At 45.0% G+C, this 576716-nt stretch overlaps 3 protein-coding genes across 6 annotated transcripts in view; 2 read left to right on the top strand and 1 right to left on the bottom strand.

Annotated features, from left to right (window-relative positions):
• The window catches only part of IQCB1 (IQ motif containing B1), a 105671-nt gene extending 5275 nt beyond the window's left edge, over window positions 1-100396 (bottom strand). The window contains exons 1-13 of one of the 4 annotated variants that reach the window (XM_030209760.1): window positions 100357-100396; window positions 96183-96297; window positions 95905-96067; window positions 85453-85582; window positions 77172-77265; window positions 64790-64889; window positions 59742-59914; window positions 49762-49871; window positions 46478-46587; window positions 27693-27835; window positions 15724-15872; window positions 7064-7195; window positions 6665-6821 (exon numbers count right to left, since the gene is read on the bottom strand). In XM_030209760.1, the coding sequence (XP_030065620.1) occupies window positions 6665-6821; window positions 7064-7195; window positions 15724-15872; window positions 27693-27835; window positions 46478-46587; window positions 49762-49871; window positions 59742-59914; window positions 64790-64889; window positions 77172-77265; window positions 85453-85582; window positions 95905-96067; window positions 96183-96291 (1570 nt within the window). In that variant the 5' untranslated portion in view covers window positions 96292-96297; window positions 100357-100396. The other 3 variants (XM_030209761.1, XM_030209758.1, XM_030209759.1) reach the window with 3 other exon arrangements.
• Window positions 100397-100515: 119 nt separating this feature from the next.
• On the top strand, window positions 100516-192069 carry EAF2 (ELL associated factor 2). The gene is made up of 6 exons (XM_030210318.1): window positions 100516-100754; window positions 144669-144763; window positions 165308-165444; window positions 176612-176757; window positions 182535-182780; window positions 190951-192069. Exons 1-6 carry the CDS (start codon window positions 100652-100654, stop codon window positions 190995-190997), a joined length of 774 nt encoding a protein of 257 aa, XP_030066178.1. The 5' UTR covers window positions 100516-100651; the 3' UTR covers window positions 190998-192069.
• A 152442-nt stretch (window positions 192070-344511) lies between these two features.
• On the top strand, window positions 344512-563725 carry SLC15A2 (solute carrier family 15 member 2). The gene is made up of 22 exons (XM_030210263.1): window positions 344512-344660; window positions 382582-382669; window positions 389962-390103; window positions 402108-402200; window positions 409303-409402; window positions 411615-411705; window positions 420758-420835; window positions 426591-426673; window positions 454992-455078; window positions 463961-464050; window positions 465369-465413; window positions 473944-473976; window positions 477329-477417; window positions 488562-488643; window positions 499978-500103; window positions 504264-504425; window positions 514345-514391; window positions 524046-524156; window positions 545589-545685; window positions 553654-553800; window positions 561442-561546; window positions 563309-563725. Exons 1-22 carry the CDS (start codon window positions 344550-344552, stop codon window positions 563492-563494), a joined length of 2193 nt encoding a protein of 730 aa, XP_030066123.1. The 5' UTR covers window positions 344512-344549; the 3' UTR covers window positions 563495-563725.
• Window positions 563726-576716: the final 12991 nt, after the last annotated feature.

Here is a 576716-nt window from a genome sequence, read left to right as displayed (position 1 = left end):
GTGTGAAGTCCATCGACATAAGCTCCCCACCCCAGGAGAGACGCATCCGTAGTCAGCACTTTTTGTGGCTGAGGAATTTGGAAAGGGCGTCCCAGAGTTAAATTGGACCAAATCGTGCACCAATACAGGGATTTGAGAAAACTCGTGGACAGGTGGATCACGTCTTCTAGATCCCCAGCAGCTTGAAACCACTGGGAAGCTAGGGTCCATTGAGCAGATCGCATGTGAAGACGAGCCATGGGAGTCACATGAATTGTGGAGGCCTTGTGGCCAAGCAATCTCAACATCTGCCGAGCTGTGATCTGCTGGGACGCTTGTACCCGGGAGCCGAGGGACAGCAGGTTGTTGGCCCTTGTCTCTGGAAGATAGGCACGAGCCGTCCGAGAATCCAGCAGAGCTCCTATGAATTCGAGTCTCTGTACTGGGAGAAGATGGGACTTTGGATAATTTATCACAAACCCCAGTAGCTCCAGGAGTCGAATAGTCATCTGCATGGACTGTAGAGCTCCTGCCTCGGATGTGTTCTTCACCAGCCAATCGTCGAGATAAGGGAACACATGCACTCCCAGCCTGCGAAGCGCTGCTGCTACTACAGCCAGGCACTTCATGAACACTCTGGGCGCAGAGGCAAGCCCAAAGGGTAGCACACAGTACTGGAAGTGACGTGTGCCCAGCTGAAATCGCAGATACTACCTGTGAGCTGGCAATATCGGGATGTGCGTGTAGGCGTCCTTCAAGTCCAGAGAGCATAGCCAATCGTTTTCCTGAATCATGGGAAGAAGGGTGCCCAGGGAAAGCATCCTGAACTTTTCCTTGACCAGATATTTGTTCAGGGCCCTTAGGTCTAGGATGGGACGTATCCCCCCTGTTTTCTTTTCCATAAGGAAGTACCTGGAATAGAATCCCAGCCCTTCTTGCCCGGATGGCACGGGCTCGACCGCATTGGCGCTGAGAAGGGCGGAGAGTTCCTCTGCAAGTACCTGCTTGTGCTGGAAGCTGTAGGACTGAGCTCCCGTTGGGCAATTTGGAGGCTTCGAGGCCAACTATTTGAAGGGAGCTTGTCCACCAAGCCCGCCAACTGCCGCACATTGTTCCGCATATGGATGCTCGTGTAGAGCTGGTAGGACTGAATCTTGGCCACGAGCATAGAGGAATGATAGGCCTTCCTCCCAAAGGAGTCTAAGGTTCTGGAGTCTTTGCCCGGGGGCGCCGAAGCATGCTCTCTAGAACTCTTAGCCTTCTTCAGGGCCAGATCCACCACACCAGAGTCGTGAGGCAACTGAGTGCGCATCAGCTCTGGGTCCCCATGGATCCGATACTGGGATTCGATCTTCTTGGGAATGTGGGGATTAGTTAGTGGCTTGGTCCAGTTCGCCAGCAATGTCTTTTTTAGGACATGATGCATGGGTACTGTGGACGCTTCCTTAGGTGGAGAAGGATAGTCCAAGAGCTCAAACATTTCAGCCCTGGGCTCATCCTCCACAACCACCGGGAAGGGGATGGCCGTAGACATCTCCCGGACAAAGGCCGCGAAAGACAGACTCTCGGGAGGAGAAAGCTGCCTTTCAGGGGAGGGAGTGGGGTCAGAAGGAAGGCCATCAGACTCCTCGTCAGAGAATTATCTGATGTCCTCCTCCCACGAGGCCTCACCATCGGTATCAGACACAAGTTCACGAACCTGCGTCTGAAGCTGTGCCCGACTCGACTCCGTGGAAACATGGCCACGGTAGGAGCGTCGAGTGGTGGACTCCCTCGCCAGCATCGGCGAAGCTCCCTCCGCCGTCGTCATCGAGGAGTCTGCCTGGGAGGCGGCCATAGCCAGTACCGCAAGCGGTACCAGTACCGGAGACCTCACCTTGGGCAAGGGGCCAGCCGGCGCCTCACTCGACGGTACCGGAGGCGCAAGCACCCCCGGTACCGGAGGGGAAGGGCACAACAGCTCTCCCAGAATCTCTGGAAGAACGACCCGGAGACTCTTGTGCAGAGCGGCTGTGGAGAAAGACTGAGAAGCCGATGCAGGTGTCGCCGGTACCACCGACGTCGCCGCAGCCTTTCGATACCTCGGTACCGACGATGCCGAAGGTAGGGGCCTCGATGCAGTCGATGCCGAGGTCGAAGACGTCGATGCTGTCGATGTCGATGCACTCGATACCCGTGCTGTTGTGGTCGAAGAGCCCGAGAACAACGCGTTCAACTGGGCCAATCTCGCTACCTGAGTCCTCTTTTTTTAAAAGAGCACAAAGACTGCAGGCCTGCAGGCGGTGCCCAGCCCCCAGACACTGAAGACACGAAGCGTGCCTATCAGTGAGCGAGATTACCCGGGCGCACTGGGTGCACTTCTTGAAGCCGCTGGAAGACTTCGATGACATGGGCAGAAAAATCACGCCGGCGAAATCAAAATTCGCGATGATGACGAAGGGCACCAAAAAGAAGGGAGAAAAACCCGAATCGAGGCCAAATAGGCCGGTCCCGAAAGTGAAAGGAAACTTACGCGGGGAAAAAGCTGGAAACACGGGAAAAGGGTAAAGACCGATCGGTCTCTTTTTTTTTTTTAGCGAAAATCGCGAAGACAACTTGAGGGGCACGAAACGGCGGTAAAACATGACCGTCCCGAGCGCGGACAAAAGAAGACTGACGAACACGAGCCGGTTCGGGCGGGAAGACGGCCGCGCTTGCGCGGTGCGCATCGGCGCGCAAGGACTAGCAAAGGCCTTTGCTAGTGAAGTTTCCGGTTGGAGGGGGCTGCCATGGACGTCACTCATCAGTGAGAACAAGCAGCCTGCTTGTCCTCGGAGAAAATTTCTTTGCTATCATTTAGGAAACAGCTAAAGGCATGTACCGGGGTACAAAGTATATTGTAATGATAGGGTGGACCGGACTGGTGGAGGGGTAGCATTGTATATTAACGAGAGCCTTGACTCAGATAGATTACAAATTCAGCAGGACACAAATCACACCTTTGAATCACTGTGGGTTGAAATTCCATGTATAAAAGGGAAAAAAATGGTGATAGGAGTTTACTACCGTCCGCCTCGCCAGGATGAGCAGGTAGACACAGAAATGATAAAAGAAATCAGAGACGCGAACAAAATGGGCAATGTGATAATAATGGGTGACTTCAATTATCCAAATATAGACTGGGTAAATGTAACATCGGGACACGCTACAGAGATACAATTCCTTGATGAAATCAAGGACAGCTTTATGGAGCAACTGGTGCAGGAGCCGACGAGAGAGGGAAAAATTCTAGACTTGGTCCTTAGTGGAGCGCATGATCTGGTGAGGGACGTTATGGTACTGGGGCCGCTTGATAACAGTGACCATAATATGATCAGTTTTGACATCGACCTTGAAGTAACTGTACACAGAAAGTCAAGTACGTTAGTGTTTAACTTTAAAAAAGGAGACTATGATAAAATGAGAAGAACGGTAAAAAAAAAACTTAGGGGGGCAACTGAGAGAGTAAAAACTGTACAACAGGCGTGGACGCTGTTAAAAAATACCATCCTGGAGGCCCAGGCCATACATATTCCGCGAATTAGAAAAGAAAGACGGAAGTCCAAAAGATACCCGGCCTGGTTGAAAAGTGAGGTGAAGGAAGCTATTAGGGCTAAAAGAAACGCCTTCAGAAAATGGAAGAAGGAACCGTCTGAAAATAACAAGAAACAGCATAAGGAGTGTCAAAGCAAATGCAAGGCGCAGATTAAGAAGGCCAAGAGGGAGTATGAAAAAAAGATAGCATTAGAGGCAAAAAAACATAGTAAAAAATTTTTTCGGTATATTAAAAGCAGGAAGCCGGCAAAAGAATCAGTTGGGCCGCTGGATGACCGAGGGGTAAAAGGGGCGATCAAGGAAGACAAAGATGTAGCGGAGAGACTGAATGAATTCTTTGCTTCGGTCTTCACCGAGGAAGATTTGGGTGGGATACCGGTGTCGGAAATGGTATTTCAAGCGGACGAGTCGGAGAAACTTACTGACTTCACGGTAAACCTGGAGGACGTAATGGGGCAGTTCGGCAAACTGAAGAGTAGCAAATCTCCTGGACCGGATGGTATTCATCCTAGAGTACTGATAGAACTGAAAAACGAGCTTGCGGAGCTACTGCTAGTGATATGCAACTTATCCTTAAAATCGAGCGTGGTACCGGAAGATTGGAGGGTGGCCAATGTAACGCCCATTTTTAAAAAAGGCTCCAGGGGAGATCCGGGAAATTATAGACCGGTGAGTCTGACGTCGGTGCCTGGGAAAATGGTAGAGGCTATTATTAAAAACAAAATTATAGAGCACATCTGAGGACATGGATTACTGAGACCAAGTCAGCATGGCTTTTGTGTGGGGAAATCTTGCCTGACCAATTTACTTCAATTCTTTGAAGGAGTGAACAAACATGTGGAGAAAGGGGAGTCGGTTGATATTGTGTATCTGGATTTTCAAAAGGCGTTTGACAAGGTACCTCATGAAAGGCTACAGAGGAAATTGGAGGGTCATGGGATAGGAGGAAATGTCCTATTGTGGATTAAAAGCTGGTTGAAGGATAGGAAACAGAGAGTAGGGTTAAATGGGCAGTATTCACAATGGAGAAGGGTAGTTAGTGGGGTTCCTCAAGGGTCCGTGCTAGGACCGCTGCTTTTTAATATATTTATAAATGATTTAGAGATGGGAGTAACTAGCGAGGTAATTAAATTTGCTGATGACACAAAGTTATTCAAAGTCGTTAAATCACGACAGGATTGTGAAAAATTACAAGAGGACCTTACAAGACTGGGAGACTGGGCGGCTAAATGGCAGATGATGTTTAATGTGAGCAAGTGCAAGGTGATGCATGTGGGAAAAAAGAACCCGAATTATAGCTACGTCATGCAAGGTTCCACGTTAGGAGTTACGGACCAAGAAAGGGATCTGGGTGTCGTCGTCGATAACACACTGAAACCTTCTGCTCAGTGTGCTGCTGCGGCTAAGAAAGCGAATAGAATGTTGGGTATTATTAGGAAAGGTATGGAAAAGAGGTGTGAGGATGTTATAATGCCGTTGTATCGCTCCATGGTGCGACCGCACCTTGAGTATTGTGTTCAATTCTGGTCGCCGCATCTCAAGAAGGATATAGTAGAATTGGAAAAGGTGCAGCGAAGGGCGACTAAAATGATAGCGGGGATGGGACGACTTCCCTATGAAGAAAGACTAAGGAGGCTAGGGCTATTCAGCTTGGAGAAGAGACGGCTGAGGGGAGACATGATAGAGGTATATAAAATAATGAGTGGAGTGGAACAGGTGGATGTGAAGCATCTGTTCACGCTTTCCAAAAATACTAGGACTAGGGGGCATGCGATGAAACTACAGTGTAGTAAATTTAAAACAAATCGGAGAAAATTTTTCTTCACCCAACGTGTAATTAAACTCTGGAATTCGTTGCCGGAGAAAGTGGTGAAGGCGGTTAGCTTAGCAGAGTTTAAAAAGGGGTTGGACGGTTTCCTAAAGGACAAGTCCATAAACCGCTACTAAACGGACTTGGAAAAATCCAAAATTCCAGGAATAACATGTATAGAATGTTTGTACGTTTGGGAAGCTTGCCAGGTGCCCTTGGCCTGGATTGGCCGCTGTCGTGGACAGGATGCTGGGCTCGATGGACCCTTGGTCTTTTCCCAGTATGGCATTACTTATGTACTTATGTACTTATAACTATTTTTTATCTTAACAGTGTTATTACTTGGGTATGTTTTAGAGATGGAGAACAGTAATGTTTACATTTGTTTATTGTTATTATATGTATTATGCTTTTATGCATGCACTGTTAGAATTTTTTTTAGATAACATGGCCTAGAAATCTGATAAATAAAAATACTCCTTTGGCGATGCCAGCCCCAGTATAGCATCCCTCTTTTTCTCTCTATGCAGCATCTCTTCTCCCCACCCCACAACCCTTTCAGTACCACTCCTCTTCCACCCTGCCTACTTGATGTGGAAGGACATAGAAAAGGGCATCAGAGTCATCCATAGCAGCTTGAATAGCCATGGATGGTTAGTGCAGTCAGCTAAGAACCTGGGGGATCCGGGTTCAATTCCCACTGTAGCTCCTTGTGATCCTGGGTAGTCACTTAACCCTTCACTGCCTCAGGTACAAAAACTTAGATTGTCAGCCAACTAGGGACAGAGAAAGTACCTACATATAATAAGTAAACTACTTTGGTTGTACTACAGAAAGGTGGTACAGAACTTAATAAACATAGACTCAGAGGCTACATACCCCAAAGGGCTCCTTAACACTGTACGATCCGCAAGTAGTAGCAACCAACCATGTATGACAACCTTTGTAGCTGAGACACTGACTGTACATGGCATAGGAGGACACATGGGTTGTGTTAGGTACTGTGTCCTTCTGTCGTATGGCTATCTGTTTCAGAAATATTGAGTTTCAATTTTTCCCATCTCTCTCAATTGAACACTCACTTGAAACACTGCATCCTCACAATTTTTATAATTTGATTAAATGGCAGTAGTACAGTCAGTGAGGTGACCTGCTACACAGTATGTTTTGATACACAATTTACCTTCTTATCCTTTCACAGAGGCCCACCATACTACTAACACAGGATTTTCTTTTAACACAAGTTTAATCCATTGACTGAAAAAACAAACAAACAAAAAACCTATTTAGAATGATTCCTACTCATCAGCATTGTGATGTCGGTGTTGATCTGGGCCAGTAAAGCCTCTCTACGTAGCTCTGCTTTCTGCTGAAGTCTCCTCTTCAAAAGGTATTGTCCTAGTGTTTCCTGGGCATGTACATGCAGTTCTTTCCCCTGTTCTTCTGACAACTGGGAAACCTAAGTGAGGCAACATATGATTTATCAAAATTATGAAACATGTTATATGCAATATATTTACAAAAATATGACAGATGCTAATTTTTTTAGTACATTAAATTCTGTTTCTTATTCATTACATTAATGGTAATAATCAGCACTATAAATTTCTAGCCTCAGGCACAGAGCTTAGAAACAGTACAGTACACCTGCATCTTTTTGTACTTTCAGCTTGTAGTGAATAGAGTAAAAAGAAAGCATACTGGATGAAGTCTGAAGTATTCATCTATCTTTTCTTGGAGCTCAAGTCTTCGTGCATCTGTAAGTTCAGCAGGTCCTTTCCATGGAGAAAGTGCCTCCCTGATACGTCTACGTTTTTTCAAAAACCTAATTGCCTGCATTAAGGAAAGCACAAAAATGTTGTAATCTAAAATGCCATAATTGTAATCCATAAAGATGATAGCTAAAATGCAATACTGATATTACCATACTCTGAGGACAAGCAAAACATAGTATACTCACGTGTGAGGGTGACGTCACCAACGGATCCCCAGTGCGGAAGCTGCCCAGCATTCTGTAACTTCTTAAAGCCTTTGGCAGGCCCCCCTCTGTGCATACATGAGTGCCTTCCCACCTGCCCAAGTTGCGTAAGACCTGCAGTTTCACTTTCTCAACAGAGCTAAGAAATCAAACCTTCTATTGCTGGAGTGAGTTATTTTTCTCTCAAGAGATTTTGGCTTCCTGCCTCTTAGTTTTAGTAGTGAATAGTATGGGACTGTTTTTTTTTTTTCTACAAATTCTTCCCTCTCCCATGTTTCTTTTGTTTTCTTGGCATTCAAGTGGTGCACAGACTGTGTTACGATCATATCTGTGACTGACCCACATGGCATGTGCCTAAAATGACAGCAGATAAAGACCAGTTGGCTCATCTAGTTTGTCTAGCTTTTATGACCTGCCAACCACAGAAGATTGCTCACATGTAGGATATTGCTCCTTACCCAATTAAATGTTCCTTTTTTTCCCTTTTTGGGTCTATACCATCCTGCGTAGACAATCATACAAATTCTGATGCTTAATCCAATAACCAGGCTCCCTTCTTCTAATAATCTAAACTACCACCAAAACAAGTAAGGCTGTTGTCATAACATTTGGCCACCTAAGTCCCTACAGTTACCACTAACCTGTTGGCATCAACCCAGATAGTTTTTGGTGAGTTGCCACTTGTTGGTTCCAACCTGGCTACCCTTTTACCTGTAGTATCAGTAGACTGTGCTGCCTTTCAAGTTGATGTAAGAAGGTGTACTAAGCTGAGCACACCTTTTTACTCACATTTTTAATAAATTGGCAGGATCTCAATACTGGCTTCACCACCCTCCTCCCAACCTGCAGGCCCGGAGGATCTGATCCCTCAAATTACAGCTGCTGTCGTGGAGGCTCTGGATACCAGGTTTAATCAATTGTCTGAACAGAACGCAGACATCTCATAGGTGACCTCAGAGCTGGCTAGATGAACAAGGGAACTGGAATGTCAGGTATCGGAGGTGGAGGACATCGCCCAAGCCCAAGTAACTGATCTGGCGCAATTGAAGGACCTGGTCCAGACCCAACAAGAAAAACTTGATGACCTTGAAAACAGATTTAGGAGGGATAACTTATCATAAGTTTCTCAGAGCTGGAGTCTGAGACCTCCTTGTGCACCATATTGGAAATATGGTTTTGATGGAGGCCAGCGGGGGAACTCCCATCAAGCTGGAATGTGTGCACCGGGTAGGGCAGCAGCATGGAGATGAGCGGAGGCCTCAAGTGGTTTTGGTCAAGTTCCACAGATATCCACACAAAGCTGCAGTGCTTCAACTCTATAAATCCCGACAGGAAAAAATACATTACAATGGCTGAGTGATTTGGCTGTTTCCTGACTACTCAGCTTCTCTCTCGGCCAGACACCGAGAAATCTCTTCGGTTTGCACCTCCCTGGTGGAACCTAATAAGATTTCAGCTACAATATCCAGCTACCCTACAAATCGTTGCCACAGAGGCATGGACATCTTATAACACCCCGCAAGCCGCTCAGGACTGGCTGAACTCTGCAGGTAGAATATGACTGGATGTTTTATATAGACCACAAGTTAATAAGCATTTGGTTTATTCAAGAGCATTTACCATCAGTTGTGGCCGTGATGGACTCCACAGTTGTGAAAGACAGCTGTCCCCTTAACTGTTGAAGGAGACGGAAGGCATGGAACCCCAGTGGCCTGGGTCTGGCGCTGCACTGTGGGAGGCGCTGGAATGGGACACCTTACAAGGCCTTCGGATTCTTTTGCTTACTGATTTACTGAGGAGCTCTGTGAAGCTGTGAACTTTGCATTGGATTTACAAAGAAACAATGTTGATGGGCCTCTCCTGTCACTGGGGTCACCAGCCTGGTATTGTTTGATGAGATTTGTAATGCTGAAGTTTTCATTTGTTATTGAACTAAGAGGGCGGAGATCTCTTAATAGCATTTTTGTGACCTTTTTATTCTCTCTTTGAGGAAGAGAGATAATTGGAATGCAGCGTGCCAAATGGGAGTGGGGAGACAAAGATAGGACAGGGGAGAGAGCAATATAGGAAGGGGACAAGGGGGTAGTGAGGGTTTTTGGACCAACTGCACCAAGGCACTAATGTATACAATAGGGGTAATCGCAAACAATTTCCTGGTTGGTTGGGATTCCAGACTTTCTTGGTGGTGGTGCAGTCCTGGAGCGAGGCTGGGTGCTCCAGGGCATGTTCCTTCTTGTACGTGATCTTGCAGTCCATTGTATTCCGAGAGGTAATGATACTGTCTACCTATACAGTAGCTACTTGGAACGTGGGGAGCATTCCTTCTCCAATTAAGAGATCAAAAATCTTGGTTATCTTGAATCGCCTCTATGTGGATGCTGCCTGTATACAGGAGACAAAGCTAACCGATAGTGAACACCAGAAATTAAAACGCCAATGGGTGGGAGAAGTATTCCATGTTTTCACAGGGGGGAGTGGCCATCTTACTCAGAAAATCACTAAATTATAGAGCGAAGCTGTTTTTTTAAAAGATGACTTAGATCATTATCTGGTAATCAGGTTGTGGGTGCAGGGACACCTGGTGCACTTGTTAGCACTATATGGCCCCCCTCCCTACAATGCCCAATCTTATCCTTCCTTATTGTGACGGTTACTTCCTTATTCACATGAGAACTTAATAGTAGTGGGAGTTACTAACTTAGTCCTGGATGGGTCTCAGGACTAGACGCCTGGCCCCTGAGGCTGACAGCCCGACAATTGGGGGAGGGGGTGCTGTGCACTTTTTTAGCGGACTTGAAGTTGGTGGACCCTTGGTGTCTTCTCCACCCAGGGGAATGCGATTATACTCATGTATCGAGGGCTCATGGCATACTATCTAGATTGGATTATGTCCTTTCATCATGTGATATGGGCGGTGGTGGGTCCCGGGGACATGTCGGACCATTCCACTGTTTGGGTGGACCTGGTGCCTCCGGCTACTTACCAACCCGCTCATCACTGGCGGTTCCCTGCCTACTTGTCTCAGGATCAGGAATTTCTTAAGTATCTTGACAACAAGTGGAAACAATTCTTAGTACCTAATGGCCAACACGCAGACCAGCCATGTTTGTTTTGGGATACAGTGAAAAATGTAATGTGGGATGAGGTGATTGCATTTGTTAATGCTCGCAATGCTTGCTTGGCTGCCAGTGTCATTACAATTTGAATGTCAATTAGCGAGGGCCAAGAGGGCATTAATACAGTCACCCACCCTCGATAACAAAGAAATTTATCACACTACCCAGATTACTCTTAATACAGTAATTCATGAACATACAAATCGTTTTCTTCTATATAGGAAATATCACTTCTACAAGTGCCCAAATGGTCAATGGGGAGTGGAGGAGTAGCCTATTAGTGCAGTGAACTTTGATCCTAGGGAACTGAGTTCGATTCCCACTGCAGCTCCTTGTGACTCTGGGCAAGTCACTTAACCCTCCATTGCCCCTGGTACAAAATAAGTACCTGAATATATGTAAACCGCTTTGAATGTAGTTGCAAAAACCTCAGAAAGGCGGTATATCAAGTCCCATTTCCCCCTTTCCAATTTGCCAGGGTACAAGACAGGGATGCCCATTGTCGCCACTATTATTTATACTCTCCTTGGAGCTTCTTCTATAGGTGCTCAACAGCAACCCACAAATCGCAGGGGTGCAGATACTAGATACTCAAATCAAGGGCCTGGCGGTTTGCAGACGACCTGTTGGTAGTATTAACAAGATCTCAGAGTTCCTTACCAGCACTGCTTAATTTGCTCGCTTAATATAAAAGGTTGTCTGGGTTATCCCTTAATCTTCAAAAGTCCAGGGCTTTGCCATTTGGGGAAGGGGTGCCAACCAATAGGAACCTTCCCGCTACAATGGGAGGTTGAGGCCCTCTGATATCTGGATGTGCTCATCCCCGCCGACCTCATTACCCTATATGAAAGGAATATTCGGCCCTTGGTGGAAGTGACCAGACTGAGATTGGGTTTTTGGGGGATCTTTCCGCTTTCACTTTGAGGGTGGATATAACTTTTCAATATGATATTGACCCCCAAATGGCTTTACACCTTTTAATTACTACTTCTCTTCATACGGGGATGCAAGGTAAAAAACCTAGACTGTCTATGGTGACTTTGCAGACTCCTCTAAGTCATGGGGTCATGGGCTTGGCTCAACTTGAAATACTTGTCCGTGGCGAGCAACAATGCGCCACATTAATGATTGGTACAGAGGTACTGCCTACTTTTCCAATACCGACTAGAAACAGGACTGGTCCCAGGTGTTTATTTCACTAGTGTATTCCATGGATGACTACCTTGCCCAAAGGAGTATACAAAAAGGAACCACCACCACCGCCAACTCCAGGCTCCGCCCTTTCTGCCTCGCCTCACCCCATGCTTGGAATAAACTCCCTGAGCCCATACGCCAGGCCCCCTCCCTGCCCATCTTCAAATCCTTGCTTAAAGCCCACCTCTTCAATGTTGCCTTTGGCACCTAACCACTATACCTCTATTCCTCTATTCATGAAATCTAGACTGCCCCAACTTGACATTTCGTCCTTTAGATTGTAAGCTCCTTTGAGCAGGGACTGTCCTTTTGTGTTAAACTGTACAGCGCTGTGTAACCATAGTAGCGCTCTAGAAATGTTAAGTAGTAGTAGTAGTAGTATGCCTGACTTTCTCACCCAGAACGACACCTTTCCTCGCCCTCAAGTGATAATCTGGATTTTCCGCTGGAGCAGAGAGGAGGTCCATTTGTTAGATGGAAACAGAAAGGGATAATTTACTTACTTCAGATGGTGGACCTTGAACGCAGACCAAAATCTTTTGAGTCTTTACAACAGGAATATCATATTCCTGCCTCAGAAGCCTTTCAATATACTCAGGCACAACACTATGTATGTTCCTTATCCTGGGCTGATTTGAAAGAAGATGTACAAGATTCCCTTGCAGAAAATTTCACTCTGGGAGTCCAACTATTGGTTCCGTTGTGCTTTCACCATAGACAACTAACTGTTGGACTCGATGCCTGATACTGAATATGATAGGTTGGTAAGGCAATGGAATACAGAACTGCACCTATCACTCACTGGAGACCAGATGCAAGACTATATTCTCAGCAGCCAAGCCTACTCTGAACGTGTAATCTAGAAATAAACCCTGTACAAGTTTGCACTAAGGCTATATAAAGCACTTAACCATGCCTTCAAGGTTGGTATAACCTCTACAGGGCGATGCCCCAAGTATCGAAGCCCCAGGGCCCACCTGGGGCACGTTTTGGACTTGTCCAGCTGTGCAGGCATTCTGGCGTACTCTTCATCAATACTCTGTTCAACTTTAGGGCACCTCCATAGAATGCACTCCTCTAATCCTATTTGGGGCCTATTCCTTGGAATCTAGTGGAGGATGCAACCACTTTCTCAAACGGTTTGTACTTTTTGCCATCAAGACGATCTTACAGAACTGGCATGCTCCCGACAGACCTCAGATGCAACATTGGAGAGCTATGATGATAAAGGATCTCCGCATGGAAGGAATTCTGGACATTTTCAAGGGCAGGGGTCCACATTTTCAGGCCATACGGTCCACGTTCAGGGACACCATGATCCCGAAGGTCAGAAATCTTTTACTAAACATCTGAACTACCATATCCAACCAGGAGTTTGCAACAGTGCCTTGGTGTAAAACCATAGAGAATGGTGGGGGGTAGGGTGTGGAGGAAGGGAGTAACTAAAGCTTGCAGGGTTCATTTCGGTGGGGAGGGAAGGGAGGGGGATTTTGTAATAGCTAATAATAACTCAGAGAAGTCATTTGGCCCCTGTGCAATGCTTTGGGCAATTTGAGTATTTAGCAAAACTATTATGACTGAGTGTAATTATGATGGTTGTTGTTCTTGTTTTCTGAGTTTAATAAAACAGATTCAAACATAATTATATAGTGGTTTGTCAGTGTGGTCCCATCCTTGGAGTGACTGGCTGTTAGGATCCTTGACTTGGGTCTCTTGGGTTTAAGGGTCTACCACCATACCAAGGAACCCCAGAATGGAGAACCATGGCACAGCATTACAGATTAACTTTAGCCTCAGAAATGGAAATTAACTAAACTCCAGCTTTGTCTCAGGAGTTAAATTTCCATGCTTAAAAAAATTGGGCTAAATTACTGGAATACCAGTCAGAGACCCCTCAAGTCAATTGACTCTGTCCCTGGGAATCCCCATTCACTCATTAACAACTGCACCCAACTGGATTAGTGGGTAGGTAGGTAGCATTCTCCCGGGACAGAGTACCTATCACTTAGGGGCCCCAGGATGGACTAGGAAGACCCCAATTTCTTTTTTAAGATTATTTCTTTATAAATGTTTACAATATAAACATACAGATTGCCAATTCCATATTAGGAGATCTTCCCAATTTGAAGAAATACTCAAAACAACAAAGGCAATCAAAATGTAGCTACATGGAAAATTCAAGACCACTATAAAGGAGGGAAAGAGGAAAGGAAAAAGACAGGAAAAATAGTACAAAAATCAATATATCCAGGAAAAGCTGTTGGCAGACTAACAATACATATTAACAGATTCAACCATCCTCCTTGACATTAATAATGAAGTGTTACACTGATGCACTAGTGTTCCCTTCCATAAATCTCAACCTGTAAAAGATCATGAATCCTTCAAACTTTATAATGCATTTAGAGCACGCAATTTTAAAAAGAAATCAGCTCCAAAAGGCCAAAAAATCCTTTCCACTCGTCCTGAGATTTTTTTTTTTTTTACAGAAATTAGGATAAATCCTTACCCTTGAGCCTAAAAAGGAAACATCTTTATTACAAAAGAAAGAAATGTCCAATTTTATCAGGCTGCACAACAAATCTAACAAGCAATGTAGGCTTCACTGCTTGGAAGACCAGAGAAGTCTCAATCAAATTAGTCACATATAAAGCATCTGTATTCAAATTACACTGTCTTCCAGAATCTCCCTCTCGTGCTTGAGAGGACGCAAATAATAATCTTGAACAAACAAAGGAAAAAACTTGCAGTTGTTGCTCCTGTTTTTTAATCACTTTATCGTGCTCTTGCAAATTCAGCGAAGTCCTAGAAGAAAAATTACACAACTAGGAGACACAGGACAAAAGTGAACTCTCCATTCGCAAGACAATTGCCCAAATGTCTTCCAAGGAGACAAGAGGTGGAGCAGTGGGCTTTGGCAAGGGTATCACAGCAGTAGATAAGCTAGTATTGGCAGCAAGTTCTCCTGACTCTGTATCCCCCTGAAGGAGATCCTACCTCAGTGTTCAGATTGCTCCACCCCACTTCCCACACACACGGCAGACTCAGAGGAAGTTCTTCCCTCCAAGCTCAAAAACGGCCCGGAACTCAACAAGTTCTCTTTTTATGATTCCAAAATGCTGGACTAATGGGACCTCCTAGCTGGCACCCACACAGAACGACGGCATTGACTGAATCCAATTTAGGCATTGAAACCACATGGTGTACCTTGATTTTCCCTTTTTTTGCTTCCCCTTGGCCACTGGCACAAACTCCTAAAAATAATCCACTGCAGAGTTCAGAGAGAATCAGTATTCTGTCAGCAGCCATCTTAATTACACCCCTCTGTTTTTATTTTATTGTAAGTTTATTTACAAAATTTCTAGACTGCAAAACCGACAAAGGTGATCAAGCTGTTGTACAAAATAAAACATACATAATTAAAACTACATAAATAGGCAGACATTTGAGACATACCTCCCCCACCCCCACACAAATCCTTGGATAATCTCAGAGTTAGGCTGTAGTAATATTAGGGACTTCAATACCATTTTTAGCTCACCTTCAATACAGAAGGGTGTGTACTAAGTTTAGCACACAATTTTACTCACATTTCTGCACCAGTCTTTCTTCATGAGCTTATCCCTCCCCTGCCCTAAATACACCCTTAGAACACCTCCTCTCAATGGAACAAACTAAGGGAGAATAATTTTTAGTCAGTTGATTAACCTGAGTAAAACATATTTTACTAGTATGAATGGCTTAAAAAAATGTGTCCTCTCCACCTACTGCTCTTTAAAAAAAAAAAAAAAAATGACAATAATCCAAACCACCCATATCACCACCTTTATCCATTACACCATGCAGCCCAAAAAAGATCCAAAGACTGTTTTCTTCACATTAGCCTTTCCTGATTCCTAACCTGGATTGCTGAGTTTACCACTGGATCTTTTTTTTCTGCAACAACGGGTAACAGTTTCCTCTGTTCTTTCCCTTGCTACATCTCAAATGTGTAGGTCATTTTTAGCTTGTAAACTGGAGGAGCGGAATAGAAAATATGAAAATAAATAGGACAGTTGAATTTAAAGACTTACAGCTCTCTGAATGGTGACAGCTGCTTTGTACTGCTTAAGAGCTTGTCTCTGCTGATGAAAAATTCTCCTTTCCTTGTGGCCTCGCCAGTGCCTCTGGATCATTAAGGCTGATTTCTCCTGCATTTCTTGCATGTGTCTATCCACCTGGCCTAGAGAAAGTGACAAAGCTACCCTTAATAAACAAATTCTCAATGCCCCCCCCCCCCCAACCTTAACCAAGTTACTAGAAACAATATTGAAGAAATAATGAATAAAATAATAACAGGGTGACTTTTAAACATTTTTTATATGCTGCATTTCCAGGAAGATACTCAACAAGTAGACATTTTTCAAAAAAGTAGCTGATTTAGTTCAGTAATTCCCAAAGTGGGTGGTACCAACCCCCGGGGGCCCTTGGACTTGTCTAAGGGGACCTTGTGAGACAAGGTGGCAGCTTGGGGGCGCTGCACTGTCTCAGGGGGGCCCTGAGGGAAAAGCACAATATAGAGATGTTATTTGCAAAGCAACTAATAACACAAAAGGGGAGTCATTATTTCGTATTGTTGAGCAATTCTTCAAGGAAAAGGAAATTACACATACTAATATACTCACAGTAAAACTGATGGAGCACCATCAATGATAGGCCATTACCTTGGATGTATTGCTTATTTGAAAAATGCAATACCAAATGTTTTTTTTTTACTATTCATTGTGTGATTCATCGACATTTGGTTGCAAAAAATCTGAGTGATCAGTTGCATAAATCATTGCACTATGTTATTATTGCAGCTAATAAAATCAAAGCTCATTCTCTCAATGATTGATTCTGGGGAAGGGGGAGCCTATTCCGGAATGATGGGCTCCACCTTAACTAGGGTGGGACCAGGCTGCTACCATCGGCATTTAAAAAGGAGACAGAGCAGCTTTAGAATCTGGGGGAAGGCTGACAGTTGTTCAAAAGTGCATAGTTTGGAACAAGGTATCTTTCAAAGATATCACCAAAACAGGGAAGATGGTGTATCCCAATAGTGAGGTTGCAATAGAGACCATAGTAGACCAGGAGGCATATTTTCAAAGCACTTTGGGAGGCTAAGTTCCATAGGTTTCTATGGAACTTTGGGAGGCTAAGTGCTTTGAAAATGAGCCTCCAGGTGTCTTTAAATAAAAAATAGACAAAAGGTTGCAAATTAACACTGTCAACTACTAAGAAGGATGTAAGCAGAATAACAAACATAATTTGAAATGTCTATATGCGAATGCCAGAAGCCTAAGAAATAAGATGGGAGAGTTAGAATATATTGTACTAAATGAAAAATTAGATATAATAGGCATCGCTGAGACCTGGTGGAAAGAGGATAAAGCAAAGATACTTACCTGTAGCAGGTATTCTCCGAGGACAGCAGGCTGATTATTCTCACACATGGGTCGACGATCCGCGTCGGACTGGGAATCATCATAAAACACAGCAAAAATAAAAGTTTGCTAGAGCCTTCTGACGCGCATGTAGCGCCATACCGCGCATGTGCGTACTGACTTCCTGCCTGTTGCGCGACTGCGCTCCTCAGTTAAGTCCCAAAGCATAAAGAAATAACTCCAAGGGGAGGTGGGTGGGATTATGAGAATAATAAACCTCCTGTCCTCGGAGAATACCTGCTACAGGTAAGTATCTTCGCTTTCTCCGAGGACAAGTAGGCTGAACTATTCTCTCACATGGGGTGTACCTAGCATCCAGGCTCACCCAAAACAATAAACATTGGTCGATTGGGCCTCGCAACGGCGAGGACAAACCATAGATTAACCTGAAACTATATACAACTAGCTGAGAGTGCAGCCTGGAACAGAATAAAACGGGCCTAGATGGGTGGAGTTGGATTCTAAACCCCAAACAGATTCTGCAGTACCGACTGCCCAAACCAAACGTCACATCTGGTATCCTGCACAAGGCAGTAGTGTGATGTGAATGTGTGGACTGAAGACCACATTGCAGCTTTGCAAATCTCTTCAATGGAGGCTGACTAAGTGAGCCACCGTCGCAGCCATGGCTCTAACATTATGAGCTATGACATGGCCCTCCAGAGTCAGCCCAGCTTGGGTATAAGTGAAGGAAATGCAATCTGCTAGTTAATTGGCAATTGTGTGTTTTCCGATGGCGACTCCCGTCCTGTTGGGATCAAAAGCAACAAACAACTGGGCGGACTGTCTGTAGGGCTTCGTCCGCTCCACGTAAAAGGCCAATGCTCTCTTGCCATCCAAGGTGTGCAAGTTGCTTTCGCCAGGGTGAGCATGAGAATGGGGAAAAAATGTTGGCAAGACAATTGACTGGCTCAGATGGAACTCAGACACCACCTTTGGCAGGAACTTAGGGTGCATGCGGAGGACTACTCTGTTGTGATGGAACTTAGTATAAGGCGAATCCTTATGAGCTGAAGTAACAACCACCAGGAAAATGACCTTCCAGGTCAAGTACTTCAGATGGCAGGAATTCAATGGCTCAAAATGAGCTTTCATCAGCTGAGATTGAGAACGACGTTGAGATCCCATCAATGCATTTTTTTTCTAGCAAGAAAGGTGCCGGTACTCAAATGCCAGGCCACCATTCAGGGGTGGGGTGATCACGGAGGTACCCACCCCACAATAGCCAGGCTCCCTACAACTAGTCACAGAGTCTATAACAAGGCAGAATTGGTGTGTAGAGCCCGAGCTCTTTCACTAAAACTTGGGAACCATGGGTCAATTGTAGCAGACAATGGAAAAGGTTCTGGTATTCAGTACCCCCTCAAAAAAAGCCCTGGATCCCATGACACTGGCAGAGGTTTCACTGGGGGCTTTGACAAAGCAAACCTCTCATGAAGCGAGCTAAAGGCTGTCCAGAGATGGGCTTACCTTCTACACGATGATGATAAGCACTAATTGCACTAAGGTGAACCCTTACTGAGTTGGTCTTGAGACCAGATTCTGACAAGTGTAGAAGGTGTTCAAGCAAATTCTGTGTAGGACAAGAGAGAGGATCTACAGCCTTGCTGTCACACCAGACAGCAAACCTCCTCCATTTGAAAGAGTAACACCTCTTAGTGGAATCTTTCCTGGAAGCCAGCAAAACAAGGGATACACCCTCCGAAAGACCTAAGGAAGAGAATTCTAGGCTCTCAACATCCAGGCTGTGAGAGCCAGAGACTAGAGGTTGGAATGTAGAAACAATCCCTCGTTCTAGGTGATGAGGGTCGGAAAACACTCCAATCTCCACGGTTCTTCGGAGGACAATTCCAGAAGAAGAGGGAACCAAATCTGATGCGGCCAGTAGAGTGCAATCAAGATCATGGTTCTGCGGTCTTGCCTGAGTTTCAGCAAAGTCTTTCCTACTAGTGGTATGGGAGGATACGCATACAGAAGACCTATTCCTCAAAGTAGGAGAAAGGCATCCAACGCTAGTCTGTCGTGGGCCTGAAGCCTAGAACAGAACCGAAGGACTTCGTGATTGATTTGGGTGGCAAAAAGATCCACCAAGGGGGTGCCCCATGCTCGGAAGATCTTGCGGGCAACGTCCATATTCAGCGACCACTCGTGAGGTTGCATTACCCCGCTCAGTCTGTTGGCCAGACTGTTGTTTACGCCTGCCAGATAAATGGCTCGAAGAAACATGCCGTGACGGCGCATCCAATGCCACATCTGGACAGCTTCCTGACACAGAGGGTGAGATCCGATGCCCCCCTGCTTGTTGGTGTAGTACATTGCAACCTGATTGTCTGTTTGAATTAAGATAATTTGGTTGGACAGCCGATCTCTGAAAACCTTCAGAGCGTTCCAGATCACTCAGAGCTCCAGGAGGTTGATCTGAAGACCTGTTTCCTGGGGAAACCAGGCTCCTTGAGTGTGAAGTCCATCTACATGAGCTCCCACCCCAGGAGGGATGCATCCGTCATCAGCACTTTCTGCAGCTGAGGAATTTGGAATGGTCATCCCATGGTCAAATTGGTTTGGATTGTCCACCACTGAAGATTGTTCCGAAAATCGGTGGACAGTTGGATTACATCCTCTGGATTCCCTGCAGCTTGATACCACTGAGAAGCTAGGGTCCACTGAGCAGATCTCATATGCAGAAATGCCATGGGTGAGACATGAACTGTGGAGGCCATGTGCCCTAAAAGTCTCAACATCTGCCGAGCTGTGACTTGCTGAGATGCTCGAACCGTGGACACTAGCAACAGAATGTTGTCTGCCTCGGGGAGATAAGCTCGAACTGTCCTGGTGTCCAGCAGTGCTCCAATGAACTCCAATTTCTGAACAGGAGTGAGATGGGACGTGACATAATTTATTACAAACCTCAGTAGTTCCAGCACCTGAATAGTCATCCGCATGCACTCCTGAGCACCGTCCTCCGAGGTGCTCTTTACCAGCCAATCGTCGAGATATGGGAACACATGCACTCCCGGTCTGCGTAGCGATGCTGCGACTACTGCTAGTCATTTTATGAAAACTCTGGGAGCTGACGCTAGGCCAAATGGCAGCTGGAAGTATTGGGATATGTGTGTAAGCATCCATCTAGTCCAGAAAGGATAGCCAATCATTTTCCTGAATCATGGGAAGAAGGGTGCCCAGGGAATCCATCCTGAACTTTTCTTGGACTACGAATTTGTTCAGGGCCCTTAGGTCTAGGATGGGACCCCCCCCCCCCCCCCCCGTTTTCTTTTGCACAAGGAAGTACCTGGAATAGAATCCCAGCCCTTCTTTCCCTGGTGGAATGGGTTCGATCACATGGGCCTTTAGAAGGGCAGAGTTCCTCTGCAAGTACTTGCCTGTGTTGGGAGTTGTACGAATGAGCTCTCGGTGGGCAGTTTGGAGGTTTGGATTCCAGACTGAGTGTGTATCCTAACCAAACTATTTGAAGAACCCACCAGTCGGAGGTTATGAGAGGTCACCTTTGGTGAAAAAATGCAATGCTTGAAAAAAGGGCAAGGCACCAGAAAAATTCACGGGAAAGACCCAACTGGAGAGTAGGCCTAAACGTGGCCTAAGGCGAGGAAAATAAAGGAAACTTAAAAATGTACAGGAAGAAAAGGGGAGAAAAGCTGAAAAGGCACAGAATAAAACACTCAAAAAGAAGCCGAAAAGGCATCAAAAATCTCTTCTGAACTGGATGTGAAGAGAAACCACAGACACAGTCCTTTCTTCACTGCGGTAGAAAAACAACTATGGTAACCACGCCCTCGTGGTGGGTGGGAATGCACCCGCGCATGCGCGATGGAGCGTGTTTTATGCTCCACAAAGCACTTAAAGCTGCTTATAAATCCAGGACCAGGCAACATGGTGCCACGTTACCCACTTTTGAGAATAAATGGCCTGCTTGTCCTAGGCGAATGATTTTATCATTTGCTTAGGTAACCTCTGAAGCAGACCACTGCTGTAATCACAGTGTAGAATGATCAAATTTTAAACAAGAGTCCTAACATTAACAGGTGATAGATAATCCCTCAGATGCCTAACTATCCTTAACTTATAAAATATCACTTGAATAATCTTCTGCAAGTATGGTCTCAGTCAGAACACCTGGAACACCCAGATAGCAACTTCCTGGACAACAGGAATACTCACATTATCCAACATAAAGTACGTAAGAAAATCAGAAACTGGAAAACATGACAAAGCAAGAACTTGAGTTTTAGCTATATTTAACTTCAAGTGATTGGTCATCATTCAGGAACTAATTGATCTCAAACAAAATAAGGGGGTCTTTTACTAAGCCGTGGTAGCATTTTTAGCTTGTGGTAGAAATCAGCTGGCAGTAGGTATCTCGGCATTTATCGCCAGCTTATTTCCACTGTAAGCTAAAAACGCTACCACGTCTTAGCAAAACAACAACAAAAAAAGCCCTATGTAATCAACTGCATGTTCAGAATATTTTTTTTTCTGGAGTGGGTCTATCCTGCTGACTTAATACTAGATCTTCAACTTGGTCAATGAAATCAGCAGTGAACGGGCCTTGGAGTCGACAACTACTGGAGCAGTGTTTGACGTCACTGGTAATAGCGAATAAAGTTTCTTCAGTCCACCAAGAGGCATATTTTCAAAGCACTTAGCCTTCCAAAGTTCCATAAAAACCTATGGAACTTTAGAAGGCTAAGTGCTTTGAAAATATGCCTCCAAGTGACCACTGTTTTTCAGGAAACTACTTTGAACTACTTTTTGTGGGAGTTGGCAGGATAAAAGAACCATATTACATTTACAAGAAGCTTTCATGCCATAATGCTTTACCTTGTAAATTTAAAATAGTAGATGATGATGGCGGTGGCAGAAAAAGACCTGCACGGTCCATCTAGTCTGCCCAACAAGATAAACTCATATGTGCTACTTTTTGTGTATACCTTACCTTGATTTGTATCTGCCATTTTCAGGGCACAGAGCGTAGAAGTCTTGCCCAGCACTAGCCCCGCCTGCCAAACACCAGCCCCTCCTCCCAATCTCGGCTAAGCTTCTGAGGATAGATTCCTTCTGCACAGGATTCCTTTATGTTTATCCCACGCATGCTTGAATTCCGCTACCGTTTTCATCTCCACCACCTCCCGTGGGAGGGCATTCCAAGTATCTACCACTCTCTCCGTGAAAAAATACTTTACATTTTTCTTGAGTCTGCCCCTCTTCAATCTCATATCATGTCCTCTAGTTCTACCGCCTTCCCATCTACGGAAAAGGTTCTTTTGCGGATTAATACCTTTCAAATATTTGAACGTCTGTATCATATCACCCCTGTTTCTCCTTTCCTCCAGGGTATACATGTTCAGGTCAACAAGTCTCTTCTCATACGTCTTGTAACGCAAATCCCATACCATTCTTGTAGCTTTTCTTTGCACCGCTTCCATTTTTTTAACATCCTTCGCAAGATACGGCCTCCAAAACTGAACACAATACTCCAGGTGGGGCCTCATCAACGTCTAATACAGGGGTATTAAAACCTCTTTTCTTCTGCTGGTCACACCTCTCTCTATACAGCCTAGCAATCTTCTAGCTGCGGCCACCACTTTGTCACACTGTTTCGTCGCCTTCAGGTCCTCAGATACTATCACCCCAAGATCCCTCTCCCCGTCCGTACCTATCAGACTCTCCCCGCCTAACACATACGTCTCCCTTGGATTTCTACTCCCTAAATGCATCACTTTGCATTTCTTCGCATTGAATTTGAATGCACAAGGAACAGAGTCTGTGTATAAAGAAAAGACAAATCAAATTTATAAACATTAAAGCTCCACTACTCTGTATAAGTCTATGAAAAAGGAAAGAGAGAGTGTGTGTGTGTGTGTGTGTGTGGGGGGGGGGGGTAGGGGGAGGGATGTCCCATTAGAAAATCAAGGCTGATGTTCTTATTGTTACCAAATTAAACAGTAAACGAAGAAGTCGTGCAAAAAACAAGGTGACCTAGACAGATACTTGTATCACACAATAATTCCATAAAGATGATAAATCAACTCCCTGGTCGATGATTATCAAGGAAAGCTCCAAGCTGTTTAGGGTCATAAAATAAATAACAGATACCATCCAACTGGATTAAACATTTACAAGAAAATGGTAAGAACAAGTTAAGGCCAAGAGCCAAAGCTTCTGAAATGCATTAACAATTCTTTTTCCTCCTTTCCTATGCCTCAGCACAGACGTCCAGAAAAATCCACACTTTTCCATCCCAAAACAGCTTTTCTCAATTCCTAAAATACAATTTCAGGACTCAATCCTTACCTGGAACTAAAACAAATGTCACCATTAGGGTGCATCTCACAGTTTCTTCCTCTAAAGGTATTTCCGAAATTTATGTGACATTCAGACTGTCTGCAGACAAATCATCTTGCCTAATGTTCTGGTAATTTTTTTACATGTGAGGTTGGAGGTAAAGCTTCCTTGGTAATTCTAAGAACTTCAAAGAAATATTTCTTCAAATGTTCTAATGGAGAAATACTCAAAGACTGAGGAAAATTTACAAAACAAAGATTTAATCTTCTGGCATAATTCTCAAAATTTTTCCATTTTACTAATTAAACCACAAAGTTCACATCCATGCAATTCACCCCAGCTTTTGTAAGTCTGCAACATTATGTTGAATACTATCAAAGTTTTCTTCCATCTCACAATTTTTCACCTCTTAGTTTAGTCTTACAATCTTGTAAGGCAGCATCTATCTCAGTTTTAACAAGGAAAATTTTTTTCAGATGAGCTACTGCATCCCATATAGAAAGTAGAATTTCACTAGAGGGGTAAGTGGTAGAACAGTTGCTTGTACTGCAAGATTCCTAGACGCTAAGGCTTCATTTGATGACACAGAAGCCACAATGCTCTCAACAGCAAATAGATGCCGATATCGCTGGTATGTACTTGGCAGTAAGCAGGGAACATCCTGTAGTTGCTCCAGGTCCTTCATCACCACCCTCCACAAGCAATCCCCTCTTTTAGCCACACAGACTTAATAGGTATCGATGGGGTGGTCAATTGCTCAACAATCTCCTGTGTTCCTGGGCCAGGTGAAGGAAGCTGATCCTCAGGGCTTAGAATAGCATCAAGAACCGACAAGGCCACCTCAAAGCCAGTGCTGGTACAAATGGATCCTCCCCATCGTTCTAACCATGAACCTCTCTATGGGTGAAGCTGCTGCCGGTGAGGACTCAGAAGGGTAAGACCTTTGCTTTTTACTTCACCATTTTAAGGGCTAAATTCTACCGCAAGAAATAGAATTATAAAGGAAAACACAAAAGAAGCTCGGAGCACAGAGCAGCACGTCTGCCTAGGTCACCATCTTGAGCGTTCCCATCATAGATTTTATTATGTGCTCAACTTCTAGCAAAAAAACTCATACTGACCAACTGTAAATAATGATGCCTAATTACATAATGATTTGCAAATAATATTTGTCATGCTACATATTTGTTGCGTGATCATTTTATATAGCTTTATTATAGATCTATTTGTGAGGCAAGTTTTATTACTGTACACCCAGCCATTTATTTGAAATAGAGAAACATAAAAGCGGTCTCTTTTTTTTTTTTTTTTGAAGCAAGGTGTGTTTGTACATACACAAACACATGCAGACCCCACAGATGCACACATAGTAAATATTAATATTTCCTATTCCTCTAATTCATTTTCCTTGTTATTAATTCTGTGACAACTATTTCATGAATCAGACATGTTTCTTACTGATTGCTATGTGTATTGCTAAGCAACATCTATTACTACCAGGACCATATTAAGCCACTGGCAAACTTTACACATAACTTTGTGTGCACATGTTTAGAGGGACCCTGTGAGATGTGCTAAGACTTGGGAGATTAAGATTGCCAACTGTCTGGCTTTTTTCAGAAGTCAACAGAATTCTATATTAAACGACCAGGAGGTAGAATGATGGGTAATACATGCGGACATTTTTCTGAATTTAAACCCTCTATCTCAGTTCTTCAATCCTGCCCTCTACTACTACTATTTAGCATTTATATAGTGCTACAAAGCGTACGCAGCGCTGCACAAACATAGAAGAAAGACAGTCCCTGCTCAAAGAGCTTACAATCTATTAGACAAAAATAATAAAGTAAGCAAATCAATTAATGTGTAGAGGAAAGAGGAGAGGAGGGTAGGTAGAAGCGAGAGGTACAAGTGGTTACAAGTCAAAAGCAATGTTGAAGAGGTGGGCTTTCAATCTAGATTTAAAGATGGTCAAGGATGGGGCAAGACGTAGGGGCTCAGGAAGTTTATTCCAGGCGTAGGGTGCAGCGAGACAGAAGGAGCGAAGTCTGGAGTTGGCAGTAGTGGAGAAGGGAACAGAAGGATTTATCCATGGATCGGAGCGCACGAGAAGGGGAGTAGGGAAGGACAAGTGTGGAGAGATACTGGGGAGCAGCAGAGTGAATACATTTATAGGTTAGTAGAAGAAGTTTAAACAGGATGCGAAAACGGATAGGGAGCCAGTGAAGCGACCTGAGGAGAGGGGTAGTATGAGTAAAGCGACCTCCCCCCCCTCCAGGCTGTGTGAGTGAAACTGCCTTGCCTACTTTCATTGTAACTAGCAGCATTGTGGATGGGATTCAATCAATGGAAAGGCAGTGGGGGTTGAGAACTGGAAGCAGCTCTAGTCACAGGAAGTGAGGAGATAACCTGGAGGAAGTTTCTGTGCTGTAGAAGTGAAGTGCCTGCTTATGGTGGTGGGGAGGAGGAGGGGAGAAGTGAACTCCCTCCAAAATTTAAAGTTCCAATTTATTTTGATATACTGCTTCATGAATAAATACTGTCTGAGCGGTTTGCAATAAAATAATAACAAAATATCTACAATCACACATAAAGAAAATGAACTACAACAAATAATAGGGCTGAGAAATCAGAAGGGAGTAGTAGGAAGGGGATATGTGCTGCGTATTTTCATGCTACAGCGTTCATACAATAGGTTACCAAGAAAGGCCTGGAACTTGGCAGGCTCTAGTCCAAATGCATCTCTAAATAAAGGTTTTAACCCAACTTTGAATTGTTTAAGGTTAAGTTCTAAGCAAAAGTGCCAAAGGTAGTGTATTCCAAAGTGAGGCTCAATTTACACTGAAGATATTTGATCTAATATTGTTGAAGCTAATGTGCCTAAGAAAGGCACATTAGCTTCCTGGAGGGTATATAAGGGGTTAATAAATGGAAGACATAGGGAGGATAGCCTGAGTAAAGTACCTTATAGGTTATGAGTAAAATGTTATAGGTAACATAATGAGAAACAGGAAGCCAGTGTTCATTGCAAAGGAGTGGTGTGACATTGACAATTTCTATGAGTTTGTTAGCAAATGTATAGCTGAATTTTGGATGAGGTGTAAGCATTGGATGTCATGTGTCACGATACTTTGGAGAAGTGCACTACTACAGTAACCAAACAAGATAAAATTAAAAACACATATAATGATTCATAGGGCAGATGTTGAAAAGAATTGGCACGTGGGATAAATCAACAAAAAGGAGAAAACAATACAATTCCTACTCGGCACAAAAGGTTGCAGAAGAACAGTGGGAACGACCAAACATAATGATGATCCAAGATTTTTCAAAATAAAAATGTAATAATTAAACACCTTATGATGTGCAATGGCTTTTCTGTTGAATGGAAATCACCACTGTAAATTATATCTGACAGAGATATGGTAGCTGTTTAATTCCAAACTATAGTTTCTGAATTTAGAACCAGTGAACTTCAAAGATTCCTGCTTTTGTTATCAATTTGTAATATAACAGATGAAGCAGCAACCCTATATAACCATAGTTCAATAAAGTAAAAGAAAACAAATAGAAAAGTCCACATTTCTCTGAAGTACAACTTGTTAGAGCTTTATATGTCAGGTTAGCTGGAATTTTGGAGCATCCCAAGAAAGAACTATCACTGCCTTATGTGGTACAAGGTATGCAATTACAAAATAGCCTCATACTCCCCTGGTGGCTGGCCAAAGGCACACATTTCCTGATGCTTCTGTCCTCTTGGCCAAAGAGCTAATGAAATTTCATGTTACATACCATTAGAAGGATGTGTAATGAAGAAAAAAAATCCAGCAGGTATAGAGGCACTTGGCAAATCTCTAAACCTTCACTATTCAGTCCTACAGATATCCAGGGGGCCTTTTACTAAAGCGCATTAACCTGTTAACATGGGAATTAGAACATGCTAACCATTAACACAGTAGCTCTTGCATTAACTGTATAATAAGGAATGGGGTGGGGAATTGGTGTGGACTGCACCTTGCAGTTAACACATGGTAACTCAACAGGTGACGTTAAGTCCCTTTGCATTATCTGCAGAGCTGTTAAAGCACGCTAATTGTATTTCCTCTGTGTATTTCCAGTGTATGGGTGGGGGTTGGCAACTGTTAATGCAAAGACTTGGCACAAACTGTATATTGACTGCGTAACTTTACTGCACTTTAGTGAAATGCCCCCACAATTGCTTGTTAAGGGCCACTGTGATGTGGGGAGTCCATAAGGACATAAACAGTATCACATACCAGCATGAACTATTTCTAGTAATGTCAGCTGTTTTTCACGAAATATTCTCATAGCTCTTCGCCTCTGAAGCTGAAGTTGTTGTTTTAGATCCTCCTCTTCTTTCAGCCTTTTAAAATGAAGCAATTCTTGCTCACGTTTAGCTCTAAAATAGAAGAGAAGATCAATTAACTGTAACCCTCATATGTTTCAGACAAAGAACTAGGGGGACCTCTTTTAGAGACATAGATCAAGTTAGATCATTCTCTTGGTAAAAAGGAAGGGAAAAAAAGAAAATTCTGAACGAGAAAGAGGTTAGCTCTCCTCTCTGCCATGCAGAAGCAGCATCTTCTCTCTTTTCTTCCCTTGCTCCCCCAGCCATCAAGGACCTCTCTCTCTTCCCTCCACCTAGCATCATCCCTTTGGCTCTCTCCCCTTCTCCCCATCATCATCCAGCAAGGCTACATCTCCCCCTCCCCCACACCCCAACCATCCAGAGTGGCCCCATCTCCCCCCTCCCCATCATTATGTATTGGTCCATCTGTCTCCTTTACCTCTCCTTCTTTTTCACTCATATGGTCACCAGGTTGCTGCTTTGCCTGGTCTGCATGGTGGCAACTGCAGCAACAACTAACAAGACAGGTGAATAGACACTACCTTGTGCATGCCACCACTGGTTCTGCTGGTCCCAGAAACAGGATTATATATATATATAATCAGTGTTTCCTAACCTGACACTGGAAGTACCACGACCAGTCGTGTTAACTATAATAAATATGCATTGATTGATATTCAAACATTTGGAGGCCCTGTGATTGGATTAAATCTCTCTCATACATATTTCTTGTGATAATCCTGAAAACCTAGCTAGCTAGGTGTGCTCCTGGAGAGGGAAGGAAAACAGTAAAATAAAATGAGTGTTTCCCTTCCCTCTTATGGAGGTGACCTAGCCAGCTGGGTTTTCAGGATTATCATAGGAAATATATATAAGAGATTTCATGCACACAATGGGTCTCCAAATGTATGCAAACCATATAATTTATAAATACATATTACACACTAATGCCCAGGGAAAAATTAATTATGTAGTAAATGCTTCAATCACTGAACACATAATTACAGAAGGTACACAAACTATTTATATTTTATTTATTTGTGTCAAACCCTGGAGTGTAAGCTTCTCTTCTGTGAGATGCACAGAAACAAATGACTACAAGCTTCAAGCTATTTAGCTTTCCAGACTTCAATGTGCCATCATAAAACATGAGATGAACCCAGTGCTGACTTATGAGCAAGGACAGCATTCTGTGACCTTTAAAAATGGAGCATAACTGGTATAAAAATGGCTGCTCAATCTCAGCATCAGTGACCATGCATAAGAGGCAGTGTCATGAAAGAAATATCATTAGGAACTGCCATTATTTTCTTCATTCTAGGCAGAATTCTGATTACAGCACTAACATCAGATCTGGTTAAAGAACGCTTGCTTGTTGGAGCCCATGAAATATTAAACTCATGAACAGTCACATCAGTGCAATATGCAGAAAATACTGTGGACAATGTATGAATAGTCCTCTTTTTGCTATAAACTTAACTTCATTGGAATGCAAAGAAAGATCTTAATTAAATGGGAGTGTGGGAACAGCAGTCTTCTCTCAGCCGCTGTGAGAAGATGCACTGTTTCGCAGCTCCCTCACTGGTGCGGTTCTTTATTTTGAGCTTTTTGTGCCTTTCCAGTGAGATTTTTACCCACGTGCTTCATTTTTCTTCCTTTTTCCCTGTATAGGTTTAGTTCATTTTCCCCCACATTTATGTTGAAATAATTTTTATTGAAAAGGATAAAACAGTACAAATCCACTCACAATGAAAACATAATATCATGAAGAACAAGAAAAGTTAACTCCCCTTCCCCTCCCCCTCATTCACTCTCACATCATCATTCACATTCGCATCAGGGAAAACATAGCAGACTCCCCAAGAACTGTACCCCACTTTTAAGTTTACTTTATTTTTTTACTGTGCTCATTAGGTCCTCTTAGGCCTCAGCTCCAGTCATGCTCTTGTCCTTGCTTTTTCTTGGTGATTTGCCTCTTTTTAGGATCACCATCAAGTCGTTTGATTTGGCCTTGGCTGTTTTCCCTTCCATGTCATCGAAGGTTCCCAATGACTGGAATAAACTTCCTGAGCCCCTACGTCTTGCCCCATCCTTGGCCACCTTTAAATCTAGACTGAAAGCCCACCTATTTAACATTGCTTTTGACTCGTAACCACTTGTAACCACTCACCTTCACCTACCCTCCCCTCCTTCCTGTACACATTAATTGATTTGATTACTTTATTTTTTGTCTATTAGATTGTAAGCTCTTTGAGCAGGGACTGTCTTTCTTCTATGTTTGTGCAGCGCTGCGTACGCCTTGTAGCGCTATAGACATGCTAAATAGTAGTAGTAGACTTTAAGCACTGTGCCTGATGTAATAGGACCATCTTTGGTAAAGACACCCATTCTTGGTGTCTCCAGTGTTTTGGGCCTGAACAAATCACTTCCAGCAGTGTTCTTTGTCTTCGAATGAAGAAAAGGACTTAGCTGGCCAGAGAGGTTCAAAGAAATATTATTTTTGGAGCCCGGTCTGAAACTTCGATGTGGGCATCGGTTTCGATGTCAAGCCTTGCACCAGCATTTGGTGCATCAATCCCTATCAGACACTGGGAGTGGTCGTGCATCAAGACCTGCCTTGACATCAACCACTGTGTAGAGCCCTTGAGACCGGTCAGCATTGAACTTACACCTAGGAGGCGTGGGGTTTCGATGTAGTCCTCATCGGCACGAAGGAGCATCAATGACTGGCATTGGGTGAAGGCAAAGAAGTATCGGCATCGAACCCCCTTGATGCATGGTGCTGGAAGCGCCAGGGCACCAAGGGATCCGGTCCCTGAGAAGCGTCTGCACTGGGAGGATTGCTCTCTCTCCACTGAGGAGATCCCAACGCATGGGTCTTCATGCAGCCAGGACCAAGCACCCCCACTGACTCAAACAGTTCAGCAGGCTGCTTTTCAACCAATGGCTCAGCTTTTCCTGACTGCGGCCCTCAAGGAGAGCATCCGGGCCATGCTCCATGAGCATTTGGCGGGGATCCTTCACAGACTGCATTAAATGCATCGGCATCTGGGGTGCTTGCAACCATACCTCTACCTGCTGCCCCTCGTGCAGTACCGGTGTCAACAGCCACCCATGCAGGCATCCCTTTGACATCAGTGAAAGAAGCTTCCCCCGGAGTCAAGTGTAGAGCCTGCGCCTCAATGCCTCTCCAGACAAGGACATGGTTCCCCAATCTCGAGGCAGGATCGGTCTCAGTACCCCATGAGGAGTATTTTGCTGACACCAATGAGGAGTGCTCATGGACGTCTTGATGAGGACCCTGGGTACTTCTCAGAGGGGGAATCCTATCTGACCCCTCCCCTCCTGAGGAAAGGAGGAAATCTCCACCTGAGTGCCTTTCCTTCTCAAGTTTTGTATGGGAAATGGCAGCTGCCATTCCAGTTCATTTGGAGACTGAGGAAAAGTCCAGGGCTGAGATGTTTGAGGTCCTGGACTATGACTCTCTACCTAGAGAGGCTGTGACAGTCCCTCTTCACAGGATCCTGAATGTCCAGGTGAAGAACTGGGAGTACCCTCTGTTGGTCCTGTCCTACTCAAAAAGAGCAACACCATATATCGGATCCAGTTGCCTCATCATTCCCTGATCTGCGCTCAAAAGAGCCAAGAGTTCCAGGGACTATGCTTCGGCGCCCCTGGGCAGAGAAGCTCGAGCCCTGGATTCTTTTTGGGTGGAAGATGTATCAGGCCTCTATGCTCATCTCCTGCATACAATCTTGCCAGCTTTACATAAGCCTTTATTTGTGGAACTTGGTGCGTAGTATGTCCAATTTGGCAGACTCTCCCATAGGAGCAGGCCGAATCTCTTCGCCAGCTGGTCAAGCAGCAGAAGGTGTGAAGTAAGTTCTTGGCCAGGGGCGCTTATGATACCTTTGATGTGGTGTCCCGCATCTCTGCCCAAAGTACAGCGATGCGCAGACTCTCATAGCTGCGTGTCTCTGATTTGTGGTCCAGCAGAGATTGGCGAACGCCATGTGCCAGGGGGATAACCTTTTCAGAGAGAAGGTGGAGGTTGTTGCTGGCCTCATTATGAAAAACACCATTGATACTCCCTCCCATTGGGTGCATTCTGCACCTTCCTTCTCATCCAGGAGGCTTTTGGGCAAGCTGAAGAGGGGTCCCTATTATTCACAGAGGCGTAGGTATGCTCCTTCATCTCACCAGCCTCAGCAGGCTCAGACCCTAGCGCTCCCAAGGCCCAGCCAACTTCCCAGTCAAAACAGGGGATGGGCTATCCAGCACAGGATGGTTCTCAGGGCTACGTATCTGGTGGGCAAACCAACACCCTGGCCAACAGACTGAGCAGGGTCATGCAACTGAACAAGTGGTCACTCAGTATGAGTGTTACCCGCAAGAACTTCAAAGTGTAGGGCACCCCCTCGATGGATCTCTTTGCCACTCCGCTCAACCACAAAGTCCCTCAGTACTGTTCCAGGGACAGGACACACAACAGACTAGCATTGGATGCCTTCCTCCTTCACTGGGGGCAAGGACTTCTGTATGTGTATCCTCCCAAACCTCTCATGGGGAAGACTTTGTTGAAACTCAGGCAAAACCATGGAACCATGATTCTGATCGCTCCCTATAGGCCCAGGCAGATCTGGTTCCCTCTTCTTCTGGAGTTATCCTCCAAAGAACCTCGGAGACTGGAGTGTTTTCCGACTCTCATCATGCAGAACAGGGGATCTCTTCTGCATCCCAACCTCCAGTCCCTGGCCCTCACAGCCTGGGTGTTGAGAGCTTAGAATTTGCTTCCTTGCATCGTCTAGAGGGTGTCTCCAAGGTCTTGCTGGCTTCCAGGAAAGATTCCACTAAGAGGTGCTACTCATTCAAATGGAGGAGGTCTGCTGTTTGGTGTGAGGGCAGGGCCCTAGACCCTATTTCTTACCCTACACAGACCTTGCTTGAATAACTTCTACACATCTCTGAATCTGGTCTTAAGACCAACCCTGTAAGAGTTCACCTTACTGCAATTAGTGCTTACCAATCACCGTGTAGAGGGAAAGCCCATCTCTGGACAGCCTCTAGTTCGCTTTATGAGAGGTTTGCTATTGTCAAAGCCCCCCATCAAATTTCTGCCTGTGTTATGGGACCTTAATGTCATTCTCACCCAGCTGATGAAAGCTCCTTTCGAACCGCTGGATTCCTGTCATCTGAAGTACTTGACCTGGAAGGTCATATTCTTGGTGGCTGTTACTTCAGCTTGCAGTCAGTGAGCCTCAGGCCCTAGTAGTAGATCCAACTTACACTAATAAAGTAGTCCTCCACACACACCCTAAGTTCCTACCTAAGGTGGTGTCGGAGTTCCATCTGAATCAATCAATTGTTCTTCCAACATTTTTTCCCAAACCTCATGCCCATCCTTGTGAGAGCACACTGCACACCTTGGACTGCAAGTGAGCATTTGCCTTTTACTTGGAGTGGACTAGGCCCTACGGACAGTCCATCCAGCTTTTTGCATCCTTTGATCCCAACAGAATGGGGGTCACCATCAGGAAATGCACAATCTCCAATTGGCTGGCAGATTGCATTTCTTTCACTTATGCCCAAGTTGGGCTGACTCTTGAGAGTTAAGTCAAGGCTCATAATGTCAGAGCCATGGCTGCATCGGTAGCCCAATTGAGGTCAGCCTCTATAGAAGACATTTGCAAGGCTGCAACATGGTGATCAGTCCACACATTCACATCTCACTATTACTTATAGCATGATACCTGATGCGATGGTCGGTTTGGACAGACAGTTCTGCAGAATTTGTTTGTGGTCTAGAATCCAACTCCATTTCCCTAGGCCCATTTTGATTTGTTCCAGGCTGCACTCTCACACAGTATGTTTGTAGTTTCAGGTTAATTTGTTTCTTCACCTCGACATTGCGAGGTTCTATTGTCCTACTACTGTTGTGTTCGGAGAGCCTGGTAGCTAGAGATTCACACATAGTAACATAGTAGATGACGGCAGAAAAAGACCTGCACGGTCCACCCAGTCTGCCCAACAAGATAAACTCACATGTGCCATTTTTTGTGTATACCTTACCTTGATTTGTACCTGTCTTTTTCAGGGCACAGACCATATAAGTCTGCCCAGCACTATCCCCACCTCCCAACCACCAGCCCTGCAGGCCATATTCTCACACATGTGAGAATATGGCCTGCATGTCCTCGGTGAAAGCAGGGATACTTACCTGTAACAGTTATTCTATGAGGACAGCAGGCCATTCATTCTCACATATCCTCCCACCTCCCCTTGGAGTTGTCTCCTATCCTAGTAGCTATACTATTTTACTGCTGGTCCGTGTTCTTGCGGGAGGCGGGAAGGCACTCAAACTGAAGAAGAATGCTCATGGGAATCAGGGGAGGATCCCAGTTACTTCTCCCCCGATGAGTCCTATGGGATCCCTTCTGAGCCTTCCCCTCCACCTGAGAGGAAACTGTCTCCACCAGAGAGTCGCCTTCACCTCTTTTGTATGGGAAATGGCTGAGGCCATTCCATTCCCCGTAGAAGTAGAGGATGAGCCCAGGGCCAAGATGCTCGAGGTTTTGGACTACACATCTCCCCACCTAAGGAGGCAGTGATGGCTCCTCCATGAGGTACTCAAGGCAGTCGTTGTCATGAACTGGGCGTCCCCTCTGTCTTTTCCTGTGGTCCCTAAGAAGACTGATACCCAATATCGGATCCATGGGGAACCTGGGTTGGTGAGGTCTCAGTTACCTCACAACTCCATGGTGGTGGATGCCACTCTCAAAAAGGCCAGGAGTACTAGGGACTATGCCTCGGCTCCCCCAGATAGAGAAGCTAGAACCCTGGACTCTTTTGTGACAAAGATCTATCAGGTCCCTATGCTCATCGCCCATATTCAGTCTTACTGGCTCTTTACGAGTGTTTACTTGCAGAACTTGGTGAGGCAGCTGTCAGACTTCGTCAATGCGCTCCCTCCGGAGCAGGCCGAGCCATTTCACCAGTTGGTCAAGCGGCAGAAGGCAGGTCGCAAGTTCTTGGCCAGGAGCACATACGACACTTTTGATGTGGCATCCAGAATCTCTGCCCAAAGGTAAAGCAATGTGAAGACTCTCATGGCTGTGTATTTCTGACCTGGACCATTTGGTGCAGAAGATGGCGGATGCTCCTTGCCAGAGGGATAATCTTTTCGGAGAGAAGGTCAAAGAGGTCACTGACCAGATCAAGAAGCACACTGATGCTATGTCTTCTCTCTCCCTCCGGACGTCTTCTGCAGCTGCCTCCTTATCCAGGAAGTATTTTGGTAGGTCGCAGAGTGGTCCCTATTCCTATTCTACACGTAGGTACATTCCGGCGGCTCATCAGCCTGCTCAGGCTCAGCCCCAGCGCGCTCGCTGTCATCAACAGAATGCGCCCAACGCCCCTGTTGCTCCTCAGCAAAAGCAAGAGACAAGCTTTTGACTTGCTCCAGAGCATAGCTGCGATCAAAGTGTTCGTACCGGATGACTTGCCGGTCGGGGTGTAATAAAAACAGGACTGGCCTAGCCTGAGGAGGTCGCCAGAGGGCGCTGTCCCAGGGAAAAGTCTAAAAAATGCCCTGCTCTGGTCACTAGTGGGAGCCAAAAGGGGTACGTCTATGTAATGACCTGAAGGGGCAGCTAGGGGGTGCTCATGGTATAGGACCTGCCCTTCCCTGAAGAGGCCACCAGGGGGAGCTCTCAGAGTAGGTGAGGGAAAGGTGGAGAGAGTTCTGGGCCTGGACCTTTCTGGAACCAGGGGGAGGGGCCTAAAGAGGTGGGGAGGATTATTAGCCACCTTATAAAGAGCACCCTCCAAGAAAAGAAAGAGGAGAGGAGATGGGGACCTGAAAGTCTGCTGGAGGAGATCCCCTGGAAGTTGAGAGAGAAGGATCCCTCTAAAAACCAAGACGGTACTTACCTGGCTATGGACATGGTTTTAATGGAACTGTGTATTATTGGAAGTTGAATGATATGCTGGAAAGAAGTTGTTCCCCACAAGACTGAAGCAGGGTGCTAATAAAGTGGATTTGCATCTGGTGTATCCAATTTGCATATTTGTGAAAGCTGAGAAACCAGGGTTCTATTCCCAAGGAAGGTGTCAAGGGGCATATCAGGTGTACCAGGAAGGTGATCTGTTCCCTGAGGATACATTCAAGAAGGATTCTAAGAAGGGATGATATATGAGAAACAGTCACCCTGAGTGCAAGAGGAGCCCCAAACATTGAGACTAGGATTACAGGCTGCCATAGAGAAAGGCAAAGCGCGAGTCAGCCCTGGCTGTGGGCTTGTGATGCTGGGCAGGAGCCAGCCACAAGAGGGCCCTCAGCACATGAGAGTACCCTTGAGGGATCACAAGGGGGGAGGTTAAAGTTTTTTCACCAAAGGTGGCCTCTCATAACCTCCGACCGGTGGGTTCTTTAGTCCGTCTCAGATACACCCTCAATTTGCTCTCCAAACCTCCAAATTGCCCACCAAGAGCTCATTCTTTGGCTCTCAGCACAGGTAGGTACTTGCAGAGGAACTCTCCGCCCTTCTAAAGGCCCACGTGTCCGAACCCGTTCCACCAGTGGAAGAAGGGTAGGGATTCTATTCCAGGTACTCCCTTGTGCAGAAAAAGACAGGGGGCAATGTGTCCCATCCTAGACCTAAGTGCCTTGAACAAATTCCTAATCCGAGAAAAGTTCAAGATGGTTTCCCTGGGCAACCTTCTTCCCATGATTCAGTAAAATGATTGGCTATGATATCTGGACTTGAAGGATACTTATACTCAAATCCCGATACTTCCAGCCCACAGGAAGTATCTTTGATTTCAGCTGGGAACACATCACTTTTAGTACCGCATGTTGCCTTTTGGCCTCGCGTTTGCCCCCAGGGTTTTTACAAAATGTCTAGCGGTAGTCGCAGCGTCGCTATGCAGACTGGGAGTTTGTGTGTTTCCTTATCTTGACGATTGGCTGGTGAACAGCACCTCGGAGGAGAGCACTCAGGAATCCACGCGCATGACTATTCTGGTGCTGGTGCTACTAGAGTTCGTTGTAAACTACCCCAAGTCCCATCTCCATCTGACTCAACAATTGGAATTCACAGGAGCCCTGCTCGATACCAGGACTCTCCGGGCATACCTTGCAGAAACACGTGTGGCCAACCTTCTCTCCCTTGTGTCCAAGGTTTGGATGTCGCAGCAGGTCACAGCTCGGCAGATGTTGAGATTATTGGGCCACATGGCTTCCACAGTCTGTTACTCCCATGACATGTCTCCACCTGAGGTTTGCTCATTGGATCCTGGTTTCCCAGTGGTTTCAAGCCACGGGCAGCTTAGAGGATGTCATTCAAGTGTCCCCGGAGCTGGTGTGCTGTCTTCAATAGTGGACAATTCGACCTTGGGACTCCTATTCCAAATTCCTCAGCCAAAGAAGGTGCTGATGACAGATGTGTCTCACCTAGGTTGGGGAGCTCATGTAGATGGGCTTCACACCCAAGGAGCTTGGTCTGTCCAGGAAACGAGTCTTCAGATCAACCTCCTGGAGCTCTGAGCAATCTGGAACGCTCTAATGGCTTTCAGAGACCGGCTGTCCCACCAAATTATTCTAATTCACACAATCAGGTTGTGATGTGCTATATCAACAAGCGGGAGGGGGGGACACCAGATATCTCCCTCTGTGTCAGGAAGCCGTCCAGATGTGGCTTTGGGCGCGCCATCACTGCAAATTTCTCCAAGCCACCTATCTGGCGGGTGTAAACAATGACCTGGCCGACAGGCTGAGCAGGATAATGCAACCACATGAGTGGTCTTTCAATATGAGCATAGCCTGGAAGAACTTCTGAGCGTGGGGCACCCCCTCAGTGGATCTTTTTGCCATTCAACTCGATCACTAGGTCCCTCAGTTCTGTTCCAGGCTTCAGGCCCATGATAGATTAGCGTCAGATGCCTTTCTCCTTCATTGGGGGACAGGCCTTCTGTATGCGTATCCTCCAATACCTCTGATGGGAAAGACTTTGTTGAAACTCAAGCAAGACCACGGAACCATGATTCTGATTGCGACCTATTGGCCACGACAGATTTGGTTCCCTCTTCTTCTGGAATTGTCCTCTGAAGAACCGTGGAGATTGGAGTGTTTCCGGACCCTCATCACACAGAACAAGGGATCGCTTCTACATCCCAATCTCCAGTCTCTGGCTGTCACGGCCTGGATGTTGAGAGCCTAGAATTCGCTTCCTTAGGTCTTTTGGAGGGTATCTCTTGTGTCTTGCTGGCTTCCAGGAAAGATTCCTCTAAGAGGTGCTATTCTTTTAAATGGAGAAAGTTTGCCGTCTGGTGTGACAGCGAGGTCATAGATCCCCTTTCTTGTCCTACACAGACCTGGAATACCTTCTACATTTGTCAAAGTCTGGTCTCAAGACTAACTCCGTAACAGTTCACCTTATTGCAATTAGTGCTTATCATCAGTGTGTAGATGATAAGCCTATCTCTGGACAGCCTTTAGTTGTTCGCTTCATGAGAGGTTTGCTTTTGTCAAAGCCTCCTGTCAAACCTCCACCTGTGTCATGGGATCTCAACATTGTTCTCACCCAGTTGATGAAAGCTCCTTTTGAGCCACTGAATTTTTTTTTTGTTACATTTGTACCCAGCGCTTTCCCACTCATGGCAGGTTCAATGCGGCTTACATGGGGCAATGGAGGGTTAAGTGACTTGCCCAGAGTCACAAGGAGCTGCCTGTGCCTGAAGTGGGAATCAAACTCAGTTCCTCAGTTCCCCAGGACCAAAGTTCACCACCCTAACCACTAGGCCACTCCTCCACTTCCTGCCATCTGAGGTACTTGACCTGGAAGGTCGTTTTCTTGGTGGCTGCTATTTCAGCTCGTAGGATCATTGAGCTTCAGGCCTTAGTAGCGGATGCACCTTATACTAAGTTTCATCACAACAAATAGTCCTCCGCAAGCACCCCAAGTTCCTGCCCAAGGTGGTGTCTGAGTTCCACCTGAGCCAGTCAATTGTCTTGCCAACATTCTTTCCCCGTCCTCACGCCCATCCTGGTGAAAGCTTCTTGCACACATCAGTCTGTAAGAGAACGTTGGCCTTTTACATGGAGCGGAAGAAGCCCTTCAGACAGTCTGCCCAGTTCGTTTCTTTTGATTTCAACCGGAGGGGAGTCGCCATTGGGAAATGCACCATTTCCAATTGGCTAGCAGATTGCATTTCCTTCTCTTATGCTCAAGTTGGGCTGACTTTGGAGAGTCATGTCACGGCTCATAATGTTAGAGCCATGGCTGCGTTGGTAGCCCACTTGAAGTCAGTCTTCATTCAAGAGATTTGCAAGGCTGTAACATGGTCTTCAGTCCACACGTTCACATCTCATTACTGCCTTGAGCAGGATACCCGATACGGAAGTCGGTTTGGGCAGTCAGTGTTTCAGACTCTGTTTGGGGTCTAGAATCCAATTCCACCATCCTAGGTCCATTGTGTTCTGTTTCAGGCTGCACCTTCATCTAGTTATATATAGTTTCAGGTTAAGCTGTGTTATGTCCTCGCCGTTGTGTGGCCCAAATGATCAATGTTTGTTGTTTTGGGTGAGCCTGGATGTTAGGGATTCCCCACTTGTGAGAATGTAAACCTGCTTGTCCTTGGAGAAAGCGAAGATACTTACCCGTAGCAGGTATTCTCTGAGGACAACAGGCTTCACAATCCCGCCCACCTTTTTTCACTTTTCTTTTTACATTTTTTGCTTTTGTATTAAACTGAGAGGAGTGGTCACGCTATGGGTGGGAATGCATTCGTGCTCCAGAAAGCTCTAGTCCTTTTTCTTTGGTATACTACTAACCTGGGTGACGCGGGATCGTCTACCCACTTGTGAGAATGTGAAGCCTGCTGATCCTCAGAGAAATAATTTATTTGCTGGATATCTGAAGATTTCTTAAAATCAAAATACTCATGTCAATATTCAAAATGCTGCACTCAGCATATTTTAAAATGATGACTGCAACAGTTAAATATAATGGGGTCGATATTCAAAGTGATTTAACCAGCTAGAAATGCTCCTGGCCAGTTAAATTATTTGTTTGGGTCTAACCGGTCATATTCAGTGGCACTTAACCGGTTACGATTGCTGAAAATGTCCGGTTAGTGCCCAAGTCAAAACTGGCTATTTTGGGGTCATAGTCAGCACTTGGCTGTTTAAGTGCAGGTGTTCAGCATTAACTGCATAAACAGGACCCCATAAAAATCAGTCCTATCTTATGCAGTTCACCATAGCCGGTTAAGTGAAGAATACTGCACTTAACCGGCTATGGTTTGGCCAGCTCCATAAACCCAGGAATTCAATGCTGGAGCCTGGACATGGCCGGCACTGAATTTCTGGGTATAACGTTGGTGGCAGTCAGCAAAACACTGATCATTGCCAGTTGAATACTGGGTCCAATATGTACGTTCATCACTACTAACAAAATAGTAAGTGGCATTAAATAAACAAGGAGAACAGTTACTGCTGCTGGCTCTACAGAGAGACATTATTCAATCTTTTTGTTTTCTTCAACTAATCCTCATAGATATACGGACAGCAGTTATGTATCACCGATATTAGAAGAGTCAGGTGCATTTCCATTGTACTCTCTCTATCCCAATGCGGCGCCAGGATATTCCATTAGAATTTTTAGTGGCATTATACAGATAATGTCACTGCAAATATATGGAAAGCATTTCATCCATATAGCTCCTACCACTATAAGGGTAAATGTTTCTGAATATTGGGCTCACCAATTTCACCAACTACTGTGAATTAGTTGTGCTTACTTACAACAAAATTGCTAATTTCACAAGACAGAAAAATATTCAAGAACAACCTTTCATCATGGCCACATTACTTTAAGCTCTTACCCATTAATATGCTAAGAAATAATACATCAGTAATGGTAGCTGGGCCCTGTATTTAAAAAAAATAGCTACAATAGAATGTGTTTCAAGAAATCTTTTAAGTAAGTTCTTTCTCCTTGTAGTGTCACAAACCGTTATTATACACAGCTATAAGGTGCAAAATATAATGTAGTTTTGGATTTAAGGTGTTATCTGCATGCCATTAAACATTCTCTATTGCACTGCGTCAGCATCACAAATTAGAAATACTAAAATCTCTAGGTTTTCAGCCCTTACACTATAGTCATCCTCTCATAATCTTATTTAATGTTAGAGATAGGGGGGGTCACGTGATGCTGAAGGAGCAGTAGCCATGCTTTCGCACTGCTCCGGGATCCCTGCCTGATTCCCGCCCGATACTGCCTGCAAATAGCCCCGAAATCGACTGACCTGGTCAACTATAGCTGGCTGAGAGTGCATGGACCAATATCTGGTGTCCATGTCGCCGGGAACATCGCGTAAAAGTGCAAAGCCAGAGAAAGAAAAAACGGCTGGCGCTAGTGGCGAATCCAAGATGGCACCCGGAACGCCGAGAAGCGAAGCGGAGTTCTCGGCCCGCCAACTGTCACAGCTGGTAACGGCGGTGGAAACGGCGCTGGAACCCAGGTTCACGTCGCTGAATGACCGCCTGGGAAAGGTGGATGGGCTGATGGCAACGCTCGTGAGCCGCGCAACGGAGGTAGAAACGAGGGTATCTGCACTGGAAGACGCATGGCAGCAGTGTGACCCGGAGATGAAGAGCCTCAAAGAAAAACTGAACCAGCAGGCAGAGAAGCTGGACGAGCTTGAAAACCGGGCTAGACGGAGTAATCTCCGGTTAGTGGGGCTGCCAGAAACTATCCTGGAGAAAAATTTGAGCACGGTTTTGGAGGAGTGGCTCGTGAAAGAATTTGCTTTGTCAGACAGCCGTGGGCCGCTCTGTTTAGAGAGAGCACACAGGATCAGGAGACAACACCAGAACAGCCAGCGCCCCAGAGTCGTTATCATTAAAGTACTGAACTATATACATAAAGAAGAGATCCTTAGGGGATATCGCTTAAAAAGGGAGTCACTGACATATGCTGGAGTACAAATACGAATCTTTCAAGATTATTCAACCAGCTTGCAAGAGAGGAGACGGAAGTTTCATCCAGTCTGCGCTTCGCTGGTGGAAAGAAATCAGTGCTTTATGTTGCTGTATCCAGCTACTCTAAAGATCCAACATGAGGGGAAATGGATCCCTTTTGTATCAGATCAAGCAGCCATGCAGTTTATCAATAGGGAACTGAAAACAACTGAGACCCCTACTTGAAAAAAAGCATTGGACTGATGGGTCAGTCGGGCATGAAAGAAATTATATAATTGCAGAAAGCAGGGGCAAGTATGCACTGTTTTGTAAGTTTGTGTTCAGGAAAATCCTGTATGGTTAAAAAGTGCGGTTGATGGGTGGGGGGTGGGGTGGGGATCGCAGCATGTTGTGATTCAGTTAACATGGGGGTTTCTCAGTTGTGGGTTAATGGAGGAGGAGAGGAAAGAGGGGGGGAGGGGGTGGGTGGGCTGGGAAGGAGGGATTTGTTTGGGGAGCATGGGGGATGAGAGTGTCGCACAGAAACTTGTATTTGGTGGAAGAGGAAACTATGCACTGTGTGGAGTGGTCAGGAGGGGATGGCTCTGGGGTGGGGGCTGGGCACCCGGGGGCCTTAACATCACCATTGAATTTGAAGGAAGCTGAGATGGCGTTCTGGGACCCGGATTAGATGCATCCGCCTAGATTAATCTTGTGGAATGTGGCTGGGATTGGATCGCCAATAAAAAGAGCAAAACGTTTAACAGCCTTGCAACGTCACAAAGCCTCCATAGCATGTTTACAGGAGACAAAATTGTCTGAGGAGGAAAGTCAAACGCTCAAGCAAAGGTGGGTGGGGGAATGTTTCTTCTCTCCAGCACAGGGGCGGAGGGGGGGAGTGGCAATCCTGATTCATAAAACTCTACAATGTAAGGCCCGGTTAGTAGCCCAGGATGCACAGGGGAGGTATATACTTTTACACTTGAACATAATGGGACAGGAAGTATTCTTGCTTAATATTTATGGGCCAAATGTATACGATCATACATTTTTTCAGCACATAATTCGTCTGGGTCTCCAACATACAACTGCCCCCTGGCTCTTAGTGGGAGACTTCAACCAGGTGATGGATGGGCAATTAGATCGGTCGGCGCCTTCAGCGGGGATGGCACTGGGTAGGGGTAAGGGCATACAACACCTGTGCAGGGCGTTGAACTTAGTTGACCTGTGGTGTTTGGTCAATCCTACTGCGCGCGATTATACCCACCTCTCCCGAGTGCACGGCACGTGGTCTAGGTTAGACTATATTTTAGCTGAGGGTACATTTTTCCACAGATCGTGAAAGCAGAGGTGGGGCCAATGGAGATTTCAGATTACGCTATGATATGGGTGGATATGGATCTAGGAGCGGGTAGATTTAAAGAAAACCAGTGGAAATTCCCATCACATTTAGCGGGGGATGTACATTTTCAAGAACCTCTTAGACAGAAATGGCAGTTGTTTGCGGAAACCAACGTGCAGCATGAGGATGAGGCCCTTCTCTATTGGGAAACGTCAAAAGCAGTTATGAGGGGAGAGGTCATCTCCTACATGTGTGCCCGGGCAAAGAGGTTAGCACAGGGTATTGTCCAGCTGGAGCATAAATTTAAGACAGCAAAACGTAAACATTTAGCAGCCCCCTCACTTAGGAGTAGGGAAGAGATGGTGTCGACGCTCGCGGCACTGAATTCTCTCATCCACGAGCGCACTAAAAAACAGCTGTTTCACCGATCATTCACCTTCCATAGATCTGGCAATAAATCAGAGAAATTGCTGGCAAGAGTAATAAGGAATTGGGGGGGTAATAGGTTCGTCCCATCTTTGATAAAGCCAGATGGCTCGCGTGAAGCCCGGCCTGAGGGGATAGTACAGATTCTACATGATTTTTATGCATCCCTTTATAGCAACCCAGGCGAGCGGAGTGGACCCGCTTTGGTAGACTATTTAGAAGACTCGGGTATCCCACGATTAACAGCGGAGGTAATAGATCAGTTGAACTCCCCTTTGAGAGCTAAGGAAATTCAGAAAGTGGTCAAAGCGCTGAAAAGGGGTATGGCCCCGGGCCCAGACGGGTACACGACAGAATACTATCAGTGTATGTTGCCACAACTATGTGGCGCCCTGGTTTCCCTTTTTGACGCCTCGGTGGAGGGAAGTGGGTTTCCGCGGAACTCCAATGAGGCGTGGATTACACTGATACCGAAACCGGGGAAAGACCCAGAACGTCCGGAGTCATACAGACCGATCTCTCTCTCTTTAACGTGGATCTCAAAATCTTAGCTAGGGTGTTAGCGGAGAGGCTAAGTCCACATATGACCACATTGGTGGGAGAGGGACAGGTGGGATTCGTGAGGGGCAGGCATTCCTCTATTAATGTTCGTAAAGTTTGCATGGCTGTGGCCTATAGTCAACTATCACAAGAACCCTTGCTTTTGGTGAGCCTCGACGCCGGAAAGGCATTTGACAAAGTAGCCTGGGATTACTTGTTTGGAGTTCTCGACTACGTGGGCTTAAAGGGCTGGTTTGCGCACGCGATTGCGGCCCTGTATTTCCGCCCCCAGGCCGCTATATTAGTAAATGGAACTCGCTCCGCCACGTTCCCGATAGCGAGGGGGACGAGGCAGGGGTGTCCACTCTCACCGTTGTTGTTTTTGCTCTATCTGGAACCTCTATTGCGCACGATTCAAAGAGACCCTGAGATTGCGGGAGTTGAGATGCCCTCCCTTCCGGTGAAAACTTTGGCATTTGCAGACGATATTTTGCTGACCTTGACTCGCCCCTGCCGGTCAGTGACGCACCTCCTGGATACTATAGGAGAATTTAGCTTCTTTTCGGGGTTTACCCTTAATCTACAGAAGTCAGTGGCGTTTCCAGTGCAGAGCTCGATTAGGGAGACGTGGGAGGGAGAGTTTCCCCTACGTGGTCTAGGGGGCCCTTAAAATATCTGGGAGTACTAATCCCTGCTGATTTATCTGATCTGTATGACGTGAATATTTAACCGCTTCGGCAAAGTTCACGGCACGCACTGCGGGGTTGGCACTTGCTTCCGTTGTCCCTCTCAGGAAGAATTGCACTTTATAACATGATATTGGTGCCTAAGTGGACTTATGTGCTACAAATGGTGCCGCTGTGCGTGTCGCAGAAAGACGACCAATGGGTGACACGGTTGATAGCGAGGTTCATATGGCAGGGTAAGAAATTGCGAATGCGAGCGTCTCAACTCTTTTTACCGAGATCGGGGGGGGGGGGGGGGGTTGGGGCTGTTGAGTATCAGACTCCTTTCAATTGCCAGCAACATGCGTCACCTCACGGATTGGTTCCGGGGATCGTCCTACTTCTCATGCACGGGGGCTGAGACGAGACTGTTTGCCCCAGAGCACTTTAGTGCCTGGTTGCACGTGGCGCCGAGGAAGCTGCGGACACCTCCGGCTTATGCACCAATACTTATGCCTATGAGGAAAGCATGGCGGTGGGTCTGTAGTTTTTATGGCCTATCCGCAGAATCCTCTCCGTTGCTGCCAATCCAGGGTAACAGAGATTTCATGCCTGGTTCCACCTTGGCAGATTTTGCCACGTGGGGCACAAAAAATTTACAGTATTTATAACAGCTATATAATGAGGATGGCACACTAAAATCTCAGGTGGAACTGCAGTTGGAGTATGGGACTAAGGGACTAAATTTCTTTTCTATGTTCCAACTGCGCCATTATCTAAGATCCCTGCCGGCCCCCACTATGACAGCGCAGGTGTGGGAACAATTAGTCACTATATTGGGGTTAGACGCACAATTAAGGGTCCCACTCAAATACTATCATGCTTCCCTGCGGGAGCATCTGGGCGAGGTGGAATATGGTAAATTAACCAATTGCTGGAATAAAGAGCTAGCGACAAACCTCCAGATGGAAACGGTAAAGGTCTGTCTCTTGAGAACCCAAAGACTGACGGAGAATGTGACGTTGCAAGAAACACATTATAAATTTTTGATGCGGATGTATATTTCACCTCATAGAGCATATAGGGCATCCATGGGGACGGAAGATAGGTGTACGAAGTGTGCCCAATCCCCAGCTGACCTAGGTCACATGTTTTGGAGGTGCCCGCGGATCCTTGGTTTTTGGCGCCAGATTTGTCGGCATGTGTCTGGGCTCTGGGGGGTTGTCTGGAGATCAACTCCATCTCAGCTATTTGAGGTGTTCAGGGTGTCCCCATCTGCTCCTCGGGGCCTTAGATGCTTCTTGAAAAAAACAATCTTGGTTGGAAAGAAATCGATTCTTCAACAGTGGATAACCGGAGATCCGCCCACACTGCAACACTGGCGATCCAACATGATTCACCTCGGCGCTTTGGAGCGCAGGGGAGTGGAAGACCTATCCTCGCCACAAGGAGACCGGCTTTGCCAAGTCTGGTCCCCCTTCTGGGACTCATTGACCGCAGTAGCGCGTAGTAGAATTTTGAATTCTTAAGTGCGACATAGGGGGGAGGGGATCTGGGGGGGTGGGGGGAGTTGAGTCGTTCAAGGGGATGGAGAGGAGGGGGGGGGGGGGAAGTAAAAACGTATTTGTACTGAGTTGTATTCTACCAACATGACTTTAGTGGTGTATGGAGCGTTGTTACAAGGACAACATTGTGTTTGTTTATTTTTGCACCAATAAAAATATTTAAACATAATGTTAGAGATAGGATCACGTTACCTAAAACCTCTCTGCAAAGATGTCACAACTTTTGGGAGTTTCTTCAGTCTGTTCCTAGTCTGAAATCCTTTCCAGACTGCTTGAATTAAACATGCTGCTTGATGTAGTCTCTGAAACCAACCAGTAAGAAATGCGTTGCAACATATAGTACATGTCAATATCTGCAACCTCTTTAAAAATACTCAACGTACCATTTAATAATGCAAAAGGTACTTCAAGCAAGTGGTAATGATCATTTTGTATCAGTTAATTCTGTTATCAATTCATCTTTAAAATTCTTTGCACCAATTTGTTGTAATTTCTATGAACAACCAAGTTAAGAACAGGGTTTATAAATTAAATTGCACAGAATTGGATCTATTTTAAACAGGTCATACAATGTGTGATGTTATCTGGCATATCACATTTAGGGTCCCTTTTACCAAGCTGCAGCAAAAGGGGGCCTGTGCTGGCATTGGCGTGCATTTTTGATGTGTACCGAGGCCCCCTTTTATCACAGCGGGTAAAAGGTAGGTCTTTCTTTTTAGCGAGCGTAAGCCCGCGTTGGGCTTACCGCTGCTTTGTAAAAGGGCCCCTTAGTAAGGACCAATCAAATGTAATGAGCCCACCTGTAGCTCTCCTCCTTCATAGTTGCTGCTTTGCTGATCCACAACTCCCTTTTACAGCCAGTGATTTTATTTCTCTTAATTGGATTCCCATTTACACCTCCAGATCAGTGGCAGGGGACCATCAAGTAACCAAAGACCAGGGTTGCCAGGTGGAAAATATTTTTCCAGCCTAAAGGAGCCCAAAATCCAGCCCAAAACCCGCCCAAACTCAAACCCCGCCCCTGACACCCCCGCCCCCGCGTCATCACCCCGCCCCCGCCGTCATCAACCCCGCCCCTGCCGTCATCGGCCCCGCCTTCCCCGTCACTAACCCCGCCTCCCACGTCTCTAACCCGCCTCCCACGTCACTAACCCCGCCTCCCACGTCACTAACCCCGCCTCCCACGTCACTAACCCCGCCCACCGCGGCCGAAAAAGGCACCTAAAAAAACCGCCCGAAAAACAAAAACCAGCCCAAAAAACCGCAACCCGCCGCGGGCAAAAATTTCCCGCGGCGGGTCGCGGAAAACCGCCCAATTGGCCGGTAAAACCGCCCACCTGGCAACACTGCCAAAGACCCCACTAAAGGGCAAACTATCACCTTTATTTCCTTCCAATCTCCTTGCCCCCTCCCCCCCACAGTCACTCTTCAGCACCAGGGAACTCTCTCTCTGTATTTTATTTCAAAACTACTCCCCTCGGCTGGGCTTCCTCCCACCCAGGGCCCTCCTAGTCACTCCCCCAAGTGACTCTACAGGGACTTAATCTCCTAGTAATCCCTAATCTAACAGGGAACAACACAGTCCTTGTATCAGGGAGCCCCAACTCCCCTTTATCTCTAGCCATCATTAGCTTAGCATGCCCTATCCTAGCATTCCTACACTTCTATATGAATGCCCTAACAATCCCTCTTCACATCACTTCCTCTCTCTTCCTTACCCAAAGAGGCATCATACATAGTGGATAGAGCTGCTTCAGTAGCATCAGCATTTTCATTAAGGCCACCATTTCCATTAACAAGAGTGGGAGAATTTTTCCATTTGACACAGAGATTCTTAACCTTTTCCAAACTGGCTGATGTTTTCCTTCCTGTGACTAAGTTAACCTGGTCCTCATGAATCAGAGTATTACCCAGCTCAATCTATGAGACAGAAAGTTTTAATTTTGTTGTAATCTGCTTTTGATCTTGTAGATTATGCTCAGCTTTATTAGGCCACAGAATTTAGGAGTAACAGGTACAGTAGATTCGCACTGTGGCGCCTTGTTATTCTGGGCAAGTCACTTTACTCTCCATTGCCCCAGTTACAAAAACACATTGTGAGCCTATTAGGGACAGGGAAAGTACCAGCACATAATAAATGTAAACCACTTTGATTGTACCACAGAAAGGTAGTATATCAAATCCATGACCCCTTATATTTCAGCTCTTGTCAGTGAGGGAAATTAATTATGAGGCTTGGAACTTGAGCCTACTGTGATTTGATAATATAAGAATACAGTATATGTATTAATTGTGCAGTAGGTCCTGGGAAACCGGCAGCAGTGCACATAGAGCTGCTGCTATGACCCCGCGCCTGGCTTTCTTTATTTTGTTACTTTTACTTTGCAGCCAAGTCAGGCAGGCAGTCGCGGCGCCAATCAATAAGCGAGGGGCAGGTCAGGGAAGGGGAGGAAACCGGCAGTGGTGCAACAGAGCTATCACCCTGCGTACGGCTTTCTTTTGTTACTTTTAGTTACTTCGCAGCCAAGTCAGGATCGGGAAGGCAGACAGGCAGTAAGTGGCGTGAACCAATAAGTGAAGGGCAGGTCAGGGAAAGGAAGCAAGCTCACGGTTCCTCTTCAGGGACTGGAAAGGCGCTTAACCTATAGGATGGCACATAGGCGCCATTTTCTTTGAAAATCTGTTTGGGGGAGTGACCGCTCCCCCTGTGCCCCCCCTAGCTATGCCACTGTGAAACAGGTTAGAGTTTCTTTCTCTCTGTGATGCATATCTCTTCGCAATTTGCTTGTTCTAACTGCCTGTGGTTTTCATCTCTTGCTTTTGCAATCTCTCTCTCTCTCTCTCTCAGGGAGGGGAGGGGGGTGCACTCCTAGTCTCAGAGAAAGGGGATTTTCCTAACAATCTTTCTCTCAGGGAGGGGTATTCTCCTAGCAATATCTCTTGCTCTCTCTCAGGAGGCAGCGATGGGGTGCAGCAGTCAGTCTGGCTTTTCACCTTACTTTCTATTCTGTAAAGGACAAAAGGCTGATTTGAAGATGGCACCAAGACAGACTGGCTAGCACAAAGGCTTCACAAATGCACCTTTTACTGAGACTTGCTCTGAAGCATACCTGCCACCTTATCATATTCCATTTTCTGGAGGTGAAGCTAGTCTAATGGAAGACAGCATATACTGCTAATAACAGTGCCAAAACCAAACTGGTATTTTTAAGTCAGTGATCTGGTTCTGAGCAGCAGGATATGCCAAGGTAAAATGTTTCAACTGATACAGTTTGGCACTAGTGAGAAAAAGAAAGGGTTTAGAACATCCAGTTCTACAGGTTGTGACTGAAAGAGAGACCCTGCACATGCATGCAAACAAAGTAAACTATGGAAGAAATAACTTTTAATAAATGTATTTTTGTAATACAGGTTCAATAGCGCTAAACACCCACTCAAAAGTATTTCATACAGTCTATTAGTTGGCTTAGCTGTACCTGCATTTCTACTTGTTGGTAGGATCCCGAGTATAGAAAGTCCAGAAGTCGACCTAGTTCTCTGCCAAAGCCTTTTCCAGTCCATTGCTTACTTAACAGAGCTCTTAGTCCTGAAGAGAAAGAAAAATATATCAATCACAAAAAAAACAACAACCAACAACTCTATTTGTTATGCTTACAACTGTTTAGGGCCTTTTATCAAGCCGCGCTAGCGGTTCCCGCACAGCAATGATGACAAAGGCTACTGAATGGGCTTTGTCAGCTTTACTGCCTGGGAACTGTAGCGCACGTTGATAAAAGAGGCCATTACTGAATTAATTCCAGGCCAAGAACAAGGATGCAAAAATAACAGTCATTATGTTCCAGTTCTGCTTTTTAGCAAAACTATAGCCAAAATAATTAAAGGATCCTTTTACAAAGGTGCAGGAAAACGTGGCCTTAGCAGTAAAATTGCTGATTTCCCATTTTTTTTATAAATGAATGGCCATGCACTAATGTTGCCATTAGCGTGCGGCCATTAAAACAAATTAATGTGTGAGCATTTACGGACACCTATTTTGTAGGCAGTTAGGGCTCACACAATAATCATGCACTAATCAGTTAGCGTGCTAACTGATCAGTGCTAGCGTGCCCACTCTCTGTCCACCAGCACTTCCCATCTGCCATGAAAATATCTTTTAGCATGCGGTTTGCGTGCACTAATCTCAGACTAAGTCCTTTTAGCTAATTCTATAGCAGCACATCAAAAGTAAACAGAAATCCTTACCAAACCTTCAAGCAAAAAAGTATCTCCTCTTATTGTTTACATTTCTTTGAGCAGTGTACTAGTTGTGTGCTTTAATATAAAAGTGTTACAACTAGACTGCAAGTATTTAAATAACTGATTTGTCCATAAAATGTGATGCTATGGAGGCAAACTTGGCAATAAATTTGCTTTAAAACAAGAAAAAAATATGGCAAGTCTACAATCACAGGATGAAAGCCTGGAGATATACTCCTTTTCCAAATACAGAAAATGATTGCCAGTGAGAACACACTGAAGTTTGCAAGGAGCAGTCTGATCCCCAATCAATGCAACTCTAGTAAACAAGTTTATATTTTCATCTTTGTAGAAAAAAAATATTATTTATATTTATGTATGTATCTATATTTCTATCTTTATATATATACTAGCTACAGCTGTACTAATTGACAACGATTTACCACATGGAGAAAACCCAAGGTACACTGTTTGCTCATAACTGTGTATTAAAAATATACAAACAGAAGGAGAATCAGTGTTGTATAGTAAGTAAGGAAATATAACTAGTTATTGTACTTAAGTAAAAGTTTTGTTACTTTTACTTGTAAAGAAGTACAGGATAACATTTGCTACCTTTACTAAAGTAATAATTTTGCCAATCTTTACTACTCAGTTACATCTGATGCTTGCAGTTAAAAGTAAAATGTAAAAGCGGAAGGGAGATGTAAATGACAATTCCTCAGTAAACCAAATGTAACAGCAAAACTGGGAACAGGATTTTGCTATTGCAAACCTTGTCACACAAACAGTGAATCATATCATCTTAAATTTTGCTGTTCAGTGAATATACTTTAAGAACAGTGGAGCTGCCTGTGTTTTTTTGAACTGGTTAGTGGCCTCCAGCCAAACAGAACAGTGATGGGTTGGGTCACTTTAAAGTGGAGATGAAGCTGGTTGCAATTCTTAGTGATCACACATATGTCTTACCACATTTGATGTTCTTGCATTAATTCTCAAAATGTCCCTACCACATTTGAGGTTCTTGCATCAATTCTCAAAAATATTCAAACAGAGTTTGCAATCAGATTTAAAAAATTGTTAGAACCTAGTCAGAAGACATCAGTAACATTTCAGTCTGGCCCGATTTGAAGGAACTTTTTAATCAGATTAACAATCCACTTTCTGAAGTGTAGTTGTTGAACCTTTTTAGCTGCGCTTGAATAAATGATTCACAAGCACATTTGCATGCAAATGACAGTCATTTTCAAAAATTTAGTTTTACTAAAAGCAAAGTGGATAGAATTATAGAGCAATAAAGTTGTTGGGTATAAACGTTAATAATAGTTGCATTCATTGCAGTTGTGGGTACTTTTACTTTTTACTCAAAGTATTATATTAGGCAATAACTTTTTTGCTTTTACTTAAATTTTTTAATATGTTCTTCACTGTACCTTTTACTTAAGTTTTAAAATATACATTCATTTTTACTTTTACTTAAGTACTTTGGCCTAGTACTTTGAACAACAGTGAGGAGAATGATTCCAGGTGGTGATCCGAGTGTGAAGCGGTGCTTAGTAGCACTATTCTTGATTGAACAGTGAGCCTGTAGGAGAAAAGGCATTTCCCTCCTGGTAGCAGGGTCAGGACTATAATTGGGTTTATGAGGAAAGGTGTATATGCACATTTCTTTCATGAATATTCACTGTGGATAGCCTAAAAACAGCTACCTGTTTAGGAAGCCCTGGCATAAAAGAAGCCCCGTGTCTGTGGATCACTCCTGGGATTTTCAATCATTAGGCAGTTTTATTGTTCTGGGCTCCTTAGAACAGGGGAAAAGGCTCAGTTCTGTGTATCATCAGCATTGTGAATCAAGTGAAAAAGTGCATTTTAACACATGAATTATGTTTGACAGGTTGTTCTCGCAAACTTAACCTGCCTGGTGAATCAGTTTAGTAAAAAAAAGCAACAAAATGCCAGTACCAAAATCCCACTATGAAATGTAGGAAAAAATATTGCAGTGTTCAGATTGGGAGAAGGAATATATGAATCGCATGCACAGGAAGGACTTACACTGGTGCAGTAAGTGATATAAGAAGATGAAAACATGGAAATATGGTATCTGGTCAAAATAGCCCCGACAAAAAGGCTCAAACACAGAATAGCCCTTACAAATCCAGACAAAAACGCCCCTGACAAAATAACCCCCAACAAATCAGCCCCTGATAAAAAAGCCTGCCCATAATTTGGCCTCCGACAAATGAGCCCCTTGACAAAAGGGCCTGCCTCCAATTTACCTGTTTTGCTCCTGCAAATGTATGTCTTTCAAAGTCCCACTACTACTTTGAGCCAAGGTATATCTCCCCTTTGCCACAACAGTTTTAATGCCTATTGTCCAGAATGTCTCCCTCTTCCTCCTGCCTGCCCTGCGCAGACCGGTATATCTCTTGCACTTCCCCTTAGCGATCCTCCAACGTTCCTGTGGACTACCAGCAGCATCAGCAAGGACAACAAGCTGCTTGTGTCAGACCCCGGAACCATTCCCTCAGTTGTATCCCACCTCATCTGACACAACTTTTCAGCTTGTTGACGCTGCCGGTGGCCCCATGGGAAGGGGAGGAAGGGAGAGAGATGCCAGAATGAAGGGACCGGGATAGTGGGACAGAGATGACAGAACACAGGGGTGGGAAGAGAAAGATACTGCACTGGAGAAGGAGTTGAAGGAAGAGCTCAGATAAGGGAGTGGGGAACAGAGGGGGTGGGGGGGGTGGAGAAGAGATGCTGGACCCCCCAAAGGGAGGGAGACAGAATTTTACGATATTTTTGTGAAGGGCTATTTTCTTACAGCGGCTATTTTGTCAGGGGCTATTTTGTTCAAGCTATTATGTCACGGTGCCCGGAAATATATGCCCATTGCTGCTTGCTGTGAAAAAAAAATAATAGTCTTCTATTTCTCCATATTTATTCCAGATTTTCTGTTGATTATCCAAGGCAAATCACATCAGTTAAAAGCCATCATAAAACATCTCTTGACAACAATTTATTTTCCTTTTCTTAATCTGATTTCCTTTCCTCATCTCAACGACCCACTTCCCAACCCAAGAAATCTTCCCCAAACATGCCCCCCCCAGAATAAAGGCAGTAACCCCCCCCCCAAACTTCCAACCAACCACCACCCCAAGCCTCAAAAATGGACTACAGGACAGATAGGCAGATACTAACTCAAATGAGCTTGTTCAAATAGCCAAATCCTGTAGGAAAGGGAAGGGGACTTGATATACCACCTTTCTGTGGTTTTTGCAACTACATTCAAAGTGGTTTACATAGTAAATACAGGTACTTATTTGTACCTGGGGCAACGGAGGGTTAAGTGACTTGCCCAGAGTCACAAGGAGCTGCAGTGGGAATTGAACCCAATTCCCCAGGATCAAAGTCTGCTGCACTAACCACTAGGCTACTCCTCCACTCCAATCCAATTCCACAAAATAAAGAATCACATAGGAAAAGTGTTTGATGTCTCTGCCAGACTTAGTTCATAAGTACATAAGTAATGCCACACTGGGAAAAGACCAAGGGTCCATCGAGCCCAGCATCCTGTCCACTGAAGACAACTGTAGGAAATTCCTCCATCAGTATGTCAGTATGACATTGTGAGATAGTGCTACCAAAGTCTATATCTTATCATAAGATGTTGAATACGTCATGGTTTTCTAGTTCTTAATAGCCATCTACTTTGGTACTTTATCCTGCTGAACGCACAGAAATTGAGGTTTAAGAAAACCATTACTGGATCATAACCATCTTTATGATATGAAGTTTGTCTGGCAACACTGCAAATTCAAGGACCATGACTTCAAATGGCCAACTACCAGAAATGGCCTAAGGGAACAGAGGAAGTCACTTGGAAAGAAACCAAACATTTATTTATTTTATTTATTTGGAACTTTCTATACCGCACAAATCTGACTGGCAGGGCTAGATGATTTATAGGTTAAAATAACACAGAAGAAAGGAACTCCATATTATAGACAGAAAAGGCACTCATCCAAGACCATCCAGGCACAAAATGTCATACAAAACGAACAGAGGTGCAGAGGCCAATATGACCCACACCCAAGATCTAGAAAGTAGGGTAGGTATGCTCAAAGAGCCATGTCCTGATTTGTGATTTAAAACATAGAACAGACAACTCACCACAGATTGTTAGGGGTAAATTATTCCACAGGGAAGAAGTGAAAAAGAACACAGAGTGACATGTAGATTCATATTGAGCATGTTTGGGACCAGGTAACACCAGAAGATGGTTATTTAATGATCTCAACAAGTGGGCTGGGATATAGGGAATAGTTAAGGAATTCAAACACTTGGGGGTACATAATCTGAAAGCCTTAAAGGTGAGAAGTAAAAGTTTAAACTTAACACAAAACTCAATCAGAAGCTAGTGATACTGCTTGAGGAGTTGGGTGACAAGGGCAGAGGCCCATGCATGGCAAAATAAACAAATGGAGGTATTCTGTAAGGTCTGAAATCTTTTCAAGGTAGTTTTTGTTACACCAATATTGCAATAGTCACTCAGGACATAAGGAGTGAGAGAAGAAGCGAATGAAAGAAACCCTGATCAAAAAATCAAATTGCATGAAGTTGTCAGAGGATGTAAAAACCAGATTTACAAACAGAGGCTACCTGTGGCCTAAAGGAGAGTTGAGAGTCCAAAATAAGGAAATCATTAAAAAACAACCTCTTCAAAAAGACTTACCCCACCGATCCAATGTAAAATCCCTACATCCAGCAACACAGCAAAACCAATGATTGTACTGGACGATTTACAACCTTCCCTCCCTTCAACCTTCATGGTGCCTGAAACGCACCTACCTTATTTGATTACAACATACCCTTGTATTTGTTCTCAACCGGACTTGGCGTATGCCTTTATGGTACTGTGTAAGCCACGTTGAGCCTGCAAATAGGTGGGAAAATGTGGGGTACAAATGTAACAAATAAATAAAATAACTCCCAGATACTGAAAAAGGTTGACCAGGGATATCGTAGTGCCAAGAATAGAAAGATGGAAAGTAGGACAAGGAAAACCACCAGTAAGCCAACAAGCTATAGTTTTCTCATGATTGAGGACAAGGAGACGTTCATCTAGCCAGCATGCAACAGTTGTAATGCATGATTGCAAAAGTGAAATATCTAGATTAAAAGGGTTAGTGAGGTGAAGTAGCAGTATGTCATCCGGATTAAAAGGGTTAGTGAGGTGAAGTAGCAGTATGTCACCTGCATAGAAGAAGAAAGACAAGGTAGACTCCTGAATAATTGTTGCTAAAGGACTCATGAAGAAATTACAGAGAACTGGAGATAAAATGAATCCCTGGGGAACCCCAAACTGAAGGAGTTTGAACCCCGATTTGAATAACAGTGTAATTACCTGACAGGTTCTGCCTTCCAAAAAAGATTTGAACCACTGTAAAACTGTACCAGAAAAACCTAGTGAAGAGTACAAAAGTACATAAGTAATGCCACACTGGGAAAAGACCAAGGGTCCATCGAGCCCAGCATCCTGTCCACGACAGCGGCCAATCCAGGCCAAGGGCACCTGGCAAGCTTCCCAAACGTACAAACATTCTATACATGTTATTCCTGGAATTGTGGATTTTTCCCAAGTCCATTTAGTAGTGGTTTATGGACTTGTCCTTTAGGAAACCGTCTAACCCCTTTTTAAACTCTGCCAAGCTAACCGCCTTCACCATGTTGTCTGGCAACAAATTCCAGAGTTTAATTATGCGTTGAGTGAAGAAACATTTTCTCCGATTTGTTTTAAATTTTCTACACTGTAGTTTCATCGCATGCCCGCTAGTCCTAGTATTTTTGGAAAGCGTGAACAGACGCTTCACATCCACCTGTTCCACTCCACTCATTATTCTATATACTTCTATCATGTCTCCCTTCAGCCATCTCTTCTCCAAGCTGAAAAGCCATAGCCTCCTTAGTCTTTCTTCATAGGGAAGTCGTCCCATCCCCGCTATCATTTTAGTCGCCCTTCGCTGCACCTTTTACAATTCTACTATATCTTTCTTGAGATGCAGCGACCAGAATTGAACACAATACTCAAGGTGTGGTCGCACCATGGAGTGATAGAATGGCATTATAACATCCTCACACCTGTATTCCATACCTTTCCTAATAATACCCAACATTCTATTCGCTTTCCTAGCTGCAGCAGCACACTGAGCAAAAGGTTTCAGGAAATAAGTAAAGAATGATCGAGGAGATCAAAGGTGGCTGAGAGATCTAGGGAGATGGCCAGAGAAACATAGCCTTGGTCCAACTTAGAATGAACCTCACTGAAAACAGCAGCTAAAATTGGACATGCTAGAAATGAATAAAAAGGAGGGTAGAAAAAGTTGTACAGTGTGTGCTCAGAAGCACTGCACATAGGCATTTTTTGTCAAGCATGAAGACAGGGTATGTACATATGAAAGTTATCTTTTAAGACCTTATTGTAACAAACCCCCTACTGGTGGAATGTGGAAATACACTTGTAAATAATTCAGCAGAAAAAGTCAAGGGCTACGGGGTTTCCACAGAAAACTCCACACACAAAGGGAATATGACAAGAAAAATGAGGAAATATTTTATTAAATAACTAGTAAAGCAGGCCCGTTTCTGACACAAATGAAACGGGCGCTAGCAAGGTTTTCCTCAGAGTGTGTATGTGAGGGAGACTGTATGTGTGTGAGAGAAAGTGTGTGTGTGTGAGAGAGTATTAGTGAGACAGAGAGTGACAGTGTGTGTGTGTGTTTGTGTGACAGAGAGAGAGAGAGTGTGTGAGACACAGAGTGTATATGTTTGTGTGAGAGTGTGTGTGAGACAGAGAGAGACTGTGTGTGTGTGTGACAGAGTGTGTGTGTGTGAGAAAGTGTGTGTGTGAGAGTATCAGTGAGACAGAGAGAGACAGTGCGTGTGTGTGACTGTCAGAGAGAGTGTATGTGAGAGACAGAGTGAGTGTGTGCCCCTCCCCCCTCTCTCAGGACCCCCTTCCCCCCCTTTATGGTCTCAGGACCCCCTTCCTCCCCCACCTGTCTGGTCTCAGGACCCCCTCCACCCCCATCTGTCTGGTCTCAGAACCCCCCTCCCCACCTCTCTGGTCTCAAGACCCCCACCTGTCTGGTCTCAGGACCCCCTCCCTATCTCTCTGGTCTCAGGACCCCTTCCCCCCTCGTCCCTGGACCCCCTACCCCCCCTCTCTCGTCCCATGCACCCACTGTTGGTCTCTGTGTCCTCGGACTGCAAGCAGGACGTGTGGTGCAGGCCCTCCCCTTCGTTATTGCTGCCTGTTGTTAAATGTTTGTACCTGCTGCTGCTGTGCTGCCAAGAGTGAAGGGGAGCACGGATGGACGCCGCTTGGGAGTGCCTTGGTTTGGCTTCAGTTTCAGCTGTTCCTGTGGTCCCGCCCTTCCGGAAACAGGAAATGAGGGCGGGACCAGAGGATCAGCTGAAATTGAAGCCAAAGCAAAGACAGCCTGAAGCAGTTCAGCTGTCAGTCGCGATTGTGGGCTGAAACTCGAGTGCTGTAGCGGCTAACGCGTTTCGTGCTCCCACGTCTCAGGCCTGTCATGTTTTGTTTGGTCGCGCGCTTCCTGCCTCCTGTCTTGGAATTGTACCATCTCCTGACATCAGGCATGTAGGGTTCTACTGTGGGAGAGTGACGTCAGAAGATGGTTACAAATGCAGCCAGAGACATTGGAACGTTGCAAGAGCAAATTATTATCTCTCTATATAAAAGGCAACCCCAACGTTCTGAAGCCTCTACGGAAGTTGAGGCGCCCAAGATATCCGGTGTGCCCTGGAGTGTCTGCACCGCCCTCGCGTCAAAACGTCATGACGTCGAGGGCGGAGTTATGACACTCGAGGCCCGAAACCGAAACGCCACAGCGAACTAACAAGGCAAGTAGCTCGGAGGGACGGAGGGAGGGGGCTAGCGCCCGTTTCATTGCCCTCAGAAACGGGCATTTTTTCCTAGTATTAGATAATACTAATAAAAAAATTAAAGCATTCGAATATGTCACATTTTTGGTGTACCATTTGCTGAGGTTTGATGGTAGGGTGACAGAATGGTACAAGGTGTTAAATACTTTGCTGCTTCTTTACAAATTGCAAGAAGTTCTATTTTGTGACAATTAACCTTACCACGCTTTAACACATAAGTAGGCTGCATGGGTGTGTTTTTAGAGGGTGGTGTTAGTGTGGTGCATGGGTGAGGGTGAATGTGTGTATATGATGAGTGGGTGGGTGGTGCACACTTTCAACTTGAACTGTCCACTTGGGATGTTATCTGGCATCTTTTTTGCACCCAATTTTCCTCAACACTTTTTCTTCCTTCATCTCTTGCTCCTCTCCACATTGTACTCACTTTTTTTTTTTTGTTACATTTGTACCCCGCACTTTTCCCGCTAATGGCAGGCTCAATGCGGCAGGCAATGGAGGGTTAAGTGACGTGCCCAGAGTCACAAGGAGCTGCCTGTGCCAGGAATCGAACTCAGTTCCTCAGTTCCCCAGGACCAAAGTCCACCACCCTAACCACTAGGCCACTCCTCCACTTCCTTTCCCTACTACCTTACACAAACTTCCTATCACATTCACTGGGCTTGGATGGCTCCACCACTGCTGCAGGAGCCTCCTGTTCTTCTGCCAGTGGGGTCTGGATCTCTGTCAGCATCCTGTTAACTTTAGCGCTGCAGAATTCTCTTCCTCTTCTGCCAGCAGGGACAAAATCCCCACCATGGGTTTTCTTCTGTATTTGCACCACAGAGATTGGCATGTTCGTGTTACTCACTTCATACCACAGCTGAGCCTATTTACCTTCAGTTTGTTCCCTCCCACTCTGCTTCTTCCTGTTCTTGCTTCAGCTTTATCTATATATATATGGGTTTGTTTGTGCATGCAGCCTGACCTCTGAATAGACATTACAGCCTGAGTGAAATGCACCTGAAAATGGAAAAATTTCAAAGAAAGTTGATAGTTTTTATTTTATCCAGAATAAATAGTTAATATGAAGTTGTGAAATAATGGCTGTTATGAAAGAAGAAACTTTAATTTTTTTGTAGACCACTGTAGCAAGAAAAACAGATTTTTACCAATCAATAACCATTGGCGCTGGCCTTTTCCTACTCCTTTGAAGGCTGTTCTAGCATTCTTATAAGCTGTCTAACGTTTGTGGGAACAAACCATCAAGGTATACCTCTGTACCGCATGATCAGCAGTTGCGCTAGTGGCTGATGGGACTCCACCATTAGAAGCAATGATTTTGTAGCAGCATTTCCTATCACAGGATTTGTTGCAGATGAAAGTTTATAAACAAGTTCATCCAGGATGCAGTGAAGGATGTTCTCATCCATTTGAGGTAACACTGTGCTAGCAAAAGTAAAGAAAATAAAAAAAGTTTGTAATTCAATTTACAGTACCAAATTTAGACACAAAGAACTGAATTCTGTATATGGTGTCAAAAATTGGCACTGATAAAAATCAGCGCTAAGTGCTATTCTATAAATGGCACTCAGAGTTGGGTACCATTTACAGAATAGCGCTTGGGGCTGGGATCCATGCCCAATTTTGGATGCAAGGATTACACCAACTAAAACCTGGTGCAAATTCTCACACCTAACTTAGGCACAGATCGCCCTTATTCTGTAAACACTGCGTGCAAATTCCAGGAATGCCCCTGATACGGCCATGCCCCTCCCATGCCTGCACCCCCCCCCTTTTCGGATCCGCGCATGCAATTTTGAGCACTATATATAGAATTAACATGTATGGGGGCAACACTATAAAGTGAGTGCTAAAATTTACGTGCCAAATACACATGAACATTATTTTTCCTTGTGCTTTGGGAACTTAAAGAATTGTAGGTTAGTGATAGGCAGAATAAAAATATAAAAAAGCAAACTTTATCAACTAATCTCCATTCTCCTTTCCCCCTAGTTTTAAAACTTGAACTTTGTACCACATCATTAACAGATAGCCTCTAGCAGGCACTGCAGGACCCAGTTTAGACCTCACCCCGACCTCCCTCCCAAACACCTGCCCACCCCTGGCACAACTCTTCATTTATAGTCAGTTATTGTGATTAGGACAACAAGGGAGGAGTGTTCTTACAGAGTTTTAATTACATTTCATTACCATCTAAGAAGGAAACACTAAATAAATTATACAATATAATATATAAACTAAAAGACATTTTTATATTAGGCTAACACCCTTAATACTGTAGCAAGTTTTAAATTATTGAAAAACTCAAAAAAACTAAGATGGAGTCAGCAGCGAGAAGGGTGCTATCCAGCCTTTTGCACTGAGTGTCACCATGTATGATTATCTCCCAGTTGGTGAGTGGTCATGTGTGTGCCTGATGCAAAGAGCTCCTAGCTCTCAGAGAACGGGTCTGTTCTCGTAAGGCTATAGTAGCAGACTTTGTGCAGCTGAGGGAGACAGAGAGGCACATAGAGGAGACTTACAGGGATGTTGTAGAGAAGTCCCACCTCCAGTCTGGCAGCCCCTGTGCTGCCTTGGAGAAGGGAGGTCTCCTAGGAGAGAATCACCCTGGTGAAGTAGGGAGTACTCCTGTAGCCAGGACATGCCCACGAGGGGATGTACTATCCTCTCGCACCGAGGATATGTCTCCAAGAACTTCTGCCCAGGAGGGAAGGGTTAGGACAGCTGTTGTAGTTGGCGATTCAATCATTAGGCATATAGATAGATGGGTGGCTGGTGGACGTGAGGATCGCCTGGTGACCTTCTGCCTGGTGCAATGGTGGCGGATCTCACGCTTCACCTACACAAATCTTAGATAGTGCTGGGGAGGAGCCGGCTGTCTTGGTACGTAGTTACCAATGACATAGGAAAATGTGGGAGGCAAGTTCTGGAAGCCAAATTTAGGCTCTTAGGTAGAAAGCTGAAGTCCAGATCCTCCAGGGTCACATTTTCAGAGATGCTCCCCGTTCCACGCGCAGGACCCAAAAGGCAGGCAGCGCTCCGAAGTCTCAATGCGTGATTGAGACGATGGTACAGGGATGAGGGATTTAGATTTTTTAGGAACTGGGCGACATTCTGGGAAAGGGGGAGACTGTTCCGAAAGGATGGGCTGCACCTTAACCGGGATGGAACCAGGCTGCTGGCACTTTAAAAAGGAGATAGAACAGCTTTTAAACTAGAATGGGGGGGGGGGGGGGGGGGGAGCCGACAGTCGCCCAGGAGCGCATGGTTCGGTGTGGAGTATCCTTGAAGGATACTATTGAAACATGGCATTTAGGGAATCCCAGTAGAGACGTTTCAACAATGCTGAAAGTAAGCCAGGTGTGCTCAATGAGAGAGCAGGATAAAGGATGCACATTATCCCCTTCAACTTCTAAGCAGCTTGTAGATCAAAAGAAAAAAAAAACACAATTTGAAGTGCCTGTAGACAAATGCTGTAAGCCTAAAAAATATGATGGGAGAGTTAGAATATATAGATATAATAGGCATCTCAGAGACTTGGTGGAAAGAGGACAATCATTGGGGCAATGTGTTAACAGGGTACAAATTGTATCGCAATGACAGAGAGGATCAAATTGGAGGGGGGTGCGCTATATATTAAACAGGGAATTGAGTCAAATAAAATAAACATTTCACATGACACAGATAGCATCGTGGAATCACTATAGATAGAAATTCCATGTGTGAAGGGAAGGAGTATTCTTGTAGGGCTGTATTACTATCCGCTGGGACAGAACGAACAGACGGATGAAGAAATATTTACAGAGATTAGGAAAGCTGGTAAATTGGGCAACGCTATAATAATGGGTGATTTCAATTACTCCAATATTGACTGGATAAATGTTACATCAGGGAGTGCCAGAGATAGTGCGAGAGATGGCAGTGTTGGGTCCCCTGGGAAATGGTGATCATAACATTATCAAGTTTGAGCTACTATCTTGGATGAACCCGCAAAGGAAATCTACTGTAGCTGTATTTAATTTTTGAAAGGGTGACTATAATAAAATGAGGACCAGGATTGGCTGCAAAGGCTAGGACACTAAATCAGGCATGGACGTTACTCAAAAATACCATCTTGGAAGCCCAGTCCAGATGCATTCCACATATTTGCAAAGGTGGAAAGAACAGAAAACTTCAGCCAGCATGGTTAAAAGGTGAAATAAAAGAGGCCATTACAGCCAAAAGATTGTCCTTCAAAGAATGGAAAAAGGACCAAAATGAAGAAAATAAGAAGCAACATAAGCACTGGCAAGTCAGATACAAAGTATTAATAAAGAAGGCTAAAAGAGAATATGAAGAGAAACTTGCTGCAGAGGCTAAAACTCACAGTAACAACTTCTTCAGGTACAAAGCAGAAAGCCTGTGAGGGAATCTGTGGGACTGGACCGTTAGATCACGAAGGAGCAAAAGGGGCACTCAGGGAGGTCAAGGCCACACTGGAAAAGCTGAATGAATTTTTTTGTTTCTATCTTTACAGAAGAAGATGTAACATCTCTGCCTGTACCGGAATTGGTTTTTAAGGGTAATAATGCAGAGGAACTGAATGAAATTTCGGTGAACCTGGAAGATGTACTGAGCCAAATTGACAAATTAAAGAGTAGTAAATTACCTGGACCAGATGGCATACATCCAAAGGTAAAAGAACTCAAGCATGAAATTGCTGATCTGCTGTTAGTAATATGTAACCTGTTAAAATCGTCCTTAGTACCTGAAGATTGGAGGGTGGCATGCGTGACGTGAGGGGAAAAGCAGGGCAGGACATGTGGCGGAGTACAGCACTGGAGGAAGGCTTCTGCTGGCGGGGCATGAGGACCCCCGCAAGCCAAGGTATGTGGAGTTGAGGCGGGGGGGGGGGGGGGGGAGAGATGTGGGGCAAAATGTGCTCCCCCCCCCAATTTGGGCTCCATCCCTCCCACTTTTTGTAGTCTGGCTGCATGATTGTCCTGGGGGGGGGGGGGGGCCTGGCAACAGCGGTCCTGGGGGGGGGGGGCAGTGGCGACCCTGCCCAGGCCTGGCTCAGTCTCTTGGCGGCCCTGCATTTCAACATTCAAAAAAATGTTCTCCCTTAATAGGACAGATGTATTTCTGATGTTATTGACTGAATCTGAGAACAGCTCGCTGACAGTAAAGTGTTTTGTAACATACATGCAGATTGTAGTAGTGGAAATAGCCATTTTAGAAAGAAACATCTTAACTACAAAAGTAGTATCACCTGGGATTCAGAATGTGTAAGTATGGATTTTAGAACTTATGAGAAGTGCCGTTTTTACAAAACTGGGCATCAAGGAAGAGCCAATTAAGGAGTGGAGTGATTTTTTCTTGTTTTTGATTTTTTTTAGGTGAGTTTAAACACCAGAGATGCTAGCACAATTGTCCTTTCAATCACTGGTGCAAACTGCAGGTCTGGATAAGCAGTTAGCTAACATTTACGCCTACCTCAGAGCAGATGGTTATAAAAATCAGAAAATCTGTGCAAACCACACCACAACACAACAGGTCCCCTTTAAAACTGTGCATGCTGTGTATCTAAATGTGTAAACAGCAGCTGTCTAAAAACACTAGTTATATGGGGAGAGAATTTACATACACATGCTATGTAACCCTTCCAAAAATGACCTAAACTTTGTCAGAAGTGAAGTGGCCTAGAGTTTAGAGCTGCAGGCTGAGAACCATGGAAACCATGGTTCAAACCATGCTTCTCCCACTTATGCACCTTGTGACAGTGGGAAGACATGTCACTCTTCACTGCCTCAAGTACAAACTTAGACTGTAAGTCCTCTGGAGGTAGGACAGGAAAAGGCAGCAAATTATAGCTACTATACTTGTAGGTAACTTATTTTAAAATCCAACACTGCCTCTGCTGCATCTCCAGCCAGCCCAGGGAACTGAAAACCTGACCTTGAAAACAAGCTCATATATCATGCATGGTAGTATGCAGTATTACTACTCTTCTGCAGCAACACTAGATTGGGCCTCCCTCTGAACCTCGTATATGTGCTCCTAGAGTCTGGTCACTAAATGTCGGTATATATATCTATATCTCAGTCCATCTTCACAGTTCTCACTGTGCCACTACATACGACCTCTAGCCATCTTCCCTTGCTCTTACCACCACCCTCTGTATCTGTTCCTGGATTGTCAGTTTTGGACACCAAGAGCTCTGCTGGTCCAGTGATCTACTCTCCCTAGTATTTCCTCACATGCTCTCTTTCCATGACCGCTCCACTCAGATCATCAACTTGAGTTAATCAATCAACCAACCTGTTAACTCTTAAAATGTTCTGTAACACAGACATAACTGTAGTTCCGGTTTCAACATCATCAGTCATAAGCAACTGGAGAAAGTGGTCACAGTGAAGCACTGAAACAAGAGGAACACGTACATCAAGAACAGATCACTGCATTATATCATGCATATAACGTATGCAAATTATTATTTTACTGATTATACTGTGGCTATTTAACACTATAACATTGAAAGCTAGCAAAATGGCTATGGTTGTAAATGCAGGCATACATAAGATCTGTGTACCTAGAAAGTAAGTGTACATCAAAGAAGCAGACATCTATAACTGAAAGAACTCTGCAAAGACAAATTATGGCACATGGGATAATCAAAAACTAAATAAATCATAAATCCCACAGCAACAAAAGTTCTTAAAGTAAATAAAAAGGTTATAACTGTCATATTTTCATCAATGTATGGCTTATATTAAAGAATATCCAATCTTACAGCTACAAGGCTGTAAATGCACTACTATTTATAAATGCTTGAGAGTCAGACTCTCAAGCGGTACCCAGTCACCAACTAGTGGAGAAAAAAGGCCTCAGTAATACCACCCAGCCAAGCCAATACTTTCAGCTATAAGGCGTGGGCTCAGTATACCATCATCTTGCCTGAAAAAAACTCCACAGTTTTTCTATGCTTGAGTGTTCACTGAAAAGTCCAAGTGACAAACTTGTGCAAATATGCAGGACACAGAATGCAGAAAATCAATTTATTGTAATTTCGTGCAATGTCAAATCCTGTCTCCTAACTGCCACTATGTCTCAGACCTACAACTTAGGTGCAACAGCCCCCCAGCACTTTTCTGAAGATCAAACCTATGTCTCCTATTCTTAATGAGGGTGATAAACAGTTTCTAGACAGACCGCTAGAAACAGATGAGAGTTTGGAGGCTTTGACACTACTACAGCATGGAAAAACTCCGGTGTATGGATGGGTTTACCGTAGAATTATATAAAACATTTCAGGAGGTATTGTTACAGGCTCATTTTCGAAAGAGAAGGACGCCCATCTTTCGACACAAATCAGAAGATGGGCATCCTTGTCACAGGGCTGCCCAAATCGGCATAATCAAAAGCCGATTTTGGGCGCCCCCAACTGCTTTCTGTAGCGGGGATGACCACAGTTCACAGGGGCGTGTCAGAGGCGTAGCGAATGCGGGACTTGGGCATGCCTAACACATGGGCGTCCTTGACCCATAATGAAAAAAAAAGGGCGTCCCTGACAAGCACTTGGACGACTTTACCTGGTCCTGTTTTTTCTTACGACCAAGCCACCAAAAGGTGCCTGAACTGACCAGATGACCACTGGAGAGAATCGGGGATGACCTCCCCTTACTCCCCCAGTGGTCACTAACCCCCTCCCACCCTCAAAAACTATCTTTTAAAATATTTTTTGCCAGCCTCAAATGTCATACACAGGTCCATCACAGCAGTGTGCAGGTCCCTGGAGCAGTTTTAGTGGGTGCACTGCACTTCAGGCAGGCGGACCCAGGCCCATCCCCACCACCTGTTACACTTGTGGTGGTAAATGTGAGCCCTTCAAAACCCACTGTACCCACATCTAGGTGCCCCCTCTTCAGCCATAAGGGTTATGGTAGTGGTGTACAGTTGTGGGTAACATAGAGGGGCACAATCGAACGGCGCAGGCGAAATACATGACCGGCGATGTATTTTGGCGGCGCCGCAAACAGCTGGCTAGACCCATATTTTCAAAAAAGATGGGCAGCCATCTTTTGTTTCGACAATACGGTTCCAGCCAGCCAAATGCCTTGGATTTGGCTGGGGTTTGAGATGGCTTGCTTCGTTTTTTTAGAGATAATGGAAAGTTATGTCGGCCATCTCAAATCCCGGCCAAATTCAAGGCATTTGGCCGTGGGAGGAGCCAGCATTTTTAGTGCACTGGCCCCCCTGACATGCCAGGACACCAACCAGCCACCCTAGGGGTCAAAGCGGTGGACTTCAGAAAAGCTGCCTCGTGCATAGCTCCCTTTGGGAGCTGAGCCCCCCAACCCCCCCCCCCCCAAACCCACTACCCACAAATGTACTGCACCCATTAAAATTGCTCCAGGGACCTGCATACAGCTTCTAGGACTTATTGCTGCTGTATAACTTTGGCACACCAGTTCACACCTGAAGACTAATCTCTCTGAAAAAGTCCTTTCTTGAAATAAGCACGTTTACTCACAGTTAACTGCAGATCAGAGGTTGTGCCCCACTGGCAAAGAGTCCCCTGGTACTAAGATTAGCAGTAGGTCAGAGCTGGCACAATGGTGTACAATGCCCTCTTTCAGCACCATGCAAGGTAATAACTACGTTCTCTAACGTGGGTAACACAGGAAAGGGAACTAAAACTGGCTTACAAAAATGGCCACTACCGCATGGACTACAACAGGAAACAAAACAGGGCACATTCTGACCTGGTTGGCAGGGGGGAAAAGCACCATGGGAGTAGAGCCCAGTACCCTACACCCAACACAATGCATTGGTAATGTGACTCTGCAGGGCACCTAACAGAAAAGGTGTCACACTCACCCGCAACCAGGGAAAGGCTGTCGGAGGATACAACACATTCTGCTGTCATGGAGGTGGGTACGGCACTTGAGGCTGGCATACAGGCTGGCAAAAAAGGTTTTTAGTTTTATTTTTTTAGTTTGGAAGGGGGTTGGTGACCACTGGGGGAGTATGGGGAGGTCATCCCCGATTCCCTCCAGTGGTCATTTGGTCAGTTGGGACACCTTTTTGAGGCTTGGTCGTGAAAATAAAAGGACCAAGCAAAGCCGGTGAAATACTGCTTAACGCCACTTTTTTTTTCCATTATTGGCGAAAGCCGGCCATCTGGTAGCCACGCCCATTCCCGCCCATGTCTCGCCTTCATTAATCTACCGAACGCCCCCTTGAACTTTCGTGCGGCGAAGCAACGGGAAAGCGGCGATGCTGTCAAAAATGCCGCTTTCCATTATACCAATTTCGCCGCGTTTCCGAAATCGCTGGCCATCTCCCAATTTATGTTGGGAAATGGCCGGCGATCACTTTCGAAAATAAGCTGTTGCTCCCGAGCTCAAGTGTCAGGAGGGAGGGCACCTGCGAATGCACATGGGGGCACTGCCTCAAAAATGTAAAGTTACAGTGCACTTGGTAGTCCACACTGAGCTTCGTGGATGATGTCACCCATGTGAGATTATATATCCTTGTCCTCTGAGAGATGTGCTTTATAAGACGGAAGGCAGTTCCTCTCTCTTTTTTTCCCTTTGTATTTTCTTCTTTATTATATAAATTACATATATCCCCTGGGTGGACCCTATGTAACTTAAGAAATTTCTTGATGACCAAAAGAGTCATTGAATTGTGATGTTACAGAAGTATGGGGAAAAAGAAATGTGTTGTATAAGATGGAAAGCAGTGCCCTCTCTCTTTTTCCCGTTTGTATTTTCTTTTTTGTTATATAAATTCCAGATATCTCCTCCGGACATGGGCTTGTTGAACTTTCAGTGAGTAGCCTAATGGTTAGAGCAGTGGGTTGAGAACCCGGGGAAGTGGGTTTGATTCCCACAGCAGCTCCTTGTGACCCTGGGCAAGTCACTTAACCCTCCATTGCCCCAACTACAAACTTAACCCCCTTTTTTACAAAGCCACACTAGTGGCAGCTAGTGTGGTAATGCCAATACAGCCCATTCACTTTGAATGGGCTGTATTAGCATTGTTGTGCGGCTTTGTAAACAGGGGGGTTAGGATTGTGAGCCCACTAGAGACAGTAAAAGTACCTGCATATAGTAAATGTAAACCGCTTTGGTTGTACTCACAGAAAGGCGGTATATCAAATCCATTAACCCCTTTGTTTGCCTTCTAAATAGTATGTTTTTAAGGATCTGAATTGTTCCATTTTCTTTATTTTGTTTGAAATGTATCTTGAAAATTCTAAACAAACAAAACAAAAAATTCTCTCCAACTCTCTCACTTCTCTCGTATTTATTGTAAGTTGCTTAGCAGCACCAAATTGATGTGATTGGTGGTATATCAAGACTCTTGAAATAAATAAACAAACTGACAATCAGTCTATATAAAATCACCTTGAACACAGATTTGGTTGGATAAAAAAGGGTTTGGGTCATGTGATATCGGCAGCATTTTAAATGTAGCTATTTAGTGTATTATTCACTGAAGAAAGCGCCATACGCAAATGATTTTTATGCTTTTAGATTAAAGTTCAACTAGAGCTGCATCTGAATATCCAGATATCTTGGCATAATGAACCAGTTAACTTTACAGCTTAGCTTACGCTTTGAAAACCTACCCCTCTGTAGCCTGAGAGGTGTAAAGCTGAACTGTGATTACTGAACAGAAAGCTATTTATTATAATAGCAGCTGTCAGTCCAGGCTTTGAAACAGTCAACGGCTTTAGAGACCTGTTACAGCTAAGCATATGAAGGGCATTTCCATAACAGGGCGCCCGCATTTATGTGCCACTTGTGCACATAAATGTACAGAGTAGCAGCCCTTTCGCAGATACAATTGAGTAACGGAGCCAATCAGTGATGACAACTGGCCGATAACAACCCAATCGACATCACTAAGAGGCAATAACTGGAATTTATGCATGCTTTTTTAAGGCATATTTTATATTTCAACGGTTTTTATTGATGACAAGTCAAGAAAAACAAAGCCACTTCAATACAGTAGCCTCAATACAATATTGCAACATGCATGGTGATTACATAACCAGTAAACCTCTCTACTCACTGTCATCAAACATTTTACATTTTTACCTCCTCCTCCCACCAGTGCCTTGTTGTTGTTTATTTACCCCCCCCTCCCACCAGTTTTATCATAACAATATTCTTAGTATAACTGCACCACAGGTCATCTATAATTCTCTAAAGCATGTGATTTCCTGCAATAAAATTCCTCAGGTATATTCCATCCTTAAACAGTTAACAAGTTATTTCCCCCCCCCCCTCCCTCCCCCCCCTCCCTAACCCTTTAATTTATCCTATCTTACTTATCGTGGAAGACAGCTGTATAATGTTATGTGAGTATGGTTGTGGTTATTTCATGTGCCAGTATTTAACTAGTTCACATCGAATTAAGAATGTGGCTTCTACCTTTCTGAGTGAGAGTCCCCAAAAGGGGGCCCCAAGTGTTAAGGAAGCGCTTTTTACGTTTGCAGGATCCTCTTGCTTCCCGCGCTTCCCAAGCCATTAATTGATGCACTTGATTACGCCAGTGCCAATATTCTGGAGGGCTTTCTGACACCCAGACCTGTAGTATGCATTTCCTAGCAACTAAACTCAATTTACGGCACAATAATGTCTTAGCCGCGGTCAAATCCCCAAATGATCCTAAACAGTCTAGTATTAACTGACATGGGTTACCTGAGATTTGCGTTGAAATGATATCAGATAAAAATTTCACTACTCTCCTCCAAAATCTCTGTGTTTTAACACATTCCCAAAATGCATGATAAAATGTGTTCTCCTGTTGGCCACATTTCAAACACACTGGAGAGTAAATCCCTCCTGATCGGAACAGTTGTGTTTGTGTAAAATATGCCCTATGAAGTGTCCTAAAAGCGCATTCCCTATACCGGGCTCCTGTAACTAATTTGGGTATCCTCTTAATGTGTTTGTCAATATCCCAATTGGTTAAGTTCAGATTTAAATCTGCCTCCCATCGCTGTCGGAGATGTTCCAGCCCTGTTCTCGGAATCAAGACCCACAGTTTTCTATGTATTCCCGAAATAGATGGAGTCTCAGGCGAGATTTCATCGTAAAAGGACTGTACTTTTTCTCCCAGTTGAGCTGCAAGATTCTCCTTACCCAAGGAATGAACATAATGTCGGATCTGGTTATATGCAAAAGTGTCCCCCCATCTTTGTTCATCCCTTGAAAATAATTGGCCTAAGGGTTTGATTTCTCCAGAGGCATCCAGAATATTTTTTAAGTTACAATATCCTCTGTTTGCCCATTGCTGAAAAACCGAATTATCAAGTCCTGGTAAGAGTTCTGGATTCCCCTTGATCGTGATCAACTCCGATATCTTTGGGTCTCCCCCTAAGCTTCTCCCCAAAAACTGCCATGCATCCCAAAGGGGCGCTAATAAAATGCTATGTCTAAAAGTTTTTGGTATCATCTGTTTTCTGGTATGCAATAATGCAATTAAATCAAAGGGCTGAAAGAAGGCCCTTTCCAATTCATTCGGTACATGTATACTAGTCCCAAACAGCCAATCTCTCAATGTTCTTAGCAGGCAGGCCATATTATAATACCTTAGATGGGGTAGGCCAAATCCTCCCTGACTCCAATTACCCATCAAAAACTGTAATTTAAGTTTTGCCTTCTTTTTTGCCCAGCAAAATCTCATCACTACTTTATAAAATTGCTTAATGTCCTTTTTAAGGAGTCGCAGTGGCAATATTTGCAGCACATATAGCCACCTAGGCAGTATCACCATCCGGATGAGACTAATGCGTCCCCCCAAAGGCATCATCACTACGTTCCAAGCTTCTAATTGTCTCTCTGTCTGTTCTAAGAGTCTATTAATATTTAATTTGTATATCTCTGCAGTATCAGCAGCCAGGAGAATCCCCAGATATCGGAATGCTTTTTCCGCCCACCTCAAAGGGAATCCCTCAGCCCACAGACTACGAGCATCTGATGTTACTGCTATAGCTTCTGATTTATCCAGATTCAGTTTAAAGCCTGAATAATCCCCAAATTCATGGATAAGCTCTAGTAGATTTTCCAAGGATGACTTCGGCTTTGTTATTATAACCAACAGGTCATCAGCAAATGCCGCAATTTTGAATTCCTGCCGACCTATCTGCACTCCTTTTATAGCCTGACAGTCTTGGATATCTCTGATCATGGGGTCTAAATAAAGGGCGAACAACAACGGAGATAAAGGGCAACCTTGCCTTGTCCCCCTGTTAATCTCAAAGTCCTCAGATCTCCCTCCATTCACCATTATTCTGGCTCTAGGTGAGGAGTATAGCGCCTTAATCGCTTGTATAAACCAGCCCTGGAATCCATAACTATCCAAGACATCGAACATAAATGCCCACTCCACCCGGTCAAAAGCCTTTTCGGCATCAAAACTAATCAAAATGGCTGGCGCCGGGTCATGTTTAAGCTTCTCCAAGGCCGTTAGTATGCTCCGTAAGTTCTTGGAGACAGACCGGTCCTGGACAAAGCCTACTTGTGCTTCATTGACTAACCTTGGCAATACTTTATTTAAACGGTTAGCTAATATCTTTGCGAATAGCTTCACTTCATTGTTTAACAACGAAATAGGCCTATAGGAAGATGCTAACAATGGGTCTCGATTAGGTTTGGGTAGTATTATAATTTGAGCCAGATTTAAACAGTTAGGTAATCGCCCTTCCTCCACCCATTCATTGAAAGCCCCAGTTAGAGCGGAGGTTATATGCTCACCCAGTATTTTGTAAAATTCGGCCTTAAAGCCGTCAGGCCCGGGGGTTTTCCCCAGCTTACTTTGGCCTATGGCCCAATGCACTTCATCACTACTAATAGGAGAGTTCAACTTTATCCGTTCTCTCTGTGTTAATTTGGGAGTCACCATATTTTGCAGATATATCTCTCCCTGTAAGCCCTGCGGATCTCCTGCTTTATAAAGATTTTGAAAAAAATCGCGGAAGACCTCTTGAATTTTTTTATCAGTGCGCACCACTCTACCTTCTCTATCTTTGATTCCTAGGATATGCTTTGATGAATATTGCGATGCCACTAATCTTGCCAATAGTTTGCCCCCCTTATCACCATGTTTGTATAACTGATATTTATAGTATGTTTGGGATTTTACTGCTCGTTCATGGAGTAATGAGTTCAATGCTATCTGTTCAGCTTCCAAATTTTTTCTTACTCCAATACTTGGGTCCCTCCCAAATTGATGTCTTAATTTAGCCAAGCTTTTCTCTAATCGTAGTATCTCTCTATCTCGAGCCTTTTTATAATGGCTCGCAAAACTAATTATGTGCCCTCTCAGTACCACTTTAGCCGCTTCCCAATAGATCGAGGCACTTTGTACTGTTCCTTCATTAAATAACTTGTATTCCTCCCATTTTTTACCTAAGAATTCACTGAATTTTTCATTGCCATAAAGATAACTGGGAAACGACCATCCCTTTATATCATTATCTGAGTTTTCTACCTGCCAAGTCATCCAAACTGCTGCATGGTCAGAGATTACACAAGGACCTATGACAGCTTCTCTAATATGGGTAAAAAATGTTCTCGAGACTAACAGGTAGTCAATCCTAGAATGTGTATGGTGTGCCCTTGATTGATGAGTGTATTCCTTATCTCCAGGGTGTAACGTGCGCCATACATCTATAAGGTCTAAAGTGTTGCACATGTCTGGTAACCCCCTTGTTCTGTTACGTCCTCCTGCCGCCGAGGGGTGTGATCTATCCATCTGCGGATCCCAGGCCACATTAAAGTCGCCACCTATCATCATAGGCAGTGAGCTATTCATACTAAGGATCTTAGTCAGTTTCTTATAAAATTTCATATCCAATATGTTTGGCGCATAGATGTTTCCTAACCTAAGCTTTCTTCTTGCAATGGTTACGTTACAGAAAACAAACCGCCCTTCCGGGTCTTTCTGCAGCTGGTGAATCTGTGAGGCTATCCCTTTTCTGAATAAGATGGCTACCCCCCCTTTCCGCCCCGCTGCTGCGGAAGCTATGCAATCTCCTACCCACCATTTGGCCAATTTTGCATGTTCTAGGTCTGTTAGGTGTGTTTCTTGTAAAAGAGCCACGTCTGCCTTTATTCTTTGAAGGTATTGTAAGATTTTTGACCTTTTAATAGGCGAATGAATGCCCCCTACATTCCAAGTCACTACTTTAATCCCCCCCATCTCCTAGTTCGTTGTTTAATGTCTGATGATCAGTTGTAGTGATCAAGTGGAGCCATCCCAGCCTATAGCTCCACTCTGTCTTATAATGCTTTTGTTGTTCTGGCTCTATTTTTTTACACCATTCATCCAACCACATCCTATCCCAAATATGATCTGTCTTTCCAACCCTTCTTGTATTTCCTCCAGAAAAGTGTTTGTTATCTTTCTGTTCTGTCATCTCTTTAAAGTATCCCCCTATGTCCCCTGCCCCCCCTTCCCTCCCATTCCCAAATTTCCCCTCCTTCTGTGCTTCCCTAAAGGAAGCCGTCACGCTTAACGTTTACCCCACTACTCTGTGACATTCCTAGTCCCGAACACCCTATTCCCCTTAAACCCTTTTGAACCTTTTGTTAAACGATATTTCTACTCCCCTTCTTCATACCAGTATCCAGCTCGCATTTATAACAACCATTGAACCCCCACCCCCAACAATACCCTAATAGGGTCCCTTTATTCTTTACCGATTCTACTTGCAGTAATACAGTGATTAACCAATTTGAACCTGTTGTAACCTTCAATTTAACATTTTTGGTTATCTTTATCTAAGGACCATAAAAACATTGTTTCAACGAAAGCTTCTTTCCTCCTATATCCCAGAGTTATTGCTTTTTAACTTAAAGACAGGGCCTTATAGCGAGTCTATGTCCTGACTCCAGTATTAGCTTCAATACTTGCCGCCGGTCTCCCTCTTTCCACGTGATGATTCAGGATTTGAAGCACACATACCGGATGCATTGTCCCGTTGTAGGGGACCAAACTGTTCACAAAGGTTAAGCCCCCCAATAGTGGACCCTCTCAATCAAAAGGTTTCACACCCTGTCCTTATATCCATCAAGGTTTCCTCCGTAGGTTCCTTCTGCGGCTGTTGAAGAACGTAAACCGTTAACATTTAACATTTAAGTTTTAACTTTATTGTAGATGTTAAACAACTGCTGTACTGCTATTCACACAAATCTCCAGCTTTAAATTCAGCACCAATTCTTTGTTGCTTATGCCATTTTACTGTATAATCCTTTAGAAGTGCTCTTTTGTACTTTCTTAGGTTTGTCCGCCGTCTGCCAGTGCTCGTCCCTCAGTTTTCGTCAGTTGTTCCACATATTTCCTCGCTTCTTTATCAGATACAAAAGATCTAGTCGTGCCTTTATATATGATTTTCAGAGTAGCAGGATATTGAAGTGAAAATCGTATCTTCATGTTAAACAGCTGGGAGCACACTGCCGAAAAAGCGCGCCTCTTTGTCGCTATGGCGGCCGAGTAGTCCTGGAAGCACAGGATCTTTGAGTCTTCAAAAAACAGAGCTTTATCAGATCGCGCTGCCTGTAAAATCAATTGCTTGTGTGCAAAGTTTAAAATTCTGCATATCACCACTCTTGGCTTGTTTTTCTCCTCTTGTCTCACTCCCAGTCTATGGGCTCTCTCTATACGTAAAGGGCCCAATTCAACGGGAAAATCAATTGTTTTTATAAGCCATTGCTCAAGTACTCTTTCCAACGAGCGGCCCCCAAGAGCTTCCGGTAATCCCACCAGACGAATATTGTTCCGCCTGGAACGATTTTCCAAGTCTTCTAATTTAGCTTCCATTACCTTACCTTGGTTTGTTAACTCCGTTTGGCGGTTTTCTATTACAGTTATTTTTTCCTCCACTTCGCTGGTTCTAGATTGGTATGCTCCGCATTCTTTGGTCAGCTCTTCCAGTTTCAGACTTAGTTGTTCAAGTTTGTTGTCTAATTTTTTATCAAGCGGGGCAAGGCGTCTTTCCAATAACTCCTCCATTACCACCGTCATCTCCGTTGTAATTTCGCTTATCCACGCGGATGACACCGACGATCCTGCCTCTGGAGGTGAGGCCGCCATTTTGTATTCAGTTACCTTTCCTCGGAGCTTCTCTTTTTGTGCAGATTTCGCTGCCATCCTGTTATTTTAAAGTTACAAACTTGTAATAACTCAATCACTGCTGAGTATTAACGCGGGGAACATTCCGTTCCGGGCTCCGAAACTATTATTGAGTCTGATAAGAGCAGTCAGGCCACGGAGAAAAGCTCACACACGTCTTCTCTCCACCATAACGTCACGTGACCTTAAGGCATATTTTAAAAAGAGACACTCATAAATTCTAACACACGTAGCTGAAAAGGGGGCACGGCTATGGGAGGAGTGTGGGTGTGTCTTATCTGTCCCTTTCTCCTCTACTGCTAATTCAAGACTCCGTTCCTTTTATCTCACTGCGCCTCACGCTTGGAACAGACTTCCCGAGCCTGTACGTCTAGCACTGTCTTTAGCCGTTTTCAAGTTCAACTCAAAGCCCACCTCTTTACCACTGCTTTTGACTCCTAACTCACTTGCCCTGTCCTTTATCCTCACCTCTTTATTCCCTTACCCTTAATTGTTCTGTCTGTTTACCTGTCTTATCTAGATTGTAAGCTCTTTGAGCAGGGACTGTCTTTTGTGTATGATGTACAGCGCTGCGTATGCCTTGTAGCGCTATAGAAATGATAAGTAGTAGTAGTGTCGGGCATTACTCAAATTTACACACTTTATAGAATTCGGGTGACTTCGCCTACATTTAGCTGTGGATATTTACTACAGGTTTTCAGAGGCATACATGGCCGCACCTACATGTAGGTGCATTCCCCGGTCTCGTACACTATTCTATACATCGTGCCTAACTTTAGGCACATTATATAGAATAGTGCTAGGGGGTTAATCAGACACATCTAGATTTTAGACACCATTTACAGAATATGGCTCTTAATGTGTGTAAGTGACAAGACACGTGCCTAAGCACTATTCTGAAATAGCCCTTGTAAGTGCCATAGCATGTAAATGCAAGGGGGCATTCACATGGGCAGAGTATGGGTGGGCTATAGTTGCGTAATTTACAGACTACAGTTACACAGGTACCTGTCACATTAGGATCCCGCAGTTACATCAGGTCTATAGCTGGTGTAACTGTGGGTGCCTAAATGTAAGGCATGCCAGTGTTGGGTTACACTAGTATTCTATAATGGAATCTGGGAGTCTAAGTGGGGCACCCACTTATAGATTTGCCTCCTAGATGATGTCACTTTAACAAAAGGTACAGCAGTATTTTTGGTGCTCTTGTATAGCTGAGGACACATTACGACAGACAACTGCTGTAAAAAACAAAAAAGAAAAAAACCCCAAAAACAACAACAAAAAAGAAAAAAAGAAAAACCATGCTATCAGGGAAGCAGAAATAATCTGCAATCAGAGTTTATGCATAATGGTTCAAAGTCAATACAAATAAAAAGAGCTGTTAATTGTTTAGTAAAGAAATATGCATACTCTAGCTTGGAATGTGTTCTCATTTAAAGTGGGGAAAATAATACTGTTCAGCTTGGTGTTCTCTACCACACAACTCAAGATATCATTTGACTTAAAAGACATCGCACACCAAAAAGTGTAGCTCCCTTTTTCTTACCACATACAGCGAGCTGAATATGTCCCCCAAAAAGCCAGCAGAGAGAATTGGTCACTGTCTGGATAAAGTGTAAGAATTCATTTTTTTCTTCATCCTTAATGAAAATATAAATTTGTTTCAGTCTCAAAACTAAGTCAGGTTTAACATAACACATTTGTAAATACAAAACCTAAAACAACAGAACTAGCTTTGACAAGCTATATCTTTAATTCCATAGTTAGTCAAATTTTCAGAGACAGAGGACAATGCTGGATGGGGAAAGAGAGAGAGAGAGAGAGAGGCAGGGCAATGCTGGATGGAGAGTGGGGAAAGAGAGAGAGAGACAGGACAATGCTGGATGGGGAGTGGGGAAAGAGAGAGAGACAGGGCAATGCTGGATGGGGAGTGGGGAAAGAGAGAGAGACAGGGCAATGCTGGATGGAGAGTGGGGAAAGAGAGAGAGAGAGACAGGGCAATGCTGGATGGGGCGTGGGGAAAGAGAGAGAGAGAGAGACAGGGCAATGCTGGATGGGGAGTGGGGAAAGAGAGAGAGAGAGACAGGGCAATGCTGGATGGGGAGTGGAGAAGAAGAAAGAGTGAGAGAGAGAGAGAGGCAGGGCAATGCTGGATGGAGAGTGGGGAAAGAGAGAGAGAGAGACAGGGCAATGCTGGATGGGGAGTGGGGAAAGAGAGAGAGAGAGAGACAGGGCAATGCTGGATGGGGAGTGGGGAAAGAGAGAGACAGGGCAATGCTGGATGGAGAGTGGGGAAAGAGAGAGAGAGAGACAGGGCAATGCTGGATGGGGAGTGGGGAAAGAGAAAGAGGGCAATAGTGGGTAGGGAGAGAGAGAGAGGGCAATGGTGGGTGGGGAGAGAGAGACAGGACAATGCTGGATTGGGAGCTGGGAAAGAGAGAGACAGGGCAATGGTGGATAGGGAAACAGAGAGAGAGAGAGAGAGAGAGAGAGAGAGAGAGAGAGAGAGAGAGGATATGCTGCATAACAGGGTTGAGAGACAGATCAGAGATGCTGCTTGTTAGAGAGGAAAGAGGAAAATGTTAAAGAAAACTAGAGGAATAAGAGAATAGAGGAAGGGTAAGGGAAAGATATGGAAAACTGTAGGTAGACAGTGGAAAAAAAGAGGAGATTGAAGACTGGATAGTGAAAATCTGAATGGACAGAGAGGCAGAAAAATAGAAGAAAGTTGAAAGGAAAAGATCAGTGACAGAGATGGATGTAGGGTTAGGGTTAGTGGAGTGGTACAGGTAGATGTGAATCGCTTGTTTACTCTTTCCAAAAATACTAGGACTAGGGGGCATGCAATGAAGCTACTAAGTAGTAAATTTAAAACAAATCGGAGAATATATTTCTTCACTCAACACGTAAGTAAACTCTGGAATTCATTGCCAGAGAATGTGGTAAAAGCAGTTAGCTTAGTGGGGTTTAAAAGAGGTTTGGATAATTTTCTAAATGAAAAGTTCATAAGCCATTATTAAGATGTACTTGGGAAAATCCAATTCTTATTTCTAGGATAAACAGCAGAAAATGTATTGTACTGTTTTGGGATTGGCCACTGTTGGAAACAAGATGTTGGGCTTGATGGGCCTTTGGTCTGTCCCAGTTTGGCCCTGTGATAAATAATGTGCATTAGTATGTGATGTTAGTGTGGTGAACCCTTTTTGGGAATACAGCGGTATATAAACAATCAATTGATATTGATATTTGGTCCCCTTAATGATTAGAGCGATAAGATTCATTCTTTGAAATCTGACAATAATATCTATAGCTAGATATATTATCACACTTTCATTTTGTTATTCTTTCCAAATCAATGAAATATTTGAACACTGGTCCGTACAAACCATCTCTCACCTCTAGGTTAGAGACAGACACATCATCAATACACATCCACACACAGAAGCAACATAATACAAAGATACTTGTACACACATACACATGAAACACATGTAGAGGAGTTGGGAAGAATTGCATGAGCCATGTTAAACAAGTGGAGAAAGCATGCAGATCTCTGAGACAATGATTCGGATTGTATTCCAAACACAATTATTAAATCTCATAAAGCATGTGTCATTAGTCAAAGGCCCCATTATGACTTAATTGGTTTCAGGACTTTTTGAGTAATTGTAGTTACTGTGTTTGGAAAAATAATCTGGTTTTCCGAATCCTGGTTTCCAGATTGTGGAGCTCTCCAGGGTTCTGCTCTGTCTCCTATGCTCTTTAATGTTTTTATGGCCACCTTAAGTAAGATTAGGTTGAATCCTGGGGTGCTGCTGCTTTCTTATGATATTTTAATGCTAATACCTGTTTCCGATTATATGTTTGACATTCCACAAAGAGTTTTTCACAGTATGGATAGGATTCAACGCTGGGCATTAGATACAATGCTGGAGTTCAATTCTGATAAAACTAAAATTCTTTGGTTTAAAAATCCTGGCGTTATGCCCAATTCTATAAACCTGACTACAGATACTATTTTTGCCAGTGAAGAGTATTGGGCATTGTTCGGAATTCCTTTTTGCCCTTCGAACCACAAATAAACTGTGGAGAAAAATGTTTTTTTAAACTGAGGCAATTACGATTAGCTTTCTTCTGTATTGTGCTCCGAAACTTTTGAAGTGTGAGCAGAATACAAGCCATCGTGGGTAAAATAAAGTAAAAAAAAAAAAGTCATATCCTATTTCGATCAAGGTGCTTTTGCTTTGCTGGTCCAGTTGGTAATATTACCTCATCTCGATTATTGTAACGTCCTTTACTTCGGTGTGCACTCTAAACTTCTGAAAAAACTTCAACTAATTCAGAATACCTCGGTCAAATTAATTTTTAAACTCAGTAAGTTTAGTAGTATAGCAGTCTATATAGCTAAACTACATTGAGGCATATTTTCAAAGCACTTAGCCTCCCAAAGTTCCATAGAAACCTATGGAACTTAGCCTCCCAAAGTGCTTTGAAAATAAGCCTGATTGGCTACCAGTACATAAGAGGATCCTGTTCAAATCAGACTGCTTGATGTTTCAGATCCTTTATGGGTTACTTCGGAACTACTAATAAATTTAATTGCTACTCCTTTGTTCAGATTTTCCTCTCATTTATACAGTCAACTCATACTCCGGCCTCCTTTTTTTTTAAGGTATAGGCTTTGTTAAAATGGCCAATACTATGTTCCTGTTTTCAGCAGTGTCCTTTTGGAATTCTCTTCCTCTTGTTATCAGGAACAAAAAAATTACAACATTTTTGTCAGATAAGATTATGATTTTATGGTATGTCTTAGGATAACTGAAGTTTGATTTTGACAGATTTATATGTTATGTTACTTATTGTTTTGTAAACCAAATTGGATCCTCCTTCTAGGGATAGAGCGATTAACAAGAATCCCATGGACATGACTTGAGAAAAACAAAGTAAAAAAAAAAAAGAAAGAAAGAAAAAAAGTACTTCAGTTTAGATCAATTAGCACTAACATACTAATGAAGTGCATTCTATCACTGGCATATACACATTTAGAAAACAGGTGCCTAGTTGCTACTTTAGTAATGTTTTGCAATGAAATCCAGTAACAAAAAAGTCATTTTTAATTGTCATCTACTTATAATTAATATGCCAATCAGAAACATTATTTAAGCAACAGATGCAGATTCAAATAGCGAAATGATTGCCTTATGCTGCAGAAGAGTTGCCATCTATCCAGAATCAATTTAATTAGCTACTCTGATTGCTCACACATCCTAAAACATGCTTCATTCACCTATTCATTATCTTCATTTCTAAACAGTTTCAGCAACCTAGAAAAGCTCCAGTATATGGTTGAGAGTGAGGATTCACCATCCACAATAGTAGCATCCAGTAAGAAGTCTTGGGGTGTTCAGGCAATGCTTCTCTAAGCTGCACCACTGTGCATCTGTTTTTTAGACTGCTGTGCAGCACACTTATACAGTCCTCTCCCCGCCCGCAATTTGGTATCTCTCCTTTCAGTCCCTGGTCTATGTAACTTACATGGGCATGGCAAGGGGGTTCATTTGGCCCCCCCCCCCTTGGATTTCTTAACTGATTTTGCCTGCCATCTGTTGACCTCCAAATTCAGAACCTCCCTCCTGCCCTCAGCTCCTCTTGCTCTTTACTTTTATCATGCAAGCCAAGACGACAAAACTGTGCAATAGCAGTAACAGTCTAAAATGGGAATGTATATGGCCAGGCCCACCACAGAATCTCTTCCAGCCCGGAGAGTGGTAGAACCCCGCAACACGTCTCACCACCATAGGAAGTGTACATTAGAAGGGTGGGACACGTCATAGCATTCTACTATGCTCAAGGCTAAGAATGGTTCCCATGGTAGGCCCAGCTGCATATTCCTGTTTTAGACCAACTGCTACTGCAAGCGGTTTCGTCTTCTCAGCCTAAAAAATAAAGGTAAAGGAAGGGCCTGTGCTAGGTTTTCTGGTGCCCCCCAGCAAACTAACAGTTTGCGCCTCCCCCCCCCCCCCCCCCCCCCGGTCCAACATCTCCTTTCTCTTTTCTCCCTCCCCCCTTCTCCCACTCCGCACCCTTTTTCAGCCCGGTGCCCTAAAAGGTGAAGAACAAAAGTTTGTTTGTTTTTTTAATTGACAGCTTTTTAATTTCTTTGAAAGCTTCCCTTATATAGATATAAATATCATGAAATAAAATTGAAAATCACTAAAACTGCTTAAAAAATTATTGTAGCCGGTGGAAACAGCAGTAATAAAGGCTATACTTTGTGCTCCTTTTTCTACATTGTTCTATACAATAAAGTATGGCCAAATTTCAGTGAGGATATTCTGTTTATTGATGGGTTCATCTTAACTGTTGCTGTAATCTGCCTTGGGAAGCCTACTGTTATAAAGATTGGAAGTAAAATTAAACTCTCCTTTCATTGGTGCACATGAAATCACAACTTCACCTCATCTCTTTTGTACACATGAATTATTTGAGCATGTTTCAGGGACCAGTGGTTTTCTTAAGTCAAAATAATTAAAATATTTTATTTCATGCAGATCTCTCATTTACTTAAACATAACTAAATGGGCCATAAGCCCCTAATGCAGTCCACTGGTTATACTGTGGCAAAACCTGTTCCCCCCTCCCCTGCTGCAGTTGCAGTAGTCTCCACAATCCCCCTCCCGCATACCACAACCCCCACACACTACACAGTCCTACTTTGAAGGGCCCACCCGCCCTGGTGGTGTAGTGGCCTCTGCAGATGAGGGAAGAGGAAAGAATCCCACTCTTTCCTGCCCGCTGATGCTACTCCCTCTCTTGTTTGCTCTTCTGCGCCACGGGTGACGCCGAATTGTTGAAAAAATGGCTGCCAAGTGCTGCCAGAAGCCTCACAGCCATTTTTAAAACACGGCGGTGCCGCCCGCAGCGCAGAAGAGCAAACAAGAGAGGGAGTAGCAGAGGTGGGCAGGAAAGAGTGGGACTCTTTCCTGCCTTCTCAGCTGCAGAGGCCACTACACCTCCAGGGCGGCCTGAGGGCTGTAGTGTGCGGTAGCAGTGGCAAGTGGAACACAGCACAACGGCTATGCATGGCAGTTTCTGGCGCCCCTCGAATGTTGGCACCCCGCTGCCTTCAGAGGAGTGCAGTCAGCTAGAAACTCATATCCCTACAAAAATCATGCTCAAGTTGAGTGGTTCCTGATGAAGCCCTAGAGTGGGTGAAATGATCTGGGCCCCGTTGAAAATGAAAATGTGGGGTATCAAGCCAGCTATGAGAAAGCTAAGTCTATTCATTTAAACTGTGCTGTTGCTTGGAAAGTTTTTTGTACTCAGTAATATTTAGAGACAGAGTTTGTCATAGAGTGATTAGCTTTATTTAGAAAACTGTGAGAAAGTATACCATATGAAAGAGACAAGATCACAGGCACAAAATCTTGCATAGACATTAGTGCTCTGTTGATCAGACCTTGGTTAAGACCTTGGTTTCTGAGGGTATTTCTCAGTTGTTAATAATCACTGACATTTATCCTTTGCACGACCCTTTGAGATTGTGTTTGGCTGTTTTCCAGTCTTTATAGTATCTGGCAGTAGAACCCCTGAGGCAGCTTCTGGCAAAACGGGGATTCCCTGTCGGGTGAACTGGACTCAACTCGCTGGTGAATTGGGCAGTAGAGCACTGGAGACATTGACAAGGATGAGTGGAATGACAGATAAGTGCTGAGGGGCTGCGACACCTGAGCTGTATGCAGTGCATCTTTTCTAGCAAAAAAGGTGCCGGTACTCAAATGCCAGGCCACCCTTCAAGGGTGGGGGTGATCACTGAGGAACCCACCCACAATAGCCAGGCCTCCTTCAACCAGTTACAGAATCTAGGACAAGGCAGAATTCTTGTGTAGAGCCTGAGCTCTTTCATTAAAGCTTGGAGTCCATGGGTCAATTTTAGCAGACAATGGAAAAGGTGCCGGTACTTAGTACCCCCTCAAAAAAAGCCCTGGCTGTGTGATTGAATTTTGGCAATCTGTGTCTGCTTTATATGCACAGTTTGTCACTGGGACTCTTTAATATACACTCAAATACCTCTAATTTGTGGAGTGTATTTAGGCAAAATGATGGTACACCTAACTCATGCTTTATAGCTGTGTATGCAGGCTGGCTGGAAGGTATTACTGAAGTCTTTTTTCTCCACCTTGAGGTGTGAGTGGGAGCGTTTGTGGGTCTAAGTGGCATCGGGTGCATTGGCAAAATAGTAGTATAATTGCAGCCATGGAGGCTGCGTGTTTGGATATTCATAGTTAAAATCTAATGCCAAGAAGTGTAGAGTGATGCACTTGGGGTGCAGAAACCCAAAAGAGAGATACTGGATAGGTGGGGAGAGATTAGTAAGCTCGACTCAGAAGAGAGACCTTGGGGTGCTGGTGTCTGAGGATCTAAAGGTGAAGAAACAATGCGACAAGGCGACGGCCGTGGCCAGGAGGACGCTAGGTTGCGTAGAGAGGGGCATAACCAGCAGAAGAAAGGAGGTGCTCATGCCCCTCTACAATTCGTTGGTGAGGCCCCACTTGGAGTATTGTGTTGTTTTGGAGGCCATATCTTGCTAAAGATGTAAAAAGACTGGAAGCAGTGCAAAGAAAAGCTACAAAAATGGTATGGGATTTGCGTTGCAAATCGTACGAGGAGAGACTTGCTGACCTGAACATGTATACCTTGGAGGAAAGGAGAAACAGGGGTGACATGATACAGACGTTCAAATATTTGAAAGGTACTAATCCGCAAATGAACCTTATTCAGAGACAGCAAGGCGGTAGAACTAGAGGACAGCAATTGAAGTTGAAGGGGGGGCAGACTCAGGACTGATGTCAGGAAGTATTTTTTCACAGAGAGGGTGGTGGATATGTGGAATGCCCTCCCACGGGAGGTGGTGGAGATGAAAACGGTAATGGAATTCAAACATGCGTGGGATAAACACAAAGGAATCCAGTTTAGAAGGAATGGTTCCATGGAATCTTAGCGGAGATTGGGTGGCGACGCCGGTAATTGGGGAAACAAAATGGGAGCTGGGTAAACTTCTACAGTCTATGCCCTGATTGTGACTGAATAGATAGGGATGGGCTGGAGTGTAAATTTTAAGGGGCTTTGACTTTAGCTTCAGAACTTAGTACAAGAACAGTACTGGGCAGACTTCTACGGTCTGTGCCCTGAGAAAGGCAAGAACATATCAGACTCGGGTATACATATAAAGTAACACATACCATGTAAAATGAGTTTGTTGGGCAGACTGGATGGACCATACAGGTCTTTATTTGCCGTCATTTACTATGTTTTTTTTAAATGTACAATTATTTATTTCTTTATTTATAGTACATTTCTACCCCACATTTTCCCACACATGCAGGCACAATGTGGCTTACATAGGATTAATAAAAATAACAATACAATAAAAGTTATATTTTCAGTTCAATAAAAATATTTTAACATCTCAATTTTTTTATGTTTTGAAAATTGCTCACTGACACGCCACGCTCCCCTGGCTCCCCCAGCCAAGGGATGCCCAAGCCAACCCAATTATTGTTCAGAAGACATCATTTACTCGCACATCTGCTTCCCTGGCTTAGAGGGAATATTGTGTACAAGTGCTAAATTCTGGGGACAACTTGTGATGACTAAGTTAATAAAGTTGGAGGCAGAGATTTATAAAATGGGGACAAGCCTTATGCAGTTTGAATTAAGGTTCATGATACTGCAGCTCTTTTGGATTCCAGTTCCAACTGAAATAGAATTCAAAAGGAACAGAAGGAAACAAGCACACAAACATAAGTTGCATAGGAAAATAGTACCTTGATGGCACGGATGAAACGTACTTGTAGACGTCTTCCCAAAAACAAAAGGTTATCAACGGCTGAAGGAAGTACTTTATTGTAAAATTCTTCAATATCCTCCGTTGGATCCAGTCCCACACAGCAATTACTAGAGACCAAGTAAACACAATGCATACTTGTATTACAGATTATGCAAAACAACTCAGTGACTTAGAAGATCACCTGTATATGACAGGCATAATATCTGTGACCTCCAATGTCATTATTCATGAAAGATTAGAAATAGCCTCAGGTGTATTACATTTCCTAAGAAGCCCAAATCATAATATTAGTTTACTCAGAAAATCCCAACAGCACCTTCTTTGTTTATGGAGACTAGGTAGATTGTTCTGTGATTTTTATTTTGCAGCAGACCAAGTCAAAAACAAAACTTCAAAGAAGGAACTGGGGAATCCAGCATAGAGTGACCATGGTTAAAATTCAAACTTCACTGAGCAAGGGAAAGCAACATGCTTTGTAAAATGGTTTCAAATTTGCTATTTTTATCAGAAACGCTGTAATTTGCTTTTTTCCTAATCCTAAACCTTACCGTTCGAAAAGAGCTTTTTATTCTACTTTCCAATATCAAGTTGTACATATCTGGAATTCTCTAAGGATTACTATAAAGGAAAATAAGCTCTTTTCCGGTCCGGTCCTTCGACATCGGTACCAAGGTCGACGGCATCGACATCGAAATGTTTTAAGATCTTTTTAGGAAATACTTAGCCCCCTGTTTACTAAGCCATGCTAGCGGCTGCTGTGGGCCAATGCCATTCACTTTGAATGGGCTGTGTCGTCATTGCTGTAGGGCAGCCCCTAGCATGACATAGAAAACGGGGGAGGGGGGGGGGGGGAGGGGAGGGGAGGGGTTAAATGTTGACTTATATTTTCAAAAAAAGAAAGCCACACGAAGTGTGGAGGTGCACTTAATCCCCACAAAACAATATACAGAAAAGGAGAAGAGTGGGGGAAAATAGGCTCTTTCCAATCAATAGGGGAGACATATATTTGAAAAAAGTATAATATTTATTGTAACAGGTTGACTCAACACAGCCGTGTTCGGCGCTGTAGCGCCTTCTTCAGGAGTCTTCCAACGGTATATTGAGTGCTTGAATGATTAATATTCCAAGATAAACCAATTTCAAAGAAAATGCAGTTCCTTCTCTTCCAGAGCAGTGGCATATTTTACCTATGGGTCCTAAACTGTGGAAGCTTCCTAATATATTTAGAAATATAAAGTTTATGGCAAAAAAAAAAAAGGAAGCTGATGATGTTACTAAATTGAGTGCTTTAGTAGTTGTTTTGTTCCCTTACAAATGATTAATTTAAATAATGTTAATTCTCTCTCTTTTTTTTTTTAATAAGCCATTGTATTTATGTTTGTTCATTGATACTAAGAAAATGCAAAGTTCATCTGCTTTTGGAGTTGTAGGTGAAGCATGGTATCAAGAATGGAAAATGTGTATGGTGGATTCTGCTTATATGTTTAATTTGCTTTGTTACAAGTATGTTTTGTAATTCCCGATGATTGTTTGCCTGCTTTTTTCTTTCTTTTCTTAGAAATTGATATACCGTCTTGTGGTATATGTGGACTACAAGATTATTTCATATTTGTATTTTTGTAAAAAGACTTTTTCTGGCACAACTCGATTTTCTACCTAGAAGTAGCCATCTTTACTGTAAATCAGGTTTTCATATCTGTTTTAGCAACTCCAGGTGGATGCCTTGAGAAGAGATTAGAACAACAGTTAGTCATATCATTAGATCTTACATCTGGGCCTCACAGAGACTGTGGGGCTTTGGAGGCTGCATGATTCATTAGTTTGTGTCATTTCTCTTTTGAAAAGGGAGACATTATGACTGATGAATTGGATTATAAATGTTCCATAATAAGGGTGGGGGGGTAGATTTTGTCTCCAGCATCATTCAAATATCTGGTCTCATCAATCTATTGTTCATTTGCCTGGGCTACGTCGGCGCTAGTGGCTTAGTAAGCCCCAACGTTAGTGAGGAAAATAATACATTTCCTTCACCTTGGATAGTGAGAGCAGATGGAGACCATCATGGCCCATCAAATCTGTCCAGGAAGGTTGTTGGGATTTTATCTGCTGCACATGCAGGTTAGTTTTTCCTTGCTTGTGTTGTTGGAGTTCTACCTGCCCTGCATGTTACTTTTTCCATGATTTCTCAGACGTGCAGAAGTCACTACACAGCTGAAGTGCTCTATGCTTGGTTATAAAGAACAAAATCACTGAGCACATACATAGGCACGGATCATTAAGACAACGCCAACATGGATTTAGCAGAGGTAAATCTTGTCTCGCCAATCTCCTACTTTTCCTTGAAGCGGTGAATCAGCATGGGGATAAAGGTGAGCCGACTGATATTGTGCATCTGGATTTTCAAAAGGCATTTGACAAAGTACCTCATGAACGACTCCTGAGGAAATCAGAGAGTCATGGGATAGAAAACAGTGTCTAATTGTGGATTAAGAACTGGTTAAAAGATAGAAAACAGAGTAGGGTTAAACGTTCAATATTCTTAATGGAGAAGGGTAAATAGTGGGGTTCCACAGGGGTCTGCACTGAGACCACTGCTTTTTAACATATTTATAAATAATCTGGAACAGGAATAATGAGGTGATTAAATTTGCTGATGACACAAAGAGGGGCATAATCAAAAGGGACGCCCAAGTTTTGCTGAGGACATCTTCACAAAACGTCCCGGTGGAGGGGCGGGGAAACCAGTATTATAGAAACAAGATGGACGTCCATCTTTCGTTTTGATAATACGGTCAGGGACGCCCAAATCTTGACATTTAGGTCGTCCTTAGAGATGGTCGTCCCTAGACTTGGTCGTTTCTGATTTTCTGCGATAATGGAATCTAAGGACGCCCATCTCAGAATCGGCCAAATGCAAGCCCTTTGGTCGTGGGAGGAGCCAGAATTCATAGTGCACTGGTCCCCCTGACATGCCAGGACACCAACTGGGCACCCTAGGGGGCACTGCAGTGGACTTCAGAAATTGCTTCCAGGAACGTAGCTCCCTTACCTTGTGTGCTAAGCCCTCCAAACCCCACTACCCACCACTGTACACCACTACCATAGCCCTTATGGGTGAAGGGGAGCACCTAGATTTGGGTACAGTGGGTTTTGGAGGGCTCACATTTACCACCACAAGTGTAACAGGTGGGGGGGATGGGCCTGGGTCCACCTGCCTGAAGTGCACTGTACCCACTAAAACTGCTCCAGGGACTTGCATACTGCTGTGATGGACCTGAGTATGACATTTGAGGCTGGCACAAAATATTTTTAAAGATTCTTTTTGAGGGTGGGAGGGGGTTAGTGACCACTGGGGGAGTAAGGGGAGGTCATCCCCGATTGTCAACGGTGGTCACCTGGTCAGTTCGGGCACCTTTTTGTGGCTTGGTCGTAAGAAAAACAGGACCAGGTAAAGTTGTCCAAGTGCTCGTCAGGGATGCCCTTTTTTTTTCCATTATGGGTCGAGGATGCCCATGTGTTAGGCACGCCCAAGTCCCGCCTTTGCTACGCCTCCAACACGCCACCGGGAACTTTGGTCGTCCCCGTGATGGAAAGCAGTTGGGGACACCCAAAGTCGGGTTTTGATTATGCTGATTTGGGCGACCCTGTGAGAAGGACACCCATCTTCCGATTTGTGTCGAAAGATGGGCATCCTTCTCTTTCGAAAATAAGTCTGAAAGTTATTCAAAGTTGTTAAATCACAAAAGGATTGTGAAAAATTGCAAGAGAACCTTATAAGGCTGGGCATCCAAATGGCAATTGAAATTTAATGTGAGCAAGTGCAAAGTGATATACGTAGGGAAGAGGAACCCAAATTATAGCTATATGATGCAAGATTCTACATTAGAAGTCAACGCCCAGGAAAAAGCTTTAGGTGTCATCACTGAAGACACGTTGAAACCCTCTAGTCAGTGTGCAGGGGTGGCTAAGAAAGCAAATAGAATGTTAGGAATTATTAGGAAAGGAAAGGAATGAAAAACAAAACTGAGAATATTATCATGTCTCTGTATCACTCCATGGTGTGACTGCACCTTGAATATTGTGTGCGAATTTGGTCACTGTATCTCAAAAAAGATATGGTGATAATAGAGAAGGGTGACAAAAATGATAAAGGGGATGGGATGCTTTCCCTGTGAGGAAAGACTAAAGAGGCTAGGGCTCTTTAGCTTGAAGAAGAGAAGGCTAAGAGGAGATATGCCAGAGGTCTATTAAACACTGAGTGGAGTGGAGCGGGTAGACATAAATCACTTGTTTACTCTTTTCAAAAATATAAGGATTAGGGGGCATGTGATGAAGCTACTAAGTATTAAATTTAAAACAAACTGGTTAGCATAACAGGGTTTAAAAAGGTTTGGACAGATTTCTAAAAAAACAAAGCTCATAAGCCATTATTAAGATGGATGTGGGAAAATCAATTGCTTAATCCTAGGATAAGCAGCATAAAATCTGTCTTACTCTTCTGGGATCTTGCCAGGTACTTGTGATCTGGATTGGCTACTATTGGGTTTGATGGATCTTAAACATTGCCATACTGGGACTAACTCATGTTCTTACATCCTCTTGGTTTTTTTTTTTTTAGGGATCTTCTGTGTATAGCCCACTCCTTTCGGAATTCAAGCACTGTTTCTGCTTCCACAACCTCTTTTTGGGAAGTCATTCCAGGCATATTTCCTGATGTTGCTTTTGACCCTAACTCCCTAAAACTACAAATCATGTCCTCTTATTCTAGAGCTTCTCATAGTAACACAGTAGATGACGGCAGAAAAAGACCTGCACGATCCATCCAGTCTGCCCAACAGAGTTTGTTTGTTCAGTAATTCCTTTCAAATATTTAAAGATCTGTTTCATGTTCTCTCTGTCTCTCCTCTAGGGTATACATATTTAGGTTCTCTAGTACCTTCTCATACATCTTCTTATGGAAACTTCTTACTATTTTGGTTACTTTCCATGGTACAGACTCTGTGCTTAGCAAGATACGGCCTCCAAAACTGAACACGTGCTCCAAGTGAGGCCTCACCAATGACCTGTACAAGGGCATTATGATCTCCTCCTTTCCGCTCATTATGCCCCTTGACTATGCAGCCTAGCATCCTTCTGGCTTTAGCCACCACATTGTCACACTGTTTAACTGCCTTGAGATCATCAGACACTCTCATACCAAGGTCTCTCGTTTGGTCTGTGCTCATCAGCCTCTCCCCTCTTATTACATACATTTTCTTTTTGAATCCACAATACATCACTCTGCACTTCTTCACATTAAATGTTAACTGCCAAGCATCTGACCAGACCTAGTTTTTACTCACCTCATTTTGCTAACGCTCCCTTCTAATCCCTCAGAGATATTGTTCACAAAAGATTTGAACAGAATTGGCCTGACTTGAGCAAGTTCACTATTCACCCTCTCTCTTCCAAATGAATGTATTTTACCACTACCCTCCGTTGTCTGTCAGACAACTAATTTTTTTTTAATCCAGTTCATCACCTTGAGACCTACCCAGGCAGGGCCTCCTAAGAGGGACTGTATCAAAGGCATTGCCTGAAATCCAAGTATACCACATCCTCATCCTGCATATGCCATTTATCTAGTTCTACATTTTCAGGATATTCAGTGCTGATCATTTGTTCTTTGGTCAATCAGATTCATTTGGCACGATCTGAGCTTCAAGCTCAAACAGTGTCACTCTTAACTTCAATACCAGGGGAGCAGAAAGAAGTTGGTGATCGGAGCTACCGGGAGAGTGCTGATTGGCCTGCTGAATTCCACCCGAGAGCAGCGTCAGATTTCATCTTCGAGTGCCACTTTCTTTGCTACAAAGTGCTAGAGCCACCACTTGCACCTTCAAGGAACCAACTGCCAAACCTAAGGACCCTCCTGAAGGGAAGCCAAGATATATACTATTGATACAGCAAATGGAGAAAATGCCCTGTCTGAGGTGTGAACACACGCCACACCCTTGCATATGATAATGAGGTGGACTGATTCCTAGCTTGAAGAAGCATGAAAATTAGCGCTTCTCAGTAGACACACCATCTTAAACATGACCTCTCGAGCCAGGCTGGACTGGATGCCAAGAGAGATATGTTTCAGCTCAGTTTTCAGTTCTCTATCGCCATCTGCTGGTTGATGGACACAAATATCCCACAGGTTCTGGAATAGTGGGAGGCTACGTAATGGAAACGCAGCATGGCCATGTTTCGAAGGTCTTCATCAGGGATACAACTAAAATTTAAAAATGCAAACACGTAATCACATCCCCCCACGTTAATCAGGAAGTAATATTATGGTGCCTTTTTCATGGCTTGGCATTCTTTACATTTAGAGATGCTATCAGTTCATGTTGTATTTATGGCATTTGTTGGTAAGTAGGTTTTAATCTTATGCTTTACGACCCGATGTTCAGTGTGTGGTGCTTTTAATTTGTTAATATTACAATTTATGTGGGTTATTAACATAAGAATCACAAAGGATAAGATATAACCTGAAAAAAAAGACTCCTTTGTGTGCAATTTTAAATTCAGTGCTGTGATACATTTATTACGTTCATTGGCGCCTCATTGAAAGATCTGGCTCTAGAGCTGGGTACTGGATCATTTGGATGTTTATAAACTTATTTTATACAGATTTATCTCCTTTTGCTTATACTAATAATCTTAGGAATTATAAATACAAATTAAGGTCTCTCTAAAAATAAAAAAAAAAAGAAATCTTTTAAGCATATATAACTAAGGTATATTTAATTTTGAAAAAATATCCTGGGGAGGAAACGTCCTTCCTCCCCCTACTGGCGCAGCGGTCCCAATTACAATATACATTAATCCTCCTGTTTAAAAAGCCATGCTAGCAGCTGCAGTGCGTTAATGCTGACACAGCCTATTTACTTTGAATGGGCTATGTCAGCATTGTCGCGCGGCTTAGTAAACATGGAGGTAAGTTATGTAATTGTTAACAAAACATTATAAAAATAAAAGCATATAAAACCAATGTTATTTTTGGTTGCGACTTATTTTAGTTGTACCCTTGATGAAGACTTTCACCCATAACCATATTGGGAAAGGGAAATTGGACTTCATATACCACCTTTCTGAGGTTTTTGCAACTACATTCAAAGCGGTTTACATATATTCAGGTACTTATTTTGTACCAGAGTCACAAGGAGCTGCAGTGGGAATTGAACTCAGTTCCGCAGGATCAAAGTCTGCTGCACTAACCACTAGGCTACTCCTCCACTCCTTGGGTGGGTCTATGTGAGTTTAGTTATTCTTGAACTTTCCTTGCTGGTTGGCACTTCTTGGATCCTCTTGTTTATTTCTGGGATCTGTGTGGATCTATACAGTGGTGGAAATAAGTATTTGATCCCTTGCTGATTTTGTAAGTTTGCCCACTGACAAAGACATGAGCAGCCCATAATTGAAGGGTAGGTTATTGGTAACAGTGAGAGATAGCACATCACAAATTAAATCCGGAAAATCACATTGTGGAAAGTATATGAATTTATTTGCATTCTGCAGAGGGAAATAAGTATTTAATCCCTCTGGCAAACAAGACCTAATACTTGGTGGCAAAACCCTTGTTGGCAAGCACAGCGGTCAGACGTCTTCTGTAGTTGATGATGAGGTTTGCACACATGTCAGGAGGAATTTTGGTCCACTCCTCTTTGCAGATCATCTCTAAATCATTAAGAGTTCTGGGCTGTCGCTTGGCAACTCGCAGCTTCAGCTCCCTCCATAAGTTTTCAATGGGATTAAGGTCTGGTGACTGGCTAGGCCACTCCATGACCCTAATGTGCTTCTTCCTGAGCCACTCCTTTGTTGCCTTGGCTGTATGTTTTGGGTCATTGTCGTGCTGGAAGACCCAGCCACGACCCATTTTTAAGGCCCTGGCGGAGGGAAGGAGGTTGTCACTCAGAATTGTACGGTACATGGCCCCATCCATTCTCCCATTGATGCGGTGAAGTAGTCCTGTGCCCTTAGCAGAGAAACACCCCCAAAACATAACATTTCCACCTCCATGCTTGACAGTGGGGACGGTGTTCTTTGGGTCATAGGCAGCATTTCTCTTCCTCCAAACACGGCGAGTTGAGTTCATGCCAAAGAGCTCAATTTTTGTCTCATCTGACCACAGCACCTTCTCCCAATCACTCTCGGCATCATCCAGGTGTTCACTGGCAAACTTCAGACGGGCCGTCACATGTGCCTTCCGGAGCAGGGGGACCTTGCGGGCACTGCAGGATTGCAATCCGTTATGTCGTAATGTGTTACCAATGGTTTTCGTGGTGACAGTGGTCCCAGCTGCCTTGAGATCATTGACAAGTTCCCCCCTTGTAGTTGTAGGCTGATTTCTAACCTTCCTCATGATCAAGGATACCCCACGAGGTGAGATTTTGCGTGGAGCCCCAGATCTTTGTCGATTGACAGTCATTTTGTACTTCTTCCATTTTCTTACTATGGCACCAACAGTTGTCTCCTTCTCGCCCAGCGTCTTACTGATGGTTTTGTAGCCCATTCCAGCCTTGTGCAGGTGTATGATCTTGTCCCTGACATCCTTAGACAGCTCCTTGCTCTTGGCCATTTTGTAGAGGTTAGAGTCTGACTGATTCACTGAGTCTGTGGACAGGTGTCTTTCATACAGGTGACCATTGCCGACAGCTGTCTGTCATGCAGGTAACGAGTTGATTTGGAGCATCTACCTGGTCTGTAGGGGCCAGATCTCTTACTGGTTGGTGGGGGATCAAATACTTATTTCCCTCTGCAGAATGCAAATAAATTCATATACTTTCCACAATGTGATTTTCCGGATTTAATTTGTGATGTGCTATCTCTCACTGTTACCAATAACCTACCCTTCAATTATGGGCTGCTCATGTCTTTGTCAGTGGGCAAACTTACAAAATCAGCAAGGGATCAAATACTTATTTCCACCACTGTACCTCTGTTTATTTTGGGTCTAGCTCAAAGAAAGCATCATTAATATTATAACTTCAAACAATAGTCTATGAACATGCTTTTCATTTCATAAAGCTCTTAAAACGTATTTGTTTCTGATTCATTGATCATGAGATATGCTTAATTTGCTGTTATATTGCTTATTGTGATTATGATGTAGATTCCTCCTGATGTGAAGTTAATTTTTCTATAATCCGCCTTACATAGTACACATAGTAAATGACAGCAGAAAAAGACCTGTACGGTCCATCCAGTCTGCCCAACAAGATACAAATCAAGATCAGGTAAGTAGGACAAATGAGTTTATCTTGTTGGGCAGACTGGATGGACCGTACAGGTCTTTTTCTGCCGTCATTTACTATGTGTACTATGTAAGGCGGATTATAGAAAATGGCAGATCAGGTACAAATCAAGATCAGGTAAGTACGACAAATGAGTTTATCTACCATTTTCAGGGCACAGACCATAGAAGTCTGCCCAGCACTAGCCCCCACCCAGTCTCTACTAAGCTTCTGTAGCATTTGTTAAAGGTGAAATATAACCCCCCTGTTTACTAAAGCTTAGCTTCAGTTATCTGCAGCATGGCCCATTTTATTCCTATGGGCCCTGCTGCAGATACCTCGAGCTAAGCTTTAGCAAACAATACCCTAAATGTTTTAATACAACACAACAGCAATATATAATGCTGAAGAATAAGACCCGATTGGTCCTTGCAGGTGCTACACATACATAAACACAGTCAAGCCCTTATCTCCCTATCTAAAATACAAAGACATAAAAGATCAAAAGGATTTGGGATGGATGAAGTAGATTTGTGAAAGCAGAAGAAATCTGGATACATATACAAGGACCAGGGTAGAAAAAGACAAAAAGAAATAAAAAGTGAAAAGCAGAGCATATTCTTACTATCCTAAGAAATAAGTTTCTGATTCTGAATCTCATCTTCCATTGATTTTTTGAGATCTACTATACACAGAAAAAAACATTCTAGCAGCAGACAGTAGAAGACAATCTATTTGTGAATGTTTTAATTAAGTTTTTTTTTGGCAATGAAATACACTCAGGGCACTGTTTACTAAGCCGCGCTAGCATTTTTAGCGCACACTAAACGCTATGTCGCCCATTCCTATGGGCGACTCTAGCATTTCATGTGCACTAAAAACCCTAGCACACCTTAGTAAACAGGGCCCTCAGTTTGTTGTATCCTAATTCTTACTATAGCTTAATTGAGAGATTACCAAGGCAATTCTCTATAAATTGTTTCTCAGTTAAGGAAACACCAGATGATTCAAAATATCTCATTCCTCTTTTTCAAGCTGATCAATGGCTTGAAACTAAGTATATCCTACCCTGGCTAGTGGCCTGGTTTACTAAATATTTTCCACCCGAGGTCAATAACATGCATTTACTGTACGCAGAACAGCAAAAAAACAAATTGGATTCTTACCTTAGTATTTCTGCTAGCTTTGCTGCTGTTGCCCAGCCACCATTAACTCGGGAATAGTCTTGCTTCAGAACCAAGATACAATACTGGATTAAATCATAATGGTACAAGTCTTCTTTCAGTTTTTTGGATTCCTTGCTTAATGAAGGTGCACTCTTTAAAATTTCTGGGGGAAGAAACAAGTGAATATTGCAAATGTTAAAAAAGAAAGCAAAAAAAATGCAAACAAAAAATGGACATATCTATAGTTGTGAATTAGTTTTGTTCTACTGGCTTCACACCTTTCAACTTCAGCAGCAAAACAGGAACATTCTGATTAGACACCTCTGTGACTTCAGAAGCCAGGGATAATATTCTTGTACCCACATTCACTGTCTTATTTTGGCTCATGTTAATCTAAATATTAAAATGAAAAAATACATATTAAACTACAATATCAAAAAACGTACACATATATATGCAATAAAATCTAATAATATCTCTAAAAGATCGAAAATGCCACAACAAACCACTCAGTTAAAAAAAACCCATGTGTAACATAGGGTGCAGGTTTGCATGATGCACTGCAGGATAGATCAGCAGCACTTATGAATTTGCAGTTAATATTAACATACAACTTGATATATATTAGCAACACAACAGTTGATCTTGGAAACTATTCTATGGTGAAATGACACTGAAGGCAGATTTTAAAGCCTACATGTCAGCTTTATTTTTCTTAATTTAATTTCTTATATACCGCCTGCAAGCCCAAAAGCTATTGAAGTAGTATGCATTCAGATATAGTAAAGGTTTTTTTTTTGTCCCTAGAGGACTCACAATCTGAGTTTATATTTGAGGCACTGGAGGGTTTCTTTACTAAAATGTGGTAAAAATCAGCTGGCGATAAACGCTGAGACGCCCACAGGAATATAATGGACATCTTGGGCATTTACCACCAGCTGATTTCTACTGCGAGGTAAAAATGCTACCTTGGCTTAGTAAAAGACCCCCCAAATGAATTGCCCAAGATCACAAGGAGCTGCAGTGGTATTTGAACTGGACTCTACAGGTTGGAACATCTCAAATTCTGTTAGCATTTTAGAAACAATCTGCAGATATACAGCCTTCTCTAAAATATATGCAGGAATGGACATGTATGTGTTAGCTATGTACTGCGAACACCCCTTTTAAAAACATCAATATCTACAGTATCAGCAACAACTAAAGGGTAAGGGGATTTGATATACTGCCTTGCTGTGGTGACCAGTTTACATTTATTATATACTAGCCGTTGAGCCCGTAAAAACGGGCTGGTATTGGGGTTTTCCTTCCTTCCCCCTCCCCCCCCGTGAGGTCGCCACCGCTACCGTTCCCCCCCCCCCCCGGAGTCGCCGCCGCCATCCCTCCACCCGGCCCGGGCCCTCTCTCTCTCCGCTACTAAACTTACACATCCATTCGCCGGAACGCAGCACGCACATCAGCTGAGCTGCCGTCGGCCCTTCCTTCTCTGCCTGTGTCCCGCCCTCCTGTGACGTAACGTCAGCGAGGGCGGGACACAGGCAGGGAAGGAAGGCCGACGGCAGCTCAGCTGATGTGCGTGCTGCGTTCCGGCGAATGGATGTGTAAGTTTAGTAGCGGAGAGAGGGCCCGGGCCGGGTGTGTGGGTGTGTGTGTGTGTGTGGGGGGGGGGGGGGGGTAACGGTAGCGGCGACCTCGGGTGGGTGGGCGCGGTATCAACCTCGGCGGCGCAGTTTCCCTCTCTGTCCCGCCCTCGTCATCACGTATTGACGCTGGGGCGGGACAGAGAGGGAAGTCTCTACTGCGCATTTGCGAGTGAGTCGGTCACTCGCCGTTTATATGTTTGATAAGTACTTTCTCTGTCCTTTGTGGACTCACAATCTATTTTTTTTTTGTACCTGGGGCAATGCAGGGATATGTGACTTGCCCAAAGTCACAAGGAGCTGCAGTGGGAATTGAACCTAGATCCCCAGGTTCACAGTCCACTGCACTAACCATTAGGCTACTCCTCCAACCCAGCAACATACACAACTATGTGCCACACACATTTAAATTGGGATTTCAGAACATACATGTGCATGTACTGGCACAAGAAGTGTATGTCTGTCACTTGTCTGATATCATTCATTCTCAAACAGGTCACCTCCACCTCTGCTTCCTTTAGTCCATTCTCTCAACCCTCCAACCCCTGCCTCCTTTTCTGATATCACTCAAGAGGAAACTACACATCTTCTTTCCTCCTCAAAACTACCTGTTCCTCTGATCCTATTCCCACCCATCTACTTAACACTATCTCTCCTACTGTCATCCCTTTTATCTGTCATATCCTCAATCTTTCACTTTCCACTGCGACTGTTCCTGATGCCTTCAAACATAGTAACATAGTAGATGACGGCAGAAAAAGACCTGCATGGTCCATCCAGTCTGCCCAACAAGATAAACTCATATGTGCTATGCCTTAGTCATACCACTCTTTAAAAAACCTTCATTGGACCCTACATGTCCTTCCAACTATCGCCCCATCTCCCTCCTCCCTTTCCTATCCAAGATACTTGAATGTGCTGTTCACCGCCGTTGCCTTGACTTTCTTTCATCTCAAGCTATTCTTGATCCACTTCAATCTGGCTTTTGCCCCCTTCATTCAAATGAAAAAGCGCTTGCTAAAGTCTCAAATGACCTGTTCCTGGCCAGATCCAAAGGTCTCTATTCTATCCTCATCCTTCTCGATCTATCTGCTGCTTTTGACACTGTTGGTCACAGCCTACTCGTTGATATGCTGTCCTCACTTGGATTTCAGGGCTCTGTTCTTTCCTGGTTTTCTTCTTATCTCTCCCATCGTATTTTTAGTGTATACTCTGGTGGATCCTCCTCCACTTCTATCCCACTGTCAGTTGGTGTACCTCAGGGATCTGTCCTGGGACCTCTTCTTTTCTCCATCTATACTTCTTCCCTTGGTACTCTGATCTCATCCCATGGTTTTCAGTATCATCTTTACGCTGATGACTCCCAGATCTACCTCTCCACACCAGAAATCTCAGCACGAATCCAGGCCAAAGTATCAACCTGCCTGTCTGACATTCAGGCATATTTTCAAAGCACTTAGCCTTCCAAAGTTCCATAGAAACCTATGGAACTTTGGAAGGCTAAGTGCTTTGAAAATATGCCTGATTGCCACCTGGATGTCTCACCGCCATCTGAAACTAAACATGACCAAAACTGAGCTTCTTATCTTTCCCCCTAAACCAACCTGTCCTCTTCCCCCATTCTCTATTTCTGTGGATAACATTCTCATCCTCCCTGTCTCATCAGCTGGTAACCTTGGGGTCATCTTCTCCTCTTTCTCCTTCTCTGCACATATTCAGCAGACTGCTAAAACCTGTCATTTCTTTCTCTATAATATCAGCAAAATTCGCCCTTTCCTTTCTGAGCACACTACCAGAACCCTTATCCATACTCATCACCTCTCGCTTAGACTATTGCAACTTGCGATCTGACGTAGAAGGGCAACCTTCGAAAGCTAATCAAGAAATGTATTAAGTTATGTCCAATAAAAAAGGTATCATCTTATTTTCTTTTCCATGTTTTATTTTGTTTGATTTCTATTGATAACCTTAAATCTAGATTGAAAGCCCACCTCTTTAACATTGCTTTTGACTCGTAACCACTTGTAACCTCTCGCTTCTACCTACCCTCCTCTACACATTAATTGATTTGCTTTTATTATTTTTTTGTCTATTAGATTGTAAGCTCTTTGAGCAGGGACTGTCTTTCTTCTATGTTTGTGCAGCGCTGCGTACGCCTTGTAGCGCTATAGAAATGCTAAATAGTAGTAGTAGTAGTCTCTTGTAACCAGAGCTAATATTGTGATGTCATAATGCCTCAGGCCACCAATAAGAGCCAACCTCATCAGTGATGTCACAATGGCTTGATTGTCCTATACTTGGCTTACTTTTATTACATAGCTCTTTGAGCAGGGACTGTCTTTCTTCTATGTTTGTGCAGCGCTGCGTACTTGTAGCGCTATATAAATGCTAAATAGTAGTAGTAGACTCATAAAAACTAATTTTTCAAAATAATTAGAGGTAGTAATTTTCCCTGCCTGGCTTCAGTGACAGAGTCTTGTTGGAAACCGGGGGTGCGCACTGCACCCACCACACAATAACTGGCCTTACGCTATTACGGCGCCGCCTGCCCTCGTGCAGTTCGCGCCGCTGGTTGTTATGACAGCGGCTCTCAAGCGGCACAGACGACGAGCTTCATCCGAATGAGAGGCCAACAGAGCGCGATTTACCGTGGCAAAGACCGAAAACTGGAACGATAACGCAAATAAAAAGTTGGCTAAAAGGAGCCTGAGATGAAAGTGAAGCGAAACACCCAACTATTCAATGCCTTGAACCCGACGACGGGGCGACGGGCGTGACGTCACCAACCCCCAACATCACAATGGCCGCTTACAGTTCGGCTTCAGGGTGCCCGGCGTGACGAAAGACAGGAGGAAGCTTATTTGCATACTGGAGCGACTTTGTACCAAGCCTCGCTCTTCCCCCAATCAGGCTGTTTGGAATTCTAGCTTCCGGAAGTTAAAGCACCAATCGTAAAGGTGGTTCCACGAAAGGGGGCGCGGTTTGTCAGTTGTGCAGTTGGTGTGGAGTGTGAGAGAGGGGTCTAGACTCTCCTCTCAGCCGTGGTGGAAAAGTTTTATTCTGCCGACAGATGGTGGCTGTCTGCTGGAGCTGGGTGGTAAGGTAGAATGAATGGAGCGGCTTTTTCCAACTTTGACTCCAAAGAGCGAGCTTTGAAACTGGGGGAGAGTTTCGAGAAAGAGCCACGGTGCGGGTTCCACACTATTCGATGTAAGGCTCTATCCTGGTTTCTTTTAAGCATGGGCTGCTTCTGTGGTGTTGCTTGGGAAGTGTGGGGCAATGGGAGAGTGGCTGGTGGAGAGCGCCCCTTGTGTCCGAAAAAGGCACCACGTCGCCTCGTGGAGGTGAACTGAGTCTGTTTGTAGGGACTTCCAGATGTTCATTTATATTGTGTTCTATTCCTAGCTTATAATGAAAGAACGAAGTTTCCCAAGACGGTGGTGTGAAACTAATTTTGGGAGTGACAGCTCCAGCCAGGTTGTGTGTGTTGTACACATTACCATATGGGTCCTTCCTTAGCCTGACCAAGTTCTACATTTGAGTATATTGGGGGAATCGGTCTACATGGCCCTGATGATCTGTTAACTAATAAGATGATACTATTACGTTTCAAAAATGTAATAACTTAAAAAATGTTTTAGTTGTAATAAGTAATATGTCTTAATGTGTGACACATCACAGCCAGTGTTGACTGGTTTTAACTCAATTTGGGCTCTATCCAAGCATCTGGGAATCCTACAGATAGTGCAAAGTGTATACTGTTCCAAGGATGTAACTTCTTGCAAAATTGATGGGGTTGTGGGTTTAAAAAAAACCAAACCATTTCTAATTATATTTTGATTGCTCCATGAGCTGCCACTAATTGATTTTGTTTTCTCCAAAGTCTTTAGACTTAACATCAAAATACCATAAATTAAAAAACTTATTTTTATTACTATTTAGACTTTTTAATAAAAGCGCACACTCCCCTCCTCGTAGTTTGGCAACTTAGAACTGGTTTTACTTGATGTATATAACCAGTAGGTTAGGGCATTCTGGGATATTTTTATTTTCTCAACTCTTAACCTTGGGCTCCTTTTACAAAGCTGCGCTTGATTAGCAGCGCACTGAGGGCCTTTTTACTAAACATTGCTAGCAATTCCTGTGCAGTAAATGCGACAAAGCCAATGGGCTGCATCGTATTTGCCACACCAGTCGCTAGTGAGGTTCAGTAAAAGGGGCCCTGAATGTGAGGAAGCCCATTCTGTTTTCATTGGCTTCTTTGCATTCAGCATGACCAAATTTAGTAGCGCAGCGTTGTAAAAAGAGCCCCTTGTTTTTCAATTCATTGAGCAACTAATTGTGTTTTAAGTGAAAGGTTAAAAGCACCAATGCGCTTCGCTTTTTAAAAATAACTTTCTTATATTCTTTTTTTCCCCCTAATTTTTTTTTTTTTTAAAGAAACATTTTTGTTAGTATTATTGCTTTTAAGTAGACTTTTGTAAAATTTAATATGCATTGCTTTTAGAAGTTAACCCTGTGCTATTTATAGAGGGTTTTTTTTTATTTTTGGTGTCAGTAGTGCAAATCAATAAGTATATGTAGTGTTTTTCTTTTACTTAAATATTCCCTGTACTTGTTCTTCAGGGTTTGGTAATTTTAAAAATGCTATTTATTTACTTTGTGGAAGATTAGTCTTCCTCCCCCCCCCCCCCCCCCCCCCCTCCTAGTTTTGATCCTGTGGTGACTCTTATCACTCATCTCTCCTACTGCTGTGGTGAATAGAGAAGTACTTGTGTTGCATTATTATTTATTGCATTTGTATCCCACGTTATCCCACCTCTTTGCAGGCTCAATGTGGCTTACAATTCGTCGTGGATATTGGAAATAGAAGAGAATATACATTTGGTTTATGGAGGGTTAGGGTTACATGGTGGTGGAGTACATGGTTGTATTGCTGCTACTGCTTAGCTGCCATTTAAGTACATAAGTACATAAGTAGTGCCATACTGGGAAAGACCAAAGGTCCATCTAGCCCAGCATCCTGTCACCGACAGTGGCCAATCCAGGTCAAGGGCACCTGGCACGCTCCCCAAACGTAAAAACATTCCAGACAAGTTATACCTAAAAATGCGGAATTTTTCCAAGTCCATTTAATAGCGGTCTATGGACTTGTCCTTTAGGAATCTATCTAACCCCTTTTTAAACTCCGTCAAGCTAACCGCCCGTACCACGTTCTCCGGCAACGAATTCCAGAGTCTAATTACACGTTGGGTGAAGAAAAATTTTCTCCGATTCGTTTTAAATTTACCACACTGTAGCTTCAACTCATGCCCTCTAGTCCTAGTATTTTTGGATAGCGTGAACAGTCGCTTCACATCCACCCGATCCATTCCACTCATTATTTTATACACTTCTATCATATCTCCCCTCAGCCGTCTCTTCTCCAAGCTGAAAAGCCCTAGTCTTCTCAGCCTCTCTTCATAGGAAAGTCGTCCCATCCCCACTATCATTTTCGTCGCCCTTCGCTGTACCTTTTCCAGTTCTACTATATCTTTTTTGAGATACGGAGACCAGTACTGAACACAATACTCCAGGTGCGGTCGCACCATGGAGCGATACAACGGCATTATAACATCCGCACACCTGGACTCCATACCCTTCCTAATAACACCCAACATTCTATTCGCTTTCCTAGCCGCAGCAGCACACTGAGCAGAAGGTTTCAGCGTATCATCGACGACGACACCCAGATCCCTTTCTTGATCCGTAACTCCTAACGCGGAACCTTGCAAGACGTAGCTATAATTCGGGTTCCTCTTACCCACATGCATCACTTTGCACTTGTCAACATTGAACTTCATCTGCCACTTGCACGCCCATTCTCCCAGTCTCGCAAGGTCCTCCTGTAATCGTTCACATTCCTCCTGCGACTTGACGACCCTGAATAATTTTGTGTCATCGGCGAATTTAATTACCTCACTAGTTATTCCCATCTCTAGGTCATTTATAAGTACATTAAAAAGCAACAGACCCAGCACAGACCCCTGCGGGACCCCACTAACTACCCTCCTCCACTGAGAATACTGGCCACGCAATCCTACTCTCTGCTTCCTATCTTTCAACCAGTTCTTAATCCATAATAATACCCTACCTCCGATTCCATGACTCTGCAATTTCTTCAGGAGTCTTTCGTGCGGCACTTTGTCAAACGCCTTCTGAAAATCCAGATATACAATATCAACCGGCTCCCCATTGTCCACATGTTTGCTTACCCCCTCAGCAGCAGCTGTTTTCCTTCTCTGGACCTGTGAATGCCTCCTGTATGGCACCAGCAGACTTGTCCACTTCCATTTGATTACTGGGTTTGATTTCAGGGATCCAGCCCGTTTTAAGTGTGTATATATAGTTACACTGTGTTGTAGTGCTATGAAAGCATAATATTTTTGTTTAGAGCCAGCTTTTCAAAATACTTGGGGGTGTTAAATGCAATATCAAACATATAAATGGCAAGTGACCGACTCGCCTGCAAATGCGCAGTAGAACTTCCCTCTCTGTCCCGCCCTCGCGTCAAGACGTGATGATGTCAGAGGGCGGAACAGAGAGGGAAACGGAGTCGGACGCTGCTGCTGGAGCCTGGAAACCAACATTGCGCGCACCAACCTCCGCCCTCCCCCTGCCGTCGCTCCTGCCCACCTCCATATCGGGCCCCCTGCACTGACCTGACAGCGCCTCTCACCTCCTTGTGGAAGCGCTGCAGGCAGCAGCAGAGCGATCTGCAGAGCGATCTGCAGGGGGCCCGGCATGGAGGGGGGACGGAGCGGCGGCGGGGAGGGTAGCTGGAAATCTCGCCCGTTTTAACAGGCTTAACGGCTAGTAAATTAATAAATGATCTCTTCCTGGGTGGAGGATGCTTAAAGCATCCACTGCACCCACAGAGCTTGATCTTATTCATCTTGGGGGGGGGGGGGAGGGGAGGCCTAGGTTGGGCCTGGGCTATATTTGCAGCTCAGTGTGGAGTCTGTCCAGAGGGTGGCTATTAAAATGGTCAGTGATGTCATAAAGCGTATGGGGACAGACTTGAAGATCTTAATATGTATACTTTGGAAGAAAGGCGTGAAAGGGTAGATATGACAGAGACATTTAAATTCCTATGTGGTAGTACTTTCCAATTCACGATTCGAATTGATGCACCTATTTCTTTGGGGTGAATCGATGCAAATTGATTCATTTGGGAAAAAATTGGGACTTCTGATTCTTTCCCCACCTCTCTCCCGCTGTCACTCAAGCTGCTGCTGCTGCTGCAGGGGCATAAAAGAATCTACTCACCACCAGGCGAGACTGGCTGCTCAGGAGAGTCCGACCCCATGATGAGTTTAGCTTTTTTTTTTTTTTGTTACATTTGTACCCCGAGCTTTCCCACTCATGGCAGGCTCAATGCGGCTTACATATTGTATACAGGTACTTATTTGTACCTGGGGCAATGGAGGGTTTAAGTGACTTGCACCTGTGTGATCAGCAATTTGAAAAACAATCTTGTTCCAAAAAGATTTTATCTGGTCACAAGACCACCAAATATGTAGGAATGTTCCAAACTCAGTGCCAACAGTTGCGGGAGACCGTGGTGAACATCACATGTAATTTCATAGGTGTATAATACCATCTTGTCAGAACCTTATAAGCATTCTCTTTCAAAAGCACACATACTGAAGCTTTCTTAACTTCCAAAAAATTAGCTTTCCACTCAAACATAGTAAATTCAGCATTGAGGTCTTTCTCCCACTGGGTCATGTAAGTATACCTCTGAAAATCTGTACCTCTACTAAATTTATAGAGAATAGAGATGGTACTTCTCATTTTCCCCACCGATCCCCAAATGTTTTCAAAATCATCTGGATCATTCTTCAGCCACCCCTGTTGGGCACAATATAGTGTTTAACCTGCAAGTAATAAGACATCTGAATCAGGTAACATGTATTTATCCTTAAGTTCCGTGATGGGTCACATCTCACCCACCTCTAAGAGGTCCCGGAAACTGACCAATCCCCGATCTACCCATCAGAGAAATACGGGGTGTTTAAATCCCGGTGAGAACCCTGGTTCTAAACTAATGTGAGCGTATGAGGAAAACCTCTGGGACCCTCTTAATTTAGATTTAAGAAAACTCCATAGTATTAATAGATGTTGGACAAATGGATTGTCAGAAAGTCTGCTATAAGCCCTGGAGGAGAGAGAGGCCCACAAGGTTGCCCCCACAATGTAGTTTCGCACATAAGTCTGCATCTTAGCTGCTGCAACCGGTACGCTTTCATAGCTCCAAACTGACATCAATTTTAGCTGAGCTGCCCAATAGTACCAAAGTAAATTAGGCACTCCTCTTCCCCCTAATTCAACCAAGCGCCACATAATTTTTTTATTTAACCGCGGTGCTCGTCACCCCCAGAGAAATCTCGAGAGGTCCCGCTGAAACTGCACTAACTCTACTCTAGGAACCAGAATTGGTAAGGTCTGGAACATAATAACCTGGGTAAAATGTTCATCCCTATAGATGCAATCCGACCCCACCATGATAACCGTTTACGGAACTATCATTTTTATTGTGTCCAAGCACCCCCACCAGGTTAAACGTAGAGGAGATCATTTCTGTGTCAGATCGTTAGTGTTCTTAAAAATATAAGCAGTGTTCAGTCGTATGGTGTCATCAATAGATGGACTAAAGCGCTTCATAGACTCTGGGGCCCAAATTAATTTATAGGAAGTTATCTCATGTTTGATAGTTGGGCAACTAATGGGCATCAGTTCAGTCTTAGTGGAATTCAATTTATAACCAGATAATGTAGGGTATTTGGAAATTATATCCAAAATCTCGGGTATACAGTAGATGAGGGGGTAGTGTAAAGTTACGCATCTGCATATGCTGACCAAAAGGAACACCCTGAACATTTGGGGATTGCCAAATGGCAAGTGAAAAAGGTTCCAGAATCAAATTTAAAAAGGCGATAATGGGCAGCCTTGGCAAGTGCCCCTAGTAGGGTGAAAGGCATCTGATCCAATGTTATTTAATTGGATTTTAGTAGTAGATTCAGCATATAGTGTTTTGACCACATTGATACATTTTGGAGAAAAAACAAGCCATTGTAAAACATAAAACATATATTCCCATTCAACACTATCAAAAGCGCATCAAGACCAATAGCTGCAATTGGTTCTGATGATAACTGACCTTGAAACTGTTAGTAATTAGACGAGTGCTATCTGAGGAAAGTCTAACAGACATGAATCCAGTTTAGTTAATACAGTAAGTAAATGTTGAGCTATTATTTTTGCAAATATTTTAGCATCGATTATTTATAAGAGATGAGGAACGATAATTCTGTACTAGGAGAGGGTCTTTATTAGGTTGTAATAGAACTATAATAATGGCTTCAGTGAAGGAACCACGAATGTCCCCAGACTGAATGAGGTGATTATAAAATGAACACAGTGTGGAGTATCAACAAGGATGAAACTTTGAGATATAATTCTACAGTGAGCCCATCTGGGCTTGGAGCTTTTTAAGGGCCATGTTTTTCAAAGTAGATCGGACTTCAGATTCAATAATAGGGCCTGAGAGTCCTATATTGTCATCTAAAGTAAGGGTGGGATCTTCTAGGGCTGTATATAATTTAGTGTAGAAGGCCTTGAATTTGTTAGCTATATCAATATAATTAGTAAGAACATTATCACTTTCATCTTTATTGTTAGCTATATCAGTATCATTAGAACATTATCACTTTCATCTTTAATAGAGTCTTATACTCATTTCTAGCTTTCAAGTAATAGCTAATAAGTGACTGGACATTACTTTCAGAGTAATATTTGAAGAGAATTGTATTGAATGTGAGTCTTCCTTAAGTTATCAAGTATTTGCATATCAAAAGGATTTGCCTGATTCAAATCTTCTAGACTTAATAGAAGTAGCTAGGTTACGTAAGTCATCGTCATTCTTATGTGTAGATGCAGCGAAGGATATTATGGTACCTCAGTTATAAGCCTTAAATGCATCCCATATCATTATCCAGGAGGAGTCTTGCAGTGTATTAAATTGAAAATATTCCTTAATGGCATTAGAGACTAACTTGAAAATCAGGTTGAGTAATTAGAGGCATTGAAACGCCATTGAGGTGGCCTTTACCATCTAAGTGCATGGTTATATGGGCATGATCTGATAAGGTTATTCACTCAATACTAGAATAAATGGCATTATTTAGTAAAGAGGGGGAGACCAAAAATAATTTATATGGGAATAAGTGTTGAGGTAGAGAAAAGAAAGTGTAATCTTTATCAGTCAAATCTGCAGTCCTCCATACATCCTGGAGATTCAAGTGAGAGAGATCTTGTAGTACAAGCTTTGGATTGTTTTGTAAGAGCAATACAAGCGTCTATCCATGACAGGATGCAGTGCTAAATTAAAATCGCTTCCAATAACACATGGTGCGGAGCCCTCATTAGTAACTAACCCCCTGGTTTACTAAGCCAAGCGGTAATGCCAACATTACTGCACGGCGGCTTAGTAAACAAGGGGGTAAGTTAGCCAGGGTTTGAAAAAACTCAGGATCATCCACATTTGGAGCATACATGTTAAACAATATAAGCAACTTACCTTGGGTTTAAAGTGTGACCTTCAGCCATCTCCCAAAGATGACATAACTTGTGATACAGTAATTGTTTGACCTTTTCCTAACTAGTACAACAGTGCCATTTTCTTCCCATGTGCAGGGGAGTAAACGGGTGGGTACGACCAATTTGTTCGCAGTTTAAGGAATTCAGTAACTGTAAGTTGAGCTTCTTGAAAAAGTAAAAGGTCAGGTTTTTGTTTGGATAATGGTGTTAACATTTTCTTTCATGAAAACCCTTAACATTAAGTGATATAAAAGTTAGGGTCATTTAGGGGATGAAAACAAGTTAATTGTAGTGTACTGTAGATGTGATGGTAAAGCAGTGCTTGTCAGCATATCAACATCATAAAGAAAAACAGGAAGATATCAAAAAGCACCCAGTTAACCATATGTATGAAAACGTTATGTAAACATATAGTACGTAATGAAACAACCATGAGATGAGGAGCCCAGCGAAACATCAGCAACCGAACTGACTCCTTAGTAGATATCAAACAGTTTTATGGTGATGTATTAGAAATGAGCAAAGTAACTTATATAAAGTCATGATATAACAGGAGGAAGAGTAAACGCAGGAAATTCTAAGTTGTTGTACACAGAAAAGTTCATTGACGATGTTCAAGTAGCATCTATTTTACTGGGAGATATCTGCTCCAAATAGCTTGCCAAAGCAATCGGGTCAGCAATATCTTGTATGATTATGGTATGTCACCTGCATACGAGCAGGATAGAACAGCCCGACTCGGGCGTTGATTCCTTAAGCTTGGGTCAGAAGGCAAGTAGCTGTTTATGAAGTTTAAATGTATTCTTATTAAAATCGGGAAGAAATTGAATTATGTTACCTTCATATTTGACTGGAGCCCCTGGCATGTTGCATGATTTCTACTACCTGGGAGTAGCATAATACTTTCAGAGTTACCGGTTGTGGATATTTAGCTTGTAGGCTGCGGTTAGAAGGCACTCGATGGGCCTTGTTTGTTTGTTTCAAAGTCTTTAGCAAATTGAATTTCCAACAAAGAAGGAATAAGGTTCTCCAGAAAGGTAACCATGTTGGAGCCTTAAGCATTCGCAGGTAAGCCAAGAAGTCTAATATTGTTTCTTCGCACTTGATTGTTGCCGTCTTCGAGATCATATTCAAGATGCACAATGCACTTCTTCTGAAGAGTTTTAATATGTCTTCCACCACAGATTGCTTGGTTTCCAAAGTTTCTATTCTGTTTTTAAAAAGTGCCAACTCTCCTTAATCTCCTCGATGTCGTCTTTAGTTTTAGACAATAGCTCTTTCAGAGCATGGATCTCACTAAGTATGGCTGCTGAGCTGAGTTCTTCTGTGGAGAGTTGGGCTTAGTCCTGTTTCTTTTTCCAGTGTCCCCATAGCTATCGCAATAGGAGACAAAATACAGCAGAAAGTTTGGGAGAAAACCGTGGATTGTATAAAAAAAGGACCAGTAGAATCTCCGTTTATGTTACTGTCTTACATGGTGTTCAACAGTGCCCCCTCAGGCTGAAGAATATATTGATGAGACCATAGTACATGCCGTAAACCTGAAGGAGCAGGACGACGAGGACTTTTCTGCATAGAAGTAGTTTTTTGTTTTTCCCCTTGTGTGTGATGTTAACAGGACCCTTAAAACCTGGTATTTTTAATAAGTAGTGTTTTCTGTTCCCCTGAACCAGCTGTGAGGCTCTGGTTTGTCTGGTCTCTGGGCCCTCCCTCACTCATGTTACCACAGGGCAAAACACTTGAAATGTGTGATCTTAAAAAAAAATTTTTTAATTCATTTGGTTAAAACATGCTAAAACAAATGCCTTGGTTTTTTTAAAGCTGGGTCACAGAGGCATGTGAAGATAAAGTGACTTGACCATGTCACACTGAGCTGTAGAATGTCATATCTGGGCTTGCTGCTATTGCAGAATAATAATCTTCCAGTTAATGTGTTATACAATAAAGCAAACATTTGCTTTAATACAGGTGGTAAAACTGCTGATAGAAAATGCTGACTTCACAGTCCTTTTGTTTAGGCACCTTCTTTGGTAAACTCCTGCTTTTCTCATTATCTGTTACCATTTTATGGCCTTTCCATATGATTTGACAGTTGAAAATGGGGTGGGGGAGGAAAACAGGAAGAGCGAGTAATTTGCTAGAGAATACTGAAAATAGCTCTTGTGTTAAAAAAAAAAAAGTATAATTTCAAATCCCCCCCCCCCCTTACCCATTCAGGCTTTAGAACTTTTCTGGTTAGTAAAGACTTCATCCAGAGTTCAACCACTACTCGTCTATTGATAACATTGTTATTAGCTTTCTGTTGGGGTCTCCATAGCAGACAGTTCCTATTTAGGGACATTACAACAATTATTTTAGACAGATAGAGAGAGATGCCAGGTCACAGGAAAATGATCCGAATTAAGAAAACAGGAAGCAACATAAGCTCTTGCAAGTTAGATGCAAACCATTGATAAGGAAGGCAAAAATAAAATTTTGAAAAGAAGCTTGCTGTAGAGTCAAAACTTCATAATAAAAACTTTCAGATATATTAGAGGCAGGGGACCTTGTAAGGGAGTCAGTTGGACCATTGGCTCACAATGGAGTAAAAAAAAAAAAAAAAAGGCACTTGGGTGAGGACAAGGCCATAATGAAGAGACTGAGTTCTTTGCTTCAGTTTTTCTGAGGAAGATGTAAAGGAGCTATCCATGCTAGAAATGGTCTGTTCGATATTCAGCCGGTGGCGGTCAGCGTTTTTCTTTTTTTTTAAACACTGACCGTTGCCAGCTACATTAACCCCAGATATTCAGTGGCAGGCTATGTCTAGGCCTTGGCACTAAATATCCAGGCCTGATTGTAAGGGTTTTGGCTGCTGGAGCATATGCAGATCCCATCCAGTATCCAGCCAGGGCTTGTATAAGAGTTGTGTGTCCTGGCTGAATATCTGCTGGGACCCACATAACCATTTTTTTTTGGCTTTCTAAGCCCCCCCCCCTCCCCAAAAGCCTACCTGATATCCCTTGTGGTCCAAAGGGGGGGGGGGGGAACAATGGATCAGGAGTGAAGCTCACTTGCTCCTGCCCCTTGTGGCTGACATAGGAAAATGGCAGCTGTGAGAGGTTGCTCACACTTTTACCAGGGGTATCGGGTAGGCCAGGGAGGGGGGGAGGCATTTTGGGGGATGGAGTGGGATTGTGTCTCATGCGGGTTGGGAAGGAGGAAGCTTTTGAGCTGTCTTAACTTGGCCAGGTTAGCTGTTTGGTCCCAGCACTGAATATAGCCGCCACGCACATAACCACTGGTTCCTCCCCAATGCCGCCCCTTGAACCGCCCCTGACCTACTCATTTAAAAAATAGGTGGACAGAAACGATACTCAGCAGAATTGCCCTGTTCAATGCTGCTGATTATTGGTGATTAGGCAGCTCACTGCAAGTTAAGCAGGCCTGAGCCTCTTGCCTGCCTAAATTGCTCTGAATATCAGGGCCGGTGTTTTGAAGATGATGATTCGGAGGAGCTGAAACAAATCTCAGTGAATCTGGAAGCTGTAACGGGCCAAATCGACAAGCTAAAGAGCAGCAAATCACATGGTTCAGATGGTAGATGTCCTCGAAGTACTGAAAGAACTCGAATCTGGAAGAGTTAATGGGACAAATCGACAATCTAAAGGGCAGCAAATCACATGGTTCAGATGGTAGATGTCCTCGAAGTACTGAAAGAACTCGAATCTGGAAGAGTTAATGGGACAAATCGACAATCTAAAGGGCAGCAAATCACATGGTTCAGATGGTATATGCCCCCAAAGTATTGAAAGAACTCGAACACAAAATCAGAGAATTACTATTAGTAATCTGTAACCTATCATTAAAATAGTCTGTGGTACCTGAAGATTGGAATGTGGCCAACGTAATGCTAATCTTTAGAAAGGAATTACTCCTGAGGGCATTCTTCACAATTTGCTCAGAACTCCCCTTCTGTACAGGAGTCTGTACACGGACCAATGAAGCAGCATTTGTTCCTTTTTTAGCAGGACACTTCCCGCCCCTACCCTGCACATTCCCTGAACTTAGCCTCTCTTTCCCTTTCCCTTGTGGTACATCCCCCCCCCCCCCCCCCCCTTCTGCAAGACCTCCACCACAGGACAGCTATTTCAAATATTTTCCCTTACCTAAGAACTTAATCTGTTAATAGCTGAGGAGGATGAAAACAACTGCCCATCAGGCCATGTCCTCCCACCTTCATGCAAGGATAACGGAAGTATTTGGGCCCTGGGTGCTCTCTACGGTTTCTCATGTAGTTCATATACTTTTAGTCATGCTCATGAGAATATGACCTGATATGCAGCTGTTTTCCTACTCCTCTGCTGTTTATAAGTATTGCCACATGGGACAGACCAAAGGTCCATCCAGCCCAGCATCCTGTTTCCAACAATGGGCAATCCAGGTCACAAATACCTGGCAAGATCCCCAAAAAAACTCAATACATTTTATGCTGCTTATCCCAGAAATAAACAGTGGATTTTCCCCAAGTCAAATTAATAATGGTCTATGGACATTATTAAACTGACAATATATTTCTAGGCATTTAAACTAGAAGGTGGGGGTGACATATGGAGGCAGTTCACTTCAAGTGGTCACCCCCAGCTAAAGACAAGATGAGTCAGTAGAAAAGAAAGCAATGGTAACAACAATCTTAGCAAATCACTTCTTACCAACACAGCAGGAAGTGAGACTAAACAAGAAACTAAATGTAAGAAGAAAATTCCATGGAAATGTAGATGGAAAGCGATGACCACAAATGCTCTGTCTAAGCAATAAAGTTCATGACCTACAAGCCCTGATGTTGGAGGCAGACTTAGACGTTGTTGCAATCATGGAGACATGGCTCCAATGGTTCCCATGAATGGGATGCAAACAAACCAGGCTATAATCAATTTAGGAAGGATAAAGATGGTTGTAAAGGTGGAGGAGTAGCTTTGTATGTGAGAAATGATATCGCAGGGACTGAAATGACAGGGACCTGGGGAAAGGAAGAAGCGATATGGATCACCTTAAAAAGAGATGATAGAACCTCTGTCCACGTGGGTGTTGTCTACAGACCTCCGACACAATTGGAGGAGCTAGATAAAGATCTGATCGCAGATATTCAAAAGTTGGGAAAGAAGAGAGAGGTGCTGTTGCTGGGAGATTTCAATCTGCCGGATGTAGATTGGAAGGTTCCATCTGCAGAATCGGAAAGAAGTAGAGAGATTGTGGATGCTTTCCAAAATGCTCTGCTCAGACAAATGGTGACGGAACTCACGAGGGAGGGAGCGATGCTAGATCTGGTGCTCACAAATGGGGATAGTGTGTCAAATGTCCGACTGGGTGCCCACCTGGGCAGCAGTGACCATCAAACAGTTTGGTTTGATATGACAGCTGAAGTGGAGGGCGGCTACTCAAAACTCAAAGTCCTGGATTTCAAGCATGCTGACTTTAGTAAAATGGGGGAATACCTGAGGAAGGAGTTAATGGGCTGGGAGGACGAACGAGAAGTGGAAGGACAGTGGTCCAGGCTGAAAGAAGCTATAAATATGGCCACAAACCTTTTCAGTAAGGAGAGTAAATAAAAGCAAGAGAAAAAGGAAACCGATATGGTTCTGCAAGCAAGTGGCTGAGAAAATAAAGGCTTAAAGAGTTTACGTTCCTGAAATACAGAAAAATTCAAAAAGAGGAACACGGAGAGGAATACCAGATGAAACTGAAAGAAGCCAAAAGAGAGATACGTCTGGCGAATGCGCAAGCGGAAGAACAAATGGCTAGAAATGTAAGGAGGGGCAACAAAAATTTCTTCAGATATATTAGTGAAAGGAAGAAGACTAAAAAGGGAATTGTGAGACTGAAAGATGCTGCGAACTGCTATGTAGATAATGATGAAGAAAAAGCAAATTTGCTAAATAGATACTTTTGTTCTGTTTTCACAGAAGAAAATCCTGGAGAAGGACCACAATTGACTGGCAAAAGTACATATGAGAATGGAGTGGATATAGCACCGTTAATGGAAGAGTGTGTATGAACAACTTGAAAATCTAAAGGTGGACAAAGCCGCGGGACCAGACAGGATCCACCCCAGGATATTGATGGAGCTCAGAGAGGTTCTGGCGGGTCCTCTTAAAGATTTGTTTAATAAATCCTTGGAGACGGGAGAGGTTCCGTGGGATTGGAGAACAGCGGATGTGGTCCGTCTTCACAAAAGTGGTGATAGGGAAGAAGCTGAAAACTACAGGCCGGTAAGCCTCACTTTTTGGTTATTGGAAAAGTAATGGAAGCAATGCTGAAGGAAAGGATAGTGAATTTCCTGGAAGCTAATAAGTTGCAAGATCCGAGACAGCATGGTTTTACCAAAGGTAAATTGTGCCAAACGAATCTCATTGAATTCTTTGACTGGGTGACCGGAGAATTGAATAAGGGATGTGCTATAGACGTAATCTACTTAGATTTCAGCATAGCTTTTGACACTGTTCCCCACAGGAAGCTCTTGAATAAACTTGACAGGCTGAAGATAGGACCCGATGTGGTGAACTGGATAAGGAACTGGTTGATGGACAGACGCCAGAGGGTGGTGGTTAATGGAATTCACTCGGATGAGGGAAAGGTGAGTAGTGGAGTGCCTCAGGGATTGGTGCTGGGGCCGATTCTGTTCAATATATTTGTGAGTGACATTGTCGAAGGGTTAGAAGGTAAAGTTTGCCTTTTTGTGGATGATACTAAGATTTGTAACAGTGTGGACACCCCGGAGGGAGTGGAAAACATGAAAAGGATCTGCAGAAGCTAGAATGGTCTAAGGTTTGGCAATTAAAATTCAATGCGAAGAAATGCAAAGTGATGCACTTGGGGAGTAGAAATCCACGGGAGACGTATGTGTTAGGAGGTGAGAGTCTGATATGTACAGACGGAGAGAGGGATCTTGGGGTGATAGTATCTGAGGATCTGAAGGTGACGAAACAGTGTGACAAGTCGGTGGCCATAGCTAGAAGGTTGCTAGGCTGTTTAGAGAGAGGTGTGACCAGCAGAAGAAAAGAGGTTTTAATGCCCCTGTATAAGTCGTTGGTGAGGCCCCACTTGGAGTATTGTGTTCAGTTTTGGAGGCTGTATCTTGCTAAGGATGTAAAAAGAATTGAAGCGATGCAAAGAAAAGCTACAAGAATGGTTTGGGATTTGCGTTACAAGACGTATGAGGAGAGACTTGCTTACCTGAACATGTATACCCTGGAGGAAAGGAGGAACAGGGGTGATATGATACAGACGTTCAAATATTTGAAAGGTATTAATCCGTAAATGAACCTTTTCCGTAGATGGGAAGGCGGTAGAACTAGAGGACATGAAATTAGATTGAAGGGGCAGACTCAAGAAAAATGTCAGGAAGTATTTTTTCACAGAGAGAGTGGTGGATACTTGGAATATCCTCCCGCGGGAGGTGGTGGAGATGAAAACTGTAATGGAATTCAAAAATGCGTGGGATAAACATAAAGGAATCCTGTTCAGAAGGAATGGATCCTCGGAAGCTTAGCGGAGATTGCATCACTTTGCACTTGCTCACATTAAACGTCATCTGCCATTTAGACGCCCAGTCTCCCAGTCTCGTAAGGTCCTCTTGTAATTTTTCACAATCCTCTCGCGATTTAACAACTTTGAATAATGTTGTGTCATCAGCAGATTAAGCTGTAGGATAAGGGAAATATTTGAAATAGCTTGTTATATATGATGGGGTCTAGCAAGTGGGAGGGAAATAGGGACTTAATTTGTGAAATATGCCAGGGGAGATGTTGGAGAAATATGTGCCTTAGAGCAGTGGGCGGTGGAGGAATGGAGATAGTTTGACAGCCCAGCCTACCCTCCTGAAGCACACATTAAGGAGGTCAAAATGAGGAATGGGTGTTTACCTAGTTATAGGAGGGGAATAGCAGAATAGGTGCATACCTCGGGGGCTGTGCCTGGAGGGGAGGATAAAGTAGGAGGGGTGTGTGCCTTGGGGTGGGGAATGTTATGCTTACAATATACACAAGAGGGGGGGGGGACTGGGGGATTGCTACATCAGGATTCAGAACAAACATGGGAGGGTTCAGAGAGAGCTATGGAGGAGTGACTGCCTAGTTTTTTTTTGGGGGGGGGGGGGTTGAAAGAAGACTATGGTGGAGCGTCTTAGGGGTTGTGAGACCTGTGGGAGTGTATGTTTGAGAGCACACTATGAATATGTGAGGGGAGGGGAAGTTTGTGAAAAAAACTGGGAGGTGGATTTCAAGGGGGGAGAGAGAGGAGAGAAACACTATGGGGGTCTGTGCTGGTGGGGTGTGAGCACTATGGCTGAGTGCATGGAAGAGGGGGTTGAGAGAGGTTTGGGGATGTGTGTGCTGAGGGAGAACTGGGAGGAGGGATAGTGTTGCTGGGGAATTGGGAGAGGAAGAGAGAGAAAACTGGGGGTTGAACCTGTGGGTGGAGAGAAATCAAACCTAAGGTAAATTTGTGGCTGTTGGGGAGTGAGACTGCTTGGGGGGGTGGGGGATCTACTTGAGCAGGAAGATTGGGGAGGGAATTCTGCTGAAAAAAATATTAAAAAGCAGAATTTTCAAAAAGGTGTGTGCATATAATTCCCCCAGAAGAAAGGTTTCTAGGGGTAATCAAGAAACTAGAGACCGATGAGCCTTACATCAAGGCTGGGTAAAATGGTAGAAACTATTCTAAAGACCAAATAGTGGCCAAGCCAGGTCACTACTTGGCAGAAACCCAAATACATGGTTTAATGGGACAGACTCAACAGTGATTTAGCCAAGGTTAGACCTGTCTCGCCAATCTGCTTCTTTTTTTGTTTGTTTAAGGCGTGGATAAACATTAAGCCAGTGGATTATAATGTAGCTAGATTTTCAGAAAGCTTTTGACAATTTTTCATGAAAGAATCTTGAAGAGGGGCAGGTGGGATGTGAGAGAGAGGGGCAGACTGGGATGTGCATAGAAAAGTGCTTTGGTTCATTGGGTCCTCCATCTCTGGCCATCTTCAAATCTAGGCTAAAAGCCCACCTTTTTGATTCTACTTTTAACTCCTAACCCCTACTCACTTGTTCAGTACCCGTGTTGTTTTATCATCCCTACTTTAGCAATTCCCTTATCCCTTGTTTGTCCTAATTAGATTGTAAGCTCTGTCGAGCAGGGACTGTCTCTTCATGTTCAAGTGTACAGCGCTGCATATGTCTAGTAGCACTATAGAAATGATAGTAGTAGTAGTCTTTGGGATTCTGCACAGAATCTTGCTACTTTTTGGGATTCTGCACGGACTTTTGCTACTCTTTGTCCTTATCCCTTATTTGTCCTGTTTGTCCTAATTAGAATGTAAGCTCTGTCGAGCAGGAACTGTCTCTTCATGTTCAAGTGTACAGCGCTGTGTACGTCTAGTAGTGCTATAGAAATAAGTAGTAATAGTCTTTAGGATTCCAGAATATTGCTACTCTTTGGGATTCTGCATGGACTCTTGCTACTCTTTGGGCTTTCGGAATATTGCTACTCTTTGGGATTCTGCATGGACTCTTGCTACTCTTTGGGCTTTTGGAATCTTGCTACTCTTTGTCTTTATCCCTTATTTATTCTGTTTGTCTTGATTAAATAGTCCCTACTTGACAGAACTTATAGTCTCTTCATGTTCAAGTGTACAGCGCTGCGTACGTCTAGTAGCGCTATAGAAATAAGTAGTAATAGTCTTTAGGATTCCAGAATATTGCTACTCTTTGGGATTCTGCATGGACTCTTGCTACTCTTTGTCCTTATCCCTTAGTTGTCCTGTCTGTCTTGATTAGATTGTCCTAATTAGAATGTAAGCTCTGTCGAGCAGGAACTGTCTCTTCATGTTCAAGTGTACAGCGCTGCGTACGTCTAGTAGCGCTATAGAAATAAGTAGTAATAGTCTTTAGGATTCCAGAATATTGCTACTCTTTGGGATTCTGCATGGACTCTTGCTACTCTTTGTGCTTTCGGAATCTTGCTACTCTAATCTTGCTATCCCTTATTTATCCTGTTTGTCTTGATTAGATAGTCCCTACTTGACAGAGCTTATAGTCTCTTCATGTTCAAGTGTACAGCACTGCATACATCTAGTAGCACTATAGAAATGATAAACGTTAGCAGTAGTAGTCTTTGGGATTCCGGAATCTTGCTGCTCTTTGGGATTCCGGGATCTTGCTGCTCTTTGTCCTTATCCCTTATTTGTCCTGTTTGTCTTGATTAAGAGAGTCCCTGCTTGACAGAGCTTATAGTCTCTTCATGTTCCAAGTGTACAGCGCTGTGTACATCTAGTAGCGCTATAGAAATGATGAGTAGTAGTAGTCCTACTTATTAAAAAAAAAAGTACTTCACAAAAATAGAGAATCTTCTTTTCTCCTGTTGTTTATAATTAGGTTCCTTCTGAGTCTGTGTTCATTTTTACTTCACTTTGAATAACACACCACCTGTCAAGGGGCCAAATGTGTCTTGGTCTGTATGCCAGTTGCAGTGACCTGTATCTGTTATATATGTTGCTTAGGAGCCCTATTATGAAAGCTCAGTAGGCTAACAGTAGGCCCATAGGGACCAGCTCTGTGGGTGCTTGAGCACCCCCAGTATTGAGCAAACTCTTTGACTGTGTGTAGGGAGGGGTAGGTCCCATTGGGTTTAGCACCCCCAGTCATTTTGAAAAGTTGGTTCCTATGGGTAGGCCTACCGCCGGCTTGCCGCTTGTCAATTCAGCTCTATTGCCGGGCTCATGGGGGAGCCCGGCGGTAGTTCGGGTTCCCACTTTGTGCCATTTCCAGCGCTAGAAAATATTTTTGTGTCTTTTAGTGCCAGGGGCATGCCGAGCAGTAATCGGGCAGCGCCACATGCTGCCAGGATATCGCTGGAGCCCTTCCTACCCCTTAAATAGAAGGTGGTAAGGGCTCCCCCAAGAAATGGCCACATGCCAATGCCATTGCTTAATGCACAGCCATTTCCTTCCCTTTACCGGAAAACGCCTTTTACCTGTGGTGGTAAAAGGTGGCTTTGGGGTCATAGGGCCCCTTTTACCACCGCTTGGTAAAAGCAGCCCATAGTTAACTCTTTAATAGGTTATGGCTTAAAACACTATGACTCTGTGAAGGAATATTATTTGAAACTACATTTGCTACCTACGTTTTCATTTCAAAGTTTGTACATTGGTTTTTAAGATCCTGTTGGGAGCAGCTCCTGTGTATACGTTGGATTTAGTGAATCTCCTTCACGGATCTCGGACATGATTTCCTTTTACAGTTTCCCAGCGCCACTGCTTTAAAGTCAATTTCACGTTTTCTGCTTCATTCCATTACCAGATCGCTTCATTATGGAACTCGCTTCCTTTATAGTCTTACAATGTTGCTCATTGTTTAGAAAGAATTTGAAAACATTTCTGTTTCAGTTGTCACATTTATTGGATGTTTGATCTAATGCTTGAATGTTTTATTGTACCTCCGAGAATGATTGTTTCTAGTTTTATTTGTGTAACCCACCTTGAACTGTTAAGGTATATAGAAACATAGAAACGTGACGGCAGATAAAGGCCAAATGACCCATCCAGTCTGCCCATCCCATGCCTTTTTACATTCTGGAACAGTCCTAGACACCTCCACCGGGAGGCCATTCCACACCTCCACCACCCTTTCTGTGAAATAATACTTTTATGGTGGGTAAGAAGTCGTATTATAACAATAAAATTTCCATTTTAAAATCTCTGCTGGTTGGAGTTCAGAGGTACTTGGTTGAAATTTGTGCCACTTAAGGGTTACTTAGCTTGAATAAGTTGTAACACTTTACTAGGGCAGTGTTTCCCAAGTCCAGTACAATCCTGGAGTACCCCTTCCAGCTTATAATCGAAAGACAAAAATGCCTATATTGCGACCTAAATCGGGAGATAGGCGTTTATCTCCCAAAAACGAATAACGCGGTATAATCGAAAGCCGAACTTGGACGTTTGCAACTGCACTCCATCGCGGAAGCGTACAAAGTTGACGGGGGCGTGTCGAAGGCGTGGTGAAGGCGGAACTGGGGCGTGGTTATCGGCCGATCAGAGATGGGCGCCTTTCGCCGATAATGGAAAAAAAATATGCGTTTTTAGCGAGAATTTAGGGCACTTTTCCTGGACCCTGTTTTTCCACGAATAAGGCCCCAAAAAGTGCCCTAAATGACCAGATAACCACTGGAGGGAATCGCGGATGACCTCCCCTGACTCCCCCAGTGGTCACAAACCCCCTCCCACCACAAAATATGCCGTTTCACAACTGTTTATTTTCACCCTCAAATGTCATACCCACCTTCCTGGCAGCAGTATGCAGGTCACTGGAGCAGTTATTAGGGGGTGCAGTGGACTTCAGGCAGGTGGACCCAGGCCCATCCCCCCCCCCCACCTGTTACACTTGTGCTGGTAAATGGGAGCCCTCCAAACCGCCCCCCAAACCCACTGTACCCATATGTAGGTGCCCCCCTTCACCCCTTAGGGCTATAGTAATGGTGTAGACTTGTGGGCAGTGGGTTTTGAGGGGGATTTGGGGGGCTCAACACACAAGGGAAGGGTGCTATGCACCTGGGAGCTGTTTTACCTTTTTTTTTTGTTTTTTGTAAAAGTGCCCCCTAGGGTGCCCGATTGATGTCCTGGCATGTGAGGGGGACCAGTGCACTACGAATCCTGGCCCCTCCCACGAACAAATGCCTTGGATTTATTCGTTTTTGAGCTGGGCGCTTTCATTTTCCATTATCGCTGAAAAACAAAACCGCCCAGCTCACAAATTGTCGAATAAAACATGGACGTCTATTTTTTTCGAAAATACGGTTCGGTCCGCCACTTCACGGACCCGTTCTCGGAGATAAACGCCCATGGAGATAGACGTTTTCGTTCAATTATGCCCCTCCTTCTCAGTCAGGTTTTCAGGATATCCACAATGAATATGCATGCAAGAGATCTGCATGCACAGTTTCCATTATATGCAAATCTTTCATGCATATTCATTGTGGATATCCTGAAAACCTGACTGGCAAGGGGTACTCCAGGACTGGACTTGAGAAACACTAAGGGCCCCTTTTACTAAACTGTGCTAGCGATTGCTGTTTGGGATTCACCACAATTTGCTGTTGCTGTTTTAGCCCAGTAGGTGGATTTGTTTGCACTGCACCATTGGTTGGTATATCAAGCCCCTGACCGCCCTTTAGGAGGGTGAAACGTGGCCGTGTCGAGCATATGACTGTTTGTTTGTTTTAAACTTTCATGGTTAATAAGTTCATATTTTATTTTTGGTGATTTGCTTCTTTTTTATGCAGAACAGTTCATAAAGCATTATTAAGAAAAAAACTGGGGAAAATCACTGTTATCCCTGAAGTTAAGTAGCATGGAATTTCGTAGCTTTTTGAAATCTCTTCTCAAGTACATATGATCTGGACTGACCACTGTTGGAAACAGTGACCCAGTATGGCAATTTTTATGTTTTTATGTCCAGTGAGACATTTAAAGCAGTAGCTACTGCTAGCACTTGGCTGAGTTAATGTAAGTTATCCCCAAAATTATGATGTAGAAATATATTCAAGAAGACAGGAGGAGCCTCCACGGAAAGTCAAAGCAAAACAGCAAAAGTAGAGGCTGACAAATGCGCAAACCAATTGTCAGCCTCTACTTTTGCTGTTTTGCGTAGAAATATATTCACAATGTATTTTCATGCACTGTTAAGGGTAATAAGAATATTTTTATATGCATTTTCCTTCAAAACTTTATACGCTTTTATAAGCTTAAATTTTGAGAGCATCTGCTTTCTGCAGCTGAAGAATTAGATGCAGAAGACTGATTTTGGTGTTTCTACGTAAGCTGTTAAAACCGTGTGTCAACATGTTTAAATGTCAGTTAAATACAAGTGGATATGAACATGACCTAGAATGCACTGCTTTCAGTTAGCAAACATGTTGCTAATGCAAAGTGTCTGTCCTGGTTTATTTGTAAAGTCTAGTTCCTGTTGTTCTTACTGCAGCAAGGGTTAGTTATGTTCATATTTTCTTTAAAGAGGTAACTCAAACTCCCAGTATATAGGAAATGTTTAGCTTTTAAATGTACCAGTGTGTATAGAATAGGCTTTACCAGAGCTCTATGTCAAGTGTTCAGCGCAGCGTGCGTCTGGTAGCGCTATATAAATGCTAGTAGTAGTAGTTACTTTTGAATTTAGGAGTCGTCATGAACAAGTAGGAGCCAGCTGCCGAGACACACTTCCTGCCTTGGAGGAGCCCCCATCCCACCCCCCCCCCCCCCCCCCCCCCCCCCCCCCCGTGCTAAGGTTTACCACAGTTTCTTTAGGGCCTGAGTTACTAAGCCTATTTTCAGACCCTTTATCTATAGCAGGGGGTCCTCGAATCCAGTTCTTAAGGTCCACAATCAAGCCTTGTTTTCAGAATTTCCACAATTAAATCTGTATGAGATTTATTTGCATGAGTGCGAATAGAACTTATACATATTAATTGTGGAAATCTTGAAAGCCAGGCTCTTATCCCGCTAGCTCCTGCTAAATTAGCAGTTCAAAGTAGGTAATAAAAGATAAACATAAACAAGAATAATAAAAATAACAAATTAATCCAAGACAAAGCATTTTTTAAAGAGAGACGTTTTCAGATTTTTACTGAAACTGTAATATGAAGAGGAAGCATGTACCATACAGTGGTAGAGAGAGCCAGGTATGGGACTGGCTGATAACAAAAGTAACCCTACAATAATTTCTTTAATCTCATGCCACAAATGGATGGCTAAAACAGGAGATAAGGATCTATGTTTTGAAATGTGGTTAATAGTAGGGAATGAAAGCAAACCAATAAGATACTTGGACGGTTCCTTTGACTATCAGACTAAGCAGGCCTAGTTTAAAAAGGATACGAGCTTGAACTGGGAGCCAGTGAAGAGTGATCAACGAGGGAGTTAAACTATCAAATTTTTTCAGATGAAAAATGAGTCTTGCAGTTGTGTTTTGCAGTAACTAAAGCTTAGTACAGAAAGAGAGGAAAAGACTATTCCATAGCGTCTCACAGATCAATCCAAAGACTTGTGGGTTGTGTCCCTGTACCAGCAGGTGAAGATAGAGAGAACCTCCGAGGTTTGCTATATGTGGACCTGTGCAGCCAAGTAAACCTCAGTATTCTCTCTATCTAGCAGGTGGAGGGACATCTCTGTGCAGCTCTCGTTTGATCTGGCTGCTGGTGTCCTTTGGGCCTAGTTTAGTACGGTCAGGGGTTGAGTGGTAGTTTGTAGCTTCTGGTGTACACCTGGTGGTAAACAAATGCAGAGTGGAAGAAAATCCAATCCAAGAAACCAGTCAGAACTCATGGAATGAGAACTCCAAATAGACTTTATTAGGACCCTACATGGTCCGTGTGATAGAACAAGGGCCTGGACCAGTAAAGCAAAACGACTTTTGTTGAAGTAATGCTTAACATTATATAATTGCTGAACCTTGAAAAATAGTCTGAATAATACGATTAACAGGTGGTCCTGAAGAAAGTGTGGAATCCAAGATAACCCCCAATACTTCAGATGTACAACAACTTTGAGGGAAAAGGATGGAGTAATTGAACTGGCAGTATAATCCAGTCAGAGTAGCTAGGTTTTCTTTTTTTTTTCTTTTTTTTTTATTCAATTTTAAAATCATGGGTCAATCTTGGTGATACAGGTAGTTGCAGTAGACATTGTAATGGCTAGGTTTTCATTCACAGGCACCAACAATAAAATGTCTCCTGCATACGAGTAGAATCTTACATCTAAAGCAGAAAATCTCAGTTCAAAGAAGACATGAAAACACTGAACAGAATGGGGAGATAACGGGTAACCCTGTTGGACACAACAAGGAGTTGTCCAGCATTCTGAGAGAATGTTATTCATCTTAACAACATAATGTCTATGATACAAGAATAGCACAGATAGAGAATCTTCACAACCAGTCCAGATTTTAATTACGATATTATATTCAAAACCCCATACTTCTCAGTTCTTTAATGCAGTGCAATAGCTCTCAATGTATCAATATACCTTTCCCATAAACCTCAGTGATGTGCGACCATCAGCAATTATTGACACTGACGATCCTCACACATATCCACCTCTTCATCGGTTTAATTAGTAAATTTTCCAATTTTATAGTTTCCTTTCAAATTATTTAAAGCCCATAATTTAAATTGAACTTGTCTTTTCTTTCTTTTATTTATCAGACCCGGGGGTTAGGCTGCCCGACATGCACGTTTCGCTCCGAAATGAGCTGTCTCAAGGACATCCCCCCATGATCTTATTAGCGCCAGCTCAGCAAAAGTAATTCAGAAGCCAAGATCTTGATATAGAAAGCTAACGCATGGGGGAAATGCACAGTTGAGACGGCACACAATTTTACACAGTGCAGAGGAAGTGTGTTCATGTGAATCTGCACTTAGGATACTAGCACATAGTTTAATAACATGAGTGGTAATGAGGCGTTTAACTATTTGACCCCAATTCACAGAAGTACACAGAAGACTTTAAGGTGAGCACAATGCTAGAACTTGAATGCCAAGTCTGGGAAGGCCTAGAAGGTTTATTCTTTTTGCAGTAGGTTCTGTGAGAATTTAATACCAGTTTCTTCTTTTTCTTTTCTGTGAGTATAACAAACAATCCCACAGCTTTTAAGACAGACCGGGAAGTAACAGTTCTGCGTACAGACCACAGCAGAAAACAAATTGTGTCTGCACATGTACTGGAATGTTCTGAGCATAAACATTAGCTGTATGTGCAAGATATTCTAGTGATGCTGCTATTTATCCACAGGATAGCGTTCTGGCACATGCGCAGATGTTTGCTGGAAGTTTTTTAAAATTTTGCTCGAAAATATACATAGTACTAGCTTCTCTCGGCGCAGAGCCTTGTGTGCATGCATCCAGTATGCTTACCCTGATTACTGCACAAGTTCTGTGCGCTTCAGGTTTGCATATTATTAGCTTACTTAAGCGGTGGGCAGAATTTCCTCATTACCTTGGCTTTAGAAGCCGTGTGCCAAGCCATAGGCACGCAGTTTAACCCACCTTGAGTGAATTCTTTCAAAAAGGCGGTAAATAAATACTAATAAGTTGTAAAGGGCGACGCAGCACTGGGAGCTACAATACAAATTTGCTCTTCGACTCTACATTTCTCCCAGAAGAGCCTTTCACATGGGACTCTCGCCTTGGGGAGAAGTGCCTCAAATGCAGGGATCCGGGGGCCACCCTCAGGCACATGTTTTGGTCCTGCAAGAACATAGTCCGATTTTGGAAGGAGCTAGTACAATATGTTTCTGAGATGTGGAAGGCGGGCTGGATGTATGACTCGGCGCTGCTCCTGGGCCATCCTGTTCTCATACACCCCTGTCCCATCAGGATTTACCGCTATTGTAGGGGCTAAACAAGCAATACTCTCAGAATGGCTTACATACAACTACCCTACAGTATCGCAGTGGTGTGCGCTGTAAAGTGGATCCTCTTTTCTCAGCGGTTGCAGCTCTCCACCACCTGAAGAACACCTTCCAGTACTGCTCCCTTCTTTCCTCAGAACAATGAAGCTTTTTATTGCCTAGAAGGGGTTTCCCTCCTTCCCTCAGTTGTGGCACCAAAACACAAAACAAAGCACAGTTATCGTTCACCTTTCTCAAGCCGGTTAGTTTCCCAGTCCCGGCTTCCACAGCTGCTGCCTCTCCCTCCCCCCTGGGGGAGAGTAGCAGCACATAATAAAAAAAAGAAAGAAAACAAATACCCTGTTCAGTGTAGCGGGTTTTTCCAAAACCCCAGTTCACTTTTAGTCAAGCTTTACAAAAACACAGCTCAGTCCAGCTAGGCTTTCAAAACACAGTTCAGTTCTAGCCAAGCTTTACAAAAACACAGCTCAGTCCAGCTAGGCTTTCAAAACACAGTTCAGTTCTAGCCAAGCTTTACAAAACCACAGCTCAGTCCAGCTAGGCTTTCAAAACACAGTTCAGTTCTAGCCAAGCTTTACAAAACCACAGCTCAGTCCAGCTAGGCTTTCAAAACACAGTTCAGTTCTAGCCAAGCTTTACAAAACCACAGCTCAGTCCAGCTAGGCTTTCAAAACACAGTTCAGTTCTAGCCAAGCTTTACAAAACCACAGCTCAGTCCAGCTAGGCTTTCAAAACACAGTTCAGTTCTAGCCAAGCTTGCAAAAACACAGCTCAGTTTAGTCAGGCTTTCAAAATACAGTTCAGTTCTAGCCAAGCTTTCCAAAATACAGCTCAGTTTAGCCAGGCTTTCAAAAACACAGTGCAGGTCTAGCCAAGCTTTCAAAACACAGCTCAATTTAGCCAGGCTTTCCAAAAACACAGTGCAGGTCTAGCCAAGCTTTCAAAACACAGCTCAATTTAGCCAGGCTTTCCAAAAACACAGTGCAGGTCTAGCCAAGCTTTCAAAACACAGCTCAATTTAGCCAGGCTTTCCAAAAAACACAGTAATGGCTTTGCGCGGGCTCAAAGCCTAGGGTCCCACCCTCTTGGTCAGTCATACTCCTACCTGACCTCCTCCCGCTTGACCCGGCTTGGCCCCGCTACGTCCTTGGCTTTCGCTGAGCCAGAGCTGAAAAGTCCATCGGCTCTTCCAGGGTGTTCTCCGATTCAGTCAACTCCATAGGGCAAGGCTCCCTCTCTGCCTCTCTCTCCTCAGGAGCCCAATCCATATTCTCCTCGCCCCGCCCTTCCCCCAGCTGCTCACCCTTTCTTTCATTAAAGCTCTTTGGTGGCTCTTCTTTCTCCACCCACCTGTTCCACCACCTCTTCCACCAGGTTGGAGAATCAGCCTTATTCCTTCCCCTGCGGCCCTCCTCTGGAGACCCCTGGGAATGCACATAGTTTCTCTTATTCCCGGTCTCCCTTTGGGGCATGCTGGGAGTTGTAGTTCTTTATTTCTAGTTTTTTCCTGGGGAATGCCTGCCTATAACGGGGGTATTCTGGCCTATCCCAGGGTTCCTTTGGGACCTGTCCTACATACTCTTTACAGCGCGTATCATAACGTTACTGCGGGTAGAGAGGGTGGGAATTACAGACTTTAAAACGAAGAGTGGAGTGCGTTTCCAACTCACTTGGACTCCCTTTTGGAATACGCTGACTCCAACTGCCAGGAGTAGACTGTTAAACTTCTAGCTATTGCCCTGTACCCTGCGTTATTATGTTCATTTGATGCCATAGCAAGGGAAAAAGGGGGGGAGGGGAGGGAAGGTTAAGTTCTATTTGTTGGGGTAGAAGTACTATGTGTTAGTTTAGCCACATGGGGGGAAAATATCAGACGTTCATACATGATGATAACTTTTCTTCTTAAGTTTTGAATAAAAATGATTGAAACATAAGTTGTAAAGGGCATTCTTGTCCAGAATACAGCAGCAAAGCTTCTGTATAATGCTAAAAAAATATGACCATGTCTTCCCACGATTGTATGTACAGCATTGGCTACCTGTCAGTTTTAGGATCTGTTTATAAGATATTGCTATTGATTCACAATGTTTATTACTACCTAGCCAGCCTTAATGTCAGGATCTTCGCAATGAATACGCAGGAGATACAGTGGGGGAAATAAGTATTTGATCCCTTGCTGATTTTGTAAGTTTGCCCACTGACAAAGACATGAGCAGCCCATAATTGAAGGGTAGGTTATTGGTAACAGTGAGAGATAGCACATCACAAATTAAATCCGGAAAATCACATTGTGGAAAGTATATGAATTTATTTGCATTCTGCAGAGGGAAATAAGTATTTGATCCCTCTGGCAAACAAGACATAAATACTTGGTGGCAAAACCCTTGTTGGCAAGCACAGCGGTCAGACGTCTTCTGTAGTTGATGATGAGGTTTGCACACATGTCAGGAGGAATTTTGGTCCACTCCTCTTTGCAGATCATCTCTAAATCATTAAGAGTTCTGGGCTGTCGCTTGGCAACTCGCAGCTTCAGCTCCCTCCATAAGTTTTCAATGGGATTAAGGTCTGGTGACTGGCTAGGCCACTCCATGACCCTAATGTGCTTCTTCCTGAGCCACTCCTTTGTTGCCTTGGCTGTATGTTTTGGGTCATTGTCGTGCTGGAAGACCCAGCCACGACCCATTTTTAAGGCCCTGGCGGAGGGAAGGAGGTTGTCACTCAGAATTGTACGGTACATGGCCCCATCCATTCTCCCATTGATGCGGTGAAGTAGTCCTGTGCCCTTAGCAGAGAAACACCCCCAAAACATAACATTTCCGCCTCCATGCTTGACAGTGGGGACGGTGTTCTTTGGGTCATAGGCAGCATTTCTCTTCCTCCAAACACGGCGAGTTGAGTTCATGCCAAAGAGCTCAATTTTTGTCTCATCTGACCACAGCACCTTCTCCCAATCACTCTCGGCATCATCCAGGTGTTCACTGGCAAACTTCAGACGGGCCGTCACATGTGCTTTCCGGAGCAGGGGGACCTTGCGGGCACTGCAGGATTGCAATCCGTTATGTCGTAATGTGTTACCAATGGTTTTCGTGGTGACAGTGGTCCCAGCTGCCTTGAGATCATTGACAAGTTCCCCCCTTGTAGTTGTAGGCTGATTTCTAACCTTCCTCATGATCAAGGATACCCCACGAGGTGAGATTTTGCGTGGAGCCCCAGATCTTTGTCGATTGACAGTCATTTTGTACTTCTTCCATTTTCTTACTATGGCACCAACAGTTGTCTCCTTCTCGCCCAGCGTCTTACTGATGGTTTTGTAGCCCATTCCAGCCTTGTGCAGGTGTATGGTCTTGTCCCTGACATCCTTAGACAGCTCCTTGCTCTTGGCCATTTTGTAGAGGTTAGAGTCTGACTGATTCACTGAGTCTGTGGACAGGTGTCTTTCATACAGGTGACCATTGCCGACAGCTGTCTGTCATGCAGGTAACGAGTTGATTTGGAGCATCTACCTGGTCTGTAGGGGCCAGATCTCTTACTGGTTGGTGGGGGATCAAATACTTATTTCCCTCTGCAGAATGCAAATAAATTCATATACTTTCCACAATGTGATTTTCCGGATTTAATTTGTGATGTGCTATCTCTCACTGTTACCAATAACCTACCCTTCAATTATGGGCTGCTCATGTCTTTGTCAGTGGGCAAACTTACAAAATCAGCAAGGGATCAAATACTTATTTCCCCCACTGTAGATTTACATACAGTGAGTTTTTTCAGTTTATGCAAATCTGTCCCAAGCACGAAGTGGCTAGATGTATGTCCATCTCTGTATTAGAGGTACAGAGCACTGCGCAGGTTCATACGGGAGGCAGTCCCCGTTATGTAGATTTTATAATCAAGACACATGGAGAAGACGCAGAGGTTTCAGAAATGAATCAACAGGATTATAATTGGGGAGAGCCAAGGTTTATAAGACTTGAAAAGCACATCAAAAAGGCAGCCAAGAAAAGGGTGTCATGCTTAAAAAAAAAAAAAATCAGTTCACTTAACGCTAGAGGATGATAATTTTGTGTCTGGCTGCCTGCCCCCTAACAGTAAGTAACCTCTGATTTGACATACATTAATCACCTTCTCCTCCTGCCCTCTGCAGTGAGCAAAATTGAATGTTTGTTACAATAAGTTTATTTTAATTCCTGAGAAAAGAGACACTCATGAATTTTTATATAGCAGGTTCCACTAGGATATTCTGAACACTTTAATCCTTGCGTAAAGCTAACCTGCTAAAATGTACTGCTACTTCAGTTCATTTGAATTTCGAATATGTAATTAGAATTTAATGTGTACAGGTCAGAATGATTAATGTCTGACCAACATGGGAGTGGCCCTTGAAAGCCTGTCATGATTGAGTCATTCTGTAATCTGAGGTGCTGTCAGGCTTTTCACAATTTTATTTAGTATCCCAGTAGATTCCTGTACCAGTGTAGTATTCTAATTACTTTGGCGATGGAGGGAATTGCGGTTTACAAAGAAAAATAGCATGCCATTGGGATGATGCTGCATCTCTGCATACCAAGTTATTCAGTTACATTGATTTCAAGGAGTGACCACTTGCTGATTCTTCTACTAGATAGCCCTGTCTGGAGTGTCTGGGCCATCTAGGGATGCCAGCCAGTTTGAAACTTTCATGATCCAGTTCTGGTTTTACCCCATTGGCGTGCATGAAATTACAGGCTTGTATTTCTTAGTTCTGATTTTCCTATTGCATTCCCTAAGTCCCTGCATGCAGGGGGTAATTTTTATAAAAGCATATACGTGCAAAGTGCCACTTACAATTTGTCCAAACCTTTTTTTTTTTAAACCCAGGTATGCTAACTGCTATTACCACATCCATATTTTCTCAGGAACTCTGCCTTATAGATCTGCAACATTCCTGAAATTCCAGTATTAAGCCTTCCATAATCTTGATGATAATCCTCCGTTAAATTAGGTTTCCTGTATATCCAGGATATAGCTTGGTAAGGATATTCATTTGTTTGAAATGAGATGGTATATGTCCCATGTCATTTTCAACCCAAAACAGAGAAAAATACGAAACCTTTTTTCTTGTGTTGTACGTGGTGCACTCTATGTACGACATTACCCTTGAAATGAAAAAGCTCGGAAAACAAAACAAAGTCCTACAGGTGTCATGGGATACGAAACAAAATTACATTTTTTGGGCTCCCTCCCCCCCACCCCCACTAAATTGAAGTCCCTTTTTGAGTCTAGTCAAGGTTCATGACACTACCTCAACAGAAACCACTGTTTCAAACACCATCACATCTGACAGACGGGTACCAGGAAGACAAACTTCAAGCCGGTAATGCGGAGGAGCGTTTTTGATATGAAGTCTAAATGTCATCTTTCAAAATCGGATCACGTAACGGCATATGTAAAGGATCATTATTGGCTTTCGGTTAAACTTTCATGTTCAGTTCAAAATTTTGTTGCTAGTGTTTCAAGCTTTTTGTCAAGGAACTCCATTGTATCTGTCCAGTTTGACTATTCCTTACTCTCCTGCGCGAGTTTTGAGGACATTAAATGATCATCGCCTGGTGTTTCCAGGCCCTCAGAAAGCTCATATGATTGCCCCATCACTGTGGAATTCTGTGCCCATCTCTGCACAGTGAGACCTCTTTGAGAAAGTTTAAATCTTTACTGAAGACGTGGCTGTTTGAGCAAGCATGCTCTATTACAAACTCCTGGGTGCTAGAACGACCGGTTTGGGACAAAATAAGTACCTGTATTTCTCCGAGGACAAGCAGGCTGCTTGTTCTCACTGATGGGTGACGTCCACGGCAGCCCCTCCAATCGGAAACTTCACTAGCAAAGACCTTTGCTAGCCCTCGTGCGCCCGCGCGCACCGCGCATGCGCGGCCGTCTTCCCGCCCGAAACCGGCTCGAGCCGGCCAGTCTTCTTTTGTCCGCACTCGGTACGGTCGTGTTTTCGCCGTGTCGAGCCCCGGAAAGTCGACCTCGCGCGTCCAATTTATTTGAGCGTGTTTTTTTCCTTCGGGAAAGTTTATCTCTTAGTCGGGAAGTGCTCCGGAAACCCCCCGCCGGGTTTCGTGTAAATCCTCCCCGTACTTCCAGCTTTTTGCCCCGGTAAGTTTTCTTTCGTCGTCGGGGTAGGCCTCTTTTTGGCCTCGGTCGAGATTTTTCTCCCTCTAAATTTTGGTGCTTCAATTTTCGCCATTTCGGCTTTTGATTTCGCCGGCGTGATTTTTCCGCCCATGACATCGAAGCCTTCCAGCGGCTTCAAGAAGTGCACCCAGTGCGCCCGGGTTATCTCGCTCACTGATCGACACTCGTCGTGTCTTCAGTGTCTGGGGGCCGAGCACCGCCCTCAGAACTGTAGTCTGTGTTCCCTGCTTCAAAGGCGGACTCAGGTAGCGAGACTAGCCCAGTGGAACGTGTTGTTCTCGGGCTCTTCGTCGGCATCGGCACCGGGATCTTCGAGTGCATCGACGTCGTCAGCGTCCAGACCATCTTCCTCGGCCGCCCCTGCATCGAGTGCATCGAGGCATCGGGCCTCTGCATCGGCGCCGAGACATCGGATAGCTGCATCGACGTCGGTGGTACCAGGACCTCGTCTGCTGATGTCGTCGGACGGTGGTGCATCGGGTGGAGTGCAGGTGAGGGCTGTCCATTCCCCTGCTGGTGGCGGTGAGCCCTCGGGTGGGTCTCCGCCTACCCTGAGGGCTCCTGCGGTACAGCCCCCCCGAGATCGACCTTCTTCAGTCTCGGCCCCGAGGAAGCGACGGATGGATTCGACGTCCTCCTCGTCGGTGCCGGGGAGCTCCGGTGACATGCTTCGGAAGAAATCGAAGAAGCATCGACACCGGTCTCCTCCCCGTGTCGGCACCGAGAGCTCTGGGTCGCCGAGGGATTCGGCACCCAGCAGGCATCGGCACCGAGAGGACCGCTCACCCTCTGTTCAAGAGGTGTCGATGCGCTCCGCTCTGGACAGCCCGGAACAGCCTCCACGCCCGGAACAGGTACTGACGTCGACGCCTGCATCGACCTCTCAGCCTTTCTCTGCAGCCACTCTAAACGAGAGCCTCCGGGCCGTTCTCCCAGAGATTCTGGGAGAGCTGTTGCGCCCTACCCCTCCGGTACCGGCGGTGCTTGCGCCTCCGGTACCGTCGAGCGTGGCGCCGGCTGGCCCATCGCCCAGGTTGAGGTCCCCGACGTCGGTACCGCGTGCGGTGCCGACCGCGGCCACCTCCCAGGAAGGCTCCCCGACCACGTCGGCGGAGGGAGCTTCGCCGATGCGGGCAAGGGAGTCTACCTCTCGACGCCCCCATCGTGGACGGGGTTCCACGGAGTCGAGCAGGGCGAGGTTGCAGACACAGGTCCGGGAACTTGTGTCTGACACCGAGGGTGAGGCCTCGTGGGAGGAAGAGGAAGATCCCAGATATTTCTCTGACGAGGAGTCTGAGGGTCTTCCGTCTGATCCCACTCCCTCTCCTGAGAGACAGCTTTCTCCTCCCGAGAGTCTGTCTTTCGCTTCCTTTGTCCGGGAGATGTCTACGGCCATCCCCTTCCCGGTGGTTGTGGAGGACGAGCCCAGGGCTGAAATGTTTGAGCTCCTGGACTATCCTTCTCCACCTAAGGAAGCGTCCACTGTTCCCTTGCACCATGTCCTGAAGAAGACATTGCTTGCGAACTGGACCAAGCCATTAACTAATCCCCACATTCCCAAGAAGATCGAGTCCCAGTACCGGATCCATGGGGACCCAGAGCTGATGCGCACTCAGTTGCCTCATGACTCTGGAGTTGTGGATTTGGCCCTAAAGAAGGCTAAGAGTTCTAGGGAACATGCTTCGGCGCCCCCGGGCAAGGACGCTAGAACCTTAGACTCCTTTGGGAGGAAGGCCTACCATTCCTCTATGCTCGTGTCCAAGATCCAGTCCTACCAGCTCTACACGAGCATACACATGCGGAACAATGTGCGGCAGTTGGCGGGCTTGGTTGATGCTCTTCCCCCTGAGCAAGCCAAGCCTTTTCAGGAGGTGGTCAGGCAGCTGAAGGCGTGCAGAAAATTCCTGGCCAGAGGAGTTTATGACACTTTTGATGTTGCGTCCAGGGCCGCTGCTCAAGGTGTGGTGATGCGCAGGCTCTCATGGCTGCGTGCCGCCGACCTGGAGAATCGAATCCAGCAGCGGATTGCGGACTCGCCTTGCCGTGCGGATAACATTTTTGGCGAAAAAGTCGAACAGGTGGTAGAGTCTCTCCACCAGCGGGACACCACATTCGACAAGTTCGCCCGCCGGCAGCCTTCAGCTTCTACCTCTACAGGTAGACGATTTTTCGGGGGAAGGAAGACTGTTCCCTATACTTCTGGCAAGCGTAGGTACAATCCTCCTTCCCGACAGCCTGCGGCCCAGGCTAAGCCCCAGCGCGCTCGCTCTCGTCAGCAGCGTGCGACTCAGCAAGGCCCCGCGGCTCCCCAGCAAAAGCAAGGGGCGAGCTTTTGACTGGCTCCAGCAGAGCATAGCCGACATCCAAGTGTCAGTGCCGGGCGACCTGCCTGTCGGAGGGAGGTTGAAAGCTTTTCACCAAAGGTGGCCTCTCATAACCTCCGATCAGTGGGTTCTCCAAATAGTCCGGCAAGGATACACCCTCAATTTGGCCTCAAAACCTCCAAATTGTCCTCCGGGAGCTCAGTCCTACAGCTTCCAGCACAAGCAGGTACTTGCAGAGGAACTCTCCGCCCTTCTCAGCGCCAATGCGGTCGAGCCCGTGCCATCCGGGCAAGAAGGGCTGGGATTCTATTCCAGGTTCTTCCTTGTGGAAAAGAAAACAGGGGGGATGCGTCCCATCCTAGACCTAAGGGCCCTGAACAAATATCTCGTAAAAGAAAAGTTCAGGATGCTTTCCCTGGGCACCCTTCTCCCCATGATTCAGCAAAACGATTGGCTATGCTCTCTGGACTTGAAGGATGCCTACACACACATCCCGATACTGCCAGCTCACAGACAGTATCTGCGATTTCAGCTGGGCACACGCCACTTCCAGTACTGTGTGCTACCCTTTGGGCTCGCCTCCGCGCCCAGGGTGTTCACAAAGTGCCTAGCTGTGGTAGCAGCGGCGCTTCGCAGGCTGGGGGTGCACGTGTTCCCATATCTCGACGATTGGCTGGTGAAGAACACATCCGAGGCAGGAGCCCTGCAGTCCATGCAGATGACTATTCGCCTCCTGGAGCTTCTGGGGTTTGTGATAAATTACCCAAAGTCCCATCTTCTCCCAGTGCAGAAACTCGAATTCATCGGAGCCCTGCTGGATTCTCGGACGGCTCGTGCCTATCTCCCAGAGACGAGAGCCAACAACTTATTGTCCCTCGTCTCGCGGGTGCGAGCGTCCCAGCAGATCACAGCTCGGCAGATGTTGAGATTGCTGGGCCACATGGCCTCCACAGTTCATGTGACTCCCATGGCCCGCCTTCACATGAGATCTGCTCAATGGACCCTAGCCTCCCAGTGGTATCAGGCCGCTGGGGGTCTAGAGGACGTGATCCACCTGTCCACGAGTTTTCTCGAATCCCTGTTTTGGTGGACGATTTGCTCCAATTTGACTCTGGGACGTCCCTTCCAAATTCCTCAGCCACAAAAAGTGCTGACCACGGATGCGTCTCTCCTGGGATGGGGAGCTCATGTCGATGGGCTTCACACCCAAGGAAGTTGGTCCCTCCAAGAACGCGATCTACAGATCAATCTTCTGGAGTTGCGAGCGATCTGGAACGCTCTGAAGGCTTTCAGAGATCGGCTGTCCCACCAAATTATCCAAATTCAGACAGACAATCAGGTTGCCATGTACTATGTCAACAAGCAGGGGGGCACCGGATCTCGCCCCCTGTGTCAGGAAGCCGTCAGCATGTGGCTCTGGGCTCGCCGTCAGGGCATGGTGCTCCAAGCCACATATCTGGCAGGCGTAAACAACAGTCTGGCCGACAGGTTGAGCAGGATTATGCAACCTCACGAGTGGTCGCTCAATTCCCGTGTGGTGCGACAGCTCTTCCAGGCGTGGGGCACCCCCCTGGTGGATCTCTTCGCATCTCAAGTGAACCACAAGGTCCCTCAGTTCTGTTCCAGGCTTCAGGCCCACGGCAGACTGGCGTCGGATGCCTTCCTCCTGGATTGGGGGGAAGGTCTGCTGTATGCTTATCCTCCCATACCTCTGGTGGGGAAGACTTTGTTGAAACTCAAGCAAGACCGAGGCACCATGATTCTGATTGCTCCCTTTTGGCCGCGTCAGATCTGGTTCCCTCTTCTTCTGGAGTTATCCTCCGAAGAACCGTGGAGATTGGAGTGTTTTCCGACCCTCATCTCGCAGGACGACGGGGCTCTTCTGCATCCCAACCTCCAGTCCCTGGCTCTCACGGCCTGGATGTTGAGGGCGTAGACTTTGCCTCTTTGGGTCTGCCAGAGGGTGTCTCCCGCATCTTGCTTGCTTCCAGGAAAGACTCCACTAAGAGAAGTTACTTCTTTCATTGGAGGAGGTTTGCCGTCTGGTGTGACAGCAAGGCCCTAGATCCTCGCTCTTGTCCTACACAGACCCTGCTTGAATACCTTCTGCACTTGTCTGAGTCTGGTCTGAAGACCAACTCCGTAAGGGTTCACCTTAGTGCAATCAGTGCATACCATTACCAAGTGGAAGGTAAGCCGATCTCAGGACAGCCTTTAGTTGTTCGCTTCATGAGAGGTTTGCTTTTGTCAAAGCCCCCTGTCAAGCCTCCTACAGTGTCATGGGATCTCAATGTCGTTCTCACCCAGCTGATGAAACCTCCTTTTGAGCCACTGAATTCCTGCCATCTGAAGTACTTGACCTGGAAGGTCATTTTCTTGGTGGCGGTTACTTCAGCTCGTAGAGTCAGTGAGCTTCAGGCCCTGGTAGCCCAGGCCCCTTACACCAAATTTCATCATAACAGAGTAGTCCTCCGCACTCACCCTAAGTTCCTGCCAAAGGTCGTGTCGGAGTTCCATCTGAACCAGTCAATTGTCTTGCCAACATTCTTTCCCCGTCCTCATTCCTGCCCTGCTGAACGTCAGCTGCACACTTTGGACTGCAAGAGAGCATTGGCCTTCTACCTGGAGCGGACACAGCCCCACAGACAGTCCGCCCAATTGTTTGTTTCTTTTGATCCCAATAGGAGGGGAGTGGCTGTAGGGAAACGCACCATATCCAATTGGCTAGCAGATTGCATTTCCTTCACTTACGCCCAGGCGGGGCTGGCTCTTGAGGGTCATGTCACGGCTCATAATGTTAGAGCCATGGCTGCGTCGGTAGCCCACTTGAAGTCAGCCTCCATTGAAGAAATTTGCAAAGCTGCGACGTGGGCTTCTGTCCACACATTCACATCCCATTACTGCCTGCAGCAGGATACCCGACGCGACAGTCGGTTCGGGCAGTCAGTTCTTCAGAACCTGTTTGGGCTTTAGGATCCAACTCCACCCCCCGAGGGCCCTGTTTGTTCTGTTCCAGGCTACACTCTCAGTTAGTTGGTAAATTTTTTAGGTCAATCTCAGTTATGTCCTCGCCGTTGCGAGGCCCAATTGACCAATGTTGTTGTTTTGAGTGAGCCTGGGGGCTAGGGATACCCCATCAGTGAGAACAAGCAGCCTGCTTGTCCTCGGAGAAAGCGAATGCTACATACCTGTAGAAGGTATTCTCCGAGGACAGCAGGCTGATTGTTCTCACAAACCCGCCCGCCTCCCCTTTGGAGTTGAGTCTTCCCTTGAAGTGTATTGTCTTGCTACATACTGGACTGGCCGGCTCGAGCCGGTTTCGGGCGGGAAGACGGCCGCGCATGCGCGGTGCGCGCGGGCGCGCGAGGGCTAGCAAAGGTCTTTGCTAGTGAAGTTTCCGATTGGAGGGGCTGCCGTGGACGTCACCCATCAGTGAGAACAATCAGCCTGCTGTCCTCGGAGAATACCTTCTACAGGTATGTAGCATTCGCTATATGTAAACCACTTTGAATGTAGTTGCAAAATATCACAGAAAGGCAGTATATCAAGGCCCCTTTCCCTATTTATCCTGGAAGTATGTGCCCTGTATTTCTATTGTTTTATTATGATTGGTATGTGTTCTTTTTCTTTTCTTATTTTACTAGCCGTTGAGCCCGTAAAAACGGGCTAGTAAAGGAAGGGAGGGTTTGAAAGTCCCCTCCGCCACCCCTCCACCCGGGCCAGGTACCTGGCTTCACTATTCAAACCGGCGGAACACAGCTCATCTGAGCTGCCGTCGGCCTTCCTTCTTCTCTGCTTGTGTTCCGCCCTCGTGTGACGTAACGTGGGCGGGGCACAGGCAGGTAAGGAAGGCCAATGGCAGCTCAGATGACCTGTGTGCTGCGTTCCGCCGGTTTGAATAGTGAAGCCAGGTACCCGGGCCGGGTGGAGGGTGGGTGGGGGGAGCGGTAGCGGCAACCTAGGGGGGGGAAGCGGTGGCGACGGCGGTTCCCTCACTCGCAGGTGCGCAGGTTCCCTCTCTGTCATGCCCCCGTCATCACGTATTGACGTGGGGGCGGGACAGAGAGGGTCTCTACTGCGCATTTGCGAGTGAGTATGCCTCTTGCCATTTATATGTTTGATTGTTTATGGGTTGTGTTTTGTTTTTTTTAAGAAGTGTAAATTGTCTTGCCCTGCTTGCCAGTTAAAGCGGTATAGTAAGTATGTAGTAAATAAAATCCGATTTTGTGAGTTTTGCTGAAAATGTCCAAAACATAAGACATTTTCTGGTTCAAAAAACGCTTTTTTTTTTTTTTTTTTTTTCCGAAATTGGCCATTTGCTAAATGTGTTCGTGCTCAGTTGCCTCTCTTTTGGACCATTTTTTAAGTATGTGGTGGGGGGGGGGGGGAAGTCCAAGGGAAAAATGCACAAAAGCCATTGGGATGTATTCTTAGTAGACTGGCCACATAGACATCCCAGCAGAGCAGTGGGGAATCCTAGGGAGTGCTACAGTGGACTTCACATAAAAGGTGCCAGGTACACATCTCACCTTTACCCTCTTATATTGTATGGTGAGCTTACCAAAAACCTGCTGTACCCAACTGTACACCAGCCTTTATGGCTTCAGGTGTCACCTATATATATATGGGTATAGTAAGTCAGGTTTTTTTTGGTGGGTTTTAGACAGTTCACACTGTCCACCACAAGTGTAGCAGAGTGGGATATGGGCCTGGGTTCCCTTGTCTATAGTGCACTGCACAACCACTAGGCTACTCCAGGGACCTGCTTTCTGCTCTAATAGGACTAGTCATAACAGTTGAAGCTGTTTGGTAAGAGATTGGTATGTACTGTTTGTTACAGATAAACATCCTCACTTTCTGGTGGGTATTCATGCGGCAGCAGGTTAGTCTCTTCCTCACACAGTGCTCGCACCAAGTCTTGCCAGTCTTTCTTTACCATATTGCAGATATTGTTCATTCCTATGGTGGTGGTCAGATACCCTGTCCTGACAAATACTGTAGTGGGATGTACTGCGCATACCCGTTTGTATGCATAAGGCCTGCATTGTTGAACTGAGACCTGTGAACCAAACTCTGACTAGGCCGGGAACCATCTTTTTAGGACCATACTGTCACGGGTGTTACAACACTTCCTACAGCAATGGACTGACGTTCCAAGGGATATCTGCATTTTTTTTTCTCTGCTGTGAAGCTGCAGGAATGTGATTTACACTGATAATGTGATCATCTTTGCTTATCATCTCTTGTAAGGTACCAGCTCGGATAAGGAGGACCATCACCAAGGCCAGGGGCCTCATTATATCTGCACAACTAACAACGATTACCATCTGGTTAGCTCAGTGATCCTAGTGGACCAAAGCTTTACCATCCACTGTCCACGTGCACACTTCATGTCAGCAGTAGTTGTCTGGCCAGCTCATCCAATCAGAGCTGTATGTGCACCATGAGGGACACTGACAGACAGGTGGTCTACTCAAGGAGTTAAACACAAGAGCTAAGGCAACCTGTTAGACGGAGAGACAGACACCTTTCTCTGAAGCCAACATGTAGCTTCTCTTGAGTATCACTGAGAGGCTGAAGAAGCCCTCTGTGCTCATAAAGGAACTGAACTATGAATATGTGCCGTACCGAGTAAGAACCAGTTCTGGGTAGCATCTTAGCTTCAATTAAGGTAGTTCCAGAGAAGAACTATGTGCATTCCAGCTTTCTTGCTGATAGCCTTCCACGGCCAACACAGGCAGAAAACACAGTATAGCGAGCATATCTACGTGGCCTTGTCCAGGAGCCAGCTTTGGAGTCTGAGGGGGAAAGGAGAGACCTGCCACACAGAAGAAGCCAAATGACTTTTCTAGGCTGCCTACAGGGTGACGTTAGTTATCCTCCTTATAGTTGGGACAAGGTGGGACATGGCGATGCTTTCTAAATGAGTCGGAACATTTTGGCATGTGGTCTTAAGTTAGCACTAGTAATAATGTCTCGGGAATAATTATTAGTTGTACTGATGTACCATGTGCTGATAAGTCTTGCTAAGTTTTCCATATTCTTTTGCTATATCTGCTCTTCTGTGTGATTTATATATAATTGTAATATATTTCCAAAGTGTGGCATTGTTCTCTCATATTGCCAGCAAAACCTTTGTAAGAACCCTTTTCTTTGTTTTGGGACCACTTTAGGACAAAATGATACTCCAAACAGACGAGACCAATCACAAGCTCTAACCAGAGTAATTATTAGCTTATTAGCTAATCACCTTTATTAGCAATACACAATACCTTTTCCTCTAGAGGCTCAGGGATAACACATAGCAACCATCTCCTGGGATTTCTCCATCCCTGATAACAAGGTTAGTTGTGCATAGCAATAAAATGCTTTTTTCAAAACAGTCTGGCATGGATGCACCTATGTTGAAGTGGATGCCATCCTTTCCATGAATAATGTTGGTGCTGACCTGACTGCAAACCATTTGCAAAGCACTTAAGTCAGCATGAGGAGCAGGATTCTATATTTAAAATGCATTTGGGATTCTACCTTTTCGGTATGTACTATGTGGTTTATGGTTTATTTAGCACTTAATATATCACTCAATACAATGTACAGCAGAGCAGTGTACAATACAAAATTATTAAAAGACAGGCAGAAATAAATGCCAAAACTTTAAAGGAAAGGAAAACTCCTACAAAAGTAGAGGGAGGAATAGAAACATTGCTAGAAATGTTATAAGTTATAGAAAACAATAGAAATTACAGCAGAAATGTAGAAAAATGAAGGCAGATGAAGACCATATGGCCTATCCATCTGTGCCATCTACTTTCTCTTTCACTCCCTTAGAGATCCTATGCACTTGTCCCAAGCTTCCTTAAATTGAAATACAGTTTCATTTCCTCCACCGGGAAGCTGTTCCACATATTCGCCACCATTTCCATTAAGTATTCCCTCAGGTTACTTCTGAGTCTGTCCCTTTTCACCTTCATCCAATGCCCCCCTCATTCTAGAGCTGCTTTTCAAATGAAAGAGACTCACCTATTGTGTATTTATGCCACATAGATATTTAAACATCTCTATCATATCTCCTCTCTCCCACCTTTCTTCCAAAGTATACATATTTATTTATTTATTAATTACATTTATATCCCACGTTTTCCCACTGATTGCAGGCTCAAAGTGTTTTACATAAATCTGTAGTAAGGCTACAGTGCAATAAAAAGCAATTATATAAATTGGGAATAAGGTAGGAAGTAACTATTAAACAACAATAGTCAAGAGATAATAACAGGTAATTAGTGTCCTTGGATCTTATTAATGGTAAATGTTAATTCAAATTAAGTTGAACCTGGGGAATAAGCCGCCTTAAACAATACTGATTTCAATGATTTTCTGAATTAACCAGCAAGATCTTTGTCTGTCCTCACTTTATGACAAAGACCACTGACCATTTTAGTAGTCGCCCTCTGTTTATATCTTTTTGAAGGTGTGATCTCCAGAATTGTACGCGGTATTCTAATTTGGGTCTTACCAGAGTCTTATACAGGGGCATCACCTCCTTTTTCCTACTGGCCATTCCTCGCCCTATGCACCCAAGCATCCTTTCAGCTTTCACAGTCACCTTTACTACCTGTTTGGCCACCTTAAGATCGTCACGTATGATCACACCCAAGTTCCGTTCCTCTTTCATGCACAATATTTCTTCACCCCTTAAACTGTACCATTCCCTTGGGGTTTTGCAGCCCAAATGCATGACCTTGCATTTTTTTAGCATTAAATCTTAGCTGCCAAATTCTTCTTTCCTCTGTTCTTCCTCATGTTATCCACACCATAAGGGGTGTCTACCCTATTGCAGATTTTGGTGTCATCCACAGAGGCAAACTTTACCAGACAGCCCTTCAGCAATATCACTTACAAAAATCTTAGAGATTGCCCAAGAATCAAACCTTCCAGCACACCACTGATAACATCGTTTTTCCTCAGATCAAGCTCCATTTACCACTACACTATGTCGCCTTCCACTCAACCAGTTCCTAACCCAATCAGTCACTTTAGGGCCCATATAGAGGGCACTCTATTCGTCAATGTAGAATCATGTCAAAGGCTTTACTAAAATCTAAATGCACCACAACTAGTGTTCTCCCTTGATCCAACTCTCTGGTCACCCAGCCAAAGAAATTAATTGGATTTGTCTGATGAGACAGTCTCAAACAGTATCCCACCAGCCAAAAATTTTTGCGAAGTGACTTGTATATATGAAAGAGAACCTCAGTGATGTAACTTGCCAGCTATACTTTTGCTGTTGCAAGACTTGACAACGCCAACTTCGTCATCTGTTCCCATTAACTTCAATTATTTTCAACCAAATTCTTTAAATGTTTTAAATCTTACTAAATATTCAGTAGTAGCCAAAAATTCAACATATTGCAATTTGGCTGGTTTAATATTACCTTGAACATATAATGCCACTTCCCCGCCTTTCTTCCTACTCTTTACTGAACACATTATAGCGTGGTATAACTATATCCTAGTCATGGTTCTCTGGGAGCCATGACTCCAGGACCGCCTCTAGATCCAAAACCTTATTTCCCATACTAAAGGCATTAGTATATACTACTTTCGAGACATTGCCCCCCTTTTCTCATTTGTGTAGAGGTATTTAATGCTTTTACTTACCTGAGGGCTTGTGCTTACCTAGGGGCTTTGATCACCTAGCCTCAACAATTCTAGTTTAAAGCCCTTTTCAGTAGGTTAACCAGTCTGCTGCTGAAGACACTTCTGTTCTTTGATAAGATGGACACCATCTCTGCTCAGCAGCCTGTAGAAAAGCATCCCATGGTCCAGAATGCCAAATGCTCTCTAGATGACACCATCTGTGCAGCCACGTATTTATCTCCTGAATGCAAGCTTCTGTGCCTTGAGGTTTGCCCTCAACAGGGGGGATTGATGAGAACACACCCCCTGTGAACCTGTCTGCTTCACCTTCTCTCTCAGAGCAATGGAGGCACTTTGATACGTTCAGTGGGGTACCTAGCAGCATCATTTGTGCCACAATGGATGAGCAGCATCAGATGATAATCACTAGGCTTGATGAGTCTTGGCAAGCTAACATCTTGAACTATGACACTTGGCAGACGGCACATCTTCCGGTACATCATATTTGGCTGCAGATGGATGACAATAACTGTAATAACTACAGGTAGTCCACGTCTAGGACAACATACACAGAAAGTTGATCATAAGGAAAAAGCCATGTAAACAAATAGGTCCTAAGCATAACCTTAAACTTAGTAAATACAGATTCCGCTCTTAACTCAAAAGGGGAAGGAGTTCCATAAATGTAGACCTAGAAAATAAAAAGCTGAATGACAGATGCTCTCCAAACAAGTACGGGTTGGGCCAGCAAGGGAAAGAAGTAATTCACTAGAAAATTGGAGATGATGTGAGGAGAGGTAAAGGGGAGTATCTGAAATAGAGTATCTTGTGATTTATAGGAAAAATTTTAAATTGGTAGCAGCATTGAGTAGGTAACCATTGGTGATGGATATGCAGAGGAGAGGTACGGTCACATTTTCAAACATGGCAAGGTATCTTAATTGCTGTGTTTTGTACAGTTTGTAGTGATATGATAGTAGCCTGGGGTAGCCTTAATTGCTCAGCAGCAACTTGTAAGCAAACTACCTTCAGTTCCTGACCTGGTTTTTGCTGCTTTGGCTAACTAAGGATACCACAGAATTATCATAGCCCAGTTCCTTGATTATAGGGAGGTCCAGGTTTAGGTGCTTACAGTAGTTTAGTCTCTTATCTCCTTCTTTTGCAAAGAGGCCGTCCCCTCATGGAAATAAAGATAAGAAGGGGAGGGGGAGAAGCAGCTGTTGAGCAACCCTATCATGAACCTTTTTTTTTTTTTTTTTTTTTTTTTACTGTGGACCCTAAATATTTGTACTCTGAGATGTGGGGTTTTTTTTTGTTTGTGTGTGTGTTGAGTTTTTTGGGGGGCAGTAGGTTGCATACACCACTTGCTAATGTCATGCCATGGGACAAATATGTGTAAAAAACAAAAGAGGTCCAAAAAATTCCACAAAAGTCCAACACAGAAAAGAAACAAGTGGAAAAACAACTTCAAGGGATCAATCCAAGACAAGAGATAAGATGCTCCAAAAAAAACTTTATTGTGGACCCAACACGGTCCGTGTTTCGGTTTTTGAAAAAATCTTCATCAGGGGTCAATCAGTAGTTGCACAGAAGATATACTGACAGACAATGGAGCTCATAAAATGTGGTCTCTTGAATATATAGAAGAGTGTAGCCTAGTACCAACGTATTCAGTATAAAATGCACGTATACTGAATACATTGGTACTAGGCTACACTCTTCTATATATTCAAGAGACCACATTTTATGAGCTCCATTGTCTGTCAGTATATCTTCTGTGCAACTACTGATTGACCCCTGATGAAGGTTTTTTCAAAAACCGAAACACGGACAAATATGTGTAAAACATTGGTTTCAATGAATATGCCAAAATTTCTTTGTTTAAATCTGGATTTGACACACTTTCAATGGCTTCATTCTTTTGTTGGTAGATGACTTCAAGCCTGCATCAATTGACACATCTTGTGAAGGAGACCTTGAAGTTGGCAAAGGTGAACAGGTGACAATAACACTACCAAATCTTGAGGTGAGGCTTGTGCACTTATGCATGCGATTATTATATGAACCATTAAGAAAGTCTTTTATGGCATAAACTAGGAAAAAAGGCCCGTTTCTGACAGAAATGAAACGGGCGCTAGCAAGGTTTTCCTCGGAGTGTTTGTGTTTTACAGAGTGTGTATGAGAGTGAGTGTGTGATACAGAAAGAGTGAATGTGTGAGTATGTGTGACAGCGAGAGAGTGTGTGTGTGAGAATGACCCTCCCTCCCAGTTTCAGGTTCTGCCCCCCCCCCCCCTGCAAGGTCCAGTGTCCGCTCTCCCTCCCTCCCTCCCTCCCACCCAGTTCCAGGGTCGTTTCCCCCCCCCCCAGTTTCAGGGTCCCCCCTCCCTCTCTCCATCCCAGTTTCTGGGTCCGCCTGGCCCCCCTCCAAGTTCCAGGGTCAGCCCCCCCTCCAAATTCCAGGGTCCGCTCTCCCTCCCACCCACCCACCCTGTTCCAGGGTCGTTTTCCCCCTCCCTCCATCCATCCCAGTTTCTGTGTCCTTCTGGCCCCCCTCCAAATTAGTTCCAGCGTCGTAGTTGCCCCCTCTCTTACCCTCCCCTCCGGCCACCCACCTGCAACGTGGTGAAGCTGACTCCGTGGCTGAAGTGAAGGGGGTTTTTTTTTCTTCATGTTCTTCGCTCCGTAACCATCTCTGTCGGCCCCGCCCTTCTGCCTCTAATAGGTCCGCCGCCCTCGACGTCAAAACGTGATGACGTCGAGAGCGGCGGACCTATCAGAGGCACGAGGGCGGGGCTGAGAGAGATGGTGACAGAGGGACGAACCTAACGATCCTAATGAGCCCTTCACTTGAAGCCACGGAGTCAGCTTCAAAATGTTGAAGGTGCTTTTTATTATAGTAGAGATGTGATAAATATGAATGTTATCTATATGTATCCCAGTAGCTAGGCTTTTAATTTCTGGGAGAACAGTGTGGAATGCAGGTTTGTTTGTTTTTTTTTAACCTTGGTGTGAACAGCTGGAGCAGGACCCGAAGGCTTTACAGGGATGTCCCTGAAGCAAGGTGGGAGCTTCTGCATCACAATGAGCACAGAAGCTGCTGCGAGTGTTGGTAACAGGCTGCTTTGCAGCAGAAAGCCCTTGCAGAGCAGTCTGTTACTAAGCATGCATTTGTGGTAGTCAGTCTTATATGGACAATTCACAGTTCATTAATATACCGCAAATAATAAAATATCTAAGTTGTTCTCAAATCAAACTCATGGCTGGATGTAGTGGGTAAAAACAAAAGGTAAAATTAAGTTACATGAGGGATTTAATAAAATCAAAGGGAGGAATAATTTAGAATTAAAATTAAACTAGGGAGGAACAAGAGGCAGAGAAGGGAACGTGAAAAGAAGACAAAGGCATATCATTCCACAGGGTGGGTGAAACAACTGAGAACGAGGTGGTTTTTGCAAGATGTGAACATACCTGAAGAAACGAGGGAGCTACTAAAAGATGCTATTGGGAAGAGCGTAAAATACACGTCGGGGAATAAGGTATGCGATGTTTGAATAAGAAGAGTGGGAGACCAGTACAAAGAATTTGGAAGCTTTCTGAGGCACACCTGTTTATAGAAGCACTGGTCTACTACATACTGGTTTTATATCAAATCATACTGTATTATGATCACTGCTGTCCAGGTGAGCACAAGATCCACGTCGCCCCCTTCCCTGGTGAATTTCATCACTATTTGCCTGTGCAGAGCTCCCTGAAGCCATCCATAATCTCCCTATTCCCTTCTGGTACTGCAGATGACATACTCCAGTCCACATCTTCTAGGTTGAAATCTAGCAACAACACCTCCTCATCACTCCCAACGTTTGGATGTCTGACAAGATCTCTGTGTAGTTCTTCTGAGATGGCCCCTGGCATTTGGGTTGTGCACTAGGATTTAGGCTAGCATGCAGGAAGATGCACGCGTAACATTTAATTACTTCCAATTAACTGCAATAGCTGATTGTTTACATCAGTGTGCATCTTTGATCTGTGTGCAAATTTCAGCGCCATATATAAGAATCCAGGGGTCAATGTGTAAATATATGTGCCAGGTTATAGAATGAGGAGGAGAGGGGGAATTTTATAACTTGGGCGCTTCAAGTTAGGCACCTCAGTGCTGCTTACTAAGTGTGAATCCCATCATCCACTAGTTCTATCCTGTTGGTCAATCAAGTCCAATTTTTCCATTTATAATTTGAATACCCAATTTAATTCTCAAAGCAATAACTTTTTTCCTATATAAATATCATAAATAAAACAAAAAAAAAATCTTCTCTTTCCAAGATGGTCCACAATGCTTCTTCATTTCTCCATGCCCACTGCAATGCTTTTCATCCAACCTTATCCTTCTGAAGCAAATGATAACTTTTTAATATGGCAGTATCTTACTCATGAGTTGTTTAAACCATGTCTGTGTCCTAATGACTACATCTAAGTTCTCTTCTATCATTAGGACTTGCACCTCATTTTCCAACTATTTTGATTTGTCCTACTTCACACCTTTTTGAAGAAAGTCACCCAGTGTGGTATATAGCAGGAAGATAAGCTTATTTGAAAAAAAATGTTTTTTTTAAAGTTGCTGTAATCACTTTGTCACTTTGTTTTCAAACTGAATACTTTTCACGAACTGATTCTTTCCCTTTTCACATCATGAATGCACCCCCCCCTCCTCCTCCCCCCCAGTATATTCTCCTACTTGCCTCTCATTTATCAGACTTCACTGGACAGGATTCTCTTGTCCCACTTTCTTCTAATCATTGCCTGGGAATGGCTTTGTGCCTGAAATCCTGTGCTCTTAAAAGTTGTCTCTTGGGACTTGGGCATTATACTGCTCACGGTGTCTGAGAATGGCATGGTGCAGAAAGATAAGAGCACTGTTTTGGGTAGCTTGTCCTTCCTTTGCTGGCTTGTAGAGTGGACTTTTTAATGGCAATGGTTCTTCATAAATTCTGCGGGGGGGGGGGGGGCGGGAATCAGGAAATTCTGCATTACACACTTGAGTTGACTTCTGCAAGGAGTGACATAGGAGGGGGAAGGACTTCCTTCTAGCTACTAATGTGACTTAAGGAGAACTGGTCAAATCCATGATAGCTTTGATCTTTTTTTTTTTTTTTAAGCAGGTCATGTAATAAATACCCTGTAGATTGCTTCATCATTAACTTGTTTGTGTCTTCCAGTTCATTAATAGTGATTTCTAAAGTAGCTTCTGATTTTCCAGGTCTCTTTCCAAATGTATTCACAAAAGCAAAATCCGACAGGGTTATGTTTCACTGTAATATTGTAGGGGTATAATGAAAGGCACAACATTGTTCCTATTACAGTTAGAAAAGCTCCATAAAAGGTACATTTTCTTGTTTTACAGAATATATAAAGGTACAGATTTATAATGTCTGTGTACACAAATTGGACACTACAGATGTGGCAATTGTTCGACAAGGGCAGTTTCCTACCCCCCCCCCCCCAACACTAATACTAGTCGGTCTTTCACATTTATGTCCCCTAGTATTTGCAATTGTTAAATTCTGTCCCTTGTATTAAATGCCAATGTCTCCTTAAGAATTTTTTATACTTCGAAGGCCAATGAAGAAAAACACAATGGACAAAATAATAATTTCTTGAATTTGTTTTACAGATCCTCATAGTAGTTGCTACCTATCTGACTCATGAACCTTTTATATCCCCACTGTATACACTGGTATGGATATTGCCTATCCAAAAATTTGTTTCATAATAACCTTTCTAAAAGAATTTTTCTATTTGTAGAACATAGCCTTCTTAATCTAAGAAGCTGTGCTATTGAAAGATTTTCTTTAAGAGGCGAGTGTGGCACTTTTCAAATGCAAAAACTTATTTTGATCTGTTGGCCTCTGGTATATACTAGTAGTAAACCCTATTTTAGTGCTGTCAGCAAGCAGGAAAAGGAAAAAAAATATTTTTACTACAGGCAGCTCAGATATGTCCTTTGAATGTGGGTTTAACGCTTTAATTTGTAATATGGCTCCCTTTGATATCTGGTCATTTAGCCAACAGTTTATTTCTTATGAAAGAATATTGAGAGTGAGTTATGATTTTAGACGTCTGTGGAGCAGATTTAGTTTTCTTTTTTTTTATTGGGAGTGTACTAGACTTGGAAAAATGATAGAGGTAATGAATGGAGCTTATTTTGATTTTTAAACTGTATACCTATTTTTTTTGTCTATATTGCATATATGACAATACTTTTGCTTGTGTTTGAGTTTTCTCAACAGTGATTAGAGGGTGTTGTTTTTTTTTAAATTTTGTAACTTCAGGGTATTATATTATTTTAAACATCTGAATGAGAGATATTGTTAATACTTATTTTTTTTTAATTATTTGCAATTTTGTATTTTTTTCTTTGTTTATATATGTAGATTCATAAACCTTGATGCAGCAAAACGTTTCCATGTCGGGTTTGCTTTTATGTGATCACATTTTTTGTGTGTGAGTTTTACTTAAAAAAAAAAAAATGTAATTCCTTGACATCGTGTTGGACCAGGGATTATCAACCCAATCCTTAGGACACACCTAGCCAGTTAGGGTTTCAGTATGCTCACAGTGAATATGCATGAAAGATTTGCATGCTCTATGCCCACTGTATGCAAATACAACTGGTAAGGTGTGTCCCAAGGACTGGGTTGAGAAATTCCTGTGCTAGACTAGTCCAGACTGATGGATTGTACTTTTCAACTAGTAGATGGAGACAGAAAACACCTATTTTTCAGTGATATCGGTACGAGTGGTGCAGCCATGAAACTACTTTTGCATCGCTGCCTCCCAGAACAGGGTTTCTCAACGCGGTCCTCAAGACACACTCAGCCAATTAGATTTTCAGGATATCCACAATGAAATGCATGAGAGAGATTTGTATACAATGGGGGTGGGGGGGGGTGGGGGGTAGTGCATTCACCTAGCTCATGCATATTCATTGTGGGTAGCCTGAAAACCTGGCTGAATAGATGTGCCCCAAGGACTGGGTTGAGAACCCTTGCTCCAGAAGATGGTTGCAACTTGGACTGGTACACTAGGAGTTTTGTGTAGCCTGGCTTCCTGGGGCACAGGTTGAGGTCTGTGGTCCAGTGCCCTCATTATGGCTCTTGGGAGTCGGTCTTTTAGACCTTTGCCTAACTGAGACCTGGTGAGATACATCTTGACTCAGGACTTAGACTTAAGGGTCCTAGTTCTGGTGGACCAGGTGTCCCTCTGGGCTGTGGCAGTCCCAGAGGGCCCCTGCCATGAGGGACAGTGAGTAGTGGTGCTTAAGGGGGTCCTAGGTCTATTTCTCCCATCCCATCCCGCTCTAAATTTGTTTTCCCTTTTTGCTACCGGTACCCCTCTCCCACCAACTTAAGTCTCTGCTCTGCAAGGGACGTAAGGCAAAAAAAAAAAAAAAAATTGTTCAGTGCATGACTGATTTTCCTGTACTTTGAAGGGAATGTCGAGTGGTTTCCCAATGGTTTAGCGGAAGCCTGAATGCTGATATTGCGGTGGAAAGGAAATGCAAGCATTTTGGAGAGGGGATGCAGGGCATGTGGGAGCCATTGTTTTGGCAGTATGGCAGGTGCCTACTGCCTGGCATACAGCGTGGACATCCAAACAAATATCATAAACCCCCCCCCAGTGAGTATCAATAATTTTTAATATGGAAGTTAAAAGCTTCAACAGACTCCAGGAAAAATAACACTGCTACAGCAGTAATGAAATGGAGTTCTTTCTGTCATCATTGGCAAAACACCTCCCAGTAGAAATATATTCTTAGAGCACAGCGTCAAAACAAAAAAAACTCACACTTAAAGGGCCAGAGGAGGATAAGTCCACTATGATGTCTGTCTTGCTGGGAGGAGCTGGACACTTTCATTTCTCAGGTTTCCTCTTCCCTTCATATAGTGGAGGCCAAAGCAAAGGACACATCAAAAGGAGATCCTATCCTGGAAGGGTTACAAAAGGTGAAAAGACTTAGTAAAAACATTTTTTGCGTTACAAGACGTATGAGCAGAGACTTGATGACCTGAACATGTATACTCTGGAAGAAAGGAGAAACAGGGGTGATATGATACAGACGTTCAAATATTTGAAAAGTATTAATCCGCAAATGAACCTTTTCCGGAGGCGCAAAGGCGGTAGAACGAGAGGACATGAAATGAGATTGAAGGGGGGCAGACTCAAGAAAAATGTCAGGAAGTATTTTTTCACGGAGAGAGTAGTGGATGCTTGGAATGCCCTCCCGCGGGAGGTGGTGGAAATGAAAACGGTAACAGAATTCAAACACGCGTGGGATAAACATAAAGGAATCCTGTTCAGAAGGAATGGATCCTAAGGAGCTTAGCTCAGATTGGGTGGCAGAGCCGGTGGTGGGAGGCGGGGGTAGTGCTGGGCAGACTGACACGGTCTGTGCCCTGAAAAGGACAGATACAAATCAAGGTAAGGTATACACAAAAAGTAGCACATATGAGTTTATCTTGTAGGGCAGACTGGATGGACCATGCAGGTCTTTTTCTGCCATCATTTACTATGTTTTTAGGTCTTGCAAGGCGACAGCTTGTAGTCGTGGCAGCTGTGAGACAGGTCAGCGGCAGTGGGCAGGAAAGAGTGGGGATCTTTCCTGCCCCAAAGTAAGCCACTAGACCACCAGGGTGATTTTGGGTATGTGTGGGGAGGGCATCCAGGGCTGGAGGGGAGGAGGGGAAAATGGGGCAAGGAGGTTAGATTGAGAACAGGAGACGGTACGAGGCTATCTAGCCCAATTCGTTGAAGCCAGTAGGCGGAGATTGCCACCATACCGTTCACCCAAAACAATAACAAATGCTATAGAAAGTAAAATAAAGCAAAATATTTTTAGAAATAAGGGACTGCCTATGTGTGGGCCATTTGTAAAAGTCAGAAGCTGTTCCAGTTGGTAGGCAGTGCCCTAAAAGCTGGAGGACAAAATATTTTACTTTTTTTTTTTTTTTTAAGTTATTTGACAGCTTTTTAATTTATTTGAAAGCTTCCCATATGTAGATATAAATATCAGATCAATTCTTGTATACCGCTAATATCCCATTTCCAGGGTTCAGTGCAGTTTGCATTCTAGGTAAGACAAAAGCAAATACTGTTAGTGTGAGGTATGAGAACAATTGGAGACCCTTGGTGTAATGCATGAGACCAAAAATGTTATAGGAAAGGATAATGGATGGTACTAGGAGGTGGAAGTCAATGGATTGTTATGAAGCAGTGTTTGGGTGAGAGAGAGTTTTTTAGCCTCTTCCTGAATCTAAGGTAGCTGTTTTCTATTCTGATGGCAATAGGTAGATTGTTCCATATTTTAATTTCCAAGCATAGGGAATAGAAAGCTGAAAATCTTTTGATTTTGAATTGTCTTTTGAAACTTTGACGCTAACATCAGTTCTTTTCAGTCTGTTAGACTGGACCAAGCGTAGCAAAGCGGTCTTGGTCAGCAGTTCAGATTTGTAAGAATTGAAAAATAAACAGCTTTGAACCCGAGTCTTTCTGCTGTGGGGAGCCAGTGCAGTTTAAGATGAGTTGAAACACTATTATATCTATTCAATCTTTATATTAATCTACCCTGTTTCCCCGAAAGTAAGACATCCCCCAAAAATAAGACCTAGTAGAGGTTTTCCTGAATTGGTAGATATAAGGCCTCCCCTGAAAGTAAGACCTAGCAAATTTTTGTTAGAAAACAGGTCCGCCCCCGTGCCGCCTCCCCACCCGAGGTCGCCGGGCCCCCCCCCCCCTCCACCCATCCTCCGTCACTCCCGGAACTAACCTTAAATGCCTTCTTTCACCTTCACCGCAAGCAGCAGCAGGGCAGACCTCTCCTTCCTTCCGTGCCCCGCCCTCGCGGACGTTACATCAGGCGAGGGCGGGACACGGAAGGAATGAGTGGCCTGCCCTGCTGCTGCTTGCTGCGAAGGTGAAAGGAGGCGTTTAAGGTTAGTTCCGGGAGCAAAAAATAAGACAAGCCCCTGAAAATAAGACCTAGCGCATTTTGGGGGGCAAAAATTAATATAAGACAGTGTCTTATTTTCGGGGAAACACGGTATATATTCTGTATGATTTACTGTTTTTTCTGATATTGACAGTTAATACCAAGAAATAGAATGTTAGGCTTTTTGGTCAAAGAATATCTTGAAATAAAAACTGAGTATCACTAAAACAACTTCAAAAATTATTGCTGGTAGAAACAGCACTAATAAAGGCTGTGTTTTGTGCTTATTTTTCTACACCGTTCTATACAGTACAGTAATATATGGCCAAATTTCAGTGAAGACATCCTATTTAATGATGGGTTCATCTTAACTGTTGTAATCTGCTTTGGGAAGCCTGGTGTTATAAAGATTGGAAGTAAAATAAAACTCTCCTTTGCATTGGAGCACATGGAATCACATCTTCACCTCTTTTGTACAAATGGATTATTCTGTTTTGAGCATGTTTCAGGGACGAATGGTTTTCATAAGTCAAAATAATAAAAATTAATATTTAATCCAGATATCTTTCTTGGTTGTGGGGGGAGGGGGAGCAAGGTGACTGCAGTTTGGCAGGGGCTGGGATGGAGGAGATTACTTGCGACGGGTTAGATACAGATGGGGACGGGTTGGATTTCTGTCCCCATGCAACTCTCTAACCTGTACAAGGCATATTTTGAAGAATTATTTGGTTATTCTGTTTTTTTTTGTTTTAATTTTTCAAAAATTCTAATTTGGAAAAGAATTATAGGCGACGTTTTCCTAGTCTGGGGGGGGGGGGGGGGGGGTGATGACCATTAGTCTTTGAAGGAGATTCTTGGTTTATATCAATTCCTGTAATGACATATCTTTTTCTTCTAATATTGATGGATAAGTTTAGAACCTCAGTATATTGTAAACTAATTAATTTGTAACACCTTTACTTTATAAAAGATACCACCCCTGATGTGATAGTACCCTACTGGTTAGTTTTTAAGACTTAACAGGTTTTTGTAGTATCACTGATGACTTTAAACATCGTTCAGTGGACATTGTAAATCTGTTTACTCAGAAGGGCTATCCACAAACTATAATTAAATCTGCTTGTAAAAGAGCCTCTATTGCTCAACTTCGTTGTTTTTTTGATCTCTCCAAATGATTGGAGCAGAGATGAGTCTTGTCTCTAGGCTCACCTGTGTTCTGCCTTATTTCAGACAGGTGTGAGAGATTGGTCGCCACTGGTCGGTGCTACAACTGCTTCCAGGTTTTATAGATAAGCCCTGTATAGCCTATACACAGTCCAATTTACAAGAATTTCTCACTAATTGGACGAGTGCCTCTTTAGTTAGAGGGGACCGGGAGCATCGTCAATGCCAACATTGTGTTGACTGTCAATATGCACTAGCGATGAAATCTGTAATTAACCCCAATACTGGAAAAGAGTTTTTCTTAGTCAGTCATGGACGCTGAATGTAGGCAGGTGACTTATGCCATTTAGATGTCATAGTAGATGATGGCAGAAAAAGACCTGCACGGTCCACCCAGTCTGCCCAACAAGTTAAACTCGCGTGTCGTCTTTTTTTGTGTGTATACCTTACCTTGATTTGTACCCGTCTTTTTCAGGGCACAGACTGTAAAAGTCTGCCCAGCACTAGCCCCGCCTCCCAACCACCAGCTCTGGCACAGACCGTAAAAGTTTGCCCAGCACTATCCCCGCCTCCCATCCACCAGCCCTGCCTTCCACCGCCGGCTAAGCTTCTGGGGATCCCTTCCTTCTGAGGAGGATTCCATACCTTCTCTGGTATATAGGACAAACTATACTGAAGATAAAATAGAGAATAGCGTGTCATTTGAGTAACATTAGAGTTCAAACATCTGAAGCACCCCTGGTGGATCAGTGGGTAGAGGCAGAGCATAGCCTTAAGGAGTAAGGTTTGGTGGTTCTTTTACAGATTCGACTCCCACGGGGGTGGGGGAGTGTAACATTTCTGATATTTTGGAGAAAAAGGAGAGATGTTTTATTTTTCAATGGAATACTTTGCAGCCTTTTGGATTAAATAGATATACGGACTGGTAAAGGTTGTTGTTTTGGTTTTTTTTTAAGCTTTATAGGTCTAGCTGGACATTGTGTATTTAAAGTGAGGCTAAGTAGAGCTGCGCATGTGTTAGTGTTTTTTTTTTTTTTTTTTGGTGACCTGCCCTCAGTGGCTGGTATAGATTTTCCATTCTAGCTCTGTTTTTCTAAATTGTAAAGTATTGGGATTTTGTTCATTGCTGCTTCAATGTTTTATTTTGTTATCGAGTGAATGGGTTTTAGTACGTACTGCATGTTTGTTTCACTCTAGCTCTGCCGATCCAGAAGGTATTTCTTTCACTCCTGAAGACGCAGTAGCGAAACATGGTCCGGTGAAGACGCAAGCGAAAGGAAATTCTCAGCGTTGTACTTGGGTGGATGTGTTGGCAGAAGTAAAACAGAGTGAAGTTTTTATGTCTTGGAAAAATTCCTTCTCACTGTTGGTGGTGAGACTTGGGACTTGTGGCTTCTTGAGACCACTGGAGCTTTTCCAGTGGAGAGTTCTGGATTCTTCCTGGTGTGGGAGATGTTTTATTTAGTTATCTATCTGTATCTATATATATCTTTCTTTGGAAGTTTGGTGAACTAACAGCAAAAGAAAAATTTTTGTACACTCAAGAGGAACTGTGATATTTCCTTGGATCTTCTTTAACCAGTGTTTGTGGATTTTTCCAGCATTGCTCCTGGACTTCTTTTACTGGATAGTATATTGGTTTTGTATATCTTGCTAGCTCTACTTAATGTAAAGGTTGGCATTTCTGTAATGCTTTAGATGTGGTCTTCTGTAGCCCTTTTTAGTATGAAGGTTTTGAATAAAGTATGGTTTTATCAAACTTATAACACTCTATAGCCCTTACTTTGGAATTTTGATGTCTGTAATATATTTGGGGGTTTGAATGTATATTGTTACCCTGTGTTCTGATTTATAATAACAGAATAAATGGCCACAGATAAAGACCTGTATGGTCCATCCAGTCTGCCCAACAAGGCCGCTAGAGTTGTACCTGCTGCTCAGTACAGGTTACACCTATTCTATGCCGTTTAAAGTGTGAACGTCATTAAATTTTGCTTTGAGTCCGTTCTCTTTCTATATAGGGATCCTTTGTGTTTATCCCACACTTTTTTTGAATTCCCTACACCCCTTCCCGTGCACTCCGCTCCATGGATAAATCCTTCTTATCTGTTCCCTTCTCCACTACTGCCAACTCCAGACTTCGCGCCTTCTGTCTCGCTGCACCCTACGCCTGGAATAAACTTCCTGAGCCCCTACGTCTTGTCCCATCCTTGGCCACCTTTAAATCTAGACTGAAAGCCCACCTCTTTAACATTGCTTTTGACTCGTAACCACCTGTAACCTCTCACTTCTACCTACCCTCCTCTCCTCTTTCCTCTACACATTAATTGATTTGATTTGCTTACTTTATTTTTTGTCTATTAGATTGTAAGCTCTTTGAGCAGGGACTGTCTTTCTTCTATGTTTGTGCAGCGCTGCGTATGCCTTGTAGCGCTATAGAAATGCTAAATAGTAGTAGTAGTTTTATACCCACCACTTCCACTGGGAGAGTATTCCAGACATCAACTACCCTTTCTGTGAAAAGTATGTCCTGATGTTATTCCTAACTCTACCACCCTGCAATCTCGATTCATGTCTTCTAGTTCTGATTTCTCATCTCAAGCAAAGATTTGTTTTCAGTGGTGTTCCTAGGGTGGCTGACACCCGGGGGGATCGACAATGCGCCCCCCCCCCCCGGGTGCAGCGCAACCCCTCCCCCACCCTGGCGAAAGGACACCTCCCCTCCGGCGAAAAGACACCCCCCCTGGCCCCCTGGGCACATTTTTACCTGCTGGGGGGGGGGGGGGTGCCGCGCGCCTGTCGGCTTCGCTCGTTCCCTGCTCCCTCTGCCCCGGAACAGGAAGTAACCTGTTCTGGGGCAGAGGGAGCAGAGAACGAGCGGAGCCGACAGGCGTGCGGCGCCCCCCCCCCCCCTTTGGTACGCCACTGTTTGTTTGTATATTAATATCTTTCAAGTATTTAAATGTCTGTATCGCCCCTTTCCCTGCTTTTATCTAGAGTATACATATTCAGGTCTTCAAGTCAGTCTTCTCATACAATGTTTGGTGCAAACCAATACCATTTTTGTTGCCTTCTTGCAAACTGGAGTGGATGTTTCCCTGTCTGGACAGTTGGCTTATCAGTGTATCTCTCAAACAGGAATGAATAAACTCCGTGTAATCCCTTTTAAATGTTCTTGATTCTGCTAGGATTTATCATTTCCCAATGTTCACAATAAAGGACAGCATTTATCTCTTTCTTGAAGGCCCAGTGTTGCTTTTTGTGTTTCTGGACTCTGGAACTGAGCCATCTTGTATGGGAGGTATGCTGACTCACTGGACCCACTCAGGTGTAAACAATATTTTTTCTTGGGAGAGCTCTCAAAATAGAAATGGTGATTGTGCCTGTTTGTCCCTTTTACTAGGTTCATTCATTCATTCATTCATTCATTTCAGTACTTATATACCACTTAGACCTAAGCAGTTTACAGTTTCATTTTACAGCTACTGGGTCTGGCCCTAGTGGGCTCACAGTCTGTATTACATTGTACTACTGTTGTACCTGGGGCAATGGAGAGTTAAGTGACTTGCCCAGGATCTCATGGAGCTGCAGAGGGAATTGAACCTGGTTCCCCAGATCTCAACCTACTGCTGACCAACAGGGGGAGTTGAACCCAGTTCCCCAGGTCCACAACTCGCTACTCTTACTATTAGGCCACTCTTCCACTCCAACTCTTTGTTCCCAGAAGGAAATCAGAAAACATAAGTGTTGGATGTTTTCTCTACATTGGAGAATGAAACTTGTATGCCTATTCTCCAATATCTTTATCTTTAGTAGTAAAAGTCTTTTAAAACTCAGGAGAGACCAGGGAACTATAATTCCCATAACTCCTTTTTTTGGCCAAGGAAGGTTTACTGTCAAATCATCTGAAAACCAAGATGAAAAAAAGTTTCCCTACTTTAATATCTCAGTCAGGAATAGGCATCATCCCAGCGTCCAATCCATTTTCCTCATGGCTTGGGAATGTTGAGAATGGGCTAATATGATCTTTTAGTATCTTTCATTTACTATCTCTGATGTTTCTGGCTTCTAAGAAGCAATCCACTAGAAGATCTTATGATTGTAAATGGAGATGTTCTGCAGTCCTTGGGGATGGCAAGGCCCTCCTGTGTTTGTCACACACAAAAAACTACTTTCATAACTCTTACATATGTTAGTGTGGGCTTTAAAACCAACACTGCAACTGATGTATATATTGTCACTATGTAAAAATATATATATATATTTCTGTACAACCACTGCCTAAGATTCATGCAAGACTTGTTTCATTTGAAGCCTTCTATCAGGCCACCTGCATTATGAACCTTGGTTAAAAATCCCCTTTTGGGTTGCTACCGTTGCTTTGTTGCCGGATAAGGGTTGGATCTTCCGTCTTTTCTTTCGTAACAGAGAAAAACCCTTTTTGGGCTGTAAGATATTATTATTTCCTGATGTCTCTAAGGAGACAAGGAAACGGAGGAAACAATTTTTGCTCCTTAAGTCTGGCATAATACAGTTGGGGGGTACCTTCTTTCTAAGATACCCCTGCAAGTGTATAGTAAGACTTGATGGAAAGAAATGTGTTTACAGAGCCTACGCATGCATCGGCTCTTATAGCCTCGAGAAAAAAGGACAACGCTTAATAAATAAGTAATACACCTCAATGGCACTTGCTTAATCCTGTTAATTAAAAAAAAAAAAAAAAAAAATTTAATTATTCTCCTTGTATTCCTGAATCTTGGATTCTTAGTTTATGGACTTGAGTATTAATGATTTCTTTACAGATTGTTAATCTTTATTGTTATATGATATTTTTTGTTTTATGTTCTTTTCCGATCAAGATGTTTTCTTGAATGTTTGATGAAATGAATAAATAATAAAATTAAAAAAAAAAAAAAAAAATCCCCTTTTGAACATCTGACCTATGTTCAAAATGGAAGGTGTTTTTTATAAAAATCAGTTTAATGTGTAGAGCTGAAGCATTCAGGCTCTTGTAACTTATCTATCTATCTTACTAAAGTCCCTTATAACAGTGAAACTGTGCACTCGTCCTAAATTTCTGCCTCAGTTGGCGATGGACTTCCACTTTTATCAGTCAGTCATCCTAATATTTTTCTCAAGTCTAACAAAGCGGAACAAGCCCTCCATACCTTGGATTATAAGATGGGCATCACCACCTATGTTGAGTGGACTAAAGCACTTAAAAAGTCCACATAGAGTTTTGCTTTTGCCCCCGTTAAGGCTAGGGTTGCTGTTTCTAAGAGAACTAATTGAATAGCAAACTGCATATCCTAGCTGGATGGGCTTTGGTTAGAGCATGCCAAGGTGGTCAGCCTTCCAAGCGGGAGATTTAGGGCCTGCCCATAGCTCCGGCCCAACACACCACGATTTGCAGCCAGGAGCACAAGGACGTTGGATTGGAGCACCAGAAGTAGCCTCCCTTTCCAACAACAGCAGGAGACACCTTCATAAAACATCTCCTGCTGCCATGAGACCAGCAGCAGCAGGAGATGATGTTTGATGAAGACATTTCTGCTGTCACTGGAAACGGAGGCTATTCAGCGGGCGATCCCAGCAGGAGTACGGGAGATGACCCGCAAAAGCGGCAGTCTCCCACTGAAAGCGGGAGTCTTGGCAGGTCTGTCTTTGGGGTCATGACTGCATCAGTGACCCAATCGGGTGGCCCACTATCGAGATAATCAGCATAGGCGTTGACTCCATGGGTGCTGTGGGTGCTCGAGCACCCCCAATGTTTTAACCTGCCCGACCTGCCTGCCCTCTTCTCCCTCAACAGTCATCCGTCCTCGCCTTCCTGCTGCCCAGAATTTAAAACTCATCTTACCTCGGTCCCGGCAGCAGTGAAAGGCAAGAAAGGAAGGCTGAATCCGAGCCTGCTCGCCTTTCACTGCTGCCGGGACTGAGGTAAGATGAGTTTTAAATTCTGGGTGGCAGAAAGGCAAGGACGGAGGACTATTGTGGGAGAAGAGGTCGGGCTGGGGTTGGTACTCGCACTTGGAGGAGAGAGGGGGGGCCTGGAACTCAAAGGAGAGGGGGGCTGAAAAGGGGCAGGTGGTATTTGGGGTGAGTTACTGGACATGGAGGAGAGGGGGGCTGAAAAGGGGCAGGTGGTGTTTGGGGTGAGTTACTGGACATGGAGGAGAGGGGGGCTGAAAAGGGGCAGGTGGTGTTTGGGGCGAGTTACTGGACATAGAGGGGAAAGAGGAGAAATCGCTGGACATGGAGGGGAGGGGAGAGAGGAGAAATCGCTGGACATGGAGGGGAGAGATGAGAATTCAGTGGACATGGATGAGAGGGGAGGGTAGAGGAGAATTGCTGGATATGGAGGAGAGGGCAGGGGGGGAGAGCAGAATTGCTGGATATGAATGGTGGGGGGGGGGGGGGGGGGGAATGCACCACCTGTAAAAAAAAAAAAAAAAAAAAAAAAATTTCAGAACCCCCAATCATTTTGAAATGTTGGCTTCTATTATCAGGGCTATGATGAGGACTTCAGTTCACATCTATCTATATATATAAAAGGCAAGACCAATGTTCTGAAGCCTCCAGCCGGAAGTGTGAAGCGCCAGAGATATCCGGTTTCCCCATGAGTGAAGGAAAACAGCACAGCACGAAATCCCTCTCTCTGTAACAGTGAAGGACTCAGAGGGGGAGGGGAGAGAGATGCCCTCACTCTCTCTGTAACACAGAACAGCAGGAAACTTCACTGAAGGACTGGACTCCAAGGGGGGAGGGAGAGAGGGCAGAGGGCAGGGACACACACTCCCACATGCACACTCTGAAGAAAACCTTGATAGCCCCCGTTTCATTTGCATCAGAAACGGGGCTTTTTTTACTAGTATTTACATAACACTAGTGTAAAAGTTTTGATGCAGACTCTCAATGTGATAGCAGGATAACAGCCTATCCTTCAGAATTTCATTAAAGGTTATAGACCAATTTCAGTTTTTTATCGAGCCTGTCTTTATTTTAAGATATTGTTCGTTAAAGTACGTCAAAAAACGCAGGGTTTTTTTTCTTGGCAGTTCTTTTTCCTTTATTAAAAGAACAAACCTCATCTAAAGGGTCCCAGTGTGTGATGGTGAACTGCTAGTCTTTAGAGAGAAAGTTGCCTACCTGCAGTAGATTTTCTTTGAAGACAATAGTTCAGCAATTAACACACACACTCCCTTCTGTTCTTCTAGTATTCAGAAATGAGGGATGCCACCTGGCTGCAAGAAGACAGAAATCCCCACGCATGTCCGGGAACATCTTCAAATATTGGAAAGTTCTAGAAGGAGTGGAGGACTGGCCTAGTGGTTAGGGTGGTGGACTTTGGTCCTGGGGAACTGAGGAACTGAGTTCGATTCCCACTTCAGGCACAGGCAGCTCCTTGTGACTCTGGGCAAGTCACTTAACCCTCCATTGCCCCACGTAAGCCGCATTGAGCCTGCCATGAGTGGGAAAGTGTGGGGTACAAATGTAACAAAAATAAAATAAGTGTATTCTGTTGTAGGAACCACAACAAATTTAAGTTCTATCACACAGGGCCGTGTATTACTTGAACCAAAGAAATGGAATCTTTGGACTTGCATTGAGGAAGGATACTGCATTGTATTTAGAAGCACGGACATGGCAGAATGCAGGTAGCTCTGGTTAATTGACTTAAGAGGGGTATTTTCGAAAGAAACATCTGTTTGGATTTGGACGTCTTTGTAAAATGTCCAAATCAGGGGGCGGGGAAAATCGTATTTTCGAGAAAAGATGGACGTCCATCTTTCATTTTGAAAATACCAAGGATGTCCTTGAATTTGGACATCCCTAGACATGGACGTCTTTGACTTTCGGCAATTTTCGAAACCAAAAACGGCCAAGTCAAAAACGTCCAAATGCAAGCCATTTGGATGTGGGAGGAGCCAGCATTTCTAGTGCACTGGTCCCCCTGACATGCCAGGACACCAACCGGGCACCCTAGGGGGCACTGCAGTGGACTTCATAAAATGCTTCCAGGTTACGTAGCTCCCTTACCTTGTGTACTGAGCCCCCCAACCCCCCCCCCCTCCAACCCACTACCCACAACTGTACCCCACTACCATAGCCTTTACGGGTGATGGGGGGCACCTATATGTGGGTACAGTGGGTTTTGGAGGGCTCGCTGTTTCCTCCACAAATGTAATGGGTAGAGGGAGTATGGGCCTGGGTCCGCTGTCTGAAGTGCGCTGTAGTACCCACTAAAACTGCTCCAGGGACCTGCATGCGCTGTGATGGACCTGTGTATGACATTAGAGGCTGGCACGAAATATTTTTAAAGATGTTTTTTGAGGGTGGGAGGGGGTTAGTGACTACTGGGGGAGTAACAGGAGATCATCCCCGATTCCCTCCGGTGGTCATCTGGTCATCTCGGGCACCTTTTTGTGCCTTATTCATAAAAAAAAAAAAAGAAGCACGTCCAGGTATAAACGTTCAAGTTTTACTTTACGACGTCCTTGCTTTTTTCGATTATGGCTCAGACGTCCAAGTCTTGGGCACGCTCAAGTCCCGCCTTCACCACGCCTGCGACACGCCCCCTTGAAATTTGGACGTCCTTTGCAACGGACTGCAGTTGGAGACGTCCAAAATTGGGTTTTGATTATACCGATTTGGACGTCCATCTCTTTCGAAAATGAGCCTGTTAGTGACATTGAAAATACCTCATACCAAGAGAGTGGCCCAGCTAATTCAGGAAGGAGTTCTCGCTGGCATCCATCTCATCTGGATTTGCAGTGTACCTGATTGGTCATGAAAAGACAGCTTCTAATTGGCTGTATCAGGGCTAATTATTTATACACTTGCATAAGGAACTAATAAGTCTAAAAAAACTTGGAAGAAGGACGGCGGCTTCCATGAAATTCCTTCCAATATGCTCTCTGTTGGAGTTATTTTCAGCTGCCCATTCATTGCCTGGACTGAGAAAGGACAGCTGGAGCCTGGGCACTGCAAAATATCCCAGCCTGGCATCTCGGAGCTGTGCTGCCATGTGTCTAAAAGATAACTGTAACCTGAGCGGTGACCTACCTCAAGAGCTTCTCCAGAGACTCGTCTTGGAGAAATTAGTGAGACTAAGATTTGTTACCTCTTTGCCAGGTAACTAGACTGTGCTGTTTGCTTTGTTACATTCAAGATCCCTTGAGAGAGTATTATGAATGTTCTTCATATCCCTCTAGTACAAAGTAATAAACTGAAACTGTTTGTTTTAATCATCGTTACAAAGCCTATATTTTACAATACCACCACATGTAAATGGAAAGATTTCTGCATGTATGCCACACATCTAAATAGTGACTTTAGAAAGCCACTATTTACGTGTGGAGATTTCAAGGGGGCATGGACCAGGTGGGGCTTGGGTGGGCCAGAAATCTACATGTGTTCTCTCCTAGTTCACAAAGTGAATATACATTTTCTGAGGAAAGATAATATTCTCGTCATGGTTTTCACCAGCTCAGAGCCACATGTATTTTTTTGTTTTGTTTTGTTTTAACTGTTTTAGCTAGGGCTTTACACCAGAGTCAGTGGAACACCTTTTTGTTTAGGGGAGGGGGCCAAGCTCTGCCCCATTCCTACCCCAGCTCCACCCCAATCACACTTCCAGCTCCATCCTCAACCCCTGCAGCTTCCCTTTCCTTGCGTACCATCCCATAGTATAACCCCTCCCCCCTACCCGTGGCATCCAGCATTTCTTTACTTCTATAATGTTCAATTCCTTCCCCCCCCCCCCCCCCCCCACATTCAGCATGTCTCTCCTTTCCTATCTCCTCCCTCTGCCCCCTCCCCTGTGGGCTCCAGCATCTCTCTCTTCTCCCCTCCTCCCTCCGTGGCATTCACTACCTCTTTCCTTCCCTAACTCACAATGCCCCCCCCCCCACCCTGTAGTATCTAGTATTTCTCTTCTTCCCTGCCTCCTTTCTCTTTGTGATATCCAGCATCTTTTTCCTCCCACCTCCCCCTCCCTTATGAGTTGTTTATGTATGGTTGATGCATCTGGGCCTGAATCGGGATTTGGATTGTGGTGTCTTTTGTTTTCCGTTTCCTGCATTTCAGCTACCCAAAGAAGTGAGAAGGTCCCTAGCAAGGTTCCATTGTGGTAACACAACCAAAGGCCCGTTACAAAGTATTGTAGAAAAAGCTCTGCATAGACGGATCCATTTCCAAAATAACACTGGAACTGAGCATGCCCCCGGCCAGGACATTTCGATTCCATTCTCTGTTCTGTGTAAAATGGGCCTTTAAAATCGTCATCTTCGACTCCTCCCTCTTTCTCTGCGCACATCCAACAGACAGCTAAGACCTGTCGCTTCTTCCTCTTTAACATCAGCAAAATTCGCCCTTTCCTCTCTGAGCACACCACCCGTACTCTCATCCATGCTCTCATTACCTCTCGCCTTGGCTACTGCAACCTACTCCTCACTGGCCTCCCACTTAACCATCTATCCCCCCTTCAATCAGTTCACGTCTTATATTCCGCCTGAATCGATATACTCATATACTCGTATCATACCTGGGTTTTTGCCAGGTTCTTGGGGCCTGGATTGGCCGCTGTCGGAGACAGAGTGCTGGGCTTGATGGACCTTTGGTCTTTTCCCAGCGTGGCAGTGCTTATATGTACTTATGCACCCCTCTCCTCAGGTCAGTTCACTGGCTTCCGATCAGATACCGCATACAAGCTTCTCCTTCTTACCTACAAATGCACTCAGTCTGCAGCCCCTCACTACCTCTCTACCCTCATCTCCCCTTACATTCCCGCCCGAAACCTCCGCTCACAGGACAAATCCCTCCTCTCAGTACCCTTCTCCACCACCGCCAACTCCAGGCTCCGCCCATTCTGCCTCGCCTCACCCTATGCCTGGAATAAACTTCCTGAGCCCTTACGCCAAGCCCCCTCCCTACCCATCTTCAAATCCTTGCTCAAAGCCCACCTCTTCAATGTTGCCTTCGGCACCTAACCTTTATATTTTTCAGGAAATCTAGACTGCCCCAATTTGACTGCCCCTTCTTGATTGACTGTACACTTGTCCTTTAGATTGTAAGCTCTTTGAGCAGGGACTGCCCTTCTATGTTAAACTGTACAGCACTGCGTAACCCTAGTAGCGCTTTAGAAATGTTAAATAGTAGTAGTAGTAGTTTATAATCCATCACAAGCTTCAGGTGGTCTTCTGTCAGATAACCTGGCTCAGGGATTATGCAGGATATTAATCTTTTATTCTTGCATTCTTCCTACACCATGCTATTAGCCTGATTATATCACTCGTGTGACAGGTGTTCTCTGACAACAGTAGTTCACCAGTTACATGTCATCAGCTTTTGTTTTATTGATCACTGGCCATATGGTCTGCATTCGTTTACTTATAGGTTGCTATTTCCTTCACTTACATCAGGGTTCAACTGCACCAGTTACCGTTTTCAAAGGTTCTAAGAGGCCGTACCTGAAGGAATGCATCTTGATTGTTAACCATGACACTGGAGAATGCCGACTGGAGAAACTGAATAGCAATATCACTGTGAAGAAAACAAGGTAGGGGGCTTTATAGCAGCTGCAAGTTCTCATAGTCGCAATGAAAAGTGGTTTACTGTCCTTATTGGTGAAGAAAATGGCTAGTCACAAACAATATAATTGCCTTAAGGAAAACTGGAGCTTTTGCCTTCTTTCTCTTAAGGATTGTTAAGTTTGGATAGATAAGATGATGCAGTTTGGAAAAGGGGAAAAATGGGAACGGTTAAATCTTGTTTATTAAGAGCAGTGGTTCCTAAGTTTGCATTCAAGTAACCTGCACTGCCTCGCTATATTTGTATACAGTCCCCCTCCCCCGATTATTCAAAAGCATTTAACTAGCGATCTACAGATTTTCAACGGGACATATGACCCGCTGAAAATTTGCGGTAAGTGCCTAGCAGATAGCCAGTTATATCATGCGATATAACAGGATGTCCGCCGATTTTTTTCAGTTCAGGTTTGGCGGCCATACTTGGCCGCATGAATACCAGGCCTATCTTTGGTCTGTTCGAACTTAACTGCTCAATTTGAATATCTTCTTGGCCGGTTAAGTTTGAACTGGCCAAAAATAAACCGGATATTCAATGCCAGTCACTGGAAGCGACCCGGCATCAAATATTCAGAATCGACTCTCTGCGGGAGTTAGCCTGGCTAATTCCCGCAGTCTGAATATCCTGAAACGTGGTCTGCTTTGAGTGTAGCTGAGGACAGGTTGGGAGCCACTGTTTTAGAATGAAGTCTGACTGGGGAGTGGCATGCTAGGAATCCAGGGTTCAGATCCCTCTCTCCTCTCCCCTCCTCCACTGATGCTCTTTGTGATCATGGGCAACTCGCATCATCCTCCATTGCCCCAGGTATAAAGGTAAGAACTTGTTTGTCAGGGCCGCCGAGAGGGGGGGACAGGGGGGGGGGACAAAATTCCCTGGGCCTGGACCTCCGGGGGGGGCCGGCGCCGCAGTCCGGCCCGCCCGTCCGCCATCGCTCCCAGAACTGACCTTAAGCGCCTCACTCACCTTCGCAGCAAATAACGTCTCGCCCCCCCTCCCTCCATCGCTCTCGGAACTGACCTTAAGCGCCTCCCTCACCTTCACAGCAAGTAGCGGCAGACCACTCCTTCCTTCCGTGTCCCGCCCTCGCCTGACGTAAACGTCCGCGAGGGCGGGGACACGGAAGGAAGGAGAGGTCTGCCGGTGCTTGCTGCGAAGGTGAGGGGGGCGCTTAAGGTTAGTAGAGAGGGCCCGGTGGCGGGTGGGGGGGGGGGGCCCGGGGGCGGCCTTGTCACGGGCCTGGCCCAGTCTCTCGGGCGGCCCTGTTGTTTGTTCACATTAAGGCATACACAAGTGTAGTTACTAGGCCTGGTTGAGAATAATAGTGTTTGTGTAAAATATGCATTAAATCACATTAACTTTTTAAACCGTATTGTAGAAAATCTTTAGTGTCATATCTGTTGAATGTTCTAATGCATGCTTATTAGGTGTATCATTAGTATTATGCTAACATTGTATTATATCTTATTTGAATTCCACTGCTCTTAGATGTGTATATTTTTTTATACTGATTCATGGTAGTTCTATTATTAGGTTTCCATTTACTGTTTTTCAAGTTTACCTTTTATTATATTTGTTGGTTATTTTACTATTGTTATGCTGTTAACAAAATTGTAACTTTAAACTGTACCTGCTGTATATCGCCTTGGGTGAAGCTCTTCATAAAGGCGGTTAATAAATCCCAATAAATTAAATAAGTGAATGAGGCCCTTAGACTGCAGGTCTTGTCTGGGTCCTGTCTACATACAGTACCTGGATTTTTAACTTGCCCTTATTTGGAAAAGCAAGTAATGAAAAAAACCCAAACCCAGTTCTCTGGCATTTTCAGCCATATTTAATCTTAAAAATAAACAGGAGTTTGGTTTTATGATCATGCTATTGAACCAGCTATAACTGGCCTTGGCTAGATCTGTTCAGGTTCAGAAACCTTTATTTCATGATTTTATTCTACTGGGGTCTAGAGGAATAGTTCGATTTTGTGCTTTCATATTCCACCACCTGAAACAATGTTGAGCACAGCTGTTTATTTCAGAAGTGCAATTTATAGAAACATCTGTTTTATTCAGGCAAACCCACCTCTTTTTCTTGTTTAAACATAGTAAAATATGTAATTTCAGAAATACGTTGGGCAAAGTAGGAGGTGTGAGAAATGGGAGTATTTAGTTTCAAAATGACTGCTTGAGAACAGGTTTGCAGGACTTAAGTATCTGGGTATTTAAAAAAAACAAAACAACATTTTACAGTGGTTCCATCATATACACAGTTTCTCAAACCAGTCATGGAGTTACTCCCTAGCCAGTCTGGCTTTCAAGAGATCCACAATGAATGGTATATGTGAGAGTTTACATTTATGCTTGTATCAGGGACGGGACTGACCGTTCGGGCAACCGGGCAGTGCCCGAGGGCCAGGAGGCTCTGCCCAGGTGCCTGCCGCACACTACAGCCCTCCCCGGTCCTACCTTTAAAGGCACACCACTGGTGATCTAGTAGGCTTTGGGGGGGGGGGGACACATGTTCTTTCCTGCCCGTTGTGCTGCCGCTATTCCCCTTGCCCAGCACCGCCACACTTTAAAAATGGCGGCCAAGACTCCCTGCGGAAGTCTCGCGAGTCATAGCCGTCATTTTGAAAACACGGCGGCACTGGCAGGCAGGGAAATAGTGACAGCGCAGCGGGCAGGTAAGAACATGCTCCCTCCCCCCGCAGAGACCACTAGCCCTCCAGGGTCCTTCAGGTAGGACCCAGAGCAGCGGGGGGCGTTGGTTGCGGCGGTAGGGGGTTGCGGGGGGCCCAGACCACCCTTAGTGCCCGGGGTCCAGACCATTCTCAGTCTACCCCTGGCATGCAATGCCTCCAGTGCCTAATCTCATGCATTTACTTATCATGGATATCCTGAAAACCAGCCTGAGAAACACGTCATTACTATATCCAGAGTTTCACCTAAAGAAGTTTAAGTGTGTTTTCAAGGAGTTAGGCAGCAGCTTAGCATACAGTGCAGAAAACATGGAAAGAGTCATTTTGTTTATCATTGATTTCACCTAATAGGCTTATGTCTTGATCCAGTGTATGCCAATAGAAATAGCAGGTATTTGTATTCATGCTTTTACTGTAGTACATGTATGTGACATTTAGAATCCCAGAAACATTTACACAAGAATGACAGTAAAATACTAATATTTCAGTTGTCTTAAATCAGGCCTTGGTACATTTTCTTGATCTAGGAGCCAGTATAAAAGTCTAGGAGCCAGACTTGGAATAACTGGAATTTATTTATTCATTCATTCATTCATGCACACTTATAAATTGTACATTATAATGTACTCCGTGTAATGTACAGCAAGTTACTTACTACTGCAGCAGAAAAGGAATGGGTAAAAGGCTACTGCTCCTCCCATCACCCACTTGCTACAGCATATCTGGCAATGTAGAGAGGCTAAGGGTGGGTGGGGCGGTCTTACCCACTTACCTACTCCCAGAAGGTGCAGCCTTAGCCTCTCACATTTCCCACCCTCTCCCTACAGTGGCAGCCTAGAACCTCTTAGATTGTAAGCTCTTTGAGCAGGGACTTTCTCTCTTTGTTAAATTGTACAGCGCTGCGTAACCCTAGTAGCGCTCTAGAAATGTTAAGTAGTAGTAGTAGTCTTAGATGGTGAGACAGCTTAAAGATCTGTAAGAACATTGTTCTGAAGAAATGTTATTCCAGTAGGATTGCACAAGGTGGTAATTAGGCTTGTGACCATTTTCAGGTAGTAAAGTTGTTGTTTTTTTTTTCTACTCCAGCTCGGAATCTAACAGCAGATCCTTCTGCAGACGAGTTAGCCATTTATTTCAGGTAGAAAGTTGTTGATTAGAATTCAGTTGCTGCTTTGCAGTTGATGAATTGGAGAAGTTACATCATCCGACATGTGTTGATGATCCTGTAGGTTTGTTGTGGGATGAGTTCACATTAATGAAAGAAGCACAGTTAGTAAATGGTTTGATAAATTTGACTAAGAGCTCTTCTGACCTAGACCCATGGCCTACCACTATCTCATCATTGCTTCCGCCTGTGTCATGTCCTGGTTGCTCTTTTTATTGAATTCCCTTTTATCTGATGGCTGCTTTCCGGAGGAAATAAGTACTATAATGTTGACACCGTTTTTGACGGAGAATGGAAGAGGCTCTACATATACCCCAAGTGGTGTGTGTGAATGGCTTCACCAGAATGGAGACCTAGAAAGGTAAAAATCAAAAGCTATTGAATAAAACAGGTGTGACACAAGCTAAAGCAAAATTATTTTAACAAGAAGCCATTAGAGTCGATATATAGAGGTATAAAGTTATTCATCAGCAGCAGCTCCTCTCACATAGTAACATAGTAGATGACGGCAGAAAAAGACCTGCACGGTCCATCCAGTCTGCCCAACAAGATAAACTCATATGTGCTACTTTTTGTGTATACCTTACCTTGATTTGTACCTGTCTTTTTCAGGGCACAGACCATATAAGTCTGTCCAGCAGTATTTCCCGCCTCCCCCATCCTAGCCTCTCAACCACCAACCCCTCTTCCCCCCGCCACCCAATTTCAGCTAAGCTTCTGTGGATCCATTCCACATAGTGCTGTAGCTCATAGCAGCTTGCTTGGACGACTACTCAGAGAAAAAATTATTAGTACAATATAAGAGAGAGCAATCTTAGGCATTTACTTGTATCAGCATTACCCTTGTATTCTGATGAGAAGAGATGCCTCTTCCGTTTGCACAATATACTTCACTCTGTTGCATATATTGATGGTTATAATTCATGTATATCTATTGACCACTTTTCCATGTTATCTCATAATTGGGTTAATTTTAATTTATTTGTAAGGGTTTATATATTCTTACTTAGTTTTTTTATGATTTGATTTATTTGACTGAGTTTGGATGCCAACATATTTTTATTGGTTTGTTTAGTTATTCATACAGTTTGGTTGCCCCTGATACAGCCCATATTGAGCAAATCATGGCCATGTTGTAAGTTACCTAATAAGTCTTTTGCATTTTTTTTTTTTCTTGTTTCCATCTTGGATTTTGTGAATCAATTGCCTTGTTTTAGTACCACAAGGGAGGTTAACTCCTTTACCAACCATTTCTCCTAATTTAGAAGGCAATTCCATCACCCTTCAGATAATGGTTTAGAGTCTTGGTGTTTGGATAGATTCTATTTCAGAAGGGAAGTCTCTGGTTAATCCTTTAGTACCTTCTGTATTTCAGAAACTGTGATTTTTACATAGAGCCTTTTTTTTAAGATGACTTACAGAAATTGGTTCATGCCATCTTTTTTTTTCATGTTTGGATTATTGTAATTCTTACTCCAAATAAGAGCAAACACTAAACTACAGATACTTGTGTTTAGAAATTTTCAGATCATTGTGACTCCTGAGGCAGGCAGTTGCACCGAGTTGAGTCCTTCCTCTGACCTCTTTGTCAGTGGAGGATTAAGGGGCAGTGGAGGGTTAAGTGACTTGCCCAGAGTCACAAGGAGCTGCAGTGGGAATCGAACACAGTTCCCCAGGATCAAAGTCCACTGCACTAACCACTAGGCTACTCCTCCACTCATTCCACCAATAAGAGCCAACCTCATCAGTGATGTCACAATGGCTTGATTGCCCGATACTTGGCTCACTTCTGGTATTGTGATGTCATAAGGGAAAGGGAAATAGGACTTGATATATTGCCTCTATGAGGGTTTTGCAACTACATTCAAAGCGGTTTACATATATTCAGGTACTTATTTTGTACCAAGGGCAATGGAGGGTTAAGTGACTTGCCCAGAGTCACAAGGAGCTGCAGTGGGAATTGAACTCAGTTCCCCAGGATCAAAGTCCACTGCACTAACCACTAGGCTACTCCTCCACTAGCAGCATTCCATGTAGAAGCCTGCACTTGCAGATCACCAATGCGGCCGCACAGGCTTCTGTTTCTGTGAGTCTGACGTCCTGCACGTACGTGCAGGACGTCAGACTCACAGAAACAAAAGCCTGCGCGGCCGCGTTGCTGATCTGCAAGGACAGGCTTCTACATGGAATGTTGCCAGTGGAATAGCAACATTAACATTCCATGTAGAATCTCAAATAGTAGCAACAGAATCTCAGTAGTAGCAACATTCCATCTAGAATCTCCAATAGTAGCAACATTCCATGTAGAATCTCAAATAGGGAAAGGGAAATGGGACTTGATATACCGCCTTTCTGAAGTTTTTGCAACTACTTTCAAAGCGGTTTAAATATATTTAGGTACTTATTTTTTTTGTACCAGGGGCAGTGGAGGATTAAGTGACTTGCCCAGAGTCACAAGGAGCTGCAGTGGGAATCGAACACAGTTCCCCAGGATCAAAGTCCACTGCACTAACCACTAGGCTACTCCTCCACTAGCAACATTCCATGTGGAATCTGAACTAGTAGGAACATTCCATGTAGAATTTCAAATAGGGAAAGGGAAGGACTTGATATACCACCTTTCTGAGGTTTTTGCAAATACATTCAAAGCGGTTTACATATATTTAGGTACTTATTTTGTACCAGGGGCAATGGAGGGTTAAGTGACTTGCCCAGAGTCACAAGGCGCTGCAGTGGGAATCGAACTCAGTTCTCCAGGATCAAAGTCCACTGCACTAACCACGAGGCTACACTCCAAGGCTAGAGGAAAACAAAAGAAAATTATTAGGGCAGAACCCCCACTCCCCTGACCTAGCACAAACAAGGTGAAAGAGCTGAAGAAAGGAAGCTCCTTTTATATTGCTTTTAGGGACTGTTTTACTAAGCTGCGGTTAAAAAAAAAAAAAAAAAAAAGGTCCTGCGCTAGCAGGAGCCGTTTTTTTTTTTTTTTTTTGCTGAATGCTGATGCCTTCTTTACTGCAGTGGATAAAAAGGCCAAAAAAAGACATGGCCATTTGGTAACCCCCTGCAGAAATATTTTTCAAATATTTACGCTAGCGCCGGAAATGCACACTGGGGGAGTGGAACTACCGCTGGTGCCCATATTGGGCCACAGTAGTTCCAGATTGGCAAGTGGTAAGCCTGCGTTGGGTGGAGGAGTAGCCTAGTGGTTAGTACAGCAGACTTTGATCCTGGGGAACTGGGTTTGATTCCCACTGCAGCTCCTTGGGACTCTGGGCAAGTCACTTAACCCTTCATTGCCCCTGGTACAAAATAAGTACCCGAATATATGTAAACCGCTTTGAATGTAGTTGCAAAAACCTCAGAAAGGCAGTATATCAAGTCCCATTTCCCTTTCCCTATGACATCACAATATCAGAAGTGAGCCAAGTATTGGGCAATCAAGCCATTGTGACATCACTGATGAGGTTGGCTCTTATTGGTGGAATGAGTGAAGGCGGAGTGGGGATCTGTTTTATGCAGATCTGTTGGTCTGTGTTTAATTTTATAGATCTATGTATCTATCAAGAGAGAGACGGAGATTATTTTATTTATTTATTTTTTTACAATAACGTTGGCATTTGTCATTCATTGACTCCAAAGTTTCCTTTTTTTTTTTCACTTTTTTTTTCACTTTTTTGTTGATCCTCTTCTACTTCTGTTTCCCTTACTATAATTCTTTACATTGAGGCGTTTCGAAAATCTTGCTACAAAATAAAACAGCTAATTCTGTTTTAAGTCTAAATTTGAAAGAATAACTAGTAGTTCATATTGATTTTAAAATTTACGTTTTGCTTTCAAATCGTTGTATAGGAATTGTCTGTCTTATTTGGTTCCCTCTCGACCCTTTTGTTAATAAGTTTGAGTTAGTTTATTTTCTATGTTTTGGCATCAACACAGAAAAGCAGGTATTAGATGTGAAACAGTATTTAAAATTTAGAAAACATTTGAAAATCCTGGCTATTTAACAAATATCCTTGGTAGACACCAGCAGGTTCTAGATATGAAGGAGATTTTTTGAACCCTTCCTGATGACGGCAGCGCTAAAGAATACGTCCCCTGAGGCAACCATAATCAGCAAAACAAGAGACCCTTGTTTGGGACTAGATGACTTATTTTTTTTCTTTAAAGATCTTGTTTGAAAATGATAACCACATCAGCGATGGTTGCCCTCTTGTTCAAGTGTACAGCGCTGCGTACATCTAGTAGCGCTATAGAAATGATAAGTAGTAGTAGTAGTACTTTTGAGGTTTGAAAGTTACTGGCTCCAATATTTTTGCTTTACAGGTCTGGAAACTCTTCAAGTGAAGCGCTTTCCCACTCATGGCAGGCTCAGTGCGGCTTACATATTGTATATAGGTACTTATTTGTACCTGGTGCAATGGAGGGTTAAGTGACTTGCCCAGAGTCACAAGGAGCTGCAGTGGCAATTGAACTCAGTTCCCCAGGATCAAAGTCCACCACCCTAACCACTAGGCCACTCCTCCACTGTTGCTACTATTTGAGATTCTACATGGAATGTTGCTATTCCACTAGGTCGGCCCTTGCAGATCACCAATGTGGCCGCGCAGGCTTCTGCTTCTGTGAGTCTGACGTCTGCGCAGCCTTCTACATGGAATGTTGCTATTGGAATAGCAACATTCCATGTAAAATCTCCAATAGTAGCAACATTCCATGTAGAATCTCCGATAGTATCTATTTTATTTTTGTTACATTTGTACCCTGCGCTTTCCCACTCATGGCAGGCTCAATGCGGCTTCTATGGGGCAATGGAGGGTTAAGTGACTTGCCCAGAGTCACAAGGAGCTGCCTGTGCCTGAGGTGGGAATCGAGCTCAGTTCCTCAGGACCAAAGTCCACCACCTTAACCACGAGGTCACTCCTCCACTGTTGCTACTATTTGAGATTCTACATGGAATGTTGCTATTCCACTAGCTGAAACCACTTTAATCTCCACACTAACAAATCTTTGGTAAATATAATCACGCCCTTCACAAATCCAAAGACAAGAACTATGTGTAAGCAAACAGTTCATCCAAAAAATAGCTTTCCTGTATTTTCACTTATTGATTTTCTATTTTTTGTATATTTATTTATATATATTTTAGGAGCCCTCGGAAGAAACCACTTCAAGGCAACTTCATTGTTTTTTGCCTAGTGGCATAGTCTCTCTTCATTGGGTCATTCCTTTGTTTGACTATTTATGAATGCTGTTGCAAACACTCACTACAAAGTGCTCAAAATATGTGCGTGCTCTAAGTGCAAAATAAATGAAATGAAAACTTAAACGTAAACTTATCTTAAATTGCGCTACATAAATCTTGCTGTTGGAGTCCACTTAGGCTTCCCCTAAATTACGCGTAAGCCTAAGTGGACTCCAGCAAGATTTATGTAGCGCAATTTAAGATAAGTTTACGTTTAAGTTTTCATTTCATTTATTTTGCACTTAGAGCACGCACATATTTTGAGCACTTTGTAGTGAGTGTTTGCAACAGCATTCATAAATAGTCAAACAAAGGAATGACCCAATGAAGAGAGACTATGCCACTAGGCAAAAAACAATGAAGTTGCCTTGAAGTGGTTTCTTCCGAGGGCTCCTAAAATATATATAAATAAATATACAAAAAATAGAAAATCAATAAGTGAAAATACAGGAAAGCTATTTTTTGGATGAACTGTTTGCTTACACATAGTTCTTGTCTTTGGATTTGTGAAGAGCTATTCCACTAGCAACATTCCATGTAGAAGCTGGCCCTTGCAGATCACCAATGTGGCCGCGCAGGCTTCTACATGGAATGTTGCTATTGGAATAGCAACATTCCATGTAGAATCTCCAATAGTATCTATTTTATTTTTGTTACATTTGTACCCTGCGCTTTCCCACTCATGGCAGGCTCAATGCGGCTTACATGGGGCAATGGAGGGTTAAGTGACTTGCCCAGAGTCACAAGGAGCTGCCTGTGCCTGAAGTAGGAATTGAACTCAGTTCCTCAGTTCCCCAGGACCAACGTCCACCACCCTAACCACTAAGAGATTGCTTTTTGAAATTTTTCCATTATTTATTTATTTATTGCATTTGTACCCCACTCTTTCCCACATACAGCAGGTCCAGTGCGGCTTACATAGTAAAAGAAAGCATCTTACATGGTAAAGAATACAGTAAAAACAAGGAAATGTAGGAACAGTATTATAAATTGTGATGATCATAACTACTTACATTATGAAAGGCATTACAAAGGACATGTGAAAAGAACATGGTGGATGCTTGGAATGCCCTCCCGCGGGAGGTGGTGGAGATGAAAACGGTAACAGAATTCAAACATGCGTGGGATAACTATAAAGGAATCCTGTGCAGATGGAAGGGATCCTTAGGAGCTTAGCCTAGAATGGGTGGCAGAGCTGGTGGTTGGGAGATGGGGCTAGTGCTGGGCAGACTTATACGGTCTGTGCCGGGGCTGGTGGTTGGGCGGCGGGGATAGTGCTGGGCAGACTTATACGGTCTGTGCCAGAGCTGGTGGTGGGAGGCGGGTATAGTGCTGGGTAGACTTATAGGGTCTTTACCAGAGCTGGTGGTGGGAGGAGGGACTGATAGTTGGGAGGCGGGGATAGTGCTGGGCAGACTTATAGGGTCTGTGCCAGAGCTGGTGGTGGGAGGCCGGACTGGTAGTTGGGAGGTGGGGATAGTGCTGGGCAGACTTATAGGGTCTGTGCCAGAGCTGGTGGTGGGAGGCGGGACTGGTAGTTGGGAGGCGGGGATACTACTGGGCAGACTTATAGGGTCTGTGCCAGAGCTGGTGGTGGGAGGCGGGGTTGGTGGTTGGGAGGCGGGGATAGTGCTGGGCAGACTTATAGGGTCTGTGCCAGAGCTGGTGGTGGGAGGCGGGGTTGGTGGTTGGGAGGCGGGGATAGTGCTGGGCAGACTTATACATTCTGTGCCAGAGCTGGTGGTGGGAGGCGGGGTTGGGGGTTGGGAGGCGGGGATAGGGCTGGCCAGACTTATACGGTCTGTGCACTGAAGAGGACAGTACAAATAAAAAAGTAGCACATATGAATTTATCTTCTTGGGTAGACTGGATGGACCGTGCAGGTCTTTTTCTGCCATCATCTACTATGTTACTATGTTAACTTGATCCTTTTGTTTTGTATGTGAATTAGTTGAAGCTGAAACTACTGAGTTAAGTCACTATTCTTTAGAAAATCAAACAAGAAGTTTTTTTTTTGTTAATCATTTAAATCTTGGATTCAGAGCTGAAGGAAGCAGCAAGATTCAGTCACGCATTGAACAGCAGCAGCAGCAGCTAATGCGAAATGCAAATAAGACGCCGAGCAATGTCAAAACTTCTCCAGCCAAAGAGAAGTCTCCTGTTTCTCCAATGGATGACATTGAGAGAGGTGAGTTACAGTGAATTATGTTGGAAGCTATATCCACTTGTGAGTGACGATAGGAAAATGTTTTAACCTGTTGATTTTATCAACTGCATTTTTTAAAATCAGTAATTGTACAAAGCAAGATCTTCACACAGACGGTGACCTCACAAAGTGGGTCGTGGGCACAGCTGTTTCAGATCAGTGGCACAGTTATGAGCTGTTAACTTTTTTTGTTTGTTTTTTTTAATGCATTAGCACCTCAGATGCAGTATAAATTGAGAAACCCACTTGATGTGTGAATGCTGTCTGATCAGTGTAGACCATAATTCAGCATTTTTCTATTTTAAAATTAAAACAAAAATTAGGGCTGTATTTTGGTTAAAAATTTTAAATTGAGATTAATCACAATATTATACCGCTATCAGAAGCAAGCAGAAATGACGTTCCAGTCATCTCTCCCTTCCCTGCGGCCCCCCACCCCATGCAACGTCTTTCCCCCCCCCCCCCCCCCCCCCCCTGTTTCTCTGCACTCCCCTACACCCTCCTCCCTCTGTAGCTTCCAAGTTACTGGTGGACTGATCAGAAGCAAGCGCAGGCGCTAGAGGCTGTTAGAGCTATACTAGCACCTGCGTTTGCTACTGCCCCATGATCAGCGCCCCCGAGCGTGTGAAACAGCGCGCTTGCGGGCTCTTGAGTTGCAACTAGCATGCAAATGCATACACAACAGGGCTCTTAGCATAAGCAGCATGCAAATGCATGTTAAACCTATTCATCCCCAATGATCGGCAACCAGCTCGCCAAAGATTGGCTCGTTGGCCGTGGCAAACCCTACGCCAGCCCAGAGCTGGCGTTAGGGTTTGCAGACCATTGGGGAGGAATGGTGAACCCTGTCCAACATGCATTTGCATGTTACCAGCCCCCCCCCCCCCCCATAGCAACAGGGTGCTGGAAGTCCGGCAGACCTCTGATTCCCCCGACCCCTCCCTCCCGGACACAGGTTCATGGTGGGCTGGAGATCCGCTGGGTCTCCAGCCCCCTAACCTCCCCCCTCCCCAGCATCTGTCTGATGTCCCTGGTGACCCAGTGGGCTGTGGGTCAATTCCCCCCCCCCCCCCCCTCCATCTGGTGGTGTAGTGGCCCTTCCCCACCCCCTACCTTCAGTTGGCGGAGGGAGGTGGCCTCCCTCCTCTTCCATCAGCGCCACCTAGAAAATGGCGGCGCCCAGCCCTGCCCAGTGCATCCTGATATGCGCTGGGCGGGGCTTCACACCGGGATGCACCGGGTAGGGTTGTGTGGCACTGATGGCAGAGGAGGGAGGCCCCTCCTCCAGCTGAAGGTAGGGGGGTGGGGAAGGGCTTCTAGACCATCAGGTGGGGGGGGGGGGGGTATTGACCCGCAGCCCACTGAGCCACCAGGGATATCGGAGGGATGCTGGGGGCCCCATTTACAAAGCCACGCTAGAGGTGTGTTAGTGCTTTTAGCGTGCTTTAACTGTGTAGGCGCCCACAATATTCCTATGGGCACCTACACAGCGCGTGCTAATTTTGTACACGCGCTAAAAATTCTAACGCATCTCACTAAACAGGGCCCTAAGTTAGTGTGTGTAGCAGTGGCGTAGCCAAGGGTGGGCCTGGGTGGACCCAGGCCAACCCACTTTGGGCTCAGGCCCACCCAGTAGCAGCACACCTATGGTGTGGATGGCAGGGATTCCCAAGCCACACCAGCCAAAAACTCCCAACAACTGTCCCTCCTGCATAAAGTACCTTGTAAATAGCAGATCTTCGCCTGCAGCGACTGATACATACTATTCGCACTGGCCCCCACAGCCTTCCCTCTGATGTATTTCCGCCTATGCGGAAACAGGAAGTTGCATCAGAGGGAAGGCTGTGGGACCAACATGAGCTGTGTGTATTAGTTGCCGCTCGCTGCCAGTGAAAATCTGCTATTTAAAAGGTATTCAGGGGAGGGGGATGTTTAAAAGATCATATGGCATGCAGGCGAGAGAGGGAGAGACCAAATCACTTGTGGGACAGGGTGGAGTTCCTCTGCCCACCCAAAATTGGGTGTCTGGCTACGCCCCTGGTGTGTAGCAAGCTAGTCCGGGTGCAGAATGAGTGTATAGTCAGTCACCCTACCCATTAAAGGCTTGGGAGAAGAGCCAGGCTTTCACCTGCTTCCTGAAGCAGAGGTAGTCTCGAGTTATACGTAGCCCCTCTGGAAGTAAATTCTAGAGCGTGGGGGGCTACTCCTGAGAAGGGTCAGTGGCGGGTATCAAATTGTACAATTTGTTTTGATGAAGGTACAGATAGTGATGCTGCTTGAGAGGTCCTTAGAGGTCTGAAAGATGTGTAAAGGGCTAACTTATTCTTTTAAGTACTCTGCATAATGAAGTGTGAGAAAATTCTGATCCAGAGTTCATAGATTCAGGCTTCATGTATGAAATGTTAGCTTATCATGTACTTTCACACAGACAAGAGATCTAGTTCCTGTAGTTTCCTATACAGTGATAGTTTACACTTATGACTCTGAAAACATTTTCTACTGTAAAAAAAAGTATAGTGAATCTTAATTATCTTCCCCATACTTCTTGGTACATATTTTTAAAGGTGGTACTGTCATGAGGGTGGAGTACATATCTGCTTGGCACATTCTCTGTGCAATGGATAGATTAGTTCTTAAAAACTGTGGGTGGTTATATTGCCGACTTATGCAGTCCCAAATGTTAAAATGCTGTCATGCCATCATTCTGGTGTAAACTTGCTTCATTTAAATCATTAAGATTTTATAAACTGTTATCTAAATTCATTTTAACTCTGGAGAGGTTTGGCTGCTTCTGTGTTAGTCGCAGTGCTTCATTGGATGAGTGTTTGATAATCTTTGTTTATCAGGGCTGGGTGTCCTGCTTGCTAGAGTGTGCGTTCTGAGCCAGGCTGCTGGTACAGTGGTATCTACCCCCCCCCCCCCCCCCATCTAATCTGAAATTGGGGTACACCTTGGAAGTGCCAGCAAGCGTTCTCTGAATTACCTTTTGCAACACTGAAACACTGCATCAATTACTTTTGTGATCAGCACTGTAAGAGGAATGTAGGATCTTTGAAGTTAAGATGATGGAAATATTTTGACACCAGTAAACGCGTTCTTAACAGAGATCTGGGTTTCCTATTGTATGCATTATTAATGTATACTCCTTAATTTACTGGGGGAAAAATTACTGGTCTACAAAAATTTTTTTTAAACATTTTTATTAAGAACCACTGACAAGCAAGAAACCAGTACAACAAGTATGAAATAACGTACATTTTCAAATCCCCCCCCACCCCCATTTGCCAAGAAACAGAAATGCAGACCCAAGACGCACAGTGTTCACGGTGGTCTTGGACACCATCAAGAAACCCCACCCACCCACCCCAGTGCTCTACAATCACAAATGTAACAGATAGCTTCATGATCTGTTCGGAAGTCTGACCCATATCCAGGACCATATTTGCTGAAAGATTCGCCAAGCTGAAGGAGATCCCTGTTTCACATCAAATCTTTCCCACGTACGTGCAGGACGTCAGACTCACAGTAACAGAAGCCTGCGCGGCCGCATTGCTGATCTGCAAAGGCAGGCTTCTACATGGAATGTTGCTAGTGGAATAGCAACATTCCATCTAGAATCTCCAACAGTAGCAACATTCCATGTAGAATTTCAAATAGGGAAAGGGAAATGGGACTTGATATACCACCTTTCTGAAGTTTTTGCAACTACTTTCAAAGCGGTTTAAATATATTCAGGTACTTATTTTTTTTGTACCAGGGGCAGTGGAGGATTAAGTGACTTGCCCAGAGTCACAAGGAGCTGCAGTGGGAATCGAACACAGTTCCCCAGGATCAAAGTCCACTGCACTAACCACTAGGCTACTCCTCCACTAGCAACATTCCATGTGGAATCTGAACTAGTAGGAACATTCCATGTAGAATTTCAAATAGGGAAAGGGAAGGACATGATATACCGCCTTTCTGAGGTTTTTGCAAATACATTCAAAGCGGTTTACATATATTTAGGTACTTATTTTGTACCAGGGGCAATGGAGGGTTAAGTGACTTGCCCAGAGTCACAAGGAGCTGCAGTGGGAATTGAACTCAGTTCCCCAGGATCAAAGTCCACTGCACTAACCACTAGGCTACTCCTCCACTAGCAGCATTCCATGTAGAAGCCTGCACTTGCAGATCACCAATGCGGCCGCGCAGGCTTCTGTTTCTGTGAGTCTGACGTCCTGCACGTACGTGCAGGACGTCAGACTCACAGAAACAAAAGCCTGCGCGGCCGCGTTGCTGATCTGCAAGGACAGGCTTCTACATGGAATGTTGCCAGTGGAATAGCAACATTAACATTCCATGTAGAATCTCAAATAGTAGCAACAGAATCTCAGTAGTAGCAACATTCCATCTAGAATCTCCAATAGTAGCAACATTCCATCTAGAATCTCCAATAGTAGCAACATTCCATCTAGAATCTCAAATAGGGAAAGGGAAATGGGACTTGATATACCGCCTTTCTGAGGTTTTTGCAACTACATTCAAAGCGGTTTACATATATTCAGGTACTTATTTTGTACCAGGGGCAATGGAGGGTTAAGTGACTTGCCCAGAGTCACAAGGCGCTGCAGTGGGAATCGAACTCAGTTCCCCAGGATCAAAGTCCACTGCACTAACCACGAGGCTACACTCCAAGGCTAGAGGAAAACAAAAGAAAATTGTTAGGGCAGAACCCCCACTCCCCTGACATAGCACAAACAAGGTGAAAGAGCTATTAGATTGTAAGCTCTTTGAGCAGGGACTGTCTTTCTTCTATGTTTGTACAGCGCTGCGTATGCCTTGTAGCGCTATAGAAATGCTAAATAGTAGTAGTAGTAAGAAAGGAAGCTCCTTTTATATTGCTTTTAGGGACTGTTTTCTAAGCTGCGGTTAAAAAAAAAAAAGGTCCTGCGCTAGCAGGAGCCGTTTTTTTTTTCCCTGAATGCTGAAGCCTTCTTTACTGCAGTGGATAAAAAGGCCAAAAAAAGACATGGCCATTTGGTAACCCCCTGCAGAAATATTTTTCAAATATTTACGCTAGCGCCGGAAATGCACACTGGGGGAGTGGAACTACCGCTGGTGCCCATATTGGGCCACAGTAGTTCCAGATTGGCAAGTGGTAAGCCTGCGTTGGGTGGAGGAGTAGCCTAGTGGTTAGTACAGCAGACTTTGATCCTGGGGAACTGGGTTTGATTCCCACTGCAGCTCCTTGGGACTCTGGGCAAGTCACTTAACCCTTCATTGCCCCTGGTACAAAATAAGTACCCAAATATATGTAAACCGCTTTGAATGTAGTTGCAAAAACCTCAGAAAGGCAGTATATCAAGTCCCATTTCCCTTTCCCTTATGACATCACAATATCAGAAGTGAGCCAAGTATCGGCCATTGTGACATCACTGATGAGGTTGGCTCTTATTGGTGGAATGAGTGGAGGAGTAGCCTAGTGGTTAGTGCAGTGGACTTTGATCCTGGGGAACTGAGTTCAATTCCCACTGCAGCTCCTTGTGACTCTGGGCAAGTCACTTAACCCTCCATTGCCCCTGGTACAAAATAAGTACTTGCAAAAACCACAGAAAGGGCGGTATATTGAGTCCTAATCCCTATCCCTTGCTAAAAGTGCCCCTTAGTAAAGCATAAACATTAGGACCCATATGCCCTTCAATTTACATGAACCATCCCCCTACCTAACAAATTTAAAGACATTTCATTTCATTTTTTTGTTTTTTCTTTTCTTTGTCCAGAACTAATGGCAGAAGCTAATCTAATAAACCAAATGAGTACTTCAGACAGTTCATCCGATTCAAAGAGCTCATCGTCCTCTTCAAGCAGCGAGGATAGTTCCAGCGATTCCGGAGACGAGGGTAACAAATCCTCCCACTCTGTCTCTATATCCACGCGTAATTTGCAACCACAACACTCTACCCCAGTCGCGGAGGCTGTGCTCCAAAGATTCCAGGACACTGATGGTCAAATGATGAATACACTCCGTAAGTACATACTCTGGTTAAAAAAAAAAAAAGAATGGGATTTCCGGAATGAGCTTGGTTAATAGCATGTCAACAACCAACAAATTATTTTTGCAGTGGATTTTGCTTCAACTGATAAGTCACCACGGGTCCACAGTAGTTTTGAAGTCTTGATGTTGTGGTGATACTATCTCTCTATATAAAAGGCAACACCAACGTTCTATGAAGCCTCCAGCCGGAAGTGTGAAGGGGGAGAGATATCCGGTTTCCCCATGAGTGTCTGCCCCGCCCTCTCTGTAACACAAACAGTCAGTGAAGGAAAACGCAGCAAAGCAGTGAAGGACTCGGAGGGGGGGAGGGGAGAGAGGGCAGAGGGCAGGGACACACACACTCCCACATGCACACACAAGAAAACCTTGCTAGCCCCCGTTTCATTTGCATCAGAAACGGGGCTTTTTTACTAGTAAGTTAAATAATGCTAATTCACACTTATAAAAATTTATATGCGGCTCCTTCTACAAAGCTGTGTTGGCGATTTGGGTGTGGCAAATGCAGCAAAGCCCATTCAGTTCTTTTGGGCTTTGTCGCATTTTCCACGCTGGAATCGCTAGCACAGCTTTGTAAAAGGAGCCCAGAGAATATAAGCATTTCACATTTATTTTGGACATATAAATGATCATTTGAAGCAAATCTATCCACAGTTTGTGTTTAAATATTTTCTGAGAGGTTTCTTGGTGTACAATGATATGTTTGTGAGGCTTAAGAGGGCAGTCGGCTCTAATGATCTTTACTCCTCTATATGAGCACACCGCTTTGTTTTTTTTTTTTTTTTTGGTGGGGGGAGGGAAGTTTTAGGGCCCTGTTTACTAAGCCACGCTATAGGCGCGTTAGTGTTTTTAGCACGCGCCAACGCTAGAGATGCCCATAGGAACATATGGGGGTCTCTAGCATTTAGCGCAGCTTAGTAAACAGGGCCCTAGTGTTGAGTTTTTAATTTGGTGTAAATTGGGTCTAATTCTTGAATCTAGAATTTTTTTTTCTCTTTTCTTGCTTGGATAATCCAAACATGGAGTAAATGCTCTCCTAATCACAAAAATTATCATTTGCCCCTAAAAAGATCCAATGGGTGTCAAAGAAAACAAAAAACAAAGTTTTACCTCCATAAGAAGTTTCGTCTTATCCATGGAGTCTGTTGAACCACATATTTCTTGCCAATAAGGTTACACATTTGTAATCATTACAGTACAAGCTCAGTATCGGAAAATACTAGGGGCCCTGTTTACTAAGGTGCGTTACTAGTGTTTTTAGCATGCGCTAAACGCTAGAGACGTCCATATATTCCTATTGGCATCTCTAGCATTAGCGTGCGCTAAAAACGCTAGCGCACCTATAGTGCAACTTAAGTAAACAGGGCCCCAGGTATCTTACAGAAGCCTAGATTCTTGAGCTCAAAGTGCTCATTCTATTTTTGTTACAAAGGTTCAGTCTATGATCAGAGTCTTGAAGTGTGTTAGATTAATTTTGCATCATTTTTTTCAGTCATTCTTATGAGAATATATTCAAATAATCACTTGGTTCAAAAATTCTCCAGCAGTGTTGTTAATCCTAGCAAGTTAAAATCTAGAAGGGAAAAATAAAATCTAGGGGGAAAAAAAAACATATCAACTTTAAGTTTTGTGCTTGGCAGAGGTGTTCGGTATATTTACGTTCCATGGTCACAATCGACCTTAACCAGCACAGTAACTCTTAACACATTGTAAACTATTCTATTCTGGTCCAATAAAACACAAACTCATCATTCCAAGTCCCCATATTGGTCAGTGGGGCATCAAGCGGTTTTTTTTTTTTTTTTAAATTTTGATAGATTTGAAATGTTTAGACTACTGCAATCTGCTTCTTGCTGGCCTCCCACTTAGTCACCTCTCCCCTCTCCAGTCGGTTCAAAACTCTGCTGCCTGTCTCATCTTCCGCCAGGGTCGCTTTACTCATACTACCCCTCTCCTCAAGACCCTTCACTGGCTCCCTATCCCTTTTCGCATCCTGTTCAAACTTCTTCTACTAACCTATAAATGTACTCACTCTGCTGCTCCCCAGTATCTCTCCACACTCGTCCATTCCTACACCCCTTCCCGTGTACTCCGCTCCATGGATAAATCCTTTTTATCTGTTCCCTTCTCCACTACTGCCAACTCCAGACTTCGCGCCTTTAGTCTCGCTGCACCCTACGCCTGGAATAAACTTCCTGAGCCCCTACATCTTGCCCCATCCTTGGCCACCTTTAAATCTAGACTGAAAGCCCACCTCTTTAACATTGCTTTTGACTCATAACCACTTGTAACCACTCGCCTCCACCTACCCTCCTCTCTTCCTTCCCGTTCACATTAATTGATTTGATTTGCTTACTTTTTTTTTTTTTGTCTATTAGATTGTAAGCTCTCTGAGCAGGGACTGTCTTTCTTCTATGTTTGTGCAGCGCTACGTATGCTTTGTAGCGCTATAGAAATGCTAAATAGTAGTAGTAGTAGTAGTAGTAATACAGGAAGTAAAACTTACAAAAAAATACCAGATACAAACAACAAAAGCCTTATAATATCAAAGCAAAAAAAAACCCAAACAAAGAGCATATCTGCAATTTGTTAGCAAGACGAAAAGTAGTGAGAGCCAAGAAAAGAGAAAAAAACAATGAAGCAGAATAATTTAAAACAACGAAGGGGGAAAACAGTATTCCCATTAAAAGTAAGAAAGAGGGAGCAAGAGATGACCTGAATAAGCTACATCAACAGATAAACCCACTTAAGACTTAATGCAATGATTGAATAAAATCCTATGCTGCTCATCCATGTTGGCACAAATGATACTGATAGGTATTCAACTGAACATATCAAACGTGACTTCATGGCTCTGGGTCAGACGGTAAAGCACCTAGGTGTGCAGGTGGTGTACTCGTCGATATTTCCTGTTGAAGGTAAAGGCCAAATGAGGGAAGCTTGCATCCTGGAGCTAAATGTGTGGCAGCGTGGATGGTGCCAATGCAAGCGCTTCAGTTTCTTAGACCGTGGGATGATTTTCCAAGAGCTACTGAGCGGTGATTGTGTCCATCCCTCAAGGAAGGGATGAAGTATCTTCAGTAACAGTCTGGCTAAAGTACTAAAGAGGGCTTTAATCTAAATCTGCTGGGGGTGAGAAAAGCCCCAAAGTAATTAATAACCCCCAGGGAGGTAAGATATCAAATACCATTATAGAAAAGGGGAGGGGAAAAGTAACATTTGGAAAGACTTATATACCAATGCCCATAGTATGGGAAACAAATTTCTAGATCTAGAGGCAGGGCCGTGCCAAGGGTCTCTGGTGCCCCCCTGCAGACTATCAGTTGGCGCCCCCCCCCCCCCCCCCCCGGTATAGCACAACAGCGCTTATTTTCCTTTCCTGTGCCCTTGTAGTCTCCCCTCCTTCCTCCCTGATTCTAGCTTGTTCTCTTCCCCCCCCCCCCCCCCGCCCCCCACACACAGAAATTTCCTTGCTTTGTCTTTCCTTTCTTCCCGAATCCCAGCTGGTTCACTCCCAGTTCCCCCAACCTGCAGGGCCTTCAAATGCACTCTTTATTCCCATAACAGGCCCAAGCCATTACAGTAATCAAAAACAAGGGGCAATCATGTGACTTTCATGTCTTATCAAATGATGTCAGCAAAAAACAAAATATATGCGGATCCTCCAAGCAGCACAGTGGCTCTCTCTCCTCTCCTCTCAGCACTCCGACGGCATCGGCAACACCCGGTCCTCGTCCTTCGAAGTTCGGTCGACGTTGACGTGAAATGACGGGACGGCGGTCGGAGACTCGGACTGCCTGCGAGGCTCCAAGGCACGTGTCGTGCGTGGAAGAGCTGGGGGCGGTGCCAAACAGCCGAGCGCTACGCACGGGAAGGCAACAGCGCATGCGCCTAGGCACCAACGCGGTACGGAAGAGGTTTATTTTTTAATTTTTCATAACACTCGACTGGCGCGGTGGCTCCCTTGAAGGCAGGCGCCCACCTGCCGTGCTTTCCCCGCTTACTGGGTTGGCACGGCCCTGTCTAGAGGCTACAGTGATAGAAGCCGACTTGGATTTAGTGATGGTCACAGAGACGTGGTTCATGGCAAGTCATGACTGGGATGTAGTTATACCTGGTTGTTATCTATTTAGGAAGGACAGGGTAGGAAAAAAAGGGTGGAGGAGTGACACTATATGTTAAGAATAGTATTAAGGTGACAGAACTGCAGGACTGATGGGGTAAGGAATAAGCACTGTAGGTTAAACTGGTAAAAGGGAAAGGAAAATGTGTTTACATTGGTGTAACATACAGGTCACCTTCACAGTCAGAAGAAATGGACAGAGACTTAATTGAAGGCGTCCACAAAATAGCTAGGAAAGGGGAAGGTACTACTGATAACTGATTTCAACATGCTGGACATTGATTGGGTTTTCCGTGCTGCTCGGTCATCTGGAAGCAAAGAGATCTTGGATTCTCTACAGGAAGAATTGTTTCAGCAGTGGGTAACGGAACTAAAACAGGATGGAGCTGTCCTAGACCTGGTTCTCACAGACGGGGAAAATGTTTCTGATGTTACAGTGGGAGATCATCTGGCATCTAGTGACCACCGAATGGTGTGGTTCAATATTAAGACAGAGGAGGAGAGATTGAAGGTCCTAGATTTCAGAAGAACTAACTTTGCCAAGATTGGGGAATTTCTCAGGAAAGAGGATGTGAACAGCTGAAGGAAATAGAGCAGCAGTGGGTGAAACTGAAAGGAGCTATTTTAAAGGCAACGCACCTTCATGTTAGAAAACTACATTTAAAGTAAGAGGAAAAGAAGGCCATTCTGGTTCTTGAACATAGTAGCTAAAAAGGTAAGAGAAAGAAGGTTAGCCTTCATACATTACAAGAATACTCAGAAGGAGGAGGACAGGAAAAAAATATCTGGAAAAGCCAAGAGAAGCTGGAAAAGCTGACGGAAATGCAAAGAGACAAATGGAAGAAAAGATAGCTGATACATTAAAATTGTGAGACTCAAAGCTGAGGGGGGAGGAATATGCAGAAACTGATGAGGATAAAGCTGAACTGCTTAACAATTATTTCTGTTCTGTGTTGATGGACGAAAGGCCACGGGTGACCATAGAAAACAAATGCTAATGGGGATGGATGTGTGGTAGACTGAGACCGATTTTCAGAAGACTGTTCAGGAGGAGCCAGCTAAACTAAAAGAAGACAAAGCAATGGGGCCTGATGGAATACATGAACTCTGAGATGTTCTGCTGTCTGACCTCGTCAATGCTTCCTTAGAGTCTGGAGTGGTCCCGGAGGACTGGAGAAGGGTGGTGTGGTCTCTCTGCACAAAAGCGGAAGTAAGGAGGAGGTTGGGAATTATAGACCTGTCAGTCTGATCCCGGTGGTGAGTAAACTAATGGAAACGCTTCTAAAGTGGAGGATCGTGAGGTTTCTCAAATCAAATGGACTGCAGGACGCGAGGCAGCATGGCCTCACTAGAGACAGGCCGTGTCAGACTAATCGGATTGATTTCTTTGACTGTGTGACCAAACAGTTGGATGTGAGAGAGGCGCTAGATGTGGTATACTTGGATTTTAGCAAAGCCTTTGACACAGTCCCACACAGGCGACTGATGAATAAACTGAGTGCCCTTGGTATGGGACCTAAAGTGACTGACTGGGTTAAGAACAGGTTAAGTGGGAGGAGACAGAGGGTAGTGGTAAATGGCGCTTGTTCTGAGAAAAGGGCTGTTATCAGTGGTGTACTGCAGGGTTTGGTCCTTGGGCCAGCTCTTTTTAACATTTTTGTGAGTAATATTGCAGAAGGGACTGTCTGGTAAGGCTTGTCTCTTTGCAGATGATACCAAACTGTAATAGGGTAGACACCCCAGAGGGTGTGGAGGGTATGAAGAAGGATCTAGCGAATCTTGAAGAATGGTCTGATAATTGGCAACTAAGATTTAGTAAGCGATATCTGTCATAAAACATATAGGGGACAGGCTTAGGAACCTCAACATGTGTACGCTGGAAGAGGGGCACGAGAGAGAGGGGTATGATACAGACATTTAAATACCTTATTGGCATCAATATACAGGAGGCGAGCCTTTTTTAAATGAAGGAAAACTCTGGAATATGGGGGCATACAATGAAGTTAAGAGGAAATAGACTTAGGAGGAATCTAAGAAAATACTCTTTTCACCGAAAGGGTGGTGAATGCGTGGAATGGCCTTCTGGTGGAGGTTGTGGAGACGAGGACTGTCAGAATTTAAGAAAGCGTGGGACAGGCATGTGGGATCCCTTAGGAAAGAAAGAGTTAGTGGCTACTAAGGATGGGTAGACTGGATGGGCCATTTGACCCTTATCTGCCGTCATGTTTTAATGTTTCTACTGTTGTTTCCATAAGCCAGGGGTGTCGAACTGCAACACACACCAGGCTTTCAGGATATATCGAATATACATGAGAGGGATTTGCATGCACTGTTTCCATGTGAATATATCTCATGCATATTCATTACTAATCCCTTAAATGAGGTCCCTCTTTTTTTTTTTTTTTTTTTTTTTCTAGTTACACATCTTGAATAATGATGACTATTAAGTAACTATTTGTTTATACTTTCAATGTCTTTATTATGTCACATTACATAAGAAAATCCACTTTTACCTCAATTCTTTATGGTTCTCATGTACTCCATTCATTCATTACTCTCACACCTGATCCTCAATCTTATTACATTCAGTCTCTCTTTTTTTCTATAATATCCAGTTTACCCTAGGGGATAGACCGATACAAACTTCAAATTTTCTTATCAATTGCACCGAGTTTCTTGTACTGTCCTTCAAAATCAGAACTCTCCAGATTGAGGTGCTACAATACCCTCAAACGTCATGTACTTCCTTCAGACTTGTTACACGAATTCTCTGAGCATAATGTTCCTGCAGATCATACATATTGCCGGATAAGGTCCTCCAGTCACTGTATCATACTTCTCCCTTGGTGTTCTTAGTGGATTTCAGTATAATTCTTACATACTCCCATTCCAATCACCAGCTTGGTTTTCACTTGATGTGAACAAATCAACAGCACCACCCGATGTTAAACCCTACGCCATCGATGCATTTCACACTGTTGCATCTTCAGGGGTTCAACTACAACTGAACACACAAGAACCATAGATATTCCCTATTCCTGTCAATTCTTACTTCTGTCTATTAAAGATAACTGTTACAAATAGTTAATAGTCGTCATTATGCATATTCATTAGGGACATCGTGAAAACCTGGTTTGCGTTCCTCTAGGATTATAGTTTAATATGGCTGCTTTAGGAGCCCTGGTCATAGCAAAATATCCAACTTCATTGTGGGACCTCATTCACTACATTTGAAAAACAAAATAGGAATGGGGATTCCACTGGGACTTTAATATATTTCTGTACTTTTGAATTCTACTTAATTATATGTTGAAATGTGATGTAACTGTTCTGTTACTGATCTGAGTCCTTGTGGAAATAGGGTGTTATATAAATGTGAAATGAAACTCCACTCAGAAGTGTAGATGACGTGGACTAGAAAAATTTTTTTTTTTAAAATTCCTCAGTCCTTGCCGTGGTGTTTTCTAACCTGATACAAATTCGACTTTTTATCTAAGAAGGGAATCATTTGCTGTCTGCCACCTGGTGACCTCTAGTGGTGATTTACAGATAAGAGCAACTTCACTTAGGGGTCCTTTTACTAAGCCATGGTAAAAAGTGGCTTGCGGTAGTGTAGGCGCGGGTTTTGGGAGTGCACACGTACCAAAAATGGATGTGTGGCAAAATCAAAATTGCCACGTATCCATTTTGGGTGTGTGAGCTTACTGCCAGCTATAAACCTAGTGGTAAAGAATCTGCACGGTAAGTGTCAGATGCCACTCTGCGCGCGTCCGAAAATAAAAATTATTTTTTCAGACGCGCATAGTGGACGCACGCCAAAAATGAAATTACCGCAAGGGGCACGCGGTAGTTGGGCGGTAACTCCGTTTTGGCACTTAGGCGCTCATAGAGCCTACCGCGGCTCAGTAAAAGGGGCCCTTAAGCTATGGTTTTGATTTATATCTTGATACAGTGCAAGACGACTCCTATTATACTTTTTGATATTAAACCAAAAAAATTATTATGTTTTTTTTACTTCTAGGAAGTGACTTGCATTTGAGTGAATCTGGAAGTGACAGTGACGAATGAATGCAGCACTTATTTCCATCCAGGAACCTTCCGTCCTCTTCCCTTAATAATGCAGCAGCACCTGTAATTTTTGCACTAAGAATGACAAATACTTAAGACCGAGGTGGATATTTTCAACTTAAAATAAAGGAAGAAATATGTCTTAATTTTCCACTAACTGCTCTGTATATCTCATCCTGAAATGTAGGCAATGCTCATGTGGCTAGCTTTTATGTGCGTTTCTAGAATTATTGGGTTGACAATGAATTAATGCAGACAGATCTGATTTTTCTTAACTTTACTGCCTGTTTTGTTTTGTTTTTTTTCTGAGAATTTGCTTGCAAATTACTTTAAATGAACTTTAGGGGAAAAGCTTTTCTGTTTTAAAGAAATGTTTCCTTTTCATCTATTCTAAATGCTAATTTCTGATCCTTTAGTTATGTATATTTAAAATATTCAGTAGAAGATGGACATGTTCGTACATTTCATACAGCAGTGAAGAAGTTTGAGTAAAATGATGCATGTACATATTTTGTACTTGTCTCTGTTAAACATTGATTTTTTTTTTCCCCCGCTAAATATCTGTTTGTAAATTGGCTGTCTCATTCCTCTTTGTCTTTGAGACTCATTGTAGTTCCCTCTTTATATTGTTTCATTCTAGAAACATACGTAAGAGGCTTTTCTGGCCACTGAGGCCATGCCTGAATTTTACTGAAAATAACTACATGTGAGTAAGGTTTGACCCTCTTGTATAAGAGCTAGAAGTTGTCAGGAATACGATTGATCGCGTACTGTTGTATAGTACCAAAGTAACCAAGAAGATCCAGTTTGCCTAGAATCCAAGGAGAGCATCTGCCATTCCTAAGCTTTTCTACATCTACAATTTTTTATTTTTAATTGGCTTGTGGCAACTCTCTTCTCCAGGGTTCCTCATGTTTTGTATCATTTTACTGTTTACTGTCTTTTTGCTGTGCCTTGTTCTACAAAAAAAAAAAAGATACAAGCCAAATTGTAATTATAAAACTGAAATAAGGTAACATACTTTTTTAGGTCTGGGAACATGAGTAATAAAATAGACTATTTATCATTTTAATTCAGAATTGACTGTGGTTCCTTTCTTTGCCCACCCCCCACCCCCACCCCATGATGAGAAGAGTGATGTTCAGGTAAAATGCATGCACCATGTAAAATATTAAAGAATTCACTTTTGTGTTTAAATGAGTCAGTATTCAGCCTCCAGTCGTTGATGTACAGTGGTGGAAATAAGTATTTGACCCCTTGCTGATTTTGTAAGTTTGCCCACTGACAAAGACATGAGCAGCCCATAATTGAAGGGTAGGTTATTGGTAACAGTGAGAGATAGCACATCACAAATTAAATCCGGAAAATCACATTGTGGAAAGTATATGAATTTATTTGCATTCTGCAGAGGGAAATAAGTATTTAATCCCTCTGGCAAACAAGACCTAATACTTGGTGGCAAAACCCTTGTTGGCAAGCACAGCGGTCAGACGTCTTCTGTAGTTGATGATGAGGTTTGCACACATGCCAGGAGGAATTTTGGTCCACTCCTCTTTGCAGATCATCTCTAAATCATTAAGAGTTCTGGGCTGTCGCTTGGCAACTCGCAGCTTCAGCTCCCTCCATAAGTTTTCAATGGGATTAAGGTCTGGTGACTGGCTAGGCCACTCCATGACCCTAATGTGCTTCTTCCTGAGCCACTCCTTTGTTGCCTTGGCTGTATGTTTTGGGTCATTGTCGTGCTGGAAGACCCAGCCACGACCCATTTTTAAGGCCCTGGCGGAGGGAAGGAGGTTGTCACTCAGAATTGTACGGTACATGGCCCCATCCATTCTCCCATTGATGCGGTGAAGTAGTCCTGTGCCCTTAGCAGAGAAACACCCCCAAAACATAACATTTCCACCTCCATGCTTGACAGTGGGGACGGTGTTCTTTGGGTCATAGGCAGCATTTCTCTTCCTCCAAACACGGCGAGTTGAGTTCATGCCAAAGAGCTCAATTTTTGTCTCATCTGACCACAGCACCTTCTCCCAATCACTCTCGGCATCATCCAGGTGTTCACTGGCAAACTTCAGACGGGCCGTCACATGTGCCTTCCGGAGCAGGGGGACCTTGCGGGCACTGCAGGATTGCAATCCGTTATGTCGTAATGTGTTACCAATGGTTTTCGTGGTGACAGTGGTCCCAGCTGCCTTGAGATCATTGACAAGTTCCCCCCTTGTAGTTGTAGGCTGATTTCTAACCTTCCTCATGATCAAGGATACCCCACGAGGTGAGATTTTGCGTGGAGCCCCAGATCTTTGTCGATTGACAGTCATTTTGTACTTCTTCCATTTTCTTACTATGGCACCAACAGTTGTCTCCTTCTCGCCCAGCGTCTTACTGATGGTTTTGTAGCCCATTCCAGCCTTGTGCAGGTGTATGATCTTGTCCCTGACATCCTTAGACAGCTCCTTGCTCTTGGCCATTTTGTAGAGGTTAGAGTCTGACTGATTCACTGAGTCTGTGGACAGGTGTCTTTCATACAGGTGACCATTGCCGACAGCTGTCTGTCATGCAGGTAACGAGTTGATTTGGAGCATCTACCTGGTCTGTAGGGGCCAGATCTCTTACTGGTTGGTGGGGGATCAAATACTTATTTCCCTCTGCAGAATGCAAATAAATTCATATACTTTCCACAATGTGATTTTCCGGATTTAATTTGTGATGTGCTATCTCTCACTGTTACCAATAACCTACCCTTCAATTATGGGCTGCTCATGTCTTTGTCAGTGGGCAAACTTACAAAATCAGCAAGGGATCAAATACTTATTTCCACCACTGTATTTCTAAATACTGACAGCTGTGGGCTGATTCAATGCCCCAATTATTCAAATACTGGTCTAGGACCAGGCACTGCCGTTGTTTATCCGGGTAAGCGCAAGCCACCGGCACTAATCCAGGTACTGGCTGAATATTGGCTGGAACCCAGGTAAGAGTGTCACTAATATGACAGGTTTCAAGGCCCCCCACCCTACTCCCTGGAAGTGGTCCCAGGTGGTCTAGCGGGTCAGGTCATGAGCAGACCTCTCTGCTCCCGCCCCATTTGAACCTGGTTCAAAAATGGCGGTGCTGACCCCTAGCAGTAATCTCACAATAATACCACTAGAGGGGTTAGCTTTCCATACGAGGACCTGGAAGTAGGGTTACCATTTTGTGTCCTCTGAAAAAGAGGACACATGTCACGCCCCCTTCAGGTCCGGGTTCCGCCCCTATTTCCCCCCCCCCCCCCCCCCCGTCACATACCCCCCCCCCCCTCACTTACTGGTGGTCTAGTAGAGTCTTCTCTTCGGGGCAGGAAAGAGCCCCCTCTTTCCTGCCCGGAGCGCTGCCTGCCCTTGCCTGCTGCATCCTCCTCGGTATGGCTGGGGATTCAAAATGGCCACCGAGAGTTGAAGCGGCCTCGCGAGAGTTCAACTCTCGGCGGCCATTTTGAATCCCCAGCCAGACCGAGAAAGATGATAGACAGGGGAGGCAGCGCTCCGGGTAGGAAAGAGGGGGCTCTTTCCTGCCCCGAAGACGTCACTAGACCACCAGGGAACATGGTAAGGAAGGGGAGGGGACGGGAGACCAGGTCACCAGACCCACGGCGCCGATCACACGCCCACCGCACGCACGCGCCTGCTCGCACCCGCGCCCACGTTTGTCCAGAAATCCGGACAAACGTGGGCGCGGGCAAAATCCGCCGGACGCCCCGGACATGCCCTCAAAAAGAGGACATGTCCGGGGAAATCCGGACGTATGGTAACCCTACCTGGAAGTAAAATACAGTAACAAAATGTTTGTTTCATGTATCCACACACTAAAACTGCCAAGTAAAATAAACATTCCAGAAATGCTTTAGAAAACGAAGTAGCAAAAACAAACTGCGTAGTTTAGTTGTGTAATTTACCGATTAGTTACCGCAAAACCTGTCCCTTATCACAAAAAAGACGCGATACATTTTGATTGATGTTTTGAATAACCTGTATGTATATAATAAATATTATAGTGAATAGGAAGGATTTCAGCAGGACTTAACCAAGTTCGAGAGCATGTAATACGAGAGTGCCTTTATTCAGTTTCCACCTCATGACCGCTCATGAGGTGTCCCATGATAGTTTTTTTTTTTTTTGTTTTTTGTTACATTTATACCCTGTGCTTTCCCACTCATGGCAGGCTCAATGCGGCTTACATGGGGCAATGGAGGGTTAAGTGACTTGCCCAGAGTCACAAGGAGCTGCCTGTGCCTGAAGTGGGAATCAAACTCAGTTCCCCAGGACCAAAGTCCACCATCCTAACCACTAGGCCCGTGCAAATCACCAATGTGGCCGCGCAGGCTTCTGCTTCTGTGAGTCTGACGTCCTGCACATATGTGCAGGACGTCAGACTCACAGAAACAGAAGCCTGCGCAGCCTTCTACATGGAATGTTGCTAGTGGAATAGCAACATTCCATGTAGAATCTCCAATAGTAGCAACATTCCATGTAGAATCTCCAATAGTATCAATTTTATTTTTGTTACATTTGTACCCTGCGCTTTCCCACTCATGGCAGGCTCAATGCGGCTTACATGGGGCAATGGAGGGTTAAGTGACTTGCCCAGAGTCACAAGGAGCTGCCTGTGCCTGAAGTGGGAATCAAACTCAGTTCCCCAGGACCAAAGTCCACCATCCTAACCACTAGGCCCGTGCAAATCACCAATGTGGCCGCGCAGGCTTCTGCTTCTGTGAGTCTGACGTCCTGCACATATGTGCAGGACGTCAGACTCACAGAAACAGAAGCCTGCGCAGCCTTCTACATGGAATGTTGCTAGTGGAATAGCAACATTCCATGTAGAATCTCCAATAGTAGCAACATTCCATGTAGAATCTCCAATAGTATCTATTTTATTTTTGTTACATTTGTACCCTGCGCTTTCCCACTCATGGCAGGCTCAATGCGGCTTACATGGGGCAATGGAGGGTTAAGTGACTTGGCCAAGATCACAAGGAGCAGCAGTGGGATTTGAACCGGCCACCTCTGGATGTCAAGACCACCGGTGCTCTAACCTTTAGGCCACTCCTCCACTTAGTAAAAGGACCTCTATATGCTTTTTACATACCATCAACAAAACATATATAGATAAATGTATCTGTTTTGAGCAGACTCCTGATGTGGGCCATCCAGTCGCAACATGGCTCGTGTCGAATCTGACAAGACAATTATTACAAGTTACTTTTTGCACCATTGTCATTCTTCTGTTCCTTTGGTCATCTCCACTGTCTGTCGTCAAAACATTGTTCTCCTGAGTGTGATGTACGAGTTTTTTTGATGAATAGAAACACTCATTTCAGTGCATGCAAGTCTGATGAACTGACACAACAACCTTGGGGAGGGGGGAGAAACATTCAAGGGGCAGTACACAGGCACTGTATTGTATGGGATCTGTGTCCTGCTGACTGAAGAAAGCAGCATGTTCTGACTCCATCATCAGTTCAAATTGTAAAAATTGGTAGTCTTTTTCTTTAGCCCTGAGGTGTTTGTACCTTCTTTAATCTTAGACATCGTCTCATTGGCCAAGGGTTGAGGTTACATAAGTATTGCCATACTGGGACAGACCAAAGGTCCATCAAGCCCAGCATCCTGTTTCCAACAGTGGCCAATCCAGGTCACAAATACCTGGCAAGATCCCAAAAAAGTACAAAACATTCTAAACTGCTTATCCCAGAAATAGTGGATTTTCCCCAAGTCCATTTAATAATGGTCTATGGACTTTTCCTTTAGGAAGCTATCCAAACCTTTTTTTAAACTCCGTTAAGCTAACCGCCTTTACCACATTCTCTGGCAACGAATTCCAGAGTTTAATTACACGCTGAGTGAAGAAACATTTTTTTCCGATTCATTTTAAATTTACTACATTGTAGCTTCATCGCATGCCCCCTAGTCCTAGAATTTTTGGAAAGCGTAAACAGACGCTTCACATCTACCCGTTTCACTCCACTCCACTTATTTTCAGGCAAGACTAGTAACAGTTGGTTGTTTTATAGGTAATTGTCAGTCTGTTACTAAAATACACTCTCATCCTTTTGGTTTCACTTGTTATGTGGTGCTGCCCCACTGTGGATGATATTTCCATATGCTCAGAGAAAATAGTGCTGGGTTCCCCCCCCCCCCCCCCCCCCCCCCCCCCAGCCTGAAAAGGAGTTTCACGTGGGCAGTCTCACTGCTAGGAGGATCTGATACCGAAACAGTTTCGGCTGCTGTAGTAGTTTGGGTTCCCCCCTCAGTGTGCAACAAACAGCTACACATCCACATGAAAGCTAACAGTAAGGCAATCGCCAGTGAAAACCTAGGGTCAACTAGTTGCCCTAATTTTTAGTTTTGCCTTGCAAGATTGAGAATTAAGTCATTTTCTAGAGCCCAGTAATCTACAAAATGTTTTACTGTTCTGCTTCTAAGCAGGCTACGTTCAGGTGTTGCTGTGGGGAAAGGTTTCACATATTGGTGTCTAGTCAGTTTCTTTCACCTGTATCAAACTAGCATCTCCTCTTTTACAGTCAACGCTGCAGCTCTGCTATTTCAGCTGGTTTAGGGTATAAGCAGTAGTGTCCGAGCAGACTTTCTTTCTTTTTTATTTAAATACTAGTAAACAAAGGCCCGTTTCTGACAGTAATGAAACGGGCGCTAGCAAGGATTTCATGGCTGCATGGGTCGTCGCGGTTTTACCTGGTTCGGGGCGTGCACTGCTGTTGTTTCCGTTGTAGCTCTGTGTGGGTGGCGGTTTTCGTGCCCCGCCCTCGACATCGCGTTTTGACGCGAGGGCGGAGCAGAGCTACAGTGTGGAAATCCGGAGTTTGTGGTCTGAGTAGAACGTTGGAGGTGAGAATCGACTCCGCCCTCAACGTCATAACGTTTGACGCGAGGGCGGGGCCCAGAGACTGATTTTCGAGGCTTCAGAGCTTCGAACATACGAACCTTGGCTTCAGTGACGTCAGCAGCCAATAGAACGTTGAGGGTGAGTTTTATATATATATATATTCCAAATTGCAATGCTTCATAACAAAGCAAGCAAACTGTTCCAGGACAAATAAGTAAATGGTACAAAAGGTAAATTACCAATCATACTTGGAACCACTAAGCGCACGTCACGGGAGAGAGCAAGAATGGACAAGGAAAATTGTTATTAACAACATAAAAACCGAACTGCTTCTGCCTTAAAGAATTCTAGTACCTCTACCCTCTGGTGAAACAGCCTCCCCTCCCCTGCCATGGCATTGGCATTTTTATTTTTCTAAGAAGGATTTTTGTGACTGCTTTCAGTTATAATGCCTTTGTATCAGTCCATGGTGGAATTAGAAAAGGTACAGAGAAGGACAATGAAAATGATAAAAGGGGATGGGATGACTTCCCTATGAGGAAAGACTGAAGTGGCTAGGGCTCTTCAGCTTGGAGAAAAGACGGCTGAGGAGAGATATGATAGAGGTCTATAAAATAATGAGTGGAGTGCAACGGGTAGACGTGAATCATTTGTTTACTCTTTCCAAAAATACTAGGACTGAGGGGCATGCGATGAAGCTACAAAGTAGTACATTTAAAACACATCGGGAAAAAATGTTTCCTCACTCAACGTTTAATTAAACACTGGAATTCGTTGCCAGAGAATGTGGTAAAGGCAGTTAGCTTAGCAGGGTTTAAAAAAGGTTTGTACGCAGACCATTACTAAAATGACTTTGGGAAAATCCACTGCTTATCTAAGCAGCATAAAATGTATTGAACTTTTTGGGGTTTTTTTTGGGGGGGGGGGGGGGTTCTTGCCAGGTATTTGTGACCTAGATTGGCCACTGTTGGAAGCAGGATGCTGGGCTTGATGGACCTTAGGTCTGTCCCAGTGTGGCAATACTTACGTACTAATTGCTGGCGTCCTGGATGCTCTGTTACACTGTCCCTCCTGCTGGCTATACAGTAGGTGAGCTGCACTCTGTGTTAGCGGTGCTGCCATTTAAACAGGAGTAAATATCAGGAAGTATTTTTTTTAACGGAGAATGGTGGTGGATACATGGAATGCCCTCCCATGGGAGGTGGTGGAGATGAAAATGGTAATGGAATTCAAACATGAATGGGATAAACACAAAGGAATCCTGTTTAGAAGGAATGAATTCATGGAATCTTAGCGGAGATTGGCTGGCTGAAGGGGGGGCAGGGGAGAGAGCATAATTGCTGGGTGGCTGAAGGGGGGGCAGAGGAGAGAGGAGAATCGCTGGGTGGCTGGAGGGGGAGCAAGGGACAGAGGAGACTCGCTGGGTGGCTGGAGGGGGGGTAGGGGAGAGAAGAGCATTGGTGGGTGGCTGGAGGGGGGCAAGGGAAAAAAATCGCTGGGTGGCTGGAGGAGAGCAGGGGAGAGAGGAGAATCGCTGGGTGGCTGGAGGGGGGACAGAGGAGACACACTCACACCCAGCAGTCTCACTTTCTCTCTGTCACACACACACACTCGCACATTCACTCTCTCACACACAGTCGATCTCACACATACTCTCAAATATACACACTCCGAGGAAAACCTTGCTAGCGCCCGTTTCATTTGTGTCAGAAACGGGCCTGTTTTACTAGTTAATCAATATAGGAAAATTCTGTATCATTTGTATACTGTGGCAGAAATAAAGATTTAAAAAAATGTATATAAAGTGATGCCTTTTTAATGGATTAACTTAATACTTCTTAACTGGTTTTTGTAAAGAAACACTCCAATTATCAAGCCAAAACAGGAGTATTACTATTATTACAGTCTGACACCTGTTTTTGTTACTCTGATCTTTGTTCTTTCTTGGTCACCAAGCTCATCACCTTCAGATTTAACAGTTTCAAAAGCCAGTTTAATCTATTTGCAGGTTGCAATGCCTTTTATTACATGAAGCCCCCTCCAAAAATGTTGTCATATGTGAACATTTGAGAGCCTGCAAGAGATACAGCTATGAGCCAACTGTACAACACTCACCTGCAAGATAAAACCCAGACTAGTAATAGAGCACCACCTGCTGGCTTTACTAAACCACTTTCTATAGATGTACTGTTAAATGTATCTGATCAAATTAGCATCATGCAGCCCATCTGCTGTGACACTCTTTATCAGGGCTTTTTTTGAGGGGGTACTCGGGGGTACTGAGTACCGGCACCTTTTCTATTGTCTGCTAAAATTGCCCCATGGTCCCCAAGTTTTAATGAACGAGCTCAGGCTCTACACACCAATTCTACCTTGTCATAGATTCTTTGACTGGTTGCAGGGGGCCCTGGCTATTGTGGGGTGGGTCCCCTCAGTGATCACCCCACCCCTGAAGGGTGGCCAGGCATTTGAGTACCGGCACCTTTTTCACTAGAGTACCTGCACCTTTTTCGTTAGAAAAAATGCACTGCTCTTTATCAGCCCCCTAGTCCATCTCCAGTGCACACTCTTTCCCCCCCCCCCCCACCACCATCGCACAACCTGTCTCCAACATTCTTTGTTCAAGTTTAGTTTAATTTAAAAAAACCTACACTAAAGTGGAGGGTATAATATTGCCTGAGCAGCAGACAGCCACTATAATAAGGGGGAAAAGGGGTTAATTTGTAAAGTGATGTTTTAGGAAATTTGGGGGTTTCCAGAACCCACCTAACCTGGCATTTGGCGTGCGCAGGTCATTACCACCTGGTTACCGTGTGAGACTTTAGTGCTAGGTAAATAGCTGGCGGTAAGGTCTCAGACCCAAAATGGATGCGCAGCAATTTTCATTTTGCCGCACGTCCATTATCGGCAAAAAAAGGCATTTTTTTTGCAGGTGCGCTGAAAAATGATTCTGCGCGCGCCCAAAACACGTGTCTACACTACTGCAGGCTGTTTTTCAGTGCACCTTAGTAAAAGGACCCCTCAGTTCTTACAGTAAAAATCCAATATTGCTCCCTTTGTAATAATCTCAATCTATCTGACAGGCCCTCCGGTATATGATCTATGGCACAAACCTGAAGTGGTGCAAAAGTGTGTCCATGTTCTAAGCAGTGTTCTTCAATCTTTTGAGGCAACTCTTATGTTAGTACTACTACTACTTATCATTTCTATAGTGCTACTAGACATATGCAGGGCTGTACACTTGAACATGAAGAGACAGTCCCTGCTCGACAGAGCTTACAATCTAATTAGGTCAGACAAACAGGACAAATAAGAGATAAAGGATGATAAAATAAGGGTTCTGAACAAGTGAATAAGGGTTAGGAGTTAAAAGCAGCATCAAAAAGGTGGGCTTTTAGCTTAGATTTGAAGACGACCAGAGATGAAGCTTGACGTACCGGCTCAGGAAGTCTATTCCTGGCATATGGTGCAGCAAGATAAAAGGAACAGAGTCTGGAGTTAGCGGTGGAGGAGAAGGGTGCAGATAAGAGAGATTTACCCAGTGAACGGAGTTCCTGTGGAGGAATGTAGGGAGATCTGAGAGTGGAGAGGTACTAAGAAGCTGCAGAGTGAATGCACTTATCAGACGTGTGCACAGAGCTCGCGTGGTCTCTCCCACATAGATTTTCAAACAGGGACAAATAATTAGATAGATAACATAATCTGAAAAACAAGTGGCGTTATATTTCGAAGGAAATTTTTTTTACGGTGACGGGATGTGTAAAATTGTCCGTCAATTCAAGAGTATTCAAACAAAGCTGGCACTGAGAGCATTTCAGATGTAGTCATTTTCTAGAGCCCAGTAATCTACAAAATGTTTTACTGTTCTGCTTCTAAGCAGGCTACGTTCAGGTGTTGCTGTGGGGAAAGGTTTCACATATTGGTGTCTAGTCAGTTTCTTTCACCTGTATCAAACTAGCATCTCCTCTTTTACAGTCAACGCTGCAGCTCTGCTATTTCAGCTGGTTTAGGGTATAAGCAGTAGTGTCCGAGCAGACTTTCTTTCTTTTTTATTTAAATACTAGTAAACAAAGGCCCGTTTCTGACAGTAATGAAACGGGCGCTAGCAAGGATTTCATGGCTGCATGGGTCGTCGCGGTTTTACCTGGTTCGGGGCGTGCACTGCTGTTGTTTCCGTTGTAGCTCTGTGAGGGTGGCGGTTTTCGTGCCCCGCCCTCGACATCGCGTTTTGACGCGAGGGCGGAGCAGAGCTACAGTGTGGAAATCCGGAGTTTGTGGTCTGAGTAGAACGTTGGAGGTGAGAATCGGCTCCGCCCTCAACGTCATAACGTTTGACGCGAGGGCGGGGCCCAGAGACTGTGATTTTCGAGGCTTCAGAGCTTCGAACATACGAACCTTGGCTTCAGTGACGTCAGCAGCCAATAGAACGTTGAGGGTGAGTTTTATATATATAGATTCCAAATTGCAATGCTTCATAACAAAGCAAGCAAACTGTTCCAGGACAAATAAGTAAATGGTACAAACAGGTAAATTACCAATCATATTTGGAACCACTAAGCGCACGTCACGGGAGAGAGCAAGAATGGACAAGGAAAATTGTTATTAACATAAAAGCCCAACTGCTTCTGCCTTAAAGAATTCTAGTACCTCCACCCTCTGGTGAAACAGCCTCCCCTCCCCTGCCATGGCATTGGCATTTTTATTTTTCTAAGAAGGATTTTTGTGACTGCTTTCAGTTATAATGCCTTTGTATCAGTCCATGGTGGAATTAGAAAAGGTACAGAGAAGGACAATGAAAATGATAAAAGGGGATGGGATGACTTCCCTATGAGGAAAGACTGAAGTGGCTAGGGCTCTTCAGCTTGGAGAAAAGATGGTGTGCATCAACTCTGCATTCTCCCATGGCCTCTCCTCCATCTACCCTTATCCAGGGCCCCCCTCCCTCCATCTCTCTCCCCTCTGAGTTCCAGGCCCCCCTCCCCCCTCCCCTTTGAATTCCAGGCCCCCCATTCTCGTTCGAGTTCCACATCCCCGCGCCTCCCTCCCCTTCGAGTTCCAGGATGACCCCCCTCCCCTTTGACTTGCAGGATGCCCCCTCCCTCCCTCTGAGGTCGATGCCCCTCCCTCCCTCCGAGGTCGACGCCCCCCTCCTCCGACTTCCACACCCCTGCGCCTCCCTCCCTCTCTGTCTCTGCCCTCCAAGCACGACCTGTCCTCCGGCAGCCCCTCGCCTTCCTAAGTGCTGGCTGTATTTTAAAAATTCTTACCTTGGGGTGCGGCGTCCACAGTGACTGCCCACATGTGTCTCAGCTCTGCCTCTGGTTCTGCCCTCATTTCCTGTTTCCGGAACTGCGAAGGCAGTTTGAAGCGTCGCTCGCCTTCACTGTGGACGCCGCACCCCAAGGTAAGAATTTTGAAAATACAGCCAGCACTTAGGAAGGCGAGGGGCTGCCGGAGGACAGGTCGTGCTTGGAGGGCAGAGAGAGAGAGAGGGAGGGAGGGAGGCACGGGGGCTCAGAGTTCCCTCGAGGGCGGGGCGATTACAAACACTACACGGCTTCACTGCCACACTGCCACGGAGTCAGCTTCAGAACGTTGGAGGTGCGAATTATTATATTAGATAATAAGTACTTTGCAGACTATACAAGAGAGGTTCTGCTTTTGTTTTTGTGATCTACATATTCTCTTATCTGTCTGTTTGTTTTTTCATTTTTATTTTTTATTAAACTTTAAACATAGTACAACAGAACATAAAGAACCCATAAACATCCCATTCCCAAACCTGGGCAAAAAACTAGCTACTAACATAGGGCCCCTTTTACTAAGCTGCGTAGGCACCTACGTGCGCCGAACCTGTGCCAAATTAGAGTTACCGCCTGGCCCTTGCGGTAATTTCAATTTTGGCGCGTGTCTGCTATGTGCATCTGAAAAATATTTTTTATTTTCTGGCGCGGTGGCGTCTGACATATGTAGGTCATTACCGCTCAGATTCTTTACCGCCAGGTCTATAGCTGGCTGTAAGGTCTCAGACCCAAAAAGGACGCGCAACAGTTTTGATTTTGCCGCACGTCCATTTTCGGCAAAAGAAAAGAGGCCTTTTTTTTACAGGCGTGCTAAAAAATGGATCGCCTACACTATCGCAAGCCATTTTTCAGCACAGCTTTGTAAAAGGACCCCGTACTGCCATTCTTCAGTACGTGGCTCAGCCCGTCAATTCCCTGTAAAGCCCTCTCGCCCCTCCCCTTCCCTCACCCCCCCTCGCACACAATATTACTGTTCCCAACTTCACAAATTAGTCTGTTGCGCAGAGTACAAACACCCTCTTATTTGTTGAATTATTGTCATTTTAAAAAGTAATAAACATGAGCAATTATCAGATCTTCAGCTTTTATCACAACCTTCAGGACTAATCTCCCCTTATTATTATCCTGTCGAGTAACCTAACACTGTGCTTGCAACTTGCGCATTTTATGAGTCCGGCATGCTATACATTCTTCTCTGTGAAGTGTACTGTTACGTTGCAGTATGTACACTAATTAGGCTAAATGGGATAGTGAGAACACATTGACATTCTTAAAATTAATGACCCGATTCATTATTACATAAAACACCTTTGTAGTTAATATAATTGTGCAGTACTGAGTGTGGACAGAATGGGAGAATGAACACTACATTGCCCCAGGTGTCCTAGCACAGCACCTCTGTCATTGAGAGAGATCTAACTGCCAGGGTACCGACAGTGCGTATTTATTTATTTATTTGGATTTGGCTCACACCTTTTTAAGTTGTAGCTCAAGGCAAGTTACATTCAGATACACTGGGGGTCAATATTTAGCTTTCCTTCCAGCCACGGCCTGATTTAACCCTGGATTTTCAATGTCAAGGCTTGCATGGTGCCTGGCACTGAATATCCAAGTATGACCACTGACTCAAAGGTTAACTGGGCACCGGTGGATATTCAGACTGGTGCCCGGATAACTTGCCGTATTAAGGCCCAGAGGCTCAAAACTCTGGCGCTGTACTGAACAGCGCTGGAAAAATACCCGCCACAATAGGGCGGGGAAGGAACTCCCTAATGCTCAATGATAATGACATGCAAAATGTAGGCGCGTTGTTAGCATTGCGCATAAGGTACTTCTGCGGGAGAATTGTGCCTGAAGCCAGAGGGGGAGGAGGGAAGGAAGAGCTGCCAGCTGCCTGTAAGTGTAGCAAGATCATTGTTGTGTTGTTATAGAATAATATTAGTGTAAGTTGGGATAGATGCACCTACATTTAGGCATGCCCACTTACACTAGGCCTACGGCTGTCTTAAGTTGGCATGCCTAAGTGTGCCATGCAATACACGCCACCTAGAGTATTCTATAAGGTGCACCCAATAAGCAACAGGGCAGTCGATCCACAAGATCCATTGTGTGCACACCACCATCTCCTGGAGAGCGTTCAGCCAACTGTGTAGCGATTGTGCTGTTTTTTTTTAAACTGCTATGGTGTCCTATTCAAAAGGGTTTTAATATTTTGGTGGCAAAACATGGCTTGTGTCGGGCATTGTACTGGTTTGAAGTTCCACAATAAAGATTTGTTTGTATCTACTATCAGTGCTGGCCCAAGGCAAGATGCTGCCTGAGGCAGAGCTAAGATGCCACCCCCCCCCCCCCCAGGCCAAGATTCTGCTCCCCACCCCATGCCGAGATGCCTTCCCCTCCCGGGCCATGATGCTGCCCCCCTTCCTACCTCCAGCCCATTTGCAGCATTTACCTGTTTCGTCATGTTGCAAACCCGGCAGCGATTCCCATACGCTGCCCTGCCGCCGGCAACCACCTTTTCCCTTTACTGCGGTTGCCTGAGCCTCTGATGAAACAGGAAGTTACGTCAGAGAGGCAGCCGCGGTAAAGGGAAGAGGCAGGTGCCGGCAGCAGGGCAGCGTATGGGAATCGCTGCTGCTTACGGGTTTGGAACGTGACGAAACAGGTAAACGCCGTGAACGGGGTGGAGGAAGGAAGGGGGGGATGCCGCTTCCTGAAGAGTGCTGCCTGAGGCCCTCGCCTCGGGTAGCCTAATGGTCGGGCCGCCCCTGCCTACTACTGATCTGCTTTGTTTGCTTCTATAACGTGCATGCGTAAGTAGGAGATTGCTGATTGAGGTACCATTTTATATCTGCAAAGACACTCGTAACTGCATCCGCCCAATTACAGAATTGCCTTTCACATGTGTTATTTATTTATTTTGTATTTATTTATTACATTTGTATCCCGCGCTTTCCCACACATGGCAGGCTCAATGCGGCTTACATAGTAAGAATTACAAAGTCGTAAGAAGAATATACAGTTTGTGGTAAACGCAAAACTATTGGGGTTAACGGATAAGTAAGTAAACATAGGAGGAATTGGGTTCGGAAGGAAATGAGCATTGGGAGATATGCGTAGAAAGATGGAAAGGAATGTATAAGGGATGGCAAAAGGATAATGGGAAACATGGTCAATGTATAACTATCTACAATAATAAAACTCACCCTCAACGTTCTGAAGACAACGTTCTGAAGTCACTCAGTCACTTCCTGAAGGGTTCATGGATTCATGGTGGTGAAGCCACAACACTGACCGTGTCTCTCTGCCCCGCCCTCGCACGACGGGCCAATCAGAAAAAACACCCTCAACATTCTGAAACACAAAGGACCATCACAACACCGTTCCCAGGCAACACTAGGCAACGTAAGACGGACCAATCAGAGGAAACTACGTGACAATAAGGGAGGAGCATTCCCCAGCAGAATGGCTCATTATCTGTGCAGCACGGAGAGCACAGAACCACCGCTGGAAAAAAACAAAACAAAAAAAGACATACATCAACAACCTGCACACACACCGCACCCTCACACACTCACACACACACAAAATAACTCTGTGACACATACACGCACACACACACACACACACACACAAAAAAAAGCCACATGCTAGCGCCCGTTTCATTGGTTTCGGAAACGGGCCTTTTTTTACTAGTTGTCAATAAGAATCATGTGGACAAGTTTTGGTGAAGTTGGGTCGTTAGGGTAGGCTATCTTGAAGAGATGGGTCTTCAGTGCTTTTCAGAAGGGCAAAAGACTGTTAATGGTACGGATGGGTTACTGTTGATTTGTTACTGGTTTCAGTTTCCGTTCAACTTATGTGATATACCACATATGTAATGAAAGTCTAAGAGGTTTGTTTACATAATCATAAATAAAATATATAAATGGGGGAGAAAACGTGAAGTATCTCACTACAACGGTAGATGTTAGACGACAGACCAGAAACGCACACAAGAAGATGAGAGGGGGAGGGAAAGATTATAATGGAAAAGTAAAGAGAGATGTGGCGGGAAGAATGAAGGAAGGGATCACAATATTCCTTGGAATATCAGCAGGGTGAGCTTGCAGAGTTAGGTCCAGCAGAGAGGGCAGATTTAACTGATTTTCTGGAGGATCCCACTGATCTTCTCACTGTAAGATTTACCCTTCTGATTACATTCTTATACGAAGGGGGATACAATTTCAGTTTAAAAAACTTATTTCAAGAAGAAATCTATATTGTTTTGTAGTAAAACTATTCAGGTATTTCCAGATGTCACGTACCACTCAACTTCACTGGCTAAGGGCTATCACCTTTCCCAGCCCTACTCCAACACACACCGTAACCAGCTGCACAGGACTGCTATTCCTTTCTCACTCTTCCTACCAGCCTTCTGCCTTTCCCCGGATTCCACCTGCCCTTCCCAGCACTCTGGGGGAAAAGTAAAACCCTTTTCCTCTGGGCAGGCTGTGGGTTGTGGCTCCCTCCCAGAAACACCCTTTCTTCCCTCTGGAAACTCGCCCTTCCCTTCACTGGGCTCCTCACTTTTCTCTGGCATCTAGGGAATCCAACCCTTCCTTCACCTGGACCTCTCTTCTTTGCATGATGATTGATTGCTACTTTTCACCAGAGCTGCTTTCCTCTGCCACGCCCTCTCTCTCTCTGGTTGCTGGGGAAACCACCCCCCCTCTCTCTCTCTGGTTGCTGGGGAAACCATCTCCCCTCTCTCTCTCTCTTGTTGCTAGGGAAACTACCCCACATCTCTCTCTCTCTCTCTGGTTGCTGGGGAAACCAAGGGCTCAGCTTGTGCAGCGGTTTCTCCTGCCTCCTTCTTATAAGGTAAGTGCTGCTGGAGATTCCTTTCTTTCCCCCCTTTCTCCAGCATGTACAAAATCTAACATGGTCTGTATTACAGTAGTATCGGGTTCCTGCCTCCAGGTTTTCCTTTGCTCCTAGTCTTATTATCTCCCTTTGCAACAGATTTAAACTGGAACTTTTTAGCACTTGCCTGCGTTTTCTGCCAGTACAGGGGAGCTGACAGCTTCTGCCTGTCACAAGGTGTAAAGAGTTCATGTAGATTGATTGTATTCTTGATTTTCCAAATTTTTGTATTTTTACTTTCAATTTGTTCTTTGTTCTCCCGTTGATGTGGGCTGAAATTATATCTGTTTCTTTGTGTATTGTTATAGCCTACCTCATTTAGAGGATAAAAAAAAAGAAGAAAGGGATCATATAACAATTCATATCTAGAGTATTGGGCCTAAAAAACGTGCTATAGTGTTTAATCTTTGGAGGTGTTCGGGAAAGCGAGAGAGAAAATGTAAGCCTTAAGTTCAGACTTAAATTTAACGAAGGAGGATTCAAGCCTCAAGAAGCGAGAAAGACTATTCAGACGGGGGCAGCTACTCTAAAGCAAGATGACCTAGTAGTGTCCGGGTACACCGCTTTTCCCAGATACTTGAGATCATTTGCAGACATTCAACAATTCAACGGCTGCTAAAAATGCATCTGTTTGTGAAAGCCTTTTTGGCTACATGAAGACTATGTTATTTGTTCTGTGTTTTTGTTTTTGTTAGGGACCATTTTATTTATCATGTTTTAGCGTCGTGTGCTTAACGATTGTTACACGTTCAAGACTATGTATGTGACTATTGTTACCCGCCTTGGATAAAGGCGGGATATAAATGTAGTAAATAAATAAATAGAAGATGATGTTGGAATGAGCAGAAGGCCCTAGCTGAGGAAAGTGATATAAGAAGGCTGGCCAAAAATAAGGGCATCCCGGAGGATTGAATCTCGTGGAGTAGTTCGTAGAGAATTCTGTAAGAGACCAGAAGCCAATGTTCAGTAACAAAAAGTGGGGTTACATGGTCATATTTCTTCTGATTGTATATGAGTTTAATAGCAGTGCTCTGGATTAGTTGGAGCCTAAGTATTTGGAAATTAGGGCGTCCAACAAGTAGAAAGTTGCATTAATCCAATTTGGAGATTACAAGTGCAAGAAGAAGAGTATACAAGGAACAGAGTTCTAAAAGAGATTGAATAGAACGTATCTTCCTAAGGGTAAGGAAACAAGAAAAAAAAAACACCTTAGAAATATGGGAATGAAAAGACTACTACTACTACTTAACATTTCTAGAGCGCTACTAGGGTTACGCAGTGCTGTACACTTTAACAAAGATGGACAGTCCCTGCTCGAAGGAGCTTACAATCTAAAGGACGAAATGTCAAGTTGGGGCAGTCAAGATTTCCTGAATAGAGGTGAAGTGGTTAGGTGCCGAAGGTGACATTGAAGAGGTGGGCTTTAAGCAAGGATTTGAAGATGGGCAGGGAGGGGGCCTGGCACTTGTGAGCATGTTACATAATGACTGGTAAAGATGAACAGTAGCAGAACAACATTTTATGTTATGTGAACACTGTGGTTAATAGGTCTAGGAACGAATAGCAGAAGATAGTGGCCAGCTGCAGTGTTACGTTTCTTACTGAATTTGATTATGTTATGTTATATTTTGTAGAGGTCAACCGAAACTGGGTTCCCCCCCCCCCTAGTTTCGGCTGAAACCAAAATTGCAGCTGAAACCCATCACCTGGTTTTGGACGAAGCCAACATTTCAACTTTGGTTGTATGAATGTGAACCAGTGAGGGCCACTGAAAATGGTCGGAGCTTGCAGTCTGCATCCCTCTGCTAAACCCACAGTGTCCAAGCCATCAAACATATAAACGGCGAGTGACCGACTCACTTGCAAATGCGCAGAAGAGACTTCCCTCTCTGTCCCGCACCCGCGTCAATACGTGATGACGGGGGCAGGACAGAGAGGGAAACTGCGCAAAGCCGCCGAGGTCGCTACCACTCCCCCCCCCCGCCCGAGGTCACCGCCACCGCTCCCCCCCACCTGATGTCGCCGCCGCCAGCCCTCCACCCGGCCCAGGCCCCCTCCCTGCCACCGAACCCACATCCACTCGCCAGAACGCAGCATGCACACCAGCTGAGTGAGCCGCCGTCCGCCCTCCCTCCCCGCCCGTGTCCCGCCCTCGCCGACGTTACGTCACACGAGGGCGGGACACAGGCAGAGAAGGAAGGCCGACGGCAGCTTAGCTGACCTGCCCTGCTGCGCTCCAGTGAATGGATGCAAGCCCAGCAGCGGAGAGAGGGCCTGGGCTGGGCGGAGGGCCGGCGGCGGCGACTCTGGGGGTGGGGGGGAACGGTAGCAGCGACCCCGTGGGGGGGCCAGCGTCGACCTCTGAAAACCCCAATACCAGCCCGTTTTAACAGGCTCAACAGCTAGTAATATAAAAGAGAGGGTGTTATGAAGAGTAACACCGAGTATTTGAATGGATGCACTATACAGAAGTAGATTACCCTTGATTGTAAAGGAGGGGAGAGAGTTTGGAGGAGAATTGGAGAAAAATAGCAAGGGGACAGACTTGGAAGTGTTTAATAGTCAGTGACTTAATCCAGCTTCTCAGAAACAGGAAGAGGGGTGAGATGGAATTTAGGGGAAGTACAAGCTGGATGTCATCTGCGTAACTAAAAAAACGCAAAGCCGAGTGACTGTAGCAGAATTGTCAATGGAGTGAGAAAGACATTAATGAGAATTGGACTTAGAATCAAGCCTCGAAGAACTTTGGACAGCAAAGGCCGGCGAGAAAATATTGTGCATGAGTGTGAAGCAACAAAAGAGCTGTTTGTCTGTCCTATTTAGATTGTGAGCTCTTTGAGCAGGGACTGTCTTTTCATGTATTGTGTATAGCGCTGCGTATGCCTTGTAGCGCTATAGAAGTGATAAGTAGTAGTAGTAGTAATAGTAGCTACCAGTTGAGTATGAAAAGAACAGTGTCAGAAATATTGAGGTCTGAGAGGTGTTGGAGCAAAATAGAATGGTCAACTAGATCAAAAGTGGTGGACATGTTGAGGAAGAATAAGATCTCACAATAAAGTCCTTCCTATTTTAGATAACGCCTTAGAGTATCAAAGTCTGAACTGAAATTGGAGGAAAAGCCTCACATGGCGTGAAATAACTTCTTGTTTCGCAGTATCCACTGTCATATATCTAAGAAGTATCATTGGCAAAAAAACCTCCAATGATAGCTTTGTATTCACTGTCTTCTGAGTATGCAGATCTCTCTCATGCATATTCATTGTGGATATCCTGAAAACCCAGCTGGCCAGGTGATCCCTGAGGACTGGGTTGAAAACCACTGTTCAATAGAATACTTTATACCAGGGGTTCTCAACCTAGTCCTTGAGAAACACCTAGCCAGTCAGATTTTCAGGACACCCACACTGAATATGCATGAGATAGATTTGCATAGAATGGAGGTAGAATGGTCTGTCTCTTGCTGTTTGCTGTTCCACCAGTCTGCAGATCACTGCTTCTTTGGTTGTTGTTAGAATAGAGGTAAGTACATGCAAATTTCTCTCATGTATATTCATGTGGATAACCTGAAAACCTGACTGGCCGGGTGAGTCCCAAGAACACCACATAGGTTCCTCAAAGCACCTAAATATAGGAATACTGTTGTAAAACACTGCCTTCTATGAGGGTAATATTTAAAAACATTTTTGCACATAAAACACTGATTTGCATGCATGCGTGGGCTCTTATAAAATTAAGCCCTGCCTAAGGGTATTGCATGCCAGCCTGTACTTGTACCAGGGGCGTAGTCAGACACAGATTTTGGGTGGGCCTAGGCAAGAAGTGGGTGGGCATCAAGTGTTCTTCCCCACACACCAAAATAATATCTCAGCTGGTGGGAAAATGCTTCCTTCCACCTTGGCAGTCTGCAGCAGGCATGCACTGAAAACTGAGCATGCACAAGTGCCAGTGTCATGGAGAGCAGCGTTTTCGTTACCATCAGGGGGAAGTTTTCAGCTGGCGGAGCTTGGGATCCCCACCAGCTACCACTAAACGTGTGCTACTGTTGGCTGGGCCTGAGCCCCAGCCCACCCAGACCCATCTGTGGCTACCCTACTGACTTGTACAATAGGCACGCTCAGGGATGGAGTGTGGGTGGAGGTGGGTGGAGTTGTGATTTACAGATGATACTAAGATTTGTAACAGAGTGGACATCCGGGAGGGAGTGGAAAACATGAAAAAGTATTTGCAGAAGCTAGAAGAATGGTGTAAGGTTTGGCAATTAAAATTCAATGCGAAGAAATGCAAAGTGATGCACTTAGGGTGTAGAAATCCATGGGAGACGTATGTGTTAGGCGATGAGAGTCTGATATATATGGACAGGGAGAGGGATCTTGGGGTGATAGTATCTGAGGATCTGAAGGCGACGAAACAGTGTGACAAGGCGGTGGCCGTAACTAGAAGGTTGCTAGGCTGTATAGAGAGAGGTGTGACCAGCAGAAGAAAAGAGGTTTTAATGCCCCTGTATAAGTCGTTGGTGAGGCCTCACCTGGAGTATTGTGTTTAGTTTTGGAGGCCGTATCTTGCTAAGGATGTAAAAAGAATTGAAGCGGTGCAAAGAAAAGCTACGAGAATGGTATGGGATTTGCGTTACAAGATGTGTGATGAAAGACTTGCTGACCTGAACATGTATACCCCTGGAGGAAAGGAGAAACAGGGGTGATATGATACAGACGCTCAAATATTTGAAAGGTATTAATCCGTAAATGAACCTTTTCCGTAGATGGGAAGGCAGTAGAACTAGAAGACATGAAATGAAATTGAAGGGGGGCAGACTCAAGAAAAATGTCAGGAAGTATTTTTTTCACGGAGAGAGTGGTGGATACTTGGAATGCCCTCCCGTAGGAGGTGGTCGAGATGAAAACGTTAACGGAATTCAAAAATGCGTGGGATAAACATAAAGGAATCCTGTTCAGAAGGAATGGATCCTCAGAAGCTTAGCGGAGATTGGGTGGCAGAGCCGGTGGTGGAAGGCTGGGCTAGTGGTTGGGAGGCGGGGCTAGTGCTGGGCAGACTTATACAGTCTGTGCCCTGAAAATGGAAGAAACAAATCAAGGTCAGGTATACACAAAAAGTAGCACTTATGAGATTATCTTGTTGGGCAGACTGGATGGACCGTGCAGGACTTTTTCTGCCGTCATCTACTATGTTACTATGTTACGTGTGTGTTTTATAAAATACTTGCATCTGTACATATATATGGGGCTGAAAAAACTGAGGCTGAAAAAAAGCACTATTCTATAAGCCACAGTTAAAAGTTTAGGCGCAGTTTATGGAATCGTTCCTAACTTTAGGCAAGGCCATTTGCTCCAACTGAAACGTGGTGCAAATGTATGCACCTAAATTTGGCTCCTATCCCCCCTCTTTCTATAACAACACACATAAATGCTAGGAAAGCCCCCCTTTCACCCATGATGCTCCAATTTCTGTGCCCCCTCGTGTGTAAAATTTAGGCACAGATCCCACGCTTAAATGTGCACATATAAATTCCAATTAAATCTAATTAGTGCCAATAATTGGTTGTTAAGCCAATTATCGGCGCTAATTAACTTGTTCAATTAAATTGCACATGCAGTTTTTAGCGACTTTTTAAAATAGAATTAGAAGGATTGTACACTTGACATTTAAATCTGCTCTAGAGCAGTATAATGTGCTCAAACCTCCAATGTAGGTCTGATCTCTGTAGGGTTTGCTCTCGTACTTTATAAAGACCCAGAGATGCCTCACATCCTATATAATAAAACTCACCCTCAATGTTCTGAGGACACTGACGTCACTGTCAGGTCCTCCGGGCACTTCCTTCCGGTTTGAAGCCTTCGTGGTGGTGAAGCCACCAAAAACACTGTGTTGGGGCCCCGCCCTCGCGTCAAACATGATGACGTCGAGGGCGGAGCAATGGCGTCAGTGGCTTGCCGAGGTCCGCAACAATGGCGGTCAGTGCTTTCAGAACGCCGAAGGGGTGAGTAGGGAGGGGGGAGGTTCGGAAGGAAACCGTATTAGCGCCCGTTTCATTGACGCAAGAAACGGGCATGTTTTACTAGTTTCTTTATAAAATTGAGCCACAATAGATGCCATCTTGCCATCTAAACCTAGGGTGTCTGTTATAAAATTAGTTCCAATAGGCTTAGGCTCCCTTTTACAGAGCCAAGGTAGCAGCAGTCAGTGCGGTAATGCCAACACAGACCATTCACTTTGAATGGGCTATGTTGGAATTGCTGCATGGATTTCTAAAAGGGGGGGGGCAGGGGGTTAAGCAGGTTGGAGAAAAACTACCTGGGACAATATTCAAAGTTGGCAATCGGCGTATCATGTACACACTGGCTCTGCCATTTGAAATGATATCCAAATATTCAGCATTGGATGCAACCCAGATATTGTCACTGAGCTGTGATTATCCGGATAATGGTAATGTTTAGCTCCGCACAGGCTCCACTGCTGGACCGTCCCAGCACTATCCGAATAGCACCGAAGCAATCCGTAGAGATTTTCAGTGCACGATCTGGATAATGCCTGGGAAACCCGGGTATGACCTCAGAATGTATCTGGGTAGCAGTACCTATTATTTGGTTAAGCGCTTTTGAATATCTACTGCTCTTTATGCTTATCCCAGTTTACCTGATCAGAAGTCTGAGGAAACTTTGGGGCCTTTTACTAAAGTGCAGTAAAATCTGAGTCTAGTGCGTTCTAACGAGGGATTTTCCCAGGTGCTTTCCTTTTTTTTTTTTTTTTTTTTTGCAGGTCGTGTGCTAATGTTGGACTTAAGTTAAAGGTGGAAAACACCTCTAAGATACTTGGGGGCTCATTTTTAAAAGAAAAAAAAAAACGTCCAAAAAGTGGCATAAATCTGAAATTAAAAAGAACTGTCCAAAACTCACTTAAAGAATTTACCTTTAACTGAGGGAAAATGTAATAAACAGCGAGCAGGTGAATGAACGTATGATAAGTTGCTGGTGTGTCTACCCAAATTAATTGAATAAGTTACATGCATAATCTTCCGTCTATTACATCAATCAGAAAACAGAGATCAGGCTCTGCAGAAAAGGAAAGTTGCAATCCACAATAGTTTTTTCCCTACCTCCCGTGGGTTCTTTCAAGGACTAGAAACAGAGCTTTTGAATTCTCCACCCATAAAGTAAACTTTCACTATAAGTAAATTGTTTGCAGATATTACAAACCTTTACCTGGCAAAATTCTCAGTACAAAAGACCCATCCTCCTATCAAGCATCACCATTTAACTCTGAATGTGCCACTGGTGATATCCAGTCTGAACTGTATGACTTCATTATTCCATCTTCTGCTACTTCATAAATAAAAACCCAGTTTAGGTAGGGGTTAAAGATAGGCAGAGGTTAAGGTTATATATATATATATATATATATATATATATATATATATATATATATATATATATATATATATATATATATATATATATACTAGTAAAACATGCCCATTTCTGGAGCAAATGAAATGGGCGCTAGCAAGGTTTTCCTCCCGAACCCCCCCCCCCTACCCACCCCTTCGGCATTGTGAAGCCACTGACCGCCATTGCTCCGCACCTCGTCAACACACGCCACCTTCATCTCCTGAGTCGTGAAGCCACTGACGCCATTGCTCCGCCCTCGCTCTGTGACGCCATTGCTCCGCCCTCGACATCATCACGTTTGACGTGAGGGCGGGGCCCAGAGACAGTAATTTCGGTGGCTTCACCACCACGAACTCTTCGAACCCGAAGGAAGTGACACTGACGTCAGTGTCCTCAGAACGTTGAGGGTGAGTTTTATTATATAGGATATATATATATATATATACACACCTAAAAACAGGGCACAATTTATTGAACTGTGGGGCTGGGGGAGGCGGCAAACTTGCCAGGAGTAGTAGCGACAGGAGAAGAGATGCTCAGTTAGGGTGTAGAGTGACTGTTCTGCTCCAGGATCACTCGCTCCTCTCCTCTTCTCTGGAGTGTGCTTAGAAAGGAGAGGCTGGAGTAGAATACCCCTGCTGCTCTGGAGTCTTAAAAGAAGTTGTTTCAGGCTATTTCCATGGAAATTAAACCCTGCCTAATGATTACACATGACACCAGGTCCAAATTTCACAGATGAACCTCCACCATTATGGGTAGTGTTTTGTATTAAGTTCAGGAACCACGATACTACTTAGAAACTGAGAGCAAACGAAACACTTACATTTCTTTCCAGTCAACTTAAATCACTTAAAGAGAAAATGTTTCCTGTTTTCAGCACTGAGTTGGTGGAACTAATCTATCAAGGATAGTAGAAGTCACTAATTAGGCTTTTAGAAACTTGTTGCAGATAAACCCTGTAGAGACACTACACAGGAATACAGAGACCTCTAGTGGATTTACTTGAGTATTGGACTTCGACTTTTACATACGCCCACAAATTCTGGAACAAGGGGGTTGGATCTCCTGCCCTGTGATAGACAGTGGTAGGAGGCCACACCTCTTAAAGGGAAACCATGTTGGTATAAATATCCAGCCCAAAATATCCTTTGTCTTTGGCTCCTGCTTCTCTGGCCATTGCACCATTACACTACGGGAAGAGGCTAGCCAAGCCTGTGTAGAATAACATACAACGGAGAGGGTCAACGTACAGCAGCACAAGCGACCAACAAACAGCACAAAGGGCTCTCAACACGTGTCCCATCCTTGAAAGCCCTTTGTGCTGTTTGTTGGTAGCCAAGCCTGTGTGCCTGAAGAGTAGAGAAATGTCCAGCAGTACCAGAGCTACTTAAGCTGCTGTACTTGCATCTGATGGATACTGGAAAGAGAAACCAGCTCACCACCATGTCCTTCCAAGGAAAACGAGGGTGGTGCTGAAAGATCAAGCTTGGAGGAACTGGAGGGGCCTGGAGGAAAGTCCTTCAAGATCCACAAGGATAAAGAAACCCAACCCCACATCAGAAGTCTCAAGTTTCCATGTTATCCAGTTAGCATGTTAAGATTAGAAGGTGGTGAGTGTTCCCATATTAATTTTTTGCGGGTACCACGTGCCAATGCGAACATTAGTGCAGAACCTACAAAAAAAAAAACTTGCTTTGAAAATGTGCAATGGTAAAAGCCCCCTCCCCCCTAAGTATTAAAATGTGAAATAGATTTTCACCTGGGGTAAAAAAAACAAACCCAAAAACACCTTAAAAACCTTGGTGGCATATAGAACATGTTTGGTTACTGATTGGCTGGTACGAACATGAGGCATTTATCTCATAGGTATGGCTTGCACCACTGACTTTCATTTTGCTCCATGGCCTAGGGAATCCCTAATTTGAAATTGTGAACAAATAAAGGGCCCTGTTTACTAAGGCACATTAGAGTTTTTAACACGCCTACAATTAGTGTGTGTGCTAACCGTGTAGGCGCCTATAGGGATATTGTAGGCGCGTTCACGGTTAACGTGCATAGATGGTTAACCCGCGTTAAAGACGCTAACGCACCTATAACGCAACTTAGTAAACAGGGCCCACAATGTCTTACAGAAGCAATAATCTTCTCTGGCTGGTAAATTTTCGAGCAGTTCATGTCTACTGTTGACCTATACAACTATATTATCAGATGCACTCGGTACGTCAAGCTCCATCTCTGGACGTCTTCAAATCTAAGCTAAAAGCCCACCTTTTTGATGCTGCTTTTAACTCCTAACCCTTACTCACTTGTTCAGAACCCTTATTTTATCATCCTCACCTTAATATTCCCTTCTCTCTTGTTTGTCCTGTTTGTCTGTCCTAATTAGATTGTAAGCTCTGTCGAGCAGGGACTGTCTCTTCATGTTCAAGTGTACAGCGCTGCTTACGTCTAGTAGCGTTATAGAAATGATAAGTAGTAGTTGTTGTAATAGTCTTCGGGATTCTGGAATCTTGCTACTCTTAGGGATTCTGGAATGTTGTTATTCTTTGGGATTCTGCACAGAATCTTGTTACTCTTTGGGATTCCGGAATCTTGTTACTCTTTGCATAGAATTTTGCTACTCTTTGTCCCGATTAGATTGTAAGCTCTGTCGAGCAGGGACTGTCTCTTCATGTTCAAGTGTACAGCGCTGCGTACGTCTAGTAGCGTTATAGAAATGATAAGTAGTAGTTGTTGTAGTAGTCTTCGGGATTCTGGAATCTTGCTACTCTTAGGGATTCCGGAATGTTGTTATTCTTTGGGATTCTGCACAGAATCTTGTTACTCTTTGGGATTCTGGAACCTTGTTACTCTTTGCATAGAATTTTGCTACTCTTTGTCTGTCCTGATTAGATTGTAAGCTCTGTCGAGCAGGGACTGTCACTTCACGTTCAAGTGTACAGCGCTGCGTACGTCTAGTAGCGCTATAGAAATGAAAAGTAGTAGTAGTAGTACTAAACAGACGCATATAAGAACCTGTTCCTTTTTCCTACAGCTTATATTGACGTCAGGTCATTAATCTCCCCAGGACAGGATATTAACTGTTAAAAAAATGGCCTGCTCAGAGTAAATTGGTACTATTTTTTTTTAAAGGGATGAAATAGCTTTTAGTGTAATCTAGTACTTTCATTTGCTACAGTTCAATCTACTGATATCACATGCAGCCAACCATTAGCCTGACTAGTTTATTCTCTTGGACTTGGGCCAGTGAAGTTCCGGTTATGCATTACAAGCCTCACCGACACGGTGCATCATTATTGCTTAGAAACATGTTCCCGTCCTTTGTTTTTCCCAATCAATATTTGGGTAATTAAATTCTCCTTTAAAAGTAACACCTGTAATTAATTGCAATAAAAATTGTTTATACCATCATAAACAATCTCCATTGTTCTTCTGATAGCTTTATTCCTGGTTATCGCAGGATAAGAATTTGGGTCCGGGCTTACATGCTGGATCTGCACTAACGTGAGATTTAGAAATTGATTTCTGCTGTCAGTCCATTTGGAAAAAGATGTTTTCATTTAGATAGATGTTTTCTTTATTGATTTCTGAGTTTGTGACATGCAATTAACTCTAACTCAGTTCCCCAAAGTTGCATGTATTGAATCTATCCCAACCGGCATTCTATCTTTCTTGGCACCATATAATACACAGGGCCCAATGCAGAAAGGTTCCTTAAGTGTGGTTTCCGTGCTCAGCTAGTGGAGTGAGGGAGTGGCCTAGTGGTTAGAGTGGTGGACTTTGGTCCTGGGGAACTGGGTTCAATTCCCACTGCAGGCACAGGCAGCTCCTTGTGACTCTGGGCAAGTCACTTAACCCTCCATTGCCCCAGGTACAAATAAGTACCTGTATATAATATGTAAGCTGCATTGAACCTGCTATGAGTGGGAAAGCATGGGGTACAAATGTAAGAAAAACCAAAAAGTGCAGTATTGGTGTCTGTTTCTTGCATACAAATATGAGCCTCAAAACAATGTATGAGAAGGAAATTTTTGTAAGGCTCATAGAAGAACAGGCACTGACGTGTTCTTTCACTTTCCATTTTGTTCAAAAATGCACACATCTGTTATTTCCTATGGCAGGCGCTTTTTTCTAGTTGCAAGAACCCCCCCCCCCCCCCCCCCCCAATACAGGCAGTTTAGTCTGAAACTGGCATGAAATCCTCTCCACTAACCCTTCTACACAGGTCTGACCTGGCAATAAATTTCTTGCGTTTGCATGCAATGAAACCCATTGTTTCCATCTTTGCATTACTGTGGAATACTTAAATACCTGATTATCATATGTTTTGATGCCATGTTAGGCCGTGTATTCCGCTTGTTAACCCCCATGCTCAGTCCCTCCTCTGCATTGCTCAGTGCGTACAACCCGTGGAAACCATGCAGTTAGGCCCGTGATAGATTTCTGCTTTGGCCAACCCAAAACCCTGGTACATGAACGTTGAGATGTTTTCCTTTCAGTGTAAGATGCTAAGGTATTATTTAGGATTTTGCATGCTTAAGAAAATGTAAAATAAATTTAGTATAGGCCTAACCTGATGATTCCATGACTACCAGTATTTATTGAGTCAGTTTTTGGAATTTGTATAATTATAATTAGGGTTACCATATGGCTCCAGAAAAAGGAGGACAGATTGAGCCAGTCTGGGTTTTACTTCCATTGCTTTCAATGGAAGCAAAACCCGGACTGGATCAATGTGTCCTCCTTTTTCTGGAGCCATATGGTAACCCTAATTATATTTGATTGATTATTTGTTTTAAATTATTTTAGATTTAGCTCACACTCTTTCAGTGGCACCTCAAGGAGAGACGTCTTCATGGTTTTGTGTGTGTGTGTGTGTGTGTGTGTTTGACTGAGCAGTTTTCTCCTTTTCCTTTGTATTTCCAGCTCAGTTGGAACCAGCGTTAGTATCTGGTACCACAGAACCTTCATTTTCATTTCTCCATTATTTTGTACTCCTGCTTCCCCAGCATACCTAATCTAGTCAATATAGGAACAATCCTGGGTCGGAGAGAGTGGAGGATGCTTGGAATGCCCTCCCGCGGGAGGTGGTGGAGAGGAAAACGGTAACGGAATTCAAACATGCGTGGGATAAACATAAAGGAATCCTGTTCAGAAGGAAAGGATCCTCAGGAGCTTAACTGAGATTGGATAGCAGAGCCGGTAGTGGGAGGCGGGGCTGGAGGTTGGGAGGTGGGGATAGTGCGGGGCAGACTTATACGGTCTGTGCCAGAGCCGGTGGTGGGAGGCGGGGATAGTGCTGGGCAGACTTATACGGTCTATGCCAGAGCCGGTGGTTGGGAGGCGGGGCTAGTGCTGGGCAGACTTATACGGTCTGTGCCCTGAAGAGCACAGGTACAAATCAAAGTAGGGTATACACAAAAGTAGCACACATGAGTTGTCTTGTTGGGCAGACTGGATGGACCGTGCAGGTCTTTTTCTGCCGTCATCTACTATGTGTACCATTTCTGCAACCCTGCAATTGGTGGCCTTGAATCCACCCAGTAAGTGTGAACCTGGGAGCAGTGAATGTCACTCAGGGATCAAATTGGGGACCTTTTTCATGGCTGCCACGGAATCACAGGGCTGGCCAAGAAATGCAGTCTTATTTTGTATATTGAAAAACAGAAGCAGGAACGGTGCCATAGTTTGTGGTAGAAGCGGGCGATTTTGGTACTGCATTACAGCAAGAAGCTGCTTTAGTTGCAAGAGATCTGTTTATTTACTTATGTACAGCAGGGCACCCCAGCCTTCCCCTAACTCTTACGAGGAGTTCTTGCTCCTGTTCTGACCCTGTTTCAGTATGATGGGATAGAGAGTGGTTCTACCTGTCTGCTTATTGGTGGGGTATAAAAGACAGACACTTTGATGTCTGGCCTGCACAGTCTGCATTTTTAAAATGCTGGCCACTGTGGGTTTTTTAGTAGATACCCACTAGTGCTGAATATTCAGGTATATCTTGGCTGGCGCTATTTATCTGGGTATCAATGATATTCGGACTGGTACCTGGATTAAGTAACCGGAAAAGGTTGGAACAGCTTTTTTGCTGTCCTAACCTTATTTAGGCAGATACCTGGTTAGCAGACTGAATATCACCGCTAACCAGATAAATGCCAGCTCTGCCCAGTGTTCACTGCCAGTCTACCTGGCAATACCCAGATAGTGTGGAGGTCTGTCTGGAGCTTCAGCAACATTATCCAGCTAAAGCTGCTGAAAATCTGGATACGGATCTAGTGAGCAGGACTTATCCAGGTCAGAGATGTTTCTACCCCGATAAGTCCCACTGAACATTGACCCCCTGTCTCTAACGACCAGGGGTCTTCTTGTTCTTCCATATGAAAGGAGACAGGCTCCTGGAGACCAGGGGAGCTTAGCAGTCTACAACTAGAGCTAGCTGGGTTATCCAGATGGGAGAGCAGCAGCTCCATCCTGAGCCAGCTAGAGTTAATGGAGGAGAACAAGAAAAGGAAAAAGGGACAACAGGCTAGACCACAGGGGATCTGGCCTGGAAGACCAGCAGAGAGCAGCCTTTGGATTTTTTTCTCTTAATGTCCAGGGCACTTGACATTGGCTGTGTTTATAAGCCCCAATTATCTGTAACACCTCATTGGGGCTTTGTGTTCTGTAGGGAGATCAGGGGAATGTTATTTAGGGGAGATAAGTTTTTTTTTATCTAGAGCTACCACCCTTGGGATACAAGATTCTTGGGTTGGCACCACCAAGGGTTGGTTGGCACCTGGGATCACGCACTCCACTTACTTTCCACTCCCAAAAATGTGCAGTCCAGTCCAGATTTTGTTCTGAACCAACAATGTTTACTGAAAGTCTTGGCATCTTTGCATTGCTCCTCCTCAGGGATCCCCTTAAAGCGGAGGTTGCAACCTCTTCCATCTGCTGTTCAAGGTCAGCCGGCATTCATTTTCACAGCTTTTGGTGAGTCCCTGAAGATCCTCCACTATAGCCTCAACTCGCTCTTCCGTTTCTGCCACTCTGGTCCCGATGTCTTTCACTTCTTCCCGAAGCTCTGCGACCGAGGCTTGTATGCCCTTCCTGGTGGCTATCATTTCAGCTTTGAGTTCTTTGAACCAGCGGGCTATGTCGCTTTTCACAATACCCTCTTCTCCTGTACTCATTACTTCAGGATCGTTCTCCGATTCCGAGTCCTCCGGCGCCATCTTGGCCCCCCTTGCTGGCGTGCTTGATTTCGTACTCTTCAGCGATCTCTCTGGATCTGCTGCGTATTTATATTTCGCCAGCTTTTTCCGAGCTGCCATCCTTGTGAGAGGTGAGTCGTTCAATTTTAGCGGGTCTTCTAATTATTCTCCTGGTTTTTCTCTTATCTTTTGGCTCGGCTCCCGCGGAGCTTCGCGATTAAGCCTCCATCAAGTCCCGGTGACGTCACTTCCTCTACTGAAAGTCTTTAAATAGTTGGAACAAGTAGAAAGTTAATAAAAGCTGGCAGAGTACAAAATATTAAAAGTCACAGTTCAGTTCACCTCTAGGCAGAGAAATTCCTCTTCCTTGGCCCCGTGCTCCTGTTGGCCCAGGGCCCTTTCCTGATACTTCTACCAATATAGGAAATCTCCATGTCTTCCCCAGATATCTATCAGATACCTTTAATTGCTGCAGACTGGTCTATTCTATTTCCTCCAGCCTTGACTCTCCTGCTCTCAGATTTGGTTTTCCTAGGGGTGTGCTGGTAAATTTTTAACAACAGGCTCTTTCTCCGGACGTAGCCAGCTCTGCAGTTGGAAGGGCCAGGGGTGGCCAGGGGGAGGGGGAGGAGCAACACTTGCCTCTATCTCCTCCCTCCCTTCGTGCGGGCACGCTAGGCATACCTTTGCTGGCAGCCAATAAATGGACTGCCACCACTCCCAACGTCTTGCTCTGAGCAGCATGCTGGAACTTCTCTCACATGCTCGAGAAGTCCCAGCCTGCTGCCCAGAGCTGGAAACAAGGAGTGGGGAGCAGTCTATTTACTTGACTGGCAGGGCTCAGCATCCCCACCAGCAAAGTAAAAGATAATTCAGCAGGGGGCCCAAGCCCACATTTTGGGAGCCAGTTGTTAAAGTAGCCATGGAGGGCCCTACTTTAACAACCGGCTCCCAAAATTCTTTAAAACTTAACAACCGGCTCTTGCGAGCCTGTGAGAGCCTGCTCCAGCACATCACTGCCTCTGATTCCTTCTACTTATTTTCCAGGACTGAAAAAAACCCTCCTTTGTCCAGAGGCCTCCTGGTACCCCTGGTTCCTTACTTTTCTTTTTGCTTTGGGTGGTTTATTGGCTAAGCCAGCCAAAACACACCAGCCCAATGGCATAGTTGCTTAGCTAGCCAAACCCAGAAAGCTTCTTTTGGGCTCTGGTACACATAGATTTCAGATTTCCATCCCTTTTTGGTGGGGACTCCTTCTATCATACCTCGCTAGTGGGAAAACGTTCTCAACTCTGGAAAGTTCTGAATGTTGGAGAATGCCACCTCCTATACTTGGTACAGCCACTAGAGGTCTCTGCATACTAAGTCCATGAACCATCAGATGAAGAAAGTTATTCTCTGAGCAGTGTTGTAAAGTAAATAAGTAAATGCAGGGCTTTTTTTGAGGGGGTACTGAGTACCGGCACCTTTTCCATTGTCTGCTAAAATTGACCCATGGACCCCAAGTTTTAAAGAAAGAGCTCAGGCTCTACACACCAATTCTGCTTTGTTATAGATTCTGTGACTGGTTGCAGGGGGCCTGGCTATTGTGGGGTGGGTCCCTCAGTGATCACCCCACCCCTGAAGGGTGGCCTAGAATTTGAGTACCGGCACCTCTTTTGCTAGAAAAAAATGAACTGAGTAAATGTAACTAGTTACTGTACTTAAGCACAAATTTTGTCACTTTTACTTGTAAAGAAGTGCAGGAAACATTTTTTTTTTACTTTTTTTATTTATTTTTTTATTTATAAATTTTCTTTTACATATCAAGCATTACATCTTGAAATACAGAAAAAGACAATTTAGTTTCCAAATTTTTTCATAGGAATATTAAAAAAAAAGATAGAAATTACTAAAATATAGTATAGGAAATCAATACTTGTCTATAGTCCACAATATCGGGGGGTTACACAATTTCAAGGAAAAACATGTAAATCCAATTTAGAAATCAATTTCCAAATTTAACTTGGCGGTTAGTATAGGCAAGCCAGGTAATATATATATTATTTATGGGGTTGAAGTTGTTAAAGTCCCTAATAATGGAGACTGTGGGTCTCTCAGCTTAGCTTCCAAAAAGGAATTCAGTTGTTTCACCTCAAAAAATACATATTTAATTGAATTCAATTTTATCACACACTTGCACGGGAAGTTCAGCCAAATTAATGCCCCAAGTTGCAAAACCTTTGGTCTCAGTTTGAGGAATTCTTGTCTTTTCTTTTGGGTGGATCTTGAGATGTCTGGATACATTCTAATTTTACAATTTAGGAAATCTGGTCTTTTATTCATGAAAAATTGTTTAAGTATCCAGTCTCTATCTGGTTGAAGTATGAAAATCACTTTAAATGTCGTAGTTGTCAGGCCCTCATTGTCTCCTTCAATAATTTGAGTCAAATCCAAAGTTTGAACATTCATTTCATCTCTTTGTGATAAATCTTTCTTACGAAATGGTTCTACATAGAAAATCTTTGAAATTGGTGGATGTAATTTTCCTGGAATTTTTAAAGCTTCAGTTAAATATTGTTTGAAGGTTATCAATGGTGAAATGGCAATCTGCTTAGGAAAGTTTATCAGTCTGAGGGCATTGGAACGTTGGTAATTTTCTAGTATTTCAATTCTGTTTTGGAGATAAAGATTTTTTTTAATTAAATTAATTTGAATTTTTTGAGAATTTCTTTATTGCAGAGGAATTTACTTCCGTTTCTTTGCCCAGAGATATCAGTCTCTTATCCATTTCAGATATCTTTTTTGAATCAGAACTGAATTTCTTATCAAACTGAGTGAACTTTTATGTAAATGAAGCTTCCAAACCAACAAGTGCTTCCCAAATATTGTCCAAGGTGATTTGTTGAGGTTTTTCAGGCAAAAAAGACTTACTTGGGAGTTCCAAGGTAGTAATTGAAGTTAAGTCCGATTGACCTCCCGCTGCTCCTCGTTCTTCCATAGGGATGCCATCTCCTCCACTCGCTCCTGCTGCTTCCGCAGCGGGGCTTGCCGGCGTCTCAGGCGTCGATTCAGCGCCCGTGCCGGGAAACCCTGTTGCATCCTGCGCCTCTGGGGTTCCCCGACATTTTTTTTACTTTTACTGAAGTAATAATTTCCCCAATTTTTACTGCTTTTACTCAGGGGCCCTTTTACTTAGCAGCAGTAAGCCCAACGCGGGCTTACTACTTGGCAATCCACTGGCTTGACAGAATCTTTTCTGAATACATTTTAATTTATTGTCCCAGTCTTGAAGGCCCTTGTGTGATTTTTTTGTTTTGATTTAAAGTCTTTAGAGAGGAAATCTCCGTGTCTGGACTTAAGGGTTCCCACACATTTGACATTCTTGCATCAGTTTTTGAAGATGTTCAAACATAGGGTTACCATATGTCCGGATTTACCCGGACATGTCCTCTTTGTCCGGGCAACCGGGTGGGTTTTGCCAATCTGCCCATTTCTCTGGATTTCTGGACAAACAGGCAGGCTGGTGGGCGGGCAAATGGGCAGATTGCTAGCCTCCCCTCCCCTTACTTACTACTGCCCTGGTGGTCTAGTGACCTCTTCCGCCTTCGGGGCAGGAACGAGCCCACTCTTTCCTGCCCGGAGCGCTGCCCTGCATGCTTCCTTCCTGTTGCTGATCTCGGAGCCCACTCAAAATGGCCACCGAGAGTTGAAATGACCTCGCGAGACTTAGGGTTACCATTTTGTGTCCTCTGAAAAAGAGGACACATGTCACGCCCCCCTACCCCGCCCCGCCCCGCCTCATGCCCCGCCCCCTTCAGGTCCGGGCCCCGCCCCTATTCCCCCCCCCGTCACATAGTCCCCTCCCCCCCATCACATACCCCCCCTCACTTACTGTCTTGCCCTGGTGGTCTAGTAGCGTCTTCTCTTCGGGGCAGGAAAGAGCCCCCTCTTTCCTGCCCGGAGCGCTGCCTGCCCTTGCCTGCTGCATCCTCCTCGGTATGGCTGGGGATTCAAAATGGCCACCGAGAGTTGAAGCGGCCTCGCGAGAGTTCAACTCTCGGCGGCCATTTTGAATCCCCAGCCAGACCGAGAAGGATGATAGACAGGGGAGGCAGCGCTCCGGGCAGGAAAGAGGGGGCTCTTTCCTGCCCCGAAGACGTCACTAGACCACCAGGGAACATGGTAAGGAAGGGGAGGGGAGGGGACGGGAGACCACGCGCCGATCGCCCGCCCACACGCCCACCGCACCCACGCGCCTGCCCGCACCCGCGCCCACGTTTGTCCAGAAATCCGGACAAACGTGGGCGGGGGCAAAATCCGCCGGACGCCCCGGACATGCCCTCAAAAAGAGGACATGTCCGGGGAAATCCGGACGTATGGTAACCCTAGCGAGACTTCAACTTTCGGCGGCCATTTTGAATCGGTGCCCAGATCAGCAACAGGAAGGGTGCATGCAGGGCAGCGCTCCGGGCAGGAAAGAGGGGGCTCTTTCCTGCCCCGAAGAGGTCACTAGACCACCAGGGCAGTAGTAAGGTAAGGGGAGGGGGGTGACGGGGAGGGGGAGTGACGGGGTGTGTGACAGGGGGGAGGGAAAATGTGACAGGGGGCAGAGTGAGGGCGTGAAAGGGGACAGGGTGGGGTGTGAAAGGGGGCGGGCAGGTGTGTGGTGGGGCGGGGCATGTGTCTTCCTTTTGGGGGGACAAAATATGGTAACCCTATTCAAACAGAGTTTGCCATCTGACAAAACTTTGTTAGAACAACAACTGACAACGATTCCAACTTTGTGAAAATGCCTTCTCTGTAATTGGACGTCATGACAGTGATAATGAAGATGAAGGTGGAAGTGATGAATTAGACAGCGCTACTTCTAATGCAGATAATGACAATGATGATGATAAAAACATTCTTTGCCGTAAGGAAATTGACTTGATTTCCTTATGGCAAAGAATGTTTTTTATCATCATCATTGTCCTTGTCATCTGCATTAGAAGTGGTTCCTTTTGACTGGGTCTTTCAGTCAAAAGGCATCAGCAATATTACAGCCTGGTCGGATTTGAAGCAACTTTTTATGAGGCAGAAGAATTCACTTCCTGCTGGTGCTGTAGTTGAACACCTTTTTAGCTGTGGCGGATTAAAGACTCACAAGGGCACTCACATGAGTGACAATTGTTTTCATAGTAACATAGTAGATGATGGCAGAAAAAGACCTACACGGTTCATCCAGTCTGCCCAACAAGATAAACTCATATGTGCTAATTTTTGTGTATACCCTACCTTGATTTGTACCTGTGCTCTTCAGGGTACAGACCGTATAAGTCTGCCCAGCACTATCCCCGCCTCCCAACCACCAGTCCCGCCTCCCACCACCGGCTCTGGCACAGACCGTATAAGTCTGCCCAGCACTATTCCCGCCTCCCAACCTCCAGTCCCGCCTCCCAACCACCGGCTCTGGCACAGACCGTATAAGTCTGCCCAGCACTATTCCCACCTCCCAACCACCAGTCCCACCTCCCACCATTTATTTAGTTTTGCTGAAAGCAAAATGGATTGAATTGTAGAGCAATAAAGTTGTTGGGATAAAAACGTTAACAACAGTTGCATTCATTGTAATTGTGGTACTTTTACTTTTTACTCAAAAAGTATTATATTAGGCAATAACGTTTTTACTTTCACTTAAGTAAAAATTTTAAATGTGTTCTTCACTGTACTTTTACTTAAGAATTAAAATGTACATTTATTTTTACTTTTAGTTAAGTACTTTGACCTAGTACTTTGAACAACACTGTCTCTGAGTATATCTTAGAGGCCAATGACAGGAGTCTGAAGTGCCTAGTTTGGGACCCCGAGTGGAAGTTTTGGGAGGAAATGCATAAGCAGAGGGAGAGCTCTAACCAGAGCCCCAGAAGAAAAGAGAAGAGAATACCTAAGAAAGGCCATGCGGAGTCAGACTTAAATCCATTCAGCCCAGCATCCTGTCTCTGACAATGGTGAGTCTGGGTTATAAGTACCAGGCATATCCTAAAAGGTAGGTCTAGTTCCCATTGTTAATTTCCAGGGATGAACAGTGGCTCTCCCAAGTCTATCTGGCTAATAATATTTTATGGACTTTTCCTCCAGGAACTTGACCAACCCTTTTTTTATTTTTTCTGTTGGCCACCCTGACCTTATCCTCCAGCAACAGATTCCACAGCTTAAGTATGTGCTGCGTGAAATAAAAAAACTTTCTAGAATGTGTTTCTAATCTGCTGGTCGTCTGACCACAATATAACTTTGTATCTGCTATCAACCGAATTGGCAAACGCCTCTACGGTACACGTAAGCCACATTGAGCCTGCAAATAGGTGGGAAAATGTGGGGTACAAATGTAACAAATAATAATAATACTCTTTATAGAATAGTGCTTAGAACGGATTCCTGTGCCCAACTCTGGGCACTGGACTTACGCCAACTGAAACCTGGTGTAAATCCTGGCACACAAGTTGAGTGCAGAATCCTATATCCTATAAGATGCCCACTTTTCGGAATGCCCCCTCTCCCCCTCTATGGAATTTGGGTGCTCAGCATTACAGACTAGCTCGCAGCCAGATGCGTGGGCAAATCCTAATTCAGCATTTTTCAACGTGTGCTGTGGCACATTGGTGTGCCGTGGGAATTGGACCAGAATGGAGTAAGTTTTCTTGTCTCTAGTGGTTGGTGGCAGGGAACAAGCGATTCATACAGCCTACTTGCTCCATCCCCGGTGCCTTCTCTCTGACGTAACTTCCTGCTTCCACATAGATCGGAAGCGCCAGAGAGAAGGTGCCAGCATTGGCGCGAGCAGGCTGTATGAATTGTTGCTGCTGACCACTACAGACAAGAAAACTTTTAAAGGTACACCGGGGGGGGGGGGGGGGGGAGGAGTCAAGAGAGACAAGGGGAGATGCCTGCTCAACGGCTGGAGAAGAGACAGGAAGGAGAGTTGCTGGCCTAGCATCATGCATTATATCAACACTAGTAAAAAAGCCCCGTTTCTGATGCAAATGAAACGGGGGCTAGCAATGTTTTCTTCTGTGTGCATGTGGGAGTGTGTGTGTCCCTGCCCTCTGGCCTCTCTCCCCTCCCCCCTCTGAGTCCTTCACTGTTACAGAGCCAGCGATTTGATTTCGTGCTCTGCTGTTTTCCTTCACTGACTGTGTTACAGAGAGGGCGGGGCAGACACTCATAGGGAAACCGGATATCTCGCCCCCTTCACACTTCCGGCTGGAGGCTTCATAGAACGTTGGTGTTGCCTTTTATATAGAGAGATTCGTCTGTTTATTTGAAGCAAGCAGTGACACTGTATGTGCTGATGCATGCGTTGCGGTCGCAGGACCAGCACAGCCTTGTAGTACTTGCATTAAAACACTTTTGTTTGGATGTAACTAGAACTGGTGCATTTTCTGTAATAGCACCAGTGGAGTGGAATAAGCTGCCTTGGTGTTTAAAGGTTGAATCCCGGCTTACTTATTTTAAGAGGACTTTGAGGGATTATTTATTTGTTTTGGTATTTTTTTTGTACCTTCCTGATTTTGTTCTATGAACTTATGGACTCATTTTCAGCTGAGACTTTGCTGCTGCATATGATTATTTCACTGTTTGAATTTGCCTCTGTTTATGATTTTATTATGTACGTCTTCTGTATTTTCCACCTTGGATAAAGGTGGTGCATAAATAAATATTCTATTCTATTCTATAGCTAGGGGTGGCCTAGCTAGGCACAGGTCCACCCATTCGTGGCTCAGGCCCACCCAGCAGCAGCGCCTCACTCCCCTCTCTGCCTCTTCTCCATTAGCCTGGTATCTGCCCCTCCCTGGCATACCTCAGTGGTGTCTTCAGCAACTCATTTTTGCTGTCTGTGCGGCAGTGGCGTAGCCACAGGTGGGCTTGGGTGGGCCAGGGCCCACCCATTTATGGCTCAGGCCCACCCAACAGTAGCACATGTTTAGTGGTAACCGGTGGGAATCCCAAGCTCCGCCAGCTGAAGATTTTCCCCTGATGGTAACGAAAACGCTACTCTCCATGACACCGGCACCTGCGCATGCTCAGTTTTCAGTGCATGCCTGCAGCCAAGGTGGAAAGAAATGTTTTCCCACCAGCTGAGATAATTTTTTTTTTGGGGGGGGGGGGGGCTGGAGAACACTGGTGCCCACCCAATTCTTGCCTAGGCCCACCCAAAATCTGTTGTCTGGCTAAGCCCCTGCTGTGCGGCCCCACAGGCTTTCCCTCTCCCACCAGTGAGGAACAGGAAGTGATGTCAGCAAGGCTGGGACATGGCGGAGGTTGCCAGATGGGCGGTTTTCCCGCCCAGTTGGGCGGTTTTCTGCGACCCGCTGCGGGAAATTTTTGTCTGCTGCGGGTCGCGGTTTTTTGGGCTATTTTTGGGGTTTTTGTGCTGTTTTTGTGCGGGTTTTCGGGCCGCGGGGGCGGGGCTAATGACGTTTTGGGCGGGGTTTGATAATGTTTTGGGCGGAATTGATGACGGAGGAGGCGGGGTTGATGACGGCGGGGGTGGAGCTGATGACGGCGGGGGTGGAGCTGATGACGTGGGGGTGGGGTTGATGACGGCGGGGGTGGGGTTGATGACGGCGGGGGTGGTAGTGTGAACTTTTTGGGCGGGTTTGGGGACTGGGTAATTGGCAACACTGCAGAGAGAAAGCCTGCAGGCGGCGCACGCAGTAAAAATGAGTTGTCATGGTCACTGGGGATGCTGCTGAGGTACACCAAGGAGGGCTGGGGGGGGGGGAAGTGTAGAGAGAGGGGCAGCTACTGGTTTCTGGGGGCAGGAGGGGGACAGTATTTTATATATTTACAGGGGGGAGGGGGAAGGTGGAAGGGCCCAACCAAGTTAACACTGGACAAGTGGTGTGCTGGAGCAGGCTCTCACAGGCTCTCGAGAGCCGTTTGTTAAGTTTTTAAGAATTTTGGGAGCCGGTTCTCCATGGCTACTTTAACAAATGGATCCCAAAATGTGGGCTTGGGCCCCTTCTGAATTCTCTTTTACTTTGCTGGCGAGAGAGAGCCCCCTGTTAACAATTTACCAGCACACCCCTGCACTGGACCCATCGAAAGAATCAGGTCTGGGGTGCCCAGATGTTGTTATAGAATATGTACTTCCTGTAGAGCATCAGGGCACCTAAAAGGAGGTGCCCAGTTCTAAAATTGCCACCTTAGTGTTGGTGGAAAAAAGGTTTACTACATAGGGCTTGAAGTTCCATTTGGAACTTTTACACCTATAGGGATGCCTATACCTGTCTTACGACTTTTACCCTTTTGTTTTTTCCTAGTTGTTTTCTCAGTTTTGGTCCTATATACACAGGGGTGTGCTGGTAAATTTTTAACAACAGGCTCTTTCTCCGGACGTAGCCAGCTCTGCAGTTGGAAGGGCCGGGGTTGGTCGGGGGGGGGGAGGGGGAGAGCAACACTTGCCTCTCTCTCCTCCCTCCCTTCTGTGGGCACGCTACGCATACCTTTGCTGGCAGCCAATAAATGGACTGCGACCACTCCCAAAGTCTTGCTCTGAGCAGCATGCTGGAACTTTTCTCACATGCTCGAGAAATCCCAGCCTGCTGCCCAGAGCTGGAAACAAGGAGCAGGGAGCAGCAGCAGTCTATTTACTTGGCTTGCAGGGCTCAGCATCCCCACCAGCAAAGTAAAAGATAATTCAGCAGGGGGCCCAAGCCCACATTTTGGGAGCCAGTCGTTAAAGAAGCCATGGAGGGCCCTACTTTAACAACCGGCTCCCAAAATTCTTAAAAACTTAACAACCGGCTCTTGCGAGCCTGTGAGAGCCTGCTCCAGCACACCACTGTATATACACTTATTTGAGGGATCACCAAATACATATGTGTTACTTAATGATAGCCCAGTGCTGTGAACTATTTTTTTCTCTAGGTCATGAGTGTTTTTATTTTCATGTCACTCCAGCTTCTAGGCCTTCAGGTGTTCCCCTCCCCTGTGTAAGCCAAACCCTTCATTTTAACTATCCTGGTCATATTTACTGCATGGTCCTCACCTGTCCCATATCTGTTTTTTCTGTTTCCTTTTATGTAGTGTCCCCAGGGGCTACCTTCATCCCCAACAACAGAGACCCCAAACAGATCCTCCACTTATTACAATTCTGGTGTATTAAAGGTGTGGTAAAAATTAGGCATGTAGTGCACCTTGATGTGTCATGGGAGTGACTAACCTGTGTTATATAGTACTGCAGGTTTGTCACTCTTGCAGTAAATGAATAACGCTGCTTGCAGTCAACCTTACAAGCAGCATTACTTTACCGTCTAGGGAGCCATTGAACCACTAAGATATGGCTTGATGCTCCCAGGAACTTTTTAGTTGATCTAGGGGTATGATTCTCGCTTCGAGTGCGAGAGGTTTTGGGTTCAACTCTCTGATAAGCCCATTACTTTGAGGTGGTAGAGGGGCATACCTGAGTTCTAGTCAAGCTTTTGTGGAAGGAGTAGCCTAATGGTTAGTACAGCGGGCTTTGATCCTGGCAGCCTGGGTTCGATTTCCACCGCATCTTCTTGTGACCTTGGACAAGTCACTTAACCCGCCATTGCCCCAGATACAAAAACTTAGATTGTGAGCCATCTAGGGACAGAGAAAGTACCTGCCTATAATGTGTACAGCACTGTGCACATCTAGTAGCGCTATAGAAATGATTAGTAGTAGTAGTTAAAGGAGCTGGCCAAAGTGACAGTAAGCTCCGCCCCCCCCCCCAATTCAAGCCACCTTACCTGGAAGTCCCTCATCCAGAAGGCCCTAGCAATCAACAAATGCCCTTCCACCCTCCTGAATGCCCCTCCCTGGGCCTACCTTGAAAAATCCCTTGGGTCTAGGTGAGTTGGGGCAGGGTTCAAAATGGTGCTGGTGACTCCTAATGGCAGTCTCATTTGCCTCTAGGGATCAAGCTGCCTATAGAGGTCTAAGGCAGCATGATCCCCTAGTGGTAGTACCACAAGACTACCACTAGGGGTCACTGGCACCATCTTGAACCCAGTGTCATCAAGGGGAGGAGTAACTGGGGCTATCCTACTAGACCCTCAGGGATTTTTTCAAGGTAGGTTTTTTTTTTCCCAGAATTGGTGGAACTATCACACTCTTCAAGGCAACAGGCTTTTACTCTTTTTGGGATCTTGCCAGGTACTTGTGACCTGGATTGACCACTGTTGAAAACAGGATACTGGGCTTGATGGACCTTCGATCTGTCCCAGTATGGCAACGCTTATGTTTTTATGTTCTTATTCTAGTTTAAAGACGCATTCATGATTTCCTGTCACTCTCTAGTCTCCCTCTAGCTGCATTGATTAATGATAAGAGATAAAGGTTCCCAAGACAGGTGAGGGATTTGATCTTAATGAAAACCTCCAACAATCGATCTTCCCAAAGCCACTGCACCTGGAGAGATTAAGAGGGAAGTGCATTTAATAATAAAACCCACACACCTGCTTGCAATTGTGCAAGTGAGAGATGAAACAGGGAATCAGCTTAACGCCCTGCCTGCACAGAAGTAAGGGGAGAAATATTAACAAGATCAAGCCTGAAGAAACCAGAGGAGAGATCCAGGACAAACCACCAAAACAGAGAACCCCGGTAGCAGACCAACTACAAGAACTTTGTACCTGAAGGTTCAGAGAGCAGAGCCCTGCTATCGGAAAGAGACCAACAGAGCTGCTCTCCTCTGGAGGAGGGATCTAGAGAGTGTGGAGTATAAAGGGAAAGGGAAATGGGACTTGATATACCGCCTTTCTGTGGTTTTTGCAACTACATTCCAAGCAGTTTACATAGTATATTCAGGTACTTATTTTGTACCAGGGGCAATGGAGGGTTAAGTGACTTGCCCAGAGTCACAAGGAACTGCAGTAGGAATCTGAACTCAGTTCCCCAGGATCAAAGTCCACTGCCCTAACCACTAGGCTACTCCTCCACTCATTCCACCAATAAGAGCCAACCTCATCAGTGATGTCACAATGGCTTGATTGCCCAATACTTCGTTCACTTCTGATATTGTGATGTCATAAGGGAAAGGGAGGAAGGGAAATGGGACTTGATATACCGCCTTTCTGTGGTTTTTGCAACTACATTCAAAGCGGTTTACATAGTATATTCAGGTACTTATTTTGTACCAGGGGCAATGGAGGGTTAGGTGACTTGCCTGGAGTCAAAAGGAGCTTGATAGAACTTCTACCAAGACAGAGTATTTGTAAGGAAAGCTACTAAAGACTAAGTGTTTGAAACAACTTTATTCTGAGAATAAAGAAAAATGTAGGCAGGTAGAGACCATATGGCCTTTGCAGTCTGCCCATTCATGCCATCTACTCTCTCTATCACTCCCTTAGATACTGTTTTCATCTCCACCACTCAGTGGTGTACCAAGGGGGGGGCGGTTCGCCCCGGGTGCACGCCGCTGGGGGGGTGCCGCGCGCGCTTGTCCTTCATTCGTTCCATGCTCCCTCTGCCCCGGAACAGGTTACTTCCTGTTCCGGGGCAGAGGGAGCATGGAACGAACGAAGGACAGGTGCGCGTGGCACCCCCCAGCGGCGTGCACCCGGGGGGGGGCTTTCGAGGGGGGGGCGCTGCACCCGGGGGGCGGGGCGCATCGGTGATCCGCCCCGGGTGTCAGCCCCCCTAGGAATGCCACTGCCACCATTTCCACTGGGAGGCTGTTCCACGAATTCACCACCCTTTCCATGAAGAAGTACCTCCTCAGGTTACTTCTGAGTCTGTCCCTTTTCACCTTCATATTATACCCCCTAGTTCCATAACTTTCAATTGAAAGAGACTCGCCTCCTGTGTATTTATGCCACATAATTATTTAAATGTCTCTATCATATCTCCCCTCTCCCATCTTTCTTCCAAAGTCTAGGTAATCCCCAATTATAATGGGCATTACTAAATGATATCAATACCTCCCTGGAGCCACTCACTAGAGGGGAGGGAAATTGCTTGGTAATGGAGATATGAGAAGCCCAGCCACAAGGGGGGGGGGGGGGGGGGTTTGGAGAAAAGTGCAGAGGAAAAGGTTCCTGGTTGTTGAATGGCATTTGGGGAGGAGTTTGGGAGGCTATAAATATTATTGTTGGGGAGTGCACAAGATCTTTGGTTGCCTTCACCTCTGCCAAGACCCGTGAGGAAAGAGGGGGTGTCCCAGAAAGGCCAATAACAGGGTTGGATAAAAATGGAAGCTATTGCCAACACCGCAATAACTACAATGTGAAGAGTGCTCCAGGTGGGAAAAGGGGAGCCCAGCCTGGGAGACAAGAGCAGGAAAAGCCTGTTCAAGGCCAGAGACTATAGCGCGGAGAAGTGCAGCTCTGGAGGGAAAGGCCAGATGGGGGAGGTCTGATCCTGAGTGGAGACAGCTTGTTGCAAACAGTGCTACAAGCACAGCCTTGGATTATTTCGTCCAAAGGGATGGGTGAAAAGACTGGAGAAGTTGTAAATATGTACAGACTGTAGGAGCTACCAGTTTGGATCGGAGGATTTACACCATTTACCTAAGTTGAGCTTCGGACTGTTTGTACAAAGATGTCAAATTAGATTACAGATTAACTGGTTTGGTTTCAAGAGTATTTGAAGTGCCTGTTGCAGAGTTCAGTAAAGTTATTTGGCATAAAATGTCATCCTCGGCATGAGGCGTGATCTTTGGAGTGAGAGTTGAGTGTGGCTCTCAGATTGGTGAAGGACACCTGGTAATACCTGGCTTAATACCCTACAGCCTACCGGAGTAAGTCCAGCCTTGGTCTGCTGTGCACAAGCTTGAGTAAGAAAGATAAAGTTGACTTCGTGATTGAATGACTTGTTGTTGTGTGACCCGGATCAGGAGGTTGCCTGACCTTGAGAGCTAGTCGTTGCCCCAGGAAGCTGATGTGAGGGCGAGACCCAGGTTCAGGGCCATGCCAACACGGTAAGCGAGGTAAGCATGGCAGGAGGGCGCCATCCTCTGGGGGGCGCCCCGCCGCACCATGCTTACCTCGCCCTCTTCTCCCCAGATCCTTTTCCTTTTTTTTTTTTTTTTGTTTAAATTTACCTCTGTCCGGCGGCAGCGTAGTGTTAGTGAGAAGGAGGCGGCGCTCCCCCGCCCCGACGTGTCAGTCTTCCCTTCGCTCAGTTCCGCCTTCTTCTGACATCAGAAATGACATCAGAAGAAGGCGGGACACTGAGCGAAGGGAAGACTGACACGTCAGGGTGGGGCAGCACCGCCTCCTTCTCACTAACGCTACGCTGCCGCCGGACAGAGGTAAATTTAAACAAAAAAAAAAAGAAAAGGATCTGGGGAGAAGAGGGTGGGTAGTGTAGCGATCGTTTTCGGGGCGGGGCCAACTGCAGGGGGGCGCCGGAGACCCTAGGCACGGCCCTGCCCGGGTTACATATACATATTGAGATCTTAAAGTCTGTCCCATACTCTTTATGATGAAGACCACTGACCATTTTAGGAGTCACCCTCTGGACTGATTCCATCCAGTTTATATCTTTTTGAAGGTGCAGTCTCTAGAATTGTACATGTAATCCCCTATCGGATAGGGATTACTAGAAGGATAGGATCCCTTGTTGAGTGACTGGGAGGTCCCTGGGTGGAAGGAAGTCCAGTCCAAGGGGAGAGTTTTTGAAATAGAATGCAGAGAGGAAGTGCAGTGAAAGGAAGAGTGACAGGTGAGGTGGAGTTCGCTGTTAATAAAAGAGTTAGTTGACCTTTTGGTTTTCATTTTGATTTTCTGTTTGAATCAGAGGGGTCTTTGGTTGCCTGCAAGCCCCTGCCAACAGTGCCAAGTGACCCAAGAAGGAGAAGAGGGATCCCATCAAACAGAGAAGTGAATCCACTGGCTAAATTCAAGAAGAGTTTGCTGTTAGGAGAAACAGTAACTGTAAAGGAGAGATCTGGGTGGGCAGTGGAGAGATCCAGCCCAGGAGAGTGGGGTCGGAGCCTGGAGAGCCCATCCCATGGCTAGGGTGAGCCAACGCAAAGGTCATTCTGGGAGGAGGTCAGGTCACGGGGGTCTGAATCTCATACAGAAAGGAGCACAGCCTTTGGAACACTGTCTTCGGGGGATAGGCACAGAGTGGAACTGTATAAAGTATAAATAGCCCCAGTGGCATAGCAAGGGGGGGGGGGGGGGGGGGGGGGGGGGCAGTCCACCCCGGGTGTCAGCTCAAGGGGGGGGGTGCTCCCTGCCAGCTCCCACCCTCGGCACATCTACACCCCCCCCCAACCAGCTCCCGCACCCTACCTTTAAAAAGGATATCGGGAGGCGAGGCGCGGCGCCTCACGCCTGCCCTGCACGTAAAAGAAATGTGGACCGTCGGGTCTTCCCTCGCTCTATATGTCCCGCCCTCCGCTGATGCAACTTCCTATTTCCACAAGGGCGGGACAGACAGAGCGAGAGAAGGCCCGACGGTCCACATTTCTTTTACGTGCAGGGCAGGCGCGAGGCGCCGCGCCTCGCCTCCCGATATTCTTTTTAAAGGTAGGGTGCGGGAGCTGGTCGGGGGGGGTGTCATTGTGCTGCACCCGGGGGGGGGGGGGGTGCAACGGCAAACCGCCCCGGGTGGCAGCCCCCCCTGCTACGCCACTGAATAGCCCTTCTCGAGAGTATCTTGTAAGATATCACTTAAAGAAGGGGGATACAGGAGTTCCACTGGAGGAGAACCAGAGGAAGGGTTATGTAAATACTGCATTATTTAATGAAGAGTTCATACGGCTGGATGTTCCAATGGTGTGAAGTTGAAAAAGGCCATAGAATGTTATTGAATGGATGTGGGAAAAATCCACTATTTCTGGGATGGGCGGGACAAATTGTTTGTTCTTTTGGCCGCTGTCGGAGACAAGGTGCTCGGCTCGATGGACCCTTGGTCTGTCCCGGCATGGCGATGCTTATGTACTTATGCACTCTCTAATAATTTGCTTTAATTCTCTAAGCAGCTCTGCCAAGCCAGGAATATTTTTTTTCTCACCTTATTTCCTGTTCTTTTCAATGGGTCAGTGGCAGGGGCGTAGCCAGAAAACAGATTTTGGGTGGGCCTGGGCAAGAAGTGGGTGGGCACCAAGTGTTCTCCCTCTCCCACCACTTCAGGCACAGGCAGCTCCTTGTGACTCTGGGCAAGTCACTTAACCCTCCATTGCCCCATGTAAGCCGCATTGAGCCTGCCATGAGTGGGAAAGCGCAGGGTACAAATGTAACAAAAATAAAATAGATACTATTGGAGATTCTACATGGAATGTTGCTACTACCCTGTTTCCCCGAAAGTAAGACATCCCCCCCAAAATAAGACCTAGTAGAGGTTTTCCTGAATTGGTAGATATAAGGCCTCCCCCGAAAGTAAGACCTAGCAAATTTTTGTTTGAAAGCAGGGCCGCCGAGAGCCGGACAAGGACGCCCCCGGGCCGCCCCCACCACCCAAGGTCGCTGGACCCTCCCTCCACCCACCCTCCGTCGCTCCCGGAACTAACCTTAAATGCCTCCTTTCACCTTCGCAGCAAGCAGCAGCAGGGCAGACCTCTCCTTCCTTCCATGCCACGCCCTCGTGGACATTACGTCAGGCGAGGGTGGGACATGGAAGGAAGGAGTGGCCTGCCCTGCTGCTGCTTGCTGCAAAGGTGAAAGGAGGCATTTAAGGTTAGTTCCGGGAGCGACGGCAGGTGGGCCAACCCCGATGTTTCCCCGAAAAATAAGACAGCCCCTGAAAATAAGACCTAGTGCATTTTTGGGGGCAAAAATTAATATAAGGCAGTGTCTTATTTTCGGGGAAACACGGTATTGGAGATTCTACATGGAATGTAGAAGGCTGCGCAGGCTTCTGTTTCTGTGCAGGACGTCAGACTCACAGAAGCAGAAGCCTGTGCGGCCACATTGGTGATCTGCAAGGGCCAACTTCTACATGGAATGTTGCTAGTGGGACTCTGGGCAAATCACTGGTGGGAAAACACTTCTTTCCACCTTGGCCGTCTGCAGCAGGCATACGCTGAAAACTGAGCATGTGCAGGTGCCAGTATCATGGAGAGTAGCGTTTTCAAATACCATCAGGGGCAAGTCTTCAGCTGGCGGAGCTTGGGATCCCAGCTACTACTAAACCAGCTACTACTTGGCCTGAGCCCTAAGTGGGTGGGCCCCGGCCCACCCAGGCCCACCTGTGGCTACGCCACTGGTCAGTGGTATTCACTTCCCCCTCAAATCCTTATATCACTCCCTTACCACCTTTTCCACTCTTGCTCCCTGATTCTCTTTTGCATCTGATTGAAATTCTTCTAGCAATCTGTCTGGAGTCAAATCACTTGCCAGTTGCACTATTACAGTTCTGTTTTCCCTTTTGCTCTCTTGCCAGGGAGCAGAGCATCAAGTAATGATCTGACTAAGGGACTGGATTAACACTTGGCTCTCAAAGCCCAGCCTTACTGTTACTTTATGTGTAGGAGTGGCAGAGTGGCCTAGTGGTTAAAGCACCAGTCTTGCAATCCAGAGGTGGCCAGTTCAAATCCCACCACTGCTCCTTGTGATCTTGGGCAAGTCACTTAACCCTCCATTGCCTCAGGTACCAACTTAGATTATGAGCCCTCCTGGGACGGAGAAATATCCAGAATACCTGAATGTAACTCACCTTGAGCTACTACTGAAAAAGGTGAGAGCAAAATCCAAATAAATTATTTGAGATTCTGTTGCTACTATTTGAGATTCTACATGGAATGTTGCTAGTGGCAGAGTGGCCTAGTGGTTAGAGCACCAGTCCTACAGTCCAGAGGTGGCTGATTTAAATCCCACTGCTGCTCCTTGTGATCTTGGGCAAGTCACTTAACCCTCCATTGCCTCAGGTACAAACTTAGATTGTGAGCCCTCCTGGGACAGAGAAATATCCAGAGTACCTGAATGTAACTCACCTTGAGCTAATACTGAAAAAGTGTGATCCAAATAAATACATAAATAAAATACTATCAGTGCAGCTTATTAAACATCACACAAAAGGTGTTTAAACATTTTTTTAAATTGATGTCACCCTGAAGAGTAAAGCTGTAGATTCCTCACACAGGTACTTAATAGAGAGATGTCTCCTTACACAGTACTAAACGTTACTCTATGTTTGAGCCATATTCTCATTTGTTGTCTAGTTTGCGAGTCTGTTTAGGACTCCAGTGGTCCCTCAAGCGCTGACACTGCAGAGAGACTTGGCATTACTCAGCACTTTTGCAGAAGCTGGGGCAACAGCTATTGACATAAAGCATTTTACAGGCAGGTTGGGAGCAATTCTTTCTGGTTAACATTTGTCCCTTCTCTGGCTTTTTTTAAAAATGATTCTCTTCATTCTTATTGCCTTTTAGTGTCAGGCCACAGAGGTGACATAGAATACAGGGGTTCCAATCTGAAGCAAACACTAGGGGGGGGGGGGTCTTTTACTAAAGATTAGCTTGAGTTAACTGCAGCACGGCCCATAGGAATAAAATAACTCGAGATAACCTTTAGTAAAAGACCCCATAGATTTACCTGGTGCAGGTCAGACTGTCATGATTAGCAGACTGGTAACTCACAGTTGCCATGTTTCATCTATGAGAAAGTCTCTCAGGCCAAGATGCACTAAAGTCGTCGTTAGAGCCATTCCCTACCGAATTCCATAGCGAATCGGTAGGGAACGGCCATGCATCAAGGAAAGGGAATGCAAATGAGCTACTCGTTGTAGCTCACTTGCATTCTCTATCCCTCGGAAGCTAGTCGGAGTTCCCACGTCTTCGACACCCATCCAGCTTCCGCCCCTAGGTCTCTCTCAGCCAATCACAGTGCGTTTAGCTCAGCTAAACGCGCTGTGATTGGCTGAGAGACCTCTAGGTCTCTCTCAGCTGAGCTAAACGCGCTGTAATTGGCTGAGAGAGACCTAGGGGAAGATGGACGGGTATCGTGGACGAAGGAAGAAAAGTGCAAGAAAAGTGGCTTGAACAATTAATTTTACCTGCTCCCACGAACCGTGCAGCATCTCCTGGCCCCCTCCCATGCTGCACGGCGTGCGCCACCTGCCGGCATGGTACTGCCAGCCTGGGGAGCAGCAGAAGTGGCCGGCGACTGCGGGGAGCGAGGTGCAGCGAGCCTAGGCAGGCGCTGAAGGTGGATGGGGGGCTGGCCATAGGGGCTTTCTTTGTCCTACAGTGCCGGGGTTACGGCTTTGCCTCCTTCCCAGTCAATCAGTAACCGGGAGCGTGTAGTCTCCAAAAAGATGTCCCCCCCTCCAAATAATAAAAACGTCCTTTTTGGACGTCCTTCAATCAGCTGAAGCTAAACGTGTTGTGATTGGCTCAGAGACTTCCGGGTCTCTCAGCTGAGTGAAGCATGGCCAAAAAGGAAGTTTTTATTATTGTGGAGGGGGGGGGGGGGGGAGGCCGCCCAAAATGGACGTCTTATTTGAAGCGGAGCTTAATAAAGCTTAAGGTTGGGTTTTGGTTTTTTTTTAGAGTGAAAAACGTCCATAAAGGATGCACTTGGGCGTTTTTCGGGTGAAGACCGCCCATAATGGACGTCCATGACGAGCACTTGGCCGTTTTTTCCCGCCCCCCCCTCGATTTATTTTGCTTACATTTTATGAAGTTTTCAATCCCGTGCAGCCCCAATGAGAGGTACAGACCTCTCATTAGATTTTCCAGCGTTTTCCAGCATTAAGGCAATCGGAAAAGGTTAGTGCATCTCATTACAATGGGGTTTCTACACAATTTGCTCATCTGCACTTCGTTTTCGTTAGCTGCTACCGTCGTCGGAAAAAAGTCTTTAGTGCATGCCAGGGTTTACTACTTGCTCGTTAATGGCTCTTTAAGGGCTCGCTAAGTTTAGTGCATCTGGCCCTCAGTGCCTCTTGAAAACTTGGAAATTATTTTTCACATGAAAAAAAAATAGGTCCACTCAAAAGTAAAGTACGTATTTAACAAGGAGAGATCCCAACGTCTTTGAAAAATGACTTGACCATGAGGTTTAGACTGAAAAGAAAAATCTAGCAAAAGTGCCACCTCTTTTTCTTTTGAAATGAGACTCTTTCAACACTATCAAAGACAGAGGAAGAAACAGCTTGGAGCTATGAAAATGTTGATCCTGCCAGAGCTGTAACAGGCTTTTTCACAACCAGGCGCTCCTCTCTCCTTCTGATGATCTCATCCTTTTTTCACTTTCTCCTCTCTTCCCCCCAAACCCAGGATGGTAGGAGGACAGTGGGACACATTTCCTGGCTTTTCACCCGCTGCCAACCCATACTTGAATTCCACTCACTTCACAGTCCCTTTTCCATCCCCAAAAGCTGATGTGCCCTGTGTGGCTGCTCTTTGTGCCCACCCTAATTACAGCCCTGTCCTGCTGTGTATCTGGAGAAGGTGAAGTTTGTAAGTGAGGTTTGGACCTCTACACTGGTCTCTCTGTGTGTATTTCCCATGGCACTCCCCTAGGTGGCAGCAGACGTCTAACAACAGATTCAAGGGACACTATTTGTTGAAGGCCATGAATCCCCAGCATATGGAGCAGTTTTAAGGTCTCCCTTCACATACAAAAAGATCCATCATTTACAGCCAAGCCACAAGATACCACCGTATCTGCTCTGACCCAGGGGACAGAGACAGACACCTTAAAACCCTGACTGAATCCTTCAAACAGAAGGGCTACAACCCCAAAATAATCTCCAAGAATATTGCCTCCTCCCTCAAAACACCCAGGGAGAATCTGCTACAGTACAAAAAGAAAAAATCCACAGACAGAATCCCGCTTGTAGTGACATACAATCCAGAGCTGGAAAAACTGAGGAAAATCATAAGAGATCTACAACCTATACTCCAGGAGGATGAATTACTGAAAGAGATATTCCCATCCCCACCAGTACTGGCCTTCCGACAGCCACCCAATTTAAAACACAAGCTAATCAGAAGTAAACTGCCTTCACAGACTGAAAAGGAACAGGGCACACTTCCCTGTAATTTATCCAGTTGCAAACTATGCCAAAATATTTCACAGGACCCCAAAGTCATCCACAAAGGAAAGACATTCAACATAAAGGGATCTTTCACTTGCTCATCTTCCAATGTGGTATATATCATTCAGTGTAAAAAATGTAATGAAGGATGCTATATTGGAGAAACAGGCCAGATGCTTAAGACAAGATTCAATTTACATAGACATCATATAAACAATGCTGGTGCCAGCAGGGTTCCCACGCCTTTTGGGCAACATTTTACAAGACCAGGACACTGCACCAGTGACTTCACAGTGAGAATCCTCAAAGGTAACTTTAAAACCATACAAGAACGTAAGACCTTTGAAGTCAGAATGATTGAATATTTTAACACCCAACAGAAAGGACTTAACAAGGACCTGGGGTTCCTAGCCCATTATAAACCATAAAGCTGTATGTCTCTGTTGATCACCCTCCCCTCACCTGTCCACACCCACCCTGTTAGAATACCAATGGTATACTTTGATGTCCCCATGCATACTTCCTACCCACCCCCATCCTCCCACCCTGTCAGACTGTCATAGCAATGCTTGAATGTTTTTCACTTATATACACTGTCAGCTAGCACATTTGCTTATTTCCGATCTGACGAAGAAGGGCAACCTTCGAAAGCTAATCAAGAAATGTATTAAGTTATGTCCAATAAAAAAGGTATCATCTTATTTTCTTTTCCATGTTTTATTTTGTTTGATTTCTATTGAAGGTCTCCCTTCAAATGCTAATTTTGAATCACTTGCCCAGTACACAGAGCTGCCAACCTAGCTCTTTATCATCATGAGATATTAGACTACTCCTCATTTTATAACTCCTGTCCCATTTAGGGATGGCAAATATAAAACCAACACTGGGCTTGTGTTCCATGAGATGGTATTAAGCTATTATTAATAATTTTAGAGCCTGTTTACTAAGGTGCGTGTGCTAAAATTTAGCGTGTGCTAATGCTAGAGACACATATATGGGTGTGTCTAGTGTTAGCTCTCGCTAAAAACGCTAGTGCAGTTTAATAAACAGGACCCTTAATGTACTGACATTCTTAATGGTCATAGAGGATATACAAAACACTGAAACAATAATCCATTAACATATAATAAAAATAAATATAATTGAAATAACAAAACTGTAAAAAAACAAAACAAAACCCCAAAACAACCTAAATTGCGTAAACACAATAAATAATAAATCTCACATGTCTATAACCATAACAGCTTCAACAATAAACACATAACATAGTAACATAGTAAATGACAACAGATAAAGACCTGAACGGTCCATCCAGTCTGCCCAACAAGATAAACTCATTTTACATGGTATGTGATACTTTATATGTATACCCGAGTTTGATTTGTCCCTGCCTTTCTCAGGGCATAGACCGTAGAAGTCCGGCCTGCACCGGTTTTATTCTCCAAATACCGACGTCGCCACCCAATGTCCGCTAAGATTCCATAGATCCATTCCTTCTAAACAGGATTCCTTTGTGTTTATCCCACGCATGTTTGAATTCCATTACAGTTTTCATCTCCACCACCTCCCGCGGGAGGGCGTTCCACGTATGATGAAACTTTCTTGAAATCAAGAGAAAAATAGGAGAGGTATTTATTAAAAAAGGGACTAAACTAATAACTCATGGTGTGGAGGCTAGTTGGCAGCTCTAAGTATAATATCCTGATTTTTTTGTCCCCGACTATTTCTGGGATTTCCTGCCATAGGCGTTACTGATTAGAGTAAGGTTGAAAGACTAGAGTGGAGGAGTGGCCTAGTGGTTAGGGTGGTGGACTTTGGTCCTGAGGAACTGAGTTCAATTCCCACTTCAGGCACAGGCAGCTCCTTGTGACTCTGGGCAAGTCACTTAACCCTCCATTGCCCCATGTAAGCCGCATTGAGCCTACCATGAGTGGGAAAGCGCAGGGTACAAATGTAACAAAAATAAAATAGATACTACTGGAGATTCTACATGGAATGTTGCTATTCCACTAGCAACATTCCATGTAGAAGGCTGCGCATGCTTCTGTTTCTGTGAGTCTGACGTCCTGCACGTACGTGCAGGACGTCAGACTCACAGAAGCAGAAGCCTGCGCGGCCACATTGGTTGGTGATCTGCAAGGGCCGACTTCTACATGGAATGTTGCTAGTGGGACTCTGGGCAAGTCACTTAACCCTCCATTGCCCCATATAAGCCGCATTGAGCCTGCCATGAGTGGGAAAGCGCGGGGTACAAATGTAACAAAACAAATGTTAAAGATGTTGCCCTGTTACTGTTGTGTACTTATTAGGATTTTATAATCGGTACTCTTGCCCAGTCAGTGGAGATTCTCAACCTGGCATCAGGGCAATACTATCATCAAACTGACCAAAACTTAGTCAATACTTTCTGATCAAATTTCCCATGTAGCCTTATACTACTACTTATCATTTCTATAGAGCTGCAAGGCATACACAGCGCTGTACACCATATACAAAAAAAGACAGTCCCTGCTCAAAGAGCTTACAGCCTAGATATCAGATTGAAAACAATTACTGGGACTGATGCTATATTAACAATAGTGTTATAGCTTACCTCAAAGTAGTATAATTTCTCCTAGTGAAAACCTATATCAATTTGTGCCATTTTTGCAAAAATCAGTTTGTTTAGCTTACGTGGAGGGGCATAATCGAACGAAAACGTCTGTCTCCATAGGCGTTTATCTCCGAGAACGGGTCCGTGAAGGGGCGGACCGAACCGTATTTTTGAAAAAAATAGACGTCCATGTTTTATTCGACAATTTGTGAGCTGGGTGTTTTTGCTTTTCAGCGATAATGGAAAATGAAAGCGCCCAGCTCAAAAACGAATAAATCCAAGGCATTTGTTCGTGGGAGGGGCCAGGATTCGTAGTGCACTGGTCCCCCTCACATGCCAGGACACCAACCAGGCACCCTAAGGGGCACTTTTACAAAAAAAAAAAAAAAAAAGGTAAAAGAGCTCCCAGGTGCATAGCACCCTTCCCTTGTGTGTTGAGCCCCCCAAATCCCCCTCAAAACCCACTGCCCACAAGTCTACACCATTACTATAGCCCTAAGGGGTGAAGGGGGGCACCTACATGTGGGTACAGTGGGTTTGGGGGGGTTGGACGACTAAGCATTAAGCAGCACAATTGTAACAGGTAGGGGGGGATGGGTCTGGGTCCACCTGCCTGAAGTCCACTGCACCCCCTAACAACTGCTCCAGGGACCTGCATACTGCTGCCAGGGAGGTGGGTATGACATTTGAGGGTGAAAATAAAAAGTTGTGAAACATCATTTTTTTGAGGTGGGAGGGGGTTAGTGACCACTGGGGGAGTCAGGGGAGGTCATTCCCGATTCCCTCTGGGGGTAATTTGGTCATTTAGGGCACTTTTTGGGGCCTTATTCGTGAAAAAACAGGGTCCAGGAAAAGTGCCCTAAATTCTAGCTACAAACGCATACTTTTTTTCCATTATCTGCGAAAGGCGCCCATCTCTGTTCGGGTGATAACCATGCCCCAGTCCCGCCTTCACCACGCCTCTGACACGCCCCCGTCAACTTTGTACGCTTCCGCGATGGAGTGCAGTTGAAAACGTCCAAGTTCAGCTTTCGATTAAACCGCGTTATTCGTTTTTGTGAGATAAATGTCCATCTCCCGATTTAGGTCGGAACTTGCGCGTTTTTCTCGTTCAATTATAAGCAGGTTAAAGACTTATATCTTTAACTTTTATTTGTGTTGCATTTTTAAAGTTTTCAATCATTTTTAACTTTGTACAATAATTTCACGTTACAAACTTACACCATAGATAATACAAAAGGAAAACAATGAAATAATGTACTTCTGTAATAAAAGATTAAAGAGAGAAATAAGAATAGGCCATAGCTGAGAGATTAAATGATTTTTTTTTGCTTCAGTCTTCACTGAGGAAGATGGTGGGGAAATAGCAGTGCCACAGATGGTATTCAATGCTGATGTGATGAGTTAGAGAAACGGAAGCAAACGTCTGTAAACCTGGAAGATATATTGAGGAAATTGAAGAATAGCAACTTGCAGGGACCAGAGTACTAATAGAATTGTTAATAATCCTGTAATTTATATTTAAAATCAAGCATGGTACCGGAGGGTGGCACATGTAACACCAATTTTTTTTGTCTGCGAGAAGTGCCTGCCGGCTTGTTCCTTCAGAGTTAGACTGTGTGTAGAGGGCATGGGAGCAAGCTTCGCTCACTATCTTCACTACAGACGTTGCCGGAACCAGCAGCTGAGATCACATAAGCCCCTAACTCCCATTGGGAGCTGGACGCTCCTGGATTGACTAGCTGGTTGAATGGGTAGACGTAAAGCATCTGTTTATGCTTTCCAAAAATACTAGGACTAGGGGGCATGTGATGACGCTACAAAGTAGTAAATTTAAATTGAATCGGAGAAAATCTTTCTTCACTCAACGTAGAGAGGTGTGGTAGCCATGTTAATCCACTTTTAAAGGTAATCAATAGAAATAAAACAAAATAAAACATGGAAAAGAATATAAGATGATACCTTTTTTATTGGACATAACTTAATACATTTCTTGATTAGCTTTCGAAGGTTGCCCTTCTTCCTCAGATCGGAAATAAGCAAATGTTGGTAGATGACAGTATATATAAGTGAAACATCAAAGCATTCCAGTGAGATACTGCTTTGAAAATCGTACTGCTTTGTCACCCTCCTGTCTCCATGCATATTTCACCTGTCCCTCTTCCTGTCTCTCACCTATCCACCCCCACCCTGTTAGACTGTCACTGGAATGCTTTGATGTTTCACTTATATATACTGTCGTCTACCAACATTTGCTTATTTACAATCTGACGAAGAAGGGCAACTTTCGAAAGCTAATCAAGAAATGTATTAAGTTATGTCCAATAAAAAAGATATCATCTTATTCTCTTTTCCATGCTTTATTTTGTTTTATTTCTATTGATTCACTCAACGTGTAATTAAACTCTGCAATTCGTTGCCAGAGAATGTGGTAAAGGCGGTTAGCTTAGTAGAGTTTAAAAAAGGTTTGGACGGATTCCTAAAGGAAAAGTCCATAGACCATTATTAAATTGGACTTGGGGAAAATCCACTATTTCTGGGATAAGCAGTATAAAATGTTTTGTACTTTTTTGGGGATCTTGCCAGGTATTTGTGACCTGGAATGGCCACTGTTAGAAACACAATACTGGGCTTGATGGACCTTTGGTCTGTCCCAGTATGGCCATACTTATGTATGTACCATACTTACGTATGTACCATATGCCATGCGCCCTCCCTGCCCATTTTCAAGTCCTTACTCAAAGCCCATCTCTTCTCCCTTGCTTTTGGCGCCTAACCACCTTCCCCATTCATGATACCTACACTGACTACATAGTTTTGTTACCTTTAGATTGTAAGCTCTCTTGAGCAGGGACTGTCCTTCCCCATGTTTAAACTTGTACAGCGCTGCGTAACCCTGGCAGCGCTATAGAAATGCTAAGTAGTAGTAGTAGTACTTATGACCTACTCTGCAAGCAGCAGCTGAGATCAAACAAGCCTCTGACTCCCATCGAGAGCTGTACGCTCCTGGATTGACTAGCTGGTCACTTGACCTGCACCACTCTCTTCCTTACTGCATTGTATATTTACTCTGCCCTGGCAGTATTCTTACTCTGTTCTAATTCTGGATGTATGCTGTGAGTCAGCTTTATCTTTCTTCGTAGCCTTTTTCGGGTCGTCAAGCTGCGGCTTTGCTATATTTCTTTGGGGCATCCTTTCCCAGCACCAAGGTTTTTTATTTACTCCACTTTTAGGACTAGTTGCGCTCCTGTGTCACTCTACACTTGCCCCTTGGCTACAGTTCCTTTTTAACACAAATAGAGAGGGTAATACAGCATTCACAGAAAGTATACAAACAAAAAAGTAACACTGGGCCTTCAAGACTGGGACAATTAAAATTCTTTATTAATAACCCGCCGTGTTTCGGCGCTAAAATTATATATTTACATTTTAATATTTATTTGTGAGACTCTATTCATGTTTCAATATGTACATGTATAATTTTTCTTGTCTTTAACACAATGAAGTTATCAATATTTTCGTTCACAATAATTAATTCACATCATTTATATGTATACTTTCGATGTTTTATTATTTGATTGCTACATGTTGTTTATTTCAGAAATGTAAATGTTTAAGATGATTTATCAATTTTTATGTATATTTATGTGGTTGTTTTTATTCTTGCATCTTGTAGTTAGACCCCTGAAGCAGGCGCTGTTTAGCGCCGAAACACGACCCGTGTCGGGTTATTAATAAAGAATTTTATTTGTCCCAGTCTTGAAGGCCCAGTGTTACTTTTTTGTCTGTATACAGTTCCTTTTTACTAATGTCTTTTACTATTCATCATCACACCTTACCTCCGGACTCCTGCATATCTCTTCCCCATACTATTTACAGCCCTTCATTTCAGCACCGTTTGTTTACACCTTTGTCTAAGTTGAGCCCTCATCCACTCCTGTTACTCACATTTAAGTTGCATTTTCTAGTATCCTGTGTTTACATATACCTTTTTTCCCTTTTGTTGTCTCTACAGTCTTTATTGTCATTTTAAGCTTATGCTTGGCGTATTCTTATCACTAACCTTTCTAAAGGTATGTATCATCCCTCCCATTTTCCCTTTACTTTCTGTTGTTTTCTTCTATCTACATGCATTTTTCATGTTCCGCATTGTCCACTATATTTCAGGCTTGATTTGGCTTCCTCGTTTACGTTGCTCCATTCATTGGCTTACACAACAAACAGGTTAGCATTAAAATCCTACTCATCCTTGATATACACATTTTTACTACCTCAAATCCTGTTTGGGATGGACAAAACTATGGTTTAATTTCTGAAATAATTGTACTTCTTGCTACTTTTACTTATGTGTTTTTATATTGCTGTTTAATTTACAGTTCTATTTATTTAACTAGCCTTATGTGATTAACAATCTTCTTTGATATCTAATATTTATCTTTTTAGTACATGCATTTTATGTCTTTGTAAAAAAACTCCTTATTTTATCAGTCATTATTTTTTATATGGTTGTATTAAGTTACATATTTTTATGTATTGCAATTGTATATTCCTTTTAATTTGTAGAATCCTAAAGCAGGCCTTTTTTGCCGAAACACAGCTCCGTGTCGAATCTTTTGAGTTTTCTTTACATTTTTAAATAAAATATTATTATCTATTACTCGCCTCCACGGTGTCTTGGAAGTGTCGTGTTGATCTTGCTACTTTTTTGTCGTTTTTTTTAGTATGGAAGGTTGCCACAATTGGGGTTTCTTGCAGGTACTTGTGACTTGGCTTGGCCACTGTTTGGAAAATGGGATACTGGGCTAGATGGGTTCGAAGGCAGTAGAACGAGAGGACATGAAATGAGATTGAAGGGGGCAGACTCAAGAAAAATGTCAGGAAGTATTTTTTTCATGGAGAGAGTAGTGGATGCTTGGAATGCCCTCCCACGGGAGGTGGTGGAAACAAAAACGGTAACGGAATTCAAACATGTGTGGGATAAACATAAAGGAATCCTGTTCAGAAGGAATGGATCCTAAGGAGCTTAGCCGAGATTGGGTGGCAGAGCCAGCCGGTGGTGGGAGGTGAGGATAGTGCTGGGCAGACTTATACGGTCTGTGCCAGAGCCAGTGGTGGGAGGCGGGGCTGGTGGTTGGGAGGCGGGGATAGTGCTGGACAGACTTATACGGTCTGTGCCCTGAAGAGGACAGGTACAAATCAAAGTAGGGTATACACAAAAAGTAGCACATATGAGTTTGTCTTGTTGGGCAGACTGGATGGACCATGCAGGTCTTTTTCTGCCGTCATTTACTATGAAGATGGACCATTGGTCTGACCCAGTACAGCTACTCTTATGTTCTTAAACTTTAACCATAACCATTGTGAGGACAATTTTGATTCTCCACATGGGTCTTGAAGCATACTTTGAAAGAAAAACTTTAAACTCCCAAAGAGTTTCCCTTTGAAAATGCAGAGTGCGTCCCTGGGTACATTAGTACCTGTGGATTTTGCAGCAGCTTTTGCTTCAAGAATAAAGTATATATATTTTTTTGTTACATTTGTACCCTGCGCTTTCCCACTCATGGCAGGCTCAATGCGGCTTACATGGGGCAATGGAGGGTTAAGTGACTTGCCCAGAGTCACAAGGAGCTGCCTGTGCCGGGAATCGAACTCAGTTCCTCAGTTCCCTAACCACTAGGCCACTCCTCCATGGCTGAAACCATGCACAGTGACTTCAGGTCCCTGTACAGTGTTGGCCAGCTTTTCCCTCCCCCCAAACTGCTGCTTTTCAGCACGTTTTCTGACCCCATTTTACCCAGGTAATTGCTTTGTTACCCAGAAAAAGTCAATTCAGAATCGTCCTCTGTCTGACCTACTCTAATTTGATCCAAAATGGGTCCGATGCTGTGTCGCTTTAAATACAGGCAAATTTGTTTAGGTAAAAAAAAAAAACCTGTTTAGAAGAAGAACAGACATTTTGTTCAACCTATTGACTGTTGATTCACGTGGTCACAAGCAATTAGGAATTTAATCAGAGGTTCTATAGATTTTTTTTTTGAAGGAATCTGTAATTAAAATCAGCATTGGCCCAGCATCATACTTAACATCCTCTCAGTGCTGCCGGGGTATCATTACTGCTCTCGCTCTCTCTGACAGAAACCCTTGGTTGCCAAACAGCTAAAGGAACTCCTTAGAGAGGGTGAGAGAGGTCATGTCTACAAGGCTGATCTTGCTGCCTTAAGACAGTCAAGATCTGCTGTCACTGATGAAAGATCTGCTGCAAATTAACAGGACCGAGTTTGCCCTATAACATCTTTCCTCTCTTCCTTCATCTGTAAGCACAAAACCGCACATTTATCAGAGATGACCAGATGGTGAAATCCTGGCAGGCACCCAGCGTTATTGCCGTGGTTTATAACAGAAAACCCTTTTGCCGGCCTTTTCAGTAGTACCTTGGCCTTCACTCCCAGTTCTTGAGATTCACCAATGGATCGGGTTTTAAGGATATTATAAGGAGATTTGCATGCCGACTACCTCCGTTGCATGTAAATCTCTCTCATGCATATTCGTTAAGGATATCCTGAAAACCTGACATGTTGGCAGCCCTCGAGGACTGGGAGTGAACGCCAAGACATTAGTAGCTCAAGATGAGAAACATTCGGGTACAGAAGGCATTTTCCTGTCAGCAGAGGGTTTATAATCTAAAGGGGTGATATTGAAAGCAATTTTAACTGGACAGGAGGGGCTTCTGCCCAGTTAAATAACTTGTGTGGGGCTGTCCACTAATGTTCAGTGGCACTTAATCGGTTAGTACCGCTGAATATCAGCACTAACTGCTAAAGCCGTAGCTGGCGATTTTGTGGGTGGTCCAGAGATGGAGTCGGCAGTTTAACAAATAACTGATTTTGATGCAAGCGCTGAAGCAGCAGCTTGATGTGTCGCCTATGCTGTTCCACGGATTGGGAAAAGATCAAGATGCTGCGATAAACCAGCGCACATTTGTACTGGAAGATGTCATTGATGAAATTCTGGAAGACAGCTGGAGCGTTTACAAGGCCAAAAGGCATAGCAAGGTACTCATAGTTCCCGTCTCGGGTGATGAAGGCTGTTTTCCAATCATCTCCTCTTCTAATACAAATGAAGTTATAGGCGCCCCGCAGATCCAGTTTGGTAAAGATACAGGGTCCCTGGAGTTGGTCGAATAGCTTGGAGATGAGGGGTAGGGGGTGTCTGTTCTTCACTGTGATCGCGTTCAAACACTGGTAATCGATGCACGACTGCAATCCCCTGTCCTTCTTACCCACAAAAAAGAATCCGGCTCCAGCCAGAGACTTAGAGGGGCATATGAACCCCTGTTGTAGATTGTCCTTGATGCAGGCAGACATGGCTTTGGTCTTGGGGTGCAAAAGCGGATAAACTGTACCCCAGAGGGTATTTTCCCAGACAACAGATCAACGGGGCAGCCATAGCTTCAGTGAGGTGTGAGAGTTCCCACCCATCGCTTAGAGAAGACATCAGCAAACTCCTGGTAGGCCTGGGGTAAGGTCTGTCTGACCTCTAACACACGGGTGGCCACTGATTTGAGAAGCGTAATGTTGTCCAAGCACCGCCCTCTACAGGAGTAGCCCCAAGCTAACTGTCCTTGTTCCCAATCAATCTGGGGGTTGTGCCATTGTAGCCAAGGAAGACCCAGGATAATGGGGTTTACAGTTGACTGCAGGACATACAGGGTTATGGCTTCTCTGTATAGTACCCTGATCCAGAGACTGAGTGGGAGTGACTTAGCCTTGAGAACTTCCTGAATGTACCCATAGGCAGAGGATACTGGGAACTCCCTGAATGTGCCCATAGGCAGAGGATACTGGGATGGGATACGGTAACTTCTGTGTGGGGATATGGTAATGATGAACTAAGGCCTTATCAATGAAGTTATCTTCTACTCTGGAATCTATAAATGCCTTTGTGAAGAATTCGGAGTCCACATCAATGACTGCTGGGACTAGTAACTGTGAGCAGTGAGTCCATGGGGAAGGTCCTAGTCCTGCTTTCCCTGCCAGGACTAGGCCTGCCAGTTTCCTGGCTTCTTTGAACAATGGAGGGCATAATGTCCCTTTTTGCCCAGGGTAAGGTCTATCTGACACAGATCCTGTCTATCTCTGCTTCTTCTCCTGGTCTAAAGTCCCAGGTGGTCCACTTGCATGGGCTCCTTGTTCTCCGAGGACCCTTCAGGGGAGTGGTGTAGGTTCCAAGGCTCGCTCATGAAAACGTATATCCACTTGTGTACATAGAAGGATCAGGTCATCAAGGTTTGTGGGGAGCTCGTGCCCGGCCTATTCATCCTTAATAGCTTAGGACACCCCTTGCCAGAACACCATGGCAAGGCTCCTGTTATTCCACTCCAGTTTGGCTGCTAAGGTCCGGAATTGAATAGCATAATCTCCGATGGTCTGGGATCCCTGTTGTAGGTTCAACAACTCTGTAGCTGCTGAAGTGGCCTTGCTAGGCTCCTCAAAAATCCAGCAAAAGTGGATCAGGAACTTTGCCAGGTTATTCAGTATAGGTTAATTCCTTTCCCAGATAGGGGAGACCCAGACAAGGGCAGGACCCGTGAGAAGAGAAATTATATAGGCCACCTTGGCTTTTTCAGACACAAACACAATCTGACATTGATTCAGAAATTCCCTGCAAGTCTTGGGGTTACCATCAAATCGAGGGGGGTGAAGTGACGCAGATTCCTGCGCCACCAGGGAGATCAGCTGGCCCAGGTTATATGACAGGGGGCGAGGCTGCCGCTGGGGCTGTGTCTGGCCCTTGAATATGTCCATCGGAAAGTTGCTGAAGCGCAAGCTGTTGTAGCAACTGTAAGGCTGGTGACTCTGCCGAGCTCATGGCCTTTGCAAGCCGTTATGTTCTGAGTAGTCAGCCTTGGCCACAGTCGTGGCTCTGTAACATGGTGTCAGAATTATTGAGCAGTATGTCAGTTGATTGTGCTGAATCAGATACAAATATATATAGCAATACAAAAATACAGCTTTAAAAATATATTTGAGACTGCAGCAGAAACTGGCTTTCACTCCAAGCTCATCTCCCCCTCCCTTTTTCCTGGGAAACCTTTGATAGCAGGGCTAGTCAATTACAAAAGGTACTGGGATATAGCTTCCTTCTCCTCCCACCTAACAAGGACTCATAACAAAAGCTGACTGGAAGTCTCATCAAGACTTCTGCAGAACTGCAGTCAGAGGGTCTGGGAAGGTGTAACTCCAGCTATTGACTCAGAATGAAAGAATAAACAGGAATCCATAAACCACTTGCGACAGAGGACTCAGTGCTCCCTCTTCCTCCCCCTTTAACAAAAGATTATCCTCAAGTAAGAGACTGCTTCAAAGTTTTAAATTTACTCTCTTCTTCTGATCAAAAAGCCTGGCTGGTCAACACAACAAAGATCAAAGAGGCAAGGAGACAGAAAGGTGGGAATCCACACACCTATTGACAAAAGGAAAGTATAATGTGTATCTGCTACTGAGACTGAGCAGGAAGCCTTTTCACATCAAAAGACCATTTGTCAGCAAAATCCAGACAGGAAGTCTTGTGATGTCATAAGACACGAGACCAAGATACCACAATGCTTTGCAAATGCCCAGGGGTCGTGTGCAAACCAGGAAGCCAATACACAGATTCACGTGGCATGTCTTCCTGCAGCTTGCAAGATATAAAAGATAGAAGCTGTTCCAGACAAGGAGATTCTTCCCTTCAACTGCAACTCAGATCCATCTCTGCAGAAGCCCAGCTCCCTGCCATGAGGACCCGTCCTGTGACCCTGCAGCTCATCTCCCTGCTATGAGGACCTCTCCTAACCATGTGCTTACCTCAAGCTGCTCATACTTTGTAACCAGGACTTGTAAGTAACATAACTTTTGATCTAGACCTGCTACCTGGCTTTAAGTGCGGATTCTCTGTAAGACCCTTACCTCTTGCTGCCACATTAATCGCTGCAATTGTATTATAATTGTAACTTTAAATAAACCTTTTGAATCTAAATATATAGTGTTCTTGTTCTTTAAACCTGGTAATTCAGGTTAATGTAATCCAATATATATTTAATTCGTGGCAATTGTGACTCTTGTTGCTTTAATCGGCAACTGGTGGAGAATTATTAAATATATATATATATATATATATATATATCTTAAAAATTATAAACAATAGTGAGTGCTCTAGCTATCCTCAAGTATTAATTAATTCCTTGTAACAGCTCCGATTGCGGCAGACATGTCACCTCTAAGCCCAAAGGAAAAGGGCAAAGTTGGGATCGGCATGGCTGGAACTCAGGAACAGGCATGCTGGAACTCAGGAACCAATACTGGAAGCAAGGCTGGAACCCAGGAACAGGTGAAGGCTGGTACTCAAGAACCAATGCTGGAAGCAAGGCTGAACCTCTGGATCAGGTGAAATTGGAACCCAAGAACAGGTGGATTTGGCAGGAACCAGGAATGAGGAAGGCTTGGCAGGAAGCAGGAACAAGACAGGCACTTTAGGAGCAAGTGAGTTGCAAAGGCACTGCAAAAGGGACTGGGCCCAGACCCTTGACATCATCCAGATGCGTCCACAGCAAGTTCCCGCCCCAGGCTCAATAAATTAAGATGGGAGAGCCAGGCAGGGCCGCCAGAGGGGGGGCAGAGGGGACAAAATTCCCTGGAGCCGGGCTTCCAAGGGGGGCCCAGCGCCGCAGTCTCACCCGCCCGCGGCTCCGTCAACAGCCTCCCTCCGTCCGCCACCGGGCCCCCTGCATTCAAATAACAGCACCTCACCTCCTTGTGAAAGTGCAGTGGCATATCGCCTCACTTCGGGCCTTCCCTCCCTGTGTCCCGCCCTTGTCTGATGTAACTTCCTGTTTCTGCGAGGGCGGGACACAGGGAGGGAAGGCCCGAAGGGAGGCGATCTGCCACTGCGCTTTCACAAGGAGGTGAGGTGCTGTGATTTGAATGCAGGGGGCCCGGTGGCGGACGGAGGGGGGCTGTCGATGGGGCTGGGGTGGGCAGGTGGAGACTGGGGACTGCGGCGGCCTTGGAGGGGGGGCCGCAGGGGCGGGCCCTGCCCAGTCTCTCAGCAGCCCTGGAGCCAGGCATCATCCCAAGCTAGAGTGGAGCGAGGGGGGGAGTCGGAGTGATGGAGGCACGGTAAGATGGTGACACTTATCTCCTAAATGAAAAGTGCTTTCCTTGATGTGGAGATTAAAGAAGGCTATGGATCATCTTGAAGCAGAATCTCCATGTAAAGCCACTTGATCACTTTCCACTTTCAATACGGATAATAGTTGATGGGGCAGAAACTAAGGCAATGACTTCATCAATCTACATTTTCCTATTTTTCTTGGGAGGATTTGATAAAGAAAATTTAGACTATTTTAGTACTACTAGATAAAAAGTAATAGTCTTTTTTTTTTTAAGCATGAACAATGATATCAAGAGGCAGGAGAACCTTTAGTCAATAGCCGCCCTGTGCTGGTAGCTACTGCCTTTGTCTAAGGTAATATTTAGTTTTTTCCCCTAGAGTTCAGTGGTACTCTCATTTTTTTTATTCTGTCCAATCCAATCGAATGTTGGAAAGAAATGATACAAGTGATGTCTGTCTGGGGGCAAAATATGCCCCTCCCCCCCCACAACCACACCTCTATCCCTGTTAGGCTGTTTTTTTAGTGATCCAAACGTACACTTCATTTTCTTTGTTGTAAATTCCTCTGTGAAACTTAATTACTGAATCTTGTACTTTGCAACTGGTTGCTACTGGGCTCATTTTCAAAACAGAAAAACGTCTAAAAAGTGGCACGATGCAGCATTTGGACATTTTTCTCACAAAAACGTCCAAATCGGTATTTTCGAAACCTATTTTTAGACGTTTTTCTATGAAGTCCGTCCAGATCTCAAGGGGGCGTGTTCAGGCTGGGGCTTTGTAATTTCTAAGACTTAAACATTTTGCAGCCACAATGGAACAAAACAAAACCGTCCAGGACTAAAACTATGACGTTTTGAGCTAGACCTGTTTTTATAACGAATAAGGCACAAAAAGGTGCCCTAAATAACTAGATGACCACTGGAGGGAATCAGGGATGACCTCCCCTTATTCCCTCAGTGGTCACTAACCCCCTCCCACCCCCCAAAAATGTGATTGAAAACATTACTTGCCAGCCTCAGATGTTATTCTCGGGACCATTAGAACAGCATGCAGGTCCCTGGAGTAGTCTAGTGGTGGGTGCAGTACACTGCAGACAGGTGGACCAAGGCTCCTACCTCCCCCTACCTGTTACACTTGTGGTGGAAGCTGTGAGTCCTCCCAAACTCACCCGAAACCCACTGTATCCACATATTGGTGCCCCCTTCACCTGTAAGGGCTATGATAGTGGTGTACAGTTGGGGGTAGTGGGTTTTGGGTGGGTTTTGGGGGGCCCACCTTTTTGATGCTGCTTTTAACTCTAACCCTTACTCACTTGTTCAGTACCCTTATTTTATCATCCCCACCTTAGTAATTCCCTTATCTCTTATTCGTCCTGTTTGTCCTAATTAGATTGTAAGCTCCGTAGAGCAGGTACTGTCTGTTCATGTTCAAGTGTACAGAGCTGCGTACATCTAGTAGCGCTATAGAAATGATAAGTAGTAGTAGTAGTAGTAGTAGTAGTAGTAGGCTCAGCAGACAAGGCAAGGGAGCAATGGTGAGATGTGTACCTGGGAGCATTTTATGAAGTCCACTGCAGTGCCCCCTAGGGTGCTCTATTGCTTTCCTGGGATGTCAGGGGAACCAGTCTACTAAAAATGCTGGCTCCTCCTACATCCTAATGGCTTGATTTTGTGCATTTTGCACTTGAACATTTTTTTTTTTTGAAAATGGACCAAAAAACAAAATGTCCAAATCACAAAACCTTGTTCAAAACAGTATTTTCGAAAAAAAAAAAAAAAAGATAGATGTTTTTCTTTTTTGAAAATGAACTTCTTTCCTATTCAAATTTTGGACATTTTTTTTGCAAAACATCCAAAGTCTACTACTACTACTTAACACTTCTAAAGCGCTACTAGGGTTACGCAGCGCTGTACAGTTTAACAAAGAAGGACAGTCCCTGCTCAAAGGAGCTTACAATCTAATGGACAAAATGTGCAGTCAATCAAATTGGGGCAGTCTAAATTTCCTGAATAGAGGTAAAATGGTTAGGTGCCGAAGGCGACATTGAAGAGGTGGGCTTTGAGTAAGTATTTGAAGATGGGCAGGGAGGGGGCTTGGCGTATGGGCTCAGGAAGTTTATTCCAAGCATAGGGAGAGGCGAGGCAGAAAGGGCGGAGCCTGGAGTTGGCGGTGGTGGAGAAGGGTACTGAGAGGAGGGATTTGTCCTGTGAACGGAGGTTTCAGGTAGGAGCATAAGGGGAGATAAGGGTAGAGAGGTAATGAGGGGCTGCAGATTGAGTGCATTTGTAGGTTAGTAGGAGACGCTTGAACTGTATGCGGTACCTGATTGGAAGCCAGTGAAGTGACTTGAGAAGAGGGATGATATGAGCATATCAGTCCAGGCGGAAGATAAGACATGCAGCAGAGCTCTGAACGGATTGAAGGGGGGATAGATGGCTAAGTGGGAGGCCATTGAGGAGTAGGTTGCAGTAGTCAAGGCGAGAGGTAATGAGAGAGTGGATGAGAGTACGGGTGGTGTGCTCAGAGAGGAAAGGGCAAATTTTGCTGTTGTTGTAGAGAAAGAAGCGACAGGTCTTGGCTATCTGCTGGATATGCGCAGAGAAGGAGAGGGAGGAGTCGAAGATGACTCCGAGGTTGCGGGCAGATGAGACGGGGAGGATGAGTGTGCGATCGACTGAGATAGAGAGTGGAGGAAGAGGAGAAGTGGGTTTTGGTGGAAAGATGATAAGCTCGGTCTTGGCTATGTTCAGTTTCAGGTGGCGGTTGGACATCCAGGCAGCAATGTCGGATAAGCAGGCCGATGCTTTGGCCTGGGTTTCCGCAGTGATGTCTGGTGTGGAGAGCTAAAGCTGGGTGTCGTTAGCATAAAGATGATATTGGAAACCATGAGATAAGATCAGCGAGCCCAGGGAAGAGGTGTAGATTGAAAAAAGAAGGGGTCCAAGGACAGATCCCTGAGGAACTTAGACGTCTTATTGACAATGCCCCTCCACCTGTACAGATATCGCAGTACCTGTACTACCTCTTAGTGATGGAGAAGCACTGCGATATCTGTTGACTTGGGACAGTGGCATCCTGTTGTTAAACGGTATAATTCATCCTTTGAAATCTGAGAGCGACATCTAGTGGGGGTTGCTTTTCCCAACAGTTACCTGGAGTATTGTGTTCAGTTTTGGAGGCCATATCTTGTTAAGGATGTAAAAAGAATTGAAGCGGTGCAAAGAAAAGCTACGAGAATGGTATGGGATTTGTGTTACAAGACGTATGAGGAGAGACTTGCAGACCTGAACATGTATACTCTGGAGGAAAGGAGAAACAGGGGTGATATGATACAGACGTTCAAATATTTGAAAGGTATTAATCTGCAAACGAACCTTTTCCGGAGATGCGAAGGCAGTAGAACGAGAGGACATGAAATGAGATTGAAGGGGGGCAGACTCAAGAAAAATGTCAAGAAGTATTTTTTCACGGAGAGAGTAGTGGTTGCTTGGAATGCCCTCCCGCGGGAGGTGGTGGAAACGAAAACGGTAATGGAATTCAAACATGAGTGGGATAAACATAAAGGAATCCTGTTCAGAAGGAATGGATCCTAAGGAACTTAGCTGAGATTGGGTGGCAGAACCGGTGGTGGGAGGTGGAGATGGTGCTGGGCAAACCTATACGGTCTGTGCCAGAACCGGTGGTGGGAGGCGGGACTGGTGGTTGGGAGGCGGGGATAGTGCTGGGCAGACTTATACGGTCTGTGCCAGAACCGGTGTTGGGAGGCGGGACTGGTGGTTGGGAGGCGGGGATAGTGCTGGGCAGACTTATACGGTCTGTGCCAGAACCGGTGTTGGGAGGCGGGGCTGGTGGTTGGGAGGCGGGGATAGTGCTGGGCAGACTTATACGGTCTGTGCCAGAACCGGTGGTGGGAGGCGGGACTGGTGGTTGGGAGGCGGGGATAGTGCTGGGCAGACTTATACGGTCTGTGCCCTGAAGATGACAGGTACAAATCAAGGTAAGGTATACTCAAAAAGTAGCACATGTGAGTTTATCTTGTTGGGCAGACTGGATGGACCGTGCTGGTCTTTTTCTGCCGTCATCTACTATGTTACTATGTTACTATGTTATATACAGAATTGCCTATCCACAGAAATGCATGCAGTCTAAAGGATAACAATACAATCTTCTCACATTTTGTACATTCTGGAAGAAAGTGACAGTTCAGACTCACTCAGACTCTCTGTTTCCTTTACCTACCAAGCTGCTGATTTTTTTTTAACGAATACATATTTTGGTGTGTATCTTACACTAGGGATTTCTGAGTGTGCCGCATAATTTACATTTTGCTCTCTTGATTAAAAAAAATTAAATCTATATTTAATTAAAACCTGATCTTCCTCATAAAACCAGAATGATGTGGTACTGCAATAACTTCCCTACTTCATTCTTATTAAAAAAAAAAAAAGGTAATGATTTAGCTAATTATTCTACAAGGATGAAGATTCAGAGTTATCAATCATGCCTCTCCCAGCCTGTAACTTCAAGACGTGAAAGCACTGCTTTTATTCTTGGAGATATTTCTCCATGTTTAATTTCTGATCTCTTTCCTACGGTGCTTTTAACCACTAAAACCTTCCAGTCTTCTGAAGGTCTCCTAAAATATTCCTGGCTGCTGACACCTTTAGATGTTACCTTGCAGGGAAGTATAACAGTTCTCAGATTAAAGGAGACAGTCCACCTTTTAAGCAGTGTAGTCATGATAGAATTATTTAGGAGCAATTTGTGGGCTAATGCTCTTGCCGTTAAATGTTTGGGACTGATATTTAGCAGATACTTATCTGGTAAACTTTAATAAAAATCAATGTAACATCTATAAAGGTCAGTATTCAGTAGCATGATTGGCATATAACTTGATATATAAGATATTAATGGTATAAGTATCACTAGTTTAAAACCATCAGGTTTAGCGACCTGATATATCTATTCTCTAGACTTTATTGCCCTGTGAATCTGTATTAGAAGACAAAGAAGTACACCATAACACAGACGCCAAAAAAAAAGGATTAAAAAAAAAACCAAAAACCTAACAACAAGAACAAACCTTTCTCTCCCTTTCTGCCTAGCTCTGATAGCAGAGAGGATAGGCTTTTCAAACATAGTAACATAGTAAATGACAGCAAATGAAGACCTGAACGGTCCAACCAGTCTGCCCAATAGTCATACTCATTATCAATTCAAGATTAAATCAACAAGTGTGATATTATATACTTGATTATGGTCTTTCATTGGTGTTTCTGGGACATAGACCATAGAAGTTTATCCGGCTCTATCCTTATGTTCCAACTGCTGGAGGTGCCGTCGAAGCCCACTCCAATCTATGCGTCTTCTCATTTGTGAGACACAGACCATAAAAGTCTGTCCAGCACTGTCCTCATGTTTCAGCCACTGAGGTTGCTGTTTAAGCCTTTTCCAGCTCATCCTAAACCAGATTGCCATATATAAGACACAGACCATATAAGTCTGCCCGATATCGGCCCTAGCTCATCACAGCCAGTCGCCATCTAAGCATCACTTGACACATCCACACACATGCAGCCATTTAAGGTTAGGTTTTTTTTTTAATAACTTCCATTTTCTAATTAGAGATCCTCTGTGTTCATCCCATGTCTTTTTGAATTCCGTCATCATTTGTGTCTCTACCACCTCCTTAATGGAAAACTTTCCACATTTGTGCTGTTAAAGCAAGGAGGAAGAGGAGGAGGAGGAGGAGGAGGAGACAGCATTCAAAGAACTTGGTACTTGGTAGATAAGAGGCTGGCGCAGGTGCAGTTTCCATCCCCATGGGAACCCTGCAGAACTGCTTCCATCACTGCGGGAATCCTGTGGGTTCCGTGGAATTCCCGCGAACCCCATTCCCGTGCAGGTCTGTTTGCTCACCCCCACTCTCCCTCTACAACAGCCATGACAGCAGCCCAAACAGCTGAAATGCCCCTTCTCAGCACACTGCTCTGTCCTCTGAAGTGCTTAAAAGCAACCTCTGCCTTGGTTGGTTGGTTGGTTTGTTTGTTTGTTTTCTTCCAATTCTGTGAGGCAAGAAAAGTGAGGGGGGAGGGACCTAGCACCATTCCTCAGGTCATTGATGAGGCCCCACCTGGAGTATTGTGTTCAGTTTTGGAGGCCGTATCTTGCTAAAGATGTAAGAAGACTCTCTGGTCACCCAGTCAAGGAAATTAATCATATTTGTCTGACAAGACTTGCCACTAGTGAAACCATGTTTCCTCGGGTCCTGTAATCAATTGGATTCCAAAAAGAAGGACAAAGGAGATTTGTCTTGTGTCATCTTAACCCTCAAACTCTATCCCTAAAATACAAACTAACGCACGCGTCAACCTTTTCCTACTTGAGCACACATTTCTGGAATGCACTACCGCACAACTTAAAATCAATCCATGAACTAACCAACTTCCGCAAACTATTGAAGACCCATCTCTTTAACAAGACATACCACAAAGACCAACAAATATGAACTCCTTACATACACCCAGAAGTGTCTTTACTATCTGCTTGTTATATTAATATCATGCTTTAACATTATCATGTTACCCAAGATCCTTCTACAATACTAAATGTTTATTTCTTACATATCTCCATTATTCATGATATATTGTAAGCCACATTGAGCCTGCAAAAAGGTGGGATAATGTGGGATACAAATGCAATAAATAAATAAATATCCCAGGATTACTACAAACTGTTTTGCCATTACTTTTAGCTTTGGTACTCAAGCTTACAGCGAGAGTTTCCAAACACACACACTGAGTTTAGTTTTGGTCAAAGTACTTCAGTAAAAATAAAAATAAATGTATATTATAATGCTAAAATGCAAGTACAATGAATAACACATTAAAAAATGTACTTAAGTGAAAGTAAAAAAAAGTTTGTCTAATATAATACTTTTGAGTAAAAAGAAAAAGTACCACATCTACAAAGAATGCAACTATTGTTAATGTTGTTATCCCGATAACTTTATTGCTCTACAATTCAATCTACTTTGCTTTTAGTAAAACTAAATGTTTTAAAATGACTGTCACTCATGCAAGTGCGCTTGTGAGTCATTAATCCAGCGGAGCTAAAAAGATTCAACAACTGTTCAGTCTGATAAAAAGTTCCTTCAAATCAGGCCAGGTTGCAATAATACTGACTTCTTCTGACTGGGTCTGTAGGTTTTGATCAAGGGAATCTCTGAAACACTTGCCTTCTGTATAACAAAGAGCACTTTATCATGATTATTGCCATTATCGACTGCATTAGAAGCAGTGCTGTCTAATTCATCACTTGCTTCTTCATCTTTATCTTCATTATCATCGTCGTGCTGTCCAATTACAAAGAAGGCTTTCACAAAGTTGGAATCGTTGTCTGTTGTTGTTCCAACAATTTTTTGTCTGATGGCAAACTCTGTTTGAATATCTTAGAGAACTGATGCAAGAACATCAAATGTGTGGGAACCCTTCAGTTTTAAGGTCAGACAAGCAGACAACTTCTCTAAAGACTCTATCAATCCAAAGGACAGTCAACCCAATGCAAAATTTTCCATGGGCTAACCAACGGTCTGTTGTAATAGAGACATATGTCTGTTCACCAAGAAATTGCTACTAGCTTCAGCTTCATCTCTGCTTTGAAGTGACCAACTCATCACTGTTCTGTTTGGCTAGAGACCAGTAACCAGTTCGACATACACAGGCAACTTTACTGTTCTTAACAGGCTATATTTAGTGAACAGCAAAATTTCAGATGAGATGATCCAGTGTTTGCGTGATGAGGTTTGCCATAGCAAAATCCTGTACCTGGTTTTGCTTTTCATTTGGTTTAATGAGGAATCGTCATTTAGGTGTCGCGTCTGCTTTTACTTATTACTGCAAGCATCAGATGTAACTGAGTAAAAGTAGTAAAAATTGGTGAAATTATTACTTCAGTAGCAAATGTTATCCTGTACTTTACAAGCACAAGTGATAAAACGTTTACTTAAGTACAGTAACTATTTACATTTACTTAGTTACTAGCAAGCACTAATGCCATTCAAGTTTATTTATTTATTTTGATTTTATTTGTTGCATTTGTATCCCACATTTTCCCACCCATTTGCAGGCTCAATGTGGCTTACAATGTTCTATCATGGCATTCGCCAATCCAGAGTAAAAGAAACAATTGGTGTTACATGAAGAACATGGTAGATCAACAGCACAGAGTAAAGGGTACAATTGGTATTATATCAAGAACTTGGACGACATAAAAGAATTAAACAATCAGGTATATGGAAAAAAAGAACATTCAGAATCTTAGGTAGGTGGTGATGCGTAGCAGTTCCTCTTATGGATCATTGTGGTGTGCCTTATTGAAGAGATAAGTCTTCAGTGACTTACGAAAGTTGATTAGGTTGTAAATTGTTTTCAGGTCAGATGGCAGTGCATTCCACATCTGCGTGCTCAAATAGGAAAAGCTAGATGCATGTGTTAGTCTGTATTTTAGTCCTTTACAACTAGGGAAGTGGAGATTAAGGAATGTGCGTGCTGAACTTTTAGCATTCCTAGGTGGTAAGTCAATAAGGTCGGGGCATCTCCGTGAATGATTTTATGAACCAGAGTGCAGACCTTGAACGTAATATGTTCTTTAAGTGGAAGCCAGTGTAGCTTTCCTAAAAGTTTTTCGTATTTAGTTTTTCCAAATATGAGTCTGGCTGCTGTGTTTTGGGCTGTCTGAGGTTTCTTGATGACTTGCTCTTTACAGCCAGCATAAAGTGCATTACAGTAGTCTAGGTAACTTAGTATTTAGTATTTACTACCCCCGATACATTGGGAAATCCATCTGAATAGCTTATAAAGTTCTATAATAGGTGAAAGTAGAACAACTAGGAGGAAGAGCAAGTATTGGAAGCAGAACTACAGTCGGTTGACAGGACAGAGGAAGGATAGAACGAAGGTACATGCTAGATGCTTTGCACTGCAGACCATTCCAGGTTCCAAACTTCCTAACTAGGAAAAATCCCTGGGTATCTGGTGGAGAAAAAAAAAAAGATTAACAAAATGCATCTGAGAATAAATGAGTTGTTAGTCTCTTTTTAAACAAATCCAGAGACTTCTCTTACCTAAGATCTAACGGAAGTGCATTCCAGAGGTTAGGACCTGAAACTGAGAAGATAGTCATGAGTGGAGACGTATCAAATTTGCTGAAACATTAGAATTATTAAGCCATTCTGATGAGTAGATCTTAGGTCCTGTATGGGACAGTAAGGAATCAAGAAGCAGGCTAAGAAGAGTGGGAAATTAGATTGATGGATCTTGAATACAAGCAGTAAAATTTTGTAAACGATCCTACAAGAAGCCAATGTGCAGTCTTAAGCAGGTAGGTCACATGGAGGGGCATAATCGAATGCAGATGCCCATCTCCATGGGCGACTATCTCTGAGGACGGGTCTGTGAAGGGGCGGTCCCAACCGTATTATAGAAAAAGATGGGCGGCCATCTTTTCTTTCGATAATACAGTTGGGACCGGCCAAATGCCTAGGATTTGGGCGGATTTGAGATGGGTGGCCTCGGTTTTCCGCGATAATGGAAACCGAAGGTGACCATCTCAAAAATGAACAAATCCAAGGCATTTGGTTGTGGGAGGGGCCAGGATTCGTAATGCACTGGTCCCCCTCACATGTCAGGACACCTCGGCCGATAAACACGCCCCAGTCGCGCCTTCACCATGCCTCCTACACGCCCCCATCAACTTTGTTCGTTCCCGCGACAGACTGCAGTTGGAGGCGCCCAAAATCGGCTTTCGATTATACCGATTTGGGTGCCCATGAGAGAAGGGCGCCCATCTCCCAATTTGGGTCGAAATATGGGCGTCCTTCTCTTTCGAAAATAAGCCAGATGATGACTACTTCCCACAGTTCTCATTTTATGCATACTAATGTGGTAGCACATGTTAGTAACTCTGCATTTGTTCTCACCTTTTAACTTTATTCAAGCCATGCCACACAGGTTAATATAGAAATCTTCTTGGTGATTCCGAGAAAAAAAAAGAGGACTGGTTTTGAGAAGGGGCATCCATTCAACAAGTCATTACAATCATCCTATATAATAAAACGCACCTCCAACATTCTGAAGCTGACTGCATGGCTGAGGCATTCCTGCTCTCTGTATCCATCTCCTGAATTGACATCACGTACCTCCGGGTTCGTCACAAGCAGAAATGACCAACCACACGAGGTTTCTCGGCTTCAGAATGTTGGAGGTGCATTCTATTAAATAGGATTGGTCAGTTCCTTGAAGCACAGCCAGAGCTCAGTGTCCTGCACAGTAAAGCTCAGACACCAGAGAGAGAGGGGGGGGGGGGGGCTGACACCAGAGAGAGAGAGAGAGAGAGAGGGGGGGGGCCTGACACCAGAGACGGGGGGAGGTATCTCTGTCACACACACACACACACACACTCTCTCTCTCACAGTCAATGTCTTTCTCTCTCTCTCACTCTCACACACTCTATGTCTCACACTGTATCACATTCACTCTCTATGTGTCACACAGTCACTCACACACTCTCTTGGTCTCATACACTCAGTCTCACAGAGAGTCTGTGTCTCACACACACTCTCTCTCTCGCACACACTGTATCTGTGTGAAACACACTCTCTCTCACACTGTGTCTCACATACGCACTTGCACACACTCTCATTCTCACACACACACTCTCTCTCTCACAGACACACTTGCACCCAGACTCACTCTCTCTCTCTCACACACACACACATTCACTCTCTCTCTCTCTCTCTCTCTCTCACACACACAGTCACTCTCACATACACACTCCGAGGAAAACCTTGCTAGCGCCCGTTTCATTTGTGTCAGAAATGGGCCTTTTTTACTAGTGTTCTATAAATCCTTAAAACTGCTGATAGCTCATGCAAGCAAAAAAAAGGAAAAATCAATAGAGTGAACTTTATGACCGCTATGAAATTAATTTATTTTGAAGATCATTCAATCCAGTCAAAATCATTTACATGGGACACGGGGAGAAAAGGCTACGGAGAGCATCTGGTGTTCCATTCTGTTCGGTACAGTTCAGATGGCATTTGCATAGACTGCTTTGTAATTGAAAGGTACAGCTGTAGAAGAACATTGGTTTGACTGACATGTGGCCCTGCCGGAGCAGCCCAAAAGGCGGGAATGTGCTGGGAATGAGAATTACGGAATGCAGCCCTTTGGCTCACCAACATTAAAAAAAACAAACTTTAAACTTCAGTAAGAATATTCTTTTAAGAGCATAAGTGGGCTCTTACAAAGAGCAGGCTTTTTTTTTTTCCAATAATGCACCCTGGGGTTGTGCCATTAAAGATTCATCTGAAGGATTAGTAGGGCTGTCCCTTTTGTAGTATCTTGAACTCAGTAACATAGTAACATAGTAACATAGTAGATGACGGCAGACAAAGACCTGCATGGTCCATCCAGTCTGCCCAAGACAAACTCATATGTGTATACCTTACCTTGAATTTGTACCTGTCCTTTTCAGGGCACAGACCATATAAGTCTGCCCAGCAGTATTTCCCACCTCCCAACCACCAGTCCCGCCTCCCATCACCAGCTCTGGTACAGACTGTATAAGTCTGCCCTCCCCTATCCTCGCCTCCCAACCACCAACCCCTCTTCCCCCCAACTGCTCCGCCACCCAATTTCAGCTAAGCTTCTGAGGATCCATTCCTTCTGCACAGGATTCCTCTATGCATATCCCACGCATGTTTGAACTCCGTTACCGTTTTCATCTCCACCACCTCCCGCGGGAGGGCATTCCAAGCGTCCACCACCCTCTCCATGAAAAAATACTTCCTGACATCTTTCCTGAGTCTGCCCCCCTTCAATCTCATTTCATGTCCTCTCGTTCTACCACCTTCCCATCTCCGGAAAAGATTCGTTTGCGGATTAATACCTTTCAAATATTTGAACGTCTGTATCATATCACCCCTGTTCCTCCTTTCCTCCAGGGTATACATGTTCAGGTCAGGAAGTCTCTCCTCATATGTCTTGTAACGCAAATTCCATACCATTCTCGTAGCTTTTCTTTGCACCGCTTCCATTTTTTTAACATCCTTCGCAAGGTACGGCCTCCAAAACTGAACACAATACTCCAGGTGGGGCCTCACCAACGTCTTATACAGTAGACTGCAAGAGCCAAGGCAGCACAGTTTTATGAGAGGGAAATAAAATCTGTGAAATCCGATGAACTTCTGTGATTGGGTGAAGAGACAATTAGATTAGTGGATGCTGTAAACCGATACATATATTTGTAATAAAATCTTAAATCCCTAATACTGCAAACAAATCAATTCTACTGACTGACACAGACCTGTAGTTCTTAACTAAGTCCATGAGGTCTAATCATAGCACTTCTCCATATCGAAACTTTTCATATAATTTTTTATATAAGAACATAAGAGTAGTCATACTGGGTCAGACCAATGGTCTTTGTAGCCCAGTATCCTGTTTCCAACAGTGGCCAAGCCAGGAAACTCAAATTGTGGCAACATTCCGTGCTACCAATCCCAGGGCAAGCATCGCGCTAGAGCGCCACAAAAACTAGATACTGAAGTAGATATAACTTAAACGTAACTTCAGTTTGAGATGTCCTTTGCGAAGAGACCCAACTTGAAAATCAGCTTTTCGAGTCCCTGAAAAAGTATGAGGCTTACCGCTTGCTCTTCTGGGACTACCGCCAGCCCAACACAGCGGCCAGTGGCAGTCCTGCCCCGAACGCGTACCATTTCCGGAGGAAAAAGAAAACCCCTGGAAATGGCTTGTGTGGCGATAACCCGGGCGTAATTGGGCATTGCTGCGTACTGCCGGGTTAGCGCCGGAGCCCTTATCGCCACCTGAATGGGTGGCGGTAAGGGCTCCCTGCCGCATGGCCATGCGGTAAGAGTTCTCTTACCGCATGGCCATGTGTGCTGGGGTTTTTTTTTCCACTCGCTGCGGTAAAAAGGGCACTGGCACGCAGGTAAAGCGGCCTCCACCGCTAGCACAGGGCCCTTTTTCCAAACATCTATGCAGATGGGAGCAATATTGGATTTATAATTGGGAGATGATTGATCCTAAAGGGCTCATTCGAGAAGTAGAGTGGCAGGCATTTCTGTAATTTTGGCTTTACTCATGCAACAAAGCAGATTGCGGGGAGGGATTGCTAATTTATTTTCCCAGTTTAGTGGTCACATACCCCAGGAAGTATAAATAAGGGGCTGCTTCCACTTCCAGGTTGCTCCGGTGTCTCTTTAATCATGACAGAATAAACTGAAGGTACAGCCCCGTTTTACATTTCTTTTTCAATTTTTAGAGGGTTTTAATGCTGTTTAATCTGCATATAGTCACTAAGGGTCCTGTTTACTAAGCAGCGTTATAGGCGCATTAACATTTTTAATGTGCATTAACCATGTACGCACGTTAACCATGTACGTGCCTACAATATCCCTATAGGCGCCTACATGGTTAGCGCACGCGCTACGTGTAGGCTCGATATAAAAACACTAACGCATCTTAGTAAACAGGGCCCTAAGTTATCTCCTACTTTTTCAGGGACTCAGACGCTGATTTTCAAGTTGGGACTCTTGACAAAGCGTTTTGCGAAACATGATCCACGTTGGGAGCCAGGTCATCTCAAACTGAAGTTAAGTTTAAGCTACATATACTTCAGTATCTAATTTTTGTTGCACTATAGCACAGTGATGGCGAACCTTTCAGAGACCGAGTGCCCAAACAGCAACCCAAAATCAAATTATTTATCGCAAAGTGCCATTCCCCCCTCCCTCGTCCCCTCTCCCCCTCCCTCGTCCCCTCTCCCCCTCCCTCGTCCCTTCTCCACCTCCCTCCAAGTTCCAGGCTCCCCCCTCCCTCCCACTTCCAGGGTCGGCCCTCCCCCTCCCTCCCCCCCAAGTTCCAGGGTCCCCCTCCCTCCCCCCAGTTCCACAGGGTCCCCTCTCCCCTCTCCCTCCCTCCCTCCGAGTTCCAGAGTCGTCGTCCCTCCCTCCCTCCCTTCCTTCGAGTTCCAGGCTCCCTCCCTCCAAATTTTAAAAGTCAACTCTTGACTTACCTCTTCGGGGATGGGTTACGGCAGCCGGCAGCAGCGCTAAAATGCGTGCAGGCTCGGCCCTTCTTTCTCTCTTAACTCTGGTCCCGCCCTCATTTCCTGTTTCCACAAGGGTGGGAAACAGAGAGAGAGAGAGAGAGAAGGGCCGAGCCTGCATGCATTTTAGCGCTGCTGCCGGCCACCGTAACCCGTCCCTGATGAGGTAAGTCAAGAGATGACTTTTAAAATTCGGAGGGAGGGGGCCTGGAACTCGAAGGAAGGGAGGGAGAGATGACGACTCTGGAACTCAGAGGGAGGGAGAGGGGAGGCGACTCTGGCTGAGGCGACTGCGTGCGTGCCAACAGAGAGGGCTCTGCGTGCCCTCTCTGGCACGCATGCCATAGGTTTGCCATCACTGCTATAGCACGATGGTTTGGTATATAAAAAATTATAAAACATTTTCAGTGTGGAGAAGTGTCATGATTAGACTTCATGGACAGTCTGTGTCAGTCCACTGAAAGTTTATGAGCACTGCTTTCTAGTAGAATTGATTTCTTTGAAATATTGGGGATTTGTGATTTTATTACAAATGCATGACTTGGATTTTCTTTTCCTCCATTATTGACGGTAAACCAATACATTTGACAATGGTTAGAGAGGGGATTTTTTTTTTTGTAGCTTAAAAATCAGTTTCAACTCAGCTTTCACACTTCTTGATTTTAAAATAGAGCAGCGCTGTACATTTTCTTTTTACTTATTGATTTCATTTATATCCCACATTTTCCGAATCAAATCGGATTCAATATGGCTAAAGATTATTATACCAACAAAACAAATCGGGTTCAATGTATCTAACATAATATTAAACTAACAATACAAAGTCAATGAATACATACGTATAAAAAGACTTGTAGGGTTGAATTAATTAATGATTAACTAGAATGTGATAATTAATTTGAAAGAATAACATTATGAGGTGAAAAAGAATGGAAATGGACACTTTGCATTAGGATTATTTGTTTCTCTACCGGACGTGGCGAACGCCTTTACGGTACTATGTAAGCCACATTGAGCCTGCAAATAGGTGGGAAAATGTGGGATACAAATGTAACAAATAAATAAATAAATTCTTCCTTATTGGGGGGGGGGGGGGGAGGGAGGGAGGGCATCAGTAAAAAAAAATCTTAAAAAGAGAGGTTTTTAAGGATTTCCGGAATTTCAAATAATTATGCTCCCATCTGACTAGTTTCGAGAGGGAATTCCACCATTTGGTACATAGGTAAGGGAACCCTGCTGTGAAAACTGACTTATATATCACTTTTTTTGCAACTAGGATAATGGAGACTTAAATAGTCTCTGGAATCAGGAAGAGCATTAGGTAAGGGCAGATTAATTAAAGATTGCATATAATCTGGAGTTAACCCATACAGAGTTTTGAAAATGAATACACAGAGCTTAAAGGCTGTTCTGGCTTTTATAGGGAGCCAGTGTTTTTCTAAGCAGAGGAGATGTAGCTTTTCTTGCCCATTGGGTTCTTTCATAATCAGTCTTCAATATTCCTGATCTCTCCTGCTCCCCGTCGAGTGCGTCATGTACATTGGAACAGGAACTTATTCAGCATTAATTAATGGCCAAAGCTCCCATGCTGAATCCGTAATATATCCTTACATTGTGCTTCTGCAGGATAAGCATTTAAGATTTCCCTTAATCCTTCTTTTATGAAAAATGTGCAAAATTCATAACATAATGTGTTGGATGGGCTGGGGCTCGGGGAGTATTATTGTGAGAGCTTTTGAAATTTTGAAGGCTCTACAAACAGCAGTTGGATTTGGATCTAGACTGTAGAAATTACAGAAATACTGCTATACACTGACTCATTTCAGAGATGTCAACTTTCCTAGTTCCAGGCAGTGGCGTAGCCAAGGGTGGGCCCGGGTGGGCCCAGGCCCACCCACTTTGGGTTCAGGCCCACCCACTTTGGGTTCAGGCCCATCCAGAAGCAGCACACCTATGATGCCCCACCAGCTGAAAACTCCCAACAACTGTCCCTCCTGCATACCTTGTAAATAGCAGATCTTTGCCAGCAGCGATTGATACATACTGCTCGCACCGGCCCCACAGCCTTCCCTCTGACGTATTCCTGCCTATGCGGAAACAGGAAGTTGCATCAGTGGGAAGGCTGTGGGGCCAACACGAGCAGTGTGTATTAGTTGCTGCTCGCTGCCAGTGAAAATCTGTTATGTAAAAGATATGCAGGAGAGGGGGGATGTTTGAGAGACTGTATGGCATGCAGGTGAGAGAAGGAGAGACCAAATCACTTGTGGAATAGGGTGGGATTCTTCTGCCTACCCATCTTGGGCCCAGGCCCACCAAAACTTGGGTGTCTGGCTACGCCCCTGGTTCCAAGTTGGATATTTTGGCATGGTCTTGGATTTCTGACCACCCCATCCTGATGCATTATCAGACTTGTAGCACTGATTTCAATGGACAGGATCAGGCACTACAAGTAGCACACTACTTTGGGATGTAAGTTGAAAAACGAAGACTGGCCAAAACGTCTCCAGCCTGGAATGGGTAACTTGGAATCTCTGCTCATTTACACAAACATGAAAATATAAACTTAAAAAAAAAATTTCTCCAAGGACAAGAAGGCCTATAATTCTCTCACGTGGATAAAGCAGGTTCGCGTTGCCGGTCCGGAACTTAAAACAGGTCTCTGAGCACGAAATGCACTCCACCGCACAAGCGTGGCTGCCTTCCCACCTGCCGTGAGAGCGCGGGACCAGCAGTTCTCTTTTTTTCCGCGATGAGGAGAGGACGTGTTTATTTCCACTCCTCACAGCTGGTTCGGCCTTTGGTCTTTTTTGCGCCTGTCTTTTAATTTTTTTTATATACCTTTCTTGAGAATTTCTTCATTTTTTTTCCTTCCCTCTGTCTTAGATTATTTGTTTGCTACTTTTAAAAGTTTTTTTTTTTTAAATTTTACAGCGCTCGCTAGGCCACATTGAGGCCTAAACTTCAATCAGGTTTTTCCCTCTTCCTTTTCCTGGTGCTTTGCCCTTTTTAACCCCATGGAGTATTTGGTCATGGCTGTTTTTCCTTTCGTGTCATTGAAGGTTCCCAGTGGCTTTAAGCGCTGCACTCGGTGCAACAGGTCCATCTCTGGCAAAGACACCCATTCTTGGTGTCTGCAGTGTTTGGGGCTTGATCATACCCCTGCAAACTGTATTCTCTGTCTTCGAATGAAGAAGAAAAACGCAGTTGGCCAGAGAGGCTCAGAGAGAAAAGATTTTTGGAGCCAGATCCGAAGCCTCAACACTGTTGTTGGCATCTGTGTCTTCAGCATCGACATCGGCATCGGATGTTGCATCGAGTGCAGTCGGTGCATGCTGCTGAGATCCTTGTATACTAAAAGTGACTTTGCATCAAGTGGGTCTCCACCTGCCTTGATGCCGGCCTCTATGCAGGCCCCCAGGACAGATCGATGTCAGACCCGACCCCGGGGTGATGTGAGGGACTTGACGACGTCCTCATTGGCACCAGGGAACATCTATGCTAGGTGTCAGAAGAAGCATTGGCATCGATCCCCCTTGATACATGGTGCCGGGAGCTCCGGGTACCACGGTTTTCACTGGTCCCCGAGAAGCTTCAGCACCAGGAGGACAGCTTCCCCCTCCATACAGGAGGTGCTGATGCATGAGTCTCCACACAGCCAGGACCAGGCATCCGCTTCAACCCCTCAAATTCAACAGCTTGCTTCTACACTGGCATCCCAGTCTTTCCCAATGTCAGCCCTTGATGAGTGCCTCTGGGCCTTGCTCCCTAAGCTTTTGGGGTGGGGTTCTTGCAGAGTGAATCGGCGTCTGAGGTGGTTGTGTCAGCCATGCTTCAGTCCACCAATCTGCAGTGAGGTCTCCAATACTGGTGCCGCTTGCGGACTCAGCGTCGATTGCCACCCGTGTTGGCACACCCTCATCATCAGTGGAGGAAGCTTCACCAGAGTCGGGGCTGAAGCCAACACCTTGATGCCCCTCTCGGGGTCATGGTACCTCTTTGTTGATGCAGGCTTGGTCTCAGCCCTTCCACAAGGAGTTCTTGGCTGACACCGACGAGGAGCGCTCATGGGACTCAGAAGAGGATCCATGGTACTTCTCAGAGAAGGAGTCCTTTGGCATCCCATCTGATCCCTCCCCTCCACAGGAAAGAAGGAAGTCTTCACCTGAGAGCCCTTCCTTCCCACCTTTTGTGAAGGACATGGTGACTGTCATTCCAATTCTTTTGGAAGTGGAGGACAAGCCTAGGGCTAAGAGGTTTGATGTCCTGGACTCTGACTGTCCTCCTAGAGAGGCTGTGACAGTCCTGCTTCACCAGGTCTTACAGGATGTTCAAGTGAAGAACTGGGAGTCCCCTCTGTCAGCCTCCTTCTCTTCCTCAAGAAGATTGACAACATGTACCAGATTCAGTTTTCCTCTGGATTTGATAGGCCCCAGTTGCCACATCATTCCCTAGTGGAGGAATCCGCGCTCAAAAGGGCCAGGAGTTCTAGGGACTATGCTTTGGCACCCCCTGGCAGGGAAGCTAGAACCCTGGATTCTTTTAGGCGGAAGATGCATCAGGCCTCCATTCTCATCTCCTGTAAACAATCGTACCAGCTCTACATGAGCCTGTATGTAAGGCCCTTGATGCACAGTATGTCTGATTTGGCAGACTTTCTCCCACTGGAGCAGGCTGAATCTGTTCACTAGCTGGTCAAGCAGCAGAAGGCTTGTAAGTTCATGGTCAGGGGTGCCTATGACACTTTTGATGTGGCCTCTAGGATCTCTGCCCAGAGTATAGCGATGCACAGACTCTCATGGCTATGTGTCTCTGACTTGGACTCGGTGGTCCAGCAGAGTTGGCGGATGCCAAATGCAGGGGAGATGATCTTTTTGGAGAGAAGGTGGAGGAGGTCACTGACCTCATCAAAAAACACACAGATACCATCGATTCTCTCTCCCGTCGGATACTTTCTGCACCTGCCGCCTCCTCTAGGAGGCTTTTTGGCAAGTCAAAGAGGGCTACTTATTACTCGTAGAGGCATAGGTGACAGGCTCAGCAGGCTCAGCCCCAGCGTGCTCGTTCTCGTCAACAGCGTGCGCCTAAGGCCTCGGCAGCTCTCCAGTCAAAGCAAGAAGTGAGTTTTTGACTGGTTCCAGCAGAGAATAGCTGCTGTAAAAGTGACTGTCCTGGGTGACTTGCTGGTCATGGAGAGGCTGAAGTTTTATCGAGAAATGTGGTCCTCTTGTAACCTCCGACTGGTGGGTTCTTCAAATAGTCCATCTCGGTTATGCCCTCAATTAGTTATAGAGACCACTAGATTGCCCACCGAGAGCACATCGCTTCAGCTCTCGGCACAAGCAGGTACTTGCAGAGGAACTCTCCGCCCTTCTCAAGGCTCATGCGGTCGAACCCATTCCACCAGGGGAAGAAGGGAAGGGATTCTATTCCAGGTACTTTCTTGTACAAAAGAAGACAGGGGAGATGCGTCCCATCCTAGACCTAAGGAGCCTGAAGAAATTTCTGGTCAAAGAAAAGTTCAGGATGGTTTCTCTAGGCACTCTTCTTCCTATGCTTCAGGAAAATGATTGGCTATGCTCTCTGGACTTAAAGGATGCTTCTACTCCTATCCCGATACTTCCAGCTCACAGAAAGTATCTTCAATTTTGGCTGGGGACACGTCACTTCCAGTATTGTGTGCTGCCTTTTGGCCTTGCGTCGGCTCCCAGGGTTTTCACCAAGTGTCTTGCAGTAGTCATAGCGTTGCTACTCAGACTGGGAGTCCATGTGTACCCCTATCTCAATGACTGGTGAAGAGCATGTCGCAGGACAATGCTTGAGTCCATACAGAGGGCTTTTCTGGTGGTAGAGCTTCTAGGGTTCCTTTTAAACTACCTTCAAGTCCCATCTGCTCCCTGTCCAGCAGTTGGAGTTCCTACAGGAACTTGTCCAAACCTTTTTTAAATCCAGATGCCCTAGCCATTGTTACCATATCCTCCAGTAACGAGTTCCAGAGCTTAACTATTCTTTGAGTGAAAAAATATTTCCTCCTATTTGTTTTAAAAGTATTCTGTGTAATTTCAATGAGTGTCCCCTGGTCTTTGTACTTTTTGAAAGAGTGAAAAATTGATTCATTTTTACTCATTCTACACCACTCAGGATTTTGTAGACCTCAATCATATCCCTTCTTAGCTGTGTCTTTTCCAAGCTGAAGAGCCCTAATCTCTTTAGCCTTTCCTCATACGAGAGGAGTTGCTCTTCTTTGAACCTTTTCTAATTCCACTATCTTTTTTGAGATACGGCGACCAGGATTGAACACAATACTCAAGGTGAGGTCACACCATGGAATGATACAGAGACATTATAATATTCTTGGTCTTATTTTGCATCCCTTTCATAATAATTCCTAGCATCCTGTTTGCATTTTTGGCTGCTGCCGAACACTGGGCAGAACACTTCAGCATATTGTCTACAATGACACCTAGATTTTTTTCTTGGGTGCTGACTCTTAAGGTAACTATGATTTGGATTATTCTTCCCAATGTGCATCACTGCATTTTTCCACCTTAAGTTTCATCTGCTATTTGGATCCAAGTCTTCAGTTTTCAATTTATCAGGGAGATGTAGTTTGATTTCCTTAAATGCATGCAGTGGGACAAATCGAGAACCGATTCAGCTTGTCCCCATTTACCATATATATGTATGGTCAGCCTAATCATAGGTACCAACTCCCAGGATGCTCAAGTACCTCCAAAATCAAATCTGCTTCCCACATAATCTCTTCCATCTCCCAAACTTATACAGCAGAGACTAAGATGATGCAGGAGGTGGTTCCGGGGGTGTTCAGGCCCTCACAGAGCTGACACCTATGTACCCCACCATATCTCATAGCTACGAAAACTGGGTGCTCATAGAGTATTTAATTCAATGTTTTTTGTTCTACTACTACTACTACTTAACATTTCTAAAGCACTACTAGGGTTACGCAGCGCTGTACAATTTAACAAAGAAGGACATTCCCTGCTCAAAGGAGCTTACAATCTAATGGACTAAATGTCAAGTTGGGGCAGTCTAGATTTCCTGAATAGAGGTATAATGGTTATGTGCCGAAAGCGACATTGAAGAGATGGGCTTTGAGTAAGGATTTGAAGATGGGCAGGGAGGGGGCTTGGCGTATGGGCTCAGGGAGTTTATTCCACGCATGGGGTGAGGCGAGGCAGAAAGGGCGGAGCCTGGAGTTGGCGGTAGTGGAGAAGGGTACAGAGAGGAGGGATTTGGCCTGTGAGCGGAGGTTTCGGGTAGGAACATAAGGGGAGATGAGAGTGGAGAGGTAATGAGGGGCTGCAGATCGAGTGCATTTGTAGGTAAGTAGGAGAAGCTTGAATTGTATGCGGCACCTGATCGGAAGCTAGTGAAGTGACTTGAGGAGAGGGGTGATATGAGCATATTGGTCCAGACGGAAGATGAGACGTGCAGCAGAGTTCTGAACGGATTGGAGGGGGGATAGATGGCTAAGTGGGAGGCCAGTGAGGAGTAGGTTGCAGTAGTCAAGGCGAGAGGTACTGAGAGAGTGGACGAGAGTTCGGGTGGTGTGCTCAGAGAGGAAAGGGTGAATTTTGCTGATGTTATAGAGAAAGAAGCGACAGGTCTTGGCTATCTGCTGGATATGCGCATTCAGTATCCTTCTGTAGAACATTTGGAAATTTCTCCATATCTAGTAACAAAATACAATGTTCAGGGGTCACAATATTTTTCTGCTGTCAAAAGATGCACTGCTGGGGCATTAGAGGTTGCATGTCCTCTGTTGTAATAGTTTAGCTTATTATATAAAGTCATTTATCTTTATTGTGCATGCTTTCACTTTCCTTGCTCATCACCTCAGCAGTTCCTGCTCACCCTGTTCATATGCGCCAGATACACAGTTGATATCAATTACTCAAGACCATTGCTACCACTGTGACTAGTTATATAAACTGATGTGACGGTTTTGCTGTCTAAAACAGCCGCATGCAGCATCTGTGAGCCGTGTGGGTCATAAGTTCAAATCCCACTATGGCAACCTCAACCACTTACCCTTCTGACCTTGTTATAATGAGATCCAGTAGTACTTGTGCAATAATTGTATTTTCTTCACCTGAAGCACTCTAAGGAAAAGGCACTAAACTACTCTGTGCACCCCCCCCCCCCCCAGCTAAAATGTATTTTCAGAGTTACTAGGTGCTTAATTGGTTAAGGTAGAGGTGTTTGTTATTTTTTCAAGTGTGGGTCAGTTTGTAAAAAAAAAAAAGTTCAATGTGAGAGCCATGACCATCACCTGATAAAATGGTTGACATTCTGTCAACCTCAGTGCTAGGGTTTCTGGCGCCCTCCTGCAATCCCCGCCCCCCCCCCCCCCCAACAATCCAGCATCTCTTCTTTCTTCCGTCTTCCCAACTCCCTATGTTCTGTCCACCCTCCCTTCCCCAGGGGCAACAGAACACTTTTTTGTTTGGGGGGAACGCCAGCTCCAACTCCAGTTCCCACTCCAATTTACAATTGGTCAACTTTATGCAGTGCATTTTTTCTCCCGAAAAAGGTGCCTGTACTCAAATGCCAGGCCACCCTTAAGGGGTGAGGTGATCACTGAGGGACCCACCCCACAATAACCAGTCCCCCTGCAACCAGTCACAGAACCTATGACAAGGCAGAATTGATGTGTAGAGCTTGAGCACTTTCATTATGCAGACTTGGTCTCTCCAGAACACAGGCCCCCTCTGGTACTCTTACCCTCTGTCCCAGGCAATTTCCATCCCAGTGAGGAGGTGCCTCCTTTGGCCCTAGCTGGACATGAGCAGGGTGAGGACTCTTTGCAGGATTTCCTCCTCTTGTCCTGGGTACTCTCTACCTTTCAACCCCTTTCTGAAGAGTCCAGCCACCTCCCTTCTGTCTTGGTTGCCTACCAGCAAAGTGTAGAACATAAAGATGATACTAGCTAGCTGGTAAGTGGGGGCACCTAAATGTGGCAGGGATGCACACAACCTACAATATTCTGTGTTACATGTGTAAGTAGGAGCCCTGCCTATGTCCCAGTACACATTCACCCTAATTCTATAAAATTTGCCAAAAATTGTGCATGCAATGTAATTGAATAATGAGCCAATTAGCACCAATAATTGTTTTTACAAACAATTGAAATCAATTAACATGTACACACGTAAATCTAGGCAAACAATCCATGCCTAAATTTTACATGCATCCTGGAAAAGGGGGCATGGAAATTGGAGGGTCATGGGCATTTCGGGGTGGAGTGTGGGTGTGGATTCCAGTTACATGTGCAATTATCAAATAAGGGGGCAATGCACGTAAATTTAGGCGCATACATTTGCACCATGTTTTTGTTGGTGAAAATGGACATGCCTAAATTTGTGTTCAACCCCTGTACTTAAGTGCTATTTTATAAGTCACACTTTAAGTGTTTTTTTTTAACGCTGAGTTTTTAGGTACCATTTATAGAACTCGCCCCATTTTGTAAGTTAAGCAGACATATGCAAAATATCACTTACGCACCCTGCTAGTTATTATGCAGTTATGTATTCAAGTATTCTAAACATTTATGTGTGTAACATACATGTAAATATGGGCGCCAAGCTTATATAATTGCATTTTATATGTCATGATCAGAAATTATTAGGCTATATTTAAAAGTTAGATCAAACAGCATTGTCCTCATTGTCTTTAAGCCACCTTCTGCAAAGACAGAGTCTTTCATATAACACCATCATGGGTGAATTTCTTCAAAATGGCAGTAAATAAATCCTAATAAATAAATAATATAAACTCTCCTTCTTCCATAAAGACTTTGTTATACCACAGGAACCTGAAGTCACATTTTATTCAGTCCCTATCCGCTAGACATTAAAATTTAATAGAAGCAGTGTGTATGGTGGTACACGACCCAATTATCCAACAAGAAAACACCAAACAACTTGGGATAGTCCCCTACGTACAAATATCACCATTGTTTGACAATCAATTGACCCCCACAACCTGTGAAATAGGGAAGTGCAATCCTGTGCTCATCACCTTTAAGGGGATGTATAAGGCAATGAACCGCACCTTTGGTATAAGAATAGATGCCACTAACACAGATCCTGTTGGCCGCTTTCGCATTACGGTCACTTCTCCTTCACCATCCAATACTAACCTGGGTAATCCTTTGGTACCGCAAACCACTGAAACAAAAATCCCCATTAAGGTTCTCAACGTAACCAGCTTAAAGGAAACCTTTGCTCTTGAAACTGGTTACGGTGACACGAATTTGTGGATGGATTGGATACGGTTCGCAACTCAAAGTTTGAATTTATCTGATTGTTATGTCTGCTCCTCCTCTCGCCCCGAGCCCTTGGCTGTTCCCTTTCCTTTGAATTTTGTGAATGATTATAATGGAACTATATGTATGCTAAAATTACTTCAAGGTAGCAAAACTAATGAAGCAATCTTGTCTTTCCCTCAGTTTATTATTTCTCGAATTACCCAAGGGTGCGAGGGTACCTCTGGTGTTTAAACGTCCCAATAAAAATGTTGAAGGATCTACATGATAGACAAGTTTTATGCATATTTTCAAAGCACTTAGCCTTCCAAAGTTCCATAGGTTTCTATGGAACTTTGGAAGGCTAAGTGCTTTGAAAATATGCCTAAATGAGTTCCAAAGACTATCAACTTTCATATCAAATATGATCTTACATAAACATTTATGCTCAACCATGCCTAGCATGGTTCGCCGATGCGCCCCCTCCCGGCGAAATGACACCTCTCCCCCCCTGGTGAAACGACACCCCCCGGGTGCATTTTTACCTGCTGGGGGAGTGCCGCGCGCCTGTCGGCTTCGTTCGTTCCATGCTCCCTCTGCCCCGGAACACGAAGTAACGAGCAGAGCAGACAGGCACGCGGCACCCCCCCAGCGGCGTGCACCTGGGGCGGACCGCACCCACCGCCCCCCCTAGGAACGCCACTGCATTTAGACAAGCTAAACGCGCTGTGATTGGCTCAGAGACTTCCTGGTCTCTCAGCTGAGTGAAGCACGGCTAAAAAAGATGTTTCTATTATTGCGGAGGTGAATGATGGTGAAAACGGACGGCGGTTTTCGATGGCCAGCCTCAACTGCACTTTTGTTTTTTATTATTGCAGTGGGGGGGGGGGGGGGCGGAATGACTTTTATAGTGGTTTTTCATCAGTTTTCAATCCCGCGCAGCCCCAATGAGAGGTACAGATCTCTCATTAGAGTTTCCAGCGTTAAGGCAATCGGAAAAGCTTAGTGCATCTCATTACAATATGGTTTCTACACAATTTGCTCATCTGCATTCTGTTTTCGTTAGCTGCTACCGTCCTCGTAAAATGGCTTTTAGTGCATGCCAGGGTTTACTACTTGCTCGTTAATGGCTCGTTAGGTTTAGTGCATCTGGCCCTGTGTGTTGCTGCATTTTTTTCAGATTTTATTTTTTTACCCTCAGGGAGTGTGGCATGGGTGGAGAGTGGGCGTGGAAGCATTAGCCAGTTAGCTTAAGGTTACCAATTGGATCCAGATTCACCTGACATGGTTACTACAATCCTGGGTTTACCCCATTGCATGCAGGGACTTGTAGTCTTGCTTTTCTTAGGGAATGCAATGGGGAAATCCCTGCATGCAGTGGGATAAACCCAGGACTCCTGTTGTGCAAATCTGGATCCAGTTGGCAACCCTAGCAAGTTATACTTACCACATGCTAACTGGCTAATGCAGAGTTAACATGGGACCACTTACCACCTCCTAAACACCAACTCTCAGCAGGTACCATGTGCTAATGGGAACATTAATGCACAACCTTCAATAAAAATAGTGGGAACGCCCCTAAAAGGTACCATATAAAATTTGCAGCTACCACACAGTAAAATCCTACATTAGGACACGGTAACTGGAAATTTTAGTAAAAGAGCCCTTTAATTAATGAAATAGTATGAGATGGATTGAAAACATCACAAGTTGTAGAAAGAGGACATATACATAAAAATAGGACAACATAGTGTATTTATAATCTCTATATATAAAAGGCACCACCAACGTTCTAAATGAAGCCTCCAGCCGGAAGTGTGAAGGGGGAGAGATATCCGGTTTCCCCATGAGTGTCCGCTCCGCCCTCGCTCTCTCTGTAACACAAACAGTGAAGGAAAACACAGCAAAGCACGAAATCAAATCGCTCTCTCTGTAACAGTGAAAGACTCAGAGGGGGGAGGGGAGAGAGGGCAGAAGCCCTCACTATCTCTGTAACACAAACACAGCACAGCAGGAAACTTAACACTGAAGGACTCGACTCCGAGAGGGGAGGGGACAGAGAGCAGAGGGGACAGACAGCACAGGGGAAGGGAGAGAGGGCAGAGGGCAGGGACACACACACTCCCACATGCACACAGAAGAAAACCTTGCTAGCCCCCGTTTCATTTGCATCAGAAACGGGGCTTTTTTTACTAGTAATGTAATAATATTTGTTTTCAATAATAATTTATCAATTTATGTTAATTTATAAATACATAAAATGTTAAATGATTGTAACATTAATCTTAAGAATACACTAAAGCCCAATTCTTGATTGAGACCATAAGGTGTCGCCATATCCATTTCATTTATCATGTTTTCTATCACTTTGTCCCATAGGGCGAGGAGTCATATTATTAATAAACTTGGTGCATTGTCCAAACTTCCCTCGGCAACTAATGGAAATTAATTGGGATTATAGTCCTCTTTCTACCACCATTTAGGAATTGGAAAGACAGTAGAGCAGACCAAGGTGGGGGGGGGAGGGGGGGCTTAGGAGGGGGGGTAATAAGGGGGGGAACCTATTTGGAGTTATATTAGCCCTTCCCCAGCAGGATATGGACGTCTTCCGGAGAGGGGTAAGAGGGCCATCAGACCACAGGCCCCCTGGCTCTCTTACGGAGAGGAGTAAATTAACACATTATGGTTTGATCTTAATTCAAGGCTTTGTGAATGTACAGCTGATACCTGAAGGTGGTTATATCTTTGGGGGGCAAGCATTTGAACATATGGTGTCAATTGGTTGAATGGAAAGATGGGGGGGAAGGGTTGTTGGGAAATTGTGGTTAATAGATCTTGTTGATTACATGTTAGTTAAAAGTACAAGGGGGGGGGGGGGATAAAGTTAAAAGATTAATGGAGACGAGCAATATCGTACAATTTCAGTACTTGGTGTGTGTTGCTTGATTGTAAAGACATTTATATTCTGTAAACACCATTTTTGAGCTTCATTAATAAAAACTGTTGAAACCTATCATGTTTTCTATCTTTCCTCTTGTCACAGAGAATATTATAATGGCTTTGTATTGCTCCATGGTGCGACTGAACCTTGAATATTAAATGCAGTTCTGGTCACTGCATCTCAAAAAAGATATAGCTGAATTAGAAAAGTTTTAGAGAAGGGTGACCAAAATAATAGAAGGGATTATTATTATTATTTATTGCACTTGTATCCCACATTTTCCCACCTATTTGCAGGCTCAATGTGGCTTACAAAAACCTGTAATGGCATCACCATTTCAGGGAACAGAAATACATTTGGTGGTACAAAGATATAATAATAATAACAAGGCTAACATTCAATCTACTCAATCAGTTACAGGAAGAAGAGTGACAGCCCTATAAGGAAAGGCTAAAGAGGGATCTGCAGCTTGGAGATGAGACGGCTGAGGAGAGATATGATAGAGGTTTATAAAATCCTGAGTGGAGTGGAGTGGAATGGGTAGATGCGAATCTCTTGTTTCTCTTTCCAAAAGTGCAAAGGTTAGGAGACACACACTGATGTTACAAAGGTAGTACATTTAAAACAAATTGGGAAAATATTTCTTTACTCAACATATAGGGGCCCTTTTATTAAGCTGCTCTAAAAAGTGACCTGTGCCATCGCTAGCATGGGGCTTTTCCACATGCTGAGGCCACTTTTAGTGTGGCTGTAAAATGGCCATATGTTAATTTCCCATTAGTGTGGGAGCAGTGGCGTACCAAGGGGGGGCGGTGGGGGCGATTTGCCCGGTGTGCACGTCGCTGGGGGGGTGCCGCGCGCCTGTTGGCTCTTCGTTTTCATGCTCCCTTTGCCCCGGAACAGGTTACTTCCTGTTCCGGGGCAGAGGGAGCTTGAAAACGAAGAGCCGGCAGGCACGCAGCACCCCCCCCCCCCCAGCGGCATGCACCCAGGGGGGGTTCTTTCGCCGGGGGATTGGGTGTTCTTTCGCCGGGGGGGTGTCGTGTTGTTCCGGGGGGGGCGCTGCACCCGGGGGGGCGGGGCGCATCGGTGATCCGCCCCGGGTGTCAGACCCCCTAGGAACGCCACTGTGTGGGAGCCAGTGACGTTCCTAGGTTGGCTGCCACCCGGGGTGGATCGCCGATGCGTACCCCCCTCCCCGGGTGCACCACGACACCCCCCCCGGTACAATGACACCCCCCCCAGTGCATCAACCCCCCCCCCCCCCCCCCCCGGGTGCATTCTTGGCTGCTGGGAGCAGCCGTGCGGCTCTCGGCTCTGCTGGCTCCCTCTGCCCCGGAACAGGAAGTAACCTGTTCTGGGGCAGAGGGAGCAGGGAAACAGCGGAGACGACAGGCGTGCGGCTGCTCTCTGCACCCCTCCAGCGGTGTGCACCCGGGGCGGACCGCCCCCACCGCCCCGCCCTTGCTACGCCGCTGGTGGGAGCCCTTACTGCCAAACTATTTACTAGGTAGTAAGGGCTGATGTGCTAACTACATGCTAATTGGTTAGCGAGTGGTGATGTAGCTGTGCTAACCAATTAGCGCTGGGCATGCCTACTCTCTGCCTCTAAACACAACCCCAGCGCTAAAAAATATTTTCTTTTTTTAGCACATGGGTAGCGTATGCTGAACATAAAACTACTGTGCGATGCCTCAGAGAGCCCTTTGGTAGTGGATTTTAACCTGCGGTAAGCATGTGTTAGTGCTTACCACAACTTATTAAGAGGACCACATAATTAAGCTCTGGAATTCATTGCCAGAGAATGTGGTAAAAGCCATTAGTGTAGCAGGGTTTAAAAAAAAGGTTTGGCCAAGTTGTTGACAAAAATTAGATAAAACAACAAAACCACAAATGGCAAAGTCAGACCCCCTACAAAGAGCAATCCAAAACCAAAATGTAGGGGTATAACAATGGTAATCCAGGGAAGGAAGAGTCCAGGTAGACTAGTGGCAGTCTCAAAATTTATTGAAGCCAAATAGAATACAAAGACCTGACATGGAGCCGTGTTTCAGCGAACAATCACCTGCGTCATGAGATGTAATCTATGATGCTTCAGCATAATAGAATATTGTAGTGATGGTGCTAAAAGATACAGCCGTCTCGGCTGACCAGCAGAACCAAAGAGACACAATGCCTGTGAGCACTGGAGAAGGAAAATTGTGAGACTGGTGGTGAGCGACCTCCCTAAGTGGACATGACATACTAATTCCAAGAAACACTTTGTACGAAAGCAGATGAATGGCAAATCTGTTTTCCTCAAGAATTGGCAAGACACTCTGCTCTTGTGCTTGCAGGGTGTGTGTGTCTTCGGTTCTGCCGGTCAGCTAAAACAGCTGTATCTTATAGCACCATTACCACAATATTCTATTGTACTGAAGCATCATAGATTACATGACTCCTGAAACAGGCGATTGTTTGCCAAAGCATTGCTCTGTGTCGGGTCTTTGTATTCTATTTGTCTGACTGTGTTTGTCAAAAACATAATTTAATAAACCTTCAAAAAATAACCTCCAAAAGAATATTTATGAATCATTTCTGAATGTACCTCTTTCCATCTGGTACAACCTTATCTTCTTTTTTTTTTAATTTAATAAATTTTTATTAATCATACCTTGTACAAGTTACATTGTAGTGTTTCATCCTAAATTCTGGTAACAACAGTCATTCCCTTTTCTAAACCTCAAAATACAAACATATATACAGTATAAACTGTCCCCTCCAAAGTCTCCTCCATTTTCCCCCCCCCTCCCATTCCCCCCCCTCCCCCCCATTCTCATTTCCTTAGTCCCTTCAATTCCCGAGAACCCCTCCTTATTCCCCCCCCCCTTACATTTCTTTCCCCACTATTCGATCAAGTTGTTCCCATTCCTTAGCCTGTGCATTAAACCTACCCCTCCTTTTATCCGTCAACTCCTCCATCACCATTAGGTTCTCAACCTTCCCAATCCAGTTATGTAAAGTGGGCCCTTTATCTTGTTTCCAGAATGCCGCTATTACAGATTTTGCAGCCGCTAGGCTTAACCTCTTAATCCTTTGTCCCCATTTCACTCCTTTCTGGTTCCCCCACCCTAGTAAGCACCATTTTGGGTCATTTGGGAAGGGAGTATCCAAAGCCTCTGTCAACATACCCGTAACTCCCTCCCAAAATTTCTGTGTGTGTACACATTCCCACCATATATGATAGAAAGTACCTTTTTCCTCCTTACATCGCCAACATATATCTGAGGCATCTGGGAACATTACCTTTATTCTCTCTGGCGTATAGTACCATCTACTTAATACTTTATATGCATTTTCTTTCAGTAATACACAAACTGAAGCTTTTTTGATCTCTTTGCACATTCTTCCCCACTCCAAATCGGTGAATTCCTGTTTCAGATCCCTCTCCCAGGCCTGCATGTACTTATGTTTTATAAATTGTGACCCTCGTATATGATCATATAATCTGGAAATTCCCTTTCCCCATAAATCAATCTTCCCCCATGTATCCTCCATTTTTTCCTTTTCTACTAATTTATCTTTAATCCACCTTGCGGAAATTACATAGTGCTTTACTTGTAGATACGCATAGATATCAGATGGTGGTAATTCATAGGCTTCCTGTAATTCCGTAAAGGGTTTAATTCCCTCATCTGTCAGTAGGTCTCGAAATCTAACAACCTTATCTTCTATGAGGGTAAGCCCTTTATTTTAGAAGCTCTGTTTGTGTTTTGGAAGTCTGAAAACTGGCATTTAGATATCAATATTGCATGGGCATCCAAATCCCAATTTTATAAAGCCAAGATATGGACAGCTAAAACTGCAGTATGTCCATATGGCAAAGGGGCGTGATCTGGGTGTGTTTTGGGTGGGACTAGGGAGAGGCCAAAATATAGACATCCAGCTCCAATTTCAGAAGGGGAAGGGATGTCCAAGTCCAAAAAGATGGATGTTGTTATTTAAACTTGGTACTTGGGCATATCTAGGTTACAGAAAAGTTCTCTGATCGAGCAGCTGTCCAAGCCATTTCCTTATTTCCCCAGAAGTTGCCGCCCACCTCCCTTCCCCAGTTGTGAAAATAGCAAGGGAGCAGGCTTATTTTTGAAAGAGAAGGATGCCCATCTTTTGACACAATTCGGAAGATGGCCGTCCTTCTCCCAGGGTCACCCAAATCGGCATAATCGAAAGCCGATTTTGGGCGTCCCCAACTGCTTTCCAAAGTTCCCGGGGGCGTGTCGGAGGCGTAGCAAAGGCGGGACTTGGGCATGCCTTAACACATGGGTGGCCTCGACCCATAATCGAAAAAAGAAGGGCGTCTCTGACGAGCACTTGGCCAACTTTACTTGGTCCTTTTTTTGTTACGACCAAGCCACGAAAAGGTGCCCGAACTGACCAGATGACCACCAGAGGGAATCAGGGATGACCTCCCCTTACTCCCCCAGTGGTCACTAACTCTCCTCTCACCCTCAAAAAATAGTTTAAAAATATTTTGTGCCAGCCTATATGCCAGCCTCAAATGTCATACTCAGGTCCATCACAGCAGTATGCAGGTCCCTGGAGCAGTTGTAGTGGGTGCAGTGCACTTCAGGCAGGCGGACACAAGCCCACCCCCCCCCACCTGTTACACTTGTGGTGGTAAATGTGAGCCCTCCAAAACCCACCAGAAACCCACTGTACCCACATCTAGGTGCCCCCCTTCACCCATAATTGCTATGGTAGTGGTGTACAATTGTGGGTAGTCAGTTTTGGGGGGGGGGGGGTTGGGGGGCTCAGCAGCACACACGGTAAGGGAGCTATGCACCTGGGAGCAATTTCTGAAGTCCACTGCAGTGCCCCCTAGGGTGCCCGGTTGGTGTCCTGGCATGTCAGGGGGACCAGTGCACTCCGAATGCTGGCTCCTCCCATGACCAAAGGGCTTGGATTTGGTTGTTTCTGAGATGGGCGTCCTCAGTTTCCATTATTGCCGAAAATCAGAAACGACCAAGTCTAAGGACGACATAAATTTCCAGATTTGGGCATCCTCGACCGCATTATTGAAACGAAAGATGGCTGTCCATCTTGTTTCGATAATACAGGTTTCCCCACCCCTTCAAGGGGACGTCCCTCAGAAAAACTTGGGCGTCCCTTTCGATTATGCCCCTCCACATATTTTTCTGTCTCTGGAGTGCTCACAATTTGATCCTGGGTCCTTTCATATTTAGCCCGTTCTTCTAACCATTAGACTAATCATCTGCTCTGTGTTGATGTCTATATGGCCATTTTATAACATGGATATTATGACATCCATGTCTTACATTTTGCCCCCATTCAAAATTTGGGTGTTTTCGTTTGTGAAATAGATGTTCATGCTGGATATCAATTTCTCATATATTTTAGAACAGGCAGTATGTTGGCAGATCCTGTTCTAAAATACACGAGAAGTGGACTCCATATATCGCACAGACTTGGACATTCATATTCTGAATTGGAAGTCCTTTCTAAAATGCTGCCCTTAATTACTTTATTTTGCTCTATTCGTTGCCTCTTGCTATTCTCTTTACACCAGTGGTAATATAGAAATATTGATAGTACCGTCACCACTGACTTGGTTTGTGCTTTCTGGATGGGGTGTTGAAAATAGCAGCAGATAATATCAACATTCCTTGTAAAATAGTAGCAACAGAATCCTATATAATAAAACGCACCTCCAACATTCTAAAGCTGACTGCATGGCTGAGGCATTCCTGCTCTCTTTATCCATCTCCTGAATTGACATCACGCACTTCCGGGTTCTTCACAAGCAGAAGTGACCAACCACACGAGGTTTCTCGGCTTCAGAATGTTGGAGGTGCATTCTATTAAATAGGATTGGTCAGTTCCTTGAAGCACAGCCAGAGCTCAGTGTCCTGCACAGTAAAGCTCAGACACCAGAGAGAGAAGGGGGGGGGGGGGGGCTGACACCAGAGAGGGGGGGAGGTATCTCTGTCACACACACACTCTCTCTCACACAATGTCTTTCTCTCTCACTCAGTCTCTCACACACACACCTTCACTCTCTCTCTCAAACCTGTTTCATTTGTGTCAGAAACGGGCCTTTTTTACTAGTCTCAAATAATTTATTTGGATTTTGTTCATACCTTTTTCAGTAGTAGCTCAAGGTGAGTTACATTCAGGTACTCTGGATATTTTTCTGCCCCAGGAGGGCTCACAATCTAAGCTTGTACCTGAGGCAATGGAGAGTTAAGTGACTTGCCCAAGATCACAAGGAGCAGCAGTGGGATTTGAACCGGCCACCTCTGGATTACAAGACTGGTGCTCTAACCACTAGGCCACTCCTCCACTCCATCTGAATATTTGGGGTTCTTTCTCTTTGTAGTCCTTCTGGGATGACTCTCCTTGGACCCCTCTTGTTCTTAAGGCTTATCCCATTCTCCTCGGTTGGATGTGGTAGTGGGCTGGTTCCCCCTCCCAGCAATTACCAGGGGCAAGTGCAGCAGCTTTACAGGTTTGCACTTCTTCACTCCAGATACGGTGGCTGTGCTAGCTAGAGACCCCTTTCTCTATTAATTAGAGGGGTATCAGCTAGGGAAGAAAAAGGCAAGGCTCTTCCCTTTTTTTTGAGGGTACCATGGCCAGGGAAGCCAAAGACAAGGGATTTGAAAGTGGGCTGGGTATTTATATTAGCACACATTCTATAACTACACGCGTAAATTTTGTAACACCCACAAAACACCCATTTCCCCAGCGGTGTACCAAGGGTGGGGCGGTGGGGGTGGTCTGCCCTGGGTGCGCACTCCAGGGGGGGGCAGGGAGCAACTGCACGGCTATCGGCTCTGCCGGTTCCCTACTCCCTCTGATGTCACTTCCTGTTCCAGGACAGAGGGAGCAGGGAACTGACAGCCGCGCGGCTGCTCCCAGCACCCCAGGATGTAAGCACAGTGCACCCGGGGTGGGGGTGGGGGATGCTGATGCACCCATGGATGATGACGCTGCACCCGGGGGGGGGGGGGTATGCAGTGGCGAACCGCCCCAGGTGGTAGCCGACCAAGGAACACCACTGCATTTCCCCGCCCATAGCCATGCCCATTTTGAACTGCACGCACTGATTAGCTTGTTAAGCCAATTAAGTTACAGGAGCTGTTATAGAATATGCCTGGATTTCAGCGCAGATCTCTAGGCACGCTATATAGAATCTGGGGGATGGTGCCTAAGAAAATGGGCGCTGAAAAAAGCACTATCCTATAAGCCATGTTTAAAGTTAGACGCGGTTTATAGAATAGTGCTTACGCCCGGAAATTGCGCCTAACTTTAGGCATGGCCATTTTGTGGTGCAAATGTACGCATCTACATTGGGTGTGAATTCCTGTTATTCTATAACAATGCACATTAATTTTAGGAACGCCCTCGTTCCACCCATGATCCTTCTATTTCCACACCCACTTTTTCAGGGGTGTGGGAATTTATGCATGTAAAAACCAATTAAATGTAATTCGTGTTGCTAATTGCTACTACTACTACTACTACTTATCATTTCTATAGCGCTACAAGGCATACGCAGCGCTGTACACCATACACAAAAAGACAGTCCCTGCTCAAAGAGCTCACAATCTAAATATGGAATGTTTCTAGTGGAATAGCAACATTCCATGTAGAATCTCAAATAGTAGCAACAGAATCTCCAATAGTAGCAGCATTCCATGTAGAATCTCAAGTAATAGCAACATTCCAGAATCTCAACTAGTAGCAACAGAATCTCCAATAGTAGCAACATTCCATGTAGAATCTCAAGTAATAGCAACATTCCAGAATCTCAAATAGTAGCAACATTCCATGTTCCACTGCACTAACCACTAGGCTACTCCTCCACTAGCAACATTCCATCTAGAAGCCTGCCCTTGCAGATCAGCAACGCAGCCGCGCAGGCTTCTGTTTCTGTGAGTCTGACGTCCTGCACGTACGTGCAGGACGTCAGACTCACAGAAACAGAAGCCTGCGCGGCCGCGTTGCTGATCTGCAAGGGCAGCCTTCTACATTACTACTACTACTTATCACTTCTATAGCGCTACAAATCATACGCAGCGCTGTACACCATACACAAAAAGACAGTCCCTGCTCAAAGAGCTTATAATCTAGATAAGACAGGTAAACAGACAGAACAATTAAGGGTAAGGGAATAAAGAGGTGAGGATAAAAGGACAGGGCAAGTGAGTAGTGGTTAGGAGTCAAAAGCAGTGGTAAAGAGGTGGGCTTTAAATTTGGACTTGAAAATTGCTTCATAAAAACCCAATCATTGGCACTAATTAGCTCATTATTCAATTAAACTGCATGTCCAAATTTGCATGCACAGTTTTTGGCTACTTTTATAGAATTTTGGGGATTGTTATATTATTAGTATTACTAGCCGTTCAGCCCGTAAAAACGGGCTAGTATAGGAAGGGGGGGTTGAAAGGCCCCCCACCCCGCCGCCGAGTTCGCCTCTGCCACTCCCTCTCCGAGTTCGCCCCCCCCCCGGAGCCGTCGCCACCCACCTTCCACCCAGTCGGGTCCTCGCTCCGCTATTGAAACAGCGAGGGCACGCAGCACACAGCTCTACTGCTGAGCTGCCATGGCCTTCCTTCTTCTTCTCTGCCTGTGTCCCGCCCTCGTGTGATGTAACATCGTCGAGGGCGGGACACAGGCAGAGAAGAAGGAAGGTCGACGGCAGCTCAGCAGAGCTGTGTGCTGCGTGCCCTCGCTGTTTCAATAGCGGAGCGAGGGCCCGACCGGGTGGAAGGTGGGTGGCGGCGGCGGCGACTCCGGGTGGGGGGAGCATTAGCGACGGCGGTGTCCCTCGCAAATGCGCAGTAGAGACCCTCTCTGTTCCGCCCCCGTCATCACGTATTGACGGGGGGCGGGGCAGAGAGGGTCTCTACTGCGCATTTGCGAGTGAGTACGACACTCGCCATTTATATATATATTGATAATTTGTTCCAGTTCCATTTATGTTTAGACTATTATTGTATTATCTCTTTTATTATTGTAAGCTGGAAGACTGAGAGATTTTATACATTTGAAGAAATAAATAGGCAATGTTGTTCTCTTACCGCAGTTGCAGGGAGTCAGATCCTTGGAGGAACACTACTCTATTTCAAAACTATTCAAGCGAGCCAACTTGCTGACATTTTGCTTAGGATTTTGTCCCACGCTTGGCCTAAACATAAATCTGGAACCTGCCTTTCTACGGTTAATCCAATCTAAGGCTATCACAAAATATCACTGCAAAAATGTTTTTACAATAATTTATGTTGCTTTACTAGGGGTGGGGGGGGGGGGGGGGGTCAAAGATGTGTTGAATGTCTCAAGGCAACTACCTACTTCTTGCTCTGTAAAAGTCCCAAGGTTTCATCCTTCCACAATTACCTTTAGTCACGTAATCTATTATACAAGTCACTGCTTCTCTCCTGTGTTTCAGAGCAAAATACCCAGTAACTGACATATTTCACAACCGCTTTTCCTTTATTGCAGGAAACTCATCACCAATTGCATTTCTCCGGCATTAGAGAAAGCAGTGACATTCTCACAGGAGTAGCCGGGATTTAATTAAGATGGGGGCAGTTGAGTGGAGAAGACTCATTTTTGGAGGGAGAGAATGAGCAAGCCTTGCAGCAAATTGAGACTCTGAAGGGAGGGATTGAAACGCTAGGTTGGCGATGAGAGGAACATGCGGTTTTTGTAGATAAGGAAACACAAAGCAGCTGACTTCCTTGTCTCTAAGACACAAACCCACCAACACGGAAAACATACCTCTAACTTGTTTTTTTGACGGTTGCAGAATTGCCTCCAGCTGTAGTGTGTTGTGAATTTTATTTTGTCCTTCTCTGGATTACCTTTAAGAGGTTAGTCAGGAGAAGATTTGACTGGATGGATCTTGGGATGTCCTTCAACCAGCTCATCCTTGTAAGAACACAATGCAGTGACAGGTTTGAATCAGGCCCTATATTTTTATTTTATACACAGTTGTGACAGTGAGGCCGATAGGCAGTCAGCTGAATCCACTCAGGCTGAATAGGGACTCAGACAAAGTTGTCTGATTGACTTTTGGCCTGCTCTTTGGCTGGCTTGAGCTACCCAAATCATTGTGAGCAGGCAGGGCCGGATATTGGTACTCTTGACTGGCCAAAGTGAAACCGTTTTATGTCTGGATCAATTTCTTTCTGGACAGCAGCTTGCTCAGAAAAATGCCATCCACAAAGCACAGTGAAGATTTCAGTTGTCAGGGTTTGTCCAGTTAAGTCCGCAAGATAGGTGGGGAAACTTTTTAATACGGATCTTACTTTGTGCTTTCAAAACAACAATTCTTAATCTTGCAGTACCAACGTACCCTGCAATTTAAACCATTAAAGGAGATGCAATTTATTTATTTTGTTACATTTGTACCCCACGCTTTCCCACTCATGGCAAGCTCAATGTGGCTTACATGGGGCAATGGAGGGTTAAGTGACTTGCCAAGAGTCACAAGGAGCTGCCTGTGCCTGAAGTGGGAATCAAACTCAGTTCCTCAGTTCCCCAGGACCAAAGTCCATCACCCTAACCACTAGGCCACTCCTCCACTGTTGCTACTATTTGAGATTCTACATGGAATGTTGCTATTCCAACATTCCATGTAGAAGTCGGCCCTTGCAGATCACCAATGTGGCCGCGCAGGCTTCTGCTTCTGTGAGTCTGACGTCCTGCATGTACGTGCAGGACGTCAGACTCACAGAAACAGAAGCCTGCATAGCCTTCTACATGGAATGTTGCTAGTGGAATAGCAACATTCCATGTAGAATCTCCAATAGTAGCAACATTCCATGTAGAATGTCCAATAGTATCTATTTTATTTTTGTTACATTTGTACCCTGCGCTTTCCCACTCATGGCAAGCTCAATGTGGCTTACATGGGGCAATGGAGGGTTAAGTGACTTGCCCAGAGTCACAAGGAGCTGCCTGTGCCTGAAGTGGGAATTGAACTCAGTTCTTCAGGACCAAAGTGCACCACCCTAACCACTAGGCCACTCCTCCACTGTTGCTGCTATTTGAGATTCTACATGGAATGTTGCTATTCCACTAGCAACAATCAATGTAGAAGTCGGCCCTTGCAGATCACCAATGTGGCCACGCAGGCTTCTGCTTCTGTGAGTCTGACGTCCTGCACGTACGTGCAGGACGTCAGACTCACAGAAACAGAAGCCTGCGCAGCCTTCTACATGGAATGTTGCTAGTGGAATAGCAACATTCCATGTAGAATCTCCAATAGTAGCAACATTCCATGTAGAATCTCTAATAGTATCTATTTTATTTTTGTTAGATTTGTACCCTGCGCTTCCCCATTCATGGCAGGCTCAATGCAGCTTACATGGGGCAATGGAGGGTTAAGTGACTTGCCCAGAGTCACAATCTCTATAAATAATCGACTTGGCTTTTTGAAAGTGGTATCTGTCTGTTGTGGACCGCCTGGTGCAAATCTGGCCACAAGGGAGTGCTGTGTCATTACAGGCATAGTTTGCAAACCGATTAAACGTTTCAGTCTGTATTGATCAGTGCATTTTTCTAGCAAAAAAGGTGCCGGTACTCAAATGCCAGGCCATTCTTCAGGGGCGGGGTGATCACCGAGGGACCCATCCCACAATATCCAGGCCCCCTGCAACCAGTCACAGAATCCACGACGAGGCAGAATTTGTGTGCAGAGCCTGAGGTCTTTCATTAAAACTTGGGGACCGTGGGTCAATTTTAGCAGACGATGGAAAAGGTGCCGGTACTCAGTACCCCCGAGTACCCCCTCAAAAAAAGCCCTGGTATTGATTGGCATTTGATACTGATTCCTTCTATCATTTTATGCTGCTTCCGCTGGCTGTCTACAGCACTGATTCCTCTCACCCCTTCCCACTTTTTTCTATTGTGTCATTCTGGTAAAGCCTATGACGATAGCTCCTGTTGTTTTCCCCTACTCATTTTCTCACCCTAATTTTCTTCCACCCCCCCCCCCCATTATATTGTTTATTGTTTAGATATTTTGTTTCGATTAGCAGTATATCAAATAAATATGAACTATGAGCCGGGAACAAGTAGCTCCCAGAGAGGAGAGAGGATGAAGAACTCAGTAAGAATCAGACAGGAAGAGTAGAAGGGAACGAGTGCTCTGGTCGAATTTGGGGAAGGGATAAGAGTCCTTAAGGAAGGAGCTGGTGGGGGGTGGGGTTAAGAATGCTAGGGATGAGTTGGGATAGAGGTGATGGCATCATTGCCCCAAAACTGTTTTGTGAGTGTCAACTAAGATTATGCCCTTCTTGGGCGAAACACGGCCTGTGTCGGGCAATAAGTCTGGAATTTGACATCATCAATAAAAATTTGAACAGTCTTCTGTTTTGTATCTGCTGTTTTGTTGTCGTTTTGGGGATCTTGCCAGGTATTTGTGACCTGGATTGGCCACTGTTGGAAACAGGATGCTGGGCTTGATGGACCTTTGGTCTGTCCCAGTGTGGCAATACTTACGTACTTATCTGCTGCTTTTTGGCACTTTTGATCTTCACCTACTCCTTGATACACTGTCCTCATTTGGATTTCAAGACCCTGTTCTGTCTTGGTTTCATTTTTATTTTTCCCATCGCACTTTTAGTGTATGATCTGGTGGATCCTACTCTACTGCTATCCCACTGTCAGCTGATGTACCTCAGGGCTCTGTCTTGGGACCTCTTCTCTTCTTTCTCTATATTTATTCTTTTGATGCTCTGATCTCCTCCCATGGCATTCAGTATCATCTTACCCTGATGAATCCCACACTTAGATCACTGCAACTTGCTTCTCCCAAGTCTCCCACTAAACCATCTCTCTCCCCTTCAATCTGTTCAAAATTCCGCTGCACAACTTTTCTTCCATCGGTGTCAATACACTTGCATATAACCCTTCTCTTCAAGTCAATTTGTTGACGTCATATCTTTTTCCATATACAGTTCAAATTCCTCTTACTGAATTAGAAGTGCATTCATTCTGCAGCTCCTCAGTATGTCTCCCTATACCCCTCCCCGGGAACTCCATTCAATTGATAAATCACTCTTATCGGTACCCTTCTCCTCCACTGCCAACTCCAGACTCTGTTTTCTAATCTTTTTGTGCCATATGCCTGGAATAGACTTCCTGAATCAGTACGTTATGCTCCGTCCGTGGTCCTATTCAAATCTAGGCTATCAATAGAAATCAAAGAAAATAAAACATGGATAAGATGATACCTTTTTTTATTGGACATAACTCAATACATTTCTTGATTAGCTTTCCAAGGTTGCCCTTCTTCCTCAGATCGGAAATAAGCAAACGTGCTAGCTGACAGTGTATATAAGTGAAAACATTCAAGCATTACTATGACAGTCTGACAGGGTGGGAGGATGGGGGTGGGTAGGAGGTATGCATGGGGACATCAAAGCATATCATTGATATTCTAACAGGATGGGTGTGGATAGGTGAGGGGAGGGTGATCAACAGAGACATACAGCTTTATGGTTTATAATGGACTAGGAACCCCAGATCCTTGTTAAGTCCTTTCTGTTGGGTGTTAAAATATTCAATCATTCTGACTTCAAAGGTCTTACGTTCTTGTATGGTTTTAAAGTTACCTAGGCTAAAAACCCATCATTTTGAGGCTGCTTTTAACTCTTAACCCACTATTCACTTGTTCAGTATCCATGTTTGTTTAATTATTCCTATAATAAATAACTCCCTTTAGCCCTTATTTGTCTGTTTGTCTGTCTTGAATAGATTGTAAGTTCTGTTGAGCAGAGATGGTCTCTTATGTGTTTTCTGTACAGTGCTGCGTACATCTAGTAGCACTATAGAAATGATAAGTAATAGTAGTAGTGGCTGGGTGTACCCTGATCTTGGTGCCCGCAATTACATACCCCTTACCAGGGGTGGCCCAAGGCAATCTGCCGCCCGAGGCAGGGATGAGATGCCACCCGCCTCCGCCTCCACCTCCATGCCCGCGCCCGGTCTAGCATCTCCCCCTATCCCTCCTCCCTTCCCTCTTCCCCACATTTACCTCATTTTTTCCCTAAATGGCAGCAGCGGCAGTGATTCCCATAGGCTGCCCTGCCGCCGGCACCAGGCTCTTCACTACTTCGTCACGCCGCTGAGGAAACAGGAAGTTACGTCAAGAGGTGGGCCACAGCGGGAGAAGAGGCCGGTGCTGGCGGCAGGGCAGCCTATGAGAATCGCTGCCGCATTCTGGAAACAAAATAAGGTAAAGGGTTGAGGAGGGAAGGGGAGAGTACCGCTTCTGGAGGGTGCTGCATGAGGCCCCCACCTCAGATGGCCCAATGGTAGGGTCACCACTGCCCCTTGTGCACGTAAATGTCTAGAATACTAGCACTTATGTATGTAAACTTATCCATGAAAGTTCCAGTAGGGTGCATAGGCGCGATTCTGTAATATTCTGCCTAGTTTATATAGGGGATTTTTACTAAACTGAATAAAGCACTAATGCGTACTTAATGTGGGAAAAAAGACTGACCTCAAGACGCATTAAAACATTTGTGATAGTTTGCCTACCACTACCCAAATTGCAAAGGTCTCAAATACAAAACAACCTATGCATCTAGCTTCTCCTATATATGCACACAACTATGGAACGCACTGCCAAAAGCTGTGAAAACAATCTATGACCATCTAAACTTCAGGAAATCTCTAAAAACCAACCTGTTCAAAAAGGCCTACCCTACCGACCCAACATAAATCCCTACATCCGGCCACAAGATCGGCCCGCAAATTCCTCAATCTGAACTTCCCCAGCTGTAAAGGAATGAAATACAAACAGGCCTATGCTACTACCTTTGCGTACAAAAGCACACAGTTTTGGAACGCATTACCCATGACCTTGAAAACCATGAATAATCTAACCAGCTTTCGCAAAGCTTTGAAGACATATCTCTTCAACAAAGCCTACAAAAAACATCCTTAATGAAACAAATCATTCCTTAAACCACCCAAGTACATCAAAAAACACCTCTCACACGACCTTACCTAACACCTTCCATCTAAACCCTCTTTACCTTCAGCTTATTATCGACTGTATTTAAAATCATGTAACAACTATATCATTAAATATTTGAAAGGTATTAATCCGCAAACGAACCTTTTCCGGAGATGGGAAGGTGGTAGAACGAGAGGACATGAAATGAGATTGAAGGGGGGCAGACTCAAGAAAAATGTCAGGAAGTATTTTTTCATGGAGAGAGTGGTGGATGCTTGGAATGCCCTCCCGCAGGAGGTGGTGGAAATGAAAACGGTAACGGAATTCAAACATGCGTGGGATAAGCATAAAGGAATCCTGTGCCGAAAGAATGCATCCTCAGGAGCTTAGTCAAGATCAGGAGGCGGGGCTGGTGGTTGGGAGGCAGGGATAGTGCTGGGCAGACTTATACGGTCTGTGCCAGAGCCGGTGGTTGGGAGGCGGGGATAGTGCTGGGCAGACTTATACGGTCTGTGCCTGTGCCAGAGCCGGTGGTTGGGAGGAGGGGCAGGTGGTTGGGAGGCGGGGATAGTGCTGGGCAGACTTATATGGTCTGTGCCCTGAAGAGCACAGGTACAAATCAAAGTAGGGTATACACAAAAAGCAGCAAATATGAGTTATCTTGTTGGGCAGACTGGATGGACCGTGCAGGTCTTTTTCTGCTGTCATCTACTAGGTATGTTACTATGTATTACAACACTCTGTAAGCCACATTGAGCCTGCAAAAAGGTGGGAAAATGTGGGGTACAAATGCAATAAATAAATAAATAAAAACACAACTAAACCAGTGATCGGACTGGACAATATACAACCTTCCCTCTCTTCGACCACATTGTGCCTGAATCGCATCTACCTATTCGACCTCAACATAACCTTGTATTTCTTTCTCTACCGGACTTGGCGAACGCCTTTACGGTATTATGTAAGCCACATTGAGCCTGCAAATTGGTGGGAAAATGTGGGATACAAATGTAACAAATAAATAAATAATTAATCACGCACTATTTATTTTTTAAAATGTTTTTTAGGAGGGACTGTGGCACGGGTGGGAAATGGGTGTGGAAGAGTTATCCAGCTAGTGCATTCTGATTAGCGCACACTAACTAGACAACGTGAAACTAACGTGGGAACACTTAATGCCTCCTAAATGCGATGTGTTCAAACTGTTCAGTGTGCAGCAGTGGCTAAGAAAGCAAATAGAATGTTAGGAATTATTAGGAAAGGAATGGAGAACAAAACTGAGAATATTATAGTGCCTTTGTATTGTCCCATGGTGCGACTGCACTTTGAGTACCATCTGCAATTCTGGCGATCGCATTCCAAAAAGGAAATAGTGGAATTAGAAAAGGTACAAAGAAGGGCGACAAAAATGATAAAGGGGATGGGACGACTTCCCTATGAGGAAAAGTTAAAGCGGCTAGGGCTCTTCAGCTTGGAGAAGAGACGGCTGAGGGGAGATCTGATAGAGGTCTATAAATCCTAAGTGGAGTGGAAGGGGTAGAGGTGAATCACTTGTTTACTCTTTTCAAAAATGCAGGGACCAGGGTGCACAGAATGAAGCTACTAAGTACATTGAAAACAATTTGGAGAAAATATTTCTTCACTCAACATGTAATTAAACTCTGGAATCCATTGCCAGAGAATGTAGTATGACCAGTTAGCTTAGCGGGGTTTAAAAAAAGATTTGGACAAGTTCCCAAAAGAAAGTTCTATAAACCATCCACTGCTTATTTCTGGGATAAGTATCATAAAATGTATTGAGCTTTTCTGGGATCTTGCCAGGTGTTTGTGACCTGGATTGGCCGCTGTTGGAAACAGGATACTGGGCTTGATGGACCTTTGCTCTGTCCCAGTGTGGCAATACTTATGTGTTATTAAAGTGGACTCAGGAGGTATCCACTACCTTATTCCTGGGATTAGCAGCATAAAAATCTATTTTAATCTTTTGGAATCTTGCCAGGTACTTTTGACCTGGATTGGCCACTGTTGGAAACAAGATACTGGGCTTGAGAACCTTTGGTCTGTCCCAGTATGGCAGCACTTATGTTTATGTACTTAACTGTGAGTCACATACAGCTCCCAATTCCACATTTGGAATTTAAATGGGGGAGGGGGAAGGGGTATATAGTATATCAGAGGCAATATCTCTGTTTTGAATGGAATCAATGTGAGCTTATGATTCAGTTTCCTATCTCTTTCGAACAGTAGTTCAGTACATTCTCAGATTTAGAAACATGAGACTCTAGACTCAGATTCTGATTCTCAGGAACCTTTATTGGCATGATAATTTGTACAAGTGTTGCCAAGTAATATATAAAGAGGCTGATTCGGAAAAGCGTGTTAACATGCGATATATGTTAACATAGGCTACGTACGTGCTCTTTGTTACTGGCTCCATTATTCTGAAAGAGGCAGATTCACCATCAGATTCACCATCATGTACCCAAAACTTGCTGTAAAACCAAATGTACATTCTTTTCTATTTCCAGTATCCATGATGAATTGTAAGCCACATTGAGCCTGCAAAAAGGTGGGATAATGTGGGATACAAATGTAATAATAATAATAATAATAATAATTCACTTATAATGCTCACATAACCTGTGTTAATGCTTATTATTGGTTACTATACTTTTGTGAAGCAGCCTCAAAGTGGTTAAAAAAAAGGGAAATGGGACTTGATATACTGCCTTTCTGTGGTATTTTGCAACTACATTCAAAGTGGTTTACATATATTCAGGTACTTATTTTGTACCTGGGGCAATGGAGGGTTAAGTGACTTGCCCAGAGTCACAAGGAGCTGCAGTGGGAATTGAACCCAGTTCCCCAGAATCAGAGTCCGCTGCACTAACCACTTGGCTACTCCTCCACTAGCAACATTCCATCTAGAAGCCTGCCCTTGCAGATCAGCAATGCGGCCGCGCAGGCTTCTATTTCTGTGAGTCTGACGTACTGCACGTGCAGGACGTCAGACTCACAGAAGCCTGCGCGGCCGCGTTGCTGATCTGCAAGGGTAGGCTTCTACATGGAATGTTGCTAGTGGAATTGCAACATTAACATTCCATGTAGAATCTCAAACAGTAGCAACAGAATCTCCAATAGTAGCAACGTTCCATGAAGAATCTCAACTAGGGAAAGGCAAATGGGACTTGATATACAACCTTTCTGAGGTTTTTGCAAATACATTCAAGTGGTTTACATATATTCAGGTACTTATTTTGTACCAGGGGCAATGGAGGGTTAAGTGACTTGCCCAGAGTCACAAGGAGCTGCAGTGGGAATCGAACCCAGTTCCCCAGGATCACAGTCCACTGCACTAACCACTAGTGCTGGTACTTAAATGCCTGGCCACCCTTCAGGAGTGGGATAATCACTGAGGAACCCATCCCCACAATAGCCAGGACCCCTGGAACCAGTCACAGAATCTATGACAAGGCAGAATTGGTGTGTAGAGCCTGAGCTCTTTCATTAAAACTTGAGGTCAATTTTACCAGACAATGGGAAAGGTGCCGATACTCAGTACTCTCAAGTACCCCCTCAAAAAAAAAAGCCCTGAGTATCAATCGTACCTTACACTATGAGTTTATCTTGTTGGGCAGACTGGATGGGCCACACAGGTTTTTATCTGCCGTCATCTACTATGTTAGGATTATGTAGCGTTTTTCTTGCTTTAGTTCTGTAGAATGTCCATCTCTGACATCTTTGTACTTTTGTTTCTTTTTCTCCAGGGTTGCATTGCACGTAGAGTTTGGCATCTCGGGGTTTCCAGTTCATTTTGTATCTTCGTATTTCTATTTCTAATTTATGGTCACCCGTTCTATATTTGCCGACAGCCTGTCTGTGTTTTTGCCCATGTGACTGAGGTCAGGTGTTTTTCTGGTATATAGAGGACTGGGGTAGATCAGCTTGTTCTGTTTTTTTTTTTTTTTTTAAATAAATCTGCAGGCTAACCTGTTCTAGTCAAACCTACAGTTCAACATGATTTGCAGATAACTAAAGCTCAGGACAAATGTTTATTTATTTATTTTTAATGTCAGTTTCTTAGATACTGCCTGCAAGCTATGTACATTCAGGAACAGTGGGTATTTCTCTGTCCCTGGAGAATTCGCATTCTAAGGAGCAGACGCTCGGAGCCTAATGCCAGCGTTGGAGACAATTAGCACAGGACTAGCGCCAACGTTAATCTCCACAGAATGCTCAGAGGGCTTTAGCACAGGAAACAACGTGCGCACCAGAGATGGCTGCAATTTGTATTTAAATGTAGTTAAATCGATGTTGTTGAGATCATTTGCTGTGCTCTCCCAATGCTCAGAGAACAGAGCACAAACCAATTCTCAGAGCTAGCATTTGGAGGGGCAGGGTGGTTGGAAAGAGAATTTCTTGTGTTTTTTTTTTTTCTCTTTAAAATCTGTCATTTTTTAAAATTTGTTTTGTCTGTGTAAGTCTCAAGCGTCAGTCCTGAAAAACAAAGGTTTGTGAGTCTGAGCAAACCCGAAAGTGAAAGCACACACATTGGCACCTGTTTTCAGTGCTTAAATATAAGCCTTTTCAAGCAGGGGCGTAGCTACATGGGGCCACGGGGGCATGGGTCCCCGTGGATTTGGCCCTGGCCCCCCTGCCACCAACCCCTTCAACCACCCCTCCCGCCGCCAACCCTCCCCCACCGCCGCCATCGGGTACCTTTGTCCCCGCCAGCCGAAGTCCTCTTCTCCGGCACAGCCGAATTGCTGATCTGCAAGGGCAGGCTTCTGTTTCTGTGAGGATGCGCAGGACATCAGACTCACAGAAACAGAAGCCTGCCCTTGCAGATCAGCAATGCGGCCGCGCCGGAGAAGAGGACTTCGGCTGGCGAGGGTTGGGGACCCCCGCCAGCAAAGGTACTCAACAGTGGCAGGAGAGGGTTGGCAGCTGTGGGAATAGGGGGTCAAAAGGGTTGGCGCCGGGGAGGGGGGTCAAAGGTAGTGGTGGTGCTGGGGGTAAAAATGATGGTGGTGGCGCCGCCGGGGGGGGGGGGGGAGGTAAAATGTGCCCCCTCACCTTGGGCTGTGGATCCCCTTCCAGCTGAAGTCTGGCTACGCCCCTATTTTCAAGTGGGGGGAAAAATGTGATAAGCTTATATTTAAAGGTGCAGAAGAATGACACTGATATGTGCTTCATTTTAGGGTTTGCCAGGATCATACGCACAAGAGCTATGCTTACCGTGAAACTCTTGTGCACAGGCAGCAGTCACATTCCTTGCCCTTACTTTCGGTCTCACAGCGCACATATCTTTTGAATGCCATTAGCTTTGAGCATTGGAGGGCTATTTTTCTGTATTGTTTGCTATAGCGCTGGAGCTTTGAGCATTGAGGCCCAAGTTTGTACCTGAGGCAATGAAAGGTTACTACTACTACTACTATTTAGCATTTCTATAGCGCTACAAGGCGTACGCAGCGCTGCACAAACATAGAAGAAAGACAGTCCCTGCTCAAAGAGCTTACAATCTAATAGACAAAAAATAAAGTAAGCAAATCAAATCAATTAATGTGTACAGGAAGGAGGAGAGGAGGGTAGGTGGAGGCGAGTGGTTACAAGTGGTTACGAGTCAAAAGCAATGTCAAAGAGGTGGGCTTTCAGTCTAGATTTAAAGGTGGCCAAGGATGGGGCAAGACGTAGGGGCTCAGGAAGTTTATTCCAGGCGTAGGGTGCAGTGAGACAGAAGGCGCAAAGTCTGGAGTTGGCAGTAGTGGAGAAGGGAACAGATAAGAAGGATTTATCCATGGAGCGGAGTGTAGGGAAGGACGAGTGTGGAGAGATACTGGGGAGCAGCAGAGTGAGTACATTTATAGGTTAGTAGAAGAAGTTTGAACAGGATACGAAAACGGATAGGGAGCCAGTGAAGCGACTTGAGGAGAGGGGTAGTATGAGTAAAGTGACCCTGGCGGAAGACAAGACGGGCAGCAGAGTTTTGAACCGATTTGCCCAAGGTTAAGCGATTTGCCCAAGATCAGAAGGAGCTGTAGTGGGATTTGAACTGGACCCCTCAAGTTCTCAACCTACTGCTCTAACCATTAGGTCACAAATAGGAGAAGTAAAAACATTAATTATTGAAGTATATATACAGTATATATTTTTTGTTACATTTGTACCCCGCACTTTCCCACTCATGGCAGGCTCAATGCGGCTTACATGGGGCAATGGAAGGTTAAGTGACTTGCCCAGCGTCACAAGGAGCTGCCTGTGCCTGAAGTGGGAATCGAACTCAGTTCCTTAAGACCAAAGTCCACCACCCTAACCACTAGGCCACTCCACTCCTCCACTGTTGCTACTATTTGAGATTCTACATGGAATGTTGCTATTCTACTAGCAACATTCCATGTAGAAGTCGGCCCTTGCAGATCACCAATGTGGCCGCGCAGGCTTCTGCTTCTGTGAGTCTGATGTCCTGCACATACATGCAGGACGTCAGACTCAGACTCACAGAAACAGAAGCCTGCGCGGCCTTCTACATGGAATGTTGCTAGTGGAATAGCAACATTCCATGTAGATTCTCCAATAAGTAGTAGCAACATTCCATGTAGAATCTCCAATAGTATCTATTTTATTTTTGTTACATTTGTACCCTGCGCTTTCCCACTCATGGCAGGCTCAATGCGGCTTACATGGGGCAATGGAGGGTTAAGTGACTTGCTCAGAGTCACAAGGAGCTGCCTGTGCCTGAAGTGGGAATCGAACTCAGTTCCTCAGGACCAAAGTCCACCACCCTAACCACTAGGCCACTCCATTATGGTTCATACTGTGTGTGAGTTGCAGAATAAAGCTCACCCCACTTTATTAACTGACAGTGACCCTCCAGATTTGGTACCATCCAAGCCCGGACCTCTCAATTGCTCACTAAGGATAGCATGTTCGATAACGTTGAGTAGGATGAAGAAGGATGAAATGCCCTTGTCTGCAGCCGGCAGCAGATTGTAACTGAAGCAACTAGTATTGTTTTGGTACTGTGTCCCCACCTGAACCCTTACTGAGAGTCAGCTGGCAGGATTTGAGACACCACTTCTTATTCAACTAGCTTTGCTAGAGATGGGGTATTTGAAATGGGTCTGGGTCTAATGAGGGTTTCATAAGTCAAGGACAAATCACAATTTTTATGGAGATTTAGGAAAATTGCCAATATTTAAGGATAAATTAATGACATGAAGTGAACTCTCCTCTGCTACCATGACTAGCTAGAGGACATTTATTTCTGGGGTAAGCATCATAAGATGTATTGAGCTTTTTGGGGATCCTGCCAGGTATTTGTGACCTGGATTGGCCACTGTTGGAAACAGGATACTGGGCTTGATGGTCTGTCCCAGTGTGGCAATACTTATGTACTTATCACATGTGTCAAGGGATCAAGGACAGTATTTGTCTCAGTAAAGAACTTTGACACATCCTCAGGAGCAGGAGTTCTCAACCCAGTCCTCAGGACACATCTTCCCAGTCAGGTCTTCAGGATACCCACAATAAATGTTCATGAGATAAATTTACATACAGTGCAGGTAGGGCATGAAAATACCTCTCCTGAATATTCATTGCGAGTATCCTGAAAACCTGACTGGAAAGATGTGTCCTGAGAACTACTACTAGTACTTATCACTTATATAGCACTACAAGGCATATGCAGCGCTGTACACCATACATGAAAAGACAGTCCCTGCTCAAAGAGTTCACAATCTAAATAGGACAGACAGACAGAACAACTAAGAGGTAAGGGAATTAAAGAGGTGGGGATAAAAGGGTACAGGGCAAGTGAGTAGTAGTTAGGAGTCAAAAGCAGCGTTAAAGAGGTGGGCCTTTAGCCTGGATTTGAAAACGGCCAAAGAAGGGGCTAGACGTACAAGCTCGGGAAGTCTATTCCAGGGGTGAGGTGCAGAGAGATAAAAGGAACGGAGTCTGGAATTAGCAGTAGAGGAGAAGGGGACAGACAAGAGAGATTTATCCACAGAACGGAGTACCCGAGGAGGGGCGTAGGGAGAGACAAGAGTGGAGAGGTACTGGGGAGCGGTAGAGTGAATACACTTATAGGTCAGTAAGAAGTTTGAATTGAATGCGGAAATGGATAGGGAGCCAGTGAAGTGACTTGAGGAGAGGGCTAATGTGAACATAATGACTGTGACGGAAAATGAGTTGTGCAGCAGAGTTTTGGACTGATTGAAGAGGAGAGAGATGGCTAAGTGGGAGGCCAGTGAGAAGCAGGTTGCAATAATCTAGGCGAGAGGTGATAGGAGTGTGGATAAGGGTTCTGGTAGAGTGCTCAGAGAGGAAGGGACGGATTTTGCTGATGTTATAGAGAAAGAAACGACAGGTTTTGGCAATCTGCTGAATGTAAGCAGAGAAGGAGAGAGAGGAGTCGAAGATGACCCCAAGGTTAGGAGCTGATGAGACAGGGAGAATGAGAGTGCCATCCACAGAAATAGAGAAAGGGGAGAGAGGAGAGGTGGGTTTAGGGTGAAAGATGAGAAGCTCGGTTTTGGCCATGTTAAGTTTCAGATGACATTGAGACATCCAGGCAGTGATATCAGATAGGCAGCCTGATACATTGGTCTGGATGCTGGTTGAGATTTCGGGGGTAAAGAGGTAGATCTGGGAGTCATCAGCGTAGAGCTGGTATTGAAAGCCATGGGATGATATCAGAGAGCCAAGGGAAGAAGTGTATATGGAGAACAGGAGAGGACCAAGAACAGAACCCTGAGGAACACCGATTGGTAGTGGGATAGAAGTGGAAGAGGATCAACCAGAGTGTACACTAAAGGTGCGAAGTGAGAGGTAAGAGGAGAACCAGGAAAGAACAGAGCCCTGGAATCCAAGTGAAGACAATGTATCAAGGATTAAGCTGTGATCAACAGTGTTAAAAACGGCAGATAGATCGAGAAGGATGAGGATAGCATAGAGACCTTTGGATTTGGCCAGGTTGTTGGAAACTTTTGTAAGTGCAGTTTCAGTTGAATGAAGAGGGCGAAAGCCAGATTGGAGTGGGTCAAGAACAGTTTGAGATGAAAAAAAGTCAAGACAGCGGCAGTGAATGGCACATTCAAGTATCTTGGAGAGGAAGGAGAGGAGGGAGATGGGTCAATAGTTGGAAGGACAGGTAGGGTCAAGTGAAGGCTTCTTAAGGAGTGGTGTGACCACGGCATGTTTGAAGGCATCAGGAACAGTCGCAGTGGAAAGTGAAAGATTGAGGATATGACAGATAAAAGGGGTGAGAGTAGTAGAGATAGTGTTAAGAAGGTGGGTAGGAATGGGATCAGAGGAACAGGTAGTTCGTTTTGAGGCGGAGAGAATATGTGTTGTTTCCTCATCAGTGATTTCGGGAAAGGAGGAAAAGGACAGAGGGGTTGGGGAGTTAGGGGAATGGACAAGGGGAGGGAAAAGAGGGGGTGGCTTAGTTGAGAATTGGAGTTGAGAATCCCTGCTCTGGAGTAACCACTGGACAATCAAACATTATTTGGAGGTAATGTAGGCGTGGAACTGGAATTCAGCACTAAACCTATCTCTAATATGAGAAATCTTATCCCCAAAGGGAGTAATTTTATAAAACATTTTTTGGCATAAACTATGTTTTACACACAGAAAAGGGCTGTGACAAAGTTACGTGGGAGAATATGTGCACAGAAGTATGCAGAATCTTATATGGTCTATACACAGTCATTTCCGGGAGCAGCATTTTGGTAGAGGTGGGGAGTTTGTACACACTTGAGTCCACGTGAGTTTGGAGGTGCTTTCATTGGCAGTTTATAAGGACTAACCCTCGATTCAGACATTGAATATACCAGCACCTTTCTGGTTTCATCAATACACATCCAATTCAAGTGTCTCCTGAGGAAGGCCCTTTTGGGCCGAAACACGGCTCGTGTCGAGTCCTGGATGTTCAATAAAGTGCAAGTTTTTACATCATCTGCTGTTCCCCTCCCCTTTTTTTTTCCATCGCCCTTGTTGTGACTGTTTTGTTTGCTCGGCTACAAGGGTTGCTGTTCTTCTGTTTTTTTGGTTGTGAGTTGTGTCATGCTGCTGCCGCTGCTAGACACATCTCAGGAGTGAGACACTGCAGTAGATCTGACTCTGATCCAGTGTTCAGTGGCGCCTCCCCCTTCTTCAGCTGAAGAGTGGTTTGGCCCTGTTCCCAAAATTCAAAGTCTGGAGCCAGCACAACGCTCTTGGGAACTCACAGATTTATTAAAGAGCATTGCTCAAAATGCACTGTTTTTTTTTATCCACTTCTCCCTTCTAGCAGGAACGCCATCTACAGTCCTGCCAGTGGGGGGTGCTGTTTCACTGTCACATTTCCAGTCTTGAGGGACAGAGAAGCTCTGCAGAACTACAGGGAACCTGTCTGTCCCTAACAATCGAAAACACAATATGGAAGCACTGCCCCCCACTGGCAGCAATTCAGTTGGGGGACTCCCGCTCACTTTAGAGGGAACTGTCATAGCAGGGTCACGCAGGGGCCAATGCTAAAGGTTGTGCGCAGATAGGCTAATAATGCAACTGTAATGCATAAAAATAGCACATCGATGCTTGAAGCAAATCATATGCCAATTTTACGTTATTAAACCGAAAGTGATTTAGAGGAATGTGCCTGGCACGCGTGCACATTGTGCGAATGCCCAGACAAAAAATGTAAGCGTCAGTACACATCAGTGCTTTTCTTCAACACCTAAATATGACTTTCACAAATATTACTAGCACATGGAAGTTTTGTGAGGCTCATATTTAAGCGCAGAAGAACAGGTGCGAGCGTGTGCTTTTACTTTCAGATTTGCTCAGACATACGCACGGGCTTGTTACCTCCCGTCTGCCTTTAAAACTTCCGCTTGTGAAAGAAGATAAAACCAGTAGTTCAATCTGAAAAAAACTGACAAGAAATCCTCTCCTCAAAACCTTCAACTCTGCCTCTGACCCGGTGAAAACGTCTTGGCATTGCAGGACATCATTTCCTTCTGTGCACTGCAGTGCTCTTATCTGTGCGTTGCGAGGAATATTTACTAACCTCATTAACATCCATTTAAATACATTGCGATACAATTTGCGGCCATCTTAACCTCGCACGTTAACACCTGCACTTGAGCCCTAGGTGCATTTCTCTGTGCATTTGGCGCACAATGTGTGCACAAACCCGGAATAAACTTCGCATTTACGCTTACTGTAATTTAGAGCATTTGCCCATCAGAATGCTCAGTCCCCTTTATATCCAACTTGCAAGCACCCTCTAACCGGGGACAGGCAGGGAGGCTGAGTTCTTGCTCCTGAGAAGCTCTAGCCTTCCAACAAATGTATATCAGTTCAGAGTTTGTCTCCTTGCATTTTATAAAAGTCCAAACTATAGAATCTGCCTTCTTTTCTTGCTTAGCAAATCTTGTACGAAACCCAAAACTATTAACCCTGTGCTTTAAGACTGGCAGCTTTGTCCAGTATAAGGACATCTGGTCTTGGCAGTGACCCTCCCATCTGCAAGCTGCTTTCTTGGCTATCTCTCCCCATTATTGTGTCAAACATGGTCACTCCCCCCCTCCCAAAAAAAATAAAAAAAAAACCAACCCAGAGAAAAAAACGTTCAAGGTAGTTGCTAGCGATCCAAACTAAACTGATTCTGTCGGGGCCGCCGAGAGGGGAGGGGCAAGATTCCCCAGGCCTCCAAGGGGGGCCTGGCGCCAGAAGGTTCTGCTCCCTTGGTCTGTCTCTCTCTTGCTCCTGTATCTTGGGGCCCTGGTGATTGAGTTAATGCGACCGCTCGGATTCCAGTAAGGCTACTTTGAGACTTCCTTTGAGTATGTAAGACATTAAGGACGTAAGTTAACAAGTTCAGAAGCAGTTTCCGCCACCAAGACCCTGACGCAGCGAGACGAAACGCTGGCCACCGTTGGCTTGGGGCAAGGAGAGAGAAAGGAAACATTAAGTGTTTGAATGTCCTAGCGTGAGCGGTCTGAAAAATAAGTGTTCTTTCAAACTACATATATTCATTATATCACCCTGTTAAGTAGCTCGGTATAGCAAGATAACAAGACATAATCAAGATAAGAATTTATCTATCTTCAGTGTTGTGAAGGACTCTAAAACATCACACACTATTTGAGGTTTTTTGGCCAATGATAGACAGAGGGTCTAAAGTGATCCGTTTAAGCTCCGATAGATGTTCATAGCAGGGGCGTATCTGAAAGTCGGCGGTAGCGGGGGCCGAAGCCAGAGTGAGGGGGCACATTATAGCCCCCCCCAGCCGCCGCCGCCATTTCCGACCCCCCCTACCGCCGTGGGTACCTTTGCTGGTGGGGGACCCCAACCCCCACCAGCCGAGATCCGCTTCCTCCTGCCGCTGCGAGGTTTTTTAAGTTCTTCATCGGGATTCGTCCTCCGTCACTCTATGCTGCTGTTCAAAGAAGCTGCTAGCTGAATGCAGTTTCGGACTGAGTCTGACGTCGCTGCTGCACGTTGTACGTGCAGGACGTCGGACTCATGTACAACGTGCAGCAGCGACGTCAGACTCAGTCCGAAAACTGCATTCAGCTAGCAGCTTCTTTGAACAGCAGCACAGAGTGACGGAGGACGAATCCCGATGAACTTAAAAAACCTCGCAGCGGCAGGAGGAAGCGGACCTCGGCTGGTGGGGGTTGGGGTTCCTCGCCAGCAAAGGTACCCACAGCGGCAGTAGGGGGGTCCAGGGCGAAATCTGCAGGGGCCCAGGCCCCTGTGGCCCCACGCAGATACGCCCCTGGTTCATAGTCTAGGAGCTCTGTGAGGCCTTTTTTCCTCTTATACATTGAATGGTGCTATAGTGGAATATTTTTATTCATTCGTTCAGTGGAAATTAGTGTATTGCGACTATTCTAGAACTTCCACATGCAACTTTGCATGCTAAGCATAAAGTTAGGTGTGCAAGTTTAAAACATTCGGGGGCTTCTTGGCAACTTATGCACTTTTGTGTGTCTTCCCTCTAAGCTGAGCGGGAGTCCTCCACCTACAATCCTGCCAGCGGGTGGTGCTGTTTCACTATCACATTTTCAATAGCAAAGGACAGGCAGCCTCCTCTGCAGGACTACAGGGAACCTGCCTGTCCCTAGCAATTGCAATCGCAATATTGAAGCACTGCAGTTGCAGGACTGCGGCTCAGTTTAGAGGGAACAGTGGTAACCACTATAGTACTTTTAGAAAAGCCCTTTTACACACACAAAAGCCTTAAAAAAAATTATCCCCCATTTTATCACCTCTACTTTTCAACATTTGTGTCTGGCCAATAGGAAAAATAATAATTCAATCTGGCATTTGTTATCCTATAAAAGCAGATGACATTCAGCTTAGTTGAACATTAGAATTAGGAGTATTCTGTGTCTGGAATTAATTTAAACAATTATCTCCATTTGGCAGGGAAATGGATGTAAATAAATGATGTTTGCACCCAAAGATGCCAGAAGCATTATGGATTACACAGAAGTTCAGAACTGATAAATGATAATGCCATATTAGATAATGGCTATTTTGAACGTGAAAATTACCAGTTTGGGTTGTATATTACATACACTAATAAGGGGGCACAATTAATGATGGTGACAGAGAAAGTATTTGCTAGCTATGTTTTATTTGGCAAATTCAGCCTCCCCCCTACCCTATTTTTAGAAAAGACTAATTTCAAGGCAATCAGGCATCTATTTGCTGTATCTTGTACTATAGCAGCACCTCCGCATAGGGCTCCCAATGAAAAGCGCAGAGACGTCAAGTAATTTGGAATACGGCTGCCTGGACAATCTCACGAAGAATCGTACAAAAAGGATTCCTCTGGCTTTTTGAACATTTGCACTGGCCTGCCTGTTATTCTTGAATTCAGTTTAAAATCTTGATGGGAGAATCAAGATGGCGTTTTGAACGGATGGACGGTTCTCTGTCTCTCGAGACTCGACACTGCTCTGGCGAGAGGTTTGTCTTCCCGATCCTGCGATGGGGAAGAGAAAAGGGAAGACAGTGGCCCCTTCCTCCGTGGCACCGCTGCTGATACCCACCACTCGCCAGATGACTCTGGAGAGCTTTGGAATAGGGACCCCTGGACAGCGGATGCCCACTTTGGTAGACTCGGCCTCTTTGGGCCTGGAGCGCAGCATTGAAGGAGTGACGTTAAGTCCTCCTTCTTACACAGTCCCTCCGCGACCTGGAGACGATTTGATGGCAATGGGCTCATGACAGTATGAGGCCTTGCGGCCGACGACGTCTGTGGAAGGAGGGCCTATGGGCATTTCAACCCCGGGGAAAGAATCACCTGAACAGGAGTGTGTGCAGGACACAGCTCCTTCAACTTGGGAGATCGTAACAGTGAGTACCGGAGGATTATTGAGACCTATAGTGGTGACTTTGAACACGCTATGGGACGCCATTCAAGGCGTGAATAATACCTTACGATTAATGAATACCTTAGTAAAAGGTGAAATAATGGAAATAAAAAAGACTAATCAGAAACTATCTGATCAAGTTCAAGAACAGAATGTAAAAACCATTAAAATGGTAGGAGAAATTGAAGAATTAAAAAATGTAACTACAGCTTTAATTAAAGAAAGAGATATCCAAGATAGAAAATTGGAATACCTTGAAAATAATGGTCGTAGGAATAATTTGAGATTTTTGAATTTCCCGAAATCTCCTTTGATTACCTCAGTGGGTATGCTCATGAAATACTTTTTGTGATGTATTACAGATACCTGTGGAGGGATATCCCCCTATAACGAGGGCCCAGTACTACTACTACTTAACATTTCTAGAGCGCTACTAGGGTTACGCAGCGCTGTACAAATTAACAAATAAGGACAGTCCCTGCTCAGAAGAGCTTACAATCTAAAGGACGAAATGTCAAGTTGGGGTAGTTTAGATTTCCTGAGAAAAGGTGTAGTGATTAGGTGCCGAAGGCGACATTGAAGAGGTGGGCTTTGAGCAATGATTTGAAGATGGGTAGGGAGGGGGCCCGGCGTATGGGCTCAGGGAGTATGTTCCAAGCATGGGGTGAAGCGAGGCAGAAAGGGCGAAGCCTAGAGTTGGTGGTGGTGGAGAAGGGTACTGAAAGGAGGGATTTGTCAAGAGAGCGGAGGTTACGGGTGGGGACATAAGGGGAGATGAGAGTAGAGAGATAAGGAGGGGCTGCAGATCGAGTGCATTTGTAGGTGAGTAGGAGAAGCTTGAACTGTATGCGGTATCTGATCGGAAGCCAGTGAAGTGACTTGAGGAGAGGAACATAACTGGAATACCTAAATTACCTAAAGAGCAACCTCAGACTACTCCTACTCCTAAGTTAAATTTGACTGAATTCTTGGAGAGTTCTCTTGAACTTATTACGGAAAGAACGACATTACTGGTAACCTTCGCTCTTGAACCAGATAGGAATAATATCCTTCGGTCATATTTTCGCCATATCAATGATTCTTTCTTGGGACCAAAGATACAGGATTTTCCTGATGTGGCACGAAATACACAAAAAAGGAGAAAAGAATTCTTGACGTACAAATCAAGAGTTCTTAAAATAGGTGGATCTTTTTTGTTGAAATGTCCTTGCAAATGTTATGTCTCTTTTGCAATGGTGAATTATGTTTTCTTTACACCCAAGAAATTATTAGAATTTATTGAATCTAAAGGCTGCTCCGCCTACGGATGTGCCTCCCTAGTTAAAAATGCTGATTAAACTGGCTGTGAACATCCGTCTCACTCTACCGTTCGAATAATTGTATTATTATAGTATTTCACTAAAGATTTCTTAGTTTCTCTTCAACAAAGCCTACAAAAGACATCCTAAATGAAACAAACCATTCCTTAAACCTCTCAGGTTCATCAAAGAACACCTCTCACATGACCTTACCCAACACTTTCCCATCTAAATCCCCATTTACCTCCAGCCTACTATCGATTGTATTCAAGATCATGTAATGACTACATCATAATAACACTCTGTAAGCCACATTGAGCCTGCAAAAAGGTGGGAAAATGTGGGGTAAAAATGCAATAAATAATAATAATAATAATTTATGTTGGACAAAATTAATATGTCAATTTCTATATTATATCGCATTGATGTAATGTATTATATTGCCTTTTCAACATGATTTCTGATATTTCCAATACATTTAGGTTTGTAGATATAAATGTAAAATTGAATAAATAACAAAAATAAAACAAAATCTTAAAATAATGCATGACATAAGCCCTCACTATCCTAAAGATTGCTTAGCATATTATCATCCTGATTCTGTACAAGTTGCTAACGGTTGCTTTTGCAAATTTAGGAGCGGCCCCGATTTTTTTGCACGCAATTTAATAGAATAATGAGACAATTAATGCTAATAATTGGCTTTTTAATAAGCAATTATTAGCACTAATTAGATTTATTTTATTTATTTATGACATTTATATCCAGTGCATTTTTTCTAGCAAAAAAGGTGCTGGTACTCAAATGCCAGGCCACCTTTCAGGGGTGAGGTGATCACTGAGGGACCCACCCCCACAATAGCCAGGCCCCCTGCAACCAGTCACAGAATCTATGACAAGGAAGAATTGTTGAGTAGAGCCTGAACTCTTTCATTAAAACTTGGGGACCATGGGTCGATTTTAGCAGACAATAGAAAAGGTGCCGGTACTCAGTACCCCCAAGTACCCCCTCAAAAAAAGCCCTGTTTATATCCCACATTATCCCAAACAGATTTGAGTTCAATGTGGCTCACATTGTAACAGAAGCAGAAACTGATAATTATTCCTAGCTACATAGAACATGTAGTATCAAATCCAGATAACAACAATTATAAAGTCAGATTATGTGAAAAACATTGTGATAATCCGAATAAAATGTGATAGAGTCATGAGTGTTGCAGCCTGTAGTTTAGATGATGGATTGGTTGCTTCTGTCATTAATAAATGATCTTATCAGGTGTGTCTTTAGCAGTTTGCAAAATGTGAAATATTCAGCGTGCAACGTAATTGCTTTAGGCAATGAATTCCATCTCTTAGTACATTGAAAGGAGAATCCTAATTGGGACTTATGCACATAAGTTTAGGTGTGGGATCTGTACCTAAAATTTACGTGCGGCCTGAAAAAAGGAGCGTGGAAATGGGAGGGTCATAGGCATTTTGGGGCAGATCAGAGGTGTGGGTTTGAGTTATACGTGTCATTATAAAATATCAATGCATTGTGGGTAAATTTAGGGGCCCTTTTACTAAGGCACATAGGTGCCTACGTGCGTCCAACATGCATCAAGTTTGAACTACTGCCTGGCTACCACATGCCCCGGGTGGTAATTACATTTTTACGCACTTCCGATATGCACGCCGGAATATATTTTTCATTTTCTGGCGCGTGGCGCTAACTGGGCAGTAATCGGCAGTGTACGCACGCTGATGATTATTGCCCGGTTAACGCTTGAGACCATACCATTAAGTCAATGAGTGGCGGTAAGGTCTCAGGCCCAAAATGGATGTGTGCCAATTTTAATTTTGCTGTGCGTCCATTTTTGAACAAAAAAAGGCGTTTTTTTACAGGCACGCTGAAAAATTGACCTGCGCCGTCCAAAAGACGCATCTACACTAGTGCTACTACCACTACTACTACTACTTATCACTTCTATAGCGCTACAAGGCATAAGCAGCGCTGTACATCATACACGAAAAAGACAGTCCCTGCTCAAAGAGCTCACAGTCTAAATAGGACAGGCAAACAGACAGAACAACTAAGAGGTAAGAGAATTAAAGAGGTGGGGATAAAAGGGTACAGGGCAAGTGAGTAGTGGTTAGGAGTCAAAAGCAGCGTTAAAGAGGTGGACTTTTAGCCTGGATTTGAAAACGGCCAAAGACGGGGCTAGACGTACAGGCTCGGGAAGTCTATTCCAGGCGTGAGGTGCAGCGAGATAAAAGGAGCGGAGTCTGGAATTAGCAGTAGAGGAGAAGGGGACAGACAAGAGAGATTTATCCACAGAACGGAGTACCCGAAGGGGGGCGTAGGGAGAGACAAGAGTGGAGAGGTACTGGGGAGCGGCAGAGTGAACGCACATAGGTCAGTAAGAGAAGTTTGAATTGAATGCGGAAATGGATAGGGAGCCAGTGAAGTGACTTGAGGAGAGGGCTAATGTGAGCATAGCGACTCTGACGGAAAATGAGTCGCGCAGCAGAGTTTTGGACTGATTGAAGAGGAGAGAGATGGCTAAGTGGGGGACCCCTAAAGGAGCTGAAGAAAGATAGCACCAACACAACCAGTCATGAAAGTCTACCTTCTACACTTATCCTAATCACTTCCTTCTTACTTCCCTTACTTAATCTCTGCACCTTACCAATAACTATATCTGATGGCCTGGAATGACAATGTAATAACAAAACTATATAAGCCACATTGAGCCTGCAAATAGGTGGGACAATATGGGATACAAATGCAACAAATAATAATAATAATAACAAGTGTTGGAAACTATTTTTCATTTTTGCCTCTGCCTGTATATATTGCTGCTGCAGAAGAAGAATTGTCCCTTTTTCACTTAAAGACTTTTGAGGCAATGGTATAAGCTCATGCCTAGAGTTGCATGTCGCTTATGCATGTCAAAAGTGCCTTTAATTTGCGGTTTTGCATATGTGCACAAGAGCTGTTCTATAAAGTATCGCCTCAGCGCTATACCCCTGGATTCTATATATTGCACCTAGATTTCTGCACGCAAATGTGAGCATATTCCATGGTAATGCGCATAATCTAATTGATTAACAAGTCAATCAGTGATGTTAATTGGATGGTAACGAGCAATTATCAGCATTAATTGGCATAAATTATAACTTACGCGCAGAACTCGCTAAGCACATTGTATAATGTGGTGCACATAAATTCTAATGCACGTTGTAAAAAAGGGGGCATGGCCATGGGCGTGGAATGGGCATGTGGTGGGTACTGACAATTTAGGCGCACGGTTATAGAACATACCTACACTGCACCTAACTTAGGTGCCGACATTACACCAGTTTTTACTTGGCATAATTCCTTGCGACTAAATATAGTTGCACAGATGGCCGTAAGTGCATTCTTAGAAAGCACACGGAAATTTTATAGAATACGCTTAGGCGAAAATGTTTTCCACGCAGATTTTCCAGGCGCCATATATAGAATCTAGCCCATAGTATGTAACTCCAAGGTGGGTCTAAACCTGGGTGGACTTGGCCGGGCCCGGGGCAAGGCTCCCCCCGCCGCTGCCGCCCCCTGTCGCTCCCCCCGCTGCTGCCGCCCCCTGTTGCTCCCTCCGCCGCTGCAGTCCGCGGTCTCACCTGCCTGCCTCAACGGCTCTGGGTCCCCCTGCATTTAAGGCGGCAGTCGCAGATCGCCTCTCTTCTGGCCTTCCCTCCCTGTGTCCCGCCCTCTTCTGATGTAACTTCTGGTTTCCGCGAGGGTGGGACACAGGGAGGGAAGGCCCGAAGGGAGGCGATCTGTGACTGCTGCTTCGAATGCAGGGGGCCCATAGCCGAAGAGGCAGGCAGGTGAGACTGGGAACTGCAGCACCGGCAGCCTGAAACCGGTGCCGGGCCCCCCTTGGAGGCCCGGGCCCAGGGAATTTTGATCCCCCTGCCCCCCCCCCCTCTTGGCGGCCCTGCTGGCACCAAGAAACACATGTAACTTATATAATATTATCAGATTCATGCATCACTTAACACACTTAAGCTTGACCATTTGCACCTGCCGTTGACATGGTGCAAAGAGCCGTGCCTAAGTTTTTGCATGCCAGTGCTAGTATTTTATAATGACGCAGGCATGCTTCAGTGCCGTTATAAAAATGGTGCTGCCCGTACCCCATTGTAACACCTAAATTGCGGTGCCAAATTACAGAATTGCCTCTTTCAAGTAAACCCTTTGATTGAGAACACCAAATTCCGGTCTGGGTCGAGTTATTGAATGCTAGTGGACTATGTGGATTGTGTGCCAATGTCCTTTCAGTGAATACTTGCCCGGGCCCTGACCAACCAGCAAAACCTGACAAATCTTACTAACGTAGGGTTACCATATTTGCGGAGACAAAAAAGAGGGCAGAAAAAATAGAAACGATTGCTACCTTTGCTAAAGAAAGTGACTTACTTACAGTACAGCAGTAGACATTCTCAGTGGCGTTCCGACCCTAGCTGACACCCGGGGCGGATCGCTGATGCCCCCCCCCCCCCCGGGTGCAGCGCGACCCCCCCTGGCGAAATGACACCTCTTCCCCCCCCCCGGTGAAATGACACCCCCCGGGTGCACGCCGTTGGGGGAGGGGGTGCCGCGGCGCGCACCTGTTGCCCTGTTTCAGTCCGATTTTGCAATTCGCATGTGTTCACTGCTCCCTCTGAGTCTGCCCCGGAACAGGAAGTAACCTGTTCCGGGGCAGACTCAGAGGGAGCAGTGAACACATGCGTTGCGAAATCGGACTGAAACAGGGCAACAGGCGCGCGCTGCGGCACCCACCCAGCGGCGTGCACCCGGGGCGGACCGCCCCCACAGCCCCCCCTTGGTACACCACTGGACAATCTACACTTCAAGAACTTCTGGATTTGAGTTCGACTGAGTTTGAGTCTAAGCGTACTTATCATAAGAGCGCATATCCCTTTGGCTTCTGTGGTACATGTGAAAGTCTTTAAATGACATACGCTTAGGGTTACCATATTTTGTCCTCTCAAAAAGAGGACACATTCCCTGCCCCCTGCCCCGCCCACGCCCCTTTCGCATCCTCACCCCGCCCCCTGTCACATATTCCCCTCCCCCCCAGGTCACATATTCCCCTCCCCTGCCCCCGTCACCTCCCCTCCCCTGGGTCACCTCCCCTCCCCTTACTTACTATCTACTGCCCTGGTGGTCTAGTGACCACTTCGGGGCAGGAAAAAGCCCCCTCTTTCCTGCCCGGAGCTCTGTCCTTGCCCTGCATCCTGTTGCTGTGACGGTCTTAGGATTCAAAATGGCCACCAAGAGTTGAAGTCCGCCCGCCCGTTTGTCCAGAAATCCGGACAAACAGGCAGACTGGCAAAACCCGTCCAGACGCCCGGACATGTCCTCAAAAAGAGGACATGTCCGGGTAAATCCGGACATATGGTAACCCTACATATGCTTAAAATCATGCTGCACAAACAAAATTCCTTTGACAGATTCAACCAGCAGGGGAACAGAGGAGATCAGCAAAGCCTTGTTCTCTCTTTAGCACCCCCATGTGTCCAGACTGACTAATAAGCCAGAGATGGTTTTTCTCAGTATGTAGGTAGGTGTGTTGGTCATAGGCATGTAAAAGAAAAAGAGGACATTTCCCTAAAAATTAAAAATCCTGTAGGACATATCTGAAGATGTCCCAAAAGAGGACATATTTGTTTATTACATTTGTACCCCATGCTTTCCCACTCATGGCAGGCTCAATGCGGCTTACATGGGGCAATGGAGGGTTAAGTGACTTGCCCAGAGTCACAAGGAGCTGCCTGTGCCAGGAATCAAACTCAGTTCCTCAGTTCCCCAGGACCAAAGTCTACCACCCTAACCACTAGGCCACTCCTCCACTATTCCACTAGCAACATTCCATGTAAAAGTCGGCCCTTGCAGATCACTAATGTGGCCGCGCAGGCTTCTGCTTCTGTGAGTCTGACGTCCTGCACGTACGTGCAGGATGTCAGACTCACAGAAACAGAAGCCTGCGCAGCCTTCTTCATGGAATGTTGCTAGTGGAATAGCAACATTCCATGTAGAATCTCCAATAGTAGCAACATTCCATGTAGAATCTCCAATAGTATCTATTTTATTTTTGTTACATTTGTACCCTGCGCTTTCCCACTCATGGCAGGCTCAATGCGGCTTACATGGGGCAATAGAGGGTTAAGTGACTTGCCCAGAATCACAAGGAGCTGCCTGTGCCTGAAGTGGGAATCAAACTCAGTTCCCCAGAACCAAAATCCACCACCCTAACCACTAGGCCACTCCTCCACTCTGCCCTCTTAAAAGAGGACATATGATAACCCTATACTAACGCATCGCCCGCCTAATGCTTACCTGGCAAAATACGGTTACACTAGTGATTATGATTAATATTGTGTTTATTTAGTAGAATATAGGCTTCTTGTCCATACTGTGGCAGTCAGCCAAAGAGCTAAGCTTTCTAACAACCCGGCCTGCAGCATCTGGAAACTAATTAAACACCTACTGGGTTAGGCTAGGACTTTAAAAACCTGGTTTCCAAGCAGCATAGCATTGGCAGGCAAGCAAAGGGTGAGGAGCAGAAGCTTTAGCGCAGCAGTGATATGGGAGGAGTCTGGGTGGGGGAGGGGGTTACCAGATCACTGGTAAGACAAGACGACAAGTGCAGTAAAAGAGCAAGTTGAATCTGTAAAGTGAAAGTTGCAGCACGTTGCCAAGAAGGAGGAGAAGCCAAAGGAAGACAGAATGGTGCTGATTTTAGGAAGACTTACACGAGACTGATTCCCCTAGATTAGCCTAGTTCTGTGTGGAAAGAGGATTTCAACGTATAATTAAACTTCAAGGGAGGCTAATAAATTTTTATTTCCTACCTTTGTGGTTTTCCAAGGGCCACTGCTGTATAGGGGCCAATCTACTAAGGGGTCCTTTTGCTAAGCTGCGGTAGAAAGTGGCCTGCGGTAGTGTGGGAGGGCGTTTTTGGTGCGCGCTAGGCCATTTTTTACCGCAGCTAGGAAAAAAGGCTTTTTAAAAAAAAAATGGAGGCAGTAAATGGCCGCAGTGGCATATGGGGCCACGGGGGCCTGGGTCCCCGTAGATTTGCCCCTCGACCCCCCCTGCCGACGACCCTCTCAACCCCCCTATCCCGTCGCCAACCCGCTGTCACCTACCTTTGCTGGCAGGGGACCCCAACCCCCGCCAGGCGAGGTCCTCTTCTTCCCAATCCCGCGCAAGGCTTCATTCTAGTCTGACGTCCTACACGTTGTAGGTGCAGGACGTCTGACTCACAGGAACAGAACGAAGCCTTGTGCTTGAAGAAGAGGCCCTCACTGGCTGATCTGCAAGGCTTCGTTCTGTTTCTGTGAGTCTGACATCCTGCACGTACAATGTGCAGGACGTCAGACTAGAACAAAGCCTTGCATGGGATTGGGAAAAAGAGGACCTCGGCTGGCGGGGGTTGGAGTCCCCCGCCAGCAAAGGTAGGCAACAGCGGGTTGGCGACAGGAGGTGGGTCGAGAGGGTCGTCGGCGGGGGGGGGGGTGTCAAAGTTGGTGGCGGGAGGGTTCGGCAATGGCGGGGGGGCGGCGCCGGGGGGGGCTAAAATGTGCCCCCTCACTTCAGGCTCTGGACCCCCTCCCGCCGAAGTCTGGCTACACCCCTGAATGGCCGTGCGCTAGAATTAAAAGTAGCACACGTCTATTTACTGCCTGAGCCCTTACCGCCACCCATTGAGCTAACGGTAAGAGTTCACGCATTACACAGGTTGTATTCATGCACCGTGCGCCAATGTAGCCATGCTGCCGATTGCCACTGGGAACGCCCCCCCCCCCCCCCCGGTAGAAAATAGAAAAATATTTTCTACAGCGGGAAACAGTGTGCGCCAACTTCGAAACTACCTGCCGGGCGGGCATGCTAACTGGGCACTAGTGTCATGTATTAGCCCTACCGCTTGCTTTGTAAAAGGACCCCTAAGCGTGTTACCATGTTTCATTCATATTTTCCTTGTTTTCGGCTATCGGTAATGCTCGCACAAATGGTACCAGCATGTTTTTAGCATCTCAAATTTAAATTAACACGCATTTTATTTATTTATTTATTTATTTGCTGCATTTGTATTCCACATTTTCCCACCTCTTTGCAGGCTCAATGTGGCTTACATTATGCCGCAGTGGAGATCACCATTAGCGGAATGAGAAGTACAAAGTATTGTTACAATTATGGTACATAAAAATATCAAGTGAATCAAAAGTAAATAAATGAATAATTCATATCAGGTATATGGGATCAAGGATAAGTATGACGTTCAATAATAACAATGTGAATAAGTAACCAAATTAAAGAGTTCAATGTCGGCTTATTCTGGTACGGTTTTAATGTTGTCTTTTATGAAGGATTCTTTTTATATGTCTCTTTGAACAGGTTAGTCTTCAGATCGTTAGTTGTCAGATCGTGCGTTGTTTTTATGGCATTCGGTAGTGCGTTCCATAGTTGCGCGCAGATGTAGGAGAAACTGGATGCATATACTGATTTGTATTTGAGTCCTCTGCAGTTGGGGTAATGGAGGTTTAAGAAAGTGCGTGAAAAGTGTTTTGTGTTCCTTGCTGGTAGGTTGATGACATTTGACATATATATTGGGGCCTCACCATGAATAATTTTATGAACCAGGGTGCAGATTTTTTAAATTTTTGTTACATTTGTACCCCGTGCTTTCCCACTCATGGCAGGCTCAATGTGGTGGGCAATGGAGGGTTAAGTGACTTGCCCAGAGTCACAAGGAGCTGCCTGTGCCGGGAATCAAACTCAGTTCTTCAGGACCAAAGTCCACCACCCTAACCACTAGGCCACTCCTCCACTGTTGCTACTGTTTGAGATTCTACATGGAATGTTGCTATTCCACTAGCAACAGAAACAGAAGCCTGCGCAGCCTTCTACATGGAATGTTGCTAGTGGAATAGCAACATTCCATGTAGAATCTCCAATAGTAGCAACATTCCATGTAGAATCTCCAATAGTATCTATTTTATTTTAGTTACATTTGTACCCTGCACTTTCCCACTCATGGCAGGCTCAATGCGGCTTACATGGGGCAATGGAGGGTTAAGTGACTTGCCCAGAGTCACAAGGAGCTGCCTGTGCTGGGAATCGAACTCAGCTCCTCAGGACCAAAGTCCACCACCCTAACCACTAGGCCACTCCTCCACTATATTGAATATAATTCGATCTTTTAGTGGGAGCCAATGTAATTTTACGCCTTAGTATAACTGTTTAAACAGGCCTATGCTGTTTCTTAGAAGATTCTGGAGAGTTGTATACATAAACGAACCAGAGCTTTTCTTTGCACTGAACTTCTGATTGTGCGATGCTCCCTGGCCTGCTTCAAGTGCCTCCCGAGTGAGCAGAGAGGAAAATTGGCAGCGATCTCCTGTGTTGCTGTAGAATTCATTAGAACCAGATTCATTTTAATCATCGCTTAAGCTGGCAGTTTTCCACGTGGAACGTCATGATAACTAGTCCCAAGAACAGTATTCAGTTTCAGATATGCAGCTCTGGGAGACCACAATGTGAAAAAAAAAATTCTTAGAAAAGAGATAGATGGGGGGTGGGGGATATGGTTGAGGTCTATAAAATCCTGAGTGGTGTAGAATGGGTAGAAGTAAATTGTACTTTTTGAAAGAGCGAAAAATCAAAGACCAGGAGACACTCAATGAAATTACATGGAAATACTTTTAAAACAAATAGGAGGAAATATTTTTTCACTCAACGAATAGTTACGCTCTGGAACTCGCTGTCAGAGAATATGGTAACAGCAGTTAGCGTATCTGGTTTTAAAAAAGGTTTGGACAAGTTCCTTGAAGAAAAGTCTGTAGTCTGTTATTGAGATGGACATGAGGGAAGCCACTGCTAATATTCCGCCAGTGTCGTTATGCTCATATTAGCCCTCTCCTCAAGTTACTTCACTGGGTTGCTATCCGTTTCCGCAACTCCTCTTATTGACCTATAAGTGCATTCACTCTGCAGCTCCTCAGTACCTCTCCACTCTCATCTCTCCCTACATTCCTCCCCGGGAACTCCGTTCACTGGGTAAATCTCTCTTATCTGCACCCTTCTCCTCCACTGCTAACTCCAGACTCCGTTCCTTTTATCTTGCTACACCATATGCCTGGAATAGACTTCCTGAGCCGGTATGTCAAGCTCCATCTCTGGCCGTCTTCAAATCTAAGCTAAAAGCCCACCTTTTTGATGCGGCTTTTAACTCCTAACCCTTATTCACTTTGTTCAGAACCCTTATTTTATCATCCTCACTTTAATATTCCCTTATCTCTTGTTTGTCCTGTTTGTCTGTCCTAATTAGATTGTAAGCTCTGTCGAGCAGGGACTGTCTCTTCATGTTCAAGTGTACAGCACTGAGTACGTCTAGTAGCGCTATAGAAATGATAAGTAGTAGTAGTAGTAGTCTTTGGGATTCTGGAATCTTGCAACTCTTAGGGATTCCGGAATCTTGTTACTCTTTGGGATTCTGCATAGAATTTTGCTACTCTTTGTCTGTCCTGATTAGATTGTAAGCTCTGTCGAGCAGGGACTGTCTCTTCATGTTCAAGTGTACAGCGCTGCATACGTCTAGTAGCGCAATAGAAATGATAAGTAGTAGTAGTAGGATTGGTAGCATGGAATATTGCTACTAAATTGGGTTTCTGCCAGGTACTTGTGATCTGAATTGGAAGGAGGATACTTTGCTAGATGGACCATTGGTCTGACCCAGTATCGCTATTCTTACGTTTTTAATCTGGTATCAGTAGTAATTTCAGCTAATTAGTGTTCATATCAGCCTCCCAGAACTCTAAGGTCTGCAGACAAAAGATTATTGGATTTTCGAAATTATCAACTGATTAGGCTTAAAGAATACCGATCATCCTTTTTTTGTCATTGGGCCAAAATTATAGAACCTGTTGCCATTTTATATGAGAGTGATTTCAGACGTTTCTCAATTCAAGTACGAGCTTAAAACATTACTTTTCCAACATGCCTATGAAGGAGCTCTAATATTTTACTGGAAATGCTTATTGTACTTAGGTTTTATTTATTTATTTATTTATTGCATTTGTATCCCACATTTTCCCAGCTTTTTGCGGGTTCAGTGTGGCTTACAATATGAGTTAAATGTTGGAAATACAATTTGTTACAGATTGGTTATGGATTACATTATGCATAATTATGCGAAACAATTGAAGTGTCGTTGGGAGTGTAACAATGGAGCACAAACATTGAAACATTGGGAGGAAACAATGGGAGCTTAGAGGGCGATAAGAAGGCATAAAGACATATGATATATATCTTTCTGTGATTGAAGGTATGAATGATGTGATATTACGGGAATGAGAGTTCCGAGGTGAATGTGTGATGCATTCGTGAATAGTAGGTGTGGACTTTATGTGTTTTGGTTCTTTCCGTAAATCTTTTCGAAAAGATGGGTCTTCAATGATCTGCGGAAGGAAGCTTGCTCGTTGATTGTTCTTAAGTTGCGTGGCAGTGTATTCCAATACTGCGTGCTCATGTGAGAAAAGGTTGATGCATGTAGCGTTTTGTATTTCACGCCTTTGCAATTGGGGAAGTGGAGGTTTAAGAAGGTTCGGGATGATCTTTTGGCGTTTCTGGGTGGTAGGTCTATTAACTCAGACATGTAGGCTGGGGCTTCGCCGTGAATAATTTTGTGGACTAATGTGCATACTTTAAAAGTGATGCGTTCTGATGAATTCTGACACTAATGATATTTTTGTCATGTTTAATGTTTTTATCATTGTTTTTTTATTATTATGTATGCTTTTCTTTGTTCTCCGTCAAGAATATTGAGATTGTGCAGAATATAAATTATGTAAGTAAGTCAATAAATAAATGTTATCCCTATTGTTAGGATTCAGTTCGCCTTTCTGCAAATTTACCTCATTGGTTATTGCGATAAGATGTGGCCTGTGGTAGTGTAGGCGCGTGTATTGGGCATGCGCCAGATCAGTTTTTACCGCGTCTGCAAAAAAGGGCTTTTTTTTTTAATGGGACAGGAAAAGGGCCAGTGGTAAAACTGAAACCAGCGTGTGCCCAAATCCGACCTGAGACCTTAATGCCACCCATTGATCTAGCGGTAAGGGCTCATTGGCTGGCGTGTGCCAAGTGCTGATTACCGCTGGAAATGGTGCATGTGGGAGGAAATAAATAATTCATCCAGGCATCATGGGCGCACACCAAATCTGAAATTACTACCAGGAGGGCGCGCTGACCTGGCGCTAGTCTCATTGGGCGCACGCTGCACATGCGTAGAGCCTACTGAAGCTTAGTAAAAAGGCCCCTAATTAAATAAATCTGAAGTCTGTGTAGGGAAGGTTTGTGTTTGTGGGAAAAATGTTTAGCACAAAGGGTCCTTTACACTTAGACTTTGTACATAGGGTCCAAAGCACTTAGACTTACAAAGCTCCATAGGTTACTCATGTAACTTTCCAAGTCTAAGTGCTTTGAAAATATGCCTTGCACTTGTAAGAAACCTTAGGATGGTAGGCTGACACGGGACCATTCCAACACATCAGAAGCACTTGTCGTAGTACAAAGGTTAATAATAAATAACTCAATTTGACTTGCTGTTTTCATGGTGAAAATGTGCAAAGTCTGGTAACTTAAGAAAGACTACGGTGGCGACGTGAAACATTAACAAGGGTTAAAAACTGCACACAGCAAAATGTTGGACAGCAAAGGGTTTTTCTGAACATGTGAGGCTCAGATCAAGTTGTAAGATGTCGGCCTACAGTACATGACACTCAGACCACATGACTCAAAAGAGGCAAAGATGACCCAAGAAAGCAAAGAAATCCAATCCAATATGAGTTCTTACTTTACCTCTCTTTACGAAGTTGAAGAGTTTTCAATGTAAAATACCAGCAGGTCCTGTAAAGATGCATACCTCTACGGGTTATGTTAGCTCTTCCACTCAGGGATAGGAACTGAAGTTGGGCATTATTCACTCCTGTTAAGTAGCTGCCAAGAAATGTCATAAAGTTGCAAACAGTTTTTTGTTTTGTGTTTTTAAGGAAAAAGTCGGTTTCTTTATATTAAGTCGTTGTTATCTTTCCTTTTTGTCTCTTCAAAAAGTTGATGTAATGCACTGATTTGCAGTTAGCTTTGCAAACTGTCTTTCTGTTGACTTCAAAAATAGTTATTTTTTAACTATTGGACTGCATAACTCCAGAGAAAAATATTTTACTAGTCTTTTGAAGGAAGTGTGGCATCATCTTTTTCTACTTCTCCAGCACAGTCATACACAAACGTTGGCAGATTTTTGAGAGTGAACTTTTAGTACCCATCCCCAGCCCCACCCATTCTGCCTCCTGGCTTCACCTTCTGGTGCACCTCAATCCTATAGCCATTCCAGAAAATGTCTTATTTATAGCAGTGCTCACCATGGATGGATGAGAACTACAAATAATTGTTGGCCCTATTCTTCCTGTCATCTACACTCAAAACTCTTCTTTTAACTTAGCTTCCCTATCAGTCACTATCCTTCTGTTAGGATGTAGGACAACACTGTTATTACACCAGGCCCTACAGCACCAATATAGCTACTGTTGGAAGTGGAGCGGAGGAGTAGCCTAATGGTTAGTGCAGTGGGCTTTGATCCTGGTAACCTGGGTTTGATTCCCATTGCACCTCCTTGTGACCCTGGGCAACTCGCTTAACTCTCCATTGCCACAGGTACAAAAAATTTGAGTGTGAGCCCCCGAGGGACAGAGAAAGTACCTGTATATAATATGTACAGCGCTGCATATGTCTAGTAGCACTATAAAAATGATTAGTAGATGGACTGCTACAGATCCCCTACACAGGAGCTACATACTTACCAGAATCCTTCACCCATAGGTGTAGTTTGTTCCACTGGGGAGGGGAGGGGATAAGAAGGGTAGGCTGTTACATATTAGAATATATACATCTCATACATATTCATTATGGTTATGCAGTGCATATTTTCTAGCGAAAAAGGTGCCGGTACTCAAATGCCAGGCCATCCTTCAGGGGTGGGGTGATCACTGAGGGACTCAACTCCACAATAGCCAGGCCCCCTGCAACCAGTCACAGAATCTATGAGAAGGCAGAATTGATGTGTAGAGCCTGAGCTCTTTCATTAAAACTTGGAGACCATGGGTCAATTTTAGCAGACAATGGAAAAGGTGCCGGTACTCAGTACCCCCAAGTACCCCCTCAAAAAAGCCCTGTGGTTATGTCAAAATATAGACTGGATAAGAAATGAGCCAGCACCAAGGGAAGTTTGTCTCATGGTGCCCCAACTCACATCCCCATGAATTATCAAGGGCAGCACAAACCCTTTCCCCTCACTACTGCGGCCTGCGCTCTCTTTCTCCCTCTCCAAAGTCCTGCTGTTTCTCTCTTCCTCCCTCCCTCATTCCTTCTTTATCCAGCTCTCTCCCTCTTTCCCGGTATTTTCCTCATACCATGCCAGTGTGAACCTTAGAAACACACAGGCACTAGATGTAGAAATGCAGTATTTGGGAGGCAAAATAGTTGACAGTGACAGCAAGTAATTTCTTAACTTTCCAGAATAACATCTTCAGATGGGTTAGGTTTGTGTATTCCACAACAGTTACAGAAATGAACCTCACTCTTAAATCAGAGTACGTTATCCGGAGATGATCTCGGACTCTCACATGTACTGTTGATGCTCATCTCAACATTTTCCCATTGTGTCAAAATCAGCCTCCTTCAGAAGTTTTTGTAGGGTGTAGTATTGTGATATGCTGCTTATCGATGTTACACCTTACAAATTTCTGAAGGAGGCTTTTAAACATAATGAAAGGGTTGAGATGAGCATTAACTGTGCACCAGTTTACCATGATCACTGATTAGAAAACACTTCCCTAGAACATCAATACACCTTCTACTGGGAAGACAGAACAAGCTGGACTGTCACAAATCTCTAGCAGAACACCACACCACACCACACCACACCACAAAAGAGGCTCAACAACCCCAGCAGCTGACCTTCCATATTCCCACAGCACGAAAGGGGCTCGGGGATACCACCACTTCTACCCCTGGCTCCCCCCCCCCCCCCAAACACACATAAAGGGCAATTCTATAACCAAGCACTGTTACGTCTGGAGCTCTGAGCCCTTGGATCACAGTGGGAAAGTGGGCTGTGGTTGAGGAGTCACCATCTGGACAGGATGCCCACTTTCAAGTGTACAGCACTGCGTACATCTAGTAGCGCTTTAGAAATGATAAGTAGTAGTAGCTGAGGAAGTCACTCAGGAACAGGAGCGGTAGCATCACCGGAGCACTCTCACGAACAAGCGCTGTAAGCATTTAAAGGAACAGGTTCTGTAAGCGTCTCAGGAACAAGGACCAAAGGCTTTTCAGGAACCAGGTCTGTAGGTGTCTCAAACTCTGTGAGCGTCTCAGGAACAAGGTCTGGAAATGTCTCAGGAACAGACTCTGTAAGCAAAGTCTGTGAGCATCTCAGGGACAAGATCTGTAAGTTTCTCTGGAACAGCCTCAATAAGCATCTCGTGAATAAGGTTTAGAAATGTGTGTCCCCTCACATTGTGCAAAATATAAAGATAGCAGGTGTAAATTTCCAAACCTGACATATTCCAAAAACTAAATTACAAATTAAGTGGTTCTTTTACTCATGTGCTAATGGATTTAGCACACGCTAATGGTTAGTGCATGCTAAATTCTAGGAAGCCATTTTATACTTCTTAGCATTTAACACACGCTAATCATTAGTGCACCAAAGTAAAAGGACCCCTAAATATGCAATACTGTCCTAACTGGAGGAAGGTGGATTTGGCCTCAGAAAGGTAACTGAAAAATATATTAACAGTCCAATAAAAAGCTGTCACCTTATTTTCCATTTTTAATTTATAATTTGTAATGTACTGTTTGTAATATGCTAGGTTTTGAAATTTACACTTATTTTTATATTTTGCACAGTACAGAGGGACAGACAACACTGTTTCCCTTCTGTGGTGTTACATTGTGTGCCGAGCTTAACGGTTCAGTTTAGCTTTTGTCTACATATTTGGGGACGTGTCTGGCTGAGATTCAAATGCAAAAGGCTCGTGATCATCAAGTGCAGCTATCGCATTTTGATCTTTCTGCAGCATTTGATTTGACAGACCACGACCTCATGTTTATTTATTTATTTATTTGTTGCATTTGTACCCCCCATTTTCCCACCTATTTGCAGGCTCAATGTGGCTTACTTAGTACCGTCAGAGGCGTTTGCCCAGTCGGTGGATAACAAATACAAAGTTGTATAGTGATCGTATGAGGTTTAAGTGGAGGGTCGGAATGGATGAAGATTGCGTGATGTCCTGTTCGATCATAGTCGTGCTGTGTTGGTAGGAGAAGAGGGTTACGTGGGGTCGTTGGGGTAGGCCTTTTTGAAGAGGTTGGTTTTTAGTGTCATGTTTATTAGATTCGATTTCTATTTCTGGAAGAGCGCTCACCTGGTTTTGAGGCTTTCTTTGCAACTGATTATAGTCGGCTAAACAGCATGGCGTCATTTCTAACTACTACTACTACTATTTAGCATTTCTATAGCGCTACGAGGCGTACGCAGCGCTGCACAAACATAGAAGAAAGACAGTCCCTGCTCAAAGAGCTTACAATCTAATAGACAAAAAATAAATAAAGTAAGCAAATCAAATCAATTAATGTGAACGGGAAGGAAGAGAGGAGGGTAGGTGGAGGCGAGTGGTTACGAGTCAAAAGCAATGTTAAAGAGGTGGGCTTTCAGTCTAGATTTAAAGGTGGCCAAGGATGGGGCAAGACGGGGCTCAGGAAGTTTATTCCAGGCGTAGGGTGCAGCGAGACAGAAGGCGCGAAATCTGGAGTTGGCAGTAGTGGAGAAGGGAACAGGTAAGAAGGATTTATCCATGGAGCGGAGTGCACGGGAAGGGGTGTAGGGAAGGACGAGTGTGGAGAGATACTGGGGAGCAGCAGAGTGAGTACATTTGTAGGTTAGTAGAAGAAGTTTGAACAGGATGCGAAAATGGATAGGGAGCCAGTGAAGCGACTTGAGGAGAGGGGTAGTATGAGTAAAGCAACCCTGGCGGAAGACGAGACGGGCAGCAGAGTTTTGAACCAATTGGAGAGGGCAGAGGTGACTAAGTGGGAGGCCAGCAAGAAGCAGATTGCAGTAGTCTAAACGAGAGGTGACAAGAGTGTGGATGAGGGTTTTGGTAGAGTGCTCGGAAAGAAAGGGGCGGATTTTACGGATGTTGTAAAGAAAGAAATGACAGGTCTTGGCGGTCTGCTGGATATGAGCAGAGGAGGAGAGGGAAGAGTCAAAGATGACCCCAAGGTTTCGAGCTGAGGAGAAAGGGAGAATGAGAGAGCCATCAACAGAAATAGAAAACGGAGGGAGTGGGGAGGTGGGTTTGGGGGGAAAAATGAGAAGCTCGGTTTTGGTCATGTTTAATTTCAGGTGGCGTTGAGACATCCAGACAGCAATGTCTGATGACATGGGGTCCCTCAGGCCCCCCCTCTCCTGTTTAACCTGGTCATGGCTACTTTGGGGAATTTGTGCAGGGGCAAGGGGGTCTCTTATTATACCTGTGCTGATGACATCATTTTATTAATCCCATTTGACTCCTCCCTTCAGGTCATTAGTTCCCAAGTGCAGACTTGTTTTTCTTTGGTAGAAAAATGGGCAACTTTAGCTCATTTGAGATTGAATATTGAAAAAAACAAAGCTTATCTGGTTTGGTCTTCCTTTAAATATGAATGTATTCAATGGCAAAGTTTTTTTTATAGCAGGAGTCATCTTTAAGAATTTTGGGTATGATTTTAGATTTTCGTCTTACCGTGAAGAACCAGCTAGATAAATTAACTCATTCAATGTTTTATAAACTGAAAATATTAAAACACGTTAAGCACTGTTTCTTCCAGGAGCATTTTGTTTTGTTAGCTTGAGCTATTATTTTGTCTTTCTTCGATTATTGTTTATGTATTTATTTGTTACATTTGTATCCCACATTTTCCCACCTATTTGCAGGCTCAATGTGGCTTACATAGTACCGTATCAGCGTTCGCCAATTCCGGTATGAACAAACACAGGTGATATTGTGGTGGTAGAATAAGGGTCATGTGTGACAGACTCGTTAGGGGATCTTATGGAGGAAGAGTTATGTCCATTCCGAGCTTTGGTTTCATTGTGTTGCAGGTATTCAGACTTTTTTTTTTTTTTTAATTTGTTTTATTTCAATATATAAACAAGCGTACAGACTTGTTTCAGAAATACAGCAAGAATATAACAAAAGTAAAGTTTCTATATAACTAAACAAATAAACATCACGCTTCCTTAGACCACTAAATAATATACAAGTGGGAGGCGAATTGAATAGAGAAGTTTACATATTCATAATAACTATATTAAATTAAATAGGCTGCATGTCTCTCATTTTCTTTTAAATTTTCAGTTGTTTCATTTCTATAAATGATTTAAGTTGTTCCGGAGAATAAAACACATATTTTGTTGTTCCCAGATTTACTATACACTTACATGGGTACGCTAAAAAGAAGGAGGCCCCCACTTCCAACGACTGGAATGCCAGAATTTTTGATACTTGTACAATGTTCATGTGGAAGTTAATGTTGGTTTGCATTATTCTTTCAGTCAATAAAAAAGATTTAAACTATAAAGCCAAAAATGCCTCTCTCTTTATCTGGGTCTGTTTTGTAACATCGGGATAAATCCATATCCTCTCCCCTCCAAAGAGGGATTTCGCATTTTTAAAGTATAGTCTCATTACAGCATCCAGATCCTGTTCGAAGACAAATGACACTAATAAGGTAGATCTCTGGGTAATATCTTCTAGGGATTGTTCCAACAAGAGTGAAATGTTGTTTGAGTTTATTTGGCCTTCAGCCTCGTTTCCAGGCCTTCTCTTTTCCCCTATAGGGCTTTCAATATAATAGATTTTGTTTATCGGAGGCATAGAGTCTTTCAAGAATTTCAAGTTTTCATTTAGGTATCTTTTGAATAAGTCTAACGGGGCATACCCAGGGGACTTAGGGAAGTTCAGGACTCAAAGATTCAGGCGTCTATTATAGTTCTCTATATATTCTATTTTTCTTCTCAACTCAGTATTATCCTTTATTGCGGTTATTTTAAACTCTTGTAGCTGTCCCAAATCTTTTTCTACTTTGGTCATTTTCAAATCAAACTCTTGTTTCACTATGTCTACCGTATTTTTCATTTCATCAAACTTCCCATTAAGGAGCTGTAACTCACCCGATGTTTTTTGTAAAATGTCCTCCATTTTGTTCAATTTACTCCAAATTATTTGTAAGTTCACCTCCGATGTTGTTATTTGAGGTATAGCCTCAACCCCCAGCGTCTTCTTCGGCAGTCCTGGACCCTCTTTTGACGACTTCTCTGTCTCACTTCCTGCAGCAAAGCCCGTCGTCTCCAGGGCTGTCTTCATCGCGGGGCACGGAGGGAATGACTGAGTTGATGGTGATAGGGAGACTTCCTCTCCCCGTGACGTTTCCTCTTCTCCGGCGAACGGCACTAGGGGATCCCCCTCCCGTATATCCTGAGAGAGGCTGAAGAAGAACCGTTCAATTCTCGGTTGTGTAGGCGTAGAGGTAGTGGGAGGCGAGGGAAGCCTTTTCACCACTCCTTTACGCTTTGTATGCGGCATAGTCAGATAGGAAATTAAAAGTTTTTCTCCGAGAAATAATCGAACATTCCGCAACCAGTCAACATGCGGCCATCTTGAAACGCCTCGCCCCCCTCTCCCTCAGGTATTCAGACTTTTATGTTGGGTCGGTGGGGTATGCCCTTTTGAACAGGTTTGTTTTTAGTGATTTCTGGAAATTTAGGTGGCCATATGTTGTTTTTACGACTTTTGGCAGTGCGTTCCGTAGTTGTGTGCTTAAATAGGAAAAGCTGGATGCATAAGTTGATTTGTATTTGAGTCCTTTGCAAGTTGGGTAGTGGAGATTTAACCTCATATATTGGATGTACTGAGCCTACACTTAACCAGCTTCAAATATTACAAAATGTTGCTGTCAGAGTAATTTTTGGCATGTGATGTTATGAAAATATTATTCCCCACAGTTAGACTTCATTGGCTCCCTATTCATGCACGTTGTTTGTTTAAACTTCATATGTATTGCTTTAAGGTAATGCTCCCAGTTATTTACCACAGTTTCTTTTACTCAAATGTTCACTGACTAGAAATAATCTTTCTTTCTTTCTTTGTTCTTTCCTTCTGTAAAACAGATTCATTATAGACTATCAAGCAGTTAAACACAGGAATTCTCTTCCTGTAGAGGTTAGATGTGAGTCTTCTTACTTAAAATGTATTTATTTATTTATTTATTTATTGCATTTGTATCCCACATTATCCCACCTCTTTGCAGGCTCAATGTGGCTTACAATTCATCATGGATACTGGAAATAGAAGAGAATATACATTTGGTTTTACAGAGGGTTTTGGGTTACATGATAGTATTAAAGCAAAAGACAGTATAGAACATTTCTGGATAAATTAAAGATTGTACAGTTATTATTATTTGTTACATTTGTACCCCAGGCTTTCCCACTCATGGCAGGCTCAATGCGGCTTACATATTGTATACAGGTACTTATTTGTACCTGGGGCAATGGAGGGTTAAGTGACTTGCCCAGAGTCACAAGGAGCTGCCTGTGCCTGAAGTGGGAATCAAACTCAGTTCCTCAGTTCCCCAGGACCAAAGTCCACCACCCTAACCACTAGTCCACTGTTGCTACTATTTGAGATTCTACTTGGAATGTTGCTATTCCACTAGCAACATTCCATGTAGAAGTCGGCCCTTGCAGATCACCAATGTGGCCACGCAGGCTTCTGCTTCTGTGAGTCTGACGTCCTGCACGTACGTGCAGGACGTCAGACTCACAGAAACAGAAGCCTGCGCAGCCTTCTACATGGAATGTTGCTAGTGGAATAGCCCCACTAGCAACATTCCATGTAGAATCTCCAATAGTAGCAACATTCCATGTAGAATCTCCAATAGTATCTGTTTTATTTTTGTTACATTTGTACCCTGCACTTTCCCACTCATGGCAGGCTCAATGCAGCTTACATGGGGCAATGGAGGGTTAAGTGACTTGCCCAGAGTCACAAGGAGCTGCCTGTGCCTGCAGTGGGAATTGAACTCAGTTCCTCAGGACCAAAGTCCACCACCCTAACCACTAGGCCACTCCTCCACTGTTGCTACTATTTGAGATTCTACATCAAATGTTGCTATTCCACTAGCAACATTCCATGTAGAAGTCAGCCCTTGCAGATCACCAATGTGGCCGCGCAGGCTTCTGCTTCTGTGAGTCTGACGTGCAGGACGTCAGACTCACAGAAACAGAAGCCTGCGCAGCCTTCTACATGGAATGTTGCTAGTGGAATAGCAACATTCCATGTAGAATCTCCAATAGTATCTATGTCATTTTTGTTACATTTGTACCCCGCGCTTTCCCAATCATGGCAGGCTCAATGCGGCTTACATGGGGCAATGGAGGGTTAAGTGACTTGCCCAGAGTCAGAAGGAGCTGCCTGTGCCTGAAGTGGGAATTGAACTCAGTTCCTCAGGACCAAAGTCCACCACTCTAACCACTAGGCCACTCCTCCACTTACAAGTTACAAGTGTTGATCTTTGTGATATATCTTGTCGAAGAGATAGGTTTTCAATAGTTTGCAGAAATCGATCAATTCATAGACAGTTTTCAGGTTACGTGGCAACGCGTTCCAGAGCTGCGTGCTCATATAGGAAAAGGTAGATGGGTGCATTCATTTGTATTTCAGGCCTTTACACTTGGGAGGATGAAGATTGAGGAAATTTCATAAACTGTTAAAGAGTTATCTATTTAAGGAATATTTTAAAGGTTTGATTTGTGTATTTCTATGTAATTGGCTTTTTATTTTTATCGAACGCACTCTTCAGAGATTATTAGTCTCTTTTGATTTTATTGTAATCCGCACTAAGACTTCGGGCAGGTTGTGTAGAATAGAAGCTCCTTCTATTTGAAGCATCTCTTCTTCCTGCGCCTATCACCTCCCGCCAGCACCCTCTGATCTCCTTCCTATCCTCTTCACCTCCCTAACCCTCCCTCACCCTTTCTTCCCTTGCTCAGGCCTTCCTATGCCTACTGCCACTGCCACCACCTTACCTGTGCCTGGGTCAAGACTGCTAAAACTCAGTGTGGCATCAGTCACTAGGGGTACCCTATGGCTCAGGAAAAAGGAAGTAAAATCCGGACTGGCTCCATCTGTCCTCTTTCTACTGCATGAGGCCTGCTGTCAAACCCTGCCATGCTCTGCCCCTCCTCTGACGAAGACTTCCTGTCAGAAGGGGAACAGAACCTGAGAGCGCTTGAGTGTGGGCCTGTGCTTAAAGGCCCTGCACCGTGCTGGGAGCAGGCTTGAAGTGCTGCTCTGCTGTCACTTGGGAGCTGCGCTGCTGCCCTGTCACATCCGTCGCTCCCTCCGGCTGCTCCTTTGCGGGAAGCAGGAACCGGTGTCCATCGCGGCGAGGGCCGGCCTTCTTGAGGCCGCGACGGAGAGCCGAGGCTGTGGGCCGGCGATCGCGGCTGCCGGGCTCTCGATCGCCGGCTATGGGGGCCGTGTTTGCGCCAGCGGGGAGAATGGCGCCGAGACGCGATGGCCGGCGTCTCCTTCACTTTCGGGCGCGGGAACCCGAAGCTCCGCCTCAGAGGAGTTAGATTGGGAGGCTGGTGCTGTAGTCCCGCCTGGGAGGTCGGACGGAACCAATCAGAAGGATTTTGTCATTAACCAGGTTCTGATTGGCCGGCCATGTCGGCTGGGCCTGGGCGGTTGAATGCTGATGGTATTTAAGGAGCGGGCCTGAGACAGGACATTGCTTCAGGTTCTGTTTCCAGAGGCCAGTCTTCGTGTTTTCTAGTTTTCAGTTTGTTTCCTTGCTCTCCTGGTTTTGACCTTTGGACTGTTTCTGGATTACTCTGCTAGCCGCCTGCCTTGACCTTTTGCCTGTATCAGACTACGCTTTGAGCTGCCTGCCCTGTCCTGTTGCCGGTTTTGGACTCCTCTGTTTTCCACCTGCCCGCTTCGCTCCTGGTCCAGTATTGGGTCAGTTCGTCAACCCCACGGTTCCGGAAGTCCCGTTGGCCGCCTGCAGCTGGGGGCTCAACCCTTGGTGAATGGCGGTCGCCTCGGGTGAAGACTTGGGGTTGCACGGCTGTCCTCTGAGGTCCTTCGGGGCCTTGCGGGACCTAAGGGCTCACCTTCTTTTCAGACAAGACATGCCCCTTGAATTCCGCCACCATGGACTCTGTTTCTCAGCTTACTTCAGTTCAGTCATTGCAGTGATAGCCCTTAGCTGAAAACCAGGACCTGGAAGCCTGCAATCATGGACTCTAAATATGGCCACTAGATGTCACCACTGAGTATTGACAGGGACTTCCATCCTCTAGTACCGTGACCTGGGGAGAGGAAGGCCTGACCTAGCAATTAAAACCAGGTTCTATGCATGATAGTGAACAGCAGTGTCACTGGATTGCCAGACCAGCCTTTTAATATATTCTTGACTAGCTTTTCAGAATTATAATCCTTTCGTTAAGTCACTGAAAAATGAGCTTATTGTGCTCTGCAGTTTAACTCATCAAAGTCATATAGTAGAATTGGAAAAGGTGCAGCGAAGGGCGACTAAAATGATAGCGGGGATGGGACGACTTCCCTATGAAGAAAGACTAAGGAGGCTAGGGCTATACAGCTTGGAGAAGAGACGGCTGAGGGGAGACATGATAGAGGTATATAAAATAATGAGTGGAGTGGAACAGGTGGATGTGAAGCTTCTGTTCACGCTTTCCAAAAATACTAGGACTAGGGGGCATGCGATGAAACTACAGTGTAGTAAATTTAAAACAAATCGGAGAAAATTTTTCTTCACCCAACGTGTAATTAAACTCTGGAATTCGTTGCCGGAGAAAGTGGTGAAGGCGGTTAGCTTAGCAGAGTTTAAAAAGGGGTTGGACGGTTTCCTAAAGGACAAGTCCATAAACCGCTACTAAACGGACTTGGAAAGATCCAAGATTCCAGGAATAACATGTGTGGAATGTTTGTACGTTTGGGAAGCTTGCCAGGTGCCCTTGGCCTGGATTGGCCGCTGTCGTGGACAGGATGCTGGGCTCGATGGACCCTTGGTCTTTTCCCAGTGTGGCATTACTTATGTACTTATGGGCCTGATCTTCAAAGGATTTATATGCCTAACTCAGTTATGCTCCTAAACTGGCCTCTTTGAGAACTTACTAGGGCTGAGATTCTAAATTTATACTTTAAAATTTCATTACACTCTTTTACATTTAGGAGCATAATAAATAGGTGGCAACAGGGGCGGATTTAGGATGGGGAATGCAAGTTAGAAGCTTAGCATGGATTTTTAGCACTAGCGGCCAGATTCTATAACTGGCGTTTAAAAAAAAAAAATCAGCGCTTAGTTCCATTCTATAAACCACGCTTCCAGTTAGATGCAGTTTCTAGAATAGCGCTTAGTGCTTGGAATGGTGGCTACATTTAAGCACGTCCATGAAAACCGGTGTAAAGAGATACGAACAAAGTAAAAGCAGATCACACACAAAATACCAAAACAAGTAAATTAAAAAGAAGTGGTTTATTAAACAGTGCATTTTTATAATATACTATTGTATTCCACAAAGCAAAAGGAGCAAGTTCCCACATGCCATGTTTCTTTCTTTTGATGTAGGCACAGGAAAAAAAAAGAATTTTAATATTATTATTATTAGCATTTGTATACCGCTACCAGATGCACGCAGCGCAGAACACCTGATACAAAGAGACAGTCCCTGCTCAAAAGAGCTTACAATCTAAATATGCTCCCAGGTTTCAACCTAATTCATGTTCAATGTGGGATATAAATGCCATAAATAAGTAAATAGATAGAAACTCTGAATGTTGAGCACTTGATTCTCATAACATGATGTCTGTTTAGTGTCCCTTTGCCAGAAGAAAAGAAACTCTGCACGAATATAATAGTACGAGGATGTCCCTTTAACCAGCCCCTCCAAATGACACACTGATTATGATTTATAACAAATTACTACTCTACCTATAAAAAGTTATTCTGTTATTATACTTCCTCTGTATACAATCCGTATGCACAAGCCATCATGTTTGAAAATCTAAGTGCGATTAAATAAAAATTCTACCAACAATAAAGAAAGACAACGTGGAGGCAGCAGCTCATAGGTTTGCTTGATTGCTTGTTTTGAGTGCACAGGGATCCGGCTGCGCGAGGAAGGGGAAACAGATGTTATCTTGTTTTTTTTTTTTTACAGTACTCTCCTCTCCCTACCTCCCACATATTCCAGACCTTCTCCCTGCTCCCCCAGTCTCCCGAGCCGCAGGGTGCCCTCCCGGTACATATCTCAAGCCTCCCTGGTGGTCTAGTGGATTCTTCAGGGCAGGAAAGATCCCCCCGTCTTTCCTGCCCGCTGCTGCTGACCCTCTTGCTGCCACATTGTCTTTAAAATGGCTGCCGAGACTTCCAACAGCGGCCTTGCAAGACTTCAGTGGAAGTCTCGTGAGGCCGCTACTGGAAGTCTTGGCAGCCAGTGGCATTCCTAGGGTGGCTGACACCCGGGGCGGATTGCCGATGCATCCCCCCCCCCCGGGTGCAGCCACCTCTCCACCCCCGGCGAAAGGACCCCCGGGTGCAGCGCAACCCCCCCCCACCCCTGGCGAAAGGCCACCTCCCTCTGGCGAAAGGCCACCCCCCGGGTGCATTTTTACCTGCTGGGGGGTGCCGCGCGCCTGTCTGCTTCGCTCGTTCCATGCTCTCTCTGCCCTGGAACAGGAAGTAACCTGTTCCGGGGCAGAGGGAGCACGGAACGAGCGGAGCAGACAGGTGCGCGGCACCCCCCAGTGGCGTGCACCCGGGGCAGACCACCCCCACCGCCTCCCCTTGGTATGCCACTGTCGGCAGCCACTAGGTGGCCTAATGGTTGGGCTGTCCCTGTGTGCAATGCACAGAAAAGAGTGCCTACCTTTAATGTGCAAAAGTTTCTGGCAGGTCAGGAGCTGTTCTTGTGTGACCGATCCTGGGACTGTGAAGAGAGAGCACCTCACAGATCGGGAGGTGGCAGATAACCCGGTGGGGGGGGGGGGGGGGGGGGAGGGAACCACCACAGACCATATAGCACATAGCTACTGTCCAAGAGGAGCCCTTCTCATGTCCGGTAACCACACTGGCAACTCCGGGGCTCACCCCCTGTGCAGTTCCCTTCTCTCCTTCAGCCTCTGCCTCTCCATCACCTCTTCAGCCTAGGCACAGGCAGAAAGTGAACCTCTGAATTTGGCACAGGCAGGATCTGAGCCCACCGGCACAGCGTGCAGCAGGGATTCCTGCGCATGCCCTAGGTGCTTTCCCTCACAGAATTTCCGTGCATCGAATTTGCATGTGATTCCCTTTGTGCATCGGTCACTGTTTACGAATCAATAAGTTCAATCATGGCTACCGTATTTAACAGCGACCTTCGTGCATCAGGGCCTCAGTCCACAGAGCTGTGCAGTCAGCAGGCATGGAAAGTCCTGCTTGGCAATGCGCCTACGAACAGGGCCAGCTAAGGTGGCCAGCTTTCAAAGACCACCCTTTCGCACCTGTAAATTTTAGTACTATGATTCGAATTAGAGGCAGGTATTTCCTTCAGATGCAGGGAAGCTTGAGGCCCCTTATAGCATGGGGGCCACGGGCAAATGCCATGTTTGCATTGCACTCCCCCTAATGTGGCCCTGACTGATTTACTGCTGTAATTGTCTATTGCCTATATCTGAATTATTCTTGTTGTACATCTCCTTGGGTGAATTTCTTCCAAAAGGCGGCAATAAAATTGGCCTGCATTACTACATTTTACAAGGCAAAGTTACAAAATGGTCATTCTTCAATCCAAAACTGTAGGGTGACTGGCAGCTAGGTTGCAGCAAGAGCCAGAGACCAGGTCAGGCCAGTGGCGTAGCCAAGGGTGAGCCCAGGCCCACCCAGTAGCAGCACACCTATGATGTGGCTGGCAGGGATTCCCAAGCCCCACCAACCGAAAACTTCCAACAACTGCCCCTCCTGCATACCTTGTAAATAGCAGATCTTCACCTGCAGCGAGCAGCAACTGATACATACTGCTCGCACTGGCCCCACAGCCTATGGGGAAACAGGATCGTAGGGAAGGCTTAAAAGGAATGTGGGGGAGGGGAGATGTTTGAGAGACCATATGGCATGCAGACGAGAGAGGGAGAAACCAAATCACTTGTGGGACAGGGTGGAGTTCTGCCCACCCATCTTGAGCCCAGGCCCACCCAAAATTGGGTGTCTGGCTATGCCCTGGGTCAGGCTTGCTCCAGACAAGGTTGCCAGGTCTGCGGTTTTCCCGCCCAATTGGGCGGCTTTCTGCAGCCTGTTGCGGGCAATTTTTGCCGGCTGCAGGCTGCGGGAAATTGGGCGGCTTTTAAAAAGCCGCGTTGCGGTGATTGGGCGGTTTTCTGGGGCTTATATTGGTTCAATTTAGTCCAATAGAAGCCCCGCAGAGGCTAGGTTAACAATGTCAGGGGCGGGGTTAGTGACGTCGGTGGCTACATCAGGGGCAGGGTTAGTGACATCGGCGCTACATTGGGGGCAGGGTTGATAACATCGGGGTACATCGGGGGTGGGTTTGATGATGTCGGGGGCGGGGTTTAACTTTGTGTGGGTTTTGGGCGGGTTTTGGGCTCGTTTGTGTGGGGAAAATTTTTTCAACCCGGCAACCCTGGCTCCAGACACCATTAGCAACTGATGCAGAGAACAAGGGACAGAACCTTTCCTGACAGCCCTCCCCACACTGTTCCCCAGCACCAGTGGCGTAGCCACAGGTGGGCCAGGGCCCACCCACTTTGGACTCAGGCCCACCCAAAATTGTGACACTCTTGCTGTGGCTGGTGGGGATCCCCAAATCTTGCCAGCTGAAGATTTTCTCTCCTTGGGCACCAGCGCTCTTCCAAATATCAGCCAACGGCACTTGCCTGGAAACCGGCCCTTCTGCACATGCTCAGTTTTCGCACATGCATAAGCACTGAGCATGCAGGACAAGCCAGTAGCAGCAGTGTTGCCAGGTGGGCGGTTTTACCGCCCAATTGGGCGGTTTTCCGCGACCCGCCGCGGACAATTTTTGCCCGTGGCGGGTTGCGGTTTTTTGGGCGGCTTTTTGGTCTTTTGGGCGGTTTTTTGGGCGTTTTTTTTGGCCGCAGGGGGCGGGGTTAGTGACGTTTTGGGCGGGGTTAGTGACGTTTTGGGCGGGGCTGGTGATGGAGGAGGCGGGGCTGATGACGGCAGGGGTGGGGCTGATGACGGCGGGGACGGGGGTGATGGCGCGGGGGTGGGGGTGTCAGGGGCGGGGTTTGAGTTTGGGTGGGTTTTGGGCTGGATTTAGGCTGGTTTGGGTGGGAAAAAAATTTTCCACCTGGCAACCCTGAGTAGCAGCATCAGTTTGAGGCAAGTGCTGCCTGAGGAGGAGGAGGAGGAGGAAATCGGCAGGAAGCAGGGTTTGGAGATCCCCACCTGCTCAAGTATTTAATATTTGGGGTCTGTGGGCAGGGAAGGGTGGAGAGAGGAGCAAACCAGAGGGGGATTGGGGGGGGATGTGAATTCCATGCCCACCCACCTTGGGCTCAGGCCCACCCAAATTTGACCATCTGGCTACGCCCCTGCTGCAGCACACAAAACTTACTGTACTTTTTCCTCCGTTCCAAGAAAAGCAAAAGTGAAAACAAAATCCCAGAAAGGGAATAAAAACGGTGCCACCAAGTCGTACAGAAAGCCCATAAATTTTATTGATCACAGCACATTAAAAAAAAAAATCATTGATACTCGTTAGCTACGGGTTAAGACCTTATAAATAAAGTCCCGAGCAGGATAGATCCCCCCCCCACCCCCCCGCCTTTCTGCCACATAGTTATTCGCAATCTGTACCGAGTGCCTGAGTTCCCGGGACACGAGGAGGAGAACAGAAGGTGCCTGTTTGTTTTAGGGTTAAACTTAAATAGGAAAAGGAAAAAAAAAGAAGCAGTGAAAGTTGGTAACTTTCCCAGCGAGTGCAGACTTGTAACAAACAGGAGTTCGCGTGTTCCAAGGAGGAGACACACGGGAGGGAGAAATGGACCTGCCGCAAAAAGAATCAGCCCGAGACACCAATAACTCACTTTTTTTCTCCCCCAAAGATAGTGAACAGCTAAAAGACGCCTTGCACGCTTCCAAAGAAATGCCGGTGAGTAAGGGTCTTATCTACCCTCTCCTGAATTAATTCCCCTTAACCAACGTGAAGCTCTGCTCAAGCTATACGTATAAAGTTACCCAGATTTCTCTTGGAGGTTCAACAACACGAAAGTTTCTCTAGACGTAAACATACTGTGTGATAGTATTTTTTTGTTTTCTGCTTAACTCTTGAACGTAGGCTGGTAAAAGTGGTCCACAAAATGCTTTCTAGGGTGTCGAACTAAAGTTTCTCCACTTGCAAGTTGCAGTTTACAGTGGAGAATCACTGTTTACCCTAGAGAAACGTGATTTAGGACTTTAACAAGATAGCGTTCTGCTGTTTTGCTTGTTCTGCGATTAAAGTATAGAATGTACTCGTATCACCATAACACATGTACGTACGTCAATGTGCCTCGTGAATTAAATCGTTAGAAAATAAATGTATTCATTTAACAAGTCGCTGTCAAGGATCTAATGGATCAAGCAGAAAAGTCACTTTTTAAAAGACACTGCAACAAGCAAAACAGTAACAAACATAAATCGAACCAAAAGACCTTTGGCAAACTTTCTGTAGGCGGCTGCAGCAGCAAGTGTGAGAAATGTTCCGAGAGGCTGGACTGGGGTCGCAGGGAGTCTGTTCAGGAGATTTGCAAAATCAAAACATCTGAGCTGGTCCCCAGCTGCGTAATGCAGCTTACAGTGGGCAAAAAAAAAAAATGCCAACCGTTTTGCCTAACACGGAAATAAACAAGCTGCAGCAGAGAGAAACACTCTCCCAGTCAGTCTTCTGATAGAAACGTGGCAGAGTGGCTTTTCAACCTTCCCTTTCACAGACACAGCTTGAATTGTGACAGTGCTACTTTTAGGGAATGAGAGGCACATGCCTCCCTGGAAGGAGAGAGGATTTTTGCAGGGGCAGCTGGACGTGTGGCAGACTTTTCTTTAGAGGATAGAGCAGAACCCAACCCATAAGAACAGCCATTACTGGGTCAGACGACCAATCTAGTCCAGTATCCTGCTTCCAGCAGTGGCCAATTCAGATCACAAGTACCTGGCAGAAACCCAGTTAGTAGTAACATTCCATGCTACCAATCCCAGGGCAAACAGTGGCTTCCCCATGTCCATCTCAATAATAACAGACATGGACTTTTCCTCCCAGGAACTTGTCCAAAGTTTTTTTTTTTAAACCCCAGATACACTAACCTCCGTTACCACATACTCCAGCAACGAATTCCAGAGCTTAACTATTCTTTCAGTGAAAAAAATATTTCCTCCTGTTTGTTTTAAAAGTATTTCCATGCAATTTCATTGAGCGTCCCCTGGTCTTTGTACTTTTTGAATGAGTGAAAAATCGATTCGCCTCCACCCGCTCCACACCACTCAGGATTTTGTGGACATCGATCTTATCCCCCCTCAGCCGTCTCTTTCGTCCCCTAACCTCTTTAGCCTTTCCTCATATGGGAGCCGTTCCATGTCCTCTATCATTTTGGCTGCTCTTTGAAACTTTTCTAATTCTGCTGTATCTCTTTTGAGATACAGTGACCAGAATTGAACACAATACTCAAGGTGAGGTCGCACCATGGAGCAATACAGAGGCATTATAATATTTTTGGTCTTATTTTTCATCATTGACCTAATATTTCCTAGGATCCTGTATGTGTTTTTGGCTGCCGCTGCACATTGGGCAGATAATTTCAGCATATTGTCTACAATGGCACTGTGAAGAAACAGTGTGTTTTAAGCCTGTAAAATGTATTGAAAATTTTCCTGCATTGATTATGTTCTGACATGTATTTCTCCTATTTGGCCAGCAGGTGGTGTTTTTTTTGCTGTAAAGCTGTTACTGAGTGCTTTTTCTTTAGTTTTTGACACAAACAGGAAGCAAAAAGCAGTATATATTTGAAATCCTGTTAACTGGGCTCCGATTGGCCCAGAAACTCATCTCATTTAGAACTTACTGTTTTTGAGTTCAGTCTTAGCCCGGGAGGAAAGACAGACAGATCTCTTTGCTGAGGCTCTGAAAACAGTTATATGTCCTGACCATCTTAGGTACTGTTTGGACAGTATATAGATGTTTAGTTAGTTTTCTAATTGATCCATTTTCAATTACTTGTTACCATTTGCTAACTGCACATTTTTTTATCCACTGTTCCAAGTTCTGAGAATGAACACATTTGTTTGTTCGTTCTGCCTGTCTGTACTAATAAAGAATCCTGGTGGTTTGTGTGTTGGGTCTGTGAGTGCTTTCTGGGAACTGTGGGCCCACTGGGAGTGTGGCTTCAGTAACCTAGAAATCACTGGGGATAATTGGAGAGCGGGAGACTCGCCCAGAGGCTGTTGTGACCCAGTCAGTAGGAGGAGGGTGCTAGTATACAGCACTAGCAGCAGATGCAGGTGGACCTGAGCTTTGCTGGGGAAAAACCCTCTTAAGTGCCCATGGGGTAAACCCAGGCGGGTAGCTAGGCCTTTCGTGACAGACACCTAGGTCTTTTTCTTGAGTTCTCAATCCTAAAGTGGATCCTAGTGTCAGATAACTATGATTCGGATTATTCTTCCCAGTGTGCATCACTTTGCATTTGTCCACATTAAAATTTCATCTGCCATTTGGATGTCTAGTCTTTCAGTTTCCTAAGGTCTTCCTGCAATTTTTCAAAGTTTTGAATAGTTTCATGTCATCTGCAAATTTAGGGGCCTTTTGACAGAGTGGTAAGCCCGACACGGGCTTACCGCTCACTCTTCCAGAACTTCTGCTGGGCAAACGTGGCCACCAGTGGTAGTCCTGCCCTAAGTGTGCGCCATTTCCGGGGGAAAAAGAAAACCCCTAGAAATGGCTTGCGCAGCGATAACCCGGTGGTAATCAGGCATTGCCATGCACGACCTGGTTACTGCTGGGTTAGCGGGGGAGCCCTTATTGCCACTTTAATGGGTGGTGGTAAGGGCTCCCGGCCATAGGCGCCGACTCCGTGGGTGCTGTGGGTGCTTGAGCACCCCCAATATTCACCCACCTGAAGTTCGTTCCCTCCCTCCCTCCGAGTTCCAGGGTCGTCGTCCGTCCCTCCCTCCCTCCCAGTTCTAGGGTCCCCCCTCCCTCCCAGTTCCAGGGTCATCATCCCTCACTCCCAGTTCCAGGGTCGTCATCCCTCCCTTCCTCCCTCCTTACTACTACTACTACCTTCCAGTTCCAGGCCCCCTCCCTCCGAATTTTAAGTCATCCTGACTTACCTCGTTGGGGTTACGGCGGCCGGCAGCAGCAGTAAAAAGCGTGCAGGCTCGGCACTTACTTCAGTTTTCCCTTCTCTGTCTCTCAGCTCTGGTCCCGCCCTCATTTCCTGTTTCTGCAAGGGTGGGACCAGAGCTGAGAGAGAGAGAAGGGAAAACTGAAGTAACTGCCGAGCCTGCACGCTTTTTACCGCTGCTGCCGGCCGCCGTAACCCCGACGAGGTAAGTCAAGATGACTTTTAAAATTCAAAGGGAGGGGGCCTGGAACTGGAAGGGAGGGATGACGACCCTGGAGGGAGGAAGGACCCTGGAACTGGGTGGCAGGGAGGGGAAGGGGGGACCCTGGAACTGGGGGGGGGGGAAGGGGGCCTGGAACCTGGAGGGGGGATGATGGAGGGGGGACGGGGGAGGGGGGAATGTACCACCTGTAAAAAAAAAAAATTTTCAGCACCCCCAATCATTTTGAAAAGTTAGCTCCTATGCTCCCCGCCGCATGGCCATTTCTCTTACTGCATGACCATGTGTGTCTGGGGGATTTTTTACCCATTGCTGTAAATAGAGCCCTGGTGCGCGAGGAAAAATGGCCCTTTTTCCTGCGGCTTGGTAAAAGGACCCCTTAATCACCTCACTGATCCACTTCTGAAAACCCACCGTCTACTATACCTAATAAATTCCTTCCTTCTTCTCTCTACTTCTTCCCTTAATTAATCTCTGCACAACAATAATTCTACCTGACATCCAGGATTAACTGTGATAACAAAACCATGTAAGCCACTTTGAGCCTACAAAGAGGTGGGAAAAGGTGGGATACAAATGCAATAAATAATAATAATACTCTCTGTTTTCTGTCCAATGACCTATTCTTAATCCACAGAAGGCCATTGTCTCCTATCCCATTACGCCTTCATTTTCTCAGGAGTCTCTCATGAGGCACTTTGTCAAGAGCCTTATGAAAATCTAGATACACTACATCAACCGGTTCACCTTTATTGACATGTTTATTCATGCCTTCAAAGAAATGATGCAAATTGGTGAGCCAAGACCTCCCTTGGCTGAATCCATACTGACTTGGCTAATTAGGATATCTCCTACTTAAGTGAAGTGCAGAAAATAGACTTATATCTCAGCCTCAGAATCGGACTTTGATCACAGAGACACAGACCACATGGTTGTCTGTTGGCTATGGTTTTCTTCCTTCTTGCTTTCATCGTAGTGGTATCTCTTTTTGTCTATCTCTTCCATGTTTGAACTTTGCAACTGTTTTGGCTCCGATAATCTCTGCTGAAGGACTAGATATCCATCACCCTTTCAGTGAAATTTTTTTTTCTCATATTCACTATCTGCAGCTTCAGATAGTGATACCCTTATTTAGGAGAGTTCGTTAATTGCTTCTGTAACCCCTGCCAACAGGGCCAGCTCAAGAGGTTGTAGCGCCCTGGACCAACATTTGTTTTTGCACCCTGCTCCCCACCTTGCCCTCGTCTCCCACCACTCACACCCCTGTCCCACCCCCTACCTTGGGGCCAATGTGGGGATATGAGCTGTACAAATTCCTTCCTCACCCCCCACAGCAATTTTCACAATTCCTCCTTCACTCCCCTCCCTACAGCAATTTTCACAATTCCGCACTCATCCCCTACCTCAGCAATCAGCAAGGTTCCTGATTTGCTCCCTCACCTCCTCCCCACCACGGAAATAGTCACGATGCGTGAAGGAAGCCATTCCCTCATTATTAGGTATTGTTGGGCATCCAATCCCAGTGTGCGTTGCATCAGTGTGTCTTCTAGGGATGTGATTTGTAGTATGGAGTGTTGCCACGATTTGGGTTTCTGCCAAGTACTTGTCACCTGGCTTGGTCACTGTTTGGAAAACAGGATACTGGGCTAGATGGACCATTGGACTGACCCAGTATGCCTGCTCTTATGTTCTAAAATGTTGTTAGTAATACTACTGGATTGTCGGTTCAATAATGATTTGATAATGAATGTGACTATTGGACAAACTGGAAGGACCATGGAGGTCTTTATCTGCCATCATTTACTATGTTACTATTATTACTTAAATATTTGGTAAGGTAAGAAGCTTCAAAGCATAAATAAGGTGGCAGGGCGTTTCAGAATAGTGGGCCCATGTAGAGGCTTTAGATGTAGAGGTTTGACCAATATTAAAGTAGATGGCAGAGTACAAAAACAGAACAACCAGGCATCTTCTTTATGCTGGGACTTACCAGAGTGAGGTGCCCGCCTCTCTCATCCCACAAACACCTTCTGGAGCAGAATGTTGGACTTAGATGTGGCCACAGGTGAAATACTGCCGGAACCCAGCCTACTTGTTCAAATCACAGGAACATCTGCTGTATCCTTCTCTTCTCGTTTCCAGGATCAGGGTTCCACTCTCCTTCTGGATATTCCAAGATTTCTTCCTTATGCTACTGCTTAAGAGCAGAGCTGTTTTGGTGTAATTACCCAAAGCACGCTCACTATACAGTGCAGAGGCCTAAGCCACCCCTGTCACCTCGCAATGACTCACTGCTCCTTATGGTACAATAGTTTAACACACATGAAATAGTACTTACACCAGTTCAAATGCCCCTCTAAGTGAGGTCTCCTCCCATTACTTCATTTTACCTCCTCAGTTCTGGAAATAGTTAAGTGTTACAAACAAAAATTCACAAGACAATACTTTAGTATAACCACTAGAGGTCTCTGCCATCTAAGCAAGTCAGAACCTTAGAGGTCGCTATATTTAAGTCAAAGATTGTTTCAGGCAATGAGCAGTCAAAACATAAAATAATCCAGCCAAAATGAATTTCAATAACAGAAATAAAATCAAATTTACAGTAGATATTGACTGATAGGAACTGAGCCAGTTCCCATTCAGTGTTCAAGACTGATGGGTGATTGGTCCATTTTCTATTAGTAATGAGCCAATTCCCATTCATTGTTGAATACTGAATGCAGGTTGGGTTATTTTAAGGCTATTGAACAAACATAAATTGCATTGTACAGTAATGATTAATCATGATTAACATGTAAGCCATTTTTTTTTTATTTTTGGCTATTGCAAAATAACCACATTTTTAAAGAAAATATGACAATGTAAAACACAAATAAATTGTGAAATTAGGCATAAATCATGTATTTATATGTGTAATTTAAAACATAAACAACATTAAAATAAACATTACAAAAACTCTGGCAGGTTATGACTAAATAGATATTTCAGACTTGTGATCTATTAGTGCAGATGTCTCAAAAGTCAAAACAAGTTCCTCTATCTCAAAATGTCGTAGCAAATTGCTTAAATAAACCAATCTATTAACATGATCTGGTGCAAGAGAAGACCTCGTCTTGTCATTTGTAAAACCTGCATCAGAAAAGAGATCCTCGCATTGTATAGTATCGTTTATTGATTTTATATACCGCCTGCATTGCGAGCAAATCGAGGTGGTTTACAATTTAACAAAACATTAAGAAATAAGACAAGAACTCCATATTGTGGGATAGGAAAGAGCAAACACACAGAACTATACAGTATTCTAAAATGAAGTCATTCCAACCAGGTGTACAGAGGAACAAGAGTTAAGTGGAGGAGTGGCCTAGTGGTTAGGGTGGTGGACTTTGGTCCTGAGGAACTGAGTTCGATTCCCACTTCAGGCACAGGCAGCTCCTTGTGACTCTGAGCAAGTCACTTAACCCTCCATTGCCTGCCGCATTGAGCCTGCCATGAGTGGGAAAGCGCGGGGTACAAATGTAACAAAAATAAATAAGTCAGTCACACTCCCACCTAAAGGACAGTTTCTCACTACAGGAGAAAAACACAGTCAAATCTCAAACATGAGTTGGGAAAAAATAAGTCTTCAAAGCACTGCGAAAAGAGTCGAAGGTGTTGTGGGAATGAGTTCCATAATGCGGGTGCAAGAAAGAAGAAGGCACTTGCCCTCAGAGATTCCCATCTTGCTTTAGTGGGATTAGGGATTACCATTCTGTTGTCTCTCAAAGAACAGAGAGTGCGTGAAGGGGTATATAGAATTATCAAAGACGTCAAATTAGCAAGGGTGTTATTGGTGAAGCATGATCATAACAGTTCGCCTTACAAATAAGATGCGCTGTGGTGTTTTGTGATGTTTGAAGTCGTTTAAGGTTTGATTTAGTGATGCCAGCATAAATGATATTGCGGTAATCATATCTGGAATGTACATAGGCATGAAGTAGAGTGCAGAGAGAGTCAATGTCAAGCATGGACCGAATTGATCTTAATTTACAAACACAAGCAATGTCTAATAATCAGTCTAATAATCCCTCTCCTTCTCTGCACACATTCAACAGATTGCTAAAACCTGTCGTTTCTTCCTGTATAATATCGCCAAAATCCGCCCTTTCCTTTCTGAGCACGCTACCAGAACCCTCATCCACACTCTCATCACCTCTCGCTTAGACTACTGCAACTTGCTTCTCACAGGTCTTCCACTCAGCCATCTCTCTCCTCTTCAATCTGTTCAAAATTCTGCTGCACGACTAATATTTCGCCAAAGTCGCTATGCCCATATCAGCCCTCTCCTGAAATCGCTTCACTGGCTCCCTATCCGTTTCTGTATACGATTCAAGCTCCTCTTGTTGACCTATAAGTGCATTCACTCTGCTGCCCCTCACTACCTCTCCACCCTCATCTCTCCCTACACTCCTTCCCTAGAACTCCGTTCACTAGGTAAATCTCTCCTAATTGCACCCTTCTCCTCCATCGCTAACTCCAGACTCCGTCCCTTTTATCTTGCCGCACCTTATGCTTGGAATAGACTTCCTGAGCCGTTACGTCTAGCTCCATCCCTGGCCGCCTTCAAATCCGGGCTAAAGGCCTACCTGTTTGATGCTGCTTTTGACTCCTAACTTGTCACTTGTTCGTAACCTTTATCTGGTCTTCCTCTCTTCAGTAGTCCCCTTTTCCCTATGTGTACTGTCTGTCTGTCCTACCCTTATCCCTTATTTGTCCTGTCTGTCTGTCCTGATTTAGACCGTAAGCTCTTTTGAGGAGGGACTGTCTTTTCTTCAGGTTCAATTGTGAAGCGCTGCGTACGACTGGTAGCGCTATAGAAATGATTTGTAGTAGTTGTAGTAGGATATGCTGCTGAATTAGCAGCCCACTAGTCAATGGCAGATGATGAATGGAAAATAATTGGTTTGCTCCGGTAAGAAATTAACTCAAGCGCGACATCTTTTGGAATAGTCATAATCAGAGTCATCAGGTAAGTTAGAGCATAATGTTGAAGATTTGACTGAGCGCAATAAAAATTTGGATGAAGATGGACAAGAAGAAGTGGTTGAAGATGTTAATGAAAACAGATGAAGTTGCCGATGAAGAATCAATGAATCAGTTCTAGTTTAATGACATCTGAAACAGACTGTCGTTCACCTTGAGGAACAATGGTTAGTTTTTTGAAGCAATTCGTAGCCAATCGTAGTCATAGTTTTCAAACCATCGCATCAGATCTGAGAGGAATTTATTCTTACATCTTGATATATATATATAACGGATCTTCATCTGTAATTGCCAGTTCTCTCTGTAAAAGCCACAGTGTTGGGAACGTACCTTTTACACAATCAAATCCATATAGATAGTCCAGGCTTATTTTGGGAAGCAGGGAAGGCAGTCATGCGAGGGGAGATAATTTCTTAGGTGCAATTTAAGCAGAAACAGCTTAATAGAGAAATTGTTTCTCTAACCAAGGCCTAGAATCAGGCTAGATTGCGGATGGCCAGGGTGATAACTCCAGTAAACAGAGAACAATTCTTAGCAACATAGTGCATGCGTAATGAAGACAGTCATTTAAGGGTTCAATAAGCCCTTCTATTTACTAAGCATAGGTTTGTCACATGGGAAGCAAAGCCAGTGCTGGGCAAGACTTCTATGGTCTGTGCCCCGATCATGGCTGAATAGATTTGGATGGGCTGCGGAGTAGCTTTTCAGGGGCTTTGACAACTTCAGAAATTTAGAACAAGGACAGTGCCGGGCACACTTCTATGGTCTGTGCCCTGAAAATGGCAAGGTCAAATCAAGATCAGGTATACACATGAAGTATCACATCGTACCGTATGTAATGAGCTTATCTTGTTGGGCAGACTGGATGGACCATACAGGTCTTTATCTGCCATCATCTACTATACTATATGGAAATAAAGCAGAAACTTGTTTTGCTTGCTTGGTGCAGACAGCTTTGAGCCTGAGGTTCATCCCATATGTGGATGAGAGTCCAAAGAAAAAGAATAATTAGCAACAAAGAGATCAGCAAGGTTTCTTTCAGAAATACTATCAGGCGTTCTATAGCAAATAGGGAACAGATGAGAAAGAGATGACACATTTTCTGAGTAATGTTCCTCTCCTCACCTTGGGGAGGACATTGCTATGGCTTTGGGACAATTAGCCACTGGAATATTGCAAAATATTGGGACACCATGTTACCCCCCTGCAGTATTCACTGGCGCCATTCAGAAGGGTAGGTTTCCAGATAGATTTAATTATGTATTTGGATTTATTTACCGCTGTTTTGAAGGAATTCACTCAAGGCAGTTTACGGTAAGAATAAATCAAACATGAGCAATAGATAATTACAACAGTAAAAATATTCAAATAACAATACAAAGTATGACACAGTATACGACTTCCAATGACAACACAATACGTAATAGAACATTTTAATTGACAGTGTAGGGTATAAGCAAAGATGGAACATATAGATAGGGAAGATAGTAAGAGGAGTTTATTTTATTTTTTATTTGTAGCATTTGTATCCCACATTTTCCTACCTATTTGCAGGCTCAATGTGGCTTACATTTGCCGTTATGGCTATTGCCATTTCCGGACTTTAGATATGCACATGATTTTGCAATCAAGTGCGTACATACATGGTAGAAGAATACATTGTGGTCTTGTGTAGGTGTCGGCTTCATGTAGTTGCTCAGGTGATGGTATTATGGTGAGAGTAATAGTGTAGGGCAGTGGTTATGTCGTTTTGGTCTTAGTCTTCGTTGTTGTTGTTTAGAAGTTAGGACGGTTGTTTGTTGTATGCTTTTTTGAATAGTTCCATTTTCAGTAGTTTGCGAAAGATGGTTAGATCTTGCGTTGTCTTTATGGTCTTCGGGAGCGCGTTCCATAGCTGTGTGCAGATGTAGGAGAAGCTGGTTGTGTAGGTGGACTTATATTATAATCCTTTGCAGTTGGGGTAGTGGAGGTTAAGGAATGTACGTGCTGACCTTTTAGCATTAGAGAATAAGGTGACTAATTTAAAGAAAGGTGTACATGAGGTCAGAAAGATGGTTAAATATTATCTCAGCTAGGGTAAGAGTGGATAAACATGAATTAATTATGAATATGCTAAAGCCAATCAAGGACCCTGGATTGGTGACATTTTATAGACCGATTTCCTTGCTGAACACAGATATATACAAAGCTTATAGCAATTAGACTGAATAAAGTTTTACCAAAATCTGCGGGGCAGGCAGCAACAAGTGGGATTTATACAGGGCAGGTCCGAGTGCCCTAACATTCGCAGTGTAATAGCAGCAATTGACAAAACCCACCTGAGAACATTTGATAAACGTTACTGAGCGTAGATATGGAGAAAGCTGTTGACAGTGTCTCATGGTCATATACGTGGCAAGTACTGCGTAAGGTTGGTTTTGAGGGGAACATTTTGTGGTGGATTCAGCTGCATTATGAACGCCCAGCTGCCCAAGTTTTACCTAATGGGCGTTTCTCCACGGCCTTCTCAATAGAAAGAGGACAAGGCTGCCCACTCTCCACCATGCTGTTCATATTGGGAATGGAACCCCTGGGGCAACAATTGCGCAAAGATGCAGGGATAAGGGGAATACAAATTGGTAACCAAGAATTGAAACTAGTGATATTTGTATGTGACATTTTATTATTTTTAAAAGATCTGCAGGCACTCCGAAAGTTTTCCTCAGAAATATTTCCTCAATTATTACTTTAAAAGGAGTGAAGCCTGTGAAAACTGGGATTACTTTAATCAGTGGGATTTGAATTAGAGACTTAAGTATATGTATTGTTAAATAACTTCTGGTTTTTAAAAGAGAAAGAATGTAATCAGATGTATTATTTCTAACTAATATTGGACAATAAGTATGTTTTCAATGAAATGAGTTGACTATACACCGTATTGGCCTTGAAGAAGCCAACCAGATGATCAATGTGGAATAATGAATTAGACGAGTAATATCTGGGGATAATCAGGTTAATACCACATTTTTTTTTCCTGTTTACTGTTTAATTGATCTCCTTGTCTTGTTTCACTCTCCCTATTTAGAGGTCTAAGGAAGAGAATAGAATTACCTGACTGAAATAATTCCTATATATTACTTTCTCTGTATTTCTGGCAAGTTGTTTTATCACTTGTAAAAATTTAAATGGTTATAAATAAATAAATAAATAAATAAAAAGATCTGCAGGTCATGCTCCCTCGTGAACTGATGTGTTTTACCAGCTTTGGACTGAAAATTAATTTAGGGAAATTATCCTTCTTGCACTTGCAAGAGTGGAAAGACAGCCTATGGGGTGGAACCTTCCCACATGCTTCAGCTAAAGGGGCGATCAAGTATTCAAGACTTGTTATCTCATGGCCCCTTAATTATGTAACATAAGTAACATAGTAGATGATGGCAGAAAAAGACCTGCGATCAGAATGTGAAGCATCTATGGGAAGGCTGTTGAACCTACCCGTATCCCTGAGTGGGAGAATAAGAACATAAGCGTTGCCATACTGGGACAGACAGAAGGTCCATCAAGCCCAGTATCCTGTTTTCAACAGTGGCCAATCCAGGTCACAAGTACCTGGCAAGATCCTAAAAAAGTAAAACAGATTTTATGCTGTTTATCCAAGAAATAAGCAGTGGATTTTCCCGAGTCCATCTTAATAATGGCTTATGGACATTTCTTTTAGGAAATTATCCAAAAAATCTTTTAAAACTCTGCTAAGCTAACTACTTTTACCACATTCTCTGGTAATGAATTCCAGAGTTTAATTACACGTTGAGTGAAGAAATATTTTCTCAGATTTGTTTTAAATTTTACTACTTACTAGCTTCATTGCATGCCCCCTAGTCCTAGTATTTTTGCAAAGAGTAAACAAGCGATTCATATCTATCTATTCCACTCCTCTCAGTATTTTATAGACCTCTATTGTATCTCCCTTCAGCCGACTCTTCTCCAAGCTGAAGAGCCATAGCCGCTTTAGCCTTTCCTCATAGGGAAGTCGTCCCATCCCCTGTGTCATTTTTGTCGCCCTTCTCTATACCTTTTCTAATTCCATGGAGCAATACAAAGCCATTATAACGTTCTCATTTTTGTTTTCCATTCCTTCTAATAATTCCTAACATTCTGTTTGCTTTCTTAGCCACTGGTGCACACTACTACTACTAGTACTACTACTACTACTATTTAGCATTTCTATAGCGCTACAAGGCGTACGCAGCGCTGCACAAACATAGAAGAAAGACAGTACCTGCTCAAAGAGCTTACAATCTAATAGACAAAAAATAAAGTAAGCAAATCAAATCAATTAATGTGAACGGGAAGGAAGAGAGGAGGGTAGGTGGAGGCGAGTGGTTACAAGTGGTTACGAGTCGAAAGCAATGTTAAAGAGGTGGGCTTTCAGTCTAGATTTAAAGGTGGCCAAGGGTGGGGCAAGACGTAGGGGCTCAGGAAGTTTATTCCAGGCGTAGGGTGCAGCGAGACAGGAGGTTTTCAACATTTCATCAATGATGACACCTAGATCCTTTTCCTAGACAGTGACTCCTAATGTGAAATCTTGTATCACGTAGCTATAGTTTGGGTTCCTCTTTCCCACATGCACCACTTTGCACTTGCTCACATTAAATGTCATCTGCCATTTGGATGCCCAGTCTTGTAAGGTCCTCTTGCGATTTAACAACTTTGAATAACTTTGTGTCATCAGCAAATTTAATTACCTCACTAGTTATTCCTACCTTTAGACTGTTTACAAATATGTTAAAAAGCGTGATCACAGCTCGGACCCCTGGGAAACCCCACTATCTACCCTTTCTCCATTGAGAACACAGACCATTTAACCCTATTCTCTGTTTTCTATCTTTTAACCGGTTCTTAATCCACAATAGGAGATTACCTCCTATCCCATGACTTTCTCATTTCCTCAGGAGTCTTTCATTAAGTACTTAGTCAAATGCCTTTTGAAAATCCAGATACACAATATCGACTGGCTCACATTTTTGTTCACCCGTTCAAAGAAATGTAGTAGAGTGGTGAGGCAAGATTTCCCTTGACTAATCCATGTTGGTTTTGTCTCATTAATCCATGCTTATGTATATGCTCTGTAATTTTGTTCTTTATAATAGTCTCTGCCATTTTGCCAGGCACCAACGTCAGGTTCACAGTCTGTAATATCCCAGATCACCTCTGGAACCCTTTAAAAAAATTGGCATTACATTATCCACCCTCTAATCTTTCAGTACCATGCTGGATTTTAAAGATAAATTACATATTACTAAACAATAGCTCTGTAAGTCCATATTTCAATTCTATCATTATTCTGGGATGCTTACCATCCAGTCCAGGCGATTTGCTACTCTTCAATTTGTCAAATTGCCCCATTACATCTTCCAGGCTTGCAGAGATTTTTTTTTTCAATTTCTCTGACTCATCAGTATTGAATAACATTTCTGGCACTGGTATCTCTCCCAAATTTTCCTCAGTAAGACCGAAGCAAATAATTCATTTAATCTCTCCGCTATAAGAACAATGGTCCATCTAGCCCAGTATCCAGTTTCCAACAGTGGCCAATTGAGGTCACAAGTACCTGGAAGAAACCCAAATAGTAGCAACATTCCATGCTACCAATCCCAGGGCAAGCAGTGGCTTCCTCATGCCTGTCTCCATAGCGGACTATAGACTTTTCCTCTAGCGACTTGTTCAAACTGTTTTTAAACCCAGATATGCTAACTGCAGTTATTACATCCTCCGGCAAAGAGTTTAAGAGCTTAACCATTCAGTGAAAAAATATTTCGTCCTATTTGCTTTAAAAGTATTTCCATGTAACTTCATTGATTGTCCCCTAGTCTGTACTTTTAGAAAGAGTAAAAAAATTGATTCATTTCTACTTGTTCTACACCACCTCTTTAACATTGCTTTTGAGTCGTAACCACTTGCAACCACTCGCCTCCACCTACCCTCCTCTCCTCCTTCCTGTACACATTAATTGATTTGATTTGCTTACTTTATTTTTTGTCTATTAGATTGTAAGCTCTTTGAGCAGGGACTGTCTTTCTTCTATGTTTGTGCAGCGCTGCGTACGCCTTGTAGCGCTATAGAAATGCTAAATAGTAGTAGTAGTAGAGGAGTAGCCTATTGGTTAGTGCAGTGCAGCTCCTTGTGACTCTGGGTAAGTCACTAAACCCTCCATTGCCCCTGGTACAAAATAAGTACCTGAATATATGTAAACCGCTTTGAATGTAGTTGCAAAAACCTCAGAAAGACGGTATATCAAGTCCCATTTCCCTTCCCCCTTTTCCCTTATGACATCACAATATCAGAAGTGAGCCAAGTATCAGACAATCAAGCCATTGTGACATCACTGATGAAGTTGGCTCTTATTGGTAGACTGAGCCTCCACCTACCCTCCTCTCCTCCTTCCTGTACACATTAATTGATTTGATTTGCTTACTTTATTTTTTGTCTATTAGATTGTAAGCTCTTTGAGCAGGGACTGTCTTTCTTCTATGTTTGTGCAGCGCTGTGTACGCTTTGTAGCGCTATAGAAATGCTAAATAGTAGTAGTCTGTATACCTCAATCATATCTCCCCTCAGCCGTCTCTTTTCCAAGCTGATGAGCCCTAATGTCTTTAGCCTTTCCTCATATGGGAGGCGTTCTGTCCCCTTTACATTTTGGTCTTGTCTTCCCCGAGTGCCCCTTTTACCCCTCATTCTTCTAGTGGTTCAGCTGATTCTTTTACCAGTTTCTTACTTCTAATATGCCTAAAAAAGCTTTTACTATGTGTTTTTGCCTCCAACGCAATCTTCTTTTCAATCTTCCTTATCAGCGCTTTGCATTTGACTTGCTATTCCTTATGCTGTTTCCTATTATTTTCAGTTGGATCCTTCCTCTATTTTCTGGAGGATTTTCTTTTAGCTCTAATAGCTTCCTTCAGTTCACTTTTTAACCATGCTGACTGTTGTTTGGCCTTCATTCCTCCTTTTTTTGTTGTTTTAATTGAGTTTTATAAAGTGTACATATCCATAAAAGAACACGCATAATGGAATTTAACAGAAAACTACCAAAAGAAAAATAATAATCTTTTCACTAAAAGAATCCATCTAGCCCACATCTAGGGAGGCAGTTACCCTTATTACTCCAAAGTCATAGTAAAGAAAACAAGTGAATTAAAGCCTAACCACTGTACTCAGTGCATAACAAACAAAATGTACCCAACTAGCTCAAAACACTACTCTCATAACCTTTCAAGAATTGCTCAAGTGGTAGGGAATCCCAAAATTTATAATTTTTACCTTGAAACATCAAAAGACATTTACATGGATATGTTAAGCAAAAGGAAGGACACAAAGCCACCACCCTAGGTTTTAAGGCCAAAAATGCCTTCCGCCTAAGCTGAGTGGCTCTAGCCACATCTGGAAAAATATTAATCTTGGCTCCACAAAAAACACATCTTTAAGTACATAAGTATTGCCATACTGGGACAGACCAAAGGTCCATCAAGCCCAGCATCCTGTTCCCAACCGTGGCCAATCCAGGTCACAAATACCTGGCTAGATCCCAAAAACGTACAATGCATTTTATGCTGCTTATCCCAGAAATAAACAGTGGATTTTCCCCAAGTTCATTTTAAAAAAGCTTATAAGAACCAATGATTTATCAGTTTCTTGATCAAATGTTGCACGTAGGGTAGATCTGGTATTAATGGTGTCTTGTGAATCTTCTAAAAAAAAAAAAAAAAAGCAGGGGGTCTTTTACTAAAGCTTAGCTCAAGTTATCTGCAGCAGGGCCCATAGGAATAAAATGGGCCCTGCTGCAGATAATGCGTGCTAAGCTTTAGTTAAAAACCCCCCACAGTTAGGTCCACCTCAGCTGCAGCTAACTGACCAACTTCTTTTAAACATTTGGAAACTTTTTTTTTTATTAGGTAGATCGTAACAGTTAATGACTGAAAGTGTATCAGCTGTAGGCAAACCAAGAGTCTCTTTGAGGTACTTCCTCAGAAGAATCTTGGGGATAACAAGTACATACATGGGAAATTTAAAAAAATGAAGGTTTCTGCTTCTGTTGGCATTCTCCATAATTTCTATTTGAAATGTAAACTATAGGTATATTTTAATACAGAGTTGGAAGAAGCCTGTAGAATAGAAACCTGAGACTCTATAGCCTTAAATCGATTATCTAACACCTGAATATTAGTCCACATTAGTAAACATTTCCACAACCTCTTCAGAAAATGAAATGTTCTGAGTCATTACTGCTTTAAGCAAACCCTCCATACAGCTATTTATGTCCCACAGATCCTTTAAACTTATATCCTGATTGTCTTCCAAAAGTTGAGAGTGTTGGCCAACTTCCAACATCTGAAAAGGAGAAGGCAATTTTGTAAAGGAAAGAGAAGGTTTGTCGGATTGTCCAGTATCAGTTGGAGCAGAGGCAACTACCTGTGATGCCCCATTCTTATAGGTTGTCAGGGGAGAGGGGTACATTCGTGAGAACTTAAGGATGTCCCAAGAGGAGACAAAGCTTGCAAAGGTAATTGTTCAAGGGGCACGAAAGAAACCGAATGCTTGTCCATCAGACCTCACAACTTTGGAGTAGACACCTTGAGTTTAGCCTTTCGCTTCCCCATTAAGAAGTCTCTCAAAAATAGTATATAGACAAACTCACAGTTTCTCATCACTACTCGTGGGTCCCAAGGGGCAAGCCCCTTTGGCCATGCCCTGCAGCCACGTGCCGCAAGCAGCGCTGATTCTTAAAGGAAACTAGCAGGAACCCGGTGACGTCTACAGGTGGTCAGATGGTGCGTGTTGAAATGGCCTGAATACTCCACAACGGGAGCCTCCAACACCTGCGAGATGATAATGCAGGGGGAAAGAAAATCTCACTCTGTGCGCCAACCAGGTAACACATCCAGAAATCTGCAAGCAGCGCTGATTCCCTTCCTCCCTTTTTAATACATGGAATATATCTGGTCTGGGCTTCCAGGATGGAATTTTTGAATAGCATTCACGCCTGATGTAAATTCTTGACCTTTGCAGCTGCTCCTCCTCTAAGTATTTTTTTACCATCTTCCTCATTTTATCATTTATTTATTTAATTAAAAATGTATAATCCACATAAAACTAAGCGGAGTACAATTAAAAAACATAACAATAAAGCAAAAAACATAACTCTTCAAATCAATAACATAACATAAAACTCAGCCCCACATTTTAACATAAAAATATGTTTTCAAGTATTCCTTAAACTGCTCCACACTCCCACGTACTCTCAAATAACCAGGCAAACTGTTCCAAAGCGCAGGCCCTGCAATAGAGAATGCTGTTGCACACATCAGCATACTTTATGGACATTAATCTTTGATGGATTCAAATAAGCTGGAGTAGGCTTTGATGGCAACTCCAGTAGTTGGAACATAAGGACAGAGCTGGGTGGACTTCTACGGTCTATGTCCCAGAAATACCAAAGAAAAACCATGTATATATTATCACGTTCATTGTTGATTTAATCGTGAATTAATAATGAATATGCAGACTGGTTGGACCATTCAGGTCTTTATCTACCGTCACTTACTATATTACAGCAAATTCTCCTAAGGTTGCTAGTTTTATGCTAGGCTATGCTAATATTTATTTGATATTATTGTTATTATTATTATTATTATTTTCTAATGCTATTAGTAGGTACCCTTCTATAAATTTGTAGCTTCCTAATTGGTTCAAGGCCTGTAAATCAGAGATCAGGCCGGGGTGGGTGGGAATTAAAGTCTAAACTGAGGCTTCCTGTGCCGATTAGTTGTGCTTTATACTGATATTATAGCAACTAAATAGCCCAGTGGCGTACCAAGGGGGGGGGGCGGCCTGCCCCCGGTGCACGCCGCTGGGGGGGGGTGCCGCGAGCCTGTTGGCCGAGTCCACTCGTTCCCTCCCTGCTGCTCCCTCTGCGTGGAACAGGTTACTTCCTGTTCCGGGGCAAAGGGAGCAGCAGGGAGGGAACGAGCAGACTCGGCCAACAGGCGCGCGGCACCCCTCCAGCAGGTAAAAATGCACCCGGGGGGAAGGTGTAATTTTGCCGGTGGGGGGGGGGGGGTGTAATTTTGCTGGTGGGGGGGGGGGGGCGCATCGGCGATCCGCCCCGGGTGTCAGGCAGCCTAGGAACGCCACTGAAATAGCCCCCTTAAATGCTAGCCTGTGGAACTGTAACAGAGACTTTATATGCTAATAAAAACTATTCCTTAAACTCCTTTGCTAAGTGAGCAAAGTAACTTAAAATTAAGTCCGTGAGGTTACCTATTTAACTCTGTCTACCTTTCCCCAAGTTTAAAACAATTTCCCAGCAAATTCATCCCAGCGAAGATGTGTCCCTGCCTGAAAGTCCTCTCACAGCACCTCTTCTGGTCAGTTGGTCAAAATGATCGTCCTGCCAGTATGGGTGTATTTGCTTCCAAATTTGCCTCTTAAGCTGTTTGAGAGGAAACTTAGGCTTTGGAATAGGTTATTAACTGCTTCCTCTGTGAGGGGGTGGGGAGGGGATAAGAAACCCAGAATGATTTTGTCTTATTGCATATTTATATTTTCTTTGTGTCTGTTTCCATGCGTTGAGTGTGTGCTCATCTTTTATTTGTTTCCATGCTCGTTCGAGTTTACTAGTTTGTGTTTTTAGTTTTTTCAGGTCTTCGTTGTACCGTGGTATCGAGTTATGTCTACGTGATGATCTTGTTTGTAGTGGTGCTATTTCGTCTAATGTGCTTCTGCATCTTTTGCCCCAATCTGTGAGATAGTATATCGAGTCCGTTTGTAGTGTCCATTCGTTATTGTAGGTCAGTTTCCAGAATGTTTCCGGGTCTATTTGGCCTCTTGTGGTGTAGGTTGAGTGTTCTTGTATTCGGTTTGAGCCCTTTTTTCACCATTGTAGGGATACTAACCCCCCAAATATATATATATATATATATATATATATATATATATATATATATATATATATATATATATATATATATATAAATTTATAACAACTTAATTTTACAAGCACTAGAATAACTTGCCAGAAATATAGAGAAAATAACACACAAGAATTATTTCAATCAGGTAATTCTATACTCTTCCTTAGACCACAAAATAGGGAGAGTGAAACAAGACAAGATCAATTAGACAACAGTAAACAAAGAAAACATGGTATTAACCTGATTATCCCCAGTTATTATTTATCTGAATCATTGTTCCACATTGATCGTCTGGTTGGCTTCTTCAAGCCCAAAACGGTGTATAGTCAATTAATTTAGTTGGAAACATACTTATTGTCCAATATTAGTGGAAATAATACACCTGATTTCATTTTTTTCTCTTTTAAAACCAGAAATTATTTAACAATACAAACACTTGAGTCTCTAATCCAATCCCCACTGATTAAGGTAATCCCAGTTTCACAGGCTTCACTCCTTTTGAATTAATATACTAAGAGGAATCATTTCAGAGTCAAAAAACTTTAGGAGTCGTACCCGGAACTCCGGGAAAACAACAATCTCGATATTAATCATCTGTAATAATATTCATTTTGTTCAAATTTTTCTGGTCTATTAACATTTTCAAAATCTTAACCGTTTCCTACTCCTGTAGAACTTCATTTGCTGTATCAATTTTCATTCTCAAAGGATTCGATTCGATTATCCATGTGGCTCACTAATAAAATTATATCTGAAGCAAAATTATTTACTACCACCGTTAGGTCCTGGAGCGCCTTCCAGATGATATTCAATGTTACCTCCACGGGATCCAAAAACTCCAAGCTGATAGCTCTTACAGGTTTAGGAGTGGCACCACCGACACGGGTTCGGCTGTAAACGACTTCCGTTTCAGCATACACTCCTAACTCACTCCTCCACTCCTTTGGACATGGTGGTTAAATGATTTGGGAGCAATGAAGTTGTTTCCAGGTCCAAGAGCATCGACGCTCCTTCACCAGCGCTAATCAAAGGACTCACCAACCCAGTCATCTGTGGGCAGCTCGTCGCGCAGCGGTCCCACACTTGCTGCACAGGGGACAAAACGCTGGCCATCGGCGGCTGACCCCCCCATTGTCCCCTTCCTCTCAGTTAAGGTAACTGCAAATGCAGAGAGGAAATTTCAAGTAAACAAAGACAGAACTTTAGAGGACAGCTGGGCCGTTGAGCGTACGAGCTTCAGGTCGCCATCTTTCCACTCTCCCTAGTTTGGGACACTCTTTGTCTGGTTTCTCTTCAGAGGCCTGTCTGATATGGGTAACCCTTCGGCATAGCCCTCTGAGTCATTGAAACACAGAAGCCCCTCCACCACTACAAGGTGGTGTCCCTTCGGAGGGGCCCCTCCAAATATTTGTGCGGGTCAGCTTCCTTGTTGTTCATGACCACCTTCCAATCTGGATTATAAATTAAAGTGCCACACTCATATCAGGTCTTCTACTGCGCCTGATTTTTTCTATTGTTTTTAACCTTGTGAAAATCGAAAATCCCATGCAGTTGTGAAGAGCAGCAACAGCAGAACAGTCATCTTACTGAGCAGTGGATATTCTTTGAAAACAATCTAAATGACAAAGTTAATGAAGTGTGGCACATTTTTTTCAGCTTGCAGTCACAGGTGAGTTGTAACGGTTCTTTTTCCTCGCTTAGACATCGAGCTCAGGATTTTCACATCCTGTTCAAACTTCTTCTACTAACCTATAAATATACTCACTCTGCTGCTCCCCAGTATCTCTCCACACTCGTCCTTCCCTACACCTTTTCCCGTGCACTCCGCTCCATGGATAAATCCTTCTTATCTGTTCCCTTCTCCACTACTGCCAACTCCAGACTTCGCGCCTTCTGTCTCGCTGCACCCTACGCCTGGAATAAACTTCCTGAGCCCCTACGTCTTGCCCCATCCTTGGCCACCTTTAAATCTAGACTGAAAGCCCACCTCTTTAACATTGCTTTTTGACTCGTAACCACTTGTAACCACTCGCCTCCACCTACCCTCCTCTCTTCCTTCCCGTTCACATTAATTGATTTGATTTGCTTACTTTATTTTTTGTCTATTAGATTGTAAGCTCTTTGAGCAGGGACTGTCTTTCTTCTATGTTTGTGCAGTGCTGCGTACGCCTTGTAGCGCTATAGAAATGCTAAATAGTAGTAGTAGTAGTGATTTTCAAAGATAAAGGATATTTTTCCAGCCGACGCTTTTCATTCAGATATTCAAAGCCCTCTGTAGAGAAGAAGTGACTGAAATTTTACCCATAAAAGCAAGGTGTCGTCATTCCACACTCTTAATTTCCTTTTTGGTGGCTGATGATCCTATTCTTGGAATATTTGTACAGCTCTAGGAAAACGTAACAGCTGGACAGGGTTGTTTTTCAGTCATGTTTTGCAGATCACTAGAGGCTTTTGAAGTGCTTGAGTTTGATCACAGTGTCGAAACACATCCTTTTCACTTCATATTCAGTACGTTAAAAATTAGGAAAATGTCAGCTAGACATGACACCTTTATTAACCAACTGTCATCCTAAAACCAGAAAAAAAATGTGAATCTCTTTCCTGAATACATACCCTCTTAAGCACTGGGGACAGCCACTGTCTTTCAGTTTGAAATGGGGTTGCCAGTTTTAAGGACCCTCCCCCCCCCCGCCATGGGCACCTTGTCTCCTATCCTCACCCTCCCTTAAAGAAAAAAGAAAAGAAATTCTGCAATCCCTTTTACAGTTATTGTTTCTCAAATATAACTGATTCCTATTAATCTGGAATTCAGATACACCACCCATCCGTGATTTAACTAAAATGTTCTTTTTATTACTTATTTATTTATTTATTTATTTAGATCATTTATACCCCGCTTTTTCCCACATAAAGCAGCCTCTAAGCGGCTTACAATGAACTATAGAAACAATTACAATGACAGTAGAGAGGGTACAGGGAACGGAGGAAGAAGGGAAGGGAATATAAATACAATATTTAAACAAATAAGTAGGCAAGGAAAAGAAAATGAAAGGAAGAGAAATGAGTCCAAAATCAGGTCTTGACTCGCTGAGACACATTAAGGCAGGTAATCAGATCCTGCGAACAGGACAGGAATGCGGGCGGTGACCAACGGCTGGAATCGACGATCCGGGAGGAAACAGGGCCCCTTCAACGTGCAGCACTCTCCAAGCACAAAGCAGTCGCAGAATAGATGACCAGCAGCCAACATCGCCGAGGACAACCACCCCAGTCCAGCAGCAAAGCCAAGAGGTTTTGACTCATAGTGAGAAACCACGGCCTGGAGGCAAAGCAGAGCAGAAATCGACGCTGGCGGAGCACACCGAAAGAAGACCCACAGCGCGGGAGATGCCAGTGGCCCATGGAAAGACATGAACATAGTTGTTAGTTTCAGGACTCGCGGGGCAACGTGACTTCCCACTGTCCCAAATTAGCACTCTCCACACAGTGGTGAATGTTCAACATTGAAAAAATATCTCTCTCTGATACACAATTTCTTGAATGGCAGCCAGTTGATAAGAAACGGACTTCCAGTTAATGGACTCCAGAAATGCAATTTACACATCACTCTCTGCACAGTGTCCTAGGGATCTGTCTGGGGTAACCTCAAACTCCAGAGTTCCTTTGGGTCCTATCCATCTACTGCAGGTATCCTCTCATACCAGTGGCGTAACCAGAAGGCAGTTTATGGGTGGGCCAACAGGGTTGGATGGGTGGGCACTAGAGAAACACCTGCCACCTGATATGCCCTGCCCACGCCCCTACTCCACTCCCAATAACTTCAATGGGAGTAGCAGTGCTGGCCTCAGTGGCTTCAGGACACATTGAGAGCTAGGGGAAATATAAGAGGGTGCACTCTTCATCCTCCATGGTCCGCCAACGCACATATGCTTCCCCCAAATATTACAGTGAGGCCCTAAAGTATCAATACATCTATCAAGAAAACTGAACAAGCCAAAGTACTATAGTTGTTAAAAGCACCTACACGGGGGCGGGAGGGGGCGGGCCCTGCGTCCCTGAAAATCTCAGATAATAAATGGGTTCCCATTATGGTATGGTTCAGGTCCACATGTTTCTGTGAATGTAGTACTATGGGTGTCAAGGCCCTTGGCTGGCAATTACATTGATGATGTTGGTATGCACGAGTTAACCTTGTGTTCATGTTGGACGATGTTGTAAGCATTACTCTTGTCAATAAAAATTATTATAAAATAAAGAATACTACATAGAAAATTGATGCTAACAGAATACTTTGGTCACACACACAGAACACAAATGCCAAATACAGAATAAGTGACCGCAAACCATAAACAAATTAAATCAAAATCCCAAGAGGCCAGACCTTGCATTTAGCACAGCACAGAGAAATACAAAGAGATGCATTTTCTCCTATACTGTGCAAAATATGATAGCACATGCAAGAGACAGTGTTGGGGGGGGGGGGGGGGTACAACTAGGGCAACTGCGTTTGGCCCCCTAGTCAGAGAGAACCCTCAGGTCAGCTGGAAGCTGAAGAAGGTGCAGCCTGTTAGTAAGCTTTGGGTCCCCTCCCAAATTTCTGCCTTGGGCCCCAGCCATATCTAACACCAGCTCTGGCAGGATGTACATTTCAAATCTGACATATTCTAGTCACAAAATAGAAAAATAACATTCTTTTTTCTACCTTTTGTTGTCTGCTCATTTTATTTTTCAAGTCATGTTGGTCCCAGGCTCTGGTTTCTACATCCTTCTCTCTTCTCTTACCAAGGTCTCATGTCCATTTGATATTTCTACTCTCTCTCTCCATGTCCACTATCCATCTTCTTCCATCTCTGTACCTCTATCTTCCTCCATGTTTAGTATCTACCTTTCTCTGTGTCCCTATATTTCTCTGTCCAGCTTCTCCCCTCTCTTCATCCCCAGTGCCAATATATTGTCTACTCTTTCTGACCCTATCCCATCCAGCTTCTCTCCCTCTCCCTGCCTGCCCACCCACCCACCCACCTGCCCTTCCTTCCTCCCTCACGCTGTAGGTTTAGTATTTGATCCCCTTTTCCTTAATCTCCTTGGTCTGGTATCTCTGTTTCCCTTTCCTCCCTCCTTGTGCTGTTCCAGCAGTTCTCTCCCTTCCCTCCAGTTCTCCTCCCCCTCTTCCTCCCACGTCCAGCAGCTCTCTCTCCCTTCCCTCCAGCCCCCTCTTGCTCCCACATCCAGCAGCTCTCCCTTCCATCCAGATCCTCTCCTCCTGTTCCTCCTACATCCAGCAGCTCTCTCCCTTCTCTCCAGCCCCCTCCTCCTCTTCCTCCAGCAGCTCTCTCCCTTCCATCCAGTCTCCTCCTCTTTTTTTCTCCCAGTTCAGCAGCTCTCTCCCTTCCCTCCAGCCCCTTCTTCCTCTTCCTCCCATGCCCAGCGGTTCTCTCCCTTCCTTCCAGTCCCTTCTTCCTCTTCCTCCCATGTCCAGCAGTTCTTTCTTCCATTCAGTCCCCTCCTCCTCTTCCTCTCATGTCCAGCAGCTCTCTCCCTTCCTCCAGCCCCTTCCTCCTCTTCCTCCCATGCCTAGCAGCTCTCTCCCTTCCATCCAGATCCCCTCCTCCTTTTCCTCCCACATCCAGCAACTCTCTCCCTTCCCTCCAATCCCCTTCCTCTCACACAAGTTCGGCAGCACTATCCCTTCCCGTTGCTGGCAGCGCTGCAATTCACACAGGCAGCTCTGCTCCCCCCCTGCCGCGTCCATCCAGCCCTGCGTAAACAGGAAGTGCATCAGAGAGGGCCAGATGGATGTGGCAAAGGAGAGCAGAGCTGCCTGTGTGAATCATAGCGCTGCTGGCGACAGCCGAAAAAAGAAAGCTGCAGGGACCGAGGCAGTGATGGGGAGGAGCAGAATTTGAGGCAGGCAACGATCCCGGACGGCCGGACCTAGAGCCACGGGAGAAAAGGCAGCGAGGGATGTTGGATTGGGGCTAGTTAGGGTGGGCCTCGAGCAAAATTGGTCCCACCCGTGGCTACGCCCCTGTCTCATACCTTAAAAATTTGAATTTCATTTCTTCTGTTCTCCTCTTTCTTCTTTCTTTATTCCTTACTCTCTTAGTGGCTTCACGGCCTGGATGACACCATATGTACCACAGAAACACAAAAAGTGACGGCAGATAGAAATCATACCGCCTCTCTAGTCTGCCCAGCCATCTCAACTATTGGGCTTTACAATTCCTTGCTTTCCCTCAGAGATCTTCTGTGATTTTCCTATGTTTTCTTGAATTCACATACCATTCTCACCTCAAACATCTCTGCTTAGAGGCTATTCCATGCATCAACCACACTTTCTGCTAAAAAATATTTCCTTAGATTACTCCTGAGTCTACTCCATTTTACCCTCATCTTATGACCCCTCATTCCAGAGCTTTGTTTCAATTTTGCTGTCTTCCCCCCAGGGCTGCCGAGGGACAGAGCCGGGCCCAGGGCAAAGCTGCAATGCTCCCCCATTCGGACTGCAGCAGCTGCCGCCCCCTTCACTCGGGCTGCAGCCGCTACCCCCCTTCATCGAGCTGCAACCGCCGCCCCCTTCACTTAGGCTGCGGCTGCCTCCCTCTCCACTTGGGCTGAAGTCGTCTCCCCTTCCACTCGGGCTGCAGCCACCGCCCCCTCCACTCAGGCTGCAGCCGCTGCCCCCCTTCATCGAGCTGCAACCGCCGCCCCCTTCACTTAGGCTGCGGCTGCCTCCCTCTCCACTTGGGCTGAAGTCGTCTCCCCTTCCACTCGGGCTGCAGCCACCGCCCCCTCCACTCAGGCTGCAGCCGCTGCCCCCCTTCATCGAGCTGCAACCGCCGCCCCCCTTCACTTAGGCTGCGGCTGCCTCCCTCTCCACTTGGGCTGAAGTCGTCTCCCCTTCCACTCGGGCTGCAGCCACCGCCCCCTCCACTCAGGCTGCAGCCGCTGCCCCCCTTCATCGAGCTGCAACCGCTGCCCCCTTCACTTAGGCTGCGGCTGCCTCCCTCTCCACTTGGGCTGAAGTCGTCTCCCCTTCCACTCGGGCTGCAGCCACCGCCCCCTCCACAGGCTGCAGCCGCTGCCCCCCTTCATCGAGCTGCAACCGCTGCCCCCCTTCCCTTAGGCTGCGGCTGCCTCCCTCTCCACTTGGGCTGAAGTCGTCTCCCCTTCCACTCGGGCTGCAGCCACCGCCCCCTCCACTCAGGCTGCAGCCGCTGCCCCCCTTCATCGAGCTGCAACCGCTGCCCCCTTCACTTAGGCTGCGGCTGCCTCCCTCTCCACTTGGGCTGAAGTCGTCTCCCCTTCCACTCGGGCTGCAGCCACCGCCCCCTCCACTCAGGCTGCAGCCGCTGCCCCCCTTCATCGAGCTGCAACCGCTGCCCCCTTCACTTAGGCTGCGGCTGCCTCCCTCTCCACTTGGGCTGAAGTCGTCTCCCCTTCCACTCGGGCTGCAGCCACCGCCCCCTCCACTCAGGCTGCAGCCGCTGCCCCCCTTCATCGAGCTGCAACCGCTGCCCCCTTCACTTAGGCTGCGGCTGCCTCCCTCTCCACTTGGGCTGAAGTCGTCTCCCCTTCCACTCGGGCTGCAGCCACCGCCCCCTCCACTCAGGCTGCAGCCGCTGCCCCCCCTTCATCGAGCTGCAACCGCTGCCCCCTTCACTTAGGCTGCGGCTGCCTCCCTCTCCACTTGGGCTGAAGTCGTCTCCCCCTTCCACTCGGGCTGCAGCCACCGCCCCCTCCACTCAGGCTGCAGCCGCTGCCCCCCTTCATCGAGCTGCAACCGCTGCCCCCTTCACTTAGGCTGCGGCTGCCTCCCTCTCCACTTGGGCTGAAGTCGTCTCCCCCTTCCACTCGGGCTGCAGCCACCGCCCCCTCCACTCAGGCTGCAGCCGCTGCCCCCCTTCATCGAGCTGCAACCGCTGCCCCCTTCACTTAGGCTGCGGCTGCCTCCCTCTCCACTTGGGCTTGAAGTCGTCTCCCCTTCCACTCGGGCTGCAGCCACCGCCCCCCTCCACTCAGGCTGCAGCCGCTGCCCCCCCTTCATCGAGCTGCAAACCGCTGCCCCCTTCACTTAGGCTGCGGCTGCCTCCCTCTCCACTTGGGCTGAAGTCGTCTCCCCTTCCACTCGGGCTGCAGCCACCGCCCCCTCCACTCAGGCTGCAGCCGCTGCCCCCCCTTCATCGAGCTGCAACCGCTGCCCCCTTCACTTAGGCTGCGGCTGCCTCCCTCTCCACTTGGGCTGAAGTCGTCTCCCCTTCCACTCGGGCTGCAGCCACCGCCCCCTCCACTCAGGCTGCAGCCGCTGCCCCCCTTCATCGAGCTGCAACCGCTGCCCCCTTCACTTAGGCTGCGGCTGCCTCCCTCTCCACTTGGGCTGAAGTCGTCTCCCCCTTCCACTCGGGCTGCAGCCACCGCCCCCTCCACTCAGGCTGCAGCCGCTGCCCCCCTTCATCGAGCTGCAACCGCTGCCCCCTTCACTTAGGCTGCGGCTGCCTCCCTCTCCACTTGGGCTGAAGTCGTCTCCCCTTCCACTCGGGCTGCAGTCACCACCCCCTCCACTCGGGCTGCAACCACTGCTCCCTCCACTCAGGCTGCCACCCCCTCACTTGGTCTGCTCCCGGCACCCCGCCCCCTTACCTTCCTTCATCTGCTCCTCCCTCGGTCTGTCACTCCTGCTCCTGCCAGGATCTGGGTTACCATGGTAACCCGGGTCCCGACAAACAGGAGTAGGAGAGACAGATTGAGGGAGCAGCACCTTCTGCCTGCATCGGGAAGCCCTGCCGGCGCTGGGCCCCCCTTGGAGGTTGCTTCCCCTGCCCCCCCACTTCTTGGTGGTATTGCTTTCCCTATATAGTTTATGACAAAGACCACTGACCATTTTAGTAGCTGACCTCTGGTTTCTTTCCTTTTTAAGGTGTGGTGTAGGTTACTTCTGTCCTCCCTCTGGTCTGCCTCTGGACCAGCTCAGCAGACAGTGCCAGGGTGGTAACATTTGATATTCAGTGGCATTATCCAGTTAAGTGCCCCCCCCCCCCCAAGGTCTGCTGGTTTGGTGGTGGGGTTCCCCAAGTCCTGCCAGCAGAAGCCTTTCTCCGGTGATGTTCGCCGCTGCACTACCTGCCCTGCTTCCCTCCCCCACCACACGCATGAGCGGGGGGGGGGGGGCAGGGCAAATAGCGCAACGGCAAACATCGCTGGAGGAAGGCTTCTGTTGGCAGGACTTGGACACCCCCGCTAGCCCAGGTATGTGGGGTTGCAGCAGGGGCAGAGAGCAGGGGGAGGCGGAGCAAAATATGCCCTCCCACGTTGGGCTCAGGCCCCCCTCCAAATTGAGGTCTGGCTATGTGCCTGCACTGAACATTGACCTCAATGGGTTTTATAGAGTTTTAGAAAGATCTACTTTACTTATCTGCAAGAAATAGCGAGCCTTATTATTGGGGAAGAAATAGAGGGGCACACATCAGTTTGAGCCTTAAAACATGTTGCTTATGCCAGAAGACCCATCCTTCCCTTTATATAAAAAAAAGGAAAAACGTGTGCAGAGGGTGGAGAGGAATGGGGGAACCTTAACAGTATATTACCTGCACTGTTTTTTTAAAATATTGCTCCAGGTGTAGGCTGGTTTGCAAACTGCGTGTGGTAGGGATTGCCCCAGTGGTACATGAGAATATTTTCTGCTGTTGGTTGGGAATAAAGAGTTCCCAGCCTTACATCATCCTCACATTTGATGCCCCAGGCATCCCATGTCTGGGCAAGAGGCTACAGACAAAAGCTATTGCTCAGTCTGCTGGTAAGCTAAGAAACAGAAAGGAGATTTTGAAATCAAAAAGAGCCCTTGCCCTGTTATTTCTAAATGATAAGATTTGTAAACCACCTTGTTTTTCCTTAATAAAGGATGTAAGGCAATATCACTTCTGGTGGGAGAAGGAGGGAAGCCCTAGTGTCAAAACTGTGAGGATTGCCAGGCATTTGGTGGTTTGAGTGATATCTCCATATTTATTATCCCAAGTTATAATCGAGTTCAATGTGGCTAACAATTGAGATAAAGTAGACAATAAGTGTACAACAATCGTGTTATAATACAGTCAATATTTTGAAGTATAGACAAGAGAAGATACAGCACTTTTCAGATAAGTAAAGACATAGTTCATAAGTACATAAGTAATGCCACACTGGGAAAAGACCAAGGGTCCATCGAGCCCAGCGGCCAATCCAGGCCAAGGGCACCTGGCAAGCTTCCCAAACGTACAAACATTCTATACAATCAAGCCATTGTGACATCACTAATGAGGTTGGCTCTTATTGGTGGAATGAGCCACTATGACATCACAATAGGTTAAATCACTGCTCTATGTAATAAAAGTGAGCCAAGTAGAGGACCTAAGTACATAAGTAATGCCACACTGGGAAAAGACCAAGGGTCCATCGAGCCCAGCATCCTGTCCACGATAGCGGTCAATCCAGGCCAAGGGCACCTGGCAAGCTTCCCAAACGTACAAACATTCTATACATGTTATTCCTGGAATTGTGAATTTTTCCCAAGTCCATTTAGTAGCGGTTTATGGACTTGTCCTTTAGGAAACCGTCTAACCCCGTTTTAAACTCTGCTAAGCTAACCGCCTTCACCACGTTCTCCGGCAACGAATTCCAGAGTTTAATTATACGTTGGGTGAAGAAATATTTTCTCCGATTTGTTTTAAATTGACTACACTGTAGTCAATTTAAAACAAATCGGAGAAAATATTTCTTCACTGTAGTTTCATCGCATGCCCCCTAGTCCTAGTATTTTTGGAAAGCGTGAACAGACGCTTCACATCCACCTGTTCCACTCCACTCATTATTTTATATACCTCTATCATGTCTCCCCTCAGCCATCTCTTCTCCAAGCTGAAAAGCCCTAGCCTCCTTAGTCTTTCTTCATAAGGGAGTCGTCCCATCCCCGCTATCATTTTAGTCACCCTTCGCTGCATCTTTTCCAATTCTACTATATCTTTCTTGAGATGCGGCGACCAGAATTGAACACAATACTCAAGGTGCGGTCGCACAACGGCATTATAACATCCTCACACCTGTTTTCCATACCTTTCCTAATAATGCCCAACATTCTATTCGCTTTCCTAGCCGCAGCAGCACACTGAGCAGAAGGTTTCAGTGTATTATTGACAACATGCAAGTTAATAAATCCTGGAATTCATAAACCATTGATAAGAAACTGTGAAAAGAAATGGGTTTTAACATCTTATAAAACTACGTGTAATTATGTTGATGTCTAGTAGATTTCGGGAGAGAGTTCTAATATTTAGTGCCCTGATAATTGAAGTCTGCTGAAAGAACTGATTTGTAGACAACATTTTTACAATTTGGAAAGCGAAGTCTTAGGTAATCCCTAGCTCCAGGGAAAGCATTACACAGGGCAACTTCAACAAGATGATGCATGTAATCTGGGGCCAAGTCATGTAAAATTTGTAAGATGAAAACACAGAGCTTGAAGGTAACTCTAGATTTGATGGGGAGCCAATGTAGCTTAATTAATAAAGGTGAGGCCCTTTCAAAGCGTGGAATTCTATAAATAAATCGAGCCGCCGTATTTTCTGCTGTTTGGAGCCTTGTCAGGATCCGCTCCTTGCAACCTGCGTAGATGATTGATGTTGCAGTAGTCCATTTGTGACAAACCGGGGATTGTACAAGGAGTCTTAGGATCCCAGAAGAAAAATATGACCGGACTTGCTACAATTTCCAGAGGGTTGAAAAAGATTTTGCTATTACTGTAGAGAGCAAAAAGAGAGGGAAAAACAGCATATACAAAAAAAAAAAAAAGCACAACTGGGCCTTCAAGACTGAGACAACAGGAGTCCTTCATTAATGAGTGACCCGACACAGGCCGTGTTTCGGCGTCAGCAACGCCTGCCTCAGGGGTCGATGTGCAGTTTTAAAAATGTGTAAATGACGATGAAATTCAAATCCTCTGAGAAAAATGCATTTAAAATAGCATCGGCTAACAAAAGAGACGATGCAGTCGAAACTCTCCTGTTGAACGTTGTCGGCCGTGTAAAAGGCCCAGTTGTGCTATTACTGTAGATACATTAATTTTGAATGTTAGCTGACAGTCATACCTAGAATTATTTTAGTGTGGATTCCAAAGGGTGAGAGGTTGTTCTGTTATGAAGTTGCATTTGGTAGTTTGAGTGATACCTCCATTATGAAGGAGTGTATAAGAAGTTACTGGTCCCCCTTGATAACATTCCCTCACAGACCCACCTTAAATCCCATAAAATAAAGCAGAGAGGGTGTGGCTCAAGGTAAGCAAACTAACAGTTATGAACTTAGAAAGAATAACCCTATTTGTGTTTTTAAAAGCCCTGCTCCTTTGAGACTTACACTGTCGGTGTGTGTGAGCTTTGCATTTTATTCGGAGATTCGCACTGTTTATGCGCGGGAGTTCAGCACTGCCTTACATTCGGAGGCACATATCACACAAAATTTTGGAAAGCATCAGCCTTTTGAAATTAGTCTGCTGAAACCTCCTTTGTCATTGGTGTGACCCCTGACGCAGGTGCGGTAGCACCGAAACACGGCCCATGTCGGGTCTTTCTTCAATCAAAGTTCACTATTAAAGGATTTTTTAATGAAAGAACTGTGTTCCCTTTTGTTTTTAAAGGCCCTTTGTGCTGTTTTTTTTTTTTTTTGCTTGGTCTTTTTCTGTACTTGGTTCCCTCTCTTTGTCACTTTAAAAGCCCTTCAACAGGATTTCTTCTCTCACAATTATTCTCATTAAAACCCACTCCATAGGGAGTGCAGGGAGGGCATGGCCCAGGCAGGATAAACCCCACAAGCACAGCTAAACCAGAGAGGCCCAGGGAAGACAAGAGTACTACTACTACTACTTAACATTTCTAGAGCGCTACTAGGGTTATGCAGCGCTGTACAGATTAACAAAAAAGGTCAGTCCCTGCTCCAAGGAGCTTACAATCTAATGGGCGAAATGTCAAGTTGGGGCAGTCTAGATTTCCTGCATAGAGGTATGGTGGTTAGGTGCCAAAGGCGACATTGAAGAGGTGGGCTTTGAGTAAGTCTTTGAAGATGGGCAGGGAGGGGGCCTGGCGTATGGGCTCAGGGAGTTTATTCCAAGCATGGGGTGAGGCGAGGCAGAAAGGGTGGAGCCTGGAGTTGGCGATGGTGGAGAAGGGTACCGACAGGAGGGATTTGTCTTGAGAACGGAGGTTACGGGTAGGAATGTAAGGGGAGATGAGGGTAGAGAGGTAGGGAGGGGCTGCAGATCGAGTGCATTTGTAGGTTAAAAGGAGAAAATCAGTAGAAGGTCAAAGGATACATAAAAATAAAAAAGGAGAAAGGTCCCCCCGTTTCAGACCGCTGAGGCAGGTATTCAGCATCTGAGTCTCCACCTCTTCTTTATATGTTATTTGTCCAAACATTGCACCCTTCTTATTATTGGTATTACAATATTATCTTGGCCAATGATGGGTTAAAAGACAAAAGGTGCAGCTTGGGTTTGACGTCCAAAGTAGCTTCAAGGACTAGGTAAAAACAGTGCTGAGCACAATCAAACATATAAACGGCGAGTGACCGACTCACTCGCAAATGCGCAGTAGAGTAACCCTCCAGCAGATGCCTTCATCATATATCTGTTAGGGAAAGGGAAAAGGGGGTGGGATTTGATATACCACCTTTCTCTGGTTACAATCAAAGCAGTTTACATATTATATCAGTGGCGTACCAAGGGGGGGGGGCGGTGGGGGCGGTTCACCCCGGTGCACGCCGCTGGGGGGGGGGGGGTGCCGTGCGCCTGTTGGCTCTTCGTTTTCATGCTCCCTCTGCCCCAGAACAGGTTACTTCCTGTTCCGGGGCAGAGGGAGCATGAAAACGAAGAGCCGGCAGGCGCGCGGCACCCCCCCCCCCACCAGCGGCGTGCACCCGGGGGGGGTTCTTTCGCCGGGGGATCGGGGGTTCCTTCGCCGGGGGGGGGGGCGTCGCGCTGTTCCAGGGGGGGCACTGCACCCGGGGTCGGGGCGCATCGGCGATCCGCCCCGGGTGTCAGCCCCCGTAGGAACGCCACTGTATTATATACAGGTACTTATTTTGTACCAGGGGCAACGGAGGGTTAAGTGACTTACCCAGAGTTGGCAGCAGAAGTTTAATTCTTCAGATAGTCCAAGTTTTATCTTGGAACCTTGCGAGCTGCTAATCCTTGAGGCCAGGCCAGAGTCAGGTCTGGTTTTGATTAATCTTTAAGACGAAACTAGTGCTCAGGGACGGGGCTGCAGGAAAATTATTACATGAACTTAAAGACCCACATTTGTTCTTAGTAATGAACTCAGAATACCTCTGTGTTTTTAAAAGCACTTCGACAAGATTTCTTCTCTCCCCTTATTCTCACTAAAACCCAGTCCACTGTGGACTGGGCTTTAGTGAGAATAAGGGGAGAGAAGAAATCTTGTCGAAGTGCTTTTAAAAACACAGAGTTATTCTTTCTGAGTTCATAACTGTCAGTTTGCTTGCCTTAGTAACAGCTGCCAGGAGTGTGGCTGTGTGGCTGTTTGTGAACTTTGTCACAGTTTGCAGGAGGGGGGGGGATAAGTCCTTCAGCTTTTCCTGCATGCAAATGAGGGCAAGCAGACAGGTTGATGGGAGCTTTTTCATACATTTTGGAGAGGAGTAATTCACTGAAATGAATAAAGCTTGTGGGACAGACACACGCCCTACACACTGTATGGAGAGAGCTGAATCAAACCGAGGGAAGTGAAAACCTGCTCCCCACAATTTTAGGGGGGAGGGTAACTCATGGCACAAATAGTGAAGGCATGCTGAACCAACTGTAGTGGTTCTGGCTGGGTGTAGAGATCCCTCTATAGCAGGGGCGGGAGGGGGGTCCAGAGCCTGAGGTGAGGGGGCACACTTTAGCTCTCCCCCCCCCCTGGTTCTGCTGACCCCCCCTGCCCTTGCCAACCCAGCCACCAATGCCACCAACCTTGCCCCGCCCCCTGACAAAGACCCCTCTCGACCCTCTTCCCGCTGCCAACTCACTGTCGCCTACCCTTGCTGGCGCGGGACCCCAACCCCTGCCAGCAAAGGCAGGTGACGGCAGGTTGGTGGCGGGAGGGGGGGTCGAGAGGGTCGTTGGCAGGGGGGCCCAGGGCCCCCCTGCCCCACGTAGCTACGCCACTGCTCTATAGTGGGGAAATCCTGGAACTGTCAATTACAGAGCCTTAATAAAGGCTGGTAAATCTGAATCCCAGCAGGGAAAGTACCTTCTCTGAAGACATGGAGACAGGGGCGTAGCCAGACAACTGATTTTGGGTGGGCCTAGGCAAGAATTGGTTGGGCACCAAGTGTTCTCTCCCCCTCCCCTCAACCACCACCCAAAAAATGATCTCAGCCGATGGGAAAACGCTTCTTTCCAACCTTGGCAACAGGCATGCACTGAAAACTGAGCATGCAAAGGTGTCGTGGAGAGTAGTGTTTTCGTTACCATCAGGGGAAAATCTTCAGCTGGTGGAGCTTGGGATTCCCACCAGTTACCACTAAACATGTGCTACTGTTGGGTGGGCCTGAGCCATAAATCAAGCCCACCTGTGGCTACGCCACTGCACGGAGAGCGGAAGCCCTTGGGAACCAGGCTGGAGACTAGAAAGCTTTTGGGATCAGCTCAGGGCAGAAGAAAAGGGCCTGTGGGGGTACTATCAGTGCCTAGGGCTGGGAAGAGCTGAGGTAGTCATCTACTGGGGAACCCTGAGACAGGTGGCTGTAGAGTCATGCTAAGGGCTGGAACCTCTGGAACTCCAGCAGGGAGAAGCCCCAGAGGTTCTTCATGAAGAGAAGATCAGTGTGGGAGGAGGCCTCAGGGGTGCAATCTGCTCTAGGGGCCCAGCGAGAGAGAAGGCCTCTGGGATGCAATTGGCACTAGGGGCCCAGTGAGCGAGAAGGCCTCCAGGGTCTAACCGGTACTAGGAGCCAGGCAAGGGAGAAGACCTCCAGCATGCAAATTGGCACTAGGGGCCCAGAAAGGAAGGACAGCTCTTGGGAGGACAGCAGGTCCTCAGAGCCCTGGGAAGTTCCAGGAAGCAGGAGCACGGTCAGGCACAACAGGCCTGGAGGCCCAGCCTAGCATCCACCAGCCCCAGATGCCTTCTGCAGGAGGGCTGAGATCTGAGGGGTCTGGGAGTGGATGGACTTGCAGGGAAGGAGGGAAAGGACCAAGACCACCCAGCCATGCCCACACACTAATCTGACTAGGCAGCAGGGAAGAGCTTATAGCTCCTACCTGGGCAAGCCAGACTACATAGTAACATAGTAGATGACGGCAGAAAAAGACCTACATGGTCCATCCAGTCTGCCCAAGATAAACTCATATGTGTATACCTTACTTTGATTTGTACCTGTCTTTTTCAGGGCACAGACCGTATAAGTCTGCCTAGCAGTATTCTGTGCCTCCCAACCACCAGTCCCGTTTCCCATCACCGGCTCTGGCACAGACCATATAAGTCTGCCCTCCACTATCCTCGCCTCCCAACCACCAACCCCTCTTCCCCCCCACCTGCTCTGCCACCCAATTTTAGCTAAGGTTCTGAGGATCCATTCCTTCTGCACAGGATTCCTTTATGCATATCCCACGCATGTTTGAATTCCGTTACCGTTTTCATCTCCACCACCTCCCGCGGGAGGGCATTCCAAGCATCCACCACCCTCTCCGTGAAAAAATACTTCCTGACATCTTTCCTGAGTCTGCCCCCCTTCAATCTCATTTCATGTCCTCTCGTTTTACCGACTTCCCATCTCCGGAAAAGGTTAGTTTGCGGATTAATACCTTTCAAGTATTTGAACGTCTGTATCATATCACCCCTGTTCCTCCTTTCCTCCAGGATATACATGTTCAGGTCAGCAAGTCTCTCTTCATACGTCTTGGAACGCAAATCCCATACCATTCTCGTAGCTTTTCTTTGCACCGCTTCCATTTTTTTAACATCCTTCGCAAGGTACGGCCTCCAAAACTGAACACAATACTCCAGGTGGGGCCTCACCAACGTCTTATACAGGGGCATTAAAACCTCCTTTTTTCTGCTGGTCACATCTCTCTCTATATAGCCTAGCAATCTTCTAGCTATGGCCACCGCCTTGTCACACTGTTTCGTCGCCTTCAGGTCCTCAGATACTATCACCCCAAGCTGACAGGGACTGAACAGCGGAGGAAAGACCAAGTCATTGACTCTGAATACCTGAGCCCAAGAATGACTGTTGATGCCAGAGGGCATACATTGAAATAGTATCTGGTTTAAAAGGTTAACTGTCATTAATTTGCTTTGTTTGTGTTTGCTAAAGAAAGTTAAGAGAAACAGGCTCTAGGGATATGGTGTATGAAAACGGAACAATGCTATACATACATAGATTTGTGTAAATAGTTAAAGCTTGTTTAATTTAATAGCCAGCCCTGTTCACAGTATTTTTTTTTTTATTGTTCCTGGGGGGGTAGAAGAGGGTAATCTCACCCATCAGCACTTGCCTTCCCCAGGTGAAGGCACCGAGAGCTAAGTGAGTAAGAGACTAACGGAGGCTCCAGCTAAGTTGGACCCCGAATCCAGGTGCTCCCAATAAGGGGGCGTTACATTAGTTTATCTAATCTGTGAAGGAAACAGGCTTTTTATACTACTTGTGAATATAAATACCGTAAAGTGTTTTTGTTTTACTTTCACCACTCTGAATGACTGCGTTTGCTGAGACTCCAGACCACACCCTCACCAACACTGATACATCCATAATAATCCATAGTGTTTATTAATTTGATTAACCGCAAAGCAACATACAGGTCAAATTGAAAAAAAGGGGGGTGCAAATATGTAGGTATGTTTGAGTGGCGTAGCTATGTGGGGCCACGGGGGCCTGGCCCCCCCAAATTTCATCTGGGCCCATGGTTTTGCTGGCGGGGGGGAGGGTCCCCAACCCCTGCCAGCTGAAGCCTTGTTCAGCACTGGTCTCCGGCGCCGCCGTGTTGCCTGCCCTGCTCTCTCTTCCCCCTCACGTCCTGCATACTTCTTTAAGTGAAACTGAGCATGCTCAGTTTCACTTAAAGGAGCGTGCAGGACGTGAGGAAGAGAGAGCAGGGCAGGAAATGCAGCGGAGCTGGAAACCGGCGCTGGAGAAGGCTTCAGCTGGCGAGGGTTGGGGACTCCCACCAGCAAAGGTATTTGCTGCTGTGGGGTGCGGCAGGGTGGCGGGGGAAGCGGTGAGGCGGTGGGGAGGGCAAGGCGGCTGGAGGGGGGGCGGCGACGGGATGGCAGACTAAACTGTGCCCCCCCCCCCACCGCGGGCTCTGGCCCCCTCCCACTGCGAGGTCTGACTATGCCCCTGGTATGTTTGAGTCTTTGCTGCCTTCCAGGGCCACTGATTGTTGCACCGATGTTCCCAGGCGGCCCAATCAGACTGAGCGAAAAAAGGTGATTAAGCTGTCTGATTACTCCTACCCCTGTGACTAACCTGCACCTTTCTGTCTTGCTTTAGAAACTCTGTGGATCCCACTATCCCATAAGCATCCCTTTTATCGTGGTCAATGAGTTCTGTGAACGCTTCTCTTACTATGGCATGAAAGGTATGTGAACAGACATTTCTTCATCATTTTTGTTTACAGTTGTCTGGATCATGGTCACTCCCATTGTACAATAAAATAAAACTGTCCATTTATTTATTTTGCCTCTGCCTTTGTATCTTGTATTTATGGTAAGCGATATACATGAGCATCTAGATAAGGAACTGGTTGCTCTTGTGGTGTCATTAGATTTGTCTGCAGCTGTCAACCTCATAGACAATAAACTGTTACTGTCCTACTTGAGAGAGAGATTAGGGAGTCCTTTTACAAAAGGTGCGCAGAAAAATGGCTTGCGGTAGTGTAGGCACGGGTTTTGGGCGTGCGCCAGTCCATTTTTCAGCGCGCCTGTAAAAAAACTTTCTTAAAAATTTTTGCCAAAAATGGACGTGCGGCAAAATGAAAATTGCCGCACGTCCATTTGGGGGTCTGAGACCTTACCGCCAGCCATTGACCTAGCGGTAAAGACTCACGCTATAACCGGGCGGTAATGACATTCGCACGACAAATGCCACTTGGCGCGTGTCCATTATGCACGTCTGAAAATTACAAATATTTTTCAGCTGCGCATATCGCACGCACACTAAAAATGAAAATACCACAAGAGCCACGCCGTAGTCAGGCGGTAGCACTATTTTGTCTCGCATTGGGCATGCGTAGACGCTTACGCAGCTTAGTAAAAGGACCCCTCAGTGTTTGAATGGTTTTAAGTCATTTCTTCCTGAGATTCTTTTAGGTGTCTGTGGCAGCGTGGCTTGCGGCTGGCTGCAAGACCTCTCACAAATGTGGCACACATACACACAGGTCGCACGTAGGAAGTCACAATGCTTTTATTTATGTACATACAAAGAGAATAATCAACCCTGTTTCCTCACAGGATTGGTACTTCCAATTAAAGTCTCTCAAACACAGTCCCAATTCAATTCCAGTAGCCTGCCCCTGGCTTGACTACACATCTTCAATATGCAATAACTTCCTTTATCATAACCACAGTTCCAATAGCCAAGGGATAATTAGCCTGCGTTGGCAGCCTTCAGTTACCTCACTTGTGATCACACAACCCTGGAATTCCTGAAGGTATAGGCTTAAGACTTCTTATCACACAGGAATGCAAGGGTCTGAGCTAGGGCCATTCCTCATCCCTGGAACTCCCCTGAGGTATTGTAGCCGTTAGAATGGATTCTTGCTCAGGGCTCCTTCTGGAGACCTGTTCCCTCAGGTCCTCCCTGATCCACTCTGCTCCAGGGCATTTAACCAACTCCCTACCTGAGCCCCAGCCCTCTGACATGGCAGGTTAGCGCCACCTGCTGTAAGGTGGCTAAACTGCAACCTCTGTGAGGGAGTGTTCTTAGGGACACCCACTGCTATACCATTCCCTCCCTCACAGTGTCCCACTTTAGAAACGTAGAAACATGACGGCAGATAAAGGCCAAATGGCCCATCCAGTCTGCCCATCCCCTGTAACCCTTAACACTTCCTTTTCCTAAGCGATCCCACATGCTTATCCCATGACTTTTAAAATTCTGACACAGTCCTCGACTCCACAACCTCCACCAGGAGGCCATTCCACGCTTCCATCACCCTTTCAGTGAAAAAAATACTTTCTTAGATTACTCCTAAGCCTATTCCCTCTTAACTTCATCGTATGCACCCAGAGTTTTTTTTCAGTTGAAAAAGGCTTACTTCCTGTACATTAACGCCCTTGATATATTTAAATGTCTCTATCATATCTCCTCTCTCCCAGCGTATACATGTTGAGGTTCATAAGCCTGTCCCTGTATTTTTTGTGTTCAAGACCACTTACTAATTTTGTAATTGCCCTCTGGACCGACTCCATCCCGTTTATATCTTTTTGTAGGTGCGATCTCCAGAACTGCACACAGTACTCTAAATGGGGCCTCAAAAGAGACTTATACAAGGGCACTATCACCTCCTTTTTCCTTTCTGGTCATCCCTCTTTTTATGCACCCAAGCATCCTTCTGGCTTTGGCTGTCACTTTTTCTACTTGTTTGGAAGCTTTTAAGGTCATCAGACACAATCACCCCCAAGTCCCGCTCTTCCTTCGTACACTGAAGCACTTCACCCCCTATACTGTACCATTCCCTTGGTTTCTTGTGACCCTGCATTTTTTAGCATTAAATCTTAGTTGCCAAATATCGGTCCATGCCTCCAGCTTCGCTAGGTCCTTCCTCATGCCATTCGCACCCTCCAGGGTGTCCACCCTGTTGCAGAGTTTGGTATCATCTGCAAAGAGACAAACCTTACCAGACAGCCCTTCCGCAATATCGCTCACAAAGACGTTAAAAAGAGCCGGCCCAAGGACAGATCCCTGCAGTACTCCACTGACAGCATCCCTTTCTTCAGAGCAAGCTCCATTTAGCACTACCCTCTGTCTCCTTCCATTCAACCAATTTTTAACCCAATCAGTTACCTAGGTCCCATACCGAGGGCGCTCAATTTATTTATCAGTCACCTGTGTGGAACCGTATCAAAGGCTTTGCTGAAATCCAAGTATACCACATCAAGCACCCCTCACACGTCCAACTATTTGGTCACCCAGTCGAAGAAGTAATCATTTGTAATCATTATCATGTATAGATCCCCAAGGTTCAGTCCTTTCCTGATATTCAGTGACACGTAACCAGAAAACGGTAGCGGAATTTAAGCATGCGTGGGATAAACATAAAGGAATCCTGTGCAGAAGGAATGGATCTTCAGAAGCTTAGCCGAGATTGGGAGGCGGGGCTGGTGTTTGGATGGTGGGGCTAGTGCTGGGCAAGACTTCTACGGTCTGTGTCCTGAAAATGACAGATACAAATCAAGTTAAGGTATACACAAGAAGTAGCACATATGAGTTTATCTTGTTGGGCAGACTAGATGGACTGTGCAGGTCTTTTTCTGCGGTCATCTACTATGTTACTATGTATATGTTACTTAACCAGATAGTCCTGCTGAGTATCAGATCAGACTTCCCCGTCACTCTCTAGGCACTGCCAGTACAGTCGGGAGCCTGAGTGCTGTGCACTGATTTGCAACCAGATATTCAGTTCCGGTGCCAGGATCTCTGGGCAAGCTGGGCTGCAGAAAAGGCTGACCTAACCTGCCTGGATAACTATCAGGGTGCTGAATATCTGAATAACGTCCGGATATTTAGTGCTGGAACCCCTGGGATGAGCCAGTGCTAAATATGCAGTTATAAATCATCCCACAGCAGCAGGTGTTTACAAAAATCCTGACCACTACAGACTGACGATTGACCCCTGACATCCACCACTGCACTAACCACTAGGCTACTCCTAGTGGTTAGTGTAGTGGGTGGAGAACTAGGTTCAATTCCCACTGCAGCTCCTTGTGACTCTGGGAAAGTCACTTAACCCTCCATTGCCCCATGTAAGTCGCATTGAGCCTGCCATGAGTGGGAAAGCGCAGGGTACAAATGTAACAAAAATAATATAGATACTATTGGAGATTCTACATGGAATGTTGCTACTATTGGAGATTCTACATGGAATGTTGCTATTCCACTAGCAACATTCCATGTAGAAGGCTGTGCAGGCTTCTGTTTCTGTGAGTCTGATGTCCTGCATGTACGTCCTGGTCCTGGGAAACTGAGGAACTGAGTTCGCTTCCCACTTCAGGCACAGGCAGCTCCTTGTGACTCTGGGAAAGTCACTTAACCCTCCATTGCCCCATGTAAGCCGCATTGAGCCTGCCATGAGTGGGAAAGCGCAGGGTACAAATGTAACAAAAATAATATAGATACTATTGGAGATTCTACATGGAATGTTGCTACTATTGGAGATTCTACATGGAATGTTGCAATTCCACTAGCAACATTCCATGTAGAAGGCTGCACAGGCTTCTGTTTCTTTGAGTCTGACGTCCTGCACGTACGTGCAGGATGTCAGACTCACAGAAGCAGAAGCCTGCGCGGCCACATTGGTGATCTGCAAGGGCCGACTTCTACATGGAATGTTGCTAGTGGAATAGCAACATTCCATGTAGAATCTCAAATAGTAGCAACAGTGGAGGAGTGGCCTAGTGGTTAGGGTGGTGGACTTTGGTCCTGAGGAACTGAGTTTGATTCCCACTTCAGGCACAGGCAGCTCCTTGTGACTCTGGGCAAGTCACTTAATCCTCCATTGCCCCATGTAAGCCGCATTGAGCCTGCCATGAGTGGGAAAGCGCAGGGTACAAATGTAACAAAAATAAAATAGATACTATTGGAGATTCTACATGGAATGTTGCTATTCCACTAGCCCTAGATCACCAATGTGGCCGCGCAGGCTTCTGCTTCTGTGACTCTGATGTCCTGCACATACGTGCAGGATGTCAGACTCACAGAAACAGAAGCCTGCACAGCCTTCTACATGGAATGTTGCTAGTGGAATAGCAACATTCCATGTATAATCTTCAATAGTAGCAACATTCCATGTAGAATCTCCAATAGTATCTATTTTATTTTTGTTACATTTTTACCCTGCGCTTTCCCACTCATGGCAGGCTCAATGCGGCTTACATGGGGCAATGGAGGGTTAAGTGACTTGCCCAGAGTCACAAGGAGCTGCCTGTGCCTGAAGTGGGAATCAAACTCAGTTCCTCAGCTCCCCAGGACCAAAGTCCACCACCCTAACCACTAGGCCACTCCTCCACACCAACATTCTATAGCGCTACCAGTTGTACGCAGCACTTCACAATTAAACATTTAGATTGTAAGCGCTTCTGAGCAGGGACTGTCTTTTCTTCGTCCCTGCTCAGAAGCGCTTACAATCTAAATCAGGACAGACAGACAGGACAAATAAGGGATAAGGGTAGGACAGACAGATAGGACATATAGGGAAAGGCCATAACTTTGGGCCCACAATGTAGAAGATGGTGGATCTATGTATATCTAGCCTGACATTGTGGAATGATGGAATGTGAGAGCAATGTGCGTCCATGTGCCTCGGCTTTCCCTTCAGTTTGCTGCTCGTAAGTGGAAGATGCAGTGATAATTTGCACTGCTAACCACTAGGGGTGGGCTATTAGTGCATTAAGGGGCCCATTTACAAAGCGGTGGTAAGACCAGCATGGACTTACTGCACGCTAAAACTGAACTACTGCTGGGTTGAGCACGTGTCATTTCCGGTGCTCCCTGGGAATTTTCTTTTTTGTCTAGCGCAGTGCTAACCCAGCAGTAATTGGGCATCACCGTATGCTACCCGGTTACTGCTGGGTTACCGTGGGAACCCTTACCGCCACCTCAATGGGTGCCGGTAAGTGCTCTATGCCGCATGGCCATTCAGCGAACGTTATTTATTTATTTATTTGTTGCATTTGTATCCCACATTTTTCCCACCTATTTGCAGGCTCAATGTGGCTTACAATTTCCGTCATGACATATGCCATTTCAGAGTACAGATACAGTTATCTTACCGCATGGCCACTTTTTGGGTCTTTTTACTTGCTGCGGTAAAAGGGCCCTGGCGTATGGGAGAAACAGCCTCCGCCTCTACCGCACCTTAGTAGAAGGACCCCTAATAGTTTAACGTAGGCTGTGTATTATAATGTGACCCGATTTTTTTAAAATGCTGACCCACGACCTGCTTTTACTTTTACAGAAGGGCTCCTTATCTCCTCCCCCCCCCCCCCCCCCCGTGCTCCTTATCTCTCCCTGCACAGCTGGGCTCTGCAGATGTTTGAGCCACCACAGAACAGGAAGTTGGGGAAGTCTTGTGGGACTTGAAACCTTGAGATTTCCCAACTGCCTTCACTGCGCAGCTCAAGTACCTGCAGAGCATGGGCGTACAAGGAGCTCCAAGGAAGGTTACAAGGAGCCCTGCTATAGAGGTAAAAGCAGGGAGCGGGTCAGCATTAAAGGAGCACCAACGAAGGAGCGTAGGGGTCCTGCTGTACAGGTAAAAGTGGGAGGAGGGAAAAGAATCTGGATGAAGACTGGGGAGGGGGCATGAGAGAAAATGGCAGAGAGGCTGGTGGGGGAGGAATGAGAGAATCTGGCTGAAAGCTGTGGAGGGGGGGCATGAGAGAAACTGGGGGAGAGACTGGGGAGGAGGGCATGAGAGAATCTGGATGAAGGCTGGATTCGTGCTGTGATTAAGCGCAATTAATTGCGATTAATCACATACTAAACTAATCATGATTAACATTTTTAATCGTTGCCCGCCCCTACTAACTGTCACGTCGGTGCTCACCTCGCCCTCTGGTGGCCAGAACCGGTGGCTGCTGTGGACCGTCACCCGTTCCAGATTTCAGCCCGGTCCGGTCCGGATCTTCTGGGCTGCCAGACTTGCTTGCTTGGATTGAACCTACACAGCACCCGTAGTTTCCTGGTGATGGTTGCAGCTGAACTCCAGGTGCTGCTGGGCTTATTAGCCATTCTGAAACCTTGCTGCTTTGCCTTTGCATTGCATCTAAGGCCCTGGTATGTTGGTGCTTGTTGCACTTCTGCTAGTCCAGTGTTTGCCTGAGATTCTTGCCTGTTTCTAGTTAGTCTATGTTTAGTTTAGGTTTTACTTGCTTTCCTTGCCTGGTTTCTTGTTTGTAATTCTGTGTTTAGTTTCTGTTTGTCTGTGTTCTGGCTTTGGGGCTGCTTGCAGCTCTTAGTTCTGTTTCTTGTTAGTCAGTGTTTGTTCCCTGTTTAGTAGCTGTTTTGCAGCTTTCTGTTCTGCCCTTTGGCTTTCCCTTCCTTGCCCAGTCTCCTGCCTTGCTGCCCATGTTCCTCCCTTTCCCCTCTGACCCTCAGTCCCTGTGCTGCCTTGCTGTTATCCAGTCCTGCCTTGTCCAGCAAGTCCTGCCGGCCACCTGAAGCCCAGAGCTCAACTCTTGGTGAAAAGTGGCCAAGTGCAGGTGAAGCCTAACTGTTTGCCCGAGATTTGCCCTGTCTGTAGCGTGGGGTGGTTTTGCCTGCCACTGCCGCTCCTCGGCAGTGGCCCAAGGGCTCACAACCTAGTTTCCAGCCTTGAGAACGTGACACTAACCACTTTACTTTATTCCAGGTTCTCTGAATTCACACACTTAAAATGCAAGACTCGGTCCTTAGCTTCATCTAGGCCAGTAGTGTTCAGTGCCAGTCTTCAAACAGGTCAGGTTTTCAGGATATCTATAGTGAATAGGTATGAGATAGATTTGCACACATCCAACCTCTGTTGTTTGCAGACTTGCAGCATGCATATTCATTAGGAATATCCTGAAAACCTGAGCATTTTGTATCCTTCAGTAACTAGGAGTGAATAGCTCAGATGTAGGTTTTCTTAACATGAAGAATTGTAATTCTTTTTTGCTCTATTTATCTTTTCAGCTGTGTTGACTTTGTATTTCCTTTATTATCTTCACTGGAATGAGACTCTGTCCACCACGGTATACCATGCCTTCAGTGGTCTCTGTTATTTCACACCAATCTTTGGAGCCCTTATCGCAGACTCCTGGTTAGGAAAATTCAAGTAAGTGATGCAATAAAATGCACTATCATTTTCCAAAGCATGCGTGCACGTGTGTGGTAAGCAAAAGGGGAGGATGAAGGCAACAGTGTCTGTGGAGTACTACTACTACTACTACTTAGCATTTCTATAGCGCTGCCAGGGTTACGCAGCGCTGTACAAGTTTAACATGGGGAAGGACAGTCCCTGCTCAGGAGAGCTTACAATCTAGAGGTTACAAACTATGTAGTCAATGTAGGTAACATGAATGGGGAAGGTGGTTAGGCGCCAAAGGCAAGGGAGAAGAGATGGGCTTTGAGTAAGGACTTGAAGATGGATAGGGAGGGCGCATGAAGTATGGGCTCGGGAAGGCTGTTCCAGGCATATGGTGATGCGAGGCAGAAGGGGCGGAGTCTGGAGTTTTGGTAGAGACACAACAGAACTGCCAAGTACTACTACTACTACTACTTAGCATTTCTATAGCGCTGCCAGGGTTACGCAGCGCTTTACAAGTTTAACATTGGGAAGGACCGTCCCTGCTCAAAAGAGCTTACAATCTAAAGGTTACAAACTATGTAGTAAGTGTAGGTACCATGAGTGGGGAAGGTGGTTATGCGCCAAAGGCAAGGGAGAAGAGATGGGCTTTGAGTAAGGACTTGAAGATGGGCAGGGAGGGCGCATGGCGTATGGGCTCGGGAAGTCTGTTCCAGGCATAAGGTGATGCGAGGCAGAAGGGGCGGAGTCTGGAGTTAGCGGTGGTGGAGAAGGGTACAGATAGGAGTGATTTGTCCTGAGAGCGGAGGTTACGGGTGGGAACATTCGGGGAGAGGAGGGTAGAGAGGTAATGGGGGGCTGCAGATTGACTTTTGGCGGTTGTCAGGTTTGAAGGCGTTTTTCTGAATAGAGACGAGCTGTCCAAACAACGGGAGTTTTACCCCGATCGGTTTACTCACCTCTTGCGCTACAGTTTGCAAGTTGACCGATAGGAGTTTATTGACCCCTGATGCAGGTGGTTGTACGCCGAAACACGGCCCGTGTCGGGTATTTGTGATATTAAAGGACTCCATTTTTTCTCAATCCTGAAGGCCCAGTTTCTGTTTCTTTTTTGTTTGCCTTGTTGTACTTGTATGCTGTTTTCCCTCTCTTTTGTGACTGTGTATACTAGTTTTCAGGCATGCCAGTGGTGGCATCAGCTTAAAGCAGGGGCGTAGCCAGACACCCAATTTTGGGTGGGCCTGGGCCCAAGATGGGTGGGCAGAAGAACTCTGCCCTGTCCCACAAGTGATTTGGTCTCTCCCTCTCTCAGTTGCATGCTATTGCCATATGGTCTCTCAAACATCCCCCTCCCCCCATACCTTTTAAATAGCAGAGGTTCACTGGCAACAAGCTGCAAATAATGCACACTGCTCATGTTGGCTCCACAGCCTTCCCTATGATGCAACTTCCTGTTTCCGCATAGGCGGGAATACATCAGAGGGAAGGCTGGTATGCAGGAAGGACAGGAATTTTCGGCTGGTGGGGCTTGGGAATCCCTGCCAGACACTTCATAGGTGTGCTGCTATTGGGTGGGCCTGAGGTCAAACTAGGTGGGCCTGGGCCCATCCAGGCCCACCCTTGGCTACGCCACTGGCTTAAAGCAAGTGCCGTCAGCTGCCATTTGGAAGAGGAAATCTTCAGCTGTCGGGGTGTGGGGATTCCTGCCAGCTCAGGTATTCAGGTGGGGGTGGAAGAGTAGAGAGTGGAGTGGCTCAGGGTGGGGGAAGAATTCCGTGTGCACCCACCTTGGGCTAAGACTCACCCAAAATTGGCCATCTGGCTACTTCCCTGAGCTACATGAGATCATAGAAAGAGGAAGACAGGCAACAGAGTTTGGAAAAGCTATGAAAATCTGGGAAATAAGGTTTGGAAAGCGAAGATACAAATGGAAGAAAAATAGTTAACACAGGAAAATGGGAAGACATTTTTTTTTTAATTTAGGGGTCCTTTTACAAAGCGCTAAAAAGTGGCCTTTGCACGCCCTTAAGTGATTCTTTCCTGTGCGCTAAGGCCATTTTTTAGCACAGCAGTAAAATGGCTGATTTTTTTGAATTTTTGTCTTAATAGCCATGTACTGATGTTGCCATTAGCGAGAGGCCATTAAAAAAATTAGAGCGGGAGCCCTTACTGCCACCTGTTTTGTTGCTAATTAGTTGGCACGTGGCAGTGTATCTTTGCTGATTTAATTTCATATTCATTTCATTAATATTTATATACCGCCCTTATGCAAAGCGGTGCACAATTCAACATACATAAGAAGAGAAAACATCACATAAAAGCTCATAAATTCAAAGTAGACACATCTTGCACTACACTCCAGCTTATAATCGAAAGACAAAAACGCCTATATTGCGACCTAAATCGGGAGATGGACGTTTATCTCCCAAAAACGAATAACGCGGTATAATCGAAAGCCGAACTTGGACGTTTTCAACTGCACTCCATCGCGGAAGCGTACAAAGTTGACGGGGGCGTGTCGGAGGTGTGGTGAAGGCGGGACCGGGGCATGGTTATCACCCGAACAGAGATGGGCGCCTTTCACCGATAATGGAAGAAAAGTATGCGTTTGTAGCTAGAATTTAGGGCACTTTTCCTGGACCCTGTTTTTTCACGAATAAGGCCCCAAAAAGTGCTCTAAATGACCAGATGACCATCGGAGGTCATCAGGGATGACCTCCCCTGACTCCCCCAGTGGTCACTAACCCCCTCCCACCACAAAAAAATGATGTTTCACAACTTTTTATTTTCACCATCAAATGTCATACCCACCTCCCTGGCAGCAGTATGCAGGTCCCTGGAGCAGTTGTTAGGGGGTGCAGTGGACTTCAGGCAGGTGGACCCAAGCCCATCCCCCCCTACCTGTTACAATTGTGCTGCTTAATGCTTAGTCGTCCAACCCCCCAAACCCACTGTACCCACATGTAGGTGCCCCCCTTCACCCCTTAGGGCTATAGTAATGGTGTAGACTTGTGGGCAGTGGGTTTTGAGGGGGATTTGGGGGGCTCAACACACAAGGGAAGGGTGCTATGTACCTGGGAGATCTTTTACCTTTTTTTTTGTTTTTGTAAAAGTGCCCCCTAGGGTGCCCGGTTGGTGTCCTGGCATGTGAGGGGGACCAGTGCACTACGACTCCTGGCCCCTCCCACGAACAGATGCCTTGGATTTATTCGTTTTTGAGCCGGGCGCTTTCATTTTCCGTTATCACTGAAAAACAAAAACGCCCAGCTCACAAATTGTCGACTAAAACATGGACGTCTATTTTTTTTCGAAAATACGGTTCGGTCCGCCCCTTCACGGACCCGTTCTCGGAGATAAACGCCCATGGAGATAGACGTTTTCGTTCGATTATGCCCCTCACTGTGTCCATCAGCTATCAAAGTCACTGTTTAACATGCTACAGCAAATGCTATTTCAGCAGCCTCTTAAACGATCCTGAATTCTTTTCAGTCCTAAGGGCAGGGCCATGCCAACACGGTAAGCATGGTAAGCACCGCAGGGGGGCGCCGCGCCGTTGAGTTGTATTTAAAAAAAAAAACCTTACTCCTCCGCTCCATCCCCGATTCCCCGGCGCTTTAAATTTACCTCGCTCCGCCTCCGACGTCTGCGCAGCGTCAGTGAAAGCGCTGCCTGTCTGACATCTCTCCACCAGCCTTCCCTTTGCTCGTTCGTTCCCTCTGTGTCCCGCCCTCAAGGAAATGACGTCAGAAGAAGGCGGGGCACAGAGGGAACGAACGAGCAAAGGGAAGGTTGGTGGAGAGACGTCAGACAGGCAGCGCTTTCACTGACGCTGCGCAGACGTCGGAGGCGGAGCGAGGTAAATTTAAAGCGCCGGGGAATCGGGGGATGGAGCGGAGGAGTAAGGTTTTTTAAAAAAAATACAACTCTACGGCGCGGCGCCCCCTGCGGCCCTTCCCTCCCCCCCCAAAATAGTGTCCTCCCATTTTACTGTAGTAGCTATTTGTCTTCCATTTGCATCTTAGCTTTCCAGACTTCTTTCCTGGCTTTTCATGGATTTTCCAGATTTTGTTGCCTGCCTTTCTTTTTCTGCATAGAGTTCATGAAACTGAAACTTTCTTAATTTACCTTTTCAGCTACTGCTTTTGCAAACCATAACAGGCTTTTTAAACTCTTATTTAAATTGACTTTCCTAACAAAGAGGTTCAGTTAGCTTAGCAGGGTTTCAAAAGGTTTGGACATGTTCCTAAATAAAAAGTCTATAAACCATACTTTTTTTGAATTATTGTTTATTAACACCAAATAAAAATCACAAAGGGAAGGATTAATATGGACTTGGAAAAAAAAAATCCACTGCTTATTTCTGGGATAGACAAAACAAACAATTGTGCCTATGCTCTGTCGAGCATCAAAATATAACAAAATATTTAAACACACATGAATACAAGTGTATTGCTTCTTCAGCTTATTGAGAGTGGAGTAGTCTCATATGTGACACACGATAGAGGTTATTTGATTTTTCACCCACTGACTGGGTGTATTATCTGTGTGTATTGTCTAATCATTGACTGAACCTCCACCACCCTTTGCTAATCTTATATATAAAGATATATTTCTATTTATCAATATGCTATCATCTAATTTTATACAGCACTTAGCTTGAACAAGTTGGTGCACTTAGCTTGAACAAGGGGTTTTAAGAGCACCAACTTGTTCAAGCTAAGTGCTGTATAAAATTAGATGATAGCATATTGATAAATAGAAATATATCTTTATATATAAGATTAGCAAAGGGTGGTGGAGGTTCAGTCAATGATTAGACAATACACACAGATAATACACCCAGTCAGTGGGTGAAAAATCAAATAACCTCTATCGTGTGTCACATATGAGACTACTCCACTCTCAATAAGCTGAAGAAGCAATACACTTGTATTCATGTGTGTTTAAATATTTTGTTATATTTCTGGGATAAGCAGCATTAAATCTGTTTTACTCTTTTAGGAGGTTGCCAGGTATTTGTGACCTGGATTGGCCACTTTTAGAAACAGGATATTTTTGTCTGTCCCAGTAAGGTGATACTTACAGTGTGTACTTATATTGCACTTAAATATCTCCTTTCACTTTTTCCCACAGCTTTTCTACTTAAGCTAGATTTTCCCATAAAGCTAGAGACACCTTGAGATACTCCCCCATTCTGACAAATTTACTTTTCCTGCAGTCTAGGCCCCCAAACTAGAAGTTTCCACAGTTTCTCCTATGCTGAAGACTTACTCAGCTTTATTTATTTATTTATTGCATTTGTACCCCACATTATCCCACCTTTTTGCAGGCTCAATGTGGCTTACAATACATCATGGGTACTGGAAATAGAAGTGAATATACATTAGGTTTACAGAGGGTTTGTGTTACATGGTGGTGAATTACATGACGGTGTTAAAGCAAAAGACATTATAAGACAGTACCAAAAGTTCAGAAGATTATACAATTACACATGTTGATCTTTGTGATATATCTCGTCGAAGAGATAGGTTTTTAGTAATTTGCGGAAATTGGTCAGTTCATAGACCGTTTTCAAGTTACGTGGCAGCGCATTCCAGAGCTGCGTGCTCGTATAGGAAAAGGTAGATGCGTGCATTGATTTGCATTTCAAACCCTTACACTTGGGGGGATGCAAATTGAGGAATGTGCGAGAGGATTTTTTTGCGTTCCTGGGTGGTAATTCTATGAGGTCTGACATGTAGGCTGGGGCGTTACCATGGATGATTTTATGGACTAGGGTGCAAAGTTTGAACGTGATGCGTTCTTTTAGTGGGAGCCAGTGTAGTTTTTCTTATAGGAGTTTCGCACTTTCGTATTTTACTGTGCCGAATATTAGTATGGCTGCCGTATTCTGAGCTGTCTGGAGTTTTTTGAGTATTTGCTTTCCATAAAGAAGTTTAAAAATGAAGCTATTGTTGCCTTTTAAGACAGTACAGCATTGTACGCAGCTGTGGAACGCATTACCGTCTAACCTAAAAACAATTTACGAACTAATCAATTTTCGTAAATCTCTGAAAGACACATCTCTTCAACAAGGCTTACCACAATGGTCAAGAACTGTAATTATAACTTCGTAAAGTCCTTCCAGTTTTGACATATCAGTTTTAAAGCAACTTGAATCAATATACGAAGTAATTTGGCTATGTGTGGTTGTAGTATCGTGTCTAAACCAAATTCTCCCGTGATTATGATTTTGTATGTTAATGAGATCTTAAAATCTAGAATTTGAGAAATAGTTTCCTCTATATGAGACCAATACTCATCCAGTATATGGCAATGGTAAATTAAATGGTCTAATATGCCTACATGGTTGTTAGAAGACCAACATCTATTTGAAATTTCTTTAGATATTTTGGAAAGTTTGTAAGGTGTCCACATAGCTCTATGCAAGATGTAGAATGATGATTGGGTAAGAGCAGATGATTTTGAAGATTTATATAATAATGTCCAGATTTTTTCCCATTGTTCGTGGTGGAATACAGTATGTCTATACGCTAAATATGAAAAAGCTGCTGCTGAGAAATGCGGTTCCCTTGTAGCATTTAATAAAACCTGGTCTCCTATACTCAATTACTCATCCAGTTAATATTAATTATTATAATCTATGCAAATATAAATGGGTACTAATTACATACAGTGGGGGAAATAAGTATTTGATCCCTTGCTGATTTTGTAAGTGTGCCCACTGACAAAGACATGAGCAGCCCATAATTGAAGGGTAGGTTATTGGTAACAGTGAGAGATAGCACATCACAAATTAAATCCGGAAAATCACATTGTGGAAAGTATATGAATTTATTTGCATTCTGCAGAGGGAAATAAGTATTTGATCCCCCACCAACCAGTAAGAGATCTGGCCCCTACAGACCAGGTAGATGCTCCAAATCAACTCGTTACCTGCATGACAGACAGCTGTCGGCAATGGTCACCTCTATGAAAGACACCTGTCCACAGACTCAGTGAATCAGTCAGACTCTAACCTCTACAAAATGGCCAAGAGCAAGGAGCTGTCTAAGGATGTCAGGGACAAGATCATACACCTGCACAAGGCTGGAATGGGCTACAAAACCATCAGTAAGACGCTGGGCGAGAAGGAGACAACTGTTGGTGCCATAGTAAGAAATGGAAGAAGTACAAAATGACTGTCAATCGACAAAGATCTGGGGCTCCACGCAAAATCTCACCTCGTGGGGTATCCTTGATCATGAGGAAGGTTAGAAATCAGCCTACAACTACAAGGGGGGAACTTGTCAATGATCTCAAGGCAGCTGGGACCACTGTCACCACGAAAACCATTGGTAACACATTACGACATAACGGATTGCAATCCTGCAGTGCCCGCAAGGTCCCCCTGCTCCGGAAGGCACATGTGACGGCCCGTCTGAAGTTTGCCAGTGAACACCTGGATGATGCCGAGAGTGATTGGGAGAAGGTGCTGTGGTCAGATGAGACAAAAATTGAGCTCTTTGGCATGAACTCAACTCGCCGTGTTTGGAGGAAGAGAAATGCTGCCTATGACCCAAAGAACACCGTCCCCACTGTCAAGCATGGAGGTGGAAATGTTATGTTTTGGGGGTGTTTCTCTGCTAAGGGCACAGGACTACTTCACCGCATCAATGGGAGAATGGATGGGGCCATGTACCGTACATTTCTGAGTGACAACCTCCTTCCCTCCGCCAGGGCCTTAAAAATGGGTCGTGGCTGGGTCTTCCAGCACGACAATGACCCAAAACATACAGCCAAGGCAACAAAGGAGTGGCTCAGGAAGAAGCACATTAGGGTCATGGAGTGGCCTAGCCAGTCACCAGACCTTAATCCCATTGAAAACTTATGGAGGGAGCTGAAGCTACGAGTTGCCAAGCGACAGCCCAGAACTCTTAATGATTTAGAGATGATCTGCAAAGAGGAGTGGACCAAAATTCCTCCTGACATGTGTGCAAACCTCATCATCAACTACAGAAGACGTCTGACCGCTGTGCTTGCCAACAAGGGTTTTGCCACCAAGTATTAGGTCTTGTTTGCCAGAGGGATCAAATACTTATTTCCCTCTGCAGAATGCAAATAAATTCATATACTTTCCACAATGTGATTTTCCGGATTTAATTTGTGATGTGCTATCTCTCACTGTTACCAATAACCTACCCTTCAATTATGGGCTGCTCATGTCTTTGTCAGTGGGCAAACTTACAAAATCAGCAAGGGATCAAATACTTATTTCCCCCACTGTATATATGTATAATTTCTTATCTCCACCTCTAACATTTAATAATATGTTTACTCCTATAGTTATAATTACCTGTAATGTAACAGCATCAGGGATTCTAGAGATGATGTAAACACTATCCATAATTTTTCTATAAGTCAGTGTACATGTTCTAACTTGTTAAACTGTTATTAAGTCAATGGTACTTAATTTCCTTTTTTATTGTTATATCCAAATTAATAAAAATGATTGAACAGAAAAAAAAAGAACTGTAATTATAACGCAACATCACTACACCTAAATGCTGACCTGTTTCTTCCGATATCTGTTTAACTAATTCTATTATGTCACCCATGATCTTTATGTAATACCAATTATTATCTTCTACTCTGGAATGGCGCAAGCCATAACGGAACATTGTAAGCCACATTGAGCCTGCAAATAGGTGGGAAAATGTGGGATACAAATGCAATAAATGAATAAAAATAAATAAATTGTAAAATAAAATTGAGTGAAATGTTAGTCCACTTTTAAAGGTAATAAATAGAAATAAATCAAAACATGGACTAACTTACTACATTTTTCAATTAGCTTTCATGTTTTAATTTCTTTATTGACGAGGAACAAAAGAGTCTCAAGATACATGTTACAAGGTGTCGAATAATACACAGTGATAAGACTCAATACAAGCATAATACACCCCAAAAAAAGCATCCTTCGCCATACTTTTAGTTTTTCGTGTTTTCCTCCCCCCACCTCTCTTCCCCCAAATCCCCTTACTGAGACTACTACTACTACTATTTAGCATTTCTATAGCGCTACAAGGCGTACGCAGCGCTGCACAAACATAGAAGAAAGACAGTCCCTGCTCAAAGAGCTATGTAATAAAAGTAAGCCAAGTATAGGACAATCAAGCCATTGTGACATCACTGATGAGGTTGGCTCTTATTGGTGGACTGAGGCATTATGACATCACAATATTAGCTCTGGTTACAAGAGACTACTACTACTACTATTTATCACTTCTATAGCACTACAAGGCATACGCAGCGCTGCACAAACATAGAAGAAAGACAGTCCCTGCTCAAAGAGCTTACAATCTAATAGACAAAAAATAAATAAAGTAAGCAAATCAAATCAATTAATGTGAACGGGAAGGAAGAGAGGAGGGTAGGTGGAGGCGAGTGGTTACAAGTGGTTACGAGTCAAAAGCAATGTTAAAGAGGTGGGCTAACAGTATCCCGATCAATATGAACAATGTGTCAAAAATGCTAGTTAATTAACAAAACTATGTAAGTAAGAACAGATCTACAGTCAACCCCATCCTTACACCCCCCTCAGTTCTCATAAACAACTCCTACCCCTTGAGCTTCCATCCCCACCCCCGATCCTCTACCAATCCCCTTTGTAACAAAATCTAAAATACCCCATCCCGAGGGATTCCTCCTTCTAGTATTGTCTTCTAACGCTTATATAGGGAGGGTCTAAGACCGTATGATCACCCTAACACCCCGGAAAGAGAGACAACAAAACCCCCCCTCCCTTTAATGTCTCCCACCCTCCCGCTCAAAATAAACTCAAGTGAGGGGACCAAAGCATATATTCATTGATCCATCAACAACCAATCACAAAGGCTGATTATTAATGAGTAGGCTGTGAGCTCGGGGAGAGAGACCCTGAACATAGGGCTCCCACATCATCCAAAACCACTTTTTCCTCTTTATCGTGAGTGAGGCAGCACGAGACTCCCAAGTACATAATTCATGAAGTGCTTTATGCCAATGCCATAAGTTAGGAGCATCTCTCACACACCAATGCTGTAAGATACACTTCACACCTATCCTGCATGACTTATACATAAAATAACGCTGCCCTTTGGTCCAAAGAGATCTATATTGGGTTAACCCTAACAAAAGGCTGGAGAGAGAAAAGTCTGGAGGCAAAGAAAACAGCGTTGCAGTAAACATTACAATATTGTTCCAAAAATCCTGTATTGTCAGACAGGTCCAAAATGCATGAGAGAGGGTGGACTCAAGTGTTCCACAGGCCTCACACCGCAAAGAAAGGGCACTTCCTGCATGAAACGCCTGCCTCGGAGAAAAGTAAGCCCTCGTTATCATACGGAACATACTTTCTCTGTGTCGAGCATTATAAAAAATCCGAGGCACCAATCTTAACATAGTCAAAATTGCTGCCTCCCCCACATGTTGTCCTAATTCCTCTGTCCACCTGGCTGCTATGTTACCATAATCATTCCAGGGCATCAGGGGCATTAAAGCTTTAGCAAAATAAGCCACCAACATACTGTTTACCTGAGGGGAAATAAAGAAGGATTGCAACCAAGTGACTACCGCCAATGTACAACCATTGCGTAAGAGATGTGATGCGTGGAGGGGCATAATCGAAAGGAGTGCCCAAGTTTTCCTGAGGACGTCCTCGCAGGATGCCCCGGTGAAAGGGGCGAGGAAACCAGTATTATCGAAACAAGATGGGCGTCCATCTTTCGTTTCGATAATACGGTCGGGGACGCCCAAATCTTGAAATTTAGGTTCATTCTTACAGATGGGTGCCCTTAGACTTGGTCGTTTTTGCTTTTTGGCGATAATGGAAACTAAGGACGCTCATCTCAGAAACGACCAAATGCAGGCCCTTTGGTCTTGGGAGGAGCCAGCATTTGTAGTGCACTGGTCCTCCTGACATGCACCAACCGGGCATCCTAGGGTGCATTGCAGTGGACTTCATAAATTGCTCCTAGGTACATAGCTCCCTTACCTTTTGTACTGAGCCCCCCACCCCCAAAAACCCACTACCCACCACAACGAATTTCAGCAAACTGATCATGACGCCGCTTCAATTTGGTATCAGTTGGCTGCAGTCGCCTATCTAAAATAGGTTCCATAGCCGCCATCGTCACCTCTGCTGCCACTTCTGTTACCCAGGCCGATCTAAGTCTTCTCCGCCTCGGGACCACTCGGCACCTTTCTGCAGCGATTTCGATGCCACACGTCCTCCAATCAGTACAAAAATAGTACGCCCAAGACAAGTAAGTGTTCCGATTACCAAAAACGTAATTTAAAATGTAAGAAACATAAAAATGAATAAAATTAAAACAGCGGGCAGAGCAGAAAGACCGGGAGAGCTCAGCCCCTGCGTCCTCTCACGGCCGTAGCACCGTGTGACCTCTTCAATTAGCTTTCAAAGGTAACCCTTATTCTTCAGATCAGAAATAAGCAAATGTTTGCAAAGATCAGAATATATAAGTGAAACATAAAAGCATTCCAATGACAGTCTCACAGGAACAGGATGGGGGTGGGTTAGGTGAGAAACATGGAGAGCTGGGTGAGTGAGAGACAGGGAGAGATGGATGGCTGATAAGAGGGTGACAAAGCAGTAGAATTTTATGGTTTATAGTGGATAGAAAGCTCAGATCTTTGTTAAGCCCTGTCTGGTGGGTGTCAAAATATTTCATCATTTTAACTTCAAAGATTTGGATTGTTTTAAAATGTCCTTTTAGTATTCTCACTATAAAATACGGTGTTCTGGTTTTGTAAAGTTCTGTCCCACAGAGGTGACATCCTGGTTGGCATTGGAATATTTAATATTATGTCAATGAAAATTGAGTCTCGTCTTTAGCATCTAGCTTGTTTCTCCAATATAGCACTGTTCTTCTCAATTTTTGCATTGAATGATAAAATAAAATTACAGCCCTGCAAGAGGGCGCTTGGCAGTGTTAAAGATGAGATCTCAAATTTGATATTATGCATTGGACTGATTCTGAGTTTTATTTTGTAGAACTATCATCTATCTTTCCATTGTTTATGTAATTGGGCATTTGATCAAGTCTATTGGCGCTATCCCACCTGTGGGAGATTCGACTACTCATGTGTAAGTAAATATTTTCATGTGCTTTATGTCGGTACTATGAATTTACAATGCAACTGATATCAGGCACCAAATACAACCTGCCAATATCACATTTTAAGGCCCATTTTATACTGGTTGTTGAGATCGGAAATGAAGCACTCGTGTCAGGGTGTGCTCAATTCCCCCCTGTAGTTTACAAAAGGCACTGCTGATGCAGAGTCTTTTGTAAAATACATATAAGGAATGTATTTGCTTGCATGTATAGCAGGGGCAGCCATTTTGCAAATAAACCTGTGAGCATATATATTACTAGTAAAAAAGGCCTGTTTCTGACACAAATGAAACGGGCGCTAGCAAGGTTTTCCTCGGCTCCCCTGCAGCCACCCATGTCCAGCAACCCTCCTCTCCCCCTGCAGCCACCCATGTCCAGCGACCCTCCTCTCCCCCTGCACCCACTGCAGCCACCCATGTCCAGCGAACCTCCACTCTCCCCTGCCCCCCCTCCTGCCACCCATGTCCAGCAACCCTCCTCTCTCCCCTGCCCCCCTGCAGCCACCCATGTCCAGCGACCCCTGCCCCCCCTGCAGCCACCCATGTCCAGCGACCCTCCTCTCCCCCTGCACCCACTGCAGCCACCCATGTCCAGCGAACCTCCTCTCTCCCCTGCCCCCCTGCAGCCACCCATGTCCAGCGACCCCTGCCCCCCCTGCATTGAGCTGCATTGAGCTGCATTGAGCTGCATTGAGAAAGCGCAGGGTACAAATGTAACAAAAATAAAACAGATACTATTGGAGATTTTAGATGGAATGTTGCTACTATTGGAGATTCTACATGGAATGTTGCTATTCCACTAGCAACATTCCATGTAGAAGGCTGCGCAGGCTTCTGTTTCTGTGAGTCTGACGTCCTGCACGTACGTGCAGGACGTCAGACTCACAGAAGCAGAAGCCTGCACGGCCACATTGGTGATCTGCAAGGGCCGACTTCTACATGGAATGTTGCTAGTGGGACTCTGGGCAAGTCACTTAACCCTCCATTGCCCCATGTAAGCTGCATTGAGCCTGCCATGAGTGGGAAAAGCGCGGGGTACAAATGTAACAAAAACAAATAAGATACTAGTTTGTAAAGTGTTTCAAAGGTTTTCCTACTTAGCTACTCTGACATTAGCCCCCTCATTCTATAAACTTGTGTGCATAATTTTATGCTTACCCCCAGATTCTATATATATATTTATTTATTAGTTTGATGCATTTGTATCCCACATTTTCCCACCTATTTGCAGGCTCAATGTGGCTTACTTAATACCGTAAAGGCATTCGCCAAGTCCGGTAGGGGATAAGTACAAAAGATGTTATAGTGGGATGGGGAAGATAAGATTCAGTCAAGTTGGGTTAGAGGTAAAAGGGTTTGTTAATGTCCAGTACGATCTTTAATAGTGAAGTGTTGCAGGGTTGAAGCATTTAAGTTGGGTCAGTCGGGTATGCCTTTCCGAATAGGTGAGTCTTGAAAAATTTCCTGAATTTTAGGTGATCGTAAGTTGTTTTCACCACATGTGGCAGTGCGTTCCACAGACGCGTGCTTATGTAAGAGAAGTTGGACGCAGGGGTAGTCTTGCATTTTAGTCCTTTGCAATTTGGGTAGTGGAGATTCAGGTAAGACCGTGATGAACTGGTACTATTTCTGATTGGGAGATTGATCAGGTCAATCATGTAACCTGGGATTTCACCGTAGATAATCTTATGGACCAAGGTGCAGATTTTGAAAGAGATACGTTCGCTGATAGGAAGCCAGTGCAGTGCTTCATGCCTCAAGCTGTGTGTTCAAATTTGACAGTGTGGTCAAATTGCGTGCACAACTTAATTGGTTTACAAGCCAATCGGTGCTGATAATTGGCCACTAACAAGCAATTTATTGGCACTAATAAGAATTTACATGTGCGACTTTCTAAGTGTATTCCGTAATGTGGTGCACGTAAATTCTAACGTGCGGATCTCAAAAGGGGAGTGGCCATGGGAGGGGCACGGGCGAGTCGTGGGTGTTCCTAAATATTACTTAGACTGTAATAAGAGTATGCTCGATCCACGCCTAAGTTAAGCGCAGGCATTTACACCGGGTTTTAGTTGGCGTAAATGGTCGCACCTAAGTTTTAGTCATGGGAACAGGCGCTATGCGTATTCTATAAACTGTGCCTAACTTTAGGCGAGGTTTATAGAATAGCACTAAACTTGTTCTTTTAGTGCCATATATAGAATTCTCCCCCTTAGCACGCAAAGTTGCATGCACAAGAAATAGAATAGTCAGTTCCACGCTTAACTTATGTGCTTAATTAGCTCCTATTTGGCACGAACAACCAATTATTGGTGATTGTTGGTGTGAATTGGCACTAATTTGCAGTTATGCGCGTAACTGCACTTGGTGTTCTAGAACCCTAGCGTCTAACTCCTTTAGGGGTCCTTTTACAAAGCTGCGGCAGAAGGGGGCCTGCGCTGGCATTGGTGCGTGTTTTTGACGCACACCGAGGCCCCCTTTTACTGCAGCGGGTAAAAGGCAGGGTTAAAAAAAAAATTAACGTGCAGCAAATGAAGCATTTTCCATGCACCCATTTCGGGTGGGAGCACTTAGTGCCACCCATTGAGGTGACGGTAAGGGCACCTCCAGCACTACCCCAGTGGTAACCAGGCAGCATGTGGCACTGCCCGATTACTGCTGGGTACACACCGGTGCCACAAAAATTTAAATATTTTTGTAGGGCCAGAAATGGCACGAGCTGGAGGTGGAAACTACTGCTGGGCTGCTGCAGTAGCCCAGCGGTACTTCTCTTTTAGCGAGCGGTAAGCCTGCGTTGGGCTTACCACTGCTTTGTAAAAGGGCCCCTTAGCATGCAGCTGCTAGGGGTGTAGATGTGGGAGGGGCATGGGTTGGGAGCATGCCCAGCATGATATAGAATACTATCAGTTATGTGCCTCACTGACAGCAGTCAGGCACAAGCATTTACAATAGCCATTCAACTATTTATTTATTTAGATTTTGCTCACATCTTTTTCAGTAGTAGCTCAAGGTGAATTTCTCTGTCCCAGGAGGGCTCACAATCTAAGTTTGTACCTGAGGCAATGCCTAGGATCACAAGGAGCAGCAGTGGGATTTGAACCAGCCACCTCTGGATTGCAAGACCAGCACTCTAACCACTAGGCCACTCCTCCACTCCACTAGCATAAGTTCTCACACCTAAAGTTAGACGCATAACTGCAGACAAATTCTATAACAGAAATTACATGCATAATTGCCATTATTTTTTTTGTAAGTTTTTGAAATCTTTCCTTTTCAAAAAATTTCTGTCAGTTGATCCTGGTGCCTAATCTCTTCTCTTCCATTCTCCCCATTATGCTTTATTATTGAATTATTTATATATTTGTGATTCTTTCCTTATTGATAAGTGTGGGTTTATGATTTATTTTGATTTATATTCTGTAATGACTTCGTTTTAGCTTGTTAGCCACATTGAACTTGAAATTGTGCGGGAAAATGTGGGGTATAAATGTCATAAATAAATAATAACTAAATAAAATTGTATAATTCACGCTTGGTGTGTAGCATCCCGACACCTCACTTTGGGCACCTTGTTCAAAATTACCTTCTGAAAGTCTTAGAGCTAGAAATTCAAAAGCAGTTATCAATATAACGGCAGCTGTTCTGCAGATAGGTACCGTGTCCTCTGATATTCCGCAATCTAATACAATCAGTGGCTTTAAGCCACTTAGATTACTGCAACGGAATCTATGCAGGCTGTAAAGAATATTTAGTCAAGAAACTTCAGACCGCCCAGAACACAGCGGCGAGACTGATCTTTGGAAAATCTAAATTTGATTCTGCCAAGCCCCTTCGTGAAAAATGACATTGGCTTCCCATTAAAGAACGTATCGCCTTTTAAGATCTGTACCTTGATTCATAGGATCATTTACGGAGACGTTCCCGATTATATGCTAGATCTGGTGGATCTTCCACCCAGAGTTTCAATTCCTCCCGATCCTTCCTAAATTTACATTACCCAGATTGCAGTGGCCTGAAGTACAAATCTACCTACGCATCCAACTTCTCCTTCATAGGCACACAACTGTGGAATGCACTGCCTAGAACCCGAAAATCAACCCAGAACTATCTAAATTCCAGAAAACTATTGAAGACCACCATGTTCAAGAAGACATACCCTACAGACTCAACCCAATGTACTTCCACCTGTTCTTCAGCATAATCCATGGACTTTTCTACTATCTTTTGTTATCAGTTGTTGTCCACCTCACCAACCCAATGAGTTAAGAAAGCTCACCTTCTGTAATTACCCTAATCACTCCCTTCCTTCTTCTTTCTTCCCTTACTTAATCTCTGCACAAAACTAAATGTATCTGTTATCCTGTAATGAGAATGTTAACAACATTATGTAAGCCACATTGAGCCTGCAAATAGGTGGGGAAAATGTGGGATACAAATGCAATAAATAAATAAATAAAATGATACCAGTATGCTAATAACCTACTACTGCAATGTGTAATTATACTTTCTGAACCGTAGCATACCCTGTGGTTTTGTGTAAGCCACATTGAGCCTGCAACTGGTGGGAAAATGTGGGGTATAAATGTATTAAATAAATAAATACATATTCAGAGGTACTATCTGGACAGGACACTGAATATTCTTACAGACCAGTTTGGCACAATCCAGCAGCACTGATGTGGTGCCAGAGTGAAGATTGGTCCTTCCTTATTTTTTTTTATATTTGTACCCCGCGCTTTCCCACTCATGGCAGGCTCAATGCGGCTTACATAGGGCAATGGAGTGTTAAGTGACTTGCCCAGAGTCACAAGAGCTGCCTGTGCCTGAAGTGGGAATCAAACTCAGTTCCTCAGGACCAAAGTCCACCACCCTAACCACTAGGCCACTCCTCCACTGTTGCTACTATTCGAGATTCTACATGGAATGTTGCTATTCCACTAGAAGTCGGCCCTTGCAGATCACCAATGTGGCTGCGCAGGCTTCTGCTTCTGTGAGTCTGACGTCCTGCACATACGTGCAGGACGTCAGACTCACAGAAACAGAAGCCTGCGCAGCCTTCTACATGGAATGTTGCTAGTTGAATAACAACATTCCATGTAGAATCTCCAATAGTAGCAACATTCCATGTAGAATCTCCAATAGTATCTATTTTAGTTTTGTTACATTTGTACCCCGCGCTTTCCCACTCATGGCAGGCTCAATGCGGCTTACATGGGGCAATGGAGGGTTAAGTGACTTGCCCAGAGTCACAAGGAGCTGCCTGTGCCTGAAGTGGGAATCGAACTCAGTTCCCCAGTACCAAAGTCCACCACCCTAACCACTAGGCCACTCCATCCAACGCTACTGCGTTTTGTGCAGTATTCAGCCTCAATACATAAAGCTATGTGGAAAACGTTTGCCCTACCTTAATTCATATAGGTACCACCATAGAGCTAATGGTGGTCGCTGCTGAACAAGTATATTTAGCACTGCTGTTGTCGTAGATAGCAGCGCCGCGTATATGCAAATAATTTAAATGCTGCGGCTGGTGTTTTAAAAAATTGCTGACTTTGTTGAATATTAACCCATAAATAAAAGACGCTTTCATCTTTATTGAAACTTTGTGCAGATATTGTGAAACATGACCATGTGAATTATGGATGTGTATTTATTGAGAAATGTAAATGACGTTTGTCCCTAACTTGAAGTGACAGGAATAAACCTCGAAACGATAGCTTAAATTTCAGCATTTTCTCCCCAGTGTTAGAAACTATCAGGTACCAGCCAGCCTTGAACTTGTGGAGGTATTCTGCTTCATGAGGGTCTGTTAAAGCCAGCACATATATAGCTGTGTGTTGTATTTCCAGTGACCAGGGCTGCAGAGAGGGAGGGCAGGAGGTGCAAAATTCCCCGGGCCTGGGTCTCCAAGGGGGGCCCGGCGCCGGGGTCAGGCCGTCGGCGCTGCAGTCCCCGGTCTCACCTGCCTGCCTCCTCGGCTCTGGGCCCCCTTCATTCAAAGCGGCAGTCGCAGATCGCGTCTCTTCTGGCCTTCCCTTCCTGTGTCCCGCCCTCGCAGAAACCGGAAGTTACATACTACTACTACTACTACTTAACATTTCTAGAGCGCTACTAGGGTTACGCAGCGCTGTACAAATCAGACGAGGGCGGGACGCAGGGAGGAAAGGCCAGAAGAGACGTGATCTGCGACTGCCGCTTTGAATGAAGGGGGCCCAGAGCCGTGGAGGCAGGCAGGTGAGACCGCGGACTGCAGCAGCGGGGGGAGTGATGGGGGGAAGCGGGGGGCGACGGGGGCGGCAGCGGCGGGGGGGGCGGAGGCGGAGCAGCGGGGGGCGGAGGCGGGGCGGCCTTGCCCCCGGCCCGGCCTAGTCCAACCTAACAAGGAACTGCAGTGGGATTTGGTGTGTGCTCCGCTGGTCCTTAGCCCGCTGGTCTAACAATTAGTCTCTTACTGTAAGCACCTCTTCCACAATGTGTAAAAACGAAAACACATTAAGGATGAAAAGCTAGATGCAAGAGCCAAGTAGAAAGCTACATACTCAGACTGGTGTATGGCGTCATGTAGCGAGTACTTGCTGCTTTAAAATGAAGCTGAGTATTGCATTTATGTGTTGGATGTGCTATGTTACGTTCTTATTAAAAATGCATTTTCTGTGTTACACTCCAATTGCAAAAATAATGTGTACCTCAGTTAGAATGAATGGTGGAGTTACGTTTGTGTGATTAGGAAATATGAAACCATTTTGGCCCATAGGCGTCGACGAATTAAGTCTGTTTTTGAAGACCTGGGCTCGTTTAGATCACTTTTGTAAGGAGCCGCATAGCACCACTTGATTTTGTGTATCCATACTGTGTGTTTCCGGGTATTGTCATGGCTCTTTGATCTTCCTTTGTGTTTATTTGCGGGGGGGGGGGGGGGGGGGGTGTTTGGTTTTGTGTTTATTTTTTAGTTTACCTTTGTATTATCGGTATGAAAAAGCATTTAATAAACATATTTTTTAAAAATGCATTATTAAAAAAAATTGGAAATATTTAGTTCAAGGGGATGGCTCATTGAATTCTTTTTCTGTATTTTAAGGATCTTGTCAATGACTGGGCTCTTCTTGATCGCCTTTGGAACTGGAGGTATCAAGCCTTGTGTGGCTGCATTTGGTGGGGACCAGTTTGAAGCAGAACATGTGAGATTTTATTTAACAAAAGGCATAAAAGCAGGTCCAAGAAGTCAGATAGCGCAGGCAGTCAATTGATAAGAGGTGACACTTTCAAACTGTATGAACATTCACCAAGAGTTACAGTAATTGCCAATGTAACACTATTCAGGTGCACATTTTCAGGGCATTCTGTAAAGGGGGTGCCTTTATTTAGGCATCAGTCGGGGCACAACTTTATAGGATGGTAGCAATATACGCATAGATGATGTCAGTACCAGGGGCGTAGCCAGACTTCGGTGGGAGGGGGGTCCAGAGCCTGAGTTGAGGGGGCACATTTTAGCCCCCCCGCCGCTGCGACCCCCTGCCACTTTTGAACCCCCCCACACCTCTGCCGCCGCCGCCAGGTACCTTTGCTGGCGGGGATCCCCAACCCCCGCCAGCCAAAATCCTCTTCAGTGCCGGTTTCCGGTGCATTCGCCGATCTGTTTCTGTGAGTCCTGACTCCTGACGTCCTGCATGTTCCTACGTGCAGGACGTGCATGCAGGATGTCAGGAATCAAGACTCACAGAAACAGATCAGCGAATGTGCGGAGACCGGCGCTGAAGAGGACTTCGGCTGGCAGGGGTTGGGGACCCCCATCAGCAAAGGTACCTGGCAGCGGGGAAGGGTTGGTGGCGGGATGGGGGGGTCGAAAGTCGAGGGGACCAAGGCTAAATCTGTGGAGGCCCATGCCCCCATGGCCCCACCTAGCTGCGCCCCTGGTCAATACTTGCCATTTATGCATGTAAGCACTAGGCTCTGTTCTATTAAAAGTGCACCTAATTGCTTAGCACAAAACTGTGAGGGTGTGTTCTTATGCGTTCTGCCTAGCAACGCGGTACTTCCCACCCCTAGCGCGCTGTCATAGCCAGCACTACAAAAATATATTTATTTTTGCAGTGCCGGAGCGTACCTGGCAGTCCGGTTACCACCAGGGTAGTGCAGGAGCCCTTACCGCCACTTCAATGGTTGGCGATAAGGGCTCCCCCACCAAAATGGCCGTGCGGCAAGTGCTTTACTTGCCGCACGGCCATTTCCTGCAGGAAGGAGAGACTTCCCTTTTACCTGCTGCGGTAAAAGGGGGGCCTTGGCGCGCGTGAAAAACATATGGCGACGCCAGCTCAGGCCCCCTTTTGCCGCAGTTTGGTAAAAGGGGCCCAAAATGATTGATGTGGACCAGCATTTTACAAAGTACTTACAAATTTCTTCTCATGCATTCTGCAAGGCCAGATTGGAGGAACCAAGCAGCTGCAGAGTTTCCCCAGGTACAGCGGCTGAAGAATGCAGGATGGAGTCTAGAGCAGCACTGCTTAGGCTGTGGGATTCCTCATGCCTTGCAGGAGGGATTCTGGAGCATCAATGTTGAGTGGCTGCAGGGTTCCCCTGGCAAATGTGAAAAACAGTCTTCAATGCAGCAGGAGGAGTCTGGTAGGGAAAATGAAGTGTGGGGCAAGTGGGTAATGGCTGCAAAAGAGGTGATGTTGGCCAAAGATGGAATATTTGCTCTAGGGGGTGGGGCAAGAGTAGTTGAGTTCGGAGGGGGTAGGTTTCCTGGAAGGGGTAAGAGCGATAGAGGTTAAGGGACGTTAATGGGGGTGGGGGATATGGTTGACTGATGACAACAGAGATTGCTGGAGGGTAGAGATCAATTGATTGAGACCAATAAAAAGGAAGTACTTGGGAGGGAGGGGATGTGCTTATTTACTCCTAAAACATCTCTTAGAAAATCTCATTCATTGACCTTAAATCGCACTCATTGGGGTGGTAAATGTCACTCTTTGAAATGGACTACTCTTGGCATTCTGGTCATTGCCTGGTGATGACCAAGTTGAAGTGTTATGGGTTACAAAATCAACGATTGATTAGAAACACATCAATCTGCTCTGAAGATTAATAATTTTGCTTTATTTGAACATCATTCATGACTGTGTTTGAACTTAACAATAGTGCACCGAGTTCTCCCTTCCAAATTATTCTCAACCTTATTTCTCTGTGGTTGCAATATGAGAATGTTTTCTATGACCGTATTTAATATATTTGTGTTGACATTTGGAAGTTATTGATTAAGAAAAAAGTTGTCATGCAAAGAGTCCAGTTTATTATTCTTACTTACATTTCCAGGTAACAGAAAAAAAAGCATTATAAAGGTAGTCAAATATTAATTTCAATGTACTGATGTTTCCATTTCTTCTGTTTTAGGCACAAGCGCGAAGTAAATTCTTTTCAATTTTCTATTTAGCCATTAATTTAGGAAGCCTTATATCTACATTTGCAACCCCTGCACTACGAGGTTGGTATTGTTCTACAATGGTGACTGAGTGGATTTGTCATTAAATGCAATAAGTGTGACCATTTAAGTTTGGTCCTTGGGCAAACAATTGTGGTTGCCGTGTTAGTCCACAGATTTATTTCGAGAACAAGAGCCAACAAACAACCCATATGTGACATCATTTTATTTGATTAATTTACTATAAGTATGGCTAACTTTTGAGAATTAGCTACTCTTCGTTAGATGTTTTATTTTTTGGATCTAGGTCACAAGATCCCTGGTGGCCCTAGTGGGCCCCTAGACTCTTCATCCCCCAAAGATCTCCCTGATGGCCCAAATGTCCCTCTTGAACCCCTCACTCCCATCCCTTAATCGGTGGTCCAAGTGAACCCCCAACCTCCCTATTACACCTCTAAATTCGGGAAGCAAGAGGGATGCCCATGTGCTCGTGCTTTTGGTGCCACCGTCTTCCAGATAAAGTCTCAGCCCAGTTGTATCACGATAGCTAACCTAATCGTTAGAGCAGCAAGTCAAGAATCAGGGACGTCTGGTTCAATCCCACTGTGCCTCCTTGTGATCTTGGACAAACCATTTAACCCTCTATTGCCTCAGGTCCAAATATAGACTGATAGCCCTTTGGGGACAGAAACTTATTTACCATACTTGAATGTAACTTGCCTTGCGCTATAACCAGAAAAGGTGTGAACTAAATCCAGAATTCCTTCCCTCTCAATTCCTCTTCATCTTATAGTAAGTTCTTGTTGGTTCAGGTACTCTGTAATAAATGTTTGGAAGGTAACAGGTGAGTGGACCTTACACTGAACTGGAATTTTTTTTGTCTACCTTTCTACTTAACTGTACAGCTTCATAGGCAGTGAGGGCATAATAGCAGTGTTACCTAAGTATTCAAAATAATTTATAGAAGTAAACCTTATGGAGTTAAACCTTTCTTCCCAAGGGAAATATTCCGCAGCCTGGTACAATCAATGGTGTTAAGCCACTTGGATTACTGTAATGCCATTTACGCCGGATGCAAAGAACAAATCACTAAGAAACTCCAAACTGCCCAAAACACTGCAGCCAGACTCATATTTAGAAAAGCGAAATACGAAAGCGCCAAACCCCTAAGAGAAAAACTACACTGGCTCCCACTGAAAGAACAAATTGTGTTCAAAATCTGTACCCTGGTTCATAAAATCATTCATGGTGAGGCCCCGACATACATGTCAGACCTCATAGACTTACCAACCAGGAACACAAAAAGATCAGCACACACATTCTTGAACCTCCACTACCCCCAGTTGCAAAGGACTTAAATATAAATCAATATATGCATCTAGCTTCTCCTACATCAGCACGCAACTGTGGAATGCACTACCAAAGGCCTTAAAAATAATGCACGACTTAACAGCCTTCCGGAAGTTACCAAAGACCAACCTGTTCAAGAAGACATACCATAATGAACCATCATAAATGACCTACATCAAAACTCTATCAGAACCAAATAAAGCCGAATTCTTTACACCTGAATGCATCAAACAATTTGTCACCAATGAACATTAACGCGTTACCCTTTATATCTTATGCCTGAATGAACTGTTTATCCAACTTATTTTATAATTTTACCTTAAATTTATGAACTTTAATGCAACAATACTTTGTATTTCTCATGCCAGAAATGGCAGTCGCCATTACGGCATAATGTAGGCCACATTGAGCCTGCAAAAAGGTGGGAAAATGTGGGATACAAATGCAACAAATAAATAAATAAATAAAGTACAAGGGCCCCGATGCTCAAAGCAAATCGGCCTTGCAACATTTCATTTAGACTGGTTTTAACCAGTTTAACTTGTACGTTGTTTTGCGCCTAATGCATAAAGTGTCTCGGTGCTGCTTTTACCATTTGAGGAAACAGCGACCGAAAATGCTATGCAAATATAAGAAAAGAAGCTCGTTTGTACTGAAATAAGCATTCCATGTGATGCACAGACATTTTCGAGCAATGCACAGAAAGCAGCGTCTACCTGTAACTTTCAAAATTTTCCAGCAGGTCTGAAGGTGTCATTGCATGAGGGCGACTTCTCGGTGAACCAGTCTGCTAGCATTTTTTAATAGCATATACACGTGTGTAGGAAATGTGTCATATGTGCAGGAGATGTGCCATATGTGTGTTCCGCCTGTAGAAAAAGGAAAGCAGTCTGCTTGCATTTTTAAATAGTATTTGCACATGTGTGGGAAATGTGCCATGTGTATGGGAAATATGCCATGTGCGTGTATTTATATGTGTGTGTTCTGCACATAACTGTATAAAAAGTTGTCATGGAACAATAAACAATGAAACAACCCTCTGTGAACACATTTGATGTCCGTCTATGGCGCACGCAAAAAGGTTTGCTTTATGGCAGGAGTCTACTGCAAAGGCTGTCGGGGGATCATTTTCTCTCACTATAGAATTTCATTGCAATAGAAGCCAGTTCTTTACAAGTGCTTGTATCTTGTGCTCTTATAAGTACTTGCATCTTGCGTTTGTCTGCAACAGGAGACATGGATGGACGTTTCTTCCTGCACTTTCTACAGGTGTATGAAGATGATGAGCTCAGGAGAGAGGACGATGAGGAAAGGAAGGAAGTACAGCAGCTGCTGATTAGGCCTCTGCATGCCCATCCCTGGTGGTGAGTGTATCTCACACAGGTGGCCTTGGAAAAAATGTTGGACAAAAGAGTGGAGGAAGAGTACCGTTTAGCCAGAACTGCTATATATGTGTTATGACTGGGGATGTGTGAGCCCTTGTGCCCCGACTGAGCACGGCGAAGAAGGAGTGACACCGCACTCGGTCAGGCAGCCAGACAACCCCTAGCTTCACCTGCACTTAGCCACTGCCCCCCAGGAGTTGAGCCCCTGGGTTCGAGTGGCCAGCAGGACTTCCGGAACCAGCGGGGTTGCACGACCACTGACCAGACAGGTGGGCAAACAAACACAGTCCAGAGCCTGTAAATGTCAAGGCAGGCAGCAACACAACGCGTGGTCAGTAAGCAATCCAAGGTCAGGAACACAGGAAACCACTGGAACAGATGAAGACCACAACCTCTACGCGAATAGAAGCCGAAGCATGGAAGGACTGGAAACAGGGCTTTAAATAGTGCAGGGATTAGGCTCAACCATGCGCAGCTGTTCCAAGATGGCTGCCCCCATCAGCAGAGTCGCACAATGCCCAAACATGGGCTTCCTTCCTGTTCTCGTAAACAAGATGGCTGCCCCCTCCTGAGCTAGCCAAGATGGCTGCTGTCCCTGCTCCAAGCCGGATGACGGCTGCCGGACTAGGAAACCGAAACATGGCTGACTCCCCTGAGTCAACCAAGATGGCCGTGGTCTTGATCCAAGCTAAATGACGGCTGCCAGACTTAGGAAACAGAAACTGAAACAGACCTTCCTAAGCCTGATCCTCAGCCCTTTCTGAGGAACCCGTGGCCCGAGCCAGTCTGGAGGAGCGCCAAACAGGTGAGGAACGTGACAATATGAACTATATGAGGACATCAGAGCTGATATTGATCCTCCAACAGCTTGATCTCATTCAGTACCTGGGCTGGTGAAGTTGCTGACAGTCTTGCAGTTCCTTGGCATGGGAACCTTCCAGCATGTGATAGGGGGTTCCAGAGGTGTGGACCAGTCTACTGTGTGTAGACATTTGACCCAGGTACCTCGAGCCCTGAAAAAATGTGCCAAGCAGTATATCAAGTTCCCGGAGGAGGAAGACCAACTGTGGGAATTAAAACAGGACATTTTTCAAATTGCTGGTATGTCTAACGTCTTGGGAGCTATTGACTGCACCCATGTGCTATTCCACCCCCTCCCCATTGAACGACAAAATGTAGTACCGCAACTGCAAGCTTGGATGCTTTTTGAACATCCAGGTGGTCTGTGATGCTAAGCTGAGGATCCTGGATGTCATGTCCAAGTTCCCCGGGAGCTGCCATGACTCATACATCCTTGCAAACTCTGCCCTTGGGTGTAATTTTGCAGATGGTAAATTCGGTCACAGATGGCTACTGGGTGAGTGTTATTGTCAAGTACCACATGGGAGGGTAGAGGTTCAGAGAGGGGGGAGGTGGGGCAGAGGTTTGGAGTATTGGGGGGAGGTGGGAGGAGGAGTGTACAAGTTTGCAGCTGTTCTAGTGAAAAATACCACTGGACAGTTGGGTGGAGGGGTTGGGTGAGGCTATGCCAACCTTTAAAGAACTTGAGTGATTGATAAGTTATACATCACTAATTGACAGTTGTGTTCATATAGTGGATGGCAGATACAGATGCAAGCTGTGGTTGATGACCCTGAACAGTAGTAGAGAGGCACCCACATCTCAATCAGGGGTACCATCGAGCGTACTTTCGGGGTATTGAAGAGCCGGTTCCGCTGCTTGCATCTTTCTGGAAGATCCTTGCAGTATTCCCCTGACAAGGTGGCGGGCAATGTGACCGTGTGCTGCATTGCACCTGAGGCATCAACCTGAGACCACTGGGATTAGATGTTGCCAGGGGAAATGTGGTGCGATGGAAGCTGATTGAAGAGTATTTCCATTCCTTAGTTAGTAGGGGGGGTGGGGGTGGAAGCCACAGGTCTGTAACTGGAAACTACATCTCGTGTGATCTTGCTGTTTTTTGGGATGGGGGTTAGGATGATGCCTCCTTTCTCCTTGGAGAATCAGCCCTGGTGAAACATGGATGTGATGTGTTTCGTTAGGCAATGTATGAATGCATCCGGTGTGTTCTTCAGCAGGAAATTCAGACAGCTTCTTTCTAAAACTTTATTAAACTCTCATACAACTTCATTGGGATAATTATTCGAACATAGCGCTGCATGATACGAGAACTGTAACTGAAATACTTTCTTTGGCTTGACCCTCTGCAGAAAGAAAATGTAGATAAATAATATTTCTTCTATGCAGGATTAGACCCTGAGGAGCAATAAAATCATGTAAGTGGGCACAGATCCTGACAACATTTTGTTCCTTTGTTTTATACATGTCAAATACTGAACATGTTGTAAAAATATAAAAATATAGTACTTATATTTTTTTGTCCCCAGCTAGAATTCCTGTAACCTAATTAAAAAGGATTCCTCATAGAGAAAACATATTTTATTTGTATCAGTGAATCAACTGTCCATCATGGATATTTGTGAGGGGGGCCAGGTAGGGACACCAGAAATTTTGTTTGGGGGGGGGGGGGCAAAAGGGGAAGCCTGTCCAGGGCTGAGTGGATGGTAGGCAACTCTTCTCTCTACCAACCCTTCCATAAAGGAATCCTGCTCAGAAGGAAGGGATCCCCAGAAGCTTAGCCGGTGGTGGGAGGCAGGGCTGGTGGTTGGGAGGTGGGGATAGTGCTGGGCAGACTTATACGGTCTGTGTCCGAGCCGGTGGTGGGAGGCGGGGATAGTGCTGGGCAGACTTATACGGTCTGTGCCCTGAAAATGACAGATACAAATCAAGGTAAGGTATACACAAAAAGTAGCACATAAGAGTTTATCTTGTTGGGCAGACTGGGTGGACCGTGCAGGTCTTTTTCTGCCGTCATCTACTATGTTACTATGACTAAGAGCATATTTCTCAAAATCCACCTTCCGCATTCTAGTTCAAAGCTTTGTTCTGTCCCAGTTAGACTACTGCAATGCAGTCTATGCAGGATGCCGAGAATTGCGGTGCATCCAAATACACCACACAACACCACTGCTGCAAGACTTTTAAAACATATGTTTAAACTCTGCAGAGATGCGATGCACCAGGATCTCCAGCTCCTAAGCACTGAAGTTTGGTGCACGTTTCTTATTAGGTTTAGTACTTTGAGGCTGCATGTGCTCCTCCATGTGGGGCTGACTCCGCTGCTTATCTAGAAAAGAAATAAAAGAAAACCAAATACTAGATGCAAAGGTTGCACACCAAGGAATGAAAACAAAAAAAACGCACCCATCTACTCTCAAAAAAAACCCAAACAACAAAAGAGTACACCACTGCAAACTGCAAGTATGCACCGTTACAAAAGCTTAAATGGCCGTTGTGAACAGCAAAGGTATAATAAAAGTACCAGCTTTTAAAGTGGATTTGCGACATGTTACTACACTTCAGTGCGTTACTGCGTGGTTTTACTGTAGATGGCTATGATGTGTGCCTTGGATGCAGTTGTTTTGCCATTCTTTTTTTTTTTCTGGGGCATACACAGAACATCGATACTTGCTGTGAGACCATTGTACCCATGCACCAGGCACTTTTTTTTTTTTTTTGTTACATTTGTACCCCGCGCTTTCCCACTCATGACAGGCTCAATGCGGCTTACATGGGGCAATGGAGGGTTAAGTGACTTGCCCAGAGTCACAAGGAGCTGCCTGTGCCTGAAGTGGGAATCGAACTCAGTTCCTCAGGACCAAAGTCCACCACCCTAACCACTAGGCCACTCCTCCACTGTTGCTACTATTTGAGATTCTACATGGAATGTTGCTATTCCACTAGCAACATTCCATGTAGAAGTCGGCCCTTGCAGATCACCAATGTGGCCGCGCAGGCTTCTGCTTCTGTGAGTCTGACGTCAGACTCACAGAAACAGAAGCTTGCGCAGCCTTCTACATGGAATGTTGCTAGTGGAATAGCAACATTCCATGTAGAATCTCCAATAGTAGCAACATTCCATGTAGAATCTCCAATAGTATCTATTTTATTTTTGTTACATTTGTACCCTGCGCTTTCCCACTCATGGCAGGCTCAATGCGGCTTACATGGGGCAATGGAGGGTTAAGTGACTTGCTCAGAGTCACAAGGAGCCGCCTGTGCCTGAAGTGGGAATCGAACTCAGTTCCTCAGGACCAAAGTCCACCACCCTAACCACTAGGCCCTTGCAAATCACCAATGTGGCCGCGCAGGCTTCTGCTTCTGTGAGTCTGACGTCCTGCACGTACGTGCAGGACATCAGACTCACAGAAACAGAAGCCTGCGCAGCCTTCTACATGGAATGTTGCTAGTGGAATAGCAACATTCCATGTAGAATCTCCAATAGTATCTATTTTATTTTTGTTACATTTGTACCCTGCGCTTTCCCACTCATGGCAGGCTCAATGCAGCTTACATGGGGCAATGGAGGGTTAAGTGACTTGCCCAGAGTCACAAGGAGCTGCCTGTGCTGGGAATCGAACTCAGTTCCTGCACATAGAGCTTCCGGAGATCTCATTAGCATGCCATTTCCTTTGAGCATCGATCACTGTTCCACGTTCAGTAAGTTCAGCCATGGCTATACACATACGCAGATGTTAATGGTGACTTTTGAGCATTAGCCCCTTCGTAACCAGGGGCGTAGCCAGACCCCCAATTTTGGGTGGGCCTGGGCCCAAGATGGGTGGGCAGAAGAACCCCAGCCGCTCCTACAGGTGATTTGGTCTCTCCTTCTCTCGCCTGCGTGCCATATGGTCTCAAACATCCCCCCTATCCTGCATACCTTTTAAATAGCAGATTTTCACTGGCAGTGAGAAGCAACTAATACATACTGGTCATGTTGGCCCTACAGCCTTCCCACTGCTGCAACTTCCTGTTTCCACATAGGCGGGAATACGTCAGAGGGAAGGCTATGGGGCCGGTGTGAGCAGTATGTATCAGTCGCTGCTTGCTGCAGGTGAAGATCTGCTATTTACAAGGTATGCAGGAGGGACAGTTGTTGGGAGCTTTCAGCTAGTGGGGCTTCGGAATCCCTGCCAGCCACATCATAGATGTGCTGCTACTGGGTGGGCCTGAGCCCAAAGTGGCTGGGCCTGGGCCCACCTAGGCCCACCCTTGGCTACGCCACTGTTTGTAACTAATTACTTTGAAACAGTGAATCAGATATGCTGCTATTTGGAAGGCCTGGAAAGAGTGAGAGAGAGGACGCAACCTTTAGAATTTTTCCGTCCTTAAATCTCACTGTATTTTCAGAAGAGTTTCAACCTGACTTCAAGTGAACATGGCCTCCGTTGTTTAAATAGGCTGTCTGCTGCTGGACTCAACCCATTTTAAGGTCAATTCTCTAACCTGGGCACCCACAGCTAGGCATTCATTATCCTTTATCCCACAGATTCTATATATGGTGGCCAAAGCTGCTTGGGCAAATTTGGCAGTGCTTCCAAATTACGTGATCACCTTAATTGTTTAACAAGCCAATCGGTGCTGATGATTGGCCAGTAGCAAACAATTGCCAACACTAATTGGCACTAATTAGAATTTACGCACGCAAGTTTCTAAGTGCATTCTTTAAAGTGGTGCGTGTAAATTCTAATGTGCAGATCTCAAAAGGGGGTGTGGCCACGGGAGGGGCATGGGTGGATTGTGGGCTTTCCTAGAAACTACACGCACTGTTATGGAATATGCCTGTCATGCCAAGTTTTAACTGGTGTAAATGGTTACGCCTAAATTGAGTTGCGGGACCTGGAGCTATGCGCATTCTGTAAAGCATGATCTTCACCAGCCCCACCAGATCTCCAGCCCCCACTGAACCTGTGTCGGGAGGATCGGGGGGACAGCCCCCATGTCGCTGGCTGGGGGTGGGGGTTTATTGGGGGCACAGGGCCATTCTGTTTGGGGTCTGGTGGTCCCACGGACCTCCAGCCCCTGTGTTTGTCTGGGCTTTTGACAGATCAGGCACAATCCTCCTGCACTTTAACCTATGATCAGAAATAATAGTGCGCATAGATTTGCATGCTATTATCTCTGATCCTAAGGGCGATAAAGCCCCGCGCTGTTTGGAACAGCGTGGGTTCAATCATCTGGGCATCTGTGTCCCATTTTTCACTCTGGACCCAACGCCCCCCACCCAGTTCCATATGCTAAGTCCAAAGACAGACATACATTTCCATGCGTGACGTATGATATCATCCTGGATAACGCCATGTCCCTCCTGCCGTGGTTTTGCCCTTTGCCAGTGGAATGTTTTAGGATACCAATGAGTAGCTGTGTTTTTTTTTTGTCAAGTGAAATGTAGGAAAATATAGCAGCCTGACATATTACTGAGACTCTGCCCAGGATCAGTAATACTTAACTCATTTTCATTTTTCTCTGCCCTTCTCTAGGAGATGTTAAGTGCTTTGGAGGAGACTGCTATGCCTTGGCCTTCGGGGTGCCAGCAATACTTATGGTGATTGCCCTTGGTAGGTTGCGCTGTTGTTGCTGTTATCCGTGCTTTTATGACATCATAATATCACCAGCTGTGATTCACACAAGAACCATAGACAATCCTATCACTTTCTATTAGAGTGGGTTTGATTCAGGTTTTATTATCCCAGTCCCAGGGTCACACCTAGCAAATCAGGTTTTCAGGCTATTGACATGAGATAGATCTGCAAATAATGGAGGGTCTGGCTGACGGCAGCCTGTCATGCTGCTGCCACCTGCGACTGATGTTAACTTTACAGGACCATAGGGGAGTGATAGAGGTGAGGGACTGATGCTGGACATGGGAGGAGGGAAAAAGAGAGACTGGACCCGGGGGGGGGGGGGGGGGGGAGAGAGATGTCAGCCCAAGGGAAGGAGAGATGCCAAATCCATGGGGGAAGGGAGCAGAGAGAGAGAGGACAGGGGCGCTACTAAAGCAAGTTGGCTCAGGGCGTCACTACCCCTTGAGCCAACTTGGAATTGCACGTGGTAACCGGGCAGTAGCTCCAAATTGATGCACGTTGGACACACGTAAGCACCTACGTGCCTTAGTAAAAGGGCCCCTTAGCTGGTTAAGTTTGAGCCGGCCAACCCCCCCCCCCCCCCCGATATTTTCAATGCCTGTTACCAGAAATTGCCCGGCATTGAATATCCGGGGTCCGTGCTGATTGTGGCACTTAGGTGGGCTGCCTCTCGTGGGTTAAATTTCGGCCTCCATGGCACATAACACTGTTAGTATTGAATGCAGGGTAAAGAGTTTTCAGCACTGCGTTAACCGTAAAGCTCAGTCCATGGCCCCTTCCTCGTTAGTACATAGTGACTTAACTACCACATCCACAAAAATATATAGGGACAGGCTTATAAATATAGGAGGGACAGGTTTATGAACCTGAACATGTATACGCTGGAAGAGAGAAGGGAGAGAGACATGTTAGAGATGTTTAAATATCTCAAAGGCATTTATGTACAGGAGGTGATCCTTTTTCAACTGAAAGAGAGGCTGTGGTACGAGGGGGCATACGATGAAGTTAAGAGGGAATAGGCTTAGGAGTAATCTAAGAAAGTATTATTTCACGGAAAGGGTGGTGCAGGCATGGAATGACCTCCTGGTGGAGGTTGTGGAGTCGAGGACTGTGTCAAAATTTAAACAGGCATGGGATAAGCACATGGGATCACTTAGGAAAAGGAAGAGTTAGGGGTTACAGAGGATGGGCCATTTGGTCTTTATTTGCCGTCATGTTTCTATGTTTCTATAGTGTTAACCAGCTGTTAATGTACTACTACTACTACTACTTATCATTTCTATAGCGCTACAAGGCATACGCAGCGCTGTACACCATACAAAAAAAGACAGTCCCTGCTTAAAAAGCTCACAATCTAAAAATGGAATGTGGCTAGTGGAATAGCAACATTCCATGTAGAATCTCAAATAGTAGCAACATTCCATGTAGAATCTCCAATAGTAGCAACAGAATCTCCAATAGTAGCAACATTCCATGTAGAATCTCAAGTAATAGCAACATTCCAGAATTTCAACTAGTAGCAACATACCATGTTCCACTGCACTAACCACTAGGCTACTCCTCCACCAGCAACATTCTCCCCTTGCAGATCAGCAACGCCGCCGCACGGGCTTCTGTTCCTGTGAGTCTGACGTCCTGCACGTTGCTGATCTGCAAGGGCAGGCTTCTACATTACTACTACTACTACTTATCATTTCTATAGCGCTACAAGTCATACGCAGTGCTGTACACCATACACAAAAAGACAGTCCCTGCTCAAAGAGCTCACAATCTAAAAACAGAATGTTGCTAGTGGAATAGCAACATTCCATGTAGAATCTCAAATAGTAGCAACAGAATCTCCAATAGTAGCAACATTCCATGTAGAATCTCAAGTAAAACCAACATTCCAGAATTTCAAATAGTAGCAACATTCCATGTTCCACTGCACTAACCACTAGGCTACTCCTCCACTAGCAACACTCCATCTAGAAGCCTGCCCTTGCAGATCAGCAACGCAGCCACGCAGGCTTCTGTTTCTGTGAATCTGACGTCCTGTACGTACAGAAGCCTGCGCGGCCGCTTTGCTGATCTGCAAGGGCAGGCTTCTACATTACTACTACTACTACTACTTATCATTTCTATAGCGCTACAAGTCATACGCAGTGCTTTACACCATACACAAAAAGACAGTCCCTGCTCAAAGAGCTCACAATCTAAAAACAGAATGTTGCTAGTGGAATAGCAACATTCCATGTAGAATCTCAAATAGTAGCAACAGAATCTCCAATAGTAGCAACATTCCATGTAGAATCTCAAGTAAAACCAACATTCCAGAATTTCAAATAGTAGCAACATTCCATGTTCCACTGCACTAACCACTAGGCTACTCCTCCACTAGCAACACTCCATCTAGAAGCCTGCCCTTGCAGATCAGCAACGCAGCCACGCAGGCTTCTGTTTCTGTGAATCTGACGTCCTGCACGTACAGAAGCCTGCGCGGCCGCTTTGCTGATCTGCAAGGGCAGGCTTCTACATTACTACTACTACTACTACTTATCATTTCTATAGCGCTACAAGTCATACGCAGTGCTTTACACCATACACAAAAAGACAGTCCCTGCTCAAAGAGCTCACAATCTAAAAACAGAATGTTGCTAGTGGAATAGCAACATTCCATGTAGAATCTCAAATAGTAGCAACAGAATCTCCAATAGTAGCAACATTCCATGTAGAATCTCAAGTAAAACCAACATTCCAGAATTTCAAATAGTAGCAACATTCCATGTTCCACTGCACTAACCACTAGGCTACTCCTCCACTAGCAACACTCCATCTAGAAGCCTGCCCTTGCAGATCAGCAACGCAGCCACGCAGGCTTCTGTTTCTGTGAGTCTGACGTCCTGCACATACGTGCAGGACGTCAGACTCACAGAAACAGAAGCCTGCGCGGCCGCTTTGCTGATCTGCAAGGGCAGGCTTCTACATTACTACTACTACTACTACTTATCATTTCTATAGCGCTACAAGGCATACACAGCGCTGTACACCATACACAAAAGACAGTCCCTGTTCAAAGAGCTTACAATCTAGATAAGACAGGTAACAGACAGAACAATTAAGGGTAAGGGAATAAAGAAATCAATAATGTACTGCGTTAACAGGTCTGTGTTGTCGTTATAGGGTAACAACAAACTAAAAATCCTTGACAATGTGAAGTGACTGACACCACTTTTTTATTTCTTTTTTTTTGTTGTTGCTTTTTTTAATGTATTATAAAATATGTAGGGGTCCTTTTACTAAGTTGCGGTAAGCACTAGCACATACTGCAGCTTAAAAAGGCGTACCACAGGATGTGCTGAGGCGCCGTGCAGTAAAATCCCATTGTTCATGCACAAACCACGTGCTAAAATTTTTTTCTCAGAGGGGGGGATGTCTGGGGATAGAGAATGAGCGTGACTGCGTGAATCAGTTAGCGCAGCCACATTACTATACGCGAACTGATTAGCCTGGGATTAGCTTGTGAGCCCTTACTGCCTACAAAATCGGTGGCATAAAGGCTCAGAGCGCTAATTTTGGATAATGGCCACGCGCTAATGGCAACGTTAGTGCATTCTACAAAAGAAATAGGGGAAAAGGGTGTGTCTCCGCAAGTACCATCAGTTTTATGAACGGAGTTAAATTTTTCTGACTGGCTGACCCTGAAGCAGCTAACAAAACGCTGGCCACCGCGGTCTGATTTATGAGAAAGCTGGAAGAAAGAGAGACCTGATCGCTAAGTACCTAGAGCTGCTTTTTTGATAAGCTTTTTTTTTTATTTCAATTTCACGATTTCACAATTGTAATAAGATTCCTCACAGAGGTTTTTTGGCCAATGATGAAGAAGCCCTTCCCTTTCAGCCATTAGCTGGGAGCTTCTTGAGGCTTTTTCCTCCCTTTCTTTAATTATTTTCACTGCTTACAAACAAATATTTAAAGAATCTTCTTTGATTTATATGTTGAAACATTAGTACATGGTTATTGGGGAAAATGGAAGATTGGCCATTTTCCGACTGTGGTATAAATGGCCTTAGCGTTTGGGAAAGACCAGAGTAAAGGTGCGGTAAGGCCACATTTTACCACAGCTTAGTAAAAGGACCCCACAGTGTGAAAGAAAATTTCAAAGATGAAAGCCACCCATCAGCTTAAGTGGCTAGCGGTTAACATGTGATGATGACTCCACAAGGCCTGGCCCTCCCTTTCCTAGCTCAATAGGCATAATTGATTTTCTAATCTCCTAATTGTGCAAAGCGAATCCACAATAGCGCTGTTTAATTAAAAAAAAACATCTTTATAAAAAGAATAGTGTGATTCCCTTCTGGTCCATTAAAAACATGTCACTATAAACTTGAACAAAATCACAATAATCTATATAAATAAAATCCCCCCTCAGAGTTCTGAAGCTCACTCCATCTGTGGCAGTGAAGCCCTGAACTCCTGTCCTCCTGGTAGGCTAGGCTACTATTGGGAGTTGGGACTACTCACCCTCAGTACTCAGCCACGCCCATCTGCTCCCTATAAAACTCACCCTCAACGTTCTATTGGCTTCTGACGTCACTGAAGCCAAGGTTCGTATGTTCGAAGCTCTGAAGCCTCGAAAAACACAGTCTCTGGGCCCGCCCTCGCGTCAAACGTTATGACGTTGAGGGCGGAGCCGGAACAATTCACCGCCCTCGCATCAAACGTTATGACGTTGAGGGCGGAGGCGGAGCAATTCACCAACATCGACGACGGGTCGAAAAACAGTCTCTGGGCCCCGCCCTCGCGTCAAACGTTATGACGTTGAGGGCGGAGCCGGAACAATTCACCGCCCTCGCATCAAACGTTATGACGTTGAGGGCGGAGGCGGAGCAATTCACCAACATCGACGACGGGTCGAAAAACAGTCTCTGGGCCCCGCCCTCGCGTCAAACGTTATGATGGTGAGGGCGGAGGCGGAGCAATTCACCGCCCTCGCGTCAAACGTTATGACATTGAGGGCGGAGGCGGACCAATTCACCAACATCGACGACGGGTGGGGGGGGGGCACAGGAAAGCCTTGCTAGCGCCCGTTTCATTGGCTCCAGAAATGGGCCTTTTTTTACTAATATAAAGTAACTTTTCTTGATACTGTGCACTGACAAAACGTTCTGCACCACCCCAAATCACAAAACGCCAAAATAGAAGGTCCAAAATGTCTATAGTTCAGTAAGTCCTTATTTTTAAATCTTTGTCATGAACCTGGAAACTTTCTTGGGCAATAGGGTCAAATGCTTGTAATGGCAGACTGTGCATTTGGTAAGCAGATTTTATTATTTGCTTTTGCTTAAGAAAAGGCTTATACAGGAGTTCTTCACTCTACATCACCGCTGTATAGTCTGACAGGTGACTTAGGTTGTAAAGATCTTCTCCGTTTACTTTTGGAGACATTGGACACACACATATATATATATTTCCAAACAAATTACATCCAGACCCTGACCCCTGAGGCAGGCGTTGTTTGACGCCGAAACACGGCCCGTGTCAGGTCACTTGTCAATAAAATACTCCTGTTATCCCAGTCTTGAAGGCCCAGTGTTGCTTTTTTTTTTTTGTTTGTAAGCAGTTAGGGGACATTTGTAAATTGATAATGGAAACCTTTGATATTTATCTGTGACCACCATGGCTTATATACAGATATGCAGTCTATAACTAGAGCTTAACAAGCCCACTACCCAATTTTTTTTTTCAGTTGTGTTTATTTCCGGAAATAGCCTATACAAAAAATTTCCCTCTGAGGGTGACATCTTGGGTAGCGTCTGCAGATGCGTTGGGGTAAGTTTTGTGTCTCTGCGTCTGAACTTTCTAGGTACTGTTCACATTCAGTGACACGACTTGTGAGAAAGTTTTCAGTGGTGATAAACACATGAACTGACTGCACACACCCAAACAAAAAGCATATTTGTAATTAGGTCATAGTAAATAAGGTGGAGGGGCATTTTCGAAAGAAACGTCTAAGTGTGAACTTGAACGTTTTACAAAGACATCCAAATTCAGAGGCGGGGAGAAGGTCATTTTCGAAAAAGATGGATGTCCATCTTTTGTGTTCGAAAATACCATAGACGTCCTTGGATTTGGACGTTTTTGATTTTCGGCCATTTTCGAAAACAAAAACGTCAAGTCCAAAACGTCCAAATGTGGGAGGAGCCAGCATTTTTAGTAGACTGGTCCCCCTGATATGCCAGGACAGCAGTCGGCACCCTAGGGGGCACTGCAGTGGACGTCATAAAATGCTCCCAGGTACACAGCTCCCTTACCTTGTGTGCTGAGGCCCCCAAAACCCACTACCCCCCAACTGTACACCACTACCATAACCCTTACAGGTGAAGGGGCGCACCTATATGTGGGAAGTTGAACGGGTATGAGTGGAGTTGAATGGGTAGATGTGAAGCGCCTGTTTACGCTTTCCAAAAATACTAGGACTAGGGGTCATGCGATGAAGCTACAATGTAGTAAATTTAAAACAAATCTGAGAAAATGTTTCTTCACTCAACGTGTAATTAAACTCTGGAATTTGTTGCCAGAGAATGTGGTAAAGGCCGTTAGCTTAGCGGAGTTTAAAAAGGGTTTGGACGGCTTCCTAAAGGAAAAGTCCATAGACCGTTATTGGGGAAAATCCACTATTTCTGGGATAAGCAGTATAAAATGTTTTGTACTTTTTTGGGATCTTGCCAGGTATTTGTGACCTGGATTGGTCACTGTTGGAAACAGGATGCTGGGCTTGATGGACCTTTGGTTTGTCCCAGTATGGCAATACTTATGTACTTATGTATGCCACAATCTGGGTTTCTGCCAGGTACTTGTGACCTGGATTGGCTACTGTTGGAAACTGGATACTAAGCTGGATGGACCATTGGTCTGATCCAGTATGGCTATTATTATGTTCTTATGGAACAGACTCAGAGGGTTTCTGGTGGGTTTTGGAGGGCTCGCTGTTTCCTCCACAAGTGTAACATGTAGGGGGGGGGGGTATGGGCCTGGATCCACCTGTCTGAAGTGCACTGCACCTACTACTAAACTACTCCAGGGAACTGCATGCGCTGTCATGGACCTGAATATGAAATCTGAGGCTGGCAAGTAATATTTTTATTTATGTTTTTTGAGGGTGGGAGGGGGTTAGTGTCAGGTTCTCAGGTTCAGAGCCCGCGGGGCCGGGCTCTGGAGCAAACGTGAGCCCTTGGGCTGCTGCCGAGGAGCGACAGCAGCAGGCAAAACCCACCAACCAACACTGGGTAAGCACACTGGCAGGGACTGCAGGCACTGCCCAGCGAACCGGAACACATGGACTGGAATCCCCCGGACTGGAGGACACAGAACTGGAACACTGGACTGCAATCCCCCGGACTGGAGGACACAGGACTGGAACACACACCGGACCGGAACACACTGGACTGGTCCGCACAGCTTCACCTGCACTTAGCTACTAAGCCCCCCAGAAGTTGAGCTCCTGGGTTCGAGTAGCCGGCAGGTCTTACTGGATACTGGATGACACAGGGACCAGGACTGGAAACAGAAGTGCTCCTAAACCTAAACTGATCTACGTGCTCCCAAGCCCTAAACCAGCAGGAGTGTTCCTAACAGTAAACTGACAAAAGGGCTTCCTAAGCCCTACACTAAACAGGAGCTCCTAAGCCCTGCTCAAGAAAGGGACTTCCTAAACCCTAAACTAACAGAGCACGGAACTAAACACAAAGCTAACACAGGTGCTACTAAGCACCAAGCTACAAGCAGAGCTCTACACTAATAAGCTAAACACAAAACTAACAAGCTACCTAAGCACTGCTCTAGCAAGCTAGATACAACTAAGAAGGTGCTTCCCAAGCACTACTCTGGCAAGCAACCAGAAGAGCTCCTAGCATTAAAAGGGAAGACAGGGGAGCCACAAGGAAAAAGAAGGGAAGCTAACACATAAGCCAAAAGTGATTCTAAATCACCAAACACCAACAGCAAAGACTGCAATGCTCCCAATAGCACAAACACCAGAAGTACTTCTAACAGCAAACTCTGCAGTGTTCCTAACAACACCAAACCCTGAAGTACTTCTATCAGCAACAGAGCTTCCAAAGCCCTACACACAGCAATGCTTCCAAAACCAAGAGGGAAAAGCAGGGGAACCATAAGGGAAAAGCAGGAAAGCTAAACACACAGTCACCAGTGCACACTGCACTAACACTAACCTGGCCCTTAGCAAAAGCAAGCAGGGAAACTAGACACAAAGTCAGAAGTGCACACTGCACCACCCTACCTAAAGCAAACACCACTGTTGCAAAGGCCCTGAAGGAAACAAGACCACTTCCTTATCAAGGCCCACCCTGATGATGTCACACTCCCTAGCCCCAGGCAACAGCACACTGACCCAGAGAGGCCCAACCCACACCAATGCAAAACCGTGAAGCACTTGAAGCCAGTACCCCCAAAGAGAGGTAGAGGTAACTCAGTCCACCCACACAGGTGCAGTATAATGAAACAATTAGAGCCATGCTGCTGGAAGCTGCCAGCACAGAGAGACAGAGCCAGCTCAGAAAGGACAGACAAAAGAAACAGAAGCCAGCTAAGAAGCTGACCCCCAGGAAAGAGGTAAGTTTGAGAGGGGTTCTGACCCCAATCATAACAGTTAGTGACCACTGGGGGAGTAAGGGGAGGACATCCCCGATTCCCTGCAGTAGTCATTTGGGGCACCTTTTTGTGCCTTATTCGTAATAAAAACAGGTCTAGTTGAAAACATCCAAGTTTTAGTCCTGGACGTCTTTGCTTTTTTCCATTATGGCTCAAAGAAGTCCAAGTCTTAGGAACGCCCAAGTCCCGCCTCTAACACGCCTCCGATACGCCCCCTTGAGATTTGGACGTCCTTACGACGGACTTCTGAGAAAGATGTCCAAAATGCGGTTTCGATTATACCGGTTTGGAAGTCTTTGTGAGATGGACGTCCAAATGCCGATTTATGCCACTTTTTGGACATCCACCTCTTTCGAAAATGAGCCCAATAGTAACATAGTAAATGATGGCAGATAAAGACCTGCACGGTCCATCCAGTCTGCCCAACAAGATAATCTCATTATACATGGTATGTGATACTTTATATGTATTCTTGAGTTTGATTTGTCCTTGCCATTCTCAGGGCACAGACCGTAGAAGTCTGCCCAGCACTGTTCTTGTACTAAAAGTTCTGAAGCTAATGTCGAAGCCCCTTAAAATTTACACTCAAGCCCATCCATTTCTATTCAGTCACGATCAGGGCGTAGACCATAGAAGTCTGCCCACACTGGTTTTGCTTCCCAATTACCAGCGTTGCCACCCAATCTCCGCTAAGTTTGCGTGCAGCCATTCTTTCTAAACAGGATTCCTTTATGTTTATCCCATGCATATTTGAATTCTATTACCATTTTCATCTCCACCACTTCCCATGGGAGGGCATTCCATGTGTCCACTACCCTCTCTGTGAAAAAATACTTCCTGACATTACTCCTGAGTCTGAACCCTTTCAATCTCAATTTGTGCCCTCTGGTTCTACCGCCTCAGGTCATTCCTGAGGCTCAGGCCACGTGAGATTACATTACATTGGAATTTATATTCCGCTTGTACCTTCTTACTTCTAGGCGGATCACAGCAAGAAATGTTTATTTTATTTGTTGCATTTGTATCCCACATTTTCCCACCTCTTTGCATGCTCAATGTGGCTTACATGGTACCGTAATCGGCATTAACCGATTCTGGTGTAACAAATACAAGTTGCGAGTAATATCAAGGTGATATTATGGTAGAGTGAGATACATGTATGGTAAAGACAATTGGGAAGAACTTAGTAAGGGAAGGAAGAGTAAGGATATGTCCGTTAACGATCTTCGGTTACGTTGTGTCGCAAATGTCCAGGTTTTTTATGTTGGGTCGTTGGGGTATGCGCTTCTGAACAGTTTTGTTTTTATTGCTTTCCGGAAATTCAAGTGGTCGAGTGTGGTTTTTACTGCTTTTGGTAGGGTGTACTACAGTTGTGCTCTCAGGTAGGAAAAGCTGGATGCATAGGTGGATTTGTATTTGAGTCCTTTGCTGCTTGGATAGTGGAGGTTTAGGTATGACCGTGCTGATTTTATGGTGTTTCTGAGTGGTAGGTCGATGAGGTCTGTCATGTATCCCGGTGCCTTGCCGTAGATGATTTTGTGAACTGTCGTGCAGATTTTGAATGTGATACGTTCCTTAATTGGAAGCCAGTGCAGTTTTTCTTGGAGTGGTTTGGTGCTGTCAAAACGCGTTTTTCCAAATATAAGCCTTGCTGCTGTGTCTTGGGCGGTTTGAAGTTTCTTTATGATTTGTTCTTTGCATCCCGCATAGATTCCGTTACAATAGTCTGCGTGGCTTAGTACCATTGACTGTACCAGGTTGCGAAACATTTCCCTCGGGAAGAATGGTTTCACACATTTTAGTTTCCACATTGACAGAAACATTTTCTTTATGGTGACTTTAGCTTGGGTCTCTAGTTGGAGGTTTCGGTCGATTGTTAATCTGAGAATTTTCAGGCTGTCTGAAATAGGGAGGGTGTATCCTGGGGTGTTAATGTTTGTGGGTTTGTATGTGTTGTATTGGGATGAGATGATCAGACAGTGTGTTTTTTTCTGTATTGAGTTTTAATTGGAATGCGTTTGCCCATGAGTTCATGATGTTTAAGCTAAGCTTGATTTTATTGGTGATTTCTGCCAAATCATGTTTGTAGGGGATGTATAGTGTGATGTCATCAGCGTAAATGAATGGATTAAGGCCTTGTGTGGATAAGTCTTTGGCTAGTGGGACCATCATAAGGTTGAAAAGGATCGGTGATAGTGGTGATCCTTGTGGTACTCCGCAATCTGGTTACCAGGGTGACGATATGTTGGTGCTTGATTTCACTTGGTATGTTCTGGTGGTTAGAAAGCCCTTAATCCAGTTGAGAGTGTTACCACCAATTCCGAAATAATCTAGGAGTTTTAGCAATATGTTATGGTTAACCATGTCGAACGCACTGGACATGTCAAATTGCTATCTCCTGCTTGAATTTGGTTATCTCCTTTCCTACTCTTGCCCCTTGAAAGGCAAATAGAGATTCAAAGATTTTTATTTTGCTTTTAATAGAAGGAAAACTAAATGGATTGAACATGCTTTCTCTACTCGATCTGGAAAAACTAGTAACATATTAGGTGACGGCAGAAAAAGACCTGTACAGTCTATCCAGTCTGCCCAACAAGATTAATTCATATGTGCTACTTTATATGTATACCCGACCTTGATCTGTATCTGCCATTTTCAGGTCACAGACCGTAGAAGTCTGCCCAGCACTAGCCCCGCCTCCCAACCACCGGTGCTGCCACCCAATCTCCACTAAGCTTCTGAGGATCCATACCTTCTGAACAGGATGGCTTTATGTTTATCCCACGCATTTTTGAATTCCGTTACTGTTTCATCTCCACCACCTCCCGCGGGAGGGCATTCCAAGTATCCACCAGTCTCTCTGTGAAGAAATAGTTCCTGACATTTTTCTTGAGTCTGCCCCCCTTCAACCTCATTTCATGTTTTCTAGTTCTACCACCTTCCCATCTCTGGAAAAGGTTCATTTGCTTATTTTTCAAACATTTGAACGTCTGTATCATATCACCCCTGTTTCTCCTTTCCTCCAGGGTATACATGTTCAGGCCAGCAAGTCTCTCCTCATATGTTTTGTAACACAAATCTCATACCATTTTTGTAGCTTTTCTTTGAATTGCTTCAATTTTTTTTTACATCCTTAGCAAGATACGGCCTCCAAAACTGAACACAATACTCCAGGTGGGGCCTCACCAGCGACTTGTACAGGGACATCAACACCTCCTTTCTTCTGCTGGTCACACCTCTCTTTATACAGCCTAGCAACCTTCTGGCTACGGCCACCGCCTTGTCACACTGTTTTGTCACCTTCAGATCCTCAGATACTATCACCCCAAGATCTCTCTCCCTGTCTGTACATATCAGACTCTCACCACCTAACACATACGTCTCCGGTGGATTTCTTGCCAGGTGCCCTTGGCCTGGATTGGCCGCTGTCATGGATAGGATGCTGGGCTCGATGGACCCTTGGTCTTTTCCCAGTGTGGCATTACTTATGTACTCCCTAAGTGCATCACTTTGCATTGAATTTTAATTGCCAGACATTAGACCATTCTTCTAGCTTCTGCAGATCTTTTTTCATGTTTTCCACTCCCTCCGGGGTGTCCACTCTGTTACAAATCTTGGTGTCATCTACAAAAAGTCACTCACAAATATATGGAACAGAATCGGCCCTAGCACCGATCCCTGAGGTACTCCACTACTCACCATTCCCTCATCCGAGTGAATTGCATTTTCCACCACCCTCTGGCGTCTGTCTGTCAACCAGTTCCTAATCCAGTTCACCACGTTGGGGCCTATCTTCAGCCTGTCAAGTTTATTCAAGAGCCTCCTGTGGGGAACCATGTCAAAAGCTTTGTTAAAATCTAAGTAGATTACATCTATAGCACGTTCCCGATTCAGTTCTCTGGTCACCCAGTCAAAGAATTCAGTGAGATTCGTTTGGCATGATTTAACGTTAGTAAAACCATGTTGTCTTGGATCTTGCAACATATTGGCTTCCAGGAAATTCACTATCCTTTCCTTCAGCATCGCTTCCATTACTTTTCCAGGTTATCAATAGAAATCAAACAAAATAAAACATGGAAAAGAAAATAAGATGATACCTTTTTTATTGGACATAACTTAATACATTTCTTGATTAGCTTTCGAAGGTTGCCCTTCTTCGTCAGATCGGAAATAAGCAAATGTGGTAGCTGATAGTAAATATAAGTGAAACATCCAAGCATTTCATTGACAGTTTAGCAGGGTGAGGGTGGGTAGGAGGTTTGCATGGGGACATCAAAGCATTACATTGATAGTCTAACAGGATGGGTGTGGGTAGGTGAGAGGAGGGTGATAAACAGAGAAATACAACTTTATGATTTATAATGGGCTAGAAAACCCAGATCCTTGTTAAGTCCTGTCTGTTGGGTGTCAAAATATTCAATCATTCTGACTTCAAAGGTCTTACGTTCCTGTATTGTTTTAAAGTTACCTTTCAGGATTCTTACTGTGAAATCACTGGTGCAGTGTTCTGGTCTTGTAAAGTGCTGGCCCACAGGGGTGGGAACCTGACTGGCACCAGCTTTCTGCATGTTATGTCTATGTAAATTAAATCTTGTCTTAAGCATCTGACCTGTTTCTCCAATATAGCGTCCTTCGTTACATTTTTTACACTGAATGATATATACCACATTGGAAGATGAGCATATGAAAGATTCCTTTATGTTGAATATTTTTCCTTTGTGAATGACTGTGGGGTCCTGAAATGTTTTGGCATAGCTTGCAGCTGGATATATTACAGGGAAATGTGCCCTTCTACCACACCTCATTACTTTTCCAATAACCGGTGAGGTTTACCAGCCTGTAGTTTCCAGCTTCTTCCATATCACCTCTTTTGTGAAGAGGAACCACATCCGCTCTTCTCCAATCCCACGGAACTTCTCCCATCTCCAAGGATTTATTAAACAAATTTTTAAGAGGACCCGTCAGAATCTCTCTGAGCTCCCTCAATATCCTGGGGTGGATACCGTCCGGTCCCATGGCTTTGCCCATCTTTAGATTTTCAAGTTGTTCATACACACTCGCTTCCGTGAACGGTGCTATATCCGCTCCATTCTCATATGTACTTTTGCCAATCAATTGTGTTCTTTCTCCAGGATTTTCTTCAGTGAAAACAGAACAAAAGTATTTGTTTAGCAAATTTGCTTTTCCTTCATCATTATCCACATAGCGGTTCACAGCATCTTTCAGTCTCACAATTCCATTTTTAGTCTTCCTCCTTTTACTAATATACCTGAAGAAATTTTTGTTGCCCCTCTTTACATTTCTAGCCATTTGTTCTTCTGCTTGCGCTTTCGCCAGACGTATCTCTCTCTTGGCTTCTTTCAGTTTCATCCGGTATTTCTCTCCGTGTTCCTCTTCTTGAGTTTTTATATAGCAGAACTGAAGCAAAGAAAATTTTATAAAAGATGGAAAGAAATTTAAATTATATTCTGGCTTCAATGGGGAGTCAGTGCAGAGATATATAAAACTAGTAAAAAAGGCCTGTTTCTGGAGCAAATGAAACGGGCGCTAGCAAGGTTTTCCTCCCCACCCCACCCCCTTCGTCATTGTGAAGCCACTGACGCCATTGCTCCACACCTCGTCAACGTACCTTCATCACCTTCTTCGTTCAGAAGCCACTGACGCCATTGCTCCACCCTCAATGTGTGACGCCATTGCTCCGCCCTCGACGTCATCACGTTTGACGCGAGGGCGGGGCCCAGAGATTTGGTGATTTCGGTGACTTCACCACCACGAACCCTTCATGAAGGAAGTGACGTCAGTGGCTTGGCTTCAGTGACATCAATGTCTTCAGAACGTTGAGGGTGAGTTGTATTACATAGATGATGAAATACTGTCATATTTCTTAAGGGAGAAGATTAAACAAACAGCAGTACTTTGGATCGTTTGCAATTTTTTCACTAGTTGCTTTGAGCAACCCAATTTGATGGAGTTGGTGGGACCAACTGATTCCTTCACAAGCATTCTGAGGGGGTCTTTTACTAAAGATTAGCTCGAGTTATCTGCAGCAGGGCCCATAGGAATAAAATGGAACCTGCTGCAGATAACTCGAGTGAACCTTTAGTAAAAGATTCTCTTATGGTCAGAAAGTTTTTACTGAAAACGTTTTTACTATGAGTTTTTGCCTCTAAGGCAAACTTGTTTTCAAATTCTCTTTTAGCTTATTTTATTTAAATCAGTGCTTTGCATCTAATTTTCCAGTGCTTATGCTGCTTCCTGTTTTCAGGATGTTATAATGCCGTTGTATCGCTCCATGGTGCGACCGCACCTCGAGTATTGTGTCCAATTCCGGTCGCCGCATCTCAAAAAAGATATAAAGGAATTGGAGAAGGTGCAGAGAAGGGCGAAGAAAATGATAAAGGGAATGGAACGACTTCCCTATGAGGAAAGGCTGAGAAGGTTAGGGCTCTTCAGCTTGGAGAAAGGGCGGCCAAGGGGTGATATGATAGAAGTCTACAAGATAATGAGCGGAGTAGAGCGGACAGATGTGAAGCGTTCGTTTACACTTTCAAACAACAACAAAACCAGGGGACACAAGATGAAGCTAGAATATGGTAGATTTAAAACAAATAGGAGTTTTTCTTTACTCAGCGTGTAGTTAGACTCTGGAACTCGTTGCCGGAGAATGTAGTGACATCAGCTGGCCTTACGGAATTTAAAGGGGGTTTGGATAGATTCCTGAGGGAAACGTCCATTGAACATTATTAAAAAAAATTTTTTTTTTGGGGGGGGGGGGGTTTGCCGGGTTCTTGAAGCCTGGATTGGCTGCTGTCAGAGACAGGATCAGTGTTGCCAGGTGGGCGGTTTTACCGCCCAATTGGGCGGTTTTCCGCGACCTGCCGCGGGAAATTTTTGCCCGCGGCGGGTTGCGGTTTTTTGGGCTGCTTTTTGAGCTTCAGGGCGGTTTTTTGGGCGGCTTTTTCGGCCGCGGGGGGCGGGGTTAGTGACGTTTTTGGGCGGAGTTAGTGACGTTTTGGGCGGGACCGATGACGGAGGCGGGGCCGGTGACAGCGGGGGCGGGGTTGATGACGGCGGGGGCGGGGGGTGATGACGCGGGGGTGGGGGTGTCAGGGGCGGGGTTTGAGTTTGGGCGGGTTTTGGGCGGTTTTTATGCTGGATTGGGTGGGAAAAACATTTTCCACCTGGCAACACTGGACAGGATGCTGGGCTTGATGGACCCTTGGTCTTTTCCCAGTATGGCGGTGCTTATGTACTTATGTACTTATCCCTTTTCCAATTTTTGAAAATAATCTTGCATCTGATGCATTAATCTGCAGGATTTTCCATAGATTAGTGGCCTGTTCCTGTGAAAGCTAGCTACAGATCCAAATGACCTCTGAAGCAAACTTTAATGAGAAGTTTAGCAATGGGTCCAGCCAAAATATATAACTAACCCAGAAGGTTTGTATTTGCTGCTCCTTGTAGGTTACATCCCTCTATACCTGATACTCTGTGCAGGTTACACTTTCTATGCTTTTAGTTGTACGTGCTTCTCTGCAGGTTACACCTGTGACCCTCCCCCCCTCCCCTGAAAAGTGCCTCTGCTAGTCTGCTGTAGGAAGAAGGTGGGAGAATTTTCTATGGGTCACTGTCACTGTGGGTAGAGATGGAGAGTCCCAGCCCTAATGGGCAGGGTAAGGAGGAAATAAAAGAGGTTGTGTTTGTGGAAATGAGGTCTTCAGTTGCCGTCCCCCCCCCCTCCCCCCCGAGACCCTGAGCACTGAGGGGGAAGTCTTGGAGTGAAACAGGTTAGACCCTGTAGTGTCTTGTGGATGTGATCCTTGCCCAAGGGTAAAGGGTGCCTGTAGCTGGTTTCCCCAGTGTGGGGAATCTTAGGGGAAGGAGTGTCTGGTGGAGAAGACACCACAGGCAGGAGAGGAAGGAACCTCATTTCTCATGGTACACTGCCAGTACTACTACTACTACTACTACTTATCATTTCTAAAGAGTTACTAGATGTACGCAGCGCTGTACACTTGAACATGAAGAGACAGTCCCTGCTCGAAATGACTGTGATCTGGGATGGGCTAGAGATGAAAAGAACATTATTCAACTTTGGTTTATGGCCTCAATATGCATCTGGATTGAAAATATTAGTCTGTTTTTCCATTAAATTGTTCTGGGTTGGTTGTTCAGTAAAGGAATGTTGAAAGTTTCATTGGTGCCACACAGAGTCCTCGCTTGGAGACAACAAGTGAACTTTCTGAGACCCACTATTTAAAAAGGATTGGAAAAGCCCCCACTCACTCCCCAAAAGAGCTGCACCTGGGCCATAAGTAATGTAGAAGCCCAAAGCTGACACTGATTAAAAGAAAACAGCTTAACCGTTGTAGCCAAAATTGGGTGGCGGAGCAGGTGGGGGAAGAGAGGTTGGTGGTTGGGAGGCGAGGATAGTGGAGGGCAGACATACGGTCTGTGCCAGAGCCGGTGATGGGAGGCGGGACTGGTGGTTGGGAGGCGGGAAATACTGCTGGGCAGACTTGTACGGTCTGTGCCCCGAAAAAGGCAGGTACAAATCAAGGTAAGGTTTACACATATGAGTTTATCTTGTTGGGCAGACTGGATGGACTGTGCAGGTCTTTTTCTGCCGTCATCTACTATGTTACTATGTAAATGACTTACCAAGAGACTGCTGGTCATCTTTTCTGAGCATGAACTTCTGAGTATTCCAGGGGGAAAGAGCCCTTCGGCCTACTGGGATTTAGCCTGGCCCTGGCCTGCACCCAGCTGACTGAAGTACAATCCATTGTCTGGACCCTGGTCTGGGGTACAAGACCCGGGGAGCTAGCCAGCTACCCTGACTGGGGGTTAACCAGAGTTACACACCCCTCTATCGCTTTGGTTAGGGTTGTACCTGCTACTCTGTGCAGGTTACACTTCCTATGCCTTTGTTTAGGGTTGTAAACAAAGGCAAAGACAGGTATAATCTGCATGGAACATGGCCAGCAGTTTTATATTTAAAGAACAAAGCTGCTTCTTTTCCCTTCTATCCCCACAGGGAAAATAACAATCATAATTAGCCGAGACAAGTTGCTTAGCAAGTTACCTTCATTTTATAGCATAAGTAGATTTATTGCCAGAATCTCTGATAGCACATTGAGTGCAAGTAATGAAAATGTATGTGCTAAAATCTGAAAGAGCAATAAATTAAAGAGATATGACCTTCAAATGCAGATCTCCAAGTTCACATTGACACAAATTCCTCTCAGGCCTGGTGACTTCCTTGCAGTTTGCTGATGAAAAACTGGTGGGTGGTTGGATGAATGTTTATGGTTGTTGCCGACCAGTGGAATGTTGTTACCATAATCAAGGGTCTCCTGAATAGCTGGGTAGGGAAGAAGTGTGATTGAGGGGTTAAGATTTGGAATTAGGAGTCAGTACTCATGGGTTTGTGTCATGCCTGTGTGTTTGGTACCTTAAGCAAGCCACATTATCTCACTGGGATTCAGTTTGCTCAGGCATAATCTTGCATAAATATGATTGCTATAAGGTTAAAATATTGCACAATTTTGTCAATAAACTGCTGTATAAATGTAAAGTTATTTATCTTGTTACTGTTGAGTATGTAGCTTTGGAGGGGCATAATCGAACGGCGCTGGCCATCTCCATGGCCGGCTCCGTAAATGGGCGGAGCCGGCCATCTTTTCCTTCGATAATACGGTTGGCGCTGGCTAAATCTCAACATTTAGGTCGAATGTTGAGATCGCCGGGTTTAGAGATGGCCAGGTTTGGTTTTTGGCCATAATGGAAACCGGGCCCGGTCATCTCAAACCCGGCTAAATTCAAGCCTTTTGGTCATGGGAGGAGCCAGCATTTGTAGTGCACTGGCCCCCCTGACATGCCAGGACACCAACCGGGCACCCTAGGGGGCACTGCAGTGGACTTCAAAAATTGCTCCCAGGTGCATACCTCCCTTTCCTTGTGTGCTGAGCCCCACAAATCCGCCCCCAAAAACCCCTCCCCACAACTCTACACCACTACCATAGCCCTAAGGGGCAGGGGCGTAGCCACGGGTGGGCCTGGGCCCACCCACTTTCCGTCCAGGCCCGCCCGCCCGCTCGCCCGCCCACGTCGCTCGCGGAAATTCGTTCTCCTCCCCGCCAGCGCTGCATTCTTTCCTTCGATCGTCACCGGCAGCGCTGCCATTCACACAGGCAGCTCCGCCCCCCTTTGCAGCGTCCATCTGGCCCTACGTACACAGGAAGTGCATCAGAATGGGCCGGATGGACGCGGCAGAAGGGAGCGAAGCTGCCTGTGTGAATGGCAGCGCTGCCGGCGACGATCGAAGAAACAAAATGCAGGGACCGAAGCTGCCTTCCTTCTTCTGCTGCGCCGGTTCAAAGGGTTGCTGGCAGCATGTAAGAATCACTGCTGCTGGCTGTCTGACCTGAAATCCGCGCAACAGAGGGAAGGCTTCTGGGTCATCAGCAGAACTGCAGCAATTCTCTCTTACATGCTGCCAGCAACCCTTCCTAATGCTGCATGGAGGGGGGGGGGGTTGGCGAGGATAAAATTGTTGGGCTGCTTGGGCGTTGGAGTGGAGGGGAGGGAAAGAAAAGAGATGCTACACAGGGGGTGTAGGAGTGAGGGAAATTGTTAGGGAGGGGAGGGAGAGGTGCAGGGGGGTGTAGGAGAGGGAGACATGCATGGGAGAGTAGAAGAAATGGGATAATTATTGGGGAGAGAGAGGGATAATTGCTGGATGTAGGGTGGGGTGGGGAGGGAAGGAGGGATGAATGACAAAAGAAGGAGAAATGTTGGACCTGGGAGGGAGGGGAGGAAAATGTACTGCACAGGGGAGAGAGGGATGAAGGAGAAATGTTTCATGGTGGTGGAAGAGATGCTGCAAGGGGGGAAACAGATGTTAGACTTGGGATGCAAGGGTGAGAGAGAAGAGGAGAAGAGGGAACAATGTTGACCATGAGGGCAGAGGAGGGGGAAGAAGGAGGGAGATGTAGGATCCAGGGGTAGAAGACAGTGAGGGAGAAATGCTGGCCCCTGGGGGAAGGGGCAAGAGGAAAGAGAGAAAGGACAGGAAGATGCTAGGAGGGGATAGAGGGTGGAGAGAGGAGAAAGAGGGAGCAGATGCTGGGCTAGAAGGGTTGGAAGGAGGCAGACACTGGGATGGTGGAACCATGTGGAAGGCCAAGGGGGGTGGTAAGGAAATGAACGAGAGGATGATAGTGATTACGGGGAGTAGATTGAAGATGGAAGGCTGGAGAAGGAATGAGATGGGGAATAGGAGAGCTAGTGGGTGAAAGAAGGAGATGGAAATCTGATAGGTATCTGAAAAGGAAAAGGATTAGAAGATGAAATTTGAGTGGACAGAGAGCAGGAAGATAGGAAAGAGCTAAAATGAAACAAACATCAATATGTCAGTGTAGTGAGGGAATGGAATGAGAGTGGAGAAAAGACAAATGAAGAGCAGCTGCTTGAAGGAGAATTAACAGAAAGACAGGAAAGTGGAAAAGAGAAACTTGAACCAACATAATGGAAAAATAAAATGACCAGACAACAAAGGTAGGAAAGACATTTTATTTTGAATTTATTAACAGAAATGTGTTAGCTTGAGAAATGTGCACAGCGGATATCATTTTATTGTGTTCAGTAGAAAAAAGAAATACATTTCTGATTTTATTTCTCCACTGTAACATGCCGAGGTTCCGAGTTCAATTTTTGTCTACATATTTTTATTTCTAATTTGTGATCCCTTGTTCTGTATTTGGTGAGAGTCTGGGCCGTAGCATGTCTAACACTAGTCCTGACCCTTGCTGTAGCTGGTGGGGATCCCCAACCTACATCAGTTGAGGACCTCCTCTAAAAGCAGCCAAAACTCCCTTCTACTAAGCTTGGCAGATGGCGGCAACATCCTTGAGCCACCGATAACTAACCACGCATGGGGTGCCAGCATCGGTGACTCAAGGCATTGTTGCTATTGCTGCCTGCCAAGCTTGGTAAAAGGGATTTCTGGCTGTCTTCGGAGGAAGTTTTCAGCTGACAGAGCTTGGGGATCTTTATGAGCTAAATTATATTTTGAATTGGGAGGTGCCAGGGGAGATGAGGAGAGTGCAGGGAGGAAGGGGGCTGAGACAGAGAGAAAATTTTGTGCCCACCCACTTTGGGCTCAGGCCCACCCAAAATTGGCCGTCTGGCTACGCCACTACTAAGGGGTGAAAGGGGGCACCTACATGTGGGTACAGTGGGGTTTGGGGGGGTTTTGGAGGGCTCAACATATACCACCACAAGTGTAACAGGTGGGGGGGATGGGCCTGGGTCCACCTGCATGAAGTGCACTGCACCCACTAAAAGTGCTCCAGGGACCTGCATACTGCTGTCAGGGAGCTGGGTATGACATTTCAGGCTGGCGTGAGAGGCTGGCAACAAATTAAAAAAAAAATTTTTTTGGGTGGGAGGGGGTTGGTGACCACTGAGGGAGTAAGGGGAGGTCATCTCCGATTCCCTCTGGTGGTCATCTGGTCAATTGGGGCACTTTTTTGCCACTTGGTCCTAAAAATAAATGGACCAACTTCAGCCGGCGAACTGCTCATTCGAGCCGGCCATCTTTTTTCCATTATAGGGCGAAGCTGGCTATCTCGTAGCCTCGCCCCCATCCCGCCTTCTGTACCCTGCCTTGAAGTTTCGCTGGCTCCGGAAAGCAGTTGGCGCCAGCCAAAATTGGCTTTCGATTATATCAATTTGGCCAGGTTCAGGAGATCGCCGGCCATCTTCCGATTTATGTCGGAAGATGGCCGGCGATCTCTTTCGAAAATAAGCTGGTTGGTGTAATTTGCAAGATTAAGGGGTCCTTTTACAAAAAAAACGTTATGTTTTGGGTTTAATGCTGGGTGTGAGTGTTTGTTAAAGGGATACTTGAGTTTGTAGTATATCTGCATTCCCTTTGTTTACCTGATATAAAATGGAAACATTAGTTTTCTTTTTTTATCTTGCTAATTATCTTTAATGACTTCTCCCCCAAATATTGTAGATTTGGAAGTGCTTTGATGTACTCAAATTTTCTTATATTTGTTTCATGGAAAGTTTCTCTTTTTTTCTTTTCTTTCACAGCACTTTTTTCTGGAGAAGTAGCTTGCTTGATTATTATTATGTTACAATTTTCAAAATTAGAAAAAAAGGTTTGGGCTTAACACGCTATAACATTGAGATTACTGTGCGGTATCTACTTCCAGTTAACGTGGATTTTTTTTTTTTACTAAGGTGCACTAACGGATTTATATCTATGGGCTGAACATAGTGCATAAGTATAAACCATAAACATTCATCCAGCCACCAGTTTTTCATCAGCAAGCTGCAACGCAGTCACCAGGCCTGAGAGGAATTTGTGTCAATGTGAACTTAGAGATCTGCATTTGAAGGTTATATCTCTTTAATTTATTGCTCTTTCAGATTTTAACACATACATTTTCATTACTTACACAGAAAGATGTAGCCCATCATTATAGTACAGCCTATTTTTCCACGTATTGCCCCATGCTCCTATGTATCCAAAACCTTCTTATTTGTCTGTCGACAAGGCTGTCTCCACTTACAATGCCACTCTCTCCTCTGCCCTAGACACCCTTGCACCATCCATCTCCCGTTCCCACAAGGCGTACTAATCCCCAGCCCTGGCTGACCCCTTGCACCCGTTACCTTCGCTCCTGCACCCGATCGGCTGAACGCCTCTGGAGGAAATCTCGCACCCATAGATTTCATTCACTACAAATTCATGCTATCCTCCTTCCAGTCCTCCCTATTCCTCGCCAAACAGGACTATTACACCCATTTGACTAATTCTCTCAGCTGTAACCCTCGTCATCTCTTCGCCACCCTCAACTCCCTCCTCAAAGTGCCCTCCGCCCCACCCCTCCTCACTCTTTCCTCAATCACTGGCTGACTACTTCTGCGACAAGGTCCAGAAGATCAACCTCGAATTCACCACCAAACCTTCTCCTCCTCTTCATCCTATAACCCACTCCCTCAACCAACACACCCAGGCCTCCTTCTCCTCTTTTCCTGATATCACTGAAGAGGAAACCGCCCATCTTCTCTCCTCCTCGAAATGCACCACCTGTTCCTCAGACTCCATCCCCACCAACTTACTTAACACCATCTCTCCTATTATCACCCCCCCCCCCCCCATCTGTCATATCCTCAACCTCTCTCTCTCCACTGCAACTGTCCCGGACAGCTTCAAACATGCTGTAGTCACACCACTCCTTAAAAAACCATCACTTGACCCTACCTGTCCCTCCAACTACCGCCCCATTTCCCTCCTACCCTTCCTCTCCAAGTTACTTGAATGCGCCGTTCACAGCCGTTGCCTTGATTTTCTCTCCTCTCATGCCATCCTCGATCCGCTTCAATCCGGCTTTCACCCCTACACTCGACTGAAACGGCACTATCTAAAGTCTGCAATGACCTGTTCCTCGCCAAATCCAAAGGTCACTACTCGATCCTCATCCTCCTCGACCTATCCGCCGCTTTTGATATTGTCAATCACAACTTACTTCTTGACACACTGTCCTCTTTCGGGTTTCAGGGCTCTGTCCTCTCCTGGTTCTCCTCTTATCTCTCCCATCGTACCTTCAGAGTACACTCTCATGGTTCGTCCTCCACTCCTATCCCACTCTCTGTTGGAGTTCCTCAGGGATCTGTCCTTGGACCCCTTCTTTTTTCAATCTACACCTCTTCCCTGGGCTCCCTGATCTCATCTCATGGTTTCCACTATCATCTTTACGCCAACGACACCCAGCTTTATTTCTCCACACCAGACATCACTGCGGAAACCCAGGCCAAAGTATTGGCCTGCTTATCCGACATTGCTGCCTGGATGTCCAACCGCCACCTGAAACTGAACATGGCCAAGACCGAACTTATCGTCTTCCCACACAAACCCACTTCTCCTCTCCCTCCACTCTCTATCTCAGTTGATAACACCCTCATCGTCCCTGTCTCATCTGCCCACAACCTCGGTGTCATCTTCGATTCCTCCCTCTCCTTCTCTGCACATATCCAGCAGACAGCCAAGACCTGTCGCTTCTTCCTCTATAACATTAGCAAAATCCGCCCTTTCCTCACTGAGCACACCACCCGAACTCTCATCCACTCTCTCATTACCTCTCGCCTTGACTACTGCAACCTACTCCTCACTGGCCTCCCACTTAGCCATCTATCCCCCCTTCAGTCCGTGCAGAACTCTGCTGCTCGTCTTATCTTCCGCCTCGACCGATATACTCATATCACCCCTCTCCTCAAGTCACTTCACTGGCTTCCGATCAGGTAGCACATACAGTTCAAGCTTCTCTTACTCACCTACAAATGCACTCGATCTGCAGCTCCTCCTTACCTCTCTACCCTCATCTCCCCTTACGTTCCTACCCGTAACCTCCGCTCTCAAGACAAATCCCTCCTTTCAGTACCCTTCACCACCACCGCCAGGCTCCGCCCTTTCTGCCTCGCCTCACCCCATGCTTGGAACAAACTCCCTGAGCCCATACGCCAGGCCCCCCCTGCCCATCTTCAAATCATTGCTCAAAGCCCACCTCTTCAATGTCGCCTTCGGCACATAACCACTACACCTCTACTCAGGAAAGCTAGACTACCCCAACTTGACATTTCGTCTTTTAGATTGTAAGCTCCTTTGAGCAGGGACCGTCCTTCTTTGTTAATTTGTACAGCGCTGCGTAACCCTAGTGTAGTCTTTCCTCTCCCTTCCCCCATGTAGGAATTACTTCAGAAAACGCCACAGTCCGAACCAAAGATTTCAGTCCCTCCCCAAGCTTCTGGAACGCTCTCTGTGCTGTAAACTTGCTATTGTTGGCCAGGTCATTTGTCCCCAGGTGAGAAGCCTTGATGTTGTAATATAAACAGCTTGAGAATCTGAAGGTGGACCAAGCTATGGGGCCGGATGAGATAAATCCCAGGATACTGAAGGAGCTCAGAGAGACAGGAGAGGTTCTGCGGGATTGGAGACGTGTGGATGTGGTCCCTCTTCACAAAAGTGGAGACAGGGAAGAAGTAAACTACAGACCGGTAAGGCTCATGTCAGTGGTACGAAAAATAATGGAGTTGCTTCTGAAAGAAAGGATAGTTAACTTTCTAGAAGCCAACGGGTTACAGGACCCGAGGCAACATGGCTTTTCCAAAGGAAAATCCTGCCAAACAAATCTTTTTGACTTCTTTGACTGGGTGACCAAAGAACTGGATGAAGGATGTGCACTAGATGTAATCTACTTGGATTTCAGCAAAGCCTTTGATACGGTCCCCCACAGAAGCTGAAAGGGTTGAAATTAGGACCAAAAGTGGTGAACTGGATAGGAAACTGGTTGACCGACAGGTGGCAGAGGGTGGTGGTGAATGAAATCCGCTCAGAGGAAAGGAAGGTGAGCAGTGGAGTTCCTCAGGGGTCGGTGCTGGGGCCGATTCTGTTTAATATATTTGTGGGAGATATTGCTGAAGGGTTGGAAGGAAAGGTGTGCCTTTTTGCGGATGACACGAAAATAGCTAATAGAGTGGATACACTGGAGGGAGTAGAAACGATGAGAAGGGATCTCCAAACGTTAGAGGGTCTGGCAGTTAAAATTTAATTAATTAATGAAACAAATAGAAACCACTTTTTTTTATTTTTATATATGCTCTTACAGTGAGTTTCCCTATACTACATGGGTGGCTTTAATACTATTATACTTATAAAGTGATAGTGCTCAGTAATATCATATTTCTCCGGCATAAAATGCTCTTGGTAATATATAGAAAACAACATCACTGCACTATGTCCCTGCCTGTCTCCTGATGTTTCCTTAGTTTATATCTTTTTCGAAATGGTATAGTTGGTTAACAATTGCACTGTTCTTGTGTAATTAATAAATCAATCAGGCACTTATCTTAAAGTCGATCTTGCTTCATGCTAGTGCAGATACCACTGTAATTATGCCTCCGGAGTAACTGTTTAACGTGCAAATGTGCTCAGCATGTGGTAAATAAAATCATTAAATGAGTCCTTGTCTCATCCACGTTCTCTCGTGTTCCGGCTCTCTTGTTCTCAACACAAGCTGTGTTTTGCAAGGTGTTTGCGTCCTCAGGAGAACCATTAATCTGGATTAGAGCCAAGTCCCTATATATCCACTTGTCTGGAATGCAAATATAAACATATATTATTTTTTTTCTAATTCTCTGTCAAGCTCCTCTCTCCATGTACAAATTACTTTCATAATCCAATCCTTACTTCTTCGTCACTATATTCTAAACTGTTTATTGCTCTATATTCATAGCATACCTGAAGATGAACATCTTCCCCTCTCAAGACTAACCGACGAAAACGCCGGCGCATGCGCCCTTCTTTTATAGACAGCTGTAAACACGTCCTCATTAACTATTGCTCATGCAGCCACTCGATCTCGCGGTTCAAACCACGTGGTATCACTGTGTCCCATTGAAAAATTAATTTTAGTTCTCCATGTTTCAGAACTCTATCTATATCCCCCCTCCCCCAATATGGTAACTTAATCTGGATCAGAGCTATATATTTAAGATCTTGTAAATTATGATTCATATTGTCCCGGTGTTCAACCAAAGGGGCTTCTATCTTTTTAATCTGCAAATTGCTGATGTGTTCTGCTATTCTTTGTTTTATTTTTCTAGTTGTGTATCCAATGTGCCATTTCTTAAATGGTCAAATTATGCCATATACAACTTGTGTTGACTCGCAGCTCGTGTTAACATTAACCCAATATGGTCTTCCCGTCTTGGGGTGTATTACTGTATCTGTCTGCCATATGTATTGACAGTACACGCATTTTGTGCATGGTCTGTGTCCCTTTCCCTCTGATTTATGCTGTCTATCAGATGTCCTTGGTAGTCGCTGTAACAATTCTCCCGTATTCTTAGCTCTCGTGCATGCGCGCATCGGATTTTCTTTGAAGTTAAGTAGGGACAATATCGGCCAGTGCTTTCTAATTATGTTCTTCACACATCCCGTTTGGGTAGAATATGGCAATATACACGTGAATGTATCCTGATGTTGTTTTCGATATATTACCAAGAGCTTTTTATACCAGAGTAATATAGTAAAATGACGGCAGAAAAAGACCTGCACGGTCCATCCAGTCTGCCCAACAAGATAAACTCATATGTGCTACTTTTTGTGTATACCTTACCTTGATTTGTACCTGTCCTCTTCAGGGCACAGACCGTATAAGTCTGCCCAGCACTATCCCCGCCTCCCAACCACCAGCCCCGCCTCCCACCACCGGCTCTGGCACAGACTGTATAAGTCTGCCCAGCACTATCCCCGCCTCCCAACCACCAGCCCCGCCTCCCACCACCGGCTCTGGCACAGACCGTATAAGTCTGCCCAGCACTATCCCCGCCTCCCAACCACCAGCCCCGCCCCCCACCACCGGCTCTGGCACAGACTGTATAAGTCTGCCCAGCACTATCCCCGCCTCCCAACCACCAGCCCCGCCTCCCACCACCGGCTCTGGCACAGACTGTATAAGTCTGCCCAGCACTATCCCCGCCTCCCAACCACCAGCCCCGCCTCCCACCACCGGCTCTGGCACAGACCGTATAAGTCTGCCCAGCACTATCCCCGCCTCCCAACCACCAGCCCCGCCTCCCACCACCGGCTCTGGCACAGACTGTATAAGTCTGCCCAGCACTATCCCCGCCTCCCAACCACCAGCCCCGCCTCCCACCACCGGCTCTGGCACAGACTGTATAAGTCTGCCCAGCACTATCCCCACCTCCCGCCACCGGCTCTTCCACCCAATCTCGGCTAAGCTCCTGAGGATCCCTTCCTTCTGAACAGGATTCCTTTATGTTTATCCCACGCATGTTTGAATTCTGTTACCGTTTTCATTTATGATATTACTGAGCACTATCACTTTATAAGTATAATAGTATTAAAGCCACACATGTAGTATAGGGAAACTCACTGTAAGAGCATATATAAAAATAAAAAAAGTGGTTTCTATTTGTTTCATTAAGTAATTAAGAGTGAAACCAGAATGACTGATTACCCCAGATAGTGATAAGTGATAACATCAGTTAAAATTTAATGCCAAGAAGTGGAGAGTGATGCAAAACCCAAAAGAGAGTTACCAGGAGGGGAGAGATTATTAAGCTCGACTCAGGAGAGAGATCTTGGGGTGTTGGTGTCCGAGGATCTGAAGGTGAAGAAACAATGTGACAAGGCGGCAGCCGTGGCCAGAAGGATGCTAGGCTGCATAGAGAGGGGTACAACCAGCAGAAGAAAGGAGGTGTTGATGCCCCTCTACAAGTCGTTGGTGAGGTCCCACTTGGAGTTTTGTGTTCAGTTTTGGAGGCCATATCTTGATAAAGATGTAAAAATACTGGAAACGGTACAAACTGTAAGAGGAGAGACTTGTTGACCTGGGGAGAGAGGCTGTTGTTAAAAATTTACCAGCACACCACTGGCTACGCCCCTGAGTCTGTTTCAGGAAGGCAGAAAAGAGACAAAAGAAATTTTTGCTCCCAAACCTCTCTGTTTAACAATTCATTGACATCACAAATCGCATCCTATCCTATTGCATCACCTTTAAGTACAGAGGCAAGCACAATGCAAACACTCCAGTATTACATTACCAATATTGACGTCAATATTCAAAGCATTTTATGTGGTTGTTTGACAGAATGGAGAACGCATAAATATTGGCCATATCAGTTACAGTATGACTAAAAGTTATCTATATGAGCGGAGGCTGGATAGGGACATTTCAGAGACAGGGCCTAAAGTTACGCAGGTAGCAGCAAAATCGAGCCAAGTTCCATATAATTTGAAAAGTTATGTAGTGACTGGGGTCAAGGTAGGGTCGCCCCTGAGGCAGGTCTACGTAGGGTCTGTGGCCGAAATGTACTATAACATCCTCACTCTCAGTCTCACGGCACACATATTGCTAAGGGTTCCCCTGCTGTTTCTGAGCTTGCAAATAATAATTAGAACAAGTTAAAACGATCACTAGAGACCTGGCAGGCTTTAAGATAAAAGAGTCCCTCTAATGGGCTCTCCAGTATTTAACAATTATGTACAATAGAAGAATAATGAGAAGGAAAAGGCAAATTGTCCAGAGGATTAAAGTAAATTGGTTGAAACATTGATCATAGCACTTCATTAAAGAAACGTTTCTAGGTCTCCTTGGTGTAACTTCACTCACTTACAACTTCAGCATTTTTCATACTTTTAACATACTGAAAAGGTGGTAGATTATAACTCCTTACTCTTTACGATGGTGTATCAAAGTCTTTCTTAGTTATTCTGTAACCTTTTCCTCCTGACATAGGTAAGATGGTTCCTTGTGGTGGACTTTTAGCATTTAGTATCTCTCCCTCTCTTGGTTGAGTGGTGACAGGGTTTCTGTGCTCTTAACCCAATGGTGTTTCAGTTAACTAACCTTTAGGTATTGGTGGTGTTCAATGAGTGCCGTAAGCTTGCCTAGTGTGAACAGGTTAAAAATAAGCCTGGGTAGATGAATTCCCCCTTGACACTTAGAGGGTTGGCATTTACCAGTTCCACTGCTTTCAGTGCTCAATCCCTTCCCCAACTGGGACTTTTGGTTTTCGGCAACTTCAACCTTTGCTCTCTATGACTAAGGTTGGGGATGACTAGAAGGTAAGCATTGTAAAGAATCACTGAGGGGAGCGACTGGGAGGTCCCAGGGTGGGAAGAAGCCCAGCCCAGGGGGAGTGTTTCTGGAATAAAATACAGAAAAATAGGGCCCATGTTCTGTAGATTGTCAGTTCTGGAAGGAGTTAGGAGTTAATAAAATTAGTTGCATGTGATAGCACATGGTCTTTGGTTGCATACAAGGTCTTTGGTTGCATATAAGGTCTTTGGTTGCCTACAGGGCTTTGGTTGCCTGCAGGGGCTTTGGTTGCCTGCAGGTTTAAGCCCATTAGATTGTAAGCTCTTCGAGCAGGGACTGTCCTTCTATGTTATATTGTACAGTGCTGCGTAACCCTAGTAGCGCTTTAGAAATGTCAAATAGTAGTAGTAGTAGCACTTGATAGTCTCCTGCTATTGACTTGGAGGAAGAAAAGGGGAGTCCCATTCAAGAGAACTTTAGACCTGTTGCAAGTACACCTTGGCTATCAAAAGTTCTGGAATTTGCTGTTAATTTTCAATTCTTTTCTTTTGTGGAGGAATCTGCATACTTGCATTGTTCTCAACATGGGTTTCGTGCTATGCATAGCACCGAAACTGTGCTTATAGCGTCAACTGAGATAAAAACTTATTTATCTAAGGGTGCCGAAGTAAGGAGCGGCCTAGTGGTTAGAGCACCAGTCTTGAAATCCAGAGGTGGCCAGTTCAAATCCCACTGCTACTCCTTGTGATCTTGGGCAAGTCACCTTACCCTCCATTTCCTCAGGTACAAACTTAGATTCTGAGTCCTCCAGGGACAGAGAAATATCCAGAGTACCTGAATGTAACTCACCTTGAGCTACTACTGAAAAAGGTGTGAGCAAAATCTAAATAAATATTGAAGATTCTACATGGAATGTTGCTATTATTGGTGATTCTACATGGAATGTTAATGTTGCTATTCCAACTAGCAACATTCCATGTAGAAGCCTGCCCTTGCAGATCAGCAACGCGGCCGCGCAGGCTTCTGTTTCTGTGAGTCTGACGTCCTGCACGTATGTGCAGGACGTCAGACTCACAGAAATAGAAGCCTGCGCAGCTGCATTGGTACAAACTTAGATTGTGAGCCCTCCTGGGACAGAGAAATATCCAGAGTACCTGAATGTAACTCACCTTGAGCTACTACTGAAAAAAGGTGTGAGCAAAATCCAAATAAATAATACTCTTAGTTCAATAGATCAGCAGCATTCAATGCCATTGACCATGAGTTATTGCTTTTTAAACTGAATGTCACGGGAACAGGAGGGGTAGTATTTAAATGGTTTTCATCTTTTATGAGTACTAGACACTATGGAGTTCGTAAAAATGGGAAGATGTCTGATAGCTGATGACTGGGTTGTGGGATACCTCAGGGTTCTCTGCTGTCCCCACAACTTTTCAATGTGTATATGAGTCAATTAGGAAATTACCTAAATTCACGGAATATTTTTTTCTTTGCCTTATGGTGGTGAAATTTTTGTCTTATGCCCAGCTCAGAAGACATTTGAAGATACAGTCTTATTATTAAAATATTACTACTACTACTACTATTTAGCATTTCTATAGTGCTACAAGGCGTACGCAGCGCTGCACAAACATAGAAGAAAGACAGTCCCTGCTCAAAGAGCTTACAATCTAATAGACAAAAAATAAAGTAAGCAAATCAAATCAATTAATGTGTATAGGAAGGAAGAGAGGAGGGTAGGTGGAGGCGAGTGGTTACAAGTGGTTACGAGTCAAAAGCAATGTTAAAGAGGTGGGCTTTTAGTCTAGATTTAAAGGTGGCCAAGGATGGGGCAAGACGTAGGGGCTCAGGAAGTTTATTCCAGGCGTAGGGTGCAGCAAGACAGAAGGCACGAAGTCTGGAGTTGGCAGTAGTGGAGAAGGGAACAGATAAGAAGGATTTATCCATGGAGCGAAGTGCACGGGAAGGGGTATAGGGTGTATAAAATTAATAGAAGACTAGGCATCAGCAAATTTTCTCAAGATGAACACGCAGAAAACAAAGTTAGTATGGTTTGGAGATTATCAAAAAGTCTCTCTGAAAGAAATAAACCTTTCTTTGGGTATTTCTTTAAATATAGAGTCTAAATCAAAAATACTTTGTTATTTTGGACTCTAGACTCACTTACGAAAATCAAATTGATGCACTTGTGAGAAAGTTTTTTCTCATCTTCATAAATTACGAGCAATTAGATCATCTTTGAGTTTCTCAGGTTTCAGAACAATTTCATAAACTTGTTTTAATTCCGTTATTGGATTATTGTAATTCACTGTATTGTAATATCAACAAGCAGCAGCTTTGTCGACTTTAGCTCGTACAAAATAGTGCATCTCAACTTATGGTTTAGGTAAATTCAATGAGGCTAGTCCATTTTTGGAAGATCTACATTGGTTAAGAGTAGAATCTTGAATTCAATTCAAGATTGTGTGTCAAACTTTTAAATGCATTTATGATATGAACTCATTAACGGTTGGGCATTTGATTCCATCTTTAGGCTTAAGAGATTACTTAAGAAGTTCAAAGAATTTGACATTGGACATACCATCTCCATAAGGGATAAAGCTGAAATCAATATGGGAATGATCTTTTTCATATCTAGGTTAGAAAATCTGGAATAGCTTGGCAGTTCCTATAAGAATAGTAACTAATTATGGAATTGTTCGTAAGATCTTAAAAACTTATTTGAATACATTGTAAGTTTACATTTTTGGTCTAATTGGTTGGTACTATATTTGATGGGGACATTTTATTTTACATAATTTTGTAATTAAATCTGATTGAGATAACTAACTTTTGTAAACCACTTCGAAACATATGTTAATTGTGGTATAGAAGTACCTGAATAGAACAGAAATTAGACCACTGGCTGCAAAGGAGAGTTGTGGCTTAGCAAAGCAGCAACTGTATTGAAGAGAGCTCTACAGGTGTGAGTAGAGGAAAAACCCAGTCTGGGAGAATGGGAGTGGAGCAAGGGAGTGCCCATCCCAGGATCAGAGTGGTGCCAATGCAAAGGACCATTCTGCAGGGAGCTCAGACCTGGAAAAGTGAGGAGCACAGCCTTTGGGACAATATTCTCTGGGATAGGCATGAACAGGAGCACTTGTCTATATGTAAATAACCTTGTAAATATCCCCCAGGAAGTACAGTGGTCCCCTTGGAACAACAGAAGTCTGAACTTAAAATATATATAAGAGTTATGCAAATGACTACGGTGAGAATTAATTCAAGTTGCCATCTGCCAGTTGCAGAAGTCCAATAAAAGTTGAGTTGTTGTTAAGCTCCGGAGTGCAGTGTGGTTCCTGGACTGAAGAGCTGAGTGGAACACTGAATGGTAAAGTGTCTCCCAAACCCCCTGATCACTATTCTGGACCACTGACCCACCCCAGCTCGACTATAAGGAGGGTGCGGGATAAGAGTGGTCCACGTGAAAGCGAAGACTGCGAGATCTGAAGTGAGTGAGACAGTGAACTTCCTTTATGACCCGTGTCCGGAGCTAGAGCCGGGTGAGACCCGGATTACGCTTGTGACTAGACCTTTTGCTTTAGGGCTCTCTGTGCCTCAGAGGGACAGCTGTGGATCAGACTGACCTCTCTGCATTTTCACTGCAGGTGAGAAACACTTGTCCCTGCTCCTGATCCAGCTGATTAACAGTCTGGAAGCTCCTGTACTACTGTTTACTACTGTTGGAGGCATGGAGGAGTAGCCTAATGGTTAGGGCAGTGGACCTTAATCCTGGCAACCTGGGTTCAATTCTCACTGCAGCTTCTCATGACCTTGGGCAAGTCTCTTAACCCTCCATTGCCCCTTCTCCTGCCTCACTGCCTTGAGCAGGGAAGTTGGGCTCTTGGGCAGGGGTCTTCACCCTGTGATCCTCTACATTCTTCTATACTGGACTCCTTCTAGACTTGGCGTTTCCTTTGTTTTGGTGTTTTATATTTCCCTCCGAAAGCTCATAGTTAAATCCTAGCGGATCAGACTCTCTGAATACACTTCCTACTGTTACACTATTTTCTGAAGCAGGAGCCCAGAATGTTCTTTCTGCAGCTGCAATGACAGAGAAGTTTTGACAGCCTCCTACAATTATTTGTATAAATTAAGGCTGCCTGAATGTATACATAACTTTAAATGGATAACTTACCTGTTGCGCCCAGAATGGCAGGGCCAGTGAAAAGCTACGTTACCACCGCAATTAAAGTGATTGAAAGGACATCGCATATGGTGTTGGAAAATTTGGAGAGATATTGGATTTTTTTTTTTATGTGGAAATAATTACAAAAAAATAAAAAAGAAGAAAAGGGGAAAAAAAAAAAAAAAGAACAATATACCTAGGACATAATTAAAGGAGGTGGAGGTTTTTTTAGACTCGTGATGAAAATGAATCAGTAACCTTTCAAATTGTTATGAGACTGATAAGGTACTAAGAAAACAAAGCCTTTTCTTCAATGCTTCTCTGTAAATAGAGATACCAGGGTAAATATTCAGTTGAAGTATTATATTTTATAGCCTGTCATTCTGGGTGTAAGTGATTATTTAGGCAAACTAGTCGGTTATCAAGATTTGCAATTGTTTAACTCACCTGTTGAAAATGATGTATTCCATGTTTGAATGAATAGTGCCAGTTGAGATCTGATTTTCATTCTTTATGAAATTAGATATTAAAAGAAAAAGATAAAGGCAAAGAATCACACTTGACAACATCAGATCTGTGGCACTGGAAATCAGTTTACTAAAATGTTCCAATTTTTCTAGATTCGTCGGAGTAAACTCTTACAGTGTGCGTTTGCTCTTTCATTTAGTTTGCCTTGCAGAACCGCTGGAAGCATCGCTCAGGGCAGTACCCCAAGAGGGAGCACTGGTTGGACTGGGCATCAGAAAACTACCCAGTAAGTCTTCACTTATGTATATAAAAGTTAAAATAATTGCTTTTTTGGCGTATTTGTTGTGCTGGTCTAGAAATCTTGCAAAGCAGTGTTTTTTTTTGTTGTATAAGAATAACACTGGGGATGGGCGAGGGAGGGGAGGGGGATTCAGTTAATAACTACTACTACTACTACTATTTAACATTTCTAAAGCGCTACCAGGGTTGCGCAGCGCTGTACAATTAACAAAGAAGGACAGTCCCTGCTCAAAGGAGCTTACAATCTAAAGGACAAAAAGTGCAGTCAATCAAGATTGAGGCAGTCTAGATTTCCTGGAAAGAGGTACAATGGTTAGGTGCCGAAAACGACCTTGAAGAGGTGGGCTTTGAGCAAGGATTTGTAGATGGGCAGGGAGGGGGCTTGGCGTATGGGCTCAGGGAGTTAATTCTAAGCATAGGGTGAGGCGAGGCAGAAAGGGCGGAGCCTGGAGTTGGCGGTGATGGAGAAGGGTACTGAGAGGAGGGATTTGTCCTGTGAGCGGAGGTTACGGGTAGGAGCATAAGGGGAGATGAGGGTAGAGAGGTAGTGAGGGGGGCTGCAGATTGAGTGCATTTGTAGGTTAGCAGGAGAAGCTTGAATTATATGCGGTACCTGATCGGAAGCCAGTGAAGTGACTTGAGGAGAGGGGTGATATGAGTATATCAGTCTAGGCGGAAGATAAGACGTGCAGCAGAGTTCTAAACGGATTGAAGGGGGGATAGATGGTTAAGTGGGAGGCCAGTGAGGAGTAGGTTGCAGTAGTCAAGGCGCGAGGTAATGAGAGAGTGGATGAGAGTTCGGGTGGTGTGCTCAGAGGGGAAAGGGCGAATTTTGCTGATGTTATACAGATATATTTTCCTCACTCCCTTCCTATATGCTCTATAAGTCTGCGGTGTGCAGTGGGAGGGCAGTGACATATTTCACAGCAGGCTGTGCTGAAACCTTCCTAGTTCTATGCCTTTTATGTTGAATAACTCCTTATTGATTTTCATAAAGAAAGACTATTCATTCTGGAACACTTACGAAGGCTCCCCACCCTCCACCACTTAACATTGTGCATGAGATCATACAACTGAAGCACCAGCCAATTTAGTAGAATAATAACAGAGCTTATCAATTGTTCTGTCAGTATACACATTCAAGACAAGACATTCTTTGTTCCCTCCATCCCTTTCATCTCGGAGCTACAATAATACAGTTCAGTTAGCAAACAATCTACCAAGGTAAAATGCCTCGATTTATAGAAACTTCAGTGTGGCTGCTTTCAGTCCTATAACATGTAATCATGTAATCATGTGTAAAGAAAGTGAACTCTTTCCTCTATTTTTTCTCTTGCGACTATATGCCATTAATAGACAGACAAGAAATTGAGTCCCCTCCCCCCATGGATAGTGAACTGACGAAAGGTTCCCGAAAGCCATGGCGATCTCTTATTCTTTACAGTAATTCATCCCACAATCATCATATGTAGCCCAGTGGTTAGAGCAATGGGCTGAGAACCAGGAAAGCCACGGTCCAAATTCCATTGCCACTCCTTGTGACCTTGGGCGAGTCACTTAACCCTCCATTGCTGCTTGAGCAGGCATAGATTCTAAACTCCCTGGCGACAGGAAAATACCTCCTGTACCTGAATGTAACTTGTTCCTTACATAAAGGGCTGGCCTAAGGCAAGATGTTGCCTGAGGCGGAGCTAACATGACACACACACCCCAAGGCCGAGATGCTGCCCCCCCCCCCTCCCCGGGGCGTTTTACCTCATAACGGTGACATTCCAAACCTGGCAGCGGTAGTAATTCCCATACACTGCCCTGCCGCCGCAGGCGCCTGCCTGTTCCCTTTACTGCGGCTGCCTGAGCCTCTAACAAAACAGGAAATTACTTCAGAGAGGCGGCCGCAGTAAAGGGAAGAGGCGGGTGCTGGCGGTGGCAGGGCAATGTATGGGAATTGCTGCCGGGTTTGGAATTTTTTTTTTTTGTTACATTTGTACCCCGCACTTTCCCACTCATGGCAGGCTCAATGCAGCTTACATGGGGCAGTGGAGGGTTAAGTGACTTGCCAAGGAGCTGCCTGTGCCTGAAGTGGGAATCGAGCTCAGTTCCTCAGGACCAAAGTCCACCACCCTAACCACTAGGCCACTCCTCCACTCCAATTCCACCATGATAAAATAAAATGCTGTGAAGCTGCTCCCACGAGATGCCGCTCCTGATGAGTGCCGCCTGAAGCCCCCGCCTTTAGTGGCCTAATGGTCGGGCCGCCCCTACTTATATATCTTCACCTGAGTAACTCCAACTTTGAAGCAGGATTGATTTTTTTTTTGGTGGGTTTGAGGTGGGCACAATACAGTGTAGATGTTGACCTCCCATCCAGTTCTCCTTTCATTGGTCTGAGCAAACTCCTTGACCGTGTCCAGGGAGGGGTCGTTTCTATTGAGTTTAGCATCCCTAATCATTTTGAAATGTTGGCTTCTATGACTGACTGGGTGGGCCCGATCCAAGAGGAGAGCCCTGCTCTAGGTAAAAAATATAGCCTACATGTTAACTTACATAGCAAGGAAATGCTCTGCTGTTTTTTTGAGTTGCTGTCATAGTAACATAGTAACATAGTAGATGACGGCAGAAAAAGACCTGCATGGTCCATCCAGTCTGCCCAAGACAAACTCATATGTGTATACCTTACCTTGAATTTGTACCTGTCCTTTTCAGGGCACAGACCATATAAGTCTGCCCAGCAGTATTTCCCGCCTCCCAACCACCAGTCCCGCCTCCCATCACCGGCTCTGGTACAGACTGTATAAGTCTGCCCTCCCCTATCCTCGCCTCCCAACCACCAACCCCTCTTCCCCCCACCTGCTCCGCCACCCAATTTCAGCTAAGCTTCTGAGGATCCATTCCTTCTGCACAGGATTCCTCTATGCATATCCCACGCATGTTTGAACTCCGTTACTGTTTTCATCTCCACCACCTCCCGTGGGAGGGCATTCCAAGCGTCCACCACCCTCTCCGTGAAAAAATACTTCCTGACATCTTTCCTGAGTCTGCCCCCCTTCAATCTCATTTCATGTCCTCTCGTTCTACCGCCTTCCCATTTCCGGAAAAGATTCGTTTGCGGATTAATACCTTTCAAATATTTGAACGTCTGTATCATATCACCCCTGTTCCTCCTTTCCTCCAGGGTGTACATGTTCAGGTCAGCAAGCCTCGCTTCATACGTCTTGGACCACTGCCTTGGGTGAATCTCTTCATAAAGATGGTTGATACATTTCATAAGAACATAAAAATAGTCATACTGAGTCAGACCAGTGGTCCATCTAGCCCAGTATCCTGATTCTAGCAGTGGCTAATCCAGGTCACAAGTACCTGGCAGAAACCCAGTTAATAATCCCAGGGCAAGCAGTGGCTTCCCCCATGTCCATCTTAATAACAGACTATGGACTTTTCCTCCAGGAACTTGTCCAAACCTTTTTTAAACCCAGATATGCTAACCGCCATTACCACATCCTCCGGCAACAAGTTCCAGAGCTTAACTATTCTTTGAGTGAAAAAGTATTTCCATGTAATTTCATTGAGTGTCACCACCTGGTCTTTATACTGTTTGAAAGAGTGAAAAATTGATTCTTTACCACTCAGGATTTTGTAGACCTCAATCATATCCCCCCTCACCCATCTCTTTTCCAATCTGAAGAGCCCTAACCTCTTTAGCCTTTCCTCATACTAGGGGAGTTCCACCCCCTTTATCATTTTGGTCGCTCTTCTTTGAACCTTTTCTAATAACTTTGTAGAAACTTCCACTCAAACCATTTCTTTGCAAGCTTTTGAAATGTAAGACTGAGAAATCAGGAAGCCAGTAATCAATACAAACAAAAATACCTTGTTAAAATATGTTCGAGGAAAAACGTTTTTCTTTTTGCACAAGACTGATTCCAAATAGCAGGAATGTGGAGAAAAGCACAGACCTCTTTGTTTTTGTAAAAAAAATACTGATTTTCAAATCTTGGATGGAACTTATGTATTTCCTCTTGCATGATAGCAGTCTTCTCTTAATCCGTTGAATGTCCGTTGTTTAAAAAGCCCTGGTGTGAATCCAAGCTTTAAATCAACATTTCCAGACAGAGCAGTGGTATAGCCACAGGTGGGCCTGGGTGGGCCACTTTCAACTCAGGCCCACCCAAAATTGTGACATTCTTGCTGTGGCGGGTGAGGATCCCAAAACCTTGACAGCTGAAGATTTTTTTTCTCCTTGGGCAGCCCTCGCTCTTCCAAATGTCAGCTAACAGCACTTGCCTTGAGCTGACGCTGAGACCGGCCCCTCTGCACATGCTCAGTTTTCGCACATGCAAAAGCACTGAGCATGCACGGCCTGCTGGCAGTTTGAGGCAAGTGCTGCTGGCTGCCGTTTGGAAGAGTGCTGGCTCCTCGAGAAGGAGGAGGAAATCTTCAGCTGGCAGGGTTTGGGGATCCCCACTAGCTCAAGTATTTAATATTCGGGGTTTGAGGGCAGGGAGGGGTGGAGAGAGGAGCAAACCAGAGGGGGGTGGGGGTGAATTCTATATCCACCCACCTTGGGCTCAGGCCCGCCCAAAATTGTCCATCTGGCTATGCCCCTGAGACAGAGTAATAAATCCGGAAAAGAGTTCATGCTAAGACCAGTAGTGTACATTCCATCTAGGTAGACCATGCAGTGTAGTGGGTGGTGGGGGAGGGAAGGGAATGGGGTGAGACTCAAGGAAGTTCATTTAGTTGTGGTACCTCCTGGATCTTGTGAGGTGACCCTGCTGCTCTAGGCTTCCTTTTATTTTGAATTTATGCACTGCCAAGGACCAGATTTCACATGCACTGTATATAACTCAGGCCAGAGGCTCTTAACCTAGTCCTTGGAACACTACTACTACTACTTATCATTTCTAAAGCGCTACTAGACATGCGCAGCACTGTACACTTGAACATGAAGAGACAGTCCCTGCTCGACAGAGCTTACAATCTAATCAGGACAGACAAAGAGTAGCAAAATTCTATGCAGAATCCCAAAGAGTAACAAGATTCCGGAATCCCTAACAAGATTCTGTGTAGAATCCCAAAGAGTAACAAGATTCCGGAATCCCTAAGAGTAGCAAGATTCCAGAATCCCGAAGACTACTACTACTACTACTTATCATTTCTATAGCGCTACTAGACGTACGCAGCGCTGTACACTTGAACATGAAGAGACAGTCCCTGCTCGACAGAGCTTACAATCTAATCAGGACAGACAAAGAGTAGCAAAATTCTATGCAGAATCCCAAAGAGTAACAAGATTCCGGAATCCCTAAGAGTAGCAAGATTCCATGCAGAATCCCAAAGAGTAACAAGATTCCGGAATCCCTAAGAGTAGCAAGATTCCAGAATCCCGAAGACTACTACTACTACTACTTATCATTTCTATAGCGCTACTAGACGTATGCAGCGCTGTACACTTGAACATGAAGAGGCAGTCCCTGCTCGACAGAGCTTACAATCTAATTAGGACAGACAGACTGAACAAACAAGAGATAAGGGAATATTAAAGTGAGGATGATAAAATAAGGGTTCTGAACAAAGTGAATAAGGGTTAGGAGTTAAAAGCCGCATCAAAAAGGTGGGCTTTTAGCTTAGATTTGAAGACGGCCAGAGATGGAGCTTGACATACCGGCTCAGGAAGTCTATTCCAGGCATATGGTGCAGCAAGATAAAAGGAACGGAGTCTGGAGTTAGCAGTGGAGGAGAAGGGTGCAGATAAGAGAGATTTACCAAGTGAACGGAGTTCCAGGGAGGAATGTAGGGAGAGATGAGAGTGGAGAGGTACTGAGGAGCTGCAGAGTGAATGCACTTATAGGTCAATAAGAACACACCCAGTCAATCTGGTTTTCAGGATATCCACAATAAATATGCATAAGAAAATTTGAATACAATGGAAGGGAATGTATACAGTTTCTTCAACACCTAACTAGGTGTGTCCCAAGGATTGAGTTGAGAACCATTGACTCAGATTAAAGGGGTAACAGAATCTGCCCTTCCCATTTCAAATCGAACACCCCGATATTCAAAAGCACTAATGCATAAAATGGCAGCTGCTACTGGGGTATTTCTGTAAATGGGCACCTCCTTTAGGTGTCCTGATACCACATGGTGGGAATCTATTTTATAATGGCATGTGGGTGCCTTGATTCCATTATAGAATACTGGTGTAACCTGACACTGGGGCGGCCCAAGACAATCTGCCGCTTGAGCAGAAAATGAGCTGCGCCCCCCCCCACGCCCCGCCCCTCACCAACCCTCTTCCCTGAAATTACCTTTTCTATCCTTTCCTTGTTTTTCAAAAGAAAGTGGTGGCAGTGACTCCCATAGGCTGCTCTGTCGCCGGTCCGGCTCCTTCTCTCTACTGCGGGCGGCCCATCTCTCTGACTTAATTTCCTGTTTCCTCGGAGGCGGGCTGACTGCAGTGAAGCGAAGGGGCCGGGACCAGTGGCAAGGCAGTTTATGGGAGTCACTGCTGCAGCCTTCTTTTGAAAACAAGAAAAGAAAAAGGTAATTTGGGGAAAGGGGGTTGGGGAGGGAAGGGCAAGGGACGATGCCGCCTCAGGTGGCCTAATTGTAGGGGCTGTCATTGACCTGACATCAGCACACCTAACATTTAGGCATGTGTAGTTACAGCAGCCACAGACCTAATGTAACTGAGCATGCCTAAATGTGGCAAGGGTGCACATAACTGGGAGGTAGCCTTCCCTATGCCCCACCCATACAGTGGTGTGTTTATACTAGGTGTGTGCTGCGTACACATCCCCTGTCAGACCTGGCCGCCGCCCATACCTTAAAATCCATTCTGCTGCAGTCTTTGCCCAGGCAGTAGCAGTGGCACTCACAGGATGCCTGCAGTTCTGCACCGGGGCTTCCTCCTTGAACCGTCCCACCCCTTCTGATGCAACTTCCTGCTTTGTGAAGGGTGGGATAGAGGCTGGAGGCAGCCTATGAGTGCTGCTTCTGCTGCCCAGGCGAAGACTGCAGCAGAGAGAATTTTAAAGTACCAGGGGGGCAATAGCATGGGAGAATGGGGCGACAGCACGGTGGGGGGGGGGGCATTTGGGGAGACGCACCCCCTGTAAAAAAAATAAAATTCTTGGCTGGACGACTGCACCCACATTTGTGCACTATGCCCTTTGCATGTATTCTTACAGAATAGTGCTTATGGCGCTTACATATGCTAATTTTTGTGCATTTTTATGTGCAAAGAGGTGTGCGCCCATGAGTGCCTTGTTATAGAATTGCCCTTTACATGGTCAAGTTCCCTATTTGTCCCATTTTCAGTGGCAGAACCCAAGATGGAGCAAGGATGAAGCTTCTCCCTAACTCTATGAAGAGTTGGTGATAGTCCGTCGTTATTCATATAGCTATGCAGATTAAGTCAGAACAGCAAAAAGACTGTCCTAGTCTAATCATATAGGGGAGAATTCAACATATATAGCCAAAAGTTAGGCACAAAAAAAAATCCACACTGAGCCCCTCTTCAATCAAGGGCACCCCACCTTTGTAGAATACCAGCTTAGTACGCAGATTTCGCCTAACTTTGGCAAAATTCTATAACCTGGTGCCTAACTTTTGGGAACTCCCATGCCCCTCCCATGTCCATGTCCCCTTTTGGGATATGCGCAAGAAACGTTAGGCACCAAGTTATAGAATCGCGTGCAGAGGAGATCCGGGCGCATCTTCAGTTAGCACCAGTTAAGCGACAGTGGCCATTACCTTATTAAGTTGTGCGGGGATCTTGGATCTGCGTCCAAATTCCAGCACCTAACAGTCGGCACTATACAGTAATACCTCGGTTTTCGTTGACTTCGGTTATCGTCGGTTTTGGTTTTCGTCGATTTTTTCCCGCGAAACATTTGTCTCGGATTTCGTCGGCTGCCTCAGATTTCATCGGCGTGCCCACGTAACCTTGCTGCTAATTTTGCGAAAACAAAAGGCGACCCACGCGTTCTCCTGCTCAGTGATCCATATGGAAATAATGGCCTCGGTTTTCATCGGTTTCGGATTTCGCCAATTGTTTTCGGACGGATTATCAATGAAAACCGAGGTATCACTGTATATAGAAACCAGGAGATAGTAACGGCATATAGCTGCTGTCTATAGATCTGGCAGCAGTTACTCTTGTCAATGTATATTTAGCGCCAGGGGTGTAGCCAGACAACAGATTTTGGGTGGGTCTAGGCAAGAAGTGGGTGGGCACCAAGTGTTCCCCCTCCCCCCCCCAACCATCAAAGAAATATCTCAGCTGGCAGGAAAACGCTTCTTTCCACCTTGGCAGTCTGCAGCAGGCATGCCCTGAAAACTGAGAATGCACAGGTGCCGGTATCATGGAGAGTAGCGTTTTCGTTACCATCAGGGGGAAGTCTTCAGCTGGTGGAGCTTGGGATCCCCACCAGATACCACTAAACGTGTGCTACTGTTGGGTGGGCCTGAACCCTAAATGGATGGGCCCTGGCCCACCCAAGCCCACCCGTGGCTACGCCACTGTTTAGCGCTGCTTGCTATCCGGATTGCAATGTAGAATATACAGGATATATTTAAATGCTTCAGCCTGTGTTGTAAAAACTGCTGAGCATGGCATTTGAATAGTGGTCCATAACTCATTATTAAACACCTCTAAATGACTGAAATGGGGGGGGGGGGGGGATCACTGATTCTGTCTGACATTGAAATGCCCTGTGATGTGTTCTGCATGCAGCATGAAACCAAAGGGTGAGTATTATTAAAAAACAAAAACAACAAAACAACGGCTGCACGTTACATTTCTGGTAACTAAGATAGTATTTCCTCTACTCGTGAATAAGTCATGATTTTTTTTCTTTCTTTTAACAGAATAAGCTTATTCAAGAAGTTAAAATGGTGACAAGAGTCCTATTTCTGTATATTCCTCTGCCAATGTTCTGGGCTCTCTTTGATCAACAGGTAACAGGTCACATCGTCAAGTTGCTGTAATACTTCTGAGAGGGTGTTTCCACATGAAGTACCCCAGGGTTGAATGGCAAGTCATAGAGGTGCAGATGATCAGAAGCCCCTCGCTGTTCCAAACTGCGCTCTAAAATTAGTGCCGGAACAGCGTGGAGCATTAACGCCCCTATGATCAGAGCTAATAGCATGCAAATTTAGGTGCGCTATGAGCTCTGATCATAGCGGTACTTCTGCGGAAGGATTGTGCCTGGGCATGCGCCCAAGACACAGTCTTACTGCAGAATTTGTTTGACAGGTCCTGGCTGTCAAATAAAAGTCCGAACCCGTCAAACATTCCAAGGGGCTGGAGGTCAGGTGGACTTCCAGATCGGCCTCCCCCCCCCCACCCCCACAGACAGAGCAGACTTCCACCAAGTCGGCCCAGCCAGACCTGACCCGATGGCCTGCCCTCTCCCAATGGAAGACAACCTGATGACCCTCCACCCTCCCAACAGAGGAGTCCTCCCTGGTGATCAAGCGCCACCCCTTACCCTGACCCGACCCTCCGCCCCCCCCCCCCCCCGACAGAAGAAAGGGCTGCCTCAACCTGGTAGTCTAGTGGCCCCCAAATCCCCCACATACCTTCCCTTCTCCTTCCAGCACCACCTTCAAAATGGCGCCGCCTTGCCCTGCGCTGGGTGGGGCTTCCATACCATATAAGGTCCACCAGATCTTCAGCCCTGTCTTCTGTTGGGGGAAAGTTTAGGTCAGGGGAGGGGGAGGGGTGCTAGACCACCAGGGAGGTCTCTTCAGTTGGGGGGAGGGAGTAGGGGGGTTGTAGGGTCATCTTCCATTGGCGGGAGGTGGTTGGGTCAAGCCGGGCTGGGGGGGCTCTTTTGTCAGGGGGTGGGGGGCTAGCTTTCCCACTGAACAACCAGGTCTTTTTAGTGTTTGGGGAGTTGGGGGGGCTGGAGGTCCTCTGGACCACCAGGCCTTGTGTTTGGGGGGGGGGGTAGGCTTAGGTGTGAGAGGTTTGGGAGAAAATCCTGGACCTGTCAAACGCTGAGCTGGTGTAAGGTTGGCAGCAGGAACAGTGCCCTTGTTTGGCATGCTGTCTGCTGATCATGAGGGAAGAATGCGGGAGACCCTTGTTTGCATGCATTTGCATGCAATTAGCGGTCAGAGTTGGAAGCGCATTGTTACATGCACTCGCCAGCTCTGATCATTGGGTGGGAGCAAACATGGGCGCTAGTAAGGCACTATTGGCCTTTTATGCCCATGTTTGCTTTTGATCTTTGGGCCAGAGTCTTTCATGATACTATATTTCTTTATTTAGGGTTCTCGGTGGACTTTACAAGCTACCAGAATGAATGCTGACTTTGTAAGTATATAGAAGTTCATCTCTTCTTCTTTCTATAGGCTATAGGTGGTACTAACTCACAAGATTTTATCAGGCGAGCACATATGTGTTTGAGGCTGTCAGGGGGCTCTCTATTTTCTGGATAGGTTGTTCCAAGCCTGGTTTTATCCCATTGTATGTAATAACCTAGAGGAAAATATAGACACTAACATGGCGAATGACATAAAATGGTCATACCGAAGGGGTCAATATTCAGCGGGTGGCGGTCTGCGTTTTCCTAAACACTGACCACTATCATCTAAATTAAACATGGCTTTGATCCTGGCAACCTGGGTTCAATTCCCATGGCAGTCACTTAACCCTCCGTTGCCCCAGTTTTCTTGTGTCAGAAGGTAAACTAGTCCAAGCGAAAGTTAACATAAACTTTTTTTGTATCTCAATCCTTTTGCTTGTTGTGAATGAATCATTGATGGAAATAGAATCAGATGACTCGTATAAAGTGATGTTTAGCCGTGTAAGAATTAAAAAAAAACATGCACTCATTTAAAAAATCATATGAGCTTCTATAGGTAGGATGAAGCATTGGAATAGGAAAAGGGGTGGTGAAATTTGAGAGGCAGAAAATAAAGAAATGGAAGGTATTTTTGTGTTCTCACAAATAAACAATCTGCACGAGTGAGTAGTTATAACAAAGAAACTATCAAACACATCACTCCAATATAGTGTCACACTGGGGATTCAGGTCTGAAGGATAAAATATATTAAATTTTAAAAAATAGCCTCAGTATAACAGGGAGCCTGACTTTTATACTCCACTGTACAAAATAACATCACAGGCTTCCACCACCTTCCGAAAAAAAAAAAAAAACAGAGAAAAACTCCCAGAATATTTCAAAAATTCTAAAGAAGTGGGAGAAAAGTCTGTGTTTAAAAAACAGAAGGGAGAGTAACACAATTTAACACAATACAGATCCAAATACCCACAACACTAGATCTCACTATGAATATAAATCACCCAAATAGACACTAATTAGCAATCCCTCACTAGACTAAAATCCTCATTGAAACAGAGAAGCCTTCCTGCAAGTAAAGAAAACTCAAAATAGAGCAAAAACTCTTATAACATTGCTTGAATTGCTTAAACTTCCATCCATACTAATGAATGGTTTCTAATTCTGACAGAAAGTAAACTTTACTTAGCTCAGAACATCCAAATTGTCATAGCAGAAGTGCAGCCTCATAGGATTTTCACAGTCTGTGGGGTTTCTCCAAAATTAAAGTGTCCAATTTATATTATCCTTCTGGCAAAAAATGTCCAATTTCCTTGTTTCTCGACAGTAGGAAATCCTTCTGTTCCGCAATCTTCATCAGGAGAAATACATAGCAGTGCATAAAAACTGCTTTACAAATTATCCATAGCAAACAATGTGCTCAAAAATGGCTAACGTTTGTATGAGACGCCTTCAGAGGGAGTTTTTCTCTGTGTTATTTTTCGGAAGGTCGTGGAAGCCTGTGATGTTATTTTGTACAGTGGAGCATAAAAGTCAGGCTCCCTGTTATACTGAGGCTATTTTGAAAATTTAATATATTTTATCCTTCAGATCTGAATCCCCAGTGTGACACTATATTGGAGTGATGTGTTTGATAGTTTCTTAGGTATTTTGTGTTCAATATATTTTTGGGAAGAGGAACGTTCAAGAACCAGAAGGATTTTTATGTGATGGGGTAACATAGAAGGAAGTGTTGGCCATCCCCAAAGGGATAGTTCATAGGGGTCTCCTAGGGTCCTCCAGAAGAATAGGTGTCAGGCAGTCAATGGAAGAAAAGCCCCAATGGAAACAGTGGGAAGCCTAGTTTCCTTTAGTGAGCGCTGAAGAAGCTTAAAAATTGAACAGACAGTGGACAATCTACCATCCTCTTTCCCTTGACCCATGACGCCTGATTCACCTCTATCTCATTTGACCACAACACAATCTTGTACTTGTTATCAACTGGAATGACAAACGCCTTTACGGTACTTTGTAAGCCACATTGAGCCTGCAAATAGGTGGGAAAATGTGGGGTATAAATGTAACAAATAAATAAATAAAAAATCCCAACGAATAACTGCTGAAGACATGAAACTGTGGAAATTACAGATTTCTCCCCTGATGTTTAAACTCCACAGTGGACGTTGCTTTAAAAAATTGACCACAGTACTTTAACATATGGCCGTTTATTTTGTGCTGGGTCATACCTGGAGTTTGACGCTGAATATCTGGGTAAAGAGTGGCTGCTGCCAATACTAAGCACCGGTACCTGGATAACTACCTGTCTCTCTCCCCGATACTATCCACACAGAGCCAGGGCAATCAGTAAAGATTTCCAGTGGCTTTGTCTGGATACTGCTGCTGAAAATCAGTTGCTCCTACCCGGAAAAGTGCTGCTGTGTATTCCATGTAATATTCTAGACTTTTCTCAGCTGTGTTGTTGATTTTATTTCCTTTGTGGTCTGTAAAATCACTCTGGCTTTGGAGCAAACTCCTGGAATGTGATCTATTTTTGAGTGGAGTGCTAGGAAGGCGATACTCTTCCAGGCCTGACCTCATGGCTCTAAGATCCTGGTACTGAAACCCCTGGAGCGTTTTTAACACTGAAGCTTCTAAGAGATTATGGGCCTCATTTTTTTTTTTGTTACATTTGTACCCCATGCTTTCCCACTCATGGCAGGCTCAATGCGGTAGGCAATGGAGGGTTAAGTGACTTGCCCAGAGTCACAAAGAGCAGCCTGTGCTGGGAATCAAACTCAGTTCCTCAGTTCCCCAGGACCAAAGTCCACCACCCTAACCACTAGGCCACTCCTCCACTGTGGCTACTATTTGAGATTCTACATGGAATGTTGCTATTCCACTAGCAACATTCCATGTAGAAGTCGTCCCTTGCAGATCACCAATGTGGCTGCGCAGGCTTCTGCTTCTGTGAGTCTGACGTCCTGCACATACGTGCAGGATGTCAGACTCACAGAAACAGAAGCCTGCGCAGCCCTCTACATGGAATGTTGCTAGTGGAATAGCAACATTCCATGTAGAATCTCCAATAGTATCTATTTTATTTTTGTTACATTTGTACCCTGCGCTTTCCCACTCATGGCAGGCTCAATGCGGCTTACATGGGGCAATGGAGGGTTAAGTGACTTGCCCAGAGTCACAAAGAGCAGCCTGTGCTGGGAATCAAACTCTCAGTTCCTCAGTTCCCCAGGACCAAAGTCCACCACCCTAACCATTAGGCCACTCATCCACTCCAAACCAAGCTAGCGATTCTCACATTGCAATGCCAATGGAACCCATTCAAAGTGAACGGACTTTGTCGGCATTGACACGCTGGGAATCGCTAGTGCAGTTTAGTAAAAGAGGTCCTTTATTAGTTAATGGTATTCGGTTTTCCTAAACAAAATATAAGCGTACTAGCACATGCTCCGAAAATGACTGATATTCTCAAAAAGCCTTTATTAAATTTAAAAATGATAAAACTGTTACACTAACAAAAGTTGGGTCTTTGCTCAGACGTTGCAAACATTGGCTGGATTGGCTTCTCTGGTATATCAGCGGGGAATAACCGGCTGTACCCCGCTGAATATCCCTGGTTAGCGTCTAGCAGAAAGCCGGTTATATTGCCCTATATAACCAGCTATCTGCCCATTTTTAAAGCCGGTTTAGCGGCTTTAAAAATGGAGTGGAGGAGTGGCCTAGTGGTTAGAGCACTGGTCTTGCAATCCAGAGGTGGCTGGTTCAAATTCTGCTGCTGCTCCTTGTGAACTTGGGTAAGTCACTTAACCCTCCGTTGCCTCAGGTACAAACTTAGATTGTGAGCCCTCCTGGGACAGAGAAATATCCAGAGTACCTGAATGTAACTCACCTTGAGCTACTACTGAAAAAGGTGTGAACAAAATGGAAAGAAAAATAAAATATTTGGCTGCATGAAAAGATGGGATATCTTTGGCTGGTTTAAAGATAACCAGCTACGCTACGTTTGAATATTGACTTAATAAACCGGATATCGGTCACCGGAAATGTCCCAGCATTGAACATCTGGGCTCAGTGTCGACTGCAGGAGTTAGCCAATCTAACTCCCAGAGTCTGAAAATTAGCCCCTAATAGTAACATAACATAGTAACATAGTAGATGACGGCAGAAAAAGACCATCCAGTCTGCCCAACAAGATAAACTCATATGTGCCACTTTTTGTGTATACCTTACCTTGATTTGTACCTGTGCTCTTCAGGGCACAGACCGTATAAGTCTGCCCAGCACTATCCCCGCCTCCCACCACCGGCTCTATAGAATAGAGCTTATTACCCATTTAGTCCTGTATAAAGGGCCGGCCCAAGGCAAGATGCCGCCTGATGTGGAGCTTGCATGCTGCCCCCCCCCCCCCCCGGACGTTTTTCCTGGTCACGGTGAGTTTCCAAACCTGGCAGCAGTAGCGATTTCCATACGCTTCCCTGTCGCTGCCGGCACCCACCTCTTCCCTTTACTGTGGCTGTATGAGCGAAACAGGAAGTTACTTGAGGCGGCCGCAATAAAGAGAAGAGGCGGGTGCTGGCGGCAGCAGGGCAGTGTATGGGAATCACTGCTGCTGCTGGGTTTGGAAAGTCACCATGGCCAGGTAAAACGCCGTGACGCTGCCCTTCGAGATTCTGAGGCTCCCATCTCAAGTGGCCTAATGGTTGGGCCGCCCCTGGCCGTATGCCTAGTTCATGCCCCCTAAAACAACATGTAGTTAACATGCGAATTAGCGTGTGCTGTCATGCCACTGCGGTAGCAGTTGCTGCACTTCTCTGATAATAGCTACCACACACTAATTCACATGTTAACTGCTTTTCACACTATGATAAAAAGGCTTCATAGTGGATATTTAGTAATTCAAGTTGATTTAGTTCTTTCCTTCCTCTCCGTTTCCTTCTAAAACTGATTTATTTGGGTTTATGCAACATTTATCCAAAAGAAATCATGATTCCATTCTATTAATTCTTATTGCATTTTCATTCGTTTTTTGAAAATCCCATACTAAATCAGTTGTATATAAAATTGTCATTTTTAATGACCCTTTTGATTATTTTGGTGCTGGTTTATTGATTGAAAGTTAATTGTTGTTTAATAGCTTCTCCATAAAAGTGCTGCAATTATGTTGCATTTATTGGTTATTTGAAAATTTATGTGTACCAGTAATTAAGTTTTACAATCCTACAGATTTATTATTAAGTGACATTTTATGACATAAATTCATTCTTTTTTTGTGGATGCTTTTGATTATTTCTCTTATAAATTCTTGGTGGTAAATATTCAGCCGGTGTTGGTGAGCATTTTGCTGATTGCTGTCAGCGTTATTCCCAGGTATTCAATGCTAGGAATATTCCCCGCGTTATTCTCAGATATTCAATCTGGTTTATGTGGCACTGGCGAACACATGGCGAACACTCTGGAATTCGTTGCCGGAGAAAGTGGTGAAGGCGGTTAGCTTAGCAGAGTTTAAAAAGGGGTTGGACGGTTTCCTAAAGGACAAGTCCATAAACCTCTACTAAACGGACTTGGAAAAATCTAAAATTCCAGGAATAACATGTATAGAATGTTTGTACGTTTGGGAAGCTTGCCAGGTGCCCTTGGCCTGGAACATTTTATGACATAAATTCATTCTTTTTTTGTGGATGCTTTTGATTATTTCTCTTATAAATTCTTGGTGGTAAATATTCAGCCGGTGTTGGTGAGCATTTTGCTGATTGCTGTCAGCGTTATTCCCAGGTATTCAATGCTAGGAATATTCCCCGCGTTATTCTCAGATATTCAATCTGGTTTATGTGGCACTGGCGAACACATGGCGAACACTCTGGAATTCGTTGCCGGAGAAAGTGGTGAAGGCGGTTAGCTTAGCAGAGTTTAAAAAGGGGTTGGACGGTTTCCTAAAGGACAAGTCCATAAACCTCTACTAAACGGACTTGGAAAAATCTAAAATTCCAGGAATAACATGTATAGAATGTTTGTACGTTTGGGAAGCTTGCCAGGTGCCCTTGGCCTTGATTGACCGCTGTCGTGGACAGGATGCTGGGCTCGATGGACCCTTGGTCTTTTCCCAGTATGGCATTACTTATGTACTTATGTCCTCTACTTGGCTCACTTTTATTACATAGAGCAGTGATTTAACCTATTGTGATGTCATAGTGGCTCATTCCACCAATAAGAGCCAACCTCATTAGTGATGTCACAATGGCTTGATTGTATAGAATGTTTGTACGTTTGGGAAGCTTGCCAGGTGCCCTTGGCCTGGATTGGCCGCTGTCGTGGACAGGATGCTGGGCTCGATGGACCCTTGGTCTTTTCCCAGTATGGCATTACTTATGTACTTATGTACTTATGGTCGATATTCAGAACTTAACTGGCCGTGGGTTTTTGCATAAAGATAGGACTGAGTTTTATGTGATCCTATGTATGTGGTTATCCTGGCCAGTTAAATGCTGGCCATGTGCAACACCCCAAAATAGCCAGCTTTCACTTAGGGCCCCTTTTACCAAGCTGCGGCAAAAGGGGGTCTGCGTTGGGATCGATGCAAGTTTTTGACACGCGCCGAGAACCCCTTTTACTGCAGCGGGTAAAAGGTAGGTATTTCTTTTTTTTTTTTAGGAAATGGCCGTGCGGCTAGTAAATTATTTGCTGTGCAACCAATTCTGGGGCGGGGGGGGGGGGGGGGTAGTTCTTACTGCTGCCCATTGAGGTGGCGGTAAGGGCTCTTATGCTAACCCGGCAGTAACCAGGCAGCACGCAGCACTGTCTGATTACTGCCAGGTACACACCTGTGCTACAAAAAAATGACACCCGCAGGGGTGGGAACTACTGCCGGGCTGCTGTGGTTGTTCAGGCCTCCTGAAATCTGTTACTGTAAGATCTCAGTATCTTGATGTATAACCTCAGCACATCAATACACCCTGAAGTCTCTTTTTATATTTCTGAAATGTCCTTTATTGAATAACAAATTGTTTACTCACAAGTCAGAAGAGGTGCCTCTTAGCACAGAGCCTTCGTATTCTGAAAGCTGCTTCATTGGATGGAATCAGACCTGAGGAAAAGGGCAGTTCTACTGCTTAGGTAGAAAAGCAGTTACACAGGCAGAGCAGTTCACAGATGGGAGATTGAAAATGCAATACCTCATTGGCAAGATATGTATGAGGTAAAAAAAAGTGAGTTCTCTCCAGGGAGTCTATGAAGACAAGTGCTGACAGACATAAGATGGAGACAGTTACCCAGTCAGTCAGAGAGAGAGAACCTGGACAGAAGAGGGGGGGGGGGGGCTCCCTCAAGCCCCAAATAACAAGAGACCAAAAAGACCAATGAGAACAGAGCCAAGCTAGGCTGAGAAAAAAGGTCTAGGCAACAGCCCACCGATAATAACAGTTTTTAAGCAAGTGTGTCTGCACTGCCTGTGAACTACATTTCACATAATGCCTTGCTTATCTAACATTACAGTGACCTACAGTAAAACATTAACACATTTCAAGAACCTATCCCAACCAGGCAAGGCTGTCAAAGGACAGAACAGTGGTAGCCCGGTGGTACTTCCTTTTTAGTGAGCGGTAAGCCCATGTTGGGCTTTCCACTGCTTTGTAAAAGGGGCCCTTAGGCACTAACCACTAATTTTCAATGGCGATGACCGGTTAAGTGCCGCTGAAAATTAGCCAATAGCTCCAAACAAGCAATTTAACTGATCAGCTACTGACCGTTCCGAGTGTGCGCCTTTTCTGGGGGGAAAAAGAAAACCCCCGGAAATGGCTTGCGTGCTGGTAACCTGGCAGTAATCGGGCATAACTGCATGCTGCCCGGCTACCACCAGGTTACCACAGGACCCCTTATTGCCACCTCAATGTTAGCAGTAAGGGCTCTCTGCCGCATGGCCACATGGTAAGAGTTTTTTTTTACTGCATGGCCATGTTTATCTGGGGACTTTTTACCTGCTGCAGTAAAAAGGGCCCTGGCATGCGGGAAAAACAGTCCCTAAATTATTATTATTATTATTTTTTAAATTCTTTTATGTGTTTGGTTTTAATTGAATGTTTTAGTTTTCTATTCTTTTATGTGTTTAATTGAGTTTATTTGACATATTTATATTTATTATTATATATTGTTGTGTTCTAAGTGTTTTTAAATGTTATTTTTATATATTTTTAAATGCAAATAAATGCCTGACTTAGGCAAAGAATCAAAACATGGTCTATGTCAGGTGCTCTTTAATAAAATTATGTCCTCTTCCACCTTGTGTTTTTGCCTACACGCATCCAGATCCTTACTTCCAGGGAGGTTGGCTGGTGATGAGAGATGGGGTGGAGGAAACAGCGGGACATAGTTCTGCCTCACATTTATTTATTTGTTTATTTCAAACAATTTATAGTCTGCTTTTCTAACATTTAGCATGCAACCCTCATTACCGCATTATGACCCGCAGGGCTGCAGTGAATCCAGCTATTTGACTGACTGAACTAGCCTAGGGCTTCATAATCTCTAAAGCTTCTATTTGTATTCTGTTTCAGGGAGGGTTCAGCGTTAAACCTGACCAAATGCAGGTAAAATTTGTTCCAGTGAGTTTTCATCACATGTGTTGTTTGTGTAACCCTTTCTGTACCAGGGGCGTAGCCAGACACCCAATTTTGGGTGGGCATGAGCCCAAGGTGGATGGGCAGAAGAACCCCACCCCATCCCATAGGTGATTTGGTCTCTCCTCTCGCCTGCATGCCATATGGTCTCTCAAATATCCCTCCTCTCCTGCACACCTTTTAAATTTCAGATTTTCAGTGAGGAGCAACTCATACACACTACTCATGTAGGCCCCACATCCTTCCCACTGATACTGTTTCCGCATAGGCGGGAATACGTCAGACAGAAGGCTGTGGGGCCGGTGTAAGCAGTATGTATCAGTCGCTGCTTCCTGCAGGCGAAGATCTGCTATTTATAAGGTATGCAGGAGGGACAGTTGTTGGGAGTTTTCAGCTTGGGAATCTCTGCCGGACACATCATAGGTGTGCTGCTACTGGTGGGCCTGAGCTCAAAGTGGGTGGGCCTGGGCCCACCCAAGCCCACCCTTGGCTACGCCACTGTTCTGTACAATTTTTCCTTAAAATACTGTCCTAAACTAGGACCCCCCCTTAATACTGGAAGATCTTGCTGCCAAGGGCATCTATCAATTACCGTCTTCACTGCTCTTTGGCCTACAATCTTCTCTCATCAGATTACTGCTTCTGGTTACTCTTTGTGATTCAGGTTTGTTTCACCCTACTTGCTTTTTGCCTTTGGAAACATCTCCCCACAGTCACTCAAAACTCATGAAGTTGCAAATTAAGTTCTATGCTCTTGCCTTTCACCAATATGTCAATAATTATTGGTCTATCACTGCTTTTTGTCTACTGCTGCTTGATATGTAGACCAAACACTTTGCAAGGAGAAGGATGTTAAATGCTGAAATAAAGAAAATAGGTGCACAGGTAAATAAAATAAAATTAATAGAGAGGAAGCTCTGGGGTCCGTGCACTAAGGCGCACTGAATGGCTTCTGGTAGTGTAGACGTGGGTTTTGGGCGCGCTGATCCATTTTTTTAGCGCCGAGTTCTATGCCCTCCTTCCCTCCGAGTTCCATGTCCCCACCCCTCCCCTCCCCTGCGAGTTCCAGACCCCCGCGCCTCCCTCCCTGTTTCTCAGTGGCAGCCCAACCTGTGTTGGCCGCCCTCTTCTCGCAGTCCTGTGCCTGCCCCTCGCCTTCCTGCGTGCTGGCTGTAATTTAAAAGTTGTGAGGAGTTTCTCCACAGGACATGTTTACCAGATTTTTGAAAGAAAATCTTAATTTTCCTCAAGAAGTTATTCCCCCATTGAACAAAATTTATTATGTTCCGACTACTATGAAAAAAACAGAGGGAGAAAAATCCATTGACTTGCAAAATGTTACAGCCATATTGGAACAATCACTTGAAGATGTGTCAGAAAGGGGGACGCTGATAGTTTCTTTTGTTTTCCAACAAGACTTGAACTCAATAATGAGACTTTATTTTAGATCAGCTAACCATATGTTTGGGGGCCAAAAAATTTGGCTATACCCTGATGTGACCAAGACTACTCAAGAAAAGAGGAAAAAGTTTCTTTCTATGAGGTCTAAAATTTTGGATTTAGGAGGTTCTTTCCTTCTTGCATAACCGTGTAAATGTGTCATAAGATTAAATCAGATAAAATATGTTTACTATACACCTGATCAGCTTAAGACCTTCCTAGAAGCTAGACAACACTAGAGACATAAATATGAGAAAACGACGCCATAGTTTCTTTATTATTCTTTGCATTAAAATAATCTTCACTTAATTCCTGCCCCCCTTCTTTCTCCTTAACAATTGAGGTCTAATGAAGCCAATGTTTAAACTATGTTATGAAAAGATAATTCTTCTGTAATAACTTTATTGTTATACCTGGCTGTATTTCACTTGAACAGTTTATGTCTGTGCTAAGTTTATAAAACTAATAATAAAAATTATAAATTAAAAGTTGTTACCTCGTGGTCCGGCGGCAGCAGTGTAAGTCGAGCAGGCACGGCGCTTCAGCTGTGCCTCTGGTCCCGCCCTCATTTCCTGTTTCCGGAAGGGCCGGACTAGAGGCAGAGCTGAGACAGAAGGGAAGGCAGGCTGAAGCGCCGTGCGTGCTCTATTTTCACTGCTGCCGACCTACACCGAGGTAAGAACTTTTAAATTACAGCCGGCACGCAGGAAGGCGAGGGACAGGCGCAGGACTGCGAGAAGAGGGCGGCCAACGCAGGTCGGGCTGCCACCAAGAGAGAGAGAGGGAGGGAAGCGCAGGGGTCTGGAAATCCGGAGACAGGGGGGGCATGGAACTCGCAGGGGAGAGGAGGGGAGGGAGGGAGGCGGGCGGGCCTGGAACTCGGAGGAGAGGGGGGGCCTGGAATTCGGAGGACAGGGGGGGAGGGAGGGGGCGATTCTCCGTCGATTGAATCCTCACCTCCAACGTTCTTTTGGTGGCTGGTGCTGGTTTCCCTTTCCTCTCATTGATCCGCCCTCTGACATCATCACATTCCGATGCGAGGGCGGACCAATGGGAATTGTGTTATGAACCCAGGCATCCAGACGTAGAACGTTGGAGGTGCAAATTATTATATAGGATTTGGCCTACTGGATCAGGAAGCTAAGAGCCCCTTATGCCAAGCTGTGGCAAAGGGGGGCCTGCGCTGGCGTTGGTGGGTATTTTTGACTGCAGCTTGGCCCCCTCTTACTGAAGCCCTTGCTGTGCGACCATTCCAGGGGGGAGCCCTTAGGGCTTTTGCGCTAACCTGGCAGTGATACACACCGGTGCTACAAAAATAAGAACATGTTTGTAGCGCTGGATATGACAGCGCGCTGGGGGGTGGAAACTGCTGCTGCGGTAGCCCGGCGGCACTTCCTTTTTAGCGAGCGGTAAACCCATGTTGGGCTTATCGCTACTTTGTAAAAGGGCCCTAACCTTTGCATTAGGCTTGAAGTTACGACACTGTGTACTAAGGTTTAGCACATGACTCTAATGCAAGCTTACTGCATCGAGCTCCAGTATATTCAAATTGTTTTCTCATGCTTATTCATTGGGGATATCCTGACACTAAGTAGCTGTGGGGTACCTAGGTCAGGTCATTGTATCTCCATATGCTTGTTTGACCAGCATTTATTAGATAGTATGGCAAATGTTTTTTTCTATTGAGGCTCTTATCCAGCATGTATGTCCAGGAACAGCATCCCTGATTTCCAGCCTGCTGGAACTGGAAACAGTTGGGATCCCATTTGAAGAAAAGTTCCACTTAAAAATAAAGACCGTCTTACAATGGAACTTGGGATTTATGGCTAGAGGACACTTTAGAAAAAATTATATGTAAGAAGAACTTTTCTTTGGTTTGCAGACGTTAAATCCTTTCCTGATCCTGGTGTTCATTCCAGTTTTTGATCTTGGTGTCTACCCATTGGTAAAAATGTGCAAATTTAAGTTCAAGTAAGTGCATTTCTAAGCCATATGTCTAAGTTTCATATTCTGCATTACACAAACATCCAAAAATATTGCTAAATTATATATTACTTGTTTAGAAAATGGTTAGAAAACTTTCCTCCTGAATACTTGTGGGCTTCAGATGTACACAGACAAAATAGTTTTTTTTTTTTTGTAGTTTTCAGAAATATTCATAATTTTTGGATGTATTTTTTGGTTAATTTTACACATTTGGTTTACTACAAATGTGTAACTTGTATTACATTTTTAATGCACATAAATCAGTTGTAAATGTATTAATTCATAGATTAATTAATTAAGGTGCAGAGAAGGGCGACGAAAATGATAAAGGGAATGGAACAACTTCCCTATGAGAAAAGGCTGAGAAGGTTAGGGCTCTTCAGCTTGGAGAAAAGGCGGCTGAGGGGTGATATGATAGAAGTCTACAAGATAATGAGCGGAGTAGAGTGGACAGATGTGAAGCGTTTGTTTAAACTTTCAAGCAACAACAAAACCAGGGGACACAAGATGAAGCTAGAATATGGGAGATTTAAAACAAACAGGAGAAAGTTGTTCTTTACTCATCATGTAGTTAGACTCTGGAACTCGTTACCGGAGAATGTAGTGACAGCGGCTGGCCTTACGGAGTTTAAGGGGGGTTTGGACAGATTCCTGAAAGAAAAGTCCATTGAACATTATTAATTTTTTTTTTTTGTGGGGGGGGGGGGGGGGGGGGGGTTGCTGGGTTCTTGAAGCCTGGATTGGCCGCTGTCGGAGACAGGATGCTGGGCTTGATGGACCCTTGGTCTTTTCCCAGAATGGCGATGCTTATGTACTTATGTACTAATATGCATTAAATTGATTTTACACACTGATAACCTGACATTCAAAACAATGGCATAGCCACAAGGAGGCCCAGGGGAGCTTGGGCCCCCCAACTTTGGGCTCAGGCTGCCCAAATTGTGGCTCCGTTGCTATGGCTAGTGGGGATTCTCAAATCCTGCTAGCACCATGGGCTTCCCCCATGCCAGCCCCTCCCATGCACACTCAGTTTTCATGGTTTTCAAGAGGATTTCTTCAGCTGGCAGGGCTTGAGAATTCCGATCAACGTGGATATTTAAAGTTTGAGTGGGTGGTTGTGTGTGTGTGTGTGTGTGGAGTATGGAATATGGGGGAGCAGCAGGGCTGCTGAAAATGGGGGGGGGGGGGGCAAGATTCCCCGTGCCTGGCCTCCAAGAAGGGCCCAGTGCCAGTGGTCAAAAGAGACTGCTCTGCCGTCCACAGGTTCTTATTCCTGCTGTGTCCTGAAAAATGATCGCGTATTATGAAAAAGCATTGAACGCTGCTTTCAGTTCCCAAATTTGGGCACTCTGACTTACACCTTTTGAAAACAGGTGTAATTCCCGGCGCACAATTTGGGCACACATCCACGGTATACTGTAACACTGCACGCAAATTTTAGGACCAACCCTGACCCAGCCATACACCTCCCCTTGCCATACCCCCTTTTGGGTTGTGTGCTATGGGATTTGGGCGTGCATTGCTATAGAATAATTGGATTGTTAGCCAATTTAGTTGGGCGCACATCTTGAATCGGCACCCAAATATTGACACCCCATTTTGGGGGTAAGTGAATACTAAACTCTAAATATCTGGATTTTATTCAGCCATGAAATAATTAGTGTATAGGTACAAAGTGGCCAAAAGTAGGTTGTCTTCTGTTTGTAACCTTTATTATGTACACCCCAGTTAATGTTCTGGTCTTCTTTATTTGTGATCCGCTTAGAACTGTGAAGGTACAAGTGGAATATAAATTCCAGTGATATGTTATGAAAGTCAGTGGTTAAAATACCACCGACTGCCCTGGCTGAATGTTGACCTGCAAGAAAATCCAGCAGAGGAAAACAAAAGTTCGGCAGAAAAAGCAATGCAGTCCACAAAAGTAGAAGTCATGTCTTCTAATAGTTGAAAAGGCTTTTATTCTTGCCACTTTAATACACAACCCGACGTGGCCACATTTCACCTCTCTAGAGGCTGCATCAGGGATTATCAACTGTCTGGCGAAAAACATACGTTTATTAAAAATGAATAATAACTAAAGTATAAAGCAAAATACTGTTTCAAAATTAACATACACACCAAAGACAAGATTATCAATAGTGGCCTAGTGGTTAGAGCATTGGTCTTGCAATCCACAGGTGGTTGGTTCAAATCCTGCTGCTGCTCCTTGTGACTTTGGGCAAGTCACTTAACCCTCTATTGCCTCAGGTACAAACTTAGATTGTGAGCCCTCCTGGGACAGAGAAATATCCAGAGTACCTGAATGTAACTCACCTTGAGCTACTACTGAAAAAGGTGTGAGCAAAATCTGAATAAATATATGGAATGTTGCTACTGTTGAAGATTCTACATGGAATGTTGCCACTTTTTGAGATTCTGTTGCTACTATTTGAGATTCTAGATGGAATGTTGCTGAGTGGAGGAGTGGCCTAGTGGTTAGAGCATGGGTCTTGCAATCCAGAGGTGGCTGGTTCAAATCCTACTGCTGCTCCTTGTGACTTTGGGCAAGTCACTTAACCCTCTATTGCCTCAGGTACAAACTTAGATTGTGAGCCCTCCTGGGGCAGAGAAATATCCAGAGTACCTGAATGTAACTCACCTTGAGCTACTACTGAAAAAGGTGTGAGCAAAATCTGAATAAATATATGGAATGTTGCTACTGTTGAAGATTCTACATGGAATGTTGCCACTTTTTGAGATTCTGTTGCTACTATTTGAGATTCTAGATGGAATGTTGCTGAGTGGAGGAGTGGCCTAGTGGTTAGAGCATGGGTCTTGCAATCCAGAGGTGCTGGTTCAAATCCCACTGCTGCTTCTTGTGATCTTGGGCAAGTCACTTAACCCTCCATTGCCTCAGGTACAAACTTAGATTGTGAGCCCTCCTGGGGCAGAGAAATATCCAGAGTACCTGAATGTAACTCACCTTGAGCTACTACTGAAAAAGGTGTGAGCAAAATCTAGATTCTGGAATCTTAAAGAGTGACAAGATTCCATGCAGAATCTCAAACAGTAGCGACATTCCATGTAGAACCCCAAAGAATAGCAAGGTTCCGGAGTGGCCTAGTGGTTAGAGCACTGGTCTTGCAATCCAGAGGTGGCCGGTTCAAATCCCACTGCTGCTCCTTGTGGTCTTGGGCAAGTCACTTAACCCTCTATTGCCTCAGGTACAAACTTAGATTGTGAGCCCTCCTGGGACAGAGAAATATCCAGAGTACCTGAATGTAACTCACCTTGAGCTACTACTGAAAAAGGTGTGAGCAAAATCTGAATAAATAAATACTAAATTGGTATAATTCAAAAATGTTAGTATGTATATAATTAATATTAATAATATTAAAAAGCACAAACTCTCAACACATAACTTCAAATGCACAAGATAAAAAAACAATGTACAAAAAATATATTAATGAAAGCATAGACATCTGAACATTAAAATCCAAATAATTTCTAAATAAAACGCAAAGTCAATTTTGAAAGTTAAAACAGTAAAAGGCACACATACCTATTAGGGTCCCAAAGGGCACAAACACCTAATAGTAGATATAGCAATGAAAACAGCTCAGCAGTTAGCAGCAGGATAAAAAGAGTGTCTCCTCCTTTCTCAACAGTAGACGTCTACATCTACTAACTAGTAGGTATTTGTGCCCTTTAATCCGTGACGCAACCTCTAGAGAGGTGAAACGTGGCCATGTCGGGTTGTGTTTTAAAGTGGCAAGAATAAAAGCCTTTTCAACTATTAGAAGACGTGTCTTCTGCTTTTGTGGACTGAATGTTGACCTGTACATTTTTAAAGATATAATTATGAACCAACCGAGGAGTAGATTCTATAAATGGCGTCTAAAAAATCAGCGCTGAAAAACAACGCACTTAGCGCTATTCAATAAACCTCACCTAAAGTTAGGTGCAGTTTATAGAATACGCATAGCATCTGTTCCCGTGACTAAAATTTAGTCGCTGCTATTTATGCCAACTAAAACCTGGTGTAATTCCCATGTCTAAGTTAGGGGCGGATCAGGCTTATTCTATAACACTGCGCGTAAATTTTAAGAAAGCCCTCCACCTGCCCATGCCCCTCCCATGGCCCTCTTGAGATCCAGGTGGTAAAATTTACACACACTACTTTATACACTACGCTTAAGAAATTGTGCTTGCAAATTCTAATTAGTGCCAATTAGTACTGATAATTGCTTGTTAGTGGCCAATTATCAGCGCTGATTGGCTTGTTAATCAATTAAGTTGTGCATGCAGTTTGGTCACGTGGCTGAAATTGCATGTATAACTTTAGTCACCATCCCCTGGCTTCTGTATAGCGTGCTTAGCGCTCGTTAACAGCACTTAACATGCAATAATTAGAATTTACGTGCATAACTCGCTAAACGTATTCTGTAATGCACTGCACCTAAATTTTAATGTGCGCAGGCAAAAAGGGGCATGGTTATGGGCGTTCCAAAATTTGCATGCACTCTTATTGAATATGGTCATCTGTGCACTGGGATTTATGCCACATTTTTGTTGGTGTTGAGGAATAGGACTTATATACTGCCTTTTGGTGGTTTTTCCAACTGCATTCAAAGTGGTTTACATATTATATACAGGTACTTATTTGTACCTGGGGCAATGGAGAGTTAAGTGACTTGCCCAGAGTCACAAGGAGCTGCAGTGGGAATTGAACCCAGTTCCCCAGGATCAGAGTCTGCTGCACTAACCACTAGGCTACTCCTCCAACTGTAAATGGAGAGGCATAGTTTTAGGTTCTAGGATACCAACTAAGCATCCTACTCTATAAATGAAGAGTGACTGATGTGCCGCGCATGCGCGGCACGTCACAGATCTATCCCGAGTTCCGACGTTGTTAGAGGCAGTAACAGCGGCACGTAGAGGCAGGACCAGCTGATCAACGGCGGTCTGTAACAAACGCCCAACCCGCCTGCCCGGTCCTTCATTGCCACCCAGCGATTCTCCTCTCTCCCATGCCCCCCCTCCAGGCACCCACTGAGTCTCCGTTGCACCTTTTAAAGCCCTGCCCGTCTATAGCCTTCCCTTCCAGGTCGTTCCCTCAGAGTCCTGCCCTCGCGGAAAGATGAACTGACGTCAGAAGGCGGGACTCAGAGGGAACAAACTCGAAGGGAAGGCTACAGACAGGCAGGGCTTTCAAAGGAGTGATGGAGAATCGGTGGGTGCCTGGGGGGGGGCAGGGGAGAGAGGAGAATCGCTGGGTGGCTACAGGGGGGGCACACACTCTCTGTGTCTCTCTCAACTCACTCTCACACTCTCTTTCACACAGACGCACACACACACACTTTCTCTGTCTCTCTCACACACTCACACATATACACACTGTCTCTCAACTCACTCACACTCTCTTGCACACAGACGCACACACACACACTTTCTCTGTCTGTCTCTGTCTCTCTCTCACACACACACACATATATACACTCTCAATCTCTCTTAACTCACTCTCACACTCTCTCTCTTTCACACAGACGCACACACACACACGTTCTCTGTCTCTCTCAAACACTCACTCTCTCTCTCTCACACACACACACATATACATATTGCTCGTTTGGCTATTTCATTACATTACGCACAACAGAAATGTCGCCCGTTGTAATGGGCTTTATGGCTTGTATTCTATATAATCCGCATAAATCTAGATGTCACTTATAGAATTCGCTTAGGCGGAAATGTTTTCCGCACGGAGGTTTCAGGCGCCATATATAGAATCTGGCCCCATGTATAGAATCTGGAGGCAAATGTGTAGAAATGATTGCACATCCCTAGCAGAAGCCAATATTCAAACAGCAGTTAAGTGGCCAAGTTAGCTGGCTTAGTTGTAACAGAGTCTCTTAATCTAATTTTCAGCTACTGCCTGGTCAGCTGAATTGCAGATGAAAGTCAGTTTAAAACTAATCAGCTAAGCTTAGCTGGCTAGATTGAAGCAAGTAATCCCTGCATCTGGGAACAGCCAGATAAGTTGTATGGCTAGTGTTGAAAATTAGGGGCGGCCGCTAACTTTACTCCCCTGAGCTGACCCTGTCCTCGGTAAATCTGTCTATCTAGTCAGTGGTGTACCGAGGGCGGGGCGGTGGGGGTGGTCCGCCCCGGCTGCACGCTACAGGAGGGGTGCAGGGAGCAGCTGCGCGGCTGTCAGCTCCGCCGGTTCCCTGCTCCCTCCGTTGTTCCTGTTCCGGGACAGAGGGAGCAGGGAACTGGCGGAGCTGACAGCTATTCAACTGCTCCCAACACCCCAGCAGGTAAGAAGAATGCACCTGGGGGAGGGGGCTTGGAGGTGATGCACCAGAGGAGGGGGGGGGGTGACGCTGCACCCAGGGGTACCGTGCTGCACCTGGGAGGGGGGGACAACGCTGCACCCAAGGGGGTGCTCAATGGCTATCCGCCCCGGGTGGCAGCTGACCAAGGAACACCACTGTATCTAGTGACACTAGGCAGTGAGATTTAGATGCTCTGTGGGGTGGAGTTAGGTAACCCCTTAGTTCATTGGCCCCATGCATCTTTAGTGCTAGGTACAAATCTATACGCCCTCCAGTATTCAAAACTATATAACCAGCCAGAAACGGCTCCTGGGCAGTTACATAGTGTTTACATTCCTAACCACGGATATTCAGCGGGAGATAACCGGTTATCTTCTGCTGAATATCCCAGTTAGCAGCTAGCCACTGACCACCTATATCATGCGACGTAGCCGGTTAGGCGTGGATATTCAGCACCAAACTGGCTATGTTGAGTGGTCAAAATAGGTTGCTTTACTAGCAGGCCTATCTTTGACCACTAAAAAGTTAACCGGTTAGCGCTGAATATCATCACAGTGGCCAGAATAAACCCAGATATTCTATGTTGGTCACTGGATATGGCCAGGCATTGACTATCCAGGTATTATGCTGGTGGTGGACAGCAAACACACTGCCCGCCGCAGGCTGAATATCAGGCCCACGGTTAGTGAGGGTATTTCTGCTTTATCTAGTGTCAGAGCTGGCAGATGACTTATAAAACCCACATACTAGGATATGTTAAGACTTTGATTATAGAGTAGTTTGTGGCTTGAAGTTTTTTTTTTTCCATGAGTTCAGTTACCACATCTGCGTAAATAAGATTTTGTTGACTGTGCCCTGGAAGGTAAAAAAAAAAAGCAAAAAACAAAAATGAACTTAGGGGTCTCTAGATAAACCTAAGCTCCAACTGCTGTGAGTTGTAAAATATTTCCTGGCTAACATCCATACCACGCTACTTTGGACCAGTTCACACAGTGACTTGGTAACATAGTAAATGACAGCAGATAAAGATCTGTCCGGTCCATCCAGTCTGCCCAACAAGATAAACTCAGTTTACATGGTATGCGATACTTTATATGTATACCCGAGTTTGATTTGTCCTTTCCTTTCTCAGGGCACAGACCATAGAAGTCTGCCCAGCACTCTTCTTGTACTAAAAGTTCTGAAGATTCTGGAATCCTAAAGAGTTACAACATTCCGGAATCCCAATTAATAGCAACATTCTATGTAGAACTCCAAAGAGTAACATAGTAATATAGTGAACGATGACAGATAAAGACCTGAACGGTCCATCCAGTCTGCCCAACAAGATAAACTCAGTTTACATGGTATGCAATACTTTATATGTATACCCAAGTTTGATTTGTCCTTGCCTTTCTCAGGGCACAGACCATAGAAGTCTGCCTAGCACTCTTCTTGTACTAAAAGTTCTGAAGATCATGGAATCCTAAAGAGTTACAACATTCCGGAATCCCAATTAATAGCAACATTCCATGTAGAACTCCAAAGAGTAACATAGTAATATAGTGAATGACGACAGATAAAGACCTGTATGGTCCATCCAGTCTGCCCAACAAGATAAACTCAGTTTACATGGTATGCGATACTTTATATGTAAACCCGAGTTTGATTTGTCCTTGCCTTTCTCAGGGCACAGACCGTAGAAGTCTGCCCAGCACTCTTCTTGTACTAAAAGTTCTGAAGATTCTGGAATCCTAAAGAGTTACAACATTCCGGAATCCCAATTAATAGCAACATTCCATGTAGAACTCCAAAGAGTAACATAGTAATATAGTGAATGATGACAGATAAAGACCTGAACGGTCCATCCAGTCTGCCCAACAAGATAAACTCATTTTACATGGTATGCAATACTTTATATGTATACCCAAGTTTGATTTGTCCTTGCCTTTCTCAGGGCACAGACCATAGAAGTCTGCCCAGCACTCTTCTTGTACTAAAAGTTCTGAAGATTCTGGAATCCTAAAGAGTTACAACATTCCGGAATCCAAATTAATAGCAACATTCCATGTAGAACTCCAAAGAATAACATAGTAATATAGTGAATGATGACAGATAAAGACCTGAACGGTCCATCCAGTCTACCCAGCAAGATAAACTCAGTTTACATGGTATGTGATACTTTATATGTATACCCGAGTTTGATTTGTCTTTGCCTTTCTCAGGGCACAGACCATAGAAGTCTGCCCAGCACTGTTCTTGTACTAAGTTCTGAAGCTAACATCGAAGCCCCATAAAATTTACACTCCAGCCCATCCCTATCTATTCAGTCATGATCAGGGCGTAGACCGTAGAAGTCTGCCCAGCTCCCGTTTTGTTTCCCAATTACCGGCGTCGCCACCCAATCTCCGCTAAGATTCCACGGAACCATTCCTTCTAAACAGGATTCCTTCGTGTTTATCCCACGCATGTTTGAATTCCAGTGACTCTCAGTTCAGTCCTTGCTGGTTTTCAGGGCAGCTACAATGCATTTACACGTGATAGTCTGGGCCTCCAACGTATTCAAATCTATCTCATGCATATTTTATTTATTTAAAAATGTCTATTCTGCCTTCAACTAGGTGGATCACAAATCAACATACATAATAAAAAAAACAAAAAGACGAGAACTAACTCTAAAGTATACAGTATTCAAAAGTGACAGATAAAATCAATCCCATGCATGTTCAAACAAATACGTCTTCAGCAACTTACTGACTTGAACCCTACACAGTCTCAAATAACCTGGTAACTTTTTCCAAATTTGTGGACCCGCTATTGAGAACGCAGTATTCCTCGTGTTGGCATAGCCCACCATTTGCAATTTATCATTCTTCGAAAACTTCAAGTTTTCAGACCGCAAGGATCGAACAAGTGGATATTCCTGAATTACATCTTTAAGGTATCGAGGAATACAATCAGACTACAGTGCTCGGTGTACCAACTGTACAACCTTGTACTGTCCCTGAGCATCAACTGGCAACCAGTGCAGAGCGCGTAGATTGGAGATAAATGCTCAAACCTTGACACACCTGCCAACAATCGGGCAGAAGCATTTTGTATCAACTGCAATAAGTACATAAGTACATAACTGTTGCTGTACTGGGACAGACCGAAGGTCCATCAAGCCCAGTATCCTGTTTTCAACAGTGGCCAATCCAGGTCACAAGTACCTGGCAAGATCCCAAAATAGTACAATACATTTTATGCTGCTTATGTTGCTTATCCCAGAAATAAGCAGTGGATTTTCCCAAGTCCCTTTTAATAATGGCTTATGGACTTTTCTTTTAGGAAGCTATCCAAACCTTTTTTTAAAACTCCGCTAAGCTAACTGCTTTTACCACATTCTCTGACAACGAATTCCAGAGTTTAATTACATGGGTGGTGGACTTTGGTCCTGGGGAACTGAGGAACTGAGTTTGATTCCCACTTCAGGCACAGGCAGCTCCTTGTGACTCAGAGGCAAGTCACTTAACCCTCCATTGCCCCAGGTACAAATAAGTACCTGTATACAATATGTAAGCCGCATTGAGCCTGCCATGAGTGGGGAAAGCGCGGGGTACAATGTAATAAAAAAAAATGTTAAGTCAAGAAATATTTTCTCTGATTCGTTTTAAATTTACTACTTTGTAGCTTCATTGTGTGCCTCCTAGTCCTACTATTTTTGGAAAGAGTAAACAAGCGATTCATGTCTACCCATTCCACTCCACTCAGTATTTTATATACCTCTATCATATCTCCTCTCAGCCATCTTTTCTCCAAGCTGAAGAGCCCAAGCTGTTTCAGCCTTTCCTCATAGGGAAGTCGTCCCATCCCATTCATCACCCTTCTCTGTACCTTTTCTAATTGCACTATATCTTTTATGAGATGCGATGACCAGAATTGCAGACAATATTGAAGGTGCGGTCGCACCATGGAGTGATACAAAGGCATTATAACATCCTCATTTTTTATTTTCCATTCCTTTCCCAATAATACCAGGGCACTACTTCTTAATCCTCTCCTGTAGGAACACCTAGCCAGTCAAATTTGTAAGATTTCCACAGTAAATATGAATGAGACCCATTTTCCTATATTGGAGGCCCACTGTATGCATGGTGGTAGCCCTGCAGACCTGATTGGTTAGGTGAGCCACCAGGACAGGGAAGAGAAGCACTGAGGTAGAGAACTTGGGAGCAGGGCCGCCGAGAGCCAGAGACGGGCCCGGGACAAGGCCGCCCCCAGGCCCCCCCCCCCCACCACCCGAGGTCGAGGTCGTCGACGCCGGGCCCCCCCACCCGAGGTCGTCGGCCCCCCCCTCTACCCGCTACCGGGCTGGGCCCTGCACTAACCTTAAACGCCTCCTTTCAGCACGTTTGCAGCAAGCAGCAGCAGGGCAGACCTTTCCTTCCTTCCGTGCCCCGCCCTCGCAGACGTTACGTCAGGCGAGGGCGGGACTCGGAAGGAAGGAGTGGCCTGCCTGCTGCTGCTTGCTGCAAACAGAGGCATTTAAGGTTAGTGCTGGGAGCGACGGAGGGAGGGTGGGTCGGACTGCAGTGTCGCCGGGCCCCCTCCGGAGGCCCGGGCCCGGGGACTTTTGTCCCCCCTGTCTCCCCCTCTCGGTGGCCCTGCTTGGGAGGTCAGGGTGGAGGTTGGTTTGATTGGGCTGGGCCCCCACAACCCCTGTGTCCAGGACTAAGTTGGAAAGCAGTGAACTCATGCATGCTGTCTGAAAGTTCTAAGGTCTGAGAGATGGTGAATAACGTTTTCAATTACTTAGTGTTTAGTGAGTGTCTCCTTTCTCTTGCTCTGCAGACCCATTAGGAGAATGGCAGTGGGCATGATCCTGGCAGCTGTTGCATTTGCGGTAGCAGCCATTATAGAGGTGAAAATAGACGTAAGTACAGAACGATCAGGCAAGGGGATGCCATGCAGAAAGACGCGTGACAGTCTCCTCCAAGCATTAAAGCGTGTTTCTTTTCCAAGTGCGACAGTGGAGATGAATGAACCTGTTTTATTGTTCAAATACCCGGGTAGTTCCTCTGTCATAGTTAGCTTACCTACAAGATATACAAGTGCAAGACTACTCTCAGACTTTGCCCTAGTCAGGCGAGCAATAATTACTTTCAATATTGCCAAAGGCAGGATTGTTACTGACTTATATAATACCTAAAAAAAGTTACCGTTAGGCAGTGGCGTACCAAGGGCGGGGCAGTGGTGGCGGTCCGCCTCAGGTGCACGCAGCAAAACGGTGCAGGGAGCAGCCGCGTGGCTGTCGGCTCCGCTGGTTCCCTGCTCCCTCTGACGTTGCTTCCTGTTCCGGGGCAGGGAACCGGTGGAGCCGACGTCCAGGGCCACCGAAAGACTGAGCTGAGCCCGGGGTAGGGCCACCGCTGCCGGGCTCCCCCCAGGACCGCCATGTAGCCAGGCCACAAAGATTAGGAGGGGCTAGAGCCCAAAGTGGGAGGGGGGGCACATTTTGTCCCACCTCCCTGCCCCCTGCCGCAACTCCACATACCTTGGCTGGTGGGGGTCCCCAAGCCCTGCCACAGAAGCCTTCCTCCAGCGCTGTTTTCTGCCGCATTGCCTGCCCCAGTGGCGTAGCTATAGGTGGGCCTGGGTGGGCCAGGGCCCACCCACATAGGGCTCAGGCCCACCCAACAGTAGTATACGTTTAGCAGTAGCTGGTGAGGATCCCAATCTCTGCCAGCTGAAGACTTCCCCCTGATGGTAATGAAAATGCTGCTCTCCACGATACTGGCACCTACGCATGTTCCGTTTTCAGTGCATGTCTACTGCAGACTGCCAAGGTGCAGAGAAGCATTTTTCCACCAGCTGAGATGTTTTTTTGGTGGGGTGGAGAACACTTGGTACCCATCCACTTCTTGCCTAGGCCCACCCAAAATCTGCTGTCTGGCTACGCCCCTGGCCTGCCCTGCGGCTTCTTCGTGTGATGTGTGGGGAAAATCAGCCCCAGGGCAGAAAATGTGGTGGAGAATAGCGCTAGAGGAAGTCTTCTGCTGGCAGGCCTTAGGGACCCCTGCCAGCCCAACTAGAGCCCCCAAAGCCCTGTGTCTGCTCCTCCCCAGCCTCTAAGGGGGAGTCCGGCGCCAGAGGTTTTGTTCGACATGAGGGAAAAAGCAGCCGCAGGGCAGGCAATGCAGCAGAGATCAGCGCTGGAGGAAGGGCTTCTGCTGGTGGGGCTTGGGGACCCCTGCAAGCCAAACCAGAGGCCCTGAAGCCCTGTGCCTGCTCCTCCCCAGCCTCTAAGGGGGGGGGGGGGGTTAGTGCCAGAGTTTTCTCTCTCCTGCTCCTGTCGGGAGACGATCACCCAGGTCCCATCAGGAGCAGGAGAGAGATAGACCCTGGCACCGGGCTCCCCTCGGAGGCCGGGCCCGGGGAATCTTGCCCCCCTTTCGGCGGCCCTGCCAACAGCCGTGCAGCTGCTCTCTGCATCCCCAGGAGGTGATGCGCCGAGGGGGTGCGCAGCGGCAATCCGCTCCAAGTGGCAGCCGACATAGGAACGCCACTGCTGTTAGGGACCTCTTTCACTGCTTTTTCTTTCTCTTTTTGGGAGATCCTGCTTGCTTTTACTTTGTTCTTACAGTCCTGTGAGTGGACTTGTTTATAGATTACACTGGGAGATATCAGGCCTTTGGCTAATCCTGTCCTGCTGCACCACGGCAGGGCACTGCAAGAGATAGGGTGAAGTTGTCCCTCTTTTAAAGAGAAGGTCATTGTTTTCTAGTGTCCCATAGCAGTAGGATATTTTACCCCTCATCATAGACGGTCGGTAGCCCAACTGTTTGGGGAGGCTAAAGGGGGCGGAGCTTACCTCCATACGCTCCGTGGCAGCGACGTCAATGAAGAAAAAGACTACAGGCTCGCCGCCAGCTTCTCCCTTCTCTCTGCACACAGTGTCCCGCCTTCTGCGGTGATGCATTTCCTGTTTCCGCGAGAGCGGGACACTGTGTGCAGAGAGAAGGGAGAAGCTGGCGGCGAGCCTGTAGTCTTTTTCTTCATTGACGTCGCTGCCACGGAAATAAAAGATAAGAATGCGCAGGGCGGGAGGGTGGGCTGCATCACAAGCGGAAGTCGACGATTGGGCTGGGGAGGCTTAGCCTCCCCATGCCTCTTATACTGGGCGCCTATGCCCCTCATAATGATTGCTGTTAACATGTTCTCGGAAATAAATCTGATGGCTTGTTGACTTTTATCTGTTTAATCCCTCTGTGATTGCCCTTATTATGAGACAGCCTTGGAACACCCAGAGTGAGTTGATCGAATTAGAGGGTGGTGCGATTTTAAAATTGAACAATTGGTGAGCCAATAAAGGCAACATTCTGAAGTCATTCAGGAAATTCTCTGTTTCAACATTTCTTTTTTTTGTTACATATGTACCCTGCACTTTCCCACTCTTGGCAGGCTCAATGCGGCTTACATGGGGCAATGGAGGGTTAAGTGACTTGCCCAGAGTTCCACTAGCAACATTCCATGTAGAAGTCGGCCCTTGCAGATCACCAATGTGGCCGCGCAGGCTTCTGCTTCTGTGAGTCTGACGTCCTGCACGTACGTGCAGGACGTCAGACTCACAGAAACAGAAGCCTGCGCAGCCTTCTCCATGGAATGTTGCTAGTGGAATAGCAACATTCCATGTAGAATCTCCAATAGTAGCAACATTCCATGTAGAATCTCCAATAGTATCTATTTTATTTTTGTTACATTTGTACCCTGCGCTTTCCCACTCATGGCAGGCTCAATGCGGCTTACATGGGGCAATGGAGGGTTAAGTGACTTGCCCAGAGTCCCACTAGCAATATTCCATGTAGAAGTCGGCCCTTGCAGATCACCAATGTGGCCGCGCAGGCTTCTGCGAGTCTGACGTCCTGCACGTACGTGCAGGACGTCAGACTCACAGAAACAGAAGCCTGCGCAGCCTTCTCCATGGAATGTTGCTAGTGGAATAGCAACATTCCATGTAGAATCTCCAATAGTAGCAACATTCCATGTAGAATCTCCAATAGTATCTATTTTATTTTTGTTACATTTGTACCCTGCGCTTTCCCACTCAATGCGGCTTACATGGGGCAATGGAGGATTAAGTGACTTGCCCAGAGTCACAAGGAGCTGCCTGTGCCTGAAGTGGGAATCGAACTCAGTTCCTCAGTTCCCCAGGACCAAAGTCCACCACCCTAACCACTAGGCCACTCTTCCATTCCACTTGAACTGAGGACTTATACAATATTTTTATAACATTTGTCCATACCAAGATCCTGAGGGAGAACTCTGCACAGGTTCTTATCTAATAAGCAGAAGTGTGTAAATTAATTTCTACTCTCTACTTCTGGGTCAGAGGAACACTTGAGAATTTTGGAAAGCGAGTTTGGATTCTTTAAGGTTCCATGGGCCTGATTATCTATTTATTTATGAATGAAGGTTTATTTACCACCTTTTTGAAGGAGTTCGCTCAAGGCAGCGGCACAGCAAGAATAAGTCAAACATAAGCCGTAGACAATTACAGCAGTAAAAATATTCAAAGTATGGCGTAGTATGCTACATTACAATGCCAACAAAATACACAGTAAGACATTTTAATAGACAGCATAGGGTGTAAGCAAAGATGGAACATATAATTACTTTTATAATTACTAAAGACCGACCTGTTCAAAAAGACTTACCATAATGATCCTTCATAAATGACCTGACATCAAAACTCTACCAGAACCAGACAACATCGAACTCTCTATACCTGTTTGCTTCAATCAATTTGTCACTAATGAACGTTGATGCATCACCCCCTTATCTCTCACGCCTGAAATGAACTGTTCATCTAACTTACTTTATCATTTATTTCAACATGTATGAACTTTAAACGTAATACTACTTTGTATTTCTCCTCCGGGAAATGGCGTTCGCCATTACGGCATAATGTAAGCCACATTGAGCCTGCAAAAAGGTAGGGAAATGCGGGATACAAATGCAACAAATAAATAAATAAATAAAGTGGCATACTGCTTGCTAAAAGGGAAGTATCGCCGGCAGTGCCGTAGCGAGGGCGGCTGACACCCGGGGCGGTTCGCCGCTGCGCACCCCCCCTCAGCGCACGCACCCTCCCCCCCCCCGGAGCGCATTCTTACCACTAGAGTAGGAAAGGGGGCGGGCGGGAGGGCCGGTCCGCCCCGAGTGCACGTCGCTGGGAGCTGCGTCGGCTCCGCTGGTTCCCTGCTCTCTCTGCCCCGGAACAGGAAGTAACCTGTTCCGGGGCAGAGAGAGCAGGGAACCAGCGGAGCTGCCACCCCCTCCAGCGGCGTGCACCAGGGGTGGACCGCCCCATCGCCCCCCTTCCTATTCCACTGATCGCCGGGCTACTGCAGCAGCCTAGGGGTAGTTCCCTCCCCAGTGTGTGTCATTTCTGGCGCTGCAAAAGTATTTCAATTTTTGTAGCACCGGTGTGTACCCGGCAGTAATCGGGCAGCACCGTGTGCTGCCTGGTTACTGCCAGGTTACTGCGGGAGTCCTTACCACCACCTCAATGGGTGACGGTAAGGGCTCCCCCCCCCCCTGAAATGGCCGCACGGCAAGTGGTTCACTTGCCGCATGGCCATTTCTTTAAGTAAAGGGAAACCTGCTTTGTACCTGCTGGGGTACAAGGGGCCTTGACACCATAGATAGATAAGATAGATTAACAGGAGTAAGAAAATAAGAGACTAAACTACTACTACTACTACTACTACTACTTAACATTTCTAGAGCGCTACTAGGGTTACGCAGCGCTGTACAATTTAACAAAGAGAGACAGTCCCTGCTCAAAGAGCTTACAATCTAATAGACAAGTGAACGGTCGGTCCGATCGGGGCAGTCAAATTGGGGCAGTCTGGATTCACTGAACGGTAAGGGTTAGGTGCCGAACGCAGCATTGAAGAGGTGGGCTTTAAGCAAAGACTTGAAGATGGGCAGGGAGGGGGCTTGGCGTAAGGGTTCAGGAAGGTTGTTCCAAGCATAGGGTGAGGCGAGGCAGAATGAGCGGGGAGTTGGTGGGGAGTTGGTGGTGGTGGAGAAGGGTCAGAAAGGTGCTTGAACATTATCTTGGCTAGGGCGGGAGTGGATCAACATGTCCTGCTATAAGATGTGCAGCCGGCGTCATTTACTTCTTCCGTTAAAGCCTGGTTGAAGAGCCAAGCTTTCACCTGCTTCCTGAAGTAGAGATAGTCTTGTGTTAAGCAAAGACTTTCAGGGAGTGCATTGCAGATTTGTTCCCTTCCCAGACCTAAGTAAGGGCCAGTTGACAATTTGCAGGTGCCACCTTTCCACTGGAAAGACCTAAAATGCTTGTGTCTGCCTGTCAAGAGTTAAGCTTCTGTAATCTGATGTATGCAATGATGGAGTATACCGCTTGACAGCTACTCATTAAGTGTGTGTTAGCATAAGCCAGTAAGGTCTTTATTTCAACCAACATGATGACTACATAACCTCATCCCATCAGCACTGGATGAGGTATGCACAGTACAATTATTTTTTTTAGACTATTTATTACAGAATGTATTTCTTTAGTTGTAAATTACCTGAGTTCAATAGGTTGAAGGACTGTTGGCAACTTATGACCCAAGATGTTAAGAACTATTAGCACGTGCTTACCACCGCAAAAAAGGGCTTACCACAGGGCGTTCCAGCGGGGGTCTGTGTCTCTGGGGACAAGCTGACTATTTCAAGGGAGGAAAGGCTAACTTCCACCCTGTTGACTTCTCAAACCGAATTCTGCTCCAGAGTTCCCAATCCTGGGCCATCCACCATGAAAGTATCCATCGGTCTAGGCTGAAGATGTTGGTGGTTGTTGGAGATCTTTTACGTAGGGAAAACAAGTCTCATCAACAGCTTTAGGCAGTATTTGGAGCTCTGCCTGCCTCTTGGGTCCTGCGCACAGAATGGGAAGCAGTTCCAAAATTGCTACCCTGGCAGATCTAGAGTTCAGCTTTCTACCTAAGATCTTAAATTTGGCTTCTAGAACTTCCCTTCCACATTTTCCTATGTCATTGTTATCCACGTGTACCAAGATAGCTGGCTCCTTCCCAGCACTACCTAAAATCCTATCTAGCTAGAGCTGGTGGGGGGAGGCGGGGCTGGTGGTTGGGAGGTGGGCCTTGTTCTGGGCAGACTTCTACGGTCTGTGCCCTGAAAATGGCAGAAACAAATCAAGGTCAGGTATACACATAAAGTAGCACATATGAGTTTAAATTGTTGGGCAGACTAGATGGACCATGCAGGTCTTTTTCTGCCATCATCTACTATGTTACTATCCACCTTATAATTGAAAGAGAAAAACGCCTAGATTTCAACCCAAATCGTGAGATAGACGTTTATCTCTCAAAAACGAATAAATCGGTATAATGGAAAGCCGATTTTGGACGTTTTCAACTGCACTCCATCGCGGAAGCGTACAAAGTTGACGGGGGCGTGTCGGAGGCGTGGTGAAGGTGGAACTGGGGCGTGGTTATCGGCCGAGGAGAGATGGGCGCCTTTCGCCGATAATGGAAAAAAAGTATGCGTTTGTAGCTAGAATTTAGGGCACTTTTCCTGGACCCTGTTTTTTCACGAATAAGGCCCCAAAAAGTGCCCTAAATGACCAGATTACCACCAGAGGGAATCGGGGATGACCTCCCCTGACTCCCCCAGTGGTCACTAACCCCCTCCCACAACAAAAAATGATGTTTCACAACTTTTTATTTTCACCCTCAAATGTCATACCCACCTCCCTGGCAGCAGTATGCAGGTCCCTGGAGCAGTTGTTAGGGGGTGCAGTGGACTTCAGGCAGGTGGACCCAGGCCCACCCCCCCCCACCTGTTACAATTGTGCTGCTTAATGCTTAGTCGTCCAACCCCCCCAAACCGACTGTACCCACATGTAGGTGCCCCCCTTCACCCCTTAGGGCTATAGTAATGGTGTAGACTTGTGGGCAGTGGGTTTTGAGGGGGATTTGGGGGGCTCAACACACAAGGGAAGGGTGCTATGCACCTGGGAGCTCTTTTACCTTTATTTTTGTTTTTGTAAAAGTCCCCCCTAGGGTGCCCGGTTGGTGTCCTGGCATTTATTCGTTTTTGAGCTGGGCGCTTTCATTTTCCATTATCACTGAAAAACAAAAACGCCCAGCTCACAAATTGTCGAATAAAACATGGACGTCTATTTTTTTCGAAAATACGGTTCGGTCCGCCTCTTCACGGACCCGTTCTTGGAGATAAACGCCCATGGAGATAGACATTTTCGTTCAATTATGCCCCTCCACGTTAGCTACAGAACTTAGAATGTGAGCCCACTAGGGATAGAAAAAGTACCTGCAAATAGTAAATGTAAACCACTTTGGTTGTACCCACAGAAAGGCGGTATAACAAATCCATGACCCTTTACCCTTTAATGGGGAAAACAGAATAATCAGCCATTCATCCTGGCAGTAAAAATGGCTTTAGCGCATGGGAATGACCAGCATAAGGAAGATCTTAGGCCAGTTTTTACCATAGTTTGGTAAAAGGGCCCCTAAGAAAGGGATAGAGAACAAAACTGAGATTATTATCATGTCTTTGTATGACTCCATGGTGCGACCGCATCTCAAATATTGTGTGCAGTTTTGCTGAACACATCTAAAAAAAGGATATAGTGGAATTAGAAAAGGTACAGAGAAGGGTGATGAAAATGATAAAGGGGATGGGGCAACTCCCCTATGAGGAAAGGCTAAAGCAGCTAGGGTTCTTCAGCTTGGAGAAGAGATGGCTGAGGGGAGGTGTGACAGAGGCCTATAAAATACTGAGTGGAGTACAACAGGTAGACATGAATCGCTTGTGTACTTTTTCCAAAAATATAAGGACTAGGGGGCATGCAATGAAGCTACTAAGTAGTAAATTTAAAACAAATCAGAGAAAATAATTCTTCACTCAGTGTGAATTAATGCTGAAATTTGTTGCCAGAGAATGTGGTAAAAGCTTAGCAGAGTTTAAAAAAAGGTTTGGACAAGAAAAGTCCATGAGCCATTATTAAAATGGACTTGGGAAAATCCATTGCTTATTCCTGGGAAACACAGCCTAAAATCTGTTGTACTCTTCGGATCTTTCCAGGTACTTCTCACCTGGATTGGCCCCTGTTGGAAACAGGATACTGAGGAACTGAGTTCGATTCCCACTTCAGGCACAGGCAGCTCCTTGTGACTCTGGGCAAGTCACTTAACCCTCCATTGCCCCATGTAAGCCGCATTGAGCCTGCCATGAGTGGGAAAGCGCAGGGTACAAATGTAACAAAAATAAAATAGATATTATTGGAGATTTTACATGGAATGTTGCTACTATTGGAGATTCTACATGGAATGTTGCTATTCCACTAGCAACATTCCATGTAGAAGGCTGCGCAGGCTTCTGTTTCTGTGAGTCTGACGTCCTGCACGTACAGTGGTGGAAATAAGTATTTGATCCCTTGCTGATTTTGTAAGTTTGCCCACTGACAAAGACATGAGCAGCCCATAATTGAAGGGTAGGTTATTGGTAACAGTGAGAGATAGCACATCACAAATTAAATCCGGAAAATCACATTGTGGAAAGTATATGAATTTATTTGCATTCTGAAGAGGGAAATAAGTATTTGATCCCCCACCAACCAGTAAGAGATCTGGCCCCTACAGACCAGGTAGATGCTCCAAATCAACTCGTTATCTGCATGACAGACAGCTGTCGGCAATGGTCACCTGTATGAAAGACACCTGTCCACAGACTCAGTGAATCAGTCAGACTCTAACCTCTACAAAATGGCCAAGAGCAAGGAGCTGTCTAAGGATGTCAGGGACAGGATCATACACCTGCACAAGGCTGGAATGGGCTACAAAACCATCAGTAAGACGCTGGGCGAGAAGGAGACAACTGTTGGTGCCATAGTAAGAAAATGGAAGAAGTACAAAATGACTGTCAATCGACAAAGATCTGGGGCTCCACGCAAAATCTCACCTCGTGGGGTATCCTTGATCATGAGGAAGGTTAGAAATCAGCCTACAACTACAAGGGGGGAACTTGTCAATGATCTCAAGGCAGCTGGGACCACTGTCACCACGAAAACCATTGGTAACACATTATGACATAACGGATTGCAATCCTGCAGTGCCCGCAAGGTCCCCCTGCTCCGGAAGGCACATGTGACGGCCCGTCTGAAGTTTGCCAGTGAACACCTGGATGATGCCGAGAGTGATTGGGAGAAGGTGCTGTGGTCAGATGAGACAAAAATTGAGCTCTTTGGCATGAACTCAACTCGCCGTGTTTGGAGGAAGAGAAATGCTGCCTATGACCCAAAGAACACCGTCCCCACTGTCAAGCATGGAGGTGGAAATGTTATGTTTTGGGGGTGTTTCTCTGCTAAGGGCACAGGACTACTTCACCGCATCAATGGGAGAATGGATGGGGCCATGTACCGTACAATTCTGAGTGACAACCTCCTTCCCTCCGCCAGGGCCTTAAAAATGGGTCGTGGCTGGGTCTTCCAGCACGACAATGACCCAAAACATACAGCCAAGGCAACAAAGGAGTGGCTCAGGAAGAAGCACATTAGGGTCATGGAGTGGCCTAGCCAGTCACCAGACCTTAATCCCATTGAAAACTTATGGAGGGAGCTGAAGCTGCGAGTTGCCAAGCGACAGCCCAGAACTCTTAATGATTTAGAGATGATCTGCAAAGAGGAGTGGACCAAAATTCCTCCTGACATGTGTGCAAACCTCATCATCAACTACAGAAGACGTCTGACCGCTGTGCTTGCCAACAAGGGTTTTGCCACCAAGTATTAGGTCTTGTTTGCCAGAGGGATTAAATACTTATTTCCCTCTGCAGAATGCAAATAAATTCATATACTTTCCACAATGTGATTTTCCGGATTTAATTTGTGATGTGCTATCTCTCACTGTTACCAATAACCTACCCTTCAATTATGGGCTGCTCATGTCTTTGTCAGTGGGCAAACTTACAAAATCAGCAAGGGATCAAATACTTATTTCCACCACTGTATGTGCAGGACGTCAGACTCACAGAAGCAGAAGCCTGCGCGGCCACGTTGGTGATCTGCAAGGGCCGACTTCTACATGGAATGTTACTAGTGGAATAGCAACATTCCATGTAGAATCTCCAATAGTAGCAACAGTGGGGGCGTGGCCTAGTGGTTAGGGTGGTGGACTTTGGTCCTGAGGAACTGAGTTCAATTCCCACTTCAGGCACAGGCAGCTCCTTGTGACTCTGGGCAAGTCACTTAACCCTCCATTGCCCCAGGTAAGCCGCATTGAGCCAAACAAAAATAAAATAGATACTATTGGAGATTCTACATGGAATGTTGCTACTATTGGAGATTCTACATGGAATGTTGCTATTCCACTAGCGACATTCCATGTAGAAGCCTGCGCGGCCACATTGGTGATTTGCAAGGGCCTAGTGGTTAGGGTGGTGGACTTTGGTCCTGGGGAACTGAGGAACTGAGTTTGATTCCCACTTCAGGCACAGGCAGCTCCTTGTGACTCTGGGCAAGTCACTTAACCCTCCATTGCCCCATGTAAGCTGCATTGAGCCTGCCATGAGTGGGAAAGCGCAGGGTACAAATGTAACAAAAAAAAAAATGCTTATGTTCTTATGATACAATCACAATGGCTTCCTTCTCTGTATAATCACTGTGGAGCTTCAAACAACTCGCATTAAAATATTATGTTTGCTCCCACAGTCCCTCAGTTCCTAAATTCTCAAATCCAACCCTTCATTTCAAAAATTTTTGTCTCTTAGTGTCCTCAGTTGTGCACATTACCAAGATTACTGAATGGCAATGGTTCCTGCACATCTTTCTTCATCGGTACACTTTATCCACCCTTTTTTTAAACTTATTTAGCACTATTCTTCACTTTTATATTGTTTTAAAATTTTAATTAATACTCATCTTTGAAAAATACATCAAGCTCAGGGGTTGATGTTACTTCCCGACATGCATGTTTCGCCCTTAACAGGGCTACTTCAAGGACTGCCCCCCCCCCCCCTTTGCCGTTTAGCGCCAGCTCTGCTCTACAGTTAAAGGATCTTCCCCTTGTTCTTATGATGCCATAAATGTAGGACCTGGATGAGGTTGCCTGGCTCTCCTGTATATTGACAATACCATATTTCTACTGTGCATTTTTAGTTGTCGTATCCAAAAGCAATTAATTATACATAGCAGTAAGAATAAATCTATTATTTTAATTAGGAAACCAATATGTCTGAGCCTGTTGCCCAAGAAAGTCTGCTGCAGGTTTTGAATTTGGCAAGCGAGCCAGTTGAGATAGAAATCAAAGACTCCGAATCCTTCAGTCAAGCCAACCTTAGGTATCAGGTAAGGACAGTAATTGCACCTATACATACTAGCACGCTGATTCTTCCAAATTGCAATTAATGCGCTAACTTAAGCATGCCACTTATGACAGGTCAACGGCTGGCGTACGTGGATGGCACCTAAGTGCAGCACGCAATGCGCACAACTGATAGTATTCTATGAGTTGCGCATGTCGCTTGGCAACACACCCGTGACATCTCCATGCTCTGCCCGTACAATTGCCTGACAATTGCACGCTAAGCGATCTAGGTGCACTATTAGAGGTTGACCAAATTTTGGTTTCAGTTTTGTCTTCAGCACCGAAACTGGCCCAGAATTCAGATTCGACCATGCTTCAGTTTCGGGCAAAAATGCAAGTGTATTTTCATCTGAAACTAAAAGTCTCCATCTCTGCCCCTGCTGCCGCGGCTACTCCGTGCTGCACTCACTGGGCTTACCTTCAAATCTCTGGTGGTCTAGTGGCCTCTTGGGAGCAAGAGCAATCCCATGTCACTCCTGCCCATGCCAGCTCTAATCTCAAAATGGCTGCCATAACAACCCACTGAGGATTGGTTCTGCCCATGTTGGCTCCAATCTCAAAATAGCTGCCACAAATTCCGCAGCAGCCATTGTGACTGCGGAGCCAGCGGGGACAGGAGTGACTCGGAATTGCCCCTGTCCCTGAAGAGGTCACTAGACCCCCAGGGCTGTGTAGGTAGGCTTGGGAAGGGCCTATGAGTGGGGGAGAGTAGAGTTGATGGGCGACCCGGAAGGACCTGCTAGGGGGGTGGCTTGCCCACGGGGACGGGCTTTCTGAAGGGGGGTGGGGGTGGGGTGACGATTTTGGCTTCAGTTCTAGCTGAAACCGAATGGTGAATTTCAGCCACAGATTCCGTTTCAGCCAAAACCAAATGCCCCGGTTATGGCTGCCTTCTATTTTTTTGTGAAATAGCACCTAGCACTTACGCGCATAACTGCCTATTATTGGTGCCAATTACTTGCATAAGTACTACTATTCTATAAACTAGACATGCTATTGGCACCCAAATGTAGGTGCCAGCTTATAGAATTGCCTTTCACACATTTTGCCCAGTACACGAGGAAATGTATTTCTTTTCCGCTTTTCTGGTGTTGAACTGCAGGCAGGTACCAGCTTCTTGTGGTTTCCAGTTTAGATTTTTGTCTGCACATTTCTATTTCTAATATGTGGTCATTTATTCTGTATTTGGTGAGCCTCTATCCAGATGACATCAGGATGACTTTTGGCCTGGACAAATGTGCCAAAGCAACCTTTTTAGCAGGAAAATCGAACAAATCTGAAACACCTCTTTGGCTGGTGATTGTGTCATCAAGGAATATGAACAGGAAGGTGTATATAAACATCTAGGAGTCAGGGAAGGAGCGACAATCTAGCATAAAACACAGAGAGAGAAGACCAGCAAAGAGTATTACAAGAGATTAAAACTGATACTGAAAAGTGCTCTAGCATCGAGGTATATGATAAAAGCCATCAACCAGCTTGTGATTCCTGTACTCTTGTATGGCTTTGGAATTGGGCCTGTTAAATACCTTGAAAAACTGAATGTACAAACAAGGAAACTCCCCCGTGAACATGAGATAGTCTATAAGAACCAGTATATGCCAAGTGTACATTTCTAGAGCTGATGGAAGAATGGGCTTCATAGAAATAGATTGTACATACAGAGATAGGCCTCCAGGCCTATTTAACAACATCAACAGATCCAAACACATAACAAGTATTGAAGTACGAAAGCAAGTGTGCGTCTAGTAGTGCTATAGAAATGATAAGTAGTAGTATTAAGTGCTCAGAATCCAGCCCCATCATTAAATTAGGACAGGCCTTCCAATGAGCAGAAGAAAGGCGTGAAAGTCCATCTGTATGCAAAGGAAAGGAACACACAGAATATGCAAAGCAGGAGAAAAAGCTCTTTAAACTACCAGATCAGCAAACAAAGAAAAACAAGTGGCAAATGCACAAACACAGTGGGAACCGTATTTGGATCAAGTCTGGACTAGAGAGCTGCACAGGAGCGGGGATGGTGGGACCCAGGTCTTGCGGGGTCCCCGTGGAAATGCACGGTGTTCTGAGCTTTGCCTCTCCTCACCTGAGCCGCAGGGTGCCCTCTCCGGCACATACCTCAAGCCACCCTGGTGGTCTAGTGGATTCTTTGGGGCAGGAATGATCCACAGTCTTTCCTGCCCGCTGCCTCTGACCTTCTTGCTGCCGCATCGCTTTTGTAAAATGGCTGCCGAGACTTCCAGCAGTGGCCTTACGAGACTTCCACTGAAGTGTTGCGAGGCCGCTGCTGGAAGTCTCAGCAGCCATTTTTTAGCTCAGTGCTTGCTAATTTTTTAGTTGCAATGACACCATGAAAAGGGCCAAATAAAATTGTGTGACCCTCCTGGAGATGTAGAATAATGATGCATCTATAGATAGTTAAAAGGAAGTGGGAAGTGGACCAATGACTCCAGGGAGACAGGATACTGATGTATAAAGTACCACTTTATTCACAGACTCGACACAGTACCGTGTTTCGGCCACAGGCCTGCCTCAGGAGTCTAAACAATAGGTGAGAAAATAATGAATAAAAAATAATGATAATAAAATAAAATATACACATATACATACACTAATATAAAACAGGCAATGAGATATCTCAGAAAAACATACACAGAAAACCTCTAAAGAAAAAAATATATATACATAAACTCAAAATGTCAAGATACATATAGATTAAATTAAAAAAAATAAATAAAACAGATCATAAGTGGGCAAGCCACTTAACCCTCCATTGCCCCATGTAAGCCGCATTGAGCCTGCCATGAGTGGGAAAGCGCGGGGTACAAATGTAACAAAAAAAAAAAAGCAATGTGGCCAAAACACGGTACTGTGTCGAGTCTGTGAATAAAGTGGTACTTTATACATCAGTATCCCGTCTCCCTGGAGTCATTGGTCCACTTCCCACTTCCTTTTAACTGTTGTTATCTCTTGGGAGTTAGTGTTCATCCACCTCGGTGGATCACCTCCTCCTTGAGCATCTATAGATAGTACATCCAGTTGGTGACCCTAAATGTGGGTTTTGTGACCCATTTTGGGGTCCCGACTCACAGATTGGGAAGCTCTTTTCTAGCTGCTCACTGAGCTGAATGCAGACTATATGATGGAATATGGGAGTTTGGGGAACAGGCAGTGGCGTAGCAAGGGGGCGGGAGAGGCGGTCCGCCCCGGGTGTCTGCTCAGGGGTGGGGGGTGCTCCCTGCCAGCTCCCCCCCCCCGGGTGCAGCACGATGACACCCCCCCGACCCAGTGCCTACCCTCCTCAGCTCCCTTCAACCAGTTGAGCACCCTACCTTTAAAGACATTTCGGAAGCCATGGAGAGGCGAGGCGCAGTGCTTCGCGCCTGCAAGTAAAAAGCGTGGATGGTCATCGGGCCTTCCCTCACGCTGTCTGCCCCGCCCTCCACTGACGCAACTTCCTATTTCCGCAAGGGCGGGACAGACAGCGTGTGGGAAGGCCCGATGACGATCCTCGCTTCTTTTACTTGCAGGCGCGAGGCGCTGCGCCTCGCCTCTCCACGGCTTCCGAAATTTCTTTAAAGGTAGGGTGCTCACCTGGTTGGAGGGAGCTGAGGAGGGTAGGCACTGGGTCGGGGGGGGGGGTGTTGATGCGCTGGGGGGGGGGGGTGTCATCATGCTGCACCCGGGGGGGGGGGGGTGCAACGGCGAACTGCCCCGGGTGGCAGCCCTCCTTGCTACGCCACTGGGAACAGGGAGGGGTGTTGTTATGCACTGTAGCCGTAACAGGGTCTGGTCTACCTGCTTATGATTTCTAAACAGTAAATTAATTTGCTAATGTAATTAAGAATATCTATGTGAAAAAATTAAAAGCTTTAAACACTACCAACCCAGGGTTTCAGTAAACTGTAGCGAGATTTTCTAATATTTCCAAAAATTTCTAAATCAAGATGGTAGCAATAACTGATTTTTCAAAACCATTCTTTTATTTTAAAAAAAAGAGAAATCATTTTTATATTATTCCTGTTTTCATTATGACTGCCTGATGCATAGTTTCTCTGGCTACAGAGGAATTCCCCGTCTAAATAAAATAACAATTTCACCAAACTGCTGAAATTTCAACCTGTTTGTTTTCTTTGTCTAGGATCCTGACTACTTAAAGCTGCCAGTGAAAACAGAAAATGAGAATTTCAGTTTTAACATGCAATACCGTGGAATGCGTTCGAGTTGCAGCCATGCCCTGTCAGACAGACAAGTGTACAGTTTGATATTTTACCAAAATGGTACCAAGCCATCTTGCAAACTGGTGAGTGCTGGAATTAATTACATAACGTCATTTCAGCATTACACGGATCGTGTGACGATAGTGGGTCAACTCATTTATCCTTTGTCACAAATGCAATGTGACAAGCAGCTCTTGAGTCTGCTGGTGCTTAACTTTTGTGAATGTTGAGACACTAACCAGCTTGTTTTCGAAGGAGATCGCCGACCATCTTCCGACACAAATCAGGAGATGGCCGGCCATCTCCTGAAGCCGGCGAAATCGGTATAATGGAAAGCCGATTTTGGCAGGCTCCAACTGTTTTCCGTCGCAGAGCTGGCCAAAGTTAAAGGGGGCATTTTGGAAGGGTATGGGAGGCGGGACGGTGGCGTGCTTATGAGATGATAATGGAAAAAGAAGGGCGTCCCTGGCGAGAATTTGGTCCACTTTATTTGGTCCCTTTTTTTCAGGTCCAAGTCCCAAAAAAGTGCCCGACCTGACCAGATGACCACCGGAGGGAATCGGGGATCACCTCCCCTGACTCCCCCAGTGGTCACTAACCCCCTCCCACCCTCAAAAAAACAACTTTAAAAACTTTTTTTGCCAGCTTCTATGCCAGCCTCAAATACTCAGGTCCATCGCAGCAGTATACAGGTCCCTGGAGCAGTTTTAGTGGGTGCAGTGGACTTCAGGCCTACCTGTTACACTTGTGGTGGAAAATGGGAGCCCTTCAAAACCCACCCGAAACCCACTGTACCCACATGTAGGTGCCCCCTTCACCCCTTAGGGCTATGGTAGTGGTGTATAGTTGTGGGGAGTGGGTTTTGTGGGGCTCAGCACCCAAGGTAAGGGAGCTATGCACCTGGGACCAATTTGCGAAGTCCACTGTAGTGCCCCCTAGGGCACCAACCGGGCACCTTTAATGTTGACCTAAATGCTGAGATTTGGGCACCCTGAACCATAATATCGAAATGAAAGATGGACGCCCATCTCGTTCGAAAATACAGTCGGCCACGCCCCTTCGCAGCGCCGTCCTCGGAGATGGGCGCCCTTAGAGATGGGCGACCCCGGTCGAAAATGCCCCTCTAAGCGTACAATAAAGTCATGGGGGAGTAGTCGTGGTTAATGTATCAGGATGAGAAACACGGAAGCCAGCATTCAAATACCCCTGATGTTCCTTGTGACCCTGTGCAAGTCATTCTACTTTCCATTCTCTCAGGGATCCTTTTACAAAGCTGCGGTAAAAGGGAGCCTGCGTTAGCATCAGTGCGTGTTTTTGATGTGCGCTGAGGTCCCCTTTTTCCGCAGCGGGTAAAAGACTGTCTTTTTTTCCTGAAAAGAAATGGTCGTGCAGTAAGTGAACACTTACCGTGTGGCCATTTTAGGGGAGGGGGCGAGGAGGGGGGAGGGAAGAGCACTTACTGACACCCATTGAAGTGGTGGTAAGGGCTCCCGTTCTAACCCAGCGGTTCAAAAATAGAAATTTTTTTGTAGCGCCAGAAATGGCGCGTGCTAGGGGTGGGAAGTACCGCTGGGCTCCCTTCAGTAGCACGGCGGTACTTCCGGAATGGCATGTGGTAAACATGCATTGGGCTTACCGCCGCTTAGTAAAAGGGGCCCCTCAGTTACAAATTTAAGGCCCCTTTTACTAGGGTGTTAAACCCTAACGTGTGCTTAGCATGCGAAAAACAGGCTAACGCAAAATGCGGTAAAGCGTTTTGTGGTAGTTTGCTTGTTAGCGCACACTAATCGTGTGTTAACTATTTTTGAAAATTTTTTTTAAAGGGGGCTTATCATGAGCGAAGAATGGTCATAGAAGCGTCAATTAGCTAGCACATTCGCATTAGCGTGTGGTAACTGGCGGATGCTGAGTTAAGGCGGGAGCAGTTATCGCCTCTTAAATAGGAGGCGGTAAATACTTCCGCATTAATTTTTTTCCAAGTCCCACACGTTTATGAAAATTAGTGTGGGACCTGCAAAATTAAAAGAAATGAAAAAGCCGTAAGTACTGCCACATTGAATCTAGGCTTAGTATGTGGGAAAGTCCCGTATTAAATGCAGTAAACCCAGATTATATCGCTGTTTAGTAAAAGGGCACCTTAGATTGTATCAGAGAACATTTGTATATGTATGTACAGGAAGAGAGCCTTTTTCAAATGAAGGAGAGCTCTGGAATGAGGGGGCATACGACAAAGTTAAGAGGGAATATAGGCTTAGGAGTAACCTAAGGAAGTATTATTTCACAGAAAGGGTGGTGGAGGCGTGGAATGGCCTCCCGGTGGAGGTGGTGGAGTTGAGGACTGTTCCAGAATTTAAAAAGGCATGGGATAAGCATGTGGGATCGCTTAGGAACAGGAAGAATTAGGGGTTACAGAGGATGGGCAGACTGGATGGGTCATATGCAGTGGCATTTCTAGGGGGGCTGACACCCAGGGCCGATCGCCGATGCGCCCCCCCCCCCCCCCCCGGGTGCAGTGCGACCCCCACCCCCCCGGCGAAACGCGACTATCCCCCCTCCCCTTACTCTGCTATCCCTGGTGGTCTAGAGGTACCTCTTCATCTTCGGGACAGGAAAGAGCCCCCTCTTTCCTGCCCGGAGCGCTGCTGCTAGCTGCCCTGCATCCTGTCCTGTGGTGAGTCCGGCTCTCAGCGTTTCAAAATGGCCGCCGAGAGTTGAAGCAGCCTCGCAAGACTTAACTCTCGGCGGCCATTTTGAAACGCTGAGATCTGGACTCACCACAGGACAGGATGCAGGGCAGCTAGCAGCTCTAGGCAGGAAAGAGGGGGCTCTTTCCTGCCCCGAAGAGGTACCTCTAGACCACCAGGGATAGCAGAGTAAGGGGAGGGGGGAGGAGAGAGATGACAGGGGGGAGGTGAGGGCGTGGAAGGGGCGGGACAGGGGACGTGAAAGGGGCAGCTCCCCCCAGCGAAACGACACCCTCCTCCCCGGTGCATCTTTACCTGCTGGGGGGGGGGTGGTGCGCGTCTGTCAGCAAAGCTCGTTCTCTGCTCCCTCTGCCCCGTTACAGGAAATAACCCATTCCGGGGCCAGAGGGAGCAGAGAACGAGCGCTGCCGACAGACACGTGCCACCCCCCCCCCCCAGCAGCGGGCACCCGGGGCGGACCGCCCCCACCGCCCCCCTCTTAGTACGCCACTGGTCATATGGCCTTTGCCGTCATGTTTCTCTGTTTCTACGTATATAATGTAACTCACCTTGAACTAACACTGAAAAGATGAAAGCTAAGTTCAATAAAATGAGAAGTCAATCTCTTGCTTTCAGCTGGAGGAGAGAGGCTTTTAGTAAGTGTTCTGGCACTTTTGGACAAGCTCTCCTCCCCCCCCCCCCCCCCCCCCCCCGTGAATTTTCTACCACTTCTTACACCTTCACAAGAAAAAGAAAATTATGCCCAGGGCTGTACAGAACTATGGGGCCCTTTTACTAAGCCGCGTAAGCGTCTGCGCGCGTGGCTCTTGCGGTAATTTCATTTTTGGCGCGCATGTACAATATGCGCATCTGAAAAATATTTTTTTCTTTTCGGGTTGCGCATAACGGACACATGCCAAGTGGCATTTGGCGTGTGTAGGTCATTACCACCTGGTTACTGCGTGAGTCTTTACCGCTAGGTCAATGGCTGGCGGTAAGGTCTCAGACCCAAAATGGACACGCAGCAATTTTGGTTTTGCTGCACGTCCATTTTCGGCAAAATTGTTTTAAAAAAGGCCTTTTTTGCATTGGCGCTAAAAAATGGTTTGGCGCGTGCCCACGCCTACACTACCGCAAGCCGTTTTTCAGCGCGCCTTTGTAAAAGGACCCCTATATATTTTATTTTATTTTTAAAAATGATGGGGTTTTCAGGTACCTGTTACTAGAAATTGGCAGTAGAAGTCCCACCCCACCAGGAAAAGCCCCAGAAATGCTAAGGTATCATGTCTCTTCTCTCTGCCCCTCTTAATGTTCTGCTAGCAGGACCTGGAGAAACATAGATAGAGTGGTGGATGCTTGGAATGCCCTCCCGCGGAAGGTGGTGGAGATGAAAATGGTAACGGAATTCAAACATGCGTGGGATAAACATAAAAGAATCCTGTTCGGAAGGAAGGGATCCTCAGGAGCTTAGCGGAGATTGGATGGCAGAGGCGGGGCTGGTGGTTGGGAGGCGGGGTTAGTGCTGGGCAGACTTATACGGTCTGTGCCCTGAAAAAGACAGATACAAATCAAGGGGCTGGTGGTTGGGAGGCGGGGCTAGTGCTGGGCAGACTTATACGGTCTGTGCCCTGAAAAAGACAGATACAAATCAAGGGGCTGGTGGTTGGGAGGCGGGGTTAGTGCTGGGCAGACTTATACGGTCTGTGCCCTGAAAAAGACAGATACAAATCAAGGGGCTGGTGGTTGGGAGGCGGGGCTAGTGCTGGGCAGACTTATACGGTCTGTGCCCTGAAAAAGACAGATACAAATCAAGGGGCTGGTGGTTGGGAGGCGGGGTTAGTGCTGGGCAGACTTATACGGTCTGTGCCCTGAAAAAGACAGATACAAATCAAGGGGCTGGTGGTTGGGAGGCGGGGATAGTGCTGGGCAGACTTGTACGGTCTGTGCCCTGAAGAGCACAGGCACAAATCAAAGTAGGGTATACACAAAAAGTAGCACATATGAGTTATCTTGTTGGGCAGACTGGATGGACCATACAGGTCTTTTTCTGCCGTCATCTACTATGTTATGTTACCAAAAATAAAATGAAAACACAGAAGAACAAGCCTTCACAACTTGCGAGAAACACCAAACACACAGCGAAGGCGACAAACCCACACCAGATGCAGCTCTATGTATTCAAAATTCTTTATTTTCCACATCTAAGACTCAACATGGGCCATGTTTCGGCTACCAGGCCTGCATCAGGAGTCTACAATAAAACCATAAAAACGATCTAAAATCAATTAAAAATCAAAATAATCACAAATAATAAAAAATGATGAAACATATGTAATTCCTCAACAAGAACGGTTAAGTAAAAATCAAAGGGAAGACAAGAAGAAATCTGTTATAATCAAATTGAGTGTAGGATGCTGAAAATAAAGAATTTTGAATACTTAGAGTGTCGTCTAGTGTGGATTTGTCACCTTCGCTGTGTGTTTGGTGTTTAGTACTCGTGGTAAAACATAACGTTTCTGATGGACAGGGGGAGACAGAGCAAATAACAAAACATAAAAAGGCAAAAGAACTAAAATAATTATAGCCTCTTTTAGGTGACCCCTTTCCCAAATTGAAAATATCAACAGTCCTTTCTACAGGCAAAATCAACATGTAACACACATGCATGGATGGTCGTTCAAAATCAAAGTCAGGTGGTAATGCAAAGTCCTTCATGCTCCTTTTCTTTATTCTCCTCTCTAAGTCGACTGCCAGGTGCGTACCCTTTTCCTCGCTGTTCTTGCTGCAGTTTCTGTACTGGAAAACTGTAGCCTTCACTTCAGAGGTATTAAAGTGCTTGGAATAAGAGCCAACAGTATATTAATGTCTCTGAACACTAAAGCACAAAACTCTCCTTCAGACCCTCTAGCAAAGAGGGTATGCCCCCCTACAAGGAGACATGATTAGGGGAATCACTTGATCTCCCCCCCCCCCCCAAAAAAAAAAAGTATTAGATCTTATCTAACACTTCACTATCCCAACTGCAAGGGTATAAAATACAAATTATTATACTCTGCCAGCTTCTCATTTATAGGCACACAACTTTGGAACTCTCTACCCAAGGACCTGAAACTCACGGAAAACTACCTACAATTCAGAAAAAAACCTAAAAACTCATCTTTTCAAGAAGTCCTTCCCCTCACCATCAAACATCGCGAAACGTTCAGAAATGGAAAACAATGACACTAACCTTCTCTCACAATATGCTAATATATTATACTAATGTAACCCAAGCGATTATTATACATCTGTATTATGTGCTATACTTCAACAAATCTAAATTTTTGTAACTCGCCTTTTCAACAATATGTAGGCGACATTGAATCTACCGTATGGTGGGAAAATGTGGGATACAAATGCAATAAATAACTATATGTGAAAAATGCAATTAATAAGAGGTAAAACAATCTTCAGTTAATCAAACATGTGGAGGCTCATTTTCAAAACACAAAGTTACATGGGTTCCTATGTAACTTTGTGTTTTGAAAAGAAGCACACACTAAACACAAGAGACACCCGTAGGAATATATGGGTGCCTGTAGCATTTAGGGCTCGCTAAAACTTAGCACGCGCTAAAAACGCTAGCGCGCCTTTATAAAAAGACCACTTAGTGTGCACTGAATTGATTTAACGCACACTAACTGATGAATTATGGCACAACGGTTCCCTATTTAAAAGCCCCTATTACAACGAATGTGTGAAACTGAATAAATAAAAACACCCAAATAACATTTAAAATTTGCGCTTTGGTGCATAAAATTCTCTATGGTGAAGCCCCTGCATATATGGACGCCCGTGTCAGCTTACCACCTCGAAACTCTCACAGATCAGCTCGCTTGTACCTAAATATGCATTACCCAATCTACGGTGGCCTCAAGTATAAAACCGCTTACGCCTCCACTTTTTCCTATGTTAGCGCACAACTGTAGAACGGTCTACCTAAATTTGTGGAAGTTATCCCTGATCATCCGACCTTCAAAAGATACCTTAAGACCTACTTATTCGGAAAGGCTTATGCTCTTGACCCGCCCCTCACCGCTACCTATTGAATTCTATTTTCTATCCCTATTTTCCCACCTCTGCTATTACTCACTTGTCCCTTTCCCTGCAATGCTGTTGACTGTTTGTTGACGATTTGATGTATGCTTTTGTAAATTACTGTAAGCCACATTGGGCCTGCCCTTGGGTGGGAAAATGTGGGATATAAATGTTGTAAATAAATAAATGTCAGGAAAAATTTGTAAAAGCAGTGAAAAACTAGCTCACATTTTCTTACCTACACTCCCCCCCTAACATTTACCCATATATGAGGGTTAAATGAAAAGTAATGCTTCCGCTTTCATAATTCATCAACTGATGGCAGCACTGATGCGCTACATGTTCGCATGCTCTTTGAACTCCCTTCCTTCACTTCAGTTGGTGAGAAGTGTCTGTATGAAGAGGCTGTTTTGCTATTGCTTGTGGAATGGAAGCATTGAGTGAGCACTTGTCGGTGCGGTTTAAGGATTGTGCTGTGATAGAATTTCTGACCGTTGAAGGAGTCCCTCAAACTGAAATTCACTGTTGCATGCCAAATGTGTCAGAGGTTTTCCTTTGGCTGATCCTCTGATTGTCCTTTATGGGTTAGTCAGCCTTTCTCCTGTGTATCTCATCTGTTGCTGTCACAGGTCATCCGTTTCGTTTTTGACCACACAAATCAGCCTTTCTTTACATTTTTTGGCCCAGCGACACAAGTACTTATATCAACACAGTCATCACCATAAACAATCTGAATGCAGCGGTGAATTTTAATTGAAGAAACTCCAACAGTCAGAAATTCTATCACGGCACATTGCTTAAATAGCATTGAGTGCTCAGTTCATGCTTGCATTTCACAAGCAATAGGAAACGTAAACGAAGAGGGAAAAGGACCACGGATTCCAGAGACAAGGGAAACAAACTCAATACTACAAGAAGATTTATTGATGATGGACTCGACACAGGACCTGTGTTTCGGCCTATGGCCTGCTTCAGAAATCTTTTGAATAAATAAATGAACAAAATCTTTGATGTCTTGTCTTTTAACCTTATGACACTAAAGATCGGTCTTTAAAAAGACCTTTGTGGTGATATCGCTAATGGTGGGTGAAGTCTGCGGCATCTGAATATCAAGCTTAGAAAGCAAAGACAATCAAGGCTGAAACACAGATCCTGTGTTGAGTCCATCATCAATAAATCTTCTTGAAGTATTGAGTTTGTTTCCCTTGTCTCTGGAGTCTATGGTCCTTTTCCCACTTCGTATACGTTTGCTACACACCGTGGAATCTTTGAGTTCTCCACCCAGGTGGATTTCTTGTACAAGCAATAGGAAAACAGCCTCTTCACACAGACACTTCTCGCTGAGAGGGCCTTTTACAAAGCGGCGGCAAGCCCAACGCGGACTTAGTGCACGCTAAAACAGAACTATTGCCTGTCCAACATGGCCGCCAACGGTAGTTCCAGCTGGAGCGCATGCCATTTCTGGCGCTCTGGGAAATTTTTTCCCCTAGAGTGGCGCTAACCTGGCGGTAATCGGGCATCGCTGCAGGCTGCCCAGTTACCGCTGGGTTACAGCGGGAGCCCTTACCGCCACTACAGTGGGTGGTAGTAAGTGCTCCGCACCGCATGGCTACATAGTAAGAGTTATCTTAACACGTGGCCATTTTTTTTGGGGGGGGGGGGCATTTTACCGGCTGCGGTGAAAAGGGTCCTGGCGAATGGGAAAAACGGCCCCTGCCACTGACATAGGGCCCTTTTTCCTGCAGCTTAGTAAAATGACCCTTTTCTGAGGTGAAAGAAGAGATTTCAAAGAATAAGTGAACAGGTGTAGCTCGCCAGTGCTGCCATCTGCTGGTGAGTTATTGAGGTAGAGGTATTGCTTTTAGGACCCTGTTTACTAAGGTGAACTAGTGTTTTCAGCGTGTGCTAACTGTGTAGACACCAATAGGAATATTATGGGACTCTACATGGTTAATGCTTAGTGTGTGCTAAAAACGCTAACGGGCCTCAGGCGCAGCTTAGTAAACAGGACCCTTAATTTAACCCTAGTACATGTGGGCAATAAGCATAAAACCCATTTCCATGGACAAAGCAGTTTTACCCATAGAAAATGACTAATTATTGTAATCTACATCACGCACATTCTTGAATCTCCACTACCCCAGCTGCAAAGGACTGAAATATAAATCCACATATGCATCCAGCTTCTCCTATTTAAACACGCAACTGTGGAACGCACTACCAATGGCCATAAAAACAATGCACGACCTAGCAATCTTCCGAAAACTACTGAAAAGCAACCTGAATGGAGGAGTGGCCTAGTGGTTAGAGTGGTGGATTTTGGTCCTGGGGAACTGGGTTCGATTCCCACTGAAGGCACAGGCAGCTCCTTGTGACTCTGGGCAAGTCACTTAACCCTCCATTGCTCCAGGTACAAATAAGTACCTAAGCCGCATTGAGCCTGCTATGAGTGGGAAAGCACAGGGTACAAAAAAAAAAGGCATACCATAATGATCCATCCTAAATACTAATACGGTCTGTGCCTGTGCCAGAGCTGGTGGTTGGGAGGTGGGGCTGGTGGTTGAGAGGTGGGGATAGTGCTGGGCAGACTTATACGGTCTGTGCCAGAGCCAGTGGTGGGAGGTGGGGCTGGTGGTTGGGAGGCGGGGATAGTGCTGGGCAGACTTATACGGTCTGTGCCCTGAAGAGCACAGGTACAAATCAAAGTAGGGTATACACAAAAAGCAGCAAATATGAGTTATCTTGTTGGGCAGACTGGATGGACCGTGCAGGTCTTTTTCTGCCGTCATCTACTATGTTACTATGTAGACTCTACATGAACTAGACAAAACCGAAAACTGCACGCTAGACTGATAACCTACAAGCTACTAATGAAATTTAAGCAATACACACCACCACTTTATTTCATATACCGGAAATGAACTTTCTATAGTTGATTGTCTAAATTATTTTATAATTCACTTTATCTTTTAGGAACTTCAATGCAATACCACTGTGTAATCTACGTTACCACTTATGTACCTAAATGCAATACCACTTGTATTTCTCTATCCGGAAATGGCGATCGCCGTTATGGTATAATGTAAGCCACATTGAGCCTGCAAATTGGTGGGAAAATGTGGGATACAAATGCAACAAATAAATAAATAAAAAGGGGATATTAGCGGTATGTAAAACCACACTTGAATTGAATATTAGTTCCTGATACATGCTTGATTTGGTTTATTTATTTCTGTTCTAGGTGAAGGACTTGTCACAAAAGCCGTGGAAAGGACTGGCAGCTTTGAGGTGCGATTTAGCTCTCTTGGGCTATTGTGTTGTCAGACAGTTGCATACACTGGCTATTAGATGCCTGTTTCAAATCCAGCCCATATTTTGCACTCAGAACAGTCCACAGCCATCACTTTGAAACAATACCATGTATCACCCAAAGCAGTGTAGGAAACTGAAGCACCAGCAATGTCAAAAAATATTTATTTCTCACCAAGTAGTATCAAGGTTGTTGCACTCTCTGGATGCGTTGCCAATTGGCTAGTATTGTCCAGACTCTTCCAATTACCGTTCAATGCATCTTGCAAATCTCCCAAACATTTTTTTTCAACAGTTCTTCATATGCTCACCAAGCCAAAACTTCAGTAGTACTGATTTAAAACAAAAAAAATATATGTCTAAATAGTAACTGTTTCTGTTTTCTTATTCTGAGCTAGAAAAATCTTTATTGAATTTTCTTCACATTTCCTCACAGTAATGATTATGCATCCCATATCGGCTGGTCTCATATTTCCAAAGATGGACCGATAAAATTATTGGAGGTGTGCAGGCAAAACATTTTTTTGTTTATTTCAAATTTGTTCTATTTTGTTTTTATTATTTAATTATTTTGTTTAAAATTGTATACACCGCCTAACCCTAGGCAGGGTACAAAGAAATCAGGCAAGCAAACACAGCGAAGGAGACAACGAAGATGATGAAGAAACATCCAATGGAGTCAAAGAGTTCACAACAGGAGTTTGTTTCACAAAAACTACTGGACTCGACACGAATCGTGTTTCGGCCGCAGAGGCCTTCGTCAGTAGTCCCTAAATAATACAAAATGTATAAATAAGTTACTATCATAAAAAACAGAATAAATAAAAGAAAAACAAAGAAATGGTGACACAGTTATAAAATACTTAGATAAAATGTATAACGGTGACACGTGAATAAATGAAAGAGGCAAAAACATATAAAACCATGTGGTTATTACCTTTGGCACTACATTTTACTTTGTGATTTGTATACTCTTTTTTTTCTGTAATACAGTACAAATCCAATGTCATTCTTATTTTCATTATGGTGCCTTTATTAGTGTTGCATTTTTGTATGTTATCTCTATATATAAAAGGCACCACCAACGTTCTAAATGAAGCCTCCAGCTGGAAGTGTGAAGGGGGAGAGATATCCGGTTTCCCCATGAGTGTCTGCCCCGCCCTCGCTCTCTCTGTAACACAAACAGTGAAGGAAAACACAGCAAAGCACGAAACCAAATCGCTCTCTCTGTAACAGTGAATGACTCAGAGGGGGGAGGGGAGAGAGGGCAGAAGCCCTCACTATCTCTCTAACACAAACACAGAACAGCAGGAAACTTAACACTGAAGGACTCGACTCCGAGGGGGGAGGGGACAGACAGCACAGGGGAAGGGAGAGAGGGCAGAGGGCAGGGACACACACACTCCCACATGCACACAGAATGAAACCTTGCTAGCCCCCGTTTCATTTGCATCAGAAACTGGGCTTTTTTACTAGTTTATATATAAATTGGATTATAACTGTGTCACTATTTCTTTGTTTTTCTTTTCTTTATTCTGTTTTTATGATAGTAACTTATTTATACATCTTGTATTGTTTAGGGACTCCTGAAGCAGGCCTCAGCGGCCGAAACACGATTCGTGTTGAGTCCAGTATTTTTTGTGGAATAAACTCCTGATGTGAACTCTCTGAGTCCGTTGGATGTTTGTTCATCATCCTCGTTGTCTCCGCTGTGTTTGCTTGCCTGTTTTTACCTGTGCAAAGGTTTTTTGTTCTTCTGTGCTTGACGTTACGAAGAAACCATACACAATAAAACATGCATATCAGTGAAAAGCAAAATCTCACAAAACAAACGAAATCATCCTGAAACAAATAATACTGCTCTTCACTTATGGAAAATCATAACTGGTTGCTCCTATCTAAAGCATCAACAATGAGCTGAGTTTTCAACAATTTAAATAAAGGAGTGTGGTAGCCGTGTTAGTCCACTCTTAAGGTTATCAATAGAAATCAAACAAAATAAAACATGGAAAAGAAAATAAGATGATACCTTTTTTATTGGACATAACTTAATACATTTCTTGATTAGCTTTCGAAGGTTGCCCTTCTTCGTCAGATCGGAAATAAGCAAATGTGCTAGCTGACAGTGTATATAAGTGAAAACATTCAACATTACTATGACAGTCTGACAGGGTGGGAGGATGGGGGTGGGTTGGAGGTATGCATAGGGACATCAAAGCATATCATTGATATTCTAACAGGATGGGTGTGGATAGGTGAGGGGTGGGGTGATCATGTTGATCTGACGAAGAAGGGCAACCTTCGAAAGCTAATCAAGAAATGTATTAAGTTATGTCCAATAAAAAAGGTATCATCTTATTTTCTTTTCCATGTTTTATTTTGTTTGATTTCTGTTGACAACAATGTAAAAAAATGTGCCACATTCTGGCATATGCATAAATTTTTCATTTGCGTTGGTCCATTTCATCTGATGATAGCATGCACTATCAGTGAACAGTGTGCACCGTTTCTGAATAATGAACAGTAACAGCATGAACTATTTAGTGCACACTAAATGAAGTAGTGCACATTATTACAAACAGAAACAAAACGATACAGAAATTCATGTCCCCAAATATGATCTTTCCATTGCCCTGCTAACATCAATCTGAAGAGGTATATAGCATCTTAAAAAAATGTCAAACTGTCAGCTAACTGTAAGGGGTCAGAATTACAATAATTTGATTTTGTGAAAAGATGTTGAATTTAATTATTATTTTCTGACTGCATAGTTGAGTTGTGCACAGGGATGGGGACAATGGGAAAACCGCAGGAATCTACGATGTTGGTAACAAAACCAGGGCTGGCTTAACCATTGGACCAGGTGAGGCTTTGGCTTGGGGCGCCAGCAATGATGGGCACCAAAATACTCAGTATCTGATCTCATCTAGTCTGCAAGTTAGGACTTTGTCTCCCCACCCCCCACCACCACCACCAGGCCAGTCTCTCTCCTTCTCTCTTCTCCCTCCCTCCTTATGGGTCTAGCACCGTTCTATCACTTCTCTCACTCCCCCACAGTCCTGTAAAGTTTACACTGATTGCTGGCAGTGGCAACAGCAGCAGCATGATAGGCTGCCTTTGGCCAACCTCCGGGTCTTCCCTCTGCTGCATCCTGCCTCCGACGATGCAATTTCCTGTGGGCAGGATGCGGCATAGGGAAGACCCAGGGACTGCTGCTGGCAACTGACAAACTTTACAGAAGTGTGGGGGAGTGAGATATGTGAAGGAGCAGTGCTGGACCCTTGGTGAAGGGGACAAAGGAGAGGGATGATAGACTAGACCGGGGGGGGGGGGGGGGGGTGGATGCCTGCCCAAGGGAGGGAGAGATGCCAAATCTGTTGGAGGGGAGGGAGGGGGCACCAGAAGTGATGCAATGGTGGGGGCATTGCCAAAGCAAGTTGGCTGAGGGTTCCACTATGCCTTGAGCCGGTTCTGAACAAAACAGTCATTAATACTGCAGGAATGGGAAGGGATGGATCAGAAGTGAATGGGGAAGGGGACCAGATTATGTCCCTGTGCACACCTCGATTCAGAAACCTGAAACACCAACACCTCTGCTAAAAAAAAATCAAAAGAGGAGTCCATGTTAATAATAAGAATATATTTTTCTTGCATATTTAACAAAGCAACATTCTACGTTTTGTTTGAATTTACAAGATCTTTTAAATGAAGGTTGGGTACGGGGATGGGACAGAAAACTGTGGGGGATGGTGAGGGGACAGTAGTAACATGATGGGGATGGGGTGGGGACAGAAAAGTATTGACTGGGGATGGGGACTAGATTGTGTCCCCAAGCAACCTCTACTGCATAGTTCATTAAGAATGCTTCTAGATGTGAAGACGTGCAATGTTCTGGCTTCTGAAATATACATTTTCTGTCTTTAATCAGACTGTTGCCTTTTTGACATATTCAGCCAGTACTTCTCTGAGCATGTGTAAAGGAGCTGAGTCTTGAACAACTGAGATTCAAACTTCCAGGGTACTTTGCTAACACTACATAACCAGGCTAATTTTCCGCTGGAGCCCCGACCAATAATTGTAAGCCAAGTTTGTAAGTTATGGTAGATGAGAGGCTCGGAGAATCTGGGGTAGAAAGAAAGCATGGAATACTTATTAACAAATATATTTACTTGTGTATTTATAAGTAAATATAAATCAAATGATCAATATGATATTTGTAAACGTCATCCAATGAAAAATCATTAAAATGCTATTTCTGCTACCAGAGGCTTCTCACATTTTATTATTTTATTAACGGTGGCAATTCTATAAATGGGCTTCAAGATTTAGGAACCCCAAATGCCATGTACTTAGTGCTAATTCTATAATGGCTTCTTGGTGCCAAAATGCCATTATAGAATACTAGTTTAAGTCAGCATTGCTGCGCCTTAGGTGTCAACAGCTACGTCATGTCAACAGCTACGTCATGTCAACGGCAGTTTTAACTGTTGGTGCCAAATTGTGCCCTGAAGTGTGCAGAACTTACAGTATTCTATAGATTACACATGTATGTTGGAGACACAACCATGACCCGCCCGTATTCTACCTATGCTTATGCCCCCTCACACTTACACACTAAGCGATGTTGACGTGTAGGTTACAGAATAGTGGCTACCACTTGTCCATGTAATTGTCAATTCATGGCACCAATCACGCGCATCAGTGCTGTTATTCTGTAACACGCACGTAATTGGAACATGTCATGAGGTGCCAATTCATAGAATTATAGTAACATAGAGGAAGTAACCTGTTCCGGTGCAGAGGGAGCAAGGAACCAACGGAGACGACACCCCCCCAGCGGCGTGCACCCAGGGTGGACCGCCCCACCGCCCCCCCTTCCTACGCCACTGGAGCCCAGCATCCTGTCCCCGACAGCAGCCAATCCAGGTCAAGGGCACCTGGCAAGCTACCCAAACGTACAAACATTTCATACAAGTTATTCCCGAAATTGTGGATTTTTCCCAAGTCCATTTAGTAGCAGTCTGTGGACTTGCCCTTTAGGAAACCGTCCAACCCCCTTTTAAACTCTGCCAAGCTAACCGCCTTCACTGCGTTCTCCGGCAACAAGCTCCAGAGTTTAATTACGCGTTGGGTGAAGAAAACTTTTCTCCTATTTGTTTTAAATTTACTACACTGTAGTTTCATCGCATGCCCCCTTGTCCTAGTATTTTTGGAAAGCGTGAACAGACGCTTCACATCCACCTGTTCCACTCCACTCATTATTTTATATACCTCTATCATGTCTCCCCTCAGCCGTCTCTTCTCCAAGCTGAAAAGCCCTAGCCTCCTTAGTCTTTCTTCATAGGGAAGTCGTCCCATCCCCGTTATCATTTTAGTCGCCCTTCGCTGCACCTTTTCCAATTCTACTATATCTTTCTTGAGATGCGGCGACCAGAATTGAACACAATACTCAAGGTACAGTTGCACCATGGAGCGATACAACGGCATTATAACATCCTCACACCTGTTTTCTATACCTTTCCTAATAATACCCAACATCCTATTCGCTTTCCTAGCTGCAGCAGCACACTGAGCAGAAGGTTTCAGTGTATTATCGACGACGACACCCAGATTCCTTTCTTGGTCTGTAACTCCTAACGTGGAACCTTGCATGACGTAGCTATAATTCTGGTTCTTTTTTCCCACATGCATCACCTTGCACTTGCTCACATTAAACGTCATCTGCCATTTAGCTGCCCAGTCTCCCAGTTTCGTAAGGTCCTTCTGTAATTTTTCACAATCCTGTCGCGAGTTAACGACTTTGAATAACTTTGTCTCATCAGCAAATTTAATTACCTCGCTAGTTACTCCTATCTCTAAATCATTTATAAATATATTAAAAAGCAGCGGTCCTAGCACAGACCCCTGAGGAACCCCACTAACTACCCTTCTCCATTGTGAATACTGCCCATTTAAGCCCACTCTCTGTTTCCTATCCTTCAACCAGTTTTTAATCCACAATAGGACATTTCCTCCTATCCCATGACCCTCCAATTTCCTCTGTAGCCTTTCATGAGGTACCTTGTCAAACGCCTTTTGAAAATCCAGATACACGATATCAACCGGCTCCCCTTTGTCCACATGTTTGTTTACTCCTTCAAAGAATTGAAGTAAATTGGTCAGGCAAGATTTCCCCACACAAAAGCCATGCTGACTCGATCTCAGTAATCCATGTCCACGGATGTGCTCTGTAATTTTGTTTTTAATAATAGCCTATACCATTTTCCCCGGTACTGACGTCAGACTCACCGGTCTATAATTTCCCGGATTTCCCCTGGAACCTTTTTTAAAAATCTGGATTTATGCCAGTTTTCGTTGATGTAAATGGATGCACATAAATTTAGGCACTGAAATATCAACTAAGCATATTCTATAATCAGCGCCTAAATCTAGGCACCGATGCTTAGTCGGCATTGATTTCAGCGCTGATTTTTCTAGGTGCCATATATAGAATCTCCCCCTTAGTACCTAAGTGCAAGCTACATTGGTGCGCTGATGGGTCAGTATTGTTTGTGCCTTTCGTGCCGCACCTCCAGGGTCGTTGTTGTAAGAGGTGGAAGGCCTCCAATTATTTAATGTACAGAAATTAATGTCTCATATGTTGGACAGAGAGAAATGAAGGTTTCTTTCTGTCCAACATATGAGACATTAATTTCTGTACATTAAATAATTGGAGGCCTTCCACCTCCTACAGCAGTATTCATAGTGCGGTGGTCAGCATTTTTTGACCGCTGCCACAAGTATTCCTGAACATTCAATACCAGGCCACGTGTAGGCACCTGCATTGAATATCCGGTTATAGAGAGCCAGATAACACTTATCCAGTTAAGCATGATGTTCAGAATTTAATCAGACAAAGATAGGACTGTGTTTTATGCGGTCCTATTTATCCGTTTAACATATCTGGTTATGTGCCGAATATCGACACTTAACCGGATAAGTGCCGACTCTGCCCCTGAACTGCCCACAAAATAGCCGGTTTCTGCATGGGTGATAACCACGTACAATCAGTGGCAATGGAATGGATCCTCAGAAGCTTAGCCGAGATTGGGTGGCAGAGCCGGTGGGGGGAGGCGGGGCTGGTGGTTGGGAGGTGGGGCTAGTGCTGGGCAAGACTTCTACGGTCTGAGCCCTGAAAATGGCAGATACAAATCAAGGTCAGGTATACACAAAAAAGTAGCACATATGAGTTTATCTTGTTGGGCAGACTGGATGGACCGTGCAGGTCTTTTTCTGCCGTCATCTACTACGTTAAGTGCCACTGATTATACCCAGTTAGCCCCGGACAAGCGATTTAAACAGCCAGGAGCCTCTCACAGCCGTTTAAATCACTTTGAATATTGACCCCTAAGATCATAGAATACTAGCACGTAACGTGTGTGAATGCTACATTCATGTGTGTAAGTGCTCTGTGCATGCTCAGTGGTATTCTAGAATGCGAATGCACAGGGCGCATAGCAAGTAACTTGCAAGGGGACATTCACAGGGGGAGGTGCAAGGGCGGGGCCCAGATTTGTATCACTTGAAGAATGCTGTAAGTCAGTGTTTCCCAAGTTCAGTCCTGCAGTAGCCTTTGCCAATCAGGTTTTCAGGATATCCACAATGCAGTGGCGTTCCTAGGGTGGCTGACACCCGGGGCGGATCACCGATGCGCCCCCCCCCCCCCCCCCGGGCGAAAGGACACCCCCCCGGGTGCATTTTTACCTGCTGGGAGGGGGGGTGCCACGCGCTTATCGGCTTCGCTCTCCATGGTCCCTCGGTTCCAGGGCACAGTCCGGTTGTTCACGGCCGGCGGTAACCTCCTGGGAGCTGCAAAAAAAAAAAAAAGGACTCAACTTCTTGCAGGCAAATCTAAAAGCGAGGACCAGGACCGTCCACCACTCACCCACTCCTTCCTTTGCTTTGCTTTGCTTCAGGATTGGAGGAGGGAGATCATGGGGCTGACTTTGATTCAGCTGATTGGCTGCTGTCAACTAGGAAGTAAAACTGGACTGCAGATGACCACGTCAAGCAGCAAGTAGAGCGAGTGCGGAGCCACAGGCGCGTGGCACCCCCCCAGCGGCATGCACCCGGGGCGGACCGCCCCCACCGCCCCCCCCCCCCCTTGGTACGCCACTGCCACAATGAATATGCGTGATAGCGGGGATGGGACGACTTCCCTATGAAGAAAGACTAAGGAGGCTAGGGCTTTTCAGCTTGGAGAAGAGACGGCTGAGGGGAGACATAATAGAGGTATATAAAATAATGAGTGGAGTGGAACAGGTGGATGTGAAGCATCTGTTCACGCTTTCCAAAAATACTAGGACTAGGGGGCATGCGATGAAACTATAGTGTAGTAAATTTAAAACAAATCGGTGAAAAACTTTCTTCACCCAACGCGTAATTAAACTCTGGAATTCGTTGCCGGAGAACGTGGTGAAGGCGGTTAGCTTGGCAGAGTTTAAAAAGGGGTTAGACGGTTTCCTAAAGGACAAGGCCATAAACCGCTACTAAATGGACTTGGGAAAAATCCACAATTCCAGGAATAACATGTATAGAATGTTTGTACGTTTGGGAAGCTTGCCAGGTGCCCTTGACCTGGATTGGCCGCTGTCGTGGACAGGATGCTGGGCTCGATGGACCCTTGGTTTTTTCCCAGTGTGGCATGTACTTATGTGAAGGAGATTTGCATATAATGGAGGCAGTGTATGCAAATCGAGTTCATGCATATTCATTATGGATATCCTGAAAACCTGACTGGCAAGGGGTACTGGAGGACTGGACAGAAAACTGCTATAAGTTATGTACTAAAATGCAACATTTGCACACTCACATCTGTGCCTGCCTTTTTCATGGTGTACATGATAGCGCTTAACTGTTGGCACGCAAATGCCAAACTACGCTGTATTCTATAATGGAATTTGCGCTCAGTACTCATCATTGTAGTGTCCAAATTTGGGTGATCTTTATAGAATTGCCTCCCATTTGGTATATATATATATTTATTACCTCTGATGCAGCCTCACAGCGAAACCTAGCCACACTGGGTTTTGTTCTGTGATTTATATGTATTTATTTATTTCTTAATCAACATTCCTTGATATCTTTGTAGCGCTGTTCTTTGTTTTTTGATTGGTGGGTTACAGCACCAGCCTCTCCCTTCTTTTCCTACTCTGGGTTACTTCAGGTTCCTGCTAGAAGTAAACAGGGATTTTTTTTTTTGAGGGGGTATCGAGTACCGGTACCTTTTCCATTGTCTGCTAAAATTGAACCATGGACCCCAAGTTTTAATGAAAGAGCTCAGGCTCTACACACCAATTCTGCCTCGTCATAGATTCTGTGACTGGTTGCAGGGGGCCTGGCTATTGTGGGGTGGGTCCCTCAGTGATCACCCCACCCCTGAAGGGTGGCCTAGCGTTTTGAGTACCGGCACCTTTTTTGCTAGAAAAAAAATGCACTGGAAGTAATGCTCAGGTTTTTCCTTTTCACTGGTCATTCTAACGTACAGTCTTAAAGTCCTCTGTGATGTAAATAGCTGCGCTGAGGTTCCCAGAAGGGCGCCATTTAGGTTAGGAATTGCAGCATGCAGTAATGACAGGTGCTGTTCCCAAACAGATTCATTAACGCAGGCAGTGAAGCTGCGAACATCACCGTGGGTAAAGCTGACTTTGGGAGCGTCGCTGGAAACTATGGAGTCTCTGCTTACCACACGTTGGAGAGAGGATAGTAAGAATTTTTAATTCTACAAGGGGGTTGTTTTTAAATAATGTGAGATCTTTCCATGGACTTGTGCTGCAGGTCAAACATCATCCACCTTGGAAGTTATACCCTGCCTCCTACAAAAGGAGGACATTTCAGTGAAAAGCAGGGCTTTTTTTGAGGGGGTACTTGGGGGTACTGAGTACCAGCACCTTTTTCATTGTCTGCTAAAATTGACTCATGGTCCCCAAGTTATAGTAAAAGAGCTCAGGCTCTACACACCAGTTCTGCCTTTTCATAGATTCTGTGTTGCAGGGGGCCTGGCTATTGTGGGGTGGGTCCCTCAGTGATCACCCCACCCCTGAAGGGTGGTCTGGCATTTGAGTACCAGCACCTTTTGGGCTAGAAAACAGGCACTGGTGAAAAGGTAAACAGCTTAGCACTGTCTTTGATTATGTTCTGTTTGTCGACTTGCAGAGATTAGAAAGTGAGCCGTTGGTCCAGTCCATAGTTATATTAGTTAGTTTTATGCGGCAAAAACACTGCGATATTCCTATACTGATCTGTGTCAGCTGTATAAATTTAGTGTAAAATGTAATGGGTCACAACTCTGTATTCTTTCGTTAAAAATGTATGAACATAGATTTTTTTTGGCCCAAAAATACATCAAAAATTGAATCTCAGTTTATATTCGAGACCTACCTCCATCCCACTCCCATGATGTCTGGCATTCCTCTCCTTCCCTTCCTCACTGTGGTATCCTGCTGCCACCGCTGCCCGCCTGCCCCTTACCCCCTCGAACTGGCATAGCTCCCACTAATTCACGCTTGAGCTAAACGTGCTGTGATTGGCTCAGAGACTTCCAGGTCTCTCAGCTGAGTGAAGCACGGCCAAAAAAGACGTTTTTATTATTGTGGGGGGGGGGGGGGGGGCAATGACGGCCAAAATGGACGTTTTTTGGGGATGGGCGTCCTCAACTGCACTGTCCTCTGGATCGAGCCGCATCGGAGGGGGTGAGCAGCGCGGCGTTTTTTTTTTGGGGGGGGGGAGGAATGACGACCAAAATAGACGTTTTTTTTTGGATGGATGTCCTCAACTGCACTTAGCTGCATCGGAGGGGGTGAGCGACGCAGGGTCTTCGGGCGGCACAGGGAGGCATATTTGGCATGCACAGAGCAGCCAGCATAATGCTGGGCTGCTCTGCGCATGCTCGACCGGCCGATTGGCCGACTGTTTACGATGGAATAGAGAATGCAAGTGAGCTACAACGAGCAGCTCATTTGCATTCCCTTTCCTTGATGCATGCCCGTTCCTTACCGATTCGCTAAGGGAATCGGTAAGGGAAGGGCTCTAATGATTGTTTAGTGCATCTGGCCCCCTGCAAAAAATGAGGCAAGATCAAAGAAGGCAGTTAGGGTGTTGGAAGAGAGAATTTCCCATGATTCTCATGCTTCTCTCGTGATTCTTTCTGCAAAATCTGCTGGTTTTGATTGCTTTTGGAAGCAGAAGGAAGCCCATGCAAGCCCTTATTTATTTATTAGGATTTATTTGCCGCCTTTTTGAAGGAATTCACTCAAGGCGGTGTACAATAAATCAAACATGAGCAATAGGCAATTACAGCAGTAAAAATATTCAAATAACAATACAAAGTACGGCATAGTATACTACTTACAATGTCAACACAATACATAATAGAACATTTTAATTGACAGTAAAGGGTTTAAGCAAAGACGGAACATATAGAGGGGCATAATCGAACAAAAACGTCTATCTCCATGGGCGTTTACCTCCGAGAACGGGTCCGTGAAGGGGCGGACCGAACCGTATTTTCGAAAAAAATAGACGTCCATGTTTTATTCGACAATTTGTGAGCTGGGCGTTTTTGTTTTTCAGCGATAATGGAAAATGAAAGCGCCCAGCTCAAAAACGAATAAATCCAAGGCATTTGTTCGTGGGAGGGGCCAGGATTCGTAGTGCACTGGTCCCCCTCACATGCCAGGACACCAACCGGGCACTTTTACAAAAACAAAAAAAAAGGTAAAAGAGCTCCCAGGTGCATAGCACCCTTCCCTTGTGTGTTGAGCCCCCCAAATCCCCCTCAAAACCCACTGCCCACAAGTCTACACCATTACTATAGCCCTAAGGGGTGAAGGGGGGGGCACCTACATGTGGGTACAGTGGGTTTGGGGGGGTTGGACGACTAAGCATTAAGCAGCACAATTGTAACAGGTGGAGGGGATGGGTCTGGGTCCACCTGCCTGAAGTCCACTGCACCCCCTAACAACTGCTCCAGTGACCTGCATACTGCTGCCAGGGAGGTGGATATGACATTTGAGGGTGAAAATAAAAAGTTGTGAAACATCATTTTTTTGAGGTGGGAGGGGGTTAGTGACCACTGGGGGAGTCAGGGGAGGTCATCCCCGATTCCCTCTGGGGGTAATTTGGTCATTTAGGGCACTTTTTGGGGCCTTATTTGTGAAAAAACAGGGTCCAGGAAAAGTGCCCTAAATTCTAGCTACAAACGCATACTTTTTTCCCATTATCGGCGAAAGGCGCCCATCTCTGTTCGGGTGATAACCACGCCCCAGTCCCGCCTTCACCACGCCTCCGACACGCCCCCGTCAACTTTGTACGCTTCCGCGATGGAGTGCAGTTGAAAACGTCCAAGTTCGGCTTTCGATTATACCGCGTTATTCGTTTTTGGGAGATAAACGCCTATCTCCCGATTTAGGTCGCAATATAGGCGTTTTTGTCTTTCGATTATAAGCTGGACAGTGGTATTACAATAAAGATCTCAATTGATATAGTAGATTGAGCAGTCAAGTATAAGGAGTTGACATTCGGAATAAGAGAGTTTATACGTGGTGGAGTAGACCTTGGTAGTCATATAAGTACATAAGTACATAAGTAATGCCACACTGGGAAAAGACCAAGGGTCCATCGAGCCCAGCATCCTGTCCACGACAGCGGCCAATCCAGGCCAAGGGCACCTGGCAAGCTTCCCAAACGTACAAACATTCCACACATGTTATTCCTGGAATCTTGGATCTTTCCAAGTCCGTTTAGTAGCGGTTTATGGACTTGTCCTTTAGGAAACCGTCCAACCCCTTTTTAAACTCTGCTAAGCTAACCGCCTTCACCACTTTCTCCGGCAACGAATTCCAGAGTTTAATTACACGTTGGGTGAAGAAAAATTTTCTCCGATTTGTTTTAAATTTACTACACTGTAGTTTCATCGCATGCCCCCTAGTCCTAGTATTTTTGGAAAGCGTGAACAGAAGCTTCACATCCACCTGTTCCACTCCACTCATTATTTTATATACCTCTATCATGTCTCCCCTCAGCCGTCTCTTCTCCAAGCTGTATAGCCCTAGCCTCCTTAGTCTTTCTTCATAGGGAAGTCGTCCCATCCCCGCTATCATTTTAGTCGCCCTTCGCTGCACCTTTTCCAATTCTACTATATCTTTCTTGAGATGCGGCGACCAGAATTGAACACAATACTCAAGGTGCAGTCGCACCATGGAGCGATACAACGGCATTATAACATCCTCACACCTGTTTTCCATACCTTTCCAAAAAATTCCCAACATTCTATTCGCTTTCTTAGCCGCAGCAGCACACTGAGCAGAAGGTTTCAGTGTGTTATCGACGACGACACCCAGATCCCTTTCTTGGTCCGTAACTCCTAACGTGGAACCTTGCATGACGTAGCTATAATTCGGGTTCTTTTTTCCCACATGCATCACCTTGCACTTGCTCACATTAAACATCATCTGCCATTTAGCCGCCCAGTCTCCCAGTCTCGTAAGGTCCTCTTGTAATTTTTCACAATCCTGTCGTGATTTAACGACTTTGAATAACTTTGTGTCATCAGCAAATTTAATTACCTCGCTAGTTACTCCCATCTCTAAATCATTTATAAATATATTAAAAAGCAGCGGTCCTAGCACGGACCCCTGAGGAACCCCACTAACTACCCTTCTCCATTGTGAATACTGCCCATTTAACCCCACTCTCTGTTTCCTATCCTTCAACCAGTTTTTAATCCACAATAGGACATTTCCTCCTATCCCATGACCCTCCAATTTCCTCTGTAGCCTTTTATGAGGTACCTTGTCAAACGCCTTTTGAAAATCCAGATATACGATATCAACCGGCTCCCCTTTGTCCACATGTTTGTTTACTCCTTCAAAGAATTGAAGTAAATTGGTCAGGCAAGATTTCCCCACACAAAAGCTGTGCTGACTTGGTCTCAGTAATCCATGTCCTTGGATGTGCTCTGTAATTTTGTTTTTAATAAGTATAGAGCATTAGGTTTTATCCAGTTCAGGCTTGAGTTTCGTTGTTTGGTAATTAGGATGGATCGTTGTGGTATGCCTTGTTGAACAAGCTGGTCTTCAGTGATCTCCGAAAGTTAGTTAGGCCGGGTATTCTTTTCACGGCGAGTGGCAGTGCATTCCATAGCTGCGTGCTTATGTAGGAGAAGCTGGATGCGTACGTTGTTCTGTATTTTAGTCAGTGGCGTTCCTAGGGGGGCTGACACCCGGGACGGATCGCCGATGCGCCCCGCCCCCCGGGTGCAGCACCCCCCCCCCCCCGGAACAGCGTGACGCCACCCTCGGCGAAAGAACCCCTGATCCCCTGGCGAAAGAACCCCCCCTTCGTGTGCACGCCGCTGGGGGGGGGGGTGCCGCGCGCCTGCCGGCTCTTCGTTTTCATGCTCCCTCTGCCCCGGAACAGGAAGTAACCTGTTCCGGGGCAAAGGGAGCATGAAAACGAAGAGCCGACAGGCGCGCGGCACCCCCCCCCCCAGCGGCGTGCACCCGGGGCGAACCGCCCCCACCGCCCCCCCCCCCTTGGTACGCCACTGATTTTAGTCCTTTGCAGCTGGGGTAGTGGAGGTTCAGGAATGTGCGTGCTGATCTTTTAGCGTTCCTAGTGTTAGGCGTAAAAGTGTGTGCCTGCAAAGTAGGCCTGATTTCTGCTGCCCTCTGTCCCGTCTCTTTCTGTGAGTCCTTTTTCACCTTAATTCTTCCTGCCCTTCAGTCTCCCATTGCCAGTGCAGTGTCTGGTTTGCAGATCTGCAGACTGCATTCCTTCCCAGACGCAACTGCTTAGCCCTGGGTTGGAATAGCTTTCAGTATGGAAGGGGATGGGGAGGGCTACAGCATGGACTTCAGTATCCCACTGGGCACAGTGCGGTACAATTTGTAGTTTAGAATAGCCAAAACTATGTAAGTCATAATGTTACACTCCAGCTCACATTAAAAGAACTGCGGGTGCTGAAACGAAAGGTCTTAACCTCTGCGTAGTTTGACCCCAGCTTAATGCTATAATTTTTTTTCCCTCTCCCTCCCGTTACCAATTATAAATACCATTCTCATAGAAACAGTATCTTGGCAGCGGTGTATTTATCTGCCTTTGCTGTTTTTTTTCCTGACATCTAGCGAGGAGCTGGTTGTTCATAGATTACAGTGTGTGTGTGTGTGTTTGTTGACTGCGGTGCCCGCTGCGAAGTCCCAGGAGGAGGATTATGAGCTCAAGACAGGATAAGCAGCATGAATTGAAAGTCACTAAGGGCCACGGCTTCTCTTTCCATCATAGACGACTAATGAAGCAGAGAACTGCAGATAATATTCAAGGATGTAAATTATCACCGTGGGCAAACACTGAAATGCTGCGGGCTTTTCCTGCAGGGTCTGTAGACTACCCTTTTCAAGCAGCGATATAGGCACATTTTCCTTTATTTTTTTTTTATTACATTTGTACCCCGCACTTTCCCACTCATGGCAGGCTCAATGCGGCTTACGTATTATATACAGGTACTTATTTGTACCTGGGGCAATGGAGGGTTAAGTGACTTGCCCAGAGTCCCACTAGCAACATTCCATGTAGAAGTCGGCCCTTGCAGGTCACCAATGTGGCCGCGCAGGCTTCTGCTTCTGTGAGTCTGATGTCCTGCACGTGCAGGACGTCAGACTCACAGAAACAGAAGCCTGCGCAGCCTTCTACATGGAATGTTGCTAGTGGAATAGCAACATTCATGTAGAATCTCCAATAGTAGCAACATTCCATGTAGAATCTCCAATAGTATCTATTTCATTTTTGTTACGTTTGTACCCTGCGCTTTCCCACTCATGGCAGGCTCAATGCAGCTTACATGGGGCAATGGAGGGTTAAGTGACTTGCCCAGAGTCCTACTAGCAACATTCCATATAGAAGTCGGCCCTTGCAGGTCACCAATGTGGCCGCACAGGCTTCTGCTTCTGTGAGTCTGATGTCCTGCACGTACGTGCAGGATGTCAGACTCACAGAAACAGAAGCCTGCGCAGCCTTCTACATGGAATGTTGCTAGTGGAATAGCAACATTCCATGTAGAATCTCCAATAGTAGCAACATTCCATGTAGAATCTCCAATAGTATCTATTTTATTTTTGTTACATTTGTACCTGGTGCTTTCCCACTCATGGCAGGCTCAATGCGGCTTACATGGGGCAATGGAGGGTTAAGTGACTTGCCCAGAGTCACAAGGAGCTGCCTGTGCCGGGAATCGAACTCAGTTCCTCAGTTCCCCAGGACTAAGGGGGGCTCATATTTTAAGGGGTGAAGTGTGCACCCACTTTGGGGTATTTTAGTCATATATGCATAGAGGTAGCCACATACTCCTGTAATTGACCAAAGGTCAAAACTGTGCCACAGGAATTAACAGGAAGCTGCCTGCCTCACTCAGCACTGTCAGCAGTGACTGGGATAACTTCCACGTGCTGCTGGGAATTCTGGATGCCTCCTCTGGGAGACAGAGGCATAGACTCCGAGGGGCCAAGGTATAAGCTGCACCCCATTAGCACCGTGGTTTACTCTGGATTTTCCTGCGTTAATATTGCTCCTGATGCAGCGAGAAATGTAAGTATGTGAAAATCAGCGTAAAACCACTGTTAAAAAGAGTAGCACAGTGGCACACAAAATGCATGTAAATTGCTGAATAAAGTATTGTTCCTAATGTAAAGAAACCCACCAAAATCTGGAATGGTTTCTATTCCTCTTAAGAACATAGGAATAGCCATACTGGGTCAGACCAATGGTCCATCTAGTCCTGTATCTTCCAACAATGGCCAATCCAGATAACAAGTACCTGGCAGAAACCCAAAGAGTAGCAACATTCCATGCTACTAATCCAAGGGCAAGCAGTGGCCTCCCCCATGTCTTTCTCAATAACAGACTATGGACTTTTCCTCCAGAAACTTGTGCAAACCTTTTTTAAACCCAGATACGCTAACCGCTGTTACCATATCCTCCGGCAACGAGTTCCAGAGCTTAACTATTCTTTGAGTGAAAAAATATTTTTTCACATTTGTTTTAAAAGTATTTCTATGTGATTTCATTGACTGCCCCCTGGTCTTTGTACTTTTTGAAAGAGTGGAAAATCGATTCACTTTTACCCAGTGGCGGTGGGGGCGGTCCGCCCCGGGTGCAACCGGTAGGGGGGTGGCGCAGTGTCCTAACTTCGTCCCGCCGTCAGTTCTTGTTTGGAGCGGCGGCCTGCCTCCTGAGTTCCCTTCCCCTCACTTATTCCGTGGCGCCGGTGTGTACCTTCCACTTCCAGTCTTCCGCCACGTGGAAGTTTGCTCCGCCTCCGGCTCCAGCCCATCTGGACTAAACGTCGTCTTCCTCCCCCTGCCGCACCCTGTGCGCCAATCACATAAAAACGATTCTCTATAAACCGCGGGTTCACTTTTACTGTTCCAATATTGTTGCAGAGTACCGACTTTATCGAGACCAGTTCATAACCTGTCCTTCACATCTGTGCATCAGATGCTCTCCGTCTACTGAGGTTAGTAGTACCCTTTCAGTACGGTAACTCACAGTTACCTTTCCTGCTTAGTTCCAACAAATGTTTTTTCTATTTTATTTATTTATTTATTTATCGTCTTATGACACACACTTACTTGTTAAGGCATAACCAGCCAGGCGAGGACACCTCCCTATTTTACCTTAAACAATCTACCAGCATCATTCAAGACTGACATCGTTTTTCCTCCTTCCCCCCCCCCTTCCCCCCCTTCTCTCTCTCTCTTTTTTTCTTTTCTTTTTCATTTTCCTTTTCTCTTTCCCCTCTCCTTCCCCTTCTCTCCTTCCCCCTCTTTCCCTCCCCTTTCCTCCTTCCCCTTCCCCCCTCCTTCCCCCCTTTTCCTTTCCAACTTCCCCCACTCCTCCCCTTCCACCTCCCTCCCCTTTTTTCCACTCTCCTTGTTCTTTCCCCTCTCCTTGTTTTTCTCCCCTTTTACCTCTCTCCGTCCCACACTTATTTTTATTTTTTATTTCTAGTTTTTCACATCTTTTTTCAAAAAATACACTACTATAATTAAAAAGTATTAATCCTTTATTTGGCATGATTACATATGCAAGTTTCAATAAAAGAAAATGTTTACTGTCTATTTCTTTTCTGACCATTTATCTCATTTCATGATTATTGCTAAAAATAATTTTTTCATGGGGGGGGGGGTGTTAAAAAAAGGTCGGCCCCGGGTGTCAAGTATGCTAGCTACGCCACTGCTTTTAGCTGTTCTACACCACTCAGGATTTTATAGATCTTATCATATCTCCCATGAGCTGTCTCTTTTCCAAGCTGAAGAGCCCTAACTTCTTTAACCTTAGGTGGACCCCCCTTCCCTGACCTTCCAGAGCCCCTGACCCCGCCCCCCCCCATTCAGCCTTGCATTGTCTTATTTGTTAGACTGATCCTAGCCTTGTTTTGTGGATTGCTTGAACAAAGAAAAGAAGCAACAAAGAAGGAGGAAGATAAGATCTATGCAGCCTTAACCCTTGTCCCTGAGGAAAGTGATTGAAACCCCGCGGAGTCGGGCAGTTCCAGGGGAAGGCAACTGATAAATGTTTCAGCAAGGCAAGATAGTTCTGCCTGGGAGGCAAGAACTTAAAAGATAAGTGCACAGTTTTCACCTAGTATATACTATTTTAAAAGTAACAAGTGATTTTATAGCACTGTGGTGATTGGGACGCATAAAAAAATGAGCATATGTTGCTCTCCCCAAAAAATTGTTAGAGTTACCTAATGAAAGAAGTGCTATGCCACTTTTTAGCAGCATTATTGACTGCAGTTATAGTGGTTTATATCTGAGGGTACTCTATACACATAAATTATATATTTGCCACATTATACTGGTGTGAACTGTTTTGTTAGCACTTTCTTGAAGTTGGTGGCTAAGAGTCCTGGTTTGTGCACACAAGTTAGAAAGCACTGCTAGCATAGGCGCCGACTCTGTGGGTGCTGTGGGTGCTCGAGCACCCCCAATATTTCACCCACCGGAAGTTCGTTCCCTCCTTCCCTTCATGTTCCAGGCCCCCTCCCTCCGAATTTTAAAAGTCATCTATCTTACCTCGTCGGGGTTACGGCGGCAGCAGCAGTAAAAAGGGTGCAGGCTAGGTGCTTAGTTCAGTTTTCCCTTCTCTCTCTCTCAGCTCTGGTCCCGCCCTTGTGGAAACAGGAAATGAGGGACGATGACCCTGGAACTCAGAGGGAGGGATGGAGGGAGGGAGGGAGGGGGGACCCTGGAGCTCGGAGGGAGGGAGGAAGGGAGGGATGATGTCACTGGAACTCAGAGGGAGGGAGGGGGACCCTGGAACTCGGAGGGAGGGGGACCCTGGAACTGGGAGGGGGGGACCCTGGAACTTGGAGGGAGGGGGGAGGGAAAGGAGAGAGAGAGGGGAGGGAGGGAGGGGGGCCTGGAACTGGGAGGGACTGGAACTGGGAGGGAGGGAGGGGGGCCTGGAACTCGGAGGGAGGTGGAGGGGGGATGAGGGAGGGGGACGGGAGGGGGACGGGAGGGGGAGGGGTCTGAGGGAGAGAGGGAGGGGGAGGAGGGGGATAAGGGAGGGGGAGGAGGGGGAGGGGTCTGAGGGAGAGAGGGAGGGGGAGGAGGGGGAGGGGAGATGAGGGGGAAATGCACCACCTGTATAAAAAAAAAAAATTCAGCACCCCCAATCATTTTGAAAAGATGGCTCCTATGACTGCTAGAGTTCAGCTGCTGTGATTTTGCGAGATGGCAGCATCAGAGGTAGTAGCAAATGGGTGTCGCTTTTGCTTCCCAGCTTTTGGAGGTGCATAGGAGGGGAGTTGGGGGCTCTGTGACACAGGCCTACTTTTGTGGTGTCAGGGGAAGGGACTGAGGCGTTTGGGAGCTCACTTAGGCCACCAGGAACTGTTTGGGGTCAGGGATCCGTGTCCCACTTGGGCCACTAGGCATTTTATGAGGTGGGAGTAGGGGACTGTAGGGCTACAACCTAACCAAGCTTTTGTGTGCCTGTGATGCCAAAACCAAACCAGCATAGATTCCACTGCAAAGCACTTTGGACTTGTGACACAGCAGCATAGCCATGTCACTTGAGTGTGAATTATATGTACGTGCAGTAAAGCCCTTTCCAACTATTTATTTTTATTTTATTTATTTATTATGATTTATTTACTGCCTTTTTGAAGTAATTCACTCAAGGCGGTGTACAGTAAGAATAGATCAAGCATGAGCAATAGGCAATTACAGCAGTCAAAATATTCAAATAACAGTACAAAGTATGGCATAGTATACTACTTACAATGTTGACACAATACACAATAGAACATTTTAATTGATAGTGAAGGGTAAAGCAAAGATGTAGCATATAGAGAGTAAGAAGAGTTAGAAGGTAAGGTGACTGATTTAAAGAAAGTTGCACGTGAGGTCAGAGAGATGGTTAAATATTATCTCAGCTAGGGTAGGAGTGGATAAACATGTCCTGCTGCAGTATGTGCAACCCGTGTCACTCCTTGTGTGTGTGTGAGCGACTAACGAGTTAGTTACTTCTTCCATTAAAGATCTGGTTGAAGAGCCAAGCTTGCACCTGCTTCCTGAAGTAGAGATAGTCTTGTGTTAAGTGGAGTCTTTCAGGCAGTGCATTCCAGAGTTTGGGAAGTGCTCTGAGAGGTTTTGCAGAAGAGATACTGTTAGGTTGTGAAAAACCTCAAGCCCACAGCTCAAGATTTCCATAGTCACATAACGTTCCAGTGAACATTCTAGTTGAGAAACTAAAAGCAACCATCCTACCACTGCTCCCGACAGACCGTGGACACTGCTATGCTTTTCCCCCTGGTTGCAGCCATTTTGCCTCGGTGAATAGGCCTGGGGCTATAACTTTAGTTATACTACTACTACTAATAGCATTTATATAGCGCTACCAGACGCTCGCAGCGCTGAACACTTGACATAGAGAGACAGTCCCTGCTCAAAGAGCTTACAATCTAGATAAAACAGACAGACTATAGTAACATAGTAGATGACGGCAGAAAAAGACCTGCGCGGTCCATCCACTCTGCCCAACAAGATAAACTCATATGTGTATACCTTACCTTGATTTGTACCTGTCTTTTTCAGGGCACAGACCGTATAAGTCTGCCCAGCACTATCCCCTCCTCCCAACCACCAGCCCCGCCTCCCACCACTGGCTCTGGCACAGACCGTATAAGTCTGCCCAGCACAATTCCCTGCAAGGGAATTACAGGGTAGAGAGGAACAGGGAGGAGGACAGCAAATACCTCAGTAGCCTGGCCAGGATTCCATTTGTTTGAACATAGATTTATTTATTTATTATTACATTTGTACCCCGCGTTTTCCTACTCAAAGCAGGTTCAATGTGGCTTACATAATAATACGTATTACAGAGTATTGATGGAGAAAAAAATAGGTTAATTATGGCAGAATAATAAAATAGATAGGTAGGTAAAGATGGGGAAAGGTGACGGGAGTAGGAGAGGTATGAGCAAGGGGTAGATGAGCATAGGAGGAGAGGTAGAAGGGGCGGGAGGGGGATGGGACAAGGGAAAAGTATAGGGAAATTAGGTGGGAGATGTGGTCTGAGTCATTGTCATTGTCTTCTGGATATGTGTTGGGTAGATGGGTTCATGGGATTAGATTGCGTCATTTGGGTAGGCTTGCTTGAACAGATGGGTTTTTAGTGATTTCCGGAAGGGTAGATAGTCGCTGATTGATCGGATGGGTCTGGGGAGGGCATTCCAGAGTTGGCTGCCTAAGAAGGAGAAGTTGGATCCATAATAGGTTTTGTACTTGAGTCTTTTGCAATTGGGGTAATGTAGGTTGAGGTAAGTTGGTGAAGTTTCAGACATGTTTAAGTATTTAGTTGTTGCCTGATATCTAACCTGCTATTTTATTGACCTGTAAATAATATTACATGCTGACTTGTATGTCATACATTACCAGTAGATGCTAGTAAAGCTGTGTTTGGTGTTAAGCACTGTAATAGCAGTTCTATATAGAGAAACCCAGAGGTTGTCTTTTAGGTGCCTGTTTATTTATTTATTTATTACATTTGTATCCCGCGCTTTCCCGCTCATCGCAGGCTCAATGCAACTTTTATAGTAACAGGAGAATACAATCTGTAGTATCTGAATCAACAAAGGAGGTATGTGGTAGGACAAATGAACAAGGGGTAAATGGGATAAAAGAGGTATGAGAGAAAGGATAGAGATAGGTAAGGAAGTGGAGCGATGAAGAAGAGGTAGAGGAAGAGCATGGAGGGTAAGAAGATTGGTAGGAGGTAATTTCTACGCCATTGTTGTTAATGATTAGATGAATCGGTAAATGGATGGGTTGCTTATGTTTGCTTATAGTAGGTCAAGTTATTTGGGTAAATCTGTTTGAATAGATGGGTTTTCAATAGTTTCCTAAAGGGAAGATATTCACTAGTTGATCGAATGTATCTGATCTAAACAGTAAGATAAAGGAAATCATTAGAGCCAAAAAACAATCCTTCAGAAAGTGGAGAAGAGAACCAACTGAAAGTAACAGGATAGATCATAAGGAATGCCAAGCCAAATGCAAAGCGGAGATAAGGAGGGCAAAAAAGGACTTTGAGAAGAAATTAGCGTTGGAAGCAAAAATACATAGTAAAAATTTTTTTAGATACATTAAAAGCAGGAAACCAGCCAAAGAGTCGGTTGGGCCGCTGGACGAAAATGGTGTTAAAGGGGCGATCAAGGAGGACAAAGCCGTAGCGGAGAAATTAAATGAATTCTTTGCTTCGGTCTTCACCGAGGAGGATTTGGGGGGGACACCGGTGCCGGAAAGAATATTTGAAGCGGGGGAGTCGGAGAAACTAAACAAATTCTCTGTAACCTTGGAGGATGTAATGGGTCAGTTCAGCAAGCTGAAGAGTAGTAAATCACCTGGACCTGATGGTATTCATCCCAGAGTATTAATAGAACTAAAAAATGAACTTGCGGAGCTACTGTTAGAAATATGCAATCTGTCCCTAAAATCGAGTGTAGTACCGGAAGACTGGAGGGTAGCCAATGTTACTCCGATTTTTAAGAAGGGTTCCAGAGGAGATCCGGGAAATTATAGACCGGTGAGTCTGACGTCGGTGCCGGGCAAGATGGTGGAGGCTATTATTAAGAATAAAATTGCAGAGCATATACAAAAACATGGACTGATGAGACAAAGTCAGCACGGATTTAGTGAAGGGAAGTCTTGCCTCACCAATCTAATGCATTTTTTTGAGGGGGTAAGCAAACATGTGGACAATGGGGAGCCGGTTGATATTGTATATCTGGATTTTCAGAAGGCGTTTGACAAAGTGCCGCACGAAAGACTCCTGAAGAAATTGCAGAGTCATGGAATCGGAGGTAGGGTATTATTATGGATTAAGAACTGGTTGAAAGATAGGAAGCAGAGAGTAGGATTGCGTGGCCAGTATTCTCAGTGGAGGAGGGTAGTTAGTGGGGTCCCGCAGGGGTCTGTGCTGGGTCCGTTGCTTTTTAATGTATTTATAAATGACCTAGAGATGGGAATAACTAGTGAGGTAATTAAATTCGCCGATGACACAAAATTATTCAGGGTCGTGAAGTCGCAGGAGGAATGTGAACGATTACAGGAGGACCTTGCGAGACTGGGAGAATGGGCGTGCAAGTGGCAGATGAAGTTCAATGTTGACAAGTGCAAAGTGATGCATGTGGGTAAGAGGAACCCGAATTATAGCTACGTCTTGCAAGGTTCCGCGTTAGGAGTTACGGATCAAGAAAGGGATCTGGGTGTCGTCGTCGATGATACGCTGAAACCTTCTGCTCAGTGTGCTGCTGCGGCTAGGAAAGCGAATAGAATGTTGGGTGTTATTAGGAAGGGTATGGAGTCCAAGTGTGCGGATGTTATAATGCCGTTGTATCGCTCCATGGTGCGACCGCACCTGGAGTATTGTGTTCAGTACTGGTCTCCGTATCTCAAAAAAGATATAGTAGAATTGGAAAAGGTACAGCGAAGGGCGACGAAAATGATAGTGGGGATGGGACGACTTTCCTATGAAGAGAGGCTGAGAAGGCTAGGGCTTTTCAGCTTGGAGAAGAGACGGCTGAGGGGAGATATGATAGAAGTGTATAAAATAATGAGTGGAATGGATCGGGTGGATGTGAAGCGACTGTTCACGCTATCCAAAAATACTAGGACTAGAGGGCATGAGTTGAAGCTACAGTGTGGTAAATTTAAAACGAATCGGAGAAAATTTTTCTTCACCCAACGTGTAATTAGACTCTGGAATTCGTTGCCGGAGAACGTGGTACGGGCGGTTAGCTTGACGGAGTTTAAAAAGGGGTTAGATAGATTCCTAAAGGACAAGTCCATAGACCGCTATTAAATGGACTTGGAAAAATTCCGCATTTTTAGGTATAACTTGTCTGGAATGTTTTTACGTTTGGGGAGCGTGCCAGGTGCCCTTGACCTGGATTGGCCACTGTCGGTGACAGGATGCTGGGCTAGATGGACCTTTGGTCTTTCCCAGTATGGCACTACTTATGTACTTATGTACTTATATATTGTGTTTTAAAAAAGGGTTCAGTTGGAACTTTGACTCATTTGATATATGAGGGTCCAAATTTGCAAGTCTATTGGAAGGATCTGTGGCTATTTTGGGAATAGACATTACATTGTTGCTAAAGGTTGTTTTTGGAAGTCCTTAATTCGTTCAGCTACCATTCCACAGTCTACCAAGGCTCTCATTTCCAAAGCACTTAGACTTTCAAAGTGCTTTGAGAATACACCTCCAGGTGTCTTTTTCATTTTTTAATTACAATGACACTAAAAGTTATTGTAAGTCATTGGAAGGATATAGTGATTTGCATGTTGTTCTACGGTGGCAATGGATCTGTTTATTTAGAAAATATGAGAAGATGTTAGAGGAAAGAGGCTTTCTGGTACCTAAACAAAAAAGCAGGGGAGCTGTTGGATCATTATATGCTGATTGAAGCTTGAGAGGTTTTATGGTTTTTCTTATTGTGAATTATTAATGATATTGTTTTGTACTACTACTACTATTATGAGACAAAGTCAACATGGATTTAGTAAAGGGAAATCTTGCCTCACCAATCTACTACATTTCTTTGAAGGGGTGAACAAACATGTGGATAAAGGTGAGCCGGTTGATATTCTGTATCTGGATTTACAGAAGGCGTTTGACAAAGTACCTCATGAAAGACTCCAGAGGAAATTGGAGAGTCAAGAGATAGGAGGTAGTGTTCCATTGTGGATTAAAAACTGGTTAAAAGAAAACAGAGAGGAAAGGGAAATTGGACTTGATATACCGCCTTTCTGAGGTTTTTGCAACTACATTCAAAGCGGTTTACATATATTCAGGCACTTATTTTTGTACCAGGGGCAATGGAGGGTTAAATGGTCAGTATTCTCAATGGAGAAGGGTAGTTAGTGGGGTTCCCCAGGGGTCTGTGCTGGGACTGCTGCTTTTTAACATATTTATAAATGACCTAGAGATGGGAGTAACTAGTGAGGTAATTAAATTTGCTGATGACACAAAGTTAGTCAAAGTCGTTAAATCGCGTGAGGATTGTGAAAAATTGCAAGAGGACCTTACGAGACTGGGGGACTGGGCGTCTAAATGGCAGATGACGTTTAATGTGAGGACGTGCAAAGTGATGTATATGGGGAAAGAGGAACCCAAATTATAGCTATGTCATGCAAGGTTCCACGTTAGGAGTCACAGACCAAGAAAGGGATCTAGGTGTCGTTGTTGATGATACTTTGAAACCTTCTGCTCAGTGTGCTGCTGCGGCTAGGGCAGCAAATAGAATGTTAGGTATTATTAGGAAAGGAATGGAAAACATAAATGAGGATGTTGTAATGCCTTTGTATTGCTCCATGGTGCGACCGCACCTCGAATATTGTGTTCAATTCTGGTCACCGCATCTGGAAAAAGATATAGTGGAATTAGAAAAGGTACAGAGAAGGGCGACGAAATGATAAAGGGGATAGGACGACTTCCCTATGAGGAAAGGCTAAAGCGGTTAGGGCTCTTCAGTTTGGAGAAAAGGCGGCTGAGGTCTATAAAATAATGAGTGGAGTTGAATGGGTGTGAAGTGTCTGTTTACCCTTTCCAAAAATACTAGGACTAGGGGGCATGCGATGAAGCTACGATGTAGTAAATTTAAAACGAATCAGAGAAATTTTTCTTCACTCAACGTGTAATTAAACTCTGGAATTCATTGTCAGAGAATGCGGAGTTTAAAAAAGGTTTGGACGGCTTCCTAAAGGAAAGGTCCATAGACCATTATTAAATGGACTTGGGGAAAATCCACTATTTCTGGGATAAGCAGTATAAAATGTTTTGTACTTTTTTGGGATCTTGCCAGGTATTTGTGACCTGGAATGGAAACAGGATGCTGGGCTTGATGGACCTTTGGTCTTTCCCAGTATGGCAATACTTATGTACTTATGTAATACTTATGCTTTAGAGAGATCAGTTCTTGACACCAGGGCCGCTGAGACGGGGGGGGGGGGGGGGGGGGGGCAAGGGGGCAAAATTCTCAAGGCCTGGCCTCCAAGGGGGGCCCTGTGCCAGGCTCTGTTTCTGTCCTGCTCCTGTCAGGACCTATATGTCGGATCTCATAGACCTGCCTACCAGGAACGCAAAAAGATCAGCACGCACATTCCTCAATCTACACAACCCTAACTGTAAAGGACTAAAATATAAATCCACATACGCAACCAGTTTCTCATACATTTGCACGCAGCTATGGAACGCACTACCGAAAGCCATAAAAACAACGCAAGACCCAACTATCTTCCGAAGACTACTGAAAACTGATCTGTTCAAAAAGGCATACCACAAACATCCGTCTTAAACACTAGATAATAAGACTTAACACGTTCTAGACAAAACCGAAATCCCATCACTTGACTGATTAACTTATTTGCGATTATGAACAACCATTAATACTTTAATCCTTACGTCGAATATGATCTCTATAGTCGATGACCTAATGTATGTTATAATCCAATTTATTATTCAGGAACCTTCATGAAATACCATAATGCATTCTTCTTCTTTACCATGTATGTATGCACATGGTATATATATATATACCATGACCTGTTCCATGTATGCTATGTTCCATGTATGTTACCTTGTATGTATACACCTTAACGCATTACCATTTGTAATTCTGTTACCCGGAAATGGCAACCGCCATTACGGCAAATGTAAGCCACACTGAGCCTGCAAATTGGTGGAAAAATGTGGAATACAAATGCTACAAATAAATAAATAAATAAAATGGCTGCAAAGAACATCTACTCAAGAAACTTCAAACTGCTCAGAGCACTGCTTTTGACCTACAGGTGCATCCACTCCGCAGCTCCTCAGTACCTTTCCGCTCTCATCTCTCCCTACACTCCTCCCCGTGAACTCCGTTCGCTGGGTAAATGTCTCCTGTCGTCCCCCTTCTCCCCCACTGCTAACTCCCCGGCTCCGTTCCTTCTATCTCGCTGCTCCCTATGCCTGGAATAGACTCCCTGAGCCAGTACGTCAGGCTCAGTCTCTGGCTGTCTTCAAGTCTAGGCTTAAAGCCCACCTCTTTGCTACTGCTTTCGACTCCTAACCATGACTCTCTTACTCAACACCCTCACTTATCACCCCTACCACTGCAATTTCCCCACCCCTAGCTGTCTGTTCGTCTGTCCAATTTAGATTGTAAGCTCTGTTGAGCAGGGACTGTCTTTTCATGTTAATTTGTACAGCGCTGCGTAAGTCTAGTAGCGCTATAGAAATGTTTAATATTAGTAGTAGTAGTAGCACTGTGACAAGACTGATCTTTGGAAAATCTAAATTCGAATCTGCCAAGCCTCTTTGCGAAAAACTGCACTGGCTTCCCATTAGAGAAGGAGTTGCCTTTAAGGTCTACACCTTAATTCACAGAATCATTTATGGGGAAGTTCCTGAATACATGCTTGAATTAGTTGACTTGCCACCCAGAAATAGATCCAGTCTATCACGATCTTACTTCAATTTACACTACCCAGATTGTGGTGGCCTTAAGTACAAATCTACCTATGCCTCCAACTTCACATTCATAGGCACACAACTGTGGAATGCTTTACCCAAATCAGTAAAATCTACCCAGAACTACTTAAATTTCAGAAAATTATTGAAGTCCGTCCTGTTTAAGAAGGCTTATTCTCCAGGTTCAACATAATTCTGATTAACGCCTAGTTTAACAAGATTCATGGACACTAATTATCTTTATTATCTTCTACATATTGTTGTTTAAATGATGTTTACTATCTTACTTTTACACTCTTTAATTGTACCTTTCTGTACTGTATCCTTACTACAGATTTGTGTAAGCCACATTGAGCCTGCAACTAGCGGGAAAATGTGGGGTATAAATGTATTAAATAAATATGTACATAAGCATATGCATGTATGTGCTAGTATTCTAAACATTTAGGCATGTTAACTGGCACATAAAAGTTACGGCCTACCTTCTAGAATTAGGCCCTGCCTGTAGACTGCTGATTCCAGTTATTACAAAGTGGCTCAGGAGCACAAGATGGGCCATGTTACCTTTATCCGAGGGCAGTGGTGTGCTGGGAAATTTTTAACAATAGGCTCTCTCTCCGGGTGTAGACAGCCCTGCAGTTTTGGGGGGCGGGGAGTGCATTTATCTGTTCCTCCTCCCTCCCATGTGGGCATGTTAGGCATATCTTCTTTGCTGGCAGGGATGCAGAGCCCCACCAGCCAAATAAATTGACTGCTGCCACTCCCCACTGCTTGTTTCTGGCTCTGAGCAGCATGGCGGGACTTCTCACCAATATTATATGTGCTTATCTAGACCTACTCACCAAAATCCCTAAAATGCTTCACTCCAGAGGTAAAATCAACAACGATGTATCACGAAAGGAGGGATTGAGGCGAATAGGTAAGAGGGGCATTGTATCTAGTGTGCAGTGAGATTGTTCTAGCTCTTTTGAGTAACATAGTCGGCAGAAAAAGACCTGCATGGTCCATCTAGTCTGCCCAAGATAAACTCATACCTTGAATTTGTACCTGTCTTTTTCAGGGCACAGACCGTATAAGTCTGCCCAGCAGTATTTCCCGCCTCCCAACCACCAGTCCCGTCTCCCATCACCGGCTCTGGTACAGACCGTATAAGTCTGCCCTCCCCTATCCTAGCCTCCCAACCACCAACCCCTCTTCCCCCCACCTGCTCCGCCACTTCTCTGGAGATGGCTAAGAAGGTATTCTAGTGTCGGTCAGCTGCAACGTTCTGCTTTGACAGGGAGGTTATTTCTTTAGAAACTTGAGTTTGAGGCTTTTTTTGGCTTGAACTTCAAATTCTGATCGAATTTGAGTAAGTTTATTTTCGAAGAAGTCAGCGAGATCTTGCGAAGTGGGGTTTGGCATTAAGGCTGTGGAGTCAGGAGTTGATGAGGATGTCAGTCCCTTGACTATGTTGAATTCAACAATTTAGTGTTCAGGCAGGTATTACCTACGAGATTTGAGTAGTAAAGTCTTCTGATCTTCAATTTTATTTTTACACATTTTGAACTGGGAAAGACTAACAATTTGTTGGATAAAGAAATGGACCAGAAAGCCCTAACCCCCATCCCTAAAGCAGCCGGCTTTAGACCCAGCTGTACCTACCAGCTACAGACCCGTGGAACTTAATTGGATAACAAGCCAATCAGCACCAATAATTGGATGTTAACAAGCAATTATCGGTACTAATTGGCTTTAAGATTTACGCACATAGCTTGCTAAGCATAACTTTTGGAAATCATTGAACACCTACCTCTTCAACAAGGCATACCGCAAAGATCCCTCCTATGAACGTTAACGCAATACCGCTTTATCTCCCATTCTGAATTTGAATCTACTATGTCCTCATCAAGACGTACTCCAACGACCCATCCTATGAACTTTTAATGGAATACCGTTCTATCTCTTATTCTGAACATGAACTCTTTATACCTGATTGCTTAATCTACTATGAGGCATATTTTCAAAGCACTTTGGGAGGCTAAGTTCCATATGTTTCTATGGAACTTTGGGAGGCTAAGTGCTTTGAAAATAAGCCTCTATGTCATTCATGATCTTTATGTAATACCTCTTGTATTTCTTACTCCGGAATGGCGATCGCCATGACGGAACAATGTAAGCCACATTGAGCCTGCAAATGGGTGGGAAAATGTGGAATACAAAAGCAGTAAATAAATAAATAAAATAAATATTGTATAAAGCAATGCATGTAAATCGGACCTCGTGGATCTCAGAAGGGGACATGGCCTTGGGCAGGTCATGGGCATTCCTAAAATTTACGGGCAGTGTTATATAGAATATGCCCGATCCGTGCCTAAATTAGTCATGTGCTTTTATACCAGGTTTTAGTTGTCATAAATGGCCACAACTAAATTTGGTCGCAGGAACAGGCACTACACATATTCTATAAACCGCGCCTAACTTTAGGTGAGGGTTTATAGAATGGCACGAAGTGTGGGGGGTTTTTTCAGCGCCGATTTTTTTTAGACGCTCTATGTAGAATCTAGACCTATGTAGGTGGGATGGCTAAACCTGCCTATGTGGATTCTCAACTTGTTAAAAGCACGCACTTCAACGTGCACTTATAGCTGTAGTTGCAGATGGGGAGAAGGTAGATGTAACTTGGTAAGAGGAGAAAACTAGATAAGTAGATCTATTTACACTCTCATTTTGGAGGTGACTTAAAATATTCCACCTGATCTTCAAACCCAAACCATGTGAGGTGGTTTGTGAAGGAAGATCAGGGTGGTACACCTGAGCTGAAAAGTATTCACACACACGCTTTGTCAATTAGATGGCTTATTGAAAATGTACCTCAGTATGACTATACAGCATTGGCCACTGAGATATGGGTTACTACAACACCTAATACCTGTAATGCCTATGGGATTGCTTGCTAAGTTCACTGGGTCTATCTGATTGTGGTAATGTCTGTCTCTGACTTCTGGCAACACATGTCTCTGTGGTAATTTGGGTTGGTTTTCTCTTTTATCATCATTTTGGGTATTTTTTGGACGTGTTGGTCTGTGAACTGAAATTGTGCTACTCACATTCAGATGTTCATTTCCTGTCTAGCTATAACCATGCAAAGTGCAGAATTGGGAACAATGAATTCTCCTTGGCTCTTGGTCTGCTTGATTTCGGAGGCTCGTACACTGTTATAATAGAGCGGGTAAGTTATCTTTGATTTAATTATACTCCCTTTTGTAATGAATTTGATCACTTTCATGCTGCTCATCTCAGAAGGTATGTTGGCTTGTGCCAATATTTCAACTAGGTCCTCTCCATTCTATTCTCCTACTACTCAACCATGGCTCCATCCTAGTTACCAAAGAAGCTCATTGTAACAGGGTAGCCATACTGGTTCATAGGCCAGCACATACTGGTTCGTAGGCCCCTTACTGAATTGTTCTCTCATTTTCCTGGCAGAAACGTCTGCTTGAAGATCTCTGGTGGCAGACCAGGCCAGTGGCAGGGGTAGACAGCATAGCTCTTGTAGCATGTTTTCTCTCTTCTCGCTCTGATGCTAGCCCTGGGTAGGACAGCAAAACAGAAGAAACAGGCCTCGCAAATAGCACAGATAGCAAACAAACACAGCGAAGATGACAATGAACCAACACATAGTCAGTGATGGTGTTGTTAATCTGTCCATTTGGGATTAGAAACTCCAATTTCAACTTTGTTGCACGACTATGCAGCAAGAGTGTGCATAGCATAATCGCCAACGTTTATTGACCAGCAACATCTATGGTTTATAGAAACCAAGTTGAGTATCATAAGTGGCATCGGACTCCTGATGCAGGCCAGGTGGCCGAAACACAGGACTGTGTTGAGTCGTGCCTTGTTTTGAATTAAAGAATTAACAACACCATCACTGACTGTTCATTGTCATCTTCCCTACTACTACTACTACTACTTATCACTTCTATAGCACTACAAGGCTTACGCAGCGCTGTACATCATACATAAAAAGACAGTCCCTGCTCAAAGAGCTCACAATCTAAGTAGGACAGACAAACAGACAGAACAACTAAGAGGTAAGGGAATTAAAGAGGAGGGGATAAAAGGGTACAGAGTAGTGGTTAGGAGTCAAAAGCAGCGTTAAAGAGGTGGGCTTTTAGCCTGGATTTGAAAACGGCCAAGGATGGGGCTAGACATTTATTTGCTATTTGGTCCTGGGTAGGAGACATGGGTGGTACTTTATGGCTCTGCTGCTGTTGGAAGTGTATGGATTGGCCGGGATCACTATAGTTGCTGTGGAAAGATATCAATAGAAATCAAACAAAATAAAACATGGAAAAGAAAATAAGATGATACCTTTTTTATTGGACATAACTTAATACATTTCTTGATTAGCTTTCGAAGGTTGCCCTTCTTCCTCAGAAAGATAGAATTGGGCTGCGAAAGGAGGACAAAATGCTAGAAAATGATGATGGAACAGCATTCCTTGGCACTATCCACCTGATGGAGAATCCTTCACTGCATAGTACTGTACCCCCAAAACTGAGGGGAACCTGCAAGAGAGGAGTACTACTACTACTACTACTACTATTTAGCATTTCTATAGCGAGGAGTGAGACATGGAAAGAAATTTGGAAGCAGAAGAATGGAAGGCAATAGGAATGGAAGGGAAGGGAAGGGGGCAAAGAATGTGAGGGAGGATGAAAATGAGAGGAGAAAGGACTAGGGAGGATGGTGATGCTCACACCATCTGCACCCCTCTGAGTAACATTCTAGATGTATCCTGTGTGTTATGTATGCAGTTCAATTGGATTTATTTTTCTGTGTAAAGATAGATTGAACAGCATTATTGCCGAAGCATCTACGGATATGCACACGCAAAAACCAAAATGTATTTGTTTTTGGATTTTTGAGACTTTTTTCTCGATTCTCTGACTTTGTTTCATAATTTGTTTTAATTTTAAAATTTAATACGCATCAGAACTTTCAATGTGCAAAGAACAATTATGCATATGTTAATTTGTAAGTTAAAGTGAGTTCATTTTGTTTGCATTAATTTTTTAAGACGTGCCGACAAATCGAAGGCATGCCAGGGTGATGGGCACTCTAGATGAATCTTCAGCCTTACGTCCCCTCAATTAAGTTTTAAGCCCCTAGCCTGAAGCCCTCCAAGACTTTGACAACTAACATCACACAAACATCCTATTAAAAAAAAGCAGATTAAAATATATACTAATGGCTCTTTGACGTAGTACAGCTGTTTTGACTTACTGTTTTGCTTTGACTGAAGCTGCTGCCCTAAGCGACTGCCTAGTGTTGCCTAATAAATGGGCTGGTCTTAATTCACACTAATAAATGCCCATCTGTTGGAGTTTCCAACAGCTGGACTCAGGGCTCTTCTTTGCTAGGACAGAACAATACCATTGGGTCATCTAAGTCTGCCCATATACAATTTTCACCTGCCATCATTACTCATATCCTTTGTGCTTTTTGAAGGCGGCAGAGCAAGATGCTTGGGTGCCTTTTAACTCCCTGCAGTTGACGTTTCTTCCTTGGCTGATTAGCATAACCTAGCCTAATGTATGAGATATCTTAATACGTGGTGCCAGAACATTTGATGACTGCAGCGAATTGATGTTATTAAGGTGGCCGCAGGGCGCTGTGTAAATTCTTCCCCGGTGCTGCCATTACTTATCATGAAATAATGCCTGCTTCCTTTAAATTGTGGTTGACACGAGGTTGTGGATATGGTAACAGCATAGCGTAAAATTACTGCATCTCTCTTCCATCCTTTAAAATCTGCTTACTCGCCCTCGCCCGTCATCGTGATGATTAAGTGCAGACTGCGAATGTTTCTGGGAGCCTGAGTCTGAGTCAGTGCTGCCTGCTTCTCGCCTGCCAGTCCCAAAGCGAGCCAGAACACATTCCTGAGCAGTTGGCCTAAAGTGCGCACTTCTCTAGGCCATTTTCTTGCTAATGATCTTCTTGCTCCTCGCACGATTTTGCTAGCATGTGCCTGTTCGACATGGTCATGATAAGTGCACAGCTCAGCTCTCTCCGGGAGCATGTTTTTTTTAAAAATTACTTTTGAAAAGAGTGCTGGCTCTGTTGGAAATCACAGCACATTCTTAAAGCAGAGAAGCAAATACAGTGATTGGAGCATTTTGCAGGCACACAAGAGGCAGATTTTCATATGAACCATAAGCATTGCCACACTGGGCCAGAGCAAAAATCCATCAAGCCCTGTATCCCGTTTCCAACAGCTGCCAATCCAAGTCACAAGTACCTGGAAAAATGTCAAAGTGGTAAATCAAGTGACCCCGCTGCTTTTTATTTAACCCTTACCAAAGCAGCTCTACTATGTCTGGCTAGCAGGCACATGAAGGATTGAATGTATGACCCTCAAGAGCAGCAGCTGGACACTTAACAGCTGAAACCACAGGAGGAAATGTGTGGTGGTGCTTCCCAGCAGCCCCATTTTGTTCTCTACCTGTGATTATTCAATTCACCCGACATGGAGCAGGCCCTTTAATAAAGGGTACTGTTATCATCTAGCATACCTCTCTGAAGAGCTGTAGAAACCAATTCAATTGCTAGTCTGAACGTAGAACTAGAGAGATCTCCCATGATGATTCTAGGAGGCATCAGCTCTCTGCAAGTGACCAGCACAGTGTTATCTACTATATCCTACTGCAGTGTAAAAAGCTTCGATCGATTGTTCTGTATTTGCTCAAGGTGAGTTACGTTCAGGTACAGTAGGAGTTTGCTAAAAGAAGATCAGGTGAATGAGATTTTATGAATCCTTCTTAATGACCTTGGTCAGTCTAAAAGAAGGCCTTTACAGCCACTCATGCTACACAGCAGACATCTAATATTTCAAAGATGCATTGCATTTTTTTCATCTGGTTATAGCCTGGTATATAAACGCAATGAGGTAATTCTGTATAGTGCGTTAAAAGACAGACATGCATCAAACTTTTGGTGTGGCAATGGGAGTTAATGCAGTGACGATCCTTGGCCGGCTGCCCTCCCCCCCCCCCACCGGGTGCAGTGGTGTCCGTCCCCCCCGGGTGCAGCACAACACCCCCGGAGTATCACCCAAGCCCCCCTCCCCCCGGGTGCATACTTACCTGCTGGGAACAGCCGCGCGGCTGTCGGTTCCGCTGGTTTCCTGTTCCCTCTACCCCGGAACAGGAAGTAACCCATTCCGAGGCACAGGGAGCAGGGAACCAGCAGAGTCGACAGCCGCGCGGCTGCTCTCTGCACCCCTCCAGCAGCGTGCACCCGGGGCGGACCGCCCCGCCCTCGGTTCGCCGCTGAGTTACTGGATGTTAGGCCCTAAACTGAGACTGAAACAGCAGTTAGGCATCACAGTACATTTAAGCTGTATTCTATAACTTGGTGCCTAGAACGACGATGCTCAAAAGCAAATGTGGGCACTAAAGACCATTAGCGCCGGAATATCACCCACAGTTGCTTGCGCCGAATCCTCAGAAGTAACGAGTGTGTGAAATGAGCTCTCCAACTCACAGCGCAATGAGCATGCAAACAGGGCTGTGCCTAGGGTCTCTGGCGCCCCCCTGCAGACTATCAGTTGGCGCCCCCCCCCCCCGTGAAAATGATCACCCCCCCCGCCCCCATGAAAATGATCGCTCACCACTTGCCACACTGAAAGGAATTGTCAGCAATATTCTTAGAAACAAATTGCTATACATTGCAAAATAAGATAGCAGATGTAAATTCTCAAAGTGGACATATTCCAAACGCTAAAATGAAAATAAAATAATTTTTTTCTACCTTTGTTGTCTGGTGACTTTCTTTTTTCAATCATGCTGGTCCAGTATCTGATTCTGCTGCTATCTGTCCTCTTAACTCCATTTCCAGGGCTTCCTTTCCATTTATTTCTTTACTTTTCTCCTTTCTTCTTCATTTCTTGCTCTATATCCATTTCCAGCAATTTCTCCTCTCTCCCTGGGTCCTGCCCTCCCATCCATGTCCATTCTTGTCCCTCTCTGCCCTTCCCTCCTCCATCCATAGCCAGCAATCCTCCTCTCTCCCCTCCCCTCCATTTCCAGCAATTTGTCCTCTCCCTGGGCCCTGCCCTCCCATCCATGCCTCTCTGCCCTCCCATCCATTCAGGGTCTGCCCTCCCTCTCACTCCCCATTCCATTCAGGATCTATCCCCCCTCTCTCACTGCCCCCTCTTTTCGGCTCCCAGTTCCCACCTGCGGCTGCCCCTAGTTCCAGATCCATTGATTCTCCCATCCACCCCTGCCCCAGGCATGACCCCATTCTCCCTCCTGCTCACTTTTCAGACCCCAGTTCCAGCTCCATGCCCCTTCTCCCATCTGTCTCCCACCCAGTCCCTTCTGCCCATCCGAGTCCCCCTCACCCCATCTGTCTCCCACCCAGTCCCTTCTGCTATCCAAGTGCCCCCCCACCCTCACCCCTTCTGTCTCCCACCCAGTCCCTTCTGCCCATCCGAGACCCCCTCACCCCATCTGTCTCCCACCCAGTCCCTTCTGCTATCCAAGTGCCCCCAACCCTCACCCCATCTGTCTCCCACCCAGTCCCTTCTGCCCATCCGAGTCCCCCTCACCCCATCTGACTCCCACCCAGTCCCTTCTGCCCATCCGAGTCCCCCTCACCCCATCTGTCTCCCACCCAGTCCCTTCTGCTATCCGAGTCCTCCCCCACCTTCACGGTCACCCCATCTGTCCCCCACCCTCACCCTGCCTCGTCTTCTCCCTGCCACCCGTCTTTAAAAAGAAATTGCCGACGCGATAGCGAGCGCAGCACCTCGTGTGCAAGTAAAAGAAGCGAATCCGATCATCTCATTGGGCCTTCCTTCACTGTCCCGCCCTAGAGGAAATAGGAAGTTGCGTCAGAGGAGGGCGGGACAGTGAGGGAAGGCCCAATGAGATGATCGGATCCGCTTCTTTTACTTGCACACGAGGTGCTGCGCTCGCTCGGCAAATAAATTTAAAGGGCTGGTGCGGGGGGGGGGGGTGCCAGGATGAAGAGCAGCGGGAGCGGCGGCACCCCCCTCTCTGGTGCCAAAAGATTTAAAGTCCTTGGTGGGGCGAGGGTAAGCACCGCGACGGCGCCCTCCAGAGGTGGGCGCCCCCCTGCGGCGCTTACCTCGCTTACCGCATCGGCACGGCCCTGCATGCAAATGAGGTCACCCCCTACTCCCCCCCCCCCATGGTCAGCGAGCAGAGCGCCAAACAAGGGTGCTCCTCCTTTGGCAAACCACACGCCAGTTTGGAAACTCCCTCATATGGTTCTTAGGCCCCACCCAGTGCATCCCAGGATGCACCAGGCAGGGCAGGGCGCTGCCATTTTGATGACGGTGCTCGGCAGGAGGAGGGACTAGGATTCCTCTCCTCCTCCTTCAAGGTAGGGGGGTTGGGGGGACACCGCTAGACCACTGGGGCTAGGCTAGTCTTCAGCAGAGGGGGGCCTGGCCAGGGACCCCACTGGACCACAAGGATTTTATTTTTTGGGGGGAAGGGGTCTGGGGTCCACCGGACCACCAGGGCCTTATGTGTTTGGGGGGTGGGGGTCTGGGATCCACTGAACCACCAGGCCTTACATTTGAGGGGGTGGGGATGTCAGGAGTCCACTGGATCACCTGGTCCTTACATGTTTGGGAGGGGTGGGGGTCTGGGAACACCAGGGCTAGTGATAGCTGGTGTCCTGGGCATATGCTGAAAAGTTGTGCTTAACACACAACTTTTGAGTGCATGCGCCAGGCACCATCCTGCCCCTAACACCCGAACAACTCCCTGATGCTCGACGCTATGAGTGCGCCTAAATTTGCATCTCATAAGCGTTGAGCATTAGGGAGTTGTTCTGGGTTGCTGTTCCGGCGGTATTTCTCCAGCTCTGTTTAGTATAGCGCCGGAGTTTTGAGCCTCGGGGCCTACATGTTCTAGTGTGTAACTGCAAAGGGAGCCTTCCCATGGGCAGGGCTTGGGTGTTATGACTAGGGTTACCATATTTTGTCCTCCAAAAAGGAGGACACATGCCCCGCCCCACCACACACCCCACCCCCCTTGTCACGCCTTCACTTCGCCCCCATCACATTTTCCCTTCCCCCTGTCACACACCCCGTCACCCCCCTCCTCCCCGTCACCTCCCTCCCCTTACTACTGCCCTGGTGGTCTAGTGACCTCTTCGGGGCAGGAAACAGCCCCCTCTTTCCTGCCTAGATCTTCCCTGCATGCATCCTTCGTGTTGCTGATCTCGGCACTGATTCAAAATGGCCGCCGAGAGTTGAAGTCTTGCGAGGTCACTTCAACTCTTGGTGGCCATTTTGAATCAGCGCCAAGATAAGGAACACAAAGGATGCATGCAGGGCAGTGCTCCTGGCAGGAAACAGGGGGCTCTTTCCTGCCCCAAAGGCGGAAGAGGTCACTAGACCACCAGGGCAGTAGTAAGTAAGGGGAGGGGAGGCTAGCAATCTACCCGTTTGTCCGGATTTCTGGACAAACGGGTAGGCTGGTGGGCGGGCCTTCCAGGACAGCCCGCCCACCAGCCTGCCCGTTTGTCCAGAAATCCGGACAAACGGGCAGATTGGCAAAACCCGCCCGGTTGCCCGGACATGTCCTCAAAAAGAGGACATGTCCGGGTAAATCCGGACATATGGTAACCCTAGTTATGACTATTTCAGCCTGCGCTTTATAGAATAGTTGCATTTATGTGCCCAACTGCTGATTTTAGGAACCAGCATTTACACTAGCCATAGAAATGGTGTAAGTGATTGCACCTAATGTTTGGTGCACAACTGTGAACTTACGCCAGCATTCTGTGACAGATTTGGTGTCCAACTCTGCTGTTATAGAATACTACCTTAGTTCCCAGTTTTTTTGGCGCCAGACTTTAGGCACCATTTGTAGAATTTTCCCAATATACGGTTTCTGAAAAGTTGTTTCCTAGCAAGGTAAAAATGACCACTTTTGGGCAGACCTCTTTGACACAGGTTCGCAGTACACTGCCTCTGTCAAAATCCCCAGCCTCCCGTAAGACTGCCCCCTGGTGTAAGCCTATTGAAATTGCAACCTGTACTTTCTGCTCCCTCTTTGTCTAGGATTTTTCCCTTTTGAACTGCAAACTGAAATGATAGCTCTTTCTCAGGGCAAACATCTGATCCGTCTCTTACTTTTGTTGCTGTTAGGAGTCTGAGGGGAAAATTCCCGTCCTGAAATCAGAAGACATCTCAGCAAATAACATTCACATTGCTTGGCAAATCCCTCAATACGTGCTGATCAGTGCCGGAGAAGTCATGTTCTCCATAACGGGGCTTGAATTCTCATACTCACAGGTAGAATGCATTATCTGTTTATTTTAAGGGTTTTCTGCATCAATGGTCAGGTTCTTCGTAGGCTGACATTCTATTTATCGTATTAACATAAGAACAGATGTCATTATATGAGTGTGAGAGACCATGTGGACCCGTGCTTCACATGTAGCTCACGCATTACAGAATCTTTAGGTTTTTCTTATGCTAGAGTGGAGGAGTGGCCTAATGGTTAGTGCAGTGGACTGTGAACCCAGCATCCTGGGTTTGAATCCCCCTGCAGCTCCTTGTGACCCTGGGCAAGTTACTTAACCCTCAATTGCCTCAGGTACAAAAACCAAGATCATGAGCCCTCTAGGGACAGAGATATAGTGAAAAACAACGTAAATGCAGTATATACTAGAGTTAAGGCTAGTGATTTAATACAAAAAAATACAGAACTCTAGTCAATTATCATGAAAAAGAGTGCTTGTTTATGGAGAAAAAGCCCTCAGAAACCGTGAGCAAACAGCCACCGGTTTTGAGCAAGGTTACTGAGTGGAGGAGTGGTTAGGGTGGTGGACTTTGGTCCTGAGGAACTGAGTTCGATTCCCGGCATAGGCAGCTCCTTTTGACTCTGGGCAAGTCATTTAACCCTCCATTGCCTGCCCCATTGAGCCTCCCATGAGTGGGAAAAGTGCGGGGTACAAATGTAACTAAAATAAAATATAGATAGGTAACACCCACTAAGTTTCTATCATTGGGCATAAAAAAACTCCACAAAACAATCGAGCGTGTTTTCTGCTCTCAATTCTTAACTCTTGAATATTTCTGCTCTTGTACACAAAATGAGCAACTTATGTGTAAATAAACAGCATCAGAAAAGAAAGCACTTAGCTAAACAATGCTTAACGAAGCACTCCTTGTCTTAGCGTTCAACGGGGACCACCGTTTCACCCCGGAAACAAGACTTCTTCAGGAACGGAGTGCTATAGCGTGATGCTGAGAGTCTAAATAAACAGATAAGTTGAAAAAATTGAGCAAGAGAAAAAGAGACAATCAGAACAAAATATAGTCACACATGGATATGCGTACATCTGAAGGAAGCGCTACGAGTTTAAAATGGCGCCTCAACGTCATCGGCTACACAGCTGGTATAAATATGGTCATCAATGTAAATGTTGATGATTGACTGTTAATTAGTAAAAGATGTGCCAATCTATGGAACTATTGAGTCCATTGGGTTCCAAAGTATTTAGATCAAATATCCACTTAGCCTCTCTTCTCTGTAATTTCAGCTTACGGTTACCGCCTCTGTTAGATGGATCAATTCTGTCAATTGCAAGACATTTTAGTTCTTCAAATTTATGGTTTTTAGTGATACAATGTTCAACAAGTGGTTCTTTAAAAGCTTGTATCATAATTGGACAAATCTGGCAAAGTCCACATTTAAAGTGTCCACAAATTTGCCGAATATTCTGGGTTTTTTTTCTAGTTTTTAAATCAGTAGGACAAATCATTTCTTTCGTATTATTGCATCTCGAAAACGCAATTCGTAGATCAATGTCGTTGAAAGCAGGAATAGATTGTATAATCCCCCACCTATTCCTGACTAATCGAGCTCAATGAGGCCTGACTTCATTGTACTGCATTACCATGGTAAACATCTTATCATCAGTGCTTGCTTTGGCAATGCTGGATAAGTCTCTGTTATTATATTTGGCTCTGCGGTAAGCCTTTTTTAAAACTGCTTTGGGAATAGCCTCTGTCAGCTAAATCGCTCATCAGACTGGCAGCTTGTTGTTTGAAGGTAGACAGGTCTGTGCAGATTCGTCTTAATCTTAGCAATTGAGATAATGGAAGACTATTCCTTAACTGTATAGGACAATGATTTGTCCTGCTGATTTAAATACTAGAAAAAAAAAAACAGAATATTCGGCAAATTTGTGGACACTTTAAATGTGGACTTTGCCAGATTTGTCCAATTATGATACAAACTAAACACTTCCTGAATCCGAGACCCAACAAGTCTCACATATTACGCCATTTCACGAATTGCCTATCAGACCATGTTGTCTACTTAATCAGTTGTCCCTGCATGAAGTTTTATGTAGGGATGACAACGAGAGCACTGAAGACGAGAATCTTAGAACACAGATCCAACATTCGTAGACAAGCTTTTAAAGAACCACTTGTTGAACATTGTATCACTAAAAACCATAAATTTGAAGAACTAAAATGTCTTGCAATTGACAGAATTGATCCATCTAACCGTAAGCTGAAATTACAGAGAAGAGAGGCTAAGTGGACATTTGATCTAACTACTTTGGAACCCAATGGACTCAATAGTTCAATAGATTGGCACATCTTTTACTAATTAACAGTCAATCATCAACATTTGCATTGATGACCATATTTATACCAGCTGTGTAGCCGATGACGTTGAGGCGCCATTTTAAACTCGTAGCGCTTCCTTCAGATGTACGCATATCCATGTGTGACTATATTTTGTGCTGATTTACTCTTTTTCTCTTGCTCAATATAATTTTTTCAACTTATCTGTTTATTTAGACTCTCAGCATCAAGCTATAGCACTCCGTTCCTGAAGAAGCCTTGTTTCCGGGGTGAAACGGTGGTCCCCGTTGAACGCTAAGACAAGGAGTGCTTCGTTAAGCATTGTTAAGCTAAGTGCTTTCTTTTCTGATGCTGTTTATTTACACTTAAGTTGTTCATTTTGTGTACAAGAACAGAAATATTCAAGAGTTAAGAACTGAGAGCAGAAAACACGCTCGATTGTTTTGTCGAGTTTTTTTTTGCCCAATGATAGAACCTTAGCGGGTGTTACCTATCTATATCAGTAACCTCGCTCAAAACCGGTGGCTGTTTGCTCACGGTTTCTGAGGGCTTTTTCTCCATAAACAAGCACTCTTTTTCATGATAATTGATTAGAGTTCCGCATTTTTTGACAGAGATATAGTTCCTGCTTATAATTGGATTGTAAGCCACATCAAACCTGAACTCTGTTTGGGATAATGAAGAATACAAATGTCATAATAAAATAATGTGTCACATGCTACAAATAATTTAGCTTTCTCTAATATATTTGCTAAAGGGGGAAGTTAGCATGGGCTATCATTAAGATATATTATTTTACCACTAACTCAAGCTATTTTAGCACAAGTCCCATTTTATTTACGGAGTGGAGGAGTAGCCTAGTTGTTAGTGCAGCGGACCTTGATCCTGGGGAACAGGGTTCAATTCCCACTGCAGCTCCTTGTGACTCTGGGCAAGTCACTTGCCCCCCCCCCCTCCCCCATTGCCCCTGGTACAAAACTAAGTACCTGAGTATATGTAAACCACTTTGAATGTAGTTGCAAAATACCACAGAAAGCCAGTATATCAAGTCCCATTTCCCTTTCCCTATTTGAGATTCTACATGGAATGTTGAAACTATTTGTAGATTCTAGATGGAATGTTGCTACTATTGAGATTCTGTTGCTACTATTTGAGATTCTACATGGAATGTTGCTATTCCACTAGCAACATTCCATGTAGAAGCCTGCGCTTGCAGATCAGCAACGCGGCCACGCAGGCTTCTGTTTCTGTGAGTCTGACGTCCTGCACATACGTGCAGGACGTCAGACTCACAGAAACAGAAGCCTGCGCGGCCACATTGGTGATCTGCAAGCGCAGGTTTCTACATGGAATGTTGCTATTGGAGGAGTAGCCTAGTGGTTAGTGCAGTGGACTTTGATCCTGGGGAACTGAGTTCGATTCCCACTGCAGCTCCTTGTGACCCTGGGCAAGTCACTTAACCCTCCATTTCCCCTGGTACAAAATAAGTACATGAATATATGTAAACCGCTTTGAATGTAGTTGCAAAACCCACAGAAAGGCGGTATATCAAGTCCCATTTCCATTATGCAATAAGACCTAGTTACTAATAACTGGGGTTAACAGTAAAATAACATATCTTGATGGTAGCCCATGTGGATAACGTCCCTCCTTAATTAAGGAAAACAGAAATGTCTCTAGAATTTAAAGTCATTGATATAGGTAATAAAAGAGAGCCAAGCAGAATTCTACAGTCTGTGCCCTGAAAATGGCAAGGACAAATCAAGATCAACTATGCATATGTAGGATCACATCATACCTTATGCTGTGAGTTTATCTTGTTGGGCAGACTGGATGGATGATACAGGTTTTTATCTCCCGCAAAAGAGGTCCAAAAATTTCCACAAAAATCCAACACAGAAAAGAAACAGGTGGAAAAAACAACTTCAAGGGATCAATCCAAGACAAGAGGTGAGATGCTCCAGAAAAACTTTATTAAGGACCCAACACGGTCCGTGTTTCGGTTTTTAAAAATATCGAATTTGTCAGTATGAGGCAACAATCTCTAATTTATTCAAGAGACCACATTTCATGAGCTCCATTGTCTGTCAGTATATCCTCTGTACAACTACTGATTGACCCCTGATGAAGGTTTTTTTTAAAAACCGAAACACGGACCGTGTTGGGTCCTTAATAAAGTTTTTCTGGAGCATCTCACCTCTTGTCTTGGATTGATCCCTTGAAGTTGTTTTTTCCACCTGTTTCTTTTCTGTACAGGTTTTTATCTGCCATTATCTACTATGTTACAATTTGGTTAACAGCATAACCAATGGTAAAATTTCCAAATATAAGCATAAATACAAATCAGTGGGGTAAATTTGGAGATGCTACATTAAATCCAAGTATTAGACCTAACACGATACTGTGCCGGGAACATACACATTTAACAACACTGTAGAACAATCATCCTACTTATTTTCCAAAGAGAAGGGCGCCCACCTTGCGACACAAATCGGGAAATGGGCACCCTTCTCTCAGGTGCGGCCAAATCGGCATAATCGAAAGCCGATTTTGGCCGCCCTCAACTGCAGTCCGTCACAGGAGCGGCCAAAATTTAAGGGAGCGTGTCAGAGGCGTAGCAAAGGCGGGACTGGGGCGTGGTTACCACATGGGCGCCCTCGGCCGATAATGGAAAAAAGAAGGCCGGCCCTGATGAGCATTTGGCCGACTTTACTTGGTCCATTTATTTTCAGGACCAAGCCTCAAAAAGATGCCCAAACTGATCAGATGACCACCGGAGGGAATCGGGGTTGACCTCCCCATACTCCCCCAGTGGTCTCCAACCCCCTACCACCCAAAAAAAATTTAAAAACATTTTTTTGTCAGCCTCAAATGTCATACCCAGCTCCATGACAGCAGTATGCAGGTCTCTAGAGCAGTTTTTAGTGGGTGCAGTGCACTTCAGGTAGGCGGACCCAGGCCCATCCCCCCCTACCTGTTACACTTGTGGTGGTAAATAAGAGCCCTCCAAAACCCACCCAAAACCCACTGTACCCACATGTAGGTGCCCCCCTTCACCAATAAGGGCTATGGTAGTGGTGTACAGTTGTGGGAAGTGGGTTTTGGTTGGGGATTTGGGGGGCTCAGCACCCAAGGTAAGGGAGCTATGTACCTGGGAGTAATTAATGAAGTCCACTGCAGTGCCCCCTAGGGTGCCCGGTTGGTGTCCTGGCATGTGAGGGGGACCAGTGCACTACAAATGCTGGCTCCTCCCACGACCAAATGGCTTGGATTTGGCCGGATTTGAGATGGCCGGCCTCGGTTTCCATTATCGGCGAAAACCGAGGCCGGCCATCTCTAAGTCCGGCGATCTCAACATTTAGGTCGACCATCTCTAAGGTTGACCTAAATGTTGAGATTTGGCTGGCCCTGACCGTATTATCGAAACGAAAGATGGCCGCCCATCTTGTTCGATAATATGGTTGGCTCCGCCCCTTCCCGGAGCCATCCCCGGAGATGGCCGCCCTTAGAGATGAGCGCCCCCGTTCGATTATGCCCCTCCATATAACAGAAATATGATAAATGTCAACAGAACACAAATTATACCATTGTAGACAGAATAGAAAAAACATTTATAAAACATATATATGATAATCACAATGGCAGCTGTTATGGTGCTTATTTGGTGGAACAGCTTACCAAGGGAACTTAGGCTGGAGAATTTTGTGAAGGAATTTAAGAAGCTTTTGAAAATGCGGCTTTATTTTACAGCCCAGTGATCCATTAGAGCACTGGTTTTCAACCCAGTCCTCAAGGACTACCTGGCCAGTCAGGTTTTCAGGATATCCAGAATGAATATGCAATTAAAATTCAATGCGAAGAAATGCAAAGTGATGCACTTATGGAGTAGAAATCCACGGGAGACGTATGTGTTAGGCGGTGAGAGTCTGATATGTACAGACGAGGAGAGGGATCTTGGGGGTGATAGTATCTGAGGATCTGAAGGTGACAAAACAGTGTGACAAGGCGCTGGCCGTAAGTAGAAGGTTGCTAGGCTGTATAGAGAGAGTTGTGTCCAGCAGTAGAAAGGAGGTGTTGATGCCCCTGTATAAGTCGTTGGTGAGGCCCCACCTGGAGTATTGTGTTCAGTTTTGGAGGCCGTATCTTGTTAAGGATGTAAAAAGAATTGAAGCGGTGCAAAGAAAAGCTACGAGAATGGTATGGGATTTGCGTTACAAGACGTATGAGGAGAGACTTGCTGAACTAAACATGTATACTCTGGAGGAAAGGAGAAACAGGGGTGATATGATACAGACGTTCAAATATTTGAAAGGTATTAATCTGCAAACGAACCTTTTCCGTAGATGGGAAGGCGGTAGAACTAGAGGACATGAATTGAGGTTGAAAGGAGGCAGACTCAGGACTAATGTCAGGAAGAGGGTGGTGGATGCTTGGAATGCCCTCCCACGGGAGGTGGTGGAGATGAAAACGGTAATGGAATTCAAACATGCATGGGATAAACACAAAGGAATCCTGTTTAGTAGGAATGGTTCTGTTGAATCTTAGCGGAGATTGGGTGGCGACGCCGGTAATTGGGAAACAAAATGGGAGCTGGGCAGACTTCTATGGTCTACGCCCTGATTGTGACTGAATAGATAGAGATGGGCTGGAGTGTAGATTTTAAGGGGCTTCGATGTTAGTTTCAGAACTTAGTACAAGAAGAGTACTGGGCAGACTTCTACGGTCTGTGCCCTGAGAAAGGCAAGGACAAATCAAACTCGGGTATACATATAAAGTATCACATACCATATAAAATGAGTTTATCTTGTTGGGCAGACTGGATGGACCATACAGATCTTTATCTGTCGTCATTTACTATGTTACTATGTAAGAGAGAGATCTGCATACTGAGAAGGAAGTGCAGGCAAATCTATCTTATGCATATTCATTGTGGATATCCTGAAAATCCGACTGGCCAGATGGTACATGAGGACGGGGTTCAAAACCACTGCACTAGAGGATAATTTTTATGCTGGTTATCACCTCTTGACGGGGGGGGGGGGGGGGGAGGGTTATTTTTAAATTTACTATTGTGATATGTTTTTATTTTTTTGTTATGCACTTTTTTTGTTTTTTGAATGTTTTATGTAAACCACTTCGAAGAAACTGTTATATTGTATAGTAGGGTATAAGAATTTTAATCAGAATAAAAATATATCTACATTCTCTATAAACAAAGAGTTAGGATATCAAATGACCTTAACTACACTATTTACACAACCAAACACAGCACAAAGTTCACCCACATGAAGCCAATGAACCAATGTTTTTGTATGTGCTCCTTTTTTCTAGGCTCCTCCAAGTATGAAGTCAGTCCTGCAGGCGGGTTGGCTTCTCACAGTGGCCTTTGGAAATCTCATCGTACTAATTATTGCCCAGACCGTAGCACTGGAGCAGGTAGAATCTAAATGCATCTTGTTGAATAGCATTCAGTTCTTAATCTGGCTCAGATGGTGACGCTAAATGTTCGATTATAATGGGAGAAGTTGTATTCTGGTGATTGGCTCTGGGCACATGGAGCCAAGGAATTCCTAAGCTAGAATTTAATCTTTGTCGCTGACCCTGTGTGAAATGATGCGTATATTACGCCTGTAACTGGGTAACCCTAAAGCTCTGATTTCAAAGACACTAGAGCGTCCTTAAATCTTGCTGTGTAGCTAGTCAAAGTTGACAAATCAAGCGTGCATGGGACAAGCACCAAAGAGATCTTAGTAACAGAAGAAGGGAGGGCGAAGCTCATTGATCAAATTAAGGTTTGTGATAGTACAGAAGACAGCTACAAATGGAAGGACAGGGTACACCAGTGCTTGCCAATCATTTTGTGTGTATGAATCAGAATAATGATGCACCTATGGGGAGCCCAAAATATGACCCCCAAAATAGAGTTCTATTCCACCTTTAACTATTTTATTTATTTATTAGGATGTATTTACCGCCTTTTGAAGGAATTCACTCAAGTTGGTGTACAGTAAGAATAGATCAAACATGAACAATAGGCAGTTACAGAAGTAAAAATATTCAAGTAACAATACAAAGTATGGCATGGTATACTACTTACAATGACTACAAAATACGTAATAGAACATTATAATTGGTAGTGAAGGGTAAGGCAAATCAGATGAGTAAGAAAGTAGGAAGAATTAGAAAGTAAGGTGACTGATTTGAAGAAAGTTGCACGTGAGGTCAGAGAGAAGGTTAAATATCATCTCAGCTAGAGTAGGAGTGGATAAACTTGTCCCGCTGCAGTATGTGCAGCCCGAGTCAATCCTTGTGTGTGTGAGTGAGACAAACAAGTTAGTTACTTCTTCCATTAAAGGCTTGGTTGAAGAGCCAAGCTTTCACCTGCTTCCTGAAGTAGAGGTAGTCTTGTGTTAAGCGGAGCCTTTCAGGCAATGCATTCCAGAGTGTGGGGGCTAATCCAGAGAAGGCTCGCTTGCGGGTATCACATCGTGTAATGTCTTTTGGAGAGGGTGTAGTTAGTGAAAGTCCTTGGGAGAACCTTAGTGTCCTTGGCGGTGTGTGGAGGATCATCCTATTCTTCAGATACTCGGGTCCATTTCCTTTCAGGGCCTTGAAGATCAGACGTAGAGTTTTAAATTTAGCCCTGTATTGTACTGGTAGCCAATGAAGTTTTTGCAAAAATGGTGTGATGTGGTCACGTCGCTTGCAACCTTCTATGAGTCTTGCTGCTGCATTCTGAATCAACTGGAGCTGGTGCAGGCCCTTTGTAGTCAGACCATTGTATAGTGCATTGCAGTAATACAGTCTTGATGTTACTGTGGCATGCACAACTGGGATAAGATTTACCTTTCGATGTACGGAGAGAGGCAGCGTAGAAAAGTTCCAGCATGCTGCTCAGAGCAAGACTTTGGGAGTGGTGGCAGTCCATTTATTGGCTGCCAGCAAAGGTATGCGTAGCGTGCCCACAGAAGGGAGGGAGGAGAGAGAGGCAAGTGTTGCTCTCCCGCCAACCCCGGCCCTTCCAACTGCAGAGCTGGCTACGTCCGGAGAAAACGCCTGTTGTTAAAAATTTACCAGCACACCCCTGTATATAGACATCTCATCTTTTGTAATTCTTACATATATAAATGCCTCACATATGTTTATTGATATATGTTAAAGGTTAAATTCTTACAATGTCTTTGCCTTTTTTTTGCAGTGGGCGGAGTTTGCATTGTTTGCAGGCCTTCTGTTTGTCGTATGTATAATTTTTTCCATCATGGGATATTTTTACATTCCTGTGGACCTTGCCGGTTCCCCGGAATTCATCAATGGCATCTATGAACAGAAGCTCCCCAGCGGTGAAATCATGTTGCACTTAATCGAGAAAAAAACGAAACTATAACATGCCCTCGTTGTACAGGACGTGTCCGTAGCCACCAAGTCCACTGGGTCACAAAAGAAAACCATTCTGTACAAGTGGTTCCCTCTCACGGAAACCATAATAAACTGGTTAGGTCTACCGATGAACTGGCATTCTTTTCCCACTCTAGAACATGGTAACGGCTGGATTCTATATATTTTATCTACTTTAAAAGGTATCAATATTTTGCTAAATGGAGGGGGTTTCTCATAAATCAATCCTTATCACTACCCAGCTCCAATTACTCCTTATCAATATCCTTTATATAATACTTAAAGGGTACTGAGTATTGGATCCATCAGATAACCATGTCACCACCATTCAGGCTATATATATGAGCCAGGCATTTTGTTATGGTGGGCATGTATTCGTCATTGATCCATAATCTTTAATATTTTACCTTTTTACTTTCACCCAGTAACTTAAATTTCCAATATTCAGTTTTATGATTTCAAATGCACTTAGCTTAGATGAAGTTTCACTGTTCTTTTTTCCTTTTTCCTTTCTTTTTATATTTATTTCTTATAAGAATTATTCATCTCGGAGACATCATCTGATCCGACATGAAATCACGATTCGCACAAGTTACTGTGTCAAGGAACGTCTCCTCCACATAAGGTGGAAACATATCCGTTGCAATGATTTCATGTCGGATCAGATGATGTCCGCTCACAGGACAAATCCCTCCTCTCAGTACCCTTCTCCACCACCGCCAACTCCAGGCTCCGCTCATTCTGCCTTGCCTCACCCTATGCTTGGAATAAACTTCCTGAGCCCTTACGCCAAGCCCCCTCCCTACCCATCTTCAAATCCTTGCTCAAAGCCCACCTCTTCAATGTTGCTTTCGGCACCTAACCTTTATACCTTTCAGGAAATCTAGACTGCCCCTATTTGACTGACTGTACATTTGTCCTTTAGATTGTAAGCTCCTTGAGCAGGGACTGTCCTTCTATGTTAAATTGTACAGCGCTGCATAACCCTAGTAGCGCTTTAGAAATGTCAAGTAGTAGTAGTGTGAGAGTGTGTGTGTGTGAGAGAATGAGAGTGTGGCGCAGGGGCCCCCCCCCTGTCTCCCGCCCTTGTTCCCCCTCCCCCCTGTGTTCCCTTCCCCCTGTCCTTTCCCTCCCCCTGCCGTTTCCTCCCCTCCCCCTCCCAGCTTCAGGGTCATGGCCCCCCCTCCCTACACCTTTCAGGATCATGGCTCCTCCGTCTGCCGCCCTTTTTACCCCTCCCCCCTGTCTTCCCTCCCCTCCCCTTCTTCCTGTTCTTCTCCCTTCCCCCCTCCTAGCTTCAGGTTCGAGTGCCCCCCTCCCTCTGCCTTTCAGGGTCGTGGCGCTCCCTCCCACTGTGACGTTCAAGCTGGCTTCCTTCCTTCGATGTTGAGGCAGGCATGCTGGCTCCCTCCGACGTTCAGGCTGCCTGCCTGCCTGCGTCCCTCCCTCCCTCCAACGTTGTGCGGGGCGATGTTATTCATCCGTTTGTGCGTCCCTCCCTCCGATGTCGTGCGGGGCCATGTTGCAGGTCGTCCTGCACAACGTGTGTTGCAGGTTGTCGATGGCGCTCCGTCAAAATGGGCGCGGAGAGGGGGAGATGAGATCGCGTTTCATCGAGTCGCTCCATGGAAATGGCTGCCGAGAGAGGGAGATGATATCCGGTTTGCCCAACAGTGTCTGCTCCGCCCTCGACGTCATCACGTTGTGACGCGAGGGTGGGGTAGACACTGCTGGGCAAACCGGATATCTAGACCGCCTCAAAGTTCCGGCTTGAGGCTTCATTAGAACGTTGGTGGTGCCTTTTATAAATAGAGATTATGGATCAATGACGAATACATGCCCACCATAACAAAATGCCTGGCTCATATATATAGCCTGAATGGTGGTGACATGGTTATCTGATGGATCCAATACTCAGTACCCTTTAAGTATTATGTAAAGGATATTGATAAGGAGTAATTGGAGCTGGGTAGTGATAAGAATGGATTCTATATATGGCACCTGAAAATTCTGCATGAAAAAAAAAATACACCTAGGGAATATTCTCTATAGTACGCCTAAATTTTATGGAATAGGCTTAAATTTCCTCACAGTATATAGAATTACACCGAGCGCCTCTCACGCATGACTTAAATTAGGCGCAGAGCGGGTGCATTCTATAACAACCGTGCATAGATTTTAGAAACACCCACACCCCGCCCATGGCCCTCTTCAACTATGTGACTCTGAGTTTACGCACACCACGTTACAGCATAAGCTTAGCGAGTTGTGCGCCTAAAACGTAATGCCAGTTAGTGCTGATAATTGCTTGTCAACATCCAATTGACACCGCTGATTAGCTAGTTAAACAATTAAGTCACGCACATTGTTATAGAACACGCTTCGATTTCCTTGCAAAAATTAAGGTGTGATATATAGAATCCTGGGGTAAATGTGGTTCCCAAGCAATGTCCTTCTACTTATGAAAATGACAACAAAGTTACACGTCCAGTTTTTTTATTGTGTTGAATGCTATTTTATTATATTGTGTGCTATTCATCTTTAAAAAGATTAATAACATACAATAGAATTAAAAAAAAGAGGTAACACGTATACATCCCCATTCAGTTCCTGTTTTCATACAGACAATAGGTTTCCAGTGAGCACATTCCATGATTCCTACATTGGCTGCGGCAAATGTAACCAGCACCATTGTGCTGTAACAAAGGTTTCAAATTAGGAGGGAAGAGATAGCTTGCGGTCAGAGAAGAAGACGACCATCCCAAAACACGCTCAAACCAGAAAGTTCCAGGTGTGTGCAGGTGGCCTTACTACAGTTTCACAGTCTTCTAGGACTGTTAATCAGGGACTTAGCCAGACCTCGAAGTGGGGGGGGGGGGGTCCAGAACCCAAAGTGAGGGGGCACATTTTGGCCCACCTTCTCGCCGCTCCCCCCCCCCCCCCCCCCCCCCGCCGCAACACCCACTTACCTTGGCTGGCTGGGTTCCCACCTCCCACCAGCTGAAGCGTTTCTCCGGCACTGCTCTCCTTACATTACCTGCCCTGCTTCCCCTCACATTGCGCACGCTCGATTTTATGAAATGGAGCAAGCGCAAGGTGTCACTCGTGCTCAGTTTCACTAAAACCGAACGTGCACGCGATGAGAAGGGAGCAGGACAGGCAATGTAAGGAGAGCAGCGCCGGAGAAACGCTTCAGCTGGAGGGGGTTGGGGACACCCACCAGGGGCCCTGGATCCATATTGGGGGGGGGGGGGCCCAGGTCCCCGTGGCCCCCCCATAGCTACACCACTGCTGTTAGTACTTCTTCCACCCTTGGACTTCTTGCTGGTAATTTCCTTGCGTCAAAGAACAAATAGTTACCTACTTACATGGACCTCCTTAAACACGTCCTCAAGAACGTTTCCTTCTCTGGAGGGGAAACTCAAACTGCAGAGTCCCACTTCAGTAACAAAAGGAAATTAGGTATACAGCTTTACAGACTACCTGTGGATTCTTCTGGCATAGTTGGAAGCTATTGAGATGGAACTTTTTGCTCACCTGTCTAGTGAAAGTGCCGGAACTTCCCCTCGAAGCAAGCTCAGAACTTACAAGCTTCCTCTCCAGACTGTGCCCTGCCACCTACTGGCAGAACCCAGACATAACACATTCCTGCCTGCCGAAATGGTCTCTGCTAGAGAATTTCTTTCACCTTTACAAAGTGTATTACTCCATTACTAGATCAAATATTCCCTAAATACCTTTGTTGTTAATTATGCAAGATGTGAAAACTATTAGTCCAAAAACATGATTTAATAGAAGTACGGAGAAAATCTGTGGTAGTCTAATGTGTATATATATATATATGTGTGTGTGTGTGTGTGTATATAGGACAAAATGGTTCTGTAGGACTTGGACAAAAAGTGCCGTAGAAAATGACATAATCGAAATTCAAACAAGCAGATATAAGCTTCTTATTTGTCCTGTTTGTCTGTCCTAATTAGATTGTAAGCTCTGTCGAGTAGGGACTGTCTCTTTATGTTCAAGTGTACAGCGCTGCGTATGTCTAGTAGCGCTATAGAAATGAGTAGTAGTAGTAGTAGTAGTAGTAGTAAGTGAAGATATCATGTGACGTAGCCAGTTAGGTGTGGATATTCAGCACTAAATCGGCTATGTTGAGTGATCAAAATAGGCCGCTTAAACAGCAGGCCTATCTTTGATCGCTAAAATGTTAACCGGTTAGCCCTGAATATTGGCATAGCCAGTTAACTTTGTAGTGGCCAAAATAAACCCAGATATTCAATGCCGGTCGCTGGAAATGGCCTGGCATTGTATATCCGCGGTCAGTGTCGATCACGGCGCTTATGCGGTTTGCCTTCTGCGGGCTGAATATTATCTCAAATAGGTCCTCCATGCAGTTGAAATCACCAAACGGCTTGAGTTCACCCCTCTGACTAGACGTGTTGGAGGTCCTATGGGCACCTTTTGGGGGATTATTGCCACGGGTCCCTTTCCCCCTCTGGGGGCATTTTTCACTAGCCTAAGGCCTGAGAATACATCTATTCAACCTGGCTAAAATTATGCACATTGTGAAAGTATGTGTCTATTTTTAACCATCTTATGGTGTGCAATTTTCAATTTTTGATGCAGTTCAGTAATTAAGACCAGTTCTTTTAACATTTCCTCCACCTATCTTAATCGCTCCATATTTAGAAGTGCCAATAGCGTCATGTAGATATAATGGTGGTGATGTTATAAGTGGATGCGTCCTATTAGGTGCTTGAAGACATGCTGGGGGTGCCTCTTCTGTAATGGCAGCTGGGCACCCAAGTTCTGTTACAGAATACTGGTGTAACCTAGCATTGGCATGCCTTACGTTTAGATGCCCACAGTTACTCCAGCCAATGAGCTGGCATAACTGAGTGCACCTAAAAGGCAGCAAGGGTGTGTGTATCTTATGGTATTCTATTAAGCTGCCTGCATAACAAAACACGCCCATGTCCTGCCCGTGCTCCGCCCACATGTCTGCCTCCTCGCATTTGCACCTGATAGCATTTACACATGCCATTACGGTGCTACTTTTGGTGCATATATGCGTGGGGAAAAAGAAAGGCAGTTAACACCGCAGAGCAAATGTAGAGAATAAAAGGAGCAGTGTGGCAACTCAAAAGGCGCAAATGATCGTTTTATTTTGATTTTTGCTTACACTTTTTTCAGTAGTAGCTCAAGGTGAGTTATATTCAGGTACACTGGGGCTATTTCTCTGTCCCTTGAGGACTCACAATCTAATTTTGTACCTGAGGCAATGGAGGGTAAAGTGACTTGCCCAAGATCACAAGGAGCAGCAGTGGGATTTGAACTGGCCACATCTGGATGTCAAGCCTGGTGCTCTAACCACTAGGCCACTCCTCCACTTATTGTGAGTCAATAAAAAACTACATTGTTTCAAAAATGCTCGCTTGCTTTTATTTATTTATTTTTTTTATAAATGACTTTTTAGTCTCTTTTTTATATATTAGTGAGGGTTTTGACTAATAGACAATCTTAAGTCCCTCAGATAAGCTTTTTTACTTTTGATGCTATCAGAGATGATTTTTAATTGTGGCTTTTTTTATTGCAGTTTTATTTTACTATCTATTAAGGGTTCCTTTTTAATTGCAAGTGGTACTTTCTAAAAGTTAAACACGTGGAGGGGCATAATCGAAAGGGGCACCCAAGTTTTCCTGAGGACGTCCTCGCAGGACGTCCCGGTGAAGGGGTGGGGAAACCCGTATTATCGAAACAAGATGGGCGTCCATCTTTTGTTTTGATAATATGGTCGGGGACACCCAAATCGTGAAATTTAGGTCGACCTTAGAGATGGTTGTCCCTAGAGATGGTCGTCCCCGATTTTCGGTGATAATGAAACCCGAGGACGCTCATCTTAGAAACGACCAAATCCAAGCCATTTGGTTTTGGGAGGAGCCAGTATTCGTAGTGCACTGGTCCCCCTGACATGCCAAGACACCAACCGAGCACCCTAGGGGGCACTGCAGTGGACTTCAGAAATTGCTCTCAGGTGCATAGCTCCCTTACCTTGGGTGCTGAGCCCCCCAAAACCCACTCCCCACAACTGTACACCACTACCATAGCCCTTATGGGTGAAGGGGGGCACATACATGTGGGTACAGTGGGTTTGTGGTGGGTTTTGAAGGGCTCACATTTACCACCACAAGTGTAATAGGTAGAGGGGGATGGGCCTGGGTCCGCCTGCCTGAAGTGCACTGCACCCACTAAAACTACTCCAGAGACATACATACTGCTGTCATGGAGCTGGGTATGATATTTGAGGCTGCCATAGAGACTGGAAAAATATTTAAAATAATTTTTTTGAGGGTGGGAGGGGGTTAGTGAGCACTGGGGGAGTAAGGGGAGGTCATCCCCGAGTCCCTCCGGTGGTCATCTGGTCATTTAGGGCACATTTTTGTGGCTTGGTCATAAGAAAAAAATGACCAGGTAAAGTCGTCCAAGTGTTCCTAAGGGACACCCTTCTTTTTTCCATTATCGGTCGAGGACGCCCATGTGTTAGGCATGCCCCAGTCCCGCCTTCGCTATGCCTCCGACACGCCCCCATGAACTTTGGTCGTCTCCGGGACGGAAAGCAGTTGAGGACGCCCAAAATCGGCTTCCGATTATGCCGATTTGGGCGACCCTGTGAGAAGGACGCCCATCTTGCGATTTGTGTCGAAAGATGGGCGCCCTTCTCTTTTGAAAATAAGCCTGCTATTTACCTTTTCTATTTTTTTATTTTTTTGTGTTTTAAAGTTCTTTTACTTCAATGGCTGATTGTTTGTTTTTGTTTATTTTATTTACAGGTAGATAGATTATTATTTATTTATTTTTTATTTATTTATTTGCTGCATTTGTACCCCACATTATCCCACCTATTTGCAGGCTCAATGTGGCTTACATTGTATTGCAAAAGATATAATTATGAACAGAGTAAGAGGTTTGTTCTAATTTAACATATTGCTATACAAGAATTGAGGAAGATATGTCTGTAGAATGATTAGCTGACTCACTATAGTACTTGCCCTGATGTAGGTGTTGGGGTAGATTCTATATATGGTGCCTGAAAAATCCGTGTGGTAAAAAAAATGCCTAGATATATTATCTAAAGTATGCCTAAATTTTATAGAATAGGTTTAAATTTCCAAGCATATATATAGAATAACGCCAAGAACCGCTCCCATGTGACCAAATTTGGTTGTGTTTTTTTAGGCCATGTTTTACTTGGTGTAAATCCCGACACCTATATTAGGCGCAGACCCCCGGATTCTATATAGCGCACCTAGAAATTTGCGCCATAATCCAAGTGTATTCTGTAACAACATGCGTAACTTAATTGGCACTAATTGGCACTAATTACAATTTACGTGCACAACTCGCTAAGCATATTCTGTAACGCAGTGCACCTAGCTTCTAATGCACTCAGGGAAAAAGGGGGATGGTTATGGGTGGAGAAATGGGCATTCTGAAAAACACGTGCGTAGTTATAGAATATGGCCCAGTGCACCTAAATCTACGCAAAGGGGTTTACACCACATTTCGGTTGGTGTAAATGGAGATGCGTAGTTTTGTGCGCTGAGATATCAACTAAGCATATTCTATATACTGCACCTAAATCTAGGCACCGCTTATAGAACACGCTTAGCATTAATTTCCACGCCAATATTTTAAGACGCCATATATAGAATCTCCCCTAGAGCGGGTGTATTCTATAATAATGCACATACATTTTAGAAACACCCATTCCATGCCCCCTTTTCAACTGTGTTGGGCGTGTAAATCATAATTAATGCCAATTAGTGCTGATAATTGCTTGTTAACATCCAATTGACTAGTTAACCAATCAAGCTTCATGCATTGTTATGGATTGTGCACCTAAATTAAGGTGCGATATACAGAATTTGGGGGATTGTGGATGCCAAAACATGTTGCGCTGTGTTTTTTTTACAATTGGTTTTGAATTCTGGCCCCTTAAAAAAAGATAGCTATACTTGGAACCACCTTTTCATTGACTCTCAATAAGCCTTCATTTGGGGGCCCATTTACAAAGGCACGTCAGAACCTACGAGCATCCAGCGTGTGCCAAATTGGCATTACTGCCTGGCTACTGTGTGCCCCAGGTGGTAATTATGAATTCGGTGCGTGCCGAAAACACACGGTACAAAACATTTTCTACCACGGGGTGCCTACCCAGCAGTAAAAAGCAGTGGGCGCAGGTTGCATGCCTACCGCCCGGGTAGTACGTGAGACCTTACTGCTAGGCCAATGGGTAGCGGTAAAGTTTCAGGCCAAAAACGGACGCGCGCTGGTTTCAATTTTAGCGCACGTCCATTTTCCAGCCCCTAAAAAAAAAGGCCCTTTCCCCAGATGCGGTAAAAAATGGCCTGGCGCGCACCCAAAAGACGCGCTCGCACTACCGCAGGCCACTTTTTACCGCGACTTAGTAAAAAGGCTCCTTGAGCCTTTTAAGCTGCCGCATTTCTCCTTTTTTTCTCTGCACAAATGCATGCAAAGAGGCACCTAACTGCAGGCACCTAGTTTTTACCCTTCGTGTATCTACAGTAATGTATAGATGTTGTTTATCCAAATAAAACCATCTGGCTCACTGTGATTCTCTTTTTTCCTAGTGAAAAGCTTTCACTTTACTTTGCAGGCCCAGCATTTTAAATGCTCAGCTTGTGAATCCTGCAGTATGTCAGCAGCAGGCACGTTATATTTAAAATCCGACGGGCTCTGATTTATCTGAGACTTTACTAGATAAGGACTGGGAGAAGTGCTTTGATAAATCGTGGTTGGCAGCCTGTAAATCTGGTATCCTTTCCTTTCCTTGATGAATTTTGCAGAACGACTTCAGCCCATCGGCGTCCTCCCATCTCTGAAGCTGTATGTTTCTTATGCTTGGACACAGTTTTGGGGGAGTTCGTTGATGGATCTGCGGTTCGAGCAGCGTAAAAAAACAACAACATGAAGTGGCCACGGTTTACAAAGACTATTAATCGCTTGCTTTCAAAAATGATTTTGAGATTGACCATTGTGTTGAAGGTCAGATTGGAACCTCAGTCAACTTACAGAGGAAAAATAAATTTGATACATGGCTGGTTTTTCCTCCTTGACGTATCTTGTTTTATCCATCTTAAATTAGAGTTACAGTTTATGACCATATTGGAGAGATTTGATGGAATATTTTAGAAATAATGGTTGGTTGTTGATAATAGCTGCTCAGTTGTTTTGCTGTGTGATAGGAGTTGGTGCAAATGCTATAACTAGAAGCCTGATAGAAACTTATTCTATAAAGGAACATGAGCATTCACTTTCCTTTACAGAAAACTAGCATAACAGCGGAAATGCACGCCTGTAAGTTAGCAGGACTGTGGAGTCAGTACACCAAACTTTCGACTCCGACTCTTCTATGTTTCTACTGTACGATTCCAACTCTAACTCCGACTCCTACTGATATTAGGATTGAATTTTATGTTTTGGATTTAAAGTACTGGTAATTATAACTTTAGATCTGAGACAAAGATATCTCTATATATAAAAGGCACCACCAACGTTCTAAATGAAGCCTCCAGCCGGAAGTGTGAAGGGGGAGAGATATCCGGTTTCCTCATGAGTGTCTGCCCCGCCCTCACTCTCTCTGTAACACAAACAGTGAAGGAAAACACAGCAAAGCACGAAATCAAATCGCTCTCTCTGTAACAGTGAAGGACTCAGAGGGGGAAGGGGAGAGAGGGCAGAAGCTCTCACTATCTTTGTAACACAAACACAGCACAGCAGGAAACTTAACACTGAAGGACTCGACTCCGAGAGGGGAGGGGACAGAGAGCACAGGGGAAGGGAGAGAGGGCAGAGGGCAGGGACACACACACTCCCACATGCACACAGAAGAAAACCTTGCTAGCCCCCGTTTCATTTGCATCAGAAACGGGGCTTTTTTACTAGTGTATATATAAGTATAACAAGATAAATTTACCAAATATTATAATATTTTGTAATTTTGAAGCTGGAGTCGGTACATTTTTAACGACTCCAACTCCACCCAAAATTGCTTCTGACTCAGACTTCACAGCCCTGTAAGTTAGTGTGTGCACTTAAGTTCTGGTGACATGCATGTAACTTAGGGCTCCTTTTACTAAGCGACGGTAAGCCCAACGCAGGCTTACCGCTCGCTATACAAGAAGTACCGTATTTCTCACCTCTAGCGTGCTGTCATTTCTGGTGCTACAAAAATCTATTTATTTTTGTAGCACTGGAGTGTACCCGGCGGTAATCGGGCAGTGCTGCGCGCTGCCTGATTATCGCCGGGTTAACATGGGAGCCCTTACCGCCACCTCAGTGGGTGGTGGTAAGGGTTCCTCCTCGAATTGGCCACGTGGCAAGTGCTTTACTTGCCGCACAGACATTTCCCGCAGGAAGGCAAAACTTCCCTTCTACCAGCTGCGGTAAAAGAGGGCCTCGGCGCACATGTAAAACACGCGCCAATGCCAGCACCAACGCTAGCACTGGCCCCCTTTTGCCGCAGCGTGGTAAAAGGAGCCCTTATAAGATTCTGTAAGTTATGCGTATAAGTGTGAGTTCTGCCCAGGCTCCGCCTATGTGTACACCTACCTGTAAAATATGCACGATATAAGACTTGTAGAGAGGAGTAGGGTTGTCGATGGGTCTTCCAACAAATCACTCGTGGGTAAATGGAGTAGCAAAAATATGTTTATTGAAACAACAGCTAGGACCCAACACAGGACCGTGTTTCGGCATAATGACCTGCCTCAGGGGTCTGCTGGTGTATAATATCAAAACTTATTCTTCTCTAGTAATAAAGATGCAAAACATGGCACTGCTGTGTGCCTAGATCAGGCACGGAAGCGGTAACTCATGGAAGATGCTGCTTATCACTATTAGGTGGGTCACTCTTTGCTCTTGCACATGAAAGCATATGTACATACATATATGTGTATAAAACGTTCTTCTCCTCTAGATTGCGAGGACCTCAGCATGGGTGCCTGGCTGGCTTACAATTTCAGTGCTGCCCAGAGCTTTCCCAAAATCGTCACCAGTCACTCAAATATCCTTGAGGTTTTTTAATATTTTTAACGTTGAATGATTTTAATAATACTCAAACTTCTCCAACTTCTCATTGGTTAAATATACTACTTAGCTTTTAAATTAAGTATAGTCGGCTATAAGGGTTCCTTGATAAAGCCTCGTGTAGGCAAAACACGTGACGTGTTGTACTGCAGAACCCTTATAGCCGAATTTAAGCTGCAAGAATGGGAAACGCTTGCACAAATAAATGAATCTTAAGGGCTTTCTTAAACTTCACTTGATTTCTTGTCGCTCTTAATTTGGACCCATCAAAATAGCTTCTTCTGTATTATAAACTAATAAATGGTGGAAGAACAAAGCCTTAGAGAGCATAACGAACCAACAATTTACGAACCAGCAATTTTTTGACTTTTATCTGCTCAAAAATAAAGGGGTATGTTTACTAGGGTGCGTTAGCGTTTTTAATGCGCTTGTAAATTTAAGGCACGTTAAATGCTAATGCGTCTATACATTTATATGGGTGCGTAAGCATTTAATGTGCGTAAACCATTTATGCGTGTTAAAAACGCTAACGCGCCCATAGTGCTGCTTAGTAAACCTAGCCCTAATAATCATAGGCAAAAAAAAAACTTCCATCAAAACCTTTATAAAGAGCTAGAAAAATGTGCCAACTTAATTTTGAAGGCAACAACGTAAAACATCTTTCTTATCTAAAGCACTTAACTTACGGCTCCGTTTAGAAGGCTGCAGTAGTAAGTGGCCTTTATGTGCCCTTACGTGGGTCTTTCCCACATCCTAAGGCCATTTCTACTGAAGCTGGAAAATGGCCAATTTTCCATTTTACTACTACTACTACTTATCATTTCTAAAGCGCTACTAGACGTACGCAGCGCACTACACTTGAACATGAAGAGACAGTCCCTGCTCCACAGAGCTTACAATCTAATTAGGACAAACAGGACAAACAAGAGATAAGGGAATATTAAAGTGAGGATGATAAAATAAGGGTTCTGAACAAGTGAATAAGGGTTAGGAGTTAAAAGCAGCATCAAAAAGGTGGGCTTTTAGCTTAGATTTGAAGACGGCCAGAGACGGAGCTTGACGTACCGGCTCAGGAAGTCTATTCCAGGCATATGGTGCAGCAAGATAAAAGGAACAGAGTCTGGAGTTAGCAGTGGAGGAGAAGGGTGCAGATAAGAGAGATTTACCCAGTGAACAGAGTTCCCGGGGAGGAATGTAGGGAGAGATGAGAGTGGAGAGGTACTGAGGAGCTGCAGAGTGAATGCACTTGTAGGTCAATAAGAGGAGTTTGAACTGTATGCGGAAACGGATAGGAAGCCAGTGAAGTGACTTGAGGAGAGGGCTAATATGAGCATAACGACCCTGGCGGAATATTAGTCGTGCAGCAGAATTTTGAACAGATTGAAGAGGAGAGAGATGGCTAAGTGGGAGACCTGTGAGAAGCAAGTTGCAATAGTCTAAGCGAAAGGTGATAAGAGTGTGAATGAGGGTTCTGGTAGTGTGCTCAGAAAGGAAAGGGCGAATTTTGGTGATATTATAGAGAAAGAAACGACAGGTTTTAGCAGTCTGTTGAATATGTGCAGAGAAGGCGAGGGAGGAGTTGAAGATGACCCCAAGGTTACAAGTTGATGAGACAGGAAGGATGAGAGTGTTATCCACAGAAATATAGAATGGGGGAGGAGGAGAGGTTGGTTTAGGGGGAAAGATGAGAAGCTCAATCTTGGTCATGTTTAGTTTCAGATGGCGCTGAGACATCCAGGCAGCAATGTCTGACAGGCAGGCTGATACTTTGGCCTGGATTTCGGCTGAGATTTCTGGTGTGGAGAGGTAGAACAGGGAGTCATCAGCGTAAAGATGATACTGAATTAATGGCCATTTGCTAACATTGCCATTAGCACACGAACCCTTATTTTGTAGGCAGTAAGGGGTCATGTGCTAATCCTGTGTTAATCAGCGTGCGGCAATGCCAACGTGCTGATTAGCACAGAAACACACAGGCTCCATCCTCAGACATGCCCCCTAGGCCAAAAGATAAAAAAATATATTTTACCACCTGGGTAGTGCGTGCACATTTGAAACTTACTGTGGGACTCCTCAACATGCCCTGCATTAAGACCTTTTCG

Source organism: Microcaecilia unicolor, chromosome 7, assembly GCF_901765095.1.
Source record: "Microcaecilia unicolor chromosome 7, aMicUni1.1, whole genome shotgun sequence".
Lineage (NCBI taxonomy): Eukaryota > Metazoa > Chordata > Amphibia > Gymnophiona > Siphonopidae > Microcaecilia > Microcaecilia unicolor.
The sequence above is the reverse complement of the archived record's forward strand: the minus strand, read 5'-3'. Positions and strand labels throughout refer to the sequence as shown.

Coding starts and splice junctions, on each gene's coding strand:
- EAF2 (XM_030210318.1), top strand. CDS start 100,652: ATGAATGGAGCGGCTTTTTCCAACTTTGACTCCAAAGAGCGAGCTTTG. Junction 144,764..165,307: donor TAACACTACCAAATCTTGAG/GTGAGGCTTGTG, acceptor CACTTACATCAG/GGTTCAACTGCACCAGTTAC. Junction 182,781..190,950: donor TCAAATGATGAATACACTCC/GTAAGTACATAC, acceptor TTTTACTTCTAG/GAAGTGACTTGCATTTGAGT.
- SLC15A2 (XM_030210263.1), top strand. CDS start 344,550: ATGGACCTGCCGCAAAAAGAATCAGCCCGAGACACCAATAACTCACTT. Junction 382,670..389,961: donor CTCTTACTATGGCATGAAAG/GTATGTGAACAG, acceptor TTATCTTTTCAG/CTGTGTTGACTTTGTATTTC. Junction 390,104..402,107: donor TCCTGGTTAGGAAAATTCAA/GTAAGTGATGCA, acceptor TTTATTTTGTAG/AACTATCATCTATCTTTCCA.